The 576,716-nt window shown below is 38.5% G+C and overlaps 4 protein-coding genes across 17 annotated transcripts; 2 read left to right on the top strand and 2 right to left on the bottom strand.

The window, feature by feature from the left end:
* Positions 1-245,109: 245,109 nt before the first annotated feature.
* Positions 245,110-431,444, bottom strand: UBE3D (ubiquitin protein ligase E3D). 7 transcript variants are annotated; one of them, XR_004026703.1, is made up of 13 exons: positions 431,244-431,438; positions 423,565-423,761; positions 419,894-419,984; positions 410,015-410,246; positions 403,983-404,052; positions 389,586-389,655; positions 388,063-388,171; positions 384,594-384,757; positions 329,963-330,101; positions 250,814-250,880; positions 250,402-250,552; positions 250,210-250,308; positions 245,110-245,149 (listed from the first exon to the last, which is right to left on the bottom strand). XR_004026703.1 is itself a non-coding variant. In XM_030798152.1 (11 exons), the coding sequence occupies exons 1-11, from the start codon at positions 431,318-431,320 to the stop codon at positions 262,621-262,623; spliced, it is 1,347 nt and encodes a 448-aa protein (XP_030654012.1). In that variant the 5' UTR covers positions 431,321-431,438; the 3' UTR covers positions 262,130-262,620. The 7 variants fall into 7 exon arrangements, 5 of the variants coding, with proteins under 5 accessions (XP_030654013.1, XP_030654012.1, XP_003258324.2 ...); XR_004026702.1 differs by lacking the exon at positions 245,110-245,149 and having other exon boundaries at positions 249,162-250,308; XM_030798152.1 differs by lacking the exons at positions 245,110-245,149; positions 250,210-250,308; positions 250,402-250,552; positions 250,814-250,880 and adding exons at positions 262,130-262,700; positions 263,624-263,741.
* Positions 431,445-433,265: 1,821 nt separating this feature from the next.
* DOP1A (DOP1 leucine zipper like protein A) lies at positions 433,266-538,661 on the top strand. 5 transcript variants are annotated; one of them, XM_012497037.2, is made up of 40 exons: positions 433,266-433,379; positions 465,224-465,316; positions 465,418-465,608; positions 469,234-469,415; positions 477,469-477,639; positions 478,679-478,868; positions 481,885-481,983; positions 487,399-487,498; positions 488,283-488,365; positions 489,188-489,296; positions 490,724-490,844; positions 491,629-491,748; positions 493,477-493,591; positions 493,939-493,968; positions 494,273-494,506; positions 497,657-498,278; positions 498,895-499,169; positions 500,939-501,091; positions 502,964-503,064; positions 504,389-504,648; positions 505,937-507,926; positions 508,760-508,871; positions 508,981-509,163; positions 510,677-510,802; positions 514,219-514,353; positions 515,926-515,981; positions 517,452-517,556; positions 520,277-520,343; positions 520,571-520,715; positions 520,999-521,078; positions 522,219-522,328; positions 522,599-522,748; positions 522,888-522,949; positions 524,654-524,806; positions 525,890-526,026; positions 527,285-527,340; positions 529,953-530,117; positions 532,996-533,125; positions 534,864-534,923; positions 538,053-538,660. In XM_012497037.2, exons 3-40 carry the CDS (start codon positions 465,471-465,473, stop codon positions 538,356-538,358), a joined length of 7,431 nt encoding a protein of 2,476 aa, XP_012352491.2. In that variant the 5' UTR covers positions 433,266-433,379; positions 465,224-465,316; positions 465,418-465,470; the 3' UTR covers positions 538,359-538,660. The 5 variants fall into 5 exon arrangements, with proteins under 5 accessions (XP_012352491.2, XP_030654957.1, XP_030654956.1 ...); XM_030799096.1 differs by having other exon boundaries at positions 433,272-433,379; positions 488,256-488,365; XM_030799097.1 differs by lacking the exon at positions 534,864-534,923 and having other exon boundaries at positions 488,256-488,365; positions 538,053-538,661.
* Positions 535,073-564,058, bottom strand: PGM3 (phosphoglucomutase 3). 3 transcript variants are annotated; one of them, XM_003258279.2, is made up of 14 exons: positions 563,944-564,058; positions 561,538-561,743; positions 559,342-559,526; positions 557,741-557,808; positions 553,282-553,415; positions 552,182-552,377; positions 550,262-550,419; positions 549,058-549,141; positions 546,078-546,176; positions 544,488-544,601; positions 542,079-542,201; positions 540,482-540,655; positions 539,429-539,510; positions 536,484-536,655 (listed from the first exon to the last, which is right to left on the bottom strand). In XM_003258279.2, exons 2-14 carry the CDS (start codon positions 561,739-561,741, stop codon positions 536,576-536,578), a joined length of 1,701 nt encoding a protein of 566 aa, XP_003258327.1. In that variant the 5' UTR covers positions 561,742-561,743; positions 563,944-564,058; the 3' UTR covers positions 536,484-536,575. The 3 variants fall into 3 exon arrangements, with proteins under 3 accessions (XP_030654961.1, XP_030654962.1, XP_003258327.1); XM_030799101.1 differs by having other exon boundaries at positions 535,073-539,510; XM_030799102.1 differs by lacking the exons at positions 559,342-559,526; positions 563,944-564,058 and having other exon boundaries at positions 535,073-539,510; positions 561,538-561,550.
* A 19-nt stretch (positions 564,059-564,077) lies between these two features.
* On the top strand, positions 564,078-567,289 carry RWDD2A (RWD domain containing 2A). 2 transcript variants are annotated; one of them, XM_003258281.3, is made up of 3 exons: positions 564,078-564,208; positions 565,055-565,395; positions 566,347-567,289. In XM_003258281.3, the coding sequence occupies exons 2-3, from the start codon at positions 565,195-565,197 to the stop codon at positions 567,022-567,024; spliced, it is 879 nt and encodes a 292-aa protein (XP_003258329.1). In that variant the 5' UTR covers positions 564,078-564,208; positions 565,055-565,194; the 3' UTR covers positions 567,025-567,289. The 2 variants fall into 2 exon arrangements, with proteins under 2 accessions (XP_003258329.1, XP_030654955.1); XM_030799095.1 differs by having other exon boundaries at positions 564,122-564,208; positions 565,055-566,014.
* Positions 567,290-576,716: the final 9,427 nt, after the last annotated feature.

The raw sequence follows: 576,716 nt of genomic DNA, 5'->3' as shown, positions 1-576,716 counted from the left end.
CATCAGCAGGAACTAACAATGGCATGTGAGTTCAGGTGTGGAATTTTCCACTTGTGGCATCATGTTGGTGCTCAAAAAGTTTTGGATTTTGAAGCATTTTGGAGTTCAGATTTTCTGACTACAGATGCTTAGCCCATAATTAACAAAACTTGGATATAACCAAGATGTCCTTCAATAAGTGAATAGTCGAACAAACTGTGGTATATCCCAATAGTGGAATTTATTCAGCACAAAGAAGAAATATGCTGTCTAGCTACGAAAAGAGACAGAAGAACTTTAAGTGCATATTGTTATGTGAAAGAAGCCAATCTGAAAAGGTCAACATTCTGTATCATTCCAAGTATATAACATTCTGAAAAAGGCTTAGTAATACAAACTACCAGTCTTATGAAAGATTGAACCATAGAAAGGCACAATACCTAGACAAAAGAAATAATCCAAGGCTGCCAAGAAAAGGGCCTGAAATGTCCAAGCTGCAGGAAAGGATATTGGGAGAAGAATAAACTAGTTTTGATGAGTGATTATTTATGGGATAGGTGGGAACAGGGAGAAGTCAACAGTGACCTCAAGGTTCCCTATCGGTGGTACAGAAAAACAGTGGACATGCATCCCTCAGAACCAGAACAAGTTAGGAGAGGACAAGCAGTTCTTGATGGAAGGTGGTGAGTTAGGTTCATCCAGGCTATATTTTAGTTTTCAAGTAGAAACATCCAGTGAATAATTTTGAATGTGTGACAGACACTCAGAAGAGAGATTGAGATACAGAGTTGAAAGCCATCTGCTTTAAGCTGTTAGAAGACACAAGCACCAATGAGATCCAGAGGTATACAGCAGAAAGAAAAGCAAAGGGCAGGCAACGGACCATCTCTGTGGCTGAATCTGCCTGAAGAGCTCAAGCTCCTAGATCACAGGTGGGCTGTAGAACAAAGTCACCAGGCATCCATCACTCCAAACTTTGCCTTTGAGTTCCTCCTCCACCAATGTAAATCTAAGGTAATTAATCAAATGAGACAAAAACTTCCAGAGGTTTGCTCTTCTTTTGTACTAACCATCTTTCTTCTCCAGTCTCCTCTCCAGAGTCTTAATTGCATATTTCATAAGCCTGTTTAGAACTTTTACTAGCTGTCACCTTCAGTAAATACCGGCCAAGAAAAGTCTTCAAGTGTGTGATATCTAACACGCTGGATACTTAAAGCAGTTATTGAAATAGGGCCTGCAGATATGACAGCTTGTGCTAACAGCTCCAGAACTATTACAGGTGAACATTTCAAAGCTCTTCACAAGATTTTTTTTTAATTCCTGGATCGTTGACCTCATTAGCTCCCTGGCTCTTATGCCCATGTGAACTCAATTCCTTCCTGTCCATTGTCAGAGTCAACAATAGCCCTGTCCTCCCTGGTCCAATTGTGTCTCAAGTGCTGTCATGGATATATTCATCTACATAACCCTTAACATTTCAAGGACAATGGCTGTCCAAAATTGACCACTCAAAGAGAAGTTTGGATTTTTTCTTGTTCTTTATAACTTTGATAATTGGTGGTCATTTTTTGAGCAAATGAGGCTTTTGGGTTTTTGTTTGGTAAGGGTTTTTGGCCTCTGCTTTCAGCAAAGGGATAAAGCAAGTCATTTCATCCACATATTTCATTGCCCCAGGGCCAGGCTCACATCTATTGCAGGCAGGTCTTGGCACCAGCTGCCCATGCTTCCTGAGAGAAGAAGGGCATAGAGAAAGGGGTGTTCAGAGGGATTGGAATCAGTCGTCTTTTCCTTACACTCAGCACAGCATCCACATGGGTGCCTTAGTTCAACCTAGGCCCACAAGTTTGAACTTGAGAAACTCATTCCTGTGCACGGAAATAAACATCAGCTCCCAATGTACCCCTAGTGACACCCCTATCTCCAAGATACTTTTTGACAACTGAAAAGAGTCCTAACAGGAGGCTTAAAAGGATACTGTGAACTGTGATCTTTATTTTAAGTGACTCAGAGCCCTTTTCCACTTTTCAAACATTGACTCATTATCCAAGCACATTTAATACTTTCTTGTGTATAGAGCTGTGCTGGGCATTTTACAGAGCTAATTAAACAGACATGATGCCTAACCTCTAGGCATTTATGATTTAAGGAAGACCGTGTCAGTGAGAACAGAGGAACCAATTCAGAACATAACAGAAATGGAACAAATACCATACGGCTATGCAGATAAACTACAAGAGTAAATGTGTTATTGGGTGTCTACTGGCAGCAACAGGACCATCTAGCTCACCTGGGGAATTCCAAAGCTCCTAAAGTAAGTTCATTGTGACTATTATTTATCTTTTCAATCCTGTACATTCATTGGTAGGAGCTAGTGATACCCAACAAATGTGGATCACTGACAATATATTTCTGTCTTTCCATTCTGCAGACAGAACTTTACAGAAGTAGATAGACACCCCTGAAGCCAGGCCTCTGGCCCTTCCTTATCTCACCCTCCTCAGTCCAAGTTCTGTATATCTTTGCTTGCTCAGCTTTAGTCTAGTCTGATCATTCCAACTTGGGATCCATTCTTTCTTCCCTAGACTTCCTTCTCAGAACCATCTGCTCACCCATAGAGGACAAAGCCCAGGTTTACCCACCTTAATCCCAATAACTCACCTATTTCAGACAGTCAAGAGCTGTGCACAGTAGCTAAAATCAAAGAAAGGACCAGAGATGCTAGGGTCACCATTTAATATTGAGGTCTCAAATTTCCCAAAGAAGTAAGAATCATATTAGAGTTTGAATAACCCTGCAAAGTAGATTAGGAAAAAAACCCAATAGAGTTAGGGCCTGGCAAAGAGTTTTAAAACAGAGAATAAAGTTGTTGCTATGCCTTGTAGGAAAGCAGAGCTACATTTTTTTTTTTTTTTTTTTTTTTTTTTGAGACGGAGTGTCACTGTTGCCCAGGTTGGAGTGCAGTGGCGTCATCTCGGCTCACTGCAGGCTCCGCCCCCCGGGGTTCACGCCATTCTCCTGCCTCAGCCTCCCTAGTAGCTGGGACTACAGGGGCCCGCCACCTTGCCCGGCTAATTTTTTGTATTTTTAGTAGAGACGGGGGTTTCACCATGTTAGCCAGGATGGTCGCGATCTCCTGACCTCGTGATCCGTTGGCCTCGGCCTTCCAAAGTGCTGGGATTACAGGCGTGAGCCACCGTACCCGGTCTACATTTTTTATTAACAATGGTCAGTTTTGTTATGAGGGCATTGGTTACTTCGAACTATTGGACAGAAGGCATATCTGAAATCATTCTGGGAGTAACCCAGCAGGGCCAGGCAAACACCAAAACTCTCAGATAGTAACAAAGCACCAGGAGGCCCTGTGGCCATCAGCTCAAAGTCTTCTGTGGCTGGCGGAATATACCCACTGTAGAGTCGGCATGGTCCCTTCAGATTCAGCCCTATTGCTCTGTCCCAGTGTGGGAAATGGGCATCTATACAGAGTCCCCAGCCTTACCCTCTGAGTCATGCCGTCTTCTCAGGTGCTGCTTCAGAGCAGAATGCAAGCCCCTGCTCTTTCTGGGTACTATGCCCTTCATCCCCCAGATTCTACTAACTCTCTGCTATCCTATTTTATTTTCTTCTCCTTTTTTTTTTTTTTTTTGATGGAGTTTCACTCTTGTTGCCCAGGCTAGAGTACAATGGCGTGATCTTGGCTCACTGCAACCTCTGACTCCTGAGTTCAAGCGATTGTACTGCCTCGGCCTCCCAAGTAGCTAGTAATACACGTGCCCACCACAATGCCTGACTAATTTTTGTATTTTTAGTAGAGAGGGAGTTTCACTATTTTGGCCAGGCTAGTCTCGAACTCCTGACCTCAGGTGATCCGCCCACCTACAGCCTCTCAAAGGCCCAATCCTCTCTAAGCCATCGGCCTCCAACATACCTTGCGTATCTCTTCAATGGGTTCAGGCTTTTCAAAAATCTTAAAGGTATGTGTCTGGCAGGAAACTTTGGCTTTTAGCCCAGGAACATAAACCATCCTGAAATCAGTAGGCTAAAAAGCTCTGAATATTTGTTTGAAATGAGGAGCGGGGAAAATATAGGAAGCATTATGATGTTATAAGAAGTAGACTGTGGGGTACAATCAAATTCGAACTAAGGATTAAGACACTCACTCAAAACCTCACAACTACATGGAAACTGAACAACCTGCTTCTGAAGACTACTGGGTAAATAATGAAATTAAGGCAGATATAAATAAGTTATTTGAAACCAATGAGAACAAAGACACAATGTACCAGAATCTCTGGGACACAGCTAAAGCACTGTTTAGAAGGAAATTTATAGCACTAAATGCTCACAGGAGAAAGCAAGAAAGATCTAAAATCAACACCCTAACATCACAATTAAAAGAACAATTAACATTACAATTAAGAGAAGCAAGAGCATACAAATTCAAAAGCTAGCAGAAGACAATAAATAAGATCACAGCAGAACTGAAGGGGATAGAGACAGGAAAAACCCTTCAAAAAATCAATGAATCCAGGAGCTGATTTTCTGAAAAGATTAACAAAGTAGATAGACCACTGGCCAGACTATTAAGAAGAAGAATCAATAGACACAATAAAAAACGATAAAGAAGAGATCACCACTGATCCCATAGAAATAAAAACTACCATCAGAGAATACTACAAACACCTCTAGGCAAATAAAATAGAACATCTAGAAGAAATGGATAAATTCCTGGACACATACACCATCCCAAGACTAAACCAGGAAGAAGTTGAATCCCTGAATAGATCAATAACAAGTTCTGAAATTGAGGCAGTAATTAATAGCCTACCAACCAAAAAAATCCCAGAACCAGATGGATTCACAGCCGAATTCTACCGGAGGTACAAAGAGGAGTTGGTACCATTCCTTCTGAAACTATTTCAAACAATAGAAAAAGAGGGACTCCTCCCTAACTCATTTTATGAGGTCAGCGTCATCCTGATACCAAAACTTGGCAGAGACACAACAAAAAAAGAAAATTTCAGGCCAATATCCCTGATGAACATCGCTGTAAAAATCCTCAGTAAAATACTGGCAAACCGAATCCAGCAGCACATCAAAAAGCTTATCCATCATGATGATCAAGTTGGCTTCATCCTAGGATGCAGGGCTGGTTCACCATATGCAAATCAATAAATGTAATCCATCACATAAACAGAACCAGTGACAAAAACCACATGATTATTTCAATTGATGCAGAAATGGCCTTTGATAAAATTCAAAACCCCTTTACTCTAAAAACTCTCAATAAACTAGGTATCAGTGGAATGTATCTCAAAATAATAAGAGCTATTTATGACAAACCCACAGCCACTATCATACTCAATGGGCAAAATCTGGAAGCATTCCCTTTGAAAACCAGCAAAAGACAAGGATGCCTTCTGTCATCACACCTATTCAACACAGTATTGGAAGTTCTGGCCAGGGCGATCAGGCAAGAGAAAGAAATCAAGGGTATCCAAATAGGGAGAGAGGAAGTCTAATTGTCTCTGTTTGCAGATGACAAGACTGTATATTTAGAAAACCCCATTGTCTAAGCCCAAAATCTCCTTAAGCTGATAAGAAACTTCAGCAAAGTCTCAGAATACAAAATCAATGTGCAAAAATTGCAAGCATTTCTATACACAAATAATAGGCAAACAGAGAGCCAAATCATCAGTGAACTCCCATTCACAATTGCTACAAAGAGAATAAAATACCTAGGAATACAACTCACAAGGGATGGGAAGGACCTCTTCAAGGAGAACTACAAACCACTGCTCAAGGAAATAAGAGAGGACACAAACAAATGGAAAAACATTCCATGCTCATGGATAGGAAGAATCAATATTGTGAAAATGGCCATACTGCCCAAAGTAATTTGTAGATTCAATGCTATCTGCATCAAGCTACCATTGGCTTTCTTCACAGAATTAGAAAAAATTACTTTACACTTTATGTGGAACCAAAAAAGAGCCCATATAGTCAAGATAATCCTAAGCAAAAAGTACAAAGCTGGAGGCATCATGCTACCTGTCTTCAAACTATACTACAAGTCTACAGTAACCAAAACAGCATGGTATTGGTACCAAAACAGATATATAGACCAATGCAACAGAACAGAGTCCTCAGAAATAACACCACACATCTACAACCATCTGATCTTTGACAAACCTGACCAAAAAAATTGGGGAAAAGATTCCCTGTTTAATAAATAGTGCTGGGAAAACTGGCTAGCCATATACAGAAAACTGAAACTGGACCCCTTCCTTACACCTTATACAAAAATCAACTCAAGGTGGATTAAAGACTTAAATGTAAGACCTAAAACCATAAAAATCCTAGAAGAAGACCTAGGCAATACCATTCAGAACATAGGCATGGGCAAAGACTTTAAGACTAAAACACCAAAAGCAATGGCAACAAAAGCCAAAACTGACAAGTGGGATCTAATTAAACTAAAGACCTTCTGCACAGCAAAAGAAACTATCATCAGAGTGAACAGGCAACCTGCAGAATGGGAGAAAATTTTTGCAATCTGTCCATCTGACAAAGGACTAATATCCAGAATCTACAAGGAACTTAAACAAATTTACAAGAAAAAAACAACTCCATCAAAAAGTGGGCGAAGGATATGAACAGACACTTCTCAAAAGAAGACATTTATGGGGCCAACAAACATATGGAAAAAAAAGCTCATCATCACTGGTCATTGGAGAAATGCAAATCAAAACCACAATGAGATACCATCTCACACCAGTTAGAATGGTGATCATTAAAAAGTCAGGAAACAACAGATGCTGGAGAGGATGTGGAGAAATAGGAACGCTTTTACACTGTAAACTAGTTCAACCATTGTGGAAGACAGTGTGGCAATTCCTCAAGGACCTAGAACCAGAAATACCATTTGGCCCAGCAATCCCATTATTGGATATATACCCAAAGGATTATAAACCATTCTACTATAAAGACACATGCACACGTATGTTTATTGCAGCACTGTTCACAATAGCAAAGACTTGGAACCACCCCAAATGCCCATCAATGATAGACTGGATAAAGAAAATGTAGCACATATATACCATGAAATACTATGCAGCCACCACAAAAAAGGATGAGTTCATGTCCTTTGTAGGGACATGGACGAAGCTGAAAACCATCATTCTCAGCAAACTAACACAGGAACAGAAAACCAAATACTACATGTTCTCATCCATAAGTGGGAGTTAAACAGTGAGAACACATGGACACAGGGAGGGGAATATCACACACTGGGGCCTTTCTGGGGGTTGGGGGCTAGGGGAGGGATAGCATTAGGAGAAATACCTAATGTAGATGACGGGTTGATGGGTACAGCAAACCACCATGGCACGTGTATACCTTTGTAACAAGCATGCACATTCTGCCCTTGTATCCCAGAACTTAAAGTATAATAAAAAATAAAATAAAAGAAGAAGAAGTAGACTGTGGGTATAATGGAGACACAAAGGGCAGGGGTCTAACTCTGTCAAAGGCAAACATGAAGCTCATTGACGGTTTCACAGAGAAATGACTCCAAGATGAGTCTTTAGCTATATAAAATTTATTTTACATTTGACCTTCCAGAATATATGCTTTATAAACTGGAGAAAACCTGCAGAAATCCTGGTTTTTTTCCTCCAAATTCAAAAATTGCACTCCATTTGATCTAGGAATGTAACCAAAAAAATCACATTAATTTACCATGTAGCAAATTTTCTAGTGATGACAATAATAGTAGTGACAATTACAATGAAAACACAGAATGGCATGAATTACTAAAAACTTTCTGACATCTGAGTCCATATACTTTTTAGGCTTGCCTGGAGGAATTGTGGAGCTGAAGTTAGTCCTTATTTTCCACTAGCCTTACTGCTCATGCCTAACTGTAATGTGCACAGAGAATGACATGAGTTTGAGTGATTGAGTGAAATCAGACACATTGAATTTCCCAGGTGTAGTAATTAATACCTTGTCAAGTACAAAGACAGTGGTGCACTCAAGAGGAAAAGCCCGAGAGTAATTATACAGTGGCCAGGTTAGGGCTCAGTAAGTGACACTGACTTATTAGCCCTGAGCTTCTGACACTGCCTGTCAAGATCGATTTATAACAGAAATGACTCATCTACCCTTCTCATTCTAAGATCAAGTGTGCGTCCTCTGCTTAGGGGAGTCTAACTTTCTTTGGCAGACTGATAGAGTCAAAGTTTAATTAACATGATGATAAATCACATGGAAGCCATCGCGTATTACCACTTCTCAGATAATCCATTCCATGTCCTATGCTGTCTTTTGCCTAGTCCCTGTGCCTTATAAAGGATTCAGTACAAGGAGTATTTAGTAGAAATACTAAATTACAGTATTTATTTGGGGGAAGAAATCAAATACAATAAAACTTGTATCTTTTTAGAAAACAAAACATAGGAAAGAAGAAAAAAAGAAGGAAGGATGGAAGGAAGGAGGAGAGAGACTATGTTGAGCATCTTTAAGATACAACCAGGCTCTTTCTCTTACAGAGCTGTGTATATTTTTCAGAAGTCTGCTTGATACAACCAAAAAGGCCACTAAGTAGAATCTTACTTGGACAGAATTATCCAGGCTGGGAGTACCTACAGCTGGACTAAAAAGGGTTTTTTTCAAAATGACTAGGGAATCTGTGGAGACTCCATCCCAATGTTAGACAAGAAATTGCAATCCAGCAAATGTTACAAAATTTAGAAAAAACAAAAGTTTATGTGGCCAATGTATGCATCCTTTTTCCACTGTGGTCCAGCTGGAAGACCTGAGATCAGTTATTTAACCTCTTTAAGTTTCAGTTTTCTCATCTCTAAAATAGGGAATTAAATGGCATTATGTATACAAAATCCTCACTACAGTGCTTGGCAAATATTAGATACTCAATAAAACCTTAGTTTTTATCACCATCATCACTAGAATGGAGGGACTTGACAGAAGAGAACAGGAGAACAAGAGAGAATCCATACTTGAAAGCTAAGGGCTATTATCTAAAACTTACCCAACTAGGAAGTCCAGTGGTTTAAAAACAAAACCATATCTTTTATTTTACTAAGACCAAATAGATTTATATCTCAAAAAATGTTAGGACAAATTGCATTTTTCAGAAACTTAATTATGCATTCTGAACCTTCGTAAATTCCATTAAACAAGGTGTTTATAATAGTTACTGGATGAAGTTATATTTTATAATTTGGTATTTTCAAATATTATTTGTCACTTGATTTTACTGTGCTTTCTGTGTGGTGTCACTTTTTAAAAGGTAAACAAATTGATACTTTATAGAACAAAGTTGAACCTATATAAAAACCTCAGTCTTCAAATGCAGGATGAGACTTAATTCAATTTTGGCCAGGTAGCATCTCGTCAGTAAATCACTGCCTAGAATGTAATGCAGAAATAATGGCATAAGGCCTTGTCATTGACATAGATGTTTGAAGCAGTGTTTGAAGTCAATCAAGATCTCAGAAGCTTCAGTTAAAACAGTAATTTCCATGACTACGGCATTACTGAGGTTTTAAAATGTTTGTACAGGCTAAGGGATGGAAAATATCTATGAAAATTAGAGAACCCATACCAAGTTTGGGCACCAAAGATAGTCATCAAACAGTGGCAGCAATAAATCTTCTCTTACCCCCTTATGTGATCTCAAACACCTGAAATGGGGATGGGAAAGTACTAAGTCTGTTAGGACTGCCCCTTCTTCTGCATAAAAACATAATTTTTAAAAAATCCCCACTCTGTCCATACCATCTCATGGGCCTCCATGTCTCCAACATTTGGGATGGGGGTGGTGATGGGAGAAACTCAGGAGGTCACTCTGTGTCTGTAAACCTTGGAAGTAGAGACTTTTGAATAAAACTCTTCAAAAGGGGATTTCAGGCCTGGCGTGGTGGCTCCTGCCTGTAACCCCAGCACTTTGGGAAGCCAAGGCAGGCGGATCACCTGAGGTCAGTAGTTCAAGACCAGCCTGGCCAACGTGGTGAAACCCTGTCTCTACTAAAAAAACAAAAATCAGCCAGTTGTGGTGGTGGGCGCCTGTAATCCCAGCTACTCTGGAGGCTCAGGAAGGAGAATCGCTTGAACCTGGGAGGTGGAGTTTGCAGTGAGCCGAGATCGTACCACCGCACTCCAGCCTGGGCAAAGAGCAAAACTCTGTCTCAGTTAAAAAAAAAAATGGGATTTCAAAAGTTGTGCTAGTTTCATGTTTATGACTTGAATCTGGGGCACCATAAAGCTAATGATAGTTTCAATGTTGACATAGGATTCTCTAGGCAAAATGGAGGAAATAATTTCAGACAGTTTGGTTTACAATCAGCTAAGTCACTGTCATCACAGCCACTGTCCTCATAGCTGCCACCATCCTATGGCTGGAAAGCATAACCCCAGGGGCTCAGTGCATATCCATGAAGGCTACATCCATCAGATCTCTCAGCTCAGGTGAGGAGGACCCTAGCCTCACAGGCAGAAAGGGCAGTTGCATTTGATAATACTCCCCAAGGTAAGAACAGAGATAAATGTCTACTAAAGTGCATAATCTAAAGCCTGCCCAGTTCCAGTAGTGAAGGGAAAGGTTTTTAAGGGTAACCTAATTTTAGTGTCTCAATTCTCTCCCTGAAATGTCCCTGCTCCTACCATGGGCCCGCCCCCCCCATGGAATTTACATTAGCAAAGAAACCAGAGGCTCTGGATTCTGTCCCTGGTTCTTACTCTACACCATTTTATCTACACTTCAAGAAGTCACTTAACTAAGCTGTGGTTCAGTTTCCATTTATGTCATATGGGTATGATATCAATTCATTGACATTCATTAGAAAAAAGCATCCAGTTTAGAAAATGAATTACTAAAATTAGCTCCCAAATTCCATCTTGGTTCCCAAACCCTCCATTTTATCTAAAATGACCTAATTAAAAGAAAATTGAGATAGTATTATGCTGTCCTACAATACACTTTAAAATAGTCAACATACATAGTATGATATCATGTGTATATTACTTACAGTGAGCTTCACTCAGGCACTAATCAAGAATGCACAAACCAGATGGTTTTCTGGCATTCCACCCAGGAAATCTGTTCCCCAAAACAGCTACCATAATAACTTGAATGATTCACATCTCGGCCAATAACCAACGCTTTGCTATTAGCTTAATGAATACCAGCAATGGATTTTCATTGATTAAAAATAGTGACCTAGTGAGTAGCATGACAAATTTTAGAACCAGCTCTTATTGATTACATTGAAGGTATCTAGGTATGGGTTGGTTTAAGGCATTTTGGTGACACTCAACTCCTTATGAACAGGGTACAAAATCCAGTGAGATCTATGCTTTCACCTTCAAGGATGACACTCCACTAGCCGGTCCTGTGTTCAGCCATTGGTTTAGGAGGCGTTCTAGTTGCCTGACACTGCCTATAAAAGGATGGATTCCTGCTGCTGGAATATGGTTATGTTTGTCCCCAATAAACTCTGCATGTAAGACAGGGGTTAGAATATGCCAAAGGACAGACAGAAGGGATTTCATTGGGATTACACAGCTGGTTGTATGTGCAATTTTATGCTTGCTTTCTAATCATATTTGTTTAAAAATATCTGTATGTGTAGCAGAATTTGATCTGAGATCTGCTGTTATAAATAAGTGATACTGCAGTTATGAGGAGGTGTTTACCCTTATCGATTTTAACTTTCTCCAGCAGCTTCCTTTATCTGCCAAAAAGAACCAAAGAGCTTCTGTACGGCCAATCGGCTTGCCACACACAGCTAGTAAGATTGGTGTAAGTAAAATTGCTTATTAAAAAAGCTCCATTCTCATCAGGCTAGCCCAGAATTTGATTTAATAACTGAGCATCTAACTATTCTTTGTATTAGAATATCAATTCAAATAAAATCTTATCTTAGGTACCATTCAGGAGTGTGTTACACTTGCTGCTGCTTCTCCCCTCATCTGATTTTTGCTTTGGAAAAGACCCGATAAACATGTATTTGAAAACTAAGTGCAAGGTACTATGCTGGGCACTAACAAGGGTACAATGGGATACGACTTGAGGTTTGGGAGCTTCAGGAACTTTCATGAAATGACGAAGTAAGCTGGAAGTTAAACTGGACTAGAAGTCAGGCGATCCAGGCTCCAGTCTGGATTAGCCCACTAGTACTTCTTTGGGCAAGCCAGCCTGTGTCTCTGAGCTTCACCTCTTTGTGTGACAGCAAAGGCGAGGCCCCTCCAGTTTCTTCCATTTTACCCATCTATGATGCTGTTAATCAAAGGCTGTGAACTTATTCCTGCTGTGAGCCAGGCTGTTTACTAGTTCTTACGATTACAAAGACAAAAAAGATATGGCCCCTCCCCTAAGCAGGTCATACGATGTGAGAAAAACAAAGTAGAAATAATCACAATAATACTATATTTTTATAGTTTATATAATATTATGACCCCCATTTCATTGAGAAATATCCAAGGAGCTTAAACCAATGCTGTTGTTTTTCCCCTCACAGCAGGTGGATGGCAAAAGTCAGTAGATCATCTAAGACTATAGGAGAGGCGAAACCCATCATAGTTGGGCTGAGTAATTTTGACTCAAGTTATAAAGTTGGACACTGATGTCACTCCCTGTTCATCAAGTATCATCTAAGGAATATAAAAAGACTTTGTTCAAGTACATATGCCGTGCTATTTTTCCTGGAATTTCTGTCATTAAAATCACTCTGAGGCAACATAACCATAAACCTTTGATAATTTTACCGGAAAAGGATAATTATTCACAAAGTCGTTTTTACATCATGATAAATAACCTTACTAAATACATGACAGGTAAGTTTTATCAACCTAAGAAAAGGATAAATGATATCTTTTTAGCTCTTCTTCTCAAATTACCACCAACAAGATGTCCCACCAGATCCTCCAGGTGAACGCTTTAAAATCCAAGTCATCATCTCCACCAAACCTTTCTACCCCAACCACCCACACCAACCTTCTCCACCCAATTTCTCCCTTACTATTAATGTTGCCATTTTTCTCTCAGTCAGTCATATAAGCTTAAAATCTTAAAGCTAACTTTGATCCCTTTTTTTGGTCTCCACTGCTCAAGCTCTATGGACACACTCTGGCATATCTCTTTCTGTCTCCCTTTCAAAATTGTGATAAAATATGCATAACATAAAATTTATCATCTTAACCACTAGAAGTGTACAGTTCAATATTGTTAAGTATGTGCAACCAATCTCCAAAACTATTTTCATGTTGTGAAACTCTAGACCCTTTAAACAACCCCACATTTTGTCCTCACCCCAGCCTGTCAACCACCATTTTGTATTCTGTCTCTATGAATTTGACCATTCTATAGGTACCTCATATCAATGAATAACACAGTATTTGCCTTTTTCTGACTGGCTTATTTTGCTTAGCTTAATGTCCTCAAGGTTCCTCCAAGTTGTAGCATGTGTTACAGTTTCCTTCCTTTTTAAGGCTGAAAAAATATTTCACTGTGTGTATACACCACATTTTGTTTTATCCATTTATCTATCAATGGACAGTTGGGTTGCTTCCACCATTGGGCTATTGTGAATAATGCTGCTGTGAACATGGGAATACAAATATTTCTTAGAAACTCTGCTTTCAGTTCTTTTGGGTATATACCAAGAAGTAGAATTGCCAAATCATACAGTAACTCTATTTTTAATTTTCTGAGGGACACTATACTATTTTCCATAGTCTACCAAGCCCTTCCCTCATTCCTTTGCCCATGCCCTCTGCCTTCCCAGCCACATTAGCTCCACCTGCTGAAACACTCGCACCTCTTAGAAACAATTTCACTTGGTACTGGCATTGCATAGTCAAAATGCTCCCTCCAAATTCAAATGTCTATCAGCCTATGATTCATCTTCATAGCTCTTATGCATCCATGTATGTGTCCTCGGAAACAAGCATGTGCAATGTCTTCTTTGCTACAATGAAAAGCCTTAAAGGCAGGGAAGTGGACAATTTTATTTGCTGCTAAAACTCCAGCACTCTACATTGCTAGGCAAACAATAAACAGGGAAGAATTGATTATCTTCAAATGTTGAAGGCTTCATATTTTCCTAAATATGACTTCTATTCTCACTTTTGAAATTCCAAACTCTTAGAATTGAATCAAGTTTATAAATGACCCTTCTGGAGATTATCTGAGAGCTCTTTATTTGAGGCTTTAATTTTCTAGTTTGACTGTCTGTAATGATCAGATCAAAGAGATAATGGCTAAATAGCTGCTTCTCTTGGGGCAATATAGAACCAGTCATCACTGGATCTCATATTGGACTTTCTGCAATTAACTCTCTTTCCTTTCATTACAATCATTGTCTTCCAAATGCTGTATGCTAAGAAATAAATAATAAATATCTAATGTTGTAGGAGTCTCACAGTAACAGATTCAAGGAACAGATTCAGTAGGTATAGTATTACTATCTCAGTGAGAAATTTAAAACTTGCCTCCTTTTTAATTGGTTTGTTTTATTATTATTTTCCTTCTCTATTGGACAGATTATAATAAAAGAATCATGACTTTTGCCAAGGAGAGACGACATAAAAATAACTTAAGACAGGAGAGAATTCTACATGCATGGTACAATTTTAAAATAAAATTATAATACATAATAAAACACAAAATGAGTTGCAGCTGTGGTTTGAAAAATCTTAAATAGGTCATTGAAAAGAAAATTGACTAATAAACAATCTCCCACACACTAACAAATCAGTGTACATATGCAAATAAAATTAACTCATGCTATAAAAGGCTGAAAAGAAATCCATAAAACATGTTGTAAGCTGCCATTTTTCCAGAATCATTGGAGGAGAGAGGCAAAGGGTGGTCAGGTCCTGTTGAGCCTGGGTTGGGGAGGATAAGATCACGAAGTGAGGGAGAGGAAGGTGGGAGCAAAACCAGGAAGTGACAAAAGAGCATTGAACGCTTGGTTCTGAGAATTCTAAGTTTCTCTGGCTGCCTTGATACATCTTACCGGGCCAGAAGCAGCATCTTAAAGAGCCAAACCATGCTGCACATACCTATCTTTTATCTCCTATTTGTAAGCTTTTTGAGGCCTGTGTATTAGATTCATGTTTATACACACTAACAAAGAACTAGCACACCATAAAACAGTTAGTGCATGCTTAAGACATTTTTAAAGAGTGAAATACTATGATATCTTACAGTCTCTGTTAACTTATTAATTAAGATTTTTCTGTGAACTACAACCAAGGTCTTCATATATTTCACTTTGCCTGGAACATCCCAGTTAACAATACAGTCCAAGCATAGTTCTCTCTTTCACTCTCAAAAGTGCTCAGGTTTGGAAGATAAATTTCATGATGAATCGATATAGTCATCTAGTTTATGGCAGTCTGAAAGTTGATTTCTAGAATTCTCTGTCGTCAACTTGTTTACTGGCCGTTGTCTCTTCTTCATCAAAACAGAATAGATTATACAAGTTAACACTGAAAAGACTATAACTCTGGATTCCAGGTAAACAAATTTAGTTATGATTCTAACATTAGCAGTTTTTTATAGAAAAATAATTTTCTAAAGTCAAAGAATATTTAAAGCAACATAACATTTTATATAATTAATTTCTTCCCAATATGAATGTATAGCAGAAATGTTACTACCTTTAACCTTCTGGCATATCATTAAATATGGGGCAACAACCATATCGAAAATTAATTTACTCCATATATGTGTTACGTGTGTGTATACATATGTGTGTATTTGGGAGAATGGAAACATTTCTGATGCTCCCAGGAACGTAAGAGACTTTGGGTTATGGTTGCCGTACTTGGCAATGACTTCATTGTTGGATTTGTATAAAAAGATAAATGAGGGGCAATTTTTATCTTTTGTAGAAAAATTTTTTAATTGCTTTAATGTATCTTACTATGGCTGCTTCTAGCATGTGCCATGTGGTTTGTAGGAATTAGGAAAAAGTCACCTCTTTGGATGGACCCTGTAGAAAAAGGAGTTTTCCTTTCTCCATGCTGGACCAAGGCTAGATCATAGGCTGGATTGAACCCCTTTTCACTGAGAGAGGTGGCCCTGGTTGTAAAACTAATTTTTTCTACCTTACAAAATGGACACAGTTCCATAAAGACTGCATGTGAAGGAAATCACCATATTTTACATCCTACTTTTTCACTAGAATTTTTCAAAGGTGTCCATCTAAGAGGGGAAAAAAAACACCCTTTATAATGCATGGTAGTGGTAGAGGGAAGCAGAGGGATTCTATTTTAGTATGCAGAGAAGCTTTGGAAATCTCAAAGTTTAAAGAAACGTAACAAACACTTGATAAAAATCTTAAATCTACAATTCAAATAAGTAAAAATCTATGAATTAAAACTAGCTAGAATGCTTTTATTTTGAGGATTTTATTGCCAAAGACCAAAAGATTAAAAGAACAGATCAAACTGAGCTTAAAAGTCCCTGGTTTTTAATTAAATTTCTAAAATACTAGAACATGCAAACATGCTGTTCTCTTATATGAATCTCAGATAAATAATCATCATGATGATGACAACGATGAATATTAATAACAGGGCTAGAGAGGAACAAAAACACAAATACATGAGAGGGTGAAATTCAGAATGTGGTGAAAAGCAGCAGATAAAAGAGATATAGCATAGACTCTAGAATCCACACAATCGTCACAGCCATAATGGAGCTGCCTATTCACCAAAAAAAAAAAAAAAAAAAAAAAAATCTGTGGCCGGGGAGGTCCCAAAATTCTGAAAGCAAGCCTTGATAAAAAGCATCACAAATCATTTTTCTGATTTATGACCCACGTAGGAGTCCATTTCTGAGCATCCAATACCTGAGTAAGGAGACATACTGGTAGCTCTAAATTTTACCTCAAGCTCTAATTGCAATATCAAAATAAAACTACCAGACTGGCTTTTGTATAGATGTTGCAACTGGAATGGTGCTGCGTAAACAGTATTTTTATATATTCTGAATTTATCTGTCTGTTCTTCATTTCTGCTATCACAATGGTGCCCAAATCTAAATAATATAAATGTTTAAAGTGGTAATTTTTAAATCAAAATATCTGTAGTTTCCTAGAACAAGAGAAAACTTTCCAATTTTGATGCAACATTTTTACTGACTGAGAAACCAAACAATATCCACTGCACTGATCGGTTCAGAACTGAATCCAGAGAGTGCAATTCTTAAACATTGCTGGTTGAACTGTAAAGAAATCACATCATTAATTGTTTCTCTCATCATGGGATTTTCTCCATCTGACTTTTCCATGTACAATCAACCTGAGATTTATTGACTTAACAGTATTTTAAATAGATTTGTTAAGAAAAATAAATAGGCAGGTTGCTTATACTAGTGCTTCCCAATCTCTTTCCATTAAAGACTCTTTTTACGTTTTAATACATCTTACAGTTGACGTTTACACATTTTCCATTTCCTTTAGTGTCTCATCTCTGCATTCAAGTACTTTGTTTTGAGACCTTACAGTAAGTTTAAATATAGTTTCCTTTCTCTACCTTCATGTCTGCCATTATTCAAACAATCATTATGCCCAAATCTATTGATACATGTGCTTTTTCCCCAAAAAAATACTTCAGCTCAAATCCTGAATCTTTAAGTTAAAACTAAGCTTCTACCCCCTCAGCCCCCACAAGGCCTCAGCACCCAGTCTGGGCCCTGGTTTGATTCCTTGCAATGTTAAAGTCACACTACAGGTAGCTTGGACCCATTCTCTGTGAAATGATTCCTGTAGTGATTGAAAAGAGCACATCTTCAGAAACATTGGTACCAAAAATATATAGGAGATCAAGGGTGCTTTTTAAAAGACCAAGAAAGAAAAGGAATAGCACAAAAATAAAATTAAGCACTAAAATATTTCATTTAGATATCCTCTTATCTCTATGAGGGGTCTTAGATAATGGGGCAGATGAGTTAAAATTAAAGGAAAAGGAATAGGGGTACATGCAAAATGTTGCTCTGTGCCTGGCATCTGTAAGTGTGGCCCATCACTCCTCCTACCAGGGACCAAAGGCATCCATGTTCTGTGCTCAGAGGAGCACAGTAGCACTTCAGCTAGCAGATCCTCTGAAGCAAAATACCTTCCTAGAAAGGGACATTGCTTATTAATACAAACAAGCAAAAAAAGTAGCATTATTTAAGAGACATATGTTGGCTTGCATCTTTTGTCTCAGGATTCTCCTTATAATATGCCAGTATGAGTGTCACAACCAAAATATCACTCACAGAGCACAGAGTCAATCTTTTAAATTTAATTTTCATTGAAAATAAAGTGTATGCATTCATTTGATAACTAAACCAAAAGCTCCTTAAAGCAAGTGCCTATGTGTTAATGATTGTTTCCTTATATACCAGATAAGTTAATGAAGGCATGAATAACCTTTTTGAAACTAGAATGATGGATACATGCTAGCTGAAAGTGAAAACAAATAATAAAATAGCACCATTCGCAAAGCGCATCTCTGTGGAACCACCAGGCTAAAGATTCAACACAAGAGCTCATAGTTTTCCCATATCTGCTGCCTCAAAAGCAAATGCTTAAATTACAAAAGCTCAATCCAAGGAATCCTTCTGACAAGCAGAAATATTACCTTTGTGCTCTCCAAGATCCTGTTAAAGCTACCAGAAGCAGAACAGCAAGGAAACAGTAAAAAGTTACTGCAATAATAACATCAATGATGTTGATAGAGCGTTAAGGCACTTATTAGGTGTCCCTTTGGAAGAACGGGGGAAAAGATTATTAAGAATAACAACCACCAAGGATGACCAGATTCATTGGCTCCTTGTGACTGAAAGCCCCAGGCAGTTCCTGAGCCTATTAGAAGGTCTGAGACAGCCAGGCCAACAGAGGATCAATTTGTGTCCAGAAGCCAATAAGTAGACAATAACACAAATGTGTGGGTTAGGTTTGCCATCTTGCTGTTCTGGGGTTTCTCGGCAAATTTGGTTTATTAGTATGAGGATGAACACTCTTTAATGAAACCAAGGTTTACTGACAAACTGTGCACAACCCGTGAAAGCATCCCTGGGAGAAAAGGCCCATTTCCTCCCCTGAAGATCCCCACAGTTATGTGATGGTTTTGTTTTTCTAACCAGAAATCCTCTTTTAATAAATAAAGTGTCATTTAGTATCTCCAAAAGTCACATGTTTTACAAGCAATCTGTTCTGTCTCCTTTACTAGTCTCTTAATCGAATTCTCTTTCTGTGGAGACTTTGGTATTGAACTATATTGAAAACCATTACATGTGTCTAAATATCATAGGTGATAAGATTAATTCCACTTCTAAAAGATTGCTTTGGACAGCCTAAGACATGAAACAGAAGCATATTTAATGTCACTAACCCTAGAGACAGGGCATTCAATACAATTCATTAAGCATAATTGAAAAAGAAATCCTACAATGAAAACGTAACAAGAAACATTGTGTAAATTAACTTTTTGAAGTATATTCTTCCCTCAGTGCACATAGTCAGCTCTCATTAATTTTAATGGACATAACTTGCTCATATATCAGCTGAAGAATTTCACCTGCTTCTTGTAAAACTGGCTGCATAAAGAAAAATGTGCCCACAAAGAAAAATGGACATTGTTGCTAAGATTGCCTAAATAATGCAGTCTAAAGGCATTATAGTTAATTAAATCTAAGTTGTTGCATAGACTCATAAATGAAGAATTATGAAATTAAGCAAATTGTTTTTTAAAAAAAGAAAGCACCTGGGAAAATAACGCTGAGGTCAGGCCACATGTATTGTTGACTGCTTTTCCACTCAAAATATAATTCTCCCACCAATATGAACTGTGAGTTTGAGGGTAGAGATAGTGTCTTACTCTCCAGCACTACACACAGCATCTACCTACTGGCGCTCTGTAGATAGTCGAATTGAAATGGACTGACTATTCATTGTTTCCTAAATTCTCTCCAAAGTTTCACAACTCCGGGCCTCAGCTCATACTGATCCCTCTGTCTAGAACATCCTCTTATATGCCCAACCCTAATCTTCAATTGCCAAATCCCCAGCCAAGCCACAAAAGCTCTATCAAATGCTAGGAAGTTTTTCCTGACACTCCCAAATGAAGATTGTTGGATCAGCATAATCTCATAATGCTGTTACATTCTTAAAACTTACTGAAGACCCCAAAAGGGTTTTATTTATATTAATCATACCTATCAAAATTTAAGAAGTTAAAATGGAAAAATAATTTAAGTATCTATTAATTTACTAAAATAACAATATACTCATTTCATATTGGCATAAATAACATTTTTATAAAAATAAATCCATAATTTCTCCTCAAATGTGAACAGACTGATATTATTTAGCATTTTGTGAATCTTTTTCTTTTTTTTTTTTTTTTTTTTTTTTGGTTGAGATGATGTCTCTCTCTGTAGCCCAGTCTAGAGTGCAGTGGCACAATATGGCCTCATGCAACCTCTGCCTCCGGGTTCAAGTGATTCTCCTGCCTCAGCCTCCCGAGTAGCTGGGATTACAAGCATGCACCACCATGTCCAGCTAATTTTTTATTTTTAGTAGAGACAGAGTTTCACCATGTTGGCCAGGCTGGTCTCTAACTCCTGCCCTCAAGTGATCTGCCTGCCTCAGCCTCCCAAAGTGCTGGGATTACAGGCATAAGCCACCGCACCCGGCCAGATCTCTTTAATTTCTGGCTTAAAACAGAACACTAGATTCTCATATCCATTTCTGCACTCGATATGTTGCAATAGATTGTTGGGTTGAAACATTTGAAGAAAAACTGGCCCACATGACATGTAGTTGGAAAAGAAAGGAGTATTTTCAGTTAGTTGTGGGTGTTCTTGATATTACGTGGAAATTCTACAAATGGTAATTTCTTAAATGTTAGTTGCAATACGAAATCTGAAACAACATTAATGAACTTTGTATATTTTGTTACATTATATTATTGTTCTATTTTATATTTTGAATAAATGTTTTTACTTATGCATGGTTCATAATATTATGCATCTGGTTTTTTTTTGAAACACTTCAGATGATTCCAATGTGCAGCCATATTTGAAAATTATTGCTCTAGAATTTGTGATCACAGCCATAAAGAATTAGAATGTGTTTCTCTTACTTCCACTAACCCTTGCCATAATAATGTCTCCTCTCTGTTATTCTGGATGTGACACAGAGAGAGAGAGAGAGAGAGAGGGAGAGAGAATTTGAAGATTAGGAGAAGGAGGAAAACCAGATAAAGCTAGGAAACATATGTGGATCGTAACATATCTGTTATTTTGTGAGTGCCTAGTGTGCACTATACACACACAGAAATGCATTTTTTTCCAGAACCATGTAAGATTATATTGTAATGCCTCCTTACTTTGCAAAGCCAAATACTTTCATGTATGTTTCTTAGAAACAATGACTACACACCTATTAGAATGGCTAAAATCCAAAACACTGACAATACCAAATGCTGATGAGTATGTGGAGCAACAGAAACTCTCATTCATTGTTCCTGGAAGTGCAAAATGGAAAAGACACTTTGGAAAATCATTTGCCAGTTTCTTTTTTTTTTTTTTTTTTTTTGAGGCGGAGTCTCGCTCTGTCGCCCAGGCTGGAGTGCAGTGGCGCGATCTCGGCTCACTGCAAGCTCCGCTTCCTGGGTTCATGCCATTCTCCTGCCTCAGCCTCTCCGAGTAGCTGGGACTACAGGCGCCCGCCACCACGCCCGGCTAATTTTTTTGTATTTTTAGTAGAGACAGGGTTTCACCGTGGTCTCGATCTCCTGACCTCGTGATCCACCCGCCTCGGCCTCCCAAAGTGCTGGGATTACAAGCGTGAGCCACCGCGCCCGGCCCATTTGCCAGTTTCTTACAACACTGAATATACTTTTATCATGTGATCTAGCAATCACGCTCCTTGATATTTACCCAAATGAGTTAAAAACTTTTATGTCCACATAAAAACCGGGACATTAATGTTTATGGCAACTTTATTCACAATAGCCAAAACTTCGAAGCAAGCAAGATGTCCTTCAGTAGGTGAATATGTAAATAAACTGTTGTACATTCAGGCAATGGAATATTATTTAACAGTAAAAATAAATGAGCTCTCAAGCCACAAAAAGATACAGAGGAACCTTAAATCCCCATTGCTGTCATTGAAAGAAGCCAATCCAAAAAGGCTAACATACTGTATGATTCCAACAATATAACATTCTGAAAGAGGCAAAACTATGGAGACAGTAAAAAGATGAGTGGTTACCAGGGGTTGGGAGGAAGAAGGCAAAAATAAGCAAGGCATGTAGGATTTTTAGGGCCTATGACAGTGAATACATGTCATTACACATTTGTCAAAACTCATAGAATGTACAACACCGAGAGTGAACCCTAATGTAAATTATGAGCTTTGGGTGACAATGATATGTCAATGCAGGTTCGTTGTTTGTAAGAAATGTACCACTGTGGTGCAAGATGTCAATAGTGGGGGAGGCTGTACATATGTGAGGACAGGGGTATGTGTCCTATCTGCTCAATTGCACTGTGAAACTAAAACTAAAAGTTTATTAATTAGAAAACAAGGGCAAGGGCATTCTTTTACAAGCACAGTTTAATTATCAAAATCAAGAACTTACTATTTATGTGACTATTATCTAATCTACGGAATTTAGTCAAATTTCACTAATTATTACACTAATGTCCTTGATAGCAAAAGGAAGAAAATGTCTTTTTTTTCTGATCCAGAATTATACGTTGCATTTAGTTGTCATGTCTCTTTATCACCTTATAATTCCTCAATCTTTCTTTGTCTTTCATTATCTCGACATTCAAGGTATACAAGCCCTTAGTTTGGGTTTATCTGATGTTTCCTCATACATAGATTTAGGTTTTGCATTTTTGGAAGGATTAGCACAGAAATAAAGTGTTGTGTCCTTTTCAGAGCATAATAATAAGAAGCACATGATATCTCTGTCTCATTATTAGTGGCATTTACTTTGATCACTTACTTAGGGTGATTTCTGCCATGTTTCCTCAGTGTAAATCTTTTTTCCCTTTGTAATTAATAAATACCTTCTGGAGACCTACTTTGATGTGATGTAAATGTCCTATTTTTCATCAAATCTTTAACCACTAGTTTCTTTCTTGGTTCTTGGCTAAAATTATTATTACTACAGTGGCTGCCAACTGGTGATGTGTCTACTTTTTAATTCCTTTCAAGTTCTCCCTTCTCTTTCAGCAACATCAAATATTTCTGTTATTCTGGGAGTGACATAACACTAACTAAGCAGCAACATTGCTTAACTGCATTCTCAGAAGTGATCAGATTCTAATCAGTCTAATTAGGTTTGTGTCATTCAGTACATTCTAGGGCATTGCTAATGGGGCTGCCATCAAGCAGATACCTGAAAAATCCCTGGTTGGCATATCTCTTCTAGGCTCACTGAAGATTTCCAACTGTTGTTTAGCAGAGGTAAGAACACTAAAAACTCCTTGAATTTTCCTGAGTTTTAAGATCCTTGACCCAGAAAAAGAGTGGATTCCTGGGGTCCTTAAAAAGGTTATTGGAGGCCGGGCACAGTGGCTCACACCTGTAATCCTAGCACTTTGGGAGGCTGAGGCGGGTGGATCACGAGGTCAAGAGTTCAAGACCAGCCTGGCCAAGATGGTGAAACCCCGTATCTACTAAAAATACAAAAATTAGCCAGGCACAGTGGCAGGCGCCTGTAATCCCAGCTACTTGGGAAGCTGAGGCAGGAGAATCACTTGAACCCAGGTGGCAGAGGTTGCAGTGAGCCAAGATCACACCACTGCACTCCAGCCTGGGTGACAAAGTGAGACTCCATCTCAAAAAAAAAAAAAAAAGGTAATTGGAAAGTCTTTAGACCAGCCATAACTGTCATTTCTAAGGTTTGAACTAGGAATCATAGAACCAAATCACCTCATTGAATTCAGAGGATTTAGCTTCAGAATAAACTGACTTTTTCTCCTATCATATGCATTCTTCTTTTAAGCCTATGCAGTGGAATTTTTAAACTTCAGAGAATGTATTTTTCAGTTCTAGAATTCCCATTTGATACCTTTTTATAATTTCTATTTTCCTATTAGGAATTATTACCTTTTAATTTATTATATGGGCAAATTTTCCTTTACATACTCAAAAATAGGTGTAATTGTTTCTTTAAAATCTACATCTGCTAATTCCAACATCTGGATTATCTCAGGGTCAGTCTCTGTTGTCTTTTTTCATGAGAAAGGTCTATTGGTTAAGTTTTCTTGTTTCTTTGTATGGCAAGTACTTTTTCATTATATCTCAAGCACTGTGAATAATATGTTATACAGACTCTGGATTCTGTTATGTTCCTCTGAAGAGTATTAATTTTGTTGTTAGAGCAGTCAGTTAAATTGGCTGAACTCAGACTGAAAACTCTATATTTTCTATGGTGAATGGCAGCTCAAATTCCTTTACCAGTTCAATTCCTTTACCATAGCTGAGCTGCTAGGAGTCTGTCCCACATGCATGATTTGAAACCACCCAGAAATTTGAAAAGAGTTTATGAACAGCATTGTGGACTCCCCATCTCTGGCTCTTTCGTCTCCAAGATTTCTCCTTCGTTTTCCAGTGGCTATGGTTTCTCTGAACTCTGTCATTTACTTCTTTTAAACAGTAAGACTGTATGAAGTACTTTAATAGCCACCCTGCATAGCAGACTGGGACCCGTACTAACGCAAAGAGAAAAAATATCACTAAATGATATTTATTTAACTTAGTGTCACTTCCCCTCCAGTATTTGCCTGCTTTTGTTCACTTTCCAGTGCCATCAGGCAAATAATTTTTTAAAATATTTTGTCTAGAATTTTTAATTCTCTACAGAAGTATTGTAAGTATTTTGTCAATTAGCAAAGACAGAACAAATCATCTTATTGATAGTTATTTGAGATAATGGATTCCTCTTTATCAAAAACTTGGTTATATTTAACTTAATTTCCTTTTCATGAATTGATTCATCCCTTCTTTGCTTAACAGATTCACTGTGTTGAGTGCTGTCATGAAACCAAAAAATGAGAAAGAATGACCCCGCCCCTGAAAAATTTGAAATTTAGTTGGAAAGAGGAAACATAAACTCATGAAACTAAATAACATGCATTATTGCTTGCATGTGATCTAGTATCAAGTGAGTGTTACCAGTAAGAGTGTTCTTGTTCCTCAAAGTGTGCTCCCTGGAAGAGCAGCACAGTAACCCCTGGGAGCTTTTGAAAACTCAAAATGTTGGGTCCCACTTCAGTCCTACTGAATCAGAATCTGCATTTTTATAAGAGCCCCAGATGACACAAATTAACATTAAAGTTTAAGAAGCACTTTTCTAGACGTTCAGAAGAGAGGGCTCCTGCAGGAAGTTTTAGGGAAGGTTTCATACATACTGTGAGATTTCAGAGATACATACATACAGAGATTTCAGGCTCTGGATGGTCCAAGAAGAAAAGAAGAGCATTTTAGGTGGAGAATACAAGACAAAATTAGGAATAAGTTCAAACTGGGTAATAGTTAAATATAATCCTGAAAAAAAAAATTTGACACTTGTGCCAATCAGAGTGCTTTCATCTGCAAATCAGAGAAATCACAGCCAGAAGAGGTTTACAAGGACACTATTATCTCACATAAGTAGGTCAGTTTTAGGGATGGGTAATCAAATAGTTCAATGAGGTCATCATAAAAGCAGGTTCCTTCCATTTTCTGCTGTGCCATCTGCTGATCCCCAGGATATTGACTCTTAGGCTGACTCCCCCTCATAGCCTCCAGATATCTGACTCAGTGTCAAGCATTCCTTGAGGATACATCTACCCTGTCTTTGTCCTTTTTTTTTTTTTAATAGTGATAAAAACCTTCCCAGAGGCTCTCGGGAGATTTCCTCTCACGTTTTCTTGGCCAAAACTTTGTAAATTACACGTGGTTTCACCAATTACTTGGAAAAAAAAATAATGAGACCACTGTAATTAGCTTAAAACAATTAAGGGTTACCTCTTTGGTTGGGGAAGAGTCCAGCTATCCTTGAAAGAGATGCTCATAGGAGGAGAGCAAACAAAAACCAGGGTTCTATTTTCAAAGAAGGGAAATGGCCATTGACTAAACCTAAAGTGCCTGCTGCCTTTCAATATTTCACTTTGTCATGCTGAGTCTTACTCTATAATATCACCCTTATTTGAAGAAAGGAGTAATTTAGGAATAAACTATAGCGAATAAATTGATAGGTAAATAGACAGAAAAATATATAACTATTTAGCTTTCTATTAGCATACTGCTCATCTCACCCATAAGAAGTCCTTTTCTATGCCACATTTTAAAGCACTTTTTTTAGTTTGAAGAGCATCATTGTCAATAATAACTCTAAACTATGCCAAATGAATAACTTTAAAATCCAGCCCCCACCCGCCACTTTTTTTTTCCTTACTGGTTTGCATTTGCTTTTCTGATACTAAGAATAACACTTAGGATTTATTGAGTGACATCTGGTTTAATAAATGTCTATTTCTTCTTGCTTGTTAAGGGGATCATAACACAGAAAGACAAAATTGGGAGAATAAAAGTACAACCAAAGTGTAGGACTAACCTCAAAACTCACCATAATTAAAAATAAACAAAGAGAAAATATGCTGAGAACATTGCCTGCCTTCATCTGGACATCTGTCTGTACATTTGAAACCTTATTCTGGAAATCTCCATTTTACTTTTCTCCACTTTTGTATGTGACTGAAAGCTTCACTTTCTATGGACATCTCTTTTGCACATCTTTTTACATTCAGCCTTCAAGAAAGCTCACCTCTTAAAAGACTAGAAGGTACCTCCTCCCTGCCTGTAGACAACAGCATTTACCCCATGCTTAAGTCTAGTGCTGTCACCAGTAAAGGCGAAATAACTAGGATCAACTAGTAGAGGACGCCCTGCTGGACAACAGTTGTTGTTGTTGTTGTTGTTGGTGGTGGTGGTGGTGATGGTGGTGGTGGAGGGAAGTGATTTGAGGCTCTGGAACCCTTCCAACTGATATGAATGGTTAAAAAAAAAATACTTCCCATATATTTATCACCACATGTTTTGCATTTTCCTCATTTCTAAGTGAAGAAATGACTCCTTCTTATCTTTCCCAAAAGCCTATAAATCGAAATTAGAGGAAGCATAACCTAAATGATTTGTGTGTCCTAAACACTTTGTTTGCCTTGAAGAAAGGAGAAGGTAGTTTTAAGGGGATTATTAGAAGGACCTCACACCTTCCTCTAACCAAGAGCTGTATTTAACTGTTCCAAATTGGCAATGTGGATTAATAGCTCAGCACCTCAGTTTGAGTCTTGAATTCACCATTTCTAAGGATACGACACTAAGCACATCAATTACACTCTTTTAGTATCATTTTTCTCATAATAAAAATGATAATTATGATAATTGGGCCTGTTTATGGTGAAGATTAAATGAGAAAACATTTGCTAAATGCCTGCCTCCTAGTAATGGCATCTGTTATTATTTCCTTCTGTTTAGTCAAGACTGTGACATAATGTAGAAAAAAGTCTCAAATCACCAAAAAAAGTCACTTGCATTTTTTTCTTTATATTGAAATCCCAAATAATTGAAAAGAAACATCCAAGAGTCACTGATATTTGTAGTGTTGTTTTGTTTTTTTTTTTTAAGTAAACTGAGTTCATCACTGGCTTGGAAATAAAAAGACTGGCTCTAAGTCTGACTCCTCTACCAAGTGCCGGGGATTTACAGAATGGCACTTAATTTCTCTGGATCAGGGTTTCTTGAAAAACTTGGATGAGATGATAACTCCTATCATAAGACTTATGACAAAGAAAAGGAGTCCCTACTTTATGTCATTCACTGATAAGATGATTTATATATCTTCAGCAGAAAAGAAAAAGGCTAACTCACTGAGATAGCCTCAGCTGAAATACTTTTGGTTTTTCCCATGACTATGTCTAAACTTCCTAATTTCTTTAAATTCTATTTCATATTCAAGGCTCATTTCATACTTACTATCTTCATGAAGCCTTCTCCAATCCTACAAACTCAGGGCATCATCTTTTTCCTTTGAACTCCCATGACACATTACTTTCATTTCCCTCATATCATCATGTTCTGCTTAGTGTCAAAATTTATTATTTTTCTGTCTTGACTCTCCTACACTCACCACAACACAGCGATAAGCTCCTCATTGAACTGCTTATATTTTATGTGTAATTATTGCTCCTTGAAAGCAGGACAATGCTTTGCTCATAATATTCCCTGCAGCTCCCAGCATAGCATCCTCTACAGTGCACACACAATCAGTAGTAATGGTTGAATCGAACTGAATTAAATTAAAATGAAAGTTTTCTTTAATGAAAATATTTTCTATAATGAGGAGTCATTGTATTGCTAAGTTTCTGTGTCATTAAAACTTCACCTTACCTTAGAAATAAAACTATAAGAATATAACAAACTTTGGGGTTAGAAGATAAAATGCCTGAATAGAAAAATTGTTAATAAAACATTTAAAAGGACCCTTTCATTTCAGAATTTCTAAGAACATATGTTTTAGATCTTAACATTTCTCTTGTTTGGAGACTCCAGATGAAATAATAGTTGTGCAAATACTTTGTAAAAAGTAAATCATTATGTAAACATCATATTTTGGAAGTATTTAGTAGTATAATATAAAACATTATTTTCTTGGTTTGAAATAATAAAAGAAAAATTTCGCCACTGAAAATAAAGAAATAAAATCAATTTTTGTCCTTACCAAATTTGACAGATTCATGACACATCAATAAGAAATATTTTAAAACCCTTTTTATTGTAACAAAGATGAACCATACTTTTGAAAGATTCAGTTTTTAACAGCTAGAAAGGCACATCAGTATTTTAATTTCTGTAATTCATTTTTGATTCCCAAAGCGATGACTGTAAGATCAGTAATAGGCACACAATCACATAGCCTGAGAAGGTACTAATTCAAACTATTGCACTAGTTTCATCTGATCAGTCAGTTTGTGGTTATCCAAATTAAAGTAGCCTGATAAGGCTGTTTATTTCACAAGTCATCCATTATAAAATATGAAATAGGTTTCAAAACTATATCAAATGTTGTAGGAATACACCACACAAAAAAATAGGCTAAGTTTCTCCACATGATCCCCAAGTCTCTCCCTTTAATCCAGGTATGCATTTTTTCTGAAATTTTCTTTATTTAATTTCAATATATCTGTTAGAGATTTCCATGTTAGTTCACATATATATTCTTTGCTCATTTCATGTATTCTTATCTAATTTAACTTAACCTAACCCAGGTAGTTTCCTTCTCAAAGCCTTAGTCCAGTAGTGTTTGAGTTTCTAAGTACCCTTTCAACCCTAACTATTATAAGATGACAAAAGATGGGCAGTAAATATGTTCCCAACAGAAATGAGTGTTGGCAACCTAATGGATTAAAAAGTCCCAAACTGGAGATACCACCAAGACACTACTTCAAAGTATAATGTTGCCATTTATTACAACAAAAACAAAGATAAATAGATGGGACTTAAACTAAAAAGCTTCTGCACAGCAAAATAAATAATTAGCAGAGTTAACAGACAACCCACAGAGTGGGAGAAAATCTTCACAATCTAACATCTGACAAAGGACTACTATCCAGAATCTACAAAGAACTCAAACAAATTAGCAAGAAAAAAACAATCCCATCAAAAAGTGTGCTGAGGACATGAATAGACAATTCTAAAAAGAAGATACTCTGGGGACTGTTGTGGGGTGGGGGGAAGGGGGAGGGACAGCATTAGGAGATATACCTAATGCTAAATGACGAGTTAATGGGTGCAGCACACCAACATGGCACATGGATACATATGTAACAAACCTGCACATTGTGCACATGTACCCTAAAACTTTAAGTATAATAATAATAATTTAAAAAACTTTAAAAAAAATGACCAACAAACATATAAATAATGCTCAACATCACTAATGATCAGGGAAATGGAAATCAAAACCATAATACAATACCACCTTAATTCTGCAAGAATGGTCATAATCACAAAATCAAAAAATAATAGATGTTGGCATGGATGTGGTGAAAAGGGAACACTTTTACACTGTTGGTGGGAATGTAAACTGGTACAACCACTATGGAAAACAGTGTAGGGATTCCTTAAAGAACTAAAAGTAGATCTACTATTTGATCCAGCAATTCCACTACTGGGGATCTACTCAGAGGAAAAGAAGTTATTATACGAAAAAGATATTAATACTTGCACACACATGTTTACAGCACCACAATTTGTAGTTGCAAAAATATGGAACCAGCCCAAATGCCCATCAATCAACAAATGGATAAAGAAAATGTGGTATATATATATACCATAGACGACTACTCAGCCATAAAAGGAATGAAATAATGGCACTCCCAGCAACTTGGATGGAATTGGAGACCATTATTCTAAGTGAAGTAACTCAGAAATAGAAAACCAAGCATCATGTGTTCTCACTCATAAGTGGGAGCTAAGCTATGAGGACACAAGGCATAAGAATGATACAATAAACTTTGGGGACTTGGGGGAGAGGGTGGGAGGAGGTGAGGGATGAAAGACTACACACTGGGTACAGTGTACATTGCTTGGGTGATGGGTGCACCGGAATCTCAGAAATCACCACTGAATAACTTATTTGTGTAACTAAACACCACCTGTTTCCCCAAAACCTATTGAAATAAAAAATAAAGAAACAAATAAATAAATCATAATAAAGCTTTCCTGAAGACCAAAAAAAATAATAATAATAAAACCTCTAGAAATAAACCTAGACAGATATGCGGTGAGAAGAAAAAGGAAAATTAATGTTGCCATTTATAATTTCCCAGTGTCATTCACCAACCTAGCTGGCTATTGCTTTAGACAAATGATCACTAATTATAGCAATAGGCTATGAGCCATATTTTTTATAAAAGTTTCAAGGAATCATTTCCTAGCATCATAGTCCTATCTTATACACCATATTGTATCAATACTTTACATTATTGCAAACTTTAGAGGTGTTCTTAGGCCTCTTTTCAATGGTTTCCTTTCATTTGATAATCTCTGCACTAAAGGTAACATCACACCCCCACATCTGATATAGTTACAGCATCCAGAGCAGAACTTACAATGGAGAACATGATCAATTCTTCCAAAAGCACTGTAGGCCTACCCAGAAGCACAGTCATTATCTTAGCTGCTTCCGTCTAATGATAGAAAAATCTTTTATAATATGTTTGCATTAGCATTTTTCCAAAAAACCTGAAATTTATTTTACTCCAGAAAGACATTAAGTTGTTTCTGCATTCAAACAACTCTTAATGCAATAGTTCAGTATACCCCAAACTTACGCTATCTCATTTTATAATTTAATTCCCTCAGTATCGTTCACCTTGGTTTTTGTTACTCTGAAAGGATAAAATCTCATTTGTGCAAATTTACAAAATACCTTTTTATAAAAATCTTTTTTTGCAAACAAGTAATGAGTAGAACTAAAGTTCCCAAGAGGCTTCTGTTTTACACAAAAAAGGAATTTGTAGACCTGAAATGTTGAATGACTAAAACGTATATTTACCTGTTTAATCACTTGCCTTCATAAATCCTCTAGACCTGATATCCCTAATTAAAATTCATAGCATTCCAGGTGTGCACAGATGTGTTAACTGCTAATGCATACTTATCTATTTCAGTGAATTGAGGAAACATGCTGAGGGTTTTTATTTCACAGTGTGGCCAAATTATGCTTTGCTGTTTACATCACTGAAAGAACTAAAAGGGTTTTCCTATCTGAGATTAAGGCCCAATATCTCACTTGAACCCATAATAACCAGAAACTAGGCAGATAAGAAAATCTTATATTGGGATTGAACAAATGAGTAAATTGATGGTGGATAGTGGGATCCAGGTTTCTCTCTGCTGAGAGGTTATAGATAAGTTGAAAGTCAGAATGAAACACGTGGTGTGGGCTTGGGGTCAAAGACATCAGTGTGAATTCATGTTTAACTTAAAATATATATAGATAGATAAATACAGAAATGATTTTGTATATGTGTGAACACATGGGTTAGTATACATACATATATTTCCTAGCTCTGCCCTCTGAGAGGACCTTCTAGAAGCAATAACATCCCAGGATGAATGAGCACACCCAACGCCCAGATCTTGGTTTCTAACACCATTCTCCATTGAAAGGAACCAGGGCTCCTTGAGAAATGGCTGACTCTAAGGCTGAGATAGAGAATAAACAAATGACCCTGGAACATCATGTAGTGCCAGCAAGTAAGGATACGCCAAATAAACAAAATGATGGGGACCTGCCAAAGGTATACATGAATTAACCTGAGATTATTCAAAGGGGGAGAAGAGACAAATCTCCCATGTAGAAAAATTCCAAATAATTTACATAGATACTTATCCTCAAGGAAGTAGAGTTTAACTTCCCATCTCTTGAATATGGACTGCACTTACTAACTTGCTTTCAAGTGTTGGGGAGTAGGGAGACTATATTTACAGTGGAGAAACCTGGCAAACACTACCTTCTCAGGTGGTCAGGGTTAACATCATCATTGACCAGTCATGTTGATAGCATATACCCTTGATGTTATGTGATAAGAAGGACACTTTATCTCTGTGGTATTATTTCTAAAATCTCATAATCCCAGACTGATTGTAAAAAGGAAACATCAGACAAACCCAAATTTAGATAGTTCCACAAAATATCCAACCGGTACTCCTCAAAATTATCAAAGTCATCAAAAATTTTTTTAAAAATCTAAGAAACTTATCACAGCCAAGCAAAGTCTAAAGAGACATAGTAACTAAATATAATTGTGTTTTCCAGTAATGTGTTTTCTATGAAATGAGATCCTGGAAGAGAGAAAAAAGGACTGGATCCTGGAACAGAAAAGTCTGTTGGGGAAAAAACAGTTAAATCCAAATAAAGTGTGACATTCATCATACTCACCAAGGCTGGTTCCTTAGTTGTGACAAATGTACCCTTTAGAACAGGGGAAACTGGGTGAGGAGTACATGTGAACTCTCTGTACTATCTTTGCAACTTTTCTGTAAACCTAAAACTATTCTAAAAGAAGATTTTATTTAATTTTGTTCATGTGAGAGCAAGTCTCAGTATGTTTCCTAAAATAAGAAACTTTGAATTAAAAGTTGTTTTGCTCTGGGACAATCAATACAATAGACATCTTAGTTATGCAAATATAATACAAGTATGTATTTTTCATTTTTGTGGAAGACCTAAGTGTGGTGAAATAACCCAAACAATAGCTATTTCAGAGGAAGAAGCTTAGCAGTCTGGTTAGGTAAGCTAGCTATGTAATAAGTTTGGCCAACTTATGACTATGCAGACTTTGTTTTTTTTTAATTTGCAAAGAATATGTATGAGTGGTTTAAATTATTGTGTGTCCTGGTACAGATGAGAAATCAAGCTGGAGAAGACCTCAGGAAGAACACATAAACAATTGCAGATCAACTGCCAGATACTGCACCATCATAGACTGGACTACTGAAGGCTGTGGCAACATCTAATTATAGTTTACTGTTTAGGAAATTAAAACATACTCTTCAAATACTTATTTCTACTCACATAATTGGGAAGAGACATGTCCTTCTGCATTTTCGTTCAAATTCTCCTCCAAAGCCAAGCAAAACTGACCCTGTTCTTAAATATGGGTGCTGAGATCTGAATAGACCACAAGATAAATGTGTTGATCAAATCTAAATTTATTAGGTGATCTTTGGAGGAGTAGACAGTCAATAGTCTGGTTATTTATTCTGAAGAAAATAGCTTTGGCTAGTGTTGCTCTTGATAAGAATGAAGTCTCTAAATTTGAAATCATGAGTTACAAACTCAAATGTCTACCAGGTTTAAGTAGATATCACAAAACAGGAATCAAGGAAAATAGAAATCAAGTTTAGACAGACCCTGTCTAAAAGTAGTGGTGACCATTAGCACCAATTGACTTCTACCTTGTGGAAATGTAGACCCAGTATTAATGGGTATTTTTAAGAAAAAGAAGAAAAGCCTGATTTTTGTCATGAAGGTTTTGAAATATTAGCATTGGTTTAAAAAATGTAAAACACTGCATGGGCCAAATGAAATATATCTGTGATATTAATTTGTACTAAAGGCAATTAATTTATAACTTCTGGCCTAATTATACCATTAGAATTCTGGGTTTTAATTGTTTATTGTTGTCAGGCTTTTTCCAGATGTTCAAATATACAATTAAAATATATGTGTCTTCAGTGTGATGAAAGAATCAAATTCAGAAAAGGTGGTTGTAGACAGAAATTAGGAAGGGGTAAGGAAGAGGAGTTGGTCAATAGGAAGCAAGTGGCCAGTTAGGCAGTCATGCTGGGTGAGGGGTCTGGCATCTCATTGTCCAGATGTGATGATCTGGTAAGTTTCAGTTCCTTATTATAATCTGGGAGGACTGATGGTTGATTTCCTGAGAAAGGAACTCAGATAAGACAAATCAAACTTTCTCAAGTTTTAAGGCTGGGAGGATCAATTTCTATGTTTACTCAAAAGAAACCATAAATCTCAGTTCTATAGGATAATTGGGCCAGTTTCAGAATGATGAACTAAAAGAAAAATAATAGTCATCTCCAGAAAAAAAGACATCTCAGGACAGAGATGGGGGCAAAACCTGTACTTCCAAAATTAGTAGATTCTGAAAGAAGTTAAATATAAGGGAATCTAGAATTTCTTTCACTTATAATTTGTAAGAATAATAGGCTGTGATTTTAGACTGTCAGACCCAACTGAGGACATGGCCAAATCTCCTTGAGGGTCAAATGTGGGTAGGGGAGAGCTGGAGGTCAGTGATAGGGTAAAGGGCATTCAGCAGGTTCACAGCTACGTTCAGGGGAGATTTAGAATAATCAGCAGTGCCAGCTACAGAAGGATGGGTCTGAAAGAGATAGATTGCTGGAGAAATTGTAAGAGACAGTGGTCATCTCAGGCAGGAATTAAACTTGGTCATCATGACAAAGACCAATAGCCTAAAATAGGTTCATTTCCAATGTGACTGCCTCAGCTCATCTTCTAATCAGTCTCTCTGCCATTCCTATGTACATATCCAGCTTCTGTCTCACTGCCTTCATGTCATCTTCCACCACGGTGCTTCTTCAGTGATGTTTCCAGTGGTGTACCAATGGCAGGACAGTGGCAGCAGTTCACCCCAGTGCAAGCCATAAGGTGGGCAAATACAAAGGGAATTTAAAACAATAATAAAACTAAAAGTCAGTCTGCCTTTTATCATATCCATGTGTATGTAAGTCTAAACAACATCAATGATATGTTACTCCTCCCCCAAAAATATTTTCTTGGCCTAAGTTCTAAACAATTGTGATTACTAATGAGTTTTAACATTGTATACATGAGCTTCAAATTAGCACATTTTAAATTGTGTATTTAGTAGACATTTTACTTTCATAAACATTTTTTACATAGAAATTCATCAGAGAATTTCCAGTTGTACAATCAACACCCTAAAATGTGTGTCCGTCATAAGCTTGTAACTATTCAAGTATTTTTCAAGCTCCTTGCAAGAGCAGTTTTTATGTCTAACCTCTAAGGCGTCATACATTCCCACTTTTAAATACAGGCAGTCCTTGGTTTGCACAGCACTGTGGAACTGAAAACATTGTCACGTAAGCAAAAACCATGCAAAAAGATCTTCATCATCAAAAGGTAGAAGATTCTTCTGTGACTTCTAAACTTTTTGGTTGAGATATTAAAAGCTCTCTTACTCCCAGTTCTAAATGAATAGAGAAATGAAAAATAGTAAAATTGATATTTGTTTCGTACACTGTAATTTAAAACATTAGAAACATTGTGAATTAGTGTTTTATTTCTTTGTTTTAAAAAAACTTATCATGAGTAGTTTGAATGGTGTTTTCTTTCTTTTTCTCCTATAACTGATTTTTGGAATGAGGATTTTTTTCTATCCCTTGACAAATTGTTATACTATTTTGAAGTTTGAATCAGCTTCCAACATTTTATTTTTGCATTTTCAACATCATGAAATATCTCCAAGAGTCCCCTTCATGTGAAGTCCCTGGTGTCACTTCCTCAGGGACATCTTTATATTTTTTTTTGTCACATCCACTTGCCTAATTTATGTCCATAAATTCACCTTCACCAAGTTCCTCTGGCTGCATATCTAAGTCTCAAATGATGGCTGTGTCAGCATTCCCACGGTCAGCTATTTCTTCTAGAACTCAATTCATGTTTGATGTCAGTTTCATTTCTAGCATTATCACTTTTGTTCCTTTGTTACACTTTCATCTTTGTTGACCAATATACTGTTTTGACTATCCATTTTTGTAAAAATATCTTGTGGACTATCACTGGACAACAAGGATGCAACACAACTACCTACTGTACTATCTGTGCATGTACTGCAAACAGATGCACAGTGATCAGTCCCTAACAGGCTCTTGAAGTGTCATGATTGGTCACCAATCATGATGTGCATCTTTTATTTATGTAGTGATTTTTGAGCTGAAGAGCTGGCTGTAAATTCTGTATTTCATGCAATTACTCACAGTTAATAAGCTGAACTGGTAACTGAAATGTGAACCTTGTTGTTACAGGACTGGTGCTATTTAACTAAACTGTGATAACTGAAATTCTTGTCCATCAGAACTGTGCAACACAAGGACTACTAAAGGAGATTCACAACAAACAATGATAGTATAGTGATTTCAAGATGAATAAACAGAACTCGAGTTACTTCTGTTAGTCATTCTAAGTGCCCACTTGGAGTTTTGATTTGTGTTTAATGTTTCAAACAGTGAAAAGAGTACAAACTGTGAGGTTTTGTTTGGTAGGTGTAAATTATAAGCTCATGCAGAAAATATTTTATTGAATTTGAATAATATCTTTAAAATTAAAATTTATTCTTATTTTTCAATTAAAAAAATCAGAAAAACATTACTAAAATTAATGTTGTTATATAGAGGAGGCAGTTGTTAAAAAATGATGTATTCTGTGCATCAAATATGATAGGCACACAACTGGATCTTTCTAAAAGACAGATCTGATCTTGTCATTCCCCTGACCAAAAGTTTTCACTATCTTGTTATCATCTGTATGATTAATTCTAAACCAATATCACCTGTGAAACTTCTCAAAAATACAGCTTCCTGGGATTTAACACATAGATTCCAAAGCAGTAGGTCTAGGCTATGGTCTGAGAAACTGTTATTAAAACCCACGTGTGGCTCATACAGGTGCTGATCCACTGACATACAGGATTAATTCTAAATTCCTTAGCATGGAACAAAAAGGGTCCTTAAGATCTGGCCCCTGTCTACCTCTACAGAGTCGTCTTCTGCTACTGGCTTCTCCCTCACATTTTATCGCCTACAACTGCTTATAGCTACTGAGCCAGCCCTGTGTACGTGTTGTTCCAGCTTCCATGGACTGCTCTAGTCCCCAACCCCATGCCGAGGTCCACTTAGAAAACCCTCATTTCCATGTAAGGGTCAGCTCAAGGCTCATGTCTTTCAAGCATGCCTTCTGTTGGGCTCCCTTGGCTCCTTGTCTATACTCTGTAGCAATTACATCATCACACTGTACCAACTGAATAGTTCTGTGCCAAACTTCTTGAAATGGCAAGTCTTTTTCATTTATCTATTTCCAGCATTTAGCCCATTGCCTGATTATTTTTGGGTGTGTCTTTTAGGAATGCTTTCCACTAAAAGTAACAGAAAGCCAACAGAGTCTTAAAAAATAGAGGTTTGTAATTCTCATATAAAAAGTCTTGAGGGAAGTGGCTACTGGTGGGGTTTCATTAGCTCAACAATGTCAAGGCTGGCTTCTCTGTGACTCTCTTGGCCTTTCTTTCATGCCTGGGGAGCATCATGGTTGCAAGATAGTGGTGGCAGCTCTACACATCACAGTCACAGGAAGGAGGAGAAAGGCAGTTGTACAAATTGTGCATATGCTGTTTAATCAGTAAAGCAAATTTTTTCAGAATTCTCCTGCAAACTTCCACTAAGAGGTGCCATTTGCCAGAAGTGGGCCACATGGCCACCACTAGCTACAAGGAGGGCTGGGAAAGAAGAGGATGGGATTGGTGTGATTCACCTAGAACAGGATTGGTGTGATTAAGTTAGAATGTTAGATCAATCATGACCCATGGCCTCAGGTGGCACATCATTGCTGTGAATAAACTTGCAGTTCAACTGGCAAAAAAAGTGGAAAAGAATGAGTAAACAATTATCAGCTCTGCCACAGTAGGTATTCTATACACTTTATAAGTATAAATGAGTGAATAAACAAATGCATGAAGCATGAAGAAGTAAATATTAATCTTTGCAATAAGGACAGGTAGATAGTTCTTATAATTGATTAGGGTAGAAAAGCTAAGAGTAAATACAGACGCAGAGTGATACAAATAAAAGGAAACTCAACTCTACAACTTTAAGGCAAAACAAAACAAATAAAGGACATAATTTATGAGTCTCTATATAGCTTCCTTCACTGACAGAAGCATCGGGCAGCTCCAGGCTTATATCCTCACAGGTTCAAGTTCAGGGGAAAGAAAGCACCACAGGAGCCACGAAGAAAGGCATAAGTTTACAGTCAGGCTACAGTCACATGGCTACCCTGAATCCAGGGGTCAGGACTAGTCACAGCCAAGACTCACAGACCAAGTAGGAGAAAGGTGGAGAGAAAACAGGAGCTATCATCAGAAGAAAGGATGGATTGGATGATCGGCAGGCAAAAAGAATAGATGCCACCTCAAACAGAACCCACAAATGAGGACCAGGCATTCAGAAATGAGCATGAGAAGTTAGCAGGGCAGGTGTATGGGTTCAGAGTCAACACAATTTGATGTCACTGCCCTCCATGTAACACTCCCGCATCACTTAGTAGAGGAGCTGGCAGCACCTGGAACACATCATCTCAGCTTATCTTTCCTTGGGTGGTTACCTTTACAAAGCAGCAGTAAGAGGACAGATTAAATTAATCCTTCTCAACTTTTCATCAGAATATCCCCTACAGCCATAAAGGGTGAGCACTCTGGATTTTGGGGCAGAAGGGTGGTGAAATAGAAGGCTGGCAGAATATTTTGGAGCTGTCTGCTGCAAAATTAAAATTTATTTGAAGTCTTGTGCTTTTTACTTTAAGATGTTTAACTTTGAATTTTATTCCATAAAATACCCATGTTATTTTTCAAGTGGTTTAAATTACTAATCACTTAACAGTTTCTCAAGTTTTTTTTTCAAATAAAACTGACACTCCTAAATGACATACCATTTCATTCACTTTGGCACACAGCTATTTACCACTGGACTATACATACCGCAGTTCAAGAAGCATGGGATTAAGAAACTCTGCACATTGTTTCTAGCCTGCTATTCTCAGGTAGCTCTTGTTAGCCATAAATGTTAAATTAAAGCTCTCATTAGCCATAAATGTTAACACGGATGGTCCCCAAGTTAGGATTTTTCAACTTTAAGATGGTGTGAAAGCGACAGGCATTCAGTACACTCCTCAACTTATCCAGATAAACCCATGGTAGGTCAAGGAACATCTGTAAAACTGCCATCTTTGAGTACCCACCACATTCAAAGCAATTTTATATATTTTCTCATTTAATTTTCCCAATAATTCTGAAAAGCAATTATCACCCCCAAACACACAAGGAAGGTGAAAGTCACAGAAATTCACGAAGTCACTGAGAGTTAGACATTTAGATAATAGGATAGAAACTCAGGACTCTGGCTCTAAAGCCTGTGTCTCTTCCATGTATTTCTTCCTCTCCTTTCAAATTGCTTCTTTACGCTTGAGGAACATCAACCTTGAATAAGAAACAATCTACAAATTTAAGCAGAATACAGAATAACTAATAATGCATTATCCTACACACACTGAAGCCTCCTGCACTAAGGCAGTGTGGAATAGTGTAGTAGACCTGGAATCAGGAGTTCTAGGTTCTCTTGCCAACCCCACCTATAGCAAACTGTGGGGCTTTGGAAAAATACGTCTCTGGACCTGAGGCTCTTGATCTGCAAAATAAGAGTGAGACCTGGTCATTTTGCAGTCATATTCAGCTCCAAAGTGCTAACCTTTCAACATCAATTCCTCAAGATTCAGCGGTCTAAGTGCAGACTAACCAAGTCTTACATGCCTATTAAATGTAATATGCCCTCCAAAAGAGACTAGAAAGATTTAATTATAGACACACTCTCAAAAACGGTATCAGATTAATGCTAACTCCAACCCCAACTTCTGAGAAAATAATCATAACAGCACTAGGATGATAACAACTACTTATTGATTGTTAATCACATCCCAGTTACTGTTCTAATGTAAGTACTACCTCCTTTAACCTTTGTAACAACCCTACACAAAGTAGATCCCATTATCATTCCCATTTTACAGGTGAAGAAACTAAAGTATGGTACATTTAAGTAACTGCCCAAGATCACATAATTAATGGCAAACTCAGCCATTAATTATGTATAATGTAATTATGTGTAATGGCAAACCCAGCAGTCAGACTCTGCAGTCTGAAGCGAGATGATCATGAAACAACTGTCTCCCTCCTGACCAGGCTTTTCTCCTTGAGAAATGTGCACTTGAAAAGCTTCCTGGAGACAAAAGATCTTATCATTAATGCTGCACCATAGATTGATTTAAAACACAGAGTGTTGTATTATGCTAGCAGATGCATGCCAGAGATATGACAATGTCCATTAATGTCTAATTGGCTTTGTTAATCTTGCTGGAGTCTGTGGAGATTGCAATGGTGAGGTCTGAGAGAAAAACTGAGCTGGTGGGAAGGAGTCTGGTTGCAGTTAGGAGGCAGGCACATGATACACAAGGATTCCCTGCATCGTAACCACATGAAGACTGATGGGAAAGTAAATTACCATTAGTATTCATCAGCACCAGTCAGACATGCCTAATGATTGGCTTTCAGGTTAAGTAGAGAATACTAAACTTCAGACTGGCTAGCCGTATGTAGAAAGCTGAAACTGGATCCCTTCCTTACACCTTATACAAAAATTAATTCAAGATGGATTAAAGACTTAAATGTTAGACCTAAAACCATAAAAACCCTAGAAGAAAAGCTAGGCAATACCATTCAGGACATAGGCATGGGCAAGGACTTCATGTCTAAAACACCAAAAGCAATGGCAACAAAAGCCAAAATTGACAAATGGGATCTAATTAAACTAAAGAGCTTCTGTACAGCAAAAGAAACTACCACCAGAGTGAACAGGCAACCTACAAAATGGGAGAAAATTTTCGCAACCTACTCATCTGACAAAGGGCTAATATCCAGAATCTACAATGAACTCAAACAAATTTACAAGAAAAAAACAAACAACCCCATCAAAAAGTGGGCAAAGGACATGAACAGACACTTCTCAAAAGAAGACATTTATGCAGCCAAAAAACACATGCAAAAATGCTCATCATCACTGGCCATCAGAGAAATGCAAATCAAAACCTCAGTGAGATACTGTCTCACACCAATTAGAATGGCCATCATTAAAAAGTCAGGAAACAACAGATGCTGGAGAGGATGTGGAGAAATAGGAACACTTTTACACTGTTGGTGGGACTGTAAACTAGTTCAACCATTGTGGAAGTCAGTGTGGCGATTCCTCAAGGATCTAGAACTAGAAATACCATTTGACCCAGCCATCCCATTACTGGGTGTATACCCAAAGGACTACAAATCATGCTGCTATAAAGACACATGCACACATATGTTTACTGGGGCACTATTCACAATAGCAAAGACTTGGAACCAACCCACATGTCCAACAACGATAGACTGGATTAAGAAAATGTGGCACATATACACCATGGAATACTATGCAGCCATAAAAATTGATGAGTTCATGTCCTTTGTAGGGACATGGATGAAACTGGAAACCATCATTCTCAGTAAACTATCACAAGGACAAAAAACCAAACACCGCATGTTCTCACTCACAGGTGGGAATTGAACAATGAGAACTCATGGACACAGGAAGGGGAACATCACACTCCGGGGACTGTTGTGGGGTGGGGGGAGGGGGGAGGGACAGCATTAGGAGATATACCTAATGCTAAATGACGAGTTAATGGGTGCAGCACACCAACATGGCACATGGATACATATGTAACAAACCTGCACATTGTGTACATGTACCCTAAAACCTAAAGTATAAAAAAAAAAGAATAAATCATACTTAAAATTGAAAAAAAAAGAGAATACTAAACTTACTCAATAATATTCATTCAGTAGTTGTATTCACCTGTTTTTACACTGCTGTAAGAAACTGCCCAAGACTGGGTAATTTATAAAGGAAAGAGGTTTAATTGACTCACAGTTCCACATGGCTGGGAAGGCCCCAGGAAACTTACAACCATAGCAGAAGGCAAAGGGGAAGGAAGGCACGTCTTACATGGCAGCAGGCGAGAGAGACAAAGAAAGGGAGAAGGGGGGGAAGAGCCCCACACTTATCAAACAATCAGATTTTGTGAGAACTCTTATCATGAGAACAGCAAGGGTAAAATCTGCTGCCATGATCCAATTATCTCCCACCAGGTCCCTCCCTTAACACGTGGGGATTACAACTCAAGTTGAGACTTGGTTGGGGACACAAGACCAAACCATATCAGTAATGCTTTGCGAGTTCAGTTGAGTAATGCATTTTCTCATGGAGACTGTTTTGGGACGGTGTTCTATGGAATACATTTTGGAAAATTCTGCTCCATAGAATATAGCAAGCTTTGGCCAGTGGACCACCCAAAAATGAACAAGTGCAATAAAGAGTTCTTAGCTTTCTATGCTACTCATCCAGGAGGCCCTGGTGCCCCAGACAGCTGAAGCATTTACGAAAAAGTAGATTCTCATATTTGTTGAACCTCACTCAAATCAAGGGCAAGACCAAAATGTCTCCATCAATATGCAAAACTTTTTACTTTTAATCGGACATTTATTATAGATAAAACATTCTGATAGGCACTTTACATACCTTAAATTGTTTAAAGTTTAAGCACCTTTATCATTTTTAGATGTAGAAAAGATAATTTTTAAAAATAGAACACTTGCTGGTAACCAACTTAGTGTTAAGACTATTTTCTTAAATTCAACTAGTTGATTAAAATTAGGTGGAGGGAATGAGGGATTGACATGAGGTGATGTCTTTTAATGTATCTACTTAATAGAATTTGAAAGATCCCAACAGGTTCTTCCTGCTCAATACACAAACAAAGACTACAGCATTGCAGTAGAGTTTAATTGACACGAGGCTGGCCATGCCAGTGGGGACAGTTATTACTCAAATCAGTCTTATCTTAGGTTAGGGGTTTTCCAAAGGTAGTATGGGGGAAGAGGTGGAGGTGGCTAGGCAATGGATGCTTACTGCTGATTGGTTGGGGTTGCAATCATAGGGATATAGGAAATTATCCTCCTGCTGGCTGAAGTGCTTCTGGGTGGAGACACAGGAGTGGTTGGCAGGTCCAGGTAGAACCATCACTGGTGTCAGACATGCAAAAAACCTGAAAGGTTATCTCTAAAGGGAAATCTTAGGTTTTACAATAATGATATTATCTGCAGAAGTAACTGAGAAAGTTGCATATCTTGTGATCTCCAGAAAAAATGGCTGGCAATGCTCATATGTTAGCAGAATCCAGGCTTCTCTATCTTCCTAGCCTGGTGGTCTCATTAAGCTTTACAAAGATGGCTGTGTTTGGGGGAAGGGCTATTATCATATAAACTATAAATGTCTCCCAAAGCTAGGCCAGCCTATGCCCAGGAAAAATTAAGTCAGCTTGAAGGCTAAAGGCAAGAGGGGCTTGTCTAGATCAGATGTCCTCCACTGTCATAATTTTCTTACTGTTATAATTTTTGCAAAGATGGTTTCTGAATTGTCACAAACATCCTACCCAAGTTAAAGAACTTGCTATTTTCTATTTTTATCTTTCTTTTAAAAAATAATTTCAGATTTTGATTCAAAGATAGAGCTCATTTTTGCCACTGAATTCTCTAAGAATTTCTATCAAAGAGGAAGTCTTGATTAGATCAGTGAATCTCAGATATTTATAGTCCTTGGAAGAAACAGGTTACCAAAAAAAGAGGGAAAATGAAAGATGGTTCCTTTAAGAAATGAACAAAGAAGGAAGATACGTCCCAACCACAGGAAGCAAATGGAAGGAAACGGCTGGCTTCAGAACGTTAATATCATCACTGCAAATTAGTTTTCATATAAGTAATTAATCAACTTTTGTCACTTTTTGCGATTCATTGTGAACATTCTGCATGAGGTCCGTCCTTCACTGTGCTACTTCAAGTTTAAAAGCCTGAGGCTTTTAGAATTTGCCTTATGACATTGTCAAGGCCCTTTTTATAGACTAATTAACATGCCAAAAATTTCAAGCCAACAAAAGATACAATGGTACCATTTTTCAGGTTTCAAGAAGTTTTTCATGCCCACTTCAAGCACTTCTTACATTTCTGGCCCTCTCTGTTCAGATACCAACCTCACTGGAGAGACTGGCTTTAAGTTTCATGGAAGGCCCCACCCTTCCTGTTCACTCAGTGGGACCATTCATGGGAGGAAATAATGACATCACATTATGCAAGCTTCTCTATATGTAACCTCTCCTAATAGAGCCTTTTTGACGGAATTTTTAGGATCCACGGTTACCGAGATTAAGCTACATACTCTAAGCTAAGGACCACACTGGACTGGAGCAAATATAACAGATATCAGCATGGATTGCCTTGGTACCAGCGTCCCTAACAAGCCCACATGCTGCCAGTCACACTGTCCACACAGAATCTTGGGGGATCTGGAACACTCCATCCTGGCTTTAAGTTACCACCACTACCAAACTACTGCCCTTTTCTGTTAAGGCTTAAATTGCCAACACAGCAATACGGACGAATCTATGCTCACAAGCATTAACTTCTGTTTAAAGGGATGTTTCCAGACAACAGGATTTCTTGTTTCTTGAACCTAACTTAGCAGCACGATGAGTTCTCACCCAGGGGAGAAATGTTATATACAATTTACTAGTAGTTCTATTACATATGTAAATGTGCCCATTACAGAATATAAAGAGAAACAGAAAGGAGTAAAAATAATCACTCATAAATACCAATATTAACAATTTAAATAGGCTTCTTTGCACCTTTTTTCTCCTATAACTTATATTATAGGAAAATGAAAGTAGTTGAAACTATAAGTGAATTTTGGCCAAATATTTTTCCTAAATTAAGCCAGCCAAAAAATGCTCTCCCCCAAGTCCTCTGAGATCTAATGCTGGACGAGAGGTACTGCGCCCCACCACCAACCACCCACACGGAAGCAGGACTCAGGACATCATGAGCTGTACATTTCTTATTTTGCTCACAGTCAAGCTGCGCAGGCAGAAGGGGTGAGGATTATTAATCAGAGAAAGTGAGATGAACTACCAGCTCTCTCTCCTCTGCTCCTCAAAGAATTCCTTCACTTCCTCTGCCTGTTTCCTGTCCTCACCCAGGGTGGCCCATGTTCTCCCATGGCGCTCTCCTCTGCTGCTCCGCTGCTCTCCTGAAGGGCAGCCCAGAGCGTCCCGGTGCCCACAGCATCTGATGCTGCTTCAAAGCCAATCACTAAACCAGCCAACTCTCTGCCCTTGTGGTTTGCCCAGGCGAATCTTCCAAGGCCACTCGTGTCAAATTGGAAGCTCCGGGAACCTCTGTGCAAATGAATTCTAAAATCCTCCCTACCTTTACAGCAATCTCACAGAGATTTATCTTGTCACAAAGAGGAAAACATGAACCTTTCTGCCGCCACTGAGGTACTCCAAGTGTGACTGCCTTTACTGCAACTCTCCAAGAGTGAATTCTGCATGAAAAATAAAATTTCGGTCTTAACATCAGCTTTACTGTGAAATGGGTTGGAATTCTTCAAGAGACTAATTTATAAATGAATTCCGAGAATCTGAACAAGCAGTATCTGAAAGGGAAAACTTAAAGGATACATAAATAGCTGAAAATACGTTCAACCTCATTAACAATCAAAGGTATGCTAAACAACACATACAAGTTTTTGCTTATCTAACTAGAAATGATTTTTTTAAGTTGTGTTTGATGTCAGTGTAGAATGTTGGGAAACTTGTTAGTCAGGTTTCCCCACATTCTACTGGTGGGAGATTGGTAAAAGCAAATTGGGGAATTTATATTAACAGTAGAAACTATGCATAATCTCTCAGTAAGCAATTCTACTTATGATCCTAAGGAAAATTAGTAGTATGCAAGAAGATTTGATAATAGCAGAAACTGGAAAAATACACAAGAATAAGTAGTTATTAAATATGGTATCTTCACTTGACAGAATACTCTGCAGCCATTAACAAGGAGCTGGAGGAAGAGGTTTATACATGAGAAAAAGCTAGTTATGAAACAGCACATACAATATAGCCCCAGTTTAGTGGAAATACATACACCCAGAAAAGGGTTTAGAGAGGAGTCATCAGTGGTTATCTCAGAGTGGGGTGGACACAAGGCTAGCAGGATGGCATGCAGTTAAGAGTAAGGGGATTGAACATACTTGGATGCATATCCTAACTCTGCCACTCTGGGAACTGGGGCAATTTTCTCACAGACTCCTTATTTGTAAAAGGGGGATAATGTGACTACTTAGGGCTTGTTAGAGGATTAAAAGAAATGGTGTTAATAAAGTACATAGCACAATATTTGGTATAAACAAAAAACTAACTTATAGATCTGCAGATTTTTTATCTGTAATTATCAATTTTCTATGATAAACACGTATTTTATAATGAAAGTCATTTCAAAAAATGTAAACAAATATAGAATTCTAATTAATGATATACACATTTAAGTGATTAGAAGGGAAGTATACTAATGTTTGCAATTTACTTTGAAATACACCAAAACATAAGATGGATTGATGGTGGGTATACAAAAGTTTACTGCAAAATTCTTTCAACTTTGTGGTATGTTTGAAAATATAAAATGTTGGTAAAAAGGAATATCACTTTAAATGTATTATCTTTTTTATTTATATAAGTAAGATGGCCGGGCACAGTGGTTCATCCCTGTAATCCCAGCACTTTGGGAGGCCGAGGCGGGTGCATTGCTTGAGGCCAGGAGTTCAAGACCAGACTAGGCAACATGGCGAAACCCCGTCTCTCTACTAAAAATAACAAGAAAGAAAGAGAGAAAGAGAGAGAGAGAGAGAAGGAGGGAGGGAGGGAGGAAGGAAGGAAGGAAAGAAGGAAAGAAGGAAGGGAAAAGGAAGGAAGGAAGGAAGGAAGGAAGGAAGGAAATAAATTAGCTGGCCTTGGTGGTACATGCCTGTAGTCCCAGCTACTGGGGAGGCTGAGGTGGGAGAATCACCTGAACCCAGGAGGTCAAGGCTTCAGTGAGCCAAGATCACACCACTGCACTCCAGCCTGAACAACCAGAGTGAGACCCTATCTCAGGAAAAAAAAAAAAAAAAAAAAAAGGAAAAGATGTTCGTTTTAACAGAGCATGAAATAAACACATAAAGAAAAAGTTGGTAATTTCTCTAACATACTCCTCACCAATTCCACTCTGCTGGAAAGGTATTTTTTTTATCTTTCCACATTTTTACGCCCATAAATTTAAAGGAAACTGTTTTTTCATAAGATTTTATCATTCATGTTACTTGCAACCCCTGTTTTTTACATTTGGAAAAGTAGTTTTTGTTTAAAAAATAAAGAATGAGATCTACCTCTTACTAATGAACCTATAAGTAACAAATAAATTTTCTTTATAGATAAGATAGAAGAACATAGCTTTTTCCCATATGTGGTTTTCATTATTACTCAAAATTTTAGGAGCCTTCATAGCAAGAGATAAAATACTTTGGTTTTTAAAATACTTTCATTATTGTTATATTAAAATACAACATAGCTTGGTGCCTGCGCATCCTACTGTGAGCTAGCGTTTATTACCATCTCCTCCCACGGGTTCCAAGTCCACTCACCTCTGTCTTTGGTGGCAGCATTGCTACCATTACACTTGAGGTCACTTTCTGCAGGCACCACTGTAGCCCAAGATAAAGATAAAAATGTGCCTGAGATTCACAGCCTCTGAATATGCAGGACCACAATTCCTATTCACATATGAACACTGAATGTAAAGAAAACAAAACAAAATAACAACGGCGACAAAACTGTACGAATATAGCTTGTGTAAGGGGTTGTTATCTACCCCACAGAAGCAGACTGGACTCTACTCCAGATTTCCAAGGAAACTATCTTTTGTTAATGCTTTGAAAATGACCTCTCTGTCATTTTCTCTGCTTTTTCTTTATGAAACTCCTATTTATTTTCTTAGGATACTGAACCTCCTAGATTAAGCCTCTAATTATCTTAGCTTTTCTCCCTTATTATCTATTTCTTTAATGTTACTTCTTCCTGGGTGTTTTCCTTGACTTCATCTTCTTGAATGATGAGCATTCTTAATTTCAACTATAATTTTTAATTTCTAAGTGCTTTATGCTCTGACCAGACTGGTTTCATTAATTTGCATTCTTATTTTATGTCACTAAAGATATGAAATAGCAATACTTGATAGCATTTTTTTCCATTCCTTGATCTGCCTCTGTTAACTCTTAGTGTCTTTTTATTATTATGTTTTGGGGCAGGAGTTGGTTTGTACCTTTACTTTTCATGTTGAAGGTTTTCCTTAAATATCTGGTTATTTTCTCCTATTTAAAAACAACACATTAAAATGCTGATTGGAAGCCCCACTCTATTGGTGGCATCTTAGTTCATTTTGTGCTGTTAGAACAAAATGCCACTGACTAACTTAGAGTGAACAGAAATGTATTCTCTCACAGTTTAGATGGCAGGGAAGTCCAAGATCAAGGCAGTGGCATCAGGTGTGGGCCTTCTTACTGCATCCTTACATGATAAAAGGCAGAAGGGCCGGAGGGAACCAGCTCCCTCTGTCAAGGCCCTTTATCAGAGCACTAATCCCATTCATAAGGGAGGAGCCCTTGCAGTTTAATCATCTCTTAAAGGCTCACCTCTTAATACCATCACATTGGTAACACCTGGATTTTGGAGGGGACCCATTCGAACCACAGCAGTAGGGCTTGACAACTAGTGAATCTCACTGTAGAGCAATGAGCAGGCATCCAGCTCTTTCAGGTTTTTATTTGTAGGTGTGGTCAGTTCCTGAGATTCCTAAGGGAAGAATCCTCCAATCTCGTCCTTGGGATAGAAGGCTGGCTGCTAGTATGCTCAGCATAGATGATGGAAAACCTCCTCATTAGATACAACATGTTTCTTATATTTCCCTGGTTTTCTATCCAGCACTGAATCACTTCTCTCCTCTGTGCTTGGTATCCACAACTCCAAAAACTGTTTCTGCAATTCCTCTAAGAAATGGATCTCCCAGCTCTCTTAGGGCACAGGAAAGGTAGTCATCTAACTTCTCAGAATGAAGGTGGGCATTGGCATCCAATTGCTCCTTAAACAAATAGTCCTCTTGTTCTCAGCCTCCTCTCTTCCAGGCTTTGGGCTTCCAATTTCTGAGAATTCCTGGAATCTGGCAGGGTAAACTACTGAGCTTCTCAGTGGTAACCTCCCTCCTCCCCTCCACATACACACTTGTAAATTTGACCTTTGATCTGCCCAATGGTTGAAATTCACCCAACCATGTGCAATCTTCATCTGTTATAGTTTGGAGTTTTAGGTGTTTTCTGGTTTCATTAAAGATAAAGCTGAGCACCTGTAATTGTGCTGTGGTTGTTACTGTTCTTGTTATTTTGTGGTAACTTCTGAGAGGAGAATTGGGCAGAGACACTGTTACTTTTACCTCCTATCTTATAACTGATAGAGCTTCTTATTAGTAAAGATTCTTGTTTATTTTCTTAGGTGAGAATAGAACATTATTCTCTTCTAGTTGGAAAAAAGTCTGCATATGTATATTTCTTCATATTCTCAGCATGAATTCTAACCTAAATGACTTCTTTCTTTCTTTGGATGCCTAATACATACAAAGTTAGGTAAGCTAAGGCAGGAAGCCAAAAGGAAACACTGTTTTCTTTTTCTCCCTGGCAGTCTCTCAACATTTTGGGCTTCATACACTATCTCCACTAAATAACAGAGGGAGAAACTGAGATAGAAAGTGAATCCCAAAGTGTTGAAGGAGATTATGCCATCAAAAGCTAACGTCTGCATGTAAGATGGGGATTTCAACCCCAAGTTTTCCTTCTAGAATGCTAAGGGCAGGCAGGAAAATTATGAGGAAAGAAAATACTTAGGATTTAGTAAAATAGACACCAAACTTTACATAGGAGTTTATTTCTTCACAATATTTTCTATGCTTTATTCTAAGAACAAAAGCACACAATCTTCTCCTGGGTAAGGATAAGCTTTTGTTTGACACACATGGCTCGCATGCAGATCCTGCCACCACCATCTTTCTAATTGGACTGGAGTTCATATCTTTTCTCATTTGGCTGCCATTCATCCAAACTACCTCCCACTCTTCCTTTGTCTAAGAAATTTCCCACTTTGAAAGTCCTGTTGGGAAGGAGAGTTATCTCTCACTACATAGGCTGAGGCACTGAGGCTGTCAGATTCACAATTTCCCAAGTCAACCTCGCAGGTAGAGTGCTGGCACTTGACCAAATCAGGTGCACCTGCTCCAGCCAGCAATGTAAAGGCACAAGGATTTGAGAGGAAGGGAAAGCCTGTTTTTGTAGTGCCAGATGCAGCAGCAAAATCAGGTTCCCGGGGCAACAGTAGTATCAGCAGTAAGCACGGCTCTGTGCCAGCAGGGTCTACTTTGGCAACCTAAGTGCATCCACTACCACTCTGCAGCTGTAGTGACAAAGGTCTTTATGGAGCCACTGAGCCTGAGCCAGGTCCTGCAGATTCCTGGTAATTCTATCCATGACCCACTATATTTTCAGTAAATCCCCTTTCTGCTTAAGTTAGCTGGAACTAAGACCCTGACTGATACATGTGGGTTTCATATGGTGATTGAAATAACCGAGAGCTAAAGGTGCAACTCTTGACCTATTAAATGACAACAAATACCATAGGGGTAAGAATATCTAGCCATACAAACGCTACAGAGAGGTAGATATTTCCTTTGGTACCCACATATTTTTTGTTAGTTTGAACAATATAATCCTGTTTTCAGAGTCCTACTCCAAGAAATAGCGCTAATATTCTTTTAATCTTGCGAATTTCATGGACCAGACAAGACTCAAGGTTCTTGGTGACTCCACTAGAAGCTGAGACGATGTGAAATCCCAAATGGGCAAGCCAGCTATTCCTACTCATCATCATAACTGCCTAACTCATCCTTCAGACACCAGCATGTTCAAGGAGCTCCTCTGGATCTATACACCTCCATTTAAAATGCATATTCGGGCCAAAAGGAGAGAGAGGGTATGTGCACAGAGGAAATTAATAGCTGTGGGAATCATGTTTGAGCACTCTTTTAGTAAGCAAAGCTAATGAGAGTACCCATGCCCTTTTTTTGTTTAGTAGTGGTATCCAGGTGGTGGTTTTAGGTATAATTATTATAAATAATGCCAGTTTAAGCTTCAGAGAATCAAAGGTAAATTCCTGAGAGAATTTTATTTTCTCAGGATTTAAATAAGCAACTCAAAAAGAAAAGAGAGGCAAAGGAGAATGTTTTCAATAATAAACAAATAGCTATTTTATAGGAGAAAGTCTAAACAAAATATTAAGAATCAACCCAATGCAATGCAGCAAAATACTTTTGAGAAATGATACCATGTTAGGTGCTGAAGAGTTATAGAGATAAAAAGGACTTGAGCCTACCCTTAACTAAAGTTGACAATTTGAGTGAGAGGTAGCAAAAAGTAGAAAAAATACTCAAATATCAGAAGACAGTTAAGCATGACAAAAGGCAGAATGGGATCAACCAGAAGAGACGTAGCAAGAATCATATTTTTCATTTGTTTTTCAATGTCTCTATTTTTTTATTCCCAAAGCTGCCATCTTGTGACCTTCCACACACCGAGGCTGAGATGCGCATCATTTTCAGGGAGAAGGTAGATCTGCCTAGAATAAAGAAGACACAGGAACATTATGATTTTTTTACATTTAGAGGGTTCACAATGGACAGAAAACCCTCTGGCTTTCAATAGAAAGAGCTGGATGCTTGAAAGAGAAAGGCAGTTTCTCAGGAATCTCAAAGATGGGCTTTGAAATTCCAGTTGCCCAAGCCTAGAAGACTGGATTACAGAGTTCTAACTGTAAACACAGAGCATGGAAATGCAGGTTAGGGAATGGGGCAGGAATTTGAGGAAGCCCATCCTGTGGCTGCAGGAGGAACCCAGAAAATGGAGATGCTTGTCTTGGGCCACCTTGGGGCTGAGAGCCTTGTGGGGGATGTAGAACCCAGGATGGCTGGGAAGCCAGAGTGTAGGAGGCTTGAGCATCAATTCCCTTCAGGACCTCTTGGAGGGGACCTCTTCACAAATTAACTGAGCCACCCTGGGCCACAGTCAAGTAGAACTGCATTTAGGCTGAGAGGGTCTGAGATAGATCCCTATTCTTTACTCCAGCTCAAAGTGAAACCAATCCAGAAAATCCCTGGAGTCATTGCAGAGAGGCAAGAAAGACATCTGAGAAAAATAAATAAATAAATAACACAATGTGATGAGTCCTTATGCCTGCTTGAAGAATGCTGCATCATAGGGAAAGGGGACCATTCACAGAGGCTGCAAGGTAGACAGCTCAAAGCCAGAAGACAGATGGGTCCATCAGTGAGCCTCACAGGGTCAGCAGCACTGGTGAGAGCAGAGTTGAGGGAGGAGAGAACAGAAAGAGACCGTGGCCGTGCCAAGAGAACAGAGGACAAGCTACACCAGCCAGAGAAGCCTTCAAAACAGACACAGAGAGACTTCATACAAAGCCAGCGAGGCCCACCTGCCTGCCCCTGCCACGAAAAGCCCATGCTTCATTTCCATGTGCTGGAAGCGAGAAACGAGAACACCCATGAGGAGACACCGATCCTAGTGGGGAACATGAGCCTTGATTGACTAAATTTAAGTCCTGATTTCACTAATGACCGAGTAAACTTGAAGAGGCAAGATCACATGTTTTCTAGAGCTGATTGGTGGCTGATGAGTAAGTTAGACCAATTTATAGGAAACTGATTCTATTTCTACACACGAGTCAGTGTGTACATGGTGCACACAACACAAAAGATACACACCAAATATGGGGACACTGAAGGGAGGAGACATTGTATTAAGTTGGGGGAGCAGAGAGATTGGGCCGCCACTGGATGTTTTGGACTGTGCCTTAGTGAATTTATGGGATTCTGACACATAGAAATGAGGTGGAAGCATTCCATGTGGCAGAAAAATGTCTATCAAAGTCTAGGAAATTGGAGTAGGTAGGAAATGATAAGGAAAAAAATAATGATCCGATTTGGCTGGAAACTACAGTCCTCATAAAATTATATATACACTCTGCCAGAGCCTGTGCTTTGTCCCTAAGTGCTGGGAAGAGTTTTGTAAACATTTACGGTATAAAATATATTCTGAGCAGAACGATGCCTGGAAACTTATGCCCATTACTTAAAAACACTGTTGTCTCTGGTTCCTGTTCCTTACTGCAAATGTAGTAGACAAGCTTGCCACCAAATATTGCCTCTAGTGGGAATACTTCTGTATTCAGCCTCAGCACATGGAGAAGGAATCTTCCATCAATATTTTGCCCTTTCATCAGATGCTAGGAAAGTTTGCACCATTCTGCCCATCCCTACTCCTTGGATGAAAGCATGGCTAATACAAGGAATGTGGTGGTTCCATGTATATGAGGTGAGGTTCAAGCAGTTTTATTTTGACAAATCTCCAAAGGTGATCTAAATATACAATCTTGATCTCTGCTTTTTTTTATCACTCTCTTTGTCTCGCATTTCTTCATACCAATTTGGAAGAATATCTGCTACATAGTTGGTTTCAATAAATACTTATTGAATGAATGGACAGACACACCCACCCATTTCTTTTTCCTTTTTTTTTTTTTTTTTTTTTTGAGATGGAGTCTCGCTGTGTCACCAGGCTGGAGTGCATGGCACAATCTCGGCTCACTGCAACATCCAACTCCCTGGCTCAAGTGATTCTCCTGCCTCAGCCTCCTGAGTAGCTGGGAGTACAGGCATGCAACACCATGCCCAGCTAATTTTTGTATTTTTAGTAGGGACAGAGTTTCACCATGTTGACCAGGATGGTCTTGATCTCCTGATCTCGTGATCCGCCTGCCTCAGGCTCCCAAAGTGCTGGGGTTACAGGTGTGAGGCACCGCACCCGACCCCCCATTTCTTAAACTTTAGCATGCAATGGAATTCCCTAGTAGGCTTGTTAAAACAGACCGTGGAGGTCCACCTGAAGACTTTCTGATTGAGTAGGTCTAGGGTGGGGGCTAAGAATCTACATTTCTAATTAATTCCCAGGTGATGACAACGCTGTTGTTAGAAGGGGCTACACTTTGAGATCCAGTGGTCTAGGTAAATATGGAAACCCCCTGAATACTTTAAACATAACCCCAAACTTAATGGAACCTTTGAATGGCTTGCCTACCATTTTCCTGGAAGCTTTTAGAAAAGATGTTTCCCTATGTTTTATTACATAAGTTATAGGAGCAACTTAATAGCATAAATTATAGGCATTGAAAACTGTTGCTGAAACATGGAATTTTTATTAAGAAGTCCAGGAATCAGAGACTTCTGAATAAAATGTGAGTCATCATTTTCTATTCAAAGTTTGATGTTATAATCTAAAATAAGATTTTTAAAAAGCCATAGGATTTCTATTTTTTTTTACCCTACACTGGCCTCCTTTAATATCAAAACAAAGCAAAAATCAGGCTCCCTTTCTGGAGTGATTGAAAATTAGATAAAGAGAACTGTATTTCTGTCCATTATCTGGAGGAGAATCCATGTGAGAACGTGGGACTGCCTTGTTATCTTTTTAACCCTACAGAAGAAACAAAACAAAACACCATTTTCACATTCTGCCAAGTACCCGCAAAGGACCAGGTTTCTGCCTTGTTTTCTAGACACTATAAAAATATCAGAGCTGCTTAATTTTAAAAAATATTCGGTAAAAATCTAAGGTTTTTAAACTTTCAAACACTAATACTTAAGGTTTATGTTAAGTCATAGCTTTCCTTGGTAAGATTACTCTTGAATTTCCCTAATTTGTAGTTTTAATTCTATTAGTTGTCTGTAGAGTCAAAGATTTTGTTTGGTCACTATAAATAATAAGTGTTTACTTTATAATGGTGTATATTGTTTTTATCATATGGACTCTCACTACTTAGCAGTTTAAGTGGTCAAATACCCTTGTTTCTGTAAGCCACCTGAGAACCATAACTCCAATTATACCTAATTGGAAATACATACATATATAGATAGATGCATATGTATGCAAAATGCATATATATGTATATATGTATATATATGTATATATGTATATATATGTATATATGTATATATGTATACATGTATATATATGTATACATGTATATGTATATATATATATGTATATATACATGTATGTATATGTATATATATATGATATTGGAGCTAAAAAGGCTCTCTCAGAGAGCCAGACTGCACATGAAATTCCCAATAAAATGTATGACACAGCTCTGAACTACAGGGCTCCTCAAATTTATCTACAACTCTGAACTTTTGATGTAGTCCTACAGTGGACAGACATGTTGCTCATAAGGGCAGAAAATAACAGTCTGAAGAAGTGTTCCCAGATCTGGCCTTTTTATTAAAAAACTCACTTATCCAAAGACTGATGCTTATTAAGCTTGACATAACTCCTCCCAGACCTGAGACTTCAGCTTCAGATTTATTTTCCTTGTTGTATTTTATAAGACATGAAAAATTAAACACTCTCATATGTCATTATTATTTATAATTGCAGGTTGTATTTTGCAGGCTGATTGCTCCCTGCTGCCCCTGTGTTCTATGAGTAAGTGTAATTTTGCACATTAGAGAATTTTCTATTTGTCTGCCAATGGGCTCTTTTGCCAAGATGTAGGCAGGCATAGATATCAAAAGCCTTCATAGCAACAGCAAAAACAGAAGCTTGATTCAAATCACTTTTATGAAAGGAAACTCTTTTTTCACATAATTTGGTAGGAATTCATCACTGTGCTACAGAGTGAATGGAGGCTAACAGAAGCAAGAAGGGTCGAAGGAGGAAATAGATACAGAACACGGGCTTGAGAGTGGAGGGCATAGAACAGACGAGAGTCAAGATAGATAAGGAAGATTTTGGCAACTAAGAATCAGGAGCGAGAATGGCAGAATATAGTTGGCAAGTTTGGGAAACAAGAGTGCAAAATGAGTGAGGGCGCCAAGGAAGTCAAGGTGCCAGGTGAGAATGCCTAGAGAGGATGGCAGAGGTGAAACTGGCATTGGTGAAATTGACAGAAGTATGTAGGAAGCAGGCCAGACTCAAACAAAACTGAGACCAGCAGCCAAGGCTATGAAAATAAGACTAATGGAGATGCAGGAGAGTGAGATGGAAGCAAAACAGACAATCAATTTTGACTATTCTAATGAACCTTAATTAACTACTTTGGCTGAAAACCTCCCATGACAGAACACAGCAGCCTCCAGAGCAGCTTAAAGAAACTGTCAGGATGTACATCAGCTATTAACAGAACTCATCACTTTAATTTTCTTTAGCCAGTCGTTTTCTACTGTATGGGTGAATGGTCAAAGGTGTGAATCTGAATTCACCAAACAAGATGCAACAAAAAATAAAGTTATGAGCTGTATTTATGTTACTAGCAGCAACCTTCCTTAGGAGATCATTAATATTTCAGGAGATCCAATTAATAAGAACCATTTCTACATAAAATTTTGAATTCCTTAGGCAAGCCACCAGGCCAGATAAAGAAACCCACCAGATGCCTTATAAGTTGTATTATCCTGTTATCCTTAGAAATGAATGGATATTGAATTCAACCCCTAAGTCAGTGGTTCCCAGTCCAGATAGCACATTAGAATTACATGGGGAAATGCTGATTCGTCTGGGGTGGAACATGAGTATCGAAATTTCTTAGGAACTTCCTGTGTGATTGTAAGGACTGAGAACTATTGCTATATGGAAGAGACTCAATGAGGAAAACACAACTCTTAACTACCACAATATTAAAAATATGTTTTAAGATGTAGCCAGGATTTCCTAGGAGATCATGCAACCTTTGCTTCTACTTCTTTGAGTAAAAGTCATGTAGTGACTTTAGCCAATCTCAATATCATGGGCTCATCTCCTGAGGTTACTATGCCTCTTTTTTCTTTCAAGAAAAAGAAACAAGAGCAGGTTGCTTAATCACGCTTACTTAATTTGTGCATATGTCCAATAAGTTTCAATTGCTTTGTGAGATAGTATTGTTGGGTCCTGTTCCTTTTCTGTCCATTATAATTTGTGCAGCCTAATTTATCCTTTCAGTTTCTGAGTATGTATTCAATGCTTTTAAGTGACAGACAGAGGGGAAATATCTGTAATATTTCAAATAGAGATCTAAAGCAGTGGAATGGTTTAACCAAGGCAACTGCTAAAAAGCAAATAGATGGCTTCAGGCCCAACAGAAATAGATATTATATCAAAAGAATGCTGTCTAAAAAGTAATATTTGGAAATGAAGGTAAACACAAACTTTGGAAGACTCAAGAATGTCATTTTGATACAGGAACAATGTCTAATGAAAAATTTAGAAATCATTGGTTAATAAGAAACATATAAGTGTATAAGTATGGCCAGACTTAACTAACTTAGGGGTTATATATGCATATTAATTGACAGATATTAGCCATGACCTATAAGTTTAAATGAAAATTAAAATTCTACTAAATGTTAGATAAGAATAAATCTTAAGTCTTATAAAGCACTATAGGCATATGAAGAGAGTAGTACTATAATGTTAGCATGAATATTATTCATTTTTACTTCTTAGTTAAATTGTCCCCTGGTCTAAGATTATATTCAAAGGCAAAGTAGTATTCAAATTCACCTAAGGTGTAAAAGCAAGAACAAAGACCCAGCAAATTGAGGTCATTCAAATATATTTTTAAAATAATAAGCACAATAAATTAAAGCAAGAATTCTCAAAGAAAAATTAGATTTTCTTGCCCTAAATAAAAATCTTTGAAACACTTAGCAAAAATAATTCAAATGGCAAAGTACAAACTGAGGGTCTTTTAGGGCAGCTTGGCAATGGAAGGGCCAAGGAAGGATAAGAGGAGCATAGGGTTAGCCAGCATGAGTCAAGGAAAGATCATAAGTAATCAGAGAAATCGAAGAAGCATCCAATTTTTATTTTGATCTGGTTTCAGCATTGCAAGACATGAAAATTTTCTCACTGGAGCATAATAATAAGGGTTTTGAGGATGAAATCTAGATTTCCTTTGGAAAGTCATTTCACATTGAAATGTCAATTTTGTTTATGTAATATAAACTTGAATATGTGCATTTGTTTTCTACTGCTGCTGTAACAAATTATGAAAATTTAGTTGCTTGAAACAACATAAATTTATTATATTATACTTCCATAGGTTGGAAGTCCGATACATGTCTTATGAACTAAAATCAAGTTGTTGACAGGGCTATATTTCTTTATGGAGGCTTCGGGGAAAAATCTGTTTCCTTGCCTCATCTAGCTTCTAGAAGCTGCCAGCATCCCTTGGCTGACGGTCCCATCCTGCATCTTTTTTTCTTTTTGAGACAGGGTCTCTCTCTGTCACCCAGACTGGAGTACAATGGTGCAATCACAGCTCACTGCAGCCTTGAACTCCTGGGCTCAAGTGATCCTCCCATCTCAGCCTACCAAGTAGCTGGCACTAAAGGCATGCACCACGACACCAGCTAATTTTTTAATTTTTAGTAGAGACAAGGTCTCACCATATTACCCAGGCTGGTATTGAACTCCTGGCCTCAAGTGATCCTCATGGCTCAGCCTTCCAAAATGCCAAGATTGCAGGTGTGAGCCACTGTACCCAGTCCCACTTTCTGTATATTGAAAGCCAGCATTATCTCATCACCCTGACTATTCTTCTGTGATCATATCTTTTTCTCTGATCACAGTTCCAAAACGTTCTCTGATATCTCATCTCTGATGTCCAGAGATTAGATTCATGTGATTAGACTGGGCCTATTCAGATAATCTGAAATAATCTCTCCATCTCTAGGTCCTTAGCCTTAATCACATCTGCATAAGCCCCTTTTGCCAGGTAAGGTAACATATTCACAGGTTCCAGGAATTAGGGTATGGACATCTTTGGGAAGACTGTTATTCTACCTACCACCATTAAAATATAATAGTAACTAGATCTTCTTCAAAATGAGTTAGATCTTCAAAATGAGTTAAAGCCACATCTGTCTTCAAGTCTTCCAGATGTCATCAGATGCCCAAGCCTCCTTCTTTACAAATTGATGACGCTTCACCCTTTCCCCTTGGGGTTCATAAATTCTGATGTCCTTCATGCTGTGCTCTTTGATTTACTACAGGAGATGGCACCTTTTCCCTTCCACTCCATAAAAAATTCACTCTGAATCACCCATTTGCTGTTTCTTATAACTCAATTTAAATATTATAATTTAAGAACTGGTTTTTTGCCCTTTATCTATACATGCAACTGCTACACTAGACAAATTCCCAGAGGCAGGTATGGTATATTTAACTCTCTTCAGATGATTTCCACACAGCACCATGGAGATAAAGAATTTTATTGATGCTTTTATCATTTAACAAGCACATGGCAAAACAAGTATACATTTTATAGACAGAAAACCACAGGTAGGTGGTTATTTTAAGTCAAGCTATCAAAGCAAATCAAATTAGGTGGGGTTGGAGAAAAGAACTTTCCAAAACAAGTCACCAAAAATTTCTTTCAGAAACCATTTTTGGCAGGTTCAAAATACAGTTTTCTGGACACATACGTTTTATACTTAAAATGAGGCACCCCATTAGTGATCTCTTTTTGTTCTCTTCCCAAGATAGTCCCATCATAGATGCTGTGGGACATTAGGACTAGAAGGAAACAGAACTATCTAGTTTCTCCATTTAATAGATGAGAAAACAGAAGCCCAGTAAGGTGAAACAAATAAAAGCATGAGAACTATACTGACATCATAGGTGAAAGCACCGGCTTGGAATGCTTGTGAACATTATTCAGAATCAGGAGCAAAAGGGAAAGATTCTCACACTCTCAGGCTTCCAAATGACAACACTCTTATTCATATTTTCACCTTGAGAATGGATAATAGCCACGAGCCAGTGGAGCGGAAGGCCAGAGGAGAGAAGGGTGTCACTCACGCTGACAAAGTACACCAGCAATAATGAGAAAATGCACACAGTCCCTTGAGCAATGATAGTTCAGCTTGGTTTCCCTCAAAGAGTCTAAGTTTTAGTTTAAACATTTTCAGCCACAGCTTGCTTGATTTTTAATAAATAGGCAAGTTGATAATCTTTCTTCTGGTGCTAAAGCAAATTTAAATCACCATGCTGTGTAATTGTACGTTTTCAGTAGATATAAAAACATGCAGTAGCAAATAGCTAACCTTCTCCCATAGCCTTTACCCCACCCTCGTCTCTTCCTCTCCCCTCTTTCCGCCTGTGTGATGCTGTGAAGACGTGCCAGGCAGCATTTTCAGGCACGTCTCATTCATGCCACGAGCCTTCCCTCTCTGAAATCTCTGTTTCCGCACGATCTCCCTCCTCAGATCTATAGCTGAAGACAATGGGAAAATGAGAGAAAATGCAAGGGCTCATTAAACAAACGTAACACTCCATCACATGCAGTGACGAAAGTTTAATTCCATTTTAACTCCAGGGGTCTCCAAGCAAAACTTTCACAAAGAATTCACTCCTGTGTCATCTGTCTCCCACTGCCACCATCACAGGAAAAGGCTCCAGAGAGTTTTTGTTGTGTTCTCCGAGCATCCCTTTTTTCCTGGGTCCTTCTCACCAACAAAGGCTTTAGAAAGCCTCAAAAAGCATACTGGCATGACAAAAAGGTTTACAGACAGTGATGTTTATTCAATAAATGCTGCCTGCTTGCTGCTGCCACTGCTACATCTCAGAACTGTGATGAGTGTTGGGATACAACAGTGAAGACACAAATCTGGTCCCTGGAGCTCTGATTCTAGTGACAATTGACTAATACTAAATCTCCCGATGAAAAGAAATGGTCTGGATTTAAAGTTCAAACAAATTTTATCACCTGGTCTGGTTTGAGGTTCAGATAAACCTCATTACCTGGCATGAACCAGAGTTTGCTCATGGATATACGTTCATTGGATTAGAATGTCTTCTCTTCCTGTTCCCTGCTTCCTCTATAGAAAGGCTAGAGGTGTCTTGATCATCTGGCTAACTTCCTGCACCTACGACAAGACCAGAAATATAGTAGGTATTCAATAAATTCTCGATGTGTGAACAAATTAAGAAACAGCTTCAGCCTTAGGATTCATTTTTTTAATTTCATCCAGGAAGTTCCAGGATAAAGACAGTAAAGGCTTCAAGATAATAAAGACAAACAAGATTGGCAAGCAAAATAAAGTTGTGTCAAAGGAACAATCCTGGGAAAGGCACATAGATGATCAGGTCACTAGAACTTTGATTAAGGAGAGTGAATCAGGTGGTAAACAAGCCATGGTAAGAAATGGAATCAACATGATGAGTCATCAGTTCCTAGCAGTGGTGCTTCAGAGAATCAGATTTCAAGAGGAAAAGTAAGTTCAAAGCCAGTAAGCTTTCATAAAGAAGCAAAGTGACAGAAACCAAGAGTGAGTGATGGACCTGTGGTAGGATCTTTTTGCCCCCAGCTTTATTAAGGTGTAATGACAAATGAAAACTAGATATTTATGGCATACAATCATAAATATAGTTATACATATACATTAGTTCGTTTTCACACTGCTGATAAAGATATACCCAAGACTAGGCAATTTACAAAAGAGAGAGGTTTAATTGGATTCACAGTTCCACATGGCTGGGGAGGCCTCAGAATCATGGAAGACAAGGAGGAGCAAGTCACATCTTACATTGATGGTGGAGGGCAAAGAGAGCAAGCTTGTGGGGGGAAACTCCCCCTTATCATACTGTCAGATCTTGTGAGGCTTATTCACTAACATGAGAACAGCATGGGAAAGACCCACCCCCATGATTCAATTATCTCCCACCAGGTCCCTCTCACAACACGTGGGAATTATGGGAACTACAAGACCAGATTTGGGTGGAGACACAGAGCCAAACCGTATCATTCTGCCCCTCCCAAATCTCATGTCTTCACATTTCAAAACCAATCATGCCTTTGCAACAGTTCCCCAAAGTCTTAATTCATTTCCACATTAACTCAAAGTCCACAGTCCAGTGTCTCATCTGAGACAAGTCAAGTCCCTTCTGCCTATGAGCCTGTAAAATTCAAAAGCAAGTTAGTTACTTCCTAGATACAATGGGGGTATGAGCACTGGATAAATACAGCCATTCCAAATGTGAAAATTTGGCCAAAACAAAGGGACTACAGGCCCCATGCAAATTTAAATCCAGCAGGGCAGTCAAATCTCGAAGCTCCAAAATGATCTCCTTTGACTCCATGTCTCGCATCCAGGTCACACTGCTGCAAGAGGTGAGTTCCCATGGTCTTGGACAGCTCTGCCTCTGTGGCTGTGCAGGGTACAGCCTCCCTCCCAGCTGCTTTCATGGGCTGGTGTTGAGTGTCTGCGGCTTTTCCAGGCATGTGATGCAAGCTATTGATGGATCTACCATTCTGGGGTCTGGAGGACAGTGGCCTTCTTTTCATAGCTCCACTAGGCAGTGCCCCAGTAGGGACTCTGTGTGTAGGTTCCAACCCCACATTTCCTTTCCACACTGCCCTAGCAGAGGTTCTCCATGAGAGCCTGCCCCTGCAGCAAACTTCTGCCTGGACATCCAGGCGTTTCCATACATCCTGTGAAATCTAGACAGAGGTTCCCAAACCTCAATTCTTGACTTCTGTGCACTTGCAGGCTCAGCACCACATGGAAGCTGCCAAGGGTTGGGGCTTGCACCTTCTGAATCCATGGCCCAAGCTGTACCTTGGCCCCTTTTAGTCATGGCTGGAGTGGCTGGGATGGAAGGCACAAAGTCCCTGGACTACACACAGCATGGGTACCTGGGCCTGGGCCACAAAACCATTTTTTCCTCCTAGGCCTCCAGGCCTGTGATGGGAGGGCATGCCATAAAGACCTCTGACATGCCCCAGAGACATTTTCCCCATTGTCTTGGGGATTAACATTTGGCTCTTCATTACTTATGCAAATTTACACAGCTGGTTTGAATTTCTCCTCAGAAAACAGGTTTTTCTTTTCTATCACATTGTCAGGCTGCAAATTTTCTGAAATTTTATGCTCTGCTTCCCTTATAAAATTGAATGCCTTTAACAGCACCCAAGTCACATCTTGAATGCTTTGATGCTTAGAAATTTCTTCTGCCAGATACTCTAAATCATCTCTTTCAAGTTCCAAGTTCCGTAAATCTCTAGGGGAGGGGCAAACTGCTGCCAGTCTCTTTGCTAAAACATAACAAGAGTCACCTTTGCTCCAGTTCCCAACAAGTTCCTTATTTCCATCTGAGACCACCTCAACATGGATTTCATTGTCCATATCGCTATCAGCATTTTGGGCAAAGCCATTCAACAAGTCTCTAGGAAGTTCCAAACTTTCCCACATTTTCCAACTCCTGCCTGTTACCCAGTTCCAAAGTCACTTCCACATTTTTGGGTATCTTTTCAGCAGCTCCCCACTCTACTGGTACCAATTTACTGTATTAGTCTGTTTTCACACTGCTGATAAAGGCATACCCAAAACTGGGCAATTTATGAAAGAGAGAAGTTTAACTGGACTCATAGTTCCACATGGCTGGGGAGACCTCAGAGTCATGGCGGAAGGCAAGAAGGAGCAAGTCACATCTTATATTGGTGGCAGCAGGCAAAGAGAGAGAGTTGTGCAGGGAAATTCCCCCTTATAATACCGTCAGATCTTACGGGACGTATTGGCTATCACAAGAACAGCATGGGAAAGACCCACCCCCATGATTCAATTATCTCCTGCCAGGTCCCTCCCACAACACATGGGAATTATGGGAGCTACAAGATGAGATTTGGGTGGGAACACAGAGCCAAACCTTATCAACATATATTTATGTATATAATCATTTTGATACATGTATATATTGTGCAATGATTAAATAAAACTAATTAACATATCCATCACTTTACATACTTACCAATTTTTAGTGGTAAAAACATTTAAAACTTACCCTCTTGATAACGTTCAATTATATAATATATTACTATTAGCTATAGTCACCATGCTGTACAATAGATCTCCAGAACATATTTCTCCCATCTAATAAACTATGTACCCACTGACTAACATCACCCCATTTCTACTCCCTTCTCCCTCCCAGGCCCTGAAAATCACCATTCTACTGTCTACTTTTATGAGTTTTGCTATTTTAGATTGCACATTTAAGTGAGATCATACAGTATTTGTCTTTCTGTGCCTGGCTTATTTTGCTTAGCAAAATGTCCCCCAAGTTCACCTATGTTGTTGCAAATGACAGAATTTCCTTATTTTTGTAAGGCTGAATAGTATCCTATTGTATGTATGTGTATATGTCTATACTACATTTGCTTCATCTATTCATCCATCAACAGACACTTGGGTTGATTCCATATCTTGGCTACTGTGAATAATGCTTCAGTGAACATGGGTGTGCAGATATCTCTTCAACATACTGATTTCAGTTCCTTTGAGTATATACCCAGAAGTGGGATTGCTGGATCATATGATTGTTCAATATTTAATGTTTAAAAGAACTTCATCACCATTTTCCATGACTGTACTAATTTACATTCCCACCAACAATGTGCAAGGGTTTTCTTTTCTCTACTTCCTCACCAGCACTTGCTATCTCTTGTCTTTTTGTTAATAGCCATTCTAAAAGTGTGAGGTGATAGCTCATTGTGGTTTTAATTTGCATTTCTCTGATAACTAGTGATGATGAACATTTTTTCATATACTTGTCAGCCATATGTATGTCTTCTTTTGAGAAATGTCTTTTCAGGTCTTATGTCCATTTTTCAATCAGGTTGTTTTCTTGCTATTGAGTTGTTTGGGTTCTTGTATATTTTGGATATTAACCCTTTATCAGGCATTTGGCTTGTCAATATTTTCTTCTATTCTGTAGGCTGCCTCTTCACTTTGTTGTTTCCTTTGCTCTGCAGACGTTTTTCTGTTTGATGCAATCCCATTTGTCTGTTTTTGCTTTTGTTGCCTGTGCGTTTGAAGTCATATCCAAAAAATCATTGCCCAGACCAGTATCAAGAAACTTTTTCTTGACTGGGTGTGGGGCTCACACCTGTAATCCCAGCACTTTGGGAGGCCGAGGTCAGGAGTTCAAGACCAGCCTGACCAACATGGCAAAACCCCATCTCTACTAAAAATACAAAAAATTAGCCAGGCGGGGTTGCATGCACCTGTAGTCCCAGCTACTCACGGGGCTGTGGCACGAAAATCGCTTGAACCCAGGAAGTGGAGGTTGAAGTGAGCTGAGATTGAGTCACTGCACTCCAGCCTGGGAGACAGAGTAAGACACCATCTAAAAAAATTAAAAAAAAAAAAACAAAAAAAGCTTTTTCTCTGTTTTTTTTTTTTTTTTTTTTTTTTTCTAACAGTTTTACAGTTTCAGGTCCTATATTTAAACCTTTAATCCATTTTCATTTTACTTTTGTGGATGGTATGAGAGATGGGTTCACTTTCATTCTTCTACATGTGGACATCTAGTTTTCCCAACACTATTTATTAAAGAAACTGTCATTTCCCCGTTCTCTGTTCTTTACACCTTTGTAAAATATCAATTGACCATAACTGTAAGGATTTATTTCTGAGGTTTCTATTCTGTTCCATTGGTCTATATGTCTGTTTTTATACCAGTACCATGCTGTTTTGATTACTGTGGCTTTATAGTATATATTTTGAAAGTCAGGTATTGGTATGCCTCCAGCTTTGTTCTTTTTGGTCAAAATTGCTTTGATTTTTAGGGGCCTTTTGTGGCTCCATATGAATTTCTATTTCTGTTTTAAAAAGTCACTGGAATACTGATAGCAATCTCATTGAATCTGTAGATCACTTTGGGTAGTATGGACATTTTAACAACATTAGTTTTTTCAATCCATGAATACAGGATACCTTTCCATTTATATGTGTCTTCTTCAATTTTCTTCATCAATATTTTATAGTTTTCAGTGTATACATCTTCTACTTTCTTAGTTAAATTTATTCTTAAGTTGTTTTTTTAAAAATTATAAATGAAATTGTTTTCTTAATTTCTTTTCCTGGTGGTTCATAGCTAGTGTATTGAAATGCAACTGATTTTTGCATGTCGATTTTGTACCCTATAACTTTACTGAATTTGTTTATTAGTTCTAACAGGTTTTATTTTGGTGGTGTCTGGGTTTTCAAGATCACATCATTTACAAACAGAGACAAATTTTCTTCTTCATTTCCAGTTTGAGTTCCTTCTATTTCTTTTTATTGCCTAATTGCTTTGGCTAGGAATTCTACTACTACAATGAATAAAAATGGTGAGAGTGGGCATCCTTGTCTTATTCTAGATCTTAGTTAAATATCATGTTAATTGTAAGCCTGTCATATATGGCCTTTCTTATGTCATGAAAGAATGTTGAATTTTGTCAAATGCTTTTACTGCATCTACTAAGATGATCATATGAGTTTCATCTTTTATTCTGCTAATGTGGTATATCACATTGATTGGTTTGCATATGTCGAGTCATCTTGCATCCCAGGGATAAATCCCACTTGATCATGGTATATGATCCTTTTAATGTGTGGTTGAAGTCAGTTTTCAGTTTTACCTTGTTGAGGACTTTTGCATCTATGTTCATCAGATATATTGGACTGTAATTTTTTTTGTAGTGTCCTTGTCTGGCCTTGGTATCAGGGTAATGCAGGCCCTTGTAAAATGAGTTTGGAAATATTCCCTTCTCTTCAATTTTTTTTGGAGAGCTTGAGAAGCATTGGCATTAATTCTCCTTGAAACGTTTCGTAGAATTTGCCCCCAAAACCAAGCCACAGAATCTTTTTGAAGGTCCATGGCCCCATTCCCTAGTACCTGACTTAACAATAGCATTGACTCCTGGCTGGGTGCCATGGCTCACGCCTGTAATCCCAGCACTTTGGGAGGCCAAGGTGGGCAGATCACGAGGTCAGGAGATTGACACCATCCTGGCTAACACAGTGAAACCCCGTCTCTACTAAACATACAAAAAAATTAGCTGGGTGTGGTGGCAGGCACCTGTAGTCCCAGCTACTCTGGAGGCTGAGGCAGGAGAATGGCGTGAACCTGGGAGGCGGAGCTTGCAGTAAGCTGAGATCATGCCACTGCACTCCAGCCTGGGTTGACAGAGCGAGATTCTGAGACTCTATCTCAAAACAAAACAAAACAAAACAAAAAAACGGTAGTATCGACTCCTTACTAAGGCTGCTACATATACCATTTGGTCTGCAAAGACTCCGGACCCCTCTTTTCTAGGCCCTTGGGACCTTTCCTAGTCTTTTGGAATTAATTTATTGTTCATTTAATTCATACGTTCCAATACCCCTCTTTCAATTCTGCCTAGGTCATCACTCAAGCCCAGACACCCTTGTCAGACCTCTCCTTGATGGCGTGGACCTCACTTCACATGAAAAACACCCTAAAATCATGAAAAGCAATAGGAGAGGGAAATGGAGGCAAGAAAAGAGACAGCAAAGACACAGTCATAAAGGAGGAAAGAGAAATAAGACATGTCCTATTGTGAAGTGCAAGGGATGTTTTGTTAAAGGGGTGGGGGCAGTGTTCCAGTTATGGTACAAGTGGTTAAAAGCAGGAGCTCTGGGGACAGAGTGACAGATTTGAGTCCAGCACTGCAGTTTACCAACTAGGTTAACTTAGGACAATTACTTAACCTCTCTGGGCTCAGCTTCAATAGATGAATAATAATACCACTTACCCTCATAACAGTTTGTGAAGACTGAGTATGTTAATTCATATTAATGCCTGGCTCATAGTATTGACACAGTTAATGTTGGCTAGTATAATGAGAACAATGTCATTTGGACTCCTGACTCTTACAAATATTTTAAACATATGCAAAACGGCTTAAAGTTGGCATGTATATGTGCTAAATTTGTGTGCTTATTCTCCCCAGGGAACAAAAAAAGGGGACCGGGGATCAGCCCTGGAAGAGAATATAGGAAAAGAGCCTCCTTGACCCTCTTCATTCATAGTAACCCAAGTTTCTTGTCGGGAAAGAAAGAGTCTGACAGATTATGACATATAGTTACTGTCAGGAGTGAAAAACAACCTTGCAGTAAGTCTGTTTTTAATTTGTGTTTTTGAAAAATTGGGACTATGCTTTAAAATTCCCTGATTATTCAATGGTGAGGATGCAATTACAGGAGCATGATGCTTCCCCTGTCCTCAGAGGCAGCAACTCCCCAAAACAGAGCAAGCAGGCCTCCACTTTGTGTTAAGGATGGGGACTGTGGAGCCTCCTCCTGCAGACCACAGACTGTGAAGTCTTCTGCTCAGCAAAGTCACCCCTGTGGCATTAAAAGCAGCATTCCCAGGGCTCCTCCTCGCAACAGCCTGTGCTGAGCATGCCCAGCTGCTTCCTCCACCCTCGCATCCTCTCCTCTGCTCAGTTCATGCCCTGGATGATGATAACAAAAATAAAATGGGAAATGAAAAGAATTTGGTGTAACAGATGGGGATTTATCAAACGGAATTGGGTTTTTGATTTTTCAAAGCTAATGCCAATGTCGTAACAAGAAAAGACCAGGAGATGGGTGCCTGGGAGAGGCGACACTGCGCAGGGTGCAGGAATCTTGAATGGGAGCCTAGAGCCTCAGATGGTGGGAGTGCCAAGAAGAGGATTAATGACGAAAGGAAACACAGAGTTCTGATCAGGAAGCCAGGCCACCAAAAGCACGAAGAAAGACTCAGTGACAGTCTTTGTGAAGAGAGCATAATCACTACAACTCCAGTACAGGCTGTGCACCCAGAAAGTCTGCTTCAGGGAATTGTTGTTGGTAGACATAAGGACCTCTGGGGCCAGGTGTCTAACCTGTTTCCACCAGGAGTCAAATAGAGAAGGGATCTTGCTTGTCAGGTAAGCAGAAGAGCAGTGCGTGAGCCCTGGGCAGAGTGGATGCTATCAGCTATCAGCCCTGCAGATAATCCCTCCTTCTTCCTTCCTAACAGAGTCCCGATTTCTTTCTATGCAGTTTACCTTCCCCCATGCAGCCTATGGGCCTCAGGAAAAGCTGACCCCATGCCCAGTTCTAAGGGTGTGTTTCAGTAGTTTAAAAGAAATCCTGTCCTCCTTTCCAGAGCTTGGTAAACTGTCACATGACCATTGAGACCAAGGAGAGATTTCTAGAGCTTCTGCAGAAGTTCTTCCCCACCTTCTGGAAGAGATTCTGGAAATTCCTTAGTGTTCTTTATGATGCAAGCTCAAAACCGCTGCCAGCCTAGGAATGCAGCCCACTAAGGAGAGAAGAGCCACAGAAACACAAAAACAAGGCCATGAGGTTGTGTCACTCAGAAGCCATTCAACCTTGGACTTCCAGTTTCACAAGCCAGTAAAATCCTTATGGTTGAAGCCAGTTTGAGTTGGATACTTTTGTCACGTAGCTGAAATATCCTGGAGAAAAGAAGGAGGTGGGGAGGAGGGTGAGGAGAAAAAGGAAGAAGAGAAAGAGAAGAAGGGGGACAAGAAGAAATGAAAAGTTTCTGTTACAAGTAAGACTCAGAAAAATTAAGCAACTTGTAATGAATCAGTACTCCAGCTTGGGTCTAGCTGATTTTGAAAGTCCATCTTTTTCCATTCTCATCTCATGCAGCCTCTCCACAGTGAATAGCAGGAAGGAGCACAATCTTGATTACCTGCCTGAATAGGATGTGCCCTGCATCTCCACATCAGCTGGCAAAGAGCTTTTGCTTGAGAAACAGAGGGCTGTATAAAAGAGAAAGGGAAAGTGTCCTAACCATGGAACTCAGGCTTTAAAGGAGAAACCCAGATCCTACAGAAGTAGAGGAGGCAGGAACTGCTGGGTCTCCTGTTCTGTGGCTTTCCTGGGCCATGTTTTATAACAAGGAAAATTCTGGTGGTAAATGGGAAGGAAACTGTCAGCAACTCCCATTCTCAAGGGCTTAACAGAAAAAAAACGTTGATTGATGGAGAAAATAAAATACTATCAGTGGAGTCAAATATATTTTAAAAATCAGCACGAGAGCAAAGAAAGTCACACACAACTACTTTGTTTTTATTTTCCTTCCTTTTGAGGCAAGTGAAATAAAGAATATAGCTCCCCCTTTAGGTCATGAGAATTCATTATGCATTCTATGCAAGTGTTAAAATATCACGTGCACCCCATAAATGTGTGTAATGATTATGTATCAATAAAAAAGGAAATTCAATATGAACATGATTTGCCATGGACTAAGTACTTTTTTCTTGGAGAATGTTTTATTAAATACATAAATGCTGTGATTATCAAAAAGGATACATTCAATAGAAGACTCCATCATCAGAAATGTAGTTACCTAAGATAGAATTAGCATAGGTAATATAGTTACCTAAGAAAAAAAATCGGTTGATATCCAGGTGTGGTAGCCCATGCCTGTAATCCCAGCTACTCGGGAGGCTGAGGCTGGAGAGTCCCTTGAGCCCAGGAGGCAAAGGTTGCAGTGAGCCAAGATCATGCCACTGCACTCCAGCCTGGGAGACTGAGTGAGACTCCATCTTAAAAAAATAAAAATAAAATAAATAAACATTGGTGGAAAGAGGCATGGAGATCTATTCCGGAGTATGGATTTCCTCCCTGCCCCATCTCAGAAGGACACTATCTTGCCTCAAGGCAATGCAGGGGGAAAGTACTCAGCCCTGTGGCTCCTAAACAGGAAGAAAGGAGAAGTGGGGTAGTGGAGGGAAGGGAGGGCTCTCCTGACTCTCCTACAGTGCATCTCCTGCCACTTCCCAGTAAGAGAGGAACTGCATGACCAAAGGCCTATGCCTCTCCAAAGGCTGTAACAGGGGGTACGTAAAGTCACATGAGAAACATTATCATACGCCTCAATTTCCTTGCCTCTCCTTCCTTTGTACTCACCTCAAATATCCAACCCTGATTACACTCAACCATCCTTCTACTCTCCATTCATGTTCAAGCAGTTGTCTGGTCTCACTTTGAATTTGTGATTACAAATCTCAAGTGGGCCATCAGTGCTGCCTGGCAATCCTGCTATATTCTCCTAATCGGTTTCTTTTATTACTCTCCCAATGATTCACAAGTTTTCCCTCCTTAAACCTCCAACACTCCCTGCCCTCCTCATTCTCAATCAATGGCTTCGCTTTTTATTTCAATGAGGAAATGGGTACCATCAGGAGAGAATTCCACATCATCCCATCATTGAATTTATCAATTTTTTGTACAAACCAACTGCCCTTGTTTTTATCTCACAGTTCCTCCCTTTGTACATGGGATCTCAACTCTTCTCATCTGCTCAAGTGAAAAGTTTCTTAATTGTAAAAAAAAGCCTCAAGAGCTGATGAGATTCCTGTAAAGATATGCAAAATGTCATGTGTATTCACATTTCTAAGGAAATATCTACAGCTTTTACAAAAATCTCAGACAAAACAAAAAAATTTAGCCCCATTATTCTAAGAGCTAATAATAATAATAGCCATCCTTTATTAAGCCTTTGTCATGTGCCTAGTACTAGCATAAATGAGTTAAATTCTCAACACAATTGTCTAACAAAAATATTACCGTAGATAATGATAAAAGAAGTACCTATATCACAGATGGACTGTATTAGTTTGTTTTTATTGCTGTAAAGGAATACCTGAGACTGGGTAATTTATAAAGAAAAGAGCTTATTTGGTTTACTGTTCTGCAGACTGTGCATGAAGCATAGAGACAGAATCTACTCCTGGTGAGGGCCTCAGGAAGCTTACACTCATGGTGAAAGTTGACGGGGAGCCAGTATTTCACATGGTGAGAGACGGAGCAAGAGAGAGAAGGAGGAAGAGCCAGGCTCTTTTAAACAACCAGATCTCATGTGAACACACAGAGTGAGAATTCACTCATTATTATAATGACAGCACCAAGCCATTCATGAGGGATCTACCACCATGACCCAAACACCTTCCACCAGGCCCCACCTCAAACACTGGGGATCACATTTCAACATAAGATATGGAGGGGACAAATATCCAAACCATATCATGGGCAAACTGATGCTCAGATGCCCACAGAATTTAGATAACTTGCTGAAGTTTGCAGGAGTGGGATTTGAGCCCAGACAGATGCTCATGACCATCACACTAATTTTGCCTCCATGTTGTCACCAAGAACTGGCCACTTGAAGGATAGAGACTTTAGAATTATTTATTCCTTGTCCTCATATCATCTTTGGAAAACTAATACACAAACACATGTACAAATTCTCTGAAGAAAAATGTTATTTTACAACAAAATTGGCTCTAATAAAACAAGGCTGGGGGTGAGGTGGAGCCAAGATGGCCAAATAGGAACAACTCCAGTCTACAGCTCCCAGCGTGAGCGATGCAGAAGACGGGTGATTTCTGCATTTCCAACTGAGGTACTGGGTTCATCTCACTGGGGAGTGTTGGACAGTGGGTGCAGGACAGTGGGTGCAGTGCACCGAGCATGAGCCAAAGCAGGGCGACGCATCACCTCACCCAGGAAGAGCAAGAGGTCAGGGAATTCCCTTTCCTAGTCAAAGAAAGGGGTGACAGATGGCACCTGGAAAATCGGGTCATTCCCACCCTAATACTGTGCTTTTCCAACGGTCTTAGCAAATGGCACAGCAGGAGATTATATCCCGCACCTGGCTCAGAGGGTCCTATGCCCATGGAGCCTTGCTCATTGCTAGAACAGCAGTCTGAGATCAAACTGTAAGGTGGCAGCAAGGCGGGGGGAGGGGCCCCATTGCCAAGGCTTGAGTAGGTAAACAAATCGGCCTGGAAGTTCAAACTGGGTGGAGCCCACCACAGCTTAAGGAGGCCTGCCTGCCTCTGTAGACTCCACTTCTGGGGGCAGGGCATAGCCAAAACAAAAGGCAGCAGAAACCTCTGCAGACTTAAATGTCCCTGTCTGACAGTTTTGAGGAGAGTAGTGGTTCTCCTAGCACGCAGCTGGAGATCTGAGAATGGACAGATTGCCTCCTCAAGTGGGTCCCTGACTCCCAAGTAGCCTAACTGGGAGGCACCCCCCAGTAGGGGCATACTGACGCCTCACACGGCCAGGTACGCCTCTGAGACAAAACTTCCAGAGGAACGACCAGGCAGCAACATTTGCTGTTCACCAATATCCACTGTTCTGCAGCCTCCACTGCTGATACCCAGGCAAACAAGGTCTGGAATGGACCTCCAGCAAACTCCAATAGACCTGCAACTGAGGGTCCTGACTCTTAGAAGGAAAATTAACAAACAGAAAGGACATCCACACCAAAACTCCACCTGTACATCACCATCATCAAAGACCAAAGGTAGATAAAACCACAAAGATGGGGAAAAAACAGAGCAGAACAACTGGAAACTCTAAAATTCAGAGCACCTCTCCCCCTCCAAAGGAATGTAGCTCCTCACCAGCAAACGGAACTAAGCTGGACGGAGAATGACTTTCACAAGTTGAGAGAAGAAAGCTTCAGACGATCAAACTACTCCAAGGTAAAGGAGGAAGTTCAAACCCATGGCAAAGAAATTAAAAACCTTGAAAAAAAAATTAGACTAATGGCTAACTAAAATAACCAATGCACAGAAGTCCTTAAAAATCCTGGTGGAGCTGAAAACCACAGCATGAGAACTACGTGATGAATGCACAAGCCTCAGTAGCCAATGCAATCAACTGGAAGAAAGAGTATCAGTGATGGAAGATCAAATGAATGAAATGAAGCAAGAAAAGAAGTTTAGAGAAAAAAGAATAAAAAGAAATGAACAAAGCCTCCAAGAAATATGGGACTATGTGAAAAGACCAAATCTACGTCTGACTGGTGTACCTGAAAGTGATGGGGAGAATGGAACCAAGTTGGAAAACACTCTACAGGATATTATCAAGGAGAACTTCCCCAATCTAGCAAGGCAGGCCAACATTCAAATTCAGGAAATACAGAGAATGCCACAAAGATACTCCTCGAGAAGAGCAACTCCAAAACACATAATTGTCAGATTCACCAAAGTTGAAATGAAGTAAAAAATGTTAAGGACAGCCAGAGAGAAAGGTCGGGTTACCTATAAGGGGAAGCCAATCAGACTAACAGCTGATCTCTCAGCAGAAACTCTACAAGCCAGAAGAGACTGGGGGCCGATATTCAACATTCTTCAGGAAAAGAATTTTCAACCCAGAATTTCATATCCAGCCAAACTAAGCTTCATAAGTGAAGGAGAAATAAAATACTTTACAGACAAGCAAATGCTGAGAGATTTTGTCACCACAGGCCTGCCTTCAAAGAGCTCCTGAAGGAAGCTCTAAACATAGAAAGGAACAACTGGTACCAGCCACTGCAAAAACATGCCAAATTGTAAAGACCATCGATGCTAGGGAGAAACTGCATCAACTAACGAGCAAAATAGCTAAATCATAATGACAGGATGAAATTCACACATAACAATATTAACCTTAAAAGTAAATGGGCTAAATGCTCCAATTAAAAGATACAGACTGGCAAATTGGATAAAGAGTCAAGACTCATCAGTGTGCTGTATTCAGGAGACCCATCTCCAGTGCAGGGACACACATAGGCTCAAAATAAAGGGATGGAGGAAGATCTACCAAACAAATGGAAAACAAAAAAAGGCAGCGGTTGCAATCCTCATCTTGGATAAAACAGACATTAAACCAACAAAGATCAAAAGAAACAAAGAAGGCCATTACATAATGGTAAAGGGATCAATTCAACAAGAAGAGCTAACTATCCTAAATATATATGCACCCAATACAGGAGCACCCAGATTCATAAAGCAAGTCCGTAGAGACCTAGAAAGAGACTTAGACTCCCACACAATAATAATGGGAGACTTCAACACCCCACTGTCAACATTAGACAGATCAATGAGACAGAAAGTTAACAAGGATATCCAGGAACTGAACTCAGCTCTGCACCAAGTGGACCTAATAGACATCTACAGAAGACTCCACCCCAAATCAACAGAATATACATTCTTTTCAGCACCACACCACACCTATTCCACAATTGACCACATAGTTGGAAGTAAAGCACTCCACAGCAAATGTAAAAGAACAGAAATTATAACAAACTGTCTCTCAGACCACAGTGCAATCAAACTAGAAATCAGGATTAAGAAACTTACTCGAAACTGCTCAACTACATGGAAACTGAACAACCTGCTCCTGAATGACTACTGGGTACGTAACGAAATGAAGGCAGAAATAAAGATGTTCTTTGAAACCAATGAGAACAAAGACACAACATACCAGAATCTCTGGGACACATTCAAAGCAGTGTGTAGAGGGAAATTTATAGCACTAAATGCCCAAAAGAGAAAGCAGGAAAGATCTAAAATGGATACCCTAACATCACAATTAAAAGAACTAGAGAAGCAAGAGCAAACACATTCAAAAGCTAGGAGAAGGCAAGTAATAACTAAGATCAGAGCAGAAATGAAGGAAATAGAGACACAAAAAGCCCTCCCAAAAATCAAAGAATCCAGGAGCTGGTTTTTTGAAAAGATCAACAAAATCGATAGACCGCTAGCAAGACTAATAAAGAAGAAAATACAGAAGAAGCAATAAAAAATGATAATGGGGATATCACCACTGATCCCACAGAAATACAAACTACCATCAGAGAATACTATAAACACCTCCATGCAAGTAAACTAGAAAATCTAGAAGAAATGGATAAATTCCTGGACACATACAGCCTCCCAAGACTAAACCGGAAGAAGTTGAATCCCTGAATAGACCAATAAAAACTCTCAATAAATTAGGTACTGAAGGGACATATATCAAAGTATTAAGAGCTATCTATGACAAACCCACAGCCAATATTATACTGAATGGACAAAAACTGGAAGCATTCCCTTTGAAAACTGGCACAAGACAGGGATGCCCTCTCTCACCACTCCTATTCAACATAGTGTTGGAATTTCTGGACAGGGTAATTAGGCAGGAGAAGGAAATAAAGGGTATTTTTTTTTTTTTTTTCTGTCTGACTTCCATGCCTTTGACATTTTTATTTTTTTTTATTTTTTTTTTATTTTAATTTATTTTATTTTATTTTTTTTATTTTTTTTTTTTATTATACTTTAGGGTTTTAGGGTACATGTGCACAATGTGCAGGTTTGTTACATATGTATCCATGTGCCATGTTGATTTCCTGCACCCATTAACTCGTCATTTAGCATTAGGTGTATCTCCTAATGCTGTCCCTCCCCCCTCCCCCCACCCCACAACAGTCCCCGGAGTGTGATGTTCCCCTTCCTCTGTCCATGAGTTCTCATTGTTCAATTCCCACCTATGAGTGAGAACATGCGGTGTTTGGTTTTTTGTCCTTGCGATAGTTTACTGAGAATGATGTTTTCCAGTTTCATCCATGTCCCTACAAAGGACATGAACTCATCATTTTTTATGGCTGCATAGTATTCCATGGTGTATATGTGCCACATTTTCTTAATCCAGTCTATCGTTGTTGGACATTTGGGTTGGTTCCAACTCTTTGCTATTGTGAATAGTGCCACAATAAACATACGTGTGCATGTGTCTTTATAGCAGCATGATTTATAGTCCTTTGGGTATATACCCAGTAATGGGATGGCTGGGTCAAATGGTATTTCTAGTTCGAGATCCCTGAGGAATCGCCACACTGACTTCCACAATGGTTGAACTAGTTTACAGTCCCACCAACAGTGTAAAAGTGTTCCTATTTCTCCACATCCTCTCCAGCACCTGTTGTTTCCTGATTTTTTAATGATGGCCATTCTAACTGGTGTGAGATGGTATCTCACTGTGGTTTTGATTTGCATTTCTCTGATGGCCAGTGATGATGAGCATTTCTTCATGTGTTTCCTGGCTGCATAAATGTCTTCTTTTGAGAAGTGTCTGTTCATGTCCTTTGCCCACTTTTTGATGGGGTTGTTTGTTTTTTTCTTGTAAATTTGTTTGAGTTCATTATAGATTCTGGATATTAGCCCTTTGTCAGATGAGTAGGTTGCAAAAATTTTCTCCCATTCTGTAGGTTGCCTGTTAATTCTGATGATAGTTTCTTTTGCTGTGCAGAAGCTCTTTAGTTTAATGAGATCCCATTTGTCGATTTTGGCTTTTGTTGCCATTGCTTTTGGTGTTTTAGACATGAAGTCCTTGCCCACGCCTATGTCCTGAATGGTATTGCCTAGGTTTTCTTGTAGGATTTTAATGGTTTTAGGTCTAACATTTAAGTCTTTAATCCATCTTGAATTAATTTTTGTGTAAGGTGTAAGGAAGGGATCCAGTTGCAGCTTTCTACATATGGCTAGCCAGTTTTCCCAGCACCATTTATTAAATAGGGAATCCTTTCCCCATTTCTTGTTTTTGTCAGGTTTGTCAAAGATCAGATAGTTGTAGCTATGCGGCATCATTTCTGAGGGCTCTGTTCTGTTCCATTGATCTATGTCTCTGTTGTGGTACCAGTACCATGCTGTTTTGGTTACTGTAGCCTTGTAGTATAGTTTAAAGTCAGGTAGCGTGATGCCTCCAGCTTTGTTCTTTTGGCTTAGGATTGACTTGGCGATGCGGGCTCTTTTTTGGTTCCATATGAACTTTAAAGTAGTTTTTTCCAATTCTGTGAAGAAAGTCATTGGTAGCTTGATGGGGATGGCATTGAATCTATAAATTACCTTGGGCAGTATGGCCATTTTCACGATATTGATTCTTCCAACCCATGAGCATGGAATGTTCTTCCATTTGTTTGTATCCTCTTTTATTTCATTGAGCAGTGGTTTGTAGTTCTCCTTGAAGAGGTCCTTCACATCCCTTGTAAGTTGGATTCCTAGGTATTTTATTCTCTTTGAAGCAATTGTGAATGGGAGTTCACTCATGATTTGGCTCTCTGTTTGTCTGTTATTGGTGTACAAGAATGCTTGTGATTTTTGTACATTAATTTTGTATCCTGAGACTTCGCTGAAGTTGCTAATCAGCTTAAGGAGATTTTGGGCTGAGACAATGGGGTTTTCTAGATATACAATCATGTCATCTGCAAACAGGGACAATTTGACTTCCTCTTTTCCTAATTGAATACCTTTTATTTCCTTCTCTTGCCTGATTGCTCTGGCCAGAACGTCCAGCACTATGTTGAACAGGAGTGGTGAGAGAGGGCATCCCTGTCTTGTGCCAGTTTTCAGAGGGAATGCTTCCAGTTTTTGCCCATTCAGTATGATATTGGCTGTGGGTTTGTCGTAGATAGCTCTTATTATTTTGAGATACGTCCCATCAATACCTAATTTATTGAGAGTTTTTAGCATGAAGAGTTGTTGAATTTTGTCAAAGGCCTTTTCTGCATCTATTGAGATAATCATGTGGTTTTTGTCTTTGGTTCTGTTTATATGTTGGATTACATTTATTGATTTGCGTATGTTGAACCAGCCTTGCATCCCAGGGATGAAGCCCACTTGATCATGGTGGATAAGCTTTTTGATGTGCTGCTGGATTCGGTTTGCCAGTATTTTATTGAGGATTTTTGCATCAATGTTCATCAAGGATATTGGTCTGAAATTCTCTTTTTTGGTTATGTCTCTGCCAGGTTTTGGTATCAGGACGATGCTGGCTTCATAAAATGTGTTAGGGAGGAGTCCCTCTTTTTCTATCGATTGGAATAGTTTCAGAAGGAATGGTACCAGTTCCTCCGTGTACCTCTGGTAGAATTCGGCTGTGAATCCATCAGGTCCTGGACTCTTTTTGGTTGGTAAGCTATTGATTATTGCCACAATTTCAGAACCTGTTATTGGTCTATTCAGAGATTCAACTTCTTCCTGGTTTAGTCTTGGGAGGGTGTATTTGTCGAGGAATTTATCCATTTCTTCTAGATTTTCTAGTTTATTTGCATAGAGGTGTTTGTAGTATTCTCTGACGGTAGATTGTATTTCTGTGGGATCGGTGGTGATATCCCCTTTTTCGTTTTTTATTGCATCTATTTGATTCTTCTCTCTTTTCTTCTTTATTAGTCTTGCTAGCGGTCCATCAATTTTGTTGATCTTTTCAAAAAACCAGCTCCTGGATTCATTAATTTTTTGAAGGGTTTTTTGTGTCTCTATTTCCTTCAGTTCTGCTCTGATTTTAGTTATTTCTAGCCTTCTGCTAGCTTTTGAATGTGTTTGCTCTTGCTTTTCTAGTTCTTTTAATTGTGATGTTAGGGAGTCAATTTTGGATCTTTCCTGCTTTCTCTTGTGGGCATTTAGTGCTATAAATTTCCCTCTACACACTGCTTTGAATGTGTCCCAGAGATTCTGGTATGTTGTGTCTTTGTTCTCGTTGGTTTCAAAGAACATCTTTATTTCTGCCTTCACTTCATTATGTACCCAATAGTCATTCAGGAGCAGGTTGTTCAGTTTCCATGTAGTAGAGCGGTTTTGAGTGAGTTTCTTAATCCTGAGTTCTAGTTTGATTGCACTGTGGTCTGAGAGACAGTTTGTTATAATTTCTGTTCTTTTACATTTGCTGAGGAGAGCTTTACTTCCAACTATGTGGTCAATTTTGGAATAGGTGTGGTGTGGTGCTGAAAAAAATGTATATTCTGTTGACTTGGGGTGGAGAGTTCTGTAGATGTCTATTAGGTCCACTTTGTGCAGAGCTGAGTTCAATTCCTGGATATCCTTGTTAACTTTCTGTCTCATTGATCTGTCTAATGCTGACAGTGGGGTGTTAAAATCTCCCATTATTATTGTGTGGGAGTTTAAGTCCCTTAGTAGGTCACTCAGGACTTGCTTTATGAATCTGGGTGCTCCTGTGTTGGGTGCATATATATTTAGGATAGTTAGCTCTTCTTGTTGAATTGATCCCTTTACCATTATGTAATGGCCTTCTTTGTCTCTTTTGATCTTTGTTGGTTTAAAGTCTATTTTATCAGAGACTAGGATTGCAACCCCTGCCTTTTTTTGTTTTCCAGTTGCTTGATAGATCTTCCTCCATCCCTTTATTTTGAGTCTATGTGTGTCTCTGCATGTGAGATGGGTTTCCTGAATACAGCACACTGATGGGTCCTGACTCCTTATCCAGTTTGCCAGTCTGTGTCTTTTGATTGGAGCATTTAGCCCATTTACATTTAACGTTAATATTGTTATGTGTGAATCTGATCCTGTCATTATGATGTTAGTTGGTTATTTTGCTCGTTAGTTGCTATAGTTTCTTTCTAGTCTCGATGGTCTTTACAATTTGGCATGTTTTTGCAGTGGCTGGTACCGGTTGTTCCTTTCCATGTTTAGTGCTTCCTTCAGGAGCTCTTTTAGGGCAGGCCTGGTGGTGACAAAATCACTCAGCGTTTGCTTGTCTGTAAAGTGTTTTATTTCTCCTTCACTTATGAAGCTTAGTTTGGCAGGATAGGAGATTCTGGGTTGAAAATTCTTTTCTTTAAGAATGTTGAATATCGGCCCCCACTCTCTTCTGGCTTGTAGAGTTTCTGCTGAGAGATCAGCTGTTAGTCTGATGGGCTTCCCTTTGTGGGTAACCCGACCTTTCTCTCTGGCTGCCCTTAACATTTTTTCTTTCATTTCAACTTTGGTGAATCTGACAATAATGTGTCTTGGAGTTGCCCTTCTGGAGGAGTATCTTTGTGGCGTTCTCTGTATTTCCTGAATCTGAATGCTGGCCTGCCTTGCTAGATTGGGGAAGTTCTCCTGGATAATATCTTGCAGAGTGTTTTCCAACTTGGTTCCATTCTCCCCATCATTTTCAGGTACACCAATCAGACGTAGGTTTGGTCTTTTCACATAGTCCCAAATTTCTTGGAGGCTTTGTTCATTTCTTTTTATCCTTTTTTCTCTAAACTTCCCTTCTCTTTTCATTTCATTCATTTCATCTTCCATCAGCGATACCCTGTCTTCCAGTTGATCGCATCTGCTACTGAGGCTTCTGCAATCTTCGCGTAGTTCTCGAAACTTGGCTTTCAGCTCCATCGGCTCCTTGAAGCCCTTCTCTCCATTGGTTATTCTAGTTATCCATTCTTCTAATTTTTTTTCAAAGTTTTTAACTTCTTTGCTGTTGTTTTGAATTTCCTCTCGTAGCTCAGAGTAGTTTGATTGTCTGAAGCCTTCTTCTCTCAACTCATCAAAGTCATCCTCCATCCAGCTTTGTTCCGTTGCTGGTGAGGAACTGCGTTCCTTTGGAGGAGGAGAGGTGCTCTGTTTTTTAGAGTTTCCAGTTTTTTTGGTCTGTTTTTTCCCCATCTTTGTGGTTTTATCTACTTTTTGTCTTTGATGATGGTGATGTACAGATGGGTTTTTGGTGTGGATGTCCTTTCTGTTTGTTAGTTTTCCTTCTACCAGACAGGACCCTCAGCTGCAGGTCTGTTGGAGTTTACTAGAGGTGCACTCCAGACCCTGTTTGGCTGGGTGTCAGCAGCGGTGGCTGCAGAACAGCAGATTTTCGTGAGACCACAAATTCAGCTGTCTGATAGTTCCTCTGAAAGTTTTGTCTCAGAGAAGTACCGGGTTGAATGAGGTGTCAGTCTGTCCCTACTGGGGGGGTGCCTCCCAGTTAGGCTGCTCAGGGGTGAGGGACCCACTTTAGGAGGCAGTCTGATTGTTCTCAGATCTCCAGCTGTGTGCTGGGAGAACCACTACTCTCTTCAAAGCTGTCAGTCAGACAGGGACATTTAAGTCTGTGGAAGTTCTTGCAGAGTTTTTGTTTGTCTGTGCCCTGCCCCCAGAGGTGGAGCCTACAGAGGCAGGCAGGCCTCCTTGAGCTGTGGTGGGCTCCACCCAGTTCGAGCTTCCTGGCTGCTTTGTTTACCTAAGCAAGCCTGGGCAATGGCGGGCGCCCCTCCCCCAGCCTCGCTGCCGCCTCGCAGCTTGATCTCAGACTGCTGTGCTAGCAATCAGCGAGACTCCGTGGGCATAGGACCCTCCGAGCCAGGTGCGGGACACAATCTCCTAGTGTGCCGTTTTCCAGGCCCGTTGGAAAAGCGCAGTTAGGGTGGGACTGACCCGATATTCCAGGTGCCGTCTGCTTCCCCTTTCTTTGACTAGGAAAGGGAACTCCCTGACCCCTTGCGCTTCCCGAGTGAGTCTATGCCTCGCCCTGCTTCGGCTCGCGCACAGTGCGCTTCACCGACTGTCCTGCACCCACTGTTAGGCACTCCCTAGTGAGATGAAACCAGTACCTCAAGCAGAAATGCAGAAATCACCCGTCTTCTGTGTCGCTGGGGCTGGGAGCTGGAGACCGGAGCTGTTCCTATTCGGCCATCTTGGCTCCACCCCCTCGGACTGCCTAAAGGGTATTCAATTAGGAAAAGAGGAAGTCCAATTTTCCCTGTTTGCAGATGACATAATTGTATATCTAGAAAACCCCATCGTCTCAGCCCAAAATCTCCTTAAGCTGATAGGCAACTTCAGCAGTCTCAGGATATAAAATCAATGTACAAAAATCACAAGCATTCTTATACACCAATCACAGATGAACAGAGAGCCAAATCATGAGTGAACTCCCATTCACAATTGCTTCAAAGAGAATAAAATACCTAGGAATCCAACTTACAAGGGACGTGAAGGAACTCTTCAAGAACTACAAACCACTGCTCAATGAAATAAAAGAGGATACAAACAAATGGGAGAACATTCCATGGTCATGGGTAGGAAGAATCATAATCATGAAAATGGCCATACTGCCCAAGGTAATTTATAGATTCAATGCCATCCCCATCAAGCTACCAATGATTTTCTTCACAGAATTGGAAAAAACTACTTTAAAGTTCATATGGAACCAAAAAAGAGCCCGCATTGCCATGTCAATCCTAAGCCAAAAGAACAAAGCTGGAGACATCACACTACCTGACTTCAAACTACACTACAAGGCTACAGTAACCAAAACAGCATGGTACTGGTACCAAAACAGAGATATAGACCAATGGAACAGAACAGAGCCCTCAGAAATAATGCCACATATCTACAACCATCTGATCTTTAACAAACCTGACAAAAACAGGAAATGGGGAAAGGATTCCCTACTTAATAAATGGTGCTGGGAAAACTGGCTAGCCATATGTAGAAAGCTGAAATTGGATCCCTTCCTTATACCTTATATAAAAATTAATTCAAGACGGATTAAAGACTTAAATGTTAGACCTAAAACCATGAAAACCCTAGAAGAAAACCTAGGCAATACCATTCAGGACATAGGCGTGGGCAAGGACTTCATGTCTAAAACACCAAAAGCAATGGCAACAAAAGCCAAAATTGACAAATGGGATCTAATTAAACTAAAGAGCTTCTGCACAGCAAAAAAAAAAAAAAAAAAAAAAAAAAAAAAAAAAAAAAATACCATCAGAGTGAACAGGCAACCTACAGAATGGGAGAAAATTTTTGTAGTCTACTCATCTGACAAAGGGCTAATATGCAGAATCTACAATGAACTCAAATTTGCAAGAAAAAAACAAACATCCCCATAAATAAGTGGGCAAAGGATATGAACAGACATTTCTCAAAAGAAGACATTTATGCAGCCAAAAGACACGTGAAAAATGCTCATCATCACTGGCCATCAGAGAAATGCAAATCAAAACCACAATCAGATACCATCTCACACCAGTTAGTATGGCGATCATTAAAAAGTCAGGAAACAACAGGTGCTGGAGAGGATGTGGAGAAATAGGAACACTTTTACACTGTTGGTGGGACTGTAAACTAGTTCAACCATTGTGGAAGTCAGTGTGGCGATTCCTCAGGGATCTAGAACTAGAAATACCATTTGACCCAGCCATCCCATTACTGGGTATATACCCAAAGGATTATAAATCATGCTGCTATAAAGACACATGCACACGTATGTTTATTGTGGCACTATTCACAATAGCAAAGACTTGGAACCAACCCAAATGTCCAACAACGATAGACTGGATTAAGAAAATGTGGCACATATACACCATGGAATACTATGCAGCCATAAAAAATGATGAGTTCCTGTCCTTTGTAGGGACATGGATGAAGCTGGAAACCATCATTCTCAGCAAACTCTTGCAAGGACAAAAAACCAAACACCGCATGTGCTCACTCATAGGTGGGAATTGAACAATGAGAAAACGTGGACATAGGAAGGGGAACGTCACACACTGGGGACTGTTGTGGGGTGGCGGTGGGGAGGGATAGCATTAGGAGATATACCTAATGCTAAATGACAAGTTAATGGGTGTAGCACACCAACATGGCACATGTATTCATATGTAACAAACCTGCACGTTGTGCACATGTACCCTAAAACTTAAAGTATAATAAAAAAGAAAAAATAAAATAAAATAAAACAAGGCTGGGGGAAGTGAATGGCTTTACTCATAAGTAATTTAAATGATATATTGCTTTTTATATTGTGCATCATTTTTTAATAAACTATTATGAGGTATGCAAATAAAAAGTTATCAGCCTTCTATAAATAACAAAAAGTACTTAAAATATTTACTAAGTGATTTATAACTGTTCAAGTGATTGAAGAAGGTAATTTAGCCTGTTCCTTGAACTCTGCATATTTAGACAATTAAAAACTTGCTTGGTTTACGTTTTAAAATGCCAAAATGTGAGTCACTATCATACATCCTCACTTGTTATACACTGGCTAGTATTTCATTTTCACTTCTTTATGGCTGGCATAACCCATGCACCAGATCAAGGGAATAGCACTTAGGATACTAAGCTGCCCCACTTTGAAGCTCATTTATCCTGGTACTCAGTGAAGAAAAACAAATATTCTTCTGAAAACAAAACTGCCAAGATGTAGCCACCGTTCCATTGTTTCTTCACACTGCCTCTTTGTTTCTTCATTTGCGAAAGTCTCAGGCAACATATTCAGATCTTTGGAATACATGAAAGCACTTTCTTGAGTTTCTGCAGTCTGTCAGAAAGTACAAAATCCTTGGGAATTCTCATTTTGCCACATACTAGGTACATTCCTAGCTACAGGATGCTGAGATGGGGATTTACCCAGGAAAACCAAACTAGGAAGAAATCTCAACTCTCACCTGCCCCTCTTCTGCAGACAGGTATATATATAGACGACATATGTGGCCAAAAATCCCTGAGCAGGGGTGTTTTTCCATCTGTAGCCACTACTTAAGCCAAAATCCTAAAGATGGGGGCCAAATCTGTGCCACATTTTCCAAACTTTACAATAGTATCCCCTTAGCCGTTTTAGTCCCTGCTCCAACTGTACTGAGCTTTGCCATCTTGCAAAATCATGCCCTGTTGATACTTGCTGCTACCTCAGCCCGAAATACCCTTTCCTTCCTCTTATTCCTTCTTCACTTAACCAATTCTTCATCTTTCAAATCTCAGCACAGAAATACTTTCCTTGAGCACCCTTATCCCAACTTCAGAATAGGTGGTATTCTATGGCTCCCCCAGTGCCCTGTTTACCCTTATCTTAGTACACACCAAACTCTGTTGTTCTGGCTTATTATCTGTCTCCCTTGCTAGAATCTACCATCTTTGGGACAAATAACTCTGTTTGCCTTGTTAAAAGTTGCATCACTTATCACAATCTAGATTAGAATCGATAATAAAAATCACATGTTAAAGGAATGAATGACAGTCTTCATTTATCATATCCTTTATTTGGGGCTACATGCCCACAGATGCATGTAGAAAAGAGATGCATGGAAGAAAGTGGTAAAAAGACACAGAATAAAGGGGGTGGAGTAGGGAACAAAAGTCATACCACCCTATTATGTGAAAAAAAAAAATCCATCACACAAAAGCTGCCCTCCAAGGATGACCCCTTTTCTCTTCATCTTTATTTCCATTCCTGCTTCCAAACTTCTACCTCACTGGTCCTTACAATATGCCCTCCTTTTTTCTCATCATTTTATTTTTGCCGTATCCTCTACTGCCAACCTCTGACTATCGAACAACTTGCCTTTCTCTCTGCTGTCTTCCAGTGATCATGTTCATCTGATTTGATGTTGAAATGTATGCTTTCTAGGTATGAGCAGTGTATCTCATCTTACTATTATATGTCAAAAGATCAGTAACAGACTTCTGCTTCTGGCCAAGATGAAGTAACAGAGAATGAATTTATAATCGAATCAAAACAGCCAAGAAACTGCAAAACATATATGAAACAACAGTTTTTCAAGGTACTGAATATCAGGCAATGAGGTTTAGTGATCCCTAAAAGACAGGAAACAAACAAGGTAAGCCCTGTGATTGTCCCAGCTTACAGCCTTGAGAGAATTTCCAGGATATGGCACAGGGAGAGGGAATCTAAGTGGAGACTGATAGACTCCCTGAGTTTAAGAAACAGACGCAGGAGTCCAGGGAGACAGAAGATCCTAGAGTTTACAGGAAAGAGTACCAGAGAAGAGAGAGCTTCACAGATACAGAAGTCTAAAATCTCAACTATTAACCTGATTTTGATTCTGCTCATACATGTTAGAAAAACAATGGTAAAAGAAACAGCTGAGACTGGGCACGGTGGCTCATGCCTGTAATCCCAGCATTTTGGGAGGCCAAGGCGAGTGGATCACCTGAGGTCAGGAGTTCGAGACCAGCCTGGTCAACACATTGAAACCCCATGTCTACTAAAAATACAAAAAATTAGCTGGGCATTGTGGCAGGCGCTTGTAATCCCAGCTACTCAGGAGGCTGAGGCAGGAGAATCTCTTGAACCCGGGAGGCAGTGGTTGCAGTGAGCCGAGGTTGTGCCAATGCACTCCAGCCTGAGCAACAAGAGTAAGACTCCATCTCAAAAAACAAAACAACAACAACAAAAAAAAACAGCTGAAAGAATTAGAGGAAATGGTACCTAACACAGGACCAGGAATGATGCTTATTCCTACTAATCAAACTGGAAAACCTCATAACTCACAGGAAATTGTTAAAGTATTTAGAAGGGTCTTGCCTCTAAATGGAGAATAATTAGCCCCAGACTAAACACAATTCTGCTTCCACCTAAAATTCATTATGTCTGGCATCTAATAAAAAATTACAAGGCACAAAAAGAGACAGGAAAATGCAACCCACAATGGGGTTCTAGAATAATCAAGCAAACGAACTGGCCCAGGAATGACATAGACATTAGAACTAGCAGACAAGGACATTAAAATGGTTTTTATAATATCCCTTCCTATGTTCAAAAGTTCAGTACAGACATGAAAGATATTTTTTAAAGACTCAAACTTCTAGAGATAAAAATTACAGTGTCTGATATATTGGTTTTCTACTGATATGTAACAAATTATCACAAACTTGGCAGCTTAAAACAACACCCATTTATTAGTGCACAGTTTGATAGGTCAGAAGTCTGAGAGGGCTAGCCTGGGGTATATGATTAGGATCCTACAAGGCTGAAATTATGGCATTCACTGGTCTGGGTTCTTACCCAGTGGCTTTGAAAAAAAATTAACTTCTAGGCCGAATACAGTGGCTCATGACTGTAATCCCATTGCTTTAGAAGGTTGAGGCAGGAGTATTGCTTGAGGCCAGAAGTTCAAGACCAGCCTGGGCAGCACAGTGAGACTTTGTCTCTACAAAAATATAGATATAATTTTTTAAATTAACTTACAAGCTCACTGTAGTTGTTAGTAAAATCTAGTTTATTGTGGATATAGGGCTGAAGTCCCCATCTTCTGGCTGACTAGTAACCAGGGGTCACTCTCAGCACCTGGAGGCCATTGTCGGATCTTTTGCAAGAGGCTCCCTCTATCTCCAAGCCAGCAATGGCTTAAATCCTTCACGTGCTTCAAATTTCTCTGACTTCCTCTTCTGCTACCATCCTGAAGAAACTCCTCTTAAGGGCCCTCCCAGTTAATATCCCTTTAGATTCATCCAAATTCAACTGACTAGTAACCAAAATTACTAAAATTAATTAAATCTGAAAAATTACTTTTGCCATAAAACATTACAAAATTGGGGATTATATCTCATTATAGTAACAATTCTGAATTAGGGTAAAAAATTTGGGAGGTCATTTTAGAATTCTACCTACCAGGTATGAAATGAAAACTATTAAGATTAGTGAACTTGAAACATAACAACAGAAAATATCCAAAATGAAATACACAGAGAAAAATATATAATCATAAAAAACACACTGTGTGAGCATCAGCAAGCTCCTGGACAACCTTAAGGAGGTGGGGGATATTTGAAAGAATAATGGCTCAAAAAATCCAAAGCTGATGAAAACTATAAACCCACAGTAGCAAGAACATCAATGAATCCCAGGTACAAGAAATATGGATAAAACTATAACAAGGCATATCATAATCAAATTGTTCAAAACCAGTGATGAAGAGACAATCTTAAAAGCAGACAGAGAAAAAAGATACATTATTTATAGAGATAGATACAGATGAGAGCAATTTTCTCATTGGAAACAATGTAAACAGAAAGATAGTAAAGCAACATCTTTAAAACACAAGGGGGAAAAGTCAATCTAGAACAGTACACCCAGCAAAAATTACTTAGTTTTCAAAAAACTAAAGCAATGGCACCTTAGGTGAAGTAGTGAACTATTTCGTAATGTTCCTGGGGCACAGAGTATCACAAGCACAGTGATATCTAAGAATGGAAAAATTGCTAAATTAACTGCTGCTCAGAGCCATGTAGTAACTGCTCAATCCACACCAGCAATACGGATGGTTCATGTAGTACTGCCTCTTTCCCCACTTAACTCAGTTCTGAATTACAGTCTCCTATATATGCACCTGACTGGAACAACATAAATTGCATCTAAAAGCCTAACTGCAAGAGTTAAAAAAATGTAATTAATGTTCCAGCCTTTGCAGTCACGAAATACAAAATTAAATTTCAAACAGATATTGACCAGACGCCATCTACTTTATGTTCCATATCAGCAAAAATGTACACTAGGAACTTCCTAGTATATACATTCCTATATCAGTGTGAATGTCCCTTTGTGCCCACTGGCGTATTGTTTTTAGCACATACTAGAATCTAGATTCTATTTTTATCCATTGGCCTGTTGGCCTCTCCCACCTAGACAGATAACCATATCTTGTTTTTGTTGTTGTTGTTGTCGTTTTTCATGGCCTGAAGAACTTTCCACAATGTCTCCAAAATAGTAGATGTTCCAAATATATTCATGGAATTAAACTACATTTGTTGATTAGTTCATTTAATAAATATTTATTAAGCTTTTACTATGTCTAGGTGCCAAGAACTGTTCTACAGAGTTGAAATAGAACAGTGAACAAATTAGACAAATTTACTGGCCTCATGGATTTAACATTCTAGTGGTGAGCAGAATAAAAATAAATAAATAAATAAATAAATAATTGTGATATAATATTAAGACTGCCCTTAAGAAATGTGAAATAGAACAAGGAGAGCAAGACAAGGGCTGCTCACCTATTTTAGATAAGATGGTCAGGAAAGGCCTCTTTGAGGAGGTGACATTTGAGCAGAGATCTGAACATAGTGAGGGACCCAGCCATGTAGCCAGCTGTAGTGATAGAATACTAAGTGCAAAGGTCCTGAGCCATGGGCATCTTTGGCAAGCTTTAGGAACAAGGAAGTCAATATGGCAGATCAGAGAGAACAAAGGGGAGAGTGGTAGGCACTGGGGTGGGAAAGGTAGCCAGAGAAGCCTCTCAGTCTTTATTTTGCCTCTGGAACACCTGAGGAGCTTTGACAATCCACAAATGTTCAGGTCCCAAACCCAAAGATTTGATCTGAGTTGGTCAGGGGTGGTACCCAAGCAACAGTAATTTTTTAATCCTCTCCAGGTGATTCTAATATACAGACATGTTTAGAACCATTGCTGCAGAACCTTGTAGACCATAACACTTTGTACTAAGAGTGATGGGATGCCATGTTGGGTTTGAGCAGGGGGTGAAATTATCTGACACATATATATATATATATATATATATATATATATATATATTTTTTTTTTTTTTTTTGAGATGGAGTCTCACTCTGTTGCCCAGGCTGGAGTGCACTGATGCGATCTTGGCTCACTGCAAGCTCCGCCTCCCAGGTTCACACCATTCTCCTGCCTCAGCCTCCTGAGTAGCTGGGACCACAGGTGCCCACCACCACGCCCGGCTAATTTTTTGTATTTTTAGTACAGACGGGATTTCACCATGTTAGCCAGGATGGTCTTGATCTCCTGACCTCGTGATCCACCCGCCTCGGCCTCCCAAAGTGCTGCGATTACAGGCGTGAGCCAACGCACGCGACCCTGACTTATATTTTAAAAGATCACTCTGACTGCTGGGTGGCCCCAGAAAACAAGTATAGAGGCAAGAACAGAAATAGAAAATGCCAGTTAGGTCGCTATTACAACAGTCCTTGTAAAAGAGTATGGAGGTGGAGGTGGAAAGGATGAGAAATGACCAAATTTGTGATAAATTACAAATGCAGTGTCAACAGAATCTGCTGGTGGATTGCATGTAGGATGTGAAAGATTCTACGTCTCCAAAAAAAAAATGATGATTCAGTTCTGGGTCTGAGCAACTAGATGAAAGGTATTAGTGGGATAGGGACCACTGCTGTGGGGAGGGGGAGAGAGAAGCAAGTTTCAGGGGAGAAATCAGAAGTTAATGTAAAATAACAATAAAAATGGTGATATCAATACATTTCTACATCTCTGCCTTCATCCTTCTTTACTTAACTTCCATCTGGCCATATCCTGACTCCTACTCTCTCTGAACTATATATTGCTCTCATCACTTTTGTGACTCCAAAGCCCAGAATGTTTCCCTGCAATAATACTATGTCACTATAAGATTATGTATCTAAATAGGAATTTTAAAGATCTGATGAAAAACACATCTGGGTAAACCTACAACTCCTGGAAAAGAAAAGACATTACAAACATATCCGTAAGGAAAGTTTTGGCTTTTGTCAATGTACTCATAGGTGCAGGTTGGAGGTTAAAATTTAGTTCAGCCAAATTCTTGAGAAAGCATAGGTCTTAGAGCTTGTAAGGGTCAGGCCAACTGAATTTGAAGAGGTGATCAACCTTCTCCATTAGCATTCTTGCATATAAAACGATTGCCTTAGATTTTGCAACATTCATTTGCATTTCTTTATTCATATATTATATGCAAATGCTCATTAGATGTTCCTTTCATGTAATTTTTTTAATATTCCAATTTTAAAAATGAGTTAAATGTCTGACTCCTTTGGTCATCATTTCTTTTTTTTGTTTTTTTTTGAGACGGAGTCTTGCTTTGTCGCCCAGGCTGGAGTGCAGTGGCGTGATCTCAGCTCACTGCAAGCCCCGCCTCCTGGGTTCATGCCAGTCTCCTGCCTCAGCCTCCGGAGTAGCTGGGACTACAGGCGCCCGCCACCACGCCCAGCTAATTTTTTGTATTTTTAGTAGAGACGGGGTTTCACTGTGTTAGCCAGGATGGTCTCGATCTCCTGAGCTCGTGATCCACCCTCCTCAGCCTCCCAAAGTGCTGGGATTACAGGCGTAAGCCACTGCGCCCAGCCTCCTTTGGTCATTTTAGCATGAGATTTTATCAGATTTCTATAAAGTAATACTAAATGTTTAAGTTTTTCTAGTGGCTGATTTTTCTATTCTGCAATTAATCCAGCATGTCTGTTTGAAAAGACTCTTCTCTCTGTAAAACATGTTATAATGGCTTTCCTTTCCTTAATTCTAAGATGGCACTGGATTACAAATGCTTTAATATTACTCACTTCTTTTGAAAGGAGTTATATTACTTAAGAGAAAATGTTTATCACATTTTCTTTACCAGAACAAAAAATTTGTTTAAAGCTGAAAAATAAAGAATTTAAAGGAATCTTTAAAATAACAAAATATAAAGGCTAAATATTAAAATTTTATATATATATACAATTATAGGACAGCTAGCTGTAAACATCACTTTTTACGTTTTAAAGATGGTTCTCCTTAATTAAACAATAAAAGTTAGCGATATCACTGCTAATTTATTGGACTAAATTATTTCAGAATAAAGGTAAAGGCCCACCACCCTAGATTTCTAACTTAATGGGAGAGTTGGGAGGTGGAGCAAATACAGTATTATAAGAATGCTGGTGATAAGAGTTTGCTTTTTGTACCAAAATGTTGATGAAATGGAAAAGATTCTTCATTCATTGAAAAAGTATTGAATGTGTGTAGAAATGAAAACAACATCTGCTTAAAAAAATTGATTCCGATATGAGGAAATTGGGGCTACAGTCAAAGCTTCAAGAAAAGAGAATGCCAAAAAGGACATACAAGCTCCTCTTCACTCAGAGAAGAAAAAGATCAGAAATATGTTTTTCCTTTTATGATAGTGAGCTTCTGAACAGTGTTTTGAACAGTGTTTTGCTTGCCAGCAAAATGGAAAGTAAAGGGAAAAAAATATTTCAAAGTGAAAAAAAAAGATTCCCACGAATATTATAGAGTAAACTGATCCGAGACGGCAATATTTTCTTGAAGAATTCCTCTTGGCTAATAAATTTACTATATTTTTCTGCTAAATCCTTTTATCTTTAGTTGTAAAAAATACTTTTGAAGCATTGCTCAGACAATAACATAAGTTGTAAGAACAATTCTCAATGTGAAAAATGATGGAAGATGAAATGAATGAAATGAAGCGAGAAGGGAAGTTTAGAGAAAAAAGAATAAAAAGAAATGAACAAAGCCTCCAAGAAATTTGGGACTATGTGAAGAGACCAAATCTACGTCTGATTGGTGTACCCGAAAATGACGGGGAGAATGGAACCAAGTTGGAAAACACTCTGCAAGATATTATCCAGGAGAACTTCCCCAATCTAGCAAGGCAGGCCAACATTCAGATTCAGGAAATACAGAGAACGCCACAAAGATACTCCTCCAGAAGAGCAACTCCAAGACACATAATTGTCAGATTCACCAAAGTTGAAAGGAAGGAAAAAATGTTAAGGGCAGCCAGAGAGAAAGGTCGGGTTACCCACAAAGGGAAGCCCATCAGACTAACAGCTGATCTCTCGGCAGAAACTCTACAAGCCAGAAGAGAGTGGGGGCTGATGTTCAACATTCTTAAAGAAAGAATTTTCAACCCAGAATTTCATATCCAGCCAAACTAAGCTTCATAAGTGAAGGAGAAATAAAATACTTTACAGACAAGCAAACGCTCAGTGATTTTGTTACCACCAGGCCTGCCCTAAAAGAGCTCCTGACGGAAGCACTAAACATAGAAAGGAACAACCGGTATCAGCCACTGCAAAAACATGCCAAATTGTAAAGACCATTGAAGCTAGGAAGAAACTGCATCAACTAATGAGCAAAATAAGCAACTAACATCATAATGACAGGATCAGATTCACACATAACAATATTAACGTTAAATGTAAATGGGCTAAATGCTCCAATTAAAAGACACAGAATGGCAAACTGGATAAGGAGTCAGGACCCATCAGTGTGCTGTATTCAGGAAACCCATCTCACGTGCAGAGACACACATAGACTCAAAATAAAGGGATGGAGGAAGATCTACCAAGCAACTGGAAAACAAAAAAAGGCAGGGGTTGCAATCCTAGTCTCTGATAAAATAGACTTTAAACCAACAAAGATCAAAAGAGACAAAGAAGGCCATTACATAATGGTAAAGGGATCAATTCAACAAGAAGAGCTAACTATCCTAAATATATATGCACCCAACACAGGAGCACCCAGATTCATAAAGCAAGTCCTGAGTGACCTACAAAGGGACTTAAACTCCCACACAATAATAATGGGAGATTTTAACACCCCACTGTCAACATTAGACAGATCAACGAGACAGAAAGTTAACAAGGATATCCAGGAATTGAACTCAGCTCTGCACAAAGTGGACCTAATAGACATCTACAGAACTCTCCATCCCAAATCAACAGAATATACATTTTTTTCAGCACCACACCACACCTATTCCAAAATTGACCACATAGTTGGAAGTAAAGCTCTCCTCAGCAAATGTAAAACAATGGAAATTATAACAAACTGTCTCTCAGAACACAGTGCAATCAAACTAGAACTCAGGATTAAGAAACTCACTCAAAACCACTCAACTACATGGAAACTGAACAACCTGCTCCTGAATGACTATTGGGCACATAATGAAATGAAGGCAGAAATAAAGATGTTCTTTGAAACCAACGAGAACAAAGACACAACATACCAGAATCTCTGGGACATGTTCAAAGCAGTGTGTAGAGGGAAATTTATAGCACTAAATGCCCACAAGAGAAAGCAGGAAAGATCCAAAATTGACACCCTAACATCACAAGTAAAAGAACTAGAAAAGCAAGAGCAAACACATTCAAAAGCTAGCAGGAGGCTAGAAATAACTAAAATCAGAGCAGAGCTGAAGGAAATAGAGACACAAAAAACCCTTCAAAAAATTAATGAATCCAGGAGCTGGTTTTTTGAAAAGATCAACAAAATTGATAGACAGCTAGCAAGACTAATAAAGAAGAAAAGAGAGAAGAATCAAATAGATGCAATAAAAAATGAAAAAGGGGATATCACCACTGATCCCACAGAAATACAATCTACCATCAGAGAATACTACAAACACCTCTATGCAAATAAACTAGAAAATCTAGAAGAAATGGATAAATTTCTCGACAAATACACCCTCCCAAGACTAAACCAGGAAGAAGTTGAATCTCTGAATAGACCAATAACAGGTTCTGAAATTGTGGCAATAATCAATAGCTTACCAACCAAAAAGAGTCCAGGACCTGATGGATTCACAGCCGAATTCTACCAGAGGTACAAGGAGGAACTGGTACCATTCCTTCTGAAACTATTCCAATCGATAGAAAAAGAGGGAATCCTCCCTAACACATTTTATGAGGCCAGCATCATCCTGATACCAAAGCCTGGCAGAGACATAACCAAAAAAGAGAATTTCAGACCAATATCCTTGATGAACATTGATGCAAAAATCCTCAATAAAATACTGGCAAACCGAATCCAGCAGCACATCAAAAAGCTTATACACCATGATCAAGTGGGCTTCATTCCTGGGATGCAAGGCTGGTTCAACATATGCAAATCAGTAAATGTAATCCAGCATATAAACAGAACCAAAGACAAAAACCACATGATTATCTCAATAGATGCAGAAAAGGCCTTTGACAAAATTCAACAACCCTTCATGCTAAAAACTCTCATTAAATTAGGTATTGATGGGACGTATCTCAAAATAATAAGAGCTATCTATGACAAACCCACAGCCAATATCATACTGAATGGACAAAAACTGGAAGCATTCCCTTTGAAAACTGGCACAAGACAGGGATGCCCTCTCTCACCACTCCTATTCAACATAGTGCTGGAAGTTCTGGCCAGAGCAATCAGGCAGGAGAAGGAAATAAAGGGTATTCAATTAGGAAAAGAGGAAGTCAAATTGTCCCTGTTTGCAGATGACATGATTGTATATCTAGAAAACCCCATCATCTCAGCCAAAAATCTCCTTAAGCTGATTAGCAACTTCAGCAAAGTCTCAGGATACAAAATCAACGTACAAAAATCACAAGCATTCTTATACACCAATCACAGACAAACAGAGAGCCAAATCATGAGTGAACTCCCATTCACAATTGCTTCAAAGAGAATAAAATACCTAGGAATCCAACTTACAAGGGATGTGAAGGACTTCTTGAAGGAGAACTACAAACCACTGCTCAATGAAATAAAAGAGGATACAAACAAATGGAAGAACATTCCATGCTCATGGGTTGGAAGAATCAATATCGTGAAAATGGCCATACTGCCCAAGGTAATTTATAGATTCAATGCCATCCCCATCAAGCTACCAATGACTTTCTTCACAGAATTGGAAAAAACTACTTTAAAGTTCATATGGAACCAAAAAAGAGCCCGCATCGCCAAGTCAATCCTAAGCCAAAAGAACAAAGCTGGAGGCATCACACTACCTGACTTCAAACTATACTACAAGGCTACAGTAACCAAAACAGCATGGTACTGGTACCACAACAGAGACATAGATCAATGGAACAGAACAGAGCCCTCAGAAATGATGCCGCATAGCTACAACTATCTGATCTTTGACAAACCTGACAAAAACAAGAAATGGGGAAAGGATTCCCTATTTAATAAATGGTGCTGGGAAAACTGGCTAGCCATATGTAGAAAGCTGAAACTGGATCCCTTCCTTACACCTTATACAAAAATTAATTCAAGATGGATTAAAGACTTAAATATTAGACCCAAAACCATTAAAATCCTACAAGAAAACCTAGGCAATATCATTCAGGACATAGGCATGGGCAAGGACTTCATGTCTAAAACACCAAAAGCAATGGCAACAAAAGCCAAAATTGACAAATGGGATCTCATTAAACTAAAGAGCTTCTGCACAGCAAAAGAAACTACCATCAGAGTGAACAGGTAACCTACAGAATGGGAGAAAATTTTTGCAACCTACTCATCTGACAGAGGGCTAATATCCAGAATCTACAATGAACTCGAACAAATTTACAAGAAAAAAACAAACAACCCCATCAAAAAGTGGGCGTAGGACATGAACAGACACTTCTCAAAAGAAGACATTTATGCAGCCAAAAAACACATGCAGAAATGCTCATCATCACTGACCATCAGAGAAATGCAAATCAAAACCACAGTGAGATACCATCTCACACCAGTTAGAATGGCCATCATTAAAAAGTCAGGAAACAACAGGCGCTGGAGAGGATGTGGAGGAATAGGAACACTTTTACACTGTTGGTGGGACTGTCAACTAGTTCAACCATTGTGGAAGTCAGTGTGGCGATTCCTCAGGGATCTAGAACTAGAAATACCATTTGACCCAGCCATCCCATCACTGGGTATATACCCAAAGGACTATAAATCATGCTGCTATAAAGACACATGCACACGTATGTTTATTGCAGCACTATTCACAATAGCAAAGAGTTGGAACCAACCCAAATGTCCAACAACGATAGACTGGATTAAGAAAATGTGGCACATATACACCATGGAATACTATGCAGCCATAAAAAATGATGAGTTCGTGTCCTTTGTAGGGACATGGATGAAACTGGAAACCATGATTCTCAGTAAACTATCGCAAGGACAAAAAACCAAACACCGCATGTTCTCACTCATAGGTGGGAATTGAACAATGAGAACTCATGGACACAGGAAGGGGAACATCACACTCCGGGGACTGTTGTGGGGTGGGGGGAGGGGGGAGGGACAGCATTAGGAGATATACCTAATGCTAAATGATGAGTTAATGGGTGCAGGAAATCAACATGGCACATGGATACATATGTAACAAACCTGCACATTGTGCACATGTACCCTAAAACCTAAAGTATAATAAAATAAAAATAAATAAAAAAATGAAAAAAATAAAAAGATAACTAAAAAAAAAGAAAAATGATATTTATAAAATTAAGTTGATATACACTGACTTATTCTCAATTTTTAATAAAATTTAATGATTTGTGGCACCTTTCATGTAAGTACATTTATTCAAAACATGTAAAGGTCCAGTTGAATGCAGTGGTGGTAAGGCACTGTAAGCTTCGTTATCTACATAAGCAATAGAATTTTCTAGCAAAGTGATTTCTCACAGTTTATCTTCTAAACATCCCAAGTACCACAGTAAAATGTTTTTTGTTTTAGTATTTATCTATCTCTATATCTATATGTGCCAAATAATAATAATGTTTTACTTGTAGCCGATTTCTATTTTCATTTTTATCATTGAAGTTTGCTATTGGAATTTCAGAAAGAATATTTGAGAACATGAAAGAGCTACAAATGAAGCAATACTGCTGAAAATAATCAGTCATTGCAAGATCTCCCTACACACATTTTTTCCCTCGTCTCTTTATTTTTCCATCTAACTTGCCCTTGACCACTTCTTTACTCTCTGTTTTCTCCTAGCCTTTGCCCTAGCTCCAAACTGAGGAAATTAAACAAATATTTTCCCCGTAATTGTATGTGTAGAATAAAGCTTTCTGTTCCTTGTTTTTAATTTCACAATTAGGGAACTTTTTGTTGGGTTCTTTCTTATCTTCTTCTTTAAAAAAAATAAAATTCTCAATTAAAATATTTTTTAGTCTATTATGGTTCTCAAATTATTTTTCTATGTGGTTGATATCCTTCAAGAAGAAAGATCTTTCTTACTATGCTCATGGATATAAGCAAAATTTGACCTACTTCTAATTAAAGTCTCCCAAGAATATGCTATTTCATCAACTCAACAAACATTTATTAAGCACATAATATGTAACAGGGACTGTGTTGGATAAAAGAAAATCATAATATTCTTACAGTAAGCTTACAGTACAAAGAGAATAAAGATGGACAAATAGGAATGGAGTCATGTGAGAATGAACATTCTTTCTGGTGTTATCTGGTAAGAAATCACAAGATGTGTCCACAAAAGCTGAGATTTATAAGCTGAGTAGAAATTTGTCAGGAGTCAAGTACAGAAGGGCATTCTGGAGGAAAGCTAAGTGAAATAAAGTAGATAGGATAGAAACTCTAGCATGTGTGTTGAACTACATAGATTCTGTATTCTCAAAGCTTAAAATGCAAGACAAGGAATAAGAGGAGAAGCATCTCCGGGAGGCAAACCAGACAGATGGCGAAGGTCCTAGTAAGCTATTCTATGTTTAGATATTACCCTCTACAGCAGTGGCCTCCAAGTGGGTTATTCCAAAAAGATTTAAGATCATCACGGAGACTTATGAAAGAAAACATTAGAACTTCTGTTTTTCCCAACATTATATTATGAAAAATTTTAAGTACAAAAAATGTTAGAAGAATTGTACAGAGAATTCCCATATACTCACCACCTAAATTATACATTTAACACTTTAATATATTTGCTTTATCAAACATCTGTTCATATCTCTATCCATACACCAATCCATTTTTTACTGTTTTTTGTATATTTGTTTATATTTGTTATTCTTGAAGATATTTTTTATGGATATAGAATTCCTGATTGACAGTCTATTTTTACTTTCAGCAATTTAAAGTCTTCACTGTCTTCTGGCCTCCATTCTTTCTGATAAGAAAAGTCAGCATTCTTCTAGGTGTAATGTGTCATTCTTCTCTGTCCACTTTCAGGGTATTCTATCCATCTTTGCTTCCCAGCAGTTTGACTGTGATGCATCTATTTGCAGTTTTCTTTGTATTTATCCTCCCTGGGATTCACTGAAATTCTTGAATTCATGAACTCATGTCTTTCAACAAATTTGAGAAATTTTTAGCCATTAGGTCTTAAAAATTTTGGGGTGGGCCCCAATATCTCTATCTTTTCCCCCAGGATGCCAATTACAAATACTTACATATTTTACAAATAAATTACAAATATATAACCTACAAATATACCTTTTGATTTTTCCCACAGGTCACTAAAGCTCTATTCATTTCTTCAATCTCTTTTCTCTGACCTTCAGGTTAGATAATTTTATTTATTGATTTCCAAGGTCATTAACGTTTTTCATTTCCAATCTGCTACTAAATTCATTCAGTAATTTTTTTTATTTTAGATAACTGTATTTCTCTATTGTAGAATTTGCTTTTTTTTTTAGTTTCCATCTCTGTGAGATTTGTTATTATAAGCCTTTCCATCCTTAAATATAGTTATAATAGGTATATTAAATTTCATCTCAGAATCAGTCTCCATCGATGGCCTTTTCTCTTTATTATGGTATTACTTTTTCTATTTCTTTGGATTTGTATTATACCTAGGTATTTTGTCTGGTACCATGGACACTATAAATGATACATGGTAGAGAATGTAGATTCTGTTATGTTCCTCACAGGAATATTAATTTTTGTTTTAGCAGGCAGTTAACTTGGCTGAATTCAAACTCAAACTTTGAAAGTGCTTTAAGCCTTAGCTGGGCTGCTTGGAGTCTGCCTTGCACATGAAAGGTGTTTTCTAGAGATTTTGGAAATGTATACTTTTGTTCTCCTTTCTAGTACTCCCCCACTTTCCAGCTACTGCAGTTACCTTAAACTCTGGTTCCTTGCAAACAGTAAAACTGTGCATTTCTGTCCATATTTTAACAGCCTATGTGTTAGTAATCTGGGGCTCACCCTCAGGCTAGAAACTCTAAAAAATGAAGCTCACCCAGTACCATTTCTTTTCTTCAAATCTAACCCCTCTTTCAGTATTTTCCTGCTTTTGTTCACTCTGCATAGCCTTTAGATAGCTGCTTTACATTTTGCCCAAAATGCATAGATATTGTTTGCAGGATAGGTGATCCGACAGACCTACTTGGCCATTGGTGGAAGTGGAACCAGAACTCATATTTTTAGTTATCATTTATCATTTTAGCTAACATAAAAAGCAATTAATATTTACTAATATTTAAGGATTAACACACCCTCATTTGGATCATATAAAAGGAAGTTATCATTATTATATGTTATATGAAGTATTCCATAGGAAAAGTTGGAGAACTGGTAGAGGTTACAGGCATGGAATTGTTGAAGACAGTGATATGGTTTGGATTTGTGTCCATGTACAAATCTCATGTTGAATTGTAATCCGCAGTGTTGGAGGAGGGGCCTTCTGGGAGGTGATTGGATCATGGAGGCAGATTTCTCCCTTGCCGTTCTTGTGATAGCGAGTGAGTTCTCACGAGATCTGGTTGTTTAGAAGTGTGTAGCACCTCCCCCTTTGCTCTCTTCCTGCTGTTCCACCCATGTAGGACATGCCTGCTTCCCCTTCGCCTTCCACCATGATTGTAAGTTTTCCGAGGCCTTCTTAGCCATGCTTCCTGTAGAGCCTGTGGAACCGTGAGCCAATTAAACCTCTTCTTTTTATAAATTACCCAATCTCAGGTAGTTCTTTATAGCAGTGTGAGAACGGACTAATACAGACAGCATTCTCACTCATTTGTTAACTTTTGGTATATTAGCACATATTGCAGGTCATGTGTTTCTTCCCATGTATATTTGTGTGTTTAAAGATTATATTTCTAGTCTTAGAAACCAATCTAATCTTTATAAAATGTATCTGTGGCTCTAAAAATATTCTTGCAAGGTGCCAACTATAGATTGGACATACTAATAAGCAAGAAAAATCAAACAATAAGAATATGGGAAACTGATACTCTAACCTATGATGAGCTCTTTAGCCACACCATAAAGTAGAAAAAGAATAGTCTAGTTTTACCTGATGAAAACTTAGAACCCCCCAAAATTTAAATTGCCACGTGGAATATTAGAAAAATATATATATATCCCCTCATTAACAACAATCCTCATTCTAAGTGAATTTTGTGTATTAACATATTAGCTCTTCAATCATTCATTTAACAAATATTTATGAAGCACCTATTATTCATCTGGAACTCCTCTAGATGCCAGGGAAAGAGCTGTGGACAAAACAGTCAAATGCTGGCTTCATGGAGTTTTGATTCTAATGGAGGGAGATGGACAACATATAAAATAAAAGATAAGTAAAATACATACAATGCTGGTAAATTATAGCAACATTACAACATGATAACATTATTAAGAGTATGACAATTAACAACTAAGTATCCTGAACATAAATGCAACCTACCAAAATTTGAGAGCAGAAAATTTCTTATACCATTTCTCAATGAAAAGTTTCTTAATTATTCTTTTTTTTGTTTTTAATTGTTGTGGGTACATAGTAGGTATATATATACTTATGAAATAAATAAGATGTTCTGATACAGGCATGCAATGCATAATAATCACATCATGGAAAATGGGGTATCCATCCCCTCAAGCATTTATCCTTTATGTTACAAACAATCCAATTATACTCCTTTAGTTATTTTTAAATGTACAATTAAATTATTATTGACTATAGTCATGCTGTTGTGCTATCAAATACTAGATTGTCTTCATTCTAACTTTTGTACCCATTTACCATCCCTACCTCTCTCTCACTCCCTCACTACCCTTCTCAGTGTCTGATAACTATCCTTCTACTCTATCTCCGTGGGTACAATTGTTTCAAATTTTAGATCCCACAAATAAGTGAAAACATGCAATGTTTGTCTTTCTGTGCCTGGCTTATTTCAGTTAACATAATGATCTACACAGTTCAATTCAAGTTGTTGCAAATGACAAATCTCATTCTTTTCTATGGCTGAATAGTACTCCATTGTGTACCATATTTTCCCTATCCATTCATCTGTTGATGGACACTTAGGTTGCTCCTAAATCTTAGCTATCGTGAACAGTGCTGCAACAAACATGGGAGTGCAGATATTTCTTCAATATACTGATTTCCTTTCTTTTGGGTATTTACCCAGCAGTGGGATTGCTGGGTCCTATGGTAGCTCTACTTGTAGTTTTTTGAGGAACCTCCAAACTGACTAATTGACACTCCCACCAACACTATACAAGGGTTCCTTTTTCCCACGTCCTCGCCAGCATTTGTTATTGCCTGTCTTTTGAATATAAGCCATTTTAATAAATTATTCTAAAATATTGTTTGCTTCACTATCCTCCTATTCCTTTTCATTTCTATTATATTGATGTGTGCCGTGATGATTAAACAAGTGAATAGCTTTCAATACATAAGGAAATAATATATCTGGCTAAATGCACTTATAGACCTTGAGATTTTAAAAAAAGAGCTCCATAGATGTTTGTTATTATTACCGTTATTAACATCATAATCATTTTATGTATATTGATATATATATATATCTCCTATAAATAAATAAATAGGCATATCTACATTGGGCCAAAGTTCAAAACATTTTACTGTCAAGTCAAAAATAGTGTGCAAACCATTTCCCTAAGCCATAACGATCCATTGGAAAGCTTTGAATAGGGTAGTTCGTACAGTTGATTTTTTTTGTTGTTAATAATTCATTCCCTGGTAAGAATGTAGGAGTGGAATAGACAGTGTCAAAACCAAGAGTCAAGGACACCACAATGGGTCAGTCATGAGATCACAGTATCTGATGGATACCATGAACACAGAAGGATAAGAAAAGATTTTTAAATTCAGAATAATAATAACAATAATAATAGTAAATTTAGGCAGTTAGGGATTGCCAGAATAGAGGAGTCAGGCTAGGAAAGAACCTAGAACAGCTACCATGATTCTGAGAAATTGATTCCAGCCATTGAATTAGGGTAAAAAGGTTTTTGGCGGGAAACCAAAGCTGCAAAGTTTGGTTTTGGATTTTCCAAATTTAATTCGCCTGTTGTACATCCAACAAGCAACCTGAAACACAAGTCTGAAGTTTAACAGAGAACTAGGAATTGGACACGAATCAGAGAAACCTTCACCAAAGAGATAAAGATTTTTAAATTGTGGGTACAGTACAGATTACCCAGAGAAAGTGTGGGGAAGAGTATCAAGAATACATTCCTTGAAGGCCACATACAAAGGGTAGATAGAGGAGGGAACCATAAAAACGTATTAGGAGTAATCAAAGAAGTACAGGCCCAAAGAAAGTTGTGATCTGAAACCCTGGAACCCAAAGAAGGAAAGATTTCGACCTAGAGGGGAAGGAGGGCCTTCAGAGAGGGGCAAGATGAGGGCTCCCTGGAGTAGTTTATGAATCTCTCCAAATCATCTCGTGCAAAGAATAACATAAAAAGAGGGGAGGGGGAAGGAGAGGGGTCGGGGAGAGGGAGAGCATCTATCAGCAGGAAAATCTGGCAGCCTGATCCCGCAGGCCAGGTGGGTTAGGAAAGCCACAGAGGAGCCCTGAGGGTAGTGAACTGGGAGACCCTGAGCAGCCCCATGGGGCTCACTCTCAGGAGGGTGAATCCCACTTCCAGTGGATCCCAGCTCACTACACTCACTGCCAGGGCTCCCCAGCCTCTCATTAGGGCCTATGTGGAAACAGTCCCATGAGGGGCTGTGGGAAGAGGCAAAGTGGGGCAGGAAAGGGGGTGACCTGAGCAATTGAAGCCCTCAGAATCCTCAGCTAAACTCTCCACAAGAATAAAGCCACATCTGGAGGCAGACCCCTGGGAAAATAATCCAAGGGGCACACTACAGGGATGGAGCAGGGAATTGGAGGTGGCTCCCGAGAAAGGCCATATGTTTTAATGCTTGGCAACAGCCATGAGGTTGAAAAAACTTTCCTGGCCCACTCCCCTCCCCGACAAAGGAACTCCTAAACGTACAGGAAAGCCCATCACATTTTGCCACGAGTAACAGAAAAGGATCAAGATGGAGCCCCAAGCAAATACCAGTAAAAAGGGGAAATTGTCCAAATCATACACTGAGGCAATTACCACATACTAGAAATACAAATACACACACATATATGGAGAGAGAGAGAGAGAGGAAATCACAAAGTAACTGACTGCTGTAATCTAATATTTCAAAATGAAATAAATTAAGAAAATGAGAGAAGCTAGGAAGGAACAACATAACTTAAATATAGAACACTCACAAATGGTACAACCAGAACCCAGAAAGATATGAAAACAGAGCTGACAAAGTTCATAGACTCAAACAGACGAGAAAGCACATAGAAATTGCACGTAGAGACACTGAGGACAAATGCCACAGACATCCCCATTCTGTTTATAACCTGGTTCTCACATAGAGAGCAAATAAGGACAAAATTCTCTAGTTTATTAAACCTCTATGGCTCTACCTTGGGTTTGGCCCATTACCTTTTGCTCATCTCCACCTCTAGCATTTTGTATCCTCTTCTACATCATCCCCTAGGTTCTCCTTCTAAATCTCATACACCAGCCTCAATACTCTTGGAGCCCTTCTCTACGCATATGTCTAGTAGTATTACTTATACTTACAGGGCCCATGGTGTTGAGGAGTCTCAACCTTGGCATCCTTGTTGTCTGAAACCCCCTACCCCACATCAAGCCATAAGCAATTCAGACTTTGACTACAGAAGTAACACATGGCAACTGGTGGCAGTTTCTCTTATCAATCATAGCATAAATGGAGTAAATGAGAGCCTGATGGTGTCAGCCTCCTAGCAGATGATGTGGATTTTTAAAATAGGGGTCAGGAAAACTGTTTTTCAGGGATACTGAATTGTCTATAAATAAATAATAATTGGAATAACAGAAGTCCAAATACAGTGTTTAACATATTTAGCTATTTGTACTGTTATATTAATGACAATCAGAGAGTGGTGGTGCTATGAAGTTCCAAGCACTCCAGTAATTCCAGAGGAAAGGATTCTCTCCCTGAAATCCGCAAAATCTATTACCAAAAATGTGGTACCAAAACTAAAAAAGACTAAGAGAAGTCACTGGGGAAAAAATATTAAAGCAAACAAGGAATAATGCCATTGTGCCATTTTTAAGTAAGATACATTTTTCATTTTGTAAATCAGATTGTAGAAATCTTAATTTTCATTCCTGTTCTTTTATTTTTAAAGTTTTATTCTGAGTTTTCCCCTTAGTTAGAGTTATTAAAACCACCTTGACACTTGCAAAGCTAGGGTGATTTAGCAAGCATATAAATCTGAGCTTAATATCTATACCAAGAGTTTCTAAAGCCTTAGGGATTTTACTCTCAAGATGTCCTTCCAAACGGCTCCCCTGCCACCACATGGCAGCAAGCCTGACCTCTTAGGATTAAAGTTGGTGATGATGAGCTTCCAACTTTGCTCACAAAAATCTAAGTAAAGTTCAGGTAACATGATCCAATACCGATAAAAGAAGATGGCATCTCTGATTACACTGCAGAAACTAAGTAGGATGCATGCACGTTGCAACTGTATATACTGCAGATGGCAGGTGTTAAAAAAAAAGAGAAAAAAACAACAGAAAACCTACCAAATTTTATTTAGTGGAATAAATAGTTAAGAGGCATCAAAATGTAAACCGGACAAAGGCTCGGTCAGTTGGAGGAGGGGAAATACTGCAATCAGGATGGTTTTATATAGTTCATTTTCTACATAAACAAATTTTGATATGTAAGAATGTCAGTGCTGACAGACTGTTTCTATAGTAATATCCTAATAGCTTGGAGACCTCCTGGGGAAATTATTTCTCTCTCTGCCTATCTGGTGGTATGTGAAACCAATCAGGTCCAAAATAAAACACTGAGAACAGCACAAAATGTAAGAGCAGAGAGAAAAGATGTGTTATCTGGCTGCCCCTGATCCTAAGAAAGAACTAGAAAATTCAGCCTGTATTTGATTTAAGCCAAAGATAGAGGAAAAAAAGAAAAAACAACAACAACAACAAAAAACCTCTTTTCTTCCTATTTCTGTTATTAGTGAATTTGAGAATAGGACAAACACTCCCAACTAGAGTTGAGAACTGAGAGCTGCAATATGTGAATAATTACAAAAGGATCTCCTTCCCCCCATACCCTCCCCTTCTAGGTTAGAGTTTGAGGTGTTTTTGTTTGTTCAGAAGCTCTTTTTTATAAAATTCAATAATTATTTTAAGGAAAACAACTTCTAAATCTAATATGAATTAATATAAACATTATTAATTATACATACATAATAGCTCAAATTGCAGCTCAAATTAACTCCTTCAGTTTAATTAAGTCAGAACTGCCGGTAGTGAGAAAGTTTTTCCTGAAATAAGCATGGTGAAGGCAATTACTCAGTTCTGCTGTGATTGTTGCAGGTGAAAAGCAAGAGGAATATCCCTCCACCAAAGGACTGTTTATTTTGTGTTTAAAGTAATTAAAGCCAATTCCCATTTCCAACTGCCCTGAGACAAGCTGAATTTCCAGAATAATCTTACTGCTTTGAATTCAACTCAAGAGGGAGCCTAGAGATAGTGCAGAGCTGGGGATAGAGATGGGACATTGTTCCTTCAGATCAGCATTAGGAGGTGCTTCTGCTTTTCTAATAACCTGGTAAATGAGAAGGTGTCTACCACAGATCATCCAGTGGTAAAGCTATAGTGGAGACATCCACTATAACTTTGATAGAAGTCTATCTTTGATAGAAATGATTTAGTAAATACTGGGTATAAATCCTAGCTATGCACCTGATGGTATAACTATAAGCAGCAAGCAGTATAGAAAAAAAATGCAAAACAGCTTTTCCACTTGAAGATCCCTCTCGCTATGGAGAGAGCTGTTTCTCATTCTCTTCTCTCCTTCCTATTAAACCTCCACTCCTAAAAAAAAAAAAAAAAAGAAAGAAAAAGAAAAAATGCAAAAGAATCTATTGCTAATTACTTTGAAAATGCAAACATGGCCTTGATCAACAACAGGAAAGACTTTGTTCTGTCTAGGAGAGACACAGAAGGAGGGAATGAAGGGAAACCTTCAGCCAACAACACACCATGTACTTTTTTTGTCCTAAGAATACACATGAATACATTAACAGCATGGGAGCAAGCTAGCAATGTCATTATCCACAGGAGTGTAGAAAGAATGTGAAAACTGTTCAAGTTACTCAAGAAATTCAGGTTAGTACAAGATTACAAACAGCTCTTCCCTCCCCCAACATGCAGAGCATAAACATCTTTGCACCAATTTTCAAGACATAGAAATACAGCCCTGGTAGCAAGTAGAGCCTATAAATATGGACCCAAAACCAAGATTCACAGGAAGCAATTTGTGCAAACGCAGTTTAGCCTGTCACTAAGTAGAAAACCCAGCTAGTACCTTCTTGCACTTAAGCCATGAGACAAGAAAATCAAACTAAATGGATTTTCTAAAATCCCTAAATGAAAGCTTATATCCCTTTCTTTGGGAAAGGCAACGAAATAAGCCATTGACATTTTTTCATCCCTAACTCAGTCAGCATTCAAAATTCAGTACAAAGCAGAATATTTATCCTGCCACCCTTTGCCCAAATACAGATTTCCATAAAATCAATTAATCTTTAGGGTGAAAGGAGACTTGCAGGTCATGACGCCCAGTCTCCCACTCAACACTCCTACAGCCAGGAGATTACCCAGCCCATATTTGAAACACTCCACTTGGGGAGCTTACGACTGCTTCAGGCAGCTTCTTTTACTGACAAACAGCAGCAGTTATTAGAATGTTCTAATATTGGCCTGAAATCCGCCTCCTGGTAATTTCCACCCACTGGTCCTAGTTTTGTTCTCTGAAGCATTTCAGAGTCTAACCCTCATCATCACCATGACAACTCTTCAAATATTTGAAGGCAGCAAGAGCTTCCTTCACTCAGGCTGCACATTCCCAGTTTCCACACGTCTTCATTTAGAGCAGACCCCATATTCCCCAGGACACTATCCCAAGACTATGTCCTATTTGGTCAATGTCAATGTGAAAATATACTTACTGGAAGATTCACATAGTATTTAGTATTGCATTTAGTAGTATTAAATGTAATGGCAAAAACTGCAATTACTTTTGCACCAACCTAATGGATTTAGAGCCCAGTGCAAAGGCTTTTGTTCTTTCCGGAGGAACACATTTTCCTATATAAGAGTAGAAACTTTTTTCAATTTCCCTAGTAATTCCTGCTACCAGAATCATAAGTGATTGTACTTAACCATGACACCCCAAGAATAGAAGTGTTTCATAGCCAACATTAGAGTATAAGATTGACTCAGTCTCAATAAATGGTTTCAAGGACTTATGATATAGAAGGTTTTATGCTAGGGGTTATGGAAGATATAAGATGTTCACATCTAGTAGGAAAAAATAGACAAATGCAAAAATAAACTACACAACAATGTAGAAAGAGATAAGTCCCCTAAAAGACTTGTAAAAGATTCTTAGATAGAGAAGAAGAAGACACTGCTTCCCCAGAAAGGTCCCGGAAGACTGCCTGGAGGACATGGGAGAGGTAGGGCTTGAGAGGCTCTGGAAGGATGAGTGAGATTTTAACATGCAGAGAAGCACAGAGAAGAATGAGGGATTCCAAGACAGCAGACAACTGAAGAAAAGGACTAAAGGGGAAATAATACAGTAGCCCAGTCAGACTGAAGTGCATAAGGCAAGAAAGGAAGGAACGGGGTACAAAGATCCAAAATCCTTTTGAAGGAGTTGGATATTTTTTAACACAATACTTACCAATTATGCTAAATACATAAATTTGACAAATCACCTACTCATGGCTAATGACTTTTCTATTCAGTGCGAGGATCTCTAAGATATTTATTTCTATACTCTTAATATGTTCAAATAGATAAACCAGAGGCATAGGATGTATGAATATTTTGTCAATTGTAATAACAATAGATAAAATATTTTATTTAGTAATTTTTTAGTAATTTTTATGTAGTAATATTCACAGTAGTGCTTTACATGATTGAGCTCATACTTATCCATTTGAAGTAGGAGCAGTTATTTTCTCTTTATTACGGAAGGAAGTGAGGCACAGAGAGGTTAAGACACTTGCCCAAGATCACACAGCTAGCAGGTGGTATAGTTAAGATTTAAATCTACAAAATCTGACTCTAGAGCTAATTTGCTATACCATGCTACCTCTCACTTCAAATATGCAGTTACTTATTCTAACAATCCGTTTATAATCTTACTAATTCCAGCTTTTTAAAAGTTGTTTTTAGCCTACAGGATGAGCTAAAGCAACTTTTGTGGTTTATATCTATCTGTTCATCTTCTGGAACTCTTACGCTATTCTGGATACTGATTAAGAGACTCATTTAGCATGTTGAATCCCAAGAACTCTGAATCATCAGGGAAAACAAGTCATGCCTCTATGGCCAACTGAAGGAAGACTTTCCTGTGGTAAAAATATATCTATAGATCATATACAATTCCCCTCATACCTCCTCTAAAGCAGTTTCCATAATTAAGAGTAGACTAATCTCTCCTAGCTGCCACCCCTTCCCTGCTTCCAGGATGGCTCACAGCTGCACAGCTCTAGACAAATAAAAATGTAACCTGCTGTTAAAATCCCTGGGAAAGAAAATTCCACAGCCACCCCCAAGGTAACAAATCCCCTTGCCTGACCACTTGGCACAATGCCTATTCATCAAGTCAGAAAGTTTATTTACATACTTCCAATGAAACTGCTTTGTCCTAATTTCCTTAGGGGCCCTCTGGTGCCTGAAAACCTGCTTTGTTCTTTGGCAGCTGCTGCTGTTTCAGATTATAGGATCACTTAATTGGGTGTGACTTATTTTCTGGTCCTGACTCCTCTGCCATCACAGACTTCCAGAAGTCAGCCTGAGCAGAGGAGACTTAAGAGAAGCCCACCTCTCTACACGGAACTCTTCTTAACATTGACCAAGGAGCTGGGCTGACTGGGAGATCCAACGTGCAAACCCAGTGTACAGATCCAACAACGTACATGAACTGGAATGGCTTGCCCTCACCGGCTAAATGCAACACTTTCCTCTCTGTGTCGGCTGGGGCTTCTGTTCTGATTAGTCTGATCCATCTTTTGGGGGGTGTCACTTACCCTTCAAGTCCTCAGAAACTTGAAAGGCTGGGCTACTCTGAGTAAGAGAGCCCCTAAGTCTGAATTTTCAGGAAGCTTCAATACTCTGGCAGTGGACACCGCACTAGATGCTCCAGGCAGCAGCGAGGCCCTCCTAGGCCTCCCAGTCAGCCAGCATAGGAGCATAAGACACAGTCACCGGCTCCGTTCATTTCCTATTCTGACCCACAAATTCTCCTGCTATTACCAGGTCAGAGAGGTAATTATCTCAACATTAATGACTACAGTCAGAACATCAGACTGAGTCTCAAATCACCAGACCCTCCTGACTCCAACCAGCCCCTGGCTATTGGTTAATTTTGAGGTAGGAGGATGCTTTCACTCTACTACTCTATTTATTCATTCAACAAAAATGTATCAAGCATCTACCAAGCTGCTCCAGGTACTATACTAAATGTGTGGGGCACCAAGATGAGGAAGTCACTGCCCATACCTACCAGGCTCTCACAGTCCAGTGAGACAGGCCAATTGTCAACTCAACCAACTGACTGTATCAGAGTGTTAGAGTCCTATGCTTGTAGTGATGTGTTCATATTCTATTATAATAGACAGCAAGAAGTTTTAAATAACTGCCTGGAGAAGGTGGTGAATGTGAAATTGAAGCTGAGCTTTAAAAATGAATAGGAGCATGTCTAGCGGAGAAGGGGAATAGAATACTCCTATTAAAGAAAGCAACACAAACAACACACTAATGTAAAAAATGATATATGCCATTGAAGAAGATATGTGCTATTCACAGAAGAGAGAGTGAATCTGCTATGGTGGCTAAGAGCTGAAGAGAGGAGAATGGGTGAGAAAGAGTTACTTGAAAGACAGGTTGGGACTAGATTGTGAAGGCCTGGCCAGGGGATTTGGCTTTACTTGGTGGGCCACAGGAATTGAGAAGAGTCAGAACATTTTCTGGCTGTTCGAAAAATCCCTCCTATATGGAAAAAGGTATGAAAGTATTCAAGGTAGTATAGTTAGTCAAGAAGGAAAGCATTCTCTAACAACCTGGATGCCTTTCTGTTGTTCTCCCTGTCTACAAATGGGGAGGGGTTGAAGGGAGCACATGACAGCTGCTGTTCTAGGGGAGGGATCAATCTCCTTCTCTGTGGCCCTTGGGGATAGAACCAGACACTGTGGAGGAGGAAGATCTCACCTCAAAAGAAGGGACCTCTGGGCAGGTATGGTGGCTCATGCCTGTAATCCCAGTAATTTGAGAGGCTGAGACGAGCTGATCACCTGAGGTCAGGAATTCAAGACCAGCCTGGCCAATATGGTGAAACCCCATCTCTACTAAAAATACAAAAATGAGCTGGGCATGGTGGCGCATGCCTGTAGTCCCAGCTACTCTGGAGGCTAACGCATGCGAATCGCTTGACCCTGGGAAGCAGAGGTTGCCATGAGCCGAGATCATGCCACTGTACTCCAGCCTGGATGACAGTGAGGCTCTGTCTCAAAAAAAAAAAAAAAAAAAAAAAAAGAAGAAGAAGAAGAAGAAGGGACCTGTGAGGTTTAGCACTGAAGATGGAATAGGCTGCCTTGAAATGTTACTGCAAGGAGGAATTCCTATTGTCTGGGTTGAGCCATGGAACACTAAGGAGATAATCAGGTCGATAGGATCCATAAGAGACTCAAGTTTCACACAGAAGAAAGTGCTTATAAATGGTAACATGCTATGGTACTGGAGGGAAATTTGGTTCTATCTCACTTTCCTCTTGCTAAGGACATACCAAAAGGATTCCCATAAAGACTGCCCACTATGATCCTACTGCTGTGTGTAAGAAATACATTACATTCTTTAACTTTTTGGTCAAGGGACAACATGGAGATCTGTTGCTAATGTAAAATACTACTGAGAGTCAGCAAAGCAAATATTTACTAAATCCCTTTCCTATGCAAGGGCCAAGGCCAGAGCAAAGATCAGCTTCTATTTTGAAGGCCCTATTTCTAGCTTGCCGCAATAGCTACCATTTTGGATCACCTACTCAGTGCCAGACTTCATACTAGCAGCTTTCTTACAGACTCTTAATTTTTACAACAAGCATACCAAGTAGGTTTCATTATCCCCATTTCATAGATATCAAAATGGAAGCACAGGGGGCAAATAACTCACCCAAGTTCACATTCCTGGAGGGCAGTAGAAATGGGAGTGGATCTCAAAGTCATCTACTTCCCAGGTCCCACATCCTCCCTGGGCTGCTGTGGGGATGAGAGGTGCCCTGACCGGGAAAGCTGAAGCTGAAGCTGGAGGGGGGAAGACAACAGGTGCAGGGTGTGGCTCTGGGCAGCAATGTTTTTGATACACTTTTTCTAAGTGAAGCCACTTTCAGTGTTTTCTCAACTGTCTTCTAGGATCATAAGAGAAGAGTGTTACCAGACCCTAGGAGGCCAAAGTGACTGACCTCCCAGCTCTGCCTTTAGAACTCTTTCTTTGGGGGAATTGTCCAGGTCAGTATGACCAATATGTAGATGGAAAAACATGAAGCTCCTGAGAAGCAACTTTTTAAAAAGGGAAAATACGTGTTTGGTTTTGTGTAGCTCAGCAGTTCAAAAATTCGCTTGACCCAGAAGCCTTCTTTTTTTCCATAGAACACCTAGGACCCGGTAGAACTGAGAATTCGCCAAACACTTAATGAGGCAAGGAAGATAGGATCCACCCCTACTGAGACAATCCAAATATCAAGATGTGGATTAGCCTCTCAGGCAATAATTCAACCACAGCCATTTGCAGGCCCTGTAGGTGTAAATGACTGATTGGGGGAGTCATTTAATTCCTTTGACCTTCAGTTTTCTCATCTGTGAAATGGAGAAAGCATAAGGATGTCTTGGGGATTAATAAACTAATTCATTGAATGGGTTAAATGAAACTGCCTGACATATAGCAAGACTCAATCAGTGTTAGCTATTACTTTTTTAAAGTATATTAAATACTGGAGATGAAACTACATGAGACTTGTGAAAATACTTCATAAACTACAGAGTACTGTAAAAATGTCAATGGTTAGTTGTTATTATTATCAGAAACTTCTTGGTCTCTATAAAATGCTGCTGTCCAATTAAATCCTCTGTGTCCATAGAAAATACCCAATTGTTAAAGATTGATTACTCAGCTTGTTAAGGTGTCACTATTCATGTGGTTCTGACCTGCAATGGAAACAAACAAAAATCCTCCTTTTCTCCTTCTGCAAATGGAAATTACTTTCCAAGAAGCCATCTCCCTTTGAAATGAGAAGCAAAGCAGCGAAAGCACCTGGGTAGGGGTCTTTGTAATCAATAAAGTGTGAAAGAACAAAGATCACATAAGCAGATCATTTGAGAGTTTTAAAATCCACGAGGATTTTTAGTGTTTTTTTTTCAGGTGGTCACTTTCTAGCTAACTGACCTTATGCTGGAATTTCAGATATCATGTAATACTAGAGATATTGGGAAATAATCCGTTGTGTGGATGCTCCACCGTGTACCTGGCACGGGGCTTCCAGATGCAGCTACTGAGAAGCCCTTTGTCTCCTTCTACAGGAGTCTCTGGTGAACATGCTTCCCAGGAGAGCAGGAGCTTTGTGAATGTTTCCTTTTTCCACACATTATTTTTACTTATCTGGATTCTCAAAGGAAGTAGCTGACACACCTAACATAAGCCTGGCAGGTTTGAGTCCAGCAGGGTGAGATCCAGGCACCTGCAAGAGTGTAGTATCCTTCCCAAAGAGGCTAACTGCCTGCCAAGGTGCCCAGGATGTGCTGGAAGAAACTGTCAAAACACGGAGTAGACATGTGCAGTACAGCCATGCTTGCCCACCTGACTGGGCACATGACATGTGAGCATTGCCCACCACCCAGGCCCTCCTCCCGCATTACGTTGTGTGTAGAGCATGAAAACAAACAAGAGATCCTGCTCCAGTCTTCTTGCCCTAGATCTCTTCTTCCTCCCCCTGTCCACTCTCCCACTCCCTGCTGTCCTCGTGCTTTTTCTCTCTTTCCCCAAAATAAGATACCTTGCCAATGTTAACACTTTCTACTTCATGAGGCAACTTTACAGTTGCTCCTAACACATGGGCTTGAGAGCCCAGATAGATCAATGTGTGTTTGAACCTAGCCCTAGGTCAGGTTTGGTGACCTTGAGCAAGGTTGACTGACTTCTCTGGAAGGGTAAAATTCAGATAAGCATACCTACCACAAAGACACGTTGGGAGGAGAAAGTGTTCCCATATATTAGAGCATTTTCCATGGTGACTAGCATGGAGGAAGCACTCTTTAAAGTAGCAGCTATTAGCCTGAGGCCCTCTGAGTTAGGGGCTAATCACATGCTTTACATAAGAGGAGACTGAGGCACAAAGGGCAGGACAGGATTGCCCAATGCCACTCCATTGGGAAGAACCAGAGCTGGACTTTGGACCCAGACTTGATTACATGGACACTCTTCACCACACTGCCTCCTGGCCCTTTCGTCTTTTTTTTTTTTTTTTTTTTTTGGTCCTATCTTTCACACAACGTAATAAATGTGTTTCTTATATAGGGAATAATCCTACTATGAGTTCTGCTTATTTTCTGGCTCTAGTGCCCAAGAACTGACATTCCCACCATACTACATTGGTCAGGTTCATAGCATGAAATACGTAAGAATATGTATGTATACACATACAAAATATACATAAAATATATCCACTATATATACATATGTTACCTATATACACATGTAATATACACATATACATATATGCACATATGTATATGTATACTAAATTCTATATAATTTTTTTTTGTCTAAGAAAACTGTAGATAGATTAGGTATGGAAAATCTGCAGTGACAATCAGGGGGGACATTCAGAAACAAAGCAGAGGCCAATGATATGAGAGAAGAGAGAAAACAAATTCAGTTTCCGTGTGATTCCAATTTTGCTGCAGCATTGATGATTCAGTGTTTTCATTTCTTCAAAGAAATGTTTGCAGTAGCTCTCATATTTAACAAGCCAGCTTGTGCTTAACGTTTTATAAATACGAAATACGAATACAAATTTTAAAAACAGCAAGAACACACAATAATACTGAATAGTGCTGAGACATCATAATTTGGAACAATATATTTGATGTACAAGAAAAGAATATTTCTGGTTATAGTTTCCATAGCTATCTTAGAACTTGAGAAAATACATGTAAACTACCAAGACCTCATCAAATATAATCATGTTGAGAAGTCAGAAAACTATTAGTTTTCTTATAAATAAAATCTATCTTTTATTGCAACCTGTCTTAAAAACTAGATAGAAAATTTATTTCAGGTTAAAATCGATCTCTGTAGTAGCCCATTTTAAAATGTAATTTATTAATATTGGACCCATTTGAAAAACCTCAAAAATGGAGAATTTGTTTGGAGGTGGAAGGTGTAGGTATCTTGATCCTCTGGAGTAGCTCTATGAGTTCTCAAAGCTGGGTGTCCTTATACTTTGACTTCCAAAAGTTCCCCAGGTCCTAGTAGCTTGTTATTATAGGGATAGGAAAGCCCAGAAAGTACAAAGGAATATCAATGGGGTCACTGTATAAATGCATAATTTCATCCAGAGTATAATTTTTCCCCTATAATAATATACTTTTAATCATAAATAGTGAATATATAGAAGTAGGATGCCATGTATAAATTCCCAGAGTTTTAGGTTCTAAGACTTAAGTCATGTTGTAAAAGCAAGCTATGGGAAGATGTGTTTGAATCCTGGCTCTACCACTATGAGCTCTGTGTTTTTGCACAAAATACTTGTCCTCCATGAGCTGTTGTTTCCTTGGTTATAAAACAGGGACAATAATGCATACCTCAAAGGTGCTATGAGGAATGGGTAAAAGGACATGCATGAAAGCTCACAGCATGGGCCTAGACACACAAACAGAGTTCTGTAAATGTTGGCTAAATATGGCTGAAATGTTGGCTGTAAACGTTGCCCCTACCCCACCCCAAATCCCTGGAGTAGTATTCTAGGGAATAGCGGGTTTCCAATCCACCAAATTCATTTTCCCTTCAGAAGTTTCTTGGACATAACTTTATTCTCAGAAAGTAAAGCATCATACATTTTCTTTGAAAACATCAGTTTCCAAACATGAGGGGAGTTTTTAAATTTATTTTTGCTGTTGTTTGTTTGTTTTGAGACAGAGTCTTGCTCTGTCTCCCAGGCTGGAGTGCCGTGGCGTGATCTCGGCTCACTGCAAGCTCCGCCTCCTGGGTTCACGCCATTCTCCTGCCTCAGCCTCCCCAGCAGCTGGGACTACAGGCGCCCACCACCACACCCGGCTAATTTTTTGTATTTTTAGTAGAGACGGGGTTTCACCGTGTTAGCCAGGATGGTCTAGATCTCCTGAACTCGTGATCCACCTGCCTCGGCCTCCCAAAGTGCTGGGATTACAGGCGTGAGCCACTGCGCCCAGCCGGGAGTTTGTTTTATTTTGTTGTAAGGAATGAAATCCTCATTAAACTGAGTTTTATGTTGAAGAATAATCTCTATAAAATCAGTAAACACTGCGCATATGCAGTGGTGAAGGTGTGTGGCTTTGGACTAAGGTAGGGTCTGGCCTCTAGCCAGCTTGCCTGCTCTCTAACAACCCACCTCCTGCACATCCCCCAAAGGCCCCAGCATAATTCCAGAATTTGCTAGGATTGTTTGAAAACTTCTGTTCTAAAGGGACAAATAAGCCTTCCCATTCCAGGGTAGTAAAGCTGTTAGGAACAGTCTGCTAAGACAGTAATGACTGTGATCTTGCTCTTTCATCGGCCAAATAGAAAAATGTATAATTCTGGAAAAATCAGCATATTAGATACCAGTAGGGTCACCATCTATTGAGAAGTTACAACCAAACAGAAATCCCTACCCTTATTTCATTTCAAATTACTGTAGTCCTTAACACTATCTTGGTTTACTTAATGAATAAAGGCTCAAAGTGAAATTTATGTTTTACCTCACTTGTTAGCCCATCCTTAGTATTCGTTTGGTAGTGAGTGGCACAGATGGCAGTCACACAGGGTATTCCTGAATTGGGGCATAAGACAGCAAAACTGCAAGGTCCAATGTTCTGCAGGTTTGAATTCATCTAATGGTTAACATCTAATTGCAGACATCCTCCACAATACTACAAAGATAGATACAATCCATTTGGATCTAAATTGAGCAAAGCAAGCATAGTGCCATGGGAGTATTATAGATGAGGTCTTGCCCTGGTGTCAAGCTTACTTCAATCTCCCAAGTGGAAAGAATAAAGAAAGTACTATGCTTTAATTTGGGGGCTATTTATACACCTTAGTAATTACAGATGTGAAAGCAATGTATTTTCTAAGAAAGTTCTGGCTAAAACCATAGTTTTAAGGATCTGGATAATAGCTTTTCAGCAGCTATTTGTATTTCTCTTCAGTCTGACTCTCAGCGGTATCTTTATTTACAGAAATGTGCTCCACACAGTTAAATCTAAGACTGTTACATTTCAGAAAGGAGAAGGAACCTTTTATTTGGTTGGAAGCAGGCAGAAGGATATCCATACTAATCTGTAGCTCTAAACATTTTCTCCAGCACTACAAGTAAGAGTTAAACCATTTTAACTATTGAGTGAAAATGAGTAACTACACAGCACTTTGCAACTTAAGCTCTTCTTTTAAATTATACATATTACTATTTTCACTCATAAATTCATTTCCATGCAAACCTTATTTTTAAAGGCAAGTGTTAAGAATGCTCAAGTTGCACTATTTCCTACATAGAGTGTTATCCATTAATACAGCTTGTTTTAATCTCTTGGAAAATGGGCCCTTTCAAATCAGAGAGTGGCCTCCAATCTAACAAATTCAGATCAGCCTGAATTTGTCACACTCTGCTTATTTTTCCTCTTTTCCATCTGAAAGCTTAAACTAAAGAGGTTTATTTAGTCTTAGACTTTGTGTTTGCTCTTGGAGAGATGCAAGAAAAATTTCTTGAAAGAATCATGTTTTCCTGGTTGTGGAACTGGAGAGAAACAGAATGTGTGGGTTATGAGACACTGAGAAGGCTAACTTAGAAACAGAGCCTACTGCTCAGCCTTCTGGCTGAAGATCTGAAAGTGCCAATATTCTGGCCTGAATGGGTGGTTGAGTTTCATAAATATCCATGCTGTTGTGTGATTAGTCACAGAGAGGAAAAACTGTGAGCCATTGAAATGCAAGCAAATTAAAACAAACAAACGAAAACCCAAAAAACCCAAAACTGTAATTTAGTGCAGCATGCAAGGATAAAATGCTATTTCATTGCCAATGGCCAAAGATTACATTCCAATGCTAGCCAGAAAGTTGAGGAATTCACAAGACAGGACCCAGATTCAAGATGAAAGACGAAATATATGCATCAACTACTCTTACTCCTCTTGTGTCCTAATGAAATGGTAGAAAAGTTGTTGTTGTTTTTTAATAAGCCTACAACAATCCTCGTAAGAAGGGAATCAAGAAAAAGAACAGAAAGTTCAAAGGAGCTAGGAAGAGAGAAAGCAAATATGATCAGATGTACAAAGAAAAACCGAGTAGGAAAAACAACACTTCCAAACCACATTGCCCAGTGAAACTCCAAGATCTGGGTCAACTAACACAAAAAGCAGGAATGGGACCTGGGGCACCCATCAAAGTAATTAATAAAGAATTGAATGTAGAAGAGCTAAGCCAATTGGTCCCTTGCAATTTCCAGAGTTATAACGGAAGACTTTTATCGAAGACGCAAAAAAGTCAGGTACTCATGAATCTTCATTACAATTCTCTGAAGTAGGCCCTATTATTATCCTATTTGTTAAATAAAGAAACTGACGCACTGAGATAAACAACTTATGGTCACATGGCTAATGACTGATAGAACAGGAATTCAAACCCAAGAACAGTTTGGCTCCAGAAAACATGTTCCTCACCAACCATGCTATACTGCCATAGAAGGCCAGTTGAAAACTGCCTTTATTAAATTGGGGGGCCTCAGATTCAGAATGGCAGACTGAGAACAAGCTCCAGCCTTACCTTTCTGCACCATCCTTAGAAATAACAGTAACAAAAGTTTTAGCACTATCTTTACAGTGAAAAACAAGGAATGTGCCATCCTTCAAAAAAATTAGCAACAAAAAAAAATTAGCATTCATTTCTACAGTGACAAAAAATGTCCTTATAGGACCAGAAAATTCGAAGACTCCTAAAGACAGAAGTCAAATGCAATCAGGTTAAAGAAGGAAACCACAAACTAAAGCATATGCAAAAAAGGGACTGTTGAATAAAAAAAGAAAGGAGGCCCAAAGGTGCTTGAAACCCAGATGCAGTAGTTACTATGGAGAGGAATGGGCCTTGGGGCAGCTAATGAGCAAGTACCCCTCTAACCCCAATGGGAATGCTGCACCTCAGGGAAAACTTGGACTGCAATCACCTGGGTCACGGACACAGAGCAGCCGTGGGTAAAATGAGGGGAATCAGGTATCTACTAGACCCAGAAAACACCTACATGCTCTAGACATAAGCACTACTGCTCCTTCTCCACAGTCACTGGAGAATGTACCTAGGTAGGCAGCACACGCTGACCCTCTCCCAAAAGCAGGCTTCATAGACAGGCTACTGGGGAATCTGGAGAAAAATACAAAACCAGGCTAGGTGCAGGGGCTCACGCCTATAATCCCAGCACTTTGGGAGGCCGAGGCAGGTGGATCACTTGAGATCGGGAGTTTGAGACCAGCGTGACCAATATGGTAAAACCCCGTTTCTACTAAAGATACAAGAATTAGCCAAGCTTGGTGGTGCATGCCTGTAATCCCAGCTACTTGGGAGGCTGAGACAGGAGAATTGCTTCAGCCCGGGAGGCGGAGGTTGCAGTGAGCAGAGATTGCACCCCTGCACTCCAGCCTGGTGACAGAACAAGACTCTGTCTCAAAAAACAAAACAAAACCAAACCATGAATCATTAGTATTTGATTAGAGGCATCAAACATAATAAACAGAAGGAATTGCCTCCAAAAGAAATCAAGAAAAAAGAATAAAACTTTAGATAGGTATAAATAATATCCTCAAAGATGTAACAGTGAACATGATATTCATAAAGTGAATCAAGTCTAGATCTTGAACACTAAAAGTTTAATCATTTAAATTAAAAATAAACAGTTTAAGTAGCAAAATGGACAATGAAAGCAAATTAATTAGCTAGATAATGAGACTGAGGAATTCACAACAGAACTCAAAGGACAGAGAGTTTGAATACACAACAAAAAAGTAAGAAGTTCAGAGGAAAAACCCCAAAGTTTCCAATATTTATCTAACTATTATCCCAGAAAGGAGATTATATAGTATTACATAGAAAAAATATTCAAAGCAATAATGAAACAAAAATTTCCACAACTGAAGACAGGCATCCTCAAGGTAGGTAGAAGCACCCACTAAGTGTCAAGCAGTGTGAATCAAAAAGACACATTATGGTGTAAATGCAGAACTTCATTGATAAAGACAAAGCTCAATTGCATCACAGAATTAAAATATCTTGATTCTGTATAAAGGAACAAGAATCGGACTGACATAGGCTACCTCATCATCCACAGCACATGAAAGAATATCTTCTTGAGGCTGCCTCTTAAAAACTTATGTGGGAAAATTATTTTGAACCTAGAATTCTATGCCCAGTAAACTATCATTCAAGTGTAAATCAAAGACATTTTGAACACACAAAATAATCAGAATTTTTTTAACACATTAACATTCTCTCGAAGAATTACTAAAGTACATTAGCAAAAAAGCCAAGAGAAAGTAGTTTGATACAAAAAAGCAATAAACAAAAATAATATTTAAAATATTAAATATTAAAAATAATATTAAAATATATGTAGACTATATCATTATACTGTCATAATAAATAAAAAATAAATATTACATATTGATATGCTTATGTACCTATTATATATGGTAAATTTTATAATATATAAAATATATAAAATATAATATAGAATATATAATAATATAAATAAAATAATATATGTCAAGTATACAAATGGAACTAAAATTACAGATAATCTCAAAATAGGAAGGAGAAGTAGAAAAGGAAATAACATTCTAAGGTTCTTATCCTTTTTGGAAGAGAAATTATATAGATATTGATTAACTTAATAACACCAATAGAAACATGTTTAATTATTGATATTAAAATTTAAGGATCAATCACAAGAAGATTAGAAATATAAAGACTGTAAATTTCCAAACCTTAGGATGATGGGTGGAAATGAAACAGAAAAATGATTGCCCAGGAAAGACCTAACAGAAGGAAAAAAAGATCTTAAAAGAATGTCAACTAGAAAAAACAAAATAAGATGGCAAGTGGAATAAATCAAAATATATCACTAATCACAATAAATATGAATGAGTTAAAAGATTACAAATAAAAGACATTAATCCAATAAGGACAAAAAGAACAGAAAGATTATAACAATAAGATTTTGGAAGCTGGAAACAAAAATAAATGATTACTGACTTAGCAAAACTTAGACAAAATAGAAAGTCTCTGGACTGGAGGAAATGGAGCACAGCTGAAGGATCGGCCACTGTATTAAAAACAGAAAAATAAGTAGAACTCTAGGTACATACAGAATCTTGAGACCCATCACCCTGTTCCCAGTTGGATCTCAGAATATTTTCAGTGATGCTTCTGTCCTCTAGATAAAATACTAAGAGATTCTTTTCTGGGAAATAAGAACAGTCTAAAAGAAAAAGACCTAAGAATACTGACATTAGCAATTTCCCAATTAAACTTAGTCAATCTCCCTGCTGGGAGACCAACAGTCAACAAGTCCTAATCAAGTTCACAGAGTTTCCCATCTGCTTGTTAGTGCCCCATTCTTAAATGAGTATAGAGGAGAGCCTAATAGGAAAGATCAAAACCACGTACAAAATAAAGCAAGCTGGAAGACACAGTCTGGTTTTTTTTTCTTTTTTTTTTAAAAAAAAACTTCTAAACTCTATTCATTAATTCATTCATTAATATTCTCAGAGAAATAAGAAAATATTACATCCATAAAATAAGAATAGGATGCTTTTAATAAGGAGCATTCAGTGCAAAAAGGTCTCTTAAAAATTAAATATATGTCATAAATAGCTCTTATTATTTTGAGATATGTCCCATCAATACCTAGTTTGAGAGTTTTTAGCATGAAGGGCTGTTGAATTTTGTCGAAGGCCTTTTCTGCATCTATTTAGATAATCATGTGGTTTCTGTCTTTGGTTATGTTTATATGATGGATTACGTTTATTGATTTGCATATGTTGAACCAGCCTTGCATCCCAGGAACGAAGCAAACTTGATCGTGGTGGATAAGCTTTTTGATGTGCTGCTGGATTCACTTTGCCAGTATTTTATTGAGGATTTTTGCATCAATGTTCATCAGGGATATTGGTCTAAAATTCTCTTTTTTTGTTGTGTCTCTGCCAGGCTTTTGTATCAGGAAGATGCTGGCCTCATAAAATGAGTTAGGGAGGATTCTCTCTTTTTCTATTGATTGGAATAGTTTCAGAAAGAATGGTACCAGCTCCTCCTTGTACCTCTGGTACAATTAAGCTGTGAATCCATCTGGTCCTGGACTTTTTTGGTTGATAGGCTATTAATTATTGCCTCAATGTCAGAGCCTGTTATTGGTCTATTCAGGGATTCAACTTCTTCCTGGTTTAGGCTTGGGAGGGTGTATGTGTCCAAGAATTTATCCATTTCTTCTACATTTTCTAGTTTATTTGCATAGAGGTGTTTATAGTATTCTCTGATGGTAGTTCGTATTTCTGTGGGATCGGTGGTGATACCCCATTTATCATTTTTTACTGCATCTATTTGATTCTTCTCTCTTTTCTTCATTATTAGTGTTGCTAGTGGTCTATCAATTCTGTTGATCTTTTCAAAACAACAGCTCCTGGATTCATTGATTTTTTGGAGGGATTTTGTGTCTCTATCTCCTTCATTTCTGCTCTGATCTTAGTTATTTCTTGCCTTCTGCTAGCTTTTGAATGTGTTTGCTCTTGCTTCTCTAGTTCTTTTAATAGTGATATTAGGGTGTCAATTTTAGATCTTTCCTGCTTTCTTTTGTGGGCATTTAGTGCTGTAAATTTCCCTCTACACACTGCTTTAAATGTGTCCCAGAGATTCTGGTATGTTGTGTCTTTGTTCTCACTGGTTTCAAAGAACATCTTTATTTCTGCCTTCATTTCCTTATGTACCCAGTAGTCATTCAGGAGCAGGTTGTTCAGTTTCCATGTAATTGAGCAGTTTTGAGTGAGTTTCTTAATCCTGAGTTCTAGTTTGACTGCACTGTGGTCTTGGAGACAGTTTGTTATAATTTCTGTTCTTTTACATTTGCTGAGGAGAGCTTTACTTCCAACTATGTGGTCAATTTTGGAATAAGTGTGATGTGGTGCTGAGAAGAATGTATATTCTGTTGATTTGGAGTGGAGAGTTCTGTAGATGTCTATTAGGTCCACTTGGTGCAGAGCTGAATTCAATTCCTGGATATCCTTGTTAACTTTCCATTTCGTTGATCTGTCTAATGTTGACAGTGGGGTGTTAAAGTCTCCCATTATTATTGTGTGGGAGTCTAAGTCTCTTTGTAGGTCTCCAAGGACTTGCTTTATTAATCTGGGTGCTCCTGTATTGGGTGCATATATATTTAGGATAGTTAGCTCTTCTTGTTGAATTGATCCCTTTACCATTATGTAATGGCCTTCTTTGTCTCTTTTGATCTTTGTTAGTTTAAAGTCTGTTTTATCAGAGACTAGGACTGCAACCTCTGCCTTTTTTTGTTTCCTTGTTTTCCATTTGCTTGGTAGATCTTCCTCCACCCTGTTATTTTGAGCCTATGTGTGTCCCTGCACTGGAGATGGGTCTCTTGAATACAGCACACTGATGGGTCTTGACTTTTTATCCAATTTGCCAGTCTGTGTCTTTTAATTGGAGCATTTAGCCCATTTACATTTAAGGTTAATATTGTTATATGTGAATTTGATCCTGTTATTATGATGTTAGCTGGTTATTTTGCTCGTTAGTTCATGCAGTTTCTTCCTAGCATTGATGGTCTTTACAATTTTGCCTGTTTTTGCAGTGGCTGGTACCAGTTGTTCCTTTCCATGTTTAGTGCTTCCTTCAGGAGCTCTTATAAGGCAGGCCTGGTGGTGACAAAATCTCTCAGCATTTGTTTGTCTGTAAAGGATTTTATTTCCCCTTCACTTATGAAGCTTAGTTTGGCTGGATATGAAATTCTGGGTTGAAAATTCTTTTCTTGAAGAATGTTGAATATTGGCCCCCACTCTCTTCTGGCTTGTAGAGTTTCTGCCAAGAGATCTGCTATTAGTCTGATGGGCTTCCCTTTGTGGGTAACCCGACCTTTCTCTCTGGCTGCCCTTAACATTTTTTCCTTCATTTCAACTTTGGTGAATCTGACAATTATGTGTCTTGGAGTTGCTCTTCTCGAGGAGTATCTTTGTGGCATTCTCTGTATTTCCTGAATTTCAATGTTGGCCTGCCTTGCTAGTTTGGGGAATTTCTCCTCCATAATATCCTGCAGAGTGTTTTCCAACTTGGTTGCATTCTCTCCATCACTTTCAGATACACCAATCAGACATAGATTTGGTCTATTCACACAGTCCCATATTTCTTGGAGGCTTTATTCATTTCTTTTCACTCTTTCTTCTGTAAACTTCTCTTCTCGCTTCATTTCATTCATTTGATCTTCAATCACTGATACCCTTTCTTCCACTTGATTGAATCGGCTACTGAAGCTTGTGCATCCATCTCGTAGTTCGCGTACCATGGTTTTCAGCTCCATCGGGTCATTTAAGGTCTTCTCTACACTGTTTATTCTAGTTAGCCATTCATCTAATCTTTTTTCAAGGTTTTTAGCTTCTTTGTGATGGGTTTGAACATCTTCCTTTAGCTCAGAGAAGTTTGTTATTACCAATCATCTGAAGCCTTCTTCTCTCAACTTGTCAAAGTCATTCTCCATCTAGCTTTGTTCTGTTGCTGGCGAGAAGCTGCATTCCTTTGGAGAAGAGGCTCTCTGATTTTTAGAATTTTCAGCTTTTATGCTCTGGTTTCTCCCCATTTTTGCGGTTTTATCTACATTTGATCTTTGATGATGGTGACGTATAGATGCAGTTTTGGTGTGGATGTCCTTTCTGTTTGTTAGTTTTCCTTCTAACAGCCAATATCATACTGAATGGGCAAAAAAGTCATACTGAACAGGCCAAATTGTAATGCTTTTGTCATATAATGCTTTCAAAGAGAAGCATTCCCTTTGAAAACTGGCACAGGACAGGGATGCCCTCTCTCACCACTCCTATTCAACATAGTCTTGGAAGTTCTGGCCAGGGCAAACAGGCAGGAGAAACAAATAAAGGGTATTCAATTAGGAAAAGAGGAAGTCAAATTGTCCCTGTTTTCAGATGACATGATTGTTTATTTAGAAAACCTCATCCTCTCAGCCCAAAATCTTCTTAAGTTGATAAGCGACTTCAGCAAAGTCTCAGGATACAAAATCAATGTGGAAAAATCACAAGCATTCCTATACACCAATAACAGACAAACAGAGAGCCAAATCATAAGTGAACTCTCATTCACAATTGCTTCAAAGAGAATAAAATACCTAGAAATCCAACCTACAAGGGATATGAAGGACCTCTTCAAGGAGAACTACAAACTGCTGCTCAATGAAATAAAAGAGGATACAAACAAATGGAAGAACATTCCATGCTCATGGGTAGGAAGAATCAATATCGTGAAAATGGCCATACTGCCCAAGGTAATTTATAGATTCAATGCCATCCCCATCAAGCTACCAATGACTTTCTTCACAGAATTGGAAAAAACTACTTTAAAGTTCGTATGGAACCAAAAAAGAGCCCGCATTGCCAAGACAATCCTAAGCCAAAAGGACAAAGCTGGAGGTATCAGGCTACCTGAGTTCAAACTATACTACAAGGCTACAGTAACCAAAACAGCATGGTACTGGTACCAAAACAGAGATATAGACCAATGGAACAGAACAGAGCCCTCAGAAATAATACCACACATCTACAACCATCTGATCTTTGACAAACCTGACAAAAACAAGAAATGGGGAAAGGATTCTCTACTTAATGGAGCTGGGAAAACTGGCTAGCTATATGTAGAAAGCTGAAACTGGATCCCTTCCTTACACCTTATACAAAAATCAATTCAAGATAGATTAAAGATTTAAATGTTAGACCTAAAACCATAGAAACCCTAGAAGAAAACCTAGGCAATACCATTCAGGACATAGGCGTGGGCAAGGACTTCATGTCTAAAACACCAAAAGCAATGGTAACAAAAGCCAAAATTGACAAAATGGGATCTAATTAAACTAAAGAGCTTCTGCACAGCAAAAGAAACTACCATCAGAGTGAACAGGCAACCTACAGAATGGGAGAACATTTTTGCAACCTACCCATCTCACAAAGGGCTAATATCCAGAATCTACAAATAACTTAAACAAATTTACGAGAAAAAATCAAAGAACCCCATCAACAAGTGGCCGAAGGATATGAACAGACACTTCTCAAAAGAAGACATTTATGCAGCCAACAGACACATGAAAAAATGCTCATCATCACTGGCCATCAGAGAAATGCAAATCAAAACCACAGTGAGATACCATCTCATACCAGTTAGAATGGCAATCATTAAAAAGTCAGGAAACAACAGATGCTGGAGAGGATGTGGAGAAATAGGAACACTTTTACACTGTTGGTGGGACTGTAAACTAGTTCAACCATTGTGGAAGACAGTGTGGCAATTCCTCAAAGATCTAGAACTAGAAATACCGTTTGACCCACCCATCCCATTATTGGGTATATACCCAAAGGATTGTAAATCATGCTACTATAAAGACACATGCACACGTATGTTTATTGCTGCACTATTCACTATAGCAAGGACTTGGAACCAACCCAAATGTCCATCAATGATAGACTGGATAAAGAAAATGTGGCACATATACACCATGGAACACTATGCGGCCATAAAAAAGGATGAGTTCATGTCCTTTGTAGGGACATGGATGAAGCTGGAAACCATCATTCTCAGCAAACTATCGCAAGGACAGAAAATCAAACACCACATGTTCTCACTCATAGGTGGGAATTGAACAATGAGAACACTTGGACACAGAGTGGGGAACATCACCCACTGGGGCCCGTCATGGGGTTGGGGGAGGGGGGAGGGATAGCATTAGGAGATATACCTAATGTAAATGATGAGTTAATGGGTGCAGCACACCAACATGGCACATGTATACATATGTAACAAACCTGCATGTTGTGCACATGTACCCTAAAACTTAAAGTATAATTAAAAAAAAGAAAAAAATTAAACATATGGTTGATAAATGGTAAAATGTATCTGGGAACAAAAATGCAATACCACCTTACTCCTGCAAGAATGGCCATAATTTAAAAATAAAAAAAAAATAGATGTTGGCGTGGATGTGGTAAAAAAGGGAACACGTTTGCACTGCTGGTGTGAATGTAAACTAGTACAACCACTATGGAAAACAGTATGGAGATTCCCTAAAGAAGTAAACATAGAACCGCCATCAATCCAGCAATCCCACTATTGGGTATGTACTCAAAGGAAAAGAAGTCATTATATGAAAAAGACACATGTGCATACATGTTTATAGCAGCACAATTTGCGTTTGCAAAAATATGGAACCAACTCGAATGCCCATCAGCCAACAAGTGCACAAAGAAAATGTGGTATATATACACCATGGAATACTATTCAGCCATAAAACTGAACAATATAATGGCCTTTGCAGCAGCTTCGATAAAGCTGGAGGTCATTATTCTAAGTGAAGTAGCTCAGGAATGGAAAACCAAACATCTTATGTTCTCACTTATAAGTGGGAGCTAAGCCATGAGGACGCAAAAGCATAAGAATGATATAATGGACTTTGGGAACTCAGTGGGGGAAGTGTGGGAGGGAGGTGAGGGGAAAAAAAGACCACATATTGGATGCAATGTATACTGCTTGAATGACAGGTGCACTAAAATCTCAGAAATCACCACCAAAGAACTTATTCGTGTAACCAAAAACTATCTGTTCACTAAAAACTATTGAAATAAAAATAAAAATAAATTTCTGGGAACAAAGAGACAATCCTAAAAGCTTTCAGAGGCCAAAGAGAGGTTGTATGTAAGAAAAAAACATCAAAATTGCATCAGACTTTTTAACTTTGGAAAATTGAAAAACTTGGAGAATGATGCAATGCCTTCAAAAATTCTGAGGGAAATGGATTTCAACAAAAAATTCCACATCCAGTTAATTGCCAACTAATTATGATGGCGGAGTAAAGATATTTTCAGGCATGAAATGTCTCAAAAATTTATATTCCATGCACTCTTTCTCAGGAAGCTACTAGAGGAGGTGTTCCTACAAAATGAGTAAGTGAAACAAGATACAATATATGGGATTCTAGAACAGGGAATTCAACCTAAGTGGGCAAGGAAATTCACCAAATACTGGTGAAAGGAGACCCTAGGATGATAGCTGTGTGGGAAGCCTAGGAATAAACAGATCCAAGTTGGAAAAGTTCAGAAACTTCCAGTACAGAGTTCTCCAGAAAGACAAAATTGATAGCATACCAGATGTGCTCAAATATATCAAAAGGATATTTAAACAACTGGCAGAGTCTGGGTATAAATTAATGATAAGTATATATTTTAAAACTAAAACAAATAATTCCAGGGAGAGCAAAAAGAGGTGTAAGAGAGCTTTGAATAAAGTTTACATGATCCGATCATTAAAATATAATATTGATCTAACCAAAATTGAGTATAAGTTCATCAAAAGGATAGAAGGAATTGAAGGCTACTTGCAGAAGAATGAAAAAAGGCTACATCTTCAATCTCCATAATGGAAGGTCAATAGATAACGCTTCAAACAAAAAAAGAAAAATCAAAAAGGAAGAAAGGAAGGAAGGAAGGAAAAAAAATTAAAAGGAAGAAAGAAGAAAGTGTCAGTAAAACATGTTATTTAATAAGCTTGTTAGAGCTATTCGACTCTTTAATCAGAAAACAGCAGTAGCAACTTGAAAGGACTCATATACCACTTTGCTAAAAATAAATTTTAAAGACTCACACTTAACTACAAAGAAATGAGAAACAAACTGGCAACAGGCCATCAAAAACCGTGCACACTAGACTACCAAGATGCAACACCTTCAAAGCTCCAAGGAAAAATAATTTTCAACCCAGAATTGTATATATCTATAAATATACATATATATGCATGTGTACATCTCAACTATCAAATATTATAAGAATAAAATAAAGATAATTTCAGCCATGTATGGATTCAGAAAGTTTACATGCATACATCCCATATGAAAACTATTCCCCTGGGAAAACAATTTCAGCAAAACTAAAAAGGAATGCAAGAAAGAATATGACTTGAGATACAAGCAACCATGGCAACCGAGTAATACCTAAAAGAAGAAAAGAAACTGAAGATGCAATTGAGATGTTCTTTTCCCAGTAGTTAGATTTCAGAAGGAGTATTATGGTGGTTTATTTAAAAACAAAATAAATTTGATTTTCGGAATAAATTTTTTAATACTTTGAATGTTATTTTAATTTGGGTTTAAACTTTTAGAGTCAATCTACAGATAAATCAGGGAATGCTGAATTCTAGCTAAAGATTACATTCTAAATGTTATAAACTTTGACCATAAAAAATAAGAATAAAATTTTTGTTAAAAGCAAGAAATTGAAGAGGTTGTGGTTGAGGGATTGTGTACTAAATTCCTTATTTTTCATAGTTAAGATGTGAAAGGTACCATCCAAATTATGAATTATAAGTTATGAATCATAAATGTTTTATTTAAATTATAAAGAAAAGTGCCAGTAGACACAAAATAGAAATAGTTAAAAGTGGTACTAGTGTTTTCTTTGGGAAGTAGAATTAGAGGTAGGAAGAGAGAACTATTATTTTTCTTTTCATATATTTTTCTTATGGTTTGGATACTTTCACTATGCCTAGATAAAACTTTATTTTTTTTTTATAAAAGACTAGCTTAAAATGAAGGTAGGCCCTCCCTAACAGAGAATTAGTAGTATATCCTTCATAAGGTATCTATGCAATGGAGTCCTATGTGGTTGCTGGAAAGACAAAAGAGGACGTCAGGGCCCTCATGGAAGGATGTCCATAATGTGATGTTGGTGGAAATGTTTTCATTTATTTGTTAATTTATTTACTCAGTATTAATCAAGGGCCTACCATGTGCCTAGCACTGTGTTAAGTATTAGGTGCATATTGAAGATAACAGTTCTTAGGCAGTTTACATGCTGGCAAGGAAAATAAACGATAAACATAGAAATAAGTGTATAATTATATAAAACTTCTGTACAGAGACTGAATCCTAAGAAAATATATATAATATGTCAGTTTGGGGTTAAAACATTATATATTAATAGATATAAATATATGCATTAGGAAAATACATTTATACTTGTATAGGAAGAGGACTGGAAGGACGTACACTGAAAGATCAGAATCAAGAGCAGTAGGTGGAGGAAGGGAAAGAGTTTCACTTTTTATTTTCACATCTGTTTTGGGTAAGTACTAATTTTGCAATTTTTATAATTTAAAAATTAAAATAACACAAATACATTGTAAAAAGAAGCAGAACCGGTCAAGGAAGTGAATAATTGAACAATCCACTTACTCATCAATTCTGGAAGAAATAAAAATGTTTTCCCTATGAAGAAAGAGTTGTTAGCATTGTATTCCTATAAAAAGGAGAGCGTAGTATTATTTACTATAATTTATTAATTATATTTATTATTAATAAATATATTAGCAAACAAAAAGGGGTGTTCTAGAGCATTACTTTACAGCCCTTTAAAATACTGAATTATAGGGGCATTGATTCCTATTTCGGTGTCATAGGCCTCTCGTGTTTTACTTGTAATTTCTTTATAGGAAAAGTCACTATTTTGCCAGTCTTTAAATTCTAGTAATTCAGTTCACTTAGATTGAACAAACTTTTGATGAGCATTTGTGTGACAGGAACTTTGCCAAGGACCTGAGGGATGCAAAGGTGAGTAAGACAGCAAAATGACCCCCAGGAAATTCACAGGAGAGTCTGCATCCATATCAGAATCTTTCACAATTGGCCTGTGGGGCTTTAGCATCTTCTCATTTCTATATCAAGTTATTAGGCTGTTTTTCAAGGTAGTCAGGAGTCATTTGGCTCTTTTTTATTTTCCTTTTTTCCTTTGTCACCCAGGCCGGAGTGCAGTGGAGTGGTCTCTGCTCACTGCAACCTCCACCTCCTGGGTTCAAGTGATTCTCCTGCCTCAGCCTCCTGAGTAGCTGGGACTATAGGCACCTGCTGCCACCCCCGGCTAATTTTTGTATTTTTTAATACAGACAGTGTTTCACCATATTGGCCAGGCTGGTCTCGAACTCCTGACCTCGTGATCCGCCCACCTCGGCCTCCCAAAGTGCTGGGATTACAGGCGTGAGCCACTGCGCCCGGCCATTTGGCTCTTTTGGTTAATGGAGGTTGGAAGCAAGGTCCCAAAGGCATAAAACATAGTTTTGGTACCATGCTCTTCTCTGGTGAGTGATATCAGCAACCAAAATTAGAGTCGTGCCATGCCCAGATCAGGATTAACACCATTTTATGTGCATCGATGTTATAGCTTCTGTATTCACATTCCCAGCTGGATTTTCAGACAGAGGCACCAAGTTTATATAGGTAGAGTATTGGCTCTACCCCCTTAAAGCTTCATTTTGCATTGACTGGAATTCAGCTGCAGGTCTCTATCAGGTGACTAAAAGCAGGTTTAATTGCTCTTACATCCTTTACTAACACTGGAGACAAAAAGTATCTGGCATTCCAGTGTTTGTAGCTCTGTTATGGCACTCATGGTATTGTTTGTGAGTTTATATATTTACATGTCTATCTTCCTTCTCCAGAATATGAGTTCGCTGAGGGCAGGGATGTGTCTTGTTGTTCTTTGTCTCCCTAATGCTATGCAAAATATCTCAAAATGTATTTTTGTTTAAAAGTATTGAATAAATGAAAAAAATAAGGTTACTCAGTGGACAGTCTACCCTGCAAGAATGATACCAAATATTTCTTGTTTTTCATACATGTTCACTCCCATTTCCCAAGGTGTTGAATCTTTCACTCTGTACTTAAAGAACATCAATGAAAACCTGGCCTTGATAATATTAGCAACATGGATTAATTCCTCTCTATGTTCCAAATCACATGCTAAGAGTGTGTGTGTGTGTGTTTACTTACATGTTGCATTATTTTATCCTTACAACGATGCATTAATTAGATACCTTTATCATCACTGCAACACATGAAAGAATCAAGGCCTAGAAATAACGAGCCTATATCAGGACACAGGGAATACATGGTAGACATAGGATTTGGATCCACACGCTTATGCCTTTAGAGCCTAAGCATTTAGCTGCTGCTATCCTAAAGGTGGAGTTCTCCACTGTGAGAGGTGAGAAAACATAGTAAAGAAATGTATTAATTTCACGAAATGGCAGAGACAGGCAGGGTAACTTAGAAAACTGTGGCTATGTCTGGAATGCTAAGCTTTGGGTTAGGTAAAAGTTAATTCCAGTAATATGGAATTCCTTTGCTTTAATAAGAATAATATACTTGAAATGTCATTCCATTATGTTTCTTAGGCAGCATTTAGCCACTTATTTATATCATGAGAATAATTAGAACTCATTTTGTAATTTGTATAAATATGCATAATGAACTATTTACAATATTAAGGGCCATGATTATGGCATGTAATTGTAGCATAATGGATTTTTTTTTTACAACGGTTGATAAAATTAATCTTTTACTTGGTATTTTAATAATGCCTTTTTAAAAATTCCACTGTTCGTTTAATTATTAATATTTTTATTTCTCTCTAACATTTTTGGTAAAACTCGTTCCCCTTCTCATGGAAATATTTTTAAAGTTTAAAAAGTCAGAAAGGCCTAGGTTACATCGTGGCTCTCCCACTGTAGCTGTGTGACATTGGACATGTTACCCTCACTGAGCTTCAGAGTGCCACATGTAAAACAGGAACAGAAGCCCTAATTTGTGAAGAGATTTTTGAGGAGAAGAGATAATGTATAAAAATCCCCTAGCCCAAGGTCCAGTCACCTAGTAATGGTGATGATGATGATAACATCAACAACCTTTATTGAGTGCTTGCAACTTCCAGGCCCTTGTCTAAGCATTTTACATGAATAAACACATTTACTCAATAGATAGTAGCAGGCAGAAGTAACTGTAGTAGTGGTGGTACTCAGTCTGAGGACCCCATTCCCATGCCCACCATTTCTCCATCAAAAACAGAGCACTGGAAACTTTTAAAACATCTTGTATTTAAAATTTTGATACGCACCCAAATGAGATGAAAATTTACGTTACCACAAAAACCTGCACACAAATGTTTATAGCAGCTTTCTTCATAACTGCCCAAACTTAGAAGCAACCAAAATGTTCTTCAGCAGGTGAATAAACTGTGATGCATCCATACAATGAAATATCATTCAGCGATAAAAAGAAATGAGCTATCAAGCCACAAAAAGATATGAAGGAATCTGAAATGTATGGGGACCACACAGGTCCCTGTTAAGTGAAAGAGGAAAGAAGCCAATCTGAAAAGGCTACATCCTGTGTGGTTCCAACTATATAACATTATGGAGAAGGCAAAACAATTGAGACAGTAAAAAAAAGATCAGTGTTTGCTAGGTGTTTTGTAGAGGAAAGAGGGGAATAAATAGGTGGAGCACAAAGATTTTTTAAGGCAGTGAAATTCTTCTGTATAATATAATGGTGGATATTGTCATTATATATTTGTCAACACCTGTAGAATGTATCACACAGAGTGGGTCCTAATGTAAACTATGGACTTCAGTTATTAATAATGCATCAGTATTAATATCAGGTCATCAGTTATAACAAATGTTCCACACTAATACAAGATGTTAGTAATAGAGGAAACTATTCAGGGGTTGGGAGTAGTAGTATGTGGAAACTCTGTACTTCCTATTCAAATTTTCTGTAAACTTAAAACTGCATTAAAAAATGAAGTCTATTCATTTAAAAACAGTTATCAAATTTTACACCTTAACAAATATTATAGAGCTGTTTCAGAGAGTTAATACAAATATTAATTTTTCCTGAAAAAAAGTCATTATAAAACACTAAAAGTTGGGAATTATCTTCAGATTAGATGTAATCAGTTTCATTACTATGTTATTATTGCTTCTTGTTTACACACATGCACATAAAAGAAAGAAAAAGTTGTCCAGAGGCTAAATAAAGGGACCCACATTATCCATGCTGAACAGTCTAAGATAGAGGAATCTCCATGTCATTGATTCTTAGTGTGGGATATGTAACAGCAGCAGCAGCAGCATCACCTGGGACTTGATAGAAACCCAAAGTCTCAGGCTCCAGCGACTCGCTGAATGAGTGGGCGGGGCCCAGCGAGCTGTGTTTTAACCAGCCCTTCAGGTGATTCAGATGCTTGCTGAAGTCAACAGATGTCTATCCCACATTCCTCCCAGACACACAGATACACAAGCAAAAGACTCCCATGCTTGACGATGGAGCTTCAGCATAAGACTGGGACAAGAGTGAGGCCAGTGAGGTGCCAAAATATTCAACAATCAAGACGAATAATATTTTAATGCAATATTTTTTAAAATCATATGAATGCAAAAAAGTCATGATGAATAAAATACTAAAATTCTCAATAAAGACAGGATCAGTGTAACTGACATTCCCTTTTACCTCAGGCTGGAGTCTGGCTCTGCAGATACTGCTTCAGCATCAGGAGGTGGGAGTGGGCCAAGGGCTGGGGTCCCTGAAGCCAGCCTCGGCCCTCTTTCCTCGCCGCAGCACACACCCACACCAGTGTGTCCTGCTATCCTCATCAGAGTCACTGTCTGCTCATTGCTACTTAGACTTTCCTTAACTACACCCATTAAAAGGTAATTCTAATTTAGTGGAAGCTGTTAGTATTTCTTAATTAAATAATGACGGTTCAAGAAATTTACCACTTTTGTGGGAAGATTGAGTGTACACAAAGACATAAACAACTTCCACAAAGTAATATATCTTCATGCAAGCTACAACAGTGCTCAGTATTAACATTCTGAGGACTCACTAAGGAGAAGGGTGAACTGAGCCACGTGAAGTTCATTTGATAACTTTGCAAAAGTGCTTTGTGAACTGTACATCACCACAGGAAGTCAGCTGTGGTTATTCTCTTCCCAGGAAATATCAGCTGTAAGCCATATTTGGAACAAAGTAAGTTTTATAGATCTGGTGGAGGGGGTTAGAGAAAAAAAATCTTCCATAGCCAGGAAGAACTGAGAAAACAGGAATGTGGAGGAAAAAAAAATGACAAATTTGCTTACCTCCTACATACATAAAGAAAACTGGAAGAGATAAAGTGGGTGTAAGAGAGAAAGGGCAAAGTGGGAAAATGGGGGGTGGGGAGGGCATTGCTGTGCCAAAGAGCGTGGCTCGGCCTGAATCTCACCTGGATTCTGGAAGCTGAGAAACTATGGATTCTGATTCAAGTTAAAAGTAGCCAACAAGTAAAAAGAGCCAATGACATTAAAACTGAACTAAATAGTCATTTTTGAATTTCAAGTGAAGAAACCTAGTGGAAACTTCAGCACAATTCAAGCTTATTCTCTGAAATGGCAAGGGCTTGGGGAGTGCTTCCACAGCAATTATTTCTTTAAAAGAAGGAAGAAAAGTTCAGTTTGGAAGCTTTGATTGATCCCTGGACTCTTGAGTCGTTCTGAATGAAAACACTTAGCATCACTATGGGAATCTATTACCCTGGTGATTTGGGCAGGGCAGAACTTTGCAAACTGTTTTCTTTTTGGAGAAACATATTTTTCTTTTTCAGTAATTGTTGCTGAAGACCTGCAGCTGAGATCCAGCAGCAGGTACAGGAGCTAGAACAGAACAAGGGCTCAGCAGGTTACAGAAATCAGAGCTGTAGCTCAAGCGAAGGAAGCAGATAAAGGAATCAGGTGGAGTAGGTGAGCTCCGCCTTGACCTGCTGCTAAGAACTAAGTTGCCCATATTAGGGTCAAATAAAAATCGAAAGTCACCACCATTGCTTTTAGGCACAGAGAATGAAAGGACCTCCCCAGGGTTATCAGCATAGCTTGTAAGAACTAAAATTATTTAACATCAATGTCCCAAAGAGAGCCTATTAGGGGAACCTGTGAAGCAGTGAATGGCATTTGAACAGAGCCTAGAAGAGTACGAGTATTGGGATCAGGGCCTAACAGTTCTATTTACCAAATTATCTAACAAGAACCATCAGTCAGACTAGATGTAGGAAAGAATGGGAAAGCCCCTACAAAGCAAGGACTTTGTGAAATAGGATAATGGAGCGGACAGATTCCCCAGAAGACAGTGTTCATTGCACTGTCCCAGCCCATCACGTTACAGTGAGACAAGGGTATTCTGATTAGAATATTCTTCGTACAGGAGGTCAACACAGGCTGGTCAGGTCTAGGAGGGGAATCCACCATACATCACTGATGTGTAACCCAGGCCTGGATCTAAGGAGACGACAACCTTGGGCCCACACCCAGGTAGAAAACAAAAAATAGAAAAAGGTTCTGAGAGGGACAGAGAATTCTATCAGCCCAAAAGCCATGCCAACCTGAGGGCTGAGAGTGAGGAAAGAAATTTAAAGCTCCAATCCTGAGGATTGTATCAATAAAGTAGATACTGGTTTTCCTAAAATTAAAAAAAAAAGTCTGTTAATCTATATATGCTCATATTTATTTTTGTTTTGCTTTTCTTTTACAGTTGAGTAATAGTTCTTTTTGAAAATACTAACTTGTCTCTTATTAATTGGGAGTAAATGATTCTTGTTACTGTTGGAAAATAAAGACAAGGCCAAAAAGTTAAGATCTTTGCATTATAGAGCCGAGAGTTTTTGAAGATTCTTGATTTACCCAGAGATGTGACAAAATCAGTCTTCCCCCTTGAAAGATTTCAGCAGCAGTGTGTAGGATGAATTACAAAGAAAAGTGAAGACAGAAAGCCTACTATTTCATGCTGTTATCATGATTTAAAATGTAAGAAAATAATTGCTAGGACTTGATGATAATCGTAGAATGGGACAAATCTAACAAAGAATTGTTCAGAGCTACATGTAGGTAGAAAACAGAATAGAGAAGATCCATGTCTTTGGGAGGACACTAGAAGGATGGGGGAGCTCTGGAGAGCAATGAGGAAAGTAGGTAGAAGCGACTTTGAGGGGGCCAGATAGCAAATCATTTCAATGTTAGACTTTAGATTAAGTGTAACATCCATATTTTGTGGACAACTGGAGATATGATAATGGACAGTGGGTGAAAAGTCAAAGAAAATTTAGAAAAGAAAATAACTAGGGTTGAAACTATATGCATAATACTAGAGAAAAGAGCAAAAGGCACAGAAATAATAATAACAGTAATTACAACTTCCACTACTCATTGAATGGCTGCTATTTTCCAGCCATTGTACTGGAAGTTTCACTTATTTGATCTTTAGACACTGAGATAGATTCAATTGTCCTATTACAGATGGGAAATTGAGGCTCCAGGTGGTTAAACGACTTGCTTACATCACACATTGAAGAATCACAACTAGATTTCAAGCTGCCCAATCTGACGCCCTTTCCACAGCCTATTTCCTTTCATGTATGGTGGTACAGTCTCCTTGTCACAAAATACTTGAGGTAGAAATATGAAAATATAGATATCGTGGAAATACAACTGGAGTAATTTTAAATGGAAGAGAGTAAGGGACAAGGAACTTCAGGGTGTGAAGATGGGGTAGGCCCAACAGGGCACAGGCCAGGTCTAGAAAGAGGCCAAGAAATTTGTAATGCCCTCCTACGATACCAAGAAGTCACTAAAGGAAGTCACTAATTTCCTCCTTTGTCCTTATCCTGACACAGCACAAAGACAGAACTTTGAAACATAATTTGGTTTTGAAACACTTAATCACCTTCCCCACTGATGCAAAGGGAAAGATGAAATCCAAATAACAGCTTCAGAGAGAAGCAGAAGTTTCAATAGGGAGTTGAACAGAGAGAATTGAGATGCTTTATAGTTTCATTAATAAATTCCCAGAATACTATACTCATCCACATTCAGTTATAAGCCTCCTTTTGGCCCTGTACATTCCAAAGTCAAATGTAAACAACTTATATTTTCCTAGTGTTGACTATAATAATTATGTTTGTTTTGAAGTCAAATGATAACATGTTTAAATCAGTTCTATTTATCCTGCATTTACTAATCAGTTAATATGTGCTAATCTCTGGTAGATACTAGTATACAGGGATGAAGTAGACATTTCCTGCCTTCAAGAAATGCACCATCCTTACATAGCCAACTATAAATTATACCAAGTGATAAAGGCTATCAGAGAAGTATGAACTAAGTAAGCTAGGGCATAAAGAAAAGCATGAAAATCTTGGCCTGCAATTGCCAGACAGAATATCATCAAAAGATAATGGTTTCTCTGGGCCTTGAAAGGTGAGTAAATTTTCTGAGAGGATCAAGGACACATAGAAAGGATGGAGTATTTTAACTTAGGCAAAAATGGAAGCTAGAGTAACTGACCAGACAGAACTGGCCCCAAATCTCACAATCTATAGGACAGTGTATAAAAAGGAGCTTGAAGGATATGTACCCTCCTTCAGTCCTGGTACTAAACTCCCATCAATTGGGTGGACAAACAACAGAAGCCCAGACAGCAGAGAGCATCTGAAGTCAGAGGGTGAGCAAAACCATAGTTCCAGGGCTTCCTCTCTGGCCATAACAGCCCAGGCCTGGAAAAGCATCTGACAAAGGCCCAGCTATGGGCTCAACATAGGGTACAGTTCCTCTCAGTGTGAGAGTGCTTAGGAGATGCTAAGGCCGATGAAGAATGGTCCTAGCCATGCCAACAGGAGCCAGAAATGGCCTGGTGCAAAGCCATCTGATGCCTAGATCACAGCTCAGGAAGATCAGATACCAGGTCTGGGGCAGTAAGATTAATGTGAGACCCCACCCAGCCAGCATAATGTAGTTCTGAATATTTGTAATAATTCTCCAAATTACTACTATAACAGAAGGTAAGTATTCATAATATATTCTCTAAGTAACTAAATGAATATGCTTTTGTGCTACTTTACACCTGTTTCACTTCCATTTCCTTCATGACTACAGGCTTTATCATCATCATCATCATCATCATACTAGCTACCAATTTTGGTGTATTTACCATATGCCTGAAGCAATACTGGGAGCTGGGGGGTCTCTCATCCTTAGAACATTGCTATAAAGAAGACATTATTAGCCCCATTTTATAGATGAAGAAAATCAACTTCAGAGGGATTATGGATATTGCCCCAAATATCATATGGCTAAATAGGGGCAAAAATAGTGGGATCTCAAAGCTGATGTTTTATCTGGTAACAAATTAGCTCACCTCAATGGTAAATAAGTCGTTTTAATAAAAAAATTGGTTAATTAAAAGAGAAAAAATTCAGATTCAGATTGTTCCGTTGGTAATGTAAGAATGAAACAGTTGAGTGACTTTTTAAAAGGTTTTATTACATATACAGAAAAGTAAACAATTTATTGAATTTTCACCAGCTGACAAGACTAATTTTCACATTTTGGTTGGATGTATGAAAGATCCATGGATTATAGTACAAAATCACATTTTCTTTGTCTATTACAGCCTTATAACAAATAAGAGAGGAGACATAATTTCCAATCTACAGACTTGTATAATCTTATTCTAAAATTTACAAACAGCCTTCTAACCCCTAACTTGTCTTGCCTACTTTTCTGACCTTCACCTGTTAAAAATTAGTCAATACATCCAATGAACTCCATCACCACGAACTTCTAGACTGACTTGAAGACATTTTTACTCCACTATATTCAGGTTATCTTTCCCAAAGAACTATCTCAATTCTTCCCACTATTTCCTAAGGAAACTCAACTCCCCTGAACTCAGTTCTGAGTTCTTCAGAAGTTAGAGATCTGTTGGAACCTGAGTGGCCCCACTTTCATCACACAAAACTGCAAAATGTAGAAAATGTAGCAAGGAAGTCACATTTGACTGTAGCAAAGAACCTTGCAACATTCCATTTTTAAAGTGTTCCTGTCTGTCAGGGCATATGAATTTATTATCCTACTCCCCTCACCGCTAAATCTGCCCCCTCTCATGCAGGTGCCAGATGCCGCCTGTTCACTAGCAACGACTCTGTCACTTTTACTTTGCATCCTAATTAAGAAGACAGAGAGAGACACAGGGAAGTGCAAGTACCAGAAGGATTCTGCTATCTGTCATACTGTCCTCCAGATGTTCTAATGATGCCTTTGAATTTGGATGGAGGAGACACACAGAAAGAACTCTGGCACTATGAAACCTTTCCGTGACTACTTGTTGAAGAAAGACAATTAACAACCGAACAGCTGCTAATGGAAACCTTTAGCTGGAGAACTTGTTATGAAGAGCATTTACCAGCACTCAGAGGAATTCATACTGATAAACACTTAACTTACATGCCTTATTTTTGTTTAAAATGCACAATTCATCCTTCCTAAATCAATTTCCTTCAATCACAAACAGAACTCCTTAAGACAAGAAAGATTTATCACTGGTTTTTTAAAAAATCATCCTCTGAGCTCGTGAAAGCCTACAATAGGAATCATTTCCCTGAAATGTTCAAAAAACTTCCCACATATTTGACTGGTAGCTAGCCCCTGGTATTGCATATGGGAATTGCAAATACTTTGAATACTGAAGCCAGATAGTAGGAACTTGCCTTTTGGACATTATTGACTAATTCACTTTCAAAAAGATACTGTGCTTAGAGCTCTATGACAGCTCCACACCTCTATCCAGAAGCAATTAATACATGTTCTTGCTTTGGATATATGTGGCCTGCAAGGGGAATAAAAGGATATAGTCAGTAATTCTTAAGTTATCATCATGGCAGTCAGCCTTGTCTTCAAAGTGGCCAGACTTTATTATAACTATGGGTTGCTATTGTTCACAGTTGCTCCAAAGTGTGGGGTGGAATTGAAAGGTAAGCTTCTGGTAAGGGAACAGATCTTGATCTCATTCTCTGAGAGAAGAGAAAGGCTAATTAATAAAATGGTCTTTTAAATAGAAATGCAGATAATTCTGCCCAATTTCATTATCCTAACAACCTTTCTCCACTCCCAAAGAAAAATGAATTATTCTTACTAATTTTCATAAACACTGTGCTAAGTAATCAGGAAATAATTAATTTAGAGCTCTTCATTAATAATGGGGATAAAATTCCTTAATGAACAGCCTCACTTTAATTCAATGATGAGATAACTGTTACTGAAATATTTATTGATATAAAATTAGATCAGAAAGAGAAAAAAAGCTTTTTTCTTAAAGGTCAAATCTTCAATAAGTCCTAGCTGATTGGCTTGTCCTTTTTGTCGCTGAAACAATACAATTCTAAAGAGTATTAGAAATTTGGAAAATAAGTTTAAGTATTATTTTTGTTAAAAACATTAGCCAGTCGACAGCTACGATGTATCTTCTCAGTTATAGCACTAGATTAAATGATACGGAGTGATACAAGTAAAAGCAAAGACTTTCCCTCAAGAAAATTATCATGTAATTCAGATTTGCTCAGCAGCAGCTCTCTTTACATTTTGGGATGAATAATTACTTGCTGTGAGGGTTCTCCTGTGCATTAAAGCCAGGGCAGAGGCCAGGGGCATTACCCTTTGCCCCAGCCGTAGCAACGAAAACTGTTTTTCAGACATTACCAACTGTTCCCTGGGAAACAAAATCACCTCAGGTTGAAAACAACTGACTAATTAAAGGATCTAAAGCTCTGAGAAAACCTTCAAGCACATAGTTTTCATGAAAGAGATACACTAATAGATCGAATAATAGCTCAGCATCCAAAGAAGTATCCAAATAGCCCTCTAGCTCAATAAGTGGGTGACCTAGCGGTTAAAAATTTGACTGTAGAGTCAGATGGCTTAGGTTTAAATCCTGGCTCTAACTTTTACTAACGTTAGGCAAGTTATTTCTCTTCTAAGCCTCAGTCCCTGCCTCTTCAGAATGGGGATAATAACAGTACTTACACATAGCTTGTTTGGAAGAGGAGACAAAATAATACATAGGAGGGCCTGGAATTACTCATACCAACTATTAATATTATCATGATGGCATTCACATTTTTGTTGAATTGGAGAGACTAGACCTGTAATAAATATTCATGCAGACATTAAATGAAAAATAACTTTGAATAATTATTTTAGTGGTAATGGAAATTTTAAGCATTTATTATGTATTGGTTGAATGATATTTACATTTTAAATAATGTTTTATAACAAATATAACATACCTAATCTCATTAGTTTTTTCTTTAGAGTAAAAGAGCACATACTGACCTAAGAATAATTAATCCAGAATGATCAAAATTGAGATGTATCCTAGGAAAGTTATTGAAGTTTAAATCCAAAATTTGGGGAACACCTAGGCAAAAATATGAAATAATATATAAAGAAAAAGAAACAAGGCTGACCTTGTATTTTTCCACAGAATCCAATGCCAAAAACCAGTAAATCGATACACAGGAGTGCGCCAAAGAAAGAATTGTAAGCCAAAGAATTCATATCCAGTAAGCTATCCTCCAAATTTCATGAAGGCTTCAGTCAAACCATTTAAAATATGCAAAAATTCATGGAATTTTTTTGCCATGATTCCTCCTTAAGAAAATGGCTGGATGACAAGTTTCCTCCAACTGAAATATAGCTGAGGAAAATCTAGCAAAAGAAATGATGGTAAACACTGAATGTATTTGATTGTAAACTAAAAGAGAACAAAAGTTCGGAGAGAACATTTTTTTATAAAAAGGTCAAAAGAAGGTGATAGGTAAAATAAGTTCTGTGACTGTTTCAGCTTTTATACCTGGAAATCCAAGTATCTCAAAGATAACAAGTTAAATCACATAAATTTAAACATACTTGGCAGTACAAACGGAAACACTAAGAAAGCTAATGTTATTGACTGAAATTAGTTGATAAAGTAGAAGAGGAGGGGAAAGAAAATTCTAATCTTCTTTCATGCTAATTTCATTATTTTGTATATTAGGAAACTAATAAGTACACTCAAAATTAGAAGAGCTAAAGTTATTATATAAAAGTATAATTAAAAGGTAATCAGTACAAAAGTGTAAATTTCTCAATATCAAAAAAACTGCATGAGACAAAATAAACGAAAACAGATCAGAATGTGACAGACTTTTCAAAACAGAAACTATAACATGAACTAACATGAAAGAATCAAGACCAAGCATCTCTGTCATTTCAGTACATTTAAATGGCCTACACCAATTAAAAGACAAAAACTGAACCACAAATCAAAACCCAGTTCCAAAACAAAGTGAGTCAGAAAGTGAAAATATAAAGATAGCATTATAATAAGAAAGCAAATAAAAAGAAAGAAAGACTTAGAATTTTAACATCTGGCAGAATAGAATTCAGAATTAAAAGTGTTAAACAAGACAAAGAAGCCTACTTTATAATGATAAAATGTAAAATTCACAATGAAGATTCAAGTGCTACAAATATTTATGCACCAAGTAGCATAGCTGCGTCATAAACAAAGCAGAAATGATAGAAGCTTCAAAGAGAAATACCTAGGAACTCATTAGTAGTAAGAGACTTGAAATCACTTCTCTCAATTTTTGACAAATTGTGTAGGAAAAAAAATAAGGTTATAGAATAATAAAATGAAAATCGGTAAATAGAAATCTGATTAATAAATGTAAAACCCTATAACATGAAAATTATACCTCATTTCATATAGACATAAACATTCATAAAAATTAACAACATATTAGACCCCAAAGATAACTTTTGTAAATTCAAAAAAGTAGAAATAACAATACAATTAAATAGAAATACCATCTAGAAATAGTTTCAGTTTATAAACATACATATATGTGAGATATATTGTGAGATATAGAAATTATGTTTATACATACATCTATTATAAACATACATATATGTGAGATATATTATGAGATACATATAGCTCACAATTTTCTAAGTATGATACCAAATCCATAATTCATAAATGAAAAGACTAATAATTTAAAACACATAAAATAACATTTTTACACAGCTAAAACCACCACATGGTAAAGACAAAACACAAAGAAAAAAACGGTTAAAAATATTTGCAACACATATTCCAAATGGCTGCTATTTCTAAATTAAAAGGTGTCTTATAATTCCATATGTAAAAGAGCAACAACTCAATTTTAAAAGGCAATGAACAGTTTGCAGAAGAGAAAATAAAAATGGCTCTTGAACATATGACAAGATGCTAAACTTCACTCTTAAGAAAAATGCAAATTAAAACAAGACTGAGATTACATTTTTTCACTTATATTGGCAACGATCAAAGAATTAGATAATACACTGGGCTGGCAAGAGTGAGGGAATAGGCATTCTCATGCATTGCAGCTAGGAGGCTAAATCCATACAACCGTTTTGGAGGGCTATTTAACAAATCTAGTGTAATTACCAATGTCCTTACCCTCTGACCCAGCAGTTGCACTTCCAGAAATGTATCCTACAGATAGATATGTACTCACATATCTGATATGGTATTTGTACAAAGGTATGCATAGTCACATAAAAATAGCAAATGTTGGCAAACATCCAAAATCCATATTAATATGGAAATTGTTATATAACTTTTGGTATATTTATATAATAGAATCAGAAAGAATAAAAATGCACTGATAAGAATGTACTAAAATGGAATGGACTCCAAGACATAATGTTTAAAAAGAGAGGGATGGAGGGGAGGGAGGGATGGAGAGAGGGAGGGAAGGAGGGAGGGTAGGAGGGAGGGAGGGAGGGAAGGAAGGAAGGAAAGAAGGAAAGAAGAAGGACAGTGGTGTAGAAAAGTGTGTATAAAGTTGGGGTTGGGGAATGGACACACATATTTGTTTATATACACATTTGCACAAACTGTCTCCGGAAGGGTCCATTAGAAATTGGTTAGTTTCTCAACTGGGGAACAATAGTGGAAGAAAGATTTGCCTTTCACTATATAGCCAAAAGGTATCTTAAATTTAAAAAAAAAAAAATCTATTTTTGGGCCTATAGGTTGGATTTGGCCTGTGATTTGCTAGTTTGTAATCTCATTAATGGTCATTAAGTCAAAAGGGATCATTTTATCATAAAATTGCTAACTTCCTGTTTAAATTTATCTACAATATAATAATTGCATTATTTAGTCAACTTTATCCAAGTATGAACAATTATTGTGATGCAAGTGCTCTAATTTCTAATGCCCTAAATTCTGAGTCTACTATAAAAATAAAACATTTCAGTATGTCACAGATGAGATTATTCTGTTGCAAACTAAATTATACAGGGTTTCACTTACAACCTGTCTATCTCTGACTTGATAACTTTATAGTGTAGATGAATTCTTTCAGAATGAAAAAAAATTTTAAGCTGTCCTGTTAGAAATTCAGGGAAGACAAAGGATTATAAATCACGCTACTATAAAGACACATGCACACATATGTTTATTGCGGCACTATTCACAATAGCAAAGACTTGGAACCAACCCAAATGTCCAACAACAATAGACTGGATTAAGAAAATGTGGCACATATACACCATGGAATACTATGCAGCCATAAAAAATGATGAGTTCATGTCCTTTGTAGGGACATGGATGAAACTGGAAACCATCATTCTCAGCAAACTATCGCAAGGACAGAAAACCAAACACCACATGTTCTCACTCATAGGTGGGAATTGAACAATGGGAAGACGTGGACACAGGAAGGGGAACATCACACTCTGGGGACTGTTGTGGGGTGGGGGGAGGGGGGAGGGACAGCATTAGGAGATATACCTAATGCTAAATGACGAGTTAACGGGTGCAGCACACCAACATGGCACATGTATACACATGTAACGAACCTGCACATTGTGCACATGTACCCTAAAACCTAAAGTATAATAATAATAAAATTTAAAAAAAAAGAAATTCAGGGAAGAGAAAAAAAGAAAAGGTTTATTTTGCTCTATTCATTTCTCAAGAGAAACATAAGCTACATTTGCTCATATTTGGGGAAGAGTTTAAAAGTATAAACGTTGATAAATCATAAGTAATCATATAAAAGAAGGAGAAAAAACTAATCATATCTGACAGCATAATCTCAAAACAAAGTTTTTATTTTTATACCAGAAAAGTTAGGGGAAAAAACCCACCCTGTGTTGACTCCTGAATTGCTCTATAGATTCAAGTCTCTTTTGTCAGTCTCTGAATGGTTCAAATTTCTCAGATCTGAAGGCCTTTCGACCTTTGCAAAATGCTTATATTCCATAGACACACAATTTCCTGTATGTGTCTCACTCCCAATTAAATTTGTGATGGGTTTTGACCAAACTGATACTTCCTATTTCAAGTAATATTTAGTGCCACGTCTAAAGAACATAGTGCAAATAGTATCCACACAGTGATCTCATTTTAAAGCTTTTCTTCCCAAAAGTCTGCTTCAGCTTCTCATCATATAAGTTAAAATTACCCAAAGTCTTTATTGAACTATTTATCTATATGCTCTGGGCCATTATTTCATACAAAAGGCTTTTGGTGAAACAAGAGCATGGTCTCTTGAACTTTGCCTTTTAATTAATATAAGCTCCTTGGAGGTTATAAGCTGATGGTGTGACTTCACAGCAGATAATAGAATGGACCTAAGGAACAGTGCTAAAATTAAACATTCCTTCCAAATGTTTCAGGCAATCCTAAGCCGTGAAATGCCTGCCAACCCCCTGAGAAGATCAATAGAGCAAACACTGGGCATATAAAGCAGAACCACCCACTGGAAAGACCAGTTAATGAAAGTCCACAATGGGCAATCAGTCTACAATATAAGCACACTCGTACAGAAGAATGGATTCCCTTTATCTGTGCCTCTAACTTTGGTAGATGCTTCAGTGAGTAATTAGGCCTGCAAAAACTAACACCCGCAAGCCCCAAACTGATAAGATGGCTTCACATGTATAGAATTAGATTATTATTGAGTTCTTGCCATTAGGAATCACTTGAGTACTGATATTAAACACAAGCATTCTAGGGTCATCTTGAATAACAAGACTTTTTCTTTAAGAAATTCAATTCAAATCACAAACGTTAAGATTGGTTTTGTGGAAAAGGTATTTGGTCTTTTACTGACCAGCACATTTATCCATGTCATTTGGTTTGCTTCCTTAAATGTAATGCTCATGTATTGTACATTATTTTTAAGAGGAAAAACATACTGAAGCATTATAAGCTGTTCCTAATAAATCCATCAGTGCAGTAGTGTATACTGTATCTACTTTACAATTCTATACTAGGTTAGAATCTCTCTTTCAACAGCAAGTTATTTAATCTATCAAAATAAATATCTCCTATGGTACAGTATAATTAAATATTTTTCACAGCTGAAATTACCCAGCCCCCTCACACAGAATTAATAGCCCTTTGTTCATACATATTGCTATGATTTGAATATCTCCTTCAAAACTCATGTTGAAATTTAATTGCCATTGTGATGGTATTAAAAGGTGGGACCTTTAAGACATGATTAGGTCAAGATGTTCTGCCCTTGTGAATGGATTAATGCCATTTTCATGGGAGTGGATTAGTTATTGGGAAAGTTCAGCTTTCTTTTTCTCTCTGATGTGCTTCCTTGCAATATGATGTCATCTGCCATGTTATGAAGCAGCAAGACAGCCCCTCCAAGATGTGGCCCCTCCATCTTGGACTTCCCAGCCTCCAGCACTGTGAGCCAAATAAATTTGTCTTTAATGAATTACCCTGTCTGTGCTATTCTGTTATAGTAGCAGAAAAGGAGGTAAGTCAGAAAATTGTTACCCAGAAATGGGGCTGTTGCTATCACAAATACCTGAAAATGTAGAAGTGGTAATGGGTAGAGGCTAGAAGAATTTGGAGAAGCAAGCATTTCACAGCTTAAACATTTGAAGGAATGTTTAATTTTAGCACTGTTTCTTAGGTCCATTCTATTATCTGCTATGAAGTCACATCATCAGCCTCCAAGGAGCTTATACTAATTAAAAACCTAGATTGCTGCAAGTGGAGCAATAAGAGCGACTTTTGTAAGGGCTTAGAAGAAGAAAAGAGCTGTAGGGAAAGTACTCTTAGAGAGTACTTGAGTAGTAGTGATCAGAATGTTAGTACAGGTTGAGTATCCCTTATCCAAAATGCTTGGGACCAGAAGCATTTCAGGTTTTGAAATTTTTTTGGAGTATTTGCATATACATTATGAGGTATCTTGGGGTTAGGACCCAAGTCTAAACATGAAATTTATGTATGTTTTATATACACTTAATACACATACCCTGAAATAATTTTATATAATATTTTAAGTAATTTGGAGCATGAAACAAAATTTATTTACATTAAACTATTGTATTACCCTTTGTGGGTGTGCTTTCATGAGGGAATCTGGGTATGACAAGAAAAAAGATATTGCAGATGAAGGGGACTGGGAGGGTCTTTTATCCCTAAGGACGCTGAATAAACCATGTGTTGTGCACCTCAGTTTTGACTGCAACCCTTCACATGAGGTCAGGTGTGAAATTTTCCACCTGTGGCATCATGTTGTTATCCAAAAAGTTTTGAACTTTGGAGCATTTCAGATTTTGGACTTTTGGCTTAGAGTTACTTAACCGGTAGAAATATGAACAGTAAAGGCCAGTATGACTAGATCTCAGGGGGAAATGAGGAACAAGGTATTGGAAATTGGAGAAAGGGTCATTCTTTTTATATAGTTGCTAGGACCTTGGTTGAATTATGTTCATGCCTGAAGGCTTGATGAGCTAGGATACCTGGTAGAAGAAATACCTAAGCAGCAAAGCATTCAGGCTGCTGTGTGGCTACTTTTAACCTCATACAGTGAGATGCAAAATGAAGAAAATGATTAAAGATTGAATTTATAATAATAAAAAAACAGAACACAAAGATTTAAAAAAATTACAGCCTGGCCATGTAAATAGTGAAAAGGCATCTTTAGGAGAGCAAACCAAGAGCGTGGCCAAGCAACTATTTGCTAGAAGGGAGCCAAGTATCTTCATAAAGACAATGGGGAAAACATCCCAAAGGTATTTCAAAGATCTCTGAAGCTGTCCCTCCCACCACAGGCCCAGAGAGCAGAATGGTTTCCTGGGGGCCTCCATGGATCCACTACCCAGATCCAACTCAGGATCCACACAGTGCTCCCCAACTGCCCCATCTGTGGCTCAAGTGAGCCCAGCTGTGACTCTACCTGCCACTCCTGAAGGTTCAAGCCATAAATGCTTAGCAATACCCATGTGATGCTAATTCTGCAGGAGCACAGAATGCAAGAGTTGCAGAGGCTTAGCAGCCTCCACGCAGACTTCAGTTTCACAGATAGCCTGGGGGCCCAGGAAGAGACTTGTCACACGGGCAGAACCATCACAGAGGGTCCCAGCTAGGGCAATGCCGAGTAGAAATCTGAGGTCAGAGCCACCACAAAGAGTCCCCACTGGGGCAATGCCTAGTGGAGCCATGGAAATGAGACCAACCCAAGACCACAGAAGTGTAGGGCCACCAGTGTGCAACTCCAGCACAGGAGAGCTGCAAAGCACAAGATGCCAATCCATGAGAGCTGCTGGGTGGACCACAGGGATGGGGCTTCCTAAGGCATTGGTTACCCAGTTGTCCGTACCCCACCCCTCCACCCCCAGTGTGCCCAAGTTGTGGGACATAGAATCAAAGGAGATTATTCTCCAGCTTTAAGATGTGATTTTTACCCCTGTTGGATTTTGGCTTACTTGGAACCAGTTACCCCTTTTCTTACATATTTCTCCCTTTTGGAATGGGAATGTCTATCTATGACTGTCCCGCCAATATATTTTGAAAATAGATAACTCATTTAATTTCACAGGCTCACAGCTGGAGGGAATTTGTCTGAGGATGAATCATGCCTTGAGTTTCACATAAATCTGATTTAGATGGGACTCTAAACTTTGGATTTTTGACTCTGTGCTGGAACAACTTAAGACTTTTGGGGCTATTAGGATAGAATGATTATATATATATATATATATATATATATATAAAGCAACTTATATATATATATAAAGCAACTTATATATATATATAAAACAAAATATATATATATAAAACAACTTAAGACTAAGACTTTTGGGGCTATTAGGATAGAATGATTATATATATATATATATATAATTTTTTTTGAGACGGAGTCTCACTCTGTTGCCCAGGCTGGAGTGCAGTGGCGCAATTCTGGCTCACTGCAACCTCCGCCTCCCAGGTTCAAGCGATTCTCCTGCCTCAGCCTCCCAAGCAGCTGGGACTACAGGCACATGCCACCATGCCCAGCTATTTTTTTTTTTTTTTTGTATTTTTAGTGGAGACAGGGTTTCACCATTTTAGCCAGGATGGTCTTGATCTCTTGACTTCGTGATCTGCCCACCTTGGCCTCCCAAAGTGTTTCCCAGCCAGATTACAGGCATGAGCCACCACGCCAGCCAGAATGAATATATTTTTTATGTGAGAAGGATGTGAGTGTGGGGGGACCAGGGATAGAATGCTGTGGTTTGAATGTCCCTTCCAAAATTCAAGTTGAAATCTAATTGCCATTATGATGGTTCAGGAGCCCCCTTATCCTCAGAGAATATATTCCAAGGCCCTCAGTGGATGCCTGAAATCATTGATGGTGCCAAACCCTATATATACTGTTTTTTCCTATACATACATACCAAAGATAAAGCTTAATTTATAAACTACGCACAGTAAGATGAATAATAACTAATAAAAATAGGACAATTATAAAATACTATAATAAAAGTTACATGAATGTGATCTCTCTCTCTCAAAATATTGTAACTAGAACCATAGAAAGTGAAACCAACTATAAGGGGGGGCTACTATATTAAGAGATGAGACCTTTAAGAGGTGATTAGGTCATGATAGCTCCATCCTCATGAATAGATTAATGCCATTACCATGGGAGTGGGTTAGTTATTATGGGAATTTGGCCCTCTTTTCCTCTCTGTCTCTCTCACATGCACTTCCTTGCCATGTGATGCCATCCACCACATTATGACACAGCAAGAAGGCCCTCATCAGATTTGGACCCTTTATCGTGGACCTCCCAGCCACCAGATTCATGAGCCAAATAAATCTCTTTTGTTTATAAGTTACCCAATCTGTAGTATTCTGTTATAGCAGCAGAAAATAGACTAAGACACATATATCATACTGTTTTCACATTTTCAGTAGGAGCTGTTGTTGATAGATCTTCTGTTCTCACCAGATTGGGACCCTCCTGTTGAGAGTGGAGAACAGATCTTCTTTATCTTCAAGTAAGCTCCAATGACTTTCACAGAGCCTCCCACATTATAGATGAATGAATAATGAAAACTTGTAGCCAGAGGTTTGTAGTTTTCTCTCTTCTGCCTAATCCCCACAGCAGCACTGTAATGTGGGTGGCAAGGCAGAGGGGGTGGAATGTTGAAGCACTTAATTTCTCCTGAATGCCTCTCAATCTCATAGTCATAGTTCTCTTTTTTCTCTTAAGTTCTATTGCAATTGTAACTTCTAGATTCACAATATAACTCTCTTCTGAATATGGCAGGTGCTGCAAAAGAATGGCAATTAAGATCCATTGCAGTTCAATGCAGAAACAGGCAGCCTGTGGCAATGAAATTACCAAGTGGCATGTGAGGTCCCTAGTGGTGACACTCACACTACCTACTGCATAGCCCTCTTTTATTTGTGCCTCACACAGCCCCTCCTCTCTCCCTTCCTCTGGTTCTACTTGGATCCTCTTTTTTCTTCTCTCACTTAGCTATTTCAATTTCCCTGCTTGCGCTCACAATGGCCCATGAGCTAAAAATATTGCCGGGCAGGGATAGAAAATACTCGGCGAAGTGCCACCATTCTTGTCTCACTTGCTCGGGACAAGCCATTAGCTGATTTTGAAGACTCTTACTTGCAATCTCAAAATCCTAAAACATGGCTAGAGACAGCCACCACCAATTAATAAGAGTGGACATGGAAGATGGCACCTATTGCAACCTCTAGGGAATTTTTATCCTCCTGGCAGTAAAAAGTATTAACTTAATCCTCAGTATTGAACTGGGAAAAAAAGATTTCCTTTTTTTTTTCTTGCCCCTTCTGCCACTCTGATTGACTGGTAGTAGCTCTTCTGGAGCACTGTTTAAGGTGATCAAGAGACAGCATTCCGGCCCAACAAGAGTTAGCGCTATTATGCATTAGTAATGTCTTGCTAAGCAATAAGGAATACAGAGTGGCAATATACATGCTATGTATTTGCCCTATCTGCCTTACTCTCTCATGTGGTAAGTTACTATTCCAATATCCTCAATGCAACCAACAGGGCTTGCAAAGTTTATTTAGTTCATTCAACAATTAACTGAACTTGAATATGAGTTCATTAGATTTGAGTATAAGCCCAGCACAATGCTAGGCACTGGACACAGAAAGACAACTAAACACATCATTAATCTCAGGCAACAAATAAGGTCTAGTTTCTAACAAACACAATACGCCATTTGAACTTAAAACCAACCAATAGACAATATTGTCCATGTTCTTAAAGTTTAAGAAAAGGACTTGCATTCAAATAGAACCATTCTTTTATGACTAATCTTAACCTTGGCTTTGCAAAAGCCTAAGCAAGCCACAAATATTTGCAGGAAATTCCCTAAAGTTTCTTGTTATATCTAAAAGGGGGTTAGGGTCCCTGATGTAAGTTCAAATAATTAAATATTGAATGCTGCCACTCCAAAGTGTTTGAGAATTTGTGGATTACGTGTGTGTTATATGTGATATCAGTAACAATAGTTGAAATTAGAACAAACATGGAGAAAATAATAGACTAAAGCAATATAATTCCCCACAGATATAAGAATATGCCATACAAACACTAACTTTCCATAATGATCAATTCAGAAGAGTTGTGACAAACATAGAAACTGTGACACTGATGCATGATGGGAGTAACAACTTGTTGTCTGTGTTAAAGAAGAGCTGTTTCCCTGATAAAGAATGCAACTTGAGAACAGAGGCAGCAGCAGGGCAAAGACAACAGATCAGAATAGAGTACATATAATTTAGCCTTCTGAGTTGAATCATCATCTGCTACCAGTCTCCTCTCCTCTCTTATCAGTCATGGTGGTTTCAAGCCCACCACCCTCCAGAGCATTAGGCTGCTGCTGTTTTTTTAGATCTCAAAATTTTGTTTGCCTCTGACATCTATTATATCAATACACTTTTAGTTTTGTTTGTTTACTTGCTTGGGCTATATTTGTATATAGGTTTCAGAACAGTCTCTAAGCTTTTTAGTTTTGAACTAGATATATGCAATATATTAAATATATAATTTTTTACTAGATACATCCCAATATGAAATTGGAAGATAGTGTATTTTCCCCCAAACTAGCCAAAATAATCCAATAATTGGTCTATTTTTCAGCTGCTGTTTTCTACTCAAAGGTGAAGCAGGTACCCATCCACCCAACCATCCCCAATCACTGAAGTAAAACAGATCCACATGACAGATAAACATATTCACTGGCAATATATATATCAAGGTGTGATCTATAGACTGCCCACCTCAAAATCTACCTGAGAAACATTAAAATGCAGATTTCTAGAGCTATCAAGAGCCCCCAAATCTGTATTTTAGCAAACCCACTAGATGATTTCTAAAGGGACTGAAGTATGAGGAGCTCTACCATTCTAGGGTAACTGCCTCCATGGCAAAAGGCTTTTCTCATCTAATCCCTAAAATATATCAGTCAAACTAGTCACATCTGTGCAGAAGTATTAGGGTAATTCAAGGTCCAAATCACTGGAAATTTTCCTAAGGTTGACATGAGGCTCCTGCCCTCAGCCTAATGGGCCCAGAACAGTCCTGTTCTCTGAGTGCCCAAAGCATCTGGAAGCCATGTACGTCGGTGATGGAGTGAGTCTAGAACTGTTTACGCATTGGGTAAAAATCTCTGAACCTCATATAGGTCTCCTCCTAGCCAGGTGCCCACCTTCATTGAACAGGCAGTGCCTCTGGCCACCTGCCTTGCTATTATTTATTGACTGATATTACTGGCTCAGAAGAGCAGCTGCAAGTGAGTCACAGAGGGATTTTTGCAGCATCTCTGGCTGGTGCTGCTCAAAGACAAGCACCCATAAATCCTCTGGTTGCCATCGATCAATGGCAGACACAACAAAAAATACTACCCAGGCAAGTTTAAAGTTCAAACATGGCTACTAAGGGACAGCAAGGCCATATACTGATTCCCCAGTTCCTTTTTAAGAAAGGAGAGCTCAGAGATAAATACAGAAAATCATTCTCTTACTATTTTCAAATATCTAACCTTTAACTTTGTTTAACTTCAATAATTGCCTGAGTTGAGACTGCTTCTAAAGACAAGTTCAAGTTGAATACTAAGTTCCCCACTTGATTTTATTCAGTATAGATTTCGTTTTAGAGCAGTTATTTTGATTCAGACACACTTAATTCACATCATACATTTTAACACAAAAAAAGCCCCCATGCTAATGCTGGTATAGAATAAAAACACTTGAATTTGTGAATTCTGGAAGAATTTGTAAGCCTCCTGGTACTTGTATTATGCTCCCAGCAAATACACTTCTACCAAGGGCATGCAGAACATGACTTTGTACAGAGATATTACTTTGTACAGGACCACACATGCATGAAAGACCAGAACAGTGAAAGAACTGAAAACTTAGAGACACAGATAACTGGAAATTATCTATTCTACAGTCCTCATTTTGCAGTTAAAGAAGGTGGATTCTCTGGAGTGAACTCAAAGTTTCCTTCCAGCCCTGAAATTGGTTTTTGCTTCATGCGGCAGAGGTTCCTGGTGCCAAGAATGATCACTTCACCAATCAGGGTTCCTATATCTGACCATAGCTTCCTATGGCAGCCCTTCCTAAGGGTTCCCGTATCTCCCTTTTCTGGCCACAGAACATACTGAGTTAATGCATATGTAGGAAGAAGGTGCTGGAAAGTTAATGCTGCATACCAGCTCTCAGCTAATGACAGAAGAAGTTAGATTATTAGCCAGCTTCTGACCCTCAGGTGGGACAACCCTGAAGTGTGCTTTATACCATCTCTCAGAGGTCAGGTACAGTGCCTGCTGACATACCCTGTGGGAGCTTCCCTGACCCACTTCACTTTCCCACCAGTGTCCACTGAATACTTACCCTTACTGGCACACAAATCCTGGCCTTTGAGTGTTCTACTGGGAGAGTCCACCCTAACACAAAAGGTCCCAAAGCTATGGCAGAAAGGGAAGACCACACTGGTTTGGTTTTGCATATTTTAAGGATATTTAAAGAAAATAGTTGGGAGCAGTTGTTCATGACTGTAATCCTAGCACTTTGGGAGGCCACAGGAGGAGGATCACTTGAACCCAGGAGTTCAAGAACAATCTGGGCAACAAAGCAAGATCCTGCCTCTACAAAAAAATTAAAAACTTTAAACTTCTAAAATAAATAAATAAATAAAAATTAGCCAGGCAATATGGCTTGCACCTGTTGTCCTAGCTACTCAGAAGACTGAAACAGGAGTATGGCTTAAGCCCAGGTGTTTAAGGCTGCAGTGAGCTATGATCATGCCACTGCACTCCAGCCTGGGCAACAGAACAAGACTTTGTCTCCAAAAAAAAAAAAAAAGATAACTATATTAGATCATGTCATGGGAACCTAGAATAGTAAGTAAACAGTCTGTTTCAAACAGTTTGAGACATATTCATCCAATTCTTAACAAGAGCCAAGTTTTCAGAACCTTTGTTTCAATTCAATCAGACAGTTATTCAGAACTGAATATCAATCAGGCTCAAAACTGATTTAACAAGCAATTTTGAGGTAAAACTAAAAAAAATCAACCATATTTGTTCAAAAGCCAAAAGTAGTATTTGGCATACTTGCCTTACGAAATGAGGACAAAACATAATAATTCTGTAAATATCTTCAGAATTAGGAGGAGAGACAAGGAAAGATGACTGAAGAGAAGCCTCCAGTAATTATCCTCCCCTCAAAAACACCAAATTGAACAACTATTCACACAAAAATCACCTGAATAAGAACCAAAAATCAGGTGAGTGATTACAGCACCGGGTTTGGACATCGTATTAAGGAAAGAGGCACTGAAGAGGGTAGGAAAGTCTTGAATTGCCAATACCATCCCTCTTCTCCTCCCTGGTAGTGGCCTCATGACACAGAGAGAGAATCTGTGTGTTCAGAGGAGGGAGAGTGCAGAGCTTGTAGGAGTTTGCACTGGAACTCAGTGCTGCCCTGTCATGGCAGAAAGCAACACTGAGCAGAATTCAGCCAGCTGAAAACCACGTTTAGACCAGCCCTGGGCAGAGAGGAATCACTCATCCCAGTGGTTAGAACCTGAGTTCTGGCAAGCCCTGCCACCATGGGCTAAAGAGCTCTGAGGTGCTAAATGAACTTGAAAGGCAGTTTAAGCCATAAAGACTGCAATTCCTGAGCAAGTCCTGGTGCTGTGGCTGGATCAGAGCCAGTGGACTTGGGGTGCATACAACCTAGTGAGACTCTAGCCAAGGCAGCCAAGGGAGTGTTTGTGTCACCCCTCCTCCAACCGAGGGCAGCACAGCTCGCAGCTCCAGAACAGACTCTTTTTTTCTGCTTGAAGAGAGGAGAGGGGAGAGTAATGAAGACTTTGTCTTACAATTTGGATACTGGCTCAGCCACAGTAGAATAGGGTGCCCATCAAAGTCCTAAGGCCGCATTCCAGCACCTAGCTCCCAGATAACACTTCTAGACACCCTGGGCCAGAAAGTAACCTGCTGCCTTGAAGGGAAGGATGCAGTTGTGGGAGGATTCATCACTTGCTGACTAAAGAGCACTTGGGCCCTGAATACTCAGCAGTGGTAGCCAGGTAATACTCACCACAGAACTTGGGTGAGACTTAGAGCTGTGTTGCCTTCAGTTATGACCCAGCACATTCCTACTTGTAGTGGCTATGGGGAGATACCCTTTCTGCTTGAAGAAAGGAGAGGGAAGAGTAAAGGAAACTTCATCTTAGAGTTTGGGTACCAACATGGCCACAGTGCAGTACAAAACCAAGCAGGTTTCTGGGGTCTCTTATTCCAGGCCTGGATTCCTGAAATTGCTGTGAGCCAGAGGGATGCCCACTGCCCTGAAAAGAGAAACCCAGACCCAGAAGCATTCACCACAAGCTGATGGAATAGCCCTTGGGACTTAAGTGATCATCAACAACAGCCAGGCAGTACTCACTGCAGGCCTGTGGTAGTGGTGACCATGGGGAGAAACTCTTCTGTTTGTGGAAAGGAGATGGAAGAGTGGGAAGGATTTTGTGTTCAGGGTTTGGGTATAAGCTCAGCCACAGTAGAATACAGTGCTAGGTAGATTCAAAAGTTTTCCAAATCCAGGCCCTGGCTCCTGGATGGCAACTCTTAACCTGCCTGGAGCTGGGAGAACCTTGCCTTCATGAAGGGAAGAACACAAGCCTGACTGTATTCACCATCTGTTGTTTGTAGAGCCCTAGAGCCTTAAGAGAACATGGGTGGTAGCCAGTCAGTGGTCACTGTGGGGCCTTGGGAGAGACCTAGTGCTGTGCTGGCTTTGGGTCTGACCCAGCACAGTCCCACTGGTGGTAGCCACACCAGTGCTTGTTTCACTCCTCTCCCACCTCCAAACAGCTCAGCACAGAGAGAGACTCCATTTGTTTGGGTTAAAGGAAGGGAGGAGAATAAGAATCTCTGCATGGTAATCCAGGGAACTCTTCCAGATCTTACCCAAAACCACCAAGGTGATACCTCTTCCAGTCTGCAAGAACCACAGCATTACTGGGCTTGGGATGCCCACTAATGAATATATGGCTCCACTGAGCAAACATGAAGATGATAACACCCAAGTCCCTTCAAATATCTGGAAAGCCTTCCCAAGAAGGATGGGTACAAACAAAGTTAGATTGCAAAGACTACAATAAATACCTAACTCATCAATCCCCAGACACCAATTAACATCTTCAAGCATCAAGACCATCCAGGAAAACTTGACCTCACCAAATGCACTAGATAAATAAGGCACTGGTGATCAATCCCAGAGACAGAGACATGTGACCTTTCAGAAAATTCAAAATAGCAGTTTGAGGAAATTCAGCAAAATGTAAGATAACACAGAGAAGGAATTCAGAATCCGATCAGATAAATTTAACAAAAAGGTTGAAATAATTAAAAAGAATCAAACAGAAATTCTGGAGCTGAAAAATGCAATGACATATGGAAGAATGCATCAGAGTCTCTTAAGAGCAGAACTAATCAAGCACAAGAAAGAATTAGTGAGCTTAAAGATAGGCTATTTGAAAACGCACAGTCAGAGGAGACAAAAGAAAAGAGAATAAAAAAGAATGAAACATGCCTACAAGATCTAGAAAATAGCTTCAAAGGGGCAAATCTAAGAGTTACTGGCCTTAACCCATTTCCTGTTTGCCCAAGAATACTCTTGTCTCTAATCCTAATGTAATATCATATACATTTCTGTTACATTAGGATTAGAGACAGGTTCTATTTAGAAACAACTCCAAGAACAGTTTTTATATTTTATTTTTACATTGTAAATCAGTCAGATTTGTTTCAGCCTCAAAGAGTATGTTGATGTAAAATTAAATGAGCACTTGGCAGCAAGCTGCACTTTTTTTTCCTAAACAGGAAATAGGTTAAAGAGGAGATTGAGAAACAGATCGGGGAGAAAGTTTATTCAAAAGGATAATAAGACAGAACATCTCAAACGAGAGAAACATATCAATATTCAAGTACAAGAAGATCATAAAACACCAAGCAGATTTAACCCAAATAAGACTACCTCAAGACACTTAATAATCAAATTTCCATAGGTCAAGGATAAAGAAAGTATACTAAAATCAGCAAGAGAAAATAAATAAATAACATACAATGGAACTCCAATATGTCTGTCAGTAGACTTCTCAGTGGAAACCTTATAAGCCAGGAGACAGTGACATGACATATGTAAAGTGCGAAGGAAAAACTTCTATCCTGGAGTAGCATATCCAGCAAAAATATCCTCCAAACGTGGAGAAATAAAGACTTTCCTAGACAAAAAAACAGGGATTTCAACACCAGGACTGTCTTACAAGAATTGCTAAAGGAATAGACAATATGTTAGGCCACAAAACAAGTCTTAAAATTCTCAAAAAAACTGAAATTATATCAAGGATAATCTGTGACCACAATGGAATAAAACTAAAAATCAATAACAAGAGGAATTTTGGGAACTATGCAAATACATGAAAATTAAATAATATGCTCCTAAATGACCAGTGATCAGTAAAGAAATTAAGAAGAAAATTTAAAAATTTCTTGAAACAAATGATAATGAAAACATAACATACAAAAATTATGGGATATAGCAAAAGCAGTACTAAGAGGAACATTTATAGCAATAAGCACCTACATCAAAATAGTAGAAAAACTTCAGATAAACAACCTAACAGTGCATCCTAAAGAATCAGAAAAGCAGAAGCAAACCAAAACCAAAATTAGTAGAAGAAAAGAAATAATGATTGAACCAGAAATAAACAAAATTGAACTAAAAGAATAATACAAAAGATCAACAAAATGAGAACTTCATTTTTTGAAAAGATAAACAAAATTGACAAATCTTTAGCCAGAATAAGGAAAAAAGAGAGAAAATTCAAATAAGTAAAATCAAAGATGAAAAAGGAAACTTTACAACCAATACCACAGAAATTCAAAGGATTATTAGAGGCTACTGTAAGTAACTATATGCCAGTAAATTGGAAAGCCTAGAAGAAACGGATAAGTTTGTAGACACAAACAACCTACCAAGATGGAACCATGAATAAATCCAAAACCTGAGTACACTAAGAACAACTAATGAGATCAAAGCTGTAATTCAAAGTCTCCCATAAAAGAAAAGTCCAAGAACCAATGGCTTCGCTGCTGAACTTTAACAAACATTTAAAGATGAACTAACACCAATCCTACTCAAACTATTCTAAAACATAGAGGAAGAGTGAATACTTTCAAACTCATTCTACAAGTCCAGTATTACCGGATACCAAAATCACACAAAGACATATCAAAAAAAGAAAAGTATAAGCCAATATCCCTGATGAACACTGAAGCAAAAATCTTCAACAAAATACTAGTGAACTAAATCCAACAACACATCATAAAAATAATACACCATAATCAAGTGGGATTTCTCTCAGGGATGCAAGGGTGGTTGAACATATGCAAATCAATAGATGTGATACATCATATCACAGAATGAAGTAAAAAAACACATAATCATTTTAATTGACCCTGAAAAAGCACTTGATAAAATTCAACATCCCTTTATGATAAAAATATTAAAAAACTGGGTATAGAAGGAACGCATCTCAACACAATAAAAGCCATATATAACAGACCCACAACTAATATCATACTGAATGGGGAAAAACTGAAAGCCTTTCCTCTAAGATCTGGCACATGACAAGGATGCCCACTTTCACCACTGTTACTCAACATAATACTGAAAGTCCTAGATAGAGCAATCAGACAAGAGAAAGAAATAAAGAGCATCCAAATTGGAAAGGAAGAAGTCAAATTATCATTGTTGGCAGATGACATAATCTTATATTTAGAAAAACCTAAAGATTTCAATGAAAAACTATTAGAGCTGATAAACAAATTTAGTAGTTGCAGAATACAAAATCAACATACAAAAATCAGTAGCATTTCTATATGCCAACAGTGAACAATATGAAAAAGAAATCCCATTTACAACAGCTACAAATAAAACAAAATACCTAAAATTAATTTAACTGAAGAAGTGAAAGCTCTCTACAATGAAAACTATAAAATATTGTTGAAAGAAATTGAAGAGGACACAAAAAATGGAAAGATATTCCATGTTCATGAATTGGAAGAAACAATATTGTTAAAATGTCCTTACTACCCAAAGCAATCTGCAGATTCAATGTAATTCCTATCAAAATACCAATGATATTCTTCACAGAAATAGAAAAAAATCCTAAAATTTATATAAAACCTCAAAAGACTCAGAATAGCCAAAGATATCCTGAGCAAAAAGAATAAAACTGGAGTAATTACATTACCTGACTTCAAATTATACTAAAAAGCTATAGTAGCCAAAACAGCATGGTACTCACATAAAAACAGACACATAGACCAATGGAATAGAATAGAGAACCCAGAAACAAATACATTCATCTATAGTGAACTCATTTTTTACAAATGTGCCAAGAACATACATTGAGGGAAAGACAGTCTCTTCAATAAATAGTGCTGAAAAAACAGGATGTCTATATGCTGAAGAATGAAACTAGATTCCCATCTCTCATCATAAACAAAAGGCAGATTAACTGGATCAAAGACTTAAATCTAAGACTCAAACTATGAAACTGCCACAAGAAAACATTAGGGTGCTCTCCAGGACATTGGACTGGGCAAAAATTTGTTGAATAATACCCCACAGCATAGGCAACCAAAGCAAAAATGTACAAATGTAATCACATCAATTTAAAAAGCTTCTGCATAGCAAAGGAAACAATCAACAAAATAAAGAGACAGTCCACTGAATAGGAGAAAATATGTGCAAACTACCCATCTGAGAAGAGATTAATAACCAGAATATACAAGAAACTCAAACAACTAGGAAAAAAACTTAATTATCAGTTTTTTAATGGGCAAAAGATCTGAATAGACATTTCTCAAAGACATACAAATGGCAAATAGGTTTATGAAAAGGTACGCAACTTCATTGATCATCAGAGAAATTCAAATCAAAACTACAATGAGATACCATCCCAACCCAGCTAAAATGGCTTTTATCCAAAAGACTGCCAACAACAAATGCTGGAAAGGATGCAGAGAAAAGGAAACCTTTGTACACTGTTGGAGGGAATGTAAATTAGTACAATCACTATGGAGAACAGATAGGAGGTTCCTTAAAGAACTAAAGATAGAACCATCATATGATCCAGCAATCCCCCTACTAGGTATGTACCCAGAAGAAAGAAAATGAGTATATAGAAGAGATACCTGTATTCCCATGTTTATTGCAGCACTATTCATAATAGCCAAGATTTGGAAGCAACCTAAGTGTCCATCAACAGATGAATGGACAAAGAAAATGTGGTACATATACACAATGGAGTACTATTTAGCCACAAAAAAATGAATGAGATCCTGTCATGTGCAACAACATGGATGGAAGTGGAGAACATAATGTTAACTGAAAGAAGCCAGGCACAGAAAGACAAACTTCACATGTTCTCACTTATTTGTGGGAGCTACAAATAAAAACAATTGAACTCATGGAGACAGAAAGTAGAATGACAGTTATCAGAGGCTGGGAAGAGTAGTTGGGCAAGTCGGGAGAAGGGAACATGGTTAATCAGCACAAAAATATAGTTTGATCGAATCAATAAGAGCTATTAATAGTATTTGATAGCACAACAAGGTGACTACAGTTGACAACAGTTTATTGCATATTTAAAAACAACTAAAAGTATAATTAGATTGTAACACAAAGAAAGGAAAAATACTTGAGATGATGGATACCCCATTTACCCTCATGTGAGTATTATGCATTATATGCCTGTATCAGAATATCTCATGCACTCCATAAGTATATACAACTACTATGTACTCACAGAAATTAAAAATTTTTAAAAATTGAATTAATATTTGGTCTGAATAAGCTGGGTTTCTGTATTTGGTACAGTATATTTCTGTTTTGTTTTAACTAAGACAGTTTTTCACCTACATTTTATTAAATTTATATTGAGTTAACCCTCGAAATACTTTTTTTAAAAGGTTCACCTTTATCTTATCTTTTTACTTCACTGGTATTTGATAATGCTTTAGTCTCTGCAGCAATACACCATTTTTATTAAATAGGTCTTGTCTATAAGTTATAGGTTTTCAAGACACAGGCTTGTCTCCCTTACATTGTTGTTTTAATGGATATATAAAGACATAAAAGAAGACTTTAAATTAGAGCCTCTTCTTCACTGAGTCCAAGGTCACTCAAAAATTAATTTAGGATGAAAAATATAATACTATAGCATATTGGTACAACTTTTTTCCAAAGAAAATATACTGTGTCTTATAAATAGCCATTGCTTGCTGCAGCAACACTGCTGGGAAAAAAAAAATGTAAAAAGTATCTGTGTTTTCCAGAACAAGCTAAGATGCTAAGACTCCAAGTGAGCAAGTGATTTGAATGAAACCACTCAGTGAGCCAAAGGTAAGAATGTAAACAGGCTGCAGGACCCTAATTCCAAGTTATGTTGTGTAGATTAAAATTTGGTTATTTAATCTCACTTCTGGGCAGAAGTAGATTTATCCTGAATCCAATGAAGCTTAAACTCCAGAGCCCCACATATGCATACATCCCTTTCAGAGCCCTGGAAACAGAGCCCATATAACCTCACTTAGTGTATGACTTTGTAAAAATTGCAAAGGTGCACATTGAAACCTAACTTCACTCTGACTTTAAAGAGGATTACTCAAATTTTATAAGCTTCAGATTCTGCAAAACAGGAATTCCTTCTTGTGCTAGATTTACATTAAAACATTACCTGTGTTTCTCAACTGATTACTTATCCCTACGACTCACAAACCAACCAAAATATTTTGTTTTTCAGAAGAGACATGTTAGTCCAAAATTAACTCAGGCCTCACAGCATCTTCCCAGCTAACAACTTCACTAATCCATGGTCTTCCAGAAGATATTTTACAATTACTCTGAACCTTTGTGAGAAACTTAGGAAGCTTTAGTGCATCAATGAGCAGTTAACATCTGTGGATCCCTACTGAGATCTGAGGTTTAAACCAATTAGTGGTAACCAGGAGCTTTGCAATGCACTTTCATACAGAACAAGCATATGCTGATGTTTTAAATTTAAAAACATACTCTCCTGTAGCGAATGTCCACACAGCATTCTCCTTCTTTGGCTCATGTAATTACCATTACATTTTGTGCTCCAAGAGTGATTATGGGACTCCCAGAAACCCTGAGTCCCAAAAGAAAAATATTTCTACATAAGAAACCATACTCTTTGAATCCCATTATTCTGTGGACTTCTATTCATGTAGTTCTTTGTATCTGTTTATTTGCAAGCCTCCACAGTTTGTTCTTCATTCTCCACTCCCAGATCCCAACCAAAATGCTAGATAAAAAGAAATGAGCCTTAAAATAATGGCCAGACACGCTAGTGGTACAATCCTTTTAGGCTAACAGCTAGCCATGGAGAAGAGATGGCAACTCACCCTTATCTCCAACTTTTGAAATTGCAACTAATGTTGCACAGTTTGTCCTTACTAGTTTCATTAATAATCATAACATCTAACATTTATTGAGCTAGGACTACGTGCCAGGCACTACACTAAGTACTTGACTGGCATTCACTGTCTCATTAAACCAACCCAATAACAATAGAGGGTAGGTACTCTTTAATGTCTTTTTATAAATAAGGAAACTGAAGCACAACAAGGTTAAGCAATTTTCCCAGAGTTACTTTTGGTGACTGTGGGAAAGTCACAAAAATGAAAAATTGGTGACCACCATCTTTCATTCCTAGGAATGCTCAGTCCCAGCCTCTCTCAATATAGGTTTAGGGATGTGACTTAGGCTGGCCAATTAAAGAATCCCGTTCCTCTAGCCACAGTGATTAATTCAGGGATGGGCATTGTATTAGTTTTCTACTGCTGCGTAACGAACAACCACAAATACAGAAGGTTAAAAACACCACCACCAGTTTATCAGCTCGTAGGTCTGAGGATCAAAAGTCCAGTCACAACATGGAGGCATTCTCTGCACAGAGCATCATAAGCCTAAAATCAAGGTGTCAGCCAGGATGAGTTCTCATCTAGATGCCCCAGGGGTGAAATCTGCTTCCAAGTTCATTCTTGTTCAATTCCTTGCCATTGTTGGACTGAGGATCCATTTTCTTGCTGACTCTCAGCCAGGGGCCACTCTCAGTTGCTAGTGGCTGCTCACATTCCCTGCCATAAGACCCCCTTCACCTTCAAGCCAGCAAGTGTGTTGAATTCTTCTCATACTTTACATCTCTGATACCACCATCTCTGACCTCTAGATCCAGATTTAAAGGGCTCATGTAATGAGGTAAGGCCCACCCAGACAATCACTCTAGCTTAACATCAACTGATTTGAGATCTTAGTTATATCTATAAAATCCTTTTTCAGCAACATCTAGATTAGTGCCTGATGAAATAACTGGGAAAAGGTGTTATGGACACCAGGGGCTGGGAATTTTCAGCACTATCTTAGAATTCTGCCTCCCACAAGCACATAAATAAACCAAGCTAGTCTAGTCAGTATCTTCTACACAAAGAAGCCTTCTTTCTTCTCTGAGCTCACTAACTGTATGCACAACATATGGCTGGAGCTTGGAGATGGAGAGAGCATGACTGCAAATGAAACTAAAATAGAAGGAAGAAAACTTGAAAGAGATGATGCCGATAACGTTATTAAAGTCTCTGGATGCAGCAGCTTGAGTTGGCCTTCCGTTATGTGCAACCAAAGAGTTCTGACCAATACAACTTTCTCACTCCAAAGTCCAAGCTCTTAACTACCAGGAAATTTTTCACTTTCTTTGACTAGGCTTTTGTATTCTAAGTCTGATTTGTATGAGTCTTTTGCACATTTTTTTAAAGAAAACAAGCCAGCACTGTCAATCTTCATTTTTCCTTCCTATAATTATTTAAATGATATTAAAACATAAGAAAGCTATATCAATTAGTGACACATATTTTTTAAATTGATAGGTAAACATCAGGGGAAGCTGAGTGAGGGTGCACACAAACTCTCCATACTATTTCTGCAACTTTAGTTAAGTCTTAAATGATTTTAAAATTAAAGGTTATATTTTAAAAGTCCATTGATAATTGACTCAGACATCAAATTAAGTCAACCATACTGCTTTGCTATACCTTTATAAAATATTTTTTTCTGTTTTCAGGTAAAATATACAAGATGAAGAAGCAGGGACCAACTGTGCAAGAAACCTTGCATATAGTCCTCTCTACTGAAAAGGTCTACAACTAAAAATATTAAATATATTGTATTTAATATGTAATGTAAATATTTAGGTGTATTGACATCTAAAAAGTGTGCCACCATTCTTATTGATGTCGTTTGTTACTACTGACAATGTTGAAAGCATCAATAGTTTTCTGTCTTCTGTAATCTTTTCTTCTTTAATTATTGTTGTCTTTGGGTTTTTTGTTTTTATTTTTTTTTGTTTTTGACACAGAGTCTTGCTCTGGCCCAGGCTGGAGTGCAGTGGTGCAATCTCGGCTCACTGCAACCTCCACCTCCCAGGTTCAAGTGATTCTCCTGCCTCAGCCTCCCGAGTAGCTGGGATTACAGGCATGCACCATGATGCCTGGGTAATTTTTGTATTTTTAGTAGGGACAGGTTTTGCCATGTTGGCCAGGCTGGTCTCAAACTCCTGACCTCAGGTGATCTGCCCACCTCGGCCTCCCAAAGTGCTGGGATTACAGGTGTAAACCACCACACCCAGCCTTTAATTGTTACAGGCTGAATTGTGTCCCTACCCCAACTCCAAAATTTATATGCTGAATTTCCAACCCCCAGTACCTCAGAACTGACTGTATTTGAAGACTGGGTATTTAAAGAGATAATGAAAGTTAAATGAAATCCCTTTAGGGATTAGGATGGGTCCTAATCCAACTGGACTGGTATCATTATAAGAAAAGGAGATTAGAACATAAAATACATAGAAGGAAGATCAAGTGAAGATATGGGGGAAAACAGCCATCTACAAGCCAAGAAGAGAGGGCTTAGAAGAAACCAACCCTGCTGACACCTCAATCTTGGATTTCTAGCACCTAGAACTGTGAGAAAATAAATTTCTGTTGTTTAAGCCACCCAGTCTGTGGTACTTTGTTATGGCAGCCCTAGCAAATTTATACAGATTAGTATGATGTTAAATAAGGTACAGACATATCTCATTTGATTGTGCTTCACTTTACTGTTCTTTGCAGATATTGCATTTTTTACAAATTGAAGGTTTGTATCAACCATGCATCAAGCAAGTCTATCAGCACAATTTTTGTAACGACATGTGCTCACTTCATGTCTCTCGTGCCACACTTTGGTAATTCTTGCAATGTTTCAACCTTTTTCATTATTGTATCGCTTAGAGTGATCTGTGATTGGTGATCCTTGATACTACTATTGTAATTGTTTTGGGGTGCCATGAGCCACATCCATACAAGACAGTAAATTTAATCAAAAAGATTGCTCCCTTGCTCCCCTGTCTTTCTCCCTCTTTTCAGGCTTCCTTATTGCCTGAGACACAACAACATTGAAGTTAGGATAATTAATAACTCTGCAATGGCCTCTAAGTTTAGGTGAAAGGAGGAGTTGCACATCTCTCACTTTAAATCAAAAGCTAGAAATGATTAAGCTTAGTGAGGAAGGCATGTCAAAAGCCAAGATAGGCTGAAAGGTAGACCTCTTACACCAAACAGTTATCCAAGTTGTGAATGTAAGGAAAAAGTTTTTGAAGCAAAGTATAAGTGCTATTTCTTTCTCCATATTAGCATTAAGGCTATTTCTCTTTCTTATCAAGTAATAAGAGAAATGATAAGAAAGAGAAACAGACTTAATGCTAATATGGAGAAAGTTTGAGTGGTCTGGATAGACATCAAACCAGCCACAACATTCCCTTAACCCAAAGCCTAACCCTGACTTGCTTCAATTTTATGAAGGCTAAGAGAGGTGAGGAAGCTGCAGAAGAAAAGTTGGAAGCAAGCGGCAATTGGTTCATGAGGTTGAAGGAAAGAAGCCATCTCCATAACATAAAAGTATAAGGTGAAGTAGCAAGTGCTAATACAGAAGCCATAACAGGTTATGCAGAAGATCTAGCTATGATCGTTGATGAAGGTGGTTACACTAAACAACAGATTTTTAATGTGGACAAAATAGCCCTCTATTGGAAGAATATTTCAGCTAGGACTTTCATAGCTAGAGAGAATAAATATGCCTGGCTTCAAAGTTTCAAAAAACAGGCTGACTCTCTTAATGAGACAAATGCAGCTGGTGACTTGAAGTTGAAGCCAGTGCTCATTTAACATTCTGAAAATCCTAGGGCCCTTAAGAGTTGTATGAAATCAACCCTGCCTGTGCTGTATAAATAAAACAATCAAGCCTGAATGACAGCACATCTGTTTACAGCATGGTTTACTGAATGTCTGAAGTCCACTGTTGAGACCTACTGCTCAGAAACAAAAAGATGTATTTCAAAATATTACTATTCATTAACAATCCACCTTGTCACCCAAGAGGTCTGATAGAGATGCATAAGGAAATTAATGTTGTTTTTATGCCTGCTAACAGAACATCCATTCTACAGCATATAGAGCAAGGAGTAATTTCAACCTTCTAGTCTTATTATTTAAGAAATACATTTTGTAAGGCTATAGCTGCCATACACAGTGATTCCTCTGACAAACGTGGCAAAGTAAATTGCAAATCTGCTGGAAAGGATTCACCATTCCAGATGCCATTAAGAGCATCTGTGATTCTTAGGGAGCAGTCAAAATATCAGCATTAACACGAGTTTGAAAGAAGCTGATTCCTACTTTCATGAATGACTTCGAGGGGTTCAGGACTTCAATGGAGGAATTTGCTGCAGCTGTGGTGGAAATACTAAGAGAACTAGAATTAGACATAGACCCTGAAGATGGGACTGAATTGCTGCAATCTCATGATAAAACTTGAATGGATGCGGAGTTTCTTCTTACGGATGAGAAAGAAAGTGGTTTCTTGAGATGGGATCTACTCATGGAGATGATGATGCTGTGAATATTGCTGAAATGACAATAAAGGACTTAGAATATTACATAAACATAGTTAATAAAGCAGCAGCAGTGTTTGAGAGGACTGACTCCAATTCTGAAAGAAGTTCCACTGTGGGTAAAATGCTATCAAATGGTAGCACATGCTACAGAGAAATATTTTGTAAAAGGAAGTCAATCGGAGCTCCCAAGTACCTGGGACCACAGACAGGCACCACCATCCCCAGCTTTTTTTTTTTTTTTTTCGTCTTTTTAGTAGATACGTGGTCTGGTTATGTCATGTTGCCCAGGCTGGTCTCAAGCTCCCGAGCTCAAGCCATCCACCCACCGCAGCCTCCCAAAGTGTTAGGATTACAGGCATGAGCCACCATGCCCAGCCTTCATTGTTGTCTTATATTAAGGAATTGCCGTAGTCACCACAACTTTCAGCAACCACTACCCTAATCAGTCAGCAACTATATTGAGGCAAGACCTTCCACTGGCAAAAAGATTAGGACTCACTGAAGGCTTAGATGATAGTTGGCATTTTTTGCAATAAAGTATTTTTTAATTAAGATGTGTACATCATGTTTTTACATATAATGCTATTGCACACTTAACAGATTGTAGTATAGATTTATATGCACAGATTTATATGCACTGAGAAGACAAAAAGATTATGTGACTCACTTTATTGCAATATTTGCTTTATTATAGTGGTCTAAAATCAAACAGGCAATTTCTCTGAGGTACGCCTGTACTTAGTTCCAGTTCTAAGCAAAGGTCTTTGGCAAGGAGGAGATTAGGTCCAATTTTAGGTTGTGAACTCTGATCCGCTAAAAATTTAATGAACCTTCTTGTTCCAACGTAACACTGAATGGCAAGCCAGCTCTCCCAACAGGATGTCTTTCGGAGAGGTAAATGGAGAGGTTTAAGGCTGCAGGAAATTTGAGGACTGCACAGAGGACTGTCCAGGAGATGGTTAAAATGGTGCCCAAATGGGTACCATTATGCCACCTGCAACTCAGTGCCTTTGAAAAGCTATCTGTGAAGGGAAGTATGTTTTCCCATTAACTTCCATTAATAATTCCAAAGGTGCATCTGTGAAAAATAGAGACAGTAGAAAAAGGTGACACTGTCAGAGCTTGGAGAATACTGTTCTTCAGGGAGGGTCTTACTGTTGAAGATTCTGATTTTATTGCTAGGCAGTATAGCCCAAGTGTTAGGATTTTTTTTTTAACTCCCTAGGAGATTTCAAATTTCAGTCATAATTGAAATCATCTGATATACAACAGCACGTCTCCAACATGAATAAACATACAGATAACCTGGGGATCTTATTAAAATGCAGATTCTGATTCAGGAGGTCTAAAGTGATGCCTAAGAATCTATGTTTCTAAAAAGTTCAGGGAATGCCAGGGCTGCCGGTCTGAGAAACACACCTGGAGCAGAAAGGCTCCACTAGACAGCAACATGCAAGGGTGGCATTAATTTAATCAGAAAAACCCAGAGGACAATTTGGAGACACAAAAAGTGGAACCTGTAGGAAACAGAAACAATGTTCTTTAGCTTTGGCTACTGTGAGATCACCTTGCAGGGAAATCCATGAGTGGAACTATATCTTCCTTGCTCTGTTTCCATAAACTCATCAAGCAACTACATCATTAAGCTGTTGCGATCTAAGTCAAACATTGTAGGGATGGGGAGAGAGCAGCTTCCTTTTATGAGGAGAAACAATCTGGAGTGGGAAAGGTGTATTCATCTTCTTTTCGTGTGGCACCTGCCTGCTACAAGCTGTAAACAGCAGGGGAACTCATTTGGCACACTTTCCCTGCAGCGATTTGTCAGATGTCATAATTCCATGAATAAAAAGCCACTGGGAAAGAATAGTGAATGTATTACTAAGTATTGAATTTCTGTTTATCCTGATATCTCTTGAGTCTCAGCTTTTACCTGGATGCCAACATTCTTTTAATATTAATATTATTAAGCATTCTGGAAAAATTTTTTTATTATACTTTAAGTTCTGGGATATTTCTGCAGAAAATGCAGATTTGTTACATAGGTATACATGTACCATGGTGGTTTACTTCACGACAAACCTGTCATCTACATTAGGTATTTCTCCTAATGCTATCCTTCTCCTTGCCCCCCACCCCACAGCAGGCCCCGGTGTGTGATGTTTCCCTCTCTGTGCCCATATGTTCTCCTTGTTCAACTCCCACTTACGAGTGAGAACATGCGGTGTTTGGTTTTCTGCTCTTGGGTTAGTTTGCTGAGAATGATGATTTCCAGCTTCATCCATGTCCCCGCAAAGGACATGAACTCATTCTTTTTTATGGCTGCATAGTATTGCATGGTGTGTATGTGCCATGTTTTCTTTATCCAGTCTATCATTGATGGGCATTTCGGTTGGTTCCAAGTCTTTGCTATTGTGAATATTGCTGCAATAAATATACGTGTGTCTGTATCTTTACAGTAGAATGATTTGTAACACTTTATAATATTTTTGCAATTCCATTTACCCATTAATGGAATTGCAGGGTCAAATGGTATCTCTGGTTCTAGATCCTTGAGGAATTGCCACACTGGCTTCCACAATGGTTGAACTAATTTACACTCCCATGAACAGTATAAAAGTATTCCTATTTCTCCACATCTTCTCCAGCATCTGTTGTTTCCTGACTTTTTAATGACCACCACTATAACTGGCATGAAATGGTATCTCATTGTGGTTTTGATTTGCATTTCTCCAATGACCAGTGATGATGAGCTTTTTTTCAAATGTTTCTTGGCTGCATAAATGTCTTCTTTTGAGAAGTGTCTGTTCATATCCTTTGCCCACTTTTTGATAGGGTTGTTTTTTTCTTGTAAATTTGTTTAAGTTTCTTGTAGATTCTGGATATTAGCCCTTTGTCAGATGGATTACAAAAATAATTTCCCACTCTGTAGTTTGCCTGTTCACCCTGATGATAGTTTCTTTAGCTGTGCAGAAGCTCTTTAGTTTAATTGGATCCCATTTGGTTTTGTTGCCATTGTTTTTGGTGTTTTAGTCATGAAGTCTTTGCCCATGCCTATGTCTGAATGGTATTGCCTAGGCTTTCTTCTAGGGTTTTTATGGTTTTAGGTCTTACATTTAAATCTTTAATCCATCTTGAGTTAATTTTTGTATAAGGTGTAAGGAAGGGGTCAAGTTTCAGTTTTCTGCATATGGCTTGCCAGTTTTCCCAACGCCATTTATTAAATAGGAAATGCTTTCCCCTCTGCTTGTTTTTGTCAGGTTTGTCAATGATCACATGGTTGTGGATGTGTGGTGTTATTTCTGAGGCCTCTGTCCTGTTCCATTGGTCTATATATGTTTTGGTACCCATACCATGCTGTTTTATTTATTGTAACCCTGTAGTATCGTTTGAAGTCAGGTAGCATGATGCCTCCAGCTTTGTTCTTTCTGCTTAGGATTGTCTTGACTATATGGGTTCTTTTTTGGTTCCACAGGAAATTTAAAGTAATTTTTTCTAATTCTATGAAGAAAGTCAATGGTAGCTTGATGGGAATAGCATTGAATCTATAAATTACTTTGGGCAGTATGAACCTTTTCATGATATTGATTCTTCCTATCAATGAACGTGGAATGTTTTTCCATTTATTTGTGTCCTCTCTTATTTCCTTGAGCAGTGGTTTTTAGTTCTTGAAAAGGTGCTTCACATCCCTTGTAAGTTGGATTCCTAGGTATTTTATTCTCTTTGCAGCAATTGTGAATGGGAGTTTCCTCATGATTTGGCTCTCTGTCTACTATTGGTGTACAGGAATGCTTGTGATTTTTGCCATTGGTTTTGGATCCTGAGACTTTGCTGAAGTTGCTTACCAGCTTAAGGAGATTTTGGGCTGGGATGATGGGGTTTTCTAAATATACAATCATATCATCTGCAAACAGACCACTTGCCTTCCTCTCTTCCTATTTGAATACCCTTGATTTCCTTCCTTTGCCTGACTGCCCTGGCCAGAACTTCCAATACTATGTTGAATAGGAGTGGTGAGAGAGGGCATCCTTGTCTTATGCCAGTTTTCAAAGGGAATGCTTCCAGCTTTTGCCCATTCAGAATGATATTGACTGTGGGTTTGTCATAAATAGCTCTGATTATTTTGAGATACGTTCCATCAATATCTAGTTTATTGAGTGTTTTTAGCATGAAGGGGTATAGAATTTTATGGAAGGCCTTTTCTGCATCTATTGAGATAATCATGTGTTTTTTGTCATTTGTTCTGTTTATGTGATGGATTATGTTTATTGATTTGCATATGTTGAACCAGCCTTGCATCCCAAGGATGAAGCCAACTTGATCGTGGTGGATAAGCTTTTTAATGTGCTGCTGGGTTCGGTTTGTCAGTATTTTATTGAAGATTTTTGCATTAATGTTCATCAGGGATATTGGCCTGAAATTTTCTTCTTTTGTTGTGTCTTTGCCTGGTTTGGTATCAGGATGATGTTGGCCTCATAAAATGAGTCAGGGAGGAGTCCCTCTTTCTCTATTGTTTCGAATAGTTTCAGAAGGAATGGAACCAGCTCCTTTGTACCTCTGGTAAAATTGAGCTGTGAATCTGTCTGGTCCTGGGCTATTTTTGGTTGGTAGGCTATTAATTACTGCCTCAATTACAGAACTTGTTATTGGTCTTTTCAGGGATTCAATTTCTTCCTGGTTTAGTCTAGGGAAGGTATATGTGTCCAGGAATTTATCCATTTCTTCTATATTTTCTAGTTTATTTGCATAGAGGTGTTTATAGTATTCTCTAATGGTAGTTTGTATTCCTGTAGGATCAGTGGTGATCTCCTGTTTATCATTTTTTATCATGTCTATTTGATTCTTCTCTCTTTTCTTCTTTGTTAGTCTGGCTAGCAGTCTATTTTGTTGATCTTTTCAAAAAACCAGCTCCTGGATTCACTGACCTTTTTTTTTTTTTTTTTTTTTTTTGAGACAGAGCCTCACTCTGTCACCCAGGCTGGAGTGCAGTGGTGTGATCTCAGCTCACTGCAAGCTCTGCCTCCTGGGTTCACACCATTCTCCTGCCTCAGCCTCCCAAGCAGCTGGGACTACAGGCACCTGCCACCATGCCCATCTAATTTTTTTTTTGTATTTTTAGTAGAGATGGGGTTTCACCACGTTAGCCTGAATGGTCTTGATCTCCTGATCTCGTGATCCACCTGCCTTGGCCTCCCAAAGTGCTGGGATTACAGGCATGAGCCACAGCGCCCAGCCCATTCATTGACTTTTTGAAGGCTTTTTTGCGTCTCTATCTCCTTCAGTTCTGCTCTGATCTTAGTTATTTCTTGTCTTCTGCTAGCTTTTGAATTTGTTTGCTCTTGCTTCTCTAGTTCTTTTAATTGTGATGTTAGGGTGTTGATTTTAGATCTTTCTTGCTTTCTCTTGTGAGCATTTAGGGCTATAAATTTCCCTCTAAACACTGTTTTAGCTGTGTCCCAGAGATTCTGGTACATTGTGTCTTTGTTCTCATTGGTTTCAAAGAACTTATTTATTTCTGCCTTAATTTCATTATTTACCCAGTAGTCATTCAGGAGCAGGTTGTTCAGTTTCCATGCAGTTGTGCAGTTTTGAGTGAGCTTCTTAATCCTGATTTCTTAATCTTAATTTGATTGCACTGTGGTCTGAGAGAGTGCTTGTTATGATTTCCGTTCTTTTGCATTTGCTGAGGATTGTTTTACTTCCAATTATGTGATCTATTTTAGAATAAGTGCTATTTGGTGCTGAGAAGCATGTATATTCTGTTGATTTGGGGTGGAGTGTTCTGTAGCTGTCTATTAGGTCCTCTTGGTCCAGAGCTGAGTTCAAGTCCTGAAAATCCTGTTAATTTCCTGTCTCATTGATCTGTCTAATATTGATAGTGGGGTGTTAAATTCTCCCACTATTATTGTGTGGCAGTCTAAGTCTCTTTATAGGTCTCTAAGAACTTGCTTTATGAATCTGGGTGCTCCTGTATTGGATGCATATATATATTTAGGATAGTTAGCTCTTCTTGTTGCATTGATCCCTTTACCATATGTAATGCCCTTCTTTGTCTTTTTTGATCTTTGTTGGTTTAAAGTCTGTTTTATCAGAGACTAGGATTGTCACCCCTGCTTTTTTTTTGCTTCCCATTTGCTTGGTAAATCTTCCTCCATCCCTTTATTTTGAGCCTATGAGTGTATTTGCATGTGAGATGGGCCTCCTGAATAAAGCACACCAATGGGGCTTGACCCTTTATCCAATTTGCCAGTCTGTGCCTTTTAATTGGGTCATTTAGCCCATTTACATTTAAGGTTAATACTGTTATGTGTTAATTTCATCCTGTCATTATGAGGCTAGCTGGTTATTTTGCCCATTAGTTGATGCAGTTTTTTCATAGTGTCAATGGTCTTTACGTTTTGGTTTGTTTTTGCAGTGGCTGGTACCAGTTGTTCCTTTCCATATTTATTGCTTCCTTCAGGAGCTCTTGTAATGCAGGGCTGGTGGTGACAAAATCCCTCAGCATTTGCTTGTCTGTAAGGGATTTTATTTCTGCTTCACTTACGAAGCTTAGTTTGGCTGCATATGAATTTCTGGGTTGAATATCCTTTTCTTTAAGAATGTTGAATATTGGCCTCCACACTCTTCTGGCTTGTAGGGTTTCTGCAGAGAGATCCACTGTTAGTTTGATGGGTTTCTCTTTGTGGATAACCTGACTTTCTCTCTTGCTGCCATTAACATTTTTTCTTTCCTTCATTTCAACCTTGATGAATCTGATGATTATGTGTCTTGGGGTTGCTCTTCTCAAGGAGTATCTTTGTAGTGGTCTCTGTATTTCCCGAATTTGAATGTTGGCCTGTCTTGCTAGGTTGGGGGGGTTCTCCTGGATAATATCCTGAAGTGTGTTTTCCAATTTGGTTCCATTCTCCCTGTCACTTTCAGGTACACCAATCAAACATAGGTTTGGTCTTTCCACATAGTCCCATATTTCTTGGAGGCTTTATTCATTCCTTTTCATTCTTTTTTCTCTAATCTTTTCTTCATGCTTTATTTCATTAAGTTGATCTTCAATCTCTGATATCCTTTCTTCTGCTTGATTGATTTGGCTATTGATATTTGTTATGCTTCACGATGTTCTCGCGCTGTGTTTTTCAGTTCCATCAGGTCATTTATGTTCTTCTCTAAACTGGTTATTCTAGTTAGCAACTTCTCTAACCTTTTATCAAGTTTCCTAGCTTTCTTGCATTGGGTTAGAACATGCTCCTTTAGCTTGCAGGAGTTTGTTATTACCCACCTTCTGAAGCCTACTTCTGTCAATTTGTCAAAGTCATTCTCCATCTGGTTTTGTTCCATTGCTGGCAAGGAGTTGTGATCCTTTGGAGGAGAAGAGGTGTTCTGGTTTTTAGAATTTTCAGCCTTTTTGTGCTGGTTTTTCCTCATCTTCGTGGATTTATCTACCTTTGGTCTTTGCTGTTGGTGGCCTGTGGATGGAGTTTTTGCGTGGTCATCCTTTTGGTTGATGTTGATGCTATTGCTTTCTGTTTGTTAGTTTTCCTTCTAACAGGCCCCTCTTCTGCAGATCTGCTGGAATTTACTGGGGGTCAACTCCAGATCCTGTTTGCCTGGGTATCATGAGTGAAGGCTGCAGAATAGCAAAGATTGCTGCCTGCTCCTTCCTCTAGAAGCTTCATCCCAGAGAGGCACCTGCCAGATGCCAGCTAGAGCTCTCCTGTACGAGGTGTCTGTCGACCCCTCCTGGGAGGTGTCTCCCAGTTAGGAGCCACCAGTGTTAGGGACCCATCTGAGGAGGCAGTCTGTCCCTTAGCAGAGCTCGAGCACTGTGCTGGGAGATCCACTGCTCTCTTCAGAGCTGGCAGTTAGGAACGTTTAAGTCTGCTGAAGCTGCGCCCGTGGCCGCCCCTTCCCCAAGGTGCTCTGTCCCAGGGAGATGGAAGTTTTATCTATAAGCCCATGACTGGGGCTGCTGCCTTTCTTTCAGAAGTGCCCTGACCAGAGAGAAAGAATCTAGACAGGCAGTCTGGCTATAGTGGCTTTGCGGTGCAGTGGTGGGCTCCACCCAGCCCGAACTTCCAGGTACCTTTGTTAACACTGTGAGGGAAAAATCACTTACTCAAGCCTCAGTAATGGCAGACACCCCTCCCCTCACCAAGCTGGAGCATCCTAGGTTGACTTCAGACTGCTTTGCTGGCAGCGAGAATTTCAAGTGGATCTTAGCTTGCTGGGCTCCGTGGGGGTGGGACCCACTGATCCAGAACACTTGGCTCCCTGGCTTCAGTCCGCTTTCCAGGAGAGGGAAAGGTTCTGTATTGCTGGCATTCCAGGTGCCACTGGGGTATGAGAAAAAACTCCTACAGCTAGCTCAGTGTCTGCCCAAATTGTCACCCAGTTTTGTATTTGAAACCCAGGGTTATTGTGGTGTAGCCACCCGAGGGAGTCTCCTGGTCTGCGGGTTGTGAAGACTGTGGGAAAAGCGTAGTATCTGGGCCATAATGCACTGTCCCTCATGGCACAGTCCCTCATGGCTTCCTTTGGCTAGGGGAGGGACTTCCCCGACCCCTTGTGCTTCCCAGGTGAGGCAACACCCCACCCTGCTTCTGTTTGCCCTCCGTGGGCTGCACCCACTGTCTAACCAGTCCCATTGAGATGAACCAGGTACTTCAGTTGGAAATGCAGAAATCACCTGCCTTCTGCATTGATCTCACTGGGAGCTGCAGACTGGAGCTCTTCCTGTTTGGCCATCTTGCCCGGGTATCTCTTTTTTTTTTTTTTTTGAGACGGAGTTTCACTCTTGTCACCCAGGCTGGAGTGCAATGACACAATCTTGGCTCACTGCAACCTCTGCCTCCCAGGTTCAAGCAATTCTCCTTCCTCAGCCTCCTGAGTAGCTGGGATTACAGGTGCCCATCACCATGTCCAGCTAAATTTTTTGTATTTTTAGTAGAGGCGGGGTTTTGCCATGTTGGCCAGGCTGGTCTCAAACTCCTGACCTCAGATGATCCACCTGCCTTGGCCTTCCAAAATCCTGGGATTACAGACATGAGCCACCACGCCCAGCCAAGAATTTTTATTTGATACATAAACACATGGTGTCTTTGGTAAAGTAATACAAGAATAATATTTCAGGATTTCCATTCTCCATAAATGTTTGTACCTAGCTTTAAGAGTTGTAACACTACTGAGGTTTTTTATGGCTTTTTTAAAACATTGGTTGAGATGGAAATATGGGTGCTGATTTTAATTTTCATATGACCAAATAAAGATGCATGTGACCTCAGGAGGCTTCTTCTAGGACAGCAGTCCCCCAATTTTTTTGTCCTATGGTTCCTTTTCATCCTTAAAAATTTCGAGAATCCAATTTGCTTTTGTTTATATGGGTTATTTCTATTGATACTCTTTTAAAAACTAAAACTGAATTTAAAAATATTAGTTCACTTTAAAATAACAAAGCTTTACATGTTATCATAAATACTTTAGAAAAATTAATTTTGTTTTTAAAAATAAAATTAATAAAAAGAGTTGCATTTTAAAAATATTTTTGAAAATCTTTTTTGAGCCTGCCTTAATAGAAGACAGCTAGGATGTCATATCCGTTTCAGCATTTATGTTGTTGTGATATGTGGTATTAGTTAAAGCATATAAAGAAAATCTGGCATCTCAATATCTATGATCTAGAAAAGGAAGAGTATTTTAATATTCTTCCAGATAATTGTGGCTATCCCTCTTTTACACTACAGTGAAACTCAACAAGTGGTCCTTTCTGAAAGGTTAACTGTTATACGGAATAAGAAACCATATCAATGAACTTTTATTTTCTGTTACATTAAAATCCACTGTTCTTTCTTACACTTTGAATGGATCTTTTACCCAGGCATAATTTTGTGACATTTGGACTATCTTGATTCCCTGAGTTATGGAGATCTCCCAAATGTTGGTGCATTTCATTATGTAATATCAAAAACACATTCATTAATATCCTCACCATTCTCATCAGAAAAGTCTTTATGTATTGGAAAGTTATCAAGTTCATGGTGGCAAATACAAATTTTCCAAAACTCAAATTGTCACTTGCAAGCTCAAACTTTATCACTGGCAACAAGTGCTATCAGTATTCCTTAAAGTGACAGAAGCAATTTGTTCATTAAAAAAATAAAATTAGCCAAGTAGTCATGTCTTAATACCAACGGTTTGTTCATTGGTCATTCTTTCAACTGAAAATGGTGTTCCAAGAAAAACGTAGTTAGTTCAACTCCACGAGTCCTTTTCCTCAAGATAACCATCATAACTCACATGCAGTAGAAGTGTTTTCTATGCATACTTTCCACTTAGTCACACAGGATTAAAAACATATATGCTCAATAGCCAAGATTTAGCAACAATAATTTATACTATTCTCTTGAAGATCGTATCAAGTAAAGCTGGCCTTTTGTTTTTTAAACTGCAAGTGTGTGGCAATGACAACTAACGCGATTTGAAACCACTTCTTTAATTTTTCCCAAGGCACCAGCCATGTTGCCTACCATTAATTTTCACTACCATGATTATTATTATTATTTGAGATGGAGTCTCGCTCTGTCACCCAGACTGAAGTGCAGTGGTGCAATCTCTGCTCATTGCAACCTCTGCCTCCTGGGTTCAAGAGATTCTCCTGCCTCAGCTTCCTGAGTAGCTGGGACTACAGGCACGCACCACCACACCTGACTAATTTTTGTATTTTTAGTAGAGATGGGGTTTCACCATGTTGGCCAGGCTGGTCTCAAACTCCTGACCTCAAGTGATCCACCCACCTCGGCCTCCTAGAGTGCTAGGATTACAGGCATGAGCCTGCGCCCTGCCTGCACTGCCATTATTTGACCACAGAAAGGGTTTATATTTATGTTTTTCTTTTTTCTTTTCTTTCTCTTTTTTTTTTTTTTTTTTTTGAGACGGAGTCTTGCTCTGTCACCCAAAATGACTACTATCTTCTGCAATAGTGCCCTATGTAACACATCTGGGAAACACTGTATTAAATACCCTCTTTAGTCCTTTCTACTTCAACCATCCAATGAAAATTTATGGTTGCATCTATCTGCCATATTTGAACTGATATAACTTTAGGGAATGGAGAAATTTTACCAATTTTTATTAAGCTTCAATATTCTTTTCTATGATTTGTTAATCAATTTTTTATTTACATCTGCAATGTCTAACACAGTGCCTGGAACAGGATATGTGTTTTGAAAATGTTTACTCCTTTATATCTTATCCCTCTTAAAATAGAATTGGAGGCATACTTTTGCAAAAACACACACAATATGACAAATGCATTCTAAAACTCCAATCAAACAAAAAGGTACAGCATGAACAATTATAACTGGGTTGTAAATTTCACCCCAAGCTTCCTGAAGTCCAAAGAAACATGAAATTTCAATCAGTCATTATAGAAAAGCCACATTATCGCCCGGGCGTGGCGGCTCATGCCTGTAATCCCAGCACTTTGGGAGGCCAAGGCGGGTGGATTACAAGGTCAGGAGTTTGAGACCAGCCTGGCCAGCATGGTGAAACCCTGTCTCTACTAAAAATACAATAAACTAGCTGGGCATGGCGGCACACACCTGTAGTCCCAGCTACTCAGGAGGCTGAGGCAGGAGAATTGCTTAAACCTGGCAGGTAGAGGTTGCAGTGAGCGGAGATCACACCACTGCACTCCAGCCTGGGTGACAGAGTGAGACTCCATCAAAAATAAAAATAAAAAGCCACATTATCAACTTAAGTTTTAATAGGAATTGACCAGAAGATAATTGAGGGTCATGTGAAATGATTCCAAGCCACATCCAGAGGTGGACTGAGACAGTTTAATAAATATTAGATATAGACTTCTGTTCTAATTTATGACTAGTAAAATATAATTTTCCTATAATTTGACTATTTCATTGATAATTTTTATAAAAGTTACTTCTGATTATACTTGCAGGGAGCCAAGTTGTCTATGAAGTAATCTAGGGAGTTCTCTCTCTCATTTGTTGCATAAGTTAAAATCCTCTCATTATTCACTATGAAATCTCTAAACTCACAACAACACATGCCAATCATTCTAGAATGATTAAAGTTGGTAAGGAAGACTGCATGTATTTATTCATATATTTATGTATTTGGGAATTGAGCATCTTCTGTGTACAAAACCACAGCGTATGTGGTATAATCACCTATGTAAGACCTTCATACTTGCTTCAAGTCAGGTATCCAGATAATATGTCATACAAATAATTTTTTTCCTAAAAAAAACAGTAATACTTATAATACTTAAGAAGCAGCTAAAAGTAACCAACTTTTGCATTCAGTAGGGGCAAACTGTATTCAGTGCTTAGATAAGAATTCATATCAAGTATATGTGCTAATAAGCTTTGGTCTACACAATATAAAATGAAGATGTGTAGAAAATATAAATGGATTTCAAGTGATTTGGGGGACAGATGAATTAGGTGTGGAGAGAAAAAAGAGGAAGATTACATGTTAAAGCAACAAAGTATGAGTAACAAAACTGAGAACCAGGCTCTGTTTTCGTTTTGCAGTTACTAGTGAAGCAATCTTGAATAAACCTTTCAAAAACTTTTTCTCTCACTCTTCTAAACGTGAGTCCTTCACTACAACCAGGTGGTTATGCTCATGTCTTGGAAATTCAGGTTTAGTCTACCTAATCATTGTGGCTTTATTCAAGCTGGTCTTTATCAAAGAATAGTCTCTTCCATTCCTCTCCTATTCGAAATTTTATCTGTTCTCCAAGACAGAGTTCAAACTTCATGTCATACATGAAACCATCCTCAATATTTTGCATCTCATGGCATTTTCATCCCCCTCTTAATTCTTAGAGCATGTATAACATGTATACCATTAATTTAGAAAATAATTCACAGACTTTGACTCTTAACTATTTGGTCATCAGATGTTACATCTTCCTATTTAGCTGCTATTAGCCTTACAATACTAAATTCTAGCATTCTCAGTCCCTGACACAATACTAAATACATACATGATAGTGGATCAATAAGTACTTGTAGAATTTAATGGAAATTCACTGATCTATGAAAAAGATTACTTACTGCCTACTAATGATGAAGAGATATTTCTATTAACAAGACAGTCACTAGTCACCAAAGTGATTCTTAGACTATCTGATCATTAAAAGCCTCCCAGCAGGCTGCATGAGTATCTTTAATAGGATGTTTCCCCCAAAATACTCTACCCGGACCTTCATCGTTTTCACTTTGTCTTTTTATTAAGCACACCCACGAGGCTTTCCCACCCTGTCAATTGTCTGTGGTCCATTTATTCATGTAATAGAGCTGGACAGATCATAGTGAGTAATAAAATAATGTTATTTCCCATTTCATTGTGTTGTGCCCATTTCGTTGTGTCAGGAACTCATATGTAGGGACATTATATTCATCCTTACTCACTAAGCTCTTTTCAGTTTATAGTTCCATTGGTAAATAAATGAAAGTGTTTCATTATTGTCACAGCTGTTTTGGCAAATTATAATGTTTTCATAGATTTTAACATGATTTTGACTTGCTTATTTCAGAATAAAAATAATAATAATTTATATAGTGCAAAAACAGCAGTTATTATACTAAGTCAGTGAAGGAGCCAGCCCATGTGATGAAAATCCTCATGGCATCTTGCTCACACATGGAAGTGCCCAGGTAGATTACATGTGACCCTGAAAAATCTGTTAGATGCACATCACCAGGGTGACTAGAATCATCATGCTGGAACTGTGCAGCTTATTAATTCTTCTTAACTTTGCATGATGATACTTAATAGGTCTATTCTAATTCTTTCCTACATTTATATTGTTAGAGGATAAAAGGGAAGAAAAATCTTTTAAAGAACAAACACATAGGCTCGATTTGGCATCCCATATTCAATGGTCCTTTAAGACAATATACTTCAGTTAGCTTTTCCAAACAAGTATCATCCCAAAGGTTAACATGGGATAGATGTTAGATAAATAATGGACCTAAAGATCCAGGGATGACATTTTCTCAAGCTGGAAACAATCTGAGCAACATGAAATTAAAGAGCCCACATAGCAAAGACAATCCTAAGCAAAAAGAACAAAGCTGGAGGCATCACACTACCTGACTTCAAACTATACTACCAGGCTACAGTAACCAAAACAGCATGGTACTGGCACCAAAACAGATATACAGACCAATGGAACAGAACAGAGGCCTCAGAAATAGCACCACAAATCTACAACCATCTGATCTTTGACAAACATGAGAAAAACAAGAAATGGGGAAAGGATTCCCTATTTAATAAACGGTGTTGGGAAAACTGGCGAGCCATATGCAGAAAGCTGAAACTGGATCCCTTCCTTACACCTTATACAAAAATTAATGCAAGATGGATTAAAGATTTAAACATAAGACCTAAAACCTTAAAAACCTTAGAAGAAAGCCTAGGCAATACCATTCAGGACATAGGCATGGGCAAAGACTTCATGACTATAATACCAAAAGCAATGGCAACAAAAGCCGATACTGACAAATAGGATCTAATTAAACTAAAGACCTTCTGCATAGCAAAAGAAACTATCGTGAGAGTGAACAGGCAACCTACAGAATGGGAGAACATTTTTGCAATCTATCCAACTGACAAAAGGCTAATACTAAGAATCTGGAAAGAACTTAAACAAATTTACAAGAAAAAAACAAACAACCCCATCAAAAGGTGAGTTAAGGATATGAATAGACACTTCTCAAAAGAAGACATTTATGCAGCCAACAAAGGAATGAAAAAAAGCTTATCATCACTGGTTATTAGAGAAATGCAAATCAAAACCACAATGAGAAAACATCTCATGCCAGTTAGAATGGTGATCATTAAAAAGTCAGGAAACAACAGATGCTGGAGAGGATGTGGAGAAATAGGAATGCTTTTACACTGTTGGTGGGAGCATAAATTAGTTCAACCATTGTGGAAGACAATGTGGCGATTCCTCAAGGATCTAGAACTAGAAATACCATTTGACCCTGCAATCCCATTACTAGGTATATACCCAAAGTATTATAAATCATTCTACTATAAAGACACATGGACACATATGTTTATTGCGGCATTGTTCACAATAGCAAAGACTTGGAACCAACCCAAATGCCCAACAATGATAGACTGGATAAAGAAAATGAGGCACATATACACCATGGAATACTATGCAGCCATAAAAAAGGATGAGTTCATGTCCTTTGCAGGGACATGGATGAAGCTGGAAACCATCATTCTCAGCTAACTAACACAATTACAGAAAAACAAATACCACATGTTCTCACTCATAAGTGGGAAATGAACAATGAGAATACATGGATATGGGGGCAGGGGCATCACACACTGGGCCTGTCAGGGGTAGGGGGCTGGGAGAGGGATAGCTTTAGAAGAAATACCTAATGTAGATGACAGGTTGATGGGTGCAGCAAACCACCATGGCACTTGTATACCTATGTAACAAACCTGCACATTCTGCACATGTACCCCAGAACTTAATGTAGAATGTATATATATATATATTCCCTTTATATATATAACATATATATTCCCTTTATATATATTATATATATATTCCCTTTATATATATTATATATATATATTCCCTTTATAATTACCTTGAGACTTCATGTAATTGATCTAATTACATCCCCTATGTGAAGCATTCACATTGCCTTTTTATGATCGAAACCTGAATTTTAATGTTTTCTTCATGAATCATTGATGGCAGGCCCAAACTGAAACCCAGAACTACTGAGCTAAGAAATCTTCAACTCTGTCAGCTAATTCAGCAAAGAGAATTTACAACAAAGAATCCTTATGGATGTGTGTGACTTGTCTGGTGCAGCATTTTCAGGACTGGGAGGAATCACACATCTCAAGGATCCACCCAGAATTCCTCAGGAGTTATATTTATCATCGCAAATGGTCCTGCTAAAACATTGAAGACAGTAAATACTATACATGTAGCATAGTATTTTGTGATCTGTATTGAACAATCCATTTGATCAGAGATCTAAACCCAGAATTAGAATTGCTGTATATCTTTAATAATTACTAGAACCCTTCCTACCATTTATGATATGCTCTGTTTCAGATACCGAGCCCAATTAAATTGACATTAATGTCACCATTTTACAGATATCTGAAAATCAATGAAGTTAAATAACTTGCAACAGGACACACAGCTAAAAATTAGAAAGAGACCAAAAGGAAGAGTGTGAAGTGAGGTTTAAGTGGAAAGAAGGACTAATATATAAAAGGTGTCATATGGATAATAAACATTTTATTCTTTATTCTGAGAACAATGTGATGCTACTGGAAGATTTTTAGAAAAAAAGAATGAGATGGCATAGAATAGATGTGGATACATCATTTGAGGGGCAAACGTAGTCGTCCAGATAAAAGTAGATAGTAGCTTGGACAAGAATGATGCTGGTGGAAAGGTTAAAAACAGGAACATTTGAGAGATATTCAGTATGATCATATTGACAGGAGTTGGTGATATATTGGATACGAAGAGTAAGGGAGAAGTCAGCATCAAGAACAACTCATGGGTTTCTGGCTAATAGACTGATGAGAATATCCTTTACTGAGATAAGGAGTACTGAGTATTGCATGGCAAAATTCTAAGTTCTGGGCTGGACATGTTGAGCTTAAGATATGCTTGAGATATGAAGAGAAGTCAGTGGACAGTTGGACATATGGGATTGAATTTAGATGGGAGGTCTTGAATGAAAATATACATTTGTCAGTCATCTGGGCATCCATGGTAATTGAAATATAGTTTGGGCTGAGATTTCTTAGGGGAGGAATATAGCATGAGGAAAAACAGGGGGTGGGGAGCAAGGACTATGCTTTGAGGAAGATGGGCACGCATGAAGGACACAGAAGAACTGGTCAGAAAATTTAAAATAAAAAAGTGTACAAGAAAAGTTGAGAGAAGAGATTATCTCAAATAGAAGGGTGTGGTTATCAGAGTCAGATCAGGTAATTGAGCTCTGACATTATTCATTGAATTCAGCTACAATGAAGACATTGGTGATGTTCACAAACGGTATTTTGGTAGATTGTTGAGGGCATAAGTTAGATTGCAATGGATTTGAGAGGATTAAAAGAATGGAGACAATGATTATAGACAACTCTTTCAAGAAATGTGGTTGTGAATAGGGAGAGGAGAAATAGGACAAAAACTTAGGAGGGTTATGTGAGGTTCAGGAATGTATTTTATCTAAGAGAGATTTAAACAAGTATAAATGTGCATAGAAATGATCCATACGCATGGTGGAGGTGAAGACTGTGATCCACATGCCAAAGTCATTAATAAATGGACACCCAGAGGCTGCCAGATAACATAAACCAGGAAATAAAAAGAATGATAGAGCTGAATGGCATGAGTTTCAAAAGATTTTTTTCTTATAAAAGAGTAAGGGAGTGCTGAGGTGGAAGAAGCAAAGATAACAACAGTTTGTTTCATCACCAACCACAGGTTTGGCATGAGTAGTAAAAGAATAAATAGCACTACTCTGAGATAGCTATAAGAAATGCCCTGTCCTCAGAAGATGGGCTGGTTTCAGTGAACGCAAGAAGGCCTTGGGAAAATTAAGAAGAGGTTAGGACACAAGGGCCTCTGTCTATTAGACCGTGAGATCCTTGAGAACAAGGATTCTGCCATATTGATGAGGTAGTTTAGACCTATGTTTCTCAAAGCTTTAGAGTGTATCAGAATCACCTGCAGTGCCTGCTAAAACACAGATGGCTGTGTCCCACCCTCAGAGTTTCTGATTTACTAGACTTCAAGTGAGCTCAAGAATATGCATATCTAACAAATTCCCAGGAGATGCTGATGCTGCTGTCTGGGAATCACATTTTGAGAACTCCTGGGTAATCTATGCTGTGTGATAACAAACCCTGAAATCCCATCGGCTTAATAAAATAAAAGTTTATTTGCACTTATTTGAAGTGTAACTGGGTAGCTCTCCAGGGCAGTCTTCTAAGCAGAAATCCAGGAACCCAGGTTGCTCCTCCCTTGTAGTAATGCCTCTAAGGTCAAAAGGCAAGGGAAGAGACACATGGAGTCACTTGAGATGTTTTCAGCAGTCAGTACTGGAAATGGTTTATTATCTCTGCTCAGCTCCCATTGATGAGAACTTAGTCTCATGGTTCAAACATCACTGCAAGGGAGACTGGATGTAAATGTAAAGGAGAGAACATGAATGTTTTGTGAACATTCATCTCTGTCAGGGCATCTTCTGTCTCTAACTTCAGCAGAGGGAATGATACCAGTTAAGATCAAGAGGTCAATGTATATTGCCTGGTTCAATAAATGGAATAGAATTTAATAGTTATTTACTAAAACCTGGGTTTTAGCTTTCCTTCAGACAAAGCACCCCTTACAACTAACCGCTATTACCTACTCATATCCCCAACACACACACACACACACACACACACACACACACAAATCATGGCCTTCTCTGAATTATCTTTTCTCACCTTGCCAGGCTCGACTTTTCATTGCTACATTTGGGACATTCATAGATTGAAGTGATATGCACATGCTGAAATGGAAAAGGAAATTATACTGATTAAAAAAGCAAGGCTATTTCAAGTTCACTCCCCTTTGCTATGAATTCATACATTTGAAGTAGAGTATTGAGTTTAACAAGCAGCCTTATTTTCGAGAAGGCTATACCCTTGGGATGCTCCACTTCCTGTATTACCTTCAAGGTCTTTATTATATTCTAGGGCTGGAGATGGCCAAGTGACAGGAGAGCTGACAGTTCTATTAGCCACAGAGGGAGGACAGGTCAATCAAGACTTCTCACATCTCTAGGTAATAAACTGGGTTTCCAAAAGTAACCCAGATTCCAGTAGGACGGGCCACAAAGTCTTGTTACAAGATGAAGTGGGCACTTCAAGGGCAGCTTTTACCTCTAATATTCTCCAGCACCCACTTGAAATAGAAAGCATTAGTCTCATTTCTAACATGCTTCCTGCCAACCTCTGGTAGCACCTAGTGCAGAGTACAGAAATACAAACGAGAAAGACAGCAATTTTCTGGGCTCTATGGTGCCAGGAGAGCAAGCTTTATCCTCTACCACTGTGGTCTTGCAGAAAGGAAAAGATGATGTGTTGGGTACTTGAGGTAAACAGACATTTTGATTTCAATCCATGGAGATGAAAGAGGTAACGTTTTAATCTTATTTTCATCTCATTTGCATCTTATTTTTTATCTCCAATTGAAGCACAAATCTCACAATGTTTAATAATTACTTTGTGTGACAAGCACATCTCTTTTAGGAAAAATGAGAAAACTAAGGAAAAAAATGAAAGAAATTCCAATAAGGAGTAAAAAATGTACTTATTATTCAGTGTCTCAATATAATTGATATAATAGAGAAGTTTCAGCAGTTAGATAGATGTTTTCTTAGAAATATTTTCACAGCATATCATAGACAAAAATTACATTAAAACATGTAGTACCTAGCTGCTGCTTTGAATGTTTGCATAGTACAAATATGTTTAGCCTCAAGTTTTCATGACAGAGATCAAAGGAACAAAAAGTTAGTTTCTTAATTCTTGACCTTAGTGAGATGCCTTTCAAAAGGAGGCTGAGACATTTGTAATAACTGTCACTGAATTCACTTTTCAGACATAAAACTGTGCTGAGACTTACACAAACATGATCTGCATTCAGATTTCTACACATCTTGGGAAATGATTGGCTGAATAATATTGTATTTGTAAAATGTAATTGTGGCTTAAGAGCCAGTCCACAGGGAAGAGAAGTTGTTTCAGCATCAGCAATGAATGCCTTATTTTTTTATATGCTGCTGTAGAGATCCGAGATCCAGAGCTGTCCAGTCTCCATCGACATGCAACGTTCCACAGATCAGTGTTTATTAAGGTGCTTTTAAAGCGACAAAAATGATATTGTTCTAGGATCAATTCTGCACTCAGTCTGTAAATGCTGTTGTCCCTCGGTATCCATGGGGAATTGGTTCCAGGACCCCCCCGAATACCAAAATCCACGGATGCTCACATCCCTTAGATAAAATGGGGTAGTATTTGCATATACCCTATGTACATCTTCCCATATACTCTAAATCATCTCTAGATTACATTTAATACATAATACAATGCCTATATATCATTCATTCACATGGAATCAACATAGTGCTTGGCATATGGCAAATTCAAGTTGCGCTTTTTGGACCTTTGTGGATTTTTTTAATATTTCAAAAATATTTAAAAGATTTGTAAAATCTGCAGTTGGTTGCATCCATGCAGTTGCATAGGAACCTGTGGATCTGGAGGGCTGACTGTATTTATTGGAGGGCTATTATGTTCAATAGAAATACTTCTACATAATTTTCTACAACACTTAACTGAATATAGAGAAAAGCGAAAGCATGAGCCTAGGCACCGTAGTTCAGATTTCAGACCATAAATAGTGAGAGCAAGTTTAAGAGATAAATATATGTGAAATTGCATTGTAACTTATTCAAAACCTATGTGGTATAATGGTAGGGTTTTTATGGATTTTTCAAATGCGAGACTTAAGTTTCTGTATCACTTTATCATTTTCTATCTGTGGATCACAGAAAAATTACTTAAGCTCACTGAGCCTCAGTTTCCTTATCCGTAAAAAAACATAATATTATTTACCAGTAGAGCTGACATGAGAATTAAACGAGATATATGAAAGAGCCTAATGTGTCATAAATGTTCAATAAATGGTAGCCATAACTGAGCTATATTATCATTCAGCCTTCTGTGAACAGGCTATATTATATTAATATATTAATTACATATATTATATTTATATATATTAATATATATTAAATGCTGCTTATCGGCCAGGCACGGTGGCTCACACTTGTAACCCCAGCATATTGGGAGGCTGAGGCAAGAAGAGTGCTTGAGCCCAGAAGTTGGAGACCAGCCCAGGAAACACAGTGAGTAGAGACCTTATCTCTACAAAAAATAAACAAAATTAGCTGGGCATGGTGGGACATGCCTGTAGTCTCAACTGCTTGGGAGGCTGAGGTGGGAGGATGGCTTGAGCCTGGGAAGTCAAGACTGCAGTGAGCCAAGATCGTGTCTCAAAAAAAAAAAAAATAATAAAAAAATAAAAATGATTTTTATTGAAAAGGATGTGATTTCTAAAAAGAAAGCTTTGTTTATAAAAATTTTTAAAGGATTTAAAAAAATGTTTAAATGATCATACATTTGTTTAACAGTTAACATCAAACATATATTAGCTTGTAAGTATCTATTAACCTAGAAAGCTGGTTTATATTCCAAAGTAAATGTGGATGAAAAATAAGAGAAAATAAATTCTGATTTGCTATTTCATTATACTTTCTATTGGATGTTTGGATTTTTAAATTTCCATTGACCTTTAAATTGTTTATGTATCACAGGGCACATTTTTAAATGTTCTTTTGGACACATCCCTAGACAATTTAAAAGAAACAAGCTAATCCTGGATATCAACTACAGCATACAGCACACACTGAAGTTTACCAAACACCATATAAGGGAAAGGTGATTCCTGAGTCATAGGGTCTAAAGAATTGCAGACATGAAAGTTATTTTAAAAGGTGGTCATTTTTAATTAGTTCCTGTAACATCATTTATCACGGTAAAGTGTGAGAGACCTGTTCATAAATATTGGAATTTGAAGGTTGCATTTATAGATAACATAGCTTCTAGGCTTTTTCTAACTGGTCAATTGTCTACAAGTCATTTGTCACAAGGACTAGACACACATTCTTATAGCTCTCAAAAATATTCCTTTCTAGAAGGTCATAGTCACAGTTCCTTAAAAGAAAAACGTTAAAAGACATGTATTATTAAAAAATTAATATGTCTTTTTACCAATATGAAGTTCCTGGATTTCATTTGCCACACTGTTCAATGAGTTAAATGTCAGAAATCAGTAACACAGCCTAAATGTTCCATGCCATCTCTGACAACAGTGTAAATTAAAAGGCTGTCAAGTTATTTAGTTTTAAAGATGAAGGTAGACTTCCTGGCAGTCACATTTTCCATCACTGATGACTCTGACCATATCCAAAGAGGATATGAACTAACAAAACCCAGACAGGGAAGGAAGGAGAAGGACAAAAGGAAGTGAAAAGCATAATGAAAAACAGAAAAAGAACAGTTTCCATAGCAGGAATAGAAGTAATGGAAGTAAATAGTTATTTTTCCAACTACCTTGAATATAAAGAGAATTCAAGAAAATCAGAAATTTTTTTTTCAGTAAGATACGGTAAATAAACAAAAAGACACCCCTTCAGAATCAGCTGTTTTTAACTTAAATGCAATTGTCCTTGTGGGGAAAAACACACTCTAAGCAAATGTTTTCAAACTGCATTATAAATACAGATTATATTTCATGTCTTAGTGCTAGGAGTGGCTGAGTAAGCCTGCTAGACATTTGGCTCTCCTACCCAATCCAAGCAGTGGTACCAAGGCAGCAGCTCTGATGAAATGATTTGAGAATGAAAGGAGGATTTGGGAAACTAATTGGATTTCTTATCTAATTTGTCCTTTTGGAAAGAAATGAGTCTCATTTCTTTCACGAAAGTGAATTCCAGAATTAGGATTCATTTATGCTAATTGCTGTATAGATATCTGGTTGTGCTATTTTTATATACAATATCATATCTGTATATTTTCCTATAAAAATACTAAAATGAACAACCACACAAGCAAAGATTAGTGTTAACCTGTTCAGATGACAAATTCCTATACAGACTAATACTTGACGGTATTTATACTGTTACAGTGAGATACCATTAAAATAGATGGATTTAGAATACTGCTGTCAAAATATGCTCCCTAAATTGTAATTCAATACAGTAAAATTTCTGATTCAATAAGGCCCAGTGTGACTGTCAGGGAACATTACCTTGTAATGGATTCCACTACATACACGTTTATCCACACATGCACATTAATAAATGTATAGGCAAAATGCCATGTTTTGAAAAATTGTGAACAGTAAATAGCATTCATTTCTGATCTTTCTATTATTAATTTTTGTTTCTTCTGTAGCTGTCATGTATAACTAGCCTGTTTGCATTATATGAGCATTCCCCAGAATACAATATTTAAGAAAGAATTCTACAAATCCAAGATAGCAGTGTCCACAGGTCCTAGCCATATGGTATATACTTGTCCTTCGAGTTACTGCTTGCTTAAAAATCCAGAGTGGTTTCCAGCACAGACACAGGATGGGATAACTCCTAATGCACTTCCTTTCTTGGGTACTTTCTAGGTAACTGACACGGTCCAGCAGGTGTATATTTCTTCTCATTTGAGAGTCAAACACAGAAGCTAGCATTGATTATGAATATGTAACAGAAACAACATAGTAACATGTGCAATGAGTTCAACCAAAAAAAAACCCTATATATTCTTTCTGGGTTATGTGGTACTTTCACATGCTTAACAATACTGTAGATACCATTCTATAGTTTGCATAGGTTTAAGGTGATTCCAGACCCATCGTCTTCCGCTTCCCCTTCCATTCCTTTCCCTTCCCTAGAAATTTAGTTCTAAAGCCATTAGGTAGGACAGAATAACATAGGTGTCCAGACCAAGATGGGGACAGGAGGCACAGTGGTCTACAGCAGGTATCAGAGCCCAAGGAGGGTGAGGAAGGTATACGTGTCAGAAAGGACACTGTGTGGGGTGTCAGAGCCAGAGCTGGGTGATGAGGGAACATGCCCAATGAAGGGTGTGATGGCTGTGATAAGAAATTGGTGACTTTTGGGAGAACTGATCAAATAAAAAATACATTAGGCATAGTGGGTACCAGGTGTCTCCCTGTCAGAAAAGGAAACTACCAATATGAAAAGAGAGGGAACTAGCACGAGGCCTGTGGTGTTGGATTGGAAGGTATCAGGGTGAACTCATAGTTTTATGTGTGTGTGAGTGTGTGTGTGTTTTCATACAGAAATAGATATACATAAAAATGTGTGTATACATGTATGTATTCACACACACACACACACACATATATTCTGTAGCTCTGTCTACTGGCGTTGCGATCCCAGTAGCAAGGAGCATACGAGCACTCAGATCTAAATACCATTCTTCACTGAAAGAAATGAGAGCTCCTTGAAAAAGTGGCTAATTCCAGGGCCAGAGCAGGTAAAACATGAAATGAGCTGGGGGAACATCTTGTTGTGCCAGAAAACAAGAAAATGCTCACAGAATGAATGAGATATTTTAAAAGAATCCAGAAATCATCCTGAAGGGGTTCCCACTGGTCAAATCTAAGACAATTGGGTCATTAAAATACTTAATGGTAATAATGAATTAAAATGCATTGAATTAGGAAACCCTAAGAAAATCGAGTTATAAATAAATATGCAAGCAAATTGAAAGTATAATATTTACATATTTTTACAGTTTCACAACAATGTCCTACAAAATATTTGCTAATTACAGAGGAAAAAAGAATAAGATTGTGGGGAAACCTGGCAGAAACTACTTTAATCAAGTGATGAAAGTGAACATCATCAGTAATGGAACCGATCAGAATTGGTGCCATGTGCGAGGATGCAATGAGAAAAAGCCTGCATCACTTCTGTGATGTTCCTGCAAAAGATGTATAATCAGAATCTAATCATGAGAAAACATCAGACAAACCTAAACTCAGGAACATTCTCCAAAAACAATGACTTGTAACCAAAAATAGCAAAGCTGTGAAAGTTAAAAAACAAAACAAAACAAAACAAAACAAAAAAACAACTAAGGAAGTGCTCCAGAGGGAATGAGCCTAAAGAGACATGATATTGAATGCAACCTGTGATTCCGAACTGGATTATTTTGCTATAAAGTACATTATTAGGACATTTGGTGAATGGAGTCTGAAGATAAGATGGTCATACTTCATTCATGTTAACTTCCTGACTTTGATGGTTGTTATGGCTGAATCGTATCCTTCTCCCCAGATTTACATGTTGAAGCCTAACACCCAGCACCTCAGAAGTGACTGTTTTTGGAGATAAGGTCTTTAAAGAGGTGACAGAGTGGGCAGTCGCAGTGGTTCACGCCTGTAAACCCAGCACTTTAGGAGGCCGAGGCGGGCAGATCACGAGGTCAGGGGTTCGAGACCAGCCTGGCCAACATGGTGAAACCCCGTCTCTACTAAAAATACAAAAATTAGCTGGGTGTGGTGACAGACACCTGTAATCCCAGCTACTCAGGAGGCTGAGGCAGGAGAATCATTTGAACCCAGAAGGCGGAGGCTGCAGTGAGACGAGATTGTGCCACTGCACTCCAGCCTGGGCAACAGGTTGAGACTCTGTCTCAAAAAAAAAAAAAAAAAAAAAAGAAGTGACTAAGTTAACATGAGGCCATTGGGTGGGCCCTAATCCAATCTGACTGGTATCTTTATAAAAATAGGAAATTTGGACACAGAGAGAGAGATATAAGGAATGCCATGTGAGGACACAATGAGAAGGCAGCCATCTGCCAGCCAAAGAGAGAGACTTCAGGAGAAACCAAAGCTGCTGACCCATTGATCTTGGACTTCCAGCCTTCCAGCCTCCAGAACTGTAAGCAAAATAAATCTCTATTGTTTAAGCCACCCAGTCTGTGATACTTTGTTATGACAGCACTTTCAATTTAATATAATAATTATATTGTGGTTATGTAAGAGACTTCTTGTTTGAAGGAAATTAAAGAAACAGGAGTGATGAGGTTTTAGGCTACCAGATTATACTTAAGTGCTTCAGGAAAAAATATTCTTTGAAATGGACTTACAAATTTTCTGTTAGTTATTTATTGTTTCCAAATAAAAATATAAAAATATATATTACAACTTAGAAGTCCCAAAAGAAGTGTTTGCAGAGTTAAGAGAAGAGCAGAAAGGATAAACCCCATACTGTTGTTGACACACTCACACAAATGCTTTTCCAGGTCACTGCCAATGACAGGTTGAGTAGAAATGGGTTTAAACTGAAAGATTAAATATATGAGTGAACAGCAAACTATTGCAAGGACAAAAAACCAAACACCGCATGTTCTCACTCATAGGTGGGAATTGAACAATGAGAACTCATGGACACAGGAAGGAGAACATCACACTCCAGGGACTGTTGTGGGGTTGGGGGAGGGGGGAGGGACAGCATTAGGAGATATACCTAATGTAAATGATGAGTTAACAGGTGCAGCACACCAACATGGCACATGTATACATATGTAACAAACCTGCACACTGTGCACATGTACCCTAAAACTTAAAGTATAATGATAATAAAAATAAATAAATAAAAAATAAATATATGAGTGAAAATATATATCATCTCCTTAAATAGAAATGCTTTTACACTGTTGATGGGAATGTAAATTAGTTCAACCATTGTGGAAGATGGTGTGGCAATTCCTCAAGGATCTAGAACCAGAAATACCATTTGACCCAGCAATCCCATTACTAGGTATATATCCAAAGGAATATAAATCATTCTACCATAAAGACACATGCACACGTATGTTAACTGCAGCACTATTTACCATAGCAAAGACATGGAACCAACCCAAATGCCCATCAATGATAGACTGGATAAAGAAAATGTAGTACATATACCCTATGGAACACAATGCAGCCATAAAAAAGAATGAGATCATGTCCTTTGCAGGGACATGGATGAAGCTGGAAGCCATCATCCTCAGCAAACTAACACAGAAATAGAAAACCAAACACCATATTTTGTCACTCATAAATGAGAGTTGAACAATGAAAACACATGGACACAGGGAGGGGAAAAACACACACTGGGGCCTCTCGGGGGGTGGGGGTCAAGGGGAGGGAGAGCATTAGGACAAATACCTAATGCATGCAGGGCTTAAAACCTAGATGACAGGTTGATAGGTGCAGCAAACCACCATGACACATGTATACCTATGTAACAAACCTGCACGTTCTGCACATGTATCCCAGAACTTAAAGTAAAATAAAATTTAAATTTAAAAAAAGAAAATACATATCATCTCCTTTTAATAAAACAGGCTCTAAAGGCATTGATTGATTGATCGATTGACTTGGTCTCACTCTGTTGCCCAGGCTGGAATTCAGTGGAGCAATCAATGCAGCCTCAATCTCCTTGGATCAAGTAACCCTCCTGCCTAAGCCTCCCCAGTAGCTGAGACTACAGGCACCAGTAACCACATCCAGCTAATTTTTTAAAATTTTTAGTAGAGACAAGGTCTCACTATGTTTCCCAGACTGGTGTTCAAGCAGTCCTCCCACTTCAGCCTCCCAAAATGCTGGGATCACAGGCATGAGCCACCATGCCCAGCTGCTCTAAAGGCTTTTACAAGTAGAAATTTCCTTAAATTTTATTTCTATATTTAACCAGTTTAAGCATCTGCCTTCATGCTCTGTAACACTGTGGTTTCAATAGATTTCTATTCACAAACTCAATCTTGTGAGGCTTCCCAATTATGTAAGCAGTAAAAACGGAGTTACTCTGGATAAAATAATGGTTCTGGATGAAAAAAAGTCAAGTTTACTCACCCTCCCTTCTCCTTCTCTCATAAGCTCAGGAATTGTGGGGTGCCTACTAAGTTTGTATTTCAATGAGGGCTCCTCAGGCTCTTTAGAAAGAGTGGTATAGGTTTTAGGTCTTTATCCCCCCATAGACACACACACACACACTCATACCCAGGATTTCCTTAGCATGCATATGGGTCAGAGGAGGAGCCATGGCAAAAGGTTCTTGCTATGCTGGCAAGAAGATGGCACTGACATCTGGATGCTCTGGCACTTCAAGGTTAGCTTTACAGCCATTTCAAGGCTGCACATTTTTTCTGGAGTCCAGACAACCTCCGAAGCAAAGATTATGCTATAATATCTGTCTAGACTGAACCAGAATACTTCTAAACCTACCTTCAGAAGCTGGGACACTCAAGCATTGAGGGGATTGGTGTGTGGTGAAAAAGTAAGATAAAAAATTGAGCTGCTGGACCCAAGAGCATCTAGACTAGAGTTGGCACCCAGAAAGCTTCTAGCATAGCAATGGGTTCCTTGAGACTATCCTCCCCTGTCCCCCATAGCCTGCACCCCTTTAACACAAAGTCAGGATCTCCACGGTAAACTGCATTCTTCTTCAAAAATATTCATTGCTCCTGTTTGGGTAAAGATTATACTTTCTCACCTCCACTGATGTCAGGTTTAGTCTTGTGATTTCTTTTCAGCCAATAAAAAGTGCCAAAGTGACTTGTGTTACTCCTGGACAGAAGCTATAGGAGCCAGCACGTGGCTTGCTGTCTTTTCCCCCATCTGTCACAAAGCTAGCAATGATCCAGGTAAAGCCTACTGCACCTGCCTGACCCCAGAGTCAAGATTATGGGGAGCAGATTTGTAGTTTACCCATTGATGAACCTGTTTATGCTATCAATGTAGTGTGGAAGAAAAACAAATCTTTAGGCTATACCTTTGAGGTTTTGGAGAAGTTTGTTAACATAGAAAACCTAGACTATTTTGACTAATACAATACCCTATTACCCAGTGTCATTTCATAAAAGCAAACAATTGATTAAATACTTTTCAAATATTTAGATGGATTATCAAATATTTGGTTTTAAAGATACCTTGAAAACAATTGTGTCATATTGCTTTGTGTCTATCAAATGACTACTTGCTAGATAGGTAAAGGTAAAACAGTTTGTAGACCCACAATCTGAGGTCACGAACACCATTTTAAAGATATACATCCATGCAGGGCTTTTCTTTTAACCCATCAGAGAGCGCATGCTAATTTTTTGCCCTTCCTTTATATCACATATTACATTATCCACAGACCTTAGAAACACCTGTCCCCAACCACAAGTACCTGGGGATTGTAAGGTTCTGTGCCACCTAGAGACTCATGATTTGAGCTATTTCTCACTCCTAGAAGAACTTTAAAGAACCAGAAATTTCAAGCTCTACTGCAAGCCTCCATCTGAGAACATCACATTCAAAGGCCCCTTGTTGATAAATTATGCCATCTCAAGCAGGAGAGAGAGTTGTCTGGGCTGCTCCTATTTTTGGCTAAGAAAGAGATCTGATTCTGACAATCATCCTTCTGGAAAATGACTTTTCTACTATACCAAATTATAATAAAACAAATTTCTAAAACTCAACAGTAAGACCTAGGCAGTGTCCTACTCTTGTTTTAGCAAATCTTTTTAAAAAATTAATAAAAATAGGAAAACTGTGTAACCATGACTATAAACCAAGCAATTGGAGTTCTTCCACTGGGAATAATTTGTTTTTCTTTTAGTGAACTAGATGTTAATTCCCAAGATAATAATTTGGAAGTTTAGGACAGGAGGTGACAGATTGTCCCTCAATGGCTCAGAGGGTAATTTGGCTAATATAATCTTGTTAATGAAGCTGGAATTTCACCAAAAATAATAGCTCAGCTCTGCAGGGGTTGATAGAAATTCAAAAGGCCAGGCTAATGTTTTTAATTTCTGTAAAACAATATTTCTCAAACTTTATTTCTTAGAACAGTATTATCCTGAAAGTTATTAACTAGAATTATGAGAGAAAAAGTTGTTAATAAGTATTCTGTGAAACATATTCAAATAAATTACCGAAATGCCTAATAGTATATCATCTTCTCTTTTTTTCCGATGTACATTAGCATATTAAAGACCCTGAAAAATAGTGCAATAAAGAAACTTGTTTTACATCATTTAACCAAGTGATTCACAAACTTACAGGGAGCACCATATAATATCCTTTGAAACTAGTAATTTTCTATAATTTGATAAGCTCCCTTGGAACTAGTAGTTCTTTGTAACTTGATCTAAAATATCAAACCTGTATAAACACCACAAGATGGTCACCCGGTTAGAACTGAATTTTCAAAACTGTCTCCAAAGTCCTCAAGGGTGATCAGACTCTGTGTGACAAAGATATACCAGTCTGAAGAGACACAGTTTACAGCAAATGTAACCCACATGATATCAGGCATGAAATGGTTAAACAGAAATACTCCTAAACTATACCTGAGGCACTGCAAGTAGGGAGTGTTTAGAGGGGCCACACAGGAAGTATCATCCAGTTAGGCAAATAGTAGATGCATTTTCAACTTCAACTCCAATTTGCAAATGTTTCTTCCAACGAAGATTTATACCCTCTGCTACCACTTCTCAACCCCCAGCCATCACCACCATGGTATACAGAAGAATGCAGATCCAACAGAAAGAGCATACATTTAGAGCGCTCAGATTAAAGATACAAACATCTACAGCCTCACAAAGCCATCCCTGGGGTTACTAGGCAAAGACTAATCACATGATCTGTGATTAGCAGGCAACCAGTGACCTTCTGATTACAGAAGACCCCGTCAGTCCTCACCTCTGCTGGCCTCTGGTTCTGAACTGTCACCTGTGCTGTCCTAACTTGTGCCACATTGGCTTCTGCTATGCTAAGTACAGATCCTTGTAGATCTCCCATTTTCTAGTGTTTTGAGAGCTTGGTAGACTCTTTTGAAGTGAAAAGACAAGTGCTTTCTCCAAGTAACACTCCTCCTGGCTGGATAGGGTCGGTTTCAAGTGTATGTAACATTCTTTCTCTTATATCTGAAATAATAACTTCCTCAGACCCTCAGCATCTTCACTGTTCCTAAATGAAACCTGAATTCCATTGTCCTCTACCCTAATTTTCATAACATGCCCACACACACCTGAACTTTCTTGGAAGTCACAGTAAAAGACAGGTTATTATTGTTGCTTCCAGAAGATTCTTTGACCCCTCTGTATATCACTGGATATAAACAGTTTTTTGAGACAATTACATATTTCACACATTACACTCAATTAAGTCTCAGTTATAGACCACTTACGGCCCTTTATATATATTGTCTTAGTCTGTTCAGGCTGCTGTAAAATACCAGAGACTGGGTGGTTTAAACAACAGACATTTATTTCTCACAGTTCTGCAGGCTGGGGAGTCCAAGATCAAGCCACTGGCAGATCTAGTATCTGTGAGGGCCCTCTCCCTGGTTTGCAGATGGCCATCTTCTCGTTGTAGCCTCACATGGCAGAGAGCAGAGAAAGAGGCAAAGCTCTTTCATATCATTTTTTGTAAGGGTACTAATTCCATCATGAAGGCTGCACCCCCATGACCTAATTACCTTCCATGGCCCCGTCCCCAAACACCATCACACTGGGGGATTCAACATATGAATTTGGTGGGGAGAGCATAAATATTTAGTCTATAATTTTCTGCCCCTAATTCCCCAAAATCCATGTCCTTCTAGCATGAAAAATACATTTACTTCACCCCAACCGCCCAAAAAGTCTTTACTCATTCCAGAATCAACTCTAAAATCTAAAGTCCAAAGTTTCATCTGAATATCATCTAAATGTGATATGGGTGAGTCTCAAGGTACTATTCATCCTAAAGTAAAATTTCTCTCTAGCTGTGAACCTGTGAAGCCAAACAAGTTATGTGCTTCCAAAATACAATGGTGATTCAGGCATAAAAGAGACATCCCATTCCTGTAATCGCCTAACCAGTTCTTCCTACCTGCTGTGCAGGCAAAATCAATTCAGTGAGACCGTGGCGTTGCAATAAAGAAACAGTTTAATTGATGCAAGGCTGGCCATGCAAGAGATGGAGTTATTACTCAAATCAGTCTCTCAAAAGGCTCTGAGTTTAGGGGTTTTCAAGGACAGTTTGGTGGGCAGGGGACTAGGGAATGGATGCTGCTGATGGGTTGGGGATGCAATCATAGCAGTGTGGAAAATCATCCTTATGCCCTGAGTCTGCCTCTGGGTGGGGTCAGTCACCTGTGAGTGGGGTTAGTCATTTGCCAAAATGCAAAAGTCTGAAAAATATCTCAAAAGACCAATCTTAAGTTCTACAGTAGTGACATTATCTACAGAAGTAATTGGGGAAGTCACAAATCTTGTGACCTCCAGAACAACAGTTGGTATCATTTAACTACATCTACATTTTAGCAAAATTCATGCCCCTCTCATAATCCTAACCTCATGGCCTTTCATTAGTTTTACAAAAGGCAGTTTAGTTTGGGGAGGGGCTATTATCATCCTTGCTTTAAGATTAAACTATAAACTAAATTTCTCCCGAAGTTAGCTTGGCCTACACCCAGGAATGAGCAAGGACAGCCAGGCTGTGAGACTAGCAGGAAGATGGAGTCAGTCATGTTAGATTTCTCTCACTGTCATTATCTTTGCAAAGGTAGTTTCATTCCAAAAGGGAGACAAAAGAGAAAAGAAAGAGTGACAGGCCTCAAGCAAGTTCAAAACCTAGCAAGGCAAACTCTATGAGATCTTAAACCTCAGGAATAATCTTCTTTGACGCAATGCTCTGCTTTCCAGATCTACTGAGATGACAGTCCAAAATATGCCCCTGATCCCCCAAAATTCATTTCAAAGTATGAGTTCAGTTATACTTAGCAAAATTGTCATATGGAGATTGGCTGCTAACCTGAACTAAGTGAAACAGAGTAGAGTCAAGATTGAGTGAATCTTGGTTGACAATCTACTAAGCCAACAGGGTAGACTCAAGATTCTTAATCCCTTATAGAATATACTCTGGGTATGTTGACTATCACACTGCACAACTGCAAGCTTACTTGTTACCTACCTAGGGGAAATGGAGATTCAACCTACACAGAAGTACTCTTAATTTTCAGGTCAAGAGACAACATCAATCCAGCAGAATGTCCTCCCATAAGCGTTGGTATATTCGCATTTCAATTTTGCTACTCCCTTTCTGGTTTTACAACAGGGAGTCCATTTTAACATATCACTTTTTTCCAGATAAGTATAATCTTTTTAACCTTCTTGGAACCTAAGGAAGATTGTCTCCCCTGACCTCTTGAGACTGACTTTTTATTACCTGGCCCCATGTGTTTGTTTACTTGTATGTTATGTTGTTCTTGCACTGCTATAAAGAAATACCCAAGGCTGGGTAATTTATAAGAAAAGAGGTTCAATTGGCTCACCGTTCTGCAGGCTGTATGGGAAGCATAGCACCGCCATGCACTTCTGGTAAGGCCTCAGGAAGGTTACAATCATGGCAGAAGGCAAAGGGAGAGCAAGGCATCTCACTAGGCAAGAACAAGAGAGTAGTGGGGGAATGTACTACACACTTTTAAACAACCAGATCTCTCAAGAAATCAGTTATTATTGCAAAGTCAGCCCCAAGCCATGAGGGACCCACTCCATAACCCAAACGCCTCCCACCAGGCCCCACCTCCAAAACTGGGGATTACATTTTAATATGAGATTTGAGGGAACAAATATCCAAACTATATCAAAGTGGGAAGTTCCTGTTGTTGTTTAGAGGTTTTTTCCTCCTATCCTAAGTAATGGTCATCCCCTCCAAAAGTTTATGTACTGAAAAGGCTACCAGCCTTTCAGCTGAAAATTATGACAAAAGCAACAATATATTTACAGCATTTGGACCAAACTCTTGACAAATAATTTAAATATAATTGGTAGAGTTAAAAAACTTTCCAAAACATTTTTCAAAATCTTATTGACTACATATAACAGAGATTCCTTAATGATTTTAACCATATTTTATTTATACATATTTTATTTGTACATTTTACATATTTCTATAACTAATGTCATTGTTTCAGACATTTAAATTTATACATGTTTACCTATCTACAATTATTTTACCTATTTTTATTATTTTATACATATTTAACTATATTTTGTGTTATACTCTTTTTTTCTTTTTTTTTTGGAGACAGAATCTGGCTCTGTCCCCCAGGCTGAAGTGCAGTGGCACCATCTCAGCTCACTGCAAGCTCCACCTCCCAGGTTCACGCCATTCTCCTGCCTCAGCCTCCCAAGTAGCTGGGACTACAGGCGCCCGCCACCATGCCCTGCTAAATTTTTTGTATTTTTAGTAGATACAGGGTTTCACTATGTTGGCCAGGATGGTCTTGAACTCCTGACCTCGTGATCCGCCTGTCTCGGCCTCCCAAAGTGCTAGGATTACAGGCTTGAGCCACCACGCCTGGCCACTGTGTTATACTCTTTTTTAAGACAAATAGGTTCAAATATAGTAACCGTAATAGCAACAACGACATATTTAGATTCAGGCTCTTTCTTTTTTTTTAATTTTTTAATTTTATTATTATTATACTTTAAGTTTTAGGGTACATGTGCACAATGTGCAGGTTTGTTACATATGTATACACGTGCCATGTTGGTGTGCTGCACCCATTAACTCATCATTTAACATTAGGTATATCTGCTAACGCTATCCCTCCTCCCTCCCCCCACCCCACAACAGTCCCCGGAGTGTGATGTTCCCTTTCCTGGGTCTATGTGTTCTCATTGTTCAATTCCCACCTATGAGTGAGAACATGCGGTGTTTGGTTTTTTGTCCTTGCGATAGTTTACTGAGAATGATGTTTTCCAGTTTCATCCATGTCCCTACAAAAGACATGAACTCATCATTTTTTATGGCTGCATAGTATTCCACGGTGTATATGTGCCACATTTTCTTAATCCAGTCTATTGTTGTTGGACATTTGGGTTGGTTCCAAGTCTTTGCTATTGTGAATAGTGCCACATTAAACATATGTGTGCATGTGTCTTTATAGCAGCATGATTTATAGTCCTTTGGGTATATACCCAGTAATGGGATGGCTGGGTCAAATGGTATTTCTAGTTCTAGATCCCTGAGGAATCGCCACACTGACTTCCACGATGGTTGAACTAGTTTACAGTCCCACCAACAGTGTAAAAGTGTTCCTATTTCTCCACATCCTCTCCACCACCTGTTGTTTCCTGACTTTTTAATGATGGCCATTCTAATTGGTGTGAGATGGTATCTCATTGTGGTTTTGATTTGCATTTCTCTGATGGCCAGTGATGATGAGCATTTTTTCATGTGTCTTTTGGCTGCATAAATGTCTTCTTTTGAGAAATGTCTGTTCATATCCTTTGCCCACTTTTTGATGGGGTTGTTTGTTTTTTTCTTGTAAATTTGTTTGAGTTCATTGTAGATTCTGGATATTAGCCCTTTGTCAGATGAGTAGGTTGTGAAAATTTTCTCCCATTCTGTAGGTTGCCTGTTCACTCTGATGGTAGTTTCTTTTGCTGTGCAGAAGCTCTTTAGTTTAATGAGATCCCATTTGTCAATTTTGGCTTTTGTTGCCATTGCTTTTGGTGTTTTAGACATGAAGTCCTTGCTCACGCCTATGTCCTGAATGGTATTGCCTAGATTTTCTTCCAGGGTTTTTATGGTTTTAGGTCTAACATGTAAGTCTTTAATCCATCTTGAATTAATTTTTGTATAAGGTATAAGGAAGGGATCCAGTTTCAGCTTTCTGCATATGGCTAGCCAGTTTTCCCAGCACCGTTTATTAAACAGGGAATCTTTTCCACAGAGAGCCAAATCATGAGTGAACTCCCATTCACAATTGCTTCAGAGAATAAAATATCTAGGAATCCAACTTACAAGGGACGTGAAGGACCTCTTCAAGGAGAACTACAAACCACTGCTCAATGAAATAAAAGAGGATACAAACAAATGGAAGAACATTCCATGCTCATGGGTTGGAAGAATCAATATCGTGAAAATGGCCATACTGCCCAAGGTAATTTATAGATTCAATGCCATCCCCATCAAGCTACCAATGACTTTCTTCACAGAATTGGAAAAAACTACTTTAAAGTTCATATGGAACCAAAAAAGAGCCTGCATTGCCAAGTCAATCCTAAGCCAAAAGAACAAAGCCAGAGGCATCACACTACCTGACTTCAAACTCTACTACAAGGCTACAGTAACCAAAACAGCATGGTACTGGTACCAAAACAGACATATAGATCAATGAGCCCTCAGAAATAATGCCACATATCTACAACCATCTGATCTTTGACAAACCTGATTCAGGCTCTTTCAAATACGAAACTATTCCTGCATAATATGGCAAATGTATTGGAACCTATCACTTCCCTAACACTGGAGTACCATTTCAAGAATGATGATCTAGGCATAGGAAATATAACTTCGAAACTGCCATTTTTATGTGATGAAAAGGTAGGTTACAAATTAAAAAAAATTTTAAAAACCTGCCATTTCCAGTTATGGGAAAATCATGACCTGTCACCTAATTTGGGTAGTGATGCTTCCTAATACTGCCTCTCCCTGTGGAGGTGAGTTTAGCCAGAATTTTCCCCCAACCTACACTGCTGGAGCCATTGGGAGAGGGGAGAGGAAGCACAAAGAAATATTGGAACTTGAGTGGAGAACTCAGGAGAATTTGTTCTGGCCGACAGCTGAGGAAAATAGCTATGGGGTGGGAGTGACACAGGTACATGCTATTTCAGAACAAGTGGTCAGGTGGATTTTGTAATTTTTAAATATATTTAAAGAAATATAGTTCCACTATTTTCAGGTACACACTGCCAGCAGGTAAGGTGAGGAAGTATAATTTAGACAGTTTATCAAGGGAATTACCTTAAAGAAATTCTGAGTCACTTGTAATTAACAAATCAATTTGAGGATAAATGGGCATTTCTGAAGTGCTTGAAGGTATTTAAAAGATTTTGTTCTTCTCTGAATATAAGCAACTGCCTATAATTTGGTTTATAGCATGGCTTTATCGCTTTCCAGCAATGGCTTCAACTTGACCTATAATGACCACAGCAGGACGCTAACCGTGAGCTTCATTTCAGCCACAAATTGCGCTGACATCAAGGCACTTTCTCCCAGAGTTCCTTTAAAACCTTGAGGTCTACATTTTCCTTGGCTATGGTTCAAAACAGAAGCAACTCTTATCACCTGTGTCCTCCACCCACGTCCCGGTTTTGCTCTGTGCTTCCTCTCCCCACCCTCAGGTTTCACCGCTTCCCTCCTTCCCAGAGATTTTCACTGAAACATGATAAACAAGCTCCCCCGCACCCTTCAGCTCCTCACAGAAAGCTCCTTCCCCTTCCCTGCCTCACTGCCCTGGTTAAAACCCGCCTCGCCTAAAATGGCCGCTCCTTACCGTTGACAGGCTTCAGGAGACAGTTCTGGCTCATTTTCTTACTCTTTACCTAGGGGTTGGGAATTGGAGTCGACATTAAAAAAAAAAAAAGCCACTTCCAGACCACTGGGTTTTGTCGTATTGTACAAAAATCCCCATTCCGTTCAGGACACTGTCATTTGGCTATATGACTTTTTTCTTTTTTTTTTTGAGACGGAGTCTCCCTCTGTTACCCAGGTTGGAGCGCAGTGGCGCGATCTCGGCTCATTGCAAGCTCCGCCTCCAGGGTTCAAGCAATTCTCCTGCCTCAGCCTCCCAAGTAGCTGGGATTACAGGCGCCCGCCATCACGCCCGGCTAATATTTGTGTGTATATATATATATATATATATATATATTTTTTTTTTTTTTTTTTTTTTTTTTTTTTTTTTTAGTAGAGACGGGGTTTCGAGACCCTGACCTCAGGTGATCCGCCCGCCTCGGCCTCCCGAAGTGCTGGGATTACAGGCATGAGCCACCGCGCCCGGCCATATGACTTCTTCTTTTTTTTTTTTTTTTTTTTTTTTTTTTGAGACGGAGTCTCGCTCTGTCTCCCAGGCTGGAGTGCAGTGGCGCGATCTCGGCTCACTGCAAGCTCCGCCTCCCGGGTTCATGCCATTCTCCCGCCTCAGCCTCTCCGAGTAGCTGGGACTACAGGCGCCCGCCAAAACGCCCGGCTAATTTTTTGTATTTTTGGTAGAGACGGGGTTTCACCGTGGTCTCGATCTCCTGACCTCGTGATCCGCCTGCCTCGGCCTCCCAAAGTGCTGGGATTACAAGCGTGAGCCACCGCGCCCGGCCCCATATGACTTCTTACTCCACTCATCTCCGTCAGCTCTGACCTCCAGTGACTCCACCTCATTCTGAACTGTTCATTGACCTGCTCGAATTTTTCCTCAACTGTGAGTTCCGCTGCCATCCTGTGAGACTTCATGCAGATGACCATTCAGGGCCCTAACCTAATGGTTCTTCGCAGTTCCACTGATTGTAGCTTTTGTCATTCCATCTATCCCTTCCCCCAGTCACACTGGAGCACTTGTCATTGCTCAGAATTGCTCCTATTTTGAAAATTCATTCTCTATATTCTCTAACCTTCTGGCTCGCCTTTCTTTACTCATGCTATAGCAGTTCAGAAATCTCAGCCCCTAACACTTTTCTCTTCCAATTTACCAGTCCTTAATGTGTTCATTGTCTTTCCTGCCTAAAGCCTCAAGACACATGTTCCATCACTACCCCCTTACCCTCCTTTGTATTCTTTATTAGAATGATAGCTATCAAAAGTCATTCTGTTTTGTATTTTTATGACTCTTCTGCTAGAGCGTAACCCCCTTAAAGGCGGGAACTCCAATTCACTGCTGCAATCCCAGGGTTTAATAGAGTGAGCCTCTCATGAACCTCATACACTGCACAGATTCATTAAATATCTGTGGAAGGAAGAAAGAAAGGCTATAAAATTGTTTCTTCACGTCAAAGAACCCCTTATTTAGTCCAGTAAGTTTTAATTTGAAACAGCTTTTCAGAAATGTGTATAATGATCCAGTAAATCTAAAAATATATTATTCAACATTAGAGGGGTTGACTTAATACTTACTGGTACATCTATGTAAGAAGATACCAAGCAGTTAATGAAAAGATGCTCTAGAAGAATATCTAACAGTGTGAGAAAAGTTTGCAATATATCATTAAGAATGAAAAGCAAGTTGCAGTGCAGTATATACAGTACAATCTCACGTTGATAAAATATAAAGGCATAAAAAAGACTGGAAAGAAAATCCATGTGATTTTTGAGTTTGGTGATAGGTTTTTAGATATAATACCAAAATTACTATCTATAAAAGAAAAATAATTGTTGGACTGTATTAAAATTTTTAAATTCTACTCTGTCAAAGACAGTTATGAAATCAAAACATAAGCCACAAACAGTAAGAAAATATTTTCAAAACATATCTGATAAAGGACTTGTATCTAAAATATGCAAAGATGTCTTAAAACTCAAAGATAAGAAAACAACTCACCGAAACATGAGCAAAAGATCTCAACAGATGCCTCACCAAACAAAATACACAAATGGCAAAAAAAAAAGCATATGTAAAGATGCTCAACATTAGCTGTCATGAACTGCAAATTAAAATAACAATGAATGGCCAGGTGTGGTGGCTCACACCTGTAATCCCAGCAAATTTGGGAGGCCAAGGTGGGCAGATCAGTTGAGGTCAGGAGTTCGAGACCAGCCTGACCAACATGGTGAAACCCTGTCTCTACCAAAAAATACAAAAATCAGCCGGGTGTGGTGGCACAAACCCGTAGTTCCTCTGGAGGCTGAGGCATGAGAATCACTTGAACCTGGGAGGTGGAGATTGCAGTATGCTGAGATTGTGCCATTGCACTCCAACCTGGGCAACAGAGTGAGAACCTGTCTCAAAAACAAAAACAAACAAAAAAAGAAATACAAATACAACTCTACGGTTGTTAGAATGGCTAAAATCCAAAAAGCTAATCACGTTAATTGCTGTTGAGGATGTGGAGCAGCAAAAACTCTTATTGCTGGTGGGAATACAAAACGGGATGGTCATTTAGAAGGAGAAAGGAGAGGAAGCTAGAATGATAACTATGGTACTGAATCAGGGTTTGACCATTTCTAATTTTTTTAATTTTAATTATTTTTAAGAGACAGGCTGGAGTGGAGTGGCACGGTCAATCATAGTTTACCGTAGCCTCAAGCTCCTGTGTTCAAGCAGTCCTCCCACCTCAGACTCTTGAGTAGCGGGGAATACAGGTGCGCGCATCACCATGCTTGGTTAATTTTTAAATTTTTTATAGAGATGAGGTCTTTTTTTTTGCCCAGGCTGGTCTGGAACTCCTGGCTTCAAGTGATCCTCCTACCTCAACCTTCCAAAGTGCTGGGATTACAGGCATGAGGCACCACATCTGGCCGAGTTTGGCAGTTTCTTACATAGTCATTCCATATAATCCAGCAATTGCACTCCTAGGTGCATACCCAAAAGATTTTAAAACTTATATTCACACAAAAGCCTACATGTAATGTTTCTAGCAAGTTTAAATTGAAAATTGAAAGCAACAATTTGTCTCTCAACAGACGAATGAATAAACAGTGGTACAATTATTCAATGGTAAAAATGTAGAATATTATTCAGTGACAAAAAGAAGTGAGCTATCAAGCCGTAATAAGACATGGATAAATCTTAAACACATATTGCTAAGTGAAAAAAGTCAGTCTGAACAGACTACATACTGTATGATGCCAGTTATATGACATTCTGAAAAAGGCAAAACAATTTTAGAATAGTTGTTAACAGGGTTTCAGGGAGAGGAATGGGGGTCGAAAAGGTGCAGCACAGTATTTTTAAGGCAGTGAAAGTATTCTGTATGATGCTGTAATGGTAGGTACATCTCTTTATATATTTGACAAAACCCATGGAACTTTACAACACAAAGAGTGAAACTCAATGGGTGAAAATTTTTAAAAAAGCATTTAGGAGTTCAGGGGATCTTAGCATGTGATCCTGGAATGCAGAATGTGACCAAAGAATTTAACTTATTACAAATGTATGAAATAATTTCAGTGAAATGGGTAGGGGAGAAAAGGTACTAATAAGTAAGTTCAGAAGTGAGTGAATACAGGAAGACTAAAGGCAAAATAAATTGCATATAACTACTGTACTCCAGCTAATAAAGTTGTTTCCATGGGAATACAGGTTAACAATTCTGATTCTGCTATACATGTATACTGGGATTAAAGCATATGTAAATGGATGGCAGATGGTAGGAGCCAGGTTTTTCACTGTTGGAGTAGGAGGTTTTTGACAAGCGAAAAGAGGAAGCTAGAATGATCACTATGGTAATGAATTAGAGTTGGAGAAATCAGTATGAACTCATGTTTTAGCTTAAAATAAGTATAGATGGTTACATATAGAAATATTTTATATATATATATATATATATATATACACAAGTTGATATATACATATGTATGTTTTCTTGCTTTCTTCTGCTTAAACGACCTAGAAGTAATGGCACCCCCATATTAATAAACACCCCTAGTGCCCAGATCTTGCTTTCTAATGCCATTCTTTCATTAAAAGACAAAAGCTCATTAAAGAAATGGCCAATTCTAGGCCTGGGGTCATGAATATGACCCATTGAAGATGAGTAAGTGCAGTACCAGAAAGTAAAAAATTACTCCAAAAAAAAAATCCCCCAAAACAAACCCACAATTATAGTGGTATTTCAAAGGGCAAGCATACAGGAGCCAATCGAAAGAGCTCTCAATGGCAAAAGTTGGGACAATTTGAGCAAGAAAACAAGTAAAATAGTATTAGATTACAACCCAAGGTATAAAATCTACATCCATGAGTCCATACTGATATAAATAAATGACTGAATAAATAAATAAATAAATAATAAATGGAGGAGGCAAATCTCCCATGCAAAAGAACCTCAAATAATGTATATAGATACTTCACCCTCAAAGTGGTAGAGCATAACTCCCCATTCCATAAGTTTGGGCTGTACATAGTGACTTCCTTCCAAAGAGTACAGTATGGGGTGGGTTAGGAGTAACTTCACAATGTAACACAATGAAGAAATCTGAAAAACATTACCTCATCCTGGTGATCAAGGTTAACTTGAACAGTAATAAGTCATGTGTATAGTATGTTGCCCTGGATACAATGGTCAGCATGGCATTTTACCTTTGTGGCTTTGTGGTCTTCCTTCCAAAAACACATAACCTCAGTCTAATCATGACAAAAATGTCAGACAAATCCCAATTAAAAGACATTCTACAAAATTCCTGACCGATACTCCTCAGAACTATCAAGGTCATCAAAAACAAGCCAAGTATTAGAAACTGTCAAGCCAAGAATGGCCTTAGGAGGCATGACAGCTAAAGGTAATGCGGCATCCTGGATGGGACTGTGGAACACAGAAAGGACAGCAGGTAAAAATTAAAGACATATGAACAAAATGTTATTTAGTTATTAATTATGTATTAATATCAATTCATTAACTCTAACATATATGCCGTGCTAACATAAGATGTTAAAATAGGAAAAACTGGGTCTAAGGTATATGAAACTCTTTATACTATATTTGCAACCTTTTTGTAAATCTAGAACTATTCTTTTTAAAAAATGTATATATATATATATAAAGAAGAAAAAACTAGAAAGGTATGCCTCAAAACCCTATTAGTAGTTGTGTTTTAGTGGCAGGATTACAAATAGTTTTTCTTTTTTGCTTATCTATGTTTTTAAAATGATATCACTGAATTTTGATTTTTAGCTCTTGAAGGTTTGATATTAACCTAACAGTCCCAGCATTTGGTCTCTGGCCTCTTCAGATAGGTAGCATTTTGGCCCTTGGCAAGCAAATGACACCTGTTACCACCTCTAGGGGAGGAGTCCACTGCAGAGAGGACAGCAAAGAGCATGACAATGCCTACCACCAGGAGCAGCAGTCCCAGGATGTCACCTCACTGCATCAAGTCACCAAGAAAGCGTCACCAAGAAAGACATGATTCACACAGGCGCTGAATGGAAAAACACTTTTCTCTCATAGAGAAGAAGCAGAGCAAGATCGGCTTCAAACAGGTGCCATGAACAGCACGTCTTGCCCCACAGCCAACACAGGGAGATGGTCCGCATGGGCCCCTCTTGTACTATAGGCAAAGGACTCTATCTCTTCCTCCGCAAGGAACAGAAATAGCAGTGCGATTGACCAGGTGTCATAGGATGAGCACACTTTACACAGAAGAAAAAAGTATACATTGAACCTGGAGCAGAAAAAGATACTCCCAAACAAGACGATATGCCCAGCACAGGCTGTGAGGGCTCCTTATCTCCACGTAGGAAAATGTTTCAGGACTGAGGCACTCTGTTATGCAGCCATGCAAGGGTCAGTATCCTGTGCATGACTGCTTTTTCCAACAGCCTTCATTCATAAGAATACACACTAGACCCTGTAATCTCCTTTTGAAAAAGGAAGTAAAGGAAATATAATTATCTCATAGTGGGTGATAGAAGTCAGTCATTATAAATATTAGGGGAATACAGTTAACCATTAGTAGTAAAGGAATCATTACTTTTGCAAATTAAGCTTTAAAAATCATGCCAGAAAGGTAGCTACAAAACTCATAATGCTTAGTAGAAATAAAATCTCAAGCTCTCCAGAAAATCTCTGCATATGTTACAGAAGTCAGAGAGACCAACAGGGCAGAAATTCTTTCACAGAGAATGATAATATCTCTGAGGGCATATGAGAAGACATCAGCTCTACCCTTGGCTAATACATGAATCCTTCTGAAACTTGCCTTCCACATCTTCCTGAAGGGTCAAACTTCAGTGACGGCAAGTGTATTTGCCACTAAGTTGACTGGTTTCATTTTCAGATAGATTCCAAAATCGAGTTATACAAATTAAGGCTAAAATACTCCATGATAATTTGCATTTTTGTAAACAAATGGTTAATCAATAGTAACTGTGAATTGACGAGATGAATATTACCTATAAATGATGGGTGCCTTCTTATTACTTAAAAGGGTGGTATAGAGTATAGAAGTTACAGCATAGGTTCATTCTCAATATTGGGCAATTATTTCACCTCTCAGAGCCTCATTTTCTGCTCTTTTAAAATGGAGATATTTATAGTCTGTACCTCATAGAGTCATTGTAGGGGTTAAATGAATTAATACATGTTGAGTGCTTAGGATGCTATCTGACATACAGCGAGTTCTATATAAAATTAGCTGTTGGCTGGGTATGGTGGCTCATGTCTGTAATCTCAGCACTTTGGGAGGACAAGGGGGGTGAATCACTTGAGGCCAGGAGTTAGAGACCAGTCTGGCCAACATGGTGAAACCCCATCTCTACTAAATACACAAAAATTAGCTGGACGTCATTGATGCATGCCTGTAATTCCAGCTACTCTGGAAGCTGAGGCAGGAGAATTGCTTGAACTCGGGAGGCCGAGGCTGCAGTGAGCCAAGATGATGCCACTCCCCTCCAGCCTGGGTGACAGAGCGAGACCCTCTCTTGAAAAAAAGTTAGCTGTTACATTAAGTAAAGGCAGTTAGTGGTTTTTAGCCATCCCTTTTTTACTCTCTTTCACATTCCACTCAGATCTAACACTTTTGATTTGTATCTCCCTAATGAGTAATTCATTATGCTATGTTGGACATCACATTCACCCCCTTCACCCCTGACAGCCTCTCACTCCTTCATGGCACAGCCATTCTCTGAGTTACCCAGGAGCAAAGCCTATTGATTTTTCCCTTTCTCACTTCTCTTGCAATTGGAGTTGCTACATTCTGAAATCTAACTTTGGTTATGGTTCTTGCATTTTTCCCCATTGCCATTACTAACACTGAGCTTAAACACTTGTCAATTAATAATCTATTAACTTGGCTATTCTGCTTTCTTCATCCACCCCAATTTGTTTATACCCTGATGCCAGGTTAAATTTTATTTTTATTTTAATCACAGCTTTGTTGAGATATTCACATTCCATAAGGCTAAAACTTTTGAAGCATATCATGCAATGGTTTTTAGTATTCACAGACTTGTGCAACCTTCACCATTATCTACTTACAGAATATTTTCATTACCCTAAAAAGAAAGCTCAGACATATAAGCAGTCACTCCTCATTTTCCCTTTCCCCCAGCCACACAATCCCTAATCTACTTTCTATTTCTATGAAGTTGCCTAATCTGGATATTTCATATAAATGAAATCATGTAATATGTAACCTTCGTGTCTGTTTTTTTAATTATTATTATTATACTTTAAGTTTTAGGGTATATGTGCACATGTGGATATGAAGTGTTATCTAACAGTTTTGATTTGTATTTACCTAATGAGTAATTCATTGTGCTATATTGGACATTATTTTTTGTATATATTTTTGTAGAAATATCTATTCAAATCCTTTCCCATTTTTAAATGGAGCTATTTATCATTTTATTGTTGAATTGTGATAGTTCATTATATATTCTTGGTTCTAAAAAGTTTCTTATTGAATATATAATTTGCAAGACTAGTCTCCCATTCTGTGGAGGCTGTCCTTTCACTTTCTTCATATTGTCCTTTAAAGCACTAAAGCTTTAATTTTGATACATCCCCATTTATCTAAATTTTCTTTTGTTGCTTGTGCTTTTGCTGTTACAGCTATGAAATTATTTCCTATGCAAGGTTAAGAGGACTTGTTCCTTTGTTTTATTCTGAGATTTTTTTTTAAAAGCTTTAGCTCTTACATTTGGTCTGTGATCAATTTTGAGTTAATTTTTGTGTGTAGTGTGAGGTAAGGATATCGCTTCATTCTTTTGCATGTGAATATTCAGTTGTCCCAGTACTATTTGTTGAAAATACTATTTTTTTGTTAATATTAATAAGTGATTTTATTAATTGAAATTACACATGTAATTTAATTTAAAATGGACAGTGAGGAAATTAACATACCCTTCTATGCTTTTTCTGTTGTTCTTTTTTTTATTATTATTATACTTTAAGTTTTAATGCTAAATGATGAGTTAATGGGTGCAGCACACCAACATGGCACATGGATACATATGTAACAAACCTGCATATTGTGCACATGTACCCTAAAACTTAAAGAAAATACTATTCTTAAATGGATCAGTTCAGCAAAAGGATATAACAATTTAAAATTGCACCCACAATGCACTCAACATCTGAGCACCCCAGATATACAGCAAATATTATTGTATGTAAAGGGAGAAATAGACTCCAATACAATAACAGTTGGAGACCTCAACACCCCATTCTAAGCATTAGATCATCTAGACAGAAAATAACAAGAAATCAGGGATTTACACTACACTTTAGACCAAATGGACCTGATAGAAATGTACAGAACATTTAATCTGATAGCTTCAGAATATACATTCTTCTCCCCAGCGCATGGAACATTCTCCAGGATAAACCATATTTTAGGCCACAGAAAAGTCTCAAAAAGTTTTTTAAATTTGAAATCATATTGAGTATTTTCTCAGACCAAAATGGAATAAAACTAGAAATCAATAGCAAGAGGAAAATGGGAAACTATTAAATACATAGAAATTAAACAGCATGCTCCTGAATGATCATTGGGTCAATGAAGAAATTCAGAAGAAAATAAAAAAATTTCTTGAAACAAATGAAAATGGAAACACAACATATTAAAACCTATGGGATACATAAAAAGCTGTGTTGAGAGAAGTTTATAGCAATAAACACCTACATCAATAAAGTTCAAGGACGAACATAATAAGACCACGTCTTTAAAAAAATTTTTTTTGTTTTAATTTTTTAAAAAATACTTTAGATCAAGATGGCTGAATAAAAGCCTTCACCAATTGTCTTCAGGAACACTAAATTGAACTATTCACATGAAAACACTTTCACAGGAATCAAAATTTACCTTGGTGTCAGCTCAGCCACAGTGGGGTAGAGTAGCAACTGGGCTGTTGGGTTCCCCAATTCCAGGCCTTGGCTCTTGCACAGCATTTCTGGACTTGCCCTGGGACAGAGGGAAGCCGAACGCTGTGAAAGGAGAGACCCAGGCCTTGCAGCAATCACCACAAGCTGACTAAAAACCTCTTAAGCCTTGAATGAACATCAGTGGTAGCCAGACAGCTCTGGCCATGTGGATGGGGTGGTAGTAGCCTTTGGGAGAGACTCCTCTACTTGTAAAATGGGGAGGAAAGAGGGAAAGGACTTTGTCTTGTGGCTTGGGTGCCAGCTCAGAAGCAGTAGAATGGAGCACCGGGTAGATTCCTAAGGTTTCCCACTCAAGGCCCTGGCCCCCAGATGGCATCTGTGAACCTACCTGGGAACTATGGGAACTTGCCACCCTGAAAGCAAGGACATAAGCCTGGCTGGATTCATCACCTGCTGATTGTAGAGCCCTAGGGCCTTGAGCTATCGTAGGAAGTAGCCAGGCACTAGTTACTGTGGGCCTTGGGGAAGACCCAGTGCTGTGCTGGCTTCTGTGCTTCTGTTCTGTGTAACCCCTCCCCTAGATCCAGACAGCTCAGAATAAACAGTGGGACTCTGTTTGGGAGAAGTAAAGGGAAGAGAACAAGAGTCTCCACCTGGTAATCCAGGGAATTCTTCCAGATCTTATCCAAGACCACCAAGGTAATACCTTGGTACAAGTTTGCAAGAACCACAATGTTACTGGGCTTGGAGTATCCTGTAATGCAGATATAGCTGCAGTGACCAAAAACTTACATAATGACACCCAAGTCCCTTCAGTGCCTGGAAAGCCTTCCCAAAAAGAATGGCACAAACAAGTTCAGACTGTGAAGACTACAATAAATACCTAACTCTTCAATGCCCAGACACCAACAAACATCCCCAAGCATCAAGACTATCAAGACCATGACCTCACTAAACAAATTTAAAAGGGCTCCAGAGACCAATACTGGAGAAACAAAAATATGTGACCTTTCAGAGAATCCAGAACAGCCATATAGAGAAAATTCAATATAACACACAGAAGAAATTCAGAATCCTATCAGATAAATTTAACCAAGAGATTGAAATAATTACAAAGAATCAAACAGAAATTCTAGAGCTGAAAAATGCAATTGACATAATGGAGAATGCATCAGAGTCTCTTAGTAGCAGAATTGATCAAGCAGAAGAAAGAATTAGTGAGCTGGAAGACAGGCTGTTTGAAAATACACAGAAGAGACCAAAGAAAAAGAATTATGAAAGAATGTAGCATGCATATGAGATCCTAGAAAATAGCCTCAAAAGGGCAAATCTAAGAGTTATTAGCCTTAAAGGGGGGGGGGGGTAGGACTTTTATTCACTGGGATAATAAGAAAGAACTTCATAAACCTAGAGAAAGATATCAATATCCTAGTACAAGAAGGTTATCAAACACCAAGCAGATTTAACCCAAATAAGACTACCTCAAGACATTTAATAATTAAACTCCCAAAGGTCAAGGATAAAGAAAGGAGCCTAAAAGCACCAAGAGAAAAGTAACAAATAACATACAATGGATCTCTAATACATTCTTGAAACAAATGATAATGAAAACACAACATACCAAAACCTATGGGGTATAGCAAAAGCAGTACTAAGAGAAAAGTTTATAGCTATGAGCACCCACATCCAAAAAGTAAAAAAACTTCAAATAAACAACCTAACAATGCATCTTAAGGAACCACAAAAGCAAGAGCAAACCAAACCCAAAGTTTGTAGAAGAAAAGACATAATAAAGATCAAAGCAGAAATAAATGAATTTGAAATAAAGAAAGCAACACAAGGATCAAAAGCTCAAAAGTTAGCCGTTATTTTAAAGATAAATAAAATCAGTCCTGGCATGGTGGCTCATGCGTGTAATCACAGCACTTTGGGAAGCCAAGGAGGGAGGATCACTTGAGCCCAGGAGTTTGAGACACAGTGAGACCTCATCTCTACAAAAAGGCAAAGAATTAGCTGGGTGTGATCTCATGCACTTGTGGTTTCAGCTACTCAGCAGGTTGAGGTGGGAGGATCACTTGAGCCCAGGAGGTGGAGGCTGTGAGCCATGATCATGCCACTGCACTACAGCCTGGGAAACAGAGGGAGACCCTATCTCAAAAAAAAAAAAAGAAAAAGAAAAAAAAAAGAACAAGAAGAAGAAGAAGAAAAATGAAATAAACGTGGAAAAAACTTTAGCCAGACCAACTATAAAAGGAGAGACCCAAATAAATAAAATCAGAGATAAAAAGAAGACATTACAACCAATACCACAGAAATTCAAAGCATAATTAGAGAATATTACAAGCAATTATATGCCAATAAATTGGAAAACCTAGAAGAAATGGATAAATTCCTAGATATATACAACCTACCAAGATTGAACCATAAAGAAATTCAAAACCTAAACAAACCAATAATAAGTAATAAGATCAAAGCTGCAATAAAAAAGACTCCCAGTAAAGGAAAGTCTGGGACCCAATGGCTTCACTGCTGAAATTTACCATGCATTTAAGGAGAACTATTACAAATCATACTCAAACTCCTCTGAAAGCTAGAGGGAGAGGGAATACTTTCAAATGCATTACTCAAGGCCGGTATGACCCTCGTACCAAAACCAGACAAAGATACATTCAAAAAACAAAAAACCATAGGCCAATATCACTGATGAACATTGATGCAAAAATCGTCAATGAAATACTACCAAACCGAATTCAACAACACATCAAAAAGATCATTCATCATAACCAAGCGAGACTTAATGCAGGGATGCAAGGACGGTTCCACACATGCAGATCAATCAATGTGATATATCATATCAACAGAATAAAGGGAAAAAACAATCCTTTCAATTGATACTGAAACACATTTGATAAAATTCAACATTCCTTCATGATAAAAACTATCAAATGGCTGGGTATAGAAGGAACACACCTCAGCACAATAAAAACTATATATGAGAGATCCACAGCTAGTATCACAATGAATAGGGAAAAACTGAGAGCCTCTCCTCTAGGATCTGAACCATGACAAAGATGCCCACTTTCACCACTGTTATAATGGAAGTCCTAGCTAGAGTACTCAGATAAGGGTAAGAGATAAAGGGCATCCAAATTAGAAAAGAGAAAGCCAAATTATCCTTCTTTGCAGATTACATAATCTTATATTTGGAAAAACCTAAAGAATACACCAAAAACTATTAGAACTGACAAACAAATTCAGTAAAGTTGCAGGATACAAAATTAATATACAAAAATCAGTGGTATTTCTATGTGCCAACAACAAACAACCTGAAAAGGAAATCAAGAGAGCAATCCTATATACAGTAGCTACAGATAAAACAAAATACTTAGGAATTAAAAATGTGAAAGATCTCTGTAATGAAAACTATAAAACATTGATGAAAGAAATTGAAGAGGACATCAAAAATGAAAAGATATTCCATGTTCATGGATTGGAAGAATCAATATTGTCAAAATGTCCCTACTACTCAAAGCAATCTACAGATTCAATGCAATCCCTATCAAAATAACAATGACATTCTTCACAGAAATAGAAAAACAATCCTAAAATATACACGGAACCACAAAAAACTCACAATAGCCAAAGCCACCCTGAGCAAAAAGAACATAACTGGAGGAAACACTAAGGTGTTTCCTGACTTCAAATTATACTACAAAGCTATAGTAACCAAAATAGCATGATACTGGCATAAAACCAGACACATAGATCAGTGGAACAAAATAGAGAACCCAGAAACAAATTCATACATCTACAGTAACTCATTTTTTACAAAGGTGCCAAGAACATACACAGGGGAAAGGACAGTCTCTTCAATAAATGGTTCTGAGAAAACTGGATATCCATATGCAGAATGAAATTAAACCCCTACTCTAACCATATAAAAAATCAAAATTAAAGACTTAAATCTAAGACCTCCAACTATGAAACTACTACAAGAAAACATAGGGGAAATGCTGCAGGATAGGGACTGAGCATAGATTTCTTGAGTAATACACACAAGCATAGGCCACCAAAGCAAAAATGGACAAATGAAGTCACATCAAGTGAAAAAGCTTCTGCATAGCAAAGGAAACAATCAACAAAGTGAAGAGAAAACCCACAGAACGGAATAAAATATTTGCAAAATAGCCAGCTGACAGGGGATTAATAACTGGAATACATAAGGAGCTCAAACAACTAATTAGGAAAACCTAATAATCTGATTTTAAAATGGGCAAAAAATCTGAATAGAAATTTCTCAAGAGAAGACATACAAATGGCAAAAGGGTATATGAAAAGGTGCTCAACATTACTGATTATCAGAGAAATGCAAATCAAAACAACGAAATATCATCTCAACTGAGTTAAAATGGCTTTTATGCAAAAGACAGGCAACGATGAATACCGGCAAGGATGTGGAGAAAAGGGAACCCTTGTACGCTGTTGCTGGGAATGTAAATTAGCAAAACCACTACGCGGAACACTTTGGAGGCTCCTGAAAAAAATAAAAATAGAACTACCACATGATCCAGTGATCTCACTTCTAGCTATCTACCCAAAAGAAAGGATATCAGTATATAGAAGAGATATCTGCACTCCCATGTTTATTACATCACTACTCATAATAGCCAAGATTCGAAAGAAACCTGTTTCTATTAACAGATAAATGGATAAAGAAAATGTGGTGCTGGGGTGGAGCCAAGACGGCCGAATAGGAACACCTCCTGTCTACAGCTCCCAGCGTGAGCGATGCAGAAGATGGGTGATTTCTGCATTTCAAACTGAGGAATGCAGCTCCTCACCAGCAACGGAACAAAGCTGGATGGAGAATGACTGACGAGTTGACAGAAGAAGTCTGCAGAAGATCAAACTACTCTGAACTAAAGGAGGAAGTTCGAACCAATGGCAAAGAAGTTAAAAACTTTGAAAAAAAATTAGACGAATGGATAACTAGAATAACCAATGCAGAGAAGTCCTTAAAGGACCTGATGGAGCTGAAAACCATGGCACGAGAACTACGTGATGAATGCACAAGCCTCAGTAACCAATGTGATCAACTGGAAGAAAGGGTATCAGCGATGGAAGACGAAATGAATGAAATGAAGCACGAAGAGAAGTTTAGAGAAAAAAGAATAAAAAGAAATGAACAAAACCTCCAAGAAATATGGGACTATGTCAAAAGACCAAATCTACATCTAATTGGTGTACCTGAAAGTGACGGGGAGAATGGAACCAAGTTGGAAAACACTCTGCAGGATATTATCCAGGAGAACTTCCCCAATCTAGCAAGGCAGGCCAACACTCAAATTCAGGAAATACAGACAACGCCACAAAGATACTCCTCAAGAAGAGCAACTCCGAGACACATAATTGTCAGATTCGCCAAAGTTGAAATGAAGGAAAAAATGTTAAGGGCACTCAGAGAGAAAGGTCGGGTTACCCACAAGGGGAAGCCCATCAGACTAACAGCTGATCTCTTGGCATAAACTCTACAAGCCAGAAGAGAGTGGGGGCCAATATTCAACATTCTTCAAGAAAAGAATTTTCAACCCAGAATTTCATATGCAGCCAAACTAAGCTTCATAAGTGAAGGAGAAATAAAATACTTTACAGACAAGCAAATGCTGAGAGATTTTGTCACCACCAGGCCTGCCCCAAAAGAGCTCCTGAAGGAAGCACTAAACATGGAACAACCGGTACCAGCCACTGCAAAAACATGCCAAATTGTAAAGACCATCGAGGCTAGGAAGGAACTGCATCAACTAACGAGCAAAATAACCAGCTAACATCATAATGACAGGATCAAATTCACACATAACAATACTAACCTTAAAAGTAAATGGGCTAAATGCTCCAATTAAAAGACACACACTGGCAAATTGGATAAAGAGTCAAGACCCATCAGTGTGCTGTATTCAGGAAACCCATCTCACGTGCAGAGACACACATAGACTCAAAATAAAGGGATGGAGGAAGATCTACCAAGCAAATGGAAAACAAAAAAAGGCAGGGGTTGCAATCCTAGTCTCTGATAAAACAGACTTTAAACCAACAAAGATCAAAAGAGACGAAGAAGGCCATTACATAATGGGAAAGGGATCAATTCAACAAGAAGAACTAACTATCCTAAATATATATGCACCCAATACGGGAGCACCCAGATTCATAAAGCAAGTCCTTAGTGACCTACAAAGAGACTTAGACTCCCACACAATAATAATGGGAGACTTCAACACCCTACTGTCAACATTAGACAGATCAATGAGACAGAAACTTAACAAGGATATCCAGGAATTGAACTCACCTCTGCACCAAGCGGACCTAATAGACATCTACAGAACTCTCCACCCCAAATCAACAGAATATACATTTTTTTCAGCACCACACCACACCTATTCCAAAATTGACCACATAGTTGGAAGTAAAGCACTCCTCAGCAAATGTAAAAGAACAGAAATTATAACAAACTGTCTTTCAGAACACAGTGCAATCCAACTAGAACTCAGGATTAAGAAACTCACTCAAAACTGCTCAACTACATGGGAACTGAACAACCTGCTCCTGAATGACTACTGGGTACATAATGAAATGAAGACGGAAATAAAGATGCTCTTTGAAACCAATGAGAACAAAGACACAACATACCAGAATCTCTGGGACACATTCAAAGCACTGTGTAGAGGGAAATTTATAGCACTCTACATGAGTGCCCACAAGAGAAATGCCCACAAGAGAAAGCAGGAAAGATCTAAAATTGACACCCTAACATCACAATTAAAAGAACTAGAGAAGCAAGAGCAAACACATTCAAAAGCTAGCAGAAGGCAAGAAATAACTGAGATCAGAGCAGAAATGAAGGACATAGAGACACAAAAAACCCTTCAAAAAATCAATGAATCAAGGAGCTGGTTTTTTGAAAAGATCAACAAAACTGATAGACCGCTAGCAAGACTAATAAAGAAGAAAATACAGAAGAATCAAATAGATGCAATAAAAAATGACAAAGGGGATGTCACCACCGATCCCACAGAAATACAAACTACTATCACAGGATACTATAAACACCTCTACACAAATATACTAGAAAATCTAGAAGAAATGGATAAATTCCTCGACACATACACTCTCCCAAGACTAAACCAGGAAGAAGTTGAATCTCTGAATAGACCAATAACAGGTTCTGAAATTGAGGCAATAATTAATAGCTTACCAACGAAAAAAGTCCAGGACCGGATGGATTCACAGCCAAATTCTACTAGAGGTACAAGGAGGAGCTGGTACCATTCCATCTGAAACTATTCCAATCAATAGAAAAAGAGGGAATCCTCCCTAACTCATTTTATGAGGCCAGCATCATCCTAATACCAAGGCCTGGCAGAGACGCAACAAAAAAAGAGAATTTTAGACCAATATCCTTGATGAACATTTATGCAAAAATCCTCAATAAAATATTGGCAAAACGAATCCAGCAACACATCCAAAAGCTTATCCACCATGATCAAGTGGGCTTCATCCCTGGGATGCAAGCCTGGTTCAACATATGAAAATCAATAAACGTAATCCAGTATATAAACAGAACCAAAGACAAAAACCACATGATTATCTCAATAGATGCAGAAAAGGCCTTTGACAAAATTCAACAACCCTTCATGCTAAAAATTCTCATTAAATTAGGTATTGATGGGACGTATCTCAAAATAATAAGAGCTGTCTATGACAAACCCACAGCCAATATCATACTGAATGGACAAAAACTGGAAGCATTCCCTTTGAAAACTGGCACAAGACAGGGATGCCCTCTCTCACCACTCCTATTCAACATAGTGTTGGAAGTTCTGGCCAGGGCAATCAGGCAGGAGAAGGAAATAAAGGGCATTCAATTAGGAAAAGAGGAAGTCAAATTGTCCCTGTTTGCAGATGACATGATTGTATATCTAGAAAACCCCATTGTCTCAGCCCAAAATCTCCTTAAGCTGATTAGCAACTTCAGCAAAGTCTCAGGATACAAAATCAATGTGCTAAAATCACAAGCATTCTTATATACCAATAACAGACTAACAGAGAACCAAATCATGAGTGAATGCCCATTCATAATTGCTTCAAAGAGAATAAAATACCTAGGAATCCAACTTACAAGGGATGTGAAGGACTTCTTCAAGGAGAACTACAAACCACTGCTCAATGAAATAAAAGAGGATACAAACAAATGGAAGAACATTCCATGCTCATGGATAGGAAGAATCAATATCATTAAAATGGCCATACTGCCCAAGGTAATTTATAGATTCAATGCCATCCCCATCAAGCTACCAATGACTTTCTTCACAGAATTGGAAAAAACTACTTTAAAGTTCATATGGAACCAAAAAAGAGCCTGCATTGACAAGTCAATCCTAAGCCAAAAGAACATAGCTGGAGGCATCACACTACCTGACTTCAAACTATACTACAAGGCTACAGTAACCAAAACAGCATGATACTGGTACCAAAACAGCATGATACTGGTACCAAAACAGAGATATAGAACAATGGAACAGAACAGAGCCCTCAGAAAAAATGCTGCATATCTACAACTATCTGATCTTTGACAAACCTGACAAAAACAAGCAATGGGGAAAGGATTCACTATTTAATAAATGGTGCTGGGAAAACTGGCTAGCCATATGTAGAAAGCTGAAACTGTGGATCCTTTCCTTACACCTTATACAAAAATTAATTCAAGATGGATTAAAGACTTACATGTTAGACCTAAAACCATAAAAACCCTAGAAGAAAACCTAGGCAATACCATTCAGGACATAGGCATGGGCAAGGACTTCATGTCTAAAACACCAAAAGCAATGGCAACAAAAGCCAAAATTGACAAATAGGATCTAATTAAACTAAAGAGCTTCTGCACAGCAAAAGAAACCACCATCAGAGTGAACAGGCAACCTATAGAATGGGAGAAAATTTTTGCAACCTACTCATCTGACAAAGGGCTAATATCCAGAATCTACAAAGAACTCAAACAAATTTACAAGAAAAAAACAAACAACCCCATCAAAAAGTGGGCAAAGGACATGAACAGACACTTCTCAAAGGAAGACATTTATGCAGCCAAAAGACACATGAAAAAATGCTCATCATCACTGGCCATCAGAGAAATGCAAATCAAAACCACAATGAGATACCATCTCACACCAGTTAGGATGGCGATCATTAAAAAGTCAGGAAACAACAGATGCTGGAGGGGATGTGGAGAAATAGGAACACTTTTACACTGTTGGTGGGACTGTAAACTAGTTCAACCATTGTGGAAGTCAGTGTAGTGATTCCTCAGGGATCTAGAACTAGAAATACCATTTGACCCTGCCATCCCATTACTGGGTATATACCCAAGGGATTATAAATCATGCTGCTATAAAGACACATGCACACGTATGTTTATTGCAGCACTATTCACAATAGCAAAGACTTGGAACCAATCCAAATGTCCAACAATGATAGACTGGATTAAGAAAATGTGGCACATATACACCATGGAATACTATGCAGCCATAAAAAATGATGAGTTCATGTCCTTTGTAGGGACACAGATGAAGCTGGAAACCATCATTCTCAGCAAACTATCTCAAGGACCAAAAACCAAACACCACATGTTCTCACTCATAGGTGGGAACTGAACAGTGAGAACACCTGGACACAGGAAGGGGAACATCACACACCGGGGACTGTTGTGGGGTTGGGGGAAGGGGGAGTGATAGCATTAGGAGATATACCTAATGCTAAATGACCAGTTGATGGGTGCAGCACACCAACATGGCACATGTATACATATGTAACAAACCTACACGTTGTGCACATGTACTCTAAAACTTAAAGTATAGTAATAAAAAAAAAAGAAAATGTGGTGCCTATACACAATGAAGTACTATTCAGCCACCGAAAAGAACAAGATCCTGTTGTTTGCAACAACATGGATGGAAGTGGAGAACATTAAGTGAAATAAGTCAGGCATAGAAAGACAAACTTAGCATGTTCTCACTTATTTATGGGAAAATTAAAATAATTGAACTAGTGGAGACAGAAAGTAGAATGATGGTTACCAGAGGCTGGGAAGGTAGTTGGGCAGGTGGGGGAAGGGAGCATGGTTAATGGATACAAAAATATATTTACAGAAAATGATTAAGATCTAGTATTTGATAGCACAACTGGGTGACTACAGTCAACAATAATTTATTGTACATTTTAAAGAACTAAAAGAATATAATTGGATAGTTTGTAACACAAAGAAAACATAAGTGCTTGAGGTGATAGATGTCCTATTTACTTTGATGTGATTATTATGCATCGTATGCCTGTATAAAAAATATCTCATGTATCCTATAAATATGTATAAAAATGTATATTTTTTACATACAAAATTAAAAATAAGAAATTAAAATTTAAGAAAAAAATGTTAATTCTAACCACCCCTCCCAGCTTACATATTAGTTGTGAAGTATTTTAATTCTTCCCTTTTTTTAAGCCCTCACGAGTTATATATCACTCTATAAAAATGATGTTTGTTTTGACTTGTTTTATGACTTTGTTGATTTCTTTGTTCACCATTCTTTCTTGCATCTCAGCTCTTTCTTCTAGAATAATCTTTTTTCTTTCTTAAATATATGCTTTAGACATTCCTAAGTATGACATATGGACAATTCTCTCAGTTTTTGATTCTCTGAAAGTGACTTTATTTTGTTTCACCTTATTCTTAAAAGATAGTTTTGGTTGGTACAGAAGAGTTGTTTTTCAGATATTATTCCACTCTCTTCTGCTTCTGTTGTTGCTGTTGAAGTTACAGTTCTAGTGTTGATTGTCAGCAGTCCAAGTGTCTTTTCTCTCTAGGTCATTTTTGTGATTTCCTTTTGAATTTTGGTGTTCTACAGTTTCATTACAATCTAGATAGATAGATGATTGATGATAGATGATAGATAGATAGATAGATAGATAGATAGACAGATATCCTACTTGATATAAATAGATTGATGTCTTCCCTCCATTCTGGAAAATGTGTAATTGTTATCTCTTGAAATACTGCTTCCTCTTCATTCTCTTTATTTTCAGTCTGGGATTCTAACTATACATTTATTCACCTACTTCTTCTCAAACCTTGGGTGTACATGGTCACCTGAGGAGCTTCCTAATCAATAAACATTCTGATTCAAGAGGTCAGCAGTAAGGCTGAATCTGAATTTCTAACAATCTCCCAGGTGGATCTCTTGCTATTGTTTCTTGTACATGTCACAAGAGACATAGTATTAGACCTTCTCTTTTTCTCCTCCACATCTCTTAACGTTTCATTCATTTTACACCTCCCATTTCTCTGTGTTGCATTCTAGTTAATTTCTTCAAGCCTGTCTCCCAATTAACTTATTTCTCTTCTTTTATATCTATAATGTTATTTAACCTCTGTTTTTCAACAGCTACATTTTTTATTTCTAAAATTTACATTTGATATTCTTGAAAAATTTTAAGTGCTTTATTGCATGTACATTTTTTGTTGTTCCATCTTCCATTTCTTTAAATAGTTCGTAAAATGTTGTCTTATATCCTACATCTTATGCAACTATATTTTATTATTATCATGTCTCAACTCTTTGAGGGTTCATATGTATTGTAGGTTACTTATGCTAACTATCATTGATATGGTTTAGTTTCTTTGCATGTTTGGTAATCTTTCTCTCTGGATTCGTATTTGGCTGATCTTGATCAATGGAAAACATGAGAGCATAAAATAAAGACATTTTCACCAAAGTGGATTTGGTTTCCATCAAACACAAGCCAGGATAGGCTACCAACTTCTGTGATGACTTAAATCACCTTCAAGTTTCTTACACTTAACCTGGGACACTCAAGTTTAGCAACTTCCCACATACATCTTTTCACCAGATCAAAGTACACTTTCTTAGTAGCAGTGACAATTTGGCTCCTGCCTTTGTTGGAATCCCTCATTACTTCTGTGTTAATTGCTTTTTAAGTCCTCGCAGCTGTTCCTTTTTTCTGGTACTTTGGAAATTTCCCTTACTTTCTTCAAACCCCAAAACATAAGAACTATGTCTTATGAAGTATCTAACTTTAGTCCCCACTAAGAAGACCTGCATGCACATGCACACACACACACACACACACACACACACACACACACACACACTCAATCCATTATATTCCCAGAGCCACATGCCATGAAAATAATTTTCACCTGAGTCTCCCTCACAATTGGTTGTGTGTGACCCTCATCCCATTACATGGTTATTTCCCCAGGTCCTGACCATAATGTTTGAATACATTTCAGCAGCTAGAAAAATACTCACATTAGATTCCCAACTCATAGAGTAAAAGCTATAGAAAAATAGGGACATGCAGAGGCTATCTCTCTTTCCATACAGAATAGTAAGTCAAGAACAATACTACACCCCTAAGAGAAGTGCAGAGATTATTGCTGCCATGGAAGGCTGGAAAATGCAGAGTGGTAATTATAAAATGCTCAGTGTAATTCTCTAGTTTAGTTAGTGCAAAACATGATTGATTTTGAGAGAGCAATAGTGAATTTTCATAACCTGAGTTAGTTGATGACTCCAATAAAAGCTGCTGTTCCAGATGTAATATTTTTAATGGACTAAATTAACACAACCATGGATACCTAATAACCAGTTATTGGTCCAGTGACTTTTTTTCAATCCCAACAAGCAGAAAATACCAGAAACCAACAGCTTCCCCGGAAAAAGAGATTAGTACAGTAAGTCATCCTTTAATGTTGTCAATAAGTTCTTGCAAACTGTGACTTTATGCAAGACAACATGCTCTGAAACCAATTTTATCATAGGCTAATTGATATAAACAAGAGCTAACTTCCTACAGCATATTTTTGGTCACAAAACCATCACTAAACTTCTAAAGGCTCAAAACATTTATAGTATTAACATTTGAAACAAATGTGAGCTACAAATACATTTAAGAAAGATTAATAGACGCAAGTAAGATAATTATTTACCCAGATAATTATTTACTGGTTTTGGTGAACTGGTGAGTAACAGCAGTCCTAATGATGGGTTAAATCAAGGAATAAGTGTTTGCAAGTCAAAAATTGAAAAGAGCACCTCCTACCACCACACAGTTCAAAATCACACAATAACAAATATGACAGGCTCACTGAGCTCTTTCATCTGGCATCATTTATTGTCATGCATTTGGATAATTATTGTACACTTTATGAATTTTTATTGGACAATAACAAAATTCATTATTCATTCATTTCCCAACCCACTTACTCCAATTCAGGGTTGCCAGTGGATGGAACCTGTCAGGGCACGAGATTGGCACCAATACCATTGCACTGCAGAGTGCACTCACACAACCCCCCACACTTACTCAGACTGAGACCATTTAGAAGATATACCAATTAACATAATGTACACATCTTTGGGATGTGGGAGGAAATTAGAATACCTGGAGAAACTCTACACAGAATGGGGAGAACATGCAGACTTCATACAGACAGAGGCCCCAGTGAAGAATCAATTCTTCTTTTTCTCATCAGGTTTATTTACAATGAAACAACATTGAATAAAGAGATGTTATTCAAGGGCCTGCTGTACATATTTCTTATTCTGTGTTAGGACACAGCAACTCCTCAGTGCTATGCCACAATTTACTCCTCAGGGATCTGACTGTTTCCCATTCCACAAGATATCTCCCTGGTCCATCACATTGTTGGTAATAATACAACCTGAAGAGCAAAAAGAAGCTGGTTGCCTAGAAGCCAGGCTCATCAGAAGATGGAAGGTGTCCTCCACAAAATTATAAAAATCTGAAAGCTCAGTAAAGTTCTTGGCAGACCAGTAGAATGGCTCAGCATATTCCTTCCAAAATAAAAAATAAGTTGCAATATTTTGTACATACAATTCTTGGTGGGATCTTTGTATTTTTGAAATAATACAAGCTATATTTACAAGGTAACTTGTTTATTTGGTGACCTGAAACTTTGCCTAATTTGAGTAAGGCCCAGAGCAAGAGAAGAGTCTTCATCTTGTCCTAGCTACACTGCAAACAGCTCTCTGCACCTTGATCCCCATGACTCAGCCATTGCTATGGCAAATTAAATGCCTTAGGCAGATTAAGATAATATATGAAGGCTGCAGAAATTCCCATTAGAAGAATCACAATGAAGTCTCCTAAGAATCTGAGAGAAAACCGCATCCTCTTTGGTATGTAGCTGTCATTCTTTTGGAAAACAGTAGTTTGATTGCCACTGGGCCCTGGTAACCATGGTATACCTGGTGATAAGGGACTCAGTTGACCATTATAAACTTGGTGTTACCAGATCTACCTAGCCCTAAACTGGCTGCAAACAATACATTCCATAGTCAAGGAGAAGTTAGTGTATTAGAGACCAGCCTGAGACAGATCCTGAAAAAAAAAAGTTGAATAAGAATGTTGCCTACTCTTCTAGCAGGCCTGAATCTCCCATGCTGCCATCTTCCCCTCAGCTTACTTCATGGGCCCACATTGCTGTGTGGAAAGTTCCCTATGATGCAGTGATATAAAAGAGAAACCTGTGGCTGACAATAGGCAGAGACAGACCTTCATGATATTAGAGCGCACTCAGGAAGAGAAGTGGAAGGAGAATTTTTTCCAGTAGGCAGAACTTCAAATACATTTCTTTGTCCACATTGGCTAGGAGAAGGGCAGATTGATTAGATTTAAGAGATCATCAAGCTCTTAAAAGAAACAGGATCAGAGGATTGATGACAAGAAAAATATCTGTGTCTCATAGAGATGCTCATTATAATGCCTCCACCGCAGAGAAGGTTCTTAGTTGTCAGGTGAAGCTCAGCTAACCTGTGGTATTAGTTAGCCTCTTTCTCCAGCCAACCCACTCTTGTTCAGTGGGTTCTAAAATCATCCATATTGACAAGGACAGAGGTTATACACAAGCTCATCAACAAAGACCTGCTCTCACTATGGTTGACTAAGTTACTGTCAGAGTCAGGTGCCAAGTCTGCCAACAACAGTTACTGACCCTGACTCCTCCAGTAAGGAAGACTACTCTAATTGGACCAGGAATTCACCTGTGGCAGATTCATTACACTGAATCCTGCTACATCCTTGGAACAGACATTTATTCTGGATTTGGGTATGCCTTCCATGTCTCATAATCTCCTCAAGTAGCACCTACCATAGACTTACCCGATGGCTTTTTCATCCTCATGGAGTATCACACAACATTACTTCTGGCCAAGAAAGTCCTTTTAACTTTAAAAAGAAATAAAGAAATGTTATAAAAATTCATTGGTCACGTCTGCTTGCTCATTACCCATATGTAGCTGGAATTGCCTATTAAAGACTCAGTTACTATATCAGCCAGTATCTAACGCTTTGCAAGCTCGAAGTGCTCTCCTATGGAATTTGGTAAATGTTCTGAAGAGCAATCAATTACTGGCTAGAAAACAAGAGTTCCAACACTGAAGGGGTGAGTAGGGTTGGCCTTTTTTATAGCTACAACTCATGACTCATTTACAAAATATTTACTCCCAATCTCCATTACTTTTTACTCTACTGACTTGAGTTTTTCATATCCAAGGGAGAAACACTGCCATCAAAGGGTTTAACAATAATCCCACTAAACTGAAAGTGGCAACTGCCATCTGCTCAGTTAGTCTCTTGAGGACACCAGATAAAACAAAAAAGTGGTGTTTGATCCTGGTTGTCTAGGAGAAACAGAATAACTGCTGCAAATTGGGAGCAGGAAGACTTTGGCTAAAATCCAGTTGATCTGGGATGCCTCTATTAAGTCAAGAGGCAAAGATTAATGCAAGGGTCTTGCAATCCAAAACAAACTGGACATCAAGAGTTTATATTCCTCAGAAATGAAGACTTCATTGAGAAAGTCAACAGTCTGAGGTGCTAACTGAAGGAAATGTCAACCATGGCTCATGCCATTGCAGAAGTAAGAATTATGGCATCTACCCATCATTTCTTCCTTGCTGTGTTATGTATATAATCATATACCTAGATACAATGCCCATCTTTTCTCTTTCCTTTTTCTCAGGATTGTTAACTTTACTGTTTGGTACTTACATTGCAGAACTTGGAGTGAGAACTTGATTGATACACTAAATACATTTTAGTTGCCTCTCTTCAGGAGTTTCTGATCATTCAGGAGGTGGTTACACAACATTAGGCAATTTTTGGAAGTGTAAGTTTGGGACTAGATTTTAATCTCTGTACATGGCACATAACACAATGCAAAAGATAGAGTATGTCATTTGTAATGTTTATGTCATTTGTAATGTTATCTGCATCCCATTACAAATAGTTTTCTTCAGATCTATCTTCCAGTTCATGAATTTACTCTTCAGGTGTGTCAAATATCTTGTTTAAAATGCTCACTCAGTTCTTACTTCAGTGTTTACATTTTCAATTTCTGGAAGTTCTATTTGGCCTCTTTGATATTATATTTCTTGTCACCATTTTAATATACCTTTTTAAAGTCTAACAGATAAATGTAACATCTGAATTCTTAGGCTCATGATCTTGATATTTACTATTGTCTTTACTGATTCTGGTTCAGGGTAAATTATTTCCTTGACTATTTTGTAATTTTAGATTGTGAACTCATCTTTAAAGGATCTATTTCTGTGGGAAACCACTTTGGCCTAGGCCGTGTGTTTGCTTTTCCCAGGTATCCATGGGTTTAACTGACTTGTGACAATTTCTCATCTTGTCTCTCAGCTTGTGGGTTCATGAAACATAAAGAATAGTATACATTTGAATCACAAACCATGAGATGACAAGCCTGTGATTATAAAGTTCTCCAGGGGAGACTTTGTCCCCAAGCAACCAGTCTTAGCTAGAAAAGCTGCCACATGGCTTCCTTGCATGGGTGAGCATATTTATTTTCTAGTCACTCTTTTACGAAGTGTTGCCCTTCAAGAGTCCCAGCTTTATACATATATCTCAGTTCCAGTTCCTATCTCTTGCAGTCCCCACATCTCATCATCTGTTGCTCCATGGTGTTACAGTCTATATCCCTATCTTCTCATGACTACTGGCACCCACCCCCACCTAACACACATACACACACACACACACACACACACACACACACAAACACAAATAGCAGTAACTGCTACGGTGTCAGATATGACTTTCTATTCACTTTCTCCATGGAGATTATGTTTTATCAACTCATCTATGCATTTAAAAGAGAGGTTTAAAAATTTGTTCATATAGAATTTCTAGGCATTTTGTCATGAGAGGATTTGCAGTTTATTTCATATAAAATAATGTCTGGAAAGAAAGTATTAGGTAGTAATAAATTAGAAATGGCTGTGAGATAATGAATCTTAAAGAAGGGGTTTAATTTGCTGAGAAAGAAAAAAGGAAATGGTAGCAGGAAAGAGGAAAAGGGCACCCCTGCAGGAGAGTGATGGTTGTAAAGAACCACAACAGAAAAGGGTAAAGCAATTGGCTTTCATGACTGAAGACAAAAATCTTTGACCCTACCAGGGAGTACTATTAGATGAAGGGGCACAGAAGTTGGGGAAAGAGTGTGCTGGGTCATGTGTATTCTGGGAGGTGATAGGAATTTTCTATTAAAGATCTGTATCAGGTCATTGCTAAAAGAAAGAAACAATATATACAGCTTTAAGATCCAGCCCAGATTCCCAGTTCTATGGGGAAAGAGATGGATGAAGAAAGCCTGACAGTTTTAAAATGAAAGTTCATTTAACCAAAGGAGATGTAATAGAGCTGAGAGATGACTACTGAAGTCCAAAAGGAGACTGAACTCTCTGATACAATTTGACATTGAACAAGTATTGACAGATTAGCATCCACGAGCACTTCTGACAAGATATAGTGCCCTCAGGCTGTGGACAAACCTGGAAGTGGGCAACTGACAGCCTGCAATACACACACCACTTTATTCTTCCTTCTCTGCATTTTATGATTACGAATCAGTTTTCTTTGACGTGCCCCATTTTTCACTGCAGCATCTTCGTCTCAGTGCCTTTATCAGTTATAACTTCATCAGAGCATTTGAGTGCACCATTTACAAAATTGCTTTTTGCTGAAAGTTAGAGAGTACAAACCAGTGCAATTCTATAGAACAAAAGAGAAGAAAGAAGCACTACCTGGAGACTCCAGCACAGATGGCCTTCATTTTTCTAACAGAACACCCTTGTGACGTGTTTTGCCAATAAATTTCTTTACATGTTACAGTAAGATGAAATAACCATTGAGTTGATAATGCATGTATGTTTTCTCCATAGGTGGATAAGATAAGAAAGTAAAGGCCTTTGATGTAATGTAAAGGATTCAATGTAATACTTAAATGCACGGTGAAGCATTTGAATATGGAGAATATCCACATGCAAGCTTCTCTTGCAAATCCTCTAGCTCATAATACAGTCAGTTATTCCTGTTCCAAATGAGAACTCAGTTCTGTCTGTAGGCAGCTCTATTTTATGCCCCTCCCTGTCTGTGTTCTCAGGCTTCCCTAATATATTCGAAGGCCTATAGTAGAGCACTGGCAAATCCTCTAATTTTTAGAAGCTATCCGTACTATCAGTTCAGCTTTGGCATCCTCTTCTGTTGATAAAATTGCTTGCTTGTATTCTATCATCCCACATGTTAATGTAATCCTAATCACCATGGCATGATCAGCTCCAATGGCTTTATTCACAATTATGGTCTGTAAATAATCTATAGCCTATGAATAAATAATCTGGTAAATATTATTCATGAAAGCAACAGTCACAGATTTCTCCAGGTATCAATTACAGCAAACAGGAGTTGGAAATTGCAACATAGCTTCTGCTGTGCCGCAAATGTCAGATCCCTGCGACCAGATCAGTGTCTCTGTGTTCCTATCCTACTTGTGCCACTAAGCCACTAGTCCAGAGGAGGTAATTTACCCTCTTTCTGCCTCGCTTTTTCAATTAGGAAGGTGAGAGAAGGCTACTATTTGTAAATGGGCTAACAGAGTTCAATAAATGTCAATGAATAAATTGACATTAATATAAGTTTAGATTCATAGAATATAAATTTTCTTGAAACATGCCTGCAAAAGTACCAGGTGTCATTCTCCTAACTACTAGTTACTTCAAATTGCAAATGTTTGGCTTAAAAGTTAAATCAAGGCCATTTTTATTATAGTTTAATGCCTCTTCACATAACACATTATTCTAGTTTAACACAAAATAAATATATGTTGTGCTTGGGCATCAACCAAATCCCATCCCTCCTAGAAATATGGCCCACATAATATATTTAGTGAAAAAGCAAATAAAACCAAATAAACTCCAGCTGCCCTCATGGAAAGTTACTGCCCGGATGAGCTGAGTGTTCGCCTCCAAGAGTCTTAGATTGGGTGGGCAGCTAACCCTTTCCTGAATCTGTTTTGTATCCAGTCCAGTGAACAGGAAACAGCTGATGACTGTTGAATTCCAACAGCCCTGCAGTGACCAGAAGCAGCGAGATGCCCATCTCTGCCCAGGGCATCAAGTAATTCACAGACTCAGTGGCTCCTGTTGTGATTTTTCTTCTTTTCATTTCTTTCCATTTTTTTTTTTTTTTAGGCAGTTCTAGCAGATGGATCAATCAAAGCCCCAGAGCTCTTTTGCCCCTCAAAGAAGAACCCAAAGAGATTCCATGTGTGAATAAATTTCCTCTCCCTCACTGTTGCTCATTTTTCTTCTCATTAGCAGATAAAACTGAACTGGGCAGGATAATTGTTAAGCCAACCCTTCCTTGCTTTCACCATGAAGATGTCTGCAGAAGCTCTGGCTTATTCCATCTTCATGGTGCTCTCCCCTTTTCTTCTTCTTCTCTCTTCACCTTCAGATTTGATGTAAACATGTTTTTCAGAAGAATCCCCAGTAAATATTCCATGAGTGGCCTTGCTTAATGGATCTCCCCCATCACTTACATTTTCCCCCAGCAATGTTCTCATCATGGCAATGCTGCTCTAGTGTGCAGGCGGAATGAGGCGGGATGGGGTTTGGGTTCATGGTTCTCAAATACCCACATGCTTAAGTGATGCCATGCCACATCTTTGCCTGGTTATAAAGAGACAAATATATTAATGTGTCTTGCTTTAAATAGTCAATGCCTTTTCTTGATCTGCATGTTATAGATAAACTGTATAACTCCCTCTTATCATGTACTCTGGAATTAACTCTTTTTTTATTTTGTGCTACACTGGCTGGATCTGACCTATCATGCACTCTGTATTTTCACATATTTATCATTGAAGCACAATTCCTGTATAATATGGTTTGGCTCAGTGTCCCCACCCAAATTTCATGTTGAATTGTGATCTCAGGTATTGGAGGTGGGGCCAGGTGGAAGGTGATTGGATCATTGGGGTGATTTCTAATGGTTTAGTGCCATCCCCCTAGTGCTGTCTTATGATAGAGTTCTCATAAGATCTGGTTGTTTGAAAGTGTGTAACCCTTCCCCCTTTGCTCACTCTCGCTCTCTCTCTCTCTTTCTCTCTCTCTCTCTCCTGTCACCGTATGAAGATGTGCTTGCTTCCCCTTCACCCTCCTTTCCATGATTGTAAGTTTCCTGAGGCCTCCCCAGCCATGTCTCCTGTACAGTTTGTGGAACCGTGAGTCAATGAAACCTCTTTTCTTTATAAACTACCCAGTCTCAGGTAGTTTTTTATAGCAATGTGATAATGGACAAATACATTGTAAAAATCTGGAAAACTGATTTTGGTAAAACCAGTACCCATCAGTTAATTTCACCTCTGGTCTTTAAAAAACATCTTATTACAAAGAATTTTGCTCTACTGCCTTGGCCATTCTTCTCGGCCACCATTCTTTTTCTCATCACTCAGAAAGCAGCCTAAGGTTTGGGCAACCATCCTGACTTGTTCTGTGGCTGTGAAGGGGTCTGGTACACTTGCCAGCTGTTGTCTCTCACCTTGTCAGGCTAGGCCCAGCTGCTGAGACAGCTCTGCCCTGGCTCCTGTCAGTCCGCAGAACCTCAGAGGTCTGTTAATATTGGCCATTCAATTCCTGGCCCAGACTGTCCCCCTCTGCCTTTGGCCACAGGGTCAGTTCTGCCCACACCAGTGATACAACCTGGCCATGCCCCTTGTATCCCTCCTTAGGAGCAGGTAGAAATTTCTCTGTCCCATTTGGTTGCACATGACCCAGGATTTCTTATAGGAGCTCAACTCAAACCCTTCTTCCATTCTGGGACTTCAATCAAATGTATCTTGATGGTCAAGGTCCATTAGGCCTTAACACATGAGTGATAAATATAAGAATCAGAGAATTTCTTTGCCTTAAAAAGAAGTCTGTTTTTTAAGAGCTGTGTCTTCTTGCAAAATCTTATTTTGGATTTCAGGAGCTAATTTTAAATCTCTTGCTTTTCTTTTTATCTTGTTCTCCCCCATCCTTGCCTCAACACACACCCCCTCCCACTTTGTATTTCTGCTATAACAATCTTCAGCATCCCCAAGGCAAAGAATGTTCTCCAGAACAGTGGGAGGAACTGCAAAAGAGAAAGTATATATGTAGTTTTTTAAAACTGTCCCCTCATAAGGACAAGGAGTCATATCCTGTCTGTACCTCAATCAAAGGGCCTGACATCTACAGCTCATTCTTTTGTTTCCTTCAGACCCCCAAATCCTCTGTATTTCTTTCTTTTGAAACCATTCTTGACACCATCTTCATTTTTTCTTTTTCTCTCTTTAAATCACTGCCCACTTTTCTCTGTCCCTTGTACACTCTGGGGATGAGGTCTTTATTGTTGCTTGAACTTCTCTGTCTTCTCGTCTTCTTGACATTTTCTAAACTTTTCTTTTCCATTTTAATTTTTGTTGCTTTGACTTAAATTTCTTTGCCTCCATCCACCCCAAGGCTCATCTCCATTAAATACTTCTGCAACTAGGAATATATATTTTAGTTTTTAAAGCCTTTGGATCCATTTCTTCCCCCTAGTGCTTCTGGAATACAGAGAGGATATTTAATGTGGTTATTCAGGAAGTGTTAGAACCTATGTTCTGGGATGGGCATCTATTTTTTTATTTTTTTATTTGTTGTTGAGAAGAGGTCTTGCTATAGCCCAGGCTGGTCTCAAACTCCTGGGCTCAAGCAGTCCTCCCTCCTCAGCCTCCCAAAGTGCTAGGATTACAGGCATGAGCCACCATGTCTGGAGGACGTCCATTATTATGTAAGGCCCAAAGGAAGAGAAATTTCTTAGCAAGGAGAAACTCCTACCATCTAAATGGAGAATCCAGGACAGGCCATAGTACCCAGCCAGAGAATACTCAGGTTAGACAGAGAGCTACAAAATAGAGTTTAACAACAGCAAGAGACAAATTTTCAAGTTATAGTTTTCTAGTAAGGCAGGCAGCCAGCATTTTGCAAAGCATAGTGAAGGAAGAACCTCTATAAACACTATGCTTACAATGAACAGTTTTCATTTGCATATTCATTGACTGAAAACAAGTTGTAACTAGTAGTAGTAAGAACCCTGAAAGGAAAGAGAAAACAAAACCCACCACTATTTAATGAGTGTTTACCATGTGTTGGGCAGAATGCAAAGTATTTTACATGTGTTGTCTTAATTTCCACAACCAACCGTATAAAACTGAACTATTATTTTAGCCATCACACAGAAGATGAAATTGAGGTTCAAATAAGTTGCCCCAAATCACATAGCATATATGTGATAAAATCTAGGTGGTTTTAACACAAGCCTACACTCTTCTGCCAGAATCAAGTGAGACAAGAAGTGATCACAGGATGTAAATGGGAAAGAAAACAAGCTGAATTTGGACAACACGGGGAGAGGAGGAATCCAAAACAGAGACCCTTCCCCTGGACATCTGCATAAGAATGATTGTCCAATGTTTAATGTAAAAGAACATGATATTGACATCAGAACTCCATTCAATAGCATATATAGCTATTAAATATATATACATTTTTAAAAAGGTATAGCAATATATATTACTCTCTATACAGAGAGTAAATTGATTCTGAATGAATTATTTTTATAATTATATCTTTATAAAAGTATAAGTTAAAAATCCTCCACTGCCAACTCTACATACATAAAAATTTCAGTAAATGTTTTGGTAGGAATCATGAAAAACCAAACGAATAGTCCCCTTGTTATAGAATTATATTTCAAATAGTGTTTTAATTGTGTAAGCCAATTAATATTCTTCATTTCATATTGTATGTCACACTATTCTATATTATCCTGAAAAGAGACAAAACGTTCTTGCTTTTAATCACTTTAAATCATATGTTAACATTTTCTCTTGTTCAAACGAGATTTTTAAATCCTCTATGTATTCTTTGCAAAGTATCCTCGTGCCTGGGAAATTTTTTCAGTTATTGCCAAAGCATGATCAGAAAGAGCAATCGTTTCACATTATATTTCATAGCCTCTGTTCCTTTTAGTTTATAATCCTATTAATTCTTTTGGGTCTCTTTCCTTTTCTGTCAATATTTATACTTCAAAGTTAGCATACATACCTAAACAAATACATTTCGATTCTCTTTTCTTGCAGGCTGATAGAAAATGTGATGGCATCATTACATTGTAAACTCCTGGACTGTAGTAACAACAACTTAGTAATGGTGTCTACAGAGTATTGGGTGCATAAAAGGTGCTGAGTAAATATTTGTTGACATAATGTTGGCAACCTCTATACTTAATTTCAAAAAATAGTAATAACAATTAACATTGCCTGAATTAAGGTAACAAGTGTGTTTGGCATCATGCCAGATTTAAAAATACTTCTCTTACGTAAGCCTCATAACAACACATTATTTCTATTTTACAAATGAGGAAATTAAAATCAAGAGAGGTCAGGCGCCCTACTCAAGATCACATACAGTAAGTGACAATAAGTGATGGAGTCAGACTCCATCCCAGGTGTATCTAACTCCAAAGCCCATCACTTAAAGAGTACACTTTTCTGGCCTCTCAACTTACCCTAAGCAATTGCTAAATACTTTTTGACCTCATCATTCCCTTTCACATTTTCTTGGAAGACATACACATTTACAAATTTCATTTCCCAACCCTTGTCCAATTCACATCTATACTACTGCAAGGAAATTTCAGATCTTATCCTGTATGCTCATTATTTATGCTTCTTCCCAGTAGTGTGCTGGTAAATGTTAAATAATCAGTTTGGGAGAGTGGGAGAGAAACCCTGATCTATAATGCTTGTCTGATTTCCATGATATAGATACTGCTGCCATGGATGATTTCAAGCTACCAACATGATGTCGCTGAACAGAATTGGAAAGAGATATCTAATCTCTCTGGTACAGTTTTCTGTACCTGGTGCCTGTGAATTCTAGCAAACCATCAGCTCCTTCCCATATTGGCAAATATGAAGTTGAAAAAAAAAGCATTAAAAAATTAAAATCCTCCCTGTTAGGATATGCTTTGGACAAGTACCTAGTGATATGATCTGGCTGTGTCCCCACCCAAATCTCATTTTGAACTATAGTTCTCATAATCCCTATGTGTCATGGGAGGGACCCAGTGGGAGGTAATTGAATCATGGGGGCAGTTACCTCCATGCCGTTCTCATGATCCCGAGTGAGTTCCTATGAGATCTGACAGTTTTATAAGGGGCTTTCCCCACTCTTCGCTCAGCACTTCTCCTTGCTGCCACCACGTGAAGAAGGACGTGTTTGCTTCCCCTTCTGCTATGATTGTAGTTTCCCGAGGCCTCCCCAGCCATGTGGAACTGTGAGTCAATTAAACCTCTTTACTTTATAAATTACCCAGTCTTGGGTATGGCCTTATTAGCAGCATGAGAACGGACTAATATACCTAGTAAACACACATCTGTTTTAAAAACTTTGAGTACTGTTTGATGAATCAAATGAATTTTCACTCTTCCAGAACAGTAGTTCTCAAACTGTGGTCCCCAGACCAGCATCATCAGCATCACCTGGGAATTTATGCAAATTCAGATCCTTGAACCCACTCCAGACCTACTGAATCAAAAAACCTGGTGGTGATCAAGGGAGGTCAGCAATTGTTTTAACAGGCATCCAGTGATTCTGCACGCTAAAGTTTATGAATGACGATTCAAATGTAAAAATCTTTTTTCCATTTCAGCCTGCAAGGTAGAGCAGGTCTAACAAGGGAGAGTCCAAGGTCAATTTTAATGAAAAAAAAAGTGGGGAAAGTCAAAGTTCTGGCAGGTTAAGTGTGTAATGTAGGCTGCAGAGAAGAAAGGTCCTGGCCCAATTGTTACCCACATCTGAGTCAGGAGAAGTGTGCGTAAAACCTACCTGAAGAAAAGCCCTCCAAACCAGAGAAGAAATTTGCTGACTTTTGGAGACTCATCCCAGAAACAATGCCTTAGTAGGTATCAAAAGAGAACGGACCCAGTTGGAAAGCTTTGCTCCTCAGCATACGTAGCTAGGGGACCTCTGTGTTTTACATAAGTGAGTTAAAACACAGATTTTCTACCTACACACCACCTGGGATAAATTTTTTCTGCCTACTTCAGCAGTTCACCTGTATTAGATTCTTCTGGTGGGCTTGTTACAACAACACAGATCGCTGACTTCCTTTCTCCTTGCCTCTCCACCACCTGACAAAGATTCTCTGTTTCACCAAATTCCAGTCAGCCTCCTCTGAACGCTCTTCTCAATGAGACCCTGGCTTTTAAGCTTCTGTTTGTTTCTGCATTGTCCATGTTAGCAAGAATCCTACTAAATCAGTTTAACTAGAATTCTCCACCCTCCAGATACGATTACCCTGAATATCTGATTGTCCACCATCCCCCAGGTGATGTCTGATCACCCTAGCCTGCCTTCTGCAAGAATCCTCTTAGGTCCCTTTAGCCAGAATTTCCCTTTATTCGTGATGTTTCCTCAAGTAAGTTTCCATCCTCTGATCCCCTCCTGCTCCTTAGCTATTGTGATGGTTAATATGGAATGTCAACTTGATTGGATTGAAGGATACAAAGTATTGTTCCTGAGTGTATCTGTGAGGGTATTGCCAAAGGAGGTAAACATTTGAGTCGGTGAACTGAGAGACGCAGACCCACCCTTTATCTGGGTGGGCACCATCTAATCAGGTGCCAGCACGGCTAGGAGAAAAGCAGGCAGAAGAACGTGGAAGGACTAGACTGGCTGAGTCTTCTGGCCTCCATCTTTCTCCCGTGCTGGATGCTTCCTGCCCTTGAACATTGAACTCCAGGTTCTTCAGCTTTTGGACTCTTGGACCTGCATCAGTGGTTTTCCAGGGGCTCTCAGGCCTTCAGCCACAGACTGAAGGCTGCAGTGTCGGCTTCCCTACTTTTGAGGTTTTGGGACTTCCTTGCTCCTTAGCTTGCAGACGTCCTATTGTGGGACTTCACCTTGTGATCGTGTGAGTCAATACTCCTTAATAAACTCCTTTTCATATATACATCTATGCTATTAGTCCTGTCTCTCTAGAGAACCCTGACTAATACAGCTATAAATTCCCACTCATCCTTGTTGTATTCGGAGTTGAGCCCAATCTCTCTCCTATTACGAAATCCTGTTGTAGTACCTTCTTTTGAATAACGTCTGTCTTACCATCTTTCACAAGGGTCATGGTACGGCTTTTCTCTAACACAGCCCACCAGGTTCCTAATTCAGTAGGGTGGGGTGGGGCCCAGGAATTAGCATTTGTAACAAGTTCCCAGTGATGCTGCTACTGGTCTGGGAACCACATTCTGAGAATTACTGGCCCTACCTACATTTTCTAAGTTCTATATAGTGTTCTTGAGTTGTTAAGGAGCTGACGGATTTTGCCTCAGGGGCTGTTCTGATGGGTGTTAGGTGAGGAGATGTGTACAGTGGAGCCAGCAATAGAAAAGCTTTCATTTTGGCCGGACCATCACTGCAAAGCAGAGACAGAGTTTAATCACAGCCGTAATTGTTACACTGCTTAAGAATTCCAATTTTCTCTACTGTATCTCATTTTACTGTGAAGAGATATTTACTGCAGAAAATTTTTGTAATTAAAGCATATAAGTATAATCAATTTTGGCTTATGGGAATGCTTTTCTAGAAATCAAAATGTATACTGGCATCAATGTACAAATATTCCAGAAACCAACATTCAATAATTTATGAGGTATTCATTAATATTCTAATACATTATTTTCAGCATCTCATTCAGGAATGAGCTGAGGCTTTCTCTGTGAAGACTGTGTTCCTATTACTGAAATGACCCAAATGTAACAGAGCAGTCAGTACAACCTGTCTTCCTCATTCTGCTCCTAACCACATAAATAACCAAATAGTATTCATTAAGTTTGCAAATGGCATCACACTGGGAGAGAAATTACCACAAAGGAGAGAAAAAAAACCTTAAATACCACATGACCTTGATAATTTGGAGCAAAAGAGAGAAAATATAACAAACATTATCAAAGCAGAATACTTACATTTAAAGAGAAAATCCAAATTACAAAATAAAAGGAAGGTCATTATACATGCAAATTTGCCTCTTATTTGTTCATCTATTCAGCAGTTTATTATTGAGCACATATTATGTGCCAGGCTCTGGGGATAGAGTGGTGAACAAAACAGACACTGTTTCTCACTCGGGGAACTCACAGAACAAGGGAGGACAGGGGCCTTAAACAAGGAAATAAATAAAAAACTTCCAGTTGTGATAAGTGTTTTGAAGGCAAAAAGCAGAGTAATGTGAAAAAGAACAACTGATGTGTGAGAGAAGGAACTATTTAGAGCAGTGTGGTTACAGAAACCTCTCTGAGATATGAGCTGGAAAGCAATGAGAAGCAATCCGCTTTCGAAAGAAGACTGTTCCAGACAGAGAGGGCTGTCCAGGCAGAGTGAATATCCTGTGCTAAGTTCCTGGGCAGGAAAGGTCTTGGTGATTTCCTGGAACTGAAAGGAGGCAGGTGTGACTTCAGCATGGTGGACAAGAGAGGATGAAGAAAGATATGAGGTGGTAGAGAGACGAGAGCAAGGAGAGAGTGAGAGATGAGGCTGGAGAGAAGGCATCCAGGGTAAATATGGCTCACAAGCATAGTAACATTTTGAAGCAGGAATTGGCAAACATTTTCTGCAAAGGTCCTGTATTAGTCAGGGTTCTCTAGAGGGACAGAACCTAATAGCATATATAATATATAAAGGGAAGTTTATTAAGTATTAACATACACAGTCACAAGATCCCACAATAGGCTGTCTGCAAGCTTGAGGAGCAAGGAGAGCCAGTCCAAGTCTCAAAGCTGAAGAACTTGGAGTCTGATGTTCAAGGGCAGGAAGCATCCAGCACGTGAGAAAGATGTAGGCTGGGAGGCTAGGCCAGTCTCCCTCTTCACGTTTTTCTGCCTGCTTTAGATTCACTGGCAGCTGATGAGAGGGTGCCCACCAGATTAAGGTTGGGTCTGCCTTCCCCAGCCCACTGACTCAATTGTTAATCTTCTTTGGCAACACCCCCACAGACACACCCAGGATCAATACTCTGTATCCTTCAGTCCCATCAAGTTGGCACTCAGTGATCACAGGGCCAGAGTTTAGGCTTTGATGAGTCGTAAGTTCTCTGTCACAACTATTCAGTTCTGCAGTTGCAGCATGAAGGTAGATACAGACAATACTTACATGAATACAGGTAGCTGTGTTCTAACAACACTCAAATATTTACCAAAACAGGCAGTGGGTGGACTTGGCCTACAGGCCAAATTCTTTCAGTTGCCAACCCCTGAAAGAATAAAATCGGGCACAATACTATCCTAGGAAACATAAGTAGGAGCAGGACACTCACCTTCCAGATGAGTCAGCATTAGTCAGACCATCACTGAATGAATGTCTTCCTTGGGCTCCACACTTAAATGGCATATGATAAACTCGCGTAGGTTCTAAAATAGTGATGATTAAAGGTTTGGAAAACTGGCCAAGTAAAAAGTTTAAAATGAGCTGATGTATTCAACTTGAGCAACAAAGAAGAGGTAATAAAATAGTTTTTACATGTTTTAAGTGTTACTTTGCTAAAGATTGTCCAACTGTTTATATGTTCACTGAGTGGAAAGACATGAGAATTGAAGGGAAGGGAAAAGCAAGACATGAGAAGGAAATGGAACTGGAAGAATATAATGACCTGACAAGGTAAACACCTGTAAACAATGGGCCCCACTGGCTCTCCTCTCTGCCTCCATGGCAGACTTTTCTGTCCAGGAGTAAAAGATTGTTTTAATCAACGTGGGTTAATATACCTCGTTTTAAAGGAACACCATAGTGTATAATTTTATCAAGCAAATAGTTGCCCATAATTAGTCATCTTTAAAACATCACATTTTCCTTTTTTTCCCAAAAAAAGCCATATTATATTGATCAATTACTATAAGCCAAGTGTGCTGGACATTTGACATGCATCATCTTGTTTACTTTTCACAATACTCCTAGGAAGTCAATACTATCCCCATCCTCATTTGACTAAAAATGAAGTCAATACTACTCTTATCTTCATTTCACAGAAAACTTAGACTAATGTTACTAAATAATTTGTCCAATGGCAACTAGCTAATAAATGGTAGACACAATTTATTTTATTTTTTAAGTAAGGCATAGTAAATGAGGAACAGCTGTATTTACACTTCTTTTTAAAATAGCACTAATATTTATCATAAGATCTCTACTTTTTAAATCAAGAAGGCCAAAAATTAGAATGCACTTTTGACTAAAGCCAACCTAGCTTATCCACAGCTCTATAAACAATAATTTCTACTTATTGTCTACATGTGTTATGTGAAGAGGCTCAAATCTTTGAAAACTATATAGATTCATTTTTCTAAGCTCTCTTAGTGTCTTTTGTTTTTTTTTTGTTTTTGTTTTTGTTTTTGTTTTTTGAGACAGAGTCTCACTCTGTCCCCCAGGCTGGAGTGCAGTGGCGTGATCTCGGCTCACTGCAAGCTCCGCCTCCCAGGTTCATGCCATTCTCCTGCCTCAGCCTCTCCGACTAGCTGGGACTACAGGCGCCCGCCACCACGCCCGGCTAATTTTTTGTATTTTTTAGTAGAGATGGGGTTTCACCGTGGTCTCGATCTCCTGACCTCGTGATCCGCCCACCTCGGCCTCCCAAAGTGCTGGGATTACAGGCGTGAGCCACCGCGCCCGGCTCTTAGTGTCTTTTGTAGTATTTAGGGTTTTACCTGTCTTTAAAAAGAGGAAGCATGTTTATTTTTATCATTTCTTTGATAGTTCTGATATCTAAAGTATTTGCAGGTCTGTTTTTGCTGTCTGTTATTCTGTTGGTTCCTACTCTTGGATTGTTATAAGCTGCTCATTTTTTTTTTCAGAAAATTTATTGTGAGACTTCTTTGAGGCCTAGGATAAAGGCATATGCCTCCAGAGAGGACTGGAATTTACTTCTGCCAAATGCTAGGAGGCACTACCACTTCAAGGCCAATTTAAATAACATTTATAACCTGTGGTTTTATTGGACTGCACATCTGGGAGGCTGGGTTGCAAATCTGTGTCAAGATTAGCTTGTGGTAATATCTCAGGGATAGCTTTCCCTCTTTCTGTCACTGCTTGGTGCCAAGGTAAATATTCTTGCACTCTCTTGGAGGAGGGTATGAGGTGAATTTTTTTCTGACTTACCCTTATAGTTTGAGGTCCTAGTGTTATGAGCAGATGGGTCTTCTATTAACCAAGAGCCATCCGCCCTTTGCTCTTGGCTCCTGGGAGAGCATCTCTAAGCCCTTGGAATGTACTGCCCAATATGAATGCCATTGTGTACCTGAGAGCCTGGTCCACACCAATAGCCTAATGATGTGATTTCGAGTTGGGGCTGTGAGTCACATGGTATCAGCTCGAGCTCTAGAGGGGTTGGAGACTAAAGGTCAGTTTTAAGGCGGGCAGCCAGGTCTAAGTAACTGAGCCCCAGTAAAAACTGGAAGCCGTGGCTCAGTTGAGCATCCCTGGTTGACAATACTCTGTGCACAGTTTCTCACATCCTTGCTGGGAGAAGTTGGCACTGTCCATGACTCAGCTGGGAGGGGGCCAATGGAAGCTCCATATGTGGATTCTGCCCTGTGTGTCTCTGGCCTTGGCAGATTTTAATCTGTATCCTTCTGCTATAATAAATCACAGCTGTGAGTATAAAAGCTTTCAGTGAGTTATGTGAATCCTTCTAGCAAGGTTTCAAGTTTGTGGCTATCTTGGGGACCCCAAACTTGTAATTGGTGTCAGAAATGAGTGTGGTCTTGGGGACTCCCCTACCTCTGCAGTTGTTTTCAGTAGAAAGTGGTTGCTTCAGTGAAAAGGTGGTCTCATTACCCAGCTAGCCACATAGAAATGGAAGAGTCTGTAGTAATTAGGAGATGCAACATTTTCCTGCCTTTAGCCTGTGTTCCATATCTGTTTCACCTAAGTTGAGCAGTATGACTGAACTAATTTTAATTGAAATGTCAGAACAGGCTTTTATGAAATTCAGATGTAGTCAAATATTGACTAGATAGTTTCTCAATAAAACAAATTTTATCATATGTGTATGCATCTATATATAAATGTAACATATACATTTATGGCTATATGTGTGTGAATATACCTAACAAAATAGCACTGGATTGAGAGTCAACAGATGTGAATTACACATATAGTTCTGATCCTGCCACTTCCTAGCAATGTCACCTTTGGTGATTCACTTAAATTTTTTGAGTCTACCTCCTCATAAACCCAGTCACCTAGGTCAGGGGTTCTCAGTGGGGATGATTTTGCCTACCAGGGGCCATGTTGGAAACTGATGGGGCTACTTTTGGTTGTCGTAATATTTGAGGTGCCGTTGGCATTTGGGAGAAGCCAGGGATTCTAAATTTTCCACAATACACAGCACAGCACTGCCCATCCAAGAATTGTTCCACATGCCTCAAATATAATATTGGATGTTTTGTCAGACATTCCTATAGGTGAGACAGCTTTTTATAATTATCTCAGCCCAGAATCTAACTTCGTTGTATACAGAAAAACCAAGTATGTTCTTGCATGATTTTAATACACATGGAATTTTCCAGATTTACAACTACCAAGTATTGAGGGGAGATTTCATTTTGTTTGGATTGGCACTTTCCCTGGGAGGCCGCTAGAGTGAGTCACTGAGACCACCCACTTGTGTGAGTCTGCACGTGCAGTTGCACATGTGTGGTAGGCAGAGACTGCTCCCCAGGTCTTCCAGTGTGGTCCAAAACTGAGCATTCCCATATTAAAGTGGAGAGTATTTATTATAAATTACTTTCATTTCTCCTCTGTGTTGTAGGTAGTGCATTATGTGGGCCTGCAGGTTATATCTGTGGAATTAATTTCAAAAGAAATTAAACTTATTCCTATCATCTAACTGAGGCTTTGTCCCCTTTGACTGATGATAGTCCCCTTTGACTATCATCAGTTTGATTTTTTTCAGATCAATACTACAATATGGTGAATATGGCAAATAACTGAGTACTGTATAGTTCTTTTTTCTGTTTTTTGAGATGGAGTTGCACTCTGATGCCTAGGCTAGAGTGCAGTGGTGTGATCTTGGCTCACTGCAACCTTTGCCTCCTAGGTTCAAGTGATTTTCCTGCCTCAGCCTCCCAAGTAGCTGGGATTACATGCATGTGCCACCATACCCGGCTAATAAATTTTGTACTTTTAGTAGAGACAGGGTTTCATGATGTTGGCCAGCTGGCCTCAAATTCCTGACCTCAATTGATCTGTCCATCTTGGCCTCCCAAAGTGCAGGGATTGCAAGCGTGAGCCACCATGCCTGGCTAATTTTTGTATTTTTAGTAGAGAGGAGGGTTCGCCATGTTGACCAGGCTGGTCTTGAACTCCTGACCTCATGTGATCCACCCACCTCGGCCTCCCAAAGTGCTAGGATTACAGGCATGAGCCACCTCATGGCCCAGTACTGTATATTTCAATATCGCTAAAACAATAAATTTCAAATTTTCTTATCACAAAAAAATGTGAGCTGTTTGAGATGATGGATATATTATTTCACTTGATTTAATTATGGCACATTCTATTAAAAAATGACATCACTTTGTATCCTATAAATATATACAATTTGTCAATATATATTTAAAAATAATATCTATGGATTTTATTCTGTGTGGCATCCTAGTATCCTGTCAGATTTGCCCCATACTGATTGCACACACACAAGAAAAGTAGAAAATGATTTAGGATCCCCTTTTTATGAAAAAAAATCCACATTGTTAAGAACATGCCACAGTACATAACTCTGTAAACTTTCTTCCTGCTTTCACTTCAGTTAATTAGCCTAGTTTGGGCTTTGCGCAGTAAAAAGCTCTGGATATGTTTCTAAGCCACCCTGTTCCATGTGGCTTCATAACGACCTACTCCTTCAAGATATGGTCTCCTATCAAGGATGATCTGGTTCAGAGAAGAAACGGGCCATTAAGGTCATTTTCAAAGGTAGCCTCTGCTCAGGACCAAGTGATTGTGTCTTCATTTCAGCAAAATTCATTTCAGTAGACTTACTACTAAGTAGTGAAATCACACTAATGAATAAGACCGGGTCATTCATCATAAAAGTCTTGTAGTGTAACTGGGGAGAAAGTCTTCAACCCAAAAAGCTGTGACATGATGCAGGGAATGTGAGGTATAAGCGAATGCTATGGGGGACCTGGGGGAGTAACTCATTCGACCTGAAAGAATGAGGAAAGGTTTTAAGAAGTGGGATGGGTTTGGGCAGAGGTGTTTCAGGCAGGGGCACTTCATTAACAAGGTGTGAAGAGGAGAATAGAAAGCATGAGGGAGGCCTCAGGGGAGTCTGGCTAGCATGCCCAGAAAGTTAACATCAGGGAGGAATTGTGGGCTAGAAAAATAGGTTAGGACCTGCCTTAGTCAGCTCAGCCTGCTCTAATAAAGCACCATGGGCTTGGTGGCTTACACACAATAGAAATTTATTTCTCACAGTTCTGGAGCCTGGAAGTCCAAGAGCAGGGCGCCATCATTGTTGGGCTCTGGTGCAGGCTGTTTCCTGGTTTGCAGATTGCTGACTTCTTGTTATGTCCTTACATGAGGGAAAGAAGACAAGAGGGCTCACTGGAGTTTCTTTTATAAGGTCTCTTATCTCATTCATAAGGGCTCTTCTGTCACGACTTACTTGCCTTCCAAAAGGCCCCACCTCCTAATACCATCTCATTGAGGGTTCAGATTTCAATACATGAATTTTAAGGGGACAGAAACATTCAGTCAATTGCAGGATTCAGTTGTGGAGGACCTTGAAAGCCAGGCTGAGAGGTCTGGAGAGAATCCTGCATGTAAGAAGGAGACATGAAGTTTGGAGGAGAGTGGCATGATCAGAGTCCTGGTTTTGGAAAATTTTCTAGCCAGCAACTGCAGGATGCATTGGAGCTAGGAGGACACAGGGAGAAAGGGACTTTGGTAAGTTGGTAGTTGTGACAATGCCGCCAGGTAGGAATACGTGGGTGGGAAGCAGAGAAGAAGCAGTCAGACTAGAATAAGAGGGGAGAGAGAGACTCACAGAGGAGGAGGATTATGAGGAGGGGCTGTACCTTGATTCCAAGGGTTCTGGCCTGGGTGCCTGAGCATCTGGTGATGATGCTGTAACCTGGATACCACCTTCAAGGGGAGGAAGAGATAATGAGCTTGGTTTTTAGATCAGTTGGATTTGAAGGGCAGATACTATGTTCATACGGAGATGTCCAGCACACTATTAGAAAAAGAGGCTGAGTGCTCTACAGTTTCCAGAGTATCTATCACTTCTCTGCTGCTTTTTCTTCCTCTGAAAAAAGGCCCTCTTCTCTTTCTCTGTCCCACCTGAAGGCTATAGATAGCGCTGTGGTTAACATTCATGCGGAACTCAGCCATCCTAGAATCACATACTATTTCTGCCTCTCTCTAGCTGTATGACCTTAGGTGAGTTATTGGATTTCTCTAAGCCTCATCAGTTTCCTCACATATAAACTGGTGGTAACTAAAGTATCTTCTGTAAAATGTTCCCACAAATAAATTAATTAATGCCAGGGAATACCTGGCATATTGAAAATGCCTAAAAATATCAGCTGTTAGTAAGCCAAATTATTTACCATTCCACGAACACACCCAGAACTTTCCTTCCTCCCGTCATTTGCTGCTGCTCTCCACTTACAATGCTCTCCAAAGGAACCGATTCCCTACTGCTCATCTTACTCTCTACACAAGATCCTGAAATCCTACTTACTCTTGACTCTCGGAGCCAGGGTTTGAATTTGGAATTATCCATGAGATTGGAAAAGCTTGCACCCTCACTGTGATGATTAAAAAAGGCTTGACTGGCTTAGAAGGGGAAATCCGGAGTTTATCCTATTACAGCAAATACTCTCATGCTGTAGGGGTTTCCTAAAACCTTTTAACAGAGGGATCGTATAGCAAAGCACCTCACCAAAATAAAGGCTTTATCAGAATATAAAAAAGGAGAAAAGAAAAGTTTGGGAAACCCCAAACAAATGTGATAATGTCTAATGTTTGCTACTGTTTTTTTGTGGACAATTGAATACTTGGCACCTCTATTTTGGATTCCTCTTTGGCAGCACTTTCCCAGGCTAAAAATGCTACCAGCCAGTTCTTCCCAGCTACCTTCCACCTATGCTTTGTTTTGGCAAGTGTAACTTGCCTGAGAGCTGCAGAAATGCTACTCTGCACAGAGCTGATGCCAGACTGGAAAAGACGTTGTTCCCTGTAAAATTAAGATAAGAGATTTTGAAGCAGAAGGGCCAATCTGCTTCAAACTATAACTTTAACAATGTTTTTAAGTTATCTGAAACAGTAGCTCAATGTCATTCTTTGGGTTTCTACTTATTACAGTATCTTTCTTCTGTTTTAGAACAGTTCCTATAGCAATATAATGAAAATAACCTTTGTTTTTCAGCCACAAAGAGAGAACTATAAATTATTCCTTACCCTAGTTTCCTTTCAGCACATACAAAAACCAGTGCTTGCTCCGCCCCAATAAATCAAAGCTTCAAAAAGGGCAAGGCAGCTAATCAGAGAATGCAGCTTCTACTAACTAGACAATAAATTTCTGTGTCTGTCATCTTCGGAATTAATAAGAGATAAAGCGCCACTTTACACAAAGTTTCCAAACCAGGTCAAGAAACAGTCAGGACATAGAATGGACTTGTAAACCTGGTCATTATATTCATCTAAGACCATATAATCTAACAAGAAGTGAAGGTTCATCTGCATTTTACACGTGAGCAAATGTCTTCAATACATTTCCAACAGGACAAAAGACTTAATCGTTTTATTTTTGAAAAGTATATTTTCAAAAAAGAAATAAATGTTTTTAGTCTGGGAGGAATAAGGAAAATGTCTCTCAGAGGAAGTGATATTGGAAAGAAACCTTAAAGGATATAGAACCTTTTAACAGCCAGAGAGAGTCATAAACATTTTGTAAGAATGGATTAACTCAAATCAATCATACCCTGTTGACCCAACTTTTCTAGTTTTCCAATATGAACGTCCCCAGTACAGTAATTAATGAAGCCAACGTTTACTGAATTCCTTCTCTGCATTAGGCATCGTGCTAAGCACAGGATTAAGAAGATGAATAAAATACTGGACCTGCCCTTAAAGAGCGCCCACCCTTCAAAAAGTTCAACTGTTCCTTAATTTTATTACATAAAATAAAACACAAGAATCATTATAAATTGATTCCCAAGTTTAGTTGGAAGCACCACCTGAAAGTTTTGTTCCACAGCAATTTTCTCAGTAAAATAAAATTGAATGGCCTAAGATACAGAGAAGACAGCTTTCCCAGGATAGAAAGGAGTTGCAAAAATCAACTCAGTCTAATATACTTTCACCAAAGCCACAGTCACAAACTTAAAGTTGGCAATGCCACATAACTGCTTTAAAACTAAAAGAGAACAAGAATGGTCAAAGCTTGTGTTATAGCACTTCTATAAAGGTAGAATAGGCAAAAAAATGTAATTAAATTTTAGTCCCAGGTTGAACCCCACACAGTGCTAACACCTGAGATTTCTGCCCTGAATCTATTTACGTGCAGGACCAAGAGAACTTCTGGGAGAACCTCATTTTGGAAGAAGAGATAATTCTGCATTTGGGTTTGGCTCAAAAATGGTGTTTTAGCATTTGAGTATATGGTACTCAAAATTTGTTTTCAAGTCTAGCCCCTGGGCTGGGATGATAATTTCAAATTTTAAAACATTAAAAAGAGCAGCTTTCAATAAGAAACTATAATTATAGACACTGGGGTGCAGGGAAACACCCATTTTGGGATCTGTGTCCCAAAGTGCAACACATGGTGGAGGGATCAACCTTCTCCTTCCATCTATACTCTAGACACTGAAACTTTGGCTTATTGAAGTTTCCAAGACCGTTTCACTCTTTTGCTGCATTGGAGGCTTCCAGGTAGTAGAGGCGCCTACACCTCATATGGGGCAGCAGTGAACATCATCAGCACCAAATGATGCTGGAGAAAAAAAGGAATAAAGTGACAGATGCCATGAGGTAAATGATGCATACGGGCACCCCAGAAGGCACCCTAGACATAATTAGAGAGTATTTCGCAGGGAGCGGCAGGACTTTCAATAGTAAGTGAGGATAAGAATCAGATAAATAGGGTTTATTCCTGCTCATTTCACCTCATTGTCTACTCCCCTATGTTCGGCTCCATACACACAGTTTACTCAAATATTACATCCTAATTCATTTCAAGAATGTGTTGAATTATTCTTTAAATACAAATAAAAGTGCTCACTTCTCTGAAATTTAGTAACATAGTCAACAACTTCCTTCCCATCATGGTATTTCAGGTGGAACACTGAGATTTCACACTGGGGTGATCCCACGGCACAATTCTGAGAAGGAAAATGCATGGGTAAATACGAATAGAAGGGAGTAGGACTGGTTCACCAGGGAAGATGCTTTGCCTTGTTCTCCTGAGAACCAGTGACACTGAACAGAAAGATTCCTGGTACTTTTGGAAATTATATAAAAAGTAAATTGAACTTTAGTCCGGAGGGCATCCCTGTCTGATGCCTGGTCAGAAACTTCTGTACTGGATTCCTTTCCTCACTTAAAGATTTTTGCAAAAGCTTTTCTGCTTGCAAGAGAAGATTCTGAAAAAGATCTCATTTAAAAATATCTGTACGAAAATGCCTAGAATGGGTTGTCACGTCCCTTGTTAGAGCAAAGCTGACTGGAGATGGAAAACTATGTATTCCGTTGTGTCTTTAATGGCCTTCACAAATAATTAAAAGTAAAATAGAAAAAAAAAGCACTGACAAAGCTATTTGGTCAAGACACTTTTTGGCAGGTTTTTGGAACCGGGAAACCTCTTCTTGTTTTGCAACAAAAGGTCTTTTCTTCTCCTCAACCTACCTTGTGTTCTGCAACCAGATTGGTTTTTTTAGTGCATCACTTTTATGTTATTCTCCTGCTTAAAACTTCAGAAAATCAATTCCATAGGGGATGACAAGGAGGGGTAGCAGAGCAGCAAATTCATAGAATAATCACTGTATCTAAAATGCATTGCATACTGTGTGCCAGGTGCTGTTCTAAACATTATGCATGCATTAATCCATTTAATGCTCAAATAACCCCTATGAGACAAATGCAATTTTTTACCCCATTTTAAAGATGAGCTTTAATAACTTGCTCAAGATTGCACAGGTGGAATTTCAGCCCAGGCAGGCAGATTCTAGAACCCTCTCACTCTTAACTACCGCATCTACATTTTAGAGCTCAAAAAGCCCTCAAGGGTACAAAAATGTATATTTTCTGTTCATGTTATGCTTGAGCACTGAGAAGTCAGAAGGAAGGAGAATGTTCTGCAGGTTCATGATGGCATTCAAAGCTTTCCACAATCTAAGAAGAACTCTTTCCTATCTTATTCACAGTCCAATCTCAACTCCTCCGATCCAGCCAAATGTTCTTACTATTTCAAAGTTTCATTCTTCCAGAGTGTCTCATTCTTCCCATCTGTCCAAATCTTAATAATCACTTAAGGCCCACATAAAGTCTTGCCTTATCCAGACAAGGATGCCTTCTCTGTCCATTGGGAGGGCCCTCTTTGTACTCCACAACCGCTGGGGTCCACACCAGCAGTTTGATATCATCACTCACTGCTTTGCCGGTTTGTCTTGTGTGTTTTTTCTCACCTCCATTCTTAATTTTTCTTTCATACAAAGCAATCTCTAATGACTCATTTCAGGAACACTTTATGTCCGTGTAAGGAATACAACCACACTGGCAAAACCACAAGTGGTAGCCTTTGCTTACGTAAGGCAGTGGTCCTCAACCTTTTTGTCACCAGGGACTGGTTTTGTGGAAGACAATTTTTCCATGGACCTGTGGTGGAAGGGGGATGAAACTGTTCCACCTCAGATCACCAGCCATTGGTTAGGTTCTTATAAGGAGCACGCAACCTAGATCCCTCTCATATGCAGTTCAGAACAAGGTTCACCTCCTGTGGGAATCTAATGCCACCTGATCTGACAGGAGGCAGAGCTCAGGCAGTAATGCTTCCTCACCCTCCACTCACCTCCTGCTGTGTAGCCCAGTTTCTAATAGGCCACAGGCTGGTACCGGTCCATAGCCCGGGGGCTGGAGATTCCTGATGTAGAGAACATCCTTGGCTTGATGGAATAAAGGGAAAAAAGTAAACACAAGCATTGAAGCTTGTTCTTCTAAAATTGCCAGGAGCCATTGTCACGGGATTGCAAAGATACATAGGAAATGTGTTTTCTTTATCAAGTTCTCTTTGTTTCCTCTAGTGATTTTTAACCCACACATTTCTAACTTACTGGTGATTAGAAATTTAAAAAAATTTCAACTTAATTTTCTCATGATATCAACAATAAATATCTCTTGCCTGTGCTAGACAAAGTGTCTATGCTTGGCCACTATTTCGTTTTTTCTTGACATCATCACTTTTCAGATGGTATTGAATTGAAATGTGGAATTTTATTTCAATTCTTTTGTTACATTATGCACCTTATTTCAAGAATTTTTTAACATTGGCACTAAACAGAGTATGTATAATCAAATGAACAATTCAGAGAATTTATAGTGCCCTATATTGAGTTTATTATTCAAAATACCGTTATTTGGGCCTAGTGCGGTGGCTCATGCCTGTAATCTCAGCACTTTGGGAGGCTAAGGCGGGTGGACCACTTGAGGCCAGAAGTTCAAGACCAGCCTGGCCAACATGGTGAAACCCTGTCTCTACTAAAAATACCAAAAAAAAAAAAAAAAAACCTGGGTGTGGTGGCAGGTGCCTGTAGTCTACTTGGGAGGCTGAGGCAGGAGAATCACTCAAACCCAGGAGGCAGAGGCTACAGTGAGCTGAGATCATGCTACTGCTACTGCACTCCAGACTGGGCCACAGAGCGAGACTCTGTCTCGAAAAAAAAAAAAGGGGAGAGAGAGAAAAAACAAACCAACCCTGTATTTGGAGGAGACAGTAACAGTATTTTTTTTTTTTTCCCAGAAAGAATAGTGGGCTGGGTGTGGTGGCTCACACCTATAATCCCAGCACTTTGGGAGGCCGAGGCAGGCAGATCACTTGAGGTCAGGTGCTCGAGACCAGTCTGGCCAACATGGTGAAATCCCATCGCTACTAAAAATACAAAAATTAGCCGGGTGTGGTGGTGCACGCCTACAGTCCCAGCTACTCGGGAGGCTGAGGCAAGAGAATCCCTTGAACCCAGGAGATGGAGGTTGTGGTGAGCCAAGATGGCGCCACTGCACTCCATCCTGGGCAACAGAGCGATACTCCATCTCAAAAAAAAAAGAAAAGAAAGAAAAGAATATTGGATGGTATACTTTCTGAGTCTAATATGTACTACTATGGAACTTAAAACTAATGATGACTAATTTTGATACTTATATCACCATCCTATGAAGACAAAGTTTCAAGCGAAGGGGTCACATAGTGATCAATCCCTGAGTGTGGGTTCAGGAGAGGGACCACAGGAGTGATCAAAGCTGGCATTTCTGGCTCTTCTTCCTAGAAATGCTATTGCCTCGGAAGTGAGGAAGAGGGTGTGGGAAATGTAAGGGGAGATACAGGTCAGAGAGATGCTTTTCAGCAAAGACTGGTTCCCTTCACTGGTTTCCAGTGAAAAAAGAGAGAAGATTCCATTTTTTTGTGTGTGGGCACTTATAAAGTGCTTTGTATTTACAATTTCTTTCCCAATTTCAATCTGCAGAAAGCCTGCCATGTCCTTTTTAGGCTGGGAAGGGTACTGGGCAGAGGCTGACAAGCCCTGTTTTTCTTAAGTTTAGGAAGAGTTCAGCCAGAATCTCCATATAGGCAATCTACTGCTGCTACTGCTTGAAATTAAGTTAACCACTTACGGTGTTCATGATTTAGGTGTTTTTTTTTTTTAAAAGCAGATTTATTGAAATTTGCAACCAAAACACAAATAGAGTGTATACAAATTATGACAATAAAAATCATTTTCATCTTTTTTCTAAAACAAATATTAAAATAGAAAATAGTTTTAATCCATGAAATGTTAAAAAGGGATCAAATAAAAATATTGAAATATTTATAGAAAGAAACTAATCAGGCTGTGTATAATAGGGGAGAAAGGTGAATAAAGAAAATGTAGTCATCTGGTCAGCAGTTGTCATTCTGACCAGAAAAGCTGCCAAAGGTCCCAGGAAGGCCACTAAAAGACACGACTAGGACACAAATCCTGCACTCTGCTTATTGTACCTTGTAACCAAAGGATCCTAGAATAAGGGTGGCCTTGAAAATGGGTTTCATAATTTATATGTAATGGGATTGAGAACAAATTGATTTAGTTTATTCCAGAATGGAAATAGGGACATATTTTTAAAAGAATGGTAGTACAGTTTAGATGCTTTTTAAAATGTTGTTTTGAACAATCATGTGTTTGTCATTCTTCTTAAAACTGGAGAATTTACCTCTTATGACTGATTTCCATTAACTCCCTCTTACTTTTTCTCCCAGATGAAGTTTTGATGATGAGCTCTGATTCAGTAGATGAAATCTCAAATGTATCTTACAATGTAAAATGTATCATAAAAGGTAAAATGTATCTTAACACGTAAAAGCATCTTAAAATGTAAACAAGAGAAATGGTTACATTAAATCATATTGAGTGGTCTTGCGTATTTAAGATTTAAGAATGCGTAGAACCCTTAAATAAGCATCTAGTGGGACACACTCCTCTGATGGGTAACATTAATGGTGATTCTTCTCTAACTGTAGACTAAGACGTACCAATCATTCCTACATTCCTGAATAACAATGAAATGTGGATCTCAATTAATATTTGTTATACATTAGGCGCAAAAACAAATGTACAGGAACAGCAACGAGGCTGGCTTTATCATGCAAAAGGAAAACTATTTAACACTGTCAGCACTTTTTACAACAGTGGCTACTGAGCAGACTTAATTACCAAAAGGCCTGCACAAGGCCAGTTACATCAGCATGTCTGGGTCTAATCGGATTCTTTTTTCTGGTATCTATGGAATCAAACACGCTTTGCTAATATCGGTGGATCCTTGTTTCGTCAAGCTACTTTTGGCAAAATGATGCAAGGCTGCAGTTTGCATGTGATTTGTTGGCCTTTAACAATGCAGCTCTTGATGGAATTGAATTATTTTAACCATATATGGTACCATACAGTATACATACACTTTAAGCTCAATTGAGCCACCCCTGTCTGAAATAGCACCTAATCTTTCTTAACCCATCTTTGTCTTATTGTGCTTTGCAGAAATTATAGATAATAATTTTATGATAAAACATAGTACTTCTGTTTTTGTCTGCTTCCTCCATGAGAATGTAAGCTCGATGAGGGCAAGGACTTTGTCTTATTATCTCTATCTGCAGTACCTGTAACTATGCTTGAAATGAAGTAGATGTTCTAAAAGTCCTCACTGAATGAACAAACCTATATAGGTTTGCCAAAATGAGTGGCCGACAGAAGTTTTCAGCAGGGTCTATCCACTGTAATTTTACTGTAACTTTATACTAGATAAAAACAAGTTCACAGAACCACTTGTTTACAGCAGATTTTAGAGACACAAAAAAGGGACTAGAAATGTGGTGTTTTACTAAAAGGTCCTTGGTAACCAATGCATGTCTGCATTCTGTGGTATCCTTATCTAAGAATGCTACTGAATAGATTGTGGAATTATACTCACAAGACAGAGGGGGCTAATGTAGAACAACTTCCAAGGGTCAACATTAATATTGTACAGCCTGCTTCAATTCTGTCTAACCCTCCCAGCATGGTTTATAATGAAATTTAAATGTCTTTAATGCTATCCCTGTGTCTCTTTGTTTCTGTGCATGCGTCTCATACACACCAATTCACCCACCCACAGCAACAAAAAGATAGAAAGGGCCATTTCCCTTTTCCCTTCATGCCCTATAGCCCCAAAGTAGACTCTCACAGGTACAGACATGTCACCCCTCAGACCTACCCAGTGACTAGATGTAAATAACTCACTTTGAGCACTGGCTCAGCTGTGCTGGCCCTCCCTTCCCAACTGTGGAAGATCCAGTGGAGACCTGTTGAGCTTGGGAACTTCACCATGACAAGATTTATGTGATTCATGACAGATGCAATTTAAAGCACAGTAACTATAGTGTCGCCAGAAACCTGCCCTTTATGTGCACGTGTGTGTTGCATGACCTCCTCTTACATCTGTCCCTCAGAGCTTCTCATGGTCATGGTCATTCCACCTCCACTCCCCACACTGTGCCATCAGAAAGAAGGCTGGCTTGGTTCCTCCTAAGGCCCAAGGAAGAGGTGAGATGAGGGTGTCTCACTACATTTGACTCAACTTGATTTTATTAGGGAGGCAAGGTTAGTAAATTAGTTGGGTTTTTTTGAGCAGTACAGTTATCTGTGCAATCACAAGCACCTTTAGGATCTAAATCATAAACATATATTAGTATGATAGTATAGCCACTGCTTTTTTCCAGAGGGAGAAAAACTATCTCAGAAGAAAATTCTTTTTTATGCACAGGCCAAACTCTGCTTCATCTAATTTATTCCAATTTCCAACATTAGACCAATACAAACTGAACTCTAAGAAACAGTCACACATAAAGGTATTCACCACTAATGTACTCATTTGGGAAAAAAAAAATAGTATACTAAGCTTAGGCTACATGCCAGAAGAAGATTCAGATTTTGTAATGATCTGTCATGGGCAATACACAACTCCATAGACAGTCACCAAATCTTGTTTCTCAGGCCATATCTTCTACAGCACTGGTTCTCAGCTGGAGCTAATTTTGTCAATCACAACAATATCTACAGACATTTTTGGTCAACACAACTGGAGTGGAGGAGGGGGCTGTGCTAATGGAATCTAGTGGGTAGAGGTCAGGGATGTTGCTAAACATCCTTCAATGCAGAGAGCAGTCTCCCACAAAAAAGAATTATCCAGACAAAGATATAAACAGTATTGAGGCTGAGGAACCCTGCTGTGTACTGACAGATAGGAATCTAAAGCATGGAAAGTCAGCATGACGTTTGGGAGTCTAGTAGCTTAAGTGAAGCCAAACTAATTCTCTTCTGTGGCTGTGAGTCTTGGATGTATCACTAAGGACTTCAACGTTTCAAACTGTGCTTAATAAAATGACTGTGCAGGATCAACAGTTGGGTATTATTCCTATGTCAGTCTACAAGTTACAGAATTAGGGGCACCATACCACTGCTCTGCTAGTAAGACAAGTGTTTTGGTTGCACCGCCAGGAAGAAGAAATCATGAAAAGTTCACCCAATCATAAAATGCCAAGTGATACCTGTGTTAAGAATGTTAGAGGCCGGGCGTAGTGGCTCACGCCTGTAATCCGAGCACTTTAGAAGGCTGAGGTGGGTGGATCACCTGAGGTCACGAGTTCGAGACCAGCCTGGCCAATATGGCGAAACCCTGTCTCTACTAAAAATACAAAAAATTAGCCAGGCATGATGGTGGGTGCCTGTAATCCCAGCTACTCGGGAGCCTGCGGCAGGCAAATTGCTTGAACCCCAGAGGCGGAGGCTGCAGTGAGCCGAGATCTCCAGCTGGGCAACGAAAGCTAAACTCCATTTCAAAAAAAAAAAAAAGTTAGAAATTTTTTTTTTTTTTTTTTTTTTTTTTTTTTTGAGACGGAGTCTCGCTTTTTCACCCAGGCTGGAGTGCAGTGGCGCGATCTCGGCTCACTGCAGGCTCCGCCCCCCCAGGGTTCACGCCACTCTCCTGCCTCAGCCTCCCGCGTAGCTGGGACTACAGGCGCCTGCCACCTCGCCCAGCTAATTTTTTGTATTTTTAGTAGAGACGGGGTTTCACCGTGTTAGCCAGGATGGTCTCGATCTCCTGACCTCGTGATCCGCCCGCCTCGGCCTCCCAAAGTGCTGGAATTACAGGCGTGAGCCACCGTGCCCAGCCAGAAAATTTGCGGATAGAAAACTCAGGGTTTTTGAGGCAAGATGTATCAGGTGGTCTGTGGAGATTAATGCCAATTGAGCAGCAAGGATATTCGCAAATCCAGAGACTGTCCTTCTGATCCTGGAGCAGAAAAGGAGGATGTCAGAGAGGGATGGCTCAGATCTTGGGCAGAGGAGATGGACCTGCCTAGCTCCAGTCCCAGCTTTGATCCTAGCTGTGTGATTCTAGGCAAGTCTCAAACGTTCCCTGTGAAATTAGGAGCTAGCCTGTACTCTGTGGGATTCCCTGTAGCTCTATCCTTCTCACTGAAAGGTTTCCTCACCGCTTGTGCTGGTACACAAAGAATAGAACAACTCTGTAACAGGATGCTAGTAAGGTATATTTATTAATTTGCAATAATGTATCGTAAAGGAAATAACAAAAGAAACACATGCAGATTTGCATAAATGGGAAATCCTTTAATTTGATAATCATTCATTCAACAAACATCTACTGAGCATCTCCTCTGAATAAAGTATAAAATGTTTTCTATTTTTCTTTTTTAAACTTTGTTTTAAATGATCCTGAGAAACTCTTTAAAAGTTTATTTCCTAGGATTTATAGCAGTTAACATTCAGTTCCACCAGTAAAATTCCTCACTGGATTCCACACAGGACAGATGGGTCTCCATTAGCTAATAACCTTCCAGGTGGTGCTGGCACATATGTGAATATTCCTCTCTGTGGGAAATAGAGATGTAACTTCTATACTTGCCTCAACCTGCTACTACGACTTTCTTCACAGTCCTGGGTTTTCAAAGATCTAAAGTTAACTCTTCTCTTAGAGAATATATGCAAACAAGTAAACTTAGAACTTCAGTGCAATGCTCTTAGCCCATAGCTCTGCTTCTTGTCTTTGTAATTGATGCCTCCTGAGCTGACTGCTGGCCTCAGTGTGCTCCTGCTTGAGAGCTGTCTGCCGGGGGAGGAGAATGCCCAGCTCTAATAGTTACATCTTCAAAAAGGCCACCTGGAGAAGGAAGAAAAACCCACAATGCTTTACTTCTATAATATGACAAAATGGCTGCATGTACATCAAATCAGAATCAGGTAAGTCTGGTCAATAAGACCATACGCTGATTTAAACAGAAAAATGACTCTTAGTGGATCTAGACATTGTATTTTACAGCAGGAGCCAATTAGTCTTTTTTTTTTTAATGAACCATACAGTAATTAAGATGATTCACATGCATTTTAAAGGAGAAAAATAGAGTTTTAATTGAAACTAAAGTTATATTGCTATGACGTAATCCAGTCCTTGTTCCCATTGGTTCACAACTATTGTTTTGGACCTTCCATATTTAGAATTCTGAGTCTCATTCCTAGGCGATTCCAGGTCCTCATCCCTGTAGGTAATTATACCAGTCTCTCCTAGGTCATCGTGATACTTTCACTTATATTGGTTGGTCAGCAGCAATTCATCTTAAAACCTAGAGTTAAAAAAAATTAATTCACACAGTCTTATGTACAAAATATTTTCAGACTATGTAATGAGGCCTAGATGAAATGCATCTAATTTCCCAATAGTTTTGAAAACAGAAACAAACATAACAAAGTCAATCATAAACGTTTAGAAAGGTTTAGTTCGGGGTGACAATAAATTGGGAACTGTGCCAATATGAGGAAGAGAGTCAAGTATCGAGCAGAGATAGATCTGAAGTATGGGAGGCTTGGGAAGCTCGTATTAGGTGTGAGCAACAGAAGTAAAAACATTCTACTCTTGGGGAAGTATGGGACATCTGTCAATAGCATCAGGAAATTTTGTCCTTAAGTCCCCGAATGCAGTAAAAAGAGGTGTGTATTTAACTATCTCTGTTAAAAGAAAAGGGAAAGGGAGGGTCACACAGGGCAGAAGGCATCTGCTTTATGCTGAGTAATTCAGAAGGATGTTACCCTTCATAGGGTGCTGGTGAGAAAGGCACCTGCTGAGTTTCCATATCAACTTCCTGCTGAGTTTCTCTATCAAGAGAACACCAAATTGGAAGGAGCAGCAGAGAAGAAAGGTTGATTCCTAAACAAAATGTAAACACGGATAATTGATGCAAACCTCAAGAGCTTACTGTGAAGCTCAAATGAGATCATTGTTAGTTCAAGCTGCACCATTTTGTAAGCCTCGCCCCCGCCCCTGCCCCCCCACCATTTCACAGTCCCTGGTCAAAGTGAAACGTTCCATGGGGGTTCGGACCATGAGAAACATCCTGCCCAACCACCTGACTTTCTTATCATACCCTGCCAGGCAAAGGCCCAACTGAAGGAACATCCCTATCATATCTTGCTGGACAAAGGCCCAAGGAACATCCTATGACATCCCACTGGAGAAAGGGCCAAACTGCCTGATCATAGGGACATCTTATCAGTATCCTGCCTGGTGGCAAGCCACACTGCCCAGACCCCTCCCATCCATACCTATAAGTACCCCAGCCTGTAAGCAGCAGTGGGCTCTGGCTGGCATTAACTGGTCCCCCACCTCTGCAGGTCTTGTGCTGGACATAAAACCTGCATTTCTGTAGAGCCGCCAACTCTCTCTGTCTTTAACCCTCACCTTCCCTTCAAAACCTAATAATAATGATTAGGAAAATCCATGTGTTTCCCCTGTCTCTCAGCTGACAAGAGATATTAGAAGCCTGTGAATATACCAGATGAGAAGAGAGGCCAGTAGAGCCTGTTATAACAGACAGAGGAAGGAAGGCCAGAAGTCATTGAGTCTGACTTAGGGCTCACTGTGGGCAGCATCCCTGGCAGGCGACATTCTGCTTCTACATAGACAGTTTACAGGAGCAGGAAGCTTACAACTGTACAAAGAAGACAATGACGCTGCTTATCTTCAAACAGAAAGACAATGGAAGAAAACCATTTACCTCTTTTGTAATTCTGAAAATTGCTATGTCATGGCGTATTCCAACCAGGAAATACTTAGCATAAGGATAACACTGATAAATGACATTACGAAAATGGTTAAGAGGCCGGCACAGTGGCTCACAGTGGCCTGTAATCCCAGCACTTTGCGAGGCCAAGGCAGGCAGATGGCTTGAGGTTAGGAGTTTGAGAACAGCCTGCCAATATGGTAAAACCCTGTCTCTACTAAAAATACAAAAATTAGCCAGGCGTGGTGGCAGGTACCTGTAACCCCTGCTACTTGGGAGGCTGAGGCATGAGACTCACTTGAACCCATGTGGCAGAGGTTGCAGTGAGCCAAGATCACGCTACTGCACTCCAGCCTGGCTGACAGATGGAGAGTCTGTCTCAAAAAGAAGAAAAAAAGAAAATGGTTAAGAATTTTAGCTATACAGAATAGTGACTTTCAACTTGAGGTGATTTTGTGTACTGACGGGCGTTTGGCAGTATCTGGAGACATTTTCAGTTGTCAACGTAACTGGGAGGGGGTGCTACTGGCATCCAGTGGACAGAGGCCAGGGACGTTCTCCTACAATGTAGAGAGCCCCTAAAACAAAGAATTATCAGCTAGCCCCATTCAGCCTTTCCTCATCCACAAAATGGGAATTCTAACAGGATGTACATGAAATTTGTAAAACACTTTATTAAGCCTACTTTGATTTTTTCCATCCACAGCACAGTCCTATGGTTTAGTAAAGCAGGCATTTGAAACTTTGTTTTACATATGAAGAAACAGAAGCTCAGAAAACTTATGAAACTTGCTCAGGTAGCAAAGCTGTTAGGTGACAATGGTGGGCTTAGAAAGAAATCGATTTCTAATCCATGCTTTTCCCACTATAACTTCACAGATGAATGACAGCAAACTACAGAGGCTTAGAGACTTCCAATCTTTGGTATTGCCTCAACTATCAAAAGATTTCTTTTGCATGCCTGCGAATATGAACCGAAGATGAGGAACAACTACAAAAGAGGCTGAGCTGATTAAATTAAACAATGCAAAATGGACCCTCCCAGTGAAAAAGAAAAAGTTTAAAATTTGGCTTAATGTCTTCTTTTCATCTGGTTTTTATAGTTTCATTTGCCGAGCACATTATGTATTTTTAAAGACAACATGAAACTGCAATCATCCTTGGGAACAGGTACTATACAATGCATTTTATTCCTTACATTTAAAACACTGTGAGTTAACATATTTCAAATGCTGATTTTGTGTTCCCTACCATTTCCCCATGACAAGAAAAATTACTTCCCCTAACTGCCATTTATTTTAAGAGAGGATAATTTTATTTTGTTCCACTACACTGAGAAAGATCTCTGAATTTCATCTTTTTAGTTTTATTCCCCAAAGTAAAAGTTTTAAAGCTTCTCAGAGCATATGACTATAGCTGCAGCTTAAAGTTTTGTTGGTTGTTATATTTCCGGAATATAGTTACGAAGTATAAATAATTATTTTAAAAAACAAAAAACAACCCTTTCCTGTCGGTTATAAGATTTGACTTAGTTCTGTACAACTGAATAGTGACACTTGGAAATGGAGAGAGGGACAGGATGTTAAGACATCTAAAAAATGATGTCTCTGCTTTGAGTAATCTCTAAAAACAGTCTTCTTAAACCACAATAAACATGGCCAGGTTGATGTATCATTGACCAAATGTAAGTTTGGGATGCATTAATACATTTGTGTGACACGTTAAACATTTTTTAATGTTATTTTACCCTAGATAACAAATTTATAATAACTGATTTCTCAACATTGATTTAGAATTTCTTTTCCTCTGTTTTGTTTTTTCTTTTTTTTTTGAGAGGGAGTCTTGCTCTGTTGCCCAGGCTGGAGTGCAGTGGCCTGATCTTGGCTCAGCAACCTCTGCCTCCTGGGTTCAAGCAATTCTCCTGCCTCAGCCTCCTGAGTAGCTGGGATTACAGGTGCATGCCACCACACCAGCTAATTTTTGTATTTTTAGTAGAGATGGGGTTTCATCATGTCGGTCAGGATGGTCTCGAACTCCTGACCTCGTGATCCACCCGCCTCAGCCTCCCAAAGTGCTGGGATTACAGGCATGAGCCACTCTGCCTGGCCTTAGAATTTCAATCACTAAAAAGACATATTATCAAGGCTGGCTACATAGAAAGGCTTTAGAAAGGACTCTTTACACTAAGTAGACAGACACAAATGTTCCTTTTAAAAAGGACATTGTTGACTTAAAAAAAAAAACACAAAACTTTCCTTTAGATATGTATTTTTGTCCAGTGCATGTTCAAAGTTATGATCTAAAACAGGCCGTTTTTATGGTGGAAAAGGAAAAGGACAAGGAAAGTTTATGCCCTTATATTATAAAATCCAACTTCTTGGCCAGGCGCGGTGGCTCACACCTGTAATCCCAGCACTTTGGGAGGCTGAGGTGGGTGGATCACCTGAGGTCAGGAGTTCGAGACCAGCCTGGCCAACATGGTGAAACCCCCTCTCTACTAAAAACACAAAAATTAGATGGGTACGGTGGTGGGTGCCTGTAATCCCAGCTACTTGGGAGACTGAGGCAGGAGAATCGTGTGAACCCAGGAGGCAGAGGTTGCAGTGAGCTGAGATCCCACCACTGAACTCCACAGCCTGGGTGACAGAGTGAGACTCCATCTCAAAAATAAATAAACTAATTAATTAAATAAAATAAAATCTAGTTTCCAAGATCCAAATTTCCTTTACAAAACATACAATATAAATGTAAAAACAAAAATAAAATGAAAAACTACAACTTTTTCTAGCAGCTAGCAAATACACTTGATGTCTTAAAATAATATTGGGATTAGGTAGTTTTTACTAACTTACTAATTTGGCATTAATCGCGTCCATGTTGAGGATACCCTAGAATCAACTTTTTGTGTTGGATAAATACTAAAAGATATTCCTCTCAAAAGCAACTATCATCAGAGTGAACAGGCATCCTACAGAATGGGAGAAAATTCTTGCAATCTATCCATCTGACAAAGGACTAATATCCAGAATCTATAAAGAACTGAAACAAATTTACAAGAAAACAAACAACCCCATCAAAAAGTGGGCGCAGGATATGAATAGACACTTCTCAAAAGAAGACACTGATGCAGCCAACAAACATATGAGAAAAAGCTCATCATCACTGGTCATTAGAGAAATGCAAATCAAAACCACAATGAGATATCATCAAATGCCAGTTAGAATGGTGATCATTAAAAAGTCAGGAAACAACAGATGCTGGAGAGGATGTGGAGAAATAGGAATGCTTTTACACTGTTGGTGGGAGTGTAAATTAGTTCAACCATTGTGGAAGACAGAATGGTGATTCCTCAAGGATCTAGAACTAGAAATATCATTTGACCCAGCAATCCCATTACTGGGTATATACCCAAAGGACTATAAATCATTCTACTATAAAGATACACGCACACGTGTGTTTATCGCAGCACTGTTCACAATAGCAAAGACTTGGAACCAACCCAAATGCCCACTGATGACAGACTGAATAAAGAAAATGTGGCACATATACACCATGGAATACTATGCAGCCATAAAAAGGATGAGTTCATGTCCTTTGCAGGGACATGGATGAAGCTGGAAATCATTATTCTCAGCAAATTAACACAAGAACAGAAAACCAAACACTGCATGTTCTCACTCATAAGTGGGAGCTGAACAATGAGAACACATGGACACAGGGAGAGGAAGATCACACACTGGGGCCTGTTGGGCGGTGAGGGGCTAGGGGAGGGATAGCATTAGGAGAAATACCTAATGTAGGTGATGGGATGATGGGTGCAGCAAACCACCATGGCACATGTATACCTATGTAACAAAACTGCACGTTCTGCACATGTACCCCAGAACTTAAAGTATCATAAAAAAAATTTTTTTTAAAGATATTTCTCTCTCCGGGCTGGGAGGCTAGCTTCATTCATTCAATCGTTAATTATCGCCTATGTGACACTGATTGTTCCAGCCACAGAGCACACTGAGAAGGAATTTCCGCCTCCTGCTAAAATGAGAGCGGGAGAGGAAGTCAAGGAATTAGGTGATTCCAATAAGGTGGAGTAAATTTAAGATGGACCTTAACACCTGCTGGGAGAAACAAGACTATTTTTGCATTATGAAAGCAAGAGAGCCTCCTGAGACACTACCCAAGAGGAGGCAAAGAGAGCCATAAACCCCAGCATGGCACGGAGTTTGGCACACACTTGATCCCCCTAGGATGCTGGCCTGCTAAATGAATGACTGGCAAAAAGGAAGGACCAAACAAAACACCAAAAATGTGAGAAGCAGTCCAATGAGGAAGAAGATCCTGTCCCTCCAAATTGGCAACAATTATGTGTGTAAGGGACAGAAACAATAGACTAAGGGAACATCAGTGTAGCCTTCCAACCCCGGACTTTCTGCACACATTCCGTAAGAACTTTTAAAAGGTAGAGAGAAAAAAAGATGGGTATCCGTAAATTAAACTTTCACCCTGTATTTGCTTTAAGCCATGAGGCACTATGAAAATTTACATTTAACTAAAAAGCTTGTTGATTTAAAAAGTTAGGCTGAGCCTTGTTATGTCTTCCAGCAGACATCTAGGTAGAAGGCCCACAGTCCACTTACAGGATGAGAAGTACTTTAAGAGATGTGTATGTGGCAGAGGGAAGAGGACTACTGGTGCCTTTTCATTTCTAGATGGGGCTGAAATCAAGGACCACTATAGCAGTTACTGGATCTTCATCCTATTCTTCAACAAAAGCAAGTAAGTCCTAGATGTGAACTTCTCACTTCTTTTAGAATAACTGGACTACGGACAGTATTGTTGGCATTGGATGGTGCTATTGTAACACTGTAGTGAACAAGCAGTTCTGATGCTCCCAGTCATATAAAACAAATCTAGTAACTTTACTAATGAGAGCAAACCGATGGGGCCGACATTGATATAGCAGTCTTCTGATATTACATAAAAATATATTGCCTCTGAAGCACGAAACATTTGTAAGGAAATAATTCTAGGATACCAATATGGGTGGGTGTCAAAACACAAGATATAAAATGGTGCTACCTCAATACATGCATACACACTCACAAATCAAAAAGTCCCTTTAATTTCTCCTTCCTATGGAATATCTGCAGGAAGGAACCTGCAGAAGGGAACAGTGGCACTGCTGCAGCTTTGGCCTAGAGTGGTGTTTTGAAAATCAACACTGTGCTGCCCTATTGGCGACATGCCTCTGACCAAGCAAGTTTATTCAGAAACAGAGTTTCTAGAGCTCAGAAATAAAGTGCTTTTCTATAGTATCAATTGAAATATTTTCAATTGCTTAAGGAGAGGTGACTTTAGCAGCAAAACCATTTTAATATATCATATTTAAAGGAAACCATGCCCACTCTTACATTAAGGTTAAGAAGCATGGCTGGTGAAGAAATGGTATGCTTACAATATCACTACAACTAGAAATCCCAGGAGGGGCATGAACCCCTATATTGTGGAACAAAATAGATTTCCACAGATGAATGGGTTCTGTCATTTAAATACATTTAGTTCAGTGGCAATTTTTAAATTCCTATTTTAGCTGTAAATATTAATTCTTTTAACAGACATGCAACCAAGAAGAACACTTGCTTCATGCAGACAACATGCTTTCTGACCCACTGCGAAGGAAAGAGGAGGAAATAGCTTGTAAGGTTGCGACTGTGGATCCCACTAGTTATCAGTCGAGAAGTGTCATGGAAACACTACGCAGGCAGTATTGAGATACTTAACGAGTGGCCCTGAGGCCAGGGCTACTTGTGCATGAGGGAATAATTCTACCCAGTAGGAAGAATGGCAAAAGGTGACCTAACACATTTTTTAAGAGGAAGGGATAAGGAGGGTCATACCTGCCTTTGAAAACCATCCTGGACAATTTTATTTCACACCAGAAATAAAAAAGCCTTACTTCTATTGGTTGATATTCAACAAGTTCTTTACTGCAATTATTGAAACTTAGGGAAGTCGAGACTTATATTGCCTACCATAATTCCTGTTTAAATACGTGATTTATGATTATATGAATTATAGACAAACTTACAAAACACAGAAAGGTACACACAAAAAAGAAAAATTTTGTGGCTACATCACTTAGGGATAACTACTATTAACATTTTGGATATATATTTCTAGATTTTTATTTCTATTTTTCTGGACAATTCCATATAGCTGTTTTGTGAAATAGTGCTTCTAAAACTAAATGTAATATATATTGAGGTAATTTTCAAATAATATTATTCTAGGATATCTTTAATTGCTGCATTAGATTTTACTACACATCTGCATCACTTAAAAAAAAAAAAGAGTAAGTGCATAACGTATTTCACCAGAAAGCAAATCTGGGGAGTTTGGCAGGGGCACAGGGCTTGGGAGAGGGTGGTATTGACTGACAGTCCCAGGAAACACTTTCAAATAGTCCAGCCCAGTGCTTCTCAGGTGTTGTCTCTGGACCAACATTGCTGGCCTCATTTGAGAATGTGTTAAAAAGGCAAATTACTGTGCCCAGTCCAGACTTACTGAATCTAGGGGTAGGGCCTAGCAAGGGGTGTTTTAATAGGTTGTCCAGGTGATTCTGATGCTTGCTAGGTTTGAGAGCTGTTGATCTAGTCCAACCATTTTACATAGCTGAGCAAACCATCCTCGAGAAGGGAGTCGGATTAAAGTGACATAGCTAATTAGGCCAGGACTGAGACACAGGTCTTCTATCTCCTACTCTGGTGTCTTCATTTCTAGACCAGTGCAAACTCAAAGGTGCTGATTTGGGTGCCCAAAAATCTTTTCAAAAAACATCTTTTTCCTCTAGAAGACAATAAAATTGTCAAGGGAGAAAGAAACAAATTATATCCAGTCCTATTTCCCAATATTAATAGAGGAGCCTGGGCCCACTGTTGACAAAAGGAAAGCCAAGCCCTTTTTGTTCACGATGTAGAGACTGAAGGGGCCAATATCTCAAATTCAAATTGACCTATCATATAAAGTTAGTCTGTTAAAAGTTAAGTGAATGAATTTTCTGGGGGGTGGGAGTTAGCGGGGACAGCTTCTGATGTGCCCTGATGTGGCATATGACTAGACTGTGGCATATCACATATGACTGCATTCTTTTCTAAATCTAGTCACTCCACATGGGTCTCCAGCAAATTTATTTGGTTAGCTCAGGTAAAGAAAATGATCACAAATTTGGCTTCAAAATAAGCTACAGTACCACCACCAAAAGTTGGGAAAGAAACTGAGTCTTTCATACATTGCTGAGGAGGGGAATATAAGAGTAGAGCCATTCGAGAAAACAGTTTGGCAGTTTATTTTTAAAACTAAACATGTAATTACTACATGACCTAACAACTGCAAATTAGGAATCTGTCCCAGAGAAATAGAAGCTTATGTTCACATAATAATCTGTACACAAATGTTTAAGGCAGCATTATTTTAATAGCCAAAACCTGGAGTCAGCCCAGGTACAGCCACACCATGGAACACCGCTCAGCAATAAAACGCAGCCCACTATCAATACACACAACTCGGAAGAATCTCTAGGGAATTATGCTGAGTGAAAAAAAAACAATCTCAAAAGGTTACATACTGTATCATTCCATTTACATAACATTTTTGAATTGACAAAATTTTACAAGTCAAGGACAGAGCAATGATTGCAGGGGTTAAGGATGGTGGAGAGGGGAGAGAGGGTGTGATTATAAAAGTGCAACGGGAGGGATTCCTGTGTTGCTAGAACTGCTCAGTGTCTTGACTATGGTGGCAGATACACGAACATACACAGGTGATAACATTGTATAGAACTCAGTACACCTATCAACAGACTGTTTAAATTTTTCAATAGTTTGTATAAGCTCTTTAGTAAATGTTAATATGTTTTTGTGCGGTGAAGAAATTAAGTGCCAAGCATGGTACCATCTAACTAAATCCTTAATCCACTTGAATTAAATATCTAATTTAATTATACTCAAATTATAAGTGAAGACTCAAAGGTCAGAGAAGTTAGGTAACTTTTGATCATGGCTGTATGCTAGTAACAAGACTAAGGGTGCGAGTGGATCTTTGTCTCTGAGCTTCACATTCATTTCATCATAAAAGCTCCCTTCCATTTAATTATGGTGAGAGATAATTGCTATGGTAACTCTAATTGAAGAAGGAATCCATAATCCAGTTTTAAGCCAGATTTAGTAGCAGTTGAAATGATGCATGCATTTTTTTTTTTTTTTTTTTCAGAGATGAGGTCTCACTTTGTAGCCCAGGCTGGTCTCAAACTCCTGGCTTCAAGTGATCCTCACACCTCGGCCTCCCAAAGTGCTGGGATTAAGGGTGAGTCACCATGCCCAGCTAGCACCCCATTTTTTCGAGAAGAGAGTAGATTACTTCTTTTGGATTAGTGGTAAGGAGGAGAAAGAAGAGATAGAATGGCAAAGTAAATCCTACTCTTAAGAGAAAATAATTATTTGATTAGAGGAGGAAACTTCTGGCAGAGGAGGAGAGCCAACAGGATACATGACAAATTGGCCTGAAATCTTGGGAAGGAATTTTTGTTAAGTTTAGAAAGCTGGATATGTCATAGTAGCATAGTTTATCAGTTCAGTAAAAATGATTATGACTTGGAATAATTAAATAACAGGTAAGGTCTGGCAAGAAAGGAATCAAAATATAACCAGGTGCTCATTTTCTTTAGCCATTTACCACTCAGACATTCGTTTGAAAATATACTTAAGACATGCAAATTTTAAAAAGAAAAACATGCTGATATAGCCATTTAAGAATAAATACTATTTATTTCTTAAGTCTATTGTTTGGACTTGCTGGGAATAAAGAGGCGATCACAAAACAGTAATTACCCTGTTTGTTTTAAAGGAGGGGTAAGTAATGGCTTATGAGGAGTTTATAAACGGTCATACCACAGAGGGGAACAAGTTGAAAAGCTGAAGAGGATGCTATGTGATGTTTCACCAGAAGCCTTGGGTTTTTTACTTTTAGCCACATGGAAGGCAATGGGGGTTCTTTTATACAAAACTGTTCACTGAACTTTTCCAGGTCAAGGACAGTGTAGGGTATGGGACTAGAAAAAGGCTCTCAGCATTCAAAGCAGTAGATTCTCCATGAGAAGCTGGAAGTCTCAGGTGGCTACCAGGAAGGTGCAGAAAGGTGAATTCTAATTGATATGAAAGGATGCGAGAATTGGAGATAAAGTACAGTAAGTCCCCAGTTAATGTTGTTGATAGGTTTTTGGAAACTGTGACTTTAAGTGAAACGAAGCATAATGAATCAATTTTTTATCATCAAAGTTATAATGAAATGACATTGAAGGAAACAATATTATTCAAGGACCTGCCAAACGTCATTTTACTTAAAGTCACAGTTTCCAAGAACCTATCAACCACGTTAAACAAGGACTACTGTACATTACACAGACAGAAGTAAAAACAGATTAGTGTAAGAAGGCAGCAGTTTGTACACTGCTAGAGGTGGTGGGAGAGCAGGAAAATACAGGCTCTTGGGGGAGCAGAGATTGAATGCCTCCCTGATATTTACTAGCTGAATGACCTCTTGGAGCCTTAGCTCCCTCCAGTTCTGCCCACCAGTGGTTGTGGGGATTAGTAATAAAGGACATAAATGGCCTGGCAGGCCATGGCACAGATGAGGCCTTCAATAAATGGAAGAGCTTAATATTATTATATTAAACCTAAGTGTTTCTTTTAAATATTGCTGCAGATGCATATCTTTTGCTGTCTGCTGCTAATGAACAAATTCAAGTTAAATTGTTTATTTTTAAAGGAGAAGCATCAATGGCTAATTGTGTATATAAAATATCCAAGGCTTAAATAAGGCTTTTTTTTTCCTGTGTTACCCTAAGTAACAAAACATCTACCAGTGACAGTCACTGAAATTGCAGATATTGCATCTGAAGAAAAAAACTATAAACCTATAGCATTTTCAAATATAAGCATGTAGGTTGCTTAGTGTAAAATATCACCTGCTCCTTGAAAAATAACTTGAAGCCCAGAGGCCACTGACTGGATTGCGTAGGGGGCGTCTAAAGGTTTGTAATGGGCAGCACTCCTAGGGATTCAAACCAGCACATCCTGGAGTGCTGACGTAATCCACTCCTGAGAAATTCAACTCTGAATCCAGGATTAACGATTAAGCCATGGATCTTTAATATATGAAACTATTTGGCTGAATAGTCCTTTACAAATACAGGCACATCTCACTCATTCTGCTTTACTTTATTGTACTTTGCAGATACTGCATTTTTTACAAATTGAAGGTTTGCAGTAACCCTGCATTAAGCAAGTCTACTGGCCCCAATTTTTCCAACAACATGTGCTCACTTCATTTTTCTGCATCACATTTTGGTAATTCTCTCAATATTTTGAACTTTTCCATTAATATTATACCTGTTACGGTGATCTATGATCAGTGATCACTCATGTTACTATTGTAATTATTTTGGGGCACCACAAATCATGCCCATATATAGCCACAGACTTAATCGATCAATGTTGTCTGTTCTGTCTGCACCAATGACCAGCCATTACCCTGTCTTTCTCCCTCGCCTAGGGCCTCCCTAATCTCTCACACAAAACAATACTGAAATTAGGCCAATTAATACCCTACGGTGGCCTCTAAATGTTCAAGTTTCGGAAGGAAGAGCCACACATTTTTTACTTAAATCAAAAGCTAGAGAGAAAAATGTTGGGGGCAGGTTAGATCAGTGGATATTAATTTTTTCACTGCAACATACCAACAAACAAGGCCAGCAAGATACAGCTCCTTACTCAAGTCTAGTCACCCCAGCAGTCCTCCCTCCCTGTTCAAACGTCTGCTTTTGTTCTCTAATAAACCCTTAACAGTAACAATCTGTAGTGCACTTAACTGGTTTTTTTTTAGCTTATGAAAAATTTCAAATATTAATATATTCTCTAGTAAAGATATAACAAATCTACATATATTTATTACCTAGAAACAATGATTATGAGCTCACGGCCATTTGTTTCATCCAAATCCCTGCCACAGACCTCTTCTGAAGCAAATCCCAGTCCTATTACTTCACATATAACTCAGTATGTATCTTTAAAAGAGAAAGGCTACTATAAAAATAAAACCACAATGCCACGATCACATTTAAAATATCAATAATTCCTTAATATAACCAGATATCCTGTCAGTGACCAAATTTCCCTAACTAGCTCATATATTTTTTTTTTAACAGTTGGCGTTTGTTCAAATCAGAATCCAAATGTGGTCCTCATATTACAACTAATTAAGTCTTTTACATTGCTTTTAATTAATAGGTCCCTCTTCCTTCCCTTTTTCTCCATTTGCAGTTTGTGTTTCAAAGAAATCAGGCCTTTTGTTCTGCAGAGTTTTCCAAAGACTGAAATGTGACCACTTTTATGCTTTTAGTGTCCTTATGAATTCATGGATTTGAAATATATTTGATATGCTTTAATCCACTGCAGTCATTCTCACTGATACTCAAACCTGCCCATCTTTGTCAGTAAAAACCTCTTCAACTTAGAGCCTAAGTCCTTTTGACATGATCCTAGTAGTTTATAATAATTTGATTACTTTTTCCCTCACTTATGGTAAGACAGAACTCAGTCTTGTCTTGTACATTTCTTATCTCAGACATAGCATCAGCCATTTTCCCAAGAAACATGGTTCCTCTTAGTGGGGAATGGTATTTAGTCACCACATCTGGAGATTGCCTTACTGCTTACAAAGCACTTTGAACACTTAACCTCATGTATACACATAACACAAGCCACTCCCCTTCTGCAGGCCACTGCTTTCCCTTTTCAAAGTGCAGCAAGAAAACACCCTGCTTCAAGCGTCCTTGTATCCTATTTAGAAACAAGGTCCTAAACTACTCAGAGATGAATCTTTCTATCTCGTTAGCTAAGTAGGACAGGCTAGAAAATACTATCTTAAAACCATCTTAACAATCGAGTCACTTTATCGAACAAACTAAAACAAAAGAAAGTTCATGAGTCCCTCCCTTTTCCACTGTAATTAAAAGGAAACAGCTAAGCTTTATTATCAGAAAATAGGAATGGAAAAAAGGATCTTTCTAGATAGAGAACTTAATTCTTTTTAAACTAGGTAAAGACATTCCTGTATGGGTAAAAGAAAAATGGAGGGAGGAGTGAGAAATAACTGCTTCCAGAAAAAGGCTCACCACAAAACTCCCTTGAGTATGGAATTATAAAAGTGACTCACTGCCTTATGTGGAGATAGGTTCCTGCTGTTAATTTGCTTCTCAAAGCTGTGGAAGGGTAAGGTCGGGCTGTTGTGCGTAGGGGCTGTAAGCACTGGAAGGCTGTGCCACAGAAAATTAAAGTAGTTCTGCATACCTGTCTGGCTAATTGGGAGTATTTCTAACCTCTAAGGAAAATATTCCGTAAACTCACAGGATGTTTGGAAATGGAAACAAACAAACAAAATCCAGAAGGCATGTTTCACAGTGGTTTTTATAATTTAGATCAAATTTATTCAGATGGCCAAAGGTTTCTCAGTCCCTGAGTTTCCTGTAAAACTCAAACCAATTACGGGTAGTGGTGGGGGATGTAGGAAGGGAACCGGACTCCTACAATCAATGATAAAAAGCCTTAAAACAGATCCTTCACAAGAGAAGACACAGCACATGAAAAGGTGCTCATATCATTGGTCGTAAGGGAAATGCAAACGAAAATCATAATGAGATACCCAGAATAGTTAAATAAAAGATTGGCATCACCAAATGATGTCCATGATGAAGACACGGAACAGCCGGAGCTCTCAGACATGGTTGCTGGGAGTGTAAAATGGCACATGCACTTCGCAAAAGTGTTTAGCAGTTTATTAAAAGTTAAATATACATCTATCCTACAACCCAGCAATTCCATTCCTAGATATGTACCTGAGAGAGATGAAAACAGGTCCGCAAAAAGATTTTACCAGAATATTTACAGCAGCCTTATTCAAAATAGCCCCGAATAGGAAACAACGTAAGTGCCCATTAACAGGAGAACTGATTAACAAATTGTGGCATATTTATTCAATGAAATACTTTTCTGCAACAAAAAAGAATGAACTACTGATAAATGCAATAATAGGGATAAATTGCAAAAACATTATATTAAGTGGGAGGTCGAGACAAAAAAGAGTACATACAGTATGATTCAATTTATACGAAGTCCAAATATAGACAAAATGAATCTAAGATGATAGAAAATAGAGACAATGGTTTTCAAAGAGGAAGGATTAACTGCAAGACACCTGAAGGGAACTTTATGGGAAATGGATATGATCTAAATCTTCTTTTTGGATAATGGTTACATGGGTGTGTATTAGTGGTTCTCAACCAGGGGACATTTGGCAATGCGTGGAGACATTTTTGGCTGTCATAACTAGGGGAATGCTACTGGCATCTGGTAGGCAGACGCCCGGGATGAACAGGACAGCTCTCTACAATAAAAAAAATCCATCTTAAAATGTCAATAGTTGGGTACAATGTACACCATTTGGGTGACACTAATGGCTGGACTTCACCACTATACAATTCATCCTTGTAACCAAAAACCACTTGTACCCCTAGAGCTACTGAAATAAGAAAATAAGAAATAAAACAAAAAGAAACTCAGCAACACCTTTCCTAACTCCAAAATGTGGTTGAAGACTGGGGGAAAAATTTTCATATTTCAATCCTATGAGTCTGACTGCTCAATAAATGCATTACATATATAAACTGTGCTTCATACATGTTTATTAAAAAATACTAGGAGAAAGATGGATGGGGTATAGGACTTCTTGTCAACAACTCTCCTTTCAAATACACTCTTCCTTTCTTCCCTTCCTCCACTGCATAACTTACTCATGTACTATGCTACTCAAAACTTCCTGAAGGCCTCAGGGAGATATTTATACAGCCAGGGCACAAAGACAGTCCTGGGGTCATAAAGCAGTGTGGGAGTGGAGCAGGGCCTGGCTCACGCTGCAGGTGAGTCAGTACTGGTTTCCCAGGAAGCCTCAGCATTTCACTCACCCCTCTCTGTAGTGCCACACTTTTCCTGGCCCCATGGCTCTGTGCTCAATTAATGCAGTCTGAAGTTGTCACAGGGAGTGTGGCAAGTGAGCAGCTGGGTGAGGACTTCTGAAGGGGGGTTACCCCTGTCCCATAGGTCACAGTAACAAACTGGCAACAGACTTCTGTGGTTCTCTCTGAATCTAAGAGAACATTCCTGATACGAAGTTAAAAGTTGTTCTTAAGTGGAGAGAAAAATGGATCCAAAAATATGCCATGAACTAGTAGTTTAGAGTACAGGTACTATTAACTCTGATGTTTGCAGAAAACAAGTAGCTTACAAGTCAGGTTACTAAAGTTGAATTGCATAAACATTTTCTTTCTTGGGGGAATGTGAACTGTGTAACATTAGCCTTTCTGCCAGTGATTTTCAGGCCTTCCCTAATACTTAACAATGGTACCCAGAACATATTCTCTGCTAAGCCTGGAGGCAGCCCTGAGTCAGCTTTTCCCATTACCTGTACAGCTAAGCCGTTCAAGAGAGATATTATTCAGAAATGCCTCCAGAGGAGATGCTGCAGAGCTCCTTCAATATTCTGCCCGAGATAAGAATTTTTTCCTTAGGTTTAAATTAGCTGACTTGTAATATAAGCATTCACATCTGCTTTCTTTCCCTTTGTGCAAGGGTAGCTGCTTCAAATTTTGGGTGGGGCAAATTAGAACTCTCAGGTTGGAAAAACTGCTCACAAAAACTTCATCACTTACTCACTCTTACAAGCTTCAAGTTTTGTACTTGTCTGTCACCTTCATGTTGATTCTCTGGGATTCGAGGTCTATGAGCAATGAAGCCCATTAGCTAAATTCTTTTGGAAACCTGACAACATCGCACTGTGCAGTTGTTCCTGTGGGCACATCTGCTGCACAGTAGGGGAATGAAATTAGATGCGATCCTTCCCCTACCTCCCAACTTCACTGTTTAAAATGGCACTGAGTTTTAGAAGTGATCTTGGGGGACAAGAAAGGCACCCTTGCACTTTGGTCACTACCCTCAACATGTTCAAATGCTCCAGCTTTATGTTCATCATCGATTGAACACTTGAATTTGTGATTCCCGAAAGCTACTTCTTAGACTGGGATTCAAGAAAAGAGGAAAAGCACTGGTGATTTTAAATTCCCACACTTTGCCTGTGACACAGTCCACACACACACACACACTGAGAAGGGAACCAAATGCCTCTTCTTGACGACACTTTGTGCTTTAGATTTCCCAATAAAACCCTTGCGTATCCACTCCTGCCTGCAAAAGGACCATTCATGTGGAAGCACAACATCTTATCTAAATCTCTGTATCTCTCTCTCTGAGGTCTTGTACACGGAAGGTTTTCAGTAAATATTTGTTGCCTGGAATGAATGATTGGATTAATTAATTATATAACTAGAATCTAGGTCTATTACTTTTCTGCATCAACATCAGAGAAAATAACCTTTTATAGGATGGAGCTGAAAAGAGACTAGGAGATTTGTTATTTTCAACCCCAGTACTCTATTACTTCCACATTACTTGGCAAAACATCCTGCCCAGAAAATGATCTGCTCTTTAAAACTTTGCTCAGAGCTCTCCTCTGTACTGCCTCACAAGCCTCAAAGTTGAGACCAAGGTGCCACAGCCCTCACTGCTCTCCTGGTTCTGCAGAGATGGCTGTCACAGAGCAGCGTCCCAGAGATTCCATGATGATTTCCTTTTTTTTTTTTTTCTTTCACAAAAGCTGTTGGGGTAACATTGCAAGAGTCCAAGAATTAGAATTAGGTGATAAATTTTCAAGTTGAAAACATAAAAATAAACTCAATTGGCAAGTGATTTAAAATGTAGGAATTAGGCAGGTGGTGACACTGACAATGTGAAGATTGTTCTGAGTGTTATTCCGAACACTGCAGTATAGTTTGGATCTTAACAATCACTGTGGCTCACCAATTTTTCAAATGTTTACTTTCCATGCATATTTTGTGTCATCCTAGTCTGTTTAACTCAAAAGATCTAATCCCACCAGATCACCTATAATTAGAGAGTGATGATGCATTCTTAGAAGACAAATATAGACACCACAGAGGTGATGCATCAGCAGTCTAAAAATAATTAATGCTTATCCTCACAAGGCAAGCTACACCAAGACACTTGGGAACAGTTCACTATAGCCATAATGTCACAGGATGGCGAAATCATTTTTCTTATCTGCAGAAGTAGGTCACAGCAAGGACATTTTGGCAAAAACAAAAACAAAAACAACAAAAAAAACTCAGGGTGGACATGAATAGATTTTGTGACAGTCTTTTCATTTATTACCTTAATGCAAGACTTGATCATCAGTTCATTGTGTACTCTCCAATCATCTTCCTACATGGTAAAGGACCAGAATTGAGGTTTTGAAATGCAGTATTTGGGGACACAGCAAAAAGCTCCATTACCAATATACTGCTTCTAGATGGAATAATAAGAGCCCAAACATTTGAGACAATAACTGGTTTTTGTTGTTTTTCTAATTACATGAAAATAAAACTTATAAATTAGAATACTTCTCACAAGTCTGAGCTAGGCAATATATAGTCACAGAGGCTAAAGGTTAGCTCAAAGTTTCCCATAGCAACCTTTTAAACTCAGCACATGGGCCACATGTGAGACAGATTTTATTTCTTTTGAGACTTTCATTTAAACACATTGATCAGCTCTTTCAAAAATGATCTGAGTTTTGTACATTTCACTAGTGCTGCTGCCTTCTAAATAATCAATAGTTTTCCCTAGTGAAGGTGAGGGGGTAGAAAAAGGGGATGTACAGGATCAGGACAGGGGATCACGACAGGGGATCACGACATTTACATTGATAATTTTATAATCTCAGGAAAAGTCATGGGAGTAGCTGATATCTACCCTGCTTAAAGCTTTCTCCTGTCATCGGTCAGAAAGGCTGCACACTCTTTCTGTGCCAGCAGCTGCTCCAATTAATGCTGCACCTCCTTAGAATCACACATTTGGATTCACAGGCTGACTGACACTGGACTTTCTTCCTGGGGAACAGAAAACATGTCTCCAGGAAACCAGGCTTCTCTCCTAACTGTAAGCTCTTATTGACCTACATTTTTAAGAAATTTGTTCTGAAGTTCTGATAAGGATTAGAACGCATTTTTTGGCTCCAACAGAGCTACTCATTTGTGCACACAGTCCTTCCTCCCTTCCCTCAAATGTACTGAAAAGATTTCTTCCATGCTTTTTTTTTCTTGCTAAGAGCAATTCTATTTTATTTTTCACAGAATATGATTTTCTATGTTCACTTTATCATTTTTACTCCTCTTAGTGTCATTAATGACCTTCGAGCTTAGTCAGTTATTCTATGCTTTTTTTCTTCTGCATTCATCCTTTTTTCCATTTTAGCACTGAAGGCCAATTTTACAATGAGTAAACTGTAAAATTGTGTCCCAGTTCTCCTAGAAACAATCTTCTTTCTTTGAGCTATTAAACTGGAATTTTTGGAATTTTTTTTTAAATCAAGGCTTTGTCACAGAACAGGTACAATCATTACAGTGTAAAATTAGTCTTTTTTCCAATGAAAGTGGTGTAATACTCTACTTTCGACTTGTAACTACACAAAAGGACTTGGGAAGCGGAATATAAAAAAACCTATCAAGAGTTTCAAAGACTTATGTGCAAAGTTATATGATGTTTTGTTCCTGAAATATAGAAATAAAGTCATACCAGGGTATAATGCTAAAATTTTGCTTTCTGTATTTGCTATTGCAAAATCAGTTCATTTAAACCTTGTAGAATAAACTGCCTTTCATTCACTCATTCATCCACGTAGTCATCCTCTGGATGTATTCATTGGGTTCCTCCAACGTGCCAGGCAATAAAAAGCAAATCAAAATAAAACAACAAACAACTTTTTTTTAAATCCTGAGAATCTTGTCAGTGGTTATTCTCTATTCTAGGCATGCCACTCTCCTCAGAAATGATCTCATACATGGTATTTACCTGCAAAAGATGAAGAGCCACAGTAACAATAAACCTACCCGCAGGCAGATTCACTAAGGTGGACAGTTTTACAGGACTGTTTCACTAGTTATTAACTGAAAGCCCCGTGGCTATGCAATCCAGTGGGGAAAAAGAGGCTTTAGAATCAAATAACCTGTGCTTAGATTCTCGCTCTGTGGTTAGAGACCTATATGGCTTTGACTTAGCTTCTCTAAGCCTCAGTTTCCTCATGTGAAAAACAGAAATAGCTGCACAAGTACCAAAGGGTGGTTATAATCACTAAGTGAATTAAAATCCACAAAGTTTCTATCACTGTACTGTTGCAAAGTTGATGTCCAATAAATTATAATTTTAGCAGCATCATTATTATGGCTGGGTTTTAGAGCCTGGGAGAAATGACTGCCCCAGGCAAAGAATTCTTTTTTCTCAGAAAAGGAACGACAGGGTTAATTTCAAGTAGGCTGAGGATAACTAGGTTGTAAAAGAAGTGTAGCACATGTCCTAACCCAACCCCTCTTCTCTCTTGAGTTGTGCTCCTACTTCATTTACCTAATGACCCACTTATTCATGATCTCCATAGATGCACCTTTACATTAACATCCCATCCACTGGGCCTTACCTGCCACCGTTATCTTTTCCTCTATCATCCAAACTTATTTAGATACAGTTTAACTCAGGGCATTAGTGTATTACTTTAAATGAGTCAAGGGAAGAGAAGGGATAAATCAGTTTACTTTTTGCTTGGGGATGGAGGTGATGGAAATGTGAGGAAGAGGACTGGATAGCTGGATCAAAACAAAACAAAACAAAACAAAACAAACCCAGAACTTAATGATTCAAACTTAACAGCAGAAAGTGTCTTTTTACATATAAGTATGTCAATATTGCCCTGCTTATCAACTACAACATTCACATCTAGCCTGAGTGAATGGAAAGGCCATTCCCTCATAAGCTAAAAATGAATAAATGGATGCAAACAGCACACGGTTGGTCATAGAGAGGACTACTGACTTCATGTGGCCTCACTTTGGCTCCCAGAATTACAGAAGACTACAGCTGAACACAGAACACTAGAGTTTAAGAGACGGAGACATTGAGGCCCAAAAATGTCTTACATGACTTGCTGAAGGTAATCCAGCTACTAGCTGCAGAGCTAAAACCAGAACCTAGGTTTCTTTCAGTTTCTTCCAAAACTAATTTAAAATGATGAAGGTATAGTGTGTTTAGGTGGTTAGAGTTATATTTTGTTTTTGTTTATTTTTATTTTAGTGTGAAAAAGATGCAGTTTGACTTTTAGAAAGGGCTTAGGTCTGAGGAATTTATGTGGCTGTGGTGATGGTGGAACAGTCCATGAATGCTTTGAAACAGCACACAAAATTTCAAGCACTTTTTTAAAGGAATAGGACCCAAAGCTTTTATCAGAATCTTAAAGGTGTTAGTGAGCAAAACCAAGTGAAATGCAGTGGATTGGGTAGAGACCAGAAAAATTAGACCGGTGGTTTCCAAGGTGCTGCAAGTGGAAATGCGTCCAGTGCAGACACAGACGACATGGGGTAGGGAGAAGTTGGCTGGCAAAGTGGACTCCACTGTGGCACCTTGGCATCAAGCAGGGCAGCTTCACTTTCTCTCTGCTTTCCAAATTAGTGTTCTGCTCCATTAGCTGAAGGAAAGGCTTCTGCTGCCAGGAGTAGGAGAACTGATATCATTGTTAGACTATATCCTATACAATATTAACAAAGCTGTGACCTCCACACTCATTTTTGAAAAAATAATTTATAGCATTCTGCAAAGAGCCCCTTATCTACTGCTGTTCTATTACTTCCCCATTTAGCAATCAAGACGATACCTTTCGCTTCCCAACATCTTTGTGAATGCTGCTGGTGGTAAGAAAATAAGGGCGAGGAACTGAAGCTGCTTATAAAAAAGAACCTATGTCCGTACTTTGTCATCCTGAGAGGATAATGGAAATTACTTTTTTCCATTTCCCTGGCTTCTCACAGGATGATCTTCATCCCAAAGGTCTAGGTGTTGCTATAGTTGTACCTGAAACCCTGAGTGGATTGCCCACCTTTTTCTCTTTTATAACCTGTGGAATGCTCTCCCTTCCATTTTTTCTTCAGACAATAAAGAATTGAGGGCATATTTTTAGAAGCAAAAAGTTGTAAGTTTTATAGAATGTTCTATAACTTGGGATAGGGAAAAATGAGATCTAGCAAAAAGTAATAAAGCTTAGGAAGCAGTATATTTGGTCATTTTCAGCCAAAATTAGAGCTTCATGCCCCTAAGACACAGCCTAAATAATGTTGTTTGTGTTGCATTAACCTTGAACTATAATATGGCAAAAGTAGATTACAGGAGATCACAAAAAAAATAGTTATAACAGCTGCAGCTAGCAGGAATATTTTGGCAAGCAATCGCTCTTACAGATTCCGTTATAAACATCAGGATCACAGATGGGGCCTGTATGAGTCTGTACAAAATTCGAGTATAAATATTAAATACATGACTTCACAAATAAGTACCATACTTGGGAAATGACCACCCCGCCAACAAGTTTTGTATGTTTGTCTTCTTTAGCTTTCACCTGCCTCACTGAACGTGTTTCTGAAGGATGGCAGAACCCTGGGGTGGAAGGGGTAGTGAGACATCAGCCGGTCCAACTCTACCTCTCAGACGCAACCATTTCTTCCTGTCAACATGTTCTCTTTGAATTATAATTTTTAAAGATATTCTCTCATTGAACAGCTGGGCTTACACTCAGCAATGTTCCAGGTGTTGCAAGTTACCTTATAAAAGTGTAAGATGATAATCCTCTTTAAAAGGAACTTATGATCTCACTGGAAACTGAGCCAGACACTTGAGCAGCTGTTAGTCATGCTGTGTGACAACAGGTAGAGCAGGAAGCGATGAAAATATCAGTGTTGATCTTATTGTCTTCTTTGACATCCTTTACAATACCTAATATTGGGTATATGACAAGCTTGTTGAACAAGAGTTCAACAGAGCACTGGGCCGGGAGATAAGAACCTGGCCTCTAACAGTCATTGAAGTGGATGTTTAGAACTAGAAATGGCATAGTCATAGGGACAAAAGTCATAATCATTTATTTAGTATTTATTATATTCCAAGGACTTGTCATATATTCATTGACTTTATCATTACAATATCCATAAGGTAAGTAATACTCTTATTATACAGATGAGATGTCTTCCCTGAGGTCCTGTGGCCAGTGTGTGCAAGGGTTGCAATTTAACACCACACCTGTCCAGTTTCTAGGCCCATACTCCAGTCCTGCCCAAGTCTAGCCTTTTCTGAGATTCTGTAAATCTGTGTCAAAATATCCACTATGTCATTTTCAATTATTAAATATAGCAAGACTCATGAAGTATTTAGACATTACTGACATCCAAGTATGTTATAATATTCTACTTCTTACATTAATACATCTTAACTACTATTACTACAGCAGCTGTAAGACAACATAGAAGAACATAGGTCACACATCTCATTTAGTTTCCAGAGGTTCACACTAAAGGCTGGCACAATCAGAATACATCAATAACTGGTAAATTATGTAGCCATTTTATTTAGCTTTGATAAATGAAATATTGAGTTGAACTTGAGATATGTGAGTACTGAAATGAATAAATATTGTGTTGCTGACTGAAAGAAAATACAAATCTGACAGATTTAACGATATGGTTACAAGAAAATTACCGTAGACAAATAACATCTACATACATTTCAAGTGTAACTTTCAAACAGGAAAAACAAATACAAATGGTATCTATCTCTAGTTCTAAGGACGATCTCATGCTTTCAGCTGAAGGTACAATCACTTCCTGATATGGCAACAAATTAGGGGGACTTGCATGTAACACCTGGGTGTGCTCAGCTGGACCCCCTGATACCAACTTTATTTAGTTTTAGAATGTTTCAATTAATCTACCCAGCTTCCTGCCCTAAGAAGTCAGACACTGGTTATTAAAAGCCACTTTCTCCTACTGAGTCTAAAAATGAACACTGATAATTTCAGAGAGGGAGAATACCTGGGAGCACTTAAAAAAACCAAAGGAAAAGCTAAGGTTCTGCCTCCAAATCCTGCTTTATCTTCCTTTTCTAAGGAATGTGGAACAAAATGACAGTTCAAAATGAGAGCTTTCTCCCAATTCATATTCCCAGCATTGAAATAAAGATGTAAATTCTCACAAGGAAATGAATTTGCACTCTCCTGAGAGATTACAGGAGCTCAACTGGGAAGAAAGAAGGGAGGGAAGAAAGGAGAGAGGAAGGAGGGCAAGACTAGCGTAAATTTTAGGACAGGCAGACAGCTAGACATGAACAGGAGGGGGAAGCCTCTGAGAAAAGGAGGAAAATCTCTGGAAAATCTCACACCCCAGAGACCACCTGAAACATGCATGCTAGATATGGGCAGAGGGGGGAAAATACGTATGCAGGAAGGAACACCCTCGGACATCCCTTAAGATGCCCAGTAATTGATCACTGTGCAGTTAAGCTGTCAGAAGGTAGCTAGCTACACGCTGACAGGGAAGGAAAGAGGGCAAAGGTGAAATTCCTAAGAGATATGCAGGTGCAGTAAGTATATATTTAACCACTATGAGACCTCCCTGGGGTGATGGTAATGAGCACGATTAGGAAGGATTCATATCCAACACTGAGCCTGTACCTGTGTATCAACTGACAGTAAGGGAGAATCCCACAAACCTGGAACGGGAACTAGGTGGGGGAAAGGCAGAGACTTAAGGCAGAAATGGGAAACTAGACAAAGACAAAGGCAGAGACTTAAGACAGAGGCACAAACTTAAAGAGTCTGACGTAAGAAAAACCTCAACGCAGAACTCTCAGGGCTGCTGGCTCATTCTTTTTCTAGCGGCTCACTCTGCCTTGTCTTTCGGAGTGTGCTGTCTCTCTAAACTCTGCCACTGCTTAACCCTTGCTGCTACCGTAGCTGTCTTCCAGCCGGGCCAACCTGCTCCTCTCTTAAACTCTACTTCCTTCGATAAACTCCCTGCTCTTTATTTTCCTTCAATAAATTCTCTGCTTTCTCTGCTAAATTTGTCTCTTGGCCAAATTCTTTCTCCCAAGTAAGACAAGAACCAAGGACTCATGTACTTTCTGGTAAAACAAACAGAATTGAAATGGATGCAGGGAGAAAATGGAATTATCTTTTCAGTTTTTGGGAATAGTTTTATATTTCTCTTCAAGCTGTCTTTTAATTTCTAAAAGAAAAATGCTCATTTACCCTTCTACCAAGGGAAATAAGATAAAGGGTAAAAAAAACAAAAAACTTTTCATTTCCTGAATCTTATTGTCATATGAACCCTTCACCAGTCAGAGCTTGTCATGCTCTTCATCTGTATGACTTATTATAAAGGTACAAGGCTTCTCAAGTCATTCTACAAATGGGAAAATGATGGTATCAGCTTTAAGGAACATATCTCAGTTTGCTCAGTGAAAAAGTTGAAAAACAAAACAAAGCTTTTCCCGAACAGGTTCCTAGTAGCTTAAATAATTAAAATACCATGGAAAATAGAATTTGTTGTAATAGGATGAATTACTGAGATAAATACTAGTGTACTGTCTCCTTTGTTGCCATGGATTTCAAACCAGCCCAGATGTCCCATAGAACTGATATTTACAGTCTTTTTAAATAAACATAGAAATTGACCCTTCTGGTCTTGAAACTTACACTGGTCTTATCTGAGTTCCTCCCTCAGGCCTCCTAGATAGTATCAAGGAACTGAAACTCACCAGATCCAGGCAATGAGAAGCCAGAACGCCTCATCTCTCATGATTTCTTCACTTCTCTCTAATTCCTGTTTACCTGCATGTAGTTACATTTCTTCCCTGCTGTATATATAAGCCCCCGATTTTAATCGGTCAGGGAGATGGATTTGAGACTGATCTCCCATCAGCTGCAGCACCCAAATAAAGCCTCTTCCCTGGTAATGCTCATCTCCATGACTGGCCTCCTGTGCAGAGAGTGGCAGGACTTAGATCCATCCCCTGGTGTTTTGGTAACAGATTCATTCACAAAAGCATTATATGAAAGGGCAAAAAGACCTAGTGTTTTGAATCCTGGCCTTCCTTGCCCATCCTTAAGGCCAGAGCTTCCAGAGGCAAGTGAAGTGGCCGCCCCAAGAGGAGAAAGTAGACTTCTTGGGATGTAAGTATTAATAAGAAGAGGGGTGGGTTAAGTTTCCAAGTGGTGGTGACCCATGCTCTTTTTCAGTGGCTGGCCTTAGAAGTATCAGGACCCGGCCAGGCACAGTGGCTCATGCCTGTAATCCCAGCACTTTGGGAGGCCAAGGCAGGCAGATCACGAGGTCAGGAGATCGAGACCATCCTGGCTAACACGGGGAAACCCTGTCTCCACTCAAAATACAAAAAATTAGCTGGGCGTGGTGGCAGGCGCCTATAGTCCCAGGTACTCGGGAGGCTGAGGTGGTGTGAACTCAGGAGGCGGAGTTTGCAGTGAGCCAAGATCACACCACTGCACTCCAGCCTGGGCGACACAGCAAGACACGGTCTCAAAAAAAATAAATAAATAAAAATAAAAATTAAAATAATAATTAAAAAAGAAGTATCAGGACATGCAAGGTCAGATGATAATAAGAATGCCGGTGGACACCCTGGAGGTAACAGCACAAGGTTCAATTACTAGCATGGCACAGAGGAAGTAAAATCACCAGGGAGACTGCCTACTTTTGAGTTTGGGCAAGGAGTGTCTTCCCAGCAATGTTTTTCCTGATTTTCCAGGACTGATGGACCTGGTTGCTTTAGGAGAATGAGAACTTGCTTGAGAAAAACACACAGACATTGTGGTTTCGACATCTATCCCAATACTGGCAATTGGGAAACAATGTCACACAAGAAAAAGAAGGTTCATTGAAAACACTACTTGAGAAAACTGTCCATCAAGTATCACCAAATGCAATTTCTGTACTACGAAAGTTACATTTTCCAAGTCTGATTTATAACATTATGCTTCAAATGGAAAAAATGTATATAAATCATATTAAGAAACCACTTTCACAGGAAAAAGTATTTATTAGCACTATAACCAGATACCACACAGTTGACTGAAGTTGTGGGAGAGAAGTAGTTTGAGATGAATCATGAAACAAAGGGGATCCATGTTTAGTAATGAATCTTTAAAGTCCTTGGCCAAAGTTTCTCTTCTTATCCAGGCTAACAAATGTGTTTTGGGATATGACATCCAGAAAAATCCCTGCGAAGTATTTTAAGAGTAATTTTTCTTAGAGGAGACAAAGTAGTAAGAGGCAAGGTAAATTGGCTTATGCATTCCTTTGATATACATACCTTTTTAATATGATAAGACCACACTGATCTATAACAGCACCATTTAAATGAAAATCTAAGATATATTACACATTTTGATGCCTTTTAAAATAACAATGCACCAAATATAAACAGATTCCATCTAGCATGATTTATTTTCTTGATGACCCAAGGTCAACATTATGAATTACCTGTTCATTGTGTAACCTTGGGCAAGTGATATGAACCTCTCCAAAGTTTCAGTGTCCTCTTCTTTACTATGGGAATGGTAGAATTGTGATGGTGGCTTAAATGAGATCTTCCTAATAAAGCACTTGGTATAGAGCCCCATACATGATTCAGAATCAACCCAAAATGTTAGCCGCTGCTACTTTTTCACTTATTTCCTTTCTCTTGACTGTGGTCTCAAAAATTGAGGTTGACCTATATATGTAACGTTTAAAGAAGTTACCACGTAAGATTTACAACTCCCATGTGTCTTCTAGGAAATAAACAAACAAACAAACAAACAAGAAAGAGAAGATTTAATTCCCATTTTTTCCAATATGGTAGCCTGATGTCAGAGGAAGCCCTCTCAGTATAGAAAACTAAAAATGCTGATTTTTTTTTTTTTTTTTTTTTTTTTTGAGACAGCGTCTTGCTGTGTTGCCTAGGCTGGATACCCAGGCTGTAGTGTAGTGGCACAATCTTAGGTCACTGCAACCTTAACTGCCAGGGTGCAAGTGATCCTCCCATCTCAGCCTCCCAAGTAGCTGGGGCTACAGGTGCCCACCACCATGCCCAACAAATTTTTATATTTTTAGTAGACTGGGTTTTGGCATGTTGCCCAGGCTGGTCTTGAAATCCTGAGCTCAAGGGATCTGCCCATCTTGGCCTCCCAAAGTGCTGGGATTACAGGCATGAGCACCTGGCCCTGAATAAATATTTTTAAAAAATCTTTTAAACACATAGCTGAGCTATCAGGAGAATAACCAAATCCTCGGAGGTAGGAAAAATTCCTGAAGCCTCTTGGTAAGCCAGGGCTGAAGACAGAATTTTCCCTGAGGCTTCTGCCGATCCTGGAAGGTCTAGACTTGTGCTTGTGCTTTAAACCTATAAAAGGTTGAGGGTCAGCAGACAAGCCTGGGGCCCTGCAAAATAGCACACTGGATCACACACCCCTGAGATCCTTCCTTCTTCCTCCATACCACTCACCCATAGTAAATGAACTAGAGAAAAAAAGTCTACCTTTTAGAGGCAGATGGTGAATGAAGCAACTTGCCTGTCTCAGCCCCAGCTCAGAATGTGGCATGGAGGGTCAGGAGAAAGGCACTCATGAGAATTCCTGACCACAGGCCCACTCATGGGCATGTTTGGGGTTGGAATTTTCACACTATTTATGGGGCCTCACTAACAGTCCTCTATGCAGGAACATATTTTCATCTAGGCCTTGAAGAACCCTCCCAAAGTCCCAAGGAGAACATGAGCTTGCCATCATAAAATCACCCAATATGTGAGCACGTCAACAGAAACAACTTACACAACCAGACCGGCAAACCTGTAGATATTTTCACTAGGAACAATATGTAATATGTATAAACAAATAAAGGAAATAGCAAAAGTATGCCTAGGCTACAAGAGGCTTTCAGAACTTATGGGCAGATTTGAAAAACAACCAAACAGTATATCCAGAAAGGAAAAAATGTAAGACCTGCTACCAGAAATTTAATGTTAGACGAATAAGAGATAGGACGTAGTAGAAGAAAGATGAATAAGACCAGATAATAGTTGTAGCAGACATAAAAGGCATATTCTGAACAATTTTTATGAAAATTGTGAAAATGCAGATGAAATGGACAAATCCCTAGGAAAACAGAAATTATTGAAACTGATTCCAGAATAAATAGAAAGCCTGAATCATCTTAAACATTTAAAGATATTGAATCAGCAGTTAAAAAATGCTTCCAACTTAGAACACACCATGCCCAGAGAGTTTTACAAATGCATTTTACCAAACCGGTAATTTCAATCTTAAATAAAGTCTGCCAAAAACAGAAAAAGGAGAAATTCTCTCCAAGTCATTTTATGGGGCTATCGAAACCTTGATATTAAAAATCCACAGACAGTGTAAAAGAGGAAAGTCTGAAACCCGACACACACAAGCAATGGGGAAAATTTTCCCTATTTAATAAATGGTCTTGGGAAAACTAGCTAGCCATATGCAGAAAACTGAAACTGGATCCCTTCCTTACACCTTATATAAAAATCAACTCACGATGGATCAAAGACTTAAACGTAAGGCCTAGGACCATAAAAATCCTAGAAGAAAACCTAGGCAATACCATTCAGGACATAGACATGGGCAAAGACTTCATGTCTAAAACACCAAAAGCAAAGGCAACAAAAGCCAAAATTGACAAATGGGATCTAATTAAACTAAAGAGCTTCTGCACAGTAAAAGAAACTATCATCAGAGTGAACAGGCAACCTACAGAATGGGAGAAAATTTTTGCAATCTATCCATCTGACAAAGGGCTAATATCCAGAATCTACAAAGAAGGTAAACAAATTTACAAGAAACAACCCCATCAAAAAATGGGCAAAGGATATGAACAGACACTTCTCAAAAGAAGACATTTATGCAGCCAACAGACGTATGAAAAAATGCTCATCATCACTGGTCATTAGAGAAATGCAAATGAAAACCACAATGAGAAAACATCTCATGCCAGTTAGAATGGTGATCATTAAAAACTCAGGAAACAACAGATGCTGGAGAGGTTGTGGAGAAATAGGAAAGCTTTTACACTGTTGGTGGGAGTGTAAATTAGTTCAACCATTGTGGAAGACAGTGTGGCAATTCCTCAAGGATGTAGAACTAGAAATACTATTTGACTCAGCAATCCCATTACTGGGTATATACCCAAAGGATTATAAATCATGCTACTATAAAGACACATGTACACGTATGTTTATTGCACCACTATTCACAATAGCAAAGACTTGGAACCAACCCAAATGTCCATCAATAATAGACTGGATTAAGAAAATGTGGCACATATACACCATGGAATACCATGCAGCCATAAAAAAGGATGAGTTCATGTCCTTTGCAGGCACATGGATAAAGCTAGAAACCATCAGTCTCAGCAAACGATCACAAGATCAGAAAACCAAACACCACATGTTCTCACTCGTAAGTGGGAGTCGGACAATGAGAAAACATGGACATAGGGAGGGGAACATCACACAGCAGGGCCTGGGGCCCTGTGGGGGTGGGGGGCTAGGGGAGGGACAACATTAGGAGAAATACCTAATGTAGGTGACGGGTTGATTGGTGTAGCAAACCACCATGGCACGTGTATACCTATGTAACAAAATGCACATTCTGCACATGTAACCCAGAACTTAAAGTATAATAAAAATAAATAACTAAATAAAAGAGGAACGTCTGTTACTTATCTAGACTCTGAACACAAACACAGATAAGAAACAAAATATGAATTTATATCATGACTTTCATATCATGACCAAGTTAAGTTTAACTCAAGAATGTTAATTTAACATTTGAAAATTATTACAGGTAATTCACCATATAAACAGACTAAATGCAGCAAAAAAACTGTGTCAGAAAAGCCTAGAGCCAAAAGTAAAAAAATAAATTTCAACTTGTAATATTCTTTGTAGAACAATCATACCCTTACTGTGTACCTGGTCCTTCAAAATGGTGAAGCAGTGAAAAGACGCTTTTTTTTTTTTTCTTAAGCAGAAGCATCCATATGCACAAGCAGTGTATAAATAAAAAAAGGTAGGAGAAAAAAGAAATGTACTTGGAAGTCCACAAATGGCAGCCATTGAACACATTTTTCTAACCTAGTCAAAAATATTTACTTGAAAAGGTACATAATAATAAAAAGAAAAACAAAACAAAACCCAGACATAGCCATTTTCTTGCAGAGCTTACAATTACTAACTGATAAGAGAAGTTACTTGGATGAAATATAGGTTGATATGAACGTTTTAGAGAATAATTTGGTAAAATGTCAAAAGCCTCAAAAATATTCAGAGTTTTGATTTAGGAAATGATCAGATATTTAGTCAAAGCTTAAGGACAAGAATCTTTACTGCAGAACAATTTTTTTGTATAAAAACTAGAATTTATTATGACAACTGCATAGTAACTTTGTTTAGTTTCTAGTATCAAAAATTCAAAACACTATTTTACCTCTCAATTCAATTACACACACTGGAAAGTGATTAGGTAATTTGTAAATTAATTACCATTTATAGAATATCATTTTAAAATATTTGCCAATCAGGGTATTAGCTCTATCTTTAAAATCACTGAATCTTTGCACAAACTGAAAAATAAAGGCATACATCTCATTTTGTTCTGCATTTTCAAATAACATCATTTGTTTCCTTTAAAATTTTTTCATCCATTTATTCAAAAATATTTTGAAGTTCAACTGTCCAATTTAAGGCAGAATATGGAAAATGCATAGTATTTATAGTAAGCATTATCCTTCCTTTGACTGAACCTAACTAAAAACTCTATTAGAATCCTTGTTGGCTTTCTGGTCATGCTTTTCCTAAGATATGGAACCTCATCTTTATTGGTCATCACACCTGCTGTGCCTAAATAAGCCCACTTCTGAGTCACAAATTCATTCAGCTATGTTGCAGTTGCATATGCCCCTACAGATTGATATTTCCCAATAGTATTAACATAGCAAGCTGACAATCTGCAACCTGTCTTGCATAATGTTCAAAGACAGACAGTCTCCAGCCATGGTCCCCCAATGCAATGCTAGCCTCAAATAGTTTTGTACCTGTTTAAAGGTACAAAAAAGTGAATGATAAAGGCAAGTGATACAGATATATCTGTAAGCAAAGTCTACCTTAAAAATAAAATAATGATTCAAAGAAGGAATATAAACCAAAGTCACCTTCCTTTTAATTTGAACATATTTCTATCTTTATGAATCCATCTACTGAAACAAAAATGTCCTTGGAGTACTGTCATAGTTTCTGCCTGCACAGCACTTTTTCAAAATGTCTGAGGAATTTCCTTCCTTACTGACCCTACTTCTTTAAGTCAAAAGCCAGAAAACTTGTTTCTTCAACCTTCCTGTGAAGCCAGAACAGCAACACGTGATCAGACTCTATTGATTAGACACTCGGCTCAGGATTAGCTTCAGATGTAAGTAACCTGAGGAGGAAACATGGGGAATCCATCCTATCCTGTGGTGACCATGGAAGGGAAGTATCTGTCTTTCTGAGGACATCCTGGTAGAGTCACCTGTGTAAATAATGTAGTGATATTTTCCTCAAAGCAATCTGGATGGCATGTTGGGCTCTGGTCTTGGCTGCATGCTTAACTGCCCAATATCCTTCACTAAAATCCTGCTTCTGCTCAAACTAGCCAGAGAGGATTTTGTTGCTTTTAAGAACCCCTGACCAATAGGGGGAATGATGACAGAGTCAGCCTCTAAAATATGAGGAGTAACAATAAATACTCCACAAAATTACCAAAATATTAAATAAGTAATATTCCATTCCTTGGTTCTGTACTTTGTTCCTACTAAGTAAAGACTAAATGCTCATTTAGGTGGAAAAAAACCTTCCCAAGGTCACACAGCTGGTTAAGTACATGATAGAACCAGTATTCAAATCCCCACATTTCTAGCTCTATAGTCTAAAATCTTACTAAAAAATCTCCCCACCTCCCTTCCTCAATAGACGATATAAAAACAATGATCTAATGATCATCCTTCAAAAATATTTCCTAAAGAAGGAAACCCCAGCTTGCTTTACTCAAGCCCGTTTTAATTCACCTGACTGTGACTTCTAAACTTGAAGGTAAAAATGGAGTGGAATCCAGATAAAAAGTGAAAAAGAATGTCATATAGTTGGTACCATATAGTATGTAGTCTCTTTAGACTGGCTTTTTTCACCTAGTAATATGCATTTAAGTTTCCTCTGTGTCTTTTCCTAGTTTGACAGCTCATTTCTTTTTAGTACTGAGTAATACTCCATTGTCTGTATGTATCATAGTTTATCCATTCACCTATAGAAGAGACTGTTGGTTGCTTGCAAGTTTTGGCAATTATGAATAAAGCTGCTATAAACATCCCTGTGCAGGTTTTTGTGTGGAAATAAGTTTGAGCACCTTTGGTATTGATGATATGGTAAGAGTATGTTAAGTTTTCTAAGAAATTTCCAACCTGTTTTCTAAAGTGGCTGTATCATTTTGCATTCTTACCAGCAATCAATGAGCATTTATGTTGCTCCACCAGCATTTGGTGTTGTCAGTGTTCTGGATTATGGCCATTCTAATAGGTGTGTGGTAGTTTCTCACTGTTGTTTTAATTTGCATTTTCCTGATGACATGTGATGTGGAGGATCTTTTCATGTGTTTATTTGCTATCTGTATATCTTCTTTAGCGACATGCTTCTTAAGGTCTTTGTCCATTTTAAAATCAGGTTGTTTTCTTTTCTCCCAGTCTGTGGCTTTTCTTTTTATTCTCTATAGTGTCTTTTGCAAAGCAGAAATTTTTATTTTAATGAAGTCTAGCTTATCAATTCTGTCTTTAATGGGGTATGCCTTTGCACTGTATCTAAAAAGTCATCATCAGATGCTAGGCCATCTAGAGTTTCTTCTACATTATCTTCAAAGGGTTTGTTTGGTATTTTACATTGAGGTCTGTGATCCATTCTGAACTGATTTTTGTAAAGGGTGTAAAGTCTGTATCTAGATTCATTGTTTTTGTATGTGGATGTCCAGTTGTTCCAACATCATTCATTAAAAAGACTAACTTTTCTCTGTTGAAATGCTTTTGCTTCTCTGTCAAAGATCAGTTGACCGTATTTATGTGGGTGCATTTCTGGGCTTTCTATTCTGTTCCATTGATCTATTTGTCTTTTTTTTTTTTCCCCAATAATATCACACTGGTGGTGATTTCTGTAGCTTTACAGTAAGTCTTAAAGTAGGGTAGTGTCAGTCCTCTAACTTTGTTCCTCCTTCAATATTGTGTTGGCTGGTTGGGGTATTTTGCCTCTCCATATAAACTTTAGAATCAGTTTGCCAATGTACACAAAATTACTTGCTCAGATTTTCATTGGGATTGCATGCAATCTGTGGATTGGGAATCTAGAGTTAGAATGAAGTGACATCCTGATCACATGTAGTCTTCCTTTCCATGAACATGGAATATCTCTCCATTTATTTAGTTCTTTGATTTCTTTCATCAGAGTTTTACAGTTTTCTTCAAAGAGATCTTATACATATTTTGCTAGATTTATATCTACATATTTCACTTGTCGGGGGCTAATGTAAAAGGTACTGTTTTTAATTTCAAATTTCACTTATCCATTGCTGGTATGTAGGAAGGCAATTGGCTTTTGTATATTAACTTTGTATCCTACAATCTTGTTATAATCACTTATTAGTTTGGGAGGGTTTTTTTTTTTTTTTTTAATTCTTCAGGATTTTCTAAATAAGACAATCATGGCATCTTTGAACAAAGACAAATGCCATTCTGGAAAAAAGCAAAACTATACGGACAATATTAAGATCAGTGGGTGCCAGTAGTTGTGGGGAGAGGAAGGGATGAACAGGTAGAGCACAGAGTATTCTTAGGGACAGTGAAACTACTCTGTATGATACTATGTTGGTACATACATCATTATATATTTTTTCAAAGTCATAAAATATACAATGCCAAGAGTGAACCCTAATATAAACTATGGACTTTAGGTGGTAAGAATGTGTCAATGTAGGTTCATCAACTGTAACAAATGTACCAATCTGGTGAGGGATGTTGTAATGAGGGAGGTTATCCCTAAGTAGAGGTTAGGGGTAGATGAGAATCTCTGAATCTTCCTCCTAATTTTTCTGTGAACCTAAAACTGCTATATATAAAAAAAATCTACTTTTTAAAATGATGAATAAGAATGCAAAATTTGGTCAGATGCTAAAATGGATCCCAGGAACCACTATGAATGGCTTTCATTTTAAAGCCAATTCCTGTCAACCACTAAAAATAAAACAAGCCAACAAATCTCTCAGGGACTTCTGAGAACATTATTAATGTTGTTGTATGTATCATGAAAACGCAGAGGAATAGGCAATAATATGATGAATTTTAAAAAATACATTTCAACTATTTCCTGATTTCTGTAATCAGCTCTACACTGCAAATTGCCACTTTATCATGGTAAATTTGCAAATGTATTGAGAAGCTTAAAAAGATCTTTTAACATCTGTTTTAGGGACACCAACCACCTTATATTAGCCCCTCTGCACATTTAGGAAACAAGATTCATTTACCAAGTCTGCTTGAATTTTAAAACATGAATGCATTCAGTGATCATTTTATTTGCAGAGTAGAAAGAAGCGCAAGGGAGCTTCTAAATGTTGGCTCTCATTATACTTCCAATTATTTCAGATTATGTATAAGGCAATTTCCACTCTGACAAAATGCTGGATAAAGATATCCATGGGAATCCAAACAGCAGCAGTCTCTGTCCATATGGTAAGTTATGTTCTTCTAGGGAAAATAGCTGTAGTTAGGTGAAGTAATATAAATTTGACTGTCTTAAGGAAATACTATTCTAACAAAGATATGCATAACAAAACCTAGTCTCAACTTTATACAGAAGTGACTACAAACACCTTATAGTTTAATCAATTATTCTGCATTATAATTTCAAACATAATTATTTCAAACATAATTACAAAAGAACCACATAGCGACCAAAATAAAACTATGGCTACTATGATTCTTGCTTGATTGTATGATCTAAATCCAAGGATGTAGAAACAACATCACCAAAATCATAAAAATAGCAAATCTTTCTTCGGGTAAACATAAGATATCCAACCAGTCCACAGGACAATGAACCCTTTCTTAAGGACTTTCTTATTCATAGGAGTGGCTCTTCAACAGCCATGTTTGTCTTACATAACTGTGGGCCCTAATCACATCTGATGGAGATCAACACAGACCTAATAAAATTCTCAGTTTTACCATGGAACTAAGACTTTTGTGGGGAAAGGGTCACTTAATTGTGTTTTGAAAAACTAATTTTTGCTAAGCTTTTTTGACAATTAAGGAACGAACTAAGGGCTTTCTCTTACTAAAAGCCTGAAGGTTTCCTATTTTCTGCAAAATTTCTTTACTGATTTTAATTTCATTTTGTTCATTTTTATGAGATTAAAGTGTTTTTAAAAATTCCTCTTTCAAAAGATGCCCTTTTCTGTCAGTCTAGCAAAGTCTAAGTACTTTAGTGGGTTTTTTTGTTGGTGTTTGTTCTGCTTGGGGGGGTGGGGAGTGGGTCTTCTGATTTTGTGATTCTCTTACATAATTCTAAGCTTTCCCCCTTTCTTCTTTTCTCCTTCTTCATCCAACTGCTAAAAAGCCCTTCTTTTCTTTTTGCTTTTTTTCTTCTCCAGAAATTATGCTATTTTTAAGAAATAGATTGTTTTTTTTAAAGTACACAGCAAAATTGAAAGGAAGGTGCATAGAATTCCCATATTCCCTCTGTATCCACACACGCATAGCCTCCCACATCATCAACATCCACCACGGAGCAGTACATTTGTTACAACTGATGAACCTACACTGACACATCCTTATCACCCAAAGTCCACAGTTTACATTACTGTTCACTCTTAGTGGTGTACATTCTATGAGTTTGGACAAATGCATGATGATATGGTTTGGCTGCATCCCCACCAAAATCTCATCTTTAGTTCCCATAATCCCCATGTATCACAGGAGGGACCCAGTGGGAAGTAACTGAATAATGGGGGTGGTGACCCTCATGCTGTTCTTGTGATAGTGAGTTTTCATGAAATCTGATGGTTTTACAAGCGGCTTCTCCCACCCTTTAATTCTTCTCCTTGCTGCCACCATGTGAAGAAGCACATGTTCCATTTCCCCTTTTGCCACTATTGTGCATTTCCTGAGGCCTCCCCAGCCATGCTGAACCGTGAGTCCACTAAACCTCTTTCTTTTATAAATATCCAGTCTCTGATATGTCTTTATTAGCAGCATGAGAATGAATTAATACAGTAGATTGGTACTGGGTAGTGAGGTGCTGCTGTAAAGATACCCAAAAACGTGGAAGTGACTTTGGAACTGGGTAACAGGCAGAGGTTGGAACAGTTTGGCAGGCTCAGAAGAAGACAGGAAAACGTGGGAAGTTTGGAACTTCCTAGAGACTTGGAGAGCTCAGAAGACAGGAAGATATGGGAAACAAGAGACTTGTTGAATGGCTTTGACCAAAATGCTGATAGTGATATGGACAATGAAGTCCAGGCTGAGGTGGTCTCAGATGAAGATGAGGAACTTCTTGGTAACTGGAATAGAAAGGTCACTCTTGCTATGCAAAGAGACTGGCAGCATTTTGTCCCTGCCTTAGAGATCTGTGGAACTTTGAAGTTGAGAGATATGATTAGGGTATCTAGCAGAAGAAATTTCTAAGTGGCAAAGTGTTTAACAGGAAGCAGAGCATAAAAGTTTAAAAAATTTGCAGCCTGACAGTGCAGTATAAAAGAAAAACTCATTTTCTGGGAAGAAATTCAAGCCCACTGCAGAAATTTGCATGAGAAACAAGGAGCTGAATATTAATCACCGAGACAATGGGGAAAATGTCTCTAGGGCATGTCAGAGACTTTCATGGCAGCCCCTCCCATTACAGGCCTGGAGGCCTAGGAGGAAAAAATGGTTTCGTGGGCCAGGCCCAGGGCTCCCCTGCTATGTGCAGCCTAGGAATTTGGTGCCCTGCATCCTAGCTGCTCCAGTCACGGCTAAAATGGGCCAAGGTACAGCTCAGGTTGTGGCTTCAGAGGGTGCAAGCCCCAAGCCTTGGTGGCTTACACATGGTGTTAGGCCTGTGAGTACACAGAAGTCAAGAACTGAACTTTGCGAACCTCTGCCTTGATTCAGAGGATATATGGAAGTGCCTGGAAATCCAGGCAGAAGTTTGCTGCAGGGGTGGAGCCCTCATGGAGAACTTCTGCTAGGGCAGTGTGGGAGGGAAATGTGGGGCTGGAGTCTCCACCCAGAGTGCCCACTGGGGCACCACCTGGTGGAGCTGTGAGAAAAGGGCCACCGTCAACCAGACCCAGAATGGTAGATCCACTGACAGCTTGCACTGTGCACCTGGAAAAGCTACAGACACTCAACACCAGCCCATGAAAGCAGCCAGGAGGGTGGCTGTACCCTGCAAAGCCACAGGGACAGAGCTGCCCAAAGCCATGGGAGCCCACTTCTTGCATCAGCATGACCTAGATGTGAGACGTGGAGTCAAAGGAGATCATTTTGGAACTTTAAGGTTTAATAAATGCCATATTGGATTTCAGACTTGCATGGAGCCTACAGCCCCTTTGTTTTGGTCAACTTCTCCCAATTGGAATGGGTGTATTTACCCAAAGTCTGTACACTCATTGTATCTAGGAAGTAACTAACTCATAGGCAGAGAACCAGAGAAGACTTGCCTTATCTCAGATGAGTCTTTGGACTTGGATTGGGTTTTGAAATGTGAGGACATGAGATCTGGGAGGGGCCAGGGCGAAAAGATATAGTCTGGCTGTGTCCTCACTGAAATCTCATCTTGAATTGTAGTTACCATAATCTCCACGTGTCATGGGTGGGACCCAGTGTTAGGTAATTGAATCATGGGGGCAGTTACCCTCATGCTGTCTCCTGATAGTGAGTGAATTCTCATGAGATATAATGGTTTTATAAGGGGCTTCTCCTACCTTCACTCTCATTCTTCTTTCTGTTACCATGTGACATGTGTTCACTTCCCCTTTCACCATGATTGTAAGTTTCCTGAGGCTTCCTAAATCATGCTGAACTGTGAGTCAATTAAATCTCTTTTCTTTATAAATTAACTCACTCTCGGGTATGTCTTTATTAGCAGCATGAGAACAGACTAATACATATGATGACACATATCCACCACTATAGTATCATATAGAGTAGTTTCACTGGAAACAGTGCTTGGGAAGACTGACCCATTAAATGATACCTATCTTTTTAAATAATGATTGTCCATTTAAATAGTATCTGGTCCTATAAAATGGTATATCTTTAAATGGTGTATCTGGTCCTATATGGCCTTTGGCTCTTTAAATCATGTGGCCTTAAAATCCCTTCCCTATACTCCATGCTGTGATCTGCTTGGTCATTTTCCCAGCATTTTAAACTTTAGGCTAAATTTAATCTTTCTGGTGGCCATTCCAAATCACCCTTAGGCACTGTCACTAGCCTATCTTCTGTTTTCACAGTTTTTCTTGGTCTGCTTTGCCCTCCATGAAGCCTGGCATGAACGGAAGTGTGGAAGAAGTATGAGGAACTGAACACTGGAACTTATTTATGCTTTTTCCCTATTTATCCACAGCTATTTGTGCTTTTGTATTCGCTGCCTATAAGTAATGCTAAGGGTGTGGCTTTGGCCAGTGTTTTCCAAATTGGAAAGTTGTCTTTTGTTTTTAGTTTGGGAGACTGATTACTACACAATTGCCATTTTCTGCTACAAGGAAATGTCTATGGAGCGTTTTTAGACACCAGAGGACGTGCTAGAGCATGGAGAGAGAGAGGAACACCACTTTTCAATTAATAAAACATAGCTAAAAGAGAAAAGCAGGGCTCTAGTTGTCTGTTATAAAGAATGTGACAGTATGAGAGGGGAAAACCTTTAATTTTGTGTATCCAGGGTCAAATTCAGGCAGTGGCTTCTCTTGTTGATTCCTGCCACCTGACCAAGCAGATTTGGGTTTTTTGGGGGGGTGGGGGAAGATACAAACAAAACGGTTTATAACACTGTTAAAAGGCATCACCTTCACAGTATGACTCTCTAGGCCTTCAACATTATGCAATGATGGTGATAAGCACCTGAAAGACAAAGTTTAATAAACTCTTTTATATCCAGAGCAAATCCATCTTTAGTTTAGACAGATTTTATAAAGCACCTAAGCAGCAAATGGCAAGATAGTTTCTGGATACCATCACAACAAAGTTAAGAAAAATGGAATAATCCAGTGACTAGCGAGCCAGCTTTACTGTCACAAAAAACAATTTCATTTTCATTGCATGCAACTCTAAAAGCAAATATACAGTCACAATCCATTTACCTGTAGAAAGCACTCTGCAATTTGTGGACTAAACCACTGACAACATTTAGCAGACAACTTTAGGGATGTTTAAGTCTATTATGACCTAAGGTATTTCATTCCCCTAGCATGCCACCCACCCATCCTGAACATCCTTGACTCCATAGGTAGAGTGTAGTGGTAAATGTGATACCAATTACATTAATTATACAAATGGCCACAACTCGCCTTTTTTACTTACAAAGTGCTTTCACAAATGGGAATGGCAGTTGTTATTTTCCTTCTACAGATACGAAATGAAAACAAAGGTTAAATCATAGAGAGCCAAAGATTACACTTAAAGTCTTTGCCTTCTTCAAATATCAGGCAATGACAGATAAAATACAAAATGAGAGAATTCAAATCATAGCTATACTCAGAAAACAAGCTAAGCACTTCCATGGACCAGAAGCACACACTGTGGAGGAAGAGCTAAAGCCATGGAACTGCCTAGTGGGGCTAAAGTTAAGGTTTTTTCATTTCCAAGGTATCAAATTAAAAAAAATCATTATGGGTGATATGGTCTGGCTCTGTGTCCTCACCCAAATCTCAGCTCGAATTGTAATCCCCATAATCCCCACGTGTTGAGGGAGTGTCCTAGTAGGAGGTGATTGGATCCTGGGGGCCGTTTCCCCCATGCTGTTCTCTTGACAGTGGGTGAGTTCTCACAAGATCTGATGGTTTTATAAGTGTTTCACAGCTCCTCCTTCACACAGTCTCTCTCACCCACTACCATGTAAGACATGCCTTGCTTCCCCTTCTGCCATGATTATATATTTCCTAAGGACGCCCCAGCCACATGGAACTGTAAGTCAATTAAACCTCTTTTCTTTATAAATTATCCAGCCTAAGGCGGTTCTTTATAGCAGTGTGAGAATGGACTAATACAATGAGGACATTAAACACAGCTTGTAAATCTTTTTACTTTGTTCTGTTATTTTAATTTTTTAACAGAGGGGCTGGACTTAGACTGCATGATGTTTATGAAAGGAAACCAAAGAAAATTGTTGCTGACAAATGCTGGAAGTTACGACTTACATGGGGCTTTTCATCTAGAGAAATAGAAAAACACAGACATAGATGTAGAAGCAGCTGCAAAACTACCATGCGGGTGGGGCAAGTTGTGGGAAGGAGTAAGGAGGAGAAAACAGTTGTTAAACAAAGTAAGCTTGCAAATCAAAATTCCAAAACACATGAAGACATCTAATTTAGCCACAAAATTAACAAGTAGAAGAATAAGCACTTTCAGAAAAAATAACGGAACAAACTAAGAATATTTATAGGCTATGTTTAATATCTTCATAGAGATTTTTAAAATGTGATACCTTGGAAATGAAAATATATAGCCACTGAAATAGAACTCAATAGTGGAGATAAACAACAGAATGAGTGAACTGGAAGATCTAGTACTGGGGAATTTATTCTGATACAGCTCTGAGATAAAAATAAGTATGAGTGTGTATTTACAAATCATATATATATATATGTGAAAAAACAGTTAAGAGACAAGAAGAATAGGCAAGGAGAATGCAAGAATGACTCTAATAGTATTAGGCCATTCTTGCATTGCTGTAGAGAAATATCTGAGACTGGGTAAATTATAAATAAGAGAGGTTTAACTGGCTCATGGTTCTGCAGGCTTTATAGGAAGCATGGTGCTGGCATCTGCTTGGCTTCTAGGGAGTCTTCAGGAAGCTTACAATCACAGCAGAAGGTGAAGGGGAAGCAGGCTCATCACATGGAGAAAGCAGAGCAAGCAAGAGAGAGGGGTGGGGGTGCCACACACTTTTAAACTAGCAGATCTTGTGTGAACTCAGAGTGAGAGCTCACTTATCACCAAGGGGATAGCCCATGCCATTCATGAGAGATACACCCCTGTGACCCAAACAACCTCCCACCAGGCCCCACCCACCTCCAACATCTGGGATTAAAATTCAACATAAGATCTGGATGGGGACAAATATTCAAACTACATCACCAACATATGTCTAATAGAAGGTCAGAATGAGGAAATGGGGGTGGGGATAATGGAAATTTAATATATAATAGCTGATCATTTTATAGAACTACTTAAAGACAGGAGTTCTTACATGTATTCTCAGAGTACTACGTAGAATAAGTTTTTAAAACTCCACACTAAAGACATCACTGTAAACCTACAGTGTCTCAAGCATGAAGATAAAATCTTACAGGCCAGCAGGAAAAAGAAAGGAGACAGTTTATCTTCAAAGGAATAGCAAATAGTCTTACAACAGCTGTCTTATCAACAAAAATAGATGTCAGCAGGCAATGAATGATAGATCTTCAAAGTAAAAAGGGGTATAGAATTCTATACTTAGCTTAGCCATCACTAAAGACTGTGAACAAAATGAAGACATTTCCAGATGTACAAAGACTAAGAGAGTTTCCCATTCACGAACTGCCAGTGACACGAATACTACAGGAAGTGAGATGCAAGAAAAAAAGAGCCTGACAATTATATGTATTAGGTAATGAATATGAAAATATTTAAAATAATGAATTTTTGTGTTTTTAAGTGAAACCAGGAAAAACAATAGATAATAGTAATGGGGAAATGTGGGGTGAGAGGGCGGAATGTGCCTAGAGGTGGTAAAAAAAACAATGGTAAGGTCGTTGCTTGTTTAAAAAAGGTAAATATACTGAACAATTTAGTCTCTGCTAGAAAATCCTAGATACATTCCATCCTGCCCCTGCCAAAAATTGTAGACGTAAGTCTAACTACATTAGTGACACAAAAATGTAATATAAACAGATTTAACTCTGCTATTTAAAATAAAAATACCGAGAACCAAGCCTTCTATTTTAAGTGCTCTGATTTCTGCTAAAAATATTAGCATATTTCGGAGACTCAATGAAAAGCAGCTGATGGTTCAAATGATCAATGTCTCAAATATTTATTGTCTTTACAAATGATTTTCAAGCTGAAGTTAAATCAGAAGAAAACAATAATTTACTACCCACAGGAAGAGAACCAGAAATATAGGGACAATGGACACATACAAGTTTTTTCTTTTGAAATGAAGAAGTGCGTTCAGTTCTAAAGAGTCAAGAAAAGGAGCCAGCACTGAAACATTATTCTGCCAATTTAGTCTGTGCTCTATTATCACAGCTTTGGACTATATACCAGATAACCTTTGTATGCTACAGATTCACCACACTGTCTTAAATGATTGGAAGCCAACTGTTGATGCTAATTGCATTAAGCCCCTAGTCGAAGCCCCTTCCCTGCTGCCCAGACGTGATCACTTGGTTTGTGACCATCACTTCCAACCTCCAACCCCCAAAGAAGCAATGTGCTAATCTCAGAGAAGGGCAAACTGGATGATAATTTTTCTTCTTCAGGCTAGTTTAATCCACGAGCTCTTACACTTCTGTGAAACTTTCAACTACTAGAAGTCAGAATCGGTTTAGCACAGGAGGAATGAAAACACTGGGGTATAGACAGGGAAAGTGACTTAGGTCCAGTCACGCTGGTTGCTGGTTTCATAACAGTCATGAAGGAGCCCAAACATACCTTCCACCTCCACTGCAGGCCCTTTTCTTTACTGCGCCATAGATGAGGTCTATAAGAGCGAGGACCAAAGGGACAATAAAATAATTTCATTCTTGTTTCCCATGCTTCCTTTGGCTTATTCCCATTTAGACTAGAAAAGATCCCCCAATACCTCTTCTACTGTAAATATTCTCTTTGCTGAAATAATTACTCACTACCAGGAGGGCTCACAAGAGGTTCTCAATGGAGGCTTGAGAACAGTTTCACCTTCCAAACTACATTCCCTTGAAGGCTGACATCCTTCTCAGGCTGTTGTTTCCCCCTTCCAACAAAACAAAACAAAACAAAACAAACAACAACAACAAAAACACACGAAAAAAGCTCCTGAGAACAACACAGCAGCTCCCTCCATGAGTGAAGCAAGCTCAGTTATTTCAGTCTTGATCCCACTTTGTTTCTAAAAGCAGACACATATCTTTAGCCTCCTTTCCAAGGAAGTAAGACCCACCACTTGACTGAACACAGCCATGCTCAGTGTGTGGGAAAGAATGAAGTCCTCTCGGTAGCAGCTCCAGGCAACAGAAGAGGCTCACATTTTAGAAAACTTTCTTGGAGTAACTATACTTATAAATAAAATACAAAGACAAAATCACTGAAAAATTCCTAAGCCATAAATGTTTCAACGTGCACCAAGAACCAGAATGAAAAATAAAAGCGGAAGCCAAAAGTGCAAAAAGTCTAAGGGAGGGTAGAGAAGGAAGAGGAAAGGGGAGAAATTACAGGCTGTCAGAGAACATTTCAAGTTTCTGTAACAAACAGCCCTTCGGACAGGGTTCTTCCTTTACTAGCCTCCACATGAAAGAGTCACCTATGTGTCAGAGGCAGGAAAAGCCAAGGGCCAGATGGCACCCTAACCCCATCATTCCTGTCCCTTCCTGGCAGCTGTTAGGGAGGTCTTATGGCATCAACTCTATCCTCTTGGAGAGCACACGGGCGTGCGCGCGCACACACACACATAACAACCCTATGTAATCTGACTTTATATTTTTCCTCAGTTAAACACTTCTAGGATGTTCACCAGAAATAAGGTTCTATAACATTTAAGGAATACAGTTATATTACACAGCCTGGGTAAATAAATTAGGAACAGCTGGGAACAGACAAAAATGACTCTGTGCCTCTACTTTAAACGGAACTTTAAAAACACTTACATATGTAATTTAACCCAACCCTTCATCCCGTAGATAAAGAAACTGGGATCCATAGAGGGTTATCTGCCTAGAAGAGGGTCAGCAGTCCAGACTAGATCTTGAGTGTCTGACATCAGCGTAAGCAACTGTCCTACCACATCAGATGTGCCGTGAGAGGGAGGACTACAGAGGCTGCACATCCCTGAGAAAAGCAAGAAGCCCAGACACCAGATGTGGGGATGCTGGGTGTTCACACCAATGGCAGAAAGAGGAGTGACAGAGGTAACACCAGGATTCTACAAAGCATCTGAGGGTAAAGAGAGAAGGAAAAAAAAAAAGAAAAAATACAAACTTCATGACAACTATTTAATTTAGTGCAATACAGATTGTGTTAAGTGCAGGTTAATAAGGAGCAGTGAAGAAAAGAGGAAAATAATTAAGCTATTTGGACCTGCGACTAGATGTTGTTATAATTAAAATTCTTTCATTTCTCACTTTAGTTGGTGTATATTCTCTATCACGTGTTTCTTATCATTTCGTTCTTGAAATTCCCTATCATACACACTTTTGGATGCTTGTTAATGCAGATTTTTGGGCTCTACTTCGGAGCTATTGAATCGGAATCTCTCTGGCTAGGACTCCGATTTCTTAGATCACTAAGAAATCTAAATTTTAAACAAGCTTCCCATGTACACTGACATTTAAGAACTAGCACCATAGTCTGGTGTGGTGGCATGCACCTATAATCCCAGCTACATGGGAGGCTGAGGCAGGAGGATCGCTTGAACTCAGCAGTTCGAGGCTGCATTGAGCTACGATCGTGCTACTACACTCCACACTCCAACCAGGGTGACCGAGTGAGACTGGACACCCTGTCTATTTTAAAAAAAATAAAGAGTACCATTCATAATAATGTCATCACAGAATTAGACAAACCCTATCTGTCTTTCAGTTTTCCTTATCCCCATTTCTGTGTTACAGATACTGAGGTAAGAGAAGGTGAGTGCTCTCAAATCACAAAGGATGCCCAGAGCCTGCCAGGCCTTGCCCCTAGGCCTTCTCTCCCCACCATGAAGGACAGATGGACTGAACTGGGCTAGGTAGCCATTGGTTCAATTTTAAGATTCTATATTTTTAGTTTGCTAAAAGTAAAAATATGTATTGTTTTGCTAATGAAAAACCCATACCACATCGTCTATCATGGGTACATACAGTCACAAGCTGCATAATGATGTCTGATCAACAAGGGACCACACGTACAACAGTAGTCTCATAAGACTATAATGGAGCTGCCCTATACAAGTACACCACTTTTTATCTTTTGTACCATATTTTTACTGTACCTTTTCTATGTTTAGATATATTTTGATACACAAATACTTACCAATGTATTACAATTGCCTACAGTATTCAGTACAATGCCATATAGGCTTGCAGCCTAGGAGCAATGGGCCATACCACATAGCCTAGGTGTGTAGTAGACTGTCCCAGCCCATCTAGTTTGTGTCTGTCCCAGTCCATCCAGGTTTGTGTAAGTGCACTCTATGACATTCTCTGTGATGCCTCATGACATGTTTCTCAGAATGTATCTCTGTCATTAAGTGATACATGACGGTATTTCCTTTAGAATCAGGAAAAAAAATTAACTTACTAAACACAACCAAACAAAACAAGAAACATAATTATAGACTTACTAAGCTATACATAATCCCTGCTTCTCTCAATAAAGCAAAGGGCAGAGCATCCTAAGTCCCATCAGACCTCCCCTACCAAGTGCTACAGAAAGCACAGAAACTGTCCAGTTTGCCCACAACCTCAATTCCTTGGTAGGGACAGAAATGTCTGAGGGGCAGGTCACGTGGCAAGTATCCGGGTAGGGAATCGGCTTTTTGAAAGATGTGATGTGGAAGCAACGTGGATCTGACTAAATTTCTGGTTAACCTCCAGGCTGTCTGCCAGGCCCCACCCTCCACATTCTCTCTAGAGTATGGCAAAAAGGAGAGTCCAAAATGAAAGGAGACAGAGGATGAGACAATTCGGATTAGAGAATTGTATTCAACTAAGAATACCTGCTTATTTCCCCAGACCACAGAACGCCCTGCAGGGCAAAAAGGAATGAAGATAGCAACATCTTTCACATCCAAATTGCTGAGGCAATTCTCAGAAATTGTTTCGAGGAGAGAGATGGAAAATAGGACAGTAATCGCTACCTTTGAGAATGAAGTTCCTAAATATAATGACCAGCACTCAACTCCTGATTATCTTTGCACACTGAGGAAAAAGGCATTAGCAGGAAAGGAAAAGTAGTGAACACATCCAGGGACCTGAGGGTGCCAACACCACTCCCATCTCAGTTCCCTGGGATGCACGCGTGGATTACCACAAGTGCTGAGTGAAAATTCTAGGGAGTGCCTGCCCACCTTGGTTCAGGTCTGTCTGCTTCATGACTACATCTGCAGAAGCCCTTTGACATGTGGAATCACTCACACCCTTCTTCCCTACCCACTCTCAGCTAACAACAGGACCCTGAGACCCTCATATATAATGTCCCCAAGGCCCATTGATAGTCTCTTGGGAAAAGTATATGTCTTCATGCCAGGAGATGAAACAGAGGAAAGAGCAGAGTATTGTCAGTACTGTGCCCCAGTCACCATCTTCGATGAGCCCAATTTTATATTAATATATATATTTGTGTGTGTGTGTGTATAAGCAGACATTAAAAATAGGACTAATAAGAATTACTCTAAAATGGCTGTGCACGGTGGCTCACACCTGCAATCCTAGCAATTTGGGAGGCCGAGGCAGGTGGGTCACTTGAGGTCAGGAGTTCAAGACAAGCTTGGCTAACATGGTGAAACCCCATCTCTACTAAAAACACAAAAATTAGCCGGGTGTGGCATCTGTAATCTCAGCTACTTAGGAGGCTGAGGCAGGAGAATTGCTTGAACCCAAGAGGTGGAGGTTGCAATGAGCTGAGATCGTGCCACTGCACTCTATCCTGGGTGACACAGCAAGACTGTCTCCAAAAAAATAAAAAAATAAAAAAATTACTCTAAAATGTCAATACTGGTTACTCCCAGTGATCTTAATTTTCTTTACATTTTTATGAATTTTCCAATTTTTTTATGATAAAAGGTTTTATTTTATATATATATAATTAGGGGAAAACATTACTCAAAAAAATAATCGCTATAATTCACCCAGAGATGAAAGTGGAATATAACAGATGAGGTCATTTATGTAGTACAATGTTTGAAAGTATATAGAAAAAAAAGAGTGCAGAGATAAAAACTTCACTTCCTCTTCTCTATAGCCCATTGTTGCTACTTACCTGTAAAATTCCCAGGCCTCTGTCTGTCTATTTCTAGGAGCCCCTATAAGCTATTTTTCCCATTGTCTTGGTGATTTATTATAATAAATATTAAGTTATTTATATTATTATTATAATATAAGTTATAATATTATTATATGTGTTATTATATTATTAAGTTATTATATTATTATATAAGTTATTATATTATTATTTTTTAAGTTCTTCAGTAATACGGTTTGGCTCTGTGTCCCCACCCAAATCTCCCTTTGAACTGTAATTCCCAGAATCCCCATACATCAGCGGCAGGACTAGGTGGAAGTAATCGGATCATGGCAGCAGTTTCGCTCATGCTGCTCTCGTGATAGTGAGTGAGTTCTCATGAGATCTGATAGTTTTGTAAGCATCTGGCATTTCCCCTGTTGGCACTCATTCTCTCTCCTGCTGCCCTGTGAAGAGGTACCTTCTGCCATGATTGTAAGTTTCCTGAGGCATCCCCAGCCATACAGAACTGTGAGTTAAACCTCTTTATAAACTGCTCAGTCTCAGAGAGTTCTTTATAGCAGCAAGAAAGGACTAATAGAGTAAACTGGTATGAGTAGAGTGGGGTGCTGCTATAAATATACCCAAAATGCAGAAGTGACTTTGGAACTGGGAAACAGGCAGAGGTTGGAACAGTTTGGGAGGCTCAGAGGAAGACAGGAAGATGTGAGAAAGTTTGGAACTTCCTAGAGATTATTGAATGGTTTTGACCAACATGCTGATAGTGATATGAAGAATGAAGTCCAGGCTGAGGTGGTCTCAGATAGAGATAAGAAACTTGTTGGGAACTGGAATAGAAAGGTCACCCTTGCTATGTTTTAGCAAAGAGACTGGAGGCATTTTGCCCCTGCCCTAGAGATCTGTGGAACTTTAACCTTGAGAGAGATGATCTGAAATTGGAACTATATTTAAAGGGGAAACAGAGCATAAAAGATTGGAAAATTTGCAGCCTGACAATGTGATGGAAAACAAAAACCCATTTTCTGGGAAAAAATGTAAGCTGGCTGCAGAAATTTGCATAAGATACAAGGAGCAGAATGTTAATCACCAAGACAAGGAGAAAAACGTCTCCAGGGCATGTCAGAGACCTTCAGGGCAGCCCCTCCCATCACAGGCCCAGAGTGCTAGGAGGAAAAAATGGTTTTGTGGGCCAGGCCCAGGCCTGCATCCCAGCCACTGCCTATCCAGCTCCAGCCATAGCTAAAAGGGGCCAATGTACAGCTCAGGTCATTATTTCAAAGGGTGCAAGCCCCAAGCCCTGGTGGCTTACATGTGGTATTGGCCCTGTGAGTGCACAGTTGTCAAGAACTGAAGTTTGGGAAGCTCCACATAGATTTTAGAGGATGTATGGAAATGCCTGGATGTCCAGGCAGAGGTTGCTGCAGGAGCAGAGCCCTCATGGAGAACCTCTGCTAGGACAGTGAGGAGCAGAAATGTGGGGTCTGAGCCCCCACACAGAGTACCCACTGGGGCACTGCCTAGTAGAGCTGTGAGAAGAAGGCCACCGTCAACCAGACCACAGAATGGTAGCTCCACCGACAGCCTGCACTGTGCACCTGCACAGACACTCAACACCAGCCCATGAAAGCAGCCAGGAGGGGGGCTATACCCTGCAAAGCCACAGGGGCAGAGCTGCCCAAAGCATCGGAGCTCACCTCTCGCCTCAGCATGACCTGGATGTGAGACATGGAGTCAAAGGAGATCAGTTTGGAACTTTAAGGTTTAATGACTGCCCTATTGGATTTCAGACTTACATGGGGCCTGTAGCCCCTTTGTTTTGGCCAATTTCTCCCCTGTGGGATGGGTGTATTTACCTAATGCCTGTATACCCATTGTATCTAGGAAGTAACTGACTTGCTTTTGATTTTACAGGCTCACAGGCGGAAGGGACTTGCCTTGTCTCAGATGAGACTTTGGAATTTGACTTTTGCGTTAGTGCTAGAATGAGTTAAGACTCTGGGGGACTGTTGGAAGGGCATGATTGTGTTTTGAAATGTGAGGACATGAGATTTGGGAGGGACCAGGGGCAAAATGGTATGGTTTGGCTCTCTGTCCCCACCCAAATCTAACCTTGAACTGTAATTCCCATAATCCTCATGTGTCAAGGACAGGACCAGGTGGAGGTTACTGGATCATGGGGGCAGTTTCCCCCATGCTGCTCTCATGACAGTTGAGTGAGTCTCATGAGATCTGATGGTTTTATAAGCATCTGGCATTTCCCCTGCTTGCACTCATTCTCTCTCCTGCTACCCTGTGAAGAGGTGCCTTCTGCCATGATTGTAAGCTTCCTGAGGCCTCCTAAATCATGCTGAACTGTGCATCAATTAAACTTCTTTATAATCACTTAGTCTTGGGTATTTAATGATAGCAGCATGAGAATGAACTAATACATTAAGTTTAAACCACAACTTTAAACTTCTATATCATCAAAGCTTTTCACCTGAGGTGCCAATAAATGGCAAAATGACTAAATCTAATTTTCATGTTATTTTGTTTTCTTTTGATACAGATATTGACAGGTAGTAAAACACTAGCTGAGATAATTATAAAATTATTAACATCTGAATAATTGTGAAGTTAAATAAATGATTTTGACATCATGAAAAAGATGAAAATTTTAAGTATCAGTGAGTTTCTTAAAGTTAAAATCAAATTACAGATAAGTAACAAGCAATGGAGAATTTCCTTGTTTAGAATAGTATGTGGGTCTCATATTCAAGATGCTTCAATTACATCACCCTTCACCACAGAACAGTGTATGATTTCAAGTCCCTCTAGAACAGGAAATATCCCTGATCAACCCTAATTATCAGGTGGTAATAAAGTCCATAAAGCTTTTTATTTCTTCTTTCCGACATATTTTCCCCATATGATTAAACTATACAACATATACAGAACGCTGTAATTTGATGACACTCCACTTATTTGCCACAATCCGTAATGCTTGAGAATATTTCTCACACTGCTCCCATGTTTGAACGCTGTTGTTCTCTAAAGGATGACATTAGTGAAAGAGATATTGTTGCTGCCACATGGTAAAAATAAGTTATACAAGACACAAGACTGTCAAGGAGGACCATCTGGCATTTACTTTGATGTAATTGTCATGAGTTGGAATAAATAATAGATTCACAATTAGAAGACCAATATTTAACACATAGCCTCACATTTTGGTAGTTAAATAATTATACTTGCCCACTTTACTTACTTTTTTCACCTTTACTTACTTTTTAAAAATCGGAGTTAGATTGATTTGGAGGGTTGAAGCAAGATGGCGGGATAGAATGCCCGACCCACTGTCCCCCTGACAGGGAAACCAAATGTGACAACTATCTACACACAAAAAAGCACCTTCTTAAGAACCAAAACTCAGCCGGGCACAGTGGCTCATGCCCATAATCCTAGCACTTTTGAAGGCTGAGGCGGGAGAATTGCTTGGGCCCAGGAATTCAAGACCACCCTGGCCAACATGGTGAAACCCCGTGTCCACTAAAAATACAAAAATTAGCTGGGCATGGTGGCATGTACCTGTAGTCCCAGCTACTCAGGAGGCTGAGTTGGGAGGATTGCTTGAGCCCAGGAGGTGGCAGTTGCAGTGAGCTGAGATCGCACCACTACACTACAGCCTGGGTGACAGAGCAAGACCCTATCTCAAAACAAAAAACAAACAAAAAAAAGAACTAAAAATCAGGTAAGGACTCATGGTATCTGATTTTAACTTCATATCACTGAAAAGAATAGGAAACAGTCTTGAATTGCCAATGCCACCCCTCCCGCATTCCCCCACAGCAGCTGCACAGCTCAGAGAACTCTGTGCTCTTGAAGGAGGACAGTGCAGTGAATATGAGACTTCACATTAAACCCAGTGCTTCCTGGTTACAGTGGAAAGCAAAACCAAGTGGAACTCAGCTGATGCCCACACAAGGAGGGAGCATGCAGATCAACCCTAGCCAGAGGGGAATTGCCCATCCCAGTGGTGGGAACTTGAGTTCGGTCAAGCTTCGTTACTATGGGCTGAAGTGCTCTGGGGCTATAAAAAAACTTGAAAGGCAACCTAGACCACAGGGACTGCAAGTCTTAATGCTGAGCTGGGCTTGGAGCAAGTGGACTCGGGGGTGATGCAACCTACTGAGACACTAGCTGGGGCAGCTAAGGGAGTGCTTATGCCACCCCTCCCCCAACTTTAGGCAACACAACTCCAAAAGAGACCCCTTCCTTCCACTTGAAGAGAGGAGGGGGAAGAGTAAAGAGGATTTTTATTTTGAATCTTGAATACTAGCTCGGCCACAGTAGGACAGAGAACTGATTAGGGTTGTGAGGCCCCACTCCAGGCCCTAGCTCCTGGATGACATTTGTAGACATATCCTGGACCAGAAGGGAATCTGTTGCCGTAAAGGGAAGGACCCAGTCCAGGCAAAGCCTATCACCTGATGACTAAAGAGCCCCTGGGCCCTGAATAACCAGTAGTGATACCCAGGTAGTGAGCTGTGGGCCTTGGGTGAGATTCTAAGAGGTGCTGACTTCAGCTGAGACACAACACATTTGAAGCTGTGATGACTATGGTGAGAAACTCCTTTTGCTTGAGGAAAGCAAAGGGAAAAGTAAAGGGGACTTTGTCTTGCACTTTAGGTACTAGCTTGGTCACAGTGGGGTAGAGCACAAAGCAGGTTCTTTGGGTCCCTGAGTCCAGGACTTGGTTTTTAGACAGCATTTCTTGATCTGTCCTGAGCCAAAGGGGAGCCCACTTCCCTGAAGGGTGAGTCCCAGTCTGGCAGAATTCACCACAAGTTGACTGAAGCGCCCTTGGGCCTTACATGAACATCAGTGGTAGCTTGGCAGTACTCCCTATGGGTTTTTGGTGGTTGTGGTCATAGAGTGAGGCTCTTCTGCCTCTGGAAAGGGGAGGGAAGAGTGGGAAGGACTGTTTCTCATGGTTCAAGGACCAGCTAAGCCACAGTAGAAGAGAATACCAAGTAGACTGCTAAGGTTTTTAACTCTAGCCCCTAGCTCTCAGATGGCATCTCTACACCCACCCAGGGGCTGGAGGAAATTGCCACCCTGAAGGGAAGAACACAAGCCTGGCTGGCTTTACCAACTGCTGATAGTAGAGCCCTGGGGCCTTGAGCAAACATAGGTGTTAGCCAAGTATTGGTTACAGTGGACATTGGGTGAGACTCAGGGCTGTGCTGGCTTCAGTTCTGACCCAGCGCAGTCTTTGTGATGGTGGCCACAGGGGTGATTGTGTCACCTCAGCCCCAGGTGGCTCAGCACAGAGACAGATAGACAGACAGAAAGCGAGAGAGAAAAAGAGGGAGAAAGAGAGACTGACTGACTCCATTTGTTTAGGAGAAAGTAAGGGAAGAGAAGAGTCTGCCAGGTAATCCAGAGAAGTATTCTGGATCTTATTTAAGACAACCATGCCAATATGAGTCTATGAGTCTCCAAGAAGAACACAATTACTAGGCTTCAGTCTCCTAATACAGATATGACTTAGATCACAACACCCAAGTCCTTTTGAATGCCTGGAAAGCCTTCCCAAGAAGGACAGGTAAAAACAAGCCCATGATGTGAAGACTACAATAAATACCTAACTTTTCAATACCCATGCCCAGATACTGACAAGCATCAATAAACATGAAGACCATCCAGAAAAACATGACCTCACCAAACAAACTAAATGAGGTACCAGGGATCAATCCTGGTGGAGAAAGAAAGGTATGTGACTTTTTAGACAGACAATGCAAAATATCCGTGTTGAGGAAATTCAATGAGATTTAAGATAACACAGAGAAGGAATTCAGAATGTTATCAGATAAGTTTAACAAAGAGATTGAACTAATTAAAAAGAATCAAGAAGAAATTCTGGAGTCGAAAAATGCAACTTACATACTAAAGATTGAATCAGAGTCTCTTAATAGGAGAATTGATTAAGCAGAAGAATTAGTGGGCTATTTGAAAATACACAGTCAGAGGAGATAAAAGCAAAAAGAATAATGAAAGAATTAAGCACACATACGAGATCTAGAAAATAGCCTCCAAGGGGCAAATTTAAGAGTTATAGGCCTTAAAGAGGAGGCAGACAAAGAGATAAGTGAAGCAAGTATATTCAAAGGGATTATAACAGAGAACTTCCCAAACCTAGAGAAAGATATCAATATCCAAGTACAAGAAGGTTATAGAAAACCAACCAGATTTAACCCATAGATGAGTACCTCAAGGCATTTAATAATCAAACTCCCAAAGGTCAAGAAAAAAGAAAGAAGCCTAAAAGCACCAACAGAAAAGTAACAAATAACATACAATGGAGCTCCAATACACCTAGCAGCAGACTTTTCAGTGGAAACCTTACAGGTCAGGAGAGAGTAGCATGACCTATTTAAAATGCAGAAGGAAAAAAAATTTACCCTAGAGTATTATATCTGGAGAAAATATCCTTCAAACACAAAGAAGAAATAAAGACTTTCCCAGACAAACAAAAACTGAGGAATTTCAACACCAGACCTGTCCTTGAAGAAATGCTAAAGAGAGTACTTCAATCAGAAAGAAAAGAATGTTCATGAGCAATAAGACATCATCTGAAGGTACAAAACTCACCAGCAAAAATAAGTACACAGAAAAATACAGACTATTGTAACACTGTAACTGTGGTATGTAAACTACTCTTAAGTAGAAAGACTAAAAGATTAACCAATCAAAAATAACTGCAACTTTTCAAGACAAAGACAGTACAATAAGATATAAACAGAAACAACAAAAGAATAAAATTAGAAAGTTAATTAAAAAGTGGGGGACAAAGTTAAAGTGTAGAGTTTTTATTAGTTTTCTTTTTGCTTGTTTGTTTATGCAAGCAGGGTTTAGTTATCAGCCTAAAACAATGAATTATAAGATAGTTTTTGCAAACCTCATGGTAACCTCAAATCAAAAATCATACAACAGGCACAGAAAAAATAAAAAAGCAAGAAATTAAATCATACCACCAGAGGAAATCACCTTTACTAAAAGCAAGACAGGAAGGGAAGAAGGAAGAGAAGACCACAAAACAACCAGGAAACAAATAACAAAATGGCAGGAGTAAGTCTTTACTTATCAATAACAACACTGAATATAAGTAAACTCCCCAATAAAAAGATGGAAAAATATATTTTATGTCAATGGAAACCAAAAAAGAGCAAAGTAGCTAGGCTTACATCAGCCAAAATAGATTTAAAGACAAAAACTATACAATGAGACAAAGAAGGTCATTATATAATGATAAAAGGGTCCATTCGGCAAAATGATATAATGATTGTAAATATATGTGCACCCAAAACTGGAGCACCCAGATATGTAAAGAAAATATTATTAAAGAAAGAGATGAACTCCAATAAAATAATAACTGGAGACTTCAACACCCCACTTTCAGCATTCAACAGATGTTCTAGACAGAAAACAGAAAAAGAAACATCAAACTTAATCTGCACTATGGACCAAATAAACCTAAGAGATACTTACAGAACATTTCATCCAATGGTTGTAGAATACATATTTTTTAATTTTTAATTTTTTTTCTTTTATTTTTCTTGCCCTATCTTATGGTGCTGAGGAATGCACATTCTTCTCAGCACACAGATCATTCTCAATGACAGACCTTATGTTACGTCACAAAATAAGTCTTAACACACTCAAAACACATTGAAATAACATCAAGCATCGTCTCTGACCACAATGGAATAAAACTTTAAATCAATAACAAGAAGAATTTTGAAAACTATACAAATACATGGAAATTGACAATATGCTCCTGAAGGACCAATGGGTCAATGAAGACATTAAAAAGTACATTGAAAAATTTCTTGAAACAAATGATAATGGAAACACACGTATCAAAACCTATGGAATACAGCAAAAGTAGTTCTAGAAGGGAAGTTTATAACTATAAGTGCCTACATCAAAACAGAAGAAAAACCTTCAATAAACAACCTAATGATTCATCTTAAAGAACTAGGAAAGCAAGAGCAAACCAAACTTAAAATTAGCAGAAGAAAAGAAATAGTAAAGATCAGAACAGAGATAAATGAAATTGAAGTGAAGAAAACAATACAAAAGATCGATGAAACAAAATGTTGGTTTTTTTGAAGAGGCAAACAAAATTGACAAATCTTTAGCCAGAATAACTAAGAAAACATGAGAGAATAAATAAATAAAATAAATAAAATCAGAGATGAAAAAGGAGAAATTACAACTGATACTGCAGAAACTCACAGGATCATTAGTGGCTACTATGAGCAGCTATATGCCAATAAATAGGAAAATCTAGAAGAAATGAATAAATTCATAGACATATACCATGTACCAAAACTGAACCATGAAAAAATCCTGAACAGACCAAATGAGATTGAAGCCATAATAAAAAGTTCCCCACTAAAGAAAAGCCCAGGACCTGATGGCTTCACTGCCGAATTCTACCAAACATTTAAAGAAGAACTAATACCACTTCTACTCAAACTATTCTGGAAAATAGAGAATGGAATACCTCCAAACTCATTATAGGAGGCCAGAAGTATTACCTTGATACCAAAACTAGACAAAGACACATTAAAAAAAGAAAACTACAAGCCAATTATCTCTAAAGAATATTGATTTAGAATCATCAATAAAATACTAGCAAACTGAATTCAATAACACATTAAAAAGATATTCCTTCATGGCCAAGTAGGATTTATCACAAGGATACAAGGATGATTGAAAATATACAAATCACTCAGTGTGATATATCATATCAACAGAATGAAGGCCAAAAACCACATAAACATTTCAATTGATGGTGGTGCTAAAAATGCATCTGGAAAAATTCAACATCACTTCATGATAAAAACCATTACAAAACTGGGTACAGAAGGAACATACCTCAACATAAAAAAAGCCATATATGATAGACCCATAGCTCGTGTCATACTGCATGGGGAAAAACTAAAACTCTTTCCTCTAGGATCTGAAACATGACAAGGATGCCCACTGCCACTGTTATTCAACATAGTACCGGAAGTCCTAGCTACAGCAATCAGACAAGAGAAAGAAATAAAGGGCATCTAAACTGGAAAGGAATAAATCAAATTATCCTTGTTGGCAGATGATATGATCTTATATTTAGAAAAACCTAAAGACTTCAATGAAAAACTATTAGAATTGATAAACAAATTCAGTAAAGTTGCAGGGGACAAAATGAATATACAAAAATCACTAGGATTTCCATATGCCAACAGAGAACAATTTGAAAAATAAATTAAAAAGTAATCCCATTTACAATAGCTACAGAGTAAAATCACTAGGAATTTACTTAACTGAGGAAATATAAGATCTCTACAATGAAAACTATAAAACATTGATGCAAGAAATTGAAGAAGACACAAAAAAATGGAAAGATATTCCATGTTCATGGACTGGAACAATCAATATTGTTAAAATGTCCACACTACTCAAAGCAATCTACAGATGCAATGCAATCACTACCTAAACAATGACATTCTTCACAGAAATAGAAAAAAAAATCTTAAAAGTTATATGGAACCATAAAAGACCCACAATAGCCAAGGCCATCCTAAGTAAAAAGAACAAAACTGGAGGAATCACATTACCTCACCTCAAATTATACTACAAAGCCATAATAACCAAAACAGCACATTACTGGCATAAAACCAGACACACAGACCAATGGAATAGAATAGAGAACCCAGAAACAAATCCAGACATCTACAGTGAACTCATTTTTTACAAAAGTGCCAAGAACATACAGTGAGGGAAGGACAGTCTCTTCAATAAATGGTTCTGAGAAAACTGGATATCCATATGCAGAAGAATGAAACTAGACCCGTATCTCAGCCATATACAAAAATCAAATAAAAATTGATTAAATACTTAAATCTAAGACCTCAAACTATAAAATTACTGTAAGAAAACATTGGGGAAACTCTCTAGGACATCGAATTGGGCAAAGATTTCTTGAGTAATATCCCACAAGCACAGGCAACTAAAGTAAAATGGGACAAATGAGATCATATCAAGTTAAAAGTTTCTGCATAGAAAAGGAAACCATCAACAAAGTGAAGAGACAACTCACAGAATGGAAGGATACATTTGCACACTACCAATCTGACAAGAGATTAATAACCAGAATATATATGGAGCTCAAACAACTCTATAGGAAAATATCTAATCAACTGATTAAAGAATGGGCAAAAGATATGAATAGACATTTCTCAAAAGAATATACACAATTGGCAAACAAGTATATGAAAAGGTGCTTAACATCATTGATCATCAGAGAAATGCAAATCAAAACTATAATGGGATATCATCTCACACCAGTTAAATTGGCTTTTATCCAAAAGAAAGGCTAACAAATGCTGGTAAGGATGTGGAGAAAAGGGAACTCTCATACACTGTTGGTGGGAATGTAAATTAGTACAACCAGTATGAAGAACAGTTTGGAGGTTCCCCAAAAAACAAAAAAATAGAACTACCGGCTGGGCACAGTGGCTTACAGCTGTAATCCCAGCACTTTGGGAGGCCGAGGCAGGCGGATCACTTGAGGTCAGGAGTTCAAGACCTACCACACAATCCAGCAATCCCACTCCTAGGTAGGTACCCAAAAGAAAGGAAATCAGTATATCAAAGAGATATCTGCACTCCCATGTTTATTGCAAAACTATTTACAAGAGCCAAGATTTAGAAGCAACGTAAGTGTCCATCAACAGATGAATGAATAAAGAAAATGTGGTACATATACACAATGGAATACTTGTCAGCCATACAACTCAATGAGATCTTGTCATCTGCAACAACATGGATGGAACTGGAGGTCATTATGTTAAGTGAAATAAGCCAGGCACAGAAAGACAAACTTTGCATGTTCTCACTTATTTGTGGGATCTAAACATTAAAACAACTGAATTCATGGAGATAGAGAGTAGAAAGATGGTTACCAAAGGCTGGGAAGAGTAGTGGAGGGATGGGGGAAGTGGGGATGACTAATGGATAAAAAAAAAACAAAGAATAAATAAGATCTAATATTTGCTAGCACAACAGGATGACTATAGTAATGAGTAATTTAATTATACATTTAAAAATAACTAAAAAAGTATAAGTGGATTGTTTGTAACACAAAGCATAAATGCTTGAGGTGATAGATGCCACATTTACCCTGATGTGCTTGTTATGCATTGTATGCCTGTATCAAAATATCTCATGTAACCCATAAATATATATACCTACTATGTACCCATAAAAATTAAAAGTAAAATGGGAATTGTAAGGATCTGAAAAAGGCAAGTGTTTGTGAAAACATCTAAAATTGTTTAGAATTCTGTCATTAACCTGGGGCTCTATGCCCTTAAAAACTCTATCCATACCATTTAGATAGCCTGGAGCAGCTGGTTGGAGCTGGAATTAATGAGGTAAGATGTGGGAACACACAGGAAGGGTTTCCTCCACTCAGGGACCAGGGCTATGAAATACTCCTTCCGTATCCTAGTTGGGTATATTTTCCAAGGAAGACTCTTCTGGAGCATTCTCAGTGGGAGTCAATCCTTAAGTTAGGGAAGAGGCAGAGTTTAGCCAGAGGGCTTAATCTACCAGCAGAACCCTTTGCCATGTTACTACTTTGGTATGCAGTGTACAGAGTGGATGAGTGCCAGTTGAAATAGAACTGGGAACAGCTACAGGGTGGGAAAGCAATGCTCGGCCAGGGGACTTCTGGGCCTCAGGCTTGATTCAGTGTGTACCAAGGAATGCCAAAGGCAGATCTTGTTCCTACTGTGCCATTCTGACCAAAGAGGCCCTGACCAAAAGGACAACCATCTAGTCTCAAAAGAAAGAGATGGTATCCTCCTGACAATCAGCCTCTAAAACTGCAGCACCACTTCTTGTGGAGGTAAGGAAGGCTGCCACTAAGAATGTACATAAGGGTCTTTACAGATAGAACAGTGTCTCCCCATTTGTGTTCTGCAAATATTAATCCCATAAGATGCCCCTAGAAAAAGTCTCCCTGCTATCAAGTACATTTGGGAAATAATGTTTACTATATTCCTCAACTAAGGGGATCACACTACCCCTTAAGCACATGCAAGGGGCTGACAAGTCATGCCACTTAAAAACATCAAACTTTCTTTAACCAACCTTATTAAAAGAGGTTAACATTATTTAGTGGTTAAGAATAGGGGTCCTGGAGCCAGGCCTTGTACCTCATGCTCCTCTACTTATTAGCTGTGTGAGCTTGGGCACCTTGTGCACCTGTGCTCAGTTTCTGCACCTGTAAAATGGAAATAATAATATACCTTCCTCATGGAGGTGTCATGAAAATGAAATGAGCTACTAAGTACAAACCATTGAGAACAGTACCTGGAAAACAGAAAGAACTAAAAAAAATTAGCTATTATAATGTATATTATTATCTGATTATTAATATCTAATTTTTTTTTTTTTGAGATAGAGTCTCACTCTCACCCAAGCTGCAGTGCAGTGGCACAATCATAGCTCACTGCAGGATTGACCTCCAGGGCTCAAGCAATCCTCCTACTTCAGCCTTCTGAGTAGCTGGAGCTACAGGCATATGCCAGCACATCTGTTAATTTTTTAATTTTTTACATAGACGGCGTCTCATTATGTTGCCCAAGGTGGACCTGAACTCCTAGGCTCAAGTGATCCTCCTGCTTCAGCCCCCAAAGTGCTGGTATTGCAGGTGTGAGCTACTTTGGCCAGAGAAATGCTAAGTATAGAAAAACCCCCTCTCTACCCAAAGAGAAGTCAACATACTCTCTGTAGCACAAAAAGCACGACTAAGAAATCAGAATTTCAGTCTCCAATATCAACTTAACCTTCTTGGGTATGTGTTTCCTTATCTGTAAAAATAAGATTATTAGACTAGTTATTCCTTCTAGCTCCAATAGGCCAGGATTCTAGGAAAAATACATAGTTGCTATTAAAACCAGCAGCTCTTGCCCAGTCCTGGTTCCAACCTGATTGCTTTTAAGGTTCTACCTTCCAGACATCTTACCTATATTTAAAGCTGCCACTGCAGGAAGGACTTCAGGTTAAGAGCTGGTTGCTGCCTATCAAGATGGGTATAGAAATGGCCTTGTGCCACCTAACCCCAGAGTTCTGAAGCACACAGAGTGAAATAAACTAGCAATGGCAATGACGTCAACAGGCTGCAACTTGCCTCCTCCAGAGGATACCTCTGCACCTCTAATGCCTACTGCCTTGGTTTCTGGCACAAAAGCTTGGGCATCATTCCCATATTCCCTACGGTGGTACTGTGGTCTCCAGTACCCAGAGAGTCCCATCCTATATATTGATCACTTTGCTTATCTGAATCTTGCCAGCTCTTTCTAAGGGCTGAACTCTTCTTTGAGTTTTTCTCATTTGTACAAAACACCAGGTTGCAGTTTCAATGTGGATACCCATCTGTGCTCAACTTTGTTGACATATCTTAAATCCAGACCTTATCTGTTGAGTCTAGCACTGCCTCAGCAGAGAAAGGGCTGCTGCTTCTGCCTTGAGTGTATACTGTACATACCTCTGTGTAACCCAGCTCAGTCTTTTAGATTTCTAGAATGTCACATGGCTATGTCCATCTGTATTTTAACTGTGCCTTCATCCACCCATCCAGCCATCTGGCCAGCCATCCAATATTTATTAACTTCTTCCTACATCCAGGCACTATACTAAGTTCTGTTGGCACAATATTGAACAAAAACAGACATTCCCCCATTCATTCAGTCAACACATATTTTAGTAGAGGAAAAAGACGAACAAATAAATGAACAAGATCAAACAGTGGAAAGTGATATGAAGAAAATTAAACAAGGTAAGGTTACAGAGTAATGGTGATGTGAAGAAGGGGGGTCAGGTTGAGCCTCTCCTCAGACGGGATACCTGAACTGAGACCTGAACGACAAGAAGCAGCTGGCCATGCAAAGACCTGGTGCAGAGTATTCTCCCAGTAGCAGAGAAAACAGCCAGTCCACAGGTCCTACAGCCAGAACCAGCTCGTGATAAGGACAGGGAGATAGGTCCAGTGTGCCTGGAGCAGAGTGACAGTGAGAAAGCCGGAGATGAGGTCAGAAAGGGAGGCAGGGCCAAGATGTTCCCCAGCCTTGTTGGCCAAGATAAGGAGTTTGGATTTTATTTTCATTGTAACAGGATGCCATGGAAGAATTTTAAGCAGGAAGCGACATGATAAGGAATGGTAAGTCCACCCATCTTCTTGGGGCCACTGCAACAACTTAGTATATGCTTAGCAATATGTCAGTGAATATCAATCAAATCCTACATTTTGTTGGCTTATAATCGCATTAGAAATAGTAAGGTACTATAACAGAGTGGAAGCTATATTTATAACAAAAACACCAGAAGAGGTCCCTGTTGGCCTGAGAGAAATGTTACAGTGTAATTTAAGAAGTTAGAATTTCATATAATGTTGTTTTAATTAATAAGATAAACTCTTCTTTTTGAGATTCAACAGTGATAACAGCTCAAGCAGGAGCACCAAGTGAGTCCTAAAATGACAGCTTTACAGAAAAAGAAGCACTGCTCACAGTGACTCAGCCAGAAAAGAGAATTGGAAATGTAAAGATAACTTTAACAAGTGTCATTCTGCTATTTTATAGCTCTTGCCAATACAGCTCTTAAAAAATGTGCATGAAAGTGAGTTTCCAATTAAAAAAAAATCCTAAACACAGGCAAAATTAGAAGCCCCATTCCTTGCCATTATAATACATGATGAAGTGGGTGGTACAAAGATGAAAAAGCAGAGCATCTCTTTCTAATGCTGACACACACTTTCCCATTTTCACTGATCCTTCATCTTGGAGTGAAGACCTGGATAGGGAAGATGATTCCTGTATGTTCCTTATAAGAATACATCTTTCCAGCAACTGTTGTTTCCTGACTTTTTAATGATCGCCATTCTAACTGGTATGAGATGGTATCTCATTGTGGTTATGATTTGATTTTCTCTGATGGCCAGTGATGATGAGCATTTTTTTGGCTGCATAAATGTCTTCTTTTGAGAAGTGTCTGTTCATGTCCTTTGCCCACTTTTTGATGGGGTTGTTTGTTTTTTTCTAGTAAATTTGTTTGAGTTCACTGTAGATTCTGGATATTAGCCCTTTGTCAGATGAGTAGGCTGTGAAAATTTTCTCCCATTTTGTAGGTTGCCTGTTCACTCTGATGGTGGTTTCTTTTGCTGTGCAAAGCTCTTTAGTTTAATGAGATCCCATTTGTCAATTTTGGCTTTTGTTGCCATTGCTTTTGGTGTTTTAGACATGAAGTCCTTGCCCATGCCTATGTCTTGAATGGTATTGCCTAGGTTTTCTTCTAGGGTTTTTATGGTTTTAGGTCTAACATGTAAGTCTTTAATCCATCTTGAATTAATTTTTGTATAAGGTGTAAGGAAGGGATCCAGTTTCAGCTTTCTACATATGGCTAGCCAGTTTTCCCAGCACCATTTATTAAATAGGGAATCCTTTTCCCATTGCTTGTTTTTGTCAGGTTTGTCAAAGATCAGATAGCTGTAGATATGCGGCATTATTTCTGAGGGCTCTGTTCTGTTCCATTGGTCTATGTCTCTGTTGTGGTACCAGTACCATGCTGTTTTGGTTACTGTAGCCTTGTAGTATACTTTGAAGTCAGGCTGGAGAGGATGTGGAGAAATAGGAACACTTTTACACTGTTGGTGGGACTGTAAACTAGTTCAACCATTGTGGAAGTCAGTGTGGCGATTCCTCAGGGATCTAGAACTAGAAATACCATTTGACCCAGCCATCCCATTACTGGGTATATACCCAAAGGACTATAAATCATGCTGCTATAAAGACACGTGCACACGTATGTTTATTGTGGCACTATTCACAATAGCAAAGAGTTGGAACCAACCCAAATGTCCAACAATGATAGAATGGATTAAGAAAATGTGGCACATATACACCATGGAATACTATGCAGCCATAAAAAATGATGAGTTCATGTCCTTTGTAGGGACATGGATGAAACTGGAAACCATCATTCTCAGTAAACTATCACAAGGACAAAAAACCAAACACCTCATGTTCTCACTCATAGGTGGGAATTGAACAATGAGTACACATGGACACAGGAAGGGGAACATCACACTCCGGGGACTGTTGTGGGGTGGGGGGAGGGGGGAGGGACAGCATTAGGAGATATACCTAATGCTAAATGACGAGTTAATGGGTGCAGCAAAACAACATGGCACATGGATACATATATAACAAACCTGCACATTGTGCACATGTACCCTAAAACTTAAAGTATTATAATAATAATAATAAAAAAAGAATACATCTTTCCAGGGGTGACAGCAGGGACCAAACCAGCTCATAAGATTCTGCCAAGTTTCTCTGTATCTGTGACACTGGAAAAGCATTGTGTGTTTCTGACAATAATATTCAGAAAAGGGACTAAAACCACATGAAGTACAATCACCAATAGAAAAGGGCATTGAGTAATTAACATTCAGACCACTCTAAGAACTCCTCTAATTAAAGGTGCTAAGACCACACTAATGCCACCAATTGCAGGCCAGGCTTCATGCACCTGTGTTTCCATGAGATTGAGATGACATCCTTAAAGGGGGCAAGGCCTCCTGGGTCTCACAGGGAAGAAATATAGATTGGTCTTCCTCTCAAACCTCCCATATTTGGTTTAGATTACTCTTTTACCTTTAATTTCTTTAAGACTTGTGTTGAGGCTACTTTGTAATAAGATTATTCTCAAGTTAAATCATACATGGATGACTGTCCTATTTCCCCCAGTATGCCGTAAAATCCTTTAAATCAGAGTCATTTCTCTTGCTGCCCACTCACCCATGGCATGCAAATTTCAAACAGTACACGTGGGAAGGAGTGAAATAAAGAATTATTGTTTTCAGCTTCACTTCTCAAAGATAACCACTGTTAAGTTTCTTGTCTCTCCCTCCATGAACGTTTGTGGGAATATACAAACTTTGGCATTATTCAATCCCATGAGCAGAAGTTAAAGAAATATGGATATACGGAATTTTAAATCATATCTGGTTTAAGGCAATATATGAATAAACAAAATAAATACAAACTACTGCAAATAAATACAAACTACTGCAAAATAAGGGGAGGCTGTGGACATTCCAAGGCAGATCTAATAACCTGCCTCCACCCAGCACTCACATTCACTCCACCCCTAGGACCTTAGTGGGCAGTTGGTGGCAGATGGAGTAACCCTGGTGAGTGAGTCCAGTTTGGTCTCTGACCCACTGAGTGTTTCCCGGCCAACTCAATCCATTGCTCCAGATCTCAATTTCCTCTCCTACAAAATGAGAAGATGTTCTTTAAGGTCCTTTGAGACACCAGGATTGGAGTTGACCAACGGGCAGCAAATATAAATAGGCATGCTAAGACCAAAGACTGTACTCTATGAGTGCCTGAGGCTCGGAAAGAGGAAGAGCATCACAGAGACAATCCATGTAACAGATTTCCAAGAGGAGAGGAATGTAAATAAGATTGGAGCAGTTTTTTTCTCTCCATTTCTTGAGATATGATTCATAGGAAAATCCGCATCTTGTTTTACCACATAACAGAGGTACTAAGCAATATACAATGCTCCTGAAGTTTTCTTAGGATACATTAACAACCCTTCAGAAGTAGAAACAACCCATGTTTATTTATTTCTCAGCAACGTATGTTGTATTCCAACCAGCATCCGAGGGCTCATATTTTCCCATTGTCAAGAGTCGCAGATATGTGCAATTACATATAGTAGTGATAGGGCCACAACTTAAGCTGCAAGTTAACATTTAATTCTCACTGGACACTCATTTGACAATTAGCTGACTGTGAGGGAGGTGGAGGGGTCTTCCTGCTGGTCATCTTGCTGGCCAGTCTACATTTGCAGAACTGAGTTAGACTAGGAGAACAGATAAATATCAAGGGCAGTAGGGATGTGATAAGGGAGGGCTAAGGAGAGAGAGGGAAATGGCTCAGAAAGTAGAACCCTGTTAAATAGACCAATCCTGTTAAACATCCACTTGGCAATTTGACTTCAGGCTAACAGCAGCAAAGCCACTAATAATGGTTAAGATTCCCGGGTCTCCTGCAAACTTGGGAGAAGGGAGGTGGCATTCACAAGTGTCTACCAGATCTTCTTGCCATTTCCCAGAGGCAAGATGGGAGCTGGAGAACAAAGCCTGGAGTTACAGAGCTGTGAGTTCTGCCACAACTAGACAATTACCTAGTCAATTCTGAGCATCTGTTTGTTCATTTATTTAAAAAGAGATAGACAAAGGCCGGATGCGGTGGCTCACGCCAGTAATCCCAGCACTTTGGGAGGCTGAGGCATGCGGATTGCCTGAGCTCAGGAGTTCCAGACCAGCCTGGGCAACACAGTGAAACCCTGTCTCTACTAAAAATACAAAAATTTAGCCAGGTGCAGTGGCATGCACCTGTAGTCCCAGCTACTCAGGAGGCTGAGGTATGAGAATTGCTTAAACCTGGGAGGCAGAGGCTGCAGTGAGCCGAGATTACACCACTTCACTCCAGCCTGGGCAACAGAGAGAGTCTCTGCCTCCAAAAACAAACAAACAAACAAAAAACAGATAGACAAAGCAACACATGCATTATGCTTGTTATGATTTGAAACTGGGGAATTCCATGGGCTATCTCCTGTGAAAGAGAGGATCCTTGAAAAATAATTCCAAGTAAAACTGAGAAATCACAGCCTAGAAAAGAAGCCATTGCTCACCTGAAAGGAATTCATATGGCGAAGGGATGAAGGCAGATTGGCATTACTCTTTGATAATATCAACAGCAGCTCCAAGCAGGTTGCAGAGGGCAGGGTTAGCGGGTGGACACTGATGTCACTTTCCCACGAGCTGACAAGTCTGGAACACACCAACACATTAACTTTCAAAAATGCATTATCATAATTATTTTAAAAATCTGATATGAAAGAAGAAAACTCAATTGTGAGAGAAAAAGGCAAAGTACAAAAACTAGAAATAAACTATATTAAAAATTCACAGAGAACATGCCCAAGACATTTTTATGGTGTTGTTGATATAAAGCAGATGGATCAGGCAATTTTTCAGGCCATCATTTCATACTCTGAAGTATACAGAAATGCAGTCTTAGTTGTATGGGACCTGCTGGGGGAAGGGGTGGCAGAGACTAACGGCTAACACACTGAATGCTTCCTACTTTCTATGCCCTGTTCTACATGTTATCTCTTGTTTACCCCTCAGAAACCTAAGAGAAGGAACTATTGTTATCCCCATTCTACAGCTATGAAAATGGTTTTCTGAGCTGGATAGGCCCTTATGGAACATTTAGTTCAGTGATTTTCAAACTTTTAAAAAGTGACAGAATCCTTTTGTGAAAAAAAAAAAAAAATCTTGTAACAGCCCCAACTTATAATACAAATAAAAGCGAAGCTGCTCTGTCTGAAGGGGAAAGGTTGGCAGGAGGCCTCTCTTCATCTTTGAGAGTGGCCCTTGAAGCATCTCTGCTATATCCTGCGGAACCTATTTGAAAATCCTTTCATTTTAGAGATCAGGAAACCAAGGGCTAGAGAAGTAAAGGAATCTGTCTGAGATGAGGCAATGTGTAGAAAGTGATATGGCTGGGTCTAGAATCCTGGCTTCCTGGCTCCTCATCTAGTGCTTACAGTAAAGGGAAACATCAAAAAATAATTATGAGAAAATAAAGTAATAAGAATAGCATGAGTTTTAGGTTTTCAACTTTTCTATTTACTTATTTCCTCTCTGATCTGCGACCAAAGTGTCTCTTATCACTAATTTTAAAGATATATGTATATAATATTTATATTGGTTTATATAAATCTACATGTTTTTTTTTGCCACTTCTATAAACTTCTCTCTGAAAAGCGATCTTTAACCAAATCAGTGGTGAATAATGGAAACGTGGAGAGAATCAGTGGTTCGGGACACACTTTACAGAACAAGCCATGGCAAATGGTTTAGATGTTTTATCAATCAGGTTACTTACTATGCTGACAGATTTCTGACGTGGGGTGATGGAGTTCACTCTCCTTTAGGTACTGGCCAACTAGTTGGACTAGAATAAGACACTGGTCCAGTTTTAGTGTAGGGGAGAATAGATCACCTCCAACCCCCTTTTAGCTCTTAGTAGGCTCTTCAGCTGGATCTGGGAGCCAAACTGACACCAGGCAGATTAACAAGAGAAAAGTCTACAGATTTTATTAGTTTTACATGTACACGGGGATCTTTACAAGTAAGTGAAGTCCAAAGAAGTGGCCAAAGCAAGATGCTTTTATACATTTTTAGGCACAGAATGATGAGTATGAGGAAAATGACAGGACAAGAAAAAATCTGGCTAGAGGAAGTACATTTTCTAGGCGAGTCACTGGAGATATATGGTGTGGGCGTGTGTAAAACAGATGGAAGATAAGGTAAATATGTTTATTCGGGTCCACTGCAGTCTCCAATTCCAAGTCTCTGTTGATAAGCGCTGTTTTCTCACCTTGGTATGGAGAGGGTGCCCCTCCCAGAGGAATCTTGATCGCTTGCTGCATGCAGGAAAAGACAAACCATGCCTTTTTTTTTTTTTTTTTTTAGAAAAACATTAAATTTTAATCTTTACATACAACTTGTCAAGACTCCTGTTTTTAAAAAGTTCCCCCACCCCCCTCAAAATCTGTAGAGCATAATAAGTCTTGGCCTAAACTGACCTGATTTGTAAAATATCTTCCTCTGTGCACTTTTCCCTTCAGCCTGAGGCTCTTTGCTGATCTGCTCACAACAGAAGTAGCTTGGCTTTCCTCTGGGAGTACCACCAGCCCGCAAACCTAGAGTGTACTCTCCACCCCTGGGTCACAGAACTTCATTCTCCCTTGCTCTGTAACCCAAGGACCCTACAGCCTCTGAGGTCTAACACCCAAGCTCTTCCTTGCAGAAGAGCTGAGATGCTAAGGAGACCATTTGCAGCGTCATAATAAGCCCTTGATTTGTTGAGCTCCCACATGGCTTTCTTCCCACCTGGCCCACTTCCTTCAACCACATTCCACTTTGGAATGCGTGTCTTTAAGGCGCCAAGTGATCTTAAGAATTGGCTCTGTTTCTTTGAATCCAGTGATCCAAGTTCCTATCTCAGTAGGACCTCCAAAAAAAAAAAGATTGGCTCTGCTCCTAATGAATGTAAGCACTGCCTTTTACACACCAGTTGTATGTTAGTGACAGCTGGATGCCAGTTCACACCCCTTCAAACACCTCACAGTCCCAAACAGGGTGCTCCTACGCCTCCCAGGGTCCTGTTAGTGGAAGAAAGGCAGCTCCAGGAAGTCTTCATCTAGCCTTCATGACGGGAAATAGTTAATCCTCTGGGAAATATGCCTGCAGTCCCGGGAAGAAAAGAGTTGTTCCTCCTTGGGGACATACACCGTCATCTTGGCAATTTCATTCACTGTCTCTTCTGTATACAGGAGCTCCTAGCCCAGGAAGGCATCCTGTCCACACAGCCTCACGAAACTCCAATTTCTCCAAAGTTTTCACCTCTAAAGAATCAATATACCAATCTGACATATTTTGGGATGGCATGTCCTTCACTCCTTCATAGGCAAAGGCACATTTAAGTGTCTTTTCTGTGTTTAAAAAATTATCTTATATTGATTGACTGGTTCTGCTATTCTTTTTGCTTTTACTCATTATATAACATTTTCAACATTTCTCTGGAATGAAAATTAAAATGTTGCTGTCTTTTCCATAATTCAAACTTAGAGCTAGTGCAGTGGCTCTAAGCTCACTCTCCACCCACACCCCTTCCTCATGCTCTCCATAATCCACTGTTTTCTTACATATACAGTTAACTGGGCCTGGAAGGCAGTTATCCTTGCTGCTGAATTTCTATTTATCCTGTGAGACCCACTTACATATCATTTCTTAGAGATAGTGTCCTGTTTCCTTTATAAGAACTTGCCTAATACCATACTCATATCACTTACATACTAGTAAGGCATTTGTAAGTGATATAAATATGGTATTAGGCAAGTTCTTATAAAGGAAACAAATGCCTTACTAGTATTCTTATTTGGGATCTATGTCTCTAATTCTTTCTAGATCAGACATGAGTGATTTCCTCTAACTTTCTCATCTTCTTTGGAAATAAAGATTTAAAAGTTGCCTCAATGTTGCTTTTCTGCAGACAGAGTCAGGTATTAACCTCTTACTGGCTAAAATAAATACCTTTTCAATTTTCCCACTGACATTTGTATGTTCAATAAAACAACTCAAGTTTTCAGAATTTATACCCCTGACCCCAACTCCTGCCACCCACAATAGGGTTCACTGAAGCTACTTTCATTCTGAATTTTTTTAAAAAGTGTGGTGAAGAGGTTTCTGCTTTTTCTGAATTGAATCTCTTGCCCCGGATTGTGAATGTTCCTTGGGAACTCATCAGTGAATCTCTAAGACCTATTCCAGGCCCATGATGCTTTGGACCTTCTCGAAATGAGGTAAACACTGTAGCCTGGACCATGGCCTACCATGGTAGAAAGCATCTCAAGACAGTCACTTTTTCATCATTTTCCATTCCTCTTTGGGCAGTAATATATTTGCAAGAGAAAGGGAAAATGGTAAATTATGCAAATAAATATTTTGAAGACACACTTACTTAGTTAATTATGGCTATAACATGGTCGCCTTTAATTTTTACAAAATTACTTCAGTTTTGTAAGCCTAAGGCCTTAGGTTTCTTCTGACTATCACTTATCCTATGCCTAACAAATCCAGGCACCAGGTCAGGCGCTTTAGTTATATTTGTTGTCTCTAATCCTAAAGCAGCCCTGAACGGTAGGCATCATTCATCCCTTTAAAAATAGGAAACCAAAGGCAGAGAAGTTAAGTGATTGTCCAACATCATGCAGTTAGCAAGAAGTGGGACCAGGATTCAATCAGGTCAGCCCGAACGCAAAGTCTGTGCTATTTGCACCACACCACACTGACTGCTGAGGACACTGTATATACTATCCTCTCCAAGCAAACCATAAGTAGGAATTTAATAACTGAATCTGCTAATGCCTACTTCTTCTGCAAGATAACTCTTTGGCTTGCAAAATGTAGTTGAGTATTTTGATCTTTTTTTAAGAAGTTATTTGGTGGGCGGATCACCTGAGGTCGGGAGTTCGAGACCAGCCTGATCAACAAAGAGAAACCCTGTCTCTACTAAAACACAAAAAATTAGCCAGGCATGGTGGTGCATGCCTGTAATCCTAGCTACTCAGGAGACTGAGGCAGGGGAATTGCTGGAACCCGGGAGGCAGAGGTTGTGGTGAGCCAAGATCGTGCCATTGCTCTCCAGCCTGGGCAACAATAAAACACACAAAAAACAAAAAAGATGCTAATTTATTTTTTATATATGTGTGTGTGTGTGCGTGTGTGTGTGTGTCTGTATTACTTTAAAACTTGACTAGGAAAGGTAGTAAGGTAGACAATGAAAAATACTCATGTTAGAGTAAGTGAAAATAACCATGTGATGAGGAAAAAAGATTAGGAGGCAATACATTCACGGTTGTTTCCACTACAGGAAAATAATAATCTGGTTTTTACATTTTCTTCTTTACACTTGTATTTTTCAAGTGTTATTTTTATAATCAAAAACAAGTTAATGTTATGCTGTTGGTGTGATTTCTGGTTCAGACAAAGGAACTTTTAAATGCTGCTTAAAAGTTTCAACATGCTGCTAAATGGCTATGGTACGACCTATCAAAAATGGACACTCAAATAGAAATAAAAATACATTGGCACCGCCTTGTCACTCACCAGCGAGTGATCATGGACAAGCACTCTGGAGCCTAATTTCCTCACAGGACCTTGGAGTCAGGTACAACCTGTCCAATGTACCAAACTATCAAAATTTATACAAAAGGACAGTGTTACAGTAATGATGACCACAGTCACAAAAAAGATACAATTAGTTATCATGTTAGTTATCCATGTCTCTATGTGATTACAGACATTTGCATGGTATGTAAATCCAACACTGGCATTTTAAAATTAATCCTTAAAATATTCTGTGATTTAACAATTTTTATTCCCATTGAAGTGCATAAAGGAAAAGAGTGTTATCTTGATCACAGGGCCAATAAATGATAGGAAAATCTCAAGCATGATCTTTACCATCTAAATCCCATTCTTTTTAATATTCCATGAACAAGGCAAAAGTATATTGGGCATTATTTAATTCCACCCAAAGAGATTAAAAACCCCAAAGGCAAATGATAGGGTGAAGTTCTAGATATCTCAAAACACTTCATCTTAAAATAATTTGAACAATCTTATTTTTGAAATTAGACAAACTAGCTAGGTCTAATATGGCTCAAATTTCTAATGTTCATCCTGCTCTTCTATTCGCACAGTACGTTTTTCATGAGTCTCAGGACTTATTTCTAATGTTATGATTTCTAAACTTTCTCTGTAATTTCAATCACATTTTAGGACATATGTTGATAAAGCCAGAGGTGTCACTTGCAATTCTGCCCATAACTCACATATTATATTAGTCTTGGTTCTCTAGAGAAACAGAACTAATAAGACAGATAGATACATCGGGAAGTTTATTAAGGAGTGTTAACTCACACAATCATAAGGTCCCACAATAGGCTGTTCGCAAGCTGAGGGGCAAGGAAACCAGTCCCAGACCCAAAGCTGAAGAACTTGGAGTTCAATGTTCGACAACAGGAAGCATCCAGCATGGGAGAAGCAGGTAGGCTGGGAGGCTAAGTCAATTTAGCCTTTTCATGTTTTTCTGCGTGCTTTATATCCTGGCTGAGCTGGCAGTTGATTGGATGATGCCCATCCAGATTAAGGGTGGGTCTGCCCTTCCCAGCCTACTGACTCAAGTGTTAATCTCCTTTGGCAACACCCTCACAGACACACCCAGTATCAACACTTTTCATCCTTCAGCCCAATTGAGTTGACATTCAGTATGAACCATCATAAATATCAATACAAATGTCTGTTGATACAAGCATTTTAAGAACCATAGGGCAGAATCTGGAACATTTCTGGTATTTCCTACAAAGACATCACAGACTATTGGACTTAAATCAGTAATCATCCACTATAAGTCAATAAGAAAGATACTTCAAAAGGAACAATGAACTAAACATCAATTGAAACTTACTTCTGTGATTTTTAAAGTACTGAGAGAGGAAAAGCTTTCCTAGGAGACCAGAACTGTCAGTCAGATGACCTTAGTCTAACAGACCAAAATACAAGTAGAGAACACACCATCCTTATTTCTAAACTTTTGCCTTGTCAAAATTCTCTAGAGAAGCAACTACGGCCTATCTATTTTCAAAGAGGCATTGAGAAGGGGAAAAAAGTCACTTTCTATCACTTCTAACAAAAATGGTGAAACTGAGAATGAATCAAACCAATCAATATCAAGAAAAGAACCTGAGTAAAAAGAAAGGTGATATAGTCTTCTAGGAAACATGGAGGTCGTTTAATGTAACACAGGTTAAAATGACAACAGAAATGATATATAACAACTCTACCAAAATTAAAATATTTAAAAGGAATCCAACATATTATTGTGTAGAGAAGAAAAAATGGTATGTATGAGAGAGCTCAAGATGAAAATATTTAACTTAAACCTCGTTTCTCATATTTTAGTAGATAATTTGAACTCTTCAACCCTAGGAGAACCTAAGAAAGCAAAGAGCCTATTAAAGATATTGAAATATTATGTTGCTTATACCTGTAAATTTTAGATGCTCACTTTTAAAGCTATACCAATGATACGTCCATCAATTTAAGCTCTTAAACTAGCAAAACAAGCAAATGGCAACAACTTAGTGATATAATTTTTATAAACATTCATCTATTTAATACATAACCAAAATTTTAAAATTCTTATAAGCCACTCTTAGGAATATAACATTTTGAAACACCTAAATATATTGGAATGTCTGTTCTGATTAGCCATATTGACTGCATTATACTTAAAATATTTCAAAAGCATTAATTAAATAAAAATAGACCCCGAAAAAATGCACATACAAACTACTGTTTGTCCAAATAAAGTTCATTAAGTAATGAACAGTATCCACAAGAAAATTTTTCTTTGAAAATGACAGAAGAAAAATATGACCCTTTTAAATCACAAATGCCAAAATTGATCTTTAATTCTCTTTGAATTAAAGGGATCTTGAGAGAATTTAAGTACCCAATTCCTGAATGCTATGCCTTTCAAACTTTGCCCCTATGACTGCAAGTTTGTCAAGGTAAATCTCCCACATATCAGAAAGCATGGGGAAAATGGTTCTCATTTAAATAAGATACCAATAAGGCAGTCTCAAAATTAAATGTATTACTTCATGCCAAAAAATAAGAAATTTTGTCTTTTATAAATGCTTGTATCATTGCAAGACAACAGTCACTGAGAACACAGAAATTAGACTGGGAACACTTTCATTAAAAAAGAGAACGGTGGCTCACACCTGTAATCCCAGTATTTTGGGAGGCCGAGGCAAGTGGATCACCTGAGGTTGGGAGTTCAAGACCAGCCTGACCAACATGGAGAAACCCCATCTCTACTAAAAATAGAAAAAATTAGCCAGGTGTGGTGGTGCATGCCTGTAATCCCAGCTACTCGGGAGACTGAGGCAGGAGAACCACTAGAACTTGGGAGGCGGAGGTTGCGGTGAGCCGAGATAGCGCCATTGTCCTCCAGCCTGGACAACAAGAGTGAAACTCCATCTCAAAAAAAAAAAAAAAAAAAAAAAAAAAAAGAAAGAAGAAGAAAATCCACCCTACAAACAAGCCTGTCAGAAACTTCATAATTAGAAGTGATATAATTAAGAATATAATAATTAGAAGTCTATCTAAAGAGGCCAGCTACTTCTTCAGATTTTAAAAAACTTTTCATTATGGAAAATTTCAAATACAAATACAAAAATAAGAGAGAAAAGTATAATGAACCCATGTACCCAAGACCCAGCTTCAAGCCATCATTCTCACATGGCCAACTTTGTTTCATTTGTATCTCCACATGCCTCCAACTCCTCTGAATTATTTTGGAGGAAATCCCAGACAACATATCATTCATTTCATGAGGAAATAATTCAGTATGTATCTTTAAATATAGATTCTTTTAAAAAGAATATCCACAATATAATTTATTACACTTTGAAAAAAGTAACAATTCTTTCATATCAGGTCTGTAGTTAGTGCTCAAATATTCTCAACTGCCTCATTATTTTTTTTACAGTTTGAGTTTGGACTAAATAAGATCCATATATTGCAACTGACTGGTATGTCTTTTAAGGCATTCCTCATCTGTATGCCACATATTGTATGATTCCATTTATATAAAATGCTCAGAATAGGCAAATCCATAAAGACAGAAAGCAGATTAGGGGTTCTCAGGGGCTGGAAGGAGGAATGGGGAGTGATTGCTAGTGGGCAGAGTTTCATTTTAGGGTGACGGAAATATTCTGAAATTAGTGATAGTGGCACAACCTTGTGAATATACTTAAGAACCACTGAATTGTACCCTTTAAAAGAACAAATTTTATGGTATGTATATCATATTTAACAAAAAAAGAATTTGTGGAAAAATTAAATCAGCTCTAGGGATACCTATAGATCTATTCAGCTCTTTCTTATCAAGATGGATGAATGCTGAATGCACTGATTTAATTATGTAACAGCGAACTAGTAGAACTAGTAAATATTCCCAACAGAAACTCAAACATATTATGGTTGCTATTGTAATTAATTCTAGAAAATTTTTACTTGAAAACAAAATGTGAGACAAATTGGTCTCTATACTATGTAGTTCACCACCTTAAAAATATTTTTTTCATTTTTTTATTTTATTAATCTTTTATTTCCATTCCCTGCCTCAAATGGGAAAATCAAGCCCCACATGATTTACTCTGTCAAGCTGGCATCTGCTCTCCCTTGTCCTTCATTTTTTCCGTTTTAAATATTTAAACCATTTCTTCCCACTTTTTGTTCTGAGATAATTGTAGAGTCACATGCATTTGTAAGAAATACAGAGATGCTGTCTATCCTTCACCCTGCTTCCCCCAATGGTAACATTCTGGATAACTACATCAACATTGATATAATTCACCAACCATTTTTTTTGAGACGGAGTCTTGCTCTGTCACCCAGGCTGGAGTGCAGTGGTGCAATCTCGGCTCACTGCAAGCTCCGCCTCCCAGGTTCACGCCATTCTCCTGCCTCAGCCTCCGGAGTAGCTGGGACTACAGGCGCCCGCTACCACGCCTGGCTAATTTTTTTTGTATTTTTAGTAGAGACGGGGTTTCACTGTGGTCTTGATCTCCTGACCTCGTGATCCGCCCGCCTCGGCCACACCAACCTTTTTTAAATCTCATGATTAAACATGCATTCATTTGTGTGTGTCTATGTGTATTTACTTCTAGGCGATTATTTCACATGTGCAGACTCGTGTGACCACATTAACACTGAACAGCCAACATACAGAACAGTTCCATTACAAGGATCTCTTAAGATAACTCTTTAGAGGCACAACCACCTCCCTTCTCCATCACCTCCACTCCCTACCCCCTGGCAACCACTAATCTGTTCTTCATCTCTATAATTTTGTTATTTCAAGAATGTTACATAAGTAGAATCATACAATACGTAGTCTTTTTTTATAACTCACCATAATTCCCTTGGGATTCATCCAAGTAATTGTATCAACAGTTCTTTTTTTTTTCTTTTTTAAAAAGAGATGGGGTCCTGCTCTATCACCTAGGCTGGAGTGCAGTGGCATGATCTCTGCAGTTTTGAATTCCTGGGCTCAAGTGATCCTCCCACCTCAACCTCCTGAGAAGCTGATTCTAGAGGTAATGCACTGTTACACCAGGCTAAGTTTAAAAAAAAATTTAAGAGACGGATCACTACATTATCGAGGCTAGTTTCAAACTCCTGGCCTCAAGCAATCCTCCCACCTCAGTCTCCAGAGTAGGTGCAATTACAGGCTACTCAACTCCATACTTAGCTTCCATTCCTTTTTATAACTGAGTAAATTTCCATGGAATATAATCACAGTCGTTTATCCATTCATCTACTGAAGGACATTTGGGCTGATTTCAGTTTGGGGCTATTATAAATAATAGCTACGAGCTGCTATGAACATCTGTGTACAGGTTTTAGGGTGAACATTAAGTTTTCATTTCTCCAGGATAAAAGCCCCCAAAATGCAATTGCTGGGTCATATGATAAGCACATGCTTAAAAAGTTCTTAATTTTAATGTAATCAAGCTTTTGTATTTTTAAAGCTTACCACTTTGTGTCCTGTTTAAGAAACCTTTGCCAAATCCCATATTGTGCTGCATTCTCCCGATTTTAACCTCCCTCACCTCTCCCTATTTCTGCCCCTCATCCCATCACTGATCTCTCACTATCCACTGACCACTCTCTGCCCTCAAATCAACTGCTCTGGGACTAATAATTCACTCTCTTTAATGGCTATATAACACACCAAGGTGTGTATGTCTAAAATACTATACCTTGGTTATCTTTTCTCCCAGTTTTTTCCCTGCTATGAACAATATTACAATAATGTCCTTGCTTACATTTCTTTACATTCTGGTACTTTGATTTGTTTGGAATAGAATCTCAAGAGTGGTAATATCAGATTGAGGTGTATATGCATTTTTAAATTTTAATAGATATTTCTGGAAAGTCTGTGCCAATTCACATTTCCACAACCAGTCATCAGAGTACTCTTTGCCCCATACTCCTGCCAACAGTGAACTAACAGTTGGGGTTTTTAAAGTTTGATGGAAGTAAAATTATTCTGTGCTATTCATCTGGTTTATATTTGCTTAATTCTAGTGAACTAGAGTTTCTTTTCATATATTTGTTGGCTGTTTGGATTTGCTTTCTGTGAATTACATTTTAAAAATTTTATCTTATTTTCGAATTTTGTTGAGTCATTTGCAGAGATGCTTCATTGTACAACTTCAGGAATGCCATCAGTAGCCTTAATTATTAGGCCTTTTCTCATCAGTTTGTAAGCAATACTCAAAATCAAATTATAAATGGTAAACATACTATTATCGCAATTGAAATCAGAAAGTAGACAGGAGTGGTCACTGTCATTGATTAACGTTTTCTTGTAACGGAGATGTTAAAATTAATCCCCTTTTCCCATGGCGATATGACTGTTTTACTTAGAAAGCCTGAGAGACTGTGTTAACAACAAGAATTAAGAAAATGTGCCCAAGATATTTATGTAAACAGCAAGAACCTTTCTATTACACAGGGCAGGAGTGGGGGTGGGGGTGGGGTGGAAGTGAAGCCTAAAAATACTAAGGAAAAACATTCCTCTTTTACAATAAGAACATCACTATAAAAATACTTAGAAAGAGGCCAGGTGCAGTGGCTCACGACTCTAATCTCGACACTTTGAGAGGCCGAGGTGGGCGGATTGCTTGAGCTCAGGAGTTTGAAACCAGCCTGGGCAACATAGTGAAATCCATCTTTACTAAAAATACAAAAAAGTAGCCTATCATGGTGGCACATGCCTGTGGGCTCAGCTACTTGGGAGGCTGAGGTAGGAGGATCCCTTGAACCCAGGGGTTGGAAGTTGCAGTGAGCCAAGATCGTCCCACTGCACTCCAGACCGAGTGACAGAGTGAGACCCTCTCTAAAAACAAAACAAAACAAACTTAGAAAAGTTAACAAAAAAGACAAAGAGCTACAGAAATTAGACTATATAACCTTACTCAAGAACACAAAACAAGACACGAAAAAATGGAAAGATACACTTAATATAATAAAAGTATCAATGGTCCCAAAATTTATATTTTAATTTAATGTAATTTCAGTTAGAATCCTAAAGGGGTTGGTTTTCATCAGAACTGGATAAAATAATATTACTTGCAAGAATAAACGTTTGAAAATGACCATGGTAAAAAGAATGCCGTAGGCATATTTGCTTTCCAGGTACCAAAACATATAATAAAACTAATGTAATCAAGTCAACATGGTGTTGATATAGAAGTAGACAAATAGTTCCATGGAACAAAACACAAAATCCAAAAATAGACCCTAATGAAATGTAACATATTTCTATGGTGTTTACTCATAGTAATATAATAGAACATGATATACTATTATATATATATATATATAATTATATATAATAGAACATGATATAATACAATAGAAATGATATACTATTACAATTTGAGGACAGAAAAATTGATTATTTATTAAGGGTGATAGTTCAAAAAACCACTCATCTAGAAGAAAATAAATTTAAAAACCTATTTTATATCATTTTCAAAAATAAATTCAAGATGTATTACAGGCATATATGTAAAAATAAAATAAATCTTGCCAAAAACTCTAAAAAACTACTACAAACCCAAATCTATAAGGGTTTTATAATTTTAAAAAATTGTATTGCTAACAAAAAAAATTTTAAATCACAGGCAGAGGGCAGAAAACCTTATTGACAGAAAGAACATCTATGAATTTATAAAAAGAGGACAAAGGACAGAAATTCATTTTTAAAAAGGTTTTTAAGTAGTGATTTTTAAACAATTTTGAAGGTCATAGGTCTCAATGACAATATGGTTAAAACTAGGGACTCTTGGCCGGGCGCTGTGGCTCATGCCTGTAATCCCAGCACTTTGGGAGGTCGAGGCGGGCAGATCACGAGGTCAGGAGATCGAGACTATCCTGGCTAACACAGTGAAACCCCATCTCTACTAAAAATACAAAAAGTTAGCCGGGCGTGGTGGCAGGCATCTGTAGTCCCAGCTACTCGGGAGGCCGAGGCAGGAGAATTGCTTGAACCGGGGAGGCAGAGGTTGCAGTGAGTTGAGGTCACGCCACTGCACTCCAGCCTGGGTGACAGAGCAAGACTCTGTCTCAAAACAAACAAACAAACAAACAAACAAACAAACAAACAAAAAAACTAGGGACTCTCTCCCCTCAACAACATTCATTTTACAAAGAGGATTTTGCATATAATTTTGGGTGTTTCTCAGATCACCCCCCTCTCCAAGTCCATTCATTCCCTTCTTTTATATAAATAGAATCATACAATATGTGGCCTTTTTGGTCTGGCTTCTTTCACTTAGCATAATGTTTTCCAGATTCGTGGACCCCTGAGTAAGGATCGCTGCTTTTCAGTCAAAATTCTCTTTTTCTAATTTACCATTTTTGACAAAATAATTCAAACAGTTCCATTTTGAACTAACTTCTAATTATATATCATAATATTTGTTAGCACATTAATAAATATAACCACTTAGGAAAAGTTTTCAAAAACAAGGTCTTTTGGCTCACATTTTTACTATGTTCTATTATATTACCAGAGGAAATCAGTTAAAAACTTAGGAGGCTGAGAAATGCATTTCCAATCCTCTAATCACCCTCCTAAGTAACTGGCAGTCAAAGTATGCGGGTTGAGACATAATAAATTAGGTCCACTCTAATAACATTCTCCTAAGTAAATCTGACACTTGGCATTACTAGATTCCCTGTCCCATAGGGGCCAAACTCAGCTGACACTTTCATTAATCAGCATTACCGACTCTGTCCCAAAGTGGAAGTCCTTTGCCAGTGTGAATGCAAAGTGTTTAGGATGCATAAGGTACAAAGCAAGGATTAAAGATGTTTTCTTTTTTTAAAATATTGAGACAGGGTGTTGCTATGTTGCCCAGGCTGATCTGGAATTCCTAGCCTCAAGTGATCCCCCTGTCTTGGCCTCCCAAAGTGCTAGGATTACAGGCATGAGCTACCACACCTGGCCTCTATTTTTTTTAATAGCTCTTGATGTCTTTTTTAAGTTTATTTTTGCCAGAAAGAATTTTTAAAAAACATGTCAGGAAATATATTTAATTTATTAATATTCATATTACTGGTATTGCTAAAATGGCATTATTTATAGATGCTTTATTTGGAGTTGTATTAGAGGTATTCAAAATGTTTGACGTTTTCTTCTTTGATGATTTCCTAGACCTGGTATAACAAATAGGTTCTCTTCATTTTTCAATTCAAATTGGTTGGCAGTGATCGTGTTGAAATAGATGGTGAGACCAGAGATAGATGGTGAAACCACGTCTGGTCTCAGCAGAAAAGAGAGAGATGATCTAGCAGAGCTCTCTCAGCCCATGCCTTCAGAACGGGGTGGGTTCTGGTTGTTTGCATCATATGCAACCACAGAGTTCCATTCCTACCCTCACAGAGTACCATCATCTTCAGTATCCTTGGCTTCCCTTTATACCTCTTCCCAAGTCTATCCTCAGATGCCCTTCCTTTGGAAACCCAGATACCGTTCTTTCACAAGAGGGCAGTTGGCAATGGTATAACTCAATTCAGATGAATAAGGCCTGACCAATCTTGGTATCTTAGCTACTAGTGACTGAATTTCATAACCCTAAGTCATAAGTGGATTTCTCTAACCCATTAGAAGACAAATCCTAATGACTAAGAATTCTGTCCCTCCCTCCATGGGAAGAGATGAGAATCCAAATACCAAGATCTCATGCTACCTGTGCAAGAGCCCTTGATTTTGGAAAATGCCCTCAAGTTTAAGCCTTTAGACCTTTTGTGAAGTCACATGTCAATGTAACTCTAGTACAGTTGATTTTAAGTCTGCTCTTAAAAATAATCATATAAAAATATAAGCTATATGTTGGAAATACCCTGGCTTTAGTTCAGATACTTAAAAATGGTACATAATTCTACAAATTTAAATGTACATAAAAATATAGTTTGGTATTCTTTGTTGTACCGTTTATGTTGCAGACTGCTATAATTTCAAGAAGTTATATAAATAAAATGATGCACTTTAGGACATTTTCTATTTTTGAAATCTGAACATGAATCATTCACATAACCAAAAATTATATTTTTAAAAAGAAATACATGTCTAGTCTATCCTTCTAAAGTAACTGTTCTCTTAAATAAGCTATGATAGAAATAAAATCATTACCAGTTAACTTTGAAAACACATATGTTTAAGAGTATTGTTTTAAAGAATATGCTATAAAATTATTTTAAAAAGCTATATAAATGAGAAGCTACTAATGTTCTGAAATCTGTTGTTTCTACCACAGGTAAAAGCTTATTCAGGAATCCCCAAAGTTGTATGATTGAATAAAAGACAACACCAAAACAAAACAAAAAAAGACAAAACTGGCCATACCCATTTTATGTAAAGTAGGAGAATCAATTTCCCAAGTTATTTGGCATAGAGAAAAATTCATTTCTACCAACTTGGATTTGATATTCCTATAAGAATTTGATTTGTATGCACCTAGATAAAATAAATATAACCAACAAAATCTACCAGGTCAGTCCTGACAGTCTCCTAAATTTTGTATCTGTTATTTACTCATTAACTGACTTGTAGAGAGGTCTGATTATTGAAACTGGAAAATATACTCCAGTTTTATTCAGAAACTTTATACACTAAAAGGCATTTCCTCCCTGAAGAGCATCTTGAGTCGAAGAGAAAAATGTTTGCTAAATCTTTCTGAGGTAGAACAAAATATTTTTAAATGGCAGCTTTAAAACCAAAGAAGAATTTCATTGAAACTTCCAAAGGCCACTCTTTTTTATTAAAAATTATAAAATTCTTAGCTTCTCTTTCCTTGTCATCACACCCTTAAAATGAGCTATCTCTGATAGCTGGATTTCATTAATCTACATTCTGTTCACTTTGAAGAGGCTAGCCTCAGTATTTGGTTCCAAGGTATAAAAAAGACACTTAAAATGTGGGTAATCATCACTGTACAGCAGAGGTCCCCAACCCCTGGACCACAGACCAATACTGGCCTGTGAGCCAAGCAGGCAAAGTTTCATCTGAATTTACAGCCACTCCCCATCACTTACAGTACCGCCCAAGCTCTGCCTCCTGTCAGATAAGCAGCAGCATTAGATTCTCACAGGAGCCTGAACCCTATTGTGAACTGTGCATGCCAGGGATCTAGGTTGCGCACTCCTTATGAGAATCTAATGCCTGATTATCTGTCATTGTCTCCCATCACCCCCAGATGGGACTGTCTGGTTGTAGGAAAACAGGCTTAGAGCTCCCACTGATTCTACATTATGGTGAGTTGTATAATTATTTCATTATGTATTACAATGCAACAATATTAGGTTGATGCAAAAGTAACTGGGGTTTTTGTCATTAAAAGTAATGGCAAAAATTTCAATTACTTTTGCACCAACCTACAACAGAAATGAAGTGCACAATAAATGTAATGTGTACGAATCATCCCCAAACTATCCCCCTACCATCCTGGTCTGTGGAAAAACTGTCTTCCACAAAAACCTGTCCCTGGTGCCGAAAAGGTTGGGGACTGCTGCTGTACAGTGTATGTGTGTACAGTGATCCCTAAGTATCCATAGGGGATTGGTTCCAGGACCCCCCACAACAACCTGCAGCTAACAACATCCATGGTGCTCGCTACACTCTTCAAATGGTGTAGTGTTTGCATATAACCCGCACATATCCTCCCATATAAGACATCTTGAGATTACTTATAACACCTAACACAATGTAAATGCTATGTAAATAGTTGTTACACTTTATTTTTAAATTTGTATTTTTTTATTGCTGTGTTTTTCTTTTTTTTTAACCCCTGAATATTTTCCATCTGTAGTTGGCTTAATCCTCTGATGAGGAACCTATGGATACGGAAGGCTGACTGTATTACCTTGTGTGGCAGGGGATGGGGAAGGAGTTAAACACAGCTACTCAAGAAATAAGTATTCTAGAAACATTGTAAAGTAATTGTAAGAAAGCTGTGAAAAGTAGTTAAGCACCTGAATTTACCAATGTTAAAAGAGCTTAAAAAAAAAACTTGTACTCTTTTTTTTAAAACATCATATTGTGAATATTAAAACACTGTCATCCTCTGAATCAATTCATACTATAATGAGAAATATTTATGAATGTTAAAGTGAGGAAAGCTTATAATTATCAGCCTAGGGTAGTCTAGGGTATAGGAAGAAAGCACAATGTTTCTTAATGATCTGAATAAAAATGCTTTTTTTAATTTTAAAATAACAAAAATATAATAATTTATAACCAAAATACTTTTGTTTAAATTTTGATAGTGATATCTAAAATATATAAACTTGCTTTAGTTTAATAAGATAAACACACATTTTTCAGTGAAAGCAGCAAAATTATACTTTTGATATGAGTTCATCTCTTTATTAAGACCCCAAGCATATTCTTCAATTTTGCTTCCTAATTACTTACAATATCGAGTTTTAGCAACGAGCAAATATAAGTCATTGCTTTAAAGTATGAGACCTCTAAAAATCAATGCCTAAATGCTGACTGTAGATTTAAATTGACATGGAAAGACAGTCATAATAGTTTATAAGTTTAAAAAAAATAAAGAACAGCACATATAACTTCGCTTAGCTTATGCAATCTTAAATTTTCTAGCCATATCCTTCTGTGTAAATGTACATAAAGAGGTGCAAGCAAAGAAGAGTGCCAAAATACTGGCAGTAGTTGTCAGTGTGGGCTGTGAGTGTAAAAATTCTGCTTGCCTTCTTCTATTTTTTCTTGTATTGTTTCAAATAGCTTACAAGAAATATATACTATTTTGGTGATATATACAAAGTAGAACTACTTTTGTTTTGAAAATACACAAAATGAAATGTCTTTGAATGCTTTAAAATATGGATTAACATTATTTTTATATGAGAAACTGATCAAGTCATCTTAACAAGTAAACCCAATTGTTATTTAAATTAAGATAATTTTTTAAAAACTAACCTAAAAAGTAGTCTTTTCCATGAAGAAAGGTACCTATGGTGCTAAATTTGGAATTTAAGATTTTTGTCATTAGCATCAGTCAAGTTGCTATAGATATTAAAAAATGTATTACCTATAAATTGACAAATTTAGAGGTTGCTATTAATAGAATTCTTAGGTAATTAAGAATACAAAATAAGTAACACAAATGACTGACTACTTGAGGTGATCTGAGTAGGTATATTATCTATTATTAAGAGAAGATTATTAAGAGATTAAGAGAGATGTTAATAGAACCAGGAAAAAATGTTTTTTAAGTGCCAGGAAAAAAGCTCACATCCAAGAAACGTAAGGCAAATTTATGTCAGGTAATTTTCATTAACTAGGAACAAAGTAAAAAGCCCATGCTATTTGCCTTAGCACTTGGCAGAAACAAACCGGGGAATGTGGCTTCTTTGGAGAGTCGGTGTCCAACCAAACACTCAACCTAACATCCATTCAGATTTTTTATTATGTTCAATAAAATCATAGCACCATAATAGCCTGGTGCTATGGTCCCATTAGGTCTTGCAACTTAATCAGAGCCAGCTTAAGTCTAAACAGCTGTTTTAACAGTTGAGTTTTTCCAAAATTAAAATATTCTATTCCTGACAGTGGCTAGCAACTCAACTGTTAAAACAGCTGCTCATGTTGAAGAGTTGAAAACCAAGTGTACATACAATTTTCCCTCCATTTACAACTGCTCTGAGATTCTTTCAGAATAGAAGTTCCTAAACTTCATACTGACATCTCCCAACCTGTTTAAGTTTTTACACTTGTATTGCCTCTACCTCTGACCTTCAGCCAATATTTCTGCCACTGTCATCTTCTTGGTGTTTGCTCTTTGTCTCCATCATACTCTAAACTATAATTGCCAGCTGGTGGTTTTGTACTTCCCTCCTTAGAAACATTATCTGTGTGCTTTACACTTACTCCTCTATTGTCTTGGAAGCATTTCCACTTCCTCTGAAACAGGCAGTAACTCAGAGTCTCCAGGTTCTACTAAGTGAAATATTATCTCTAATGACTTACACTAGTACTACTGAGGTTAGAGAAGGTAAAGGTGGGCCGGGCACAGTGGCTCACGCCTGTAATCCCAGCACTTTGGGAGGCCGAGGCGGGCAGATCACGAGGTGAGGAGATTGAGACCATCCTGGCTAACACGGTGAAATTCCGTCTCTACTAAAAATACAAAAATTTAGCCGGGTGTTGTGGCAGGCACCTGTAGTCCCAGCTACTCCGGAGGCTGAGGTAGGAGAATGGCGTGAACCCGGGAGGCGGAGCTTGCAGTGAGCTGAGATTGCGCCACTGCACTCCAGCCTGGGTGACAGAGCAAGACTCCACCTCAAAAAAAAAAAAAGAAGGTAAAGGTAAGATCCAAAAATGCTCTCTGGCACAGAATTTTCACTTTTGATCACTTTATAAATGTCTTCAAAATCTTGCATTTTTTTCACCATGATCTCTATCAGATATGCCTATTTGTCTTAATTTTTCTGTATTACTCTATAGCATACAAACCTATTAATCAACAATTATATTACCAATAATGATTATTTAGCTCTAACTGTATATCCATCTCTCTATACCTAACCTTTCTATCCATCCATTCACCCATCTATCCACCTACATTCTCAGCTTAAAATCCTTGCCAACTGTACTGGATACAACAAAACTAAATTGACCCTGATAAGCTCTTAACGAGTACAAAAGATCTTGATCCTGATTTTGTTAACGCTTGCTTTATTCTCTCATAATGTTCTTACTCCTCACAAATGTATTGCATTACAAATCTCCCAGCACTTTGGGAGGCCGAGGCAGGTGCACTGCCTGAGGTCAGTTCAAGACCAGCCTGGCCAACATGGTGAAACCCTGTCTCTACTAAAAACACAAAAATTAGCTGGCCGTGGTGGTGGGCGCTTGTAATCCCAGCTACTCGGGAGGCTGAGGCAGGAGAATCGCTTGAACTCAGGAGGTGGAGGTTACAGTGAACTGAAATTATGCCATTGCACTCCAGCCTGGGCGACAAGAGCAAAACTCCGTCTCAAAAAAACAACAAAACAACAACAAAATCTTAGCTCCCAGGATCTGTCTAAAAACAGATTTACTATAGGACCCAGACTCATCAAACGTGAACATACCTACAGAAAAGCTGAACACATTTCAAGATTACAAAACTTTTCCTGTAGCAGCTCCAGCTCTTCCACTGGGTTATGTACGGAGAGATTCTGGCACATTAATCTCAGAAACAACCTCTCTCTCACGCCCCACATCTCAGTGGGAAAGGGCACAAGCCAAAGATACTTCAACAAGTGTAGATACCACAAATGAAAAGGTGCTCCCAGATCTTGTACCAGGCAACACAGTCCTGGGGCAAGTTGACGCTAATGGAGACACTGGAGTGCTCTTGATTCTAGGGCTGGAAGTCATTTTAATAAGTCATGTCAAAGCCTAAATTATAAGCATGGTAGAGCTAAATTTTCCTAATTAAAGGAGACTTTGAAATACCGGCTTTGCTGTCACTATTCTATTATCATAATGTCAGGGGAGAGACCCCAAAGGTTCCTGACTTTATTTTCAAGTCAGTCTAGAGGACAATGTTTGTTCTTCCAGCTTACAGTGTTGTTAGGATCAGTTTTGCTTTACAGGGCTAAACATAGAATAGTTTTCATTTTTAATAAGAGGTTAGATAAATAACCCTAAATCCCAAAGGACCTTGTTAAAGCAGCCTCATAAAAGTTTTACACTTGCATATGAGTTTGAAAAAAAAAAAAATGTCTACCTAGCAGTTTGAGCTCCTGCTGACTTCTCTAGCCTTGGGGAAGTTATTGTTAAAATTCATATGTCTCGGTGTTTCGAATGATTTAAATCAGTCTGTTATGATAAATCACCATGAAGTACACCAAATGAAAGACGCTGTTCAAACAAAAATCTCAATTTTAAATACACAAAATACACACAACGCACCCATCCGTATGTTTAAATAGCATTAAGGTTCTGATACATTACTCATGTAACCACATTTCATCCTCAGAGCCTAGGATGCAAAAACATATTTTGTACTAGGTGATCTATTTTCCCTCTCCTTTTTTAGGAGGTCATTTCGACACATTTTGACTCTACTCTGAAGAATGAAAGTCTATGCAGCAAAGTTCCAACAAAATTGGAAACTAAATCAGTTGGAATAACATAACATACATAGAGCGTAATGTTAACATTTTATCTCCTCCCTTATAAGACCTGGGAAAATCAAAACTGAAACAGTATATTCAAAACGTGAGGCAATGATTGCTGGCAGAAGAGAATCTTATGTTCAACAATGGAACACTAGAGAGGGCTTTTTAAAAGAGCCCCAGTACCTAGCACATCATCTTGCAATATGGTAAGTGCTTAATAAATACTTGCTAAATGATTTTTTTAAATCATCATATAGATAATCCTTTGCAATGTTTATACCATTACAGGACTATTATCATTAGTGCTTCTCTGAACTTTGGGCCAGTAACCAGGAATCGCAACCCAACCCTGAAATTGTGTTAATTTTCTATGATAGAACCTTGGAGTAGACATTAACCTGAGAGAAATTTTGCTCCTCTGCAACATCCCTAACATGTGGCTCTCTGGTCTTTGTTTGAAAAACTCCAATAACAGGGAAACTCACTGCCAGGAAGTTCTTTGAACTGAGTGAAATCTGCTCTTCAGAACATGAGCCCTTCAGAAAATATCAAACAACATTTAACACTTTCTTCTGATTTTTCTCTAAGCTAAACATGCCCCAAGTTTCTTCCAATACTGATTTCTTATTTATTTTTATTTGTATAAATTTATGTGGTAAGATGCAATTTTGTTACATGGATATATTACATAGTGATGAAGTCTAGGTTTTTAGTGTATTCATCACCAAAATAATGTACACTGTACAAATCAAGTAATTTCTCATTACCCCCTCACATCTTTCCAACTCTCCAACATCTATCATTCCACACTCTCTGTCCATGTACACACATTATTTAGCTCCCACTTCTAAGTAAGAACATGCAGTATATGACTTCCTGTTTCTCAGTTGTCTCACTCAAGATAACGGCCCCCAGTTATATTGCTGCAAAAGACATGATTTCATTCTTTTTCATGGCCAAAGAGCATTTCTTTCTTTATATATACCACATTTTCTTTATCCAGCCATCCACTGATGGTGGATTATATATCTTTGCTATTGTGAGTAGTGCTGGAATAAGCAAATAAATGAATGCATCTTTTTGATAATAATGATTTATTTTCCTTTAGGTAAATACCCAGTAGTGGGACTGCTAGATTGAATGGCAGTTCTATATTTGAGAATTCTCCATATTGTTTTCCATAGAAGTTGTACCAATTTTACATTCCTACCAACATTGTGCAAGTGTTCCCTTTGCTCTGGATCCTCACAAACATCTGTTCTTTTTTTTGATGTTTTAATAGCCATTCTGACTGGTGTAAGATGATATCCCATTGTGGCTTTAATTTGCATTTTCCTGATGATTAGTGATGTTAAGCATTTTCTCATGTTTGTTGAACAATGGTATGTCTTTTGAAAAATATCTATTCATGTCCTTTGCCCAGTTTTTAATGGAGTTATTTGGGGTTTCTTGTTGCATTGAGTTTCTTGTAAATTCTGGATATTAGTCCTCTGTCAGTTGCATATTTTACAAATATTTTCTCCCCTTCTTCATGTTGTCTGTTCACTAAGTTATTTCCTTTCCTGTACACAAGCTTTTTAGTTTAATTAAGTCCTATTTGTCTATTTTTGTTTTTGTTTCTTGTGCTTTTGAGGGCTTAGTCATGAATTCTTTGCCTAGTCCAATATCCAGAATAGTTTTTCCTAAGTTTTCTTCTCATATTTTTATAGTTTCGGGTCTTACATTTAAGTCTTTAATCTGTCTTGATTTCTATATGGTAAGAGAGGGTTTCATTCTTTGCATATGGATTTCCAATTTTCCCAGCACCATTTATTGAAAAGGGTGTCCTTTTCTCAGTGTGTATTTTTGTCATCTTTGTCAAAAATCAGTTGACTATAGTTATGTGACTTTTTATCTAGGTTCTCTATTCTCTTCCATTGGTCTATGTGTCTATTTTTATACCAGTACCATGTTCCCACAGTGATTTCATATCAATGGATGAGTTTCCTTACTATTCCAGTTGTTTTTATCAACATAGTGATCATTTATTAAAATAATCCTACCATGATCATCTTCAGTGACAAATGGAAATTTGCAAAGTACCTTATATGTTATCCAATTCTTTCACATAATTGTAAAATAGGGTTTCATTTTACAAACAAGGAAACCGAAGTTCAGGAGGTTAAATGAACGTGCACATGTTTCTCCCAGAAGAGCCAGAACTCAAGTTCTGGCTCCCAAGTGTTTTCTATCACACCTTTGAGGCTGCCTTTTTAGCTGTAAAATGAGGGTAATAATATTTGCCCTTTAAGCTTCAAAGCTTTCTTGTGAGTATCAAAGAAAGAATGCATGAACACAGCATAGAGGATAGGATTTTATTACCAAGATCATTCACATGCAGAAAATTTCTGCTCTCTTAAGAATATAATTTATGAATGGGAGCAGTCCAAGTCACAGGTGTCATAAATGTTACTGTTGTTTACCTCCAGAATGCAAAGCATATGGCAACTAAATGACCCAGTGGTATACCAAGACCAACGCCTCCTATAAAGTAGTAGGAAAGTCACTCATCTTTTGGAGTCAATAGTCTCTAGTCTTCCTAGTTATGCAACTAAGAAGTTTTTACAAATTCTTTTTGTTTGGCAATGACACATTCCATATTTCAGACACATGTTTCCTCTGGGGAAGGATAAAAGAAAATGAACTTAAAGGAAGCTTCAACTGTGTTAGTACTTTATTTTTAAAACTCCATCTACCTACCTATCAAGTTTTATTAAAAATGAGAGTAAGAAAATTGATTTTTACTACATTGTTCTGGAACATTTCTGTAAATTCAAAACAGTTCATAACAAATTAATTAATCAAATTATGAACTCGATTAGAACTTGTAGAAAATTAGCCAAAATACTGACAGACTGACCGTCTCAGTGAAGTACAAGACATGAGAAAAAAAAAATATTCTTTAACTGACACAATGAGCAATGAAGACAAATCTCTTCAACAATTAACTCTGAATACAGATGAATGAATTTTGTCATTGCTCTTCCTGCTGAGGACATCAGCCAGTAATCACATGAGGTCTATATGGGACATCAGGCTTCAGATAGAGCACGTGGGCTGTCACAGCAGAAATACTGTATACTGCATGCATGAAAGACTGTTTAAAACATAGATATGGTCTGCCATGTGCCATTTCCTTTCTTTAGTTTTTCTAAACTTTCTCAAACTTTTTCTAAAGTTGAGAAACACCTTAGATATTAAAGGATAAACATTTAGCACATTTGAACCTAAGGTACAAAGTAAAACCAGCTGCTACCAGGAGATTAACTGTCAAAAAAAAAAAAGACATCAGACTTAAACTCTCAGAATTAAGCCCAATTCTAAAGTGAGTATCACTTTTATCTGGAAGAATCAATCAGTAACTCTTAGTGACAAGTGAGTTCACAACACTACACAAAAATAGAAAGGAAATAGACTATAATCCAGCCCTCAAGCATCTTATTTCAAAATAATGTATGTGTCATTTATAGATCAGGTTTATGAGACTCTTTGGGCAGAAAAGAAAAATGTCAAGTAGAGACAAATACAGAGGAAGCAAGAGCTCCTTTACAGTAACAAATACCACAGGCCTCTCCTGCTTAACTGTTAGCAGTGCAAGGCCCCTGGGTGTTCACCTCTGATGCAGCATCATTAACCCCTGCCCTCTGCTCTACAAATCTCATTTCTCCAGGAGGCTGTCCAGATAGCCACTTCCTTAGACCAGGAGAGCAATTACTCCGATGGGGTTTGGGGAGCAAACGTTAATGTATTACTTACCTGGGGACAGTTGGCTACATGGCATGTAGTATATTCACCCATCAGTTAGAAAGATAAATTTTAGCTACTACTTTTATGCAACAAGAATGCCAAACTCATCTCAATATTCAGAAGTAAAGGTCAGCAAACTTCTTTGCAAAGGGCCAGATAGTAAATATTTTACTATCTGTCTATACGGCATCTATCGCAACTACTCAACTCTACTGTAGCACGGCAAGTGCAGACACAAATAATATGTATACAAATAGACCTGGCTGTATTTCATTAAAATTATAAAAGCAGGGCGAGGTCCCGGATTTGTCTTAGTGGCTATAATTTGCCTACCCTGATCTAAAGCAATCAACGACACTTTGAAAGGGAACTGTCCCATATGCCCATGTTAAGTTCTTCTTACTTTTTAAAGCCCAATTCAATCCCATCTTCAAAAAATCCACATCAATTACTTATATGTAAGCCCTGCTTCCCTCAATGAAATCTTTCTATCTCATTTTCCAGGCCTCACTGCCCTGCTTCCTCTGAACAAAACACATAATGCAGGATTTTGGGCCTTTCAGAGATTAAGGAGTCCTTTTAGAAACTGGTGAAAGTTATGAATACTTGCCAAGCAAATGCACACATACATACACATAATTTTATATTCCTTTTTATAGAGGTCACTGATATCCTGGAATTTGCTGGAAGTGAAGCCAGTATGTCCAAGGATTCCAGGTTGCTGCCATATCTCTTGAATTAGTTACTAACAAACATCTCACAGTTACTGTGGGACAGGAATTAGAAAACAACTTAGCTGCGTGGCTCTGGTTTAGAATCTCTCATGTGGCTGAAGTTATTTGTGAAAGGAAAATAAAATCTCAGGACCCTAATTCACTATGCCAACAGGAAAAAATTAAACTGAAAGCTGAGTAATGAGAGAAATTGCTTTTCCTTTTTTTATTTTTTTGAGACAGAGTCTCACCCTGTCGCCCAGGCTGGGGTGCAGTGGCACTATCTCAGCTCACTGCAACCTCCACCTCCTGCGTTCAAGGGATTCTCCTGCCTCAGCCTCCCAAGTAGCAGGGACTGCAGGTACGCACCAGCACACCCAGCTACTTTTTGTTATTTTTAGTAGAGATGGGGTTTCACCATGTTGGACAGGCTGGTCTTGAACTCCTGACCTCAGGTGATCCACCCACCTTGGCCTCCCAAAGTGCTGGGATTACAGGCATGAGCCACCACACCTGGCCTGCCTTTCCTTTTGTTCCTAAGCGGATAGCTACAGATAAAAGGCTAAAAAATCTCCACAGGTAGCTACTCTTACGTTCACCCTATCTTATGTAAAGTGCTGGTTTACTGAGCGCTAGATGAATATATAATTAACTATTCCTCTACCTGCTCCTTTCCTCTTGCAACATGTGGATTCAGTAATGTGACCACACTCTCCCTCTTTCCCCTCCAGCCCTTTTCCCCTTTCTATAAATACTGAAGCCCTCAAAATCATCTTTGGAAAAAGGCACGAACCACAGATCGTTCCTATGAACTTGGGGTCCTTTTTTCAAGGCATGTCTTTAGCATTGGCAAAATAAACTTCTAAATTGATTGAGAACCATTTCAGATACTTTTTGGTTTACACAGTCAAGATGCCAACAGGGGCTATAGTTGTCCACAGGCCAGATGGAGGATAGGGTTACTTCTTCCAAGAGGGTACCTTCACAGGGCCACTGGCAGGAGGCCTCAGTTCCTTATCATGTGGGCTCTCCATAGGCCCCGGTGTCCTCATGTTGGCAGCTGGATTCCCACAGAAGGAGTGCTTAAGACACAGAGCAAGGAAGAATCCACTGTGCCTTTTATGACCTACTCCCAGAATTAAAACTGTCATATCATCTTTGTTCTATCCCTGAGGAGTCAGTAAGTCCAGCCCACACTAAAAGAGATGGAAATTAAGCTCCACCTCTTAAAGAAAGGAACATGAAAGAATTTTTAAAACCACATTTTACAACCATCAATACCTCCAAGGAACCCAGTGATACCAAGAAGGTGGTATTATGTTTAATCTGCCTGGAATCCCTCACTGTTCCTAGCACCATAATTATTACATAAATACCCAGCATGACTCATTACTATATTGAGTTAGGTAGGGGTCAAGTAGTTTTTTATAACAATTTTGCGAAGTTGGTAGCAATCTTCAGAAGTATCTAAATAGAATCTTTAACTCTCATAAATGAATTAAACTATAAAATGAAGAATAGATGACAATTCCTAAACTATGCTTCCACAGCTTAAGAGTAAATCCTCCTCCCCCAGATTCTGGCAGGAAGATCTTACATAAGAAGGTAAAAAAGGATAAATTTTGTTAAGAAATTTATCATTTTGAAAATTAAAAAAAGAACAAAATAAGCATAGCAATCCCTGAGCAGTTAAGATTTACTTTCTTAGCTGAAAAAAAGAACCATCTTCTGAGCATTTCCTGAATTCCCAACTTTTGGATTTTTCCCTTAAGGTTTTTCACCCAAGTCCTGTGTATATATAAACCTGCCAAGCACACAGCCTCAGGTGGTGGAGCTGCCACACATAATCAATAAGGTCATAGAGAATTAAATGTACAAGTCACACTGGCATTAATTAGTGTCACCTGTAAAAGTCCCTAATATATAAATAAATAAAGATCTTCATGTAAAACAAACAAACAAACAAAAAAAAACAAAAAGTTTAAAGTTTTTATTACATTTTCTTTTGTTTTAATAGATTCCAGCACAAACATGCACAGAGAATGTATATAAGTATTCCAAGATGTCTTGGAATAATAAGCACTCCAACATTTATACGTCATGTCTCTCAGGTAAAGAAGTAGATTTGTAGTTACTCTGTACCTTTAAAGACATCTGCATTCCTTTTTTTTTTTTTTTTTTTTTTTTTTTGAGATGGAGTCTCACTCTGTTGCCCAGGCTGGAGTGCAATGGCACAATCTCAGCTCACTGCAACCTCTGCCTCCTGGGTTCAAGCAATTCTCCCACCTCAGCTTCCTGAGTAGCTGGGATTACAGGTGTCTGCCACCACACTTGGCTAATTTTGGTATTTTTAGTAGAGATGGGGTTTCACCATGCTGGCCAGGCTGGTCTCGGACTCCTGACCTCAGGTGATCCGCCTACTTTGGTCTCCCAAAGTGCTGGGATTACAGGCATGAGCCACCATGCCCTCCCCCGTAGGGAAGGGAGTATAAAGTAGGAGAAACTGAATTTCCCAATGGAAATGTGAGCTAAAAGCAGATGATAGCTTTGGAATGAATAGTTACACTCCTTTTTTCTTCTTCTGTGGGAAATGGGCACTATGGGTCCCCGGCAGTGTGTATATACTTGAATATCAGATCCAGTAGTTGTAATTCCTCATGCTATCTGTAATTCTGGGAATCCAGCATACTGGACAGGTTCAAAATGAGAGGCTGGTATACATAGTGATGTCATTTGACATATTTCATATTATAAACCATTCCAGAGCTTACTTCTATTTGAGTCCTTTACTAAGAACCACCTCTGCCACTTGGGTATTTCTCAGATAAGTGGTGATGGTTTACATAATACTAGATACAGATTAGTCCCAGTAAGTCCCATTATTAGACTATGTGTTCCACAACTGCAGGAGTTTTGTAGTTTTTATTAATGCGGACTTACCACCTAACACAGTATCAGTTAGTTGAATGGATGAATACACAAATAAATAAACCTTCCACCTTATCTCTGGTGTTAGGTTATTGTGAGAGAGAAAGAAACAGTGGGGAAGAGAGAGAGAGTCAGCAAAAGTATAATTCACTATTCAAGTGTTTTAAAGTATATTAATTTTAAATGCATAAATATAAATTATCTTCCTTTGATGTACAGGTACTCTTGGAAATTACCAACATATGACTGTCCTCTTCCAATCTTTTCCTCTTGCACGACTGTACCCAAGCTGTATTTGGCAGACACTGACACCTATCAGCTGACATAGAAAATGGTTTCCCTCTGTGAATATACAGTCATCCCTCAGTATCCATAGGGGATTTGTTCCAGGACTGCCCTCAGCAAAAATCCACCCATGTTCAAGTCCCTTATGTAAAAATGACATAGTATTTGGATTAACCTATGAAAATCCTCCCGTATACTTTAAATCATCTCTAGATTATTTCTGATACCTAATACAATGCCTACACATCACTTCATTCATGTGGATTCAACATAGGAATCAGTGTGCTACAAATCCAAGTATTGCTTTTTGAATTTTGTGGGGATTTTCTCCCCCAAAATATTTTCTTTCTGAGGTTGGCTAAAACCATGGGTGTGGAACCCATGGTGACAGAGGGTTAACTGTACATTCTCCAATCTTCTTCCTTAAATTCTTATTTTCCAACTTTGGTCCAATTAATAACAGGGAAATCTCTTTCTACATTCACTCCACTGACATACAGGATATTCTTGTAGAATTTCTCAAAGGTGTATTCTCTGGACCTAGGGTTCTCATGAAAAAGAGTTCCATGATCATATAAGATTCACAGTGCTACACACTATATGTTTGCCAATTTCCCTATTTTGACTTCATTAATCTAGAAACAAACTCTGTGATAAAATTAGCAAGGTTAGGTCACTTCACCAGTAAAGGTATTATTTGAAATTGCTGAAAGGAGAAAAATGATGGAAATAACAGATACTAGGGAAACAGGAGTAAAACAATAATCATAGGGCCTAAAATAAACTATGTATGCATGTGTTCATTTTTATTTAATTCCTAAAGATGTAAGAAATAGTTTATTAGCCATGGACAACAGAAGAAAAAAATTTAATATATTTGTTAGTGAAGACCTTACCCATGCAATACTTATAACCAAAAACACCAATTTATATATCAATCCCCTGCTTACAGAAATATTACTAAAAACATAGACTCTAATTGAAATAGAAAGTTTAGAGTCCCATGGGTAATTATACACTCTTAGCAAACACAATGAACTGTATATGACCTGCATAGATGAATTAATATTTGAGCAGTAGCAGTATTCCATTCTGACTGGACAGGATAGAGAGTATGACAGGCACAGGCGAAAGCAGGGTTAGGGAATGAAACTGGAGCCAGGCTCTAGAAGACCTCTAATACTAATCCAAGGAGATAAGGATTTGCCACAGGCAAACAGAGGCAGGGGTATGATTGCAATGACCAAGCTGGGTGGATTTGAGGTGACACAGGTTGAAGAGATGCATGTAAACACCATATGAAGACGGACAAACACCTGAACGAGGTTGATGCAATGATGAAGAGAAAAGAAAGAATGGATATGAAGGAGTTTTTGAAGGCAGAGTGAATATGACTTCATAACAGGTTGGATGTGGGGGAAGTGGGAAACAATTAAAGACAAACTTTAGGTTTTGAGTCCAGGTGACTAGGAGAATCATGATGCCATTGGTAGACATACAAATAAGAGGAAAGATATATTTGCCAGGAATGGTAATGAGTTTCTTCTACCTTGGGCATACTGAATTTGAGAAGTTAGTGCGATATGCAGCAGAGACAACATAGAGACAAGAGGGAGAAGTAAACAACTTAAGTGAAAGGTAGGACTTGAAATGTAGGCTTGAATTTTTTACTCAACAGAAATTAGAGTTTCCTTTATGAGAGCAGATGAGCTTAGCAAAGGGGAAGAAGAAGGCAGGGAGAATCCCCTGCTAGCAGGCTACAGGAAAAAGTATAAATGAGAAGGAGAAAGGGAAGAGGCCAAAAGAAAGAGGAAAGGGAAGAGGTCAGAGGCCAGAGGCAAACCAGGAGAATGCCACGGCAAACGCTTCCAAGAAGAAACCATGAATAATGCCAAATGCTAAGGATTGAGAAAAAGCAAATGATTTTGCTTAACAGGTGTGTTCATTTGAGATCTTTGACTCAGCAGTTTCAGTAAATGATTGCAATAAAAGCATACATGGACATGCTAGAAAGATCTCCTTAAACATGATACAAAAGCAAAAGCCTTCAATTTCAATTGTGACAGTATCAAAATTTAAAACTTCTGTTTGTCAAAAGAAATTATATAATTTAAAAGTAATTTATAGGGTGAAAAAAGGACTACTCATCAAAACCAGATAAAGGATTAATACTATCACACACACACACACACACACACACACACACACTCACAGTCACCAACTTAAGTAAGCAAAGGAACATGAACAGGCTATTCACAGAAAAGGAAGCTCAAATGTCTAATAAACAGAGCTGTTCAACCACACTAGTAATCAGAGAAACAGTCATTTAAAAAAGGTACAATTTTATCAGGCCAAAATTAGTAAGCCTGATAGTATCAAGTATTGTAACAGGTATGAGGAGAAAAACAAACGCGTCAACTAGAAAAGCCCATAGGAGAGCAATTGGACAGTAGCTCTTAACCTTTAAAACATCAGTAGGGCTGGGCATGGTGGCTGCCTGTAATCCCAGCACTTCGGGAGGCCAAGGTGGGTGGATAACTTGAGGTCAGGACTTGGAGACCAGCCTGGCCAACATGAGGAAACCCCGTCTCTACTAAAAATACAAAATTAGCCAGGTGTGGTGGCAGGCACATGCAATCCCAGCTACTGGGAGGCTGAGGCAGGAGAATCGCTTGAACTGGGAGGCAGAGGTTGCAGTGAGCTGAGATCATGCCACTGCACTCCAGCCTGGGAGACAGAGCAAGACTCCATCTCAAAAAAGCAAAAAACATCAGTAGTAGGGAGCACTTCTATCCACTGATAAAAAAGAACCAGGACTTCTTTTATGGCTGATTCTAGGGCTGAGGCAGGGAAAATGGGAAAACATAAGGTGAGTCTGGAGTATTTTGTGAGATCAGGAAGCCAGGAGGTGCTCAAAAATTAAAAGTATGGGGTTAGCCAAAGGGACATGAGAGTCAACCCAAACGACTCCCAATGGCCAAAGCTGGAACAATTTGAGCAACAAAATAAATAAATAAATAAATAAATAACAGCATAGTACGGATTATAACCCAAATTATAAAATAAATATACATGAGTCCTTAAGATATAATTGAATGAACAAACAATAGAGAAAAAACAAATCTTTCTTGCATAAAAATTCCAAATAAAATCTACAGACAATACCTTCCTCCAGGAGATAGAGCTTATCACTCCTCCCCCTTTGAGTGTGGGCTGGATTTAGTGACTCAATTCCAAAGAATACAGCATGGGAAGGGAAAAAGAGTAGCTTGGTGGAAAAACCTGACCAACACTACCTTGGCTAAGTAATCAAGACGACCACTGCCAGTGATGGAAGGTGGATACCCTAATATGATGTGATGCTATTTTCCCCAAACCCACAACCCAGTCTAATCATGAGAAAAACATCAGGCATGAAGGGATATACCACAAAGTGCCTAACCAATACTCCTCAAAACTGTCAAGGTTATGAAAAACAAGGAAAAACTATCACAGTCTAGAGAAGACAAAGGAGATATGACAAATTAATGCAATGTGGTATCATGAATTGTATCCTGGAATAGAAAAAAGTACATTACTGGAAGACCTGGTGAAATGTGAATAAAGTCTGAAATGTAGTTAATAGCAGTGCACCAATGTTGGTTTCTTAGTTTTGACAAAGATATCATGATAATATTATCACCTTACATTAGGGGAAACTGAAAACGGGTTAGGGGTACACAGGAACAATCTGTACTAACTTTGCAACTCTTCTAAATTACTTCTAAATTTTAGTAATTCTAAAATTACTCCAAAGTAAAGTTTTTAAAAATTTAAAATAAATATACCCCAGGAACAACAACACCACTTCTTTCCATCCACTTTAAATAAATTGTTGCATAGGTACACAAGAAGGCATGTGCAAAGGTCTTCACTGCAGAATTGTATCAAAGAAAAATTTAAAATAATTTTAATAGAATGACGAAATAAATCATGAAATACGTTACGGAATATAGGTTTAAAGAATGAGATACATCTATAGGTACTGAGAAGACATAATGTTGTGTGAAAAATAAATTGCAAAAGGACACTGTGGTATATGATATTATTTATGTTAAAAAAAAGAAAAAGGTGGCCGAGTGCGGTGGCTCACGCCTGTAATCCCAGCACTTTGGGAGGCCGAGGCGGGTGGATCACGAGGTCAGGAGATCGAGACTAGCCTGGCTAACATGGTGAAACCCCGTCTCTACTAAAAATACAAAAAATTAGCCGGGCATGGTGGCGGGCACCTGTAGTCCCAGCTACTCGGGAGGCTGAGGCAGGAGAATAGCGTGAACCCGGGAGGCGGAGCTTGCAGTGAGCCGAGATGGTGCCACTGCATTCCAGCCTGGGCAACACAGATAGACTCTGTCTTAAAAAAAAAAAAAAAAGAAAAGAAAAAGGAAAACAACAGTAGTTTTTGTATGTACTTCTAGGGGCATACATAAATACACGTAATGCGTAGGTAAAGGTCTGGAAACATACACAGCAACCTGGTTACAGTGGTTATATAGCCGGGAGTGAAATTAGAAATGGTAGTCCAGGGATTTGAACTTGACCCTGTGATTTGAAATTATTTTACAAGGAGAATGCCTTCACCATTTACCTGGGGAATTAGGAATGATTGATTTTTTTAAGTACGGGAATTTTCTGTGACATGGAAAGACAATGACAAGAGTAAGGTTCTGGCAGTTGATATTGTGCAGTGAGGCAGAGGGTGTCCCATGGAGGACAGTGCTATTGCTAGAGGCCTTTGGCCTGAAGCCTTGCATAGGCACCTGGGACAAGCACTTCCTCCCACAATGGATGTTACAGCAGCAGCTAGACTTAACAGTGGGAACTCCAATAATGAAATGTTCCATTTATTTTGCTTTGCAATAGAGGTGCATGCACCTGGAGGGCTCTTACAGCCATCTGGATAAAAAGTCCCCAAGTGATAATGAAAGAAACTGACTTCTTCCCTCTACTCCAGCTGACTTTAGGATCCAAAGATCATTTTTCAACCTCAATGTCTAAAATAAAAGCAGAACCACAGGAACATTGCAGCTCCTTTACATAACAAATGTCAAATTAAAATTCTGGCAGTCATTAAAGATTACGCACCTTTTTCTTTATACTTGTCATCTCACATTAGGCCAATACATTTCCTTACAAAATGGGATTACAAAAATCGTATGGAAAATCTGGAAGGAAATTTAACTCAGGGCATGTGTCTGAATAAGTGCTAAAACTCCATTAAAGGATTAGAGTTTTTCTTAATATATTTTAAGGAGATCATTTCCCATCAATAATCTTTGGTACTTAAAAAAATTTTTAAGAAGCTTCAAATATATAATTAAAAGCCTTCTCTTCCACCAAATCTAAGTTTCAGTAAGTGAAAAACTACAGCCTCTTTCCAACTCTTAAGTCATTAAAACAGGCCACACAGATTCTATAGTCCATCACTATAATAATACTTAATACAAGAGTTACACAGTACTCTTTGCATGGGGACAACCAAACTTTAACCCTGATGAACTCAACTGTCTGCTTTCTCTGTGCTTGTGCTTAGTAGATGATAAGCTGGAAAAAGTCACAGCATAAGAAAGGTTAATATCACTATGAATTTGTGATCATGAACCTCAAATGGGCAATGAACTATGCCTACCAAGTCCACACATTTCTGGTCATCTCACTCATCTCCTTTCCAAATGACCATTTTAAATCTTCTCCATTCTCCTCAAATCTGCAACTGTCCACTACCCTCATCCCTTCTCCCTCTTGTGCCTCCTCCCTCTTGACTCCTATCTTACAGATAAAACAGAAGCCATCAGAGAACAAGTATTTCATCTTCTCAAAACCTATATGCAGATCTATTCCAGCCACTCCAATACTGATCTCCTTCTGTCCTGTTACAAAAGGAGAGCTATCCTGCTCCGGAGGCTGGTTGCTCCACCAGAGCTTGAGATACCAGACCTTTCCATTTTGTCCTGGAATCCTGCCTTATCAGTCATACCTTCTTTCTCATGTGTAATCAACTTCTTCTCAACAAGACCTTCCCTGTTGGCTTTTTTATTTTTTGAGACAGTCTCACTCTGTCATCCAGGCTGGGGTGCAGTGGTGCGATCTGGGCTCACGGCAACCTCTGCCTCTTGGGTTCAAGTGGTTTTCCTGTCTTAGCCTCCCAAGTAGCTGGGACTATAGGTGCACACCACCACCCAGCTAATTTTTCTATTTTTAGTAGAGACGGGGTTTCACCATGTTGGCCAGGCTGGTCTTGAACTCCCGACCTCAAGTGATCCACCCACCTCGGCCTCCCAAAGTGCTGGGATTACAGGCATGAGCCACTGCACCCGGCCCCCTGTTGGCTTTTAAATGGACTCAAGTCAGTCTAACCCCACCTGCCTACCTTAAGTCAGCTTCCCATCCCCTTCCTCTCTGTTCTGCCCTTCACAGCCAAACTTCCTGAAACAGTGGTCCAGACTTACTGTTTGTCATATCACCTCTCACTCACTGCTCACCCATTCCACCCCAGCTCCCATCCCAGGTACTCAAGATAATTCCTGTTAAAGTCACTAATAACCTTTGTAATCTACATCCAATGCATGTTTTACATTCAACATCTTACCTGACCTCTCTCTCAGCAGCGTTTGACCACTTTCTCTTTCTTAAAGCAGTTTCCTCCCTTAGCCTCTAAAAAGCAACACTGTTGTTTTCCTCCTGTCTCAACACTCCTCTATCTCCTTTCCAGACTCACCCTCCTTCAATTAGCCTATAAATGTGGGAGTTCTTCACTGCTCTGTCTTCCATTCTTTCTTCCTAAATAATGTTACCCATGCCGTTGGCTTCAATTATGACCAATATGCAGATGACTCACAAATTTACAAATCCAGCCCCAACCTTTCATTTGAACCAGGTCTATATATTAACATTCTATTTGCTATTCTCTCTTGAACAACTCAAATGCACCTCAAACTCAGCATGTATAAAAGTGAACCAATTATCTTCTCCCAAAACTTTATCTTCTTCCAATATTATCTATCCGAGTATATAGTGGCCCATTCCCCAAATCCAATCAATCATCAAGTACGTAATTTTACTTACTAAGTATCTCTCAAATCTATCGCAGCTACCATCACCCAGGTCCAAGCTAAAAAATTCCTCTTAGGCTACTGCAATAGCTTCCTATCTGATCTACCCAAATTCAACTATTCTCTAGATGGCTGCCAGAACAATCTTTCTGAAGCTTAAATTAAACCACCTCTTGCTTCTCTCTGGATAAAATGTTCAATCGGTTCTTATTGTTCTTAGGATAAAGACTAAATTCTTTCAAGTCCCTTTGGGTCCCTGAGTTGGTCTGTCTCTTCCCTACTCTACGCCTGTTTCTCTCTCTCTCTATTACAGCCACCCTGACCTTCCTGTCCCTTGTACTCACTGTACTGCCTCCCACCCCTTGCCTCGAAGCTCTTCACAGTAAACTCCTTCTCATCCTTTAGGTAGCAGTCAAGCATCAATTCTTTTTTTTTTTTTTTTTTTTTGAGACGGAGTCTCGCTCTTGTTGCCCAGGCTGAAGTGCAATGGCGCGATCTCGGCTTACCGCAACCTCCGCCTCCTGGGTTCAAGTGTTTCTCCTGCCTCAGCCTCCTGAGTAGCTGGGATTGCAGGCATGTGCCACCACACCTGGCTAATCTTGCATTTTTAGTAGAGATGGGGTGTCTCCATGTTGGTCAGGCTGGTCTCGAACTCCCTACCTCAGGTGATCTGCCAGCCTTGGCTTCCCAAAGTGCTGGAATTACAGGTGTGAGCCACTGAGCCCAGCCCAAGCATCAATTCTTCATGGACTCCTATCCTGACCCAGTTGGTCTCTCTCTGATTTGTTCTCAGCACCATCTATCTCTTCATCATAGCACTGATCAGTTTGCAATTTTGCATTTACTTATTTTTTCCTGCTAGATTGTAATAAGTCTGTGATACAAGGTCTCTTTTAGCTCAATATTAAATTCCTAATACCTAGTGCAAGAGTACACATTTAATAAGTATTTGCTGAATGAATCAATGACCTTCTCTAATACCTGATGTTGAAAACTTTTCTATTAGTTGTCCAGATTCTATGGATTCTTACCAACTTCTTTTGTCTAGTTTCATTGAAAATGCCTTATCCCTTTATATATAAATTTCCTACAGCAGCCTTGTAGGATATAGCCTTAGCTTTAGCTTCTCTCCAGTTCACCTCTTACTACACAAAATTAACAGGATGCTGGGCAATATCTTCTTACAGGCAATCAAGATAGTACTAGGAAAGCGGAAGGACCACAAGGAAAAAGAGATTGTACAAGGAGAGGGAAGCTTGAAGCCACCCCAGCTGAGAATGTTTGGCCTGGAGAGAGTAGCAGGTTACCTGAATCCCTAAAGAGCTATCATATTCAAAAAATAGCAGCTCTGGAAGAGTGTCTAGGAAGCAGATTTCTCTCAAATAAAAGGAAGACCATTCTAATAATTAGAACTTCAGTGTAGTTGCTTTCCAAGTCATAACTTTGCCATAACCCAGTGGATTCAAGCACAATCTGGTGAAACGCGTATCACAGAGATTCTTAAATATCACCTCATATCACAGTGATTCTTAATTTTTTTTTTTCAGCTGTGGAACCCTTTCTTCCAAAAAACCCTCTTGAGTAGAGACTAATATTTGAAAGAAATAAATGTGAGCATCTCTACAGTAGGTGTCTGATCCCTACCCCACCTTCCCAAGCCCTCTGGGAGCCACATACTCTCCCATTAGCTAGAATCCACTATTTGAACATGTGGATGCTTTTGCCGCCCAGCTCTTTTCAGTTTTTCCTGGAATAGGGGTGGAGTGGGGGACAGTACTTCCTAACTTTTGTTCTATTTTCTTTAATTCAGTGAATGAATATTGTTCTCCATGAAAACCTGTTCCGTAGATGCTGTGGTTTGAATGTTTGTGTCCTCTCCAAAAGTCATTTTGAAACTTAATTCCCAATAGAACAGTATTTAGAGGTAGGGCTTTTGAGAGGTGATTAGACCACGATGGCTCTGCCCTCATGGATGAGATTAGCACCTTTTAAAAGGGCTGGTGGGCCGAGTGTGTTGGCTCACCCCTGTAATCCCAGCACTTTGGGAGGCCAAGGCAGGTGGATCACCTGAGGTCAGGAGTTCGAGACCAACCTGGCCAACCTGATGAAACCTCGTCTCTAGTAAAAATACAAAAATTAGCTGGGCGTGGTAGCGGGCACCTGTAATCCCATCTACTTGGGAGGCTGAGGCAGGAGAATCACTTGAACACGGGAGGCAGAAGTTGCGGTGAGCCAAGATTGCACCATTGCACTCCAGCCTGGGTGACAGAGTAAGACTCCGTCTCAAACAAACAAACAAACAAAAAGGCTGGTGGGGGCTAGCTGGGCCCTTTTGTCCTTCCATCCCTTCTATCCTGTAAGGATATAGCAACAAGGCACCATCTTGGAAGCAGACATGGGGCCCTTACCAAACATCAGACCTGCTGGCACTTTGATCTTAGACTTCCCAGCCTCCAGAATCCAGACAAATACATTTCTGTTGTTTATAAGTTATCTAGTCTCAGGTGTTTTGTTATAGCAGCACAACAGACTAAGACATTAGCATTTATATAGATTTTGGTCTTCTGAATAAATTCTGGGGGGTATATTTACCATGTTGCCTTAACTTGACTGTAAGTTCCTTTTTGGCAAAATCTTTGTTCTCCTGCTTCAAAATCACTTATTTGTACAGTACCAAGTATAGCAGGAGGTAATAAAAAAGAGGAAAAAGAAAAACTTAGACCTTTCTCATATGAAAGGTTAAGACAACTACTTCAGGTCTGACTCATAAAACTATCTCACATACAATTAGAAAACATAGAACAGAGAAGAAACAATTTTATATACAGATTTCCCTTCCATCCTCTATCCAATCCCAGTCCCCATGCCATTTGTATTCTCACGGGTCATGATTATACTTGTCTCATATGTTTTCATCAAAAGAAGGAAACCAGATTCTCCTCAAGGAAGCAATCTGAAGAGAATAACTGCTTTTCACAGGACACCTGGAATTTCTAGTAAAAAAAAAAAAAAGCTCACTTTTATTATAGGTCTTATTTTCTGTGTCTTCTTTTATGATTACTCCTGGATTCATGGATAGTATAGGAATTTCAAATAAAACAAGTTTTAGTTTAGGCCATTGTACAGTCATGTGTCGCTTAACAACGTGGATACATCCTGAGAAATGCGTTATTAAAGCAATTTCGTCTTTGTGTGAACATCATGGAGTGTACTCAGACAAACCTAAGTGATACAGTCTATTATTCCTAGGCTACAGACCCATAGCGCACATTACTGCATTGAATACTGTAGGCAACGGTAACACAATGGTAATTATTTATGTATCTAAACATATCTAAGCACAGAAAAGGTACAGGAAAGATAGAGTATTATAATTTTATGGGACCACTGCCATATATGCAGTCTGTCATTGCAGTGTCATTGTGCAGTTCATGACTGTACTTACAAGTCTAAAGGAGATGTCTGCCATTTACAAATGAAAGAAGTATGTTCTTAATTTGCTTAATAATGAATGGTCCCTAGATGTATAAATTTTGATGATAATACTAACAGACAAATATGTGAAAAGTGATTTCAAATGATGCATTTATATTTTTCCATAGGCACCTAACTACTTCTCTGTATCTTTAGAGTAATTTCCATTCAATAGATTCTTGTTCTAAGGAGCTAAGGCATTGGACTTCTAATGAAAACCACATTTGTACCCATAAATTCTGATCTATAACATCAGATATGAACATACTGTAAATCAGAAGTTTCTGCTACTGATGTTACAGATTAAGAGGCATAAATTTCACTGAATATAGTATAGTAAGCAGTATATTTTGGGGAGTAATCAAAAGTCTGACACATTCTAAACTACCAGGAGAATTTCTCTTGAGGAAAAATATACATTCATAGCGGCCTTTTCAGATCTCCTAATATTTTATGGTGAGAGACTACATGATATAATGAAAAGCACTGAATTTGAAATCAGGACAACCCAACTCTAATTCTGGTTTTGTCAGTAACATACTGACTAACTGAAGTTACTTCTCTTTTTTGTCCTCAGATTTCTCAATTGTGAAATGTAAGACTTGAACATTCATTTCTGAAGTTCAAGTGTATCCCACGCTACAAAGTCAATGTACCCAATTGGGATGCACTGACAATGTCACCTTGTGACTCCTAAGTGGGAAGTGGAATAAACACTTACTTGAGATTGTTTAATAATTTTGTTTAATAATAATGTTCTTTAGGGTTTGGTGACACTTGTCAATTCATTCCTTCATTTACTCTAGCATCATATGCACATACTATTCAAATAAGTTAGCATAAAGTGTTTTAGCAGGTTACACAACTATTAAATAATAGTCTTAGATACCCTGCTGGATATAAAATCAGCATAATTAACTTTTGTTTCTTTTGTTTTTAGTCAACCAAAAAGACAATTTCCTCTAAATCTTCTCCAAACCACCTAATTTAATTTCCAAAGTTATTTCAGGTAATGACAGTCTCTGCCACATCAGGTGCAGAGTATCAGAATTAAGCAGAGTTTGGCAATGATATCTTGGAAATTACACTAAAAGCACAGGCAACAAAGGCAAAAATAGAGAAATGGGACTATCTCACACTTAAAAACCTCTGTGCATCAAAAGACACAATGAACAAAGTGAAAAAGCAACCTCCAGAATGAGAGAACATATTTGCAAATCATACATCTCATAAGTGATTATTATCCAGAATATAAAGCATTCCTACAACTCAATAACAAATTAAAAGGACTTGATTAAAAAGGGGCAAAGGACTTAAACAGAGATTTCTCCAAAGATGATATACAAATAACCAACGAACATGAAAGGATGCTTGATATCACTAATCATCAGAAAAATGCAAATTAAACCACAACGATATCACCTCACATCCATTATGATGGCTACTATTAAAAAGAAACAGAATAACGAGTGCTAGCAAGGATGTGGAGAAACTGGACTGCTTGTGTACTTTTGATAGGATTGTAAAATGCTGCAACTGCTATAAAAGACAGTATGAAGGTTCCTCAAATAATTAAAAATAGAACTATCATATAATCCAGCAAACCCACTTCTAGATATATATCCAAAAGAATTGAGACTGAGCATGGTGGCTCACACACGTAATCTCAGCATTTTGGAAGGCTAAGGCTGGAGGATTGCTTGAGACTAGGGGTTTAAGACCAGCCTGAGCAACATAGTAAGATGCTGTCTCAATTTTTTTTTTTTTTAATTAAAAGAAAAAAAAAGAACGGCAAACAGGGCCTCAAAGAGATATTTGCACACCAATGTTCATAGCAGCACTATGCAAAATAGCCAAGAGGTAGAAGCAACCAAAATGTCCACTGACAGATGGAAAGATAAACAAAATGTGATATATACACACCATGGAATGATATTCAGCCTTTAAAAGGATGGAAATCCTGTCACATACTACTATGTGAATAAAACTTGAGGACATCATGCTAAATGAAATAAGCTAGTCACAAGAAGACAAACACTATGATTCTACTTACATAAGATATGAAAAAGTAGTCAATGTTGGCTGGGCACGGTGGCTCACACCTATAATCCCAGCACATTGGGAGGCTGAGATGGGTGTATCACTTGAGGCCAGGAGTTCGAGACCAGCCTGGCCAACACGGTGAAACCCCGTCTCTACTAAAAATACAAAAATTAGCCAGGCATGATGGCTCACGCCTGTAATCCCAGCTACTTGGGAGGCTGAGGCAGGAGAATCACTTGAACTTAGGAGGCAGAGGTTGCAGTGAGCAGAGATAGCACCACTGCACTCCAGCCTGAGTGACAGAGTGAGACTCTGTTTCAAAAAACAAAGAAACAAACAAAAAAAAAGTAGACAATGTTATGGACTGAATTGTGTCCCTTCAAATTAAGAAGTTGAAGCCCTAACCCCAATGTCCCTGTATTTGGAGATAGGACCCCGCTTTTCCTGTATTTGGAGATAGGACCCCAATGTCCCTGTATTTGGAGATAGGAGGTCATTAAGATTAAATGAGGTCATAAAGATGGGTCCCTAATCTGATAGGGCTGCTGTCCTTACCAGAAGAGGAAGAGACACAGGAGATCTCTCTCTCCTTTGACATGTGCAGGAGGAAAGGCCATGCAAGGACACAGAGAGAAAACAGCCATTTACAAGCCAGGAAGACAGCCCTCACGAGAAACCAACCCTTGATCTTGGACTTTTGCCCTCTAAAATTAGACTTTTAGCCTCCAGAAAAAAATAAATGTCTGTTGTTTAAGGCCTCTAGTCTGTGGTATTTTGCTATGGCAGCTCCAGTCAACTACAATACAGTCAAATTCATAGAAGTAGAAAGTAGAATGGTGGTTATCAGAGGCTGGGGTGAGCGGGAAAGAGGGTTGTGCTTTAATGAGTATGGAGTTTCAGATTTGCAAGATAAAAATGTTCTGGAGATCTGTTTCACAACAACAGAATATACTTAACGCTACCGAAATATACACTTAAAAATGGTTAAAATGGTAAATTTTGTGTTATGTGTTTTTAAACATAATTTTTAAAATTAAGTAGAGTTTCAATTTTCCTGCGGAAATAAAGAAAAAAAGATAAGGAAATACTAGTTTACAGGTAAAGACAACTACTAATACTATTCTAGGGCTATGAAATATATATGGATGTGGTTACATCTGTTTTTATTTCATTGGGAAAAAATAACATATTTTTAAACTATCTTAAGCTAAAACAACACATCTATTTTAGGGGCAATATTTAGCAATATGTAGCAAAATAAAGAAACCAAATTAGTTTATAGTTTAGTCTCTATATTCTACTAAAGCTGAAAATAACATTTCATCATCATTTTTCCTTCAATATATTTTGCGAGAAAATGTTATTAAGAATAGTCAAACGTAGAATTGTTCTTCTCAGCTCAAATTTCCACATTCCTAAGTTAGATATTTTATCCTTTGAAAAAGGTGGGAAAGAACCACTACCAATACCAATACTAGGACTCATGTAACTTACAAAGTGAAGAGAATTCAATTTTAGCTTAAATAAAAAACACTTCTTTACTCCCTACTAATTGCATTCTCCTTTTTCTCCTAAAAATACAAAAACAAGGAGCTTGATAACTATGAAATTCTTCACCACTATTTAATAAAAACAAATCTATTCTTCATATTTCCAATACAGAAAAAAAGAAGTATGACATAAACATTTATGTGTTTTGTCAATAATTCTGTTTATCCTAACAAAGTTAAAGTGGATTATATTTAATAGAAATTTTGGCTCATCGGGTGTGGTGGCTCATGCCTGTAATCCCAACATTTTGGGAGGTTGAGGTGGGTGAATCACTTGAGCCCAGCAGTTCGAGATAAGTCTGTGCAACATGGCAAAATCCCATCTCTAAAAAATATACAAAAAGTAGCTAGGTGTGGTGATGTGCACCTGTAATCCCAGCTACCTGGGAGGGTGAGGTGGGAGGATCGCTTGAACCCAGAAGATTGAGGCTGCAGTGAGCCAAGATTAACCCACTACACTCCAGCCTGGGTGACAAAATGAGACCCTGTCTCAGAAAAAGTAAAAAATATAAGAAAAAAGAAATTTTGGCTCATGTGATAGTAAGATTTTCTAATTTGCTGGCCTAAATACAATTTCAAGAAAATTGTGGGCTATATAACACACAGAGGGAGAAGGCAGACACACTTTGATTTCAGATGTCTTGATTACGGTTTCTCAAATTTGGCACTATTGGCATTTGGGGTTGAAAAATTCTTTGTTGTGCACTGTAGGATGCTTAAGAGCATCCCTATTTACTAGACGCCAGTAGTTCCCCAAGTTGTGACAACTAAAAACATCTCCAGACATTGCCAAATGTCTCCTGTGAGGCTAAATTACTCCCAATCTAGAGCACATGAGGCCACAGGTGAACTGATGAATTGGCAGACTTAAACTACAGAAGTTAATATAGAGTCTGAAGCCAAAAAGTTAATATTTAGCATCTAAATGCTGATAAACAAACTAAAAAATGTGATATATGAAATAAATTATTTCCCCAATACAAAATTGTGGAGCAGTAAAAAAACTGTTGGTGCTTACCAAGATGTGAAATGCTGGCTGGAGTGGGCAGGAGGGGAGGATGAAAAACAATACACTTCAAAGTGTTGAGAGAGATGTGTGTCTATTGCTAGAAAGAAGGAACACTCTAAAAATATTACGTGCCACTTTTTTGTGTATGCTCAAGGAAATAAAACCATAGTTAAATTTTCTATTTTCCTCTTTTAGACTACCATCTGGCAATCCACACTTCCACTAGAAAAAAGTTCTAGCCAATTGGACTAAAATAGTTAATACACCACCCCATGTGCCAAAAATATGCCAGGAAGTCTACAGCTTGTTCAGTCACACCCAAAAAGAAAGACACTAATGTCCTTAAATGACAAAGTAAATAACTCACAGCATGTTTACCTACTTCGCTTCCTACCTCAGGGGCAGAGAGTCAAACAACAGCAGGAGGAAAAATAAAATAAAAGTAGTTATATGCAACAGGCAAGCTAAAGTAACCAAACTAATTTATTAGATGTCAACTTGTCCCTAAGACATTTGGAGTTAAAAAAAATCTACTCATTGAATACAAGAGAACACATATGACTATAGTCACAATATTTCCAGTGTCAGAGGAATGTGTTAAGAATGAGTGAAGTAATAAGGCAGGTGCATCAAATTCTTATAATACTCTTCAAGAAAGGAAAGGTAAAGATTCCACATATAATGAATATAAAAATCAGCAAAATAACCACTTCCTTTTTCTTAATACTTGAAAGTTGTCAAAAGACAAACTGGTACATCCATGCTAGTATACCCTGTGAGTTATCTTTCACTAATCCATACAGGCAGGCTATGGTATCAAAAACCTACAGTTACCAATAGGTAAATAATGATTACCAAATATTACAAAGATAAGCAGAAAACCATGCACCACTGCATAAACATTAATTGTATGCTTTGAGCACTTTTATAAGTACTCATCTAGCTGAGCAAGACAGAGATGGTCCTGGTTCACATGAAGTTTACATTTCAGGGCAGGAATTCCAGTGAAATAATCAAATATTTGGGAAATGCACCACCATGAAAGAGAGGTACCAAACTCAACCTTTGTTTTCAAAAACAGAAGAGCCAACACCCAAGGAAAACATTAATAGAGAAAAAACAAGACTTTAAGTAAAAATATTATTCTCACAGAGATTGAGTGAATATTGTATCTGTAAAAAGAGATCATAACATAAGAGAAAATTTTGAGTGAGTGCTCACATTTAAACACATCTGTATAAAATCTTAGAAAGCCAAGGATAAAAAGAAAATCCTAAAGGTTTTTGGAGAGACAGAATAGGTATAATAAATTTTCAGATATTCACAGATTGACTATAGTACAAGGTTAAAAGAAGTATTAAAGAGTATACTTCATCACATTAAAAAAGCAAACAAAGAATACTGAGTGAAAAAAATCACAAAAAGAGAAAATATCAAATAATACCCTAAAGAGAAAATATCAAATAATACCCTATCTTTTTAAGGAAGTATTTATAATAAAGATACAAAACATTCATGGTGATGATGCATGAGAGTAGACAAATGGAGGAGGGCTTCAGCTTAATATTTCTTTAAGAAGAAACATAACCATCATATCAGAATCACAAAGGATCCAACATAGGAAAGGGAGGAGGTTGGGGAGGGAACAAGAAGACAATCATGAATCTCCAAGTCTTTCCTTGTTCCAGTGAAGAGTATGAATACTAATTAAATCTAAATATTGACAGTTAAAAAAAAAGTAAATTTAAATGTGTATTAAAATTTTAAGGTTAATCATGAATAATCATTTTGAAATAAATAAAAGTTATTTTTTGCTTCCAAATCATCAGAAGAAAGAAATGATACACAGAGGGCAACCAATCTAAAAGACAGCAAACTATGTCCAAATTCATCAAAATCATAATAAATGTGAATAATTAAATTCACTATTAAAATAGAAGGACTCTCCTACTGGAGTTTTAAACTATCCAACTATATGCAGTTCGTAAGGTGTATCTTAATGCAATATACACTTGATTAAATGACACAAGACAGGTGAAAATAAACACAAAAAGAACAAATGAACAATTTTTTAAAAAGTAAATATAGCAATATTAGCCATCAGGCAAATGTATTAGTAAGGGTTCTCTAGAGGGATGGAACTAATAGGACAGATATATACATATAAAGGGGAGTTTATTGAGGAGTATTGACTCACATGATCAAAAGGTCCCACAACAGGCCATCTGTAAGCTGAGGAGCAAGGAAGCTAGTCCAAGTCCCAAAGCTGAAGAATTGGAGTCCAATGTTCAAGGGCAAGAAGCATCCAGTATAGGAGAAAGATGTAGGCTGGGAGGCAAAGCCAGTCTAGTCTTTTCATGGTTTTTCTGCCTGCTTTATATTCCAGCCATGCTGGTAGCTGATTAGATGGTACCCACCCAGATTAAGGGTAGATCTGCCTTTCCCAGCCCACTGACTCAAATGTTAATCTCCTTTGGCAACACCCTCACTGACACACCCAGAGTCAATACTTTGCATCCATCCAGCCAAGTTTATACTTAGTATTAACCATCACAAGTCGACCCCTTGTCAACTTGAACCCATACACATCTCCTGAGATCATACATAATCTTCAAATAAAAACAATAATAAGGTCATAATTACACCTAACATAATACAACTATCCTTCATACAACGGAAATGCACCAACCCCCAACCCTCTATTCCATAAAGTTAACAATACTTAAAAGCTGATATGAAGTCAATAAATTTTATGTCACATGATAAAGGAAAAAGGAAATAAGATGAAGATATTTTCTTAGTACAAGTGTATACGTGCACAAATGTGTTTTTAACAAAAGGAGAAGGAAATATTCATGACACTTACATTCCTTGTTTCTGCAACTGGTCACCTGGTCGTAGCTGGTATTGATGACTACCTTCTTCTTAAAGCCTGTATTCCCTTTGCCTTCAGCAAGCACCTCAGCAGGTTGTGGTTTTTTTCCTGGTAGAGTGAACCAAACCTTCATTCCTGAAGGGTCTGGGTCATTTCTAGTCCTGCCTGGATTGAGCTGTTGTAGTTTCCCATTGACCTTAATCATGGGGCATGGTAATACTAAGAGATGCCCTAATGGATCTCCTGTATTTCATGCATACTCTTTCTTACTTCGATTGTGGAGTAGTAGACTGATTTCATCTTGACAGTCCAGGTCAATCACCCCGGCCAACACTGTTAGTCCCTTCTTAGCCTGTTGACTTAAAGGTAGGAGGAGTCCAAAGTGTCCAAGTGGCAATCTTAACTTCCAGTTTAATGGAATCATTGTTTTGTCTCCTGGTGGCAGCGTTGCTCCTGCTGGAACTAAGACCTCTAGGCCAGTGGAAAGTAATGTTATGGGGAGAGGAAGCAAAAATTTTGCTAGTGGATGGATCACTAGGGGTGATGGTGAATGATGCCACTTCCACTTCCACCCCTCAATTCCTGGACCCGTAAATCCTGGCTATGGGAGAAACACTACCATACATTGGATGCCGATTCAGAGCATACACGGCCTTCTGGAGAACTTTGCCCCAGCCCTGCAAAATATTGTTACCTACTTGCTGTTGTAATCATGACTTCAATCATGACCACTGTTCTATCCAGCTGCTTCAGGATGATGGGGAACACAGTAAGATCAGTGAGTTTCATGAGCATGAGCCCACTGCTGCACTTCTTTAGCCATAAAGTGAGTGCCTTGGTCAGAGGCAATGCTGTGTGGAATACCATGATGGTGGATAAGGCATTCAGTGAGTCCACGGATGGGAGTCTTGCAGACGCATTGTGTGTAGGATAGGCAAATCCATATCCAAAGTGTCTGTTCCACTGAGGACAAACCTCTGCCCTTTCCATGGTGGAAGAGGTCCAATATAATCAACCTGCCACCAAATAGCTGGCTGATCACCCCAAAAAATGGTGCCATATCAAGGGCTCAGTGTTGGTCTCTGCTGCTGGTAAACTGGGCATTCAGCAGTGGCCACAGCCAGGTCAGCCTTGGTGAGTGGAAGTCCATGTTGCTGAGCCCATGCATAACCTCCATCCCTGCCACCATGGGCACTCTGTTCATGGACCCACTGGGCAATGACAAGGGTGGCTGGGGAAAGAGGCTGAAAATGAGTCGTCCTATCCACTTGATTATTAAAATCCTCCTCTGCTGTCACCCGTTGGTAAGCTCTCACATGGGATACAAATATCTTCACAGTTTTTGACCACTCAGAGATGTCCATCCACATACCTCATCCCCTAATTTCTTTGTCACCAATTTTCCAATCATGCTTCTTCCAAATGTCTGACCATGTCAAACCATTGGCTACAGCCCATGAATCAGTATATAATTGCACATCTGGCCATTTCTCCTTCCATCCAAGGTGTACTGCTCCAAGTTTTGCCCACTGGGAAGAGTTCCCTTCACTGCTGTCATTCAAGAAGTCCTAGAAAGGGGCTGTAGTGCTGCAGCTGTCCACTTTCAGGTGGTATCCGCATATTGTGCAGAACTGTTTGTGAACTACGCCCTAGTCTTCTCTTGCTCTGTCAACTGATCACAGGGAACTCCCCATGAGGCCACTGGTGTAGGCTGGGGAAGAGACGGCAGGGTGGCAGGAGTGGGGACCACGGGCATTTGAGCCACTTCCTCATGTAACTTACTTGTGCCTTCAGAACCTGCTGGAGCCCAATCATGCATATACCACTTCCATTTGATGACGGAATGCTGCTGTGCAGGACCACTTTATGGTTAGATGGGTCAGAAAGCACCCAGTTCATGATAGGCAGTTCAGGTCACATGGTGACTTAATGATTCATAGTCAAATATCCAGTTTTCACCAAAGCCCAGTAACAGGCTAAGACCTGTTTCTCAAAAGGAGAATAGTTATCTCCAGAAGATGGCAGGGCCTTGCTCCAAAATCCTGATGCCTCTGCTAACAGCAGAGGCCCCCTTATGGGGGCCTGCCAAAGGCTCCAACAGCATCCCTAACTGCCAATGACACCTCAAGCACCATTGGATCTGCTGGGTTATATGGCCCAAGTGGCAGAGCAGCTTGCATAGCAGCCTGGACCTTTTGCAGAGCCTTCTCTTGTTCTGGACCCCACCCAAAACTGACAGCCTTTTGGGTAACTCAATAAATGGGCCAGAGTAACACACACAAATGAGGAATGTGTTGCCTCCAAAATCCTACTAGGCCTACCAGGCGTAGTGCCTCTTTCTTGGTTGTAGGAGGGGCCAAATGCAGCAACTTTTCCTTCACCTTAGAAGAAATATCTCAACAGGCCCCACACCACAGGACCCCTGGAAATTTTACTGAGGTGGAAGTTCTCTGAATTTTAATCGGATTTATTTCCCATCCTCTGGCACGCAAATCTCTCACCAGTAAGTCCAGTGTGCTTGCTACTTCTCGATCACTGGATCCAATCAGAATAATGTTCTCAATGTAACAGACCAGTGTGATATCTTGCAGAGGGGAAGTGATCAGGGTCTCTCCAAATAGGATTATGACACAAAGACGGAGAGTTGATATACCCCTGAGGTAGGAAAATAAAGGTATATTGCTGGCCTTGCCAGCTGAAGGCAAATTGCTTCTGGTGGGACTTATGGACAGGAGTGGAGAAAAAGGCATTTGCCAAATCAATGACTGCATACCAAGTACGAGGAGATGTGTTAATTTGCTCAAGCAATGAAACCACATCTGGTACTGCAGTTGCAATTGCAGTCATCACTTTTTTACACTTACGATAATCCACTGTCGTTCTCTAAGATCCATCTGTCTTCTGCACAGGCCAAATAAGAGAGTTGAACAGGGATGTGGTAGGAATCACCAACCCTGTGTCTTTCAAGTCCTTGATGGTGGCACTAATTTCAGCAATCCCTCCAGGGATGCAATATTGGTTTTGATTTACTATTTTTCTAGGTAGAGTCAGCTCTAATGGTTTCCATTTGGCCTTTCCCACCATTATGACCCTCACCTTACAGTCAGGGAGCCAATGTGGGGGTTCTGCCAGTTGTTAAGTATGTCTATGCCAATTATGCATTCTGGCACTGGGGAAATGACCACAGGATGAGTCCAGGGACCCAATCGACCCACTGTAAGTCAGACCTGAGCTAAAACTCCATCAATCACCTGACCTCCATAAGCCCCTATTTTAACTGGAGGACCACAATGACGTTTTGGGTCCCCTGGAATCAACGTCAGCTCAGAGCCAGTGTCCAGTAGTCCCTGAAATGTCTGATCATTTCCCTATCCCCAGTGAACAGTTAGCCTGGTAAAAGGCTGGATTTCTCCTTGGGGAAGGATGGGAGAAAGATTCACAGCATAAATTGTCAGTAGTGTAGAGGGGTCCTTCCTCAAGGGGACCCAGCCTCCCTTTCATTCAAGGGGTTCTGGGTCTGTAAACTGGCTCAAGTCTGGAAATGGATTGAGGGACTGTGATTCTCTGCTTTTAAAATTCAAATTAGTCTGGAAGTTCTCTGCTTATATAAATTAAGTAGGAATGCAGTAGGCCTCCTACCACTTCTAGGAACATCGTAATTAGCTAATGCCAGAGCTCGACACGAGTCAGATTATTCTGATTGCTGCTTTACCTCTTCTGTCCATTACGGTGGTATGCCCACCTTGCCTTTGACAGCTGAGTGCCACTACTTGGCCCCTGCCACCTCGGGATCCAATTATTCCAATTGCATTTAAATTTTGTAGTTGAGTGACTGCAGTTCCCACTGTTAGATCTGATATACAGAGAAGGGCAATTACAGGGCTCTTTAAAGATGAAGGTGCTGCCTTCACAAATCTATTTCGCAAAGCATTGGTCAAGGGTATATCTTCTGGACCCTCCCAGCTGGGATGAGTAGGTCTAGAGAGACTAATCCACTCCACCATCCCCATCTCCCTAAGCCTTTGGATCCCTTCCTCTACATTAAACCAAGAGAGATCAGGCATTTCCAGCTCACTCACAGTGGGCCATTTTTAATCCATATTTCAGCTAACCAAGCAAATAAACTATTAGAACCTTTTGTAACTCCCCAAGCTGCAACATTAAATGCAGAGTCCCTACTTAGTGGGCCCAAATCAATAAATTCAGGATGATCCAACTCTATGTTCCTTCCACCATTATCCCACACCCTTAGTATCCATTCCCATGCCTGTTTTCCAGATTTCTGTTTATATACATTAGAAAACTCAAGCAGTTATTTTCGAGTGTAATGCACCTCCTCATAGGTCACACTCTCAACCTCACCTCTAGGGGTCTGCCGGGACTTTAGTCTAGTTATAGGTCTAGAAGCAAACAGAGGTGTTGGGGGTGGCTCCTGAGGAGAATCAACATTATCTTGCCTGGCAACTGCCTCAGGGGAGGCCATCAGGGGAGGCCTGTTGCCTCAGGCAGTAAAGGGTATATCTTCTCAGACAAAGGTGGAAAGGTTGATGGCAGCATGGATTAGGGAGGGGATGTTGCCACTACTGGGGGTGGGGAAGCTATTTCTTCTGGCAAGAAAGGTTCATTGGAGTTTACAAGCTCAGTGTCCCCAGCTTCATCAGGGTCCTCCCACACGTCCCCATTCCAAGTTGCAGGGTCCCATTTTTTCCCAATTAATCCTTTCACTTTAACAGTAGATACCAGTTGAGGCTGTGCATACACTTTTTATTCACATGATAAAAGCTTGTGTCTGATTTTCCACAATTTCAACTCTTTCTCTACAGGAGATAAGATTCTCACTCAAGGCCATCTTAGCAGATTTGAGGCTCAGTATCTGTTTCTGAAGCTGGGAGTTAGAATCCCTGAGTTCATCATTTTCTTTCATCACTTTGTCCAGTGAACTTAGGAGCAACCGACCAACTTCATTATGTTCCTTAATATAGTCAAAGGCGTTACGTATAGAGTCACTAAACTCCTTGCCTCTCATGAGTGGTGAATCAGGAGTGTCAAATGTATTTATTTTGCATAACTCTCTATACAGTTCATGCCAAGGACTATCAGTGTTCTCCATGCTATCAGAAGTAGAGTCCTTAGCATTTTTGGATGTAATCATATTAAACAGCCAACTCCAGAAACCTCAAAACCAACGAAAGAACTCCATTCTTAATATTCTGTTCATCTAGAACCACTCCTGATACCAAAATCTGTATTAGTAAGGGCTCTCTAGAAGGATGGAACTAATAGGATAGATAGACATATATATGTAAATCTTTATATATATGTATATAAATCTTCATATATATAAAGCCATATATAAATCTTCATATATAAATATATAAATCTTCATATATATAAAGATATATATAATATAAAAGATCACATTAACTCACACAATCTCAAGGTCCCACAATAGGCCATCTATAAGCTGAGGAGCAAGGAAGCCAGTCCAAATCCCAAAGCTGAAGAACTTGGAGTCCAATGTTCAAGGGCAAGAAGCATCCAGCACTGGAGAGAGATGTAGGCTGGGAGGCAAAGCCAATCTAGTCTTTTCATGTTTTTCTGCCTGCTTTATATTCCAGCCATGCTAGCAGCTGATTAGATGGTGCCCACCCAGATTAAGGGTGGGTCTGCCTTTCCCAGCCCACTGACTCAAATGTTAATCTCCTTTGGCAACACCCTCATAGACACACCCAGGACCAATACTTTGCATCCTTCAATCTAATCAAGTTGATGCTTAGTATTAACCATCACAGCAAATTAGAATGAAATAAAAACTAGCATTAAATTGAAGAAGAGCAAAATCTCCTATTGATAGTATATTCAATTAGTTGTCATGCCACAAACTTTTATTCCTCTAATAACACAGCTTTAAAATACATAATGTGAAAACTAGTATCAAAACAGAAGAAAATTACTTACATAATCATAAGATTCAACATACCTGTCACAAAAGTCCACATTTTAATAAACAGAAAAGATGAATATAAAGGTTTTAATAAATTTGATGATATAAACCTAAATATATAAAGATACACATACTATACACACACATCAAAAGAGAATATAATCAATGTAAGGCTTACTAGTTGACTATGCATAAGGGCACACACACACAAAAAAAAACCCAAGCCCTCAAAAAGAGTCTCAAAAGCATAAAATTGAGATGCATCCATTGAACATGCCTCAATAAAATATAAGGATAGTGTCAAGTAAATCTGTTTCCTTTAGAATCACATCAGATAGGCAAAAATCTAAATGGAAATTTGGGTGAGAATGCAGGGTAATGGACATTTATAAAAACTTCAGGTGGGAATATAAATTCATGATGCCTTTTTACAAAATACTTTGATATTACTTCTCAAAATTTTAAATGTCCATACTCTTTAACTCACAATTGTACCTCTAGAAATTCCTCTAATATAAAAAACTTATAATCAGAAAACAAACATACAAGATTACAACACTAATTATAACAGCAAAAAAGTAATAAATGAAATATCCATTAAAAGAAAACTGGCTAAATAATTTATAGTACCTCCATTTCATAAAATGTCAAGCACTGACATGGAAAGAATCTCTAAGACATGGGCTTTTTTTAAGCGTAAAAAATACCCATGTTTAGGTGCAAAATGAATAGAAAAGGAAGTGGAAGAGTGCACAACAAACGTTTTACTTCTGGAGCGGGATATAATTTTACCTTGTATATGTCTCTTAGTGTTTGAGTATTTTATGACTGACACTACTTGCATAAGAAATGTAATTAAGTTTTTCAATGTCTTATTTACTTTCCAGAAAAAGACTAAGATCCTTCCATTCTTAGGACAAATTTGATCAAACCCATCTGAGCATACAGGACAAGTACAAACTTTGATTCTGTTACAATAAAAATAACCTGCTGTTTCCTTTTCTGGGAATGATCTTCCATCAGATATGGCTCACCACTTCACTTCCTTCAAGTTACCTGCTTAAATGTCACCTTATCTAAGGAATCTTCCCAGACTTTGCAATATAAAATGACAACATCCTACTCCCATCCTACCCCTCGCCAACTACCTTACCTTGCTTCATTTTTCACTAGAGTGATTTACTACCAGCGTCTTAGTGTGCTTATCTTTAAAGTGGGGATGATAATGGTACCTACCACACAGGTTGTTGTTAGGCTTCAGTGAGCTATGAGTTCTTAGATGAGTGCCTGACACATAGTAAGAGATGTAAGAACCTGTTTTGTTTATGGTCTGCCTTCCCCCTGTTAGAACAACAGTGCTAAGAGGTAGGGGCTGGGGTTTGTTATTGTATCCTGATGCCTGGAAAGTGCTTATTGGTAAATATTCATCACTGTTGAAGTCTGATTTAGTACTGCAGCCATATGTACAGACAGCTTGGATTACAAGAAAAAAACAATAATTTTTGGTAAAAGCAAGCTTTCTGCATATTAACATGAATCATCTGTAATAATTCAACCTATTTTAAACATACAATATTTAGCAGTATTGGCTCCTAGAAGCTTCAAGTAGGGAAATGGTATAGTGGCATTTAATTCATTAATTTCTTAACACCAACATGACAACAAAAGCTGAAACATAATGTGGAAAGAGAAAACAAATGCACAACTTACTTTTCATTCCTGCTTTTGATGCATGGCTGGTAGAGGACCTTGACAGCACTCCAGGCAGAACTAGAATCGGCTTTCAATGTGTCTTCCAACAAGGGGAATTTTTTGATATATTTGGAATTTCTCAAAGATTCAATCACCAAACTGTCTGAATTTAAAAGCCATAGCTAAAGATGTGAAGAGAAAGTCCAAGTATAAGAATATTGCCACCTTATCCATATCTTAGACTTTTCAAAAACAAAAAAGAGACCATGAAAATACCAGAAAAAATAAATATGAAAATCATGTACATAATTTTAAAGTTGGGTAGGCCTTTGAAAACATAACACTTGGTAGAGCAACTGACATAAAGTTAAAAAAAAAAGACAACTGACTCGGAGAAAATATGCATAAGTAACAAAGTTATTATCTATAATATACAGAGCTTCAGTAAGGGGATAAAACAGCCAAGAGAAATACACGCAAAGAATATGAACAGAATTAACAGAAGAAATAAATGATAAATAAACATATATTAGAATCATAATGTAACTAATAAATGTAAAATTTTGTGCCACCATTTTTCATTTACCAGATTGGCAAATATAAAAGGATTGATAACATCTAGTTCAGAAAAGGGGTGTGAAGTGGACATTCCAATACACTGCTGGTGGGAGAGTGTTTTGGGATTTGGATGCATGTGATTCACTGAGGGAAAACTCACAGGAGAAAGGAAGTGAAGGAAATGGGATAAGGCAGGGGAAAGAGCTAGTTGAGGATATAGAATCATCTGGAGTCTGGTTTCAGCCTGATCCATGGGGAAGTTCTACAGCGTGAATCCCACCTACAGAGTTTGTTCTACCTTGAGACAAGAGTCCCTAGCTTTCTGTGCCCCAGGATCAAATCACTGGCAGCGGGCTGACCAAGAAGGGGTGAGTCAGGGAGGTGGGACTGTGGCAGACAGGTAACTTCTGGGCAAGGCAAAACCTGTCATCTAAAGAGAAAGTCTGTGGAGAAGGGGGCAGCTGTGAGCCATTATCAGCCAACACTGTCAGCGCTGGCAATGGGTGCATCAACCCAGTATGGGGTCTGGGTGGCACACCAAGAATGCCCACTATGAAAGATAAATTAGTACAACTCTTTTGCAAGGTGATAATTATCTGAGTTTCAAACACACAAATTCTAATAGTATGTTACATTAGAAAGATCCATTTCTAAAGAAGTACTAAAAGACACAGGCAAAGATTATTTTCATTGCAGTTCAGTCTTATCAGCCATACAGCAAAATTTCAGTCATTAAAGAGCCAGACCTACATTTAAACTAATAAAAACAATCCTCATGATACATACTGTGAAGCAAGCAGGTTGCCGAAAAACGCTAATCATGTGATACTGTGGTTTTTTTTTTTTTTTACAAATAGACAAACACCTGTGAGTGTACACATATATAGCTGTATATGGAAAGAATACAAATAATGAAGTACACATATCAGACTGTTAATACTGATTGCTCCCTGAATAGTATGATATAGCAAGGCAGGAAAGGGAATACTTTATGTTCTTCATGTTCCCTGATTGTGTTTCAAGAATATTTTACTTTTATAAAAAAGAAAAATTAAATATATGTTAGAAAGTTTCAGAAGTTCCTACTCCCGATTTTCAATTTGAAATGTTACAATAAAAGAAAAACTAAAACTGATTTCAGAAAACTGTGAGGTATATTTAATATCAAAATCAGTCAGAAAATATTTCAGGTTTTCATAGAAATTATCTGCAATTAGAAAAGCATAGTGTCCCCATAATGGATGGCCAGCTACAGAGTCACACCTAACAGCAACTTCAGGCCCTTCCCTCCTTTTTGTTACTATGTTTCCCTATTAGCTTTTTAGTTTCATGAAGGCATTTGTGTTCTACCTTGAGCACCTGGAACAGTGTCTTTCATATAAGAAGTGCTCCATACATGTTTACTGGTTGAATAGATGTAGAAGCAGAGAAGATACTTGGGCTATGATTCTTGGTTATCCAGATAAATGCTCAAAATTTGCTTCTGCAGGACACTATTTTTAATAGAGGTAGTGTAATATTAGGCTTTAGTGGTACATGCTAGGGTGATTGTTAGTCACAGAGCCTCCTCAAAAATTGCCACTCTTTCTCAAATATCACAGAATCAGAGGCAATTAAAAACAACAGAAGCAGCCCAGGCATGGTAGCTCATGCCTGTAATCCCACTATAATCCTAACAGTTTGGGAAGCCAAAGTGGGAGGATTACCTCAGCCCAGGAGTTCGAGACCAACCTGGGCAACATAGCGAGACCTCGTCTCCACAAAAAATTAAAAAATTGTCTGGGAATGCTGGAGTTGGCCTGGAGTCTCAGCTATTCGGAAGGCTGAGGTGGGAGCATCACTTTAGCCTGGGAAGTCGAGGCTATGGTAAGCCATAATCATGCCACTGCACTCCAGCCTGTGTGAAAGAGTAAGACCTTGTCTCAAAAAAACAAAAAACAACGGGAGCAATAGGACATATTCTAAACATAAGAGTACTACATAGGGAAAAAAAAAAAAAGTGAGACAGAATAGTGTTATAGTGACCAAAAAAAAGCCATTACAAACTGAGAGTAAAAACTTGATTTTGGCTGGGCATGGTGGCTCATGCCTGTAATCCCAGCATTTTGGGAGGCCGAGGTGGGCAGATCACGAGCTCAGGAGATCGAGACCATCCTGGCTAACACGGTGAAACCTCGTCCTTACTAAAAAAATTCAAAAAAATTAGCCGGGTGTGGTGGCGGGCACCTGTAGTCCCACCTACTCGGGAGGCTGAGGCAGAAGAATGGCGTGAACCCAGGAGGCTGAGCTTGCAGTGAGCCGAGATCACGCCACTGCACTCCAGCCTGAGCGACAGAGTGAGACTCCATCTCAAGAAAAAAAAAAAAAAAACAACCCTGATTTTGTGGTATGAGCTTCTAAATAGCAGGAATCAGGATTTTTCTCTGTATCCCTAGTACCTAGTACATAGAGGCATTTGATCATCTGTTATTAAATTAAAGGAGTTTGATTTATGAATTAAACTGATATTAACTTTTTTTTAAGATGGGGTCTTGCTCTGTCACCCCAGGCTTGAGTGCAGCGGCACTATCTTGGCTCAATGCAACCTCCACCTCCCGAGTTCAAGCGATTCTTCTGCCACAGCTTCCTGAATAGCTGAGATTACAGGCATGGGCCACCACGTCAGGCTAATTTTTGTATTTTTAGTAGAGATGGGGTTTCCCCATGTTGGCCAGGCTGGTCTCGAACTCCTGACCTCAAGTGATCCACCCGCCTTGGCCTCCCAAAGTGCTGGGATTTCAGGCATAAGCCACCGTGCCCAGCCTGATACTAACATTTTTAATCACTTATTTTCCACATCTGAGAATTAAGAAAAAAGAATGAAAAAACTAAAGAATTCTGAGACCTTGGATTCCTAGGCTACAAAAAGCTGGATAAAATAATTTCTTACCAAGATATACACTTTGCCGTCCTGACCTTGAATCGTGAATCTAAAAGTGCTTCTATCAGAGGAGAGCTGCACCAGACACTGGGCGATCACGCTCTGGACAAACCAAGACCTGTTTGAACACAAATCAATTTTTACAATGTGTGTCTCATAATAATCTAACTGGCAAGATAAGCAAAAAATACACACAGGGTACCTAAAAGGCAGAGATATCCACATGCCGGACTTTTCTATGTACTGCTCATTCCCTCACAATCTGCACTGATGTGGATTTTAATATATTTTAATGTATTCAGGTTTGCTCCATTCTTCTTAAAACCTATTCTCCAATCCTTGATACACTTTCCACGCCAAACCTAACTATTCACCCCTACTGAATAAAAAAATACCATGTTAGAACAAGTCAATACTCCATTTGTGCTGTAGCATATTAAACAGAGAATAACTAACTTACAAAAGAAGGCAAGAAATTTCCTCCCAAACATCAGACAGTATTGGCTACATTTTCTTCCATTTGGATCTCCCTAAAGTGTCAGCTCTGAGGTACAGAATCCAAGTATTTACATAAGGATAAGTTCAAGGCTATACTCAGATTGCCATAATTTTTGGATATCAACAAATAAACTGGAATAAAGACATATCATGGTTAACTTGTTTGCAAACTAAAGAGTCAAAGAAATAAAAACACTAATAGATTTAGTGGCTAAGTACCATGTTTTTAAAACATAGGAGTCATTTGAAACTGACCCATGTTTCAAATTTTAAATAATTCAAATTAAAACCAGAAATTATTCAAAAAACTTATTGGTGACTGGGTGATAAGATTCTAGATATCTGGCACATAGAAATAAGCACAGAAAACTTTCAGAATTAGAAGATTTCTAAGAGCACATTTGTCTACAGCACTATATGAGCAAAACATTTTTTAAAATCCTCAAATTTTTTATATGTGTGGTTTGGTTCAACTATCTAAAAGGCTTTCTCTTTCCTTTTCCAAATAAAGAAAGGTATGAATAAAAATGAATTCCCATATGATCAATTGTACTTCCTTTTTCCTACATTTAGAATTACAAATATATACCATGGAATACTACTTAGCCACAAAAAGGAACGAAATAATGGCATGCACAGCATCTTGGATGTAACTGGAGACTATTATTCTAAGTGAAGTAACTCAGGAATGGAAAACCAAAACATCGTATGTTCCCCTTCATAAGTGGGAACTAAGCTATGAGGATGCAAAGGCATAAGAATAATACAATGGACTTTGAGGACGTGGAGAAAAGGCAGGGGGAGGGGTAAGAGATAAAAGACTACACATTGAGTACAGTGAACACTGCTTGTGTGATGGGTGCACCCAAATCTCAGAAATCATCACTATTCATGTAAGCAAACATCATCTGTTCCCAAAAACCTATTAAAATAAAAAATAAATTCAAAACCAAAAATTAAAAAATAAAAAAATAAAGGTCTGAATGGGGAAAAAAAGAAATTACAAATAAATAAATGTAATTTGCTATTTGTACCTTGGTATGATAGGAAAACTCCTCTCAGATGACTGAATAATTATCTCTGTCATATAAAACTTGGTGGTTTCTAGAAACAAAAAAGAAAATTAAGACTCTCCCCAATACACTAATAATTTTATTGTGGGCATGTTGACTCCAAATTAGGATATTCCAAACTAAATATTAAATATACTGGTAAAATTAATATTCTGTAAACATTTTCCCAAAACTACTTAGTTTCAGAAGACAAAGCATTGGTCACTACAAGGAGATAGTTCTGAAGCTTCTGTGTCTTTTTAGAAAATAATGCCCAGAGACTCTGCTAACACATATGGAAGATTATAAAAGTTAGTCACATCACAGGCATAGTGCACTTGGATAGAAATTAGTCACTGGGTTTCCTCAATTCTACAGAATAGCTACAAACCTGTAAGTCAATGAAAAAGACTTCTGGTTTGTTTTTGGTTTTGATGTACTATTTTCCCAGATAAAGGCAGTTCTAATGGCTTCCACTTGGTCTTTTCTACCATAATAGCCTCAATACACACGTTGGGGAACTAACGTGGGGATTCTGTCAGCTGCTAAGTGTGTTAATTTGAGTTAAGCACTCTGGAATTCGGGACTAATCACAGGAAGCATTCAGGGATCCACTGGACCCACTGTGAGATGGACCTGAGTTAAAACTCTATTGATCACCTGACCCCATTCCCTGCTCTAATTGGAAGGCCACAGTGATGTTTGGGTCTTCTAGTATTGGTGTTCAATTAGAACCAGTGTCCAGCAGTCCCTAAAAGGTGTGATTATTTCCTTTTCCCCAGTGCACATGGGGAACTGTTACCCTGAGAAAGGCCATGGTTCCCTTTGTGGAAGCCTGGGAGAAAGATTAACAGTATAAATTTCAGGTAGCATAGTTTTTCGTTGAGGGAACCTGCCCTCTCCTTCATTCAAGGGGTGCTGGGTCTACAAAGGCTCAAGTGTGAGAATTGATTGAGGGGCCAGGACTCCCTGTTTTTATGATTCAAGCTCGACTTTTATTCACTTGACATAGAACTTTCTGCTTATACAAATCAAGTAAGATTTTAGCAGGCTTCCTATCTATTTCACTTCTAGACAACATCATGATCAACTAGCAAACATCATATAACTGAATAACTCAGATTATTCCAATTGTCGCCTTGACTTTCTGTCCATTACACTAACCACACCTACCTTGCCTTTGATGTTTGAGTGCTCCTACCTGAAAAGGGGTTTTTAATCATAGCATCCCAAAACACAGATGCAGTGAACCTCACATTAGAATCTACCCAGAATCTCAATGACTCTATTGATGTATAATTCTCACTAAATCTGGTTATCTGATTGCTTACAGAAAAATTCAAATAGATATTTAATAGACATAAATGTAATCACAACCATCTTGGAGTTCTAAAAAAATCTAAGAAAAAGTTTAATCTCACTAACAATGAAGAAAATGTACATCAAAATAAGATTTTTTTTTTTGCATCAAACAAAATATTTTAAAATGATAAGGTGTAGTGCTGGATACGCTTATTTACATAGATGGATATGCTTATTCACACACTGCTGTGAGAACTGAAAATGACAGACTTCTGGAAAGCCACTTGGCAAAGAACTTAAAATTGTATATGTAGGGCTGGATGCGGTGACTCACGCCTGTAATCCCAGCACTTTGGGAGGCCGAGGCGGGCAGATCACCTGGGGTCAGGCGTTTGAGACCAGCCTGGCCAACAAGGTTAAAACCTGTCTCTACTAAAAATACAAAATTAGCTGGGTACAGTGACTCCCGCCTGTAGTCCCAGCTACTCGGGAGGGTGAGGCAGGAGAATTGCTTGAAACCAGGAGGCTGATGTTGCAGTGAGCCAAGATCGTGCCACTGCACTCCAGCCTGGGTGACAGAACGTGACTCCATCTTAAAAAAAAAAAAAAATTGTGTATGTATTGTGACACCATAATTAAACATATAAGAATTTATTTCAAAAAATTACACACTGGTATATGAAGACACTTACCTACAGTGATACTCATAATAGTAATAGAAAAATACTGAAAACAAATGTCTAAAAATTGAGGATGGGTTAAATAAATATTCAGGCAATGTAACTGCATGCATGTTTCAAATTTTAAATAGGTCAAATTCAAACCAGAAATAATTAAAAATGAGGCTGTCATTAAAAATGGTGTTGTTGCCCAGGTACAGAGGCTCACACTTAATCCCAGCACTTTGGAAGGCCAAGGCAGGAGGATCACTTCAAGCCCAGGAGTTTGAAACCATCCTGGACAACAAAGCGACAGCCTGTCTCTACCAAAAATTCTTTTAAAAATTAGCCAGGCAGAGTGGCATGTGCCTGTAGTTCCAGCTACTCGGGAGGCTGAGGCAAGAGGATCGTTTGAGCCCAGAAGTCTGAGGCTTCAATGAACTACTGCGCTCCAGCCTGAGAGACAGAGTAAGATGCCATCTCTTAAAAAATAAAATAGTGTTGTCAAAACAACTTTTAATAAGACAGACAGTTATTTTTTGAAAGTGTAATTGCTCAATATTACACACAGAAAGGTTGAAGAAAAAATAGTTTCACAGATTAATATATAGACAGCCATGACAGATTTACCCATTTCTCATTGAAGATGTGTCAATATTTACTATTTTGAAGTCATGTTATTACACACAGAACTAAACCTTCTTAACTTTATGAAATGACTATGTATTTATTTATTTACTTATTTAAGACAGGGTCTTGCTCTGTTGCCCAATTAGAGTGCAGTGGTGTGATCATAGCTCACTGTACCTCGAACCCCTGGGCTTAAGTGATCCTTCCGCGTCAGCCTCCTGAGTAGCTAGGACTGCAGGCGTGCACTACTATGCCCAGTTAATTTTTTGTAGAGACGAGGTTTCACTATGTTGCCTAGGCTGGTATCAAGGGATCCTCTCATCTCCGTCTCCCAAAGCAGAAGTGACCCTTTTTATTTCATGTGTTGTTAATCTAAAATTTAATTTTATTATTTTAATCCCACAAGTATTATTTCTATTGTTTTATAGTCAATATTCATTTAAGTGTTATCTGAATATTCACTATTTTATCAAGCCTTATTGAACTTAGATCTTCTATGTGGGATCATTTTCTTCTACCTGAGTACAGGCAGAATTTCTTTTCATAAGAAACCACTATGGGCTGGGCGCAGTGGCTCACGCCTGTAATCCCAGCACTTTGGGAGGCCAAGGCAGGCGGATCACGAGGTTAGGAGTTCAAGACCAGCCTGGCCAACATGGTGAAACCCCATCTCTACTAAAAATACAAAAATTAGCCGGGCGTGGAGGCGCATGTCTGTAATCCCAGCTACTTGGAAGGCTGAGGCAGGAGAATCGCTTGAACTCAGGAGGCGGAGGTTGCAATGAGCCAAGACCGCACCACTGTGCTCCAGCCTGGCGACAGAGTGAGACTCCGTCTCAAAAAAAAAAAAAAAACCACTAGTATTGAATTATCCTAGTTTGTGTTTGTCAGAAAACATATTTATCTTAGCCTTCATTCTTGAAGGAAATTTTTACTTGAGATTAAGTCCTAGGATCAACAGTTATTTGCACACATTGGCAATATTGTTCTACTGTCTTCAGACTTCCATTACTGCTGTTCCTTTGAAGGCACTCTGTCATTTTTCTTTAGCTGCATTTAAGATTATCTTCACTTTTTATTCTACAGTATTACTCGCATGTGTCTAGGTATGGATTTCTTTTTATTTTTCTTGCTAGGGCTTCGCCGAATTGGAATTCACTGGGTCCCTTGAATCTATAGATTGCTATTCTTCATCACTTTTGTAAAATTCTCAACAATTATCTCTTCAAATATGGCCCATGCTCCATTCTTTTCCTCCTGGAACTCTGATTAAACATACATCACATAGTCTGTTCTACGTCTCTTACTCTCTCTTCTATATTTTTTGCCTTTTGTCTCTCTGTGCTACATAACAGGTTTTTCTTGTCATGTATCTCTTGTTTGTTAATTCTCTCTTCAAGTTGTATCTAATCTGGTGTTAAACCACTGGCTGAGTTTTTAATATCAATTATAACACTTTTTAAGAAATTTTATTGTGGGTCTTTCCTAAATATACTTACTGTTATAGTTTCCTTTTCCTTTCAGCTACCTTCACACCTTTCATATTGCTAAATATGCTAAGCATGGTTGTTTTACAGTTTACACATAATTCCAATAAGAAGTCTATTTGATTTAATTCTTATTGGTGGAAGTCTAGTTTACTTGTGTGCCTATTTATCTTTGGTTGCATGAAGAATACTATACCTGAAAAATTATTTGTGAGAATAATATGAGTTTTACAATGAAGATATTTCCTTACAAAGGTGATTTTGCCAGGCACCTGGCAAATGTCTAGAACAAGGTGAACTAAACCAAGTTCAAGACCTGAAATTCCCTCAAGTCCCAAAGGATTGACCTCTGTCTACAATTCCACAGGGCTGTTCTATTTCCAGTTCACCCTCACTGTGAGGGCACAACATTTAGGGTCTCATATTTTTGTGAGGTTCTCCTCTTGAGTAGTCTTTTTGTCCTTCTCAAAACTAAAGTTCTAATTTTAGAGAATGGGCAAATTGCAAAGAAAATGTGGGTTGAATTTTGTGCTTACCTGTTTTGTGTCTGCTTTTGTGGTAATTTGCCCACATTATTTTCCATTTTCCCTGATTTTTATTCCTTCCTGTAGTTTCCGGTTACCATCTGGTATCTTTCGTGTCAGCCTGAAGAACTTCCTTTATCATTTCTTGTACAGCAGGTACGCGATGAATCCATTATTTCCATGTATTTATTTGGAAACATCCTTATTTTGCCTTCATTTTTGAGTGATAGTTATGCTAGATACAGTACTGTTGGTTGTCACATCTTTTTCCCCCCAGCACTTCACATATCTTATTTCAGTGTCTTTTGGTTGTCATTATTTCTATTAGAAGTTCACCTTAATTGTATTAGGAAATCTCTTACATATGAGGTTTTGTTTTTCTCTTTTTACTTTAAAGATTCTCTCTTAATCTTTCAACAGATTGACGACAACATGCCTGAGCAAAGTGTTTTTGCATTTATCCTACTACAGGTTCATTGAAATTCTTAGATCTGAAAGCCAATATTTTTAAAATAATTTGCCAAGTTTTCAGCCAGTTTTTTGTACAAATTTTTTTTCTGACCCTTTCAATTTCTCTTCATCATTTGAGACCCTATTTACACATTTGTTGGAACACCTGATATTGTCCCACAAACTGGAAGTTCTGTTCATTTTGTTTCAGACTTTTTTTGTTTGGTTAATTTAGATTAAGCTATAGGTTCAATAATTTTTTTATCTTTTGTCATCTCAGATCTGTGCTTTAGATCATCTAGTGAATTTTTCTTTACAGTTACAGTACATTTTAATTCTAGAATTACCAAATTATTTTTCTTTGATTTTTCTAATTTATTGAGATTTACTATCTGTTCAAAGCTTTTCTTAAAAAGTTACTTGCCATATTTACAACAGCTGCTTCCACGCTTGTCTGCTCAATTGAATATTTGTGCTTGCTAAGTACCTGTTTATTAAGTCCTTTTTTTCTTGAGTATGAAACATTCTTTTCTGTTTCTTTGCACATCTAATAATTTTTAGACAGAAGCAGGGCATTGTGTGCAATATGTTGTAGCAACTGTGGATTTTGTTTTGCTCTTCTGAAGGTTGTTGGTTATTGGTTGGGATAGCAGTCAATTGACTGGCCTGGACTCCGACTGTGAAATGTATCTCCTCACAGTGTGTAGCCACTAATGTCTCTACTCAGTTTTAATTTTTTTTTAGTCTGGCTCCCTAGCAAGTATCCACTGTACTTGCATAGGTTAGCTGTCAGCAAATAATTTGGGGCAAGGCTCTACTCAAATACCTCAAGCCAGTAAGGCTTCTTAAAAAAATTACCTTCTGCTACCCAAGTTGTATGTGGATTGAGGAATGCAATCAAAGTCACAGCAAATTCACAGGTCCCCCTAAGCTTTCACTCCTTGTTGAAAATACATATAATAGATACTCCCTGCCATTTTTTGCGCGTATGCAGAGTTTAGCAGTCAGCCAGAGTTGTGTTAGAGCAGAGAAGTTATCTCAGCCCTTCTATCACCCTTTGTGCAGCAGGTGGTTTTTGCATTGCTATAAATACCTGAAGCTGAGTAATTAAAAAAAAAAAAAAAAAGAGGTTTCTGATATGGTTTGGCTGTGTCTCCACCCAAATCTCATCTTAAATTGTAGCTCCCGTAATTGCCATGTATCATGGGAGGGACCCAGTGGGAGGTAATTCAACCGTGGGGGCGCGTTTTTCCCATATCATGTTCTCATGATAATGAATAAGTCTCATGAGATCTGATGGTTTTATAAAAGACAGTTCCCCTGCACAAGCTCCTTGCCTGCTACCATGTAAAACCTGCCTTTCCTCCTCCATCACCTTGTGCCATGATTGTGAGGCCTCCTCAGCTATGTGGAACTGTGAATCCATTAAACCTCTTTTTCTTTATAAATTACCCAGTCTCAGGTATGTCTTTATTAGCAGCATGAGAACAGACTAATAGAGTAAATTGGTACTGGTAGAGTGGGGTGTTGCTGCAAGGATACTGGAAAATGTGGATGCAACTTTGGAACTTGGGTAACAGGCAGAGGTTGGAACAGTTTAGAGGGCTCGGAAGAAGACAGGAAAATGTGGGAAAGTTTGGAACTTCCTAGAGACTTGGAGGGTTCAGAAGATAGGAAATGGGGGAAAGTTTGAACCTTCCTAGAGACTTGTTGAATGGTTTTGACCAAAATGCTGACAGTGATATGTAAAATAAAGTCCAGGCTGAGGTGGTCTCAGATAGAGATGAGGAACTTGTTGGGAACCGGAGCAAGGGTGACTCTTGTTATGCTTTAGGAAAGAGACTGGCGGCATTTTGTCCCTGCCCTAGAGATCTGTGGAACTTTGAACTTGAGAGAGATGATTTAGGGTATCTGGTGGAAGAAATTTCTTCCCTTTTTTTTTGAAACCAGGTCTCATTCTGTTGCCCAGGCTGGAGTGCAGTGGTGCGATGTCAGCTCACTGCAACCTCTGCCTCCCAAATTCAAGTGATTCTCATGCCTCAGCCTCCCAAGTAGCTGGGCCTACAGGTGTGCACCAATATGCCTGGCTAATATTTGTATTCTTTGGTAGAGACATGGTTTCACCATTTTGACCAGGCTGGTCTTGAACTCCTGACCTCAAGTGATCCACCTGCCTCAGCCTCCCAAAGTGTTGGGATTACAGGCATGAGCTACCATACCCAGCCTGAGGAAGAAATTTCTAACCAGTAAAGCATTCAAGAGGTGACAGAGCATAAAAGTTTGGAAAACTTGTAGCTGGACAATTAGGTAGAAAAGAAAAACCCATTTTCTGGGGGGAAATTCAAGCCTGCTTGCATCTTGCATCAGCGTGACCTGGATGTGAAACAGGAAGTCAAAGGAGAAATTCAAGCCACTTGCATCAGCGTGATCTGGCTGTGAGACATGAAGTCAAAGGAGATCATTTTGGAGCTTTAAGATTTGACTGCTTTGCTGGATTTCAGACTTCCATGGGGCCTTGCATTCAAGCCTGCTTGAATTTATACTGCTGCAGAAATTTGCATAAGTAACAAGGAACCAAATGTTAATCACTAAGACAATGGGGAAAGTGACTCCAGAGCAGGTCAGAGACCTTTGCAGCAGCCCCTCCCATCACAGGCCTGGAGGCCTAGAAGGAAAAAATGGTTTCCTGCTGTGCGCAGCCTAGGGACTTGGTGCCCTGTGTCCCAGCCACACTAGCCATGGCTAAAAGGGGCCAAGGTACAGCTCGGGCCCCAGCTTCAGAGGGTACAAGCCTCAAGCCTTGGCAACTTCCATGTGGTGACAAGCCTGTGGGTGCACAGAAGTCAAGAGCTGAGGTTTGGGAACCTCCACCAAGATTTCTGAGACTGTATGGAAATGCCTAGATGATCAGGCAGAGGTGTTCTGCAAGGCCACAGCCCTCATGATGAACCTCTGTTAGGGCAGTGCAGAAGGGAAAGGTGGGGTGGGAGCTCCCATGTAGAGTCCCCACTGTGGCACTGCCTGGTGGAGCTGTGAGAAGAGGGCCACGATCCTCCAGACCCCAGAATGATAGATCCATAGACAGCTTACACTGTATGCCTAGAAAAGCCACAGTAACTCAACACCAGCCCATGAAAGAAGCTGGGTGGGGCTGTACCCGGCAAAATCACAGGGCCAGAGCTGTTCAAGGCCATGGGAGCCCACCTCTTGCATCAGCATGACCTGGATGTGAGACATGAAGTCAAAAGAGATCATTTTGGAGCTTTAAGGTTTGACTGCTTTGCTGGATTTCGGACTTGCATGGGGCCTTTAGCCCCTTTGATTTGGCCAATTTCTCCCATTTGGAATGGGTATATTTACCCAATGCCTGTATCCCCACTGTATCTAGGAAGTACCTAACTTGTTTTTGATTTTACAGTCTCATAGGTGGAAGGGACTTGCCTTGTCTCCAATGAGACTTTGGACTTGGACTTTTCAGTTAATGCTGAAACGAGTTAAGACTTTGGGGGATTGTTGGGAAGGCTTGGTTTTGAAATGTGAGAACATGAGATTTGGGAGGAGACAGGGACAGAATGATATGGTTTGGCTGTGTCCCCACCCAAATCTCATCTTGAATTGTTGCTCCCATAATCCCCAGGTGTCATGGGAGGGACCTGGTGGAAATTAACTGAATCATGGGGGCGGGGTTTTCCTGTCCTGTTCTTGTGATAAAGTCTCACAAGATCTGATGGTTTTATAAAGGGCAGTTCCTCTGCACACGCTCTGTTGCCTAATGCCATGTAAGATGTGTCTTTGTCCCCCTTCACTTTTTGCCTTGATTGTGAGTCCTCCCCAGCCATGTGACACTGTGAGCCCATTAAACCTTTTTCTTTATAAATTACCCAGTCTTGGGTATGTGTTTATTAACAGCATGAGAACAGACTAATACAGTTTCACTGTCTCATGGTTCTCCAGGCTGTACAAGCAAGCCTCCAGCATTTGCTTGGCTTCTGGTAAGGACCTTGGGAACCTGACAATCATGGTGGAAGGCAAAGAAGGAGCAAGGTGTCTCACATGGCGAAAGCAGGGATGAGAGAGAGAGGGGAGAGGTGCCACACACCTTTAAATAACCAGATCTCATAAGCATTCACTCACAATCATGAGGACAGCACCAAGACATTCATGAGGGATCTGCCCCCTGACACAAACACCTCCCACCACACTCTACCTCAAAAATTGGGGATTATAATTTATTATTATAAATTGGGGATTATGTTTTATTATTATTTTATTATTTTATAAGATTTAAAGGAGACAAACATCAGAACTATATCACTGACATGGTTTGGATCTGTGTCCCCACCCAAATCTCCTGCTGAATTGTCATCCCTAATGTTGGAGGTGGGACCTGGTGAGAGGTGACTGGATTATGGCAGTGGGTCCTTCATGAATGGTTTAGCACCATCACCTTGGTGCTGTACTAGTGATGGTGAGTGAGTGACTTCTTACAAAATCTACTAGTTTAAAAGTGTGTAGCACCTCCCCTCATTCTCTCTTGCTACTGCTTCCACTATGTGAGATGCCTCACTCCTCCTCTGTTTTGTGCCATGATTGTAAGTTTCCTAAGGCCTCCCCAAAACCAGAAGCTGCTATGCTTCCTGTATAGCCTGCAGTACCATACACCAATTAAACCTCTATTTTCTTTATAAATTACCCAGTCTTGGGTATTTCTTTATAGCAATGTGAGAACAGACTAATACAATCACTTTGCTTCCAAAATATCCTCCTTAAAATTTCTACTTTCTCCACCACCTACCCTAAACCAAACCCACCATGTATAGACAGTAAAGCTGTGGGTTTTTCCTGCCTAAACTGGGAAGATATAAGGTAACAAGGTCCCTCTGCCTCCCCAGGCAAACAAAATTACAAACTTGCTATTCTTTCCCAATACAGTAGCAGTTTTCCACTACTTAAATAGTTCTTAAATTGTTGCTTCACTTTTGTTCATTTTCTAGTGCCCTAATATGGTTCTTATTAATTTTTAAAATTGTCCAGTTTTGTACATGTTTTCTACAGAATAAAATTGCCAATTCTCTTCATGACACTATTTTGGGAAGTGGAATCCTAGTGATTTACTTTTAGAACAGATGTGGATATAGATCTCTTATACCACCCCACACACAAACTCACACATATTGACCTTCTAATATACTTTTGTATCACACTACAATGTTTAGTTAAGTGAATATTCAGTGTTTACATTATTATTACCATAATACTACCATGGAGATGTTTCTTTTCTTGTTCAAACAACCTTTTTTCTTCTTCCTGCAGTGAATAACTGCTTCAATCACTTTTTAGTTAATTCTTTCCATATAATGAAATGGTTTGTCTTGAGATTAGCTGTCACATGTTGACATGGTTTGGCTCTGTGTCCCCACCCAAATCTCATGTCAAGTTGTAATCCCCATGTGTTAAAGTTGGGGCCTGATGGGAAGTGATTGGATCATGGGGGTGGTCTCTAATGGTTTAACACCATCTCCCCCATCTCATGATAGAGTTATCACAAGATCTGAGGTTTAAAAGTGTGTGGCAGTTCCCTGCTCTCTCTCTCCTGCCCCCTTATGAAGAAGGTGCTTGCTTCTTCTTTGCCTTCTGCCATGACTGTAAGTTTCCTGAGGCCTTCCTGGCCATGTAGAACTGTGAGACAATTAAACCTCTTTTCTTTACAAATTACCCAGTCTCAAGTAGTTCTTTACAGCCATGTGAAAATGGACCAATACACATCAAACAAATCAAATAATTTATCAATTCCATTTTATAACTAAAAAAAAGAAAAAAAAATCAGCCAAGTATGTTGGCTCATGCCTGTAATCCCAGCACTTGGAAGGCTGAGGCATGAGGATCACTTGAGTCCTGGAGTTTAAGATCAGCCTGGGCAACATATGGAGACCCCACTTCTACGAAAAATTAAAAATTAGTCAGACATGGTGGTATGCCCCTGTGGTCCTGGCTACTTGGGAGGCTGAGATGGGAGGATCACTTGAGCCCGGGACGTTGAGGCTGCCATGAGCCATGATCATGCCACTGCACTCCAGCCTGGGCAACAGAGTGAGACTATGTCTCAAAAAAAAAAAAAAAAAATCTTTATTGCTATCTTCTCTCCCATTTGCTTCAATCTAGGCTGCTATTCTGTAGGCCTGCTGCTCACTCCTTACCCTGGGACTTCCTTATCCTGCTCTCCTTTATTGTACATCTTGTTACCCAATTCCATGTCATCTCTTCCTAGATTGAATGCCTAGTTTCGGTGATTTATATTTTATGGTGAATTACTAAGAAAAATAAACCTTTGAGAATTGTGTTTTGAGACTTTGTTATTTGCAAAATGGCTTTTATTATTTTCATATTTGACTGATAGCTTGACTGTGTATAGAATTCTGGGCTGAAATCTTTTTCCTTTCAAATTATGAAGGCACTGCTTCACTGCCTTCTAGCTTTCAGCTCTGGTGTTAAGAAGTTCAATGCTATTCTAATTCTTAATCTATCTTACATTAACTGCCTTTTTCCCTCTGCAAACTTCATCCTTGGTGTTCTGAAATTATTCACTGTTGTGGCCTGAAGTGGCTTCCTTGCTATTCCTCTATTAATTACAGTGGGTACTTAGTGGACACTTTCAGTGAAGAAACTGAAGTCCTAGCTCTGGAAAGTAGACTTGTATTTTTGGTATTTTTGTTATTGGATAATTTCCTACATTCTGTTGTCTGTATTCTCTCTTTCTAGAATTTCTGTAAGCTAGATGTTGGTTGTCCTGAAAGGCTCAATTCACTTATTTATTCAACAAATACATACTGGGTACTCACTATGTGCCAGACGTTACACTAAGTGCTGAGATTACAGGGATAGACAAGCTAGACAATGTCTCTACCTCCAGGAAACTTAACTGATTACATATATCTTTTGTACTTCTTTTTCTTTTTTTTTTTTTTTTTGAGATGGAGTCTTGCCCTGTTGCTCAGGCTGGAGTGCCGTGGCACGATCTTAGCTCACTGCCATCTTCGCCTCCCGGGTTCAAGCCATTCTCCTGCCTCAGCCTCCCTAGTAGCTGGGATTACAGGCGCATGTCACCACGTCTGGCTAATTTTTGTATTTTTGGTAGAGACAGGGTTTCACCATGTTGGCCAGGCTGGTCTTGAGCTCCTGACCTCAGGTCATCTGCCCATCTCGGCCTCCCAAAGTGCTGGGATTACAGGTGTGAGCCTCCATGCCTGGCCTCTTCTTTAATTTTCAATCTCTGTCTTTTGGTTTTAATTTCTGGCCTAATTCTTTACTTTTATCTTCCAATTCTTTGATTTTTTTTTCTGAAGCTATTACATTTTTAAATTCCACATTCTCTGAATTATGGAAGCAATATTAGTTTATTTCTTCAAGGCCATTTTTTTTTTAAAGATTTTCCTCTGCTGTATACATGTGTTTCTTCTCAGTGCTTTTAATTTGCTTGCTTAATCATTTATTTGCCTTGGTTTCTTTTTTGTTGATTTCCTCAAATATTTGGTGATTCTCAACAATTCATTTCAATTTTAGTGTAAGGCAGTGAAATGCTGAGAGAAGTTCTTGGGTATAGGGACAAGGTTTGTTGACTGTTGGATGAGTGAATATAAGCTCTCTTTATTTTTAAGAGATGGAGTCTCCCTATGTTCTCCAGGCTGAAGTGCAGTGGCTATTCACAGGTGCAATAACAGTGCACTACAGCCTCGAACCCCTGGGCTCAAGTGACCCTCCTGCCTCAGCCTCCCAAGTAGCTGGGACTATAGGCATGCACCACTGTGCTCAGTTTAACCTCATTTTTGTTGAACAACGACATAACCTCATTTTTGGTTGAATGTCCCCAAAGAATCAGTGTCTACAAGTCTTTTCTCTAGTTGGTATTCTTCCATTATTCAAAAAAAACAGGGTGTGGGGGAGGTCTTCCAATCTCCAACCTTGAAGATTACAGAATCAAGTTGAAAATGAAGTGGGAAACCTAGAAGTCTAGTAGCTCTATATATACACTTTGAACCAATCATCCTGCTTCCAGCTCCTTGCCTCAGACTGCCTTCCCTGTCCCCTGCTGCCTCCAAATTCTGACCTGTTTTGGGGCTCTACAGAGATTATTGGCCCACTCCTTATCCAAATGATCTACAGACACCAAAGCTGCAGCTCCCTCCAGGCTGCCAAGTGTGTTCCAAAAAAGTTTGTTTACATCTTTTGTTTATGTCATTGTCATCTCGTCTCCATTTCTCTTTGCCTTTGTAGATATATATCTTTTCATTTCTTAACTGACATTTTAACAGGACTTCAGGGAGAAAATAATTTAAAAATCAATTCACCTTATTTAACCAGAGGCTTAACTTTTTCTAAGGTGTTGCTTCCTGGGCTTGCTTTCATTTTCCAAAAATGATGTTAAGGATGGTATCCTTTACTAACTCATTTTTCCTTTCTGGCTCACTGTGAACAAGTAACTACTTACAAGATTTTGACGATTAAACAAACAAATAAAAAAAACCATCATCTGCCTTCCCTTAAGTACAATTGCTTCATGTAAATCACATCTTCTAATTAATTATATTAAAAGTAATTATTCATCATCCACAAGCTAACACAGAATGTTGTAGCTCTCTAGACACTATAAACTGTATCTTTAAACAGCAATGCATTTTAATTATCAGGATTTTCATTATTATATTTTAAAGTAGTATAACAGAGTTTACATAAAATATAATCAATGCTACTGGGAAACAAAAAGAATAAGGGACAAAGTACAAAACTCAGAATGCTTTTTCTTCTATTTCAACAGGTCCTCTCCCATCCCCAGCCCCAAAATACAGCCCCAAGCCAGACGGCAGCCAAGAAAAACAACTTCTCCATCTCTGGGCACCAACTCTTCTGACTGAGGAGTTGTATTAAGAAAAAAGCTCTGTTTTGTGAGTTACCAGGAAGGTAAAATTAAAAAAAAAAAAAAAGAAGAAGAAGAAGAAGAAAGAAGGAAAGAGAGAAAAAAGCTCCAATTTTCTTAAAATAGGCCCAAGAACAAACTTTATACTATTGCTTTATATCTACGAAGAGGCCATGAAACAGTGAAAATGACTCAACTTCTTAATACTTAAAATTCAATACTCTGTACTTATGAAGGTCAAAATATACAAACTTCTTGGTATATTGGATGATATGTTAGTTGGGGTCTATTTTGAAAAGCACCAATTCCACAACATATATTAATCATCTATCTTTCCTATATATTTACTATAACATATCATTCTGGCTTTTAAACAAGAAGCCAATCATTTTGGCTTCTTGTTATGAAATTCTTACCTGATGACACGGTCTCTCCCAACATTACCTTGCAACGCTTACAAATTACTTTGGTATTTGCCTTTGGTTCCTGTAGAACAGAAAAATGTCATTTAAATGTCATTCAGCTTTTCTTAAAAGGAATATATAATTTTAACATAGTCCCCAGAGTATACATTGAACTTTACATTTTATTCTGCCCTCTATGAAATACTAGGAATACATTTAGCTTGTATGCATAATTCACATGCACAGAGATAATTTTTCACGTCTTAAGAAACAATAAAGCACAGATTCACTTTTCCAAAACTAGCCACTTCTTGATAGTCCAAAAGTTGCCAAATAATTTGAATAAGTGGTACCTTACATTTCTAGAAAGCACTTCCAAATGGCCTTATAACTTAGAACAGGCAGATGGTGGGCAACAAAGACAGGGTTGATGACTTGCCTCAACTCGTGTGTGTAGAACACAGAAGAATCAGAACTTGAACTCACACTATTTTGACTCCTAGTCCAGTGTAATTTATGTAAAAGTAACCTATAACCCTTAACTACAATAAATGAAAAGTTAAAACTATCTAGTCTGTTCATATACTTTCATTTTTTCCACTTAGGTTCGGCACTGTAACTGGAAAGACAGGTAGTGCTCTGGGACAATTCCTGAAACAAACCTAACCTTCAAAAATCCAAATTCACTATTTGAGATACAGATTAAAATAGCTAGCATTTGCCTAATCAATAAAAAAAGAATATGCCTTTCGCATCCATAGTTATATCTTTGTTAAAACCATACATTCCTCTCATCCAGATACACTGTAACAAGGCAGAAGCCATATACAGTGGGCAGGGAAAAGGAGGTTCTGCAACTCTGGATACTCCAGGGTACCTTTCCTGGGAAACCACAGAATAGGTGTAGGCTGAAGTAAAGAAGGGCGGTGACTTCTGATGTGGGATAATATGTGTATTTAATCTAAGGAAAAAAATTTTAACTGATTAATATACATTTGAGTACAAGTATTTTTTCCTTTGCATAAATAATTTCCTGAAAAATTGCATAAAAAGTACATTTAAACTGAGTTCCATGGATGTGCTGCTGGTAACTGACAGAGCTGATGTTTGAATCTGGGTCTCTCTGATGCTAAAAAGTGTTTTCCAAACAACAGCTCATGTGCCCCATTAGTGGGAACCAACTCATGGAACCAATTCAGTGGATTACTGTGTTTTGTTTTTTGTTTTGTTTTGTTTTGAGACAGAGTCTTGCTCCATTGCCCAGGCTGGAGGGCAGTGGTGCGACCTCGGCTCACTGCAACCTCCACCTCCCAGGTTCAAGCAATTCTCTGCCTCAGCCTCCCTAGTAGCTGGGATTACAGGCACCTGCCACCATGCCCAGCTAATTTTTGTAGTTTTAGTAGAGATGGTTTCACCATCTTGGCCAGGCTGGTCTTGAAGTCCTGACCTCGTGATCCACCCACCTTGGCCTCCCTAAGCGCTGGGATCATAGGCGTGAGCCACCACCACACCAGGCCTACTGTGTTTTTAAAAAATGAAATACAATAGAACAGAAAATACGACAGTGCTTCAAACACTGAGTAAGTACTGCTTCAAGAAACTTTTATTTGAGGTGTGTTTGTGTATGTGTGCATGAGTGTGTGTGTGTTATCAGATCTTGATGTAAAAAAATATATTCAATGCTGGGCACCATGGCTCACGCCTGTAATCCCAGCACTTTGGGAGGCCAAGGCAGGCAGATCATGAGGTCAGGAGTTTGAGACCAGCCTGACGAACATGGTGAAACCCCCGTCTCTACTAAAAATATAAAAATTAGCTGGGCATGGTGGTGCGTGCTTGTAATCCCAGCTACTCAGGAGGCTGAGGCAGGAGAATCGCAGGAACGCGGGAGGGGAAGGTTGCAGTGAGTTAAGATTGTGCCACTGCACTCCAGCCTGGGCAACACAGCGAGACTCACTCTCTCTCTCTCTCTCTCTCTCTCTCTCTCTCTCTCTCTCTATATATATATATATATATATATATATATATTCAATTAAAGGTCAAAGTCAAGAGCAACAGCACAATTCATATTGGGGTCTTTCTCTATGGCCTATTCTTTCCCCCAGCATCAAACACATGCAACTAGTAAAAAATCCATAAATGCCCACAGCTCTTCTATTTGAAAACTTCTGAGATGAATCCCTTCATACACTGAATTAACCTTCAGTAACATAAACACTTATTCCATTTTTTCCTGGTCTAGCTGCAGTATTTGGACAGATTCTGCAGCCTTCCTCAAAAGTCTCTGCTGAGGAAACAAAAGCATATATGAACTTCATAAGTCAGTTCAGTCCTGGCTCAAACTTTTATCCAGGCACACTCCCAAAGTGGGCCCCACAGTGTGCCATCTCTGGCCATTGCACTGACATCCTTATCAGGCACATCACAAATGACAGGTCTCAGAGCCTGACCCAGGTGGGAAACTGGATGGGGTCATTCCCATGAGAGGTAAGAGACAGACACAGAAACCTAGGAAGGTGCCAATTTATTCAGGTCCAGGAAGAAGGGAACTCAGAAAGCCAGTATGGTCTACAAAGGGTGCCATTCTGGCAGTTTAATTCTTTCTTACAGTAAAACATACCTGTATGGCTCCAAGTTGGCATTAAAAATATTTTTTAAAGAGTACTATTGTGTACAAGTTAAATCTGATCACACTTATTAAATGTTACCAAAAACTAAGGGCTTTATTAAAAACTAATATTGGTATTGTAATAGCAATGCTTAAAAAGAAAGAATTTTTCTACTTGAAGCAGAAAATTCTTTTTCAAGTGCTCTGATATGTACTTCCTTTGTAATTGCTATCACAGAACATCTCATTTTGTCTTTCAAGGGGGCAGGAGAAGTGTTTTTTGTTTGCTTGTTTTTAAAATAAGATTCTACCCTTATCAGACATGGGTAATCAGGATTTAAAAACCAGATCAACAACAACCAAATTACCTTAATCACATGTGTGGCTCTTGATTCAAACAAACCTATGCTAAAAGATACTTTTAAGACAATTGATAAAATCTGTATATGGCCTGATAGTGTATCACCAAGGAATAATTGCTAATTTTATCAGGTGTGATGAGGGTGTGGCTACATTTTTAAAATTCCTATTTTTAGACGTAGAGATAAAATGACAAGACTGTTTAGAAGCATTTCAGGAAAAAAAAAGAGCAGATGAAGCATACTTAATGAATCCATATTGAAATTCGTAATACTATTCTTTTTATACTTGTGAATACTTACAGAGTTTGACAACACATTCTTCTAAGAAAACAAAAAAGACACACTTATGGATTTAACAAAACAAATTGCCAAAATCAACTAATTATTACTAAGTACTCCAAGAAAGAAAAAAAGGTAAAGATGCTAGTTATCCTTGCTAGCAGTAATATTAATGTAATCAAAGATCAATTTTATTTGCTCTTTAAAAAAGAGTGAAGTCTTGAATAATATTTTGAACCTTATAAAAGGATGAAATGCCATCTTTATCATCCCATTATTATGTAATTTTTTTTTTTTAGACGGTGTCTCGCTCTGTCACCAGGCTGGAGTGCAGTGGTGCAATCTTGGCTCACTGCAACCTCTGCCTCCCGGGTTCAAACGATTCTCCTGCCTCAGCCTCCTGAGTAGCTGGGACTACAGGCCCCCACCACCACGCCCGGCTAATTTTTTGTAGTTTGGAAGAGACGGGGTTTCACCATGTCGGCCAGGATGGTCTCAATCTCCTGACCTCATGATTCACCCGCCTCAACCTCCCAAAGTGTTGGGATTACAGGCATGAGCCACCGCACCTGGTCCAAGATGCAAAATTTGTATTATGTGGGTAGGCACAAAATAGCACAAGAGAGATGATAAATGAATACACCAATAGGGAAATCTTCAGCAGGTATCTTTTAAAAATAAGTAGATACTGCTGCAATAACAAAGGTCTATAAAGTATTATAAACTCTAAAAGGCTATGGAAGAAAAGAAATAGTGTTGGGCTTCATGTTTGTTTGTGCTGTTTTTAAAAGCAGATCTTTTTAATTAAACATATTATAACACATAAATTTTGTTTAAAGAGAATCTCTGCTTTGTAATGCATTTTTCTTCACCTATCCTTCAAGGAAATAATAAGGCAAGTTGTGTAATGAAGCAGCCTAACAGTGTGGGAACTCTACAGTGCAAACCTCAAAGACAGACATTGTTGTGGACTAATTAAGTCAATATATCTGAGACACTGCAGGGCTGCTCAGAGAGGTGGATTAGCCTCGTGTCCTCCCTTTTATTTTCCCTTTGTGTTGTTTCCATTTCTAAGGACCCTTGATATTGTCTCATCAAAAAAATGTTTCCCAAGAGATACCATTAGGATGCTTTGTTACTATGTGACATTTCAAAACCCTGCTAGATGGCTAGACTGGGTGATAGGAGAAATAGGTTTTCAATAGCACAGAACAGCCTTGTTCCTACAGGAGCCTTGAGAGCGCTGTTTACGCAGTCCCTCCAAATTTATGTTTCTATTTTGGTCACAGGCACACTCTTTGGACTGCTACAATATACAATTAAAGAGGGACTTTCATCCAGGCTAACTTGAAGAAAATCTTTTCAACAGCAGCTTGTCATGATAGTACAGAATTTCCCACAGTCTCCTTGATACTAAAACTGTAATGTCTAAAAATATGATGGGTCTTTCTTTAATGGATAAGATAGCTGTTTACTATGAAGAGAAATTCTTGTAAATGGCATCACGTAACTGATAAAGATGTAAATGTGAAGAATATATTTCAGCACAGAGTGCTGAGTTTATTTAAAAAGGGAAATACATGGTTTCTCTCATTTAATCTTTCTCTACTTTTCTGCTCACAACTTCTAAATATTTTTGAAATGTATACCTTAATCATAAAGATGAAATTTAAAACACATAAAGTATTAGTATATATTTAGATTAAAATACAAATTTAATTAATCATATGAAATATAACATAAATGTATATTAACTTACTATTTACCTTTTAAAATATAAAATGTAAAGTACTACCTTTCACCAAAGTGAACCATATTTAGATAAAGGAATTTCTGTTTACAGTGTAAAATGAGGCACTTAAATAATTTTATCTGACAACAACTTAACCTCCACATTTGACGAATTTCCTTCATCTCCCTCAGAATAGTTCTATAAACTAATTTACAACCTAAGAGCTGCCCACCTACTGCATATTTCCTGCAGTCGCTCAGTTCTTATTACAAAAATGAGTTCTGAATGAAATTTAAAATACAATGTTTTTGTTCCCACCAATAATCAGATGTTAAAATGATTCTCTGGGAATGATTTTCTTTACTTTTTAAATAATATCTGTATTGACTGGCCATCAGTGGAATGATTTCTCACATGGGCCAAGCCAATGCCATTGATTTTCTTTTAAAATAAAGTAAAACACTTGTTCTCCGCAGTGAGAGAAAATTGCCTTCTTCCCAAAGCAACTTCTGCAGCAAGAGCCACCTGACCTCACACTGTCAAGTACCAACGCAGACCCTGCAACACAAGCTTTACCTCCATTCCTGGGGTCCTCCATTCCTCTTTTTACTTGATGACATCTCCATCTATGACTTCAGCAGAAGTCTAGACTATGGGCAGAAATAGTAAAATACCTCAGCCTAATAGTATAGTAGATATCCTGGAGCAAGAGAACACTTTTAACTTAAAACAGACTACTTAGGATAAAATGCACACAAATTATGCAATATTGTCCTAAGAACAAGAAAGCAGGGCAGCATTTTGTTTGTAAAATGGTAGCACTCGCAATTCTATGCCTGCAGAGGTTTTCCTCTCCTTATTCTTCCTGGCCCCCGTGGCTGTTTTAGTTTAAAGCCATATGCTCTTCCTGTCTTGATAAAGCAGCGATAGCAATGACAGTTGAAAATAATGAATTTTGGCCTTACAGCAGTCTATGTAACAAGCCCTTAATTAGGAAAAGATTGAAGAAGCCAGTATCTAAGACAGCCTCTAAATTAGCATTTATTTTGAAATGATATTTTACCAATTTACGATGGTTGTCAGAAGAAACACAGCACATCTCCACCGGGGATAGTTCAGGTCTTGGCTGCCACAAACTGGTTCTTAAATTCACCAAGAAGAAAGAGTCTCCAATAAAACAGTCATTCTCTTGCGGATGAAGTGGTTTATTAGCAAAGGGGTCAGGATGACAACACCATTCTCCAACTAGAGCTCCCCAGTTCTCACTTGGCAGTGGGAGCACCCTGAGGAGCTTCCTAGTGGAAAGAGGAAAAATCATTTTTCACAGAACAAAATGGAACTAACATTCTCTTAATTAAATGAGCATAAAAGATGAAAGAAACTCATTAACCACAAGGCTTGCAATGCTAATTTTTTCCCCAATTATAAAAGTAATATATACTCACTACAGCTAATTTTGAAAATGCAAGGAGGTATAAACAAGGAAAAACCATCCTTTATCTCACTACCCAGAGATAAGTAACTAAACATGACAGTGTATTTCTTTGCCATCCGTTCAAAAGATATATCTGTACATATCACACGAAGTTTGAGAATGGTGAATAAACATACTATATCTTGCTTTTGCTGTTTTATTTAGATGAATCCTAATTAGTCCACAATATTCTATTCCATAAGTACATCAAAACTTTTGAGATCATTCCCTCAACTGTTAGATATTTAGGTTTTGAGTTTTTCATTATCAATAACTCTGTGATGAATGTTCCTGTTAGAATATTTGTGAACATATCTATTTTCCTTGGAAAGAATCTTATGTAAGTGTGAGATGATAAGCACAAATTATATGCATATTTTAAAACCCAACACCTATTTGGTGAATTTCTTTCCAGAAAGGCTGTGCCAATCTATAATTCTTCCACTTACCCTTTTCATAAATGAATACTATCATTTTTCCATTTCTGCATTAGTAATAGGTGAAAGTATTTTCAATGCTGCTTTAATTGGCAACCCTTAAATTACTGGTGAGATTCATCTAGTTTTTCTACTTATAGTCCACTGTGTTTCTTCTGTGAATTGTGATTAGTGACTATTTTTCAGGGTGGTATTACTATGTTCTTATTAATTTGTAAAAATGTGTTCTATATTAAGAGTATTAGCCTTCCGCTTATTAACCTGTTACAAGTTTTTTTGGTGTTACTGCCTTTTATTTTGGTTTATATGTCTTAATGGTCAAATCACCTAACAACTTTCTTCTATAATTTCTTCTATTACTATATTTTAATAAACTTTTCAGTTTGGAATAATTTTAGATTTACAGAAAACTTAAAAGGTAGTATATTAGTTCCCATATACACTTCACCCAGACGGCCCTAAAGTTACTATTTTATGATACCATGGTAGATTCGTCAAAACTACACACTTCGAATTTCACCTGTTTTTCCACTAATATCCTTTTTTTCTGTTCCAAGATCTAATTCATGATAATACTTTGCATTTAGTCGTCATGTCTCCCTAGTCTCGTCTGGTCTATAATAGTTTCTCAATATTTCCTTATTTTTCAGAAACGAGATTTTTGCAAAGATCAGGTATTTTACAGAATATTCTTCAATCTGAGTTTGTCTAATATTGTCTCAAGATTAGGCTGGTGGTATGGATTTGGGGAAAGAATCTCACAGAAGTGAAATATACTCTTCTCATCACAGCATATCAGAGAATATATCATATCAACACAACTGAGTGATGCTAATCTTGATAACTTCGTTAAGGTGATATCTGCTAAGTTCCTCCTTCTAACAAAACACAAATACTAGTATATTAATGTACATTCAGATAAGTTAAAATATTTAAAACGTGAATGCTACTTTTTTTTTTAACAATTCCCCCATGTTAACCATTTTCCTTTGATTTCCCCAATCAACTGAGTTTCATAAAAGGGCAATTACAGTTCAGAAGAGGGTACACAATTTATAACTGCAGAGGACAAAGCTAGAAACAAGAAAGGCTGATTTTAGTTTAACATAAGGAAGAACTTTTCCTTTGAAATTAGTATACGCTGCACCATTGGTATCATCAAGATGCTGAGCCTGTTAAGCATACTGAGAAGTGATTCTTTCAACATACATTTCCTATAAGTCTACTATGAATAAGGCATTCTACTGGCACAAAATAGGAACACATACAGTCATCTCTCTTCAAGTACTCATGTTCTAGTAAGAAACATAGACCTATAAACAAATAACAAAAGCACATGTTATAAATGCTGATAACAGAGTAATGGTTCTAAATTCTTGCAGTGGGGGGGGGGGCAGTGGCGCCAGGGGGAGCAGTACAGATCCCTTTGAATATTTAAGAAAAGTTAGCCTCTTTCCTCACACGTACATTTCTACAAGCACACAAAATCTGCATATCACTTTAGGGGATTCATGGATCCTCAAGACCAATCCATGAATTCAGGGCAATATACACAAAGTGCTACAAGAATAGATTGTACATAGACTTCAGAGAAGAGGTAATATCTGAGCTGGCCTTTGAAAGATAAATAGTAGTTCTCCAGGCAGTGAAAGGAATTAAGGGCATCATGGAAGAAACAATATGAAGGTAGATGCCATATATGTTTACCTTGTCACTGGATTTCTACTGTCTTACATTGCTCCTAATGTATAGCATGAGCTCTTAAATATTTGTTGAAGAAATGAACTAGCGTATTTTGATAACTATAATGTGTGAAGCCCCTGGTTGCGTCTGTTGCACACTGGAATTAAGGGCTTAAAAAACCTTTTCCCTTGCTGCTTGAGGATCTGACCTCTGGTTTAGCCACCTAGCTCTGTTACCCTGGAAACCAGGTAAGAGCTTAGGCATCGACAATATTGCTAGGCAACACTGCTTACGGTAAAAATGATCCTTGCTTGGTAAACTGCATCTGAACCAGGAAGAAATATGAATGAGCTGTAAATGTCTGATAGGATACTTTGGCCTTCCCTGAATGCAGTCTCTTCTTGGGAACCCTACAAACTATATCAAGAATTGTTACAAGAGATCCTGGCTGCTTAAGGCAGGAGGCTTCTTCTGAGCCAGGGCAGCTCCCATACCTCCCTGATGTGGAGCTTATGCTTTTGTACCTGGAACTACGTTGTGTGGGGAGACAACAGTCCCCAGAAAGGTATGTGAGCTGTCACTTGTACAAACATGCAGAGCCCCTGCTGAAAGGAATTCTTGATGCTGCCCTGCTGGCAAGCTGGCAAGGAATGTGGCCTGTGGTAGCCTTGTGAGTCCACATGTTTAGTTAACTTAAAAAGACCCTTGGTGGGCACTAAACACACCTTATTTCATTTAATGCTCGCAACAACTTTGTGAGACAAGAAATACCATTTTCCTGTACAGAGGAGGAAAGTGAGGCTCAGAAATATTAAATAATCTGCATTAAGGCCCAGCGATCCAGCCGGGGCCAGGTGGGCATCAACCGCCTGGTAAATCCCAGCACTTTGGGAGGCCCAGGTGGGCAGATTACGAGGTCAGGAGATCGAGACCACGGTGAAACCCGTCTCTACTAAAAATACAAAAAATTAGCCGGGTGGTGGCGGGCCTGTAGTCCAGCTACTCGGAGGCTGAGGCAGGAGAATGGCGTGAACCCGGAGGCAGAGCTTGCAGTGAGCCGAGATCGCGCCACTGCACTCCAGCTGAGGCGACTCTCGAAAAAAAAAAAAAAAAAATACAAAAATTAGCCGTGAGTGGTGGTGGGCACCTGTAGTCCCAGCTACTCCGGAGGCTGAGGCAGGAGAATGGTGTGAACCCGGGAGGCAGAGCTTGCAGTGAGCCGAGATCGCGCCACTGCACTCCAGCCTAGGCGACGGTGAGACTCCAGCTCAAAAAAAAAAAAAAAAAAGAAAAGAAAAAAAAATCTGCATTAAGTTCACAGAATCAGAAGTGATCAGTAATGGCAGGTCCTTAGAATATATTCCTTCCCTGGCAATGCAGAACAGCCATAGAGGAGACTTGGGCAGGTAGGATGGTGGCAAACTGTGTGGGGTGTTCCAGGCCACGCTAAGGGGTAGGGACTTGGTACCTCAGGTGGGTAGGAAGCATTACAGAATTTTAAGCAGAATAACAGGTCAGGTTTGAATTTTACCAAGAAGCAGCAGCAGCAGAAGAGGGCAAATAAATTGCCTGTTTAGAGTGGGAGGGAGTTAGGCCTAAATAGGCCCCTGGACTTTCTCCATCATTAAGATCTTTTGTCTCCTGCCATGCTGCATGTAGTGCCAATAAACAAACCCTCAATACAGTGCAAAAGACAACAATGTCAAAACCCCCTACATGATCAGGGAAATAAAATTGCACCAAGACTTACAGAGATCTGAGAGACAACTCACATTAACACAAAATACGATATTTCAAACTTAATGTGACCACGTATCATGTGAATAAAAGCTATAATATATCCTAGAACCATCTACATAAGACACCAGGAGCAAGAAAGTGCCTAATCCACAAGTCACTGCAAAGATAAAAGAGTTTTTAAAGCAGAAAAAAATTTTTTGATGTTTTGAAGAAAACATAAAACATTTAAGAACAAAAGATTTTAATCATTGCTTTACTGAAAGCATATTTATATAAAACCCTGAAAAATATACTTTGATATGATATACTTCCCAAGAGAACTTTCAAAATAAAATAGATCCCATTTTTTTCAAGGTTAGTTTTTAAGTAGAAACCTGGTGGAGCTCAAACAAACAGTGAAATGATTCCCTGAATTTTCTCTCAGCCTAAGATTCTATAATAAACAGCAATGCAAATTCACAATAAAGTTTCCTAGCTATTTTTAATGTACCATGAGCACAAACTTTTAGAAAACTTAAAATATCCAAATGATATTGATGTTTAATACTTAAACATATACACAAGAAAATGTATGCCCCTTAACTTTAATAGAGGTAAAGAAAAACGAAGAATGTGAAAATAAAGAAACATACATAAGAAAATAAAATTATGTCCCTTAGCTTTAAAATGAACCATTAATCAGTGATAATAACAATGGTAATAACAGCTTTTACAGACTGGATTATAATCAAGTGGACATTAAGAATATTAATAACATCAACTATCTAAAGCTCAAAATATGGCTGCTGGAATTAGATAAATTCAGGTGACATTCTCCGACTGGCAGGCCACAAATCCTATAAAACTAGCTTAGCACTTTAATATTATTACGTACATAGTATGATTTGAGCCATAAAAGTATAATTTTATTCCAAAAGTTTGTACAGTGTTACCAACAGTGCAGTTGGTGACTGTACTCTTTTTTAACCTCTTTGTAGAAACGTGACTGTATTCTTGGGAGTAGTTATTTTCAGGTTACAATTGTAGCTGGACTGCCAAGTGGATCAATCAAGTGGTTGGATATCCTGACATCTCATGTTTCCAAAGATCCCATCTTGCTGGTTTCCCTCTAGGGTCTCAATGCCCTCATGAGATCTAGGCTGACACCTAGCCCTACCCTGCCAGTGCAGGGAGAACAGGGCGAACCATCCAGAGACCTCGGGAGAGCCAGTCTGTTTCAAATCATCTGAAAATCAAAAGGCTTGAGTTTGAAAGTTTGGCCAACTAATTTCATTCACGTATGAGATGAATTTATTTCTAAAATATATAAATTCCAAACACAAGGACTATTTGGCTGTTTCTGAGACTATTCACAACAAAATAAATTTTCTTATTATTGCTGGATATTAGGGCCCACTAATCTTAACACTAGCATAATAAAAAATTGCATACATTCACACAAATTTTACAGAAAAACTGCTAATCTGGTAAAATGTAAATTGGAGAATTTTATTATAAAGAAATGAGGCAATATTTGGTTTCAAACAACCACAACAAATAGCTAAGAACATGTGACCTTAAATTAAGAGAAAACACTGCTACAATTAGCAGATATCATGTGCCCTGGTGCTAGTAAGTATTAAAAGCCATTAATGAGTCTTACTGTTTAAACTGTCCTCTATATCTTATTTCTATAATTAAGTTGACAAGAACCTTTTTTATTTAAAAAAAAAAAAAAAAAAGAATAAGCATTAGTCCCACACTATCAAAGAATCATGAATCACAAAGTACATGAAACCCCAAATACAAATGAGGCTCATTGATCAGGGAATTTTCATGTTTCATAGCATTCCAACAGGTTTATCTAATCCAATGTCCTCATTTTACAGATGAGGAAACTGGACCCCAGGAAATTAATGTAACAAGTTCCCAGATAATAAGACTAGCCAGTAAGCAGATCTTAACTCTGTTCCCCTGCTCCTACAGAGGTGCTCCCAATACAGATAAATCAACATATTCCAAGGTACCTTCCTGGGAAATATGTTTATAATTAGTTGATTTTGGGCACATACATGCTCTTTTGAAAACCTTTGGTCTTGTTTTCTATTTAATGAGCACAAAGTTGTCCTTACCACTCACATAAAACAGATAACTGAGGGAGAAATAAGAAGAACACGGGGTTTGACATTAACGGTCAACATGAAATCCACGTGCAGTTACTTAAGGAAGCATCGTTTTCCATACAACTCAGTCACAGGGCATGCTACCTAAGAGTTAAAGGTAAGCAAAGCCTTGAGTCATTTACTAAGGATTTCTCTGCATTACTGAAGAGGCATGCATATGCCAGGCACACAGGTGTAACATGAAAAGGTTTTTGGGTAAGCCTTGCTTAAATGAAGCGAAGGCTAAGTCAAGTCCACTGTTTCTCAGAGAGAAAAAGAGAAAGGGAATTCATTTCCTTGGCACATGCAGAGTATGTGAATCACAGCCTTGAAACAAAAAGGTTTGAAACACTAAACTAGGTAATTTGCTAGTTTGCTAATAAGAACAATTTGGAAAAGGAAGTAGAAAGTCTATAAAACCAATTTAAAAGACCTTGTTGAGCATTAACTATTACATATGTTACATCCTTTAACTCTCTTGACAAGTTTGGAAAATAGGCCTTATTTGAAGGCTGTATTAGAAGAACCTAAGGTAGTACAAACACAACTTTCCAGCTACTAAGTCATGAAGCTGGATTTCAAACCCAGGTCCCATTCTCCTGCTCCTGCCTCCAGGGCCTGCCGATGGTCAGGGTTAGGGAGAGTGAGTGCTGCCCTTTTAGTTCTCAGTTCCATGACTGGAAAAGGGACTGACACAGAAGATACAGTTCCTGAACAGAAAAAATGGGGGCAACAGATAAAAGCTTTTTCATATTATCATCCTGTTCCAATGAAACACAAATAACAGCCAATAATGAACCAGCATATCCTTTACTGTAAGCAGAACCTGGAAATACTGTTACACTGATTTAACATGTTTCAACTGTAACTTCTAGGAATCCCTATTGTTGTCTAGGAATGAATGTTTCAGAAACTTCATCTGAGAATTCAACCAAAGCCTAAAATAGACCAAGAGAAGGAAAACACTCTTGTTTCAACTACAATGTAAACTGAGATCCCCTGAACCTTTCAGGATAAAGTGGGCCTGTCACCGAGGACATGCAGTAACTTCAACCCTTAGGTAATCCAAGCAAAGATGAGGTTCCCTCCTCTGCAAATTTAAAATCACCTCATTTCTTACTCAAGACAGTCACTCTGAGGATCCTCCATTTGTAACCTCTCACTTATACCAGAGTAACTCTGTGCTATCTCATCTACCTGGGACACTGCCAGAAATCAGGAAGCAAGCAAGAGAGGTTAGTAGAAGGCCAAAACAAACATGTCAACGTTTATTCAATTCAACCCAGCAAAAATTGATTGAGAGCATACTATTTACAAGGGACAGTGCCTGATGCTGAGGATGATGATGATGATGATAAGAACAGTAATTATAGCAGTAGCTAATACATACTGAATGCTTGCCACGTGCCAGGCACTGTCATAAACACTTAAACACTCCATTCTCCTAGCAACCATATGAGGTAGGTCCTACTGTTAGCCACATTTTTGCAATAAAAGAATTGAGGCACAGAATGGTTAAGTAACTTGCCCAGAGTCACACAGCTAGTAAATGGCAGGTACAAACCTAGTTGCTCTAGCTTTTGAGTCTGTACTACCAGACAGACTCAGAAGGGACTACACTATACTGTACTCTCAAAAGAGTAGGGATAAAGGATACAGGGGACAACAAGATTATCTGCACTCCAAGAGCCAGAGGAACACCTAAACCAGCCCAGGGTTGAGAGAAGGCTCATAACAGTACCTGTCCTGTCAGCTGAATTCTGAAGTTCAGGTAGGAGCCAACGAGGGGGAGACAGGGTGTGGGGTGCATTCCTCCAGGAAAGGAAGTCGCTTTCATAAGTCCCCAGGGTGAAAAAAAATCATGAAAAGGCTGTGGGGCTGCACAATGATCACCAGAGCTGTGTACAGAATGCCAGTCAATAATGGCATTTTTTCTGGGGGAAGGAGGAATAGGTTGGGGAAAGAGATATCAAATGTGAGGGTGGAGAGGTAAATAGAGGTAAACTCATAAAGGTCCTAATGTAGCATGTTTCTGGAATTTATATTGGAGAAATGGGGGGCCATGGAGGGGTTTGAGCAGTAGAGCCTGATGCATTTGAGAACAATTAGTTAGTTGTGTCAAAATAGATCAGATGAGAGGACAAAACTACAGGGAGGCTCAATGCATAAGGAGTTGGCAACAAGTGTAATTAGGTGAGCAAACAGTGGCCTCAACTAAGGTAGAGGCACTGGGATGGAGGAAAGTGGACTTATATAAGACATGCTATGAAGAAAGTAGCAAAAGAACTTGGCAACTGACTATAGGGGGAACCCCTTAGAGCAAGCTGACCCACGTTACAGCATATGGCCCAAAGGCTTTGAATGTGGCCCGACACAAATACGTAAACTTTCTTAAGACATGAGATTTTTTTGGCAATTTTTTAAAAACTCATCAGCAATTGTTAGTGTTAGTGTATTTTATGCGTAGCCCAAGACAGTTCTTCATCTTTAGTGTGGCTCAGGGAAGCCGAAGGCTTGGACTCCCCTGCCTCCAGAGGGAGGAACTTCTGGCAACACCAGGTTTCTACCTTGACGACACAGGTAGAAGTACAGCATTACTGAGGTAAGGAACACTGGAAGAGAAGCAGGTTTCAGATAGGAAGGATGCATTCACTTATAAGTCTTAGGAACATGGCTCAGGAAACCCATCTAATAAAGAACTCTAAATTCTTTAAACAGTATTAACAATAATTAGGATTTAATCTGTCTCTCCAGCTGATGAATGACTCGTGGCTGAAACTTTAGGAGGAAGGGTTTGTGCCCAAGAAACAAGAAGGCTGACATGAGGGACAAAAGAAAAAGAAATTAAAAAGCCTTTGGGACTGTAAAAAAAAAAAAACCCCAAAAACAACAACAACAACAAAAAAACCAGCAAAGAGTCCTTCCCATCTCAACAGGGCAATCACAGCACATGGCAAGAATAAACGACAAAACTAACCTAATCGTTGAGAAAAGGTTAATTTGTGCTCTGTATGCTCTGTTTTAATAAGCAGGAGAAATAGGAAATGGATTTTAGAAAGGCACTGATAAAAACAGTTCAAATAAAAAGTTTTTGTGCAAAAGCTTGTTATGTGGAAAAAATCACTGAATGTGGAAAATGTCACTCAGCATCGTGTTGGATGAAACATGTGGCAGGTCTCATGTTTCTTTTCAGGAGGGAGGTGCTTCAGTGATCAGCACAGGTTTTCAGCCAAGATAAGCTCTCCTCTCTCAAAGCCAGCATCCTAATGCTCCCCTTTATGTCCCTTAGAGCTAATCACTGTGATTGCTAGCAAGTTTTGTGGCTGATTGTGTTCAAAGTGACATTAAGCTGGCTCTCACTTTAAGGCCATATACTACTCCATTGGCAATTACTTGAAAAATTCTGATAGAAAAAGAGATAACCATTGCCAGGCACAGAATTAATCAGTGTTAAATATATTCCTTACCTGTCTTTTATTATGACTTCACCGCAGGATTGGCAATAAAACGTGCAACATTCTTGGGCTTGCGAGCTTTGATTAAACACTGAAATCAGTTCTAAAGGAAGTCAATGAAATAGCTAATCTTAGAGATTGAAACAAATATATTAACATACTTAAACAGTTCAATAGCCACGATAAATTACCAGCCATAAATAGTTTATGATCCACCCAGAAGTACACATTTAATTAATACTATCTGATGACTCAAGCAGAAGCAAATATTGTGAAGTGTTTTTGAAAACAACAGATTTTGCTAAGTGTTCCAGAGCTAGGTACTGCCCTAGATTACACGTGTAGCATTTGTTAGTTCTCTCATTCTAAAAATATCAACATTAAGGATGAGTGAAAAAGAACTATTTCCTTCTCATGAAGCTAACTACACAGATCTCCAACATTCTCAGCTTTCCTCTGCTGTGTCTCACAATAGTGTTTCATCAGTGTGAACAAACAGAGCTCTTAAATTTGAGTTTAATTTTTGTTTGTTGGTTTGTTTTTTGAGATAGAGTCTTGCTCTGTCGCCCAGGCTGGAGTGCAGTGGCGCGATTTCGGCTCACTGCAATCTCCGCCTCCTGGGTTCAGGCAATTCTCCGCCTCGGCCTCCCGAGTAGCTGGGATTATAGGCGCCCGCCACCATGCCCGGCTAATTTTTGTATTTTTAGTAGAGACGGGGTTTCACCATCTTGGCCAGTCTGGTCTTGCATTCCTGACCTCGTAATCCACCTGCCTTGGCCTCCCAAAGTGCTGGGATTATAGGCGTGAGCCACCGTGCCCAGCCAAATTTGAGTTTAATTTTATTTAAACAAGGTTTATGTCCAATCTAGCATATAACCATATGAACAAACAAAGATCTCAAACTAATGTTTATTGGACACCTCCCTGGGAATGAAATGGCTCCAAAAAGAGTCCAGTTTTCCCAGATCCAAAATCAATTTCTAATGAAAGCTATGGTAAAACGTTGAAAGCTGTGGGGAAAAATATATATTTCTCACACTATGAGAAAGAGCAGCATAAGGCAGTATGTTCCCTTAGTTTCCATTATTTCTTTTATGAAATAAGGAAACTTTCATTTAAAAGAATCAACTAAAATATGTCTGTAAAAATCTAATTAAAGAAATGAGGTCATATCCATCAGAATCAAGCAATGTGGATTTGGTTTTTGTTTTTCTGTATGTATTTTAAGATTTAAAAAAACTGATGCTAGAAGGTTTATGCCTTGGCAATTAAAAATTAAGGGCTGGCCAGAAATCCCTATAGCACTAAAGTGAAATAAATAGTATTATTCTTTAACTTTGAGCAGATTAAAAGGAGACCTAGGAATCCAAAATATTCTTTCCAGACCCACAAACAAATTTTCAGTGAAACACTACCCTCTGCTGGCCATCCAGCATGATGCACTGGGTCGGGTTTAAAATTCAGTTTCTGATATGGAGGAATCCTGGGAGAGTGTTGCTGCAGGGGATCAATCTAATGCGTGTGCTCTAATAGATCCTACTGTAGCTAGTTCCACATCGAGGGTCACAGTTTGACACTCAAAATAGCAGTATACCAGTATGATGTTTACTATAGTTGTCCTTAAAAGGGTGTTCTTAGCATTGAAAAGTCATCTTTTTAAAAACCCTGAAACACAAACTGAAGGCTAAAACTTTCAAGTCACGTCCTACAAAAGTTTGATTCAAGTTCACACCAGTACATATCTATTCATATTTATTCATTCCACAAATATTTATACACCATCTATTATATGGAAAGCACTCAGGCAATTAAGTGCTGAGGAATCTGGTTTGCATACTCTTTCATGCACTATGGAACAGGCCTTTGATAGTTTTCCTTTTCAGATATTTGAGCAAAATACATTAAAAGTGTAAAGAAATAGGAGACCAATGAACACAAACAATATGCAAATCAGCACATAGCAGCCAATTTATTTTGTCCTATAGTTTAAACAACGTTTGCAGATTTAAATTTTTAAAAATAATTCCAGTTTTGATATTTGTATATTCAGTTACAGAATACAGAAGATGGATGGGCAAAAACCCAGTACTATTTCCCTGGTCGTCTCTACTCCTCCATCTCTAAAATCACAGTCCCAGGAAACACTCCACTGTGGCTTTCATGCTTGCCTTTCCCAAATCTCAGGATCCAACACAAAATTCCTGCTGTGGTTACTCTTGTAAAAGAGGTAACGGTTGTAAAGGAGAAGGTGATGACAACACAACATCCAGCCTCCCATGGCCTCTTCCCTGAAACAACACTTTCTCTGCCCATTATTAGGTGCACTCAGGGAGTCTACTTCCCAGCTCGGTGACCCTAACCTTCTTGCTATGGTTATTCCAACAGTCATTCCTAGTATTTATCCTACAACATTTAAGTGCCATGACATCTCTTTTCCCTACCCCTTGTTCCTAAAACCAACCCTGCCCAACTCAAACTAGTTATTCACTAACCCAGGACTTGAGCAAAAATTGCTCTCCAGCAAAAAAGAAATGAAACCCTCTCTATCTTCTCTTTCCTCACAAAAGCCAAGAGTAGAGACTCAGGGGAATACTCAACAACTCCTAAATGGCTCTTCCAAACACTCCTCCTGACCCCATCTCCGGGATCCACACAGCTCAGATGAAAGGTTTATTACAGATGAGGCAGCAGCGAAGTGTCAGTGTGCAGCTGAAAGAATTACAATCTTTCTCTGATAATAAACATTACATAAGTCTTTCACAGACTGTTTCCCCCTTTGACATAATTTTAATCCCCCAAAGCATATATTACATCTATTGTAATAGATGTAATGAACCAATAATTTTATTCAGTAAATAACCCTGAGGTCTTAGAAAAAGCAAATTTTCTACTGCCTTACCGAATCATTATACCAGTTACAAAATGTTGTAAATATAACAGGCATAGTAAAAGTTAAAATCAAATTAAGTATCAAACTCAACTGCAGGACCTTTTGTGTACTGTTTTCTCTATTTGGAACTGTCCCCACATGGACACGATTTCCTTATTCAGGACTCAGGTCAAACATCACCTCCTCAGAGTGGCCTTCACTGATCATCCTTCAGCCAACGCTAGTCACTCCCTATCCCATTATTCTGTTTTAGATTATCATAACACTTTTCTGAATATTTAAATTGTTTGCTCATTATCTGCTCCCACCAATTAGAATGGAAGCTTCATGAGAGCAGACACCTCCCCTACCTTGTTCACTTCTGCATCCCCAGCACCTAGATTGACGCCCAGCACACAGCACAAACCCAAATATTTCCTGAATGAATAAATTTCCATGTAATGCTTGAAAATCAATCAGGTCTTATACAACTGCCATCTGATTTAATCTTCCCATCCGTGAGCCAGAAAATTTTACAATTAAAGAAACAAGGCAGTGGGTAAATGAGAAATCTCTACACTTTCTGCTCAATTTTGCCGTGGATAGAAAAGAAAGGAAGGGAGGGAGGGAGGAAGCCTCAGAAAGGTTAAGTAACATGTTCAATTGCATACAGCCAGTAACTGGCAGGGCTGACAAAGACCCTAGAGCTTCTCAACCCCTTCACCTAGGAAAAGTTCAACTTATCAAAGGAAAAATTGCCTTTTGTTTATAACAAAAAGGTAAATACAGAAGCAGAAGTGCTAATATTACTCACTTGTGCCTAATTCTGCTTGTGCCTGCAGCCGCAGGTGCAGTCCATCTCCAGCAACAAACTGTAGCCCACGGCAAGAGGAAGGTACAAGCCTGACCTCTGCTGGAAGCTGGATTTCTGTGCAGCTTTCAGGGATTTCCATCTGGAGTGAAGATGGCATTATGGAAATATTCATGGGCATACCTCCTTCTTTCGGTTCTCTGGTAATTAAAAACAAAACCCAAACAAATTATTTCTCACAATGAAAACCACATGATGAAAGAAACAAAAATGGCCAAGGATCTCTTCCTTCCTCTTCAATAGGGGCTCTAAAGTCACTGCCCCAGAAAAACAGCAGCAAGCAGATCATAAAGGAAAGCAACCTACACCAGATTTAGATCTGGTCAGAGTGCCCTTCACCGTCACCATAATATGCAAGTCCTGGGACAGATTTTGGTTCTTCCTTCTGAGAAGAGCGCTAAAATAATGTTTTATAGTAAATCAGAGCAAAGTACTGTTATTTCATATACAAAATTTTAATAAAGAGACCAAGATTCAGTGAAACAATGATACAAGACAAAAACTTGTCAATTTTAAGAATAAAAAGAATTAATGAAGAAAATGATATAGTGATGTATGAATATCAGGTGTGAAAGGACTTACTAACCCAGTTCACAGCAAACACAAATTACTCAGTATAGGCAATAAAGAGTAAAACACAATCCCTGTCAAAAGCCCCCAGGTATCAAAAGTATAGAGGGGATAAAGGCATCTATGGAAATGACCCTCCTCTGAAACTGCAATAGGCTTAGCACTGCAACAGAGGTACAAAGTACCACGGCTCCCTCTTAAGTGCAGACAGCAGGTCATCCACATGGTGTCAACTAAGTGCAGACAGCAAGCCATTTGCTTGAGTGTCATCCGAGTACAGAGGGCAGACCGTGTGTTCAGGTGTGAATCTTGGTTAGGCCTTAGAAATACACCTTAGAAAATCTTACAGCTACTTTCTGGCTACTTCCTTTTCAAAGCATATGGATCTGCACTTAGTTAGCAATAACGAATATTAAGCACCTGCGTTTTTTGCAGGGATGACAGCTTCAAACCCGAGTCAAAAGTTCAATTTCAAGAAATGGTGTTTAAGAAATAATGATCCTCTAAAACAAGGGTCAGCAACTTTTTTTCTGTGAAAGACCAGATAGTAAATATTTTAGGCTTTATGAGCCATGTATGGTCTCAAAGTAGAATACATATTCTACTTTTTATTTTTTAAAAAACAACCCTTAAAAAAGGTAAAATCATCAGGTCGAGGTGGCTCACTCCTCTAATCCTAGCGCTTTGGGAGGTCGAGGTGGGAGGATGGTTTGAGCCAAGAAGTTTGAGACCAGCCTGGGCAACATAGCAAGGCTCTGGCTCTACAAAAAAAAATTTTTTAATTAGCCGGGTATAGTGGCACGCACCTGTAGTCCTAGCCACTCAGGAGGCTGAGATGGGGAGGATCACTTGAGCCCAGGAGGCTGCATGAGCCATGATCACGCCACTGCATGCCAGCCTGGGCGACAGATCAAGAACCTGTCTAAAAGAAAAAAAGATACGGAAGAAAAATCCAACTCTTAGCTCACAGGCTGTACCAAAACAGGCTGCAGGTAGGATTTGGCCAATGGGCCATAGTTCTCTGACCACTGCTTTAAAGATAACACAATGTCCGTTTGCTACCTCAATGACTTTCAAACTAGACTGTGTAGAGTTGACACTTCCAAGTGCCGCAAGGGAGTCCCCATTGCCACCCCATCTCTGGCTTATCACATTTCTTCCCAGTCCCAAAAACTTTAGTCATTTTATAGGGCCAAGCAAGAGAAGCATCAGTGCAAGGGTGGTGACACAGTGGCCCAGCATGGATTTGAGAAGCCAAGCAGGCTGTGGAGGCATCCACCAGGAAGACCACTCAGCAGGGTTGTCAGATCCCAAGACAGGTGAGGAGGAAATCTGAACAGGAGGTGAGGCCAGCTCAGGATGGGGTTCCAGAGCCTGTCTTAGCTCAGCTGCTATAACAAAATACCATAGATGGGTGGCTTAAACAACAGACATGGCAGAGAAAGGAAGTTCAGTGCCTCTTACTCTTCATATAAGGAAACTAATCTCATCGGGGGGCCCCACCCTCAAGACTTCATCTAAATCTAACTACCTCCCAAAGCCCCATCTCCTAACACCATCACTTTGGGGGTTAGGGCTTCAACATGTACGTTTTGAGGGGACACAAACATTCAGTCCATAACAGGGTCCAAGCAGGTGAGGAGAGTGTCAACAATGAGCAGGGGGAGGTGGCAAAGGATGCCGGCAGACTATTAATTACATCGAGGGAGACTGACAAAATAAATAAATGCCACTAGGACAGTGAGGGCCATGATTCTCACTGTGGGAGAATGGAGTTACAAAAAAAGAAAGGGAGGAAACCAGAATAGACCCTATGGTGGTGGGGCAGAATTAGAAATACCTGTGTGAAGTCATGGTTTTCAATGTTTACAAATAGATACAGTAATATAGATAGTTGTAAATGCATGTATGTACATAGGTATGTAGGCACAACCATACATAGACATCATATATAAGTCATACACACATGCCCTAGTTCTGGGAGAAGCGACATCCAACAGTGATGAGTATACTTAGTGCCCAGATCTTGGTTTGTAAAGGCCATTTTCTACTTTAAAAAATGAAATGAACAAACCAAAAACAAAGTTCCTTAGTAAAATGACTACATCCAGGGCTGTACCAGAGAAAGAATGAAATAAGCCTGGAACATGTTACTGGAACATGAAGAAATCAAAGAATGACAGGGACCTACCAAAAAAGACGCAGAAACCATCCAGAAAGGACTTCCTTGGCCACATCTGTTATATGAGCAAAAAAGTAGCCCACTGAATAAAATAAACAATAAAACCCACTGAGTAACCCACAGTAAGAATCATGTATCCTTACTGACATACACAAATGAATAAAATAAAAACTCTGATGAGGAACAGGGTATTTACATAATCTCAGAATATCTCTCCAATTACTGATTATGAAGAGAAAAAGAGTAACTTGAAGGTAGAGAAGCATGGCAGACACTATCTTACTGAAGTGCTCAAAGTTAACATAACCAATTTGATGGAACAAAACAAAATCATGTGCCACCTGACAGGAAGCGTCACTTCTGTTATATTCCTGCCAAAGATGCAAAATCTGAATCTTGTCTTGAAGAAACATAAGACAAATCCAAATGGAAGGATATTCTACAAAACGATTGTACTATCATCTTGCAAAGTGTCAGGACCATGAAAGTCAATGGAAAATGAGGAACTCTTCTAGATTGAAACAGAGGAAGCATAACAGTGAAATGCAATGCCTTATTCTGAACTGGATTCTTCTGTTATTAGGGATATTATGTAGACAACTGGCAAAACATGAATGATGTAAGATGGTAGCAACACATTTCCCAGTTGTGAGGGTTGGATGATGGTTCTTTAGGAGAATGTCCTACTTTAAGACTAAGTTTTATTGACATAGTTCATACAGTAATTTCATACTTGAGGCTTTCTTCACCATTGACTTGTATTCTGTCAGGTATCACACCTGCTTAAAACTATCCAATGACTTCATCTCTCACTCTAACTACAAGCTAAAGTCCTTTCGATGGTCCATAAGGCACAGTGGTATGGCAGGCCCTGCTGCTACAAGCTTTGGAGAACCTGTGGTTAAACTTCTAGGAGTTCTGCAAAGCAGGTCAACTCACCTCACCCAGTTGGTAGGCTGAAGGTCATACGTGGTGAAAGTATTCACACTAAAGAAATCAACAAATGCTTCAAATCAAGACCTTAGTTTGTCTTTTTGTTTGTTTTATTTTCATAGAGAGTAGGTTATTAAACATGCACCAGCACACCGCCATAAGATCTTTTACTGTGTGTTCCCCGAACTCACCCGCACCTCTCTGAACTAGGCGCCCTTTCATACTCACTTTCTCTCAAAGGGAAATTGTCTCCCACCAGGTATGGCAGTTCTACACCTCACCGCTTATAATTTAATACTCAAATGTTACTTTCCCATTTGAAATAAAAGATTGTAACTTTTTTCTCCCCATTCCTTTTTTGTTTAATTTTTTCTCCACTTCTATCAAATAGATATTTATTTTGTATATTCTCTGTCGCCTCTTCTCTACTGCCACCATTAGACCCTAACTCAACAAAAGCAGGTGTTTTTGTCTTTGCTGTTGTTACTGTTCATGGCTGTATTCTCAGCATTTACAATTTGAATTTTTGGCACTAGAGTAAGAACACAATAAACATCTGTGGATTGAACAAATGAATGGCCAAATTTTATCCCAAAATGCTAAGATATTTTAATATAAATAGATCTTTACATCTGTGAATGTAAACTGAGGAAGCCAGACTCTTTTTAACAACCCACTATGGCAGGAATTAATCCATTCCTGAGAGAGAACTCACCCACCCACCTCCATGGGAGGGCATTAATCTATTCAAGAAGAACCTGCCCTCAGGAATCACGCACCTCCCACTAGGCCCTATGTCTCAACACTGCCACATTGGGGATCAACGTGACAAAACATAGGGACAAAACACATCCAAACCATAGCAATTAGGAACAAGAACACCAATATTTAAATTAACTATAAAATATACTAAACATTTTAATTAAAACACACAGATCATCAGAACGGATTTAAAATCACCCAACTATATATTTCTAAAAACAGCATACAGTTTTATGCTATTTTTAGGGAAATACAGTATTTTTACAGTTTTTTGCTTTATACAGAAAGACATAAGAAAAGTTAAAAAGGTAGAAAAGACACACTATGCAAACAGTATAGTCAACTGATTTCTCATGAAGATACTGAGTTATTTTAATGGGAGAAATGCTGGCCTTTTCAACTGATGGTGATAGAATAAATGAATATCGTTATACCAAAAAAAGAACTTTGATCCCTACTTCACTGCAAACACAAAAATGAATTCAACATGATCACAGATCAAAATGTAAAAGCTAAAATGATAAAACTCCTAGAAAATAAACCTGCCAAAACATCTTCACAGCCTTAAGGTAGGCAAAGATTTAAGACACCAAAAAAACTAACCCTTAAGGAATAAAGAAACAATAGAGTGGACTTCATTAAAATTAAAATTTCTGTTCATCAAAGGACACTATCAAAAAAACGAGGCAGGGCATGGTGGCTCATACCTGTAATCCCAGCACTTTGGGAGTCCAAAGTGGGAGGATCGCTTGAGTCCAGGAGTTCAAGACCCGCCTGGGCAATATGGTGAAACCTAATCTCTACGAAAAAAATACAAAAATTAGCTGGGCATGGTGGCATGCACTTGTATCCCAGCTACTCCAGAGTCTGAGGTGGGAGGATTGCTTGAGCCCAGGAGGTTGAGGCTGCAATGATCACACCACTGCCCTGCAGCCTGGGCGGTAGAGTGAGACGCTGTCTTAAAAAAAAAAAAAAATGAAAAGGTAAGTCACAGATAAGAATAGTCATATATTCACAAGGCATTTATATGAGAAAAAAGCTCTGGTTTTGAGACTGTATAAAGAGCTCTCAATTAAACAAGACAAATAATCTGATTATGGGCAAAAAAAAATTAGAAGATACTTTTAAAAAGAGCATATATGAATTGCCAAAAAGCAAGTGAAAAGGCACTCAACATTATTAGTCATCGGTAAAATGAAAATTAAAACCACAAGATACTATTTTACACACACTAGAACGGTTCAAACTAAAAGGACTGACAATACTAAATGTAAGTCAAAATGTAAAGCAGTTGAAACTCATTTTTTTTCTGGTTGAACGTGTAAACTGGTACAACCACTTTGGAGAACTGTTTGGTAATTTCTCACAAAGCAACACACATATCTATCCTATGACCCAGAAATTTCACTCTTAGGTACTTACCTAAAAAGAAATGAAAATGTATGTCCAAAAAAAGATTTATACAACAGTGTTATGACAGCTATATTCACAATAAGCAAACTCCAGAAACAAGAAAAACATCCAGCAATAGGAGAACAGATAAAAGAATTGTGGTATATTCATACAATGGAAAACTTAGCAAGAAAAAGGAATGGACTACTGATACATGCAGCCACATAGATGGAACATGAATCTCAAAAATATTATGGAAGGAATGCAGCCAGAAACAAAAAAGTATATATTGTATTAATCCATTTATAAGTAGTTCAAGAAATGGCAAAACTAAGTCCAGGAAAGTTAGGTTTCTTTTTTTTCTTTTTTATTTTTTGAGACGGAGTCTCTTTCTGTTGCCAGGCTGAAGCGCAGTGGCGCGATCTCAGCTCACTGCAACCTCCGCCTCCCAGGTTCACTCCATTCTCCTGCCTCAGCCTCCTGAGTAGCTGGGACTGACCAAAGGCGTGCGCCACCACACCCAGCTAATTTTTGTATTTTTAGTAGAGACAGGGTTTCACCATGTTGGCCAGGATGGTCTCGATCTCTTGACCTCGTGATCCGCCCGCCTCAGCCTCCCAATGTGCTGGGATTACAGGCATGAGCCACCGGGGTACCTTGCCTAAACAAAGGAGGGTAGTCCAAGGTAACTGTGAAAGGCCCCTGCATGAAAGGAAGGGAGGGTTTGTTGTGTGTGTGTGGTTTTTGTTTTATTTTGATAGGGTTTGGGTTCCTAATTACTCTACAAGGTGCACCAGAATTGGAGATATTTGTCCAAATTCATAATTTTTGAAAAAGAAAAAGAAATACATTCAGAGTACTATTATTCCCATTTCCAGACTGAAGAAATTCAGATTAAATTATTCTAATTTTGTGAGGAAGCTAGCATTTGAACTCAGTTCTCATGCCATATTCAAAACTGCCACACCAGATATCTGGCAGATTTAGGGAAGAGGAAAAAACTAAGCATCAATCTACCTGTGGCACTGTGTAATACCATTCTCAGGATTTTAACATCTAACTTACTCTCTTTGAAACAGCGATCACAAAGGAACAGACAAGGGGACCACAAATCATTAAAACTGCTGTCAAACAAAATAGAGAACATTTTCCCTAAAAGTTACTTGTTTGTGTAGCGAATAACAAGTTTGACGTTCTCACTGGAACGCAGAATATGAATAAATGAACGAGCTCCAGTAAGAAGTCTGCAAGCTTTCTTAGTGGTTCACTAAACTCACGTTTATTGAATGATTGTGTAAGGTTTCTCTGCAAAGAGCAGTTTTGGAGGAAAAGACCCGAGGTTATTTACAAAACAAGAAGCTCACACATAGGAACTGATCCAGTAAGAAGGATCCCGAAGACAGACAAACAAATCATTTTTTGCATTGTTTCGTTGGAAACGCCGGGCACTGCCAACAGTGTTTTACATCACTGTTTCTCAAATTTTAGTGTGCATTTGATTCCTGGAAATCTTGTTAAAATATAAGTTCTGATTCCATAAGTCTGGTGTGGAGCTGAGACCCTGAATTTCTAAAAAGCTCCCCAAAGATACCCACACTGTCAGCAGAGGTGGGAGTGGCGGAGGCGACTACAGGCGAAAGCTTCACTTTGAGTGATCGAGAGGCTCTACGCAACTGGAAAGAAGAAACTCAAAATCCCTCGTACGGAGAGAGACTCACCAGCCCCCGACCCCTGGGCAGCAGTAAAGCGAGCTGGGCACTGCGCCTAGAATCCCAGTTCTTACCCCAGGATCAGCAGCGCGCTCTGCAGCTGTCCCCGCACCTCCAGAAACACGCGCGTCTCCGCCGCAGTAGCCGCCATGGCGGGCGTCCAGTCCCGGACCAGACCAAGCTGGAGGTTCCGAAGGGCCCGGGTCAACAAGACCAGGAGACGTTCCAAGTGCGGACCAACCAGCAGCGGCCCCTGCGGCGGCGCAGGCGCCTGTGCCAGATCGCAGGGCTGGCACCGCCCACCATCTCACAGCGCCACCTGCCGGCCGGAGAGTGCACCACCGAGAAGGCGCGTGACCCCTGAGGCCGGGGCGGGGCGCTCATTTTCAAAACTAGGCTTCGGCCCAGAGTGCTGAAAAAGGTGGGCGGCTAGAGGCTAGCTGTCGTCCCACTCTGCTTCTTGTGAGCCTGACTTGGCGCGTTAGCATCCCTGGAAATGACCATAAAAATCAGACCCAGGGTTCACACCTTTGGCTAGCTCGAAGGGAGGGAGATGATGGAGGCAGGTGTTACAGGTGGGCTTTGTCCCCAGGAGATCCAAGAACAGAATTCCCGGCCCCAAACCCACTTTATCTTGGTCTCTTTATGAGCAAGCGTCGTTTGTTAGCCTCCGTCTAAAGCAACAAAATTTTCAAGAATTGACTTGCCATTGCTTCTCAACTTAGACAGGATAGCTCCAAAATTGAAACAGGTGCAAAAATATAAGGAAGTTCTTTGTTACCTAATGCAAAAGAGCGTGGCTGAAGTCTATCAGGACTAACCATTTTTTAGGGGTAAAAGGAAGATGAGAATGATTACGTATGTACAGCTCCACTATTCACTTTCACAAAAGTAAAAACTAAGAGAAGCTGGAGAAGTCTACTAGAAGATAGTTTTGAAAAGTTTGACACAGTAAAGAACCTGGTATAATGTAAATACTTATAATGAAGATCTATTAAAATATAAGACCAGGGTAGAATTACAATAGGGCTTCTCAAAAATAAGGAGCTGCTTTTATTTATTTATTTATTTTGGAGTCTCACTCTGTCGCCAAGGCTGGAGTGCAGTGGCGCGATCTCGGCTCACTGCAACCTCCGCCTCCCGGGTTCAAGCGATTCTCCTGCTTCAGCCTCCCGAGTAGCTGGGATTGCAGGCGCCCCCGCCACCATGCCCGGCTAATTTTTCTATTTTTGGTAGTTCTGCCCACCTTGGCCTCCCCAAGTGCTGGGATTACAGGTGTGAGCCACCATGCCCGGCCTAAACCATAAATAAATTCGAAATAAATAAATCCTGTCATATATTTTAAGATAATAGCTTAAGACAATTTTTCGAAAATCAGTATTTGGGGTGATTAAAGTTTATTATGTTGATGCACAAATTATTATATCTATCACAATAATTTGAAGTCATAGATGGAAGCAACAACCCACTTAAAAAAATAAAGTTTACTATTATTTGGTCTCAAATAATTCATCTATTTTGGAGGATGATGATTTCAACTCTTCATATCTTCCACCTTTAATACCCGAGGCTATTGAATGGTTAAATATTGACACATTATATTGAAATACACAACTTCCTTAGCACAGCTTACTCTTTATAATTGTTTTGTTAGTTTAAAAGATTGTTACATATTTAGTTACGTATTTGTAAAAACTTTCATTTTTTTACCCTATGGTGTTGGCAAAACGGTGCAATTTACCTTGGAGTAACTAGATATGATTGATAGAGCTCTAGACTCAAAATAGTTCCGAATCTGACACCAACTATTTGTCTCCTAACTTCAGAAGTCTCCTAACCTCGCTGGGACGCAGGTTACTCATATGAAATATTGAGAAACTATTCAAATAATATTTAAAAGCTGTTTTCAGTTCCTATTATCTCTTCAAATGAAAACATCTGCTAACCCCCTTTCTAGCTACTCCTGAAATTGGTAGCCATGGCCGCTTCCCGCGACAGTCCACTTGAGGGCGCTGTGGCAACAGCTAGCGCCGGAAGGCAGGAAGCCGACCGGGGGCGGGGATCGAAGACCTCAGACGTCGACGCCGGCGAGGGCGCGAGCGCGGTGCACTCTGGGAGCTGTCACTAGGCCCTTTGGCTCCGGGTCTCGGTGTAGCTGCCGTGGTTGCCAGGAGAGCTGCGCCGGCGAGGAGCGGCCGAGCCAGCAGCAGGTAAAAGCGTCCCCGCCCCCAGTGCGGTCGCCAGGCTGGTCGCCGGCTCCGAGCATCCTTCTCGGCCCAGCTAGGTCCTGAGCCGCGGGGACGCCTTGCGAGTCTGACTGCTGTGGCGTCGGGGGTGTTGCCGCTCCGGCCCCGCCAGGAGCCGCGAAGCTGGTCGGCCGCCCTCTGGTTTCCGGGGAGTCGGGAGCTGCGCGGGGACTGGGGGGCCAGGGCTGGGGCCGGGGCCTGGGCCGGGCAGAGCCACGAGAGCGGCCCCAGGTGAGGGAGGCCGGAGGCGGGGCAGGTCCCGAGCCTCCCCTGCTGGGGCGGAGCAGTGCGCAAGGCTGGGGCAGAGGTCGCACCTGTGCGATGGAGGCGCGCGGAGTACCCTCTTGGTTGGAGGAATCGAGGCGTTGTGCCTTCTCGGCTGGTGGGTTCTTTTAGCATTGAGAAGACACGTAGGCCCGCCAAGGTTCATGTTGTCCAGGGGGCTTAGAAAGGAGTACCGAAGTTTATTAAGAGGAAGTCAGAAGAGTCAAACGGGAGTTGTTAACAATTATCACCTTTGATTCCCAAGCCTTTTAAAGTTGCAACATAACAATAGTCACTTGTTCGGGCCTCCTCCATTCTTGTACCCTGAAGGGGCGGGGAATGGCACACAACTATTTTTCTTAAGCTGAGTAAATTGTGTTTGAACATTTTTACACTATCTTAGAGTTCTGTGGCGTTTGAGAAATGTAAAGATTGGGAAAATGACTTCGACTCCAGCTAAAGCAGTCAAAAAAATGATAATTACCAAAAATGTAGGAAACGGTTTGCCTGACAAATAGGCCCTGAACTGTAGGGAGAGAAAAATCTGTTTTGATGTTGTTGGCCATTGTCTATGCAGACGTAAGTTCTCACATTTTAATTTTGTTTGTGGGTATTAATATGGTCTACAGTGAATAGCATACGTCGGCATTATGTGTTAAGTAACTCGCAACCTGATAGATAACACAGTGATTTAGGTGGGCCGACTGAAGTTATGAGTAAATTAAAACCACGAGTAGTCTAAATGCTTTATTTTAGTGATTACTTTCGGCCACAACTGATAACTAAATCGTTCTCTATAATTGTTAAGCAGTAGCAAATCTCCACGTTGGCTTGATTATTAGGGAGCTAGTGCTGAAAGAAAGAACTAAAAACACCTGATTTAATACACAAACCAGAAAATGTGACACCACAACCCAAATCTTAAATGTAAGTGTTGTCAGTTAAATGTTTGTTTACATTCAAAGAAGTCCTATTTTGTAGTTAAAGTAATGGAGTGAGCTCTGGCCTGGGAATGAAGAGGTTAGATTCAAGTCCTTTAATCTGCTACTAACCAGGTGTGATCTCCAGGCTTCGGTTTTGTCATTGTTTAAGGAAATTTGAAAAGACCAGGGTTTTCCAAACTGATGTTTCCCCCAGAACAGTGTTCTAAAGCCATTTAATAGGCTTACTTCCCCCAAAGCAGTGTTCGATGGCAAATAATTTGGGAGCACACTAGGTTAAACTAGGTTTAACTTTTTTGCTTATAAAGGCAGGACTCTTCAAAACCTTTACTGTTATGCTGATACATGTAAATATCCAGAAGGTTATCCTAGCGTTCCCAAATTTACCTGATCTATTTTCTCATGGCCAATTGGTTAACAACTCTTAGAATATAATCACATAGAATATAAATTTTAAAACTGCTGTATTTAAGCTGAGTCCTCTTCTTCAACTGTAAAGGTCCATGCATTAGGCTTATTTTTTGGCTGTCATTTTAAGCTTTTTGGAGCATGAAGATGTAGTGGCAACTCACTTGTATAAAAAAATTACATTTTTCTTAGTAAAATATTAATGATACACTTAAGTTCCCATGAGTCTTAATGCTTTAATTATTGGCAGAAGAGTTATCTTATTCTTTCTGGTTTTTTGACTTTTTTAAACCATAATTCGTGTTTTGAATTTGATGGTGGAGTGTAGTTATTGATTTTATTCAAAATGGCATTTTAAAGTTCCAACAAGTGAAGACTTGTTGATAATGGCATCACTTTTGCTATGATGATTTCTCCTTATAGTCATGAATTCCTAAAATGAAATTGTGGTAGAACCCACCCAAAATGTGCTTACTGTGTAATAACTACCTATTTTAAGAGCTTATATCATGGAAAAGAGCTAAAGGCTAAAACACAAATTCTGAGACAGTTATTTCTAAATTCCTTTACGAACAGGATGTGTGCCGAGCACAATCTTAAACTGTTTTGCTAAAGTCTATTAAATGTCACTTGTACACCACCAGTGTGGATATTCTGTTCATTCTTTGTTACTTTCTTAGAGTGAATGCTGTTAACGCACAATTTTGCTTGGGGATAGGAGAGGTGGGAATAGAACATGTAATTTTAATAAATAAGCATTCATTCAGGTGAATTATCTCCCTGGAATAAAACTATTAGGTAGAAATGTAAAGCTAATATTTTTTGTGTAATAGCCAACAGTTTTTATTGAGAAGTATATGAAAATAAGATCCCCTTGTCTTTAACTGGAGGTTTCCCTTTTTCCTTTATTGTATTTACTTCCTCCTCTCCAAGCTATCCAAGCCTGAAATCTCAGTGACCTTTCATTGCATTGGTCAATGATATAGTATCAAATTTATTAAGGGAAAATTTATATGCACTGATGTACATTATTTAAGTGTACATTTCAATAACTTTTAGTAGATATATATGCATCCATGTAACTACCACCACAATCAAGATTTGGAAGATGCCACCACTCAGGCACATATTGTTATACTTTTACTCTCTGAGAATGTTCTCCTGTTTGTGAGTGTCTAAATTATACCTATCTTTTAAGACCTAGCTCAAATGCCACCCTGTGAACCTTTTTTTGATTACCTCATTTGGAATTAATTTCCTCCTTTTCTGACTTTCCTATTCACATTTTTCTTTAATCATTCTTCTCCGTTCTTTGTGGTGGCCAACCCAGTGGCGAACGTATAGCACTTATTTGCTGACCAAATGGATTAATGCAATATTTCCTAAACTTCAGTCATTGTGATATCATCTTCAAAATTTTGGCCATGTCTTCCTGTTTGGCATGCTTCCTGTTTACTTATTAATATTTCTTTATATCAATGTGATTATTAAAGTAATATTTTAAAGGAAACTTGGAATAACTATGTGTAAAAAGCAGGTGGCACTTGCCATAAACAGAAGGTGGATGTATACGTAAAAATAATGAAAATCAAAGTGCTCTTAATTTCTAGCTAGAAACTATTGCCTGCAGGAGGCTCTAAGCCTAAAACTTGCCCTTTGTTTAAAAGTGAGATTGGCAAGAATTTCAGTGGTGTTAACATCTTGGCACCAAACTGAGACTTTCTTGATGCAGTCAGAGGAACTGAAAGAGAATGAGGAGGAAATAACCTCCTCTTTTTTTTTTTTTTTTTTTGAAATGGAGTCTCACTCTGTCACCCAGGCTGGAGTGCAGTGAAGTGATCTCAGCTCACTGCAACCTCCGCCTCCCGGTTTCAAGCTATTCTCCAGCCTCAGCCTCCTGATTAGCTGGGATTACAGGCACCCACCATCGCACCGGGCTAATTTTTGTATTTTTAGTAGAGACAGGGTTTCGCCATGTTGGTCAGGCTGATCTCAAACTCCTGACCTCAGGTTATCCACCTCGCCTCTGCCTCTCAAATTGCTGGGATTACAGGCATGAGCCACTGTGTCTGGCCCCTCCTCATTTAATTCAGTGTCACTTAGCTCTGCCCTCAAATCTAATAAAATCATCCCACATCTCTCCATTTGGTGGCCCAAATTTTGTAGATACTAAGTTAATCAGTGCTTGAAAATTCCTTAGAATTTCATCTGTGCAGTAATTGAGAAACAAAGCTTTAATTGTAAATTAAAAAGTGTACTACAGTTACCTTAAAAAATATAGTAAAAAAAGTTACTTTAAAAATAGTACAAAGATAATATTCTTGAGTCAGATATGTCTTTATTTTTTCAAAAAAGTTCTGAATGTTACTGATGTTACATCTTACTAGGGTACATTAGCCTTAAGATAAACATTTGAATCTAAAATCTAAACCTGAAAACAAGTGGGAACCTGTTATATGACAAAGTGATGACTTGATTCAGGAGTGATGAAATGTTAATATAATGTTTATCTGGCAAAGCTCCTGTATGAGTAGATGAGGTAATAAAGTTGAAATAATCTCCTATCTCCTTTAGTTTTTTCTCTCATCACTTAAGTTTTATATAGCTATATTTTTATATTTTAATCCTGCCAAAGACATTTCTAGACTTTTTCCTTCTGAGATGACACCTTCTACTCTCCTGTGGAAGGAGTTTTCGTATGAACAGACTGGAAAATAAATTCCGTGCTCTTATTTTGTAAAATACATCTTGTATTTAAAGTTGCTGTAGTTACTTATAGGCATATATCCATATTATGATCCTAAAGTTTGCTGTTATTTCGTGTTCATGAACAAAGAGCTTGGGTAAATAGACCCTTTCATTTGGTGTTGTTTTCAAAAAAAAAAAAAAAAATTAACCTGAGTGGTGATAAGTTTATCAGCACACACAATCATTTGCTACTCACCAAGAGGTCAGATTCCTGGGTTTTGGTTTTGGTTTTGTTTTTGAGACGGGGCTCTGTAGTCCAGGCTGGAGTGAGATTCCTGTTAATCTAAGGTTCTGGGATACAACCTAAAAAATTGGAAGTAAGTAAAGAGCCATCTTGGATGCATAGCCTTTATTTCACAAACAAGTGGTTTCTTTCCTGCTTCTCTACAGTAAAATAAGGGAGCAGTATAGAAGCAATATAGGTAAATTGTCATCATTTAGAAGTGACAGCTGACTATAATCAGAAAATCATAAAAACACTGCAATCTTAATCCTTTGAATTATACAGGTAAGTAGCCCTATATTTTTCAGTTGCTTTTAATTGTGCTATTATATTATGAAAAGGTACTATAAAATATCAGCTACCTGAAACCTTTAGAATATGTGTTATTTTTATCAAATATTCTACATAGCTGGAATTTTTTTATATACCCCAAATGCCATCGCAGAGCACTGATTATGCTTTTTGCTTCTGTTCAGCATGATGCAGCTGGCACAGTGGCTTTTCCATACATGCTTAACAGTTTAAAAATTTCCTGGAGAGGTTTTTCTCCTGCTGGCCTGTGAAAAAATAGAACATAGTACAGTACTTGCTTTAAAGTTAGTCTCTGACATTTTGGAAGAAATATGTGTTTGAATGACTTCCATATTCAGCATTACCACCAATTAGCAGTTCACTTTTTTTTCTGTTTTGTTTTGTTTTGTTTTGTTTTGTTTGAGACTGAATCTCACTCTTTTGCCCAGGCTGGAGTGCAGTGGCATGATCTTGGCTCACTGCAACCTCCACCTCCTGGGTTCAAGCGATTCTCCTGCGTCAGCCTTCCAGGTAGCTGGGACTACAGGCGTGTGCCACCACGCCCGGCTAATTTTTATCGTATTTTTTAAATAGATACAGGGTTTCACCATGTTGGCCAGGCTGGTCTCTATCTCCTGACCTCAGGTGATCCACCCGCCTCGCCTCCCAAAGTGCTGGGATTACAGGTGTGAGCCACCGCACCTGGCCAGCAGTTAGTTCACTTTTGAGCCTGAATGAGGGGTTCCAGAAACAAAATGTGGCCTCTGACATTTTTTGGAAGGCTGTCCTCAAAGCACTGTTCCCCAAACCTACCTGATTCCATAACTTGAGGCTGCCAGTTAGTTTTATGTAATCTGATAACTTTAATTATGTTTTAAGTTACAGATTGTGGTAGAAAAAAGGAAAATATTATTTGGGAATAAACTGTTGTTTAGTTATCTATTGCTACATGACAAATTATCTCAAAATGTAGTGATTTAAAACAGTATCTCACACAGTTTTTGTCAGAGGGGATAGGGAAGTTATTTGGCTTGAGTTCTGGCTTGAGTTTCTTAAGAGGTTGCAATCTCATTGCAGTTGGAGAACTCACTTTCAAAGTGGCTCACTCATGACTGGCAAGGCAAGTTGTTTCTGGCTTTTAGAGGAAAGACGTAGTTCCTCCCCATGTGGGCCTCTTCACAGGTCTGCTTGAGTGTCCTTAAGACATAGAGGCCAACAGTAATGCAGTGTGGTAAGGAATTGCACAAGAGCATGAATAACAGGAAGTGAGGATCATTGAAACCCATGTTAGAAACCAGTATGTGAATATGTATCTAAATCGTAAACAGTACCTATTTACTCAGTATGCAGTATATACACAGCTCATTATGATTTTGGAAAGAATATTCAAAGATTAACTTAAAATGCCACTTGAAAATTAATGTACCAAACAAATCAAGCACTTTGACAAAATTCTTAGTCTCCATGGTCCTTTGGGAGGGGGGTATGATTCTGAGTTGAGATGTAGCACTTAAGATACAGATTTTTTGTATTTATTTTTTGTTATTTATTATGAGATGAAAGGAGGAAACGCCACATTTTACAGAGTTGCTATTTCATGTTCTTTGGGGACATTATTCATTCACCCTTTGTTACCATAAATGGGGCATAACTCACATGATTTTAAAAGTATAAGAAAGTATACAGATAGTCCCCAAATCATGGTAGTTTGACTTTATGATTTTTCAACTTTACACTGCAAAAATGATACACATCCAGTAAAAACTGGACTTCTAGTATCCATACAACCATTTTGATTTCTCCTTCCAGTATAGTATTTAATAAATTACATGAGCTATTCAACACTTTGTTATAAAATATGCTTTATATTGGGTGATTTTTGCCCAACTATAGGCTAATATAGGTGTTCTGAGCATATTTAAGGTAGGCTAAGCTAAGCAATGATGTAAATAATAGTGAATCAATGTGAATGTACTTAACACTACTGAACTGTACACAGTGGTTAAGATAGTAAATTTTGGCCAGGCTCAGTAGCTCATTTCTGTAATCCCAACACTTTGGAAGGCCAAGGCCAGAGGATTGCTTGAGCCTAGTAATGCTAACTGAAATGTTAAATACATTTCAACTTACGGTATTTTCAACTTAGGATGAGTTTGTGTGGATAGAAGCCATAAATCAAGGAACATCTGTACAATGAAAAGACTCCCTTTACTGGGCCCTCATCCATCCAGTTACCACCTGTCTCCTAGGAAGTAATGTTTAGTTTCGTTGTGTGTTCTTTCAGATATGTATTGTACATATGCAAATTAATATATATTTTCCTTTTAATATAAATGATAGCATATTATAAACACTATTCTGTGCCTTGCTTCTTTTAGTTAATGTATCTTAGCACTTTAAAAATCAGTGTATGGACTTAATTCATTATTTTTACCAACTGAGAATATTCTATTGTCATTCAATTTTTATAATATTTATTGACTATTTACCGTGGGTCAGGCACTTTTCTAGGAGTTGGGGATTTGAGAGCTAAAATGACAGATGAGGTCTCTCTGTTAGAGGGATTACCACCTCTGGAGTCACAGTTCAATTATAATAAAGCAAAGTAAGTTCTATGATAGAGGAAGTATAGCATATAGTGGGAGTTCACAGGAAGGAGGTGTATATGTGAGTGTTAGGGGAATGGTGGAATGGTCACGGAAGACTTCCCAAAAGGCATAAAATCTGAGACCTGAAGGGTAAGTAGGTACTTGTCAGGTCAAGTTAGGATTTAGTGTTTCAAACAGAAGGAATAAAAGAGTGGCTCTCAAAAAATGCATTTAAAAGTTATTACAACGCTATAGTAATCAAAATAGTGTGGTACTGGCAAAAGACAGACATATAGATCAATGATGTTGAGCGGAGAGCCCCAAAATAAACACTGGTTTATATGGTCCAACAGTGTTTGACAAGGGTGTCAAGACGACTCAGTCAGGAAAGGACAGCCTCTTCACCAGATAGTGTTGGGAAAACTGATATCCCCATGTGAAAAAATGAAGTTGTATATCTTATACCATACACAAAGATTAACACAAAATGGATTAAAGACCTAAAGATAAGACCTAAAACTATAAAGCTCCTAGAAGAAAACATAGGAGAAAAGCTTTATGACATCGAGTTTGGCAGTTTCTTGGATACGACAGCAAAAGCACAGACAATAAAAGCAAAAATAAAAAATAGGATTGTATTAATCTTAAAACTTTCTGTGCATCAGAGAATACAAGAGAGTGAAAAAGCAAACTATGGAAAGGGAGAAAATATTCATAAATCATGTGTTTGATAAGAGGCTAATACCCAGAATATATAAAGAAAGCGCTACTCTTACAGTTCAATAACAACAACAAAATAACTGAATTTTAAAATGGGCCAAAGACTTAAATAGACATTTTTCCAAAGATGTTGTATAAATGGCCAGCAAATATATGAAAAGATATTGAGGCCGGGTGTGGTGGCTCACGCCTGTAATCCCAGCACTTTGGGAGGCCAAGGTGGGCAGATCATGAGGTCAGGAGATTGAGACCATCCTGGCCAACATGGTGAAACCCTGTCTCTACTAAAATACAAAAAATTAGCCGGGCGTGGTGGTGCACGCCTGTAGTCCCAGCTACTCAGGAGGCTGAGGCAAGGGAATCACTTGGACCCGGGAGGTGGAGGTTACAGTTGAGCCAACATCACACCACTGCACTCCAGCCTGGAGACAGAGCAAGACTCCATCTCAAAAGAAAAAAAAAAAATGTTGAAGATCACTAATCATTAGATAAATGCAAATCAAAACCACAGAGATACCTAACCTTACACCCATTAGGATGGCTACTATTAAAAAAAAAAAAAGTGTTGGCAAGGATGTAGGGGAATTAGAAGCTTGTTGGGCACTGTTGGTAGGAATGTAAAATGGTTCAGCTCCTGTGGAACACGGTATGGCCATTCCTCAAAAATAGTTTAAAAAATTACTCTCTAAATTCGCAATCCTGCTTTTGGATATATCCAAAAGAGTTGAAAGCAGATCTTGAAGAGGAATTTGCACACCCATGTTGATAGCACTATTCCTGATAATCAAGAGGTAGAAAAAACCTAAGTGTGCATCTATGGATTAATGGATAAGCAAAATACAGTATCTACATAGAATGAAATGTTACTGATCCTTAAAAAAGGAAATTCTGACACGTGCTACAACATGGATGAATCTTGAGGACATTATGCTGAGTGAAACAAGCCAGTTATAATAAAAAGACCCATACAATATGGTTCCCCTTACATGAGGTGTCTAAAGTAGTCAAATTCATAAAAATAAAAATAGAATTGTTGCTTAATAGGTATAGAGTTGCAGTTTGCAAGATGAAAAGTTCTGGAGATTGGTTGCACAACAATGTGAATGTACTTAACACTACTGAACTGTATACTCAGTGGTTAAGATGATAAATTTTGGCCAGGCTCGGTGGCTCATTCCTGTAATCCCAACACTTTGGGAGGCCAAGGCCAGAGGATTGCTTGAGCCCAGTTGTTCAAAACCAGCCTGGGCAACATAGCAAGACCCCTTAAAAAACGATGGTAAATGTTATATGCTTTAAAAAAAAATTAAAGAAGGACTATAGGCTGGGCACAGTGGCTCATGCCTGTAATCTCAGCACTTTGGGAGGCCAGGGCAGGAGGATCGTTTGAGGCCACAAGTTCAAGACCAACCTGGGCAAGAAAGTAAGACCCTGTCTACAAAAAAAATTTTAGGTTTAAATTAGCTAGGCATGTTGGCACCCACCTGTAATCCTGGCTACTCAGGAGGCTAAGGCAAGAGGATTGCTTGAGCCCGGGAGTTAGAGACGTCAGTGAGCCATGATTGTGCCCCTGCATTCCAGACTGGGTGATAGAATGAGACCTTTTCTCAAAAAAATAAAAAGGACTTAAAACTTTCAGAAACATGAAGCATATGTACATTTTTTACACTTTATACTGTCGTGTAAGCCATGTTTCTAAATCAGGGGTGTCCAAACTTTTGGCTTCCCTGGGCCACATTGGAAGAAGAATTGTCTTGGGCCACACATAAAATACACTAACGCTTAACTATAGCTGAAAAGCTAAAAAGGTCCATGCATAAATCTCTTAATGTTTTAAGAAAGTTTACTAATTTCTTGGGGCACATTCAAAACTCTTCTGGGCTGTGGGTTGGACAAGCTTATTCTGAATATTGAAAAAGATACTGATTTAAAAATTAGGCCAAAGGGGTTGAATCACAAGGTACCATGCAGAGGCATAGCATTTTGAGTTTGCGTATAATTTAATAGAAAATTAAATTCCGTCCACAAAATTAATAGCATATGTAAAGGCACTGAGATGGGAGGGAGCAAGTCTTGAACAGTGGACAATTGCCTAGGTTTTGCTTAGCTGAGACAGAAGTGTGAGTAAGATTGAAAGAATGGGTCTGTTTTATGAGGACTTTAATTATATGGCTAACAGCTTGGATTTCATGTCTAAGAAAATGAATATCACAGTTATAGCAGTAATAAGAGCACTTCTTATATGCTAAGTTAACACTGAGCTAAAGAGCTTTCCAGGGATTATCAAATGTACTTTTCTGAGCTTCCAGCAGGGAACGTGCTCCACCTGCTTTTTCCTGTGTAAAATTAATTGGCTCTTGGAGAAGGTGAAGGTAGTGAAAATAGGTTGTTGACATAGTCCAAGTATAAAATAGGCATGAATTCAAGACCACTCTGAAAAATGCACATTTGTAGACTTTATTAAAACTGCTCCAAAATGAAATCGCACAAGTACAAACTTGTGTAATCAGAAAGATGATGGTGCTGTTGACAGTAATGAAGGAAAAAAAGGAAATTCAGAAAATAATAGCAGTGCTTGACAGACTTTACAGCATTTCTTGTATTGGAGTGATATTCTAACAGAGGTACTGTGAAATGGAAAGTGAGGAGAGGTGTAGTAACAGTTTATGGTTTATCAGTATTTTGGAGGCTGCCTATGTTTTCTAGAGATTTTTTACGATAATTAAGCAATACCTTATTTTGGTTCTCATTCTATTACGTGCTTCAGAATCTACAAAAATATCTAGAGTTAATTCTCTCGTACAGAATTAACACCTCAGCAAAGTTATTTTGTTCTTTCATGATAAGCATTATTAATATTGTTTTGTTATCTTAATCTTAAAACATAAGAGGGGATGAACATTGGAGGGTTGTAGGAGCTGGGGGAAGGTCTGCTGTAGGCTGTACTCCATTTTTCTCTGTAAAGTATCTTGATATCCTCAAAATTAATTCTAGTTTACTTTGTCCATCAAGGGAGTTAACCCTTGTTCAAGCTTACTTTCTGTCACCATTCTTTCACAGATTTTGGAAACTGATGTGCACAGATACATGCATGGTCTGTGTCCAGTGTGAACTCCTTTTTTAAAAAGCATCTTTATGTGCCACATTTTCTTAATCCAGTCTATCCTTGTTGGACATTTGGGTTGGTTCCAAGTCTTTGCTATTGTGAGTAGTGCTGCAATAAACATACGTGTGCATAGCAGCATGATTTATAGTCCTTTGGGTGTATACCCAGTAACGGGATGGCTGGTCAAATGGTATTTCTAGTTCTAGATCCCTGAGGAATCACCACATTGACTTCCACAATAGTTGAACTAGTTTACAGTCCCACCAACAGTATAAAAGTATTCCTATTTCTCCACATCCTCTCCAGCACCTGTTGTCTCCTGACTTTTTAATGATCACCATTCTAACTGGTGTGAAATGGTATCTCATTGTGGTTTTGATTTGCATTTCTCTGATGGCCAGTGATGATGAGCATTTTTTCATGTGTTTTTTGGCTGCATAAATGTCTTCTTTTGAGAAGTGTCTGTTCATGTCCTTCGCCCACTTTTTGATGGGGTTGTTTGTTTTTTTCTTGTAAATTTGTTGGAGTTCATTGTAGATTCTGGATATTAGCCCTTTGTCAGATGAGTAGGTTGCAAAAATTTTCTCCCATTCTGTAGGTTGCCTGTTGACTCTGATGGTAGTTTCTTTTGCTGTGCAGAAGCTCTTTAATTTAATTAGATCCTATTTGTCAATTTTGGCTTTTGTTGCCACTGCTTTTGATGTTTTAGACATGAAGTCCTTGCCCACTTCTATGTCCTAAATGGTATTGCCTAGGTTTCCTTCTAGGGTTTTTATGGTTTTAGGTCTAACATGTAAGTCTTTAATCCATCTTGAATTAATTTTTGTATAAGGTGTAAGGAAGGGATCCAGTTTCAGCTTTCTGCATATGGCTAGCCAGTTTTCCCAGCACCATTTATTAAATAGGGAATCCTTTCCCCATTTCTTGTTTTTGTCAGGTTTGTCAAAGATCAGATAGTTGCAGATATGCGGCATTATTTCTGAGGGCTCTGTTCTGTTCCATTGATCTATCTCTCTCTTTTGGTACCAGTACCATGCTGTTTTGGTTACTGTAGCCTTGTAGTATAGTTTGGAATCAGGTAGCATGATGCCTCCAGCTTTGTTCTTTTGGGTTAGGATTGACTTGGCGATGCGGGCTCTTTTTTGGTTCCATATGAACTTTAAAGTAGTTTTTTCCAATTCTGTGAAGAAAGTCATTGGTAGCTTGATGGGGATGGCATTGAATCTATAAATTACCTTGGGCAGTATGGCCATTTTCACGATATTGATTCTTCCAACCCATGAGCATGGAATGTTCTTCCATTTGTTTGTATCCTCTTTGATTTCATTGAGCAGTGGTTTGTAGTTCTCCTTGAAGAGGTCCTTCACGTCCCTTGTAAGTTGGATTCCTAGGTATTTTATTCTCTTTGAAGCAATTGTGAATGGGAGTTCACTCATGATTTGGCTGTTTGTCTATTATTGGTGTACAAGAATGCTTGTGATTTTTGTACATTGATTTTGTATCCTGAGACTTTGCTGAAGTTGCTTATCAGCTTGAGGAGATTTTGGGCTGAGACGATGGGGTTTTCTAGATATACAATCATGTCACCTGCAAACAGGGACAGTTTGACTTCCTCTTTTCCTAATTGAATACCCTTTATTTCCTTCTCCTGCCTGATTGCCCTGGCCAGAACTTCCAACACTATGTTGAATAGGAGTGGTAAGAGAGGGCATCCCTGTCTTGTGCCAGTTTTCAAAGGGAATGCTTCCAGTTTTTGCCCATTCAGTATGATATTGGCAGTGGGTTTGCCATAGATAGCTCTTATTATTTTGAGATATGTCCTATCAATTCCTAATTTATTGAGAGTCTTTAGCATGAAGCGTTGTTGAATTTTGTCAAAGGCCTTTTCTGCATCTATTGAGATAATCATGTGGTTTTTGTCTTTGGTTCTGTTTATATGCTGGATTACCTTTATTGATTTGCATATGTTGAACCAGCCTTGCATCCCAGGGATGAAGCCCACTTGATCATGGTGTATAAGCTTTTTGATGTGCTGCTGGATTCGGTTTGCCAGTATTTTATTGAGGATTTTTGCATCAATGTTCATCAAGGATATTGGTCTGAAATTCTCGTTTTTGGTTGTGTCTCTGCTAGGCTTTGGTATCAGGATGATGCTGGCCTCATAAAATGTGTTAGGGAAGATTCTCTCTTTTTCTATTGATTGGAATAGTTTCAGAAGGAATGATACCAGTTCCTCCTTGTACCTCTGGTATACTATGCAGCCATAAAAAATGATGAGTTCATGTCCTTTGTAGGGACATGGGTGAAACTGGAAACCATCATTCTCAGTAAACTATCGCAAGGACAAAAAACCAAACACCGCATGTTCTCACTCGTAGGTGGGAATTGAACAATGAGAGCACATGGACACAGGAAGGGGAACATCACACCCAGGGGACTGTTGTGGGGTGGGGGTATGGGGGAGGGACAGCATTAGGAGATATACCTAATGCTAAGTGAGGAGTTAATGGGTGCAGCACACCAACATGGCACATGGATACATATGTAACAAACCTGCACATTGTGCACATGTACCCTAAAACTTAAAGTATAACAATAATAAAAAAAAGAAAAAATAAAATAAAAAAATAAAAAGCATCTTTAAATAAAAGTACTCAGCTAAAGTGTTCGTGACTTCCTGTGTGATATTTTGATCTTATCTTTTAAATACATAACCATGATTGAATTTGCATCTCAGTGAATTTTTTGCATGTGTGCTTTTTCTTATGATTTTACTTTTGGAACAATCTTTATAAAATGTGCAAAGAAAAACGTTAAAATTCCATGGGATTTTTTTTTTTAATGGGAAAAATTTTTTTCTACTGGGTGTAATTAAAATTTGTTTACAGATATTCAGTTAAATTGGAACACACCAAGAAGTATAGAAAAATGTTTGGCTAGTATGTATAGTACGGCATTGTTATGTTAACTTATGTAAAAACCAGTCTTTATTTGAAAATCCAACTCTATAGTAAGTTAATGGCATACTATATATTTTTTAAATGCTGAAAACATTGTTAAATTACTAATTTTTAAATATATTGGTTAGATTTTATTTTGCATATAATGATTTGATTAACTTAATATGAGTTTAATTATGCTGAAAAAATTCTTTTTGCTTTTTTCACTTTATTTCTAGTAGTATGTTTTAGCATATGTAAAAGTTTAAGCAAAATCATTGTCAGTTATTAAATGAAGAATGATAGCTACAAATAAAGATACTTTGAGAAAGGTACTTTCTGATGAAAATTGATGTTTCAAATAAGCTGGAAAAAAATACACGGTGAGATAGTTAACAGTTATTCCTCATCTTGTGTTTCACCTCTGTAATCATTCTGAATAGCAGTGCATTCATTTTTATCATTCTCATGTCTTACCTTCTGCTGTGTATAAAAAATAAGCCATGTTTTCTTTCTTCTTCCAAACTATTAATAAAAGCAAAACAGAATGTGGTCAATCTAGATAATTTAGATGTTCTTTAAGTGTACTATTCTGATATTTACTCTTAGGCTGATTTTTTTCCCTTGCCATCTAAAATGTTTGTTTCATTTCCCCCACCCAATTAATGTATACATAGGGAAATCAAACATTTTACTGTTAGGAAAAACAAAACATTAGAAAGATATGTTTGAAAAAAGCAGATACATCCTAAAAGCAAAATTTAGTTGTTTGGGATTCTGTTTTACGTTCTCCACACAACTACTTTTTCTATAGCTATGGTTAATACAATGATATATGACTAAACCAGAATATTAAACCATCAGTGATGTTCACAGGTTGCATCAAAATAAGGGAAACTTCTTTGATATATTTGTTTTCTGAACTATCGTTTTGTCCACTCATAACTAATAACCCTCAGGAATTATATCTCCCTTTGCCAAGAGAAAAAAACCTGTCTTTAGTAGGTCCTATAAAGCATCCCTTAGGTGCTTCATAATAGAATTTGTGCACTAAAGCATACTCCTAGTCCAACAAGAATCCTATCATCAGCCCTGCACATCCTAAATTTGGGGACAGCCACATCTATAATACTGTTTTTGGATGTGTAACCCAACCTGCAGTACCTCTGTGGTATTTCATCCCACTTCAGAGCATTTTTACCTCGTAGGAATTATTTTCTAGGGAGGAATAGATTGTTGTCTTCTATGTTCTATATATAGTTCCCCTTGTATATAGGTTCACCATGGCCATTTATTGGATTAAAATCCCTGTTTTATAATGTCTGTGTCATCCAAAACAATCTACGATTCAATACAATCCTATCAAAAGACCAATGACATTCTTCACAGAAATAGAAAAAAGAAAATCCAAAAATTCATGTGGAACCACAAAAGACCCCAAATAACCAAAGCCATCTTGAGCAAAAAACAAAGCTGGAGGTGTTGCACTACCTAACTTCATAATATACTACAAAGCTATTATAACCAAAATAACATGGAACTGGCATAAGAACAGACACATTGACTAATGGAACAGAATAGAGAGCCCAGAAATAATTCCACACATTTACAAACAACTGTTTATTTGTTTGTTTTCTTGAGGCAGAGTCTCGCTCTGTTGCCTAGGCTGGGGTGCAGTGGTTTGATCTCACCTCACTGTGGCCTCTGCCTCCAGGTTCAAGCAATCCTCCTGAGTAGCTGAGATTACAGGCATGCACCACCATGCCCGGCTAATTTTTGTATTTTTAATAGAGACAAGGTTTCACCATGTTGGCCAGGCTGGTCTCCAACTTCTGGCCTCAAGTGATCCACCCACCTCAGCCTCCCAAAGTGCTGTGTTTACAGGTGTAAGCCACCATGTCCAGCCCTACAACCAACTGGTTTTTGACAAAGGCGACAGTAATACACAATGGGGCAAGGACATTCTCTTTAGTAAATCGTGTTGGGAAAACTGGATAAACTGCAGAACAAAATTAGACCCTTATCTCTCACCATATACAAAAATCAACTTGGGTTAAAAAAAAAAGTAGGACCTGAAACTATGAAACTACTAGGAGAAAACAAGAAAAGTTATGTGACATTGATCTGCACCATGATTTTGTATCTATGATCTTAAAAGCATAGGCAACAAAAGCAAAAATAGACCAATGGGGTTATATGAAATTAGAAAGCTTCTGCACAGCAAAGGGAACAATCAGCAGAGTAAAGAGACAACCTACTTACAGGATGGGAGAAAATATCTGCACACCATATATCTGATAAGGGGTTAATATCTAAAATATATAAGGAACTCAACTCAGTAGCAAGTAAACAACTTGATTTTAAAATGTGCAAAAGACCTGAATAGACATTTCCCAAAGGAAGACATAAATGGCCAACAAGTATATGAAAAAAGGCTCAATGTCACTAATCATCAGGTAACTGCAAATCAAAACTGCAATGAGATATCATCTCACTCCTGTTAGAATTGCTATTATCAAAAAGACAAAAGGTAAGTGTTAGAGAGGACGTGGAGAAAAGGGAACACACTGTTGGTGGGAATGTAAATTAGTATAGACATTATGGAAAACGGTATGGAGGGTCCTCGAAAAATGAAAAAAATAGAACTACCGTATGATTCTGTAATCCCACTACTGAGTATGTATCCAAAGGAAATGAAATCAGTATGTCAAAGAGATAACTGCACATAAACAGCAGTATTCACATAGCCAAGATGTGGAATCAGCCTAGGGGTCCATCAGCAGATGAAGGGACAAAGAAAATATGGCTTATATACGTGATGGAATGCTATTCACCTATCAGAAAGCAAAATTCTGTTCTTTGCAATAACATGGATGAACCTAGAGGACACTGTGTTAAGTGAAATAAGCAAAGCACAGAAAACTGCTGCATGATGTCACCCAATATGTAAAACCTAAAAAGTATATCCCATAGAAGTAGAGAATAGAATGGTGCTTACCAGCGGCCGCGGTGGTTTGAGAAAATGACAGGATGGAATGATGTTGGTCAAAGGATATATAGTTAGGAGGAATAATTTCAAGAAATGTGTTGTACAGCATGGTGACTATGGTTAATGATGATATATTCTTGGAAAATGCAAAGAGTAGTAAGTGTGCTCACTCCAAAAATGACAACTATTTGAGGCAATGCATTTGTTAATTAGCTACATTTAACCATTACACAGTGTATATATATTTCAGAACATTATATTGTACATAATACAATTTTATCTGTCAATTTAAAATAGGCTGCATGTATTTTTTTTTAAACCCACTTTTTTTTTTTTTTTGAGACCGAGTTTTGCTCTGTCACCCAGGCTGGAGTGCAGTGGTGCGATCTCCACTCACTGCAACCTCCACCTCCTGGGTTCCAGCAATTCTTCTGCCTCAGCCTCCCAAGTAGCTGGGGTTACAGGTGCCTGCCACCACTCCCAGCTAATTTTTGTATTTTTATTAGAGATGGGGTTTCACCACGTTGGCCAGGCTGGTCTCAAACTCCTGACTTCAGGTGATCCACCCACCTCAGCCTCCTAAAGTGCTCGGATTACAGGCATGAGCCACCATGCCCGGCCAAAAGCCCACTCTTATAGATAACAACCAAAAATAAAAACTTCTGTCTCAGAATTATGATCATTTTTGCCTTATATTTTAAACACTATCAGTATTGAGTGGTGAACCACTTGGGGTATTTTGAGTTGAGCTTTGGTCCCTGTGCTTCATTCAAGGTCTGGGAAGAATAACATATGTATTTACATTATTATAGTTTTTTTTTTAAGTACAATCTCTAAAAAGGAAATCTAGCCAGAAAAGTTTTTTGAAAAAAAATTAGAGAGGAGAGGTAGAATATGTCATGCAGGAGAATTAAGACCTGTGGTTAAAAAAAAAAAAAAGTTCAGAAAGATACTGATTAAGGGCCAATTCCAGGAGTCAGTCTGCCAGCGTTCTTCCTGGTTCTCCCTTTTATTCTCTGTGGCACCTTGAACACTAATTGCCTTATATGAACATGGATTCATGTGTTTATCTACCTCACGGATGTATTGTGAAGATACATGAGATAATTCACAAGAAAGGGCTTAGCATAGTGCCTGGCACAGAGTAATTTGTAAGTCACTGTCAACTGTGATTATTATCATCATCTTGAGTAATATGTGGACAATGTTTATTTGGCTACTATGCTTTGGAGACAGGATGATCCTTTGTAACACAATACTCAAGGGTTTGTGTTTAAGTGTTTATTATTATGGCTATTTACCGTTTGATGCTTAAAGTAGAATCCCGCCTACCTGCTAATGACTCATTTCAAGTTATAAATGGTGCTTACGTTTTGTATTTTCTAAAATTAATATTTTCATATTGCTATGTGTACCAGAAATCACAGAATTTGAAATGAGAATCTGATTTTATAGCATTCAGAGACAATTTTTAATAACGTATATAATTTTGTGTATATTTACTTGGTAAAAAAAGAAATTGTAAAGTTAAATCAGCTTCACTGTCACCTTGGCAGATCTATGGGCTTTTAAACCTCTTGTGTCTTAGGTTTTTATTCGTATAGCTTTTCTGAGACCTAAAGTGAAAATATAAATAGTCATATGCTGTATAACACTTCACTCAATGATGGCCCAGCTATGTAACAGTGGTCCCATAAGGTTTTAATACTGTATTTTACTGTACTTTTCTATTTTTAGGTGCACAAATATTTACTGTTGTGTTACAGTTGCCTACAGTATTCAATATATAACATGCTGTACAGGTTTGCAGCCTAGAAGCAATAGGTTATACCATATAGCCAGGATGTGTAGTAGGGTTTACCATTATGTCTGTTTAAGCATGTTCTATGAATGTTCACGCGATAAATCACCCAACAACACATCTCAGAACATATTCCCATCAAGCAATGCATGACTGTAAATAAGTACATAAAGTATAATAAAACTTTTTCCAAATTTTTCTCCAGCTTGAGATTTGCAGCTAATTAATTTGAAAAGATTTGACTTCGACGTCTGGGAGTATCATACCTAAGTAGTTTTTTTTTTTTTTTTTTGAGTCAGAGTCTCACTCCGTAGCCCAGGCTGGAGTACACTGGCGCCATTTTGGCTCACTGCAGCCTCTGCCTTCTGGGTTCAAGCGATTCTTGTGCCTCAGCCACCCAAGAGGCTGGGATTACAAGCACGCACCACCACACCTGGCTAATTTTTGTATTATTTTTTTTTTTTAGTAGAGATGGTGTCACCATGTTGGCCAGGCTGGTCTCAAACTCCTGGCCTCAAGTGATCTGCCTGCCTTGGCCTCCCAAAGTGCTGGGATTACAGGCATGAGCCACTGCACCCAGCCTAAATATGATTTTTTTAATCTCCTTTCACACGGCTGGAATGACTTCCTTCACATTTAGATAGTTATATTTAATACAGATTAAACTGAGCCAGTTTTTTAAAAGTGTAACTGGATGTAGCGCATTTTTATAGATGTTCTTAGGCAACCTTTCTGTTTTTTAAAGCACTTAATAGCCATGTGAATGTATTCTGTATTTGAGGAGAGTAAGGTCAAGTGTGACTATACTAGTTAAGAAATAGAACTGTAGTTCTGCTTTTTATTTTTTTTCCACAAAGCTTTTCTCAGAGAAAACAAACTAAAATGGTTTAACTATATTGTCGTTGATAGATTAATTCATTTATTCAGATTATATTTGAGGTCCTACTGTTTATCAGCCACTATTATGGGACTGCCGATGCAGGTGTGAACAAGTAAGATAAGGCTATTGACTTCATAGTATTTGCATTCTATTGAGAGATGATAGACAGGAAACAAGCAAATAAATAGGAAAATTTCAAACTGTAACAAATGCTAGCAAGAAAATAATGTGACGTTATAGGGTGCGTGGTAAGAGTTTGGCCCCAGGCAGGCTACTTAGACTGATCAGAAAGAACTTTTGGTAGGGTTTGATATTACTGGAGGATGGGAAGAAATTTGTCACATAGAGTTGACCTAAGAGATTTTAAATGTAGAGAATAGCAAGAACAAAATGCCTACAATGCAAAAAAATTTGGTGTATTTGAGTTGGGATATTATTCTAAGCTTTGTATTAGAATATTTGTATTTAGGGTATAGCTGAGATGTTGCTGTTTCTGCTGCCTCAGAAGAGGTCTTATCCTCAGAGAATAATTAAGACCAGAAGGTAACAGGACAAGCTTTGAGGAAAACCATTGATGGGTTTTTGTGGTTTTTAAATTTATTTTATTTTATTTTATTTTAATTATTTTATTTTATTTTATTTTGAGACAGTCTCGGTCTGTTGCCCCGCCTGGAGTGCAGTGGTGCCATCTCGGCTCACTGCAACCTCCACTTCTCAGGTTCAAGTGATTCTCCTGCCTCAGCCTCCCCAGTACCTGGGACTACAAGGCGTCCACCACCACACCCTGCTAATTTTTGTATTTTTAATAGAGGCAGGGTTTTACCATGTTGGCCAGGCTGGTCTCGAACTCCTGACCTCAAATGATCCACCCACCTCAGCCTCCCAAAGTGCTGGGACTACAGGTGTGAGCCACCGCACCTGACCATTGACAGGTTTTAAGCAAAGGAATGACATAATGTGTCTCTGGCTTCTCTGTAGAGGATGAATTATGCAGACTCAAGAATAGAAGCAGGAATCAGTGGTGTGCTGGAGTGGGCTATAACTGGTTAGAATAATAGAGGAGGAAAAGTGGCAGGTATAGATTTAGGACACATCAGTTAACAGATGCTATTGGAGCTATAGGACTAGAGGAGATAACCTAAAGGGAGAGAAGAGAGGAGGGTTCCTGATTGAACGTTCCTGATTGAAGTAAGGCTGACCCATGAATTGAAAATCCACATATAATTTTTGACTCCCCAAAAACTTAACTACTAATAGCCTACTCTAGACTGGAAGCCTTACTGGTAACATAAACGGTTGATTAACACATTTTGTAGGTTATATGTATGTTATATTCTTATAATGAAATAAGCTACAGAAAAGAAAATAGTAAGAAAATCATAAGAGAAAATATATGTACTATTCATTAAGTGGAAGTGGATCATCACAAAGATCTTCATGAACCTCATTGTCTTCACTATGAGTAGGCAGAGGAAGAGGAGGAGAAAGAAGAGAGGTTGGTCTTGCTGTCTTGGGTAGGTGGTAGAAGTGGAAGAAAATCCACGAAGAAACGGACCCAGGCAACTCAAGTGCATGTTTTTCAAGGGTCAACTGTACCTCAGCATTTAAAATTGAATAGAAATGAGAAGCCAACATAAACTGAAAAAGAGAGGCTAAGAGATAACAAACCCTGAGAGGGAAGAGTCCTGGAAGCCAAAAACAAAGTATGGAATACTGCTGAGTTGAATAAAATGAGGGGCTACGGAAGTGACCTTTGGCTTTGGTTAAAGCATATTATGGGTGATTTTTATACGGGTTTTTTTCCTGAAGGGACAGTCCCATAGGCATTTCAAATAGTCTGAAGAGTGAATAAAAGATAAGGAAAAAAATAACAAATATAGAGAAATCTTTCAGGTTTTGCTATGAGAGAATAAAGAAATCGGTTGGCAGCCAGAGAGCCTGTGGGGGTCAAGGAAAGGCTATGGGTTTTAGTTTTAGTTTTAGTTTTACTTTTAGTTTTAGACCATTAGAGATTCAGGGGGTAGACTTTAGGCTGTAGGCAGGAAAAGAAACTGACAGTATTGAAGGAACCTGAGCTAATAGTCCTTGGGAAGGCAAGAGGAGACCAGATTCAGAACACAGCAAGAGGGAGGCCTTTACTGGGAGGAAGGTCCTTTGTCCTTCATAATGGAAAGAAAAGTAGAGAATATGGGTATAGGTGAAGATAGGTTACAGATTTGTTGGAGGGAAGGTAAGAATATTCTTTTTGCTTCCATTTTCTTAAGTTTGAAACTAGATCTTTAGCAATGATGGAGGGAAGACAGTGTTAGGATTTTGAGAAGACAAGGTATGAAATAGTTGTGTCAAGAACATAAATTTACTAAGGAAACAGAGTGGGTTAGGATAGTGTTGAGTACCTGTTTGAAGTTTGTGCTTCTCAATTTAAGTCAACCTGATTGTATGATTTTTTCCTCCAATGTTTAGTTGCTCATGTTCAGGCTGAAAACAAACAAACAAACAAAAACATGTAGTTGAGTTTAACCAGGATTGGAGTTTTGTCAGATGACTATAAAGAGGAAGATTCCACACTCTTTACCCCTAAGGTAGGATGGGTATGAGAAGGAAAACAGCCTCCATGAAAGTGAGGAGTAATGACTAAGAGTTAGGACTCTAAAGCCAAATTGCTTGTGTTTAAATCCCTACCTTTCCCATTTACTAGCTATATTGCATATCATTTCTATCCTTCAGTTTCCTTACTTGTAAATGTGAGTAATAGTGCCTACCGCAAAGGATCAACTGAGATTAAATTACTTAAAATACACAAAGCACTTGAATAGTTCCTGGTATTTAGTAAGTACACTGTAAGGTTAGAAGAGGTCTTGTCCTCAGAGAATAATTAAGACTAGAATGTGACAGGACAAGCTTTGAGGAAAACCGCCCACCTCACCCTCCCAAAATGCTGGGATTACAGGTATGAGCCACCATGCCCGGCCTCCATCCATATTTTTAACACTCAAGGGAAGCTTCCAGCTTTCTAGAGTGACTGGTTGGTTTGTTGTTGTTGTTGTTTTTTTTTTTTTTTTTTTTTTTTTGAGTCTCCCTGTGTCACCCAGGCTGGAGTGCAGTGGCGAGATCTCTGCTCACTGCAAGCTCTGCCTCCCGGATTCACGCCATTCTCCTGCCTCAGCCTCCCGAGTAGCTGGGACTACAGGTGCCTGCCGCCATGCCTGGCTAACCTTTTGTATTTTTTTAGTAGAGACGGGGTTTCAGCCTGTTAGCCAGGATGGTCTCGATCTCCTGACCTCGTGATCCGCCCCCCTCGGTCTCCCAAAGTGCTGGGATTACAGGCATAAGCCACCGCACCCGGCTGACCATTGATGGGTTTTAAGCAAAGGAATGGCATAATTAAGACTAGAAGGTGACAGGACATGCAGACGAAAGGCTGATGATCTGTTGAGCACATACCTGAAGTTTCCTAGAGTGTATACCATTTGAAAGTTCGAGACAACAGTAAGGGCCTGGGAGATTGGATCAGATTAGGGAAGTACAGAGCATCAGGTTTATAATGAGTGACAATAACCTATTTGTGAAATACCTAGTAAGTGTTGTCTTCCATCCTTTTTTTTTTTTTTTTTTTTGAGATCGAGTCTCACTCTGTCCCCAGGCTGGAGTGCAGTGGCACGAGCGATCTCGGCTCACTGCAACCTCCAACTCCGTCTTTCAAGCGATTCTTCTGCCTCAGCCTCCCCAGTAGCTGGGATTACAGGCATGCACCACCACACCCAGCTAATTTTTGTATTTTTAGTAGAGACAGGTTTCACCATGTTGGCCAGGATGGTCTTGATCTCCTGACTTCATGATCCGCCCACCTCACCCTCCCAAAATGCTGGGATTACAGGTATGAGCCACCATGCCCGGCCTCCATCCATATTTTTAACACTCAAGGGAAGTTTCCAGCTTTCTAGAGTGACTGGCTTTATGAATTGACTAAATAAATGATTCCTGAAGATTATTTAGTGGCAGTGCCAACATTGAAACCTAAAACTGTTGACCAAAATGAAATAGATTATTAATGGTTACATTTGTTAGATGGTAACAATTACTGAATGGTAATTTTTCGTTAGAAAAGTTTGGAAAGAGCATCTACTTATACAGCTTTTTTTCTAATGTTCTCTTTCATAATCAACAGCAGGGTTTTTTGCCCCACTGCATGGTGCTTACAATAATTCATTAATTTATATTCTTGGGATGTGCTAGAAACACTTAGTCCCCAGATAGATCTTTAGAATTGAGTAATAATGAATCTTTCTCTTTTCAGCCCTACCCCTGCCTTTCGTGGCAAAGGAAGGAGAGAAAGATAAAATGCAGCTAGTGATAAGCAGACTAGCCAAAGTATCTTTGTGTTGTTATTCTGAAGTGAGGTCTACTCACTTTTTATCACCATTTAAACAGAACTTTTAAAAATTGAGATGGTATGATGCAATATTTCATTTCTTATTTAAATTTTAGCTTTTTACGCTATAAAGTGTAAAAACAAATCTGTACTACCTACTAATTTTTTCATAGGGCATAACTTGCCCAGAGAAATCTATAGCTTTTATCTTTTTTCATAAACAGCTTTTTTGCGTAATTTTTATATTTGATATATGTTATATTTATGAGACAAAACATGACACTAAATTATGTTTCATGACAATTCAGGTCCAATTTATCTGAGTTGTAACTTTGAAAGTATTGCAACTAAATTGTCCAGTGGACTAAAGATCAAGTCAGAGAAACTACGATTAACAGCCCCTAAAAGAAAGATTACAAATGCAACTTTGATTTACTTGCATCACTTTAAACAAGCTAGAATTTTTATTTTTATTTTTTAAGTTTCCTGGTTATATTAAATAAATAGTTGATTATTGTATCTCCTGGAAAGTAGCAGGTTATTGAGAGGAGGGAGTTAGTTTCAAACAAAACAGCTCATTTGACAGAGATGATGTAAATGTTTGATATAATGTTTAAGATGATGGAAATGTTCTGTATCTTGACTGTACTGAAGAATCTTGATTGTGGTGATGGTTTTATGGGTGCATGCATTAGTCAGAACTCATCAAATATGTGTATTAAATATATACAGTTTAACAAAGCCATAAAACATGTTTGGCAATACTACATTTTAACTAATTTTCACAAGACAATTCAAGACAGGTTAGTGAGTCCTCAGTTTTCCAGTTTGCTGCCAAGAAATTCAGAGCCACATCTGATGCTTAACTGTAACTTACTACCCCTCATAGTTAACATTCTTGCTTCCCAGTGTTGTTTTGATTTCATAGGAAATAATGACGACAACTGTTTCTTGAGCATTTTCTATGTGCTGGGCACTCTGATAACTTTAGTATGTTACTTATTTAATTTTGACAACCGTTCAAGTATAAGTGTTTTCATCTCCTTTAATGAATAAGGAAAACTGGTTTGACAAAATTAAGCATGTTGCCCAAGGTCATACAGCTGCTAAGTAAGTATTAGAGCTAGGATTTGGATTTAGGTCATCTTGACTTTAACCCCTGTTCTTGGAGGCCCTACCCTCTACTGCCTGTCTTTTCATCGCCTGGGGTTTCTGTGAAACACTACTCTGTTATTGAGTACGTGTATTTATTTTGTGTTTATTCTGGAGAAGAGGCATTGTGTAAAGTTTGATACACTATGGGGATATGTTATATTTGCATTATGATCTAAGTCAGTGGTGTTTAAAGTGTGTTATTCACAAACTTTGCTAAGAGACATGATGAAATAAGCACAGAGATAGAAGTAAACATTTAGAAACTTTTATAGCAATTTAATATTACTGCAACAACTAACATGATTTTATATTTTAGAAGAGTATTGGTCAGTGATGGGTTGGGTGGAAATACTGATCTTTCACTACAGATAGTTTGAGAAGTATTGACCTAAGCCATTATAAAAATATGGGGGAAAATACCTGAGAACTGCAATTTGTGTGTATATATTGGATGAAAGGCTTAAAATGGTGTATCTTTACACTTCTTTTCTGATATATAATGAGTAATTTTATTTGCATTAAAGTCATTATGGAATTACAACTAAATTTTTAGTCCTAGGATTTGACTGTTGTATTAGTCTTCACGCTGCTGAAAAAGACATACCTGAGACTGGGCAATTTACAGAAGAAAGAAGTTTAATCGGACTTACAGTTCCACATGGCTGGGGAAGCCTTACAATCATGGGGAAGGCAAGGAGGAGCAAGTCACGTCTTAATGGATGGCAGCAGGCAAAGGAAAAAAAAAAAAAAAGCTTGTGCAGGAAAACTCCCCCTTGTAATACCATCAGATCTCACCCACCACCATGAGGACACCATGAGAAAGACCTGCCCCCATGATCCAGTTACCTCCCACCAGGTCCCTCCCACAGCACATGGGAATTCAAGATGAGATTTGGGTGGGGACACAGCCAAACCATATCAACCATCTTGTCACATGAAAAGTAATACTGCAGCTCTGCTAATGAAACTTCTGCAAAATGTCCCTTCTCATTTTTCAGCAATTTAAGATTTTGCTTTTAATATTCTGTGTTTTATGTGTTTGATATAAACATATATCAAACCAACGAGCTATATGAAGTCTTTTTAATCATATTTAAATATTTAGGAATTTATTGCCTAAAAAAATGTAAGAAAGTTCAAATTAATTACCTGACCAAACTTTTTAGCTGTAGATGCATACAAGAGTTATAAACCTTACAAACATAGCTGGTCATTATTAATTGACTTTTTTATAGCAAATAAGATTATCTGAAGGATGTGTATGTTGAGATAATATTGCTTAAAAATTATATTATTAGGCTGATAAATGACCCCTATTTTCATTAATAGAAATTACTACTAAATTGCTTGGCAGGTTAATCTTCCTCATGCACTGAATATTATATATCTTCAAAATGAATGGTATTTTATATCTTATTCTGAAAATCTTGCTAAGGAAAGAAAAAAAAATGTTTCTGCTAATAAAATTTATGCATGTGTTTTACTCCGTCTACCACAAGTACATTCTTACATTCATTGATTGGAATTTAGTTACTTTATACGAATTTTATGTGCTCTCAGAAAATCCAGTCAAGTTGATATTTTCCCTGAGTTTAATTTGGTTTTGCTATCTTTCTGATTTCTGAGAAACAGAACTAGAAATGTTTTAGGTTGTGTTCACTCTAACCTTCATTCCATATATGTCACTGTTAGTATTTAACTGTTTTATTAGCTATCAAAGTTTATGGCTTTACTTGTTTTAGTGTGCTAGTCTTTTGTATCTGACATACATACAGGTATTGCTTTGTGTGTATGCTGTGTATGTGTGTTTATGGTTAAATCTAGTATTTAAAAGTTTTAGAAACCATAGATTGATAATGAAATAGCTTGTATCGTTTTTAATTTATTACCAGTCTTTAACTATTATGTTTAAACACTTTGATCATTAGTCCAACTGTAGCCTCACTATTGTAAGTTATGTGTTGTCCAGCATAGAGACATGTATAAAATATAGTTCCTGCTCTCAAAGAACTTTCCTGGTAGGAAAATTGCATAGCAAATCCTTATATAAAACAAAAATTAATTTGATGTGCAAGGTTAAGATGATTTTGATTCACATATTTAAGTTCATATTTATTGTGAATTCTTCAGAGTAATTCAAAATACTGCTTTATGTTTGATTTGCTGCTCTGAGTCCAAAGCATGAAGGGACAGTAGTGTCCCTCCCACCCCCCACCATATTCACCGGGGATATGTTCTAAGACCCCCCCCAATGGATGCCTGAAACTGCAGATAGTACCAAACTCTAAATTCTGGTTTTTTTCTATACATGTATACCAGTGATAAAGGTTAATTTACAAATTAGGCATAGTACTCTTGCGCTTTACAGCTATTATTAAGTAAAATAAGGGCACAAGCACTGTGCTGCCACAACAGTCAGTCTATAACTCACACAGCTACTAAGTGATTAATGGGCAGTTATCATCTATAGCATGGATACACTGTACAAAGGGAGGGTTCACTTTGTTCTGCGAGAGATTTTGTCATGTTACTCAGAATGCTATGCAATTTAAAACTTATGAATTATTTCTGGAATTTTTCATGTAATATTTCCAGACTGTGGTTGACTGAGGTTAACTGAAACCCCACAGACAGCGAAAATGTGGATGGGGGTGGGGAAGAAGTACTGTGTGACTGTGTTTTTTCCCCCACATAAACTTTACATTATTTTAAGTCCCTTAGCATCAAATATCAAGTTTTAAAGAGAAAAATAGATTAACTATCTTATTTTGTTCTTTACTCTCGCTGTCCCAATTGGGAATGAAAGTATCATGAGATCAGGGATGTTCTCTCTAGTCAGCACCTAAACGTAGTGCTTGGCGCATGGTATGCTGAAGTAAAAACATTTCATGTCAAATGAAATCACATTTAAGGTGACTGCTCTCTCCAAAGATAGGCTTTGGGACTTGTTTTCATTTTTGTGGATAAAATAATTGAAGTAGAGAATTGGGGAACTCGTATTGCCTCTCTTTGGTACAACCTTAACCAAGGAAATTTTGATTTTATAAATCAATAGATTTGTAGCTTTTTTCAATACAAACAGATTTTATTCATTAGCTATATTCTCTAGTGATTTTTAACCTTTTTGTTAAAAAACTATTGTTTGAGAATATTATGAAAGAAGTAGACTCTCCCCAATAAAATGTAAGACATGTAAATTTCACATGTAATTTAAGGTGATTCATATATTTTGAGTATGCAGTTCACCTATTTAAAATATGTAATATGGGCTGGGCGTGGTGGCTCACGCCTGTAATGCCAGCACTTTGGGAGGCCAACACAGGCGGTTGACGAGGTCAGGAGTTCAAGACCAGCCTGGCCAGCATGGTGAAACCCCATCTCTACTAAAAATACAAAAATTAGCCAGGCGTGGTGCCAGGCACCTGTAATCCCAGCTACTCGGGAGGCTGAAGCAGGAGAATCGCTTGAGCCCAGGAGGCGGAGATTGCAGTGAGCTGAGATGGCACCACTGCACTCCAGCACTCCAACCTGGGTGACAGAGTGAGACTCCGTCTCAAAAACAAACAAAATATATATATATATAAAATATGATGGTATTAAGTATATTCAGAATTGTGAAACCATCACTACAATCAATTTTAAAACATTTTTGTCATCCCAGAAAGAAACCCTATATTCATTTTGAGTTCATTCTCCATTTCCCACCAATTCCTCTTTTCCTTTTCTCCCCCCACTCTAATCAACCACTAATTTACTTTGTCTTTATAGATTTTTCTATTCCTGACATTTCATATAAATGGAATCATATATTATGTGGTCTTATGTCAATGGCTTCTTTCACTTATAATGTTTTCAAGGTTCATGCATGTTATAGTTTGTATCACTATTTCATCCTTTTTTATGACCAAATAATGTTCCATGGTATTTTAGTTATTTGTGTGTCAGTTGATAAATATTTGGGTGATTTCTTCTATTGGCTATTGTGAATAATGCATCTGTGAGCATTCACACAAGTTTTTGAGTGGACATATATTTTCATTTCTCATGTGTCTACACCATACCTAGGAGTGGAATTTCTGGCTTATAGTAATTCTTTGTTGAACCTTGGAGAACTACTACCAGACTGTTTTCCAAAGGAGCTACGCCAATTTATGTTCCTGCAGCAGTGTATGAGGGTTCCAGTTATTACATACCATGCTTATTATCATCTATCTTTTTTATTATAACCATCCTAGTAGTCGTGAAATATTCTTGTGGTTTTGATTTGTTTCCCTGATGATTAATTATGTGGAGTGTCATTTTACGTACTTATTGACCATTTGTACATCTTCCTTTTAGAAAAGTCCATTCACGTCTGTTGCCCACTTTTGAATTATTTGTCTTTTTATTATTGGCTTGGAAGAGTTTTTTATTATCTAGTTTAAGTCTCATCAGATATATGGAGGATATATTTTGTCCTATTCTCTCAGTTGTCTTTTCACTTTCTGGATGTTATCCTTTGCAACACGAAAGTTTTACTTCTGATGAAGTCCAATTTATTTTTTCTTTTGTTGCTTGTGTTTTTGGTTTTTAATTTTATTTTATTTTATTTATTTTTTTGAGATGGAATCTCACTCTGTTGCCCAGGCTGGAGTGCAGTGGCGTGATCTTGGCTCACTGCAGCCTCAGACTGCCGGGTTCAAGTGATAGTCCTGCCTCAGCCTCCCGAGTAGCTGGGATTACAGGCATGAGCCACCACACCTGGCTGATTTTTGTATCTTTAGTAGGGACGAGGTTTCACCATGTTGGCCAGCCTGGTCTTGAACTTCTGACCTCAAGCGATCCATCTGCCTCGGCCTCCCGAAGTGCTAGGATTACAGGCGTGAGCCACCGTGCCTGGCTTTCAGTTTTATTTCTAAGAAGACTTTGCCTAGCCACAGGTCACAAAAATTTAATCCTATATTTTTTTCTGAGTGTTTTATAGTTCTAGCTGTTACATTTAGATCTCTGATCTATTTTAAAGTAACTTTTGTGTAGATGTGAAGGAGTAAACTTTGTTCTTTTGCACATGGGATATTTAGTTATCCCAAACTACTTGTTGGGAAGACTATTCTTACCTTAGTTGAATTGTGTTAGCATCCCCTAAGGCCCACTCTTAGACCTTCCTGTAGGTCCATGCACCCAGCTCTAGAGAAAGGTACCAAGTTAGTTAGAAGTCAGTTAGGATACCAGAAAAATTAAAGGGGAGCCACATTGGTTTTTAAGTGGAACCTTAATTAAATTATTCCTGTTACCCTAGATTATGTATTGCTGTGTAACAAATTACCCCTGAACTCAGTGGCCTGTAACAAAATCTTCTGTGGGTCTTGAATTTGAGAGACTTAGCTCATGTATTCCTGGCTTCGGGTCACTCATGAAGTTATAGTCAGGATGCCAGTTGGGGCCACAGTCAAATTAAGGCTTGGCTGAGGATGGAGGATCTGCTTCTAAGGTGGCTCACTCACATGGCTGTACAGAAAGCTTCAGCTCCTTGTCACGAGACCTGCCTTCTCCATAGGGCTCCTTGAAAGTGTCTTGATGATGTGGCAGCTAGCTCCCCCCAGAACTAATGATGAGAGAGTAAAGAGGAAACCAAAGTGCTTTTATGACCTGTTGGCCGTTACACATTGTCTCTTCTACCCTATTCTTTTCATTAGAAATGAGTCACAAAGTTGACCCTAAGGTGCTGGGGGATTGGGAACCAGTTTTTCAAAGAAATATCAAAGAATTTATGGATTTGTTTTTTTGCTTTAATAGAGACAGAGTCTTGCTCTGTCACCCAGGCATATTTCATTGCAGCCTTGAACTCTTGGGCTCAAGCTATCCTCTCACTTCAGCCTCTTGAGTAGCTGGGACTACAGGTGCCACCCTGCCTGGCTAATTTTTATTTTTATTTTTTTTAGAGACAGGATCTCACTGTGTTGCCAATGCTGGTCTTGAAACCTTGACCTTAGGCCATACTCCATCCTCAAGCCTCCCAAGTAGCTGGGATTACAGGTGTGAGCCACTGTACTCAGCTGTGGACATACTTTAAACCACTACTTGTTCTTGTCAGTTTTATTAAAAGTAAAGTCTTAATTCCAAACAGCTAATGGGCCTTCATACTAGATGCTCACTTACAACTTAATAAAATGATCTCTGAATCATTCATTTGTTTTTCTTTCTTCCCCTGTGTTCTTGATTCTTCCAATCTAACCAGACTTAATGTATTTTAGGATCAAAACAAAGTAGAGGAGCATATATATATCAGAAATGTTACATAAACAAATATGACAGAGAAATAACATTCTAAATTGAAATAAGTATAAGAAAATTTTCTATGCTTTTCCTTACTAAATTTTCACAGTCATTTTTCCAATTCCTAGGAAGGAACACACAAGTAGTTATCTTTCAGGCTGTCTTTGAATACTTCCATGACCCTGAACACTAGCTGAGGAGAGTTTCAACCACTGCTAACAGTAAGAAACATTTTCAAGTTAGTCATTACCTTTGTAGTAAGATCATATGAATCCATTTTGATACTTTGTAATCCTGGTTCCTCCTGCGAACTTTTTTGTAGGTAATGACTTTACATGAGTTTGGAACTGGTCTCTAGTGGGAAGTTGTGGGAGGATGAACACAGAAGAGCTGGAGTTATTGAGTGACTCCAAATACAGAAACTATGTAGCAGCAATTGACAAAGCACTAAAGAATTTTGAATACTCCAGTGAATGGGCAGATTTGATATCAGCACTTGGAAAACTTAATAAGGTATGTCTGTATTATCCATTTCATAAAAGAAGTAAAAATTAGAAATCTGTGTTTGTACTTGTTAGATTTCTCGAAATCTTGAAGTAAGAATGCAAAAACATAAATGAACCTTAGGTTACTCTTGGTAGTGCTATTTTTCTTCATGAGTTGCATGCCTGTGTAGTCAAGCATATTGTTAAGGCTTTGGAAGTTTTAATTCAAAGAAATAACAGTGCTTGAAAAATATAGTTATCACCATGATTATCAGCTATAAAAACAGAAGAGAAGGAAGCAAATATGCTAACTATGAGGGCTAGTAAATTTCTGTAATGGAGCATCAGATATGGTGCTGGAATTCCTGGCAGCAAAATGAAAACCTACAAATGGAAAGCAGTAATTCCTGTGTTCTTTCCAAATGATGTATAGCAACAAGGAAACATTTTCTATCCTGGCAAGCTGTAGTTATAATTTGGTACTTTTTACAAAGGCAAGTATATACCAGCAGTTGCTTATGCCTTGCAGCTTGTCCTTGAGTAATTCTTCTTGACATGTCTGGTTTTTATTCAGTTATTGTTGTGGCATCATTGATCAACTTCTGGCTCTTCATTTTGACCTTTTTATTTTTTAAACATCAATTTTTTTTCACCGCATACCCATAGTTAAGGTTTTTAAAAAAATTGTTATTGAATGGGAGTGTTTCTAAATATTAAAGGGGTTAGATAGGAAAGGAGTGGCCTTTCAATAACTATTTTATTTTATTTTATGTTATTTTATGTTGTTATTTTATTTTGTGATTTTATTTTATGTTTTGTTTTGTTTTGTTTTGTTTTAATTTTATTTTATTAATTTGAGACAAGATCTTACTCTTTCACCCAGGCTGGAGTCCAGTGGCATGATCATAGCTCATTGCAGACTCCTGGGCTCAAGGGATCCTCCCACCTCAGCTTTCTGAGTAGGTGGGACTGCAGGCATGCCACCATGCCTGGCTAGTTATTTTTATTTTTTTAGAGATAGGATCTCGCTATGTTGACCAGGGTGGTCTTGAACGCTTGGCCTCAAGTGATCCTCCCACCTCAGCCTCCCAAAGTGCTGGGATTACAGGCATTAGCCACTACACCCAGCCTATCAAATAGCTTAACATACAAATTAGGAAAGAAGCTTGTCTTAAAATACATACTAAAATGTGTGGGGAAAAAAAATACAGATCGTTTTTCCTCTGCTCTCACACCACGACAATCAATGCAGAAGACTTCTATAACCCTAAAGCAAGTGGTTATTTCTCCCTTACCAGCAAGCAAGCAGTTCTACAGTGGATACCAGCTGGATGTGCTGCAGTTCAATTTGGACACTGTCTACCTGGAGATAGTATCAGATCCCACAGGTTGAGGGCTGAGCCTCATAAGACTGTCCTCCTGTTTTGATGCCAATAACAAGCCCTAGTTTGTTTTACCTGTGCTTCTGATGAACTGGCTATAAAGTTCCACAATCCTTTCTTTAGCTTTAATTTGCTGGAGCGGCTCACAGAGCTTAGGGTACTGGTTCATTAGAAAGGACATTACAAAGGGTACAAGTGAAGAGATGCACAGTGTGAGGTATGGGTGAAGGGATGTAGAACTTTCATGCCCTCCTCAGCAGTGCCGCCCTCCTCAGCAGTGCCGCCCTCCTCAGGAGTGCCGCCCTCCAGGAACCTCCACATGTGTTCAGCTGGCCTGGACACTCTCTCATCATCCTTTTGGGCCTTTTGAGACTTCATTGGATAGGCATGATTGAAGCATGGACAGCTGTGTAGAAATGTGATAGGACAGAAAAGATATGATGTAATACTAGCAGACTAAGTGGGGGAACCCAGCAAGGCCCATCGGTCAGATTTTTCTTGGCCTCTCTGTACAGCATTCCTTCCTTCAGGGTATGGGGCAGGACCCCTTCTGAAATGGGGGTCTTTGACCTACAATGAGACCAAGTAGTCCAGAGAATTTTGTTACGGCCAGCTCCAAGACAGGGGAAGATTCCTTCCTTAGGGAGAAAAAGGAGATGAGAAGAGGGCAGGAAAAAGTCAGAGAGAAATTGTTTTCCAAGGCCTGCTTCTGAGGCCCAAAGTTCCCCAATATTATAATAAGGGCTGTGGGAGTTATGAGCCAGGAACCATGGATGAAAACCTACAGACACACTCTCACTCACAGTACCACACCAGGATGCTAGTTTTCAACCTGATATGACAGATAATCACTTTGATATCATAAAAAGAAAAGTTATCATTTTCAGTATGTCAAGGATTTGTCTTAAAATTTGATTCAGAAGCTTCTCTTTGACATGTTAGAACTTCTAACATTTATCATTTGAAGTTCAAATAATTCTTTATTTCTTTACAACATCCACAAGAAATTCCACGTAAAAGTACAAGTTTACTTAAAGGTAGTTAGGTTCTTTTTTTTTCTAAAGAGTTCTGAAGAGTCTGTTTCTGAAGATATACTGGGAACTCTTTTTAAAGGCAAGTCATTAAATGATGGAAATTCATTTGCCTAATTAGGTACATAATTAGTTTTTTAGATTAATCAATATTCATGAAAATAGATTTCATGGTATCTAGGTAACTCAAAGAAGAATACCCAAGTTGTTGATGAAACTTAGCCAAAATTGTGATGGAACAAGGCAAGGATTACATATGTGTGTGTGTGTGTGTATGTGTGTATGTATACATATATATACATAGATATACACACACACACTCATATATATATGCGTTTTTACATATATATACTCTTATACTGTTTTTGATGGTCATTTCATAGATTATGGCAAAAAAAACACAATTACTTTTGCACTAACCTAATATTTCAACCTCAGTTTATTCTGTAAAATAAGACTTTGTATATTTCTTCTAAATTCCAGTTCTAACATAGTCTGTATTCATTCTGAGTCTTCACTTTGTGACATTCTATCAATACTTGATTTACTGACTTCTAGGTTCAAACTAAAGGATTACATTTATTATAAGATCTTCTTTACTTAACTAATCTCCTTTGAGTGGTTGGTAAGATAGGATCTCTGTACAGAAATTCTGCCCTGACCATTATTTCTAAGGAAATGTTATGGTTGAATAAATAAAACAAAAAGTTGTTTTGTCCAGTTAGAAAAATCAGTTTATAAAAACAAATGGGCAATGATAATCTCATGTAGATTTTCTTATAAGCATTAGAATTACTTGCTATAATTTGATATACTAGGACAATGGTTGTACCTCTTCCAAGTACTGTAAATATCTATTGTGAGGCCAGACTTTATTTCAAAGTAGCAAAAATAGATTGAAGGCTGTAACATTCCAGCTGTTTTCTCACATCAAATATTAAAAATTTACCAAAAAAAGTCTAAAATGCCTCTCTTCTCCATAAATTTGTTTTGGAAAATATCATTTTTCATGAAAAATGTTATTCTGTTAACAGGTAATGAGTTTATTTTTTAAACAAATTAATAAAGTTTGTAACATTTCCTCAGTTTTAATTTTAAATAATGGTATATATAGGCAAATGTAGCTAACAAAACACAAAGACCTACAATGATCATTTTTTATAATACTATGCTAGAAAATGGAAGTAAAATGAATGCAATATTTTGTTTTTCTCAACTACATTAAAATGCTTTCTTCAAGGTTTTACAAAATAATGCAAAGTACCAAGTAGTACCCAAAAAGCTGACCATAGGCAAACGCCTAGCTCAATGTCTACATCCAGCATTACCAGGTGGAGTTCATCGGAAGGCACTTGAAACATATGAAATTATCTTCAAAATAATTGGACCTAAGCGACTTGCCAAAGATCTTTTTTTATATAGGTAAGAATAATTTTACTCTCTCTATATACAAATAATATAAAGAAAATGTATTGCTAAACTATTTTATACTTTCTGCACTAAAAACTAAAAATTGAAAATTCCTTAATGATTAGAAGTTTTCAGATATCAATCTTTGTTTTGTTTTGTTTCAGACGGAGTCTTGCTCCGTCACCCAGGCTGGAGTGCAGTGGCCCAATCTCGGCTCACTGCAAGCTCCGCCTCCCAGGTTAATGCCATTCTCCTGCCTCAGCCTCCTCAGCAGCTGGGACTACAGGAGCCCGCCACCACACCCGACTAATTTTTTTGTATTTTTAGTAGAGACGGGGTTTCACCATGTTAGCCAGGATGGTCTCGATCTCCTGACCTCGTGCTCCGCCCACCTCTGCCTCCCAAAGTGCTGGGATTACAGGCGTAAGCCACCATGCCTGGCCTCAGATATCAATCTTAAATATTTGAGTTAAGTGATTCAGAAAAATATAGAACAGTCTTTAATGTCTTTTTGGTTTTTATTCTTAGATATCATTTATTAAAAGTTGTCATTCAAAGTTGTTGAGACTGTAGTACATTCTACCTTTTTAAGCTTGAAAACTGGCCTGAGAAAAAAATAGGATACCTCGATCTCTCAGCAACGTTCAACATCGTTGACTCTTCTCCACTTGAAACAGTCTTTTCCTCTGGCTTTCATTGTACCACACTTTCCTGTTCAGTTACTCTTTCTCAGTCTCCTTTACCAGTCTTTCCTCCTTTACCCAAACTCCACAGAGTTTCTTAGGGCTCATTTAGTGCAGCACCTTCCTATATTTTCACTTTATAATCTCTCCTTAGGCAAACTTAGCCATACCCATGATTTATTTTTTATTTTAAATTTTATTGTATACATTTAAGATACACAACATGATGTGAGATACCTACAGATAATAAAACAATTACTATAGATAAACAAATTAACATAGGCATCATCTTACATAGTTATCTATTTTTTGTGTATGTGGTAGGAGCAGTTAAAATCTGTTCATTTAGTAAAAATCCCAAATAAAATATTATTAATTATAGCCTTCTTGTTGCACATTAGATCTCTATATTTGTTCATCTGACATTTCCCATTTCCTCCTGCCCCTGGTAACAACTGTTTTATCTTCTATATGCTGACTCCCAGCTGGACATTTCCAGTGCTGGCAGCAGCTTTAAACTCCTGCTTGCATGACATCTCCATATAGATCTTTAAAGGCAACTAAAGTTCAACCTGTTTAAAACTAAACTTTCCTCTTCTCCTATTGAACTGACCTTCCTGCAATGTACTATATTAAAGCTCAATAAATGGTATCACCATCTATCCATTTATATAACCCTCAAATCCGAGAGTTACACTTGTTACCTTGTTATCCCCACCCACATTTTCCCACCTCCAGTGTACACAGTCTGTTGTTCAGAATTATGTCTCATGGTGGTTAAGAGAAGAGATGGTAGAGTCAAACTAGCTCTGTGATCTGGGGCCATCGTCCTCACCTGTTTGTGTTTGTGTCCTCACTTGCACAACAGAAATAAGATTATCAACCTCATAGGGTGGTTAATAGAATTGAAAGAGTTCATACATGTAAAATGCAATGGGCAACTTATAGTAACTTCTTAATACATGTTAGCTACTATTCTGATATATATCTCAAATACATCTACTTCCCTGAACCTTCACTGGCAGCATGCAGTCTAAGTAAACATCATCTCTAGCTCAGGCTTTGTCACTGGTCTCTAACATTCATCCACCATCTGTTCTTATCCTCTTCTATCCTGTTCTCCACATAGTACCAGTGTAATCTTTTTAATATATTAAATAATGTTACTGTCTTGCTAAAAAGCTCTATTGACTTCTCAGCACACTTCAGAAAAATTAAGAAAAAGGCTTTAACATGGCTTTGAATACTTTACTTCCTGAAGTACTCTGACCCTGGCTCTGTCAGTGACCTCAACTCTTAATAAACTAAAACTCTTAATAAACTAAAACTAAACTATTATTCTTTCCCCCCCCAGTTTATTCCACTCAGGTCCACAGGTCTCTTTGCTTATTATTCCTCATTTCTTTGCTATTCTCTTGCCCTGTAATTCTCAAATCCAGGTCTCTGATCAGATATCAGCTCCTCAGAAGACTTGCTTAATTACCATCTGAAATGGCCCTTCTTCCACATTTTTATCCCTAGTATTCTGTTCTATCGTGATATGTTTTTAGGTAGGTTTTTTTATTATTATTATTATTTATCCTGTTGGTATTTGTTGGACTTTAAAAAATCTGTGAATTGGATAAAAAGGAATGAAATAATGGCCTTTACAGTAACCTGAATGGAATTGGAGACCATTATTCTAAATGAAGTAACTCAGGAATGGAAAAACAAACGTCGTATGTTCTCACTTGTAAGTGAGAGCTAAGCTATGAGGATGCAAAAGCATAGAATGATACAGTGGACTTCTGGGTGTAACGGGGTGAGTGGTAATAGACTACACTTTGGGTACAGTGTACACTGCTTGGGTGATGGGTGCACCAAAATCTCAGAAATCGCCACTAAAGAACTCATTCATGTAACCAAACGCCACCTTTTCCCCAAAAAACCATTAAAAATTTTTTTTAATCTATGAATTGATGCCTTTCACCAATTTTGGAAAATTTTCAACCACGATCTTTTGAGATTGCCTTCACCACATCTGTTCTCTCCCTACTTATTAGGTCTTCCCACTATGGCTTCTCCATCTCTTAACCATTTTTCATATTTTCCAACTTTTTATCCTTCTATGCTTCATTCTCAGGAATTTCTTCTGACCTAGTTTCCAGGTCACTAATTCTGTCTGCCTCTCCTTTTTTTAACCACTCAACTTTTCTTTTAAACTGTTGATATAATTTACGTTCAATAAAATGAACAGATCATAAATGTTCAATGTGATGAGTTTTGACAAATTTAGTCAATTTCGTAGCCACCGTACAAAATAAGATATAAAACGTTCTTGTCAACCCAGCAAGTTCCCTCCTACCCCCTTCTAGTGAAAACCCCTACTATCCAACTATATGTATTTCCCTCATTCTGCAGCTTAACTTTTAAAACTTTCTAAATGGTATCTTTGAAGAACCAAAAGTTCTTTATGCTCTCTTTTGAAGAAAGTTTTTTTTAGTTTAATGAAGTCTGATTTATCAACCTTTTATTAAGTAGTCCTTTTTGCTTCTTATTTAGGAAATCTTTGCTTGGTATATTGCTGCTAGAATGTAGAAATACGAAGGTGTTTTTCTGTATTGACATTGTATTCAGAAACTTTGTCAAGTTCACTTGTTCTTTCTAATAGCTTTTGGAATTTTGAGATATAGTCACACTATCTGTGAATGGTGAGTTTTCTTTTCCGATTTTAATAATTTCATATCTTTTTTTGCCTTATTGTATTGACTAGGGTCTATAGTAAAGTGTTAAAGAGAGTAGGGGCAAGTATATCTTTGTCTTATTTCTCACTTCAGGTAGAAAATGTTAAATATTTTTGAAGGTTGAATCAACCCTTCATTTCTGGAATATATCCAGTTAGCTCATGATTTAGAATCCTTTTTGTATCACTGGATTTACTTTGGGTTTTTTTTTGTTTTGTTTTGTTTTTTGGTGTTGTTTTTTTTTTAAGTTTTCCATCTTTGTTTAGTAGAGAATGGCTATGATTTTACATTTTTATCTAATTTTGGTTTCAGGTTTATGCTAACTTTCAAATTCTTCTCTTATTCTGTGCTCTGGAACAGTTTTCATAACATTGGTATAATTATTTAGAAGGTTTTATCTGAAATTTATCTTTGTGGGAAGATTTGTAATTACAGATTAATTTCTTTAGTAGTTATGGGACTATTCAAATATATTTATGTCAGTTTTAGTAAGTTTTTTCTCTCGAAATTTGTCTATTTTTACTAAATTTTTAGATGCATTGGCCTAAAGTTTTATCTTTGTAACATGTAGGATCTATAGTGATGTCTCCTCTTTCACTCTTGATATTGGTGACTCAAGCCATCCTTTTTTTTTAATTGATCAGTCTTATCAGGAGTTTATCAATTTTGTTAGTCTTTTTAAAAAGCAACTTTTATTTGTTGATCCTTTCTACTGTATATGTGTTTACTTTCTCATTTTTGCTCAGATAAGCCTTCTCTGACCACCCTATTTAGAACCTGCCTCTGCTCCACTCTCCTTGTTATTCTCCTGTAACTTTTTCTCCTCTGCTGTAACAGAGGAGATATCAATCTTTGTTTGTATGTATGTGTTAAGACATACAATAACCAAGCAATTAAAATATATACATATATACTCTCCAAAAAATAAGCTTTATGAGGTTAGAGAGCTGGGATTTCTTACTGTGATTAAGTGCTCTATTCTCAGTATCCTGAAGAACTGACAGTAGAACCTTAATAAATATTTGTTTAATGAATAAAGAAACGCTATTTGTTATACTCAATTCTTTGATATTTTAAAATATTATTAAAGAGAAATGAGCAAGGAAATATTATTAAGGAGAAATAAATATGGATGTCTTTGTTTTTTTTTTTTTTTGAGACAGTTTCACTCTGTCACCTAAGCTGGAGTGCAGTGGCACAGTCTTGGCCCACTGCAACCTCCGCCTCCCAGGTTCAAGCAATTCTCCTTCCTCAGCCTCCCAAGTAGCTGGGATTACAGGCACATGCCACTATACCCAGCTAATTTTTGTATTTTTAGTAGAGACGGGGTTTCACTATGTTGGCCAGGCTGGTCTTGAACTCCTGACTTCATGATCCACCTGCCTCGGCCTCCCAAAGTGCTGAGATTACAGGCGTGAGCCACTGTGCCCAGTCGAGCATGGATGTCTTAAAGATAGTATGTAAGACCAGTAAAGGTATTTTTGATAGTAATAGATAATACATTTCAAGAATGATGTTAAGAAAACTGAGCATTGCTGAATCAGTGTTGCAGGTAATTATCTAATAATTGGTAGATTTTCCTTTCTCAAGGCAAGATTTACATAATTCATGGCTGCTACTTTCTAACTCTTAACAGAAAGTTGAAGCAACACAGTTGTTCTTCAGTTGTAGTATACCTATTTTTATCATTAGTATGTTACGTAAAATTAAATCTAGAATACTATTTCTAAATATGGCAGATATTCTTGTACACATACACACACGTTATGGAGTAAATGATATCATTATACTTTTTTGAAGTATAAGTATTTTAAAAACTAAAGTTTATATTAAATGTAGATATGTTTATTTTTAATTAATGATTTTTTCATCTCAAGTTTTATTGTTTAACATAATTAAATACAAATACTTTTAAAGTTCTATAACCTAAATGTGATACAGTGCACAAAGATGTTATTAAGAAGGCTAGAAGTGGAGTTTGAATGCCTTAAAATGTTTAGATGGGTATGTAAAGTGAGCTTTTGGTAATGTAAATCTGGATTGCAGACTAGACAGATACTGTAGAGCAGTCAGCATTTAGGTGGCAGTTGAAGCCAAGAGAATAATTGAAATTACCTATGTACATTGTAAATAACAAGGAGGAAAAAAGGAATGAGGTCATTTTAAGAGTATTTAGGAGTCTCAGTATTTAAATATCAGGTGGGGGAAAGTAGCCAGTGAAAAAGAGTCAGAGATAGAAAATGTACCAGGAGGCCGGGCTCAGTGGCTCACGCCTGTAATCCTAGCACTTTGGGAGGCCGAGGTGGGTGGATTACCTGAGGTCAGGAGTTCAAGACCAGACTGTCCAACATGGCGAAACCTCATCTTAACTAAAAATACAAAAATTAGCCGGGTGTGGTGGTGAGTGCCTGTAATACCCAGCTACTGGGGAGGCTGAGGCATGAGAATCACTTGAGTCTGGGAGGTGGAGGTTGCAGTGAGCCGATTGCACCACTGTGCTTCAGCATGGGCAACAGAGTGAGAGTCCGTCTAAAAAAAAAAAAAAGAAAAGAAAGGAAAATGTACCAGGTGACAAAGCAATCCTGCAAATCAAAAGGGAAGAGCGCTTCAAGAGAATGCTCTGGTTAATAGTATCACATGTTAAAATAGGATAAGGTCTGAAGATAGAGCGTTGGATCTGGCAATTGGTAGACACTGGTGACCAAAATGAGAACTGTTTCAGTGGAGGAGGTAGAAGTATCGTGATTGATTAATGATGGAAGATAATAAATAGAAATTCATAAAAATATATATTTTAACAATTGATAGAGGATGGTAGCTTTAAGCCAGAAGGTTAGTTAGAATAAAGATTTTGGGGTTTGGTTGTTGCCGTTATTTTTTTCTCATTTTAGAATTATGAGGAAATATGTGAGTACATTTGTATTAAAAAGCAAAGATGTCAGTTCAGGAAGAAAAATTACAGAAAAGAAAAAAGATAATGGATGAAGCAGGTCCCTGGACAGGCGGGTCATGGCCCTGGGGCACATGGAAAAAAAGGAAGCCTGGAAGAGACTGAGAGACTATGACTGTATCTTTAGATCAATCAGTACCTAAAATGGGAGACAGAAAAGTAGAAAACTAAAGCCATTCTTTCTTGATGATTCCTGTTTTTCATAAACTAGGAGCAAGAGAGATTCCTAATTCATTTGTTCATCACTTGCTAAGTACAGGACATGGTGCTTGAAACTTAGGATACAGAAATAAAAATACAGTCATGGTCCTTTGTTTTCTGATATTTACAGTCTATTGGAAAAGACAGACATTAAGCAGTTCAAATGAAGAATGATAAGTGTTTTAGTGAGTAAATATTGGGTACTATGAGAACATCAAATAGGGGGCCTAACCTAGTCTAATTAGGAGATAGTCTCCCTAAGGAAATGGCTTCTTAGGCTGAGGCCTGAAAATTTGGGAATTCCCCAGACGAGGAGGGTATAAGTAAGAGAGTGGGAATTGTATCTGTCAGAGCAGCATATGGAAAGGTATGGGCACTAAAAGAAGCATAGAACGTTCTGAAAGGAACTAGAAAGGAATTCTTCAGTATAGCTGGAGCAGAGGGTACAGGAGTAAAATTGGTGAGTATATATGGATTGTACAGAGGTATGTAATAGCCATTTCTTAAAAGATGTTAAAGGCCACATTGGCCATGGGAAATCAGTGAAAGGTTTTACTGAGAGCTGCTTCAGGGCAATAATGAACCAATACATGTTAAAACATGAAGAGCAAAATATGATAGGAGCTGCTTCTAGGTAGCTATCTGGTGGAGATACAATTTGTTATATTCAAAAAATATCTAGGAGAGTGACTTGGAGAGAGAACTTGATGACCTTGATAACTGATTGCAGGTTAGCGTAGAAAATTATTATTATTATTATTATTATTATTATTATTATTATTATTATTATTATTATTTGGGTCCAGGCTCTCACTCTGTCACCCTGGCTGGAGTACAGTGTCATGATCACAGGTCATTGCAGCCTCTACCTCCCAGGTTCAAGCAGTCCTCTACTCTCAGCCTCCCAAGTAGCTGGGACTACAGGCACATGCCACTGTGCCCAGCTAATTTTTATTTTTTGTAGAGATGGGGTCTCACTATTCCTGGGCTGATCTTAAACTCCTGGGCCTAAGCAGTCCTCCCACCTTAGCCTTCCAAAGTGCTTGGATTACAGGCATGAGCCAACTTACTCAGCCAGGTTAGAGTAGAAGATTTTTAAAGCTACTCATGAGGCTGAGGCAGGAGGATTGCATGAGTCAAGGATCAGTCCTAGATTTATAGCATTTGGTCAGCCAGATAGATAGCGATGCCATATTTTGAGATGACAATTATTACAGGGAAGGCACATGTTTTGCTGGGGCACATCTGGGGAGAATTCTGTTTTGGAATTGTGAAATATGAGGACTTTGTGAAACAGCTAGGTAGCTATTGGGTTTATAAGTATAAAACCCAGGTGAGAGAACTGGTCTGGTTTAATGGATGTAGTCATTAATATACAGGTATCATTTTAAGCCAATCAGTATAACTTTTTCATCAGAAATAAATATTTATACATATAATTGCATATGAATTAATATTGTATAGTTATTTTGCTTCCCTCTCCTCCTTTGTCTTTATTTGTTTAATAGTTCTGGATTATTTCCTCTTCTTGCAAATGCTGCCATGTCTGTGAAACCAACATTGCTCAGTTTATATGAGATATATTATCTGCCTTTGGGTAAAACACTGAAACCTGGTCTACAGGGATTGCTTACTGGTATTCTTCCTGGCTTAGAGGAAGGATCAGAGTACTATGAGAGGTAAGATCATATTTGGTGCAGTTATGTAATTGAAGTCATGGATTTGTCAGCAAGCATATTTAGGTCAAATATGTTTTAACATCACAAATGAATTATTCTAGACAGTTCAGTATATCACATGAATATTTCTATAGCAATGAAACATTATTATAGTTTATCTAGTCTATGTATCATACCGAAAATATAGCTAGTGATAAAAGCATAGACTTCGGAGTTGGATGTACTGAGTTGAAATCTTGCCTATACAGACACTGAGCTTAGGGAAGTTTTCTTAATGTCTGAACTTTATTCAGTTTCCTCATCTTTAAAACAAACATAATACCTATTTATTTGTATCATTCTAATAACAAATCACCTAGTCCTTAGCCAAGCACATATAAGTCACTCAAGAAAATTGTGACCCGTAATTTAAAATAATAGGACATTTAGATTAGTGATAAGAATGGAAGATTAGTCCATGCACTAACAATTTTTAAGTTGCTAATGGGAGAAAATAGCTTAGTACCAGTACAGTGCTGTTTCACTAGCTGTTGACATGGTACTCTTGATATCTAACTGTTCAAATAAAGTTGTTTGATCTGTTTGGACCCTATTATTATTTTCGGGGAGTTAATAATTGTAGGCAATGCATGATGGCATTAAGTATCTCTAATATCTCATTACTAATATTCTTATTAAGAAACTAAAATGTATATGGTATTTTATTACTGAGAGTACTTTAACAACCTAGTGAGGTGGATAGGTCTTGTGGTGGAGTGTTTTGTTGTTGTTCTCTTCATTTTACAGATGAGGAGACTGAACTTAAGAACCATGAAGTGACTTCCTCAACATATACAGCTAGTAAATGGTGGAGCCAGGACTTAAATTCAGTCCTCTGACTCTAAAGTATATTCTTCTTCCAGTCTATCACACTTGTTTCCAGGGTGGAACATATGAATATAGTATGGATGTTTGCATACATTTTTGGAAAAGAATGATTTATATTTTAAAATATGAAACTAAATATTTCCCGTCTTAAACCACTTTATTTATACCTCAGAACAAATACGTTGTTGGAAAAGGTTGCTGCTGCTGTGGACCAGTCAGCATTCTACAGTGCCCTGTGGGGTAGTCTTCTCACCAGTCCTGCTGTGCGTTTACCTGGAATCACGTATGTTCTTGCCCATTTAAACAGGAAGCTTTCTATGGAAGATCAACTTTATATAATTGGCAGTGATATTGAGCTAATGGTAGGTCTAAAAATATGGTTGCTCATTTCACAAATATTTCTTTAGAGCCAGGCACTATTCCAGACATATATTGAGGATTGTATAATGAACAAAGTTCCTGTTTTCATCGAGCTTACATTTATCAAGGAAAATTAAAGGCCAAAATAATAATTATTGTTTTTAAAAGCTTAACTCCTGGCCTCAAGTGATCCTCTCACCTTGGCCTCATAGCCTTCTTTATAAGAAGTGAATTTTAGATAAAGTAAAATAGCCATATTCCATATGGAATTTATGTGAGAAGATGTACTAAAACAGGTAGTGAAAGATAATAGGAAGAAAAATCACATTTATTGCTTACTTATACACTATTTTTCTTTTTAATTTCAAGATTAACAACAGAGGGCAAGCTTTATATCTCTAGAGTGCTATACTCTTAATATGAGCAAGGAATAAAAAACCCTCAAGGATCATTTTGAAAAATTAAACAATTTGATTGATAATAGTTTACTTTTTCCCCCATATGATTATGACATTACTGATATTTTAATGCATATTTCTGGTTAGATTTATTGAAGTTAATTTATGTACACTGAAATTAGCCCTTCTTACATTGTAGTTACCTGAATTTTGGCAAGCACATAGAGTCATATAGCCACTATTGCAATCAAGACACAGAATATTTACATCACCCTAAAAAGTCCTCTATGCCTTTTTTTTAGTCAATCCCCTTCCTCTACACTCCTAGGCCGTTAGAAACACTGATCTGTTTACTGTTTCTATAGTTTTGTTTTTTCTAGAATGTTGCATAAACCATACTGTATATAAGTGGACTCATTTTTTGTGTTCTTTAAATCCACGTTGGTCAGGCTGGCCTCGAACTCCTGATCTCAGGTGATCCACCCACCTCAGCCTCCAAAGGTGCTGGGATTACAGGCATGAGCCACTGCGCCTGGCCTGTGTTCATATACCATTAATCAGCTGACGGACATTTGGGTTGTTTCTATATTTTTTGGCTGTTAAAAATAATGCCCTATTGAACACTCATGTATGAGTTTTAGTATGGACATGTGTTTTCATTTATTTCGGGTATACATCTAGTAGTGCCATTTCCAAGTTTTTTGGTAACTCTGTCAAACTTTTTGAAGAACTGGCAAACTTTTTTCCACAGTGACTGCACCAATTTTTATTCCCACTTGCAGTATATGAAGGTTTCAGTTTCTCCACATCATTGCCACCACAACACTTGTTGTTATCTTTTTTATTATAATCCTCCCAGTGGGTATAAAGTATTCTCATTGTGGTTTTGATTTGCATTTCCCTAATGACTAACGATGAACATCTTGTGGTTGGTTATTGGCTATTTGTGTATCTTCTTTGGATAAATTTCTATTCAAATCCTTTGTCCATCTTAAAAATTAGATTATTTGCCTTTTTTGTTGTTGAATTCTAGGAGTTCCTTATATATTCTGGATATTAAACCCTTGTCATATATATGATTTGAAAATATTTTCCCCCATTCTGTAGATTGTCTTCTAACATTCTTGATAGGGTCCCTTGAAGCAAAAAAGTTTTAATTTTGATCAAGTCCAGTTCATGTAATTTTTTTTCTCTTGCTGCCTGTGCTTTTGGTGTTATATTAGGAAACCATTGTCTAATCCAAGGTACCAGAGATTTACTCTTTTTTCTTCAATGTGTAAGTTTATTAGAAACTGCCAAACTATTTTCCAAAATGGCTATGCTTTTTAAATTCAGGTTTTAAAATATACTGTTACATTTCTTTTTAATAACTTAATGGAAATTTTAAACAAATCATTTTTTACTTATTTAAACAAATGACACACATGGAAAAATATTTACAAAATAGCACAGTCAAAGGAGTATTCTTTCTAATATTAAAAGAGCTACTATGGATAAATAAAAACAAGTAGAAAATGAATTTGAACAGATAATTAACTTAAAGGAAATAAAAATAATTCAAACATAAAGAGATGATCAACACTGTAATAAAGAAATAAGAGTTTAAACTACACCAAGCCAGTTTTCATGTCAGATGGGCAAAAATACAAATATATATAGATATATATCTATATATATTGCTAAGCAAGCATGTGGAGAAACAAATTGTCATGTAAAACTGGTGGGAATATAAAGTGATAGAAACCTAATATAAAGCATTATGCTATGTATTTATTGACACAGTCTCACTTTGTCACCCAGGCTGGAGTGCAGTGGCACAATCTTGGCTCACTGCAACCTCCACCTCCAGGGTTCAAGTAAACTCCCTTGCCTCAGCAACCTGAGTGGCTGGGATTACAGGCATGCACCACCACACCCAGCTAATTTTTGTGTTTTTAGTAGAGACAGGGTTTCACCATGTTGGCCAGGCTGATCTCCAACTCCTGACCAAGTGATCTACCCACCTCAGCCTCCCAAAGTGCTGGGATTGCAGGCGTGAGCCACCATGCCCAACAGCATTATGCTATTTAAATTGTAACTGCACATACTCCAAGACCTGGCAATTCTATTTTGAGGAATTTATCTTACAGATATACTTGTATGTTATGTAAGTGTTATATATTGCAACATTATTTATAATAGTGTTTAGAAATGTATAAGTGCACAGGATTAGAAGCTTGGTTAAATAAATTAGAGTTCATTTATGAAATAAAATACTTTGGCCATTAAGAAATGAAGCTCTTTAATGATAAGGAAAGATCTCTAAAACATGTTAAATGAAAAAGGCAGATTTGGAATATATGTATGGTGTTTTTCTTGTATTTGCAGGAAATATTCACTAGTAAAACTGGTGCCTACAAAACGGAAGTTGGATAGTTGGAAGTTTCGCTGTATGGTCTTATGTACTTCCTAATTTTTAAACCATCATGATATATTTACTATTCAAAATAATGTAAATATCTTTCATTATTGATTAGATCCTCAGAAGCATACTTTTGAGAAAATGAAGAGTTGTTACATTTTCATGGCAAAAATTTCTCAGCATAATAGACAATAGATGTTAAAGATGCTGTTATTTCAGGTAGAAGCAGTAAGTACTTCAGTGCAGGACTCAAGTGTACTTGTACAGAGAAGCACACTGGACCTCATACTCTTCTGTTTTCCATTCCACATGAGTCAGGTAAAATATTAACGCTGATATAAGGCATTCTTGGAAAACTATAGATTGATAATGTGTAGTTATTTTTTAAAGGCATGTGTGTTGAATTCTTGTATAAATCAGTAAGCGCATAAAAAATAAGTTCCTTTTTAAGGAGTGGAATTTGTTGTGAAAAAAACTAAAGATAAAAGCTTTACTGATTTGATAAGAATATGGTCATTGAAGTAGATTATTTCTTACTTTTGAAAAAAGTTGTAACATATAAAAAGCAAGAGGTTCTCTATTGCTAACTCTGAGTAAGCCAAGACTGAGACCCAGGCCTTCTGTACTGGTGTTATGTTATCTTGTTTTGGTGATTTTAACATGCATGCCAGACCCTTAGCAGAGCTGACTATAACTTCAGAGCCACGTGTTTAGCCACTGTGATATTCTGTAGTACTTTTATTACAAATAAGTGCAACTAACTTGACAAATCATAAATGAAGTTCATTCCTGGAACTTAATTTAATCAGTGCCCTCATTTTAAAAGAAAGGATCTAAATTCCTTTGACTTCTAAACCTTGATGAAGAGTGATTTACAGCACCAGTATGTAGGCATTCAGAATGGTGGAACTACATACCTAACTAAAGTAATAAGATATAGAGAATATCTACCTTGGAAAAGTAAATTTATTCCTAAAAAGGACTATTATTTGAGGTTTTCATAAGAACTGTGATTAATAGATAACTGTAGTGAATTTTCATTATGACTGGCCAATTTTTTTATTCATTACTTTATTAACATTTTTCTTTTACTTTAATTTGAATTGAAATATTAATAACTAAATAATTCTACTCTTCCTTGTCTATACTTTAACTAATTGGAACATAAACCACTCTGTTTCTATTTTGAGATTTTCACCCTTCAACCAAGGGACTTTATTCTGCCCTCTGGCTTTTCACAAAAACAACTGTTGAGTCATCTCAGCATAATCTAAATTTAGCGATGCTCTGGTATAGGGATGGCCAAACAGCCCATAAGTTAAGAAAGATTTTTGCTTTTTTAAAGGCTTAGAAAACAAAGAAGAATATGCCAAAGCAATGTATGTGATCTGAAAGTCTAAATTATGTACTGTCTGGATCTTTATCCAAAAAATTTATTGACTTCCACTCTTGAACTTTTCCCATTGCTTTCTTACCTTCCAAACATTCAACATCATTAGGCCCTCAATTGACAGATGTCTCAACAAGATCTGAGGAATTAAGTCATAGTAGACTCAAGAATAACTTAATTTGTAATCTTAATATATCAGCGTTTCCTAAGCTTTTCTCAGCCTGTACTTTCTTACTCTGCCTTCTCTGTATTCCTGCCAGCCAAAATGTTCTAAATTCTTATATTCTATAATATGTATTATGAAAACAATAGCTTCGTTGAATGTATTTTTTAAAAGTATACACCCAATTCTAATAATCTTATAATTCTAGTACTTTTCTCCCCACTATGCTGCCGAATTCTAATACAGTTCTCCCTATTACTGTACCAAACTGAATAAAGATTATGATGTAGGTACCTTAGTGTTCCACTTTCCCTCTTTCTATGTTATACATATAATAGAATACAATCCAAGTATGGATTGTATTATAATTGTGACTTAACAGTGCCTTCATTATCATATCCCAAAAGGATGATTGCTGTTAGGAACTTCAGCAGTGGAATGGACTGCTACACTTCTTTAACTTGTTTCCTGGAAAGCTCACCCAAATCTGTAGTACTTACACCTTTGAGATTATAATAGACTTTTTTTCATATTAGAAGTAGACGGTGATATCAATTGTAATCAAGAAGCAACTTCTTTTTTAAATTTATTTTTTAATGGACACGAATTGTATATATTGATCTTGTACAACATGATGTTTGAAATATGTATACATTCTGGAATCCGTAAATTGAACTCATTAACATTCATTACCTCACACAGTTTTTACAGTGAGAACACTTAAAATGTACTCTGAGCAGTTTTTAAGAATACAATACATTGTGGCCGGGTGCGGTGGCTCACGCCTGTAATCCCAGCACTTTGGGAGGCCAAGGCAGGCGGATTACGAGGTCAGGAGATCGAGACCATCCTGGCTAACATGGTGAAACCCCGTCTCTCCTAAAAATACAAAAAAAATCAGCAGGGCGTGGTGTCGGGCGCCTGTAGTCCCAGCTACTTGGGAGGCTGAGGCAGGAGAATGGCGTGAACCCAGGAGGCGGAGCTTACAGTGAGCAAATGATCGCGCCACTGCGCTCCAGCCTGGGTGACAGAGCGAGACTCCATCTCAAAAAACAAAAAAGAGAATACAATACATTGCTAACAACTATAGTTACCGTGTTGTACCATAGATCTTTTAGAACTTATTTTTCCCATCTGAAATTTTTTATCCTTTGACTAACATCTTGTACTTCCTGCTTTCTTAAGAAGAGTAGTTTTTCTCCCAAAATAAGATGGGGAGACAATTGTACTTTTAAAGATTTTGTGACAATATAATCTTCATATCTTATGTTGGATAGATCAGAAGTTCTCAAATGCTTTAGTTGTAGAACCCCATTACACTCTTCAAAAGTACTGAAGGTCCTCAAAAATCTTTTGCTTGTATTGCTTAGATCGTCTATTGTGATTCGTTCTTTTGGTTAAAGTATATGAAGAAAATCTGATCTCACATTGATATGTAGTTGGAAAATTGAGGAGTATTTCAGTAGCATTTTCGTTAAAATTACATATTCTTTGATATTATACCAAAACTTTGAAGCTGTAGATTTTAAAAATTAGTTACAATACTGAGTCTTAAACCGTATCAATGAACTTTTCATATTCTATTCCATTAAAATACACTGGTCTATCTTGTACTTTCAGTGGCTCTTTCAGTCATATGTGCTTTTGTAACATCATGATTGGATATTAAGGAAATACTGGTTTATTGAATTATGCACATTTTCCAAATGTTTTCACATTTTATTATACAATGCCAATCATGTTTATTACTATTGCCACTGATCTCATCAGTAAAGATTTTTAGATATTGGGAGAAACCTTTAAGCTCAGTATTGAGAAGCTTTCAACCAATTCAAATCAAAACAATACAATTTCAGCCAGATGCGGTGGCTCACACCTGTAATCCCAGCACTTTGGAAGGACTAGGCAAGCAGATCACTTGAGGTCAGGAGTTCAAGACCAGCCTGGCCAACATGGTGAAACCCCGTGCTCTAATAAAAATACAAAAATTAGCTGGGCATGGTGGCACATGCCTGTAACCGCAGCTACTCTGGAGGCTGAGGCAGGAGAATCGCTTGAACCTGGGAGGCAGAGGTTGCAGTGAGCTGAGATTGCAACACTGCACTCCAGCCTGGGCGATAGAGTGAGACTCCATCTTAAAAAAAAAACCCAAAAAATACAGTTTCAGTCTAAATGCAAGATCTCCATAATTCTACTTTTCTCCTAGAAGCTCAACTTTTATTATTTGTCACGATTAATGTTATTTTCCTTGCAGTGACAGGCTCACTTTGAGAAAATGACTACAAAATGTCCAAGCCTGAGTAATCATAATTCATATTAGCAATTCTTCAGGTAAAAATGGCATTCTTTAAGAAAGCTGGTAGTTAAGCTCACAACTCAGTTATACAATTGCTTTTTCCTTGAGACAACCATCCTACTTCAGTATACATCAGAAGTACTTTTAGTACTTCTTTATTTTATTTTATTTTGAGACGGAGTCTTTCTCTGTCACCTAGGCTGGAGTACAGTGGCATTATCTTAGCTCACTGCAACCTACGCCTTCTGGGTTCAAGTGATTCTCATGCCTCAGCCTCCTGAGTAGCTGGGACTACAGGCGCCAACCACCATGCCCAGTTCATTTTTTGTAATTTTAGTAGAGATGGGGTTTCACCATGTTAGCCAGGATGGTCTCGATCTCCTGACCTTGTGATCCACCTGCCTTGGCCTCCCAAAGTGCTGGGATTACAGGTGTGAGTCACCGTGCCCGGCCACATCAGAAATACTTTAAGTGTGTCTTTCACTCTATTATACAGAATATTAAAAGACATGCGCTCAAAAGTTGATACTTATTTTTTGATTTTACTACAAGTACATGGCAGTAAAAATATAATGATTACAAGTATAGTGGGTGCTACTGCTATGCTGCCTCTTTTCATGCTAAGGTGCCTGCAATTTTATCCACTATTGCATGATCAGAGCATATGTCAACAGAACAAAAAGCCCGATAACATCTTTGTATTGTTATGAATATGCATAGTTTTATTTGTTATGAATATGAATAGCTGGTTTTTACTTTGTGGACCCCCTGAAAAAGTCTTAGAGATACCTAGGGGTCTTGAACGGTACTTTCAGAATTGTACAGATCAATAGAAGGCATTTGTGTTCAAAGGAACGAACCTAATTTGTCAATTTTTGGTGATCTGTGTTCTGTATCATCTCAGTTATTTCTCTAACGTTCCTTTAGAACAAATGAGCTGGGTGAATCCTTTCTAATTCTATCAAGAAGCATGATATAGAACAAAGTTCATTGGTCTGTGATTAAGGAGAAGTGAGTTCTCCATCTAGCTGGGGCACTAACCAGGCATTTGAATTTGGCTAAGCACTTAGCCAAAACCTCAAGAACCTGTGAGGTTTAGGTTCTTTACTTATAGAGTGGTTGTTAAACTAGTCAGTTTCCACATTATCATCTAATTCTCAGATTCCAAGATTCTGTTGTAAAGTGATTATCTGGCAGTATTCTTAAAATTAATAGCAAGTTGCTTTTCTTCTATTTTGATTTTTATAAATTTACCTCTTAGCTAAAACCCAGATCTCCTTTAATCATTTTTTTGAACATTGAATTAAGGATATTGGGAAAAAAGAAAAAAATTATTTCTCTTAAAAAGAAATGGAACAAAATGAGAGAAAAATTAAGATTAAAGTTGGATGATTGGTAGAAAAGGGTTTATTATATTGTTTTCTGTATTTTTTGATATGTTTAAAATCCTACAAGATAAAACTTTTTTAAAAGAATAAATGACTGTGTAGATGAAGATAGTAACCTTCTCAGGAGTTTATAGTCAGTTGACAACATTATAAATGTGAAAGATTAATGGCATATCATTTTCTTGTGTCTGTCCCATCTTGCTCCATTTTATTTGTTTTATGTCAGAATTTGCTTTTATTATATAAAGAACTTTAAACTGGAAGTTAAAATAATTAAGTTATAGTTTCAGTTATGCAGCTAAATAGCCATGTTACCTAACTTTCTTCCTGTTTCCTAATCTGTAAAATGGAAGTAATAATTCCTGTGTTTGAAATAATACATGAAAGTACTCCATACACCCTAATATTCTAAGCGTATTTCAAGGCATTTTTTAAAGAGGAAAAAATAATATATACTGTATATTGTTAAATACAACCATATTCCTAACTCTTTCAGGCCACTCGACCGGATATGATCAGGATCTTGTCAGCAGCCCTTCACGTAGTGCTAAGAAGGGATATGTCTCTGAATCGAAGACTTTATGCCTGGCTTCTTGGTAGGTATTTGATGTCTATGGTCATAATTGGGGAGAAAATGGAGGGAGATTTGTCATGTATAAGTATTACCAAGTTGTATGTGTGTCCTGAATTTAAAAACTAAAATCTCTTGCGTAAATGGACAATAAAAATATAAACAGTATTAGTTGTGTATTGTATGAAGAAATTTCAGCAGCTTTATAGTTGAAGAGTCTATTTGAATTCATAAAGTCATGTTCCCTTGTCCTTAACAAGATGTTTTTCCCCTTACAAATTGAGATGGTTGTATATAAGTTAGTAGGCAAAGAAGGATGAGCTAATAATCAAAATACTGTCCAAAACTTTGAATTCATCAAAGGAATCAGGACTAGTACCATTGTCTTACACATCATAGTGTCCCACTCAGGCAGTAATACATATGTACACTTTGGTCTTCCATGCTTTTTGTGCGTTTTGTCTGTCTTCACAACTCTTTACTGCCTAGAGCGAGGGGACATAATATAACTTATTGTGGATGTTCTGAGTATTCAGTTATTTCACTGTTAGTAAAATTGGCCACAAAAAGAAAGGATAATTCTGGAAGAATACTATGATACTTATGTATTGAATTGGTTTCCCTTTATTAAACTATCTAAAATGATCTCTCTTGCTGACATTGAATGGGCTACTAATTGGTAAGTGTTTAGTGCTGTTCTGAGATTTTGCTGTTTTGGTATTTAGTGAACAACAGTTTTGAGAATTCCATTTTAAGTAATTTTGTGATTTGTTTCCGTGGAGGTTTTGATAACAACGGTGCTACCATAGGACCCAGAAGCACAAGACACAGTAATCCCGAAGAACATGCCACTTACTATTTCACTACCTTTTCAAAAGAATTATTGGTTCAGGTAATGAATACTTTCATTATTCTTTGGTTACTTACTGACCACTAGAGGTAGTGAAAAAGAGTAAGACGAGGTCTTGCCTTAATTGAATTCACAGTTGAAGGGGTGGAGATAAGACTTACAAACTTCCCAAGAATTGTTATAACAAGCAAATTCCTGTAAAATAATCATCATATGTTAGACTACCACGTAAGACAAAAGACTTTTTTTCTCTTACTTTGTTGTTTTCATTACTTTATTAAAACATAGTTGTAGCTTCTCACCTGTCTGCTCAATGAAAGTTGGAGCTTTTCCAAAAATGAGTCAGGACCTATGCTATTTCCTGTGAAGCTCTGGAGAAGTTTATTTCATATTATTTTTAATTCAATGTATTTAAGATATAGGAAATAAACAGAAGAAAATACATGGTATCTGAAGCATTTTTAAATGAGTGAGGTTATAAGAATATAGTTGTTAAGTCACTAACGGGAAAATAATTGCCCAATAGCAGACACTGCCATGATAATGCGGCATGATTCTGAGAAGAATGATCTTAAATAGAAATTCATCTGTAGGGAAAACACTCAGCTCATGAATATATTTTTCTAAATTTTCTTTGATATTCCACTATGTCTAAAGAAAATTTAGACACTTTTTTCTCAAGATAGATAAATATGTTTTTTTTGTAGCAGAGTAAGAAGGCCAAGCTTGGTGAAAAAGTGTCAGAAAAGCAATAGTGGGTATAAATCTCCGTTATATATGGTTACATTTAAAAATACTTTTTCTTAAGGAAAAAATATTTGAATATGTTTACTTAAATGACCAGTGTACTTTCTTTTTTTAAAGGCAATGGTGGGAATCTTACAAGTGAATGGATTTGGAGAAGAGAACACTCTAATGCAGGATCTAAAGCCTTTTCGCATTTTAATCAGTTTACTGGACAAACCTGAGCTAGGTAATGTATACTGTCCTAGGGCATAAGGTCACATGTAGTACTTTTGTGTTAATAAGAAAATAAAAAGAGTCATTAGGGAAATTGTTATATTTTGAGGTGGCCTTTAAATATAAGTTCTCAACAATTTCTTTTTTTTTTTTTTTTTGAGACGGAGTCTCACTCTGTCGCCCAGGCTGGAGTGCAGTGGCGTGATCTTGGCTCACTGCAAGCTCCGCCTCCTGCCTCCTGGGTTCACGCCATTCTCCTGCCTCAGCCTCTCCGAGTAGCTGGGACTACGGGCGCCCGCCACCACGCCCGGCTGATTTTTTTGTATTTTTAGTAGAGACGGGGTTTCACCTTGGTCTCGATCTCCTGACCTCGTGATCCGCCCGCCTCGGCCTCCCAAAGTGCTGGGATTACAAGCATGAGCCACCGCACCCGGCCAACAATTTCTTAAAGTTCACTCTACAAAGTTAAGATACAGGTATTCATCCAGCTGATACGTTATTATGTATCTGTCTTGTGGTATGTATGTAGCAGAAGAATCACTTTAAAGATGCTATCTAAGCTTCTCTTAATCCTGATTGTATTACTGAAATTAAAACATTTATCCATCATGACCAATTTATAGTTCACAGAATCCAAGGACTTGAGGAAAAATATTTGAGTTGTATCCCTCAACTTTCTTCTCCACATTCCCTTTATTTTGCATGTTTTCTCTTTATCCATTGTATATTTCTTATATATCATGGCACTTGAGACAGAAGTTTGTAAAACAAATATTTACAACAATAAAATGAAATCATAAAGTGTAATTTCTTCAAATTATATACAGATGTTTTAGCAGGTGTCTTCTCACCATTTTTTAAAAATGAAAAATTTAAAATACAAGAATAACTTGAATTATATAAATGGTCTTGAGAGGTGTTTTAGCTGTTATAACAGATGAAGCTCAGGAATTCTTTTAAGGAAATGATATCTGTAATAGCAAGAAAATTTAGCCTTATGCATTTTAGTATTATTTAATAGCAGTAATTACAAGTAGCATTTGTTGAATATTTACTATATTCTAGAAACTGTGCTACCCATCTTACAAATATTTTTTCTAACCCTTAACAGTCCTGTAAATTTTGGTATTCATTCTGGATGAGGAAACTAAAGCTCAAAGAAGTTAAATAGCTTGTCTAATGTAACAGAACTATTAACTGGCAAAACCAGTTTCTCTGATTCTGTAATTTCTATTGTGTCAGCCTGCACTTTAAATATTTGTTGTTATGTAATATCTTATATTACCTTCTCAAAGAAGTGTGAATTTAGCTTAGCTTCTGAAGAAATACTATTTAAAAAATACTTGTTTCTAAAACATAGTTTAATTGGGCCAATTTTCAGATAAGCATGATTTGCTCATGCTGATTAATTACTGTCTTTAATTTGAATATTAATTTTAGGACCTGTAATTCTAGAAGATGTCCTGATTGAAGTGTTTAGAACATTATATTCTCAATGCAAAGCAGAGTTGGATCTTCAAACGGAACCACCCTTCAGCAAGGATCATGCCCAGTTAAGCAGGTAGATTATCAAAAAATTAAATGTGACATGAAGACATAATATGTATTCACTTAATATAAACTTGAAGTGTAATAACTTGGGATCCTACTCTATGAAGTTTGTGTTCTAATAAGTAAAGCTGATTTAATACTGACATACTAGTTGTACTGACAGTGCCTCACTATATAAAGACAGTTGTTTTAATTGTTACAAAAGACAGGAGGAGAAAATAGCTAATAGGCTAAATGGTTGCCACTTGAAATAACAAAGTTATTTTTCCCTGATGCAATTTCAGTAATAATGGCTATTAACAGCACTAGTTGGTTTTGTTGTTGTTTTTCAAACTAAGAATAATAATTTGATTGAAACTGGTCAGGGTAAACCTTTCTTAAGAAAATCCTGAATAGCACAGGGAAGCAGACAAAATTCTTCACAATCAAGGCTGTGAAAATCAAATCACTACTCAGTTTCTATGTGCCAAGGGAAATAAAAGAATTTTGCCAAATTTACAGTCCCACACACGAAATCGTTCAAAAAGAAATTCTTGTTCTTTTGTCTTTTTTATTATGCAGAAACTATGCAAGTCTAATTTCTGATCGTGATATTTGACAAAAATTCAAATTTGGAAAAATAACTGCACATAAAATAATAGGAGAGTGGCAGTAGATAAAAATTATTCGTTGCAATCTTCTTACTAGCACATTTTCTAGCAACTACCTAGGAATATGTACTGGCACTGCACTCAAATTTAAATTTGAAAAAGTAAATGGTAACATTTTTTAGTTTTTGTTTTCTCTTTTTTCAGTAAATTAAGGGAAAATAAGAAAACAGCAGAGCTGATTAAAACTGCTAACCTTCTCTTTAATTCCTTCGAACCTTATTATATGTGGGATTATGTTGCACGTTGGTTTGAAGAATGTTGTAGGTATGTTAAACTTTCATTCCTTTTAATTTAGTAACATCCAAAGCTAACCTTTGGGGTTTTTTTTAAGTTGTTACATTTAATGAATGTTCTTTTATACATTCTATTACTAATAATAACTGTTACTTACTATCCATAATCTGACTCTACCTAGTCACATAGGATATAAAATCATTGATCATATAATCTTAGAATTGGAAGAGAGTTTAGAGATCAGTTATTCATATACCAGAGTAGATTAAAAATTTTCCCTCTTCAGTCTATAGTCATCCAGTTTTTTGTTGTTGTAGAAAAGACAGCAAATTTTTGGCTGCTGCCTCAGCACACTTTTCCAAAAGGATTTCCACTTTGATTAACAAAAAACTTTTTGGCCTGACTTGTGTTTTTAAAGCCATTAGAACTAATCCATACTGTCACTGGGAAGTGATAAAAGCCTTCAACCCCTTAACAAATAAAGCAAAAAATATGGTCTGAAAACCCTAGGATACTAGTGAATCTGAGTGGAATCCCTGTCTGGCTTCTAGACCAGATCCTCTCAACCAGATTAACCACTCAAGGCCCAGGAGCACGTATTCAAAATGTAATTATCTATGATCTCAGCATTAGAAGTCTTTTAATAAAAAATGTTAATTGTTGCTCCTATACATTAATCTCTTTAGTGGTTTAGAAAGTTCTTGGCTTATTCAGCAGAGGTTGAGCACCCAGTTAAAAAGCATCATGCTAGGCAGATAGACAGTCCCTGTCTTCAAAGATCTTATAGTGGGAACAAATAAGACATGCACATGTATATTCCTAGTATTAAAAATTACAAATGTCTTAATAGATTAAAATGTAGGAATCGTATCTTTTTGCCGCCCTGGCCCTACCCTGGGTTTTACCTTCTACATTCACAAATGCACACATCCGCACTTCTTCAGCCAACCTGGACTATTCTCTGAAAGTTAGCAACATTTTAACTTTCATGCTGCTGAGGCTTCACTTGTGCTATTCTTTCTAAAATACTCTTTCCCCTTGCCCATCTGCTAAAATCCTATGTAGAGGTTACTCACCTTTCCTTCCTTCCCTCAAATCTCCCTATCAGAATTAATGCCTCCAACACTGTCACATTGTTGCTTTTATTTGTCTACATGCTTATATTCTTGTTGGTCAGGGACTACATTATATTCTTACTTTGTGTCTTCAGAGTGGAGGGCAATGTATGGTCATATAGGATTTCTATGATTTAATGTGAATTGTTTGTTGGAGGAATGATCTCTACTACTTGGATCAGAAGAGGCTTCCTGGAGGAGGTAACATTTGATCTCAGACTTTGAAGGACAGATGCATTCTGATCATGGGAAAATGAGATTGGGGAGGACAGTAGTACAGAAGGACAAATGAGCCTATTTTAAGACCCAAGGTTAGAAATCAAGTAGCAATTAATCAGTGTTAACTAGGAGGTGATATCTGTACAGGAAGCAATGGGAAATAAGTCCCAGAAAGTGAGATCCATTCAGAACACTTCGAAGTACAGGATGGGAGTTACAGGGAGAGGTTCAGCCTAGGAATCTTGCTTTGAGAATTTTCCATGAAGAGGTACAGTGTCCTGGGGGAAATAGAATATGTCATCACAAAAACATTACTGTGTGTGACCCAATATTGACTTGGCCTTCATTAGAAGGATGATGCTGCTGTCACAGGTATTCACATCACTTGACAGTATACTTGATAAAGTGAATTTTGTCCTTTTAGGAGGACACTGCATGCCAGACTTCAGATTGGACCTGGAGATAGTAATGACTCATCTGAATTACAGCTGACCAGTTTCTGCTTACTGGTGGATTTTTTGTTGGACATAGTTTCTTTGGTAAGACCACCTTGGTAAGAAAATATCAAGGAAATCGAATAACGTAGTTCAAATATTTCATGTTGTAGGCAAGCCTTCAGATACATTTCATCTTTAAAATTAAATTGATTTTTTCCTCTTTGGTAAGCTTTTTTTCATAAGATCTTTCAAGTGTTTGTCCTTTGATATATACATATAAAAAATACATGGAGTAAACTTCATAATTGCATGTTATAAAATCTTAACTGTTTAGTGGATAGTGGTCTAATGCTGCATTTATATTAATATTATTTCTATTAAATGAAGACTTTTGGAAATCTTTTCCCTTCTGTTTTCTCTCCTCACTTCTTTGCTTTCTCATTTTGAAGCCTACTAGAAGTATGAGGGTGCTGTGTCAGGTATGACATTCAGCCTGTTTTGTTTTTAAATGATTCTATTTACTTTTGTTATATTATAATTTTAGTAATGTAGCAGATAAAACTGGGGTTATTTTATAATATATGCTTTGAAGTATTTAAATTGAGAATTTGGGAATAGAAATTTTATAAGGCATCAGTAATAAAATATACAGTGTTAATTAAGAGGATGATGCATATAAAACGTTACAGATGGGTAAAATCATTGCCTATTTATATAGATTAAAAAATGTAACTTTTGGGTTCCACGTTGTTTAAACTTTTTTCATTTCACTTTTATTTTCAGGAGACTTATATTGAAATCCAGACAGAACACTTGCCCCAGTTGCTGCTCAGAATGATTTCTGCCTTGACAAGCCATCTCCAGACATTGCACTTGTCTGAACTCACAGATTCTCTCAGACTCTGCTCAAAGATCCTTAGCAAGGTTCAGCCTCCACTGTTATCTGCTAGCACTGGAGGTGTTTTGCAGTTTCCAAGTGGGCAGAACAATTCAGTCAAAGAGTGGGAAGACAAAAAGGTAATTTTAACTATTATTTTTGGTATTAGACCGTTTACATTTCTTCAAAGCAGAACAGTTACTTAGTAAAATCACTTATACATAAGCATTTAAATAATAGTGAGTCTTTCCTAGATCCAAATGCAGTGTTAGTAGGCTCGTAGGCTTTTGGTTATAGGGCAGTTTAATTATCTATATCTGTACTTTCCAGTAGAAGTATCATGTGAATGGCATATGTAATTCAAAATTTTCTAGTACCCACATTAAAGTAAAAAGCAGGTAAAGTTAATTTTAATTCTAGTTTATTTAGAAAATTGTAGCCAATATATTATTTCAATGTAATCTATATAAAATTGATGTCATATGAATAAGTGAGGTAGCTTACATGATTTTTTGTACTGTCTTCAAGATCTAGTGTTCATTTTACACTTAGCAGCACATCTTCGTGCTGATTGGTTTGTGAGTACACAAAAGAGGCTAAAACAAAGGCATCACTCAAAGGTGAGCACAACAGTATAAATAACCAATTAGGGAAGGGTAGGTGTATGTAAAATAGGTGAAGAGTGGGGATCAGTCAGAGGAAAGCATGCCAAATGGGAGGAGAGGTTCTCAGTCTGGTCTGTGCATTTATCCAGGACTTGTAGCCAGGCTTTAAACTGTCTTTGGCTTGAAGGTGGGGTTTCACCAGGGAGCCATCCCTGGCTGCCTAGGATTTGTCTGTCTCCTGCTGCTATCACTATGCTAGTTGCTGGCTATCCAGTGGTGAGCTAAACATAGTCTCTGCCCTTCTCTATCCTTTCTTTCTAATTGGAAGAAAGATATTATACAAGTAAGTGCACATGTAATTACAGTTGTGATAAACGTACAAAGGAAAATAATCAAGTGGTAGGAATATGGAAAATGGGGTGACCTGACCTACACTGGGGCCAAAGAACGCTTTCTTGACGAAGGCTTGTTTGAGTGAAGCCCTAGAGGAATTGGTGTGGTGAGGGAGGTAGAAAGAGAGCACCTGACAGAGGAAGAAGTATAACAGCCCAGTGAGTTCACCTTGCCTGCTGCCTAGACAGAGCCAAATTAGCAAGTCAGAGGAATTGCAGTGGAGAAACAGTAATTTATGGACAGCCAGCTGTGTAGGAGATTGCAGTTTTATTATTGCCCAAATCAGTCTCCCTGAAAACTTGGGGATCAGAGTTTTTAAGGATAATTTAGTGGGTAGGGGGCCAGTGAATTGGGAGTGCTGATTGGTTGGCTCGGGGATGAAATCATAGGGAGTAGAAGCTGCTTTTTTATGCTGAGTCAGTTCCTGGGTGGGGACCATAGAACTGGTTGGCAGGTCTGGGTGGGGCCATTCAGTTGTTAGAAATGCAAAAACCTGAAAAGACATATCAAAAGGCTGATCTTAGGTTCACATAGTGATGTTACCTGCAAGAGTAACTGGGGAAGTTGCAAATCTTCTGAGCTCTGGAATAATGGCTGGTAATATTGAGAATTCCAGTCCTTCTCATTCTAACCTGGTGGCTGGTGGCCTTTCATCTGCTTTACAAGAACACTTTAAACTATAAACTAAATTCCTTCCCAAGGCTAGTTCAGCCCATACCCAGGAATGGACAACGACAGTCGAGAGGACAGAAGAGGAGGTCAGTGAGGTTTGATATCTTTCACTGTCATAATTTTCTCAGCTGTGATTTTGCAAAGGCTCTTAGGCAGAAACTAGCACCAAGCAGACAAGAGATGCAGCTGTAAGAGAGGCAGAGGCCAGGTGTGAGAGGGCCTTGAGCTGTTTGAAGGCTTTTGTTGTTTAGAGCACCGGGAGGTCCCTGAAGGGGAAAAGGCAAATGGCATAATTACGTTTGTGTATTAGAAAAGTTACTCTGGCTGCAGTGTGAAATGTAGAGGAGAAACAAAAACAGATGTGGGAAGACCTATAGTAGCACGGGTGAGAGGTGGTGATAACTTGTGCCAACGAGATGCGAGGATTAAAGCTAGAAACGGATGGATTAGCAATATATTTAGGAGGAAAAATGAACTTAGTAACAGATTGATGAGGGTAATGATCGCTAACACTTAATGAGTGTTTACTAAGTGCTAAGCATTTTGCCACATGCTTTATGTATCCTGTTAGGTAGTCCTCACAGCAATTGTAAAATGTAGGAGTTACCGTCTCTCAATTATACACGTTAGCAAACGGTGGTTTGGAGAAGTTAAATAACTTGCCAGGTATCACATAACTAGTGAATGGCAGAGCCCTAGTTGACTCAAGGCCTGCACCCTTAACCCCTCGACTGATATGAAAGTGGGGAAGGGGGAGGAGGGGTGACGAAGGTACCAAGAATGACCCCTAGGTTTCTGTCTTCCTGACTCAAGGAAAGTGTCATTCACTGAGGCAAGGAACATTGGGTGAAGCCCAGCTTTGGGCAACAGAGCATTTAGTTCATGATGCTATTATATTCTGACTCAGTCACCCAAGGAATTCTTACATATAACTTTTACTTAAACTAAGCCAGGAAATATGCTTGATATTTATACTTACGCTATCCTATTGTAGGGAGTAAAAGGCTAATATACTCCAGTTCTACTCCAGGAACGGCTTCATTTGTTTGTTTATTATAATTCTCCCATCTTCCCCTCTAGATTATAAAATATTCCTTTTATTTCTACTACCTAATACAGTGTCTGGCACATGATAGGAGTTCGGTAACTATTCACTGAAAGAATGTAAGATTAATAGCAAAGATTTAATTAGTACTTTACACATTTCAATAAAAATTTCACATTCATGTGGCCCTGAACAGATGACCTATTAGATTTTATCTGTAGTTATTAAAATGTCATTTCTTAAACTTACATATCTCATTCTTGGCATTGTTTAGACATGAGGAAAGTGATTTCATGAAGTAGATGAAACAGTCATTTGAAAACAAGGATATAGATGCTAGAGACTTGTATATGTGTATTTTTGTCCTCAAGAATCTAACCTTATGTATGCTGTGTGTGTAGTGCATAATAAATACTTGGTGGATGAATAAATCGGTGTGGGGCTGCTTTAAGAGTCAACAGAATGGGTAGATTAAATTGTGAATAGTCTAAAACATCTCAAAAGTGGTCATTTCTAATTCCTAACATGTACACTTTGCTACTCAGCCTTTTGCTTTCTTGAAAATCTCTTAACAGGTATCATCAGTTTCTCATGAAAATCCTACTGAAGTGTTTGAAGATGGAGAAAATCCACCAAGTAGTCGATCATCAGAAAGTGGATTCACTGAGTTTATACAATATCAAGCAGACCGAACTGATGATATTGACAGAGAACTGAGTGAGGGCCAGGGGGCAGCTGCCATCCCAATTGGTAGCACATCCTCTGAGACAGAAACAGCATCCACTGTGGGATCCGAAGAAACCATCATCCAGACCCCTTCCGTAGTCACTCAGGGGACAGCAACCCGAAGTGGGAAGACAGCCCAAAAGACTGCAATGCAGTGCTGTTTGGAGTATGTCCAGCAGTTTCTTACCAGGCTTATCAACCTCTACATCATTCAGAATAACTCTTTTTCTCAGTCTTTGGCTACAGAACATCAAGAGGATCTTGGTCAAGAACAAGGAGAGACTTCAAAATGGGACAGGAATTCACAAGGAGATGTAAAAGAGAAAAGCATAAGTAAACAAAAAACTTCTAAAGAATACCTCTCTGCCTTCCTTGCTGCCTGTCAGCTATTCCTAGAGTGCTCAAGTTTCCCAGTTTACATTGCTGAGGGGAACCATACATCAGAGTTACGTTCTGAAAAATTGGAAGCTGGTAAGGTCATCTCAGTTTTGCTTATATTTCAGTATTTTCTGTAGTATGTTTTTTCTTCTTAAAAGAGGCACTCAAAACTGGGATTTTTTTAACCAGTTACTTTTTTTTAATGTTTTAATTTGCAAGTTTTTTTTTTAGTGAAATACTGTCACTATGGGGAGATTGATATATTGGAAGATTTTGTGATTTTGATGTCTTTCACAGTTTGTATGCAGATAAGTAGGAGCTGAAAAGGAAATCTCTGGAGAAAAGCCGCAGTAGATCTGCTGATTTTCTTTGTTATGACCAGCAACATATGTATTTACCTTTATTTTGATTTCTATATATACACACAAAGTGCAGTGAATGCTACATAATGCTTATTGATCAATATACTGTTTTTCGGGACAGAAAAATAGATTGTATGACTTGGCATAAGAAAAATATATATTAAAAAAAGTATAAGAAATTCTCGTTGCTACTTTATTAAAGCTCTAGACTAGGTGAGAAACCATGGTTTTGTTAACAGATCAAGGCCTTAAAAGTATTTAGTGGCTTTGTTTTTTGAATTAACTTAGAGTGTGTGTGAAATGTTTAGTATAATGAACTCTGATTGCTACCATCTTTTTTGTTTCAGATTGTGAGCATGTGCAGCCTCCACAGTGGCTCCAGACTCTGATGAATGCTTGCAGCCAAGCAAGTGACTTCAGTGTTCAGAGTGTTGCTATTTCACTAGTCATGGACCTGGTGGGACTGACACAGTCTGTGGCCATGGTCACTGGGGAAAACGTCAATAGTGTAGAGCCTGCACAACCCTTAAGTCCAAACCAGGGAAGAGTAGCTGTGGTTATTAGACCTCCCCTCACTCAGGGCAATCTGAGGTACATAGCTGAGAAGACTGAATTTTTCAAGGTAAATTCTAAGAAATGCATACATGACTATGATGATTACAGCCATGTATGATACTTGACCTAGTTGGCTTTAAGAATTATTTTTAAAATGATAATAAAGCTTCATCTAAACACCTCTTAATATGCCATACCATGTAGAAAATGATGCCACAGCTGATAACGCATACTGCTCTCCCCATCTTATTCCCAACTTTGTGGGCAGGGGAGAAAGATAAGGATAAAGGAGTAGGAATATTAGGATAAAGAAAGAGAAGTATTAGGGCACTGAAGCCATGTAGGAAGTAATTTCAGCTAGAAAGAGGAAAGCAGTAGAACTTACTTTCAGATTAAGTGGTTGTAACACTTTTGCTTTTCTTTTTTTTTTTGAGACAGAGTCTCGCTGTTGGCCAGGTTGGAGTGCGGTGGCGTGATCTCGGCTCACTGCAACTTCTGCCTCCTGGGCTCAAGCAATTCTCCTGCCTCGGCCTCCCGAGTAGCTGGAATTACAGGCGTGAGCCACCATGCCCAGCTAATTTTTGTATTTTTAGTAGAGACAGGGTTTCACCATGTTGGCCAGGCTGGTCTCAAACTCCCGACCTCAGTAATCCACCCACCTCTGCCTCTCAAAGTGCTGAGATTACAGGCGTGAGCAACACTTTTGCTTTTCATACAGTAAAACCTCAGCACTCCAAACCTCTCATGAGAAGTTTTTCTGACTCTTCATGTTGTCTCATTATCATCTGTGGTGTATAAAGTCACTCAGAAAAAAATTCAGAAAACTCAGTCTTTGATTTCTACCACAATGGTATAAGTATTATCCTCCATATCGAACATCAAATAGATTTGGATTGTATACATCTTAAGCAGGTAGACTGTACATTAAAAAAAAGTTTTAAAATCTGATTTCAAGTCATTTTGCCTTTAGATATTTCCTGCTAGATTAGAGTTGGATTCTATAATATTGTGGTAGTGAATCCTGAAGATTATTGCATTATTATTACTAATTGCATTATTATTAATACTGTTACAGATCAAGTGCTATGTTAACATATGTAGCTCTGAAATACCTATTATCTATTGTATAGGTTTTAAGTAGTTTGGATATTTCAACTGTGAATTATTTTTCACTCTGTAATATACAACCATAAATATTAAAATGCATTCAATGTGGGATTTGTATCTTATTAAGGTTAGTTTATTCTAGCATCACTTTACTAAACACCACTAAATAATGAAATGGGGTCTTATCTGGGCCCTGCAGAAAACATTTACATGTCTGATTTTTTTTTTCGAGATGGAGTCTCTGTCACTCAATGTCTGCTCACTGCAACTTGCGCCTTTCGGGTTCAAGCAATTCTCGTGTCTCAGCCTCCCGAGTAGCTGGGATTACAGGTGCATGCCACCATGCCCGGCTTTTTGTATTTTTAGTAGAGACAAGGTTTCGCCACATTGGCCAGGCTGGTCTCAAACTCCTGACCTCAGATGATCTGCCTGCCTCGGCCTCCTAAGATGCTGGGATTACAGGCATGAGCCACCATGTTCAGACAACATGCCTGATGTCTAAAAACAAATATCATTAAAGGACTATCATAAAAGGTTCCAAGGGCTTGGGTGATCAGAAAGTAGGTACATGGAAGACTGCCTTAGTAACCTCATCCCTGTGGAATAGAGTATTAAAAACCTTTCAGGTCTGACAGAGAGCAGGCATTCATTTGTACCTAATAGGAAATATTTGTTAAATAAATTTTCATGTATGGTATTGTGACTGTCACTTTTACATCTTTTTTATAGCATGTAGCTTTAACATTGTGGGACCAGTTGGGAGATGGGACACCTCAGCATCACCAGAAGAGTGTGGAACTATTTTATCAATTACATAACTTAGTTCCTTCTTCTAGCATCTGTGAGGATGTTATAAGTCAGCAGTTAACCCATAAAGATAAGGTAAATTCTTTTCTTATCTTGTGCACACTGCCCCCTCCACCACACACACACACACACACACACACACACACACACACACACACACACACAAGTAAGTTAAGAAAACTTTAGGGAAATTATTGCAGTTAACATTGGAGTAAGAGAAAATAGCTTTGTTCACAGTGATCTTAATATCTTTAAAATAAATGTATTCAGTTCTTCTAGAGGAAAGTTCTTTACAAAAGCATCAGTAATATGAAAAATTAAAAATCAAATGCTGGGTTTATTTCTTTGTTCAGGACACAGTTATGGGAACTGATGTTTAGTATTGGTGGTCTCAGTTCTTGGGTCATTTAAAGAGGAACCAGAGGCCTCAGTTATGGAACTTACGGATTTATTAACTAACATATATGAAATGAAATAATGTATAAAGTATATTTATAAGCCATAGAATGCTAATATGTGAGATTATATTATTTGCATATTATACTGCATATCCAAAATAAGAATTTTTTATCCTAATGTATATGAGTGTGATATGTAATTCAGTTAAAGGTGGCTTAGAATTAGCCTGAAAAGAAGCTGGAATAATCATTTTGACTAACCTCATCAGGGTAATTTAATGACGTTTGTGGTCTTCCTGTGCTGCTCTGTAATATAAATTGAAGATTTTATTGAAGAGCTGTTAGAAGTTAGATTGTCCTATTTTTAAAAAACTCAAAATGCTCGTGAGTTTGAGTGGGTCATATTCAAAAAAGGAATTGTGTTAAATAAATGAAACATTTGGCAGAGGAGAAAGTGGTATATGAAGGAGTAAATGAAAGGAATGAAAAGTTTATTCCAAGAAAAATGTTAAAATTCTATTTCTGCTATAACGTATTTTTTTCAAAATTATTCAAAAATAATAGGTAAGCACTCTAAACAATTTCAGTTTTACATTAAATATAAATCTAGGACAAATATATGCCTATTTTCACTTGGGTAGCATTTCATTTTTAAAGAAATACTCCCAAGTTCTAAATAAAGATATATATCCATGAAAAAAATTAAAATATCTTTTACTACTTAATTTTTACATTTCTGTTGATTGATACAAATGCAGGCTTTGTAAGAAAAGCCTATATTAAGCTCATAGAAAAAACAAGCACGCCTCCCACCTATCACAAGCATTTAGAAAGTTGCCGTCTGGTTTCTTGGGGCGTTTGCTTGAAGGATCCATAAATGCTAAAGAAAGACTTTAAAAATTTTGATAATGTGATAATTTCTACTTGATTTATACATGTTTATTATCTAATACCAAATGTGCTTGCCTTTCTAAATAATTTATTTTTACATTATTTTACCCATTATTTATCTTTTTGCAAATAATCTCAAACATAGTTTAATATTTTTATTGTAAAAATAATTTTTAAGTATTTAAATTTTTGAGTCAAACCAACTTTATAAGTGATGAAAAACTCATTTGGGATTAATGTATCATTTCTGGGACAAAAAATATATAGTGCAATGAAATCAATTTTGATAACTAAATGTTTATATTAAAGTGAAGGAGGAAGTGCTTTCTAGACTCCAGATACATGTACATTAGTAACTTTTTTCTTCTGATATACAATAATCTAGTAAACTAATTACTTAAAGTCTAAACTCAGGAATAATTATTTATGAGACAGGATGAGATGATCCTTTTAAGTTCAATATTTCTGTATATATTTACGTATTTTGTGTGTTTCTACTTCCATAAAGAATATAAATAAAGTTTATTGCAATGTGTGTTTGAATATTGTGGACGTTGAACGTAATACAGTACTCCTAAATAGTACTCTGATTTTACTAAAATCACTTAGTATCTTCAAGAGAGAAGAACATAATTTAAGCTCTGATGTTTCTCCTCAGAAAATAAGGATGGAAGCACATGCCAAGTTTGCAGTTCTTTGGCATCTAACGAGAGATCTCCATATAAATAAATCTTCATCTTTTGTACGTTCTTTTGACAGGTCAGTTACATTTTATATTAAGATTTCACAGTCAGATATCTTAATGTTGCCTCTTTCCTTGAGTCCACTGTCTAGCTTGGCAAGTGTAGGAGATAGCAATTTATAAATTTTATAAAGAGAATTTATTATTTTGAAAACCATAAGCTGTATTAAAATGCATGGCATTTTTACTCATCCACCAGATTTTTACTTTCTGGTTTTGGAGTACCCGGCCCCACTTCCCTTCCTTGGACAACTATTCACATTCCTGATAATGTTAGTGATAAAGCAATGGATACAGCTCTCTTGAGACTATATTCACATTTAGTGAAACTGCATATAAATAGTAGATTATGTGTTTCTCAAGCAATTATTTTCAATCTTCTGCCTAAACTAGATTTATTAAAATCTAAAGCCGGAAACACTAACAGATTCTTTCCATGAATCCAGAGAACTTGTAGCTGCCTGAGAGTGGTTTGGTTTTTGTCTGGACTACGTAGGTGACTTCAAATATCAGATCTGCATTAAATTCCAAGGAGCTGCCATTTTTAGGTGGATTCACATATTGTCATAAGGTAGTCTCACCTGCCAGTCTCATAGTGGTGGCCATGAATCTGTGTTCAAGCACAGCTCAGGATCAGATGTGTCCTCTACTGAACGTTATTTCAGGTGGTGCTTTTCAACCAGCTTTAGCGTTTTTAAGTCATCTGATACTGAACCATATATTGAACCCCTACAAAGTACTGGAATATATTGAACCTTTACTTTATAAATAATCATCTCTTATTTGACAACCATCTTTCCTAATTTTACAAGTGAGGGAATAGAGGTCAGGAAAAGTTGTTACTTGCCCAACACCACACAAAAGATTTGAATCTTGGGTTTTTCTGATTCCAAACCACACTTTCATACCTTTCACAGATCTTTCCTTGAATTAAGCACATAGCTTTGGCTCACAAGGAGAGTGTGAGCAGAGGAACATGGACCAACATGGAGTAATGCTGACTTGCCGAAGGCTCAGTGCTTGATAATATGAACAAGAAAATGTTGCTAAAACAAGACTAATCATATTTTTTTTCAGTTCTTCAGTATTAATCTTAGTAATGTATGCCTGTGAAATTTCAAAGCATATTTTTAAAAGGGCAAAAAGGTTTTTTTCCTTTCTTATACCTACCGAGACTATTGGGATTAAGATTATTAAAATGCTATGATCAAAATTTATCCTGAAGTATGACTACTCCAAAATAGTTAATTCAAAATAAGAAACACAATTTATTGATTTTATAAAAGAGTGTGACAAGGTAGATGTTTGGTTCTTTATTTTAATTGTTTGTGTTTATTTTAGGTCACTGTTCATCATGTTAGATAGCCTTAACAGTCTCGATGGTTCTACGAGCTCTGTGGGACAAGCCTGGCTGAACCAAGTCCTACAAAGACATGATATTGCACGAGTTTTGGAACCATTGCTATTACTCCTGCTTCATCCAAAAACTCAGAGGGTTTCAGTACAACGTGTACAAGCAGAACGTTATTGGAATAAGTCTCCCTGTTATCCAGGAGAGGAGAGTGACAAGCATTTCATGCAAAATTTTGCCTGCAGCAATGGTGAATATCACATAGAAGTGGACAGCTTTATTTAGCATTATTAAAATAAAGTGATACATGAATACAACAGTAATCGGTGAAAGAACTGCATGTGAGATTATCTCCATGGGCTTATTTTCTCCCCTCCTCATGCACTAGCAATGCTGTGTGGACCATGTCAGAATGTACTTTGTCGATGACCATCTTAGAGGATGTGGATCTCTCAGTTGACTCTTTCAGGGCAGGAATCAGGCACAGCTCTGGTTAGAGACATTCTTCAATTTTGATGGAAATATCTTTAGAGCTTAGTTAGCAATTCTGGTCCTACAGGCTCTGTAGATACTTCACTGGGAATTTATAGTAAATCTGTAATGCACATTTTGTATTTCATGAGTCATTTTCCTCATCTTTTAAGAGAAGAATAATGCCCAACTTTCAAGGTTTTATTATGACCATCAGATGTAGTCATGTTTGTGACATGCCTAAATATTCACTATTACTATATTACTACAAAGTCCATACTTTATAAACTGTTGAGTGATGCCTTCTATACAGTGATAATGTCCCCTTAGATTAATTTATTTAAGGGACAGAAGACTCACATATGTCGTTTGTCTCTTGACAAACCCTGTGGTGGTAATGAAAAGATCATTTTACTGAGCAGGTTGCTGATGCCTGGAAGGCTATGGCTTTCTCAGAGTCTCATGGCTACTAAGTGATGAAGCTGAAACCAAACTGTCATATTCCTACTTCATGTCTAGTGTGTTTCTACAGAGTCTTGGTTCCTCTCTCTGGCTTCTTTTCCACTTCTTCCGAATCTTGTAAGAATTTGCATTACCCTGCTTATTGCCAGAATGTCTTTGTGTTAATGTTTTATCTAACTGCTGAATTCTCACCTCCCCTCTGAGATCAGTGTCAGACCTCATCAATGGTATTGTGATTCTTTCCCTAAATTTGCTAGCATTTGGTATGTACTACTTTGTATGTCACTAAGCCTTCCACCTTTGCTAAAAGAAGACCGTCATTATTGTATGCCCCCTAAAAAATACAGAAATGAATTATATATTTGTGGTTTGCTGCTAATTTTAAATTCTTCAGAGAGTTTAGAAACAGCATAACTAAAGTGAGGTATTAAGGAGGAAAAAACAAAATTTTCACCTGCAATAAAATAAAATGTAATTTTAGTAGGAAAATATAAGTAGATGATGACACTAATGATTAAAAATTTTGATCAGTCTACATTTCTACATTTCAATTATTTTAATGTATCTTGTATTTTTCTTCTTTTACTGTTTTTCTCGTATATCAGTGAACCAAGTACAACTCATCACATCAAAAGGAAATGGTGAAAAGCCACTTACCGTGGATGAAATAGAGAACTTTAGTCTCACTGTGAATCCACTAAGTGACAGACTTTCCCTCCTAAGTACCAGCAGTGAGACAATTCCAATGGTTGTGTCTGATTTTGATCTTCCAGACCAACAGATAGAAATACTTCAGAGTTCTGACTCGGGATGTTCACAGTCCTCTGCTGGGGACAACTTGAGTTACGAAGTTGATCCTGAGACGGTGAATGCCCAAGAGGATTCTCAAATGCCAAAGGAAAGCTTCCCAGATGATGATGTTCAGCAGGTAGTGTTTGACCTGATACGTAAAGTTGTAAGTGGCCTCGAAGTGGAATCTGCATCAGTTACATCTCAATTAGAAATTGAAGCTATGCCCCCAAAGTGCAGTGATGTAGATCCAGATGAAGAGACAATTAAAATTGAAGATGACTCCATTCAACAGAGTCAGAATGCTTTGCTGAGTAATGAAAATTCTCAGTTTCTGTCTGTGTCTGCAGAGGGAGGCCATGAGTGTGTGGCAAATGGAATCTCCAGGAATAGCTCCTCACCTTGTATTTCAGCAACCACACACCCTCTTCATGACTCTTCTGTTGCTTCCATAGAAACGAAATCTAGACAAAGGAGTCACAGTAGTATTCAATTCAGCTTCAAAGAAAAATTGTCAGAAAAAGTTTCAGAGAAGGAAACAATAGTTAAGGAGTCAGGTAAACAACCAGGAGCAAAACCTAAAGTAAAACTTGCCAGAAAAAAGGATGATGACAAGAAAAAACCTTCAAATGAAAAACTCAAACAAACCAGTGTATTCTTCAGTGATGGTCTGGATTTAGAGAACTGGTATAGCTGTGGAGAGGGAGACATTTCTGAAATTGAGAGTGACATGGGTTCTCCAGGATCTCGGAAATCTCCCAATTTCAACATTCATCCTCTCTATCAACATGTGCTCCTGTATCTCCAGTTGTATGATTCATCCAGGACTTTGTATGCTTTCTCTGCCATCAAAGCCATCTTGAAAACTAACCCTATAGCTTTTGTAAATGCCATTTCAACTACTAGTGTAAATAACGCATATACTCCTCAGTTGTCTCTCCTTCAGAATTTATTGGCCAGACACCGGATTTCTGTTATGGGCAAAGATTTTTATAGTCACATTCCAGTGGACTCAAATCATAACTTCCGGAGTTCTATGTACATAGAAATTCTTATTTCTCTCTGCTTATATTACATGCGTAGCCATTACCCAACGCATGTCAAGGTTACTGCACAAGATTTAATAGGCAATCGAAACATGCAAATGATGAGCATAGAAATTCTGACACTACTCTTCACTGAGCTGGCAAAAGTAATAGAAAGCTCAGCAAAGGGTTTCCCTAGTTTTATTTCTGATATGTTATCTAAGTGCAAAGTTCAGAAAGTGATTCTTCATTGTTTGCTGTCATCTATCTTTAGTGCTCAGAAATGGCATAGTGAAAAAATGGCAGGTAAGAACCTGGTTGCTGTGGAAGAAGGTTTCTCAGAGGACAGCCTTATTAATTTCTCAGAGGATGAATTTGACAATGGCAGCACATTGCAGTCACAACTTCTTAAGGTGCTTCAGAGGCTGATTGTTCTAGAACACAGAGTAATGACTATTCCTGAAGAGAATGAAACAGGTTTTGATTTTGTTGTATCTGACTTAGAACACATCAGTCCCCATCAACCCATGACTTCTCTTCAATATTTGCATGCTCAGCCAATCACCTGTCAAGGCATGTTCCTCTGTGCAGTGATACGAGCTTTGCATCAGCACTGTGCATGTAAGATGCACCCACAGTGGATTGGTTTAATCACATCTACTCTGCCTTACATGGGAAAAGTTCTACAGAGAGTGGTTGTTTCTGTGACACTACAACTGTGCAGAAATTTAGATAATCTAATTCAGCAGTACAAATACGAAACAGGATTATCTGATAGTAGGTAAGAGGTGATTTTTAACTTTATTTGTACTGACATTTTTCACATATATGACTGCTTAATGTCTGGGAAGTTGGTCACAACTTGAGTAAATAAATTAGTGGTTTTTGGTAGGTTACAAATAGTATATTACTTTCCACAAAAAAGAAAATTTGGCTTGAGGAAGAGTATCAATAAAAGAATCTAGAATGGAAAAGGGAAGGAATATTTAAACAGGCTTATTTTCTTCCAAGGGCTGAAATTAATTTCAGTGCTCTTCTTGCCTGAGCTGGCAAAACTAATAGGAAGCTTAGGAAAGGGTTTCCCAGGTTTTGTCTGTTTTATCTAAGTGCAAATCAATTTCAGACTGAAAATAATTTAAATTTACGAATCTTTTCCATCCAATTTTATTTCTTGTTTTTGATTTTCATGGTTTAGTGGCAAATTCGATCTGAGTCCCTATGCTCAAAATGAAGTCTGAAAAATTAGTTCCAGTAGACTATCTCATTTTTCTTCAGAATAACCTTAGTTTCTACATGTAAAGTAATAAGAAAACTGCCTGTATTGTTTAATATTAATAGGCCTGCCATTCCTCAGTGGCTAGAGAGTCACTGGCCATCATTTGTTTATTTTGTATAGAATTCTTTAGCCAAAAAGAACTCTAGTACATGTAGTCCAACTCACCTATTTTATAGATTAGGAAATAAAAGCCCTTGATTTATTCTTTTAGCCGTTTGTTAATCTAGTATTTATTGCACATCTTCTGTGTACCTGACACATTGTGAGTATTTACTAGTGATAAAATATGAACTATACTATCATAAAACTTGTGTTTAAATGAATGCATTTTATTTCAGGCCTCTGTGGATGGCATCAATTATTCCACCAGATATGATTCTTACTCTTTTGGAAGGGATTACGGCCGTTATCCATTACTGTTTGTTGGATCCAACTACACAGTACCACCAAGTAAGACTGCACAAATATTTGACTTCTTTTGAAAGACTGTGAGGTCTAATAAATTTCCATTTGTAAGTCTCAGTAAGTAATATGTTTTTTTTCCCCCAACTGTTAATAGCTTTTGGTCAACGTAGACCAGAAACACTTGTTTGAAGCACGCAGTGGAATCCTCTCAATCCTTCATATGATCATGTCTTCTGTGACACTGCTTTGGAGCATACTGCATCAAGCTGATTCTTCAGAAAAGATGACTGTTGCCGCCTCCGCATCTGTTACCACTATTAATCTTGGAGCTACAAAGGTTAGACAATTCATATTTAATCTGTAGAGCTCAAGAGTCTATTTGAGGACCTTCCCGAAGATTATATTCAGAATATGTGAATAATTTGTGTAGTATTTACAGGACCCCGCATAGATTAATTATCAAATAATTTTTAACAGTTTTCCTGGGCTATGGCTGACATATCACAGAATTTGCCCATTTTTAAGTATACAATTCAGTAATTTTTTTAGTAAATTTACAGAATTGTGAACTATCACCCCAGTCCAATTTTTGAATATGTCCTTTACCACAGATTCCTCGTGGCCATTTGCACTCACTCCCTGTTCCCATCCCTAATCCCAATCAACCACTAATCTATTCTCTCCATATATTGATTTGCTTTTTCTGAAAAAGTTCATATAAATGGAATGATAACAATATTTGGTCTTTTGTGTCTAGCTTCTTTCACATGACATATTTTTAAGGTTCATTCATACATGCTATAACTTTGTTCCTTTTTTTTTTAGGGCATTTTAAATTGACATTTTAATATGCAAAGCCCTGCTAGAAAACAATTTAGCAGTATATACAGAGAGCTTTAAAAGTTTCATAGTCTTTGACCTAGTAATCTACTTTAGGAATGAATTCTAAGGTAATTGAAATTATACAAAGATGTATATACAAAGTGTTCATCATAGTAGTATTTAATGGCAGAAAAAACAGAGATCCTAAACAATTAATTAGGAAATGTTTAAATTATCCTTTCAGTGTTTCATTACATAGCCACTAATAGTCATGGTTTTGAAGAATTCTTATTGGATGGAGAAGGGCTCAGAAGCTCAGTGAAACAGAGATGTTACATAATTGAACAAATACCGAATTTTCAATTATGTAAAAAATGTTATCTGTAGAAAAAGGAATAAAGAAAGTTTGTATTTTATCAGTAATTATCTCAGGATGATGGGATTATTGGTTTTTTTTTCTTCCTTGCACTCTGATATTTTCCAAATGCTGTGCCATGTCAAGCTGTCAAATTGACATCCTTCAATAACCTGATTTTGCTCCTAGAGCAGACCACCTGGATCTGGGATCCAAGGGAACACATAGGGAATTGCGAAAAGGGTAAGGGTGGGAACCATTAGAACATTTGATCTAAGTTTCGATGCTTGGATTAAACTATACTTCTTATGTTTCGCTTTACTTAAATAAAACAGAGGTGTTTTATAATTATAGAATCCCTCACCTTTTTTTAAAGGACTCTATATCAAACTTACTAAGTCGAATTTTATATGTGTTGTGTTTTTCTAGTATCTTTTCACAGTGAATACACTTGTATTTGGCTGATTGGTAGCCGTCATTTTATAGGATTTGTTTTTCTTTTAGAATTATAGTCATGTTGTAGCTCTTAAGGTTATTAAAGTTTCTTCTAGTGTTATTTAGATAGTAAAACCTATAAATACTATATTATTTCAAAGAAACCAAAAATGCAGTCTAGTTGTAAATGTTTTCATTTTTTAAAAGTTTCACTTTCATTTGCTTCAAATTGTTTTAGAACCTGAGACAACAGATTCTTGAATTGTTGGGCCCCATTTCAATGAATCATGGTGTTCATTTTATGGCTGCCATTGCATTTGTGTGGAATGAAAGAAGACAGAATAAAACAACCACCAGGACCAAGGTATGTATTTAGACATTTGGCACTTTTTGTTTTTGCATTTGGTGAGTACATGCTAATTTCCACTTCTCCATATATTGCAGTGGGGCTGGGGTAGATTGGAGTGTAAAGCAAAAGTCTGTCAACAGCTTTAGATAAATTGTTGCCTTAATTTCTTTAAGTATTGATTAAAATTTGAGGTCAAGGCTAGGCACAGTGGCTCACACCTGTAATCCCAGCACTTTGGGAGGCCAAGGCGGGCGGATCATGAGGTCAGGAGATCCAGACCAGCCTGGCCAACATAGTGAAACCCCGTCTCTACTAAAAATACAAAAATTAGCCGGGCGTGGTGGCACACGCCTGTAGTCCCAGGTACTCGGGAGGCTGAGGCAAGAGAATCGCTTGAACCTGGGAGGTGGAGGTTGTGGTGAGCCAAGATCACGCCACTGCACTCCAGCCTGGGCAACAGAACGAGACTCTTTCTCAAAAAATAAATAAAGATAAAAATAAAATTTGAGGTCAAATATAAAAGATATTATGTGAAAAAAGAGAAATTAGTATGATATTAAAACTTAAATAGAAATGGTAATATGGTACAGTATATTTTTTAAGTGCTAGGCATTTAGGGTACAAAGCAAGGATGTGGAGAAAAGTTTTCATCTTGACTATAGTTTACTATGATGTGATAGTTCAAAGAGTTCTTGTTTCTAAATATAATTCACAAATTTTTTTTTTCTACTTTTTTTGGTAGAGATGAGGTCTCACTTTGCTGTTGGTCTTAGCTGAGTTATATATGTGAATTTTGTTGCTTTGTGAGTTTCAAAGCTCAAGAGAAATGCTCTATATTGAAAATAAATCATGGCACATTAGAATAGTAAGGCTATTATATAACTTACATTTATATGAAAAATACGATTCTTTCCACCTAACAATTCCTGATTTACTTTTGTGCTGATTTTACATTGCATTTTTAAAGTAATCAAAATAAACATTCACACCATATTACATTATTTTGCATGTGAAGATTCAGTAGTAGATATCGCTGACATTGAAAATTTAAATCCTGGACTACTTAAAAGCAGTAAAGAACATTTGATTTAACATGGCATGTTGAAGCCAGGCATAGTGGCTCATAGCTATAATCCCAGCACTTTGGGAGACCAAGGTGGGAGGATTGCTTGAGGCCAAGAATTCAAGACGTCATGAGACCCTGTCTCTACAAAAAATAAAAATAGTGAAGTGTGGTGGCACGTGCCTGTAGACCTATCTACTCAGGAGGCTGAGGCAGGAGAATTATCAGGTATATTATAGCTGATAATATGTAATTCACCTAGAGCAATGCCTAGCACTTAATAATCACTGTTAAATATTAGCTATAATATTATTCCTCATATTTAAATAGAAATAGCGAGCCAAGGATTACCAGTCACATAAAGTCTCTAATGTGATAGACAGACTGAAACAACTAGATTTTAAAAAGTCAAACAGTGCAGATAACAGAAGAAAATGTAAATAATAATAATGTCCTTCAGTGGGTGAGACCATGAAGTAGAAAGGGAGATCATAGGAAAGACCATTCCCAAAATTAAAATTTTTCATGGATATTAAAAATTCTACAACAGATACAAAGCAATATTTTTAGGAGGGTTGGAACAGAAAGTGGATAAATATCAGAAATGGAATACAAATTTAAAGATATGGAAAATACGAGAAAAGAGATAAGAATATTAGAGGAGTGATACTAGAGACCCAGTATCTTTCTGCAGAATTTAAAAACAAGAGAAGAAAAATACAAAGAAATAATATAATAAAAGTCCTCAGGAATGAAGTAAATACGTTTCCAGATTGTGCCTAGCACTGAAAAGAGATCTGCACAAAGATTAGCATGTAATTTCAAAACACTGGAGATAAACAAGAGATCCTAGAATCTTCTAAAGAAAGAATACTGGTCACATTCCAAGAATAAACATGAGATTTGTTAACAGCAACACTGGAAATTTTGATGGGAAGTTAGTTTCAACCCATAATTCTATCTCCAGCCAAACTGTCACTCAAACATTTTCAGCTATGCGATGTCTCAACAACAACAACAAGGAAAATTGCCATGAGTTCACTTTTTCTCGGCTACCGGAAGATGTAACTCCACCAGAGGAGGAATAAACCGAGAATGAAGAAGACAGGGGATCCAAGAAACGGGTTCCAACACAAAAGAGAAAGCAAGGGGAATCTCTGGGATAATGGTAACAGGAGAGATATCAATATGACACTGTGTAGCAAACGTAGAGAGTATCAAGCCAGGGTAGAATAAAAAGACATCTAACAGAAATGTCTCGAGGAAAAAAGAGAAGAGAGGGAGGAAAAGATACAAATTAATTACCTGAAGTATTTGAATATGTAATTAGAGATTTACAGCTGAAGTATTTTAATAGGTACAGAGAAAATGAAGCAAACAAAAAAAGCAGTTTATTAGCTCTAGGAAAAACAAAAAGTTGTACCATAAAACAAATGCAATGCTAGTACAATGCACAGTGCAACCACAGGTAATCATGTGAACATTGGATATGGATTTAAATAAAAATATGATACAACAATGTTGGGAGGATAGGTAGAAAAGTGTAAGAGGGCTGCATCTTTGTCTTCCAAAATAAGTAATGAATAGATAATGTCTAAAATTGAAAATAAAATCAGGAAATAGGAAAAATAGTAGTGTATGTTATTTAGACATAATGGAAAAGAACGTAAAGAGTTGAGCATGGTTGCCTTGGGGCATGGGAAGGGATATAGGACAATACTATTTTTCTTATAAAGCTTATTGTTCTGTTTTATTTTTTGAGGTGATGTACCTCAAAACCTTTATTTTTTGAGGTGATGTACCTTTATTGATGAGAAAAAAATAAATTTTGAGCCTGGGCAACATTGGGAGACCCTGTCCCCACAAAAAAATTTAAAAAATTATCTGGGCATAGTGGCATGCTTGTGGTCTCAGCTACTCAGGAGGCTGAAGCAAGAGGGTCACTTAAACCTATGAGGTTGAGGCTGCAGTAAACTGTAATTGAGCCACTGCACTCCAGCCTTGGAGACAGAGCAAGACCCCGTCTCAAAAAAAAAAAAAAAAATATATATATATATATATATATATATATAAAAGTAAAATTTGCCTAAAGTAGTCAAGGGACTTGAAGAGGTCTTTATAATAAATAGAGGCCAGGGCTGGGTGCAGTGGCTCATGCCTGTAATCCTAGCACTTTGGGGGCCCAGGGCAGGAGGATCATTTTGAGCACAGGAGTTTGAGACCAGGCTGGGCAAAATAGCAAGACCTCATCTCTATTTAAAAAATATAAAAAAAGAAGAGGTCATAAAATACTCTCTTAATTCTGTAACTTCCCCTAAAAGACTTATATACACACATACATACATAAATACAATGATGTATTACCTAGGTCATTCCTGCAGCCAGTGAAGAACAGCTTTTATTAGTGGAATTGGTTCGTTCAATCAGTGTCATGAGAGCAGAAACTGTTATCCAGACTGTAAAAGAAGTTTTAAAGCAGCCACCAGCCATAGCCAAGGACAAGGTAAGAAAAAACTCTTCTTCACATGTGTTTACAATTCTGTTTCAGAAATTATGCTGGTAAGATTTTTTTTGTACAATAATGTCCTTTCAATATAATACAGATCGCAGAGATGACTGCATGTAGCCCTCAAACTGCTTCAATCAAAACAATTATCAATATTTGTAGTGACTTGCTATTCTGATTATTCGGTAGCCAGTGAAGAGCAGTTAACTGCTCCTATCTTCATATGTACCTCAAAGGTAGTCAGGGACCATGTGACTAAATTCTCAGGGGAGATTTTTCTGGTCACTTAAAGAACATAAGCCAGAGCTCAAGATTTGCTTCTCTCAGTTGTTGCCATTTTTCACAGCTTCCTTATTGCTTTCTTTTCTGAATGAATCTCTTAATTCTGTGAACTCCCCAAATTTTGCTATAACCTTAGTTCTAATCAATGTCATTTCTTGACCATGCATAATACTGTGTTATGCACCTGCTCCACTATGAATGACATAGTTTCTGCACACACATTGCTGTGTTTCTGGGCAAAAATAAAAGTCTACAAATTAGGAATATTACAGACTTTTCTACTTTATCTACTCTTTGTTCAAGCAATATCAAGAGGTCATATTTTCTCAGAAAGTATTTACCAACTACAAACATTAGACTTTGAGCCAAGCCAAAATAGACGTAATCACATCCTTTAAAGAATTACGATATGCATCTGAAAATGTTGAATTATGTTTTCCTTTTGTCTTGAGTTTCCAAAGGGAGTAAGATGTGTGTGAATAGTCAGTGTCCTTATTAAGTTTTTAATAAAAACTGGGGCATTTGTCATAGGATTTTTAGTTTGTATTTTGAGTACCTATTTGTGCCAGACATTGAGCTACACATGAGGGATATGAAAACAAATTAGAGCCAATCCACCATCTGCCCCACCAACCTGTGTCCCCTTATTAAGTTCTGAATCTATTAGACACTTGATTTTTGGACGGGAAACCTTCAAGGAAATAGTTGGAACTAAAAAAGCAGAAATTGATAAATGTCAGTGGTCATCAATATCATTCTCTGGCCTCTTGTTAATTTCCAAGGGCAGGTGTTTTATTTTTATTATATATTACACTCAACACTATCTTTAATTTCGTGGCTATGTTTAAAGCTCTTAGGAATTGATCACAAATTTGAACTACACTAATTGAACAGATATGTGTAATAAGACTTAAATACACATTTCATTAAAAATCTCAACGTCATTCTGATAGCACCAAGCATAAGCTACCTAAAATATTGTTGATACTTATAGAGTACATGAATCATTTAAAAGTGAGTGGTGGACTATAACATCTGAAATATGGAAGGAAAAATTGACAATCTTTCCATTCCTTCCATCTGTTTTCAACTTTTAAAATAGCTCTTGTGTCTGAATTTTTCCTACTGAGTGGAAGAGAGCTGCATGGCTCATTAATGAAAAATTGATGATTTTGTTCTTTCAATTTTTTAATTAAAAATTGGCAGTAAGATACAGAGTAGTTGCAACAATGAAAAAGCAAAGGCAGCATTCTTCTTCACTATAAAATTGATTTCTTTTATTTATAGAAACATCTTTCTTTGGAAGTCTGCATGCTTCAGTTTTTCTATGCTTATATTCAAAGGTAAGATTACTGATATTGATCTCTCCTTACTATGTTGCTAGAAACAGAGAAACATTATTTATGGATATATTAATACAAGTAATGAGTGTCTTAATGACCCAGCCATGTATATCCTACAAACCTAAAGACCTAAGGATATTGAAGATTCCTAGATAGTAAAACACTGAATTGTGATAAAATCATTTAAATATAAATGAAAAGCTGAACCTACTCTCGAAACTGTGCATATTGCCACTGAATCCATTATTTTGGTATAGGTGAACATACAGTAATTCATTCTGCTTTTTTAATGTTGTTAGGAATGATTACATGAAATATCTATTATATTCTATTTTGCGTTTAACTGACCTGTGAACAGAAGTTATGATCTGAGTTTTTATAACTTCTTACTCAAGAACCTGACTCTTCATCCTCCTTTATAAGATAATTCCATTTTATTCACCAAACTCAGCCTCCATTTGTAATCAATGACTAGCATTATAAGGTCAGGCTATTGAGTGTATTTAAACTGGTTGTGACCTACAGCAAGCACTGCCTAAAATCTCAACTTATATACAGACAGGTGTTAGGGTTAAGGTCAGACTGAAACAAAGATAGTCTTCATTATTTTTACAGGTTAAAGACTAATGTTCAGTTGACAGCCCTCCATAACATGAGCTGGAGACTTACAAGGTGAAGGAAAAAGAACTAAGAGGGAAATGGAGAGACCAGGCTAGGGAGTACGTGACTGTGGTATCAGTAGTTAAACTGAGAATTATTGCAGTTGTATTTTACTTTTGAGATCTCATGTGATAAATGGGATTTCAACAGAAAAATTTCTAGATTAAGAAATTGCAGGCTAGGGGTGGTGACTCTCGTCTGTAATCTCAGCACTTTGGGAGGCCGAGGTGGGCGGATCACAAAGTCAGGAGATCAAGACCATACTGGCCAACATGGTGAAACCCTGTCTCTACTAAAAATACAAAAATTAGCTGGGCGTGGCAGCGCACGCCTGTAGTCCTAGCTACTCAGGAGGCTGAGGCAGGAGAGAATTGCTTGAACTCGGGAGGTGGAGGCTGCGGTGAGCCAAGATTGGGCCACTGCACTCCAGCTTGGGCAACAGAGTAAGACTCTATCTCAAAAATAAAAAAAACAAAGAAAAAAAGAAAAAAGAGATTGCACTGGGGCCAGATGCAGTGGCTCATGCCCGTAATCCCAACACTTTGGGAGGCCAAAGCAGGTGGATCGCTTGATCCCAGGAGTTTGAGACCAGCCTGGGCAACATGGTGAAATTCCATCTCTATTTAAAAAAAAAGAAAGAAATTGCATTGATATTTTAACTGTGTTAGTTTACTAATTAACGTTAGTAAAAATGTAAAGTTTTTAGGAATTTTGTTCTATCATTGTCTATAAAAATTTAGAGAATGTTCCACAAACTAGTAGAAAACCATAGTTTATTGTGGCTTTTGTATAAACTATATTATCTTGCAGAATTCCAGTGCCCAATTTAGTGGATAGCTGGGCGTCACTGTTGATACTTCTGAAAGACTCCATACAACTGAGTCTTCCAGCTCCAGGGCAGTTTCTTATACTTGGGTAAGCAATTTCATTTAAAAATATTATTTGAAATAAAAGGATAATGTTAATTGTCCTAGTTGCCAAGTATTAATAATAGATGTTTTAGGTGACAGTGATCTCTCTTCCTTCTCATAGTGTTCTTGAGATGCAAAACTAGATGTATAAGGCCTGTTTAAGAAAAAAAAAAGTGGGAGGCAGGGTGAGAGGAGGAAACAGTCTGTGTTTATACATATACAAAATGTAACTACACTAACATAAAACTGTTACAACAGTAGCTGTTTCCATGGTGGTGGAGAGTACGGGATGGAAAGGGGAGGGGGTGATGTAGCATGGCCGAAGGGGAACTTTATAGAGGAGGTACACTTGAGCTGGGCCCCAAACCTAAACAGGCTGGGAAAATTTTTCTCTCTGTGTCTTGGAGTTTCCTGATTTATCTTAATGATTTATATGATTATTTGATGAATGTTAGTCACCCGTGACTGCAAGTACTGGGATGTCACAGACAGTCTCTGTTTCTTGCTTGCCATTATTCTTGATTCCTAATAGGTCCCCAGTAAATACTTGATAAGTGAATAGAGGTGGTGGGCACAGAAAGCCTTTGTGAAACAGGAAGGGGAAGGGTATTCTGGGGCAAAGTACATTGTCTGATTTGGTAATAGAGCAGGGCACAGGCAGTGGTATAGTGGAAAATAAGGCTGGATGAAAAGGGAAATGGGAGCTAGATGGGGCAGGATCTTGAATTTTATTTTAAAGAATTTGGTCTTGAAAGGGAGTGGGAGCGGTTGCAGGTTTTTGAGGAGAGACATGACTGGCATGTTAGTAGTAGTAGGCTAGATCAGAGGGGAAAGAGGCTAGACTAGGAATTCTGTTTCAAGTGGGAAGTGTGGGGATGGTTTCAACTATTGATGGGATTAAAAGAACAGGATAAAGAAGAAGGGGCCAGCAAAGGAGATAGAAAGGGAAGTATCAAAAAGTTAGAAGAAAACCAGGCATTTAATTGTTCCAGAACCAAAGGGAGGTTAAGAGGGCATGGTTAACACCTTCAGAGAGGTTAAGGAGGGTGAGGAATAATAAAAGGCTATGTTTGTTGACAATCTGGACAGGCATCCTAATTATCTAATCACCAGTTCTCTGATGACTTTGGAGAGAGGGTTTGGAGAGGTAGAAGCACAGATGTGTTAACAGCAAATGCTTAGTGTGCGAAAGTAAATGTCGATTCTTCTTTGAGGATATTTGATCATGAAAAGAAAGAAAGAAGCCATATGCCTGCAATCCCAGCACTTTGGGATGCTGAAGCAAGACAATTGCTTGAGCCCGGGAGTTTGAGACCAGCCTAGGCAACACAGGGAGACCGTGTCTCTACAAAAAATTTAAAAATTAGCCAGGTGTGGTCACACGTGCCTGTAGTCCCAGCTGCACAGGAGTTGTCATAAGGTTCAGAGAGGGAATGTATGTACATTTGTTGGAATCATCACCAAATAACCCTGCTGGCTAATTTCATCAAAAAAATGAAGTTCATTTGTTGTGATCTGTAGCTGTTCCCCTCCAATATTTTACTGTTTCCTCACATGCCTTTTCTTCCTTTGAGAATGAAGGATCCTCTTCCTTTTCAACATGTGCATATGCTGAATGTTAAAACAAAAAGTTGAAAGTTGAACATTTTCAGTTATACTAGAAACTTAATTTCCTTTTAAAATTTGTCAGTTTACCTTTTGCCAACCATTGTACTGATCCTCTAAAATTACCTATTTAAAAAATAGAAATTGATATGAAGGTTGCTGTTTAGTTTCATTTTACATATAATTTCTTTTAAAAAATCATGTCAGAGTGCATATTGAGTAGACTCTTAGCAAATAATGAAAATGGAAATTTTTTTCTGCATGAACTATTTTTAATGTGTTATGGTAAGAAATCATTTCTGTGTTACAATTTAAGATTTTTTAAACTTTTCTGTTTATATATAAAACATACATAGAAAAATATACAAATAATTAGTACACAACTCTACAAATGCAAAGTTTGTAAAAAGTCAACATACCACTATATCATTACAAACCCAAATTAAGAAATAAAACACCATGTGTCCCTCCACACCTCTCCCAATTACTATTCTTTTATCTCCCCAAATGTAACCACTATTCTAACACCACAGATGGATTTTGCCTTGTTTTTGAACTATAAGTATATATAAATATTTTGTGTCTGGCTTCTTTTGTTCAACATATGTTTATGAGATTCATTTATGTAATTCACATATCTGTAATTTTTCATTGTTGTTTAGTATTTGAACATTCTACAGTTTGTTTTTTCTTTGATAGGGGATCTTGCCAGGTTTCCCAGGCCAGAGTGCAGTGGTTATTCACAGCATGATCATAGCACACTGCAGCCTTGGCCTCAAGCATTTCTCCTGCCTTAGCCTACCAAGTAGCTGGAACTACAGGCATGCACCACCACGCCTGACCACATTCCACAGTTTATCTTTTCTGCTCTTGCCGGACATCTGGGTTCCTTCCACTTTGGGGCTCTTACAAATACTACTCCTTTGAGCATCTTTATACAATGTCTTTTCATGAGTATGTTTATGAATGTCAGTTGAGTCATAGGATATGTATATATATTAAATATTTAAAATGGAAATCAAGACCATTAAGCCACTTAACTCATCGTGAGAAATTAGATCGCATTGGTTTCTTTTAGACTGATATTTCCCGTTTCTGTTTTCTCTTTGGCCCTTTTAGGGTTCTGAATGAGTTTATTATGAAAAACCCTAGTTTGGAAAATAAAAAAGACCAAAGAGACCTTCAGGTAAGGCAGTCTGAGTTAAGAGCTGTTGCCAAAACTGTTTCTCAGTGCCCTCAATTTGAAAATGAGAGAGTCAGATAAGATAAACTGAAGTTTCTTTCAACTCTGAACATTCCATGGGAATCAACAATGTCTATTGTAAAATATCTATTATCAGAAATATAACTACAGAAGTTCATAACTAGTGTGCATGTGTGTACATATATAGTTGTTCTTCCTTATTTTTTTAGGATGTAACTCACAAAATAGTGGATGCAATTGGTGCAATTGCTGGTTCTTCTCTGGAACAAACAACATGGCTGCGACGAAATCTTGAAGTTAAGCCTTCTCCCAAAATAATGGTAGATGGAACGAATTTGGAATCTGATGTTGAAGGTATTCTTGTCAAACACTTAGGTTTATTATCTGTAAGCAGGCATATATTTACTAAGAAATCATTTTGCCTAGCACTATAAGTACCACAAATTTATCCCTTTTCTCATGTTTAACAAGTGACTTTTTTTCAGTGGGAAATATAGATATATATATATATATATACACACACACACACACATACATATATATACACACAGACACACACACAGACACACACACACACACACGTAAAATTTATTTTCAGTGGGAATTAGCCATATCTTTAATTTTCTCTTATTTATAGATATGTTATCACCTGCAATGGAAACCGCAAACATAACTCCTTCTGTATATAGTGTCCATGCATTGACATTACTCTCTGAGGTAAATACTAAGCTTTTTCACATGAACTCTCAAGTAGACTGTTTCATTATTAAAAATTAGCAAGTAATTTTTATAGAGGAATTTCTAATTTGAGGAACTATTTTGTGCTTCTAGAAATCACTATATAGAATTAATATAAAGTTTTGGCCTTGTATGTATTTGGATTATTTAGTTTGCCAAACATTAGTGATAAATTTAGATATTGCTCCCCTTCTCCATGTCCTATTCTTTTTTATGTGGGTTTTTTTTTTTTTTTTGAGATGAAGTTTCACTCTTGTTCCCCAGGCTGAAGTCAAATGGCATGATCTCAGCTCACTGCAACCTCTGCCTTCCAGGTTCAAGCTATTCTCCTCCCTCAGCCTCCTAAGTAGCTGAGACTACTGGTGTGCTCCACCACGCCCAGCTAATTTTTGTATTTTTAGTAGAGACAGGGTTTCACCAGTTTGGCCAGGCTGGTCTCGAACTCCTGACCTCAGGTAATTCGCCCACCTCGGCTTCCCAAAGTGCTGAGGTTACAGGCATGAGCCACCACGCCCAGCCTGGGGAGGGGTAGAGGTGATCTAAAGCCTGCCACTATAACGTATTTTACAGTTTACCAGACATTTTCATGTACATTGTCTGACAGGTTCTTTTTTATACCCTATTATACAAATGTCATTTTGTTTCCTCTTTGCAGATGTGGATAGTGACCTTTACAAAGATCAGAACAATAGGACTAAGGCCAAACAGCTGTTAATTGACAGTCTTGGAATTTGAACAGCCCAGTTCAATTGTTTGGTTTTTTTTTTTTTTTTCTAAACTACAGTTTAGCTGAGTCAGGGAAAAAGAATACTATAGTTTCTAGTACTAAATTCACTGTTTACTCACTGTCACAGAAGGTTCTTGAACTCTTTTCTTTTTTGTACTTCCCTATCTCAGTTGGAAATGGCAAGATTTGCCCATATTTATATCCTATAGTAACAATGTACAAAAAAGCAGATGGTGGCAAAACTCATTAACATAAAAATGATTCAGGAAGATTTAATTTTAGATTTTTCTAATTTTAAGTAGTCTGGGTTTTCTAGCAAACTGAATATCAGTACCTTGGGATGATGTCAGTTTCACCTCATACGTTACTCTTCATTTTTTATGTTTTTATAGGTTTTGGCTCATCTTTTGGATATGGTTTTCTATAGTGATGAAAAGGAGCGGGTTATTCCTTTACTTATAAATATTATGCATTATGTTGTGCCCTACCTCAGAAATCACAGGTACTATTATTATTTAAATTGTTTTTTAAATTCATAGCCTGTCAGAAACAAGTTCTGTTCACTTATTGCCATTTCTAGAATTATCACAAAATGACATTTTTATCTTGAATTACAATTGTTAAAAAAAAACTCATATATTATTTCTCTTATGGTGCTTTCTATTTCATATCTTCATGTCACTGTCTTAGGTAAATGTGAACATTTATGTATAACTTGATAGGATGATTAAAGTTAGGCCACATAGGTTAAGGTGGTTTTTCTTCCTTGTAGTGCACATAATGCCCCTAGTTACCGGGCTTGTGTCCAGCTGCTCAGCAGTCTTAGTGGGTATCAGTACACACGGAGAGCTTGGAAAAAAGAAGCTTTTGACCTCTTTATGGATCCCAGTTTCTTTCAGATGGATGCCTCTTGTGTTAATCAGTAAGTTGTCCTCTTATTTGTATTCAGCATGATAATGCACCTCACAGTCTGTTGAAATCAGCTACTCCCCTGGAAAGTTAGAATACTGTTCTTTAACACTAACAGCATAGTTCCATGTTGTGATCCTTATCTCTTTCAGTTGGAGAGCAATTATGGACAATCTGATGACACATGATAAAACAACATTTAGAGATTTGATGAGTGAGTATTATGGGATGACAGTCCAAGTTCTTTCCTGTACATGATTCCTTCTTACTATTTACTTTTACTCTTTTCTGGAGACTACGAGACTGCTGAATTAGCTCTTTGTCAAGTGTCAGTGGGGATATATGCTCTAGGGAAAGCACACTACTTTCTATACGCTATGGGAATATAATCTTAAAATTTACAGAGGACAACTTAAGTGATAATAAGTAAAACTATTTGTCCTTTTGCAGCAACTAGTGGAAGGAAGGGGCCATGTCTAATTTGACTCTAAATTATTCCCTCAGCACACAGCATCATACCCAGCACATAATAGCACTCAATAAATAATTATTCGGTGAATGAGAGACTGACAGATGATGAAGTGCAAAAGGCAGGCAGTCGAATCCAGCCTATCAGACAAGTCACTTTAAATCTCCAGGGCTCTTTATTTCATCTGAAGGAAGAAAGAGGGGTGCCAAGAAGGGCAGAACCACCCCCACCCCCCTTTCTACTCTTATCTTGATTGGTTTTATAGTTTAGGATTCCATTTAGAATTTCATCTGAAAAAAAAGAGTTTTAAAAAACGTTTGAAAGTTGTCAAACTTAAATAGCAGTGACATTGTATGATTCTGTAATATTTTTTAACAAATTCTTTAGCCAAAGCTACAGTTTTCTCATTTGGAAAAAGGGCAGAATATCTGTTTTATCTTCATAAGGTTGTTTTAAGGTTCAGATTTATCCATTCAACAAATTTTTATTAAAAGACAACAGTGGGCCACGCATTGCGCTACCCTTAATGAAATTTTAAAAGTTGTGAAGGAAATAGGGCAATGTGTGATGGATTTTAAGTAACATATACAAGGTGAAACTAAAGAAGCCAACCATGAGAAGGCCTAGGGTCAAAATATTCCAGGAATAGGGAATAAGAATTACAAAGGTTGGCTGGATGCAGTGGCTCACGCCTGTAATCCTAGCACTTTGACAGGCCAAGGCAGTAGGATTGTTTGAGGCCAGGAGTTTGAGACCAACCTGGACAAAATAGCGAGACCCCAGCTCTACAAAAAAAAAAAAAATTAAATTGGCCAAATGTGGTATGTACCTCCTGAGTAGTCTCAGCTACTCAGGAGGCAGGAAGATTGCTTGAGCCCAGGTGGTTGAGTCTGCAGTGAGCCATGATTGTGCCCACTGCACTTCAGCCTGGGTGACAGGGCAAGATACCATCTCGAAGAAAAATACAAATAAATTGCAAAGGTCTTGGGATGGGAGCACGCTTGGTGCACTGAGGGAATGACAAGCAAGACAATGTGGCTACAGCAGAATGAGTTGAGGGTGAGTAATGACTTGAGGAAGGAGAGGTAGGTAGGCAACGCTACAGCAGAAAGTATTTTTAAAGTAACGAGAAGGATTTAAGCAGATGGCCTCAAATATTAAAGGGTTTCCTCAGGGTTTTATATAAATGGTATTATTAGTGGTTTTACCTTCTAAAACCTACAGTTCTAAATTTTCCTCTCTCCATCACAATTCCTACCATTTTGGTCCTCTGGCTTATATATGCTGGATCTGTTTGCCAGCCTGTCTTCCCCAGAGAGGGGCATCAAGTTTTGTACCCCAAGCTCCTCTCAGTTTTGGATGTCATAGAGCATCTAGCTATTTTAAAAAACAACAGAATAATCTTTTTTCAAATGAAAGTGTCACAGTCTCTTTCACTTGCTTTTTCAGCTCGAGTAGCAGTGGCTCAAAGCAGTTCACTTAATCTCTTTGCAAACCGTGATGTGGAGCTGGAACAGAGAGCTATGCTTCTTAAAAGATTAGCATTTGCTATTTTTAGCAGTGAAGTTGACCAGTACCAGAAATATCTTCCAGATATACAAGGTAAAAAATGAAAAACCCTTTATTTTTTCTCTTTCTAACTATAGGTTTTTGGTTCCTTAGAAAATAGTTCTCTAAGTTCTAAGTTAGGGTAAAATATATCAAATGTAGATCAATCGGGAATTAGAAATTTTTCTACTGAAACAACGAAAATTATCAATGCCGGCATCTAAAAAAAATCATCACTGAGTTGTAGGACTTGCCTAAATGTGGTCTCTATTTTATTGTTTAGTTCACATTTCTTAGGAATTCATGTTTGAGGATGAGGTATAAGATGATTTTGCTGCAGGCAGTCATGTTAGCATGTTCTCCTTGTGGACAAGAATTTGTGTACTCTGAGAAGACCAAAATATAAGGCAAAGCCAGGAAATTGTGGCTAGAAGTAACACCTGGAGATCTGTAATTTGGGGACTGCATGGGGGATTATGTAACATTTTCGGTAACTTCATCAAGTGGGTTTGGTGATCTTCTGTGTCCAGAAGGATATCAGTACACGCGTCATCACCCTGTACCACCAAATAGCTCCACAATGGGGATTTATCCAGAACAGAATTATTTGCTGCTCGAGTCAGCATACTCTAAAGCCTCCCGCCTCAGGAGCCAACATGGGAACGTGATAGTTGTCATCTCTCTAGGGAGAATTTTCTCTTCTCCCAGAAGACAAATGATTCCTTGTTTCCTAACCTTTTATGCCTAATTTCAGTTATACAAAATGTATACTGTTTGTCCCTACAATTTTTTTTGTTTAAGTTGACTATATCAGTACTACTCAAAGTATGGTCCATGGACCAGTAACCAGTCTGTTATCCCATCCATCAGTACAAAAATTTAGAGTAAACATTTTAAACTTTTATTTGCTATTTGACAGAATCTGCTTAATAAGAAAATGACATTTGTATTTTGTGTATCTTTGTTTAATTGGAGTTTTCTTATTCATTATTTTATGAAAATATCTACAACAGTTTTGAATTTTTTTTAAGTTTATCCTTTACTACAGATAGTTTGAGAGTACTGGACCAGATGATATAGAAAGTTTTGTGTGATTAAAATTATTTAGTTATTGAAAATGCTCTGCATTTCTTTCAGAGAGATTGGTTGAAAGTCTCCGTTTGCCACAGGTGCCAACTCTCCATTCTCAAGTGTTCCTGTTTTTCAGAGTGTTACTTTTAAGAATGTCTCCCCAACATCTTACCTCACTCTGGCCTACCATGATTACAGAACTTGTGAGTTAATTTTAATTCAGTCAGGTTATAAATCTAAATGATAAAACAGTGATTAGTTTCCATGTGCTTACTAGATATAACGAATATTGGGAGAGAATTGAGCTGTAGTTAAACCAGTTACTGACACTTTTTACAGTTGAAAATAGTAAAATAAGTCAGATTCCATTTCTATACAGCTTAAATTTACAAACATGCAACATAGATGGATGGCCAGCTCCTTGTGAGTGATACTTTCTTGGATCTGGTTTAGTGTTTAGTCTGTACTACGCTACATTTTTAACTCTATGTCATGGCCTACAGTCCTGACAATAGCAGCTGGACCCATTTACAATAGCTGTAGCAATACCTCTAGTGATAGAGATGGCTGAGCTGGGTTTAACTGCTCTGAGATATTACATATACTCACTCTTGAAGTGCAGCACCTACCCCATTTAAACTTGCTTCAGAGAGACTTTCACAAAGATTTAGTTACCTACCAAACGGTAAAACCTTCCCAAGTCCCACCTACACCCTTCTGTTCCCCTCCTCAAACCGTACCCAGTCATCCTCCTCCTCATCAGAATGATTTGGGGAGTTAGGAAAGAGGAATGAGTAAAGAAAGGAAAAGGAATTTATCTCTCTGAAAATCTAGCTTTATAGTTTCCCTACAAATATAATTGCTTTAATATTTCTTTTATTTTTCCTTTTTTTGTTGTTGTTTTTTTTTGAGATGGAGTCTCACTCTGTCCCCCAGGCTGGAGTGCAGTGGCACAGTCTCGGCTCACTGCAAGCTCTGCCTCCTGGGTTCAGGCCATTCTCCTGCCTCAGCCTCCCAAGTACGTGGGACTACAGGCACCTGCCACCACGCCCGGCTAATTTTGTTTTGTATTTTTAGTAAAGACGGGGTTTCAGCGTGTTAGCCAGGATGGTCTCGATCCCCTGACCTTGTGATCCACCCACCTCAGCCTCCCAAAGTGCTGGGATTACAGGCGTGGGCCACCACACCAGATCTGTTTTCCTTTTTTAATAACTGTAACTCTTTCATAATCACTAAAAACAAAAGCTCGCCTTCATCTCACTGGATTTCACCAAATGATTAGCAAGGCCCTATGTGGCTAAATTTGCAGTTTACCTTCAGAAACTAAGTATAATTTAAAAGATTCTGAAAATGTATTCTAAAATTTGTTTTTGTGTTAATGAAAATATAACTTAAAGATAACTTGAAAGGATTAAATACCCAGTTTAAATAAACATTTAACATTTATTTCACCATTTTCAGGTACAAGTATTTTTACTGATGGAGCAGGAACTCACTGCTGATGAAGATATTTCACGGTAATATGTAATTTAAATATATTCTTGTCCATTTTTTAATATCCTGAAATTATTCAGAGTATTACTCAGCATCTAGGAGAATATAGATAGTATTTTTCTGAATACTTATTATCTAATTGATTACATTTGGATATAATGTAGTTTTACTTATTCCTTAAGCCCTTTAGATTGGATTAAGCCATCAGCATTCATTGCCTTGGGCCCCTAGACACAAATTTAGTTTAAAGCAGTATGGTATTGTTTCAGCTACATGAGCTAGGCTGGTTTTGGTAAGTCAGATCTGGTCTCTGAAACATTGCAACATATAGCCAACCCTGTTATGGTGGTGTGTCCGGAATTGGTGGGTTCGTGGTCTCACTGACTTCAAGAATGAAGCCGCGGACCCTCGCAGCGAGTGTGTTACAGCTCTTAAGGCAGTGGGTCTGGAGTTGTTCATTCCTCCCGGTGGGCTCGTGGTCCCGCTGGCTTCAGGAGTGAAGCTGCAGACCTTCGCAGTGAGTGTTACAGCTCTTAAGGAAGCGTGGACCCAAAAAGTGAGCAGCAGCAAGATTTATTGCAAAGAGCGAAAGAACAAAGCTTCCACAGTGTGGAAGGGGACCTGAGCGGGTTGCCACTGCTGGCTCGGGCAGCCTGCTTTTTTTCTCTTATCTGGCCCCACCCACGTCCTGCTGATTGGTAGAGCTGCGTGGTCTGTTTTGACAGGGCGCCGATTGGTGCATTTACCATCCCTGAGCTAGACATAAAGGTTCTCCACGTCCCCATCAGATCAGTTAGATATAGAGTATCTACACAAAGGTTCTCCAAGGCCCCACCAGAGCAGCTAGATACAGTGTGTCTATTGGTGCATCCACAAACCCTGAGCTAGACACAGGGTGCTGATTGGTGTGTTTACAAACCTTGAGCTAGATACAGAGTGCCAATTGGTGTATTTACAATCCCTGAGCTAGACATAAAGGTTCTCCAAGGCCCCACCAGAGCAGCTAGATACAGTGTCCACTGGTGCATTCACAGAGCCTGAGCTAGACACAGGGTGCTGATTGGTGTATTTACAATCCCTGAGCTAGACATAAAGGTTCTCCACGTCTCCACCAGACTCAGGAGCCCAGCTGGCTTCACCCAGTGGATCCTGCACCGGGGCTGCAGGTGGAGCTGCCTGCCAGTCCCGCGCCCTGCGCTCATACTCCTCAGCCCTTGGGTGGTCGATGGGACTGGGCGCCGTGGAGCAGGGGGTGGCGCTCGTCGGGGAGGTTCGGGCTGCACAGGAGCCCATGGAGGGGGTGGGAGGCTCAGGCATGGTGGGCTGCAGGTCCCGAGCCCTGCCCTGTGGGAAGGCAGCTAAGGCCCGGTGAGAAATTGAGCACAGCGCCAGTGGGCTGGCACTGCTGGGGGACCCAGTACACCTTCCACAGCCACTGGCCTGGGTGCTAAGCCCCTCATTGACCAGGGCCAGCAGGGCTGGCAGAGCCAGGCCGGCTGCTCCGAATGCGGGCCTGCCAAGCCCACGCCCACCCGGAACTCCAGCCAGCCTGCAGGCGCCGCGCGCAGCCCCGGTTCCTGCTCGCGCCTCTCCCCCCACACCTCCCTGCAAGCTGAGGGAGCCAGCTCTGGCCTTGGCCAGCCCAGAAAGGGGCTCCCACAGTGCAGCGGTGGGCTAAAGGGCTCCTCAGGTGCTGCTGAAGTGGGAGCCCAGGCAGAGGAGGCACCGAGAGTGAGCTAGGGCTGTGAGGACTGCAAGCATGCTGTCACCTCTCAGTAGGTAACCTGGAACCAGGCTATCCATATGTGCAGATCTTCCAGATGGTCCCAATTTAATGTACTTTCATTCTTTTTAATAGAGGCAGTTTATTAATGTATGACTAAATACAATTTTTTATTTACACAAATTTATAAATTAAAAAGTTCCTTTAAGACCAAGTTTCTTGAATATATTTTCTTCTTCAGTAGTAGATTTATAAAAAGGATTTCATCTCCTGTACTAATAACTGTTTATTATTATAGAGAACTTTCTCATCTTTGCAGAAACTTAGTAAAGAAGTTTCTCGCTTTTACAGTTTTTATTTTTATATTTCTTGAATGTAATATAAGTTATGTACTACTTTTTTTAGACAGGGTCTCACTCTTTTCACCCAGGCTGGAATGCAGTGGTGTGATCCTGGCTCATTGTAGCCTTGACCTCCCAGACTCAGGTGATTCCCCAACCTCTGCCTCCTGAACAGCTGAGACCACGGGTGTGTGCCACCATGCCTGGCTGGGTTTTTTTTTTTTTTTTTTTTTTTTTGGTATTTTTTGTAGAGACAGGGTTTCATCCTGTTGCCCAGGCTGGTCTCAAATTCCTGGGCTCAAATATTCCACCCGCCTTGGCATCCCAAAATGCTGGGACTACAGGCATAAGCCACTGCACCCAGTCTATATACTGTTTTTGCATTCTTAAAGAAGAAAAGTGAATTTTTTATTTGAAAACGGTGACATTTCATCATGACCTTACTTAGCAATTACTGGCACATTTATCTCAGGATGATTATGAAAAATATTAGCTGGAACTTTTAGATCTTTCCAGGAATTCCTGTGAGTAAATGGGTCCAGCTGCTGACAGCACTGTCTCCTGCTTACAGGACTTCAGGGCCCTCTGTGGCTGGTCTGGAGACAACGTACACAGGAGGTAATGGCTTCTCTACTTCATATAACAGCCAGCGGTGGTTAAACCTCTATCTCTCTGCTTGCAAATTTTTGGATTTGGCTCTCGCACTGCCCTCTGAAAACCTTCCTCAGTTTCAGATGTAAGTAAAAGCAAGGATATTAAATGGATATTTTTGAAAGTGCATTTGCTTTGGTCACTGACATCTATGACTAATTAAAAAGTTTTTTGTGTAAGTTGAAATATTCCTAATTTTTACTAAAATGTAATTCTTTTGGCACAGCAGTTACTGGAAGTAAATGGTCAATGTGGATATATCAACAGACTATTCAGTCAACAGATTGAGTACCTCCAGATGTGAGACAATGGGGTACATAACTCACATGCTTCAAGTCCAGGGAAGGAGACATACTGACACTATGGTGGCTCATGTACAAGACACACTGAGGCCACATAGCAGAGATCCCTACTAGCTCTGAAGGTCAGAGCAGGCCCTGAGGGGAGTCTTAACCTGAGGTGGTGAAGAATGACAGCTGGGAGAGTGAAGACAGAGGCAGCTGCAGACGTGATACGTCTGAAGTGTGGAGAGATTGGTATTGCTGGAGCAGAATGTTGAGAAGAAGCTGGAAAGGGATTAAACCCTGTAAGACCTTGTAAGCTGTGTTAGAGAACTTGGACAGCTAAGGAAAGAAGTGATGTTATTAGGCTTGAATTTTAGAATGCTTATTTTGGCTATGTAGTGTGGAGAATGGACTGGAGATGGGCAAGACTAGAATGAAGGAGGCAGTTTTATCTTAGATGATAATGAATTGAACTGAAAGGAATAGGGGAAAAGTTGATAAAAGCAAATGCTCACAATGCCTTCTTCATAAGTGGCAAAAATATTTAATTATGGTTTTTCATATATAAATTTTAAAAACAATGGGCAAGCTATGTAAGATTGTTTTATCAAAATGTAGTTAAGGTAATATGAGAATTTATCCATAAGATCAAATATGTATTATTATATTGTGTCTTATTTTTCTTCTGGAATGGAAATAATAGGATAAAGAGTACGCTACGGAGCTTTTTCTCTTTTTTATTTGGACATGCTCCAAAATTTGCTATTTTACAAGCTTACTTTTCATTAAACTTAATGGTAAGAACTAGAAATTACTTTTAGAGTCATTCTAGTTCCTTTAATTTTCTCTTCTACTTGAAAACCATATATATATCTACTTTTTGATGAATTTCAGTTGTTGGGTATCTGTTACACAGATGTTACTCCTAAGGAAGTCCAGAAAAGAATACTAAACAGAATTGTAGGAAAGTGGCTAATATTAACCAAGACACTTACCTTCACAAAAGTGATAACTATTCTGTGGTGCTTTTGGAGAGACATGAAATAGTGTGCTCATGATACTGACTTTTTATCTTCCATGACAAGAACCAAAATAAGTTTATCCTCTTTACTTGTCAAGATGTTACTACAAAAGGGAAGGAAATATGCCGTTATATTAATTAGTTTTTTAAAAACTTACATCTTTCTAAAAATAAAAATCTATAAAGTAGAAAATGTGAATATTTTAATTATCTTGAAAGAGTAATATCTTAGCATGATCCATATTTGGAAAGTTCAAAATATTTGATAAGTTTACTGTATATAAATTTAAAAGTATCCATGTAACTAAAAGGTACTATAAAGTTCGAAAGATAGCAATGAATTGGCAAAAGATATTTTCAATGTATATGACAAAAGTCTAAAATGTGTAATGTATAAAAATAACCTGGTAGAAAAATGGGCCAATGAGCAAGACAGTTAATAATTTATAGGATGGTTTCTAAACATAGGAAAAGCTGCTCAGTTGTTCTCCTCAGTTTCCTATTAAAATTATAGATAACCATCAGAATGGTAAAGATCTGAAAGTTGCTTTCCTTTTATTTTTAGTAACAGAAGCATTCTTATTCTTGTTGGAAGTATACACTGATATTGTCCAATTGTTCAGAGGTTATATTTACCAAAATTTAAAATATGTATTATCTTTAAGCCTATAATTCTGCTACACCCAAGGATTTATCCTGTCTCTATATTCTCAGATGTGCACAAAAATAAATAAGCATTACATAAGGGTATCCATTGTGGTACTTTGTAAGTGCAAGAAATTGGACAATCTAGGCCATTGGCCGTGGTGTACTACTATGTTGCTGTTAAAAAGAATGAAGTTTTATATGATGCAGAATTGTCTCCAAGATATGGAATTAATATCAAATAAATTATATCAAAATATATATCCTACATGTATAATTAAATCAAAACAGGCAGCGATCATGTTTTTTTAAAGGAGAGGGTTGGTTGTGTGAATATGTACTCTTTTGGGCATAAACTCTCTGGAGGGACTTTCGAAGCTGACATCATTGATGGATCCTATGCGGGGAGGGGAGACTACCTTTCTTTGGTATGCCCATTTATACTGTTGGAATTTTTCCCATGGTCGGATATTACTTTTACTTACTTATGAAAGACAAAATTACAAACAAAAATACAAGAGAAGTGCAAAAAAAGCCCTACTTAGTTTTCTTAAATTCATTCAATTTTTTACTCCTTTACTGTGCAACTAGGGAACATTTGGCCAATTATATGTTCAAAAATCAAGTCTCTGTCAGACTGTTATGTTACAGTACAAAGAGATAAGCTAAATAAAAACATTTTCCTTTTAAGAACCTTATGCCTATTCGCTAATGAGAAAAGAAACATTTGTTGAGTACTCGCTTTGGACTCATGAAAAAAGTAACGATGAGTACTTTACAAGTTTTCATATTTATTCCTTACACCCTTATGAGGTAGTTAATAGTATCTTTATTTACTGATGAAGGCTCAGAGAGGTTAAGAAACATACCCAAAGTGACAAGGCTACGAGTGGCACATCTGGCATTTGAATTTTTATAAGCAGTGGGGTCGTGATCTTTCTACTACATTATGTGGCCTAATCTTAGATGGCACAAAGTCTGTCTTACTGATGCTGATGTCATTCTATATATAGGTACCGATGGGCCTTCATTCCAGAAGCCTCAGATGATTCAGGTTTGGAAGTCAGAAGGCAGGGTATACATCAACGAGAATTTAAACCTTACGTGGTACGACTAGCAAAACTTCTTCGGAAAAGAGCAAAGGTATCGCATTCTTTTGTGATTGTTTTGTTTTACATCACTACATGTTGCATTAGTGAGGTATTCATTAAATACTTCCTGGGAAACTGAGAACGTTATCAAGTTGAGCTATTTTGAAAACAAGTCCCCAGTTTTGAGAGTTAATGTCCATAAGCCTCATATTTCCAGACATTAGAAAACATATCATATGTATTTTAAAGGAATATGTGGTTATTCATTTTTTTTAAAGAGAAGAAAAAGGAAGGCTTTTGTACATTAATAACATCTACCTTAAAATATTTTCCCCTCAAAAAAGAAAATAAAAACCTTGGAACCATACATGTGAGTATTTAAGACTGTGGTCCTGAACAGTCTTCGTGTCAAAAACTTGAGAATGTAATATAATGTTCATCTTAATGCCATGATGAGAAACAAAAGTATGAGTTGATTGAGAAAAATGCAATACAAAAGGAATATTTAGAACCTGTCAGAGTTGTTTCAACAGAACTAATCAACGGGTAAGAAGATTATACATTTTAAATTTGTAAAATATGAGTCAGATGTCATTGAAATGGAATGAGCTAGACCTCGATCAGAATAAAGGAAATAATCATTAGCATTCATTCTGTTTATATGAAATAAAATATATATGCTAGAATTCATTTTCTAAGTATTTTTCACTTTTTGATTATAACCTACATTCAGAAATGTGTTCCTTATCCTGATCCAGTACAGCTATATAACCGAATCTAAAGTTTCACAAAACAGTTCTTGCCCTTAACATGAGATATTTTCCTTTTTGTAGTTCACAGTGATAATGCTGAGTACAGATTGCAAGACCCCCCCACGTGCAGTTTTTAAAACAGTGCTCAGAATTAAACTGGCTTTATGACTCTAAAATAAAGCATCTTCTTAGATAAATTATTTAAGGGGAAAAGTGGGAATTTACTTAGAACATATACCATTAAAAAGTGTAGGAAAATAAAATTTGTAAAATATTGTGTCTTACATACTTTTTATCTTTCAGTATGCGTCATGCTAATTTATTACAGATCTTTGCCCAAGAACCTACCAGCAATGAAACTGGTATGCTCACCATTGGGCCTTTGTTATTAACCTTTTGTCAAACTTTCTTTTACATTGAACAAATTTCAAAATCAAATTGTACAATTTGGGAGTGATCTAGGTTGTTTGGTGAGATCTAGTATGCAGTGTGTGCTTTGAGTGCTCAGAAATTTTCCAGTCTTCTGGAGTCCTCCTAATCAGGCAGCAGCTCTTAAACTGAATTCCATAACTATAGAAATGGAATGAAGAAAGTGATTAAAGAGGTTTTGCTGGAAGGAATTTACATGAGAAAACTTGACTTAAATTCCTAGTTGCTTCTGTAGGGGCTTAATAAAAGGACAGAGATGAGGATGTAAGCTGGGTCCTGAGTTCAGGGTAGGACTTTGGTACTTTCACTTTGATATCTCAGAGTTTGGGCAAGTAATCATGACAAATCCAGAAGCAAATATGACCCCAGGCACATGTCCTTTTCTGTTATGCCTGCATTTCATTAGTAATGAGAATTTTTGTAAGACCCCTCTCCTTTATCTAAATAATAAATATGACAGTCGTTTGCCCAAAATTTGTCCCACAGAATAAGAAAACTATTTTGATTGAAAGGCATCTTCCCATCCAAATCACCTTAAACAAGGTCTTCATGGCCAAGCATACTTTTCACTGGAACAAAGGCTGTGAGTTCTCCTCTTTCCTTCCACAGGACAAGGAGGAGGACTTTAAGACAGTGATTTTGGAGGGATTGGAGATGGCCAAGCATCAGGTGAGGGTGGCTGTTTCATGCTTATGCTATGGCAGCAAAAGTTGCCAAATACTGAGACACAAACCCAGGTCTGAATGTCAACAAGTACAAGGGAGGTAAACAGGAAGTCTTTTTTCAAGTTTAGACTGGTGAAGTCAAAGGAGAAATCATTTGTATGGAAACGTTTGACTTTATTTAATATTGAAACAATACATATAGTTCTGATTAAGAGCATCAGAAACTCTGAATCAAGTGTATTCTTCTTGGTCAAGAGTTTAATAAAAGTCCCTCTCTTAAAGGCTCATCTTGGTGGGAATATAAACAAAAGGTTACCCCATAGTTCTCTTACATGTGGAAGTTGGCTATATAGAGGGTACAAGGATATTCATTTTCCTTCAGGACAAAGTCATGTCTGTACGCCCTTTATTGTTGAATTGCAGTTTGATTTAGGGGATTAGAGGTGGTATGGTACCAGTAATTGAGTAATGGTGGAAATGTGAAAGTCAGTCACAGGACTCTCATTGGTGCCAGTGTCATAGTTGAGAAAGAAAGTTTTATATATCCTATAATCTAGACTGGAAGCTAAATAATTGCTAGGAAGCAAACTTAAGTGATAGCTGTTAAGTTTTTTGGTTTGTTTTTGACCAGAGATGAAGAAGTAGGTGATCTTTTCTTGGTTTGCTCCTGGACTCTTCCATTTTAACATATTTTTAGTTTGGTGCAAGCAAAAGTAATTGCGGTTTGGGACCATGAATTTTAAGTCATTGTAACTAGATTCAGACATATCTTTATTAATCAAAGTAGGAACCATTACAATCAACACATTTTTGCCAATGAGAAATAAGTTTGTTTATTCCTGTAGCATAAAAATCCATGCTTCCAAATTTGACGAACTCTTGGAAAGCATTTTCTGCATCCTGCTAGTTGTGGAAGCGATTTCCCTGCAAAACGTTGCTGAGATACCTAAAGAAGTGGTAGTTTGTTGGCAAGAGGTCAGGTGAATATGGCAGATGAGGCAAAACTTCATAGCCCAATTAGTTCAACTTGCGAAGCGTTGGTTGTGCGATGTGCGGCCCAGTGTTATCGTGGAAAAGCATTGGGCCCTTTCTGGTGGCCAATGCCGGGTGCAGGCATTGCAGTTTCTGGTGCATCTCATTGATTTGCTGAGCATACTTATCAGATGTAATGGTTTCACCTGGATTCAGAAAGCTCTAGTGGATCAGAGCAGCAGCAGGAAACCACCAGACAATGACCATGACCATTTTTTGGAGCAAGTTTGGCTTTGGGAAGTGCTTTGGAGCTTCTTCTCAGTCCAGCCACACTGAGCTGGTCATCACCAGTTGTCGTATAAAATCCACCTTTTGGCACACGTCACAATCCGATCGAGAAATGGTTCATTGTTGCATAAAGAAGATGATACTTCAAAATGATGATTTTATTTTTCACTCAGCTCATGAGGCACCCATTTATTGAGCTTTTTCACCTTTCCAATTTGCCTCAAATGCTGAACGACCATAAAATGGTCAACATTGAGTTCTTGGGCAGCTCTCTTATAGTTGTAGGAGGATCAGCTTCGATGATGCTCTCAAGTGGTCATTATCAATTTCCGATGACTGGCCACTGCACTCCTCATCTTCAAGGCTCTAGTCTCCTTTGCAAAACTTGTTGAACCATCACGGCACTGTATCTCCATTAGCAGTTCCTGGGCCAAATGCATTGTTGATGTTGCATGTTGTCTCTGCTGCTTTATAACCTATTTTGAACTCAGAAAATCGCTAAATTTGATTTTTGTCTAACATCATTTCCATAGTCTAAAATAAACAGCAAGTAATAAGTCATTAGCAAAAAAAAAAAGTGAGAAATGTGCTTAAAATGATGTATAACATAACCACATTTATTTAAGAATGTATTCCAATATAAAACGGCAAATTTCAACAATGCAAAAACCACAATTACGTTTGTACCAACGTAATATTTTCCTTTTTCAGGATTTTACTTTAAAATAAGCAATAAGCTTGAGAGCACATAGAAGAAAATAAGCTGGATTTTGCATCTGCTTGAACCACTAGGAAACTAGTGATATTAAATTATTAGGTAAACAATGAAAGTTTCTGAGCAACATCTGATCTTAGAAGGCAAAAACTCCATTTGTTAATATGACAGATTGTAATTCTGCTTAAGTCTTCATGATTTCTTCCGTCTAGTTCATTGCTTATTTTCATTATCTTTGTTTAGTGTGGTATTGTATCTGTGATTCTGCCCAAGTTCAACCAACCTCAGTTCTCTCATGTCTTTCTCTAGACAGAATGTCTGTAGCTGTGTTTGTGTAATTCAGGTGGCTTCTCAAACTAGCCTCTTAATACACAAATTATTTGTCTTTATATTTAGTTGACAGTGTTTTCACATACCTTCTCATTTGACTTCTCTACTAAAAGGTAGTTTTAGACTGTCCCATTTTATAAGTGAGGAACCTTTGTGTATCTTGCCCAAGGATGCCGTAAGTATGGCAGAGCCAGCACACTAACTCAATTCCTTTGACTCCAGGTCCAGCTTTCCTCCCTGTGTTGTTTAGCACAACCCAGAAGGAGACAGCAGTGTCTCTCCTGAGGGACCCCTTCCTTTCTCTGTGGTGCAGTACTGACAGTAATTATTCACTCTGGACACTGCCACCATCATGGCAAATTTAGGCCATTTAGATAAAAGGGAATTAACTAATTATAATAAAAGGGGATATATTATGAAATGTATAAAACACTTTGTTCCTTTTTTTTGTAGTAATTTTGTGACCCAGTCCTTGGTTAACAGTAGTGAGGGTTCAGAAACCTGGGAGCTTTTTGAGTAAATACAAAGCACAACATAAAACTTTTATGTTTGACTCTATTCCTGTTTAAAGCTATTTCTGTTAACTAAGCTTATCTGCGCATTCTAGTTAGGAACTATTCCTACAGTGTTAGACTGCTCCATATAAAACTAACAAATGGCAGTAAAAGGTCTCAGAAGCACCAAGGGTTTTGATCAGGTCAGGAGTAGAAACTTCATGTCATTTGTATTCATTTCTTGACCAATTGCCAAAGTTCATATCTTTTTAATTTTTCTAACATACCACATTGTCTGTTGTATTGACACCAGTTCACGTTTTGTTTTCTGCAGAAAAATCCAGAGGAAGACAACTCAGGGAGAACACTGGGCTGGGAGCCAGGGCACTTGCTGCTCACCATCGGCACTGTGCGCAGTATGGAGCAGCTTCTGCCGTTCTTCACTGTGCTCAGTCAAGTCTTCAACAGCAAAGTCACAAGCCGATGTGGAGGACACTCAGGGAGTCCTATCCTCTACTCAAATGCCTTCCCTAATAAGGACATGAAACTGGAGAACCACAAACCATGTTCCAGCAAAGCCAGGCAAAAAATAGAAGAGATGGTAGAAAAAGATTTTCTGGAAGGGATGATAAAAACTTGAGCAGCACTGGTGGTTCCATTTAGCTTACATGTAAATGTAATTATTTAAAACACACACACTGCTCTGCGTTGTATAGTTTTTCCTTTTTTGTATGTAACAGAACACATTTCAGGTTGTATTTAATTTAAATATTTGTATATAAGAGCAAATGTCTGAATGTGGCCTGAATCAAGTGTAAATATTGTTGGCTCATACTGATTATGGTGCCTAAGAGAGCTATATATATACACATGTAAAGTCCATTGTTTTTATTGTCCTGAGTTGTCTTAAACCTGCAAAATATACACTACCCATTTTTTTTTCCATTGGTTTCAGGCTTGGTTTAATTAAGATTGGTTGGTTGGGGATTTTTCTCTTTTCCTTATTAACCATGTTCTGGTATCAGAGTGGTGTTCCTTCTCCATCAGAGGCTGGGAAACGTATTATAATTAGTTTTTCTCCCACATACCTCCACCAAGAGCAGTGAAGAATAACTGAAGGCTGGACCATGCATCCTTATAAGTATTGCACGAGCTTCTCCACCTCAGTATAGAAGAGGGATGGACAACCCCCTATTCATACCTCTGAGTTCCTGATGGCATTAGTCATATAGGTAAGTCATCTAATAATCTTTCTTAAGACTCTGCAATGGAAAAACTGGTTGTATAAAGTCTTCTCTGCCATCTCCATTTGTATCAGGAATGCTGCAAAACATCATCTTGCTCATGTGATGGTGATGGCAAAGATATCACGAGGAGTTGGTAATAAGATTTAATTTTCCAGTAGCCTGCATGAATTGTTCCCCACATAAAACTGTACAGTTAGTGATTGAATTGTATACTTAAGTCCCAGTATTTTACATTAGTGAGACTGAAATTAGAGGTAAATTTCTTCAACAAGTGTAAGGCTTACCTACTTATAAAGAATTATTCTGGTAGTGTTTAAGAAAAACAGATCTAGAGACAATCCAGTAGGCTGCATTGTAAACATTATGATTATAAATCTCTTAGTATTGCCATTATTATTGACAGTTTTGTAAAGACTTGTAAAAAGTCCAGTTTCTCAGGAATATGAAAATTATCTTCAGAAACCTGGTTGGGGTCTTTCTCCAATTCCTCCAGCCAGCTGAAATACTGCCAAGCTCACTTCATGTGCAAGGTGATCTGCACTTTCCTGCAAATTACATTAAAAGAGATTAGATGAGAAAGACATAGCATGTGTCTAACATGGGGAAGACCATGTTACTTGGAACTCTGGGGAAGAGAGGGGTGATTCTTGATTTTGTTTCACTAACAAATTCTAATGAAAACCTTTTTTCATCTTTCAGTAACAAATTCCAAAGCCCTTAAATAAATGGAAAACAGACCAAATGCTTCTAAATAAGGTAAGTTTTTAATCAATTCAGATTATAAAAATAGCTCTCATTCCACAACTGAAAAAATTCAATAAAACCTTAGTCCACAATTGGCCTAATAGTAAGTATTACCACCTCTGTTGCCATCTCCTCATCCATCATGGATATTCATTAGACTCTGAGATGGCTTAAGCTTCTGCAAGAAAGCTGCCAAATGTCTCCTCCTGATTCCCTGTTCAGCGCACTCACTGTACTCTGCCCTGGCTTTGCAGACACTTTAAGGAGTATGTGAAGAGGCCAAATAAAAATCCAGACCACAAGTCTTGACCGCTATCAGGGAAACAGGCACAGAGTAAGGCTGTCATTTAAAGGAAATATTTTGAAAAACAAACCAAGAGTCCAGAATGCTATCAGTTGACTTAGAAATGAACTACAAAGCTGGTTGTTTTCATGTCACAAGATTATATTTTTAAAAGAAAAGGATCATCTACCTTATAGTGCATAAACTGAGTATTTATTAGTTATTCCTGCCATGGTTAAAAATATGACACTTTGAGGAAGTCTAGAATAAGTCAAAAATATTTGGGGAAATAAACTAAGTGGGTCTAATTTTGTTAAATTGTATAATTACTGCTGGTGAAAATAATTTTGTAGTCCTAATGTGAACCTAAAAGGCTCAACAAAATAAAGCCTTAATCACCATAGTGAGATTCTAAAAGCTATGAAAACAGTTTGCCTCCCCATCACCTGACGTTGGGCTCTTTTTCAGTAGAACTCTCCCAGCGCTCACTTGTGAGTCTGCTTCTGCGTATACTCGGATGACATCTTCTGTGCCAGAGGGCCGGACAAAAGCTCGAGAAAGCTTGTACTTCTTCACCAGGTCATCGATTGCCTCCTGTAATCCTGGGGGTGTAACTGCTTGTCTTTCAGCATTGGTCGTGCTAATAACTCTCCTGTCTGCAACCTAAGTGCGAGCATTTCACATTTGTTATGACCCTGCCTTTCAGAAGCTTAACCACATACATTCTACGAAAAGTGCCAGACTAAATTTAAAATTACATTAAAACTTCTGTTTCTCCAAGGTCAGGGGAATTAATTTCAACATTTGTACAACTTTTCTCTTTTTCTTCAGTCTATAAAGAATTACTTTTGGCAAAAAATATTTCCACAAATGCTTAGTTACCACTAAGATAATGGCCAGTAAATACGGTATGATTTTAAGTCCCATATCACACATAAGAACAGGATAAGTGGTAGCCCATTATATAAGAAGACCGGTAAGAATCTCTTAAACATGCCAAAAATAATCTGAACAATCAACAGCCATTTCTGTGAACTGTGGCTTTAGTACCTCCAACTGTCTTTCACAAATTCTGTTGGTGAATGTGTAAAATGGCATAAACATGTACAGAAATCAATTAGCAATTTATCTGAATTCTCTCCCTCAGGAAGTACTCTGTGAACTAAACATAATGCTGAGTAAGTACTTTCACTTGAAATGACAGGGGATCTGAGTTTTGCTTCAAAATAATGTTGGGGCCAGGTGCAGTGGCTCACACCTGTAATCCTAGCACTTTGGGAGGCCAAGGGAGAAGGATCATCTGAGCTCAGGAGTTCAAGACCAGCCTGGGCAACATAGTGAGCTCTCGTCTCTAAATAAAATATACAAAAGAGTATTGGAAGGGGGTATGAAGAATGTATAGGGCAATAACTGAAATCTGTTGAAGCTGGGTACACAAAAGTTCATTATGTTGTTTCTCTACATTTATATCGATTTTTAATTCTCCATAATAAAATCTCTTTAAAAAAGTGATGCAGTCATTCATATTTATTATATAATAAAGTTGGAAACCAAATACTTCTCAAACAATAGAATGTTAAGTAAATGAACTTAGTTATTCTATAATTTTTTTTTCAGCTGTAAGAGAATACAGTTAGATATCATAAGGCCTTTTTTTTTTTTGAGACAGAGTCTCGCTCTGTCACCAGGCCAGAGTGCAACGGTATGATCTCGGCTTACTGCAACCTCTGCCTCCCAGGTTCAAGCAATTCTCCTGCCTCAGCCTCCCGAGTAGCTGGGACTACAGGTGTGCGCCAGCATGCCCAGCTAATTTTTGTATTTTTAGTAGAGACAGGGTTTTACCATGTTGGCCAGGCTGGTCTCAATCCCTTGACCTCATGATCCTCCCACTCTGGCCTCCCAGAGTGCTGGGATTATAGGCATGAGCCACGAGCCACTGCACCTGGCCCACAAGGCCTTATTTTCTGTGTATCATGTGTGTATGTACAGAATGAAATAGGAAACACTTCTCAGTGAGATATAGTGAGAATTGGGATAATAGGTTTTACTTAGCTAATATTCAGAAAAGTTAAAGTTTCTCTCACACCTGAACTTTAAGTTGTCTGTTTGGAAGATCTGTATAGAGCGCATCCCACTGTTGTACAGTCAAGCCCTTCAGAGCCAAGATTGCCTCAATCACCAGCATGTCAGAAATAGCATCACCAGCTGCCTGCAAATGGGGAAACAAATGGAAGAAACCACTTAACACAAGCAAATCTTGGAAATGGATGTTTTTTCTTAGAAAACCAATCACAGTACAGGTTGAACATCCTGAATCTGAAACATGCTGAGTGCCAAAATAATCACAAGTGAAAAATTCCACACCTGGCCTCCTGTGACAGGTCAAAATGTGGGTATACAACGGCCAGGGGTGGTGGCATACACCCACAGTCCCAGCAACTCAGGAGAGGCTGAGATGGGATGATTACTTGAAGCTAGGAGTTTGAGGCTACAGTGTGCTGTGATAATGCCTGTGAACAGCCAATGCACTCCAGCCTCAGCAACATAGCAAGACCTTGTCTCTTAATAAAAAACAAATGCACTCCTGACGTCACTGTCAGGAATTTGAAACCAGCCTGGCCAACATGGTAAAACTCCATCTCTACTAAAAATACAAAAATGAGCTAGGTGTGGTAGTGGGTGCCTGTAATCCCATCTACTCGGGAGGCCGAGGCAGGAGAGTTGCTTGAGCCCAGGAGGCAGAGGTTGTAGTGAGCCAAGATTGTGCCACTGCACTCCAGCCTGGGCGACAGAGCGAGACTCCATCTCAAAACAAAACAACAACAACAGAAAACCCACTAAAGGCAGGCCTACAGTTCATTCAGCATCCCAAAGGGAAAAAGACCCTCTCAGCCTCCTTCAGCTGTGATATATCATTTCCATGCATGCCAGATATGTATCATATTTTTTACTATTAAAATACTTGTGTGTGAATAAGTGTAAAAAAAGATTGCTTATTGATAGCATATAAATTCAGAGTCAGGAATGATGGTGATGCCAAACAACCAAAGATTGTCCAATGGGCGGCTGAGAGAGTGACACCTTTGCTTTCTGATGGTTCAGTAGACACAAACTTTGTTTCATGCACTAAATTTACAGTATTCTATAAAACCACCTTTAATCTTATGTAACATACATGAAACAAAAGAATTTAGTGTTTTCTACTTGAGTGCCATCCCCAAGATGTCACATTATATATATGCAAATATCCCAAAATCCAGTGAATCTGGAACCCAAACACTTCTAGTCCCACGCATTTTGGATAAGGGATACTCAGCCTATATCATGTGCTTTCTCACATGCAGCATGTTTAAATGAAGTGTTTTTGTGGATGGATAAATATGAACAATGAGGTGAAGATCTCCATGGAAGACAATGAAAGGTATAACAATACTGAAACTAGCTCTTGAGAAACTTGCCTTTAGTACTCCTTATCTACAAAATGAAATTAGACTGGCTAACTCTAAGGCTCAGCCTAACATTCCACACTCATTTTTCTTTATAATTAGATCCCTTTTGAGATATTAACCCCACAATGATAGAAAGCATCAAGGTAAAACGGAGAAATATGAGCTTTGGTATAAGGTATAACTGAAGATAGATCTGTTTCTTCACTTATAAAATGGAAATTACAGTAACACCTCTCCCTGTGTTACTGTAAGGATTACACAGTAAGGTACATAAAGTGTCCAATGTGTACAAGACACTCACTCAAATAATTGAATCACTTTCCTCTACCCTGAGTACTGCTTTTTCATAGCCAAACGACACTCCAACCCCAACTAACCCACATGTATGTCCTTTGTCAATGAGACAACCAGTTATTTTTTTCTTTGTTTGTTTTTGAGACAGAGTCTCGCTCTGTCGCCCAGGCTGGAGTGCAGTGGCATGATCTCGGCTCACTGCAAGCTCTGCCTCCCGGGTTCACACCATGCTCCTGCCTCAGCCTCCCGAGTAGCTGGGACTACAGGTGCCCGCCACCATGCCCAGCTAATTTTTTGTATTTTTAGTAGAGACGAGGTTTCATCCTGTTAGCCAGGATGGTCTCGACCTCATGATCCGCCCTCCTTGGCCTCCCAAAGTGCTGGGATTACAGGCATGAGCCACCGTGCCCAGCCTGACAACCAGTTATTTTTACTTAATTTCCTCGAGGTTTGGTTAAAAAAAAATTAGTAATATATATATATACACTGAGCAGCTGAATCTGTAATCCTAAGTAGAAGCTACCCAATATACTTGAAAATTTCCATCATAAGATGTAGGGGAAGGGAAGCATATTAAAAAATGTTCTCTCATTCCATTTCATTATAAATCTCAACTGAATATACCACTATTGGAAGGAAGCCGGCAGGCCAGGACGTCTCCACTTTAATTCTGCATGCACCCACACTCTGTTCTGTCCATCTTCTCAATAATGTAAAGGTAACCAAGAGTCCACTACCCCATCAGTTCTGACCTGGTTAAACAAGTCAATAATGTTTTCAAGCATCTTAGCAGCTTTTCTTTTCTTATCTTCCAATTGTTCTGCTGATTGTTTTATCTTCATTTCAACAGCTGTACTAAACAGTGCCTGCAGCAAAAGCATATAAAATCAGTCTCAAAACACTATCCAAAACCTAGTCATAAGTACTATTATTCTAGCTAACCCACTTTTCCCTCCTAGTTAATCTGCAGAAACTGAGGGGAAAAATAGTGGCAGCCTTAAAATGTATGAAATTAATGTAAGATCACATTAAAACCCAGAGGATAGTACTAGGGGAAAAATTTTATTTGTGGATTATATAACTGGTTATAAAAATTTAAACATCTGATTACAAAGAAAATACCACCTTGACAAGAGGCGAACACACACAGTAAGTTCATGTGTTTCCTTTAACCAGCTAAATCATTTCTGTGCAACCAGGTTACTTAGAGCCTGTCTGTATCCTTTTTACTTTGAAGGATATAATTCATTGCAGCTAGTACAGTTTTATTCTAAAACTTAAGGGGATGAGCTAGGCAAAATTAAGAGTTCATAGTATTCATCAAAATATGGCAACTAATGTCATGGATAGTCATTACAATATATAATTCATCATGCTCCTCAAGAGTCTTACCTCATTTGGAAATACCCATCTTTTTTTATTGCCTTCTAGAGGCCTAATACTGAGCAAGATTAGCATACTATGCTCAATTACTTCATGAAATACATTTTTCTTGATAAAATAAGGCACAGGCTAGTCACCGGTTTTTGTAAAGTTTTACTGGAACACAACCACAGATTCATTTAAGCTAGATCAGCAGAGTTCAGCAACTGTAACAGAGACCTTATGGCCTGAAAATCCAAAAATATTTACTGTCTACCCTTCAGAAAATAATTTACCAACTTCTCCATTCGATCACTAAAGTTGTATCTTAATTGCATTTTGTAGGAACTTATTTTTCCCCTTTTTATATTTATGCCCTCCAAAAGCCAATTTTAAATTAATGAGGAAAATGATTTGGCTTAGATTCAAATGTTCTGATAGCCACCTCAAGTGCATTCATTAAATGAGATGAGTATAAAAACATTTTAAAAATATTCTGAACATTATGAATCTACAACAAACTAAATTATACACTTTAAAATGTAATTTTATGTAAAATGTAAATTGAAACATTTTATGCCTATCACTAGTTAACCTTAAATTCATTTTCATTTCTTACTAATTATCAACTTTCCAACACTTTGCAATTCACCATAGCGACTGAATTTTTCTTTTCCCCTCCTATAGCCAGCCGGAAAATGCATAGACAACATGCTTATTACAAAATTAAGAACTGTAAATTTTAAAAAACTATTCAAAACACCTTATTATATCTCCTCACATTCAAAGAAGAATCATTACCATGTAAAAGAGAATCACAGTTTCATAATACATCAGTATATAAGATAACCAAAGGGTCTTTTTGTCACATCTAATTATTTCGACAAAGTACAATATTACCTATTATTACCTCCCAGATACAGAAGTCTCATCATAAAGAAAAGTACCAGCTAAGGCCAACAGTAATTAAAAGAACTTACAGTGCCATGCCCATTTGCTTCAAAATAAACTCCAATGTCAAACTCTTGAGCCTTGTGGTGCAAATGTTTTACACCAGTCTTAGTGCAACAGACAGGTACCTATAACACATGCATTTAAAGAAATACAGCAATTACTCAGATGTCAAATGTTTCTTGCATACCTAGTATCCCAGAGATACAAAGGGGAACAAAACGTACTGGGGCCGAGTCCAGTGAGGAAGTCGATTAAGCATTAAAATACAAAATGGTATGTATACAATGGAAGCATGAACACACTGTGGAAGCACACAGCCAAAGGTAAAGCACGGTGAGACAGATGAGGGTCTCCTTATAAGACAAGAAAGATTACAAGTGGGGGCGTGACATGACCTAACTGTTTTAGAAAGCTGTTTAGCTACAGTATGGAGAATAGCTTAGAGCAGAATTGCAAGCTTTTTCTGTAACAGGCCAGACAGTAAATATTTTAGGCTTTGCAGGCCATGTGGTCTCTGTCGCCATTACTCTGCCATTACAGTGCAAAAGCAGCCACAGACCATACATAAACAAATCAACATAGCTCAATTCCAATGAAACTTTGTTTACAAATATCAGCAAGTTCAATTAGAAGGTTAAGAAATGGAATGAGGAAGCACTTTGGGAGGCCGAGGCGGGTGGATCACGAGGTCAGGAGATCGAGACCATCTTGGCTAACACGGTGAAACCCCGTCTGCACTAAAAATACAAAAAATTAGCTGGCCGCGGTGGCGGGCGCCTGTAATCCCAGCTACTCAGGAGGCTGAGGCTGGAGAATGGCGTGAACCCAGGAGGCGGAGCTTGCAGTGAGCCAAGATAGCGCCACTGCAGTCCGGTCTGGGCGAAAGAGCAAGACTCCGTAGCAAAAAAAAAAAAAAAAAAGAAATGGAACGAAGACGCTTCTAGGACTAATCCCAGTAAGAAACAGTGGCTGGATCAGCAACAGTGAATAGGGAAAGTCATGGATGGATGGATCTGAGAGAGCTTTAAGAATGGTTAAGGAAAGATTGATAGTAGAAAAACCGCAAAAGAAAGATCAGCATTAGATTGGATGTAGGAGACCTCAGGAATGGCAAGGGCTAAAAATATTTCATCTGGAAGACAGTGAGTTGAGAAGTAACAGTTTCTTAAACTAGGTTATTTTATCTGTAATAAATTTTTAAGACAGAAAATGAAAATCCTAAAACAATAACCCAAGTACTGTGAAATAACCCAATCCCTGTAAAAGGCAGGCAAATGGGCCCCAGATGGAAATCCCTTGAATGAGCTTATTATAACCATATATTAAAATCAGTCATAAACCAGCAGCCTCAAGATATATTTCTTTTTGCCCAGCCACTGTTTCTTTTTTAAAAAGTAGGAAAATCACATGAAAATTCAGATTCCTGCTTCTCTTGAAGAGTGTGACTACAGTTGACATCAGCTGGCACATACTGTCCTGTTTTTAGCCCCCTGCTGCTTTCATTCACTTTACCTGTCCAAATCCTGCAGGAATCTGACTTTATAATTCCTGCTTTCTGGAGAATGGAAAGGTAACTAAAACTAGTATAAATGCCAGAACGAGGTACAAAAAAGTTGGAAAACTTCTCGTTAATGAGAAAGTATAGGCAAACAGGCTTCCAGTTTTGTCCATGAACCCTGGTAACTCTCCGAGCAAGTAGTGTGGTGCCAAGGGTGGTCATCTGGTGGACACCGGGGAAATAATTAGAATCTCCCACCACCCCAGAAAACCTCTCCAAAAAAAAAGAAGGGCAAGACATAGTTTTATTACTGAATAAGTATTAAGCCAAACTGATGTTCAATCATAGGCTAATTTGCTAAGAGATAGCAAAGATAAACGCTCACCCTTTAATATAGCCAAGCAGACACATTCCAATCCAATTTCCTAAGATAAAAGATGGCTAATGACAAAAATTATCTCCTTGACCAAACTTGAGTCAGGCTTAGGTGGGCCTGACTAGGCTTGTCCTTAGGCACATCTTCCAATAGCCCGATTTTAATAAGAGTCATGCTAAGTGAGCTTAGCGAGAATCCCTCATCCTGATATATGACCACTCTTGACATCTGATCTGAGTTCTCATTGTCCACCATCCCCTAGGTAATATGTGACCACCCTGGCCTACCTTCAGCCCAAGTCCTGTTAGATCAGTTTAGCCAAAATACCACCCACTTACCCTCATGCTTCCTCTCGGTAATTTTTCATCCACTGACCACCACCCACCCCCCACACACCCTGCTCCTTGGCCATAAAGCCCCACTTTTCCTTACTATATTTGGAGTTGAGCCCAGTCTTTCTCCTACCACTGCAAAACTCCATCACATTAGTCCCTGTACCTATCACAACAGTCCTGAATCAAGTCTGCCTTACCATTTTAACAAGTGTCATGAATTATTTTTTCTTTAACATTAGTCCTCAAATAGGAAAACTTGACAACACCATTTGTCACACACATGGTTTATCCTAAACTTACTTGGTAATAGGGATGGCCACCTGTGTTAACTGCCCTTCTCTAAGGAGTAATAAAACTTTTCATACCTCTGTGACAGGTGGATAGTTACAAATTGGACGCAAACCCTTAAGTTAAACTCTCCTGAGGCTGGGAGATAGGTGAGCTATCTTCCTTGATGTTTATATTTGAAATTGGTGACTCTAGGCCCTTAAAGAAAAATATTCCTGAGCTGTAAAACTGGCTTATTAGGCCTTCAGAAAGATTTACGTTCATTACAAAGGCACAGAGAAAGAATTCCAAGTTTTCTAAAGGAAACCTCCAAGAAAAGGAAGGAAAGAAGTTTTCCTTTATTCATCAAGGACAACTAAATTTTTTCTTATTTATTTCTTTTTACCTTTACATGAACAGCAGCTCAGCTTCATGCACTACAACATAATCACTTTTATGAGGGCAGTATCTTCCTCACAGAAACATGATCTTAATTAAGAAACTACCAGAAAACAAAAATGGTTCAATACCTTCATAACTTCTTCAAGATACCGTGTTGAACTTCCATTTGCATATGCAGTTTGTACAACACCAATATTCAAACTTTCTCCAATCTAGACAAAAACAATGATACTTAACTTGCCATCAAAAGTATGGTCTACAAAAACAAATATAATGAGAGCCAGTTCAGTTGTGCCTTAGTTTATGCCATAAATGTCTGACTGCAAATTTACATGTATGCCAGGAAAAAAGCCTAAAATACATTTGAACACTATTTAAAGCAATTATATGAGAATTCCTCTTTTAAGAAGCCTGTATCTCCTGATCTTCACCTCTTTAATTTTTTAAATAAAAGTATCTGGCCAGGCACGGTGGCTCACGCCTGTAATCCCAGCACTTTGGGAGGCCAAGGTGGGTGGATCACCTGAAGTCAAGAGTTCGAGACCAGCCTGGCCAACATGGTGAAACCCCGTCTCTACTAAAAATACAAAAATTAGCCAGGTGTGGTGGCGTGCATCTGTAATCCCAGCCACTTGGGAGGCTGAGGCAGAAGAATTGCTTGAGCCCAGGAGGCAGAGGTTGCAATGAGCCGAGATCGCGCCCCTGCACTCCAGCCTGGGCGACAGAGCAACACTGTCTCAAAAAAAAAAACCAAAAAGTATCTATTGAATTCTTAAAGTATGCTTTTTCCAGATTATAATAATTTCCAGTTACATTGTGTACTTAAAGCTAGCCTGAGATTTATTTCTAAAATAGCAAAATGAAACAAATCTCACATTACTAAGCTTATCATAATCAGTTAATATATCAGATGATGAGATTTCCTATTAGAATTTAGGGCTTTTATGGAGTGACCACAGAACTGTCATCAAAGTTTCAATTATGATGGAAGCAAAACTTCCTAAAGCTTCAAATCACAAACTCAGCCAGTATAAGGAGGAAAAGAGTACCTTCAGGTTCCAAAGCCAATGCCTCAAATGTTCAAATGACTGGGTATTACCACTCTTTTTTAAATTTTCTGCCCACTAATGTAAAGAATTTGTCATACATTGTGCCCTTCTGACAAATGATTGTAAAATATGGCACTATTTCACTACTAAGTCTTGTTTTAGAGGGTCCCACTAATGTAAAGAATTAGTCATAAATTGTGCCCTTCTGACAAATGATTGTAAAATATGGAACTATTTCACTACTAGGTCTTGTTTTAGAGGGTAGCCAGTCCCCCCACCATACCTCCACCAGGAGCTCCTTAAGGAAACTGCTAATTAACGTTGCTATCTTGTCTCCATCTATGAGATGAAAGTGGCCATCTGCATCATGGTAGTAATAAACAATTCTGTCTGCATCTCCATCAAAAGAACAGCATCTTTCATTGGACTTCATTTCCATTCCTAGCACACAGGATAATTTAACATGCATTTCAGTCTAAGAATTTATTATAAAGAGTTTTAGAATTTTCTCTTAAAATTATCCACCTAAAAATCAATGTCTTAATCTTAAATAGCATATAATCTTTAAATAGTACATAGTTTATTAGTGGTTTTTACAGGTCAAATTCTTTCACTGCAAAGTGAAAAAAGGAGCATTCAAAATCTATGCTGAAATTTGCTATAATACTACCATAAAATTCCATTTTATAAGCAGGTTGGTTTGGCTAGACTCCCATAAAGGTTTTTTGAAAGCTACATGTATTTCTGAATGTAATTTACCTAGGACCGTGATCTCCTTTACATAGAAAAAATAATCAGCACTAGATGATGTATGTGCTTTAATTCTAACAGAAATGATTTTTATTTGTTCATACCACCAATAAAAAGAAACACTGGTAATTAAGAGCAAAGAATTATAACTTTGAGAGATAACTGGCCTGTGAAATTTACATAAAGTTGCTGAAATCTCAGCAATTGTCACATCAAATTTATTAGAAAATTTGGCTATTCCTTAGCCATGACAGCAGCAGAGTGACAAATCCAACATGAGACAACTAAGAAGTAAAAGGCTTTTGTCAGGAATGGGATCATAAGATTGATGAAAGCACATGATGCAAGCTTCAGGAAAGCAAGGACCACGGTTTTGTTCATACTGTAGTCCCAAAGCCTAGAGCATAGAGAGTAAGAGCTCAGTATTTAATAAATGGATAAATAAGTGGCAGAACTGAACTGGCAAGTAAATGTCAAAATAAGCAATTCAATGAAAAGGAGCTCAAATTGGTTAACTACACTGACATTTTAAATGCTTACTAAGTAAGGCATAATAACATGAATGAATGAGGCAACTGGATGATGTCTGTAGACTTCTAGAATGCATGTCCTATTTAAGGGGGGGCAGCATCTATCTGACTGCAGTGGACTAATGCCATGTGTGAACATTTTCTGATTTTGGTAAAGAGATGCTAGAGATTCCAATATATGAGAAGTCACGGAATTTTTAAACAGTGGCACACAGACAAACACACAAATGCAGCCGGCCAAACAAAACATATCTGCGAGTCAGGTTTGGCCTAAGCAAATAATATAGGGTCTATAATGCAGATAAATCCACAACACCTCTTACTATAACTAAAATCTGAAGAAAAGTCTTCCTCCTATTCTGCACTGAGTGGAAAACACTGATTGCTAACAACTGTATAAGCAGAGTTACATTTGCTTTCCATAGTATATTTAATTTAGATAAGGTATCTAATAATACTTACTATGCTCCCCTCTAGATCTGTGATTCTCAAAAAGGGATCCCCAGACAAGCACTGTGAACAAAGCCTGCAAACTTGATAGAAATGCAAATTTCTATCATATGCAAATCCTATGCCAGACCTCCAGAAACTCAGAAGTGGAGCCCAGGAATCTGTGTGCTAACAAGCCCTCAAAGTGATTCTGACGCATGCCAGTTTGAGAACCACTGCTCTAGAATGCCATTTCCTGACTTTGTTTTCCCCACCTGATTTCCTGTAGACTATGAGGAGTGGTGTGATTTACAGGCAGAGAGAGCAGACCATGTTTCAATGGCTCTGAGAGTGGGAAGATTTCTCAATGTCTAAATGTGGCAGAGCCAGGACTAGCTGCAAGATTCTTAACTCACTTTACCACCTTAGTTTGTAAGTGAGATTGGCTTCAAAGAGCATTAAAAACAAATTTTTACAGTGCTAGTACGACATACCCTGTGGAGGTTTCTGATGACTTTTCACAAAGTCAGCTCCACATAAATGATTGAGTTTCCCCTTGGACCCATCATTAAACAGCTGAACTGACAGGCCCTGTGAGAAGTAGTGTTCCATTTCCCTTAGCTTCAGGGCCCCTATGCCGTTTGCACAGTCGACCTTAAGTGATCTGTATTCATCTCCACTGCAGGAAGCCTACAAAGGAAAAAGACACATGGAAGAAAAATTTCAAGTTATAAAAATAAATGTGAAATATAAAGCATATATACATATGTGCATATGTAAATATTCAGTTAACTCATCCATTTTAATTTTTAAGTTCCATTAATTATAATTGTTTTCAATTTTTTAAATTATAAAACACTAAAGTAAAATTTGAAAACACCTGGAACAATAGAACAGTTTTGCTAATTGAACAACTTATAGCATAGAGCTTTATTAGAATTTAGTCTCAATTAACAGGGTCTCTTAAAAGTAATATTACAAGGCAGCCATTCAAATGCAAGAATAAGCACACAGACAAATGGGCAGTAATGACATGTCATTCTTTTTATAGTATGTGACATCATCATCAGGCAGATTTGTTTTCTAATTGTCTCCTCTCCCAGCTATCCTCACCCCAAATTATAAGCTCTATGAGAGCAAGGGCTTTTAGTTAATTGTGCCTGGTAAGGACATACACTCAATATTTGTTGATCAAATGAATGATACTGCTCAAATCTCTCCACATTTAACAAGCCAATATACCTAGAAGAAAATCTCAATAGTAGATGCCTCAGGTATTAAGCCAACAGCACCTACATTAACTAAGATCAAATCATCTGAATGAATACTTATGATACCATCGTCAAGACCCCCACCACGTTTTCTTCCCCAAAGGGTCTCAGAATGTACTACGTGCTTTGCCAAGTAAACGCCAATGTAAGTTAACAGGATACACAGACCTGAACCTTGTGTGGCCCTAGAGAAAAACAAAAAAGGAGATATGCAGCATCTTTGGAAAAGGAAAGAGAGGGCATGACAAACAGGATAATTTGTTCAGGAGACTATGTTCTTTATTCATTTGTTTAACTCTAACCATGTTCAATAAACTTTTCACCTGTTTGGTGAGTTCCACAAAAGCCTTAGAGAGTTTCTGGTAATAACCTTCTATAGTTGCCTTTCCATATCGGCCACCCGTGTTTCGACAATACACCATGTAGTGCAGCTGGGGTGTTGTTAACAAGCCATAATCTGTCATAGAAATACAAAAAGCAATTCACCGCATTTCTTAACAAAGAGAAAAAAGTTTAAATGCATTCATGCGTAGGAATTTCAGGGTGACGAATCCTTTTGTGTCATCTCAGACATCTTAAAAAACATAAAAATGATCTTAAAAAGAAATATAAATGACTATAAGAAGCCAAAAAACCAATCATTACATATAAACAGGTAACAATGTAAATATAAAGCAACATAGACAAGTAATAATTGAGTTCTGTTTCCAGTAACATTGCAAACTACATAATTCAGATGAATCATCCTCCTGGAAACAACCAAAATGCTAGATAAAAGACAAAAATCTCCTTTTAAAAAGAACTACAGTGCTGACAAGTTACAGAATTATCAGGCCAAAACATACCTTAAGGCAAGAACTCGAAGATCTAAGCTAGTTCAGAAGCCAGTTTTGTCCTGAAGTTATTCCTCTAAACTAGAAATTGAGCTACGGTTTTCAGAGCAAAAAAAGCCCATGCTGATCTAAGATGCAGAACCCAGTGGAAGACCAGACTCTCATGAAGTTGAAATCCCAAAGAACTATACCTTCAGTGCAAGGATGAGTCAGAAATTAATCACCCCATGTCACCACTCCCAGGACAGTTATCTTAACACTGAGCAGGGAAGAGGGGAAAACCCATTCTTGAAGAGCTGTTACCAAGCACAGGCCATTGCATGGACTTCCTGCCCAAACATACGTAACCACAGGAGTCCAAAGGAACTTTGTCCTGAGTTTTTTTTTTTTTTTGAAACAGAGTTTCACCATATCGCTCAGGCTGGAGTGCAATGGCGCAATCTCACCTCACTACAACCTCCACCTCCCAGCCTCAAGTGATTCTCCTGCCAAGTAGCTGGGATTACAGGCGCCTACCACCATGCCCGGCTAATTTTTGTATTTTTAGTAGAGACAGGGTTTCATCATGTTGGCCAGACTGATCTCAAACTCCTGACCTCAAATGATCCACCCACCTCAGCCTCCCAAAATGCTGGGATTACAGGCGTGAGTCACCATGCCCGGTCTGTCATGAATCAATTTAAAGTGAACCCAGCCAGTGCCCCAGGTACCCAGCAGAAGCCAAAGACTAAATTTTACCAAAGGACTATACTTTCTTGTAAACCTCAAAAACATCCCATAATTTTCAAAAAAAAACTGAAAACCAGCTTACAGTTAAACATAGCTAACATATAAGAAAAGCACCATGAGCAAAAAAAAAAGAAAAATGGATAGCAAAGATGGACCAGTAACCAATAAGTAAATACTCAGTGACTAAACCCGTCAGTTGGACCTGAACCTCAAACAAGAATTTGACTGGAGGCAAAAAGGAGTCACTTTAAATTCTTCAGCCCTTAAGTTATTTAACAGAAATGATACCTTATGAAGGCAACTTTAGCTCTGGTATAATGATGGAGGAGATGGAGAAGCTCAAAAAATACAAATAAGAGCTTAGATTAGTTTAATGAAGTGTTTACTAGAGGAACCCATTATTCTAAAAAACATGCTAAAGGAAGAAACAAAATAATTTTGTGACCAATACCAAAATTACCAAATAAACATTTGCTATATATATACCCAATGAAAAGCATTATCTAGGCCGGGCGCGGTGGCTCACGCTTGTAATCCCAGCACTTTGGGAGGCCAAGGCGGGCGGATCACGAGGTCAGGAGATCGAGACCACGGTGAGACCACGGTGAAACCCCGTCTCTACTAAAAAATACAAAAAATTAGCCGGGCGTGGTGGCGGGCGCCTGTAATCCCAGCTACTCGGGAGGCTGAGGCAGGAGAATGGCGTGAACCCGGAAGGTGGAGCTTGCAGTGAGCCGAGATCGTGCCACTGCACTCCAGCCTGGGCGACAGAGCGAGACTCCGTCTCAAAAAAAAAAAAAAAAAAAAGAAAAGCATTATCTATCCAACACATCAACTCAGAAACCTGGAATGTGTTCTTCACAGTTCTGTTCTCCCCACATATCACAAAATCCTTTGAATGCAATACTAATTTTTCAAGAGTGGCCTAGCTGGTCTGTTTCCCTTTCTTACAACTTTCCTTTCCCTTCTCTCTACGACAAACAGAGGGATTGGCTTAAATGAAAATGTGATCATAGCACTCTCTTGCATAAAATCCTTCAATGGAGTCCCATTGCCATTGCATCTGGAATAGAGCCCAAGTTCTTCACATGACCTCCAAGATTTGTATAAGTTAGCCCCACATTACCTCCCTACTCTCTTCTCCTAGCCCCCATTCTCCCTATGTTGCAGCTACATTAACCTTTTTTCATTTACTGAAATACGCTAAGCCAAAGAGAGAAATGAAGGAAAGGTTAAAAAAATTACTCTCAACTTTTGTAGACTAAAACACTAGAAGAGTGATGGTTCTATCGATAGAATGAAAATGCTGAAAAAGACAACCATGCTGGGGATGACAGAAAGAATACAGTTTGGGGCAGGGTGAACATGAGACAGAAACAGGCCACCTAAGGGAAGACACCACTCAGACCAATGCTTTACAAATTGCAGACCACAGCCTGCCAATGGGCCATGGAATTTACTTAGTGAGACACAACCAGCATTTGTGCATTTTAAACAGATGATTGCATGTCATGTAGGATGGATGAGCATTGTTTATTGAAACTATTATTTCAGTTATACACACAAGCACACATTGACATGTCATGACACATAATGAGTTTCTTACTGTGGGTTGTGATACACAGTGAAACAGAAATAGACTACTAGAGGGATGTACACAGCAAGTAGTAAAACATGTTTGATGAATTAACAAATGAATGAGGCTGGGCACGGTGGCTCATGCCTGTAATCCAAGCACTTTGGGAGGCTGAGGCAGGTGGATCACAAGGTCAGGAGATTGAGACCAGTCTGGCCAACATGATGAAACCCTGTCTCTACTAATACAAAAATTATCCAGTTTTGGTGGCGTGTGCCTGTAATCCCAGCTACTCGGGAGGCTGAGGCAGGAGAATCGCTTGAACCAGGGAGTCAGAGGTTGCAGCGAGCCAAGATCGAGCCACTGCACTCCAGCCTGGCGACAAAGTGAGACTCCATCTCAAACAAACAAACAAACAATAAATAAATAAATAAATGAATGAATGAAAAAAGGGAGCTTAAGCTATGGCAGTAGAGATAATCATTCAGAAATCACGTAGAAGGAAAGAGGGTCCCGAGGAATGCCCTCCCCAAAAGAGACAGAAGAGGAGCCAACAGAGAAGACCAATATGGAACAGTGGCCAAGCAAGTGGAAGCTCAAAGAAAGAGCTTTAACATTATGGAAAGCTACAAAGACTTCAACTGTAAGACCTTTAACGCATAAATTATTAAAATTATTTTTAGATCACAGCCCCCTCTGAGTATCTGAGGAGAGGTATGCATGCACTCCCTGGGAAGTGCTTGTGCCGGCAACACTCTGTACATAGTTATCATGAGGTCCACAGGTCCTCTGCAGCTTTCCCAGACATGCCACAGAGGTCCCTGGTTAAGAATCCCTACTTTACAATATCCACCAGATTTGGCAATAACAATGCAGATGGATGTCAGGGGTGGGCTGGGGAGACATTTATTTCAAGGAGAGGTAAGGATAGAGACTCACCTGCAGAAGACTGAAGAATGACAGAAGAGGAGGAAACAGAGAAGGTAAGCAGAGCTAGCCCTCAGCACAGGCCAGACTGACCGTGCAGGAAGGGAACACAGTCGGAACTCGAGAGGAGGGTTCAAAGGTCAAGAGTAGATGTTTGTTTTAATGAGAAAGATCTCACACCAGGAAAATATTAACCTCAAAACATGGTGGCGGCAGTGCCTTCACAACAGACACAATGTGAGAAGGGGATCCTAGTCTGTTTTGTTTCACTTAATTTTCTGTCATTTGATATAACATAAAGAACCACCTGTCAAAAATATTTCCCATCACTACTTGACAGGTAACAGCTGATTTCACAGGAGACCAGCTATTAGGGAAGACCTAATATTGACAAAAGTTCCCCAGAATGATCATCTTCAAGTACTTAAAAACGTTTTTATTTGAGGAAATTCAGTCTTACCAAAGTAAAGGAAGTTGTATTAGTTCAGAATTTCCCAGCTATAATCTCCTATAGTACTACCATAGGTAAGACAAAACATGCCTGCCCAGAAACGACCTGGAAGGTTATTTTTTAAAGTTAGTATTTTGTATCTAGGAGTTCATTTTTTAAACATTTTTTGTTCGTCTGCATTTTCAAACTTTTCTAAATAAATATACATTACTTTTGTAAATTAAAGTTTTTTAAAGATTAATTTCCAACTCAGGATAACTACATACCATGGAATTGACCTCCTAGAACAGTCACACCATCTATTACGGATTGTGAAAGTTTCTCACTGCTGGGCCTAGAAAAGAAAAGGAAGAAAATAATATATCCCACTCTGAAACTGGCAGGGTTGCTGGTTCTGCAAGCAAATGCAAAAATTACCTGCTACAAATTTCAAAATAGTAAGTTCCTGGTATCTGAACTGAAAGCTATAAACTCTGAAGATAACTGGTAAATTATAAGCATTTTCCAGTAGCCTTTCACAGTCTAGTTCTAGGAAAAATTTTGGCTTTTAAATGAATTTATAAAATAGATATAGAGGACACTCTAACCACAGCATACCCGAATACCTTTTAAAGTTTGACCACAGCAACATGTCTGAACTCTTAAGAACAGTAACAATAAACACTGAATATACACAGTGTGTATAAGACAGTACTTGTATTAAGCCACCAAGGATATAGAACCTGTTTTCCATTTTGCAAAGTCAGAACAAATTATCTATCTGAAAATAAAACAGACTACAAAACTGCCTTGGCCAGGCACAGTGGCTCACACCTGTAATCCCAGCACTTTGGGAGGCCGAGGCGGGTGGATCACGAGATCGAGACCATCCTGGCCAACATGGTGAAACCCCATCTCTACTAAAAATACAAAAATTAGCTGGGCGTGGTGGCACACACCTGTAGTCCCAGCTACTCAGGAGGCTGAGGCAGGAGAATCGCTTGACCCTGGGAGGCGGAAGGTGCAATGAGCCAAGACTGTGCCACTGCACTCCAGCCTGGTGTCAGAGCGAGACTCCGTCTCAAAAAAATTAAAAAAAACAAAAAAACTGCCTTGTAGGAAAAGATGTTTCATCACTTGGATTAGTTAATAGTTAAGAACCAAATACATGTGGGATGGCTTTACTGTAGCGGGATAATTTACTTCAGAACATAAGTCACTCTGCTACCATCATGGGTATTCGGAAAACCCTCTGGTAACACAACGGGGTAAAAAAACCAGTCCAGGTATTGGAGATTGAGTAGAAATTTCCTTTTGAAATAATCTCGGGTTAAAACCAGATCTTATGCAAAAGGAAATGCTACTGTTGCAAAGTACACTTTTCATCTAATATTTTACAAAAAGACATTTTTGTAAAGAAAGGCAAAAGGTGCAAAATAGAACTATGTGGAAAATAATACTGTAGTTGACAGTGAGTTCCAGCATGGGAAAATGATATAAATATTTGAAACAATAACAACACAGATTACAAAGTAAATCTTTAAAAATAATGAGTTCAAATCATGTGTTGACTCTGTAGGGAAAAACAAATAAACCCACAGAGGGGGTGGGAGACATTTATTGAGCGCTTCTCTTGTGTCAGGAAGTATTTCACATCCATTATTCTGCAGCTTGGGTTTTGGAGTAGGGTTTCCAAGCAGGGTCAGACTCCAAGCCCCAAGCTGCAGCAGTGACTTCGCTATCCTAAAAAGGCCAGGCAGGCAGACATGCAACTCAGGGTAGTTCCACTCTACTTCTTTCCATTTGTCTTGGATTAAAACTGATACAATTGTTTATATCACGTTCCCAAAGCTTTTTTTTTTTTTTTATCAGTAACTCTTATCATCACCTCGTATCTCTACCAATAACTACGAAGGCATCTTGTTGCAGATTCACAGCTTCTTTCTCGCTGATGTCAATAAGCACTCTCTGCATATCTTGTTCCTCAGCATTTGCTAAACAGGTGGCATGTTCCTCCCAGGATGGTGCCAACATTTCACCCAAAGGATCAACCAATTTTACACCATTGTCTTCCTTGAAAGAAAAACAAACAATAAGCAATCTGTGCATACTCATGAGGCTAAGTTGAGAACAGAACTCAAAAGCCGTTTCCCTTCAACCAAAGACAGTGACGGCTGCGCAGCTTCAACAATAAACACCAAATACTAATACTGGACCCTGGATTAGGTATTTTATATATATATAACCTCATTAAATCCTTGTGACACACATAAATCAATTAAACTAATAATCCTATTTTTACTCCAATCTTACTTTGAGAAAACTGAACTTCAGAGAGGTTAGGTAATTTGCTTACGATCATACAGCTAACAAACGTCAGTACTGATACTAAAACAGCAAGTCTATCGTACTCGCCTAAAAACACTGTGCCACACTAGCCTCTGTAAAAGGCTGTGATCTGTGCATCCGCTATCAATAAACTGACTAGGGTACAAGTGGAGCAGAATAAGGGCACACAGAGATCCTTCTCACTATGACTCGGAACTCCAAGAACACACAGCCAGCTTGTCAACCAGCGGGTAGGACAGAAACTGAACACTGCCTCCCAACACTGTTCTGCTCAAATTCGTGGAAAAAAGTGTAGTTCACAGTGAATGTCACCTGAAAGAAAAGAGAATCGTTTTGAGAAGTGCCTCTGGAACTAGCAATAAATGTGGGGCTCTTCCTAGAAGTCAATCGGTCAATCAATTATGGTGACTTACATATTTAGACATTTACACATTTATAGTGATCACATATTTGGACAAGCAATGCCCTTGTTTGGGGGAAGAGGAGGTTACAATCCTTCACAGACCTACACCACTCTAACTTGCTGCTGATTTAGCTACAAAGGCAAAAATCCCACAGCCCCAGCAATCAAATAGAAGCATGTTATTCAAACCCTGTATTAATAGTCTATACATAATAAAGAATAACTACATTGTGTCAAGAGGTTGGCTAAGATATGGAAACAACCTAAGTGCTCATAAACAGATAAATGGATGAAGAAAATGTGGTATATATACACAATAGAATATTATTCAGCCTTAAAAAAGAAATACTGCCGTTCGCATCATGGTTTAATCTGGAAGACATTATGCTAAGTTAAATAAGCCAGACACATGAAGACAAATACTGCAGGCTCATAACATACATGTGTTATGTAAAAAAGTGGAACTCATAGAAACAGAGAGTAGTACGGTGGCAGCTAGAGGGTAAGGGAAATGGGGAGATGCTGGCCAATGGGCATAAACTTGCAGTTATAAGATGAATAAGTTCTGGAAGACTAACATACAGCATGGTGACTATAGTTCATAATAATATATATTGAAAATGTGTTGAGAGTACATCTTAAGTATTCTCACCACAAAACAAGGTAACTATGTGAGGTAATGGATATGTTAATTAGCCTGATAGTGGTAATCATTTCACAGTGTGTACATATATCAAAACATGGTGTTGTATGACTTGAATATATATAATTTTTATTTATCACTTACACCTCAATAAAGCTGAAAAAATAATTGTGTCAAAAAGAATACTTTGATTAAAATCTAACTGTCACAAAGACTAGAACCATCAGGCGTCATCAATATTCTTCCAAAGCTCACCTGTTTGTTCATTCAGAACAAGAAATTATTGCCGAGCTATAAAAACCTGTCTGAAAATGTTCAAAATGTTTCTTTTCAAATCTTTACCCTTCCCCACCCATCCCCAATATCTTTAATCACTGCTAAGTTAGCAAAGGAAACAATTTTCAATTACTGAAAATGTCTGAAATCAATAAATTTGGAAGGACATTGTTATTTCTCTAATATGGACACTCCAAAAAATGACAGTATCTTTTCATTCTTTCCACACCCTTAAGAATCATGAGCTTAATGATCATGCTCTTAAAAAAAAAAGTTGTTTCACATCCAAAGCACATATAAATGAGAAGGCACATTCCTAGAATTAGAATTTGTACTTTAGGTCAAATTGCTCAGACACTAAGGCTTGGTCTTGTAAATAATGGTCTGCTTTATCAGGGCACTAAACCCATTACCTCAGGATTGTGGGACGCTGTCACCATGACTCCTATAGTGGATTTTGTCTGTTTTGACCTCAGGACAGCTAATAACCCCATGCGAAACATGACATGATCAAGATGTTCTGCCTTCGTTCGAAATCCAGCAGTCCCGTATTGAAGGATCAGTCCATTGGGCTTGGCATGTAATGCTGAGTATTTTGTAATAGCACCTAAATCCATGTCTACAAAATTAAGAAATACTGTTTCAGGCATAACACGTAATTTCTCAAGAACCATTTGCTTCAAAAACTGCCACCCCAAACGAATACGTCTGTCTCATTCTGAACCTCCTCAGAGAACCCTCTGTTTGACAGAGCAATGGGCAGGAGAGTAAGTCCTGTGGGTTAGAATTACCTAGAGGATGTTGTCCAACTTGGATTGTCCACTCCTGGGCAGACTCAGGGCAGATATCAGATTGTCCCCACACTCCTCCCATTTTAGCTCCAGGACTATTCCTGGACCCCGGGCACACTTAAATTGGTCCATCTCAACTAAAATGAAGATTTTACACCTATTCAGAGACTCCAATGAGCTCAAAGATCATTGCATTTTACAAAAAGGGAAACTAACCTAAATTAACATAGATAGCTGGTGACGGATTGAGGCCTAAAGTCAGATTCTTGAGTGGACTGAAACTATATATCCTCAAATATCTGAGAAATCTTTGTGGTTCTTTTGCTATTTCTCCCAAACTACAGAGATATATTCTTAAAGGAAAAGCAAAAGGCAACAGTTTCTTCTCCAAGACTACCCAGATCTTTTTCCATTTGCTAAGAACAATCAGGACACCCTTCTAAGATGTTGCTCTAAAACTAGCAATAGCTTCTTCCGAAAGAATGCCACCTTTTTCCTTTACTTTTAAAAATAAAACATCGGCCGGGAGCGGTGGCTCACGCCTGTAATCTTAGCACTTTGAAAGGCCAAGGCAGGCGGATCACCTGAGGTCAGGAGTTTGAAACCAGCCTGGCCAACATGGGGAAAACGCCTCTTTACTAAAAATACAAAAAAATTAGTCGGGCGTGTTGGCGGGCGCCTGTAATCCCAGCTACTCGGGAGGCTGAAGCAGGAGAATCTCTTGAACCCGGGAGGCGGAGGTTGCAGTGAGCCGAGATCGCACCACTGCACTCCAGCCTGGGTGACAAAAGGAGACTCTGTCTCCAAAAAAAAAAAAAAAAAACAGGCCAGGTGCAGTGGCTCACGCCTGTAATCCCAGCATTTTGGGAGGCCAAGGTAGGCGGATCACGAGGTCAGGAGTTCAAGACCAGCCTGACCAACATGGTGAAACCCCCGTCTCTACTAAAAATACAAAAAGCAGCCTGGCGTGGTGGCGAGCGCCTGTAGTCCCAGCTACTCAGGAGGCTGAGGCAGGAGAATCGCTTGAACCTGGGAGGTGGAGGTCGCAGTGAGCCGAGATCGCGCCACTGCACTCCAGGGTGGGCGACAGGGTGAGACTCCGTCTCAAAACAAACAAACGACGACAACAAAAAATCGGCCCTTAGCCCACTAATACTGCTTTCTCTGGGATACTCCCACTAAGTGGAACTTGGGGTTTCCAACCTCAGTCAGTAGTTTTCCTTCAATAGTCCATATACTACATTTCCTGGGTCAATTAATTCCCAATTAGCCCAGGGACGAGGAGCAGTCCCCCAGCTGCTAGCCTCAGAATTTTGTTTTCTTTATTGTCCTTCATTGCTTCAACGAACAGAACTTACAAGAAATGGTGAAAAATACTTGCTTTTGTCCAGTTGGAAAAAGCTGGCATTCAGTAAGCTAATTTAGTTCAAGACAGTCATCAAATCTCTTTCCTAATGATGAATACATATTTGTAAAAACTGAGCAGTCAGTTATGTGTCATGATTATTCATAAGGGTGTAAACCAGTCCTGTTAACTCCAAAAAGCCATTAAAAAAAAAAAAGGTCCAGATAATATGAGTTCATCCCTTCATGGGTTTTAGGCCCTACAACTACTTTCAATGCGTCTGCGAATGCCTTTATTGAAAGCATATTTGCCAAACCCAGCGTCCGCGCAAAAAGTTAAGAGTATCCCCCTCCTCTCCATTCAATCTTCAAAACTCCTTGGTGCCTCTCTCCCGCCTACCCTCGAATCACCGCACAAGGGTGACTCCCGGCACTCCACCCTGAGGTCCCCGCCTAGGTCCACGTACCAGAGCCCCGGCAGGAGACCCGCGGCCCGGCCCGACCAGCCCGCTCGCGGGGCGCAGGGGCCTGTAGGTGTGTCCCGCGCGCTCCGCCGCTCGGTCAGTCGCCCGCCAGACCGCTAGCGCCTCTGTCGGGCAGAGAATCTAACCTGTCTCGCTCCCACCGAGCCCCTGCCGACCGGTAGTCTCCCTTCTCAACTCCCAGTCTCGGGGCCCGGCTTACCTCGGTCAGGAAGCCCCCTTCACCTACACGCACCGGAGAAGCGCCCAAGCGACAACGTCTGCAACCAGACCCAGTCCTCAGAACCGCAGACGTGGCTCTGCGTGGCTTCCGGCTCGTCGCCACGCCCCGTAGCCAATCACGGCAGAGGACTGTGCGCCGGCCCCGCCCCCTCCTCGCCGCCGGTCGCGCGCAGCTCGCGCCTGAGGAACTGCGGCTGCGGTTCCGAGCGGGGTCTGGGGCTGTTACCATTGAATGACTAGAAAGGGTGAGGTCCCCGCGGTGGCCCGGGGGTTGGGGCCGAGGGTCGCGGGTCCTCAGAGTACTGCGGCCACGGAGGCGCAGCCTCCGCCTCCAAATCCGGGCCTCTGGGGGCGGCAGGCCCTGCGTTCCTGGGAAGCCGGGGTTCCCGGTGGTCTTGGCTAGGGGCGGGGGTGGGGAATGAGCCCCGTCGCTGGGCCTCCGACAGGGAGACCTCGCCCGCAGTGAGCGCCGCCGGCGGCCCGCATCCCCCTGTCCGACGTCGAGGTCATCTCCCAAACCTTTGAGGCTGGGAAGCCTTCTCCGGCCGCCGTCTCCCCGGGTACCCCCTTCCCCCAGCTCACTGTAAACATCTTTTATTTAATGACCTCTGAGACACCCCCTACCCTCATCCTGGGTCCCTCGGGGCAGAGTCCAGTGAATCGTACACGTCCGGAGCTCTGGAATGCGGCCCAAGCGAAAAGGCACCCCGGTGTGGCGGGGGGAGCGGTCCGCGAGTCCGGGACCCAAGGGTGGCGACTGGCGCTGGGGAGCTCGGAGCTCATCCCGCTGGCACTGCGGCCTCTCTCGCCGCAGCCTCTGGCTCCGCCCAAGCCCGAGCCCCAGCCTTTCCCAGAATTCAGGCTTGCAGAGCGTCTGCAGGTGTCTGCCTGCCACCTGCAGCGGGACAATTCCAAACACCTGTTGAAAGTGCAGATTCCCCCCTATCTAGTGCGGGGTGCGGGAGGCGGGAGCCCGGAGCCCGGGTACGCAGAATGTGGGTTTTAACGGAGTGTTTTAGAGGATGTTGTGCATACTCGATTTTGGAGTCAGGAAATAAAGAAGAGTGTAAGTGTCCGCTTTGTGCCCCTAGCTCTCGGTGCAAAGCGTTCCTGCAGAATTGCTTCCACGTAAAGGGACCTTCGGGAAATTTCGCTGGACACCGGCTGGCACTGACAAACCCAGCGTCCCTGGGCCTTGTGAGGTTTCCAGGCAGGCTGATTGCGAGGCAACATGTCTGCTTCGGTGAAAGAAAGCCTTCAGCTTCAGCTACTGGAGATGGAAATGCTGTTTTCTATGTTTCCTAACCAAGGAGAAGTAAAACTTGAAGATGTAAATGCCCTGACAAATATAAAGAGGTATTTGGAAGGCACAAGGGAGGCGCTGCCACCAAAAATCGAATTTGTAATTACTCTCCAGATTGAAGAGCCCAAGGTAGGTGCCCTGATTTAAGTGTTTGCCAGGTGCCCGGTTTTTAACTGAAACATCTAGAACATGAGCTTTATGTCAAGGAAAGATAGAAATATTCCAGGTGCATATTTCCTTGTTTGAAAGATACGGAATGCTCTATAAATTGTCTTCAGTAAATATCTTTAATTTTATGTGAACATACATACCTTTTTGACAAATATACCTGGAGTTTATATTGAAGCTATCTTGCAGTCTTATGCCATTATTATTTTGTTCACCCATCCAGTTGGACTACCTTTCACATGTATCATGATTTTCATAAATCTAAATATCTCCTGTAACAAAACTGTCTTTTAAGGAGTGAATGAGTGGATTTTTTGATGGCACTAAAACACAGAAAGCAAATACGGATGGAAAAATCTAAAGACTAAAAATGAATTTACCTCCGTCTTCTGATCCATTTATCTCCAGCAACATTAGCATAGCATAGGTAACACGTGGACTGGGCATTTGAGAACCACTGTTGTAGCTATTTCCTACTCATCCTTCAGTTGTCATTCCCTCAGAGGAGACTTTCTGGTTCTCCAGACTGGATTCTGTCCTGCTGGTTACACACTTCAATGGAACCCTCCACTTTTCCATGGTAATGCTTTTCACAATTGAAATTAAATACTTGCTATATGTAATTATTTGTTTAATGTGTATCTCCTTCACTAGGCCCTGGACTTCATGAAGGGCAAAAATAGTGTCTGGCTTAGTCACTTTTTTATCGCAGCACAAGGGCACCTGGCACACGTAGTTGTTCAATAAATATTGAAATAATGCATAAAAGGAAGCAATCGTGTATGTAAAGTACCTGGTACACAGCTGACACTTAATAGTAGCAATAACATTTCTCAAAATCATGCAGTTGCTATTGATAAACTAGCTTATGTGATGTTATGGTATTTAAATCTATTTGATTTTCATTTTAAGGTGAAAATTGATTTGCAAGTGACCATGCCTCACAGCTACCCCTTTGTAGCATTGCAGCTGTTTGGACGGTCATCTGAACTTGACAGACATCAGCAGCTACTTCTCAACAAAGGTCTCACTTCTTACATAGGGACTTTTGATCCAGGTGAGCTCTGTGTATGTGCAGCAATCCAGTGGCTACAGGACAACAGTGCATCTTATTTCCTGAACAGAAAGCTTGTATATGAACCATCTACACAAGCAAAGCCAGTCAAGAACACATTCCTCCGAATGTGGATCTACAGTCACCATATATATCAGCAGGACCTAAGGAAAAAGATTTTGGATGTTGGGAAAAGGTTAGATGTGACTGGATTTTGCATGACAGGAAAGCCTGGTATAATCTGTGTGGAGGGTTTCAAAGAGCACTGTGAGGAGTTCTGGCACACAATTAGGTACCCCAATTGGAAGCACATTTCCTGTAAGCATGCTGAAAGCGTGGAGACAGAAGGAAATGGTGAGGACCTGCGCCTTTTCCATTCTTTTGAAGAATTACTCCTTGAGGCTCATGGTGACTATGGATTAAGGAATGACTATCACATGAATCTGGGCCAGTTCTTAGAATTTCTCAAGAAGCACAAAAGTGAGCATGTTTTTCAGATACTATTTGGTATTGAAAGCAAAAGTTCAGACTCGTAAAAAGCGATTAAGAGGCCTATGCTTGTAATTTCACTAAGTCAGTATTTCTGTTAATAAGACCAAAATAAAAAGGCTGGTGGCTGTGTAGCATCCTCAGTGCAAAACTCAGCTCCAGAATTTTCACCTGGTAATGAATTTCAACTGATAGTGAAATGAATAGGCCTTTAAACTTTGTAACAGTGCAATTGTGATGTCATCTCCGGGTTCTTGTGTTAAGTCATTCAAAAACTATTTCATTGTAAATTAATAAAAACAATCCATTTAACTTGTGAAGCTGATTTGATTGAAGAGGAATCCAAAGCCCATAACTAACATCAAAAATCCAACTGCAATTATGAATTGAGAAATATGAATAGCATTTATTTCACATTGCTAGCACACATGTGACACACCCACTTGTCTTTCATTATTGGAAATCTAAATCAAGTTTAAAATGAGAACAGGAAGGACATGTTTACTTCCTTTTTTGAGACGGAGTCTCACTTCGTTGCCAGGCTGGAGTGCAGTGGTGTGATCTCGGCTCACTGCATCCTCAGCTTCCCAGGTTCAAGCGATTCTCCTCCCTCTGCCTCCCAAGTAGCTGGGACTACAGGCGTGCGCCACCATGCCCAGCTAATTGTTATATTTTTAGTAGAGACAGGGTTTCATCATGTTGGCCAGGATGGTCTCGATCTCTTAACCTCGTGATCTGCCTGCCTCAGCCTTCCAAAGTGCTCGGATTACAGGTGTGAGCCACCGCGCCCAGCCCATTTACTTCATTTCTTACTTTAAACTCCTATTTCGAGTGTTTTAGTATAACTAGATCCTAATAGCAGTGGCAAAGGACTCAAAGAAATGAAGTCCCAGGAGTTAAAAGATGACGCACAATGCTATGTGTTCTGGCTGTTTATATCAGTTAATGATACTAGCAATCCTGATACCAGTATTAGTTTAATTCTTATCCAGAAAAGATAAATACATGGTTCCTTGTCTACAAAGTATTCCTCTGTTTCAATCCAACCTTTGCCTGTGTGCCAGTATGCATTACTATACAGGGCAAGAGACTGTTGAGGGGACCAGTGTGGATATCTGCATCATTACCTTATTGGGGAAAAAAAAAAAATCTAATTCTACAGTCTGGTGATGTTACTGCCATCTCCTCTGAAAATTCCAAGCTCCACAGGCTTCACCAGGCTTTTCAAAATGAGAGTTTATTTTACTGATTAAAAACCGCTATTTAAGTAGCTCTTGCCAAACCTTTTCATTACCAGGTCTCCATCCCTCCCCAAGTATTTCTGCGAGTCTCATATACTAAGAGATATCTTGAGCAGCCTCTGCAGCTCTCCATGTTTCCGTAGTCAGCTACTGCTGCCCTTTCCCGGGAGGCATTCCATTCTCCTACTGGGTCCCCTCAAGATGCCAAAGCTGCGTGCTGGGATTTAGGAACAAATCCTGTTAGATGTCAGACAGTGCTGCTTGTGCTGGGGAGCCTACAGAACTAATGGTGAAACTACCGTCTGGTTTTACCCTCTGTGCCATGGATGCAGATGTGTCCTTGGGCTACGGAGAGGACATGATGGACCAGGAGGCCCTATCCCCAGGAGGTCTTAGAACTGGGTCCACTTTGTACTGCCTCTTTCTTCTTAGGTCACAATGAGTGTCCTCTCCGGGTACAACTCAGATCTTCAACCCATGGCTCGCCGTGGGCCTGCCCCGCCAGGTCCTCCAGGTCCTCCAGCTCCTCCAGCTCGCCATTCATGTTTCCATCCTAGCCTTGGTGTGCTGGAACTCAGGCTGGAGCCTGACACTTTGCTGATATGCAAAGGGAAGAAATAGGACTTACATTGCCAAGGAATCATTTCTTAATGTTTGCCAGCACTAAAAACAACAAAGTGTAGGAATCTTTTTCCCCCACAGTCTCCACAAAGCTATCAATAATTATAATTAGCATTTACAAGTTTTAGGCCTTCAACAGATGTAACTCCATCCAAATGAATCAATATGTGCCATCAACCTACCTCATAGAGGTGTTTTTCCTGATTACATGAGCAAAAGTAGCTACAGAAAGATAAGTGTAAAGAAAAGGGAATAAATTCTAGGTTATGAACTCTACTGCTTCTGGAGCTATTTCTGAGATTTTTCAGAACCTACTTTTTTATAAGTCTAATTTGAGCATTCTGCAATACTTTTTTCCTATCAGGAAAACTAATGCAGATAGATAGTATTATGGGGAAGTGTAGGTTTTATAGAAAAAAAAGTACATGTATAATTCAAAACTCAACTTTGTATGTATAGGAGTCTGCTGGTTGTTTGCACAGCCTGATACGAGCACATAATAAAAGTCCATCATTCCCCAACCCCCTCCCCCTACACACACAGCTTATTTTGGGAAACTGCCCCTTCCCTGTGTGATTTGGGAGGAGAAAGTGATAGGAATCAAGTTGTCCTCTGGCAGCCTCCTGGAGAGATGGCTGTGAGCTCTTGCTGCTTAAACCTCTAGTGCCACCCTCATTTCTGACCTACTGAATGCTCAGCTGTTTGGCATTTCCTTTGAATGACCCAGCATCTTCCCTTTTGTTGTTGGAAATCAGAATCAGTCTCTATTGCTTGTAACTTAAGAATCTGGATATTCTATTTATTATATTCTTAAATGGTTATTTGGAAAATGTGCTCATTTATAAAAGTTGCAGTGTCTTTTTAAAGTTTGCTGAATTAAATGAGGCATATCGTCAAGTATGTTCTTTGCTTTTCATTCCTTACTGGTCTATTATGTGTTAGGCTAAGAGCTGAGGACACCTGCATAGTGAATTGAGTGGGCCGGATGAGTTGGCAGACCACAACACAGGGACCTCTAAAACATTCCTTATTAAATCAAACATACATTGCCTGTGAACTTGAGCGTTCACATATAACTCCTTACATGCCATCCATCCCCTCTCAGAACTTCAGAAGGTTCTGATGGTGTCTGTCTGCAGCCTTCATGGAACCCTTTTGAACAGGTTTTTTCACTTGCTTTTATCTCAAGTAGCCCAGTAATAAGTCAAAAGAATATTGTCTGAAGGGGGCACAGTGCTGCTCACACTTCTTGGTTTTATACATAATCCTGATTTGCCACAGAAACTCTGAGCCCATTGGCTTTCCCTCATAAGGTCCACATGGTGGAACTAATTTCACCATAGCCTGGACCAGCTAGAGAGACCTCTTTGTGATCCCAGTCAAAACTAGACGCATTTGGGTCAACCCACGAATGAATTTGAGCAGGGTACACAGAATTTAAGTAAGCCCACTGTATTAGCTCATTCTCATGCTGCTAATAAAGACATACCCGAGACTGGGTAGTTTATAAAGGAAAGAGATTTAATGGACTCACAGTTCGACCTGGCTAGGGAGGCCTCACAATCACAGCAGAAGACGAAGGAAGAGCATAGGGACATCTTACATAGGGGCAGGCAAGAGATCTTGTGTAGGGGAACTCCCCTTTATGAAGCCACCAGATCTGGTGACACTTACTCACTACCACGAGAACAGTATGGGGTAAATCACCCCCATGATTCAATTATCTTCACCTGGTTCCGTCCTTGACACATGGGGATTATTACTATTCAAGGTGAGATTTGGATACGGGCACAGCCAAGCCCTATCACCCACCAAACACTGGGAGTTCTCCTTAGTTATAGAAGGAACAAAGTACACAATTTGTTCCTCACAATGAAGGGGAAATCCCAGCATGTACCAGACACTGGACCTCTACAAAACTTGGCTGCAGGCTCTGTGCTTCCATGGGATTTATCGTTCACCCTCTGGGATGACACATCTTACTAGGCATCCAGGAAACATGACTCCATTCTCCAAGTCCTATCAGATTATCACATGGAGGCATACAGCATGCTGCCCTGTACAGTGGTAAGCTGATCAAAGGTCTGATATCCAGACTGATATTCTGACATAGAAAGTTAATGTAACGTTGGAAAAAGACAATCTACATTGCTGCTTACTGAGATAGAGTAAATGCTTCAAGTGCTCTTTACTTACTGGAATAATGGAAAAACAAAAAAGCATTGACCAAATCAGTAGCCAGCTACTTTCTGATTTGCTCCAATTGGAATCTGACAGCAGCTGCAATTGGAATCAACATCTGATTAAGTTTCGGAATATGTGCAGCCATTCTATTTTTTTGAGACGGAGTCTCGCTCTCTCGCTCTGTCACTCAGGCTGGAGTGCAGTGGCCCAATTTCAGCTCAAAGCAACCTCCGCCTCCCAGATTCAAGCCATGATAATAATCACACTCTTGCTGCTTTCAAAGCTTTTGATGATGGGACTCATCTCTGCAAATCTCTTCATACTTCCTGATAGAATAACCCTCTTTTTATGGATCAGGGATCCAATGTGGGTATATTGCCACAGAGGATGAAGAAATAAATTAGAACTCTTTACTGGAAAAATAAGTGGGGGATGGGTTTATTCCTATAGCATATACTTTGTTCCATAGACCACAATGGTTTCAGAGATCTGAGAAATTTTTATTTGTTCAGAGCTGTCCCCAGATGGCCTCCAAAAGGCCTAATAGTTTCCTTTCTGCAGCGCATTGTTATCTTAGCAAATGGGAGCCTCAAAGGAAGGTTTTGGAAACATTTATGATATAATTACAGAGTTCTGCATCTTTAGGGGTCTTTCATTCACATCTGTTTGTGGCAATTTGGTGACACTGTATCTTGGTGGCTCCAGTCAGGCTTTTCTGCTATTGTTCTATATATCAAGTAGGATGTACATTGTTGCCAATGTATTTGGTCCTAGGCCAGGCTGGGATATAGCTGGTATGTACTGGCATGGCTGTATCAGTTTTATACAATGGTATCAATTTTTCTTGGTTAGTATGTATGCTGCCTCATTAATTTTTTGAACAGCATTTCAGGCCAGGAGGCCCCGTGTTATCCACAACCAAGGTTTCTGTGGGCTGAACTCTTAGCCAACATCTCTCTCTCTTTTTCCTTTCTTGCTCTCTCTTTATGCTTCCATTTGGAAATTTTCTGTTTATGTTAGACAAAAACCATAGGATTATCTCAACAGGTGCAGAAAAGGCTTTCGATATAACTCAACATACCTTCATGTTAAAAACTCTCAGTAAACTAGATATTAAAGGAACATACCTCAAAATAATACGAGCCCTCTATGACAAACCCACAGCCACCATCGTACTGAATAGGCAAAAGCTGGAAGCATTCCTCTTGAAAATCAGCACAAGACAAGGATGTTCTCTCTCACCACTCCTATTCAAGATAGTATTGGAAGTCCTGGCCAAAGCAGTCAGGCAAGAGAAGGAAATGAAGGGCATCCAAATAGGAAGAGAGGAAGTCAAACTATCCCTATTTGCAGGGGACACGATTCTATATCTAGAAAACCACATGGTCTTGGCCCAAAAGCTCCTTCAGCTGATAAGCAACTTCAGCCAAGTTTCAGGATGCAAAATCAATGTACAAAAATCATTAGCATACCTATGCACCACCAACAGCCAAGCTGAGAGCCAAATCAGGAATGCAATCCCATTCACAATTGCTGCAAAAAGAATACAATACCTAGGAATACAGCTAATCAGAGAAGTGAAAGATCTCTACAAGGAGAACTAAAAAATACTACTCAAAGCAATCAGAGAAGACAAAAACAAATGGAAAAGCATCCCATGCTCAAAGATCAGAAGAATCAATAGCATTAAAATGACCATATTATCCAGAGCAATTTACAGATTCAATAATATTCTGATCAAACTACCAATGACATTCTTGACAGAACTAGAAAATAATATTTTAAAATTCACATGGAACCAAAACAGAGCCCGAATGGCCAAGGCAATACGAAGCAAAAAAACAAAGTTGGAGGGATCACATTACCCAACTTCAAACTATATCACAGGGCTACAGTAACCAAAACAGCATGGTACTGGTACAAAAACAGACACATAGTCCAATGGAACCGAATAGAGAACCCAGAAATTAGGCCACACACTTATGACCATCTGGTCTTTGACAAAGCTAACAAAAGCAAGCAATGGAGAAAAGACTCCTTATTCAATAAATGGTGTTGGGATAACTGGCTAGCCATATGTAGAAGGTTGAAGCTGGACCCCTTCCTTATACCATATACAAAAATCAACTCAAGATGGATTGAAGACTTAAATGTAAAATCCAAAACTATGAAAATCCTGGAAGACAACCTAGGTATTACCATCCTTGACATAGGAACAGGCAAAGATTTCATGACAAAGACACCAAAAGCAACTGCAACAAAAGCAGAAATTGACAAACACAATCTAATTAAATTTAGCTTCTGCACAGCAAAAGAAGCTATCAGCAGAGTAAACAGACAACCTACAGAATGGGAGAAAATATTTGCAAACTATGCATCTGACAAAGGTCTAATATCCAGCATCTATATGGAACTTAAACAAATTTACAAGAAAAAAACAACCCTATTAAAAAGCAAGCAAAGGACATGATCGGACCCTTTTCAAAAGAAGACATACACGCAGCCAACAAACATATGAAAAAAGGCTCAATATCACTGATCATTAGAGAAATGCAAATCAAAAAACATAATGAGATACAATTTCACTGTGACACCAGTCAGAATGGCTTCATGACATCCTGGCTATTACTAAAAAGTCAAAAAAATAACAGATGTTGGCAAGGTTGTGGAGAAAAGGGAACACTTACACACTGTTGGTGAGAGTGCAAATTAGTTCACCTATTGTAGAAAGCAGTACGGAGATTCCTCAAAGAGCTAAAAGTAGAACTACCATTCAACCCAGTAATCCTATTACTGGGTATATACTCAGAGGAATATAAATCAATCTACCATAAAGACACACACACACAAATGTTCACTGCAACACTATTCACGATACCAAAGACATGGAATCAACCTAAATGCCCATTAATGCCAGATCAGATAAAGAGAAGGTGGTATATGAACTCCATAGAATACTATGCAGCCATAAAAAAAGGATGAGATCATGTCTTTTGTGGGAACATGGATGGAGCTGGAGGCTATTTTCCTTAGCAAACTAGCACAGGAACAGAAAACCAAATACCACATGTCTTCACTTACAAGTGGGAGCTAAAGGATAAGAACTCATGAGCACAAAGAAGGGAACAACAGACACTGGGGTCTACTTGACAGTGGAGGGTGGGAGGAGGGAGAGGAGCAGAAAAAATAACTACTGGGTACTAGGCTTAATACCTGGTGATGAAATAATCCATACAACAAACCCCCCATGACACAAGTTTACCTATATAATGAACCTTTGCATGTAACTCCAAACCTAAAATAAAAGTTAAAAAAATGTAGGTAATTTCTAATGACCTGCCTATGAGGTCATTAATCCTTTCCTCTATGACCTCTAGTCAGCTGTTGAGCCATCTGTCTGATGAATTCTTAATTTCAGATATTTTATTTTTTATATTTAGAATGTACATTTAGTTCTTTAGATATTCTATTTTTGTGATAAAGTTATCTGTCTTTTTCCATTTTTCTTTTTGTCTAATTTTATTAACATTAACGTTACTATATTCTCTTCCCTGACATCTCCTTCTCACTATATAATTTATTTGTTCCATGTGTGCTCCAGTAGCATTTTACATTTCTTTGGTTAATAGCAAAGTGAGCGTTTTATAAAAAATTGTTAAATAATTTTCTTGTTCTAGGGCTGTGCTCCCTTCCTAATATGCATGGCTGGTTTATGAGAGAGGCTGGCACAAATTAGTTTTTTATCTACTTTATTGAGGCATTATTTACCAAAATATTTTTGAGTAAACATTTCCCTCAGACTTCTACTTCACTTCTCTCATGGAGATGCAGTCTTACAGCTATTGGTATATAACCGTCTCTTCTAAACCTGCACTGTCCAAACATTGCACTCGCCAGATGTGGCTACTGAGACCTGTGGCTAGTCTGAACTGAATTAAAATGTAAGTGTAAAATATATGCTGGATTTTGAAGACAGTATGAACAAAATAAGCTATCTTAATAATTTTATGTTGAATACATGTTGAAGTGATAGTATGTTGGATATATTGGTTTAAACAAAATATATTATTACCATGAATTCCACCTGTGTCTTTTTTTTAATGACGCTACTACAAAATTTAAAATTCCACATGGGACAGTGCTGTTCTTAGACTGTAGCCTACGGAAAGGAGACCAAACTATAAAGAAAGATGAACATGGATGTAAAGCTTACTTTCTTCATTTATTAGTTCTGTGGACTTGGCAAGTTACTTAAAATATCAACTTCATAAGGAAAGTGAGGGGACTACATTAAAATAATGTATGTGGGATACTTGACACCTAGTAAGTAACTATCTAATGCTTATTTCATTATCTTTCCCTGAGGACAAGGAAGTAGCTCACACATCACAGTGCCCAGAATATGTGATTACATATATATATATATATATATTTTTTTTTTTTTTTTTTTTTTTTTTTTTTTTTTTCTGAGACAGAGTCTTACTCTGTCCCCCAGGCTGGAGTGCAGTGACATGATCTTGGTTGACTGCAACGTCCAGTTCAAGCGATTCTCGTGCCTCAGCTTCCCAAGTAGCTGGGATTACAGGCATGAGCCACCAAGCCCAGCTAATTTTTGTAGTTTTTAGTAGAGACAGGGTTTCACCATGTTGGCCAGGCTAGTCTTGAACTCCTGACCTCAGGTGATCTGCCTGTCTCAGCCTCCCAAAGTGCCAGGATTATAGGCATGAGCCACCGTGCCCAGCCACATATGTTTTAAATGAATGATGTTTGTACTGAAATTAGCAGTTATTAGAATATTTTAGAAATTCATCATACATAATCATATGACCCCAAGACCCAGCATTACAATGTAACATTTTAAGAAAAAGGACCATTATTTTATATTTTTATTCATTCACCTTTTCTATGCTTTAATAAATCTTTTGCATAGGTAAACACATTTAGTTAGAGCTATAAGACAACATAGAAACAGACAAGAAATACATAGACATTCTGATTCTTCTCTAAATAACTATTTTGAGGAAACTCTTGACTATATGTTACCTTTAGAAATACCTTAACCTCTTCTGCTCATACCTAAAACAATTTGTGTAGTCTTCAACTTTCAATAAAATCATTTATAGTATAATTTATCTTGAACATCTTATACTCCTTAAAGCATTACTTCAAAAACAAAATTCTTCAAATAATTCTATAAATAAGTAGCAAATGTTATTGCACCTTAGCTTTATAATTTTAAATTTTTTCCATTACTTCAAACATTAGTTTCTAAAGTAAATTAGTACAATCCGGGCATATAACTACTCTTTCTCATAGAATGGTATTAGTCATCAAGATATTTTAATCTTATGTAAGGACATTTCTGATACTGGGAACTTAATTATAATACTTTCTCCAAATTCAGGGGAAAGCGAGGTGATTATAACACAGTTGGCTCTTAATTACCTGAGTTAATTAAGAGGCCATTCTGGCAGGTAACTCCAGTAGGAACCTAACTTGTCGTCTTAAAGATCCTGAGATCTTTAAGAGGTCAGTTCCTCAGGCAGCCCTTTCTCAAGGATCTTAACTATATACTCTCCTTTCAGACCTTCTCACTGCTCAGGCTGTGCTGAACTGAAGGTGCCAACCTCTGGACAGGGGCCGCAGTCCACAGAGTCCCTGTAGCAACGGTATGGTAGCTGAAGGATGGGATG

This window comes from Nomascus leucogenys, chromosome 18, assembly GCF_006542625.1.
Source record: "Nomascus leucogenys isolate Asia chromosome 18, Asia_NLE_v1, whole genome shotgun sequence".
Taxonomy (NCBI): Eukaryota; Metazoa; Chordata; class Mammalia; order Primates; family Hylobatidae; genus Nomascus; species Nomascus leucogenys.
The sequence above is the reverse complement of the archived record's forward strand: the minus strand, read 5'-3'. Positions and strand labels throughout refer to the sequence as shown.

What these genes read in the sequence shown, in the direction of transcription:
- UBE3D (XM_030798152.1), bottom strand. Translation starts at nt 431,320, where the DNA reads ATGGCGGCTACTGCGGCGGAGACGCGCGTGTTTCTGGAGGTGCGGGGA. An exon ending in CTGACAACCATCGTAAATTG is followed by an intron (nt 404,053 to 410,014) that starts GTAAAATATCAT and finishes TCTGTTCTACAG; the next exon opens with GAACCAAAGGCAAATACCAA. An exon ending in ACGGCAAAGTGTATATCTTG is followed by an intron (nt 384,758 to 388,062) that starts GTAAGAAATTAT and finishes TCACATCTTTAG; the next exon opens with CTATGGCTTTTAAATTCAGA.
- DOP1A (XM_030799096.1), top strand. Translation starts at nt 465,471, where the DNA reads ATGAACACAGAAGAGCTGGAGTTATTGAGTGACTCCAAATACAGAAAC. An exon ending in CCCTACCTCAGAAATCACAG is followed by an intron (nt 522,329 to 522,598) that starts GTACTATTATTA and finishes TCTTCCTTGTAG; the next exon opens with TGCACATAATGCCCCTAGTT. An exon ending in TTCTTCGGAAAAGAGCAAAG is followed by an intron (nt 533,126 to 534,863) that starts GTATCGCATTCT and finishes TTCCTTCCACAG; the next exon opens with GACAAGGAGGAGGACTTTAA.
- PGM3 (XM_003258279.2), bottom strand. Translation starts at nt 561,741, where the DNA reads ATGGATTTAGGTGCTATTACAAAATACTCAGCATTACATGCCAAGCCC. An exon ending in TTGTGGAACTCACCAAACAG is followed by an intron (nt 552,378 to 553,281) that starts GTGAAAAGTTTA and finishes TTTCCTTTGTAG; the next exon opens with GCTTCCTGCAGTGGAGATGA. An exon ending in AAGCAAATGGGCATGGCACT is followed by an intron (nt 544,602 to 546,077) that starts GTAAGTTCTTTT and finishes CTTTTGCTGCAG; the next exon opens with GCACTGTTTAGTACAGCTGT.
- RWDD2A (XM_003258281.3), top strand. Translation starts at nt 565,195, where the DNA reads ATGTCTGCTTCGGTGAAAGAAAGCCTTCAGCTTCAGCTACTGGAGATG. An exon ending in TCCAGATTGAAGAGCCCAAG is followed by an intron (nt 565,396 to 566,346) that starts GTAGGTGCCCTG and finishes TTTCATTTTAAG; the next exon opens with GTGAAAATTGATTTGCAAGT.